At 38.1% G+C, this 491,342-nt stretch overlaps 17 protein-coding genes and 3 long non-coding RNA genes across 35 annotated transcripts in view; 13 read left to right on the top strand and 7 right to left on the bottom strand.

Annotated features, from left to right (window-relative positions):
• Positions 1 to 29,167: 29,167 nt before the first annotated feature.
• Pdhb (Pyruvate dehydrogenase E1 beta subunit) lies at positions 29,168 to 35,138 on the top strand. The gene is made up of 8 exons (XM_028188415.2): positions 29,168 to 29,556; positions 30,968 to 31,121; positions 31,902 to 32,088; positions 32,795 to 32,917; positions 33,076 to 33,180; positions 33,655 to 33,774; positions 34,288 to 34,468; positions 34,920 to 35,138. Exons 1-8 carry the CDS (start codon positions 29,348 to 29,350, stop codon positions 34,942 to 34,944), a joined length of 1,104 nt encoding a protein of 367 aa, XP_028044216.2. The 5' UTR covers positions 29,168 to 29,347; the 3' UTR covers positions 34,945 to 35,138.
• Positions 35,139 to 54,650: 19,512 nt separating this feature from the next.
• LOC114253473 (uncharacterized) lies at positions 54,651 to 70,369 on the top strand. Its single transcript, XM_028188358.2, has 3 exons — positions 54,651 to 54,811; positions 60,186 to 60,803; positions 69,057 to 70,369. The coding sequence occupies exons 1-3, from the start codon at positions 54,797 to 54,799 to the stop codon at positions 69,225 to 69,227; spliced, it is 804 nt and encodes a 267-aa protein (XP_028044159.2). The 5' UTR covers positions 54,651 to 54,796; the 3' UTR covers positions 69,228 to 70,369.
• Positions 70,370 to 101,530: 31,161 nt separating this feature from the next.
• On the top strand, positions 101,531 to 147,632 carry LOC114253499 (uncharacterized). The gene is made up of 2 exons (XM_028188395.2): positions 101,531 to 104,040; positions 145,590 to 147,632. Exons 1-2 carry the CDS (start codon positions 103,422 to 103,424, stop codon positions 145,979 to 145,981), a joined length of 1,011 nt encoding a protein of 336 aa, XP_028044196.2. The 5' UTR covers positions 101,531 to 103,421; the 3' UTR covers positions 145,982 to 147,632.
• Positions 147,633 to 151,497: 3,865 nt separating this feature from the next.
• LOC149502868 (uncharacterized) lies at positions 151,498 to 155,617 on the top strand. The gene is made up of 2 exons (XR_016323272.1): positions 151,498 to 152,226; positions 155,406 to 155,617. It is a non-coding gene; the product is annotated as an uncharacterized LOC149502868 (long non-coding RNA).
• A 1,290-nt stretch (positions 155,618 to 156,907) lies between these two features.
• On the bottom strand, positions 156,908 to 181,992 carry LOC114253486 (saccharopine dehydrogenase-like oxidoreductase). 4 transcript variants are annotated; one of them, XM_089728442.1, is made up of 9 exons: positions 181,839 to 181,992; positions 175,047 to 175,215; positions 166,706 to 166,893; positions 163,048 to 163,177; positions 161,138 to 161,252; positions 160,236 to 160,322; positions 158,556 to 158,937; positions 157,721 to 157,815; positions 156,908 to 157,104 (listed from the first exon to the last, which is right to left on the bottom strand). In XM_089728442.1, the coding sequence occupies exons 2-9, from the start codon at positions 175,213 to 175,215 to the stop codon at positions 156,999 to 157,001; spliced, it is 1,272 nt and encodes a 423-aa protein (XP_089584568.1). In that variant the 5' UTR covers positions 181,839 to 181,992; the 3' UTR covers positions 156,908 to 156,998. The 4 variants fall into 4 exon arrangements, with proteins under 4 accessions (XP_089584568.1, XP_089584569.1, XP_089584571.1 ...); XM_089728443.1 differs by having other exon boundaries at positions 181,830 to 181,984; XM_089728445.1 differs by having other exon boundaries at positions 181,655 to 181,847.
• Positions 181,993 to 182,714: 722 nt separating this feature from the next.
• alpha-PheRS (phenylalanine--tRNA ligase alpha subunit) lies at positions 182,715 to 189,167 on the top strand. The gene is made up of 6 exons (XM_028188447.2): positions 182,715 to 183,163; positions 183,509 to 183,863; positions 184,499 to 184,776; positions 187,226 to 187,366; positions 187,880 to 188,087; positions 188,919 to 189,167. Exons 1-6 carry the CDS (start codon positions 182,891 to 182,893, stop codon positions 189,137 to 189,139), a joined length of 1,476 nt encoding a protein of 491 aa, XP_028044248.2. The 5' UTR covers positions 182,715 to 182,890; the 3' UTR covers positions 189,140 to 189,167.
• Positions 189,168 to 190,366: 1,199 nt separating this feature from the next.
• Positions 190,367 to 203,531, top strand: LOC114253510 (glutamate dehydrogenase, mitochondrial). Its single transcript, XM_089728447.1, has 11 exons — positions 190,367 to 190,713; positions 191,840 to 191,963; positions 192,157 to 192,264; positions 192,821 to 192,913; positions 195,204 to 195,290; positions 197,717 to 197,883; positions 198,704 to 198,841; positions 199,863 to 200,024; positions 201,003 to 201,207; positions 201,984 to 202,126; positions 203,116 to 203,531. The coding sequence occupies exons 1-11, from the start codon at positions 190,459 to 190,461 to the stop codon at positions 203,230 to 203,232; spliced, it is 1,599 nt and encodes a 532-aa protein (XP_089584573.1). The 5' UTR covers positions 190,367 to 190,458; the 3' UTR covers positions 203,233 to 203,531.
• A 432-nt stretch (positions 203,532 to 203,963) lies between these two features.
• On the bottom strand, positions 203,964 to 212,226 carry Gmer (GDP-L-fucose synthase-like protein). The gene is made up of 6 exons (XM_028188330.2): positions 211,896 to 212,226; positions 211,197 to 211,311; positions 210,416 to 210,618; positions 209,554 to 209,693; positions 208,804 to 208,932; positions 203,964 to 205,634 (listed from the first exon to the last, which is right to left on the bottom strand). The coding sequence occupies exons 1-6, from the start codon at positions 212,045 to 212,047 to the stop codon at positions 205,399 to 205,401; spliced, it is 975 nt and encodes a 324-aa protein (XP_028044131.2). The 5' UTR covers positions 212,048 to 212,226; the 3' UTR covers positions 203,964 to 205,398.
• Positions 212,227 to 215,326: 3,100 nt separating this feature from the next.
• Fmr1 (synaptic functional regulator FMR1) lies at positions 215,327 to 228,059 on the top strand. Of its 6 annotated transcripts, none has more exons than XM_028188353.2 (15): positions 215,327 to 215,455; positions 215,824 to 215,876; positions 215,974 to 216,127; positions 216,630 to 216,793; positions 218,583 to 218,732; positions 221,191 to 221,277; positions 222,480 to 222,627; positions 223,229 to 223,372; positions 223,780 to 223,917; positions 224,381 to 224,504; positions 225,030 to 225,102; positions 225,857 to 225,950; positions 226,253 to 226,340; positions 226,935 to 226,988; positions 227,644 to 228,059. In XM_028188353.2, exons 1-15 carry the CDS (start codon positions 215,405 to 215,407, stop codon positions 227,748 to 227,750), a joined length of 1,629 nt encoding a protein of 542 aa, XP_028044154.2. In that variant the 5' UTR covers positions 215,327 to 215,404; the 3' UTR covers positions 227,751 to 228,059. The 6 variants fall into 6 exon arrangements, with proteins under 6 accessions (XP_028044154.2, XP_028044153.2, XP_028044152.2 ...); XM_028188352.2 differs by having other exon boundaries at positions 215,329 to 215,455; positions 218,565 to 218,732; positions 225,030 to 225,096; XM_028188351.2 differs by having other exon boundaries at positions 215,329 to 215,455; positions 218,565 to 218,732.
• Positions 228,060 to 236,143: 8,084 nt separating this feature from the next.
• LOC114253557 (uncharacterized) lies at positions 236,144 to 404,277 on the bottom strand. Its single transcript, XM_089728446.1, has 4 exons — positions 403,990 to 404,277; positions 244,717 to 244,944; positions 238,079 to 238,166; positions 236,144 to 237,489 (listed from the first exon to the last, which is right to left on the bottom strand). The coding sequence occupies exons 1-4, from the start codon at positions 404,078 to 404,080 to the stop codon at positions 237,339 to 237,341; spliced, it is 558 nt and encodes a 185-aa protein (XP_089584572.1). The 5' UTR covers positions 404,081 to 404,277; the 3' UTR covers positions 236,144 to 237,338.
• LOC114253445 (uncharacterized) lies at positions 239,305 to 244,730 on the bottom strand. Its single transcript, XM_028188320.2, has 3 exons — positions 244,131 to 244,730; positions 243,634 to 243,785; positions 239,305 to 242,075 (listed from the first exon to the last, which is right to left on the bottom strand). The coding sequence occupies exons 1-3, from the start codon at positions 244,308 to 244,310 to the stop codon at positions 241,805 to 241,807; spliced, it is 603 nt and encodes a 200-aa protein (XP_028044121.1). The 5' UTR covers positions 244,311 to 244,730; the 3' UTR covers positions 239,305 to 241,804.
• Positions 244,938 to 247,842, top strand: Daao1 (D-amino acid oxidase 1). 2 transcript variants are annotated; one of them, XM_028188319.2, is made up of 2 exons: positions 244,938 to 244,957; positions 246,628 to 247,842. In XM_028188319.2, exon 2 carries the CDS (start codon positions 246,641 to 246,643, stop codon positions 247,652 to 247,654), a length of 1,014 nt encoding a protein of 337 aa, XP_028044120.2. In that variant the 5' UTR covers positions 244,938 to 244,957; positions 246,628 to 246,640; the 3' UTR covers positions 247,655 to 247,842. The 2 variants fall into 2 exon arrangements, with proteins under 2 accessions (XP_028044120.2, XP_028044119.2); XM_028188318.2 differs by lacking the exon at positions 244,938 to 244,957 and adding an exon at positions 245,024 to 245,482.
• Positions 252,399 to 432,732, top strand: LOC149502867 (uncharacterized). Its single transcript, XR_016323273.1, has 2 exons — positions 252,399 to 252,555; positions 432,344 to 432,732. It is a non-coding gene; the product is annotated as an uncharacterized LOC149502867 (long non-coding RNA).
• An 11,723-nt stretch (positions 432,733 to 444,455) lies between these two features.
• Positions 444,456 to 457,343, bottom strand: LOC114253560 (uncharacterized). Of its 2 annotated transcripts, none has more exons than XM_089728420.1 (10): positions 457,215 to 457,343; positions 456,565 to 456,685; positions 455,812 to 456,010; positions 449,603 to 449,707; positions 449,200 to 449,349; positions 447,815 to 447,922; positions 446,795 to 446,926; positions 446,047 to 446,211; positions 445,511 to 445,648; positions 444,456 to 444,682 (listed from the first exon to the last, which is right to left on the bottom strand). In XM_089728420.1, the coding sequence occupies exons 2-10, from the start codon at positions 456,642 to 456,644 to the stop codon at positions 444,590 to 444,592; spliced, it is 1,170 nt and encodes a 389-aa protein (XP_089584546.1). In that variant the 5' UTR covers positions 456,645 to 456,685; positions 457,215 to 457,343; the 3' UTR covers positions 444,456 to 444,589. The 2 variants fall into 2 exon arrangements, with proteins under 2 accessions (XP_089584546.1, XP_028044289.2); XM_028188488.2 differs by lacking the exon at positions 457,215 to 457,343 and adding an exon at positions 456,977 to 457,046.
• A 721-nt stretch (positions 457,344 to 458,064) lies between these two features.
• Positions 458,065 to 459,445, top strand: LOC149502866 (mitotic-spindle organizing protein 1-like). 3 transcript variants are annotated; one of them, XM_089728436.1, is made up of 2 exons: positions 458,065 to 458,196; positions 458,574 to 459,445. In XM_089728436.1, exons 1-2 carry the CDS (start codon positions 458,121 to 458,123, stop codon positions 458,801 to 458,803), a joined length of 306 nt encoding a protein of 101 aa, XP_089584562.1. In that variant the 5' UTR covers positions 458,065 to 458,120; the 3' UTR covers positions 458,804 to 459,445. The 3 variants fall into 3 exon arrangements, with proteins under 3 accessions (XP_089584562.1, XP_089584564.1, XP_089584563.1); XM_089728438.1 differs by lacking the exon at positions 458,065 to 458,196 and adding an exon at positions 458,203 to 458,300; XM_089728437.1 differs by lacking the exon at positions 458,065 to 458,196 and adding an exon at positions 458,203 to 458,374.
• LOC114253468 (mitochondrial import inner membrane translocase subunit Tim17-B) lies at positions 459,443 to 462,103 on the bottom strand. The gene is made up of 4 exons (XM_028188348.2): positions 461,910 to 462,103; positions 461,661 to 461,829; positions 461,173 to 461,350; positions 459,443 to 460,847 (listed from the first exon to the last, which is right to left on the bottom strand). Exons 2-4 carry the CDS (start codon positions 461,802 to 461,804, stop codon positions 460,672 to 460,674), a joined length of 498 nt encoding a protein of 165 aa, XP_028044149.1. The 5' UTR covers positions 461,805 to 461,829; positions 461,910 to 462,103; the 3' UTR covers positions 459,443 to 460,671.
• A 581-nt stretch (positions 462,104 to 462,684) lies between these two features.
• Positions 462,685 to 463,478, top strand: Bet5 (blocked early in transport 5). The gene is made up of 2 exons (XM_028188388.2): positions 462,685 to 463,004; positions 463,095 to 463,478. The coding sequence occupies exons 1-2, from the start codon at positions 462,906 to 462,908 to the stop codon at positions 463,431 to 463,433; spliced, it is 438 nt and encodes a 145-aa protein (XP_028044189.2). The 5' UTR covers positions 462,685 to 462,905; the 3' UTR covers positions 463,434 to 463,478.
• Positions 463,479 to 467,060: 3,582 nt separating this feature from the next.
• LOC149502865 (uncharacterized) lies at positions 467,061 to 469,614 on the top strand. The gene is made up of 3 exons (XR_016323270.1): positions 467,061 to 467,428; positions 467,885 to 468,005; positions 468,097 to 469,614. It is a non-coding gene; the product is annotated as an uncharacterized LOC149502865 (long non-coding RNA).
• A 3,080-nt stretch (positions 469,615 to 472,694) lies between these two features.
• On the top strand, positions 472,695 to 482,782 carry Cnb (centriole duplication and spindle assembly protein centrobin). Its single transcript, XM_028188442.2, has 9 exons — positions 472,695 to 474,137; positions 474,970 to 475,203; positions 475,675 to 475,929; positions 476,361 to 476,564; positions 477,274 to 477,500; positions 479,144 to 479,246; positions 480,123 to 480,240; positions 481,484 to 481,644; positions 482,179 to 482,782. Exons 1-9 carry the CDS (start codon positions 472,872 to 472,874, stop codon positions 482,329 to 482,331), a joined length of 2,721 nt encoding a protein of 906 aa, XP_028044243.2. The 5' UTR covers positions 472,695 to 472,871; the 3' UTR covers positions 482,332 to 482,782.
• A 1,387-nt stretch (positions 482,783 to 484,169) lies between these two features.
• The window catches only part of LOC114253480 (WD repeat-containing protein 44), a 25,882-nt gene continuing 18,709 nt past the window's right edge, over positions 484,170 to 491,342 (bottom strand). For 3 of the 4 annotated variants that reach the window (XM_028188366.2, XM_028188369.2, XM_028188368.2), the window contains 3 exons: positions 490,476 to 491,072; positions 489,955 to 490,091; positions 484,170 to 488,936 (listed from right to left, as the gene is read on the bottom strand). In XM_028188366.2, coding sequence (XP_028044167.2) covers positions 488,906 to 488,936; positions 489,955 to 490,091; positions 490,476 to 491,072 — 765 coding nt within the window. In that variant the 3' untranslated portion in view covers positions 484,170 to 488,905. Of the gene's footprint in view, positions 488,937 to 489,950; positions 490,092 to 490,475; positions 491,073 to 491,342 lie in introns of those variants that run through there. The other variant, XM_028188367.2, reaches the window with a different exon arrangement.

Below are 491,342 nucleotides of genomic sequence, written 5' to 3'. Positions count from 1 at the left end.
CAAATTATTTGAGTATATACAATATCTAAGCTCTCCATTTTCAATCTACTTTGAAAAAGTTTGATTATTTTCAAATAATATAGTGACTTTCATATGCAAATAAGATCTTGGAGTTTTCACATAGTGTGTATATTAAAAAGCCCATTCAATTTTAGTTTTTCATCTTACGCAGATTTTGAAGAGTAATCTCACTGTGACCGTTCTAGTTCTTCGGTCATTGAACTATGTAGTACAATTTTTTTTTTTTAAAACTTCAAAGCTATTTTGTACTATTACTAAAAAGGTGTTGAATTAAGTAAGTTTAGATTCGCTAAATATTTACTAGGCTTTGTGGAGAAGCGGCGTTGGTTAAAGTGTTATACTACCATACAAACTATTTAGAAATAAAATTATTAAGAGTATTTGAATGGCTTCTTCTAAAGGTTAAAAATAAATCAAGCCTGGGCTCAAGACACAGGGGAGGGTCCACATAAATCTACAGCCTCACTGCATACATGTAGAATTATTTAGGCATCCACCTATTATTTTAAGGGCGGGTGGTGGTTGTGTTTTCATGATCTCTGATAAGGGCTTAACGCGAGATGTACCGTGAGTTCTTCGAATTATCAAAAACACAAAAAATTATAATAGCAACAATTTATTTTGACGTATTTTAGTATTTCTATTTATTTAAAAAAAAACGAATAACATATGTATCTAATATATAGTTACGTATTCTTGAACAACACTATAGTACAAATAGAATCGACGAAGCAGATTCTGTAGTCCACTCTTATTTTGATGATACGAATAAATTTTTTATCAAATAAATAAACAAAAAACATACAAACTATAATGCATATCCGAAGGGGGTTGGGATATGGGCGAGCCATTTTAAAATTCAAATTAATTCACGTGTGATGTTTATTATATCCACGTTCATAGATTATAGTTACACATAAATTTTCCACGGTCACCAGGCGAGCTGTGAACTTATTAAAAAAAAAAACCGTAATATGAACAACACTAAAATGAAATTTTTTTGAAGCGGGCGCCTCGATCCCACGTAATGCAATAAAATCGTAATTCATTTCGTAATTTGTTTTATCTAATAAACAACATGACTCGACAGCTTTCATAAACTTATAACAAACAATCAGACGTGCTTTGCGATTTCATTGTAAAGACCTGCAGACACGCGCCCCAAAGAATAACATTGTGCAAATGAGAAACAGCTATTCGCCAATACTTTTCGGGCTCAGGGGTTGATTTTTCAAAAACGTATTGAAACCTTAATGTAAACCTTACCTAGCGCTGGGATTCATGCCGTCTATAGCATAAAGAGGCTTTTTCTGCAGAATTCGTCATAGGTTTACAACGGCTGCCTCACCCATCAAACCGAAACGAATTACTACTTCACGGCAGAAATAGACAGAGTGGTGGTACCTACCCGTGCGGACTCACAAGAGGTCCTGCTACTAGTAATACCGGCATCATAACTCCAACAGCAAATTCCCGTAAGTTTTTTTTTTATAGCTTAGATGTGTGGACGAGCTCACAGCCCACCTGGTGTTAAGTGGTTACAGGAGCCCATAGACATCTACAACGTAAATGCGCCACACACCTTGAGATATAGTTCTAAGGTCTCAGTATAGTCACAACGGCTGCCCCACCTTTGAAACCGAAACGCATTACTGCTTCGCGGCAGAAATAGGCGGGGCAGTGGTACCTACCCGTGCGGACTCACAAGGTCCTACCATCAGTAATTACGCAAATTATAATTTTGCGGGTTTGATTTTTATTGCACGATGTTATTCCTTCATCGTGGAAGTCAATCGTGAACATTTGTTAAGTACGTATTTCATTAGAAAAATTGGTACCCGGCGGGATTCGAACACCGGTGCATCGCTACATACGAATGCACCGGACGTCTTATTCTTTAGGCTACGACGACTTCAAGCTGTAGTGTATTCAATAGAAAATACCATTTTAATACAGAAGTAAGTCTATACTGTCCAGTCGACCTAGACTATCGTCTCCGCATATTTGCCGGTGGGCATCGTAAAGGGCGACTGAAGAATTCACCGGAAAATATGTAGCCGTGATTTTCCTGTATTGATACCATGGATACGCTGGGATTGATACCACTATCCTATATCTACCGTAAAGCAGTCACATGTTCCGGTTAGAAGGGTGGTACTGCCGTTGTATAATGTAATTAAGACTTCAACGTCATGTCCCGATACGAATCGGTGCATCTACCTTATAATACCTGTGAGGTCCAATAATCGCTTAAGACCAATGAGGCCGTGAACCCTTTCACACACCTTGGCAGTAAATATTTTTAGTAAAAAATACTAACTTAAATCAGTGAATAAAACATTACTACTTCAATCACTAGTTCGGACAGTGCGTTATGTATGACCATGATTGATTTAAGTACGTATACGCCCCGTGAAAATATAATAAAACAGTAAAATAATAGTTAAAATCAGTTTGTTCTCCTCGGGCATCAAACCTAAAACCGCACGTCGCAAACTATTCCAGCAACCGATAACATTGTCGACTCCATTAAACTGAGATGTTCATTAAACAAACGATCCTCGAGAGTGTCTCGTAAAAATGTTTACAGCCACCGGAATACAATCAATAATCTGAGGAACGAGACATAACAAGAATTGAAATCACACAGATGTATCATACACTGGAATGAACTTAAACTCAACTGTAATGAACAAACAACTATGCATTACACTGAATATTTTTTTAATAGCTATAGGTGACTTTAGCGGACGCCAAATTTTCTAGTCTACAACAAGATTTCTACCGTACTCCGCGTGACTTAAGTTCGAAATCTCTAGAATATGGAAATAATAACCAAAACTTAAAACCGATTTATTTCCTAAGGAAATAAGCATGGCCTATATACCTGTACTGATAGATATAGATACCTATAGATACGTACTTGTATGGGCTAAGACAACACCATTACTGCAGGCCATTCGTTCTATTAACGGCTTGAGACGTAACCATGAACTTGGTCAAGGGGCACAGATGTCACGTACAAACCTGTGCGTGCTTAGTGCGGGAGACTATTTCATTGATTTAGTTTCTACGACGTGCTTACGTTGAAAAAATACGAACATCCGAACATTGACACTATCTTTTTGACTGTAGATAAGCTTCTGACAAGTAATTATACTCTTTTTAAAAAGTTTTTTTTTTTTTTTTTTTCAAGTATAACATTGCAAAATAATATGAATTTCATTGCACTATTTACTCTGCACTACCTTTGGTTAACTGGTAGAGAATGCCTTAAGCATTAAGTCCGCCAATGTAAATTTTACATGAAGTGTAATAAATAAATAAATAAAATTGACTAATTACAAATACTAAGCAAAGATAATTATCATTATCGGAGGCAGTTGTTCTATTTATCGCTTTCAAACCCGTTCAATGACTGGCTTAAGAAGATAAGAACAACCAAATATCTAATATTGGCCTTTGCGCTCATTACCATAGATGACGTATACATACTAAATTTGATGATTCTTACGTGAATGCTGATGCTCCTCATGGTCCCATTTAAATTTCATCAAAATGTGACCAGCAGTTTTTGAATTATCCTTAATAACGCATATTTAATTGCTTATTTAATACTTCGACTACATGGATGGAATTCTCATTTTATTTGTTAGAAGTCGGTTTCCGTTTTTTATTATATTTTTCTATTCACTAATTCCTATAATACTCCTAATTGATATAATTTGAAAGAGTCGTCAAGTGAACTAAATCAAACTATGATATGTGAATCCGCTAGATATCCACTATTTAACTGCACTATACTCCTATTGCTTTATCACTTCAAATGTTGAACAAGCAAACTGTCCATCTGGTGTGATGTTTTTTCTTCAGTTATCCTGAGTCGTAATCAAAATTCAAACTACTTTTACGGCCTAAGCTCGCTTTTTTATTGTCAATACTTTACTGTTTTTCGTGATCAATAAAATTGTAAATTTTTAATGTCTGAAATAATATTATGACTTAGTTTTAATTACGTCGTTAATGGAGTACTTGCGGTTACCTGGTGTTAAGAAGTACAGAGTGGTCACTTCCAGTTCGATTCTCCGTGTTTAACTCTTTGAAAAGTTATAAATTCTTCATACTTTCAAACACTTCTTACTTAAGTGCACTTTCGATTGAGTATATAAAAACATAAACTATAAACACAAGAACGCGGCATGACATTAATGTTAGATGTAAATTAACTGCATTGTACACAATGTACTTACTTTACTTTAAACAGCGTATTTACTTAATTAAAACTCACTGACGATTAATTGCTTCGTAATCATTCACTGTTGTTGTTATTGTAATATTTTGTGGCTGCCATAGATGTATGCCTGTGAAAGTTTTACCAAAATTTACAGGACGCTTAATTAGAAATTAGACAGAAAGTCGTCGTGGCCTAAAGGATAAGACGTCCGGTGCATTCATATGTAGCAATGCACCGGTGTTCGAATCCCGCAGGCTGGTACCAATTTTTTTAATGAATAACGTACTCAACAAATGTTCACGATTGACGTCCACGGTGAAGGAATAACATCGTGTAATAAAAACCAAACCCGCAAAATTATTATTTGCGTAATCACTGTAGTAGGACCTCTTGGGAGTCCGCACGGGTAGGTACCACCACCCCGCCTATTTCCGCCGTGAAGCAGTAATGCGTTTCGGTTCGAAGGATGGGGTAGCCGTTGTAACTATACTGAGACCTTTGAACTTATATCTCGAGGTGGGTGGCGCATTTACGTTGTAGATGTCTATGGGCTTCAGAAACCACTTAACACCACGTGGGCTGTGAGCTCGTCCATCCATCTAAGCAATAAAAAAAAAAAACAATGATTCAAAACCGTATAGTTGCTTTTTCCACACAAATCTGAAACTAGTTTTTTTAATAATCAAATGTCAAAAAAACAATCACAGTAATCAATAAATTCAGAACTTACATGCTCGTACTAAAATCCGAGAATTTGCTTACTTTTAAAAACAGAATCAAGGTATAAATCACTTATTTTTTCTTATTTATCTAGCTTATGTCGCCAAATGATTGCTAGGCCCCCCTGCCGCGCGGGTGGGGATCCGGCGATTTTCTCCTGTGGAAAAAAAAAAAAAAAAAGGTTCGTTTTTATTGCCGTAACTAATCAGATTTATGCCTCGTGACAATGCTAAATACTTAAGCAAACTTTTCTAAACTGATTGATATATCAAACAAAATCTCAACGAGCTCAGAAAAATACTGTATGAATCTTTAGTACCAAGCCAGTGTATGCATGACAAATCAATTGTCTATACTAATCTATACTAATATTATAAAGAGGAAAGATTTGTTTGTTTGTTTATATTGAATAGGCCTCGAAACTACTGAACCGATTTGAAAAATTATTTTACAGTTTGGAAGCTACACTATTGCCAAGTGACATAGGCCATAATTTTTTTTAAAAAAAATTTGGTATCCTTACTAAAACTCCAATAATGTAACCCAAAGTGTAAAAACATTTCCTAAAATATATTTTACATCGCATGCCCTGCGAAAACTATTGATGATAAAATAAAATAATGTACTACGACTTTGTAGAACACATTATTATTTACAAAAAGTGTCGCGACAGCATATGTCTAACTATTATAACTATAGTTATCCCGCAATAAGTGTTCTTTTATTTAAAAAAATAAAACAACGTTAAATATCGTTGAAATTTTTGTTAAAGACCCGAGCGGAGCCGGAGCGGGCAGCTAGTCGTTCATAAATATGAAATAAAATAATAATAGGCCTTTTACTATGAAGCTGCCGTTTTACAATACTGACCATTAAACGTAATTTATGTATGGATAGTGATAAATTCTAAATTAAAATGATATTTATTTTTAAAAGTATGGAATCCTATTTTATTATTTGTTTATTGATTAGTATTTTGTTTTCACGACATTTGTATTGTTTTCATCAATATGGTCAGAATCAACACTAGGGGGTTACTCATTCATGGCATGGTTAAACAAAGAATGTATTGATCAGTAAATTTGACCCTGTCTTAAATAAATTTTATTCAAGTTCACAGATCAGACAATATTTTCTTTCTCATAATCTATTACACAAGCCACGAAAGAAAAAAATGAATACCTTAAATGAATTCCTACCGAGTGACATACGAAGTCGAAGCGTGTGTGTTCAAGTGTTGATTCACCACTTGGAAGTCGTTAAGCCAACCATCGATATGCAGCTCAAATTTTCTCTAAACATAAAACGTGAAACGTGGTAACTGACAGTCCACAAGCTGAAGTTTTTTTTCCTATTGCTTAGGCGACTGGACGAGCTCACAGCCCACAGTATAGTTACAACGGCTACCCCACTCTTCAAACCGAAACGCATTACTGCTTCACAGGAGAAACAGGCAGGGCGGTAGTACCTAACCGTGCGGACTCACACGAGGTCCTACCACGGGAGGGTTTGATTTTTACTACACGATGTTATTCCTTCACCGTGGACGTCAATCGTGAGCATTTGTTAAGTACGTATTTCATTAGAATAAAGCGTGTAAAAATTAGTACCCGCCTGCGGGATTCGAACACCGTTGCATCGTTAGATACGAATGGACCGGACGTCTTACCCTTTAGGCCACGACGATTTACAGAAGTATACACTAGGCCAGTAGGAATTATTTATCTATATAACCTCAAGACTATCAGTAAAGTAGCTGAGAGCTCTGTCCAGGTTGTAAAGAGGCTAAACTTGAACATCAAGATGGCCCGTTGTCTCTGCTCTCCCATAACCATCATAAAAATCCCGCTACAATTTCTCGAGTGCTTAACATCAACAATAAATCTGTTATGTGTAAATGGACGTTTAAAGGATTTCTTTAAATAATTGAATTGCTTTGAAGGTGGCGGCACGTGCTGATTGGTACTGTATCTGATATTTCCACGCCCACGGACTACTGTTTTATGAGCGCGCCTTGAATTATACGCAGATTGTGAAGAAATGATACTTTATGATATAATATAGATTATAGCCATTTATTTACTGCATATAGCTGGCATATATATTTAACGTACCTAGAATTCAGCTTAGAAAATAAGTCAATCGTCGAATCCAACTTGGAAAGGCAAGGCTCGGAAACCTACGTAGGATTTTCTCACCATAAATGCCACAATGCCTCAAGACGAAAGTTTTTGACCAGCGTGTGTTCCCAATATACGGCACTGAGATGTAGTCGCTCACAATGAGCCTTTTGAAAAGGCTGTGCTCAAAAGGAGAGGGCTATACTCGAATATTCTGTGCGAGATCAAATCAGAGGAGATTCGTGGGAAAAACTATGGTAGCCTATATCGGCTACCATAGCCCAAAGGGTTCTGACGTTGAACTGGCAGTGGGCAGGACACGTTTCTCGTAGAGCAGATGGCCGCTGGGGCAGAAATTCTCTCGGTTGACGACGATGAGTAGCGTGGGTAGGTCTCCTACGATTTGGGCCAACCACCTATTGATATTCGCGGGGATCCGCTTGATGCAGGCAGCGCAAGACCGGTCGTTGAGAGGGTTGGGGAGGCCTATGTCTAGCTGTGGACATCTGTGGGCTGAAAGATAGAAGATGATAGAGAACGAGATATAAAGAGATATGGTGGTAGGATCTCTTGTGAGTCCGCGCGGGTAGGTACCACCACCATGCCTATTTCTGCCGTGAAGTAGTAATGCGTTTCGGTTTGAAGAGTGGGGAAGTCGTTGTAACTATACTTGAGACCTTAGAGCTTATATCTCAAGGTGGGTGGTGCATTTACGTCGTAGATATCTATGGGCTCCAGTAACCACTTAGCACCAGGTGGGCTGTGAGCTCGTCCAATCGTCTAAGCAATAAAAAAAAGTGTTATATATAACAATACATGCTATGCGACTGTACCTTTGTTCGAATCCCTGATACGTGATGGAGAACGACTTCTTCGACGGACGGACACCAAAATCAAAATCATAGAGCACATGAGAATTTATTCATATGTAATTATTACCAAAATTATTATATGTTTTTTATTCTCGTCTAAGTATAAAATAACAAAAACCTGAATTAATCAAGTATCAAGTTGTTTAAATTGGCACTTAATCTTTGTCACGCGGAGAGGCATGCCACTCGGCAACCATTAGGCAATGCTGTACCTTGTATTGTAGGTATCACAGTATTATTTATCTAGCACAAATATTGAATAACAATAATCTTATACTCATTATTTGTATTATATATTTGTTTTTGGGAATGAAGCATGAAACTTGATAGGCCCGGAGTCCTTTCCAGTTTCACTAAGACAGGTGGGCGAGCAAAGGCTCAGCCTATTATATCATAGCAACTCTACTATTATATATGATTTTACGTCATTTTACTTTTTAAACCTAAATTGACAAAGACCTTGTACTGATTTGTAGCATCGTCATATTTAGTACTGCTGCAAAATGTTGAAGCGTTGATTGTATCAAACCATTTTTGTTACCATATTACTGTTGACATACAAGCTATTTAGCTTTATGTCTTCAATTCGCGAAAATATCGATGGTAAAGCCCGTAGACGCCACCACGTTACCGGCCGTCCGAGCTGTTACTGAATTATTAGAAACTTCAGAATCTGCTGCGAGACTTCGGCTCTCTGTACGGTACGTTCCAAGTAAGGTGTCTAATCAGGTGTTGGTGACAATCCCGTCGTTTTGCTTTTATCACCGCACCGTCTACCATCGGATAGTTCATCCATGCTACCTAAAACTAATGGGGCTTTGGAATGAATTCTCCTCCATGTTGTTTCCCGAACGCAAGACAAGTCTTTCTTAAAACGAGATTTGAGAAAAGCATTCAACGATAGATTGACTTGATTTTGACTATAGCATAGCTTGATTTTGCCTATAGCATTGCTTGATTTTGTCTATAGCATAGCTTGATTTTTCCTATAGCATTGTTTGATTTTGCCTATAGCATTTCTTGATTTTGTCTATAGCATTGCTTGATTTTGCCTATAGCATTGCTTGATTTTGTCTATAGCATTGTTTGATTTTGCCTATAGCATTGCTTGATTTTGCCTATAGCATTGCTTGATTTTGCCTGTAGCATTGCTTGATTTTGCCTATAGCATTGCTTGTTTTTACCTAAAGCATTGCTGACATGCATGAGCGACACTGATCAACGCAGTACCAGGTAAGCCGAAGGCTCGTCTGCCAACATTAAAATCAAAAGAACTGGCACAAACTGAAGGTTGCCCATGAGGGCATGCACGGTATGCCCTTTTTTATTTACTAGTACTTAGGATAGGAGATGGGGAGACGAACGTTGAGGATTTCGAATGGTATAAACTGGATACTGTGGATGAGGGCTAGTAGGAGTAGTAAATTTATGATCCATCGATTAGGTACCTCCATATTTTTTGGTAAGTAATGGGACTGTTACCATTGTCGTCCTAGCAAAGGAATAAATACAAAGTTATTAATCACTTGGTTCTTAAAACATCGATATTTTAGGTTTTAAATGCATTTCAACTATCAACCAGTAGCCAAGTAACCAATATGAGGTAGAGCAGTCAGCACGTAGGGATGTTGATAAAGTATCCTATGGTCATTAATTTAAAATTTCTATTGGGTAATTAGGTAAACCTGCAATGTATGTAGGTAAGCTTATGTCTATTTTTAAATGCCGTTTCAGCATTAAGGAAAACCGCTAAAAAAAATTATATATTATTCTTTTACAATTCTTGAGAGACAAAAATATTAAATTTTAAATCAGTATATGCATATAATTATTAAGTACATATAACTAGAACTAAAAGAAACAGGTCCGCATTACAAATTACGTATAGTTTTTAGATTTACAAGCACACGAAACTCTTTAAGCCTCGAACTTTAGTGATTAACACAGTAATTCGTTGAAAAAACAAACAAACACATTTTCCCAGTTACATTAGTATGCACATCACACCCATTAAATCAGTCGTTGATCAAATCTAGTAAACAAAACGTTGTTGAGTCAAAACATGTAAACTTAATTAAAATAATCAATGGATGCGATTGCAGAACAGTTCAAGGCATCAGACTTAGATATCGGATCATTCGAGGTCAGAGCTCTGTGTGTGACTACATACTGCACCAACACCGAGAGCTAACGATGCCGGTTGTCACTTTACGTCCACTAATGATTTGGCAACAAATATATTTCTTTAAACGCATCCAAAGATACATTAATAATTATATTTCGCAATTTTAACCAAATCTATAAACATATTACTACTGGTAACATATTGTTACTGGTGGTACGACGTCTTGTGAGTCCGCACGGGTAGATGCTACCACTTATTTCTGTCGTGAAGCAGTAACGCGTTTCGGTTTGAAGGGTGGGGCAGCCGTTGTAACTATACTGAGAACTTAGAACTGTTATCTTAAGGTAGGTGGTGGCATTTACGTAGTAGATGTCTATGGGCTCCGGTAACCACTTAACATCAGGTTGGCCGTGAGCTCGTCCACCCACCTAAACAATAGAAAAAACACATTTGTTTTTTATGTGCACCATCCTGCCTATTTTTGCAGTCATGCGTTGACTGCAGAACGTTTTTTAAATTACTAGTTTATATAGTCTACGTTACTTGGTTTATATAGTCTAAGATAGTTTCTAACTGAATCTCTATACTAGTAAATGAATTAAACTTTTTAATAATTTCAAATCTTTTTAACTATTATTAAAATGTTGACACATCTCTATTTTATATTTATCTCTTAAAAATACTTACTGACTAAAATAAAATCATTTAAGACTCTTAGACTATAGTTCTGATTGAAGAACTAACAGAGCTAAGATTTGCTTAGTAAAATACATCGCCTTAAGATGATTGCTGAATTTCAACAATAAAGTATTTAATTTGTTTGTGTTCAGTGTTGTTAGTTTAAATTTAATTTAATTTTATGATTTATTCAAAGTTTTTATTCCAAATTATGCAGAATTATTTTAATGGATTTATGGCATTTCTAACAGGTCGCAGAATAGATAATAGATAAAATAAAAATTATGGGATTTCGCTTAAAATTATTATCTTAAAGAACTCGCATATCAACTTTTTTTGATTGATTTATTTTGATTCTTGAGCCATTGGTCAGAGCTAAGAAGTTATTAAATAAAATTTTCACTATTCCCAGAAAGCCTATCATCGTAAAGATATGTCGTATTGATCTAAAAATAATTAATCATGAGTATTTTTTTTGTATTTTTTTATTGCTTAAATGGGTCGACGAGCTCACAGCCCGCCTGATGTTAAGTGGTTACTGGAGCCCATAGACTTCTACAACGTAAATGCGCACCCACCTTGAGATAAGTTCTAAGATCTCAGTATAGTACAACGGCTACCCCACCCTTCAAACCGAAATGCATTACCGCTTCACGGTAGAAATATGACGCCTATAAAGTCAATACAAAGTAAAGATAAAGAACACCTAATGTTGATACGCTAATAGAGTCACACAGACACCAAGATGTCAATATTTTAGTGTCTATATGTATTGTATTGACATCTCCAGCATAACCGCTACAACGGTAGGATAATGTTGTAAGATAGCGACAGCAACCCGTTGAGAGCGCGACCGTGTACCGGTGTTTCTTGATCAATGGCCGCGCTGATTGTCGCTCTAGTGTGTTGGTCATAAATATAGGGTTTTTCAATAGGGACGCGCGAACTTTGACAGCTCATAGCGGCCATCTTGGTTAGGCGATAGCAGTCAAGTTTGGCATGAGCACGTATTTAGTCATGAAATTTCACCACGAAACGCTACACGCCTGTCTGGCGGTATCATCGGCCCTCGAGCCCACTGTTTCTCGCCGGTTCTTCTCAGTGGTAGCTCTGCGAAGCACTGCTCTTACTAGGGCCAGTGTTAGCAACATTTCCGGTTGGAGCCCAGTGAGCTCACTTACACGTCAAGGAGAAGTTGACAGAGCCTCTCAAGGCTATCAGCATAAGAGGGGGAAAAAATCAGCCTCGAAGATGTGCAAGGAGCCACGGTCCCTCTCAATGGCGACCGATATAGGACAATATCACTTTTTTATTTTATTTTTAAGTTCGAGCGCTCTTAATGAAAAACCCTTTACATTTTCTTCTTCTGAGTCGGTCTCTTCATTGCTGAAGGTTGTTTCTAATTTGAAATGTGGACCACTCGATGCACAATGGTTCCCCACTGTCCTCGGCGGTCTTCATAGCTTCGGTTATTAGCAGGCCGGTGAGCGTCTTTACCAGATCAGACCAACGGGTAGGTGAGCGTCCGCGTGATCTTCTCCCGTCAACCTGACCAACTACCATCAGCTTCTCTAAGTTATCGGGGCTTCTAAGAGCGATGTGACCAAAGTACGTGAGAATACATTGGAAGCAGATAGCGGACAGCCTTGTGGCAATACCGAGCTCCTTTAGAATGGACAGGTTGGTCCAGCGTGCTGTCCCTGGAATTCGCAACATCCGTCTCCAACACCACATTTCAAAAACGTCGATCTTTGCCCTCTCACTTCGTCTTATCGTCCAGGATTCGGCGCCATAAAGGAAAATTGAGAAGACCAATGTACGTACCAGCCTCACTTTGGTTTTGCAGGATATATTGCGGTCTTTCCATACCCACATATTATATTTACAGCTAATAATATTATGGCTCTTATCTTTTAATTAGTTAAACTTTTGACCACATTACTATTCAGCATAAACAAACCAAATATATAGAACAAGTGCTTTATTTAATCTCATATCGTCCACTCGGAATATAACTCTACGTCAGATGAAACAACCAGACTCGAAACAATTTTCATGTTGACCTTTAACCTCATAAACGGACCGCAACTATCTCTGGCATTTAACGACCAAGAATCTCGATGGAAAAAAATTGTATGGAAAATCAAAGGTAGCGATCGTAAAACGTTATCAGAGACTTCCTTTTGTATGGAGAGCGTTAATTTTCGCGAAACGGGCAGTAAAAAGGTGAATGAACTGTGCGTTATTTTTGTATCGTGTGGCAAAGTTATTTAACGGCGCGGAAGGTACAAGAATGTTGCGAAGAAGTTTAAATTGAGGCTGCGAGATTGAACGAGAAACATTTGACTTTCAAATTGTTTCGTGACATGCCATTTATCACTCTCTTCTAAATAGATACGGCTCACACTAACCATTTCTCAAAACAAAAAACAGCTTTAGCCTTCCCTAGAAAATGTTGGGTATTAAGAGTATTAAGCGGTAGGCAGCGGCTTGGCTCTGCCCCTGGCATTGCTGAAGTCCATGGGCGACGGTAACCACTCACCATCAGGTGGGCCGTATGCTCGTCTGCCTACAAGGGCAATAAAAAAAAAATAAAAAAAAACTTAAAAATACGATATAAAGCTTTATAATAATTTTACATAATGTCATATGACACATACACATAAATTCCTGAACAACTGATCTTAGGATGCTAAGAGGAATAAATAATATGTAGCAATCACAGCATCATATCCATCAAAACCGCTCGACTCGAGACAAGTGCGAGGCTGGAATTAAAATCCTATTTATCGGCACTAATTTATTTATTTTATTTATTTATTTGGGAAACAAACAGTACAATACAAACATATAATATTTCTAAAAAATATAGCTAAGGCAATAACCAAATATGTTTCCACAATCAAAATTACATATAAGTAGAAAGTGAACAAGAAGAGAAGTTAAGAAATTTAAATTACAAAAAAACAAAAGCAACACAATACGCACATATTATTTTATACATCAACTTACACTATAAAACTATAATACTCATCGGGCTAAATCACCTTATAAATATTTTAAAATAGCTATCCTATATGCTACAAGTGACAAGTAATATAGAGTAAATCACTAATTATTCACATCCCAGTATGAAATCTGAAACCGCCGTCACATAAGAGTATTACAATTGAGTCCTTGATCTCATGTGTTAAGTTTATCGCAATCGAAATAAAAGGAACCGACACAAAACACCAATTGTGGTTTTTTTTTTCATAAAAAATTACTTAAAAATCTTAAAATTCTCATTTAATCAAATGCACTTGAACATCTGATGGTGATCATGAAAACACTACATCCATTGAAGTGACAGAACATCCTCTTCAGAGCCAGCCATCCACTTAACGGGACAGGTTGAACCTATCTCAATTTTTAAAAGAATTTGAAAAAATTTAGATTGGTTTGAATCTACGAATAAACTTATTAATTATCACTTTGATTTGTAAAGTTAGTCGATAAATCATTAAAATTCGAATAACTCTTCGTAGTAAAAGCTATTTGAAGATTGAGACAATACTATTGGTAATTTGGTCTCATGTTTCAAACTAAGTAACCGCATGTCCACGACAGTGGGCTCTAATAACTACTTTATTAGTGTTCCACATCGACAAAAAATGGACACCTATTGACTACAAATTCTTCCTATGACATTGTGGCGTCTTAATAATGGCAAATGTGAAATTAAACAACACGTCATTTCGGATCCTCCTGATCCACTAACGGTGCTTTTAGGTACCTCAAGCACCGGTCATCGTTCTCGTCGAAACCGCCACTTGCGACGAAGGGCTCGACGAGTAAATTAACCCTCAGACACAGCCCACTGAGTTTCTCGCCGGATCTTCTCAGTGGGTCGCGTTTCCGATCCGGTGGTATATTCTGCGAAACACGGCTCTTGCTAGGATTCGTGTTAGCAACGTCGTCAGGCTTGAGCCCCGTGAGCTCACCTACTAGTTAAAGTTACGCTGATATAGCCTCTTAAGCTTAGGTAAGAAAAAGAAAAAAACGTTGTAGATGTTTAAGAGCTTAACACCAGGTGGGCTGTTTATGGACTCAACACCAGGTGGGCTGTGAGCTCGATCACTCATCTACGCAATAAAAAAATATATTATTATATTTATAAAGATGATATTAATCCCTATCCAAATAAATGCGTTATTCATTACAATTATATGATTTTAAAGAAATTTACCCATACTTGACTTTAGTGATTATCTCGCTATAAGTATTTTAATGAGTATAAGAAGATATGGCAGCGGCAGATATTGTAGGCAGCAGTTTGGTTCAGCCCCTGGCATCGCTGAAGTCCATAGGCGACGGTAACAAACCACCATCAGGTGAGCCGTGTGCTCATCTGCCTATAAGCGCAATAAAAAAAAACGCAGTTTTAAAAGAACATCGCAGCAAAATAATGAGCAAGCGCGTAATATTGATGTACCAGGCGCCGGCCGGCCGGTGCGCGGCGGCACAGAACAATAACAAGAAACACCCAAATCACTTCAAGATAAGCTTTGAAAATTATAGATTTTTGTGGATTTCTTCAGGATCCCATTATCAGATCTTGATGATTACAGGACAATTCGGGAAGTCTACCCTTTCGAACAAAAAATATAAAAGAGAATTATCAGAATCGGTTCAAGCATTCTCGAGAAATCGGTGAACATACATAGATAAAAATGGTGGTCGAATTGTTAGCCTTTTTTAATCGGTTAAAAAGCGTGATTTTGGTCTCTTAAATAGCTCCTTAACACTCTATTATTTAAAAATATTTTCACTTCTACGTAAATAAAGTCGCGGGTAAAATTTTGCGTTATGCCAAAGTAACTATTCCACGCGGACGGAGTCGCGGGCAAAAGCTAGTGTATTATAATACAGTTTATCATGTGTATAACCACTTAGCAGTGGACGATCCGTGAGCTTGTGCACTCATCTCAAGAATAAAAGGTAGACTGCACAATTCACGCTATTGGCTCCAGTTACTGTTAATAACTGGTGGACAGTTGGTTCGTTTGCTCAATCAGAGCATCAAAAACATTTCCACCTAATGTTCGAAGAGAGTTCAAGGTCGCAAGGGCGATGCTCGATGTTTGTCTGCCAGATCGAATCAAGGAAATCGCAGACGAAAGCAATGGACGCAGACCATCAGATAATGGAACAGGAGTGCCGATGCGCAACACGAACCGAAAGCTAGTTTGATAGTAATGGTCGCAACACAACGAGTTCTTTATTAATACTGTTTAAGTTTAATACTGTTTATAAAAATACACATAAATCCGCTGTTATATCATATTACAAATCTATAAACTTTATATATAATTCTACTGTACGTGTGTATGTCACTGAACTAACTAAACGGCTGGACCGATTTGAATGTTTCTTTTTTTGTGCTGCAGTCGGTATCTAGGTTATTTATGTATACTACAACTAAACGGCTGGATCGACTTGAATGAATTTTTGCAGGACAACGTCTGTCGGGTCCGCTAGTACAATTATATACTTCTACTGTATGTACGTGTGTATGTCACTGAACTCCTCCTAAACGGCTGGACCGATTTGAACGAATTTTTTCGTATGCGTTTGGGTGGCGTCCTGCATGGCTTAGATTCACAAATCAGCCCGGCAGATGACACTGCAGTCGGTATCTAGGTTATTTATCTATACTGCAACTGAAGGGCTGGATCGACTTGAATGAATTTTTCGGTATGCATTCATTCATTCATTTTGTGTATACAGGACAACGTCTGTCGGGTCCGCTAGTAAGAGTATAATAAGTTTTAACAAAGTGAAAAAACGATTTTTTACCACGTTAGATCCGGACTTGGAGAAACTCACAATATTTCCTGGGCGCTATGAAATGTCACTCTTCGAGCGACGTTAGTGGAGAATACTGAGCAGAAAGGAGCGGCTTGACTGAGCCTCACCATTGCTGACACCTATGAGCGGCGGCGACCATTCCCCATCAGGTGGGCTGCATACTCGTCTGCCTAAAAAGGCAATAAAAAAGTTTTTCGAGCTTTTTATATTGCTTAAGTGGGCTTAGGGAACTCACGGCCCACCTGGTGTTAGGTGGTTACCGGAGCCCATAGACATCGATAACGTAAATGCCGCCTCAATATTGTCTCAATTCAAATGGATCTCATGTCGCAAGTAGGGTGGCGGTGTTCACATTCAAAGGCCGACGGGCTCGAGTAGTCACTAACACCAAATGAGCCCTGAGATCGTCTGTGCATTTACAGCAATAACAATAAAACTTCTGACTTCTTTTAGAGTCTATAAATTAAAGTGTCTCGAGAAAAATCTCCAGCACTCTTATTCGTATAAACTTGTAATTCTGTTTTCATTCGAGGCTTAGAGAAACAATTTGAGAGGCAACGATAAAAATCTTAATAGAGTAAACGATTGGAAGACTGACAAAAAAACTCACAAATAATCTATTCATTATTTTTTTTGCGTATACGGGTGAACTGAATTTTCTCGAGGTCCATCTGACCGGCCCATTACTTAAGCCCATAGCTCTCACAACGTGATGATCGCCAAACACCTTGAGACATGGAGGTCTAAGTATTATTTGTCAAGAATAACCACACTTCGAACCGAAATACATTAATACTTTGAAATAGATAAGTTTTAGCAAACATACCTATATATACGAATTAAATAAATATGAAAACTTAGCACTAACGGATGAGATGTAGAGTAGCTACCGGCTTCTAATCACAAGTAATTAAGCAAATATACTAATCTTTAGCATATAGTTTATATCGTACGAAATTCAAGTAGCAAAATGCTTACTGGTGGTAGGACGTCTTGTGAGTCCGCACGGGTAGGTTTCACCGCTCTGCCTATTTCTGCCGTGAAGCAGTAATGCGTTTCGGTTTGATGGGCGGCGCAGCCGTTGTAATTATACTTGAGACCTTACAACTCATGTCTCAAACTGGGTGGCGGCATTTACGCCGTAGATGTCTATGGGCTCCGGTAACCATTTAACACCAGTTGGGCTTTGAGCTCGTCCACTTATCTAAGCTATAAAAAAACTTCCCCGGATACAATCAACGGCAAAATCACAGCAAATCGATACCATTTTTCTAAATTACACAGCTTTTCTATTTTAACGTTTATTAGCAGGATAAGAACAATAATTGTAAATCAGTTTTCACTAGATCTATCAAAAAAAAAATATTAGTCCTACATTCTAGGGCAAAACTACTATGAGAATGATAAAACCAACTATTCAACTTCAAAGTGGCCGAGCTTAAAAATGTCCCATTTTTGCCTAAACGAGATCAAAGTACAACCGCCTTTGTCTAGTTCGAAACGCATATTTGTAAGGTACCTACAAGAAAACATGAACTTAGACTTTTGACCTTATCATATTATCGAAAATATTTTCCGTGAGCGCTGACAGTTTGAGAATATGCAAAAATACAAACGTATCACATTCCAATTTGCGTGTGTAATATAAATACCGAGAGATGTGAATATTTTATTCTCACTATATACTATATTTCTAAATATATTCTACAATTGTGAACTAAGAGTGTTAAAAATTCTAGGCTAAGATCTTCATTATGACAGCATCTAAAGCCCGCCATCATAACCCGTAGAGTGAACGCCGCCTCCCACCTGAAAACGTGAGATTGTATTCTCTATTAAATAGTATACGTTGTATAACGGATCTAAAAAAACCTAATATATGTATATAAAAAACGCACAGACATCGAATACCAAGTATTTTTACAAATATAGAGATCGCGATAGAGAATCGAACAAGATCCCGCGACATAGGAGCCAGTCACTTAACCACGAGATAATCATGGACGGGGTGACTGTATTAATAGTTAGATATATATAAAAAAATATTACGTTAATAGACGCAAGAGACTTGTGTTAAGTGGTTACCGAAACCCATAGACATCTACAACGTAAATGCCGCCACCTACCTTGAGACATGAGTCGTAAGATCTATCTTTTAACAGTAACACGGATGCCCCGCCCTTCAAACCGAAACGCATTTTTGCTTCAGGGCAGAAATAGGCATGGCGGTGGTACCTACCCGTGTGGACTCACAAGAGGTCCTACCACCAGTAATCACCCGCGCATTCGGTATACCTACTATTTATTTTGGCAGATGTTTATCCAACTTTGCTCGTATAGGTTTACTTGATTATTTTTTTATCGGTTCTCGATCGGTTATTTATATATTAAGTTCGATATGCATGTTTGTTTATATGTAACATAATCTTTGAAGTCGTCGTAGCCTAAAGGATAAGATGTCCGGTGCATTCGTGTTGAGCGATGCACTGGTGTTTGAATCTCAGGCGGGTATCTATATTTTCATTATATGTACTTATATATTTATTTTCGTATAGGTATTTCATGCATATAGGTATATTCATTTTTCTAATGAAATACGTACTCAACAAATGTTCACGATTGACTTCCACGGTGAAGGAATAACATCGTGTAATAAAAATCAAACCCGCAAAATTATAATTTGCGTAATTACTGATGGCAAGACCTCTTGTGAGTCCGCGCGGGTAGGTACCACCATTTCTGCGGTGAAGCAGTAATGCGTTTCGGTTTGAAAGGTGGGGCAGCCGTTGTAACAATACTTGAGACCTTAGAACTTATATCTCAAGGTAGGTGGCGCATTTACATTGTAGATGTCTATAGGCTCAAGTAACCACTTAACACCAGGTGGGCTGTGAGCTCATCCACCCATCTAAGCAATAAAAACAAAAAACAAAAAAAAACTTCATTTTCACCGACATCAAGATATTCGATGACATGACGTCATTATGACGATACAATAACCTATAACTTCGCCCTAATATCCTGATCAGTATAAGCAGGATAAAAAAAGAAATGCATTGCTAGTTTGGTTTGTTATTTATGTATCTTTTTTGTTTTTAGACTACACAAATATATATATATAAATTGATTACAAACAAGACTTTCAAACGCTCGGAGTATGACACAAAACATTCTTTGGTAATATTTTATGTTACCATTCAGCATTTAGTACCGTCTAGTTCAGTAAATGACTCGTTCATATAAAACTGTTTCACAACACTAGACGGAATGCTTGAGGAGGATCCACTGAATCACTTTCGCTACTCGGATTACCATTTCAAAACAAACCGGCGACGGTAAAACAGAAGAGAAACGTTTCTCTGAACTTTGTATCTGTTACGGTTAACGACCTTCTTGTTGCAAGCATTGCTATTATTCAGGATACGTCGCAAATTCGGAAAAGTTTTTTCAGTTTTGTTCACAGTATACAGTTATTCCATCCTTCCAATATATCCTTCCAATATGTGGTGGGTAGCCATCATACAATACAAGATAATTGACAGATGCCTGAATCTGGCTTACTACATTTTCAATTTAAGTTTCTAACAACAACATTAGGACCGTCGGTGTACCGAGCAATCTATACCAACCCGCTCAGTGGAAGATCTTCCCTTTATCGTATATATCTACACTATCTACCCCTCCGGACTCACAGCACGTTCTACAATAACTGTAGACTTAGCTTCAAAAACCAAGAAATAAATACACAGATTGCAATAGTTCACTTAATTCTGTATTGCTTTACTTGTAACTCCACTTGTACAATCTTTAGATATTTGCTCACTACAGAATATTCCGCTTTTTCTGCCGTTTTTTCAGACTACCGCCTTTTTTATTATATCACGTCCCCACTACTACCATCGCTCCCACCAACAGAATTGCTATTTGGCAATCCGATAGCTGTCTAAACTTTAACATGATAAATTATATTTTAATTATTTTACAACAAACCTTACGCAACTATTATAATTACGCAAACTAACAAATTTCTGTAGTTTAGTTTTATTTCATTTAACTTTACCTCATCATGAAGACGTGTTAGGTACGTATGACTTTAGCAGATTACCGTCGTCAATGCGAGCGACTGAACCAAAATAGCGGTAGGCAGCGGCTTGCAGCGGTAGACAGCGGCTTTTAGCGGTAGGCAGCGACTTGGCTCTGCCCCTGGCATTGATGAAGTCCATGGGCGACGGTAACCACTCACCATCAGGTGGGCCGTATGCTCGTCCGCCTACAAAGGAAAAAAAAAAATTTGTGGGTTTTTTTTTGTTTTTTTCAGAAACCAGGCCGAATACTGTCCTCCGAGAGGTATGACAAATTCTATTAGAAAACAAGCACTATACTCAAGCCGTGCTAGTGAACTGAATGAACAGCATCAAAAACCATCACGCGCTGGGCAAATACAATGCAATACAATCAGGTCCGCGTTAAATATGAAGGCTATACCGAAAAAAGATACCCGATCGGTGGAAGATATTCCCTTTGAAGCACATAGGAAGATGGGACCTACAAGATGTCCAATGCTCAAGCACAACGCATCTCCAGATTGACCGGTTGATAAGGATCCGCATACAACGTTTTCCTATAAAATATCAATCTAAAGTAATAAAATAAAATAAACAGCTAAAATCACACACAAAGCGTTTAGTGTTAAAGGGAACGCGTTATAGTATTGACGAAATTGACACGGGTTCATTGACCGCCGCCAGCTGATTTACAGCACCTTCCCTACGACAACTTAGGATTTTAGACTAGGAGCTTACAGTTTTTTTTTCTTCAATAAAGTGTAGCGATTTCATGGAGGAGGAAGTCTGAAAGTGGCAACTGTGACAGAGAAGTTAAAATTTGCGCTTCTGGGATAGTATGGAGATGTAATGAGACGAAATGAAAATGAGGTTGGTAAGAGAGTGTTAACTATGAATATGGAAGGATATAGAGGAAGAGGTAGACCTAAAAAGAAATGGATGGATTGTGTGAAAGACGATATGTGTAACAGGGGAATGAGCGAAGAAATTGTGTATGATAGAGGAGTGTGGAAGGAGAAAACATGTTGTTCCGACCCCAAGTGACTGGGAGAAGGGCAGGAGAATGATGATGAATAATGTGTAGCGGTTTTAACGTTTTTTTCTATAGCTCTATATTTTTGAGTTACAGGTGGACCCTGTGCTATGGTCTCAAGGAGTAAGGGCTTTGTTTTTTAATTCGCCACATTAATGACCTCTCATCTAATCTTGTATTTGAGGCACGGAGTAAACGAATCTCCCGACCCTTGAGTTTATTTTACGTTAGGCTCCGGATCTTTAATCAATGAGTAGGTATATATGCACAATAAAAATAAAAGGCCCAATTTCTTTCAACATATCGCTGAGAGGAACTTTGAAACAGGCTTGGGCACTGTAAATAAATACGTAACCTTGGGCCTACGGACTGCTCCCAACATCTGCAGCCCGGACAGATCTGCCCTTAAAATTGGTTCATACTACAACAAAACATGCAATCTTCTTACTTCACAATCTATCGTTAAAATGATAAAAAATGTCAAAACGAAGTCTACTTTATCCTGGACTAAGGCGCATCATTCAAAACACTCAGAACACAAGATGTCGACGCACTCTCACTCACTACATGGGGAATCACGTTTTACGATCTATAAACTTATTTTATTTACCTTTCACGAAGTTAAATGGTTTAATATCCATCGTACAATAGCTATTGTTCTATAAGTTATGGCGTTCTGGAGCCATATTCTTTTTTAGTGCATCGATATCCTTACTTAGAGTACAAGTGTAAGCCATTTAAATATCAAAAAACTTACATTAGGGTACAGCTTAATACAGCGAGTCATGTGTCTTCTGTGACTTGTTTCTGAGTTGCCATTACGACGAGCTTACAGTCCAGCTGATGGTGAGCAGTGACCATCGCTCTTGGGCCTCAACAGTGCGAAGTAAACAGCCAAGCCGCTGTCTATTGACTCCGCAAAATATAAGTGTTTTATTATTTTAAATAAGTGTTAATAAAATGAAAAGATTACTTGTATAGCGTATCGCTAACACATCACACACGGGTAATTACCACCACGTTGGCTACTTCTGTCACGAAGCAATCATGCGTTCAGACTTGAACGGTGGGACACTCATTACAGAGACAATTAAAGCTTCGACCTCGTGTCTCGAGGTGGAGGGCAACACTCACGTTCCATGTCCATGGACTAATCATTTATTGTCATACAGCCCGTTCACCAGTCCACATACCATAATGAAAAAAAAATTGTAAAAAGTGGTAGCCCTTAATAAATTTAGTCCGAGACCACGCCAACGACCGCAAGAAATGACAGCAGATTTGTCGCGATAAAAAGCAGACACAGGGTAATCAGCGACGAGCTAACAACACGAGATGAGGATCTGTTTATCATTTCAATTTCATATTTCGTGAGACGGTAAGACTTTGAACCGGTCGTGGAAAATTCTAGAAGTTAACTGAATTATTTCTTATACCACAATTACCTTCAATACTTATTGCTTAGTAGTATTGTACACACTTTGTTTTATTTAAAATAGTTAAAAATGTTTCTTTCAATTCAGATCATGTCGTAGGGCGCCTGCTATCTTCTACCAACGGCTTTGGCACTGTACTATACAATTCTATCAGTAAGTTTATCATACAGACAAACAACTTCACAAAACATCGCTATAACGTGTACTTCATACAAGGTGTTTTCGGCGATAGGTTGCAACTTGGTTGCGACTTGTCTGCGTTAGTATTTCTAATCTCTTTCAGCGACGGTGGCTAATTATGATACAAAGTATCATAAGCTCGCCTCATCTGCCTTTGAAAATTAATAACCTCCAACTACTGATTCCGCGTAAATAGAACTCAGATCCCAGTTAAAATAGTCGTTTTTACGTTAGCAAGCTTACGTTAGCGGTTACGCTAAGCCAATGAAACGGACTTGAACTAGTTTGTAAAGTAATTCTATTATTTGTAAAATTAAGTAATCAATACTAAAAATATTAATATTTGAAAAATATAAATAAAAAGATGTGTGGTGTCGTGGGAGAAAAAAAAAAGAAAAGAATTACGAGAAAAAAATCGCGTGGTGAAATATCGCTGTGCGGAAAACAAAGCCTTATTCCACGGATTTTTTCTTACGGTTTTACTATCACTACATTTTTTCAGTTCGGTCGCGCAGCAAAATCCCTATCTCCTCCAAGCCTACCGTAAGGAACTTCGTTCCAAAAAAAATTCAATTAGGTAAAAAAAAATCAGTAGGTATTAATAAAATTAAAGGTTTTTTTTACACAAGCCAAGTACCACGTAAAATGATCCTCCAACCCTCACACACTCAGCAATTATCTCGTTCACGATAAAGATGGATCTAAAAAGGAAGGGAGACAAGAAAGGATTCTCAAAAACCTCAGACGATATTATATTACTGACACTACGAACAATCGGCAACTGCTCATCTTTTGAACTACTTCAAAATTTTAATAGGATATGTCAAAATGAATGAAAAATGTCTTCCTTTACATATATCTACATCATCATATAATTTGATTTTATCAACAACATCCCGATTCTCTTCAGAACTTTATCTTCATTAAAAAAAATCACATGTCTGAATAAATCGTTTACCAACAATGGTGCGCTTTTTATTTTAAATTTTGTGCAATCATTTGTAAGCATTATTTAAGATCTGGATAGGATGGGCAGATGCACTGACTTTTTTATTACTGCTTAAGTGTGTAGACGAGCTCACGGCCCACCTGATGTTAAATGGTTACTGGAGCCCATAGACATATTCCACAACGTAAATGCGCCACCCACCTTGAGATATAAGTTCTACGGTCTCAGTATAGTTACAATGGCTGCCCCGCCCTTCAAACCGAAACGCATTACTGCTTCACAGCAGAAATAGGCGGGGTGGTGGTACCTACCCGTGCGTACTCACAAGAAGTCCTACTACCAGTAAAACTGACTGCCCGCTTGAAGTTAAGTGCTGAGCTTATATTGTCATTTTCCTGTTTATTTCTGTCGTCAAACAATCGGTGGGACAGCCGCTGTACATTAGAATGGCTCCAGGTGGGCGGCGGCAGTCATACTTATGTCCATGGGCTCCGGTCTGGACGCTCAGTACAAGTGTCTATCAATAAAAGATTTGTTTTCCGTTTGTCTAACACAATCGTCGCCTGGTAACAGTCGTCATCTGAAGCCCTGCGTTTCACTACATTGTATTCTGTGAACAATACTGTTACGCCAGTAAGAGTAACGCCATCTATCGCCGAATAGTCGAACGAATATCGAAGGATCTAGTAGCACCTAGAACGCTCGAGAAGTACAACGCCATTTATTGTCAGATAACGGAAACACAGTACTCGGCTTTTGTGTAATATTCTCGACGATTCTAGGGATTTCGTCTCGACTATAAAAGCGTTGCAGAGATGGCACGCAGTCAGTCAGTAATCGAAACTACTCGAAACTGAAGTGTTCTAAGTGTTGAATACAGTGTTAACTTGTATTTCCGTAGAATTTTATTTATCCCGAACCCTAGCGCGTAACAATACTAATATTGAGCCACATAAAGTTTTTGCAAAAACACAAAAGACATAACTATTATAATTCTCAGATTTCCAGAAAGTTTTGAAAGGGCGAGAGTGGGCCGTAATCATAATACTCACGCCCATTACTGATCTCATGCTAATGGAGCTTAATATTTACCGTTTCCCTGCGATAAGCTCGTGGGCGGTATCAGTAATGAAATTAATGCAGTGATCTTATTTATGGTCTGTTAAGCTGTATTTTTCATTATCGAAATATCAGCTACGTTCATTGACATCCTGAAGCATCATTAGTCCAACATACAATCTAGATCTGGTGTGAATTCCCTTTCACAATATTCGGAGAATCCTTTTACAAACCTATTTTTATATGAGGTTTGAAGATATTTTTGAGACTTCAACTTTACTTTGGGCCATGAGACCATTTGCATTTGATCACACTAAAAAAAGATATTTAAGGGACAGTACATACTCCTAAATAGAATTTAATAATTGCCAAAAATACCAAATACCAAAAAATTTCGAAAAGATTCCGTTACATAATTGTATAGTTTGCAGGTCTAAGCAATAAAAATGACGTTTTAAAAATACACGAGTCTGTTCAAAGCTATCACGAGAGGTATAACGTGTACAAACAAAACACAGCTGCCCTAAATCACTCATACATTAATTACACACCAGGAGCTCATAAATGATTCCGGGAAGAGTTCTAAAACACATCGTCTAATAAATAAACCAATAAACCTAAGGGACTGGGAGCCCTCGAAAACCGGTGCGGAAGTAAAATCTTTACAGTTTCAAACAACCTTGACCGAGTTAGGGAACTGGACGTCTTATGTGACCGTTGCGCTGGGAATTAAAATTTTTATACTTTAGTGTGCATTAAGCAGTATTATCAAGTGACTACAAGTATCATATCAAGCAGCCGTTGTCAGAATTTTGCAATTCGAATATAAAAATTCTAATTAAATTACCGTATAGCAATTGATTTCGACCACAAGCCCAATTGGTCATGTCTCCAGTCAAACACCGGTGGTAGGACCTCTTGTGAAGTCCGCACGGGTAGGTAGCGCATTTACATTGTAGATGTCTATCGGCTTCAGTAACCATCTAAGCAATAAAAAAATCCATTAGACAAAATACAACTCAATTTATATACGAGGAATATTTAAAGCTGGTTAAGAATAAGTAAAAATCTCACGGCGAGACCGAGGGTCGGTCCCCGTGGTCTTAGCACACCCCCCACAGGCAAAAGAGCTCTAAAAGACGCCGGGGATCGTACTAAAAAGATTTTAATAAAGGTCGATACTAAAAACCCTATTAAAAGGCAGAATTATATAAACATCTGAAAAGCGATTACTCAGTAACCTTCCCTGGTGGATGGATTAGTCCTTCATGCAGCCGTAAAAGACCGGAAGATGCGACGCAATAAAACTGGACATAAAATAATGCCGGACAATAATATACGTGCGCCCGTGATTGTTCTGTCGGGTTTTCAGGTAAGTTCCCTAATAATAATATAAAGATTTCTCAAGGATTCTTTAATTCTCCTTGACTAATAGTACTCTTAACATTTTGTAGAGGTTCTAGATATAGAATATACAATATAACTATCGAGATCTAGATCATAATCTAGATTTGACCACTAAGAAGTGTAATTTTTATACTTTCGCTACAATACAAGAGGAATTCGAGTCAATTTCAAAACAAGCCTCAACGAATATAGTTTATAGGCGGCCTATTCAGCCTCAAATACGTATCCACTATATTACGAAAAATAAATTAAAGGCAAATGATAAGAAAGGTGGTAAGTCCGTAGCCTTCATTTTTATTGTTGTAGCAAAGATGACACTAAAAGTAAGTTTCTGTGTAATATCTAGTCCAAGGTTTAATATTCAGTGAACTGTTGTTGGTAGAGATTTATAATAAGTTCATTAATATTTTGTTTACATATTAATAACATAGGTACTTCTTTTTTGAGTACGTTTGTTGTACAAATAACCTATTTTAATGTATATACTTGGACCGAAGAGTGCACGGTTCGCTTGATGCTTTGCAGCTACCGAAATCCAGAGACACTATTGAGTGTACGCCTCCGCCTTGAGACATGAGGTGGGAGTCTCGAGTGTATGACGACAGTTCACTCTTCAAACTAGAATACGTGACTAACTGCTTTGCGGCAAAATAATCGTTGGTTGATATCTACCGGCTTGTGGACTCACAATACGTCCTACCACCAGTAAATACAAAAAATTGAGATACCTAACATTTCCGTGTTATTATTACATAATACTAGTCTTACATCGCGAAAGTAGTTCACAAACACGTTTTACGATACACGTGGTTGTTAGGTTGAAGTCTCAGTTGCTGTAGATTAAAAGCTAAACCGCTACCACAAGGTGGTCGGCACCGTCAGCATCACAACACTAGGCTCATCCGGTCGGCGGGCTAAGCCCAACTCAAATAGGTGTATCCTTAGGTTAGGTAGATGCCTTAACTAATTTCGAGAATGCCGAGTGTTTTTTAATTCTATGGATATACTAGCTGACCCCGCAAACGTTGTGTTGCCTTAAATAAGATTTCTAGGGAAATTCTAATCTAATATATAAAATTCTCAAGAACCTCATTCAGCCACATAATACTTCATTATAACCAAAAAAAAATATGCAAAAAATAAAAATAAAAAATTAATGTGTGGGGTGGACAACCCTTATCACTTAGGGGTATAAAAATAGATAGTAGCTGATTCTCAGACCTACTGAACATACTATTGATACACAAATAAAACCAAAAAAACATGGCTGGCAAGCTACGATTGATACACAAATAAAACCAAAAAAACATGGCTGAAAATGTATAGTGGACATAATATATAATGTAAGACAGGAGACCGGCTTCGTCCTCATCCCTACTACGTGATTTTTGCTGGATGAGTGATGTCACCTGGCGGGGATAACTGATCGCTTGATAGTTGATCAGTAGTCAGCCGGAGAGGGCAGGAGATCAAATTGAATTTTAAAAAAAATCATAATTAAAGGAACATGAAATTATAAACTCTGAAAAATAATTCATCGTACTAAAATTATAATATTTGATTGCCATCTTGCAACCTTATTGCGGATCTGTGCATAGAATAAAAAAAATAAAAATCGGGATGGAAAAATAGGGGTTGATCGTATAAGAGTGAAAATTGAGATTAATATGAAATTTTTATTTTAAGTCATGACAAAATAAAAATAAAAATCTTGCCAAAAAAATTTGTTTTTTAATTATCAAATAAAAAATAAGGGTTGATCGTAGAGGGGTGAAAATTTAGGGTTGTATGTATTTTTGTAAGTTGTATCAAAAAAAAATAAAAAAAAATTTGTCTAAAAAAAAAAAGAAAAAATTAGGGTTGGACCACCCAACATTTAGGGGGATGAAAAATATATGTTGTTCGATTCTCCACCCCGGCCGATATGCACGCTAAGATACACGAAAATCGGTCGAGCCGCTTCGGAGGAGTTCAATCACGCACACCGTGACACGAGAATTTTATATATTAGATATTAACTTTTACAGCGCCATCTCTGTAATGATCACAGAACACTATTACTTCTATGCATGTGCTGAATTTGAATTCTCCCTAGTAGGGACAACTATCTATACATATAGGCTGAAACATTTATTATTATTTTAATAAAAGAAAAGTAAGAAAGTCTGATTACACTTAAATATTTTTTTGGCAGATTTATCAATTTTATTATGAAAAAACTCCTATTTATTTTAAAATTAAGTAATAAGTATTAATTCCAAGAAACCAAATGACATGGTCGATAATTTATTAAATAAAAGGATTAAGCTCGATGGACTTACTAGTAAAATGCACTGAAGTAGGAAACCTAAGTCTATGGTAAAATGTTACAGAAAAATTCTGACATTTAACAAATTTGACAACTACTGAAACGTCACAGTGTCATGCGTTATGCGTACGAACTTCAAAGAATACACTAACGACCTCCATTCATCCTTCATCGCGGTTCATTCGCAAATTTAACATCGTTTTAGACAAAACTAACATCTTACCTCGCCAATAAACCACCGTGCTGGTTTAGGCGTTGCAAAAATAGTTTAACAGTAACATTACATTTAAAATGGCATTAAAATCATCGCCGGCTGTTCTCGGGATGCTCGCTCGATTATCCCGTCGCAGTTTTGCCACATCGAAAGCTCTGGCTTCTAAGCCGGTGACTGTAAGAGATGCTTTAAATCAAGCGATCGACGAGGAGATGGAGAGAGACGAGAAAGTCTTCGTTTTGGGAGAGGAAGTCGCTCAATACGATGGTGCCTACAAAGTCACAAGGTAAAACATTCTAACCTATCGTATGTACATAAAAAATACTATTATATTTACTACCTAGTTATTGCTGAAATTTCAACTTGATTTGCTATTATAGTCTTCTTCCGTATCACAATTAAGTTCACAATAGATTGTATGTAATCTAAATTCGTTTCATTATTACATAACCCATTCATTTGTTGACAGATTGTCAAGTTCAATGTTATCGTTAGCAAATCGATAGTGCAATCAATATACTGTAGTAAACTGCAGTAAACAAACAAACACCCGAATGCAATTTGGCTAACCAATGAAATATAAATTATATAAAATGGATGGAAATTCATTAATACATAATATTTGCAACCTATATAAAATTTAAAACAATTTCTGTAATTTGTACAAGATAATATCTATCGAATATGTTGGAACTAAATTCTGAAAATCTGAAAAATAAAAATCATATCCAAAAGTAAAAAATATATTTAAGTATGCAGACATTTAACTATCATCATATAGAAGATCACTGTTTCATATAAGATTTTAATGCCATTAATCCTGAAAAGTTGAATGATAAAGAAGAATGATATCTTCCTTCATACATGGAGATTATGAAAACATTAAATTGTTTAAACAGACAAAATAAAACTTAAATATAAAAGTGTTAATCTCAGTTATAATAATGCCTTCTCTTAGTATGAAACAATAGAAACAGAATAATTAAAGTTTACAACCTTTATATTTTAAGCTCTGAATTATAAACTAAACCTATCAGTATTTAGCGTGCTAGTCTCGTCACAGTTAAAGGCCAGATAAGTATGATTAATTAATCTGGGCATGTAACTTTTATCCCTAAAAGTATTATTTCATGTGTTTTAGACTTTGGACTATAGTCAAATGAGCTTATATCTAAAGTATACATTATATTATTCAGCGAACACAGACATCCTACTACTACATTCCCTAACTATCTCTACTACTTACATAAATATTTATTTTATTTATACTTATTGTACACAAAAAGAAAATACAATAAAAACAGATTTAAAGAATGTCTAAATACTATGTACAAAGGCGAGCTTAACTCATTCATGAGTTTTCTTCCAGCAAACCATTATCAGAGAGAAATACGATGTATAAGAGGGGAATAGTGTACAATATAAGAGCTATTAAAGCATGATTTTTAAACTAAGCATTAAAAAAAATATCTAATATTAAATGAAAAATATATATAAATACATTCATGAATATAAATTCCCTACTGTTTGCACTAAGTTTGCATCTAGTTGGTAACTCATAGGTGAGTTTTAGCTTCCCCAGCATGGTTCTAAATAATGTCAATGCACACTCATGATGCACTAATCAATCATTAAATAATAAATTTCATGTGATGACAAAAGGTGAACAAGATATGAAAACCAACAAATAATTTTAGGGGTCTATGGAAGAAATATGGTGATAAAAGAGTTATCGACACACCCATCACAGAGGCAGGTTTCGCCGGTATAGCTGTTGGAGCTGCTTTTGCAGGGCTCAAGCCTATTTGTGAATTCATGACCTTTAACTTCTCTATGCAAGCTATTGATCATGTGAGTGTCCTGATAAAATTGATAAGTTGTATTTAATGAACAAAATACTCGTAATGTCCATGACACAATTGGTGGTGTTATGTCAAATGTTGACAATGACCAAAAAATCACAAATATAAATAAACGAATATGTAACAAAAAATATAGAAAAGGGATATCCCAATGAGTTTCTCTCTGGAAATGCTCAATGTGTGGTGGTTTTCAGTGAAACACTTGCTATGGATTTTATTAGCAAGCTCTTTCAGCCTAAGTCCAATGACCTCAGCCACCTCAGTCACAGTGGAGGCTGAATAGGCCCTCGAAGCTACTGGCAGATAGGTAGACCAAAAAAATACAAATATAAAACTATACATTATGACAACAATTCCGAAAATTTAAAAGATTAAAACAATGATACGTAGTGAATCCCATAAATACATGTTTAAATATAAATCCTTTTGTGTGTCATGTGTTGATAAGAATGTGCTAAACAAAATATGGACGATAGTCATCCATAATTATTAACTTTCTAAATAACTTGAAAAGATTTGTCTGTTGATATTGTCAATGTTAAAAAAGTAAATAAAGGTGCCACAAGGTTACATATTACAGATTAAAACTTGATTATCCATTTTCTAATGTAATTAAAATTTCTACCTAATATCACGACAACTCTATAATTTTTTTATGATGAATCCATAAAATGTGATGGTTTCCACAACAATCTAAGCCCAAGTGGGTCATGATCCACATATACAAACCGAAAAATCCATCTACATTAGTAAAAAAATTCACTTCCAGATAATAAACTCAGCAGCCAAGACCTTCTATATGTCAGCTGGCACAGTACCAGTGCCAATAGTATTCCGAGGCCCTAATGGAGCTGCCTCCGGTGTTGCCGCACAACATTCCCAGTGCTTTGGTGCCTGGTACAGCCACTGTCCGGGCCTTAAAGTTCTTATGCCTTATTCAGCAGAGGATGCTAAAGGTAAGCAGTTCACCTAGTTATTTTATGCATAGCCAATGAATCTAAGGGAAATATATAAATTGACAAAATCAAGCTGTGCACATTTGATTATATTTATTTATATATATTCAAAGAATGTCGTTTTTAATACTATCATCATTCATCATTGTGAACAGTACCTCAATAATAATTAAAATATATGAAGACAAAGGAGCACAAAATAGTGTATCTAATTGTAAAAAAGTATATAATATTTTTATAAGTACAACTTTGCTAATCTATCCCCATCTCCAGAAATAGTAATCATCCCTAGTTTGTCTTCTAAGTTCTTTTGGATAATATATTGAAACCATGTATAATGGACATAACCAGGATGTCACCACTTTAAGATGATAATTTTTTTTGTAGTGAATGTAGAACAGGGGGGACTTGATGTATAAATGTGAATGTGTGTTTGAAGACCACCAATTGATATTCAGTACAGTGTTTCATTTTATACTTTGAAAATCCATATGAGATTGTGACTATAACTTGTTGCTGTTTATTTTGCTGTTATTGACCCTGTTCCCTTGTAGTTTTGAAATAAAACTATATATTGACTTTTGTTGATTGATGGTTCCTCTAACACTCTAACACATATCATAAATAGTCAAAATATTATATTTTTTATATTGATATTTTAATTTTGCCTTCCTGGTATATTCATTACTTAGAATTTTACTTTTAGGTCTCCTGAAAGCTGCCATCAGGGATCCCGACCCAGTTGTTATGTTGGAAGATGAAATTATGTATGGTATACCATTCCCAATGTCAGATGAAGCCCAGTCCAAAGACTTTGTACTTCCTATTGGTGAGTAGACCCACTTATCTGTTGTTGCCGAATAGCTTTTAAAAAGAAACACCAATGGCCTAACTACTCTCATTCTTGATTGTTCAGATTACTTCTGCACATTATAAGGCACAATGGCAGTAAAATTGACTAACAGTAAAAATTTAATCATTTTTCAGGCAAAGCTAAGGTAGAAAGGGAGGGTCGGCACATCACGCTAGTGTGCGCGGGACGAGGCACTGACACCGCGCTCAAGGCCGCTGAACAACTGGCTGGAAGCAAGGGTATGTCTGAAGATACATCATTCACCAACTCAAAACTGACACGCGTCGGATATGACAGCTGTCAATTGCAAATTCGACCGATTATTATTTCATAAAAAACCGAAGACCAAAAACTTAAAAATAAAAGTTCAGAATTTGGAAAACATCTTACTTCATATTAAAACTAGGGTGCTGCTGCAAAATTTCACAACTTGTTGTACCTATTTAAATGTATTTTAAATTTATTTTTCATAAAAACGGATTTAATTTCATTGTATAATTCACCATAATATGTTGTTGTATAACTCCACTATACTAATCTATTGTAGTTTTGTAATCAATGACAAATAATTTTGCAGCAGCTTTGTTTAAAAGAACAGATTCTGAATTGGGATGAACCATGTTCAGTAAGTCATTATTAAAGTCCTCTGAAACTCCTTTGTACATAATTTAAACTCCAGTATGTTGCACTAAATATATTTGTACATTTTTCAGGTATAGAATGTGAAGTAGTAAATCTAAGAACAATAAGGCCAATGGATTTCGACACGATCGCTCGGTCCATTGCCAAAACACATCATCTCATTACTGTAGAACAAGGATGGCCGCAATCTGGTAAGGATTTATGGACAATAACATTAAAAGGCTCAGTACAAACGTTGGGTGTTTGAGCCAGATAACAAATGGAAAAACGTATTCTGCTACTGCTGCACTTTAACAAAGCATCTATTCAATGTGCACACTACTAGACATGTCCTTTGTATGACGGCCCCGGTGGCGCACCACTCGGCGTCCCTTTACGGCCCACTTGTGTTCTGCTGTGAAGGGCTCAACAACCAATACAATGCCATTGAGAAGTTAACTACATATCTCAAACGGGCGACATTCATTTGGTAATGTCTATTAGCTCCAGTGATGACATAATATGATATTAGAGAATATCGCCCCTATTAAAACACGCACTATAACTGCAATAGAAATCAGCTGATGTATGGTATTCAAGGCTTCGTTTGGCATTTGCGTAAGCTTTAGATTCTAAAATATTATTAACTTGAAAGCTACAAAATACTTGACCACGATATGTGGCAGGATAGTGGGATTAGTGTTGAATAACGTGTATTGTCCCAGGAATCGGTGCAGAGATCTGCGCCCGCGTCATGGAGTCGCCGTCGTTCTTCGAGCTGGACGCGCCGGTGTGGCGAGTGTGCGGCGCCGACGTGCCCATGCCCTACGCCAGGACGCTCGAGGCGCACGCGGTGCCCGGACCCGCCGACGTGGTGGACGCCGTCACCAACGTGCTCGGCAACAAGTCAGTATAGCTCTCCTCTCAACTACTGTGTCGTGCTGGGGAACAAGTCAGTGTTGCTCCATGCTGGGGAGCAAGTTAGTGCTGCTTCATGCTGGGGAGCAAGTTAGTGCTACTTCATGCTGGGGAGCAAATTAGTACTGCTTCATGCTGGGGAGCAAGTTAGTGCTGCTTCATGCTGGGGAGCAAGTTAGTGCTGATCCATGCTGGGGAGCAAGTTAGTGCTGCTTCATGCTGGGGAGCAAGTTAGTGCTGCTTCATGCTGGGGAGCAAGTTAGTGTTGCTGCATGCTGGGAAGCAAGTTAGTGTTGCTCCATGCTGGGAAGCTTGGGTGAGAGGTTACGGCGCAAATGTGTAGTGATGTCTGTTGCTATTGTTAGGAAGCAAGAGTGTCGTGGACTGTGGTGTTTACTGAATAATGTAGATAAAACCAAAAAATGCTTCGTTGTTTCAGAATCAGTGCAGTGCAAGCCCAGTAGAACAGGGAATCTCCACAAGCAAATATAAATTAATAATGTTCGGATAATCTGTACATATTTTATTTATTTCTACATGGTGCATTGAATGAAAAGCAAAGAAGTCTTAACTTGATTGCTATTGTGATTTAACTATACATTTATATTGAGATTAGAATTTAATAATTTTATTAAAGATACTATTTGTTGAACAAAAAGATGTATGATTTGAAAAAAGTGGGTCGTTATATTAATTATTATTGTATTGATGATAAAGTGAGCGTGCATTCCTGTTGTAAGTTGACACATGAATCGAATGCTATTGGTATTTATTTTATTTGGTATTGCTATTATATATTAATTCAAGCTGCGAGGCGGCTTTCATGCGTCACGCTATGGACTGCAATTATCGCTTGTGTGTAATAATACAGATGAGTTAGCAAACCAAAATGGCGAAAAACGCCATCTGTTTATCGTCATATGTACTAATCGTTTGAAAAGTTCTTAAGTCAATCCATAGATGGCGTGAGTTCGACGAGCAAACTGGCCCACGGACACAACCCACTGAGTTTCTCGCCAGCTTTTAGGCTTCGAACGAATAGATAGGGCAAAAAAGGCGTTATAGCTCTTTGTAATAAAATTGAGAGTGAATCTTATTTTCTTAAATTCCACTATCAAATGAGCACTTGACACCAAGAACCTGCGCTAATACTAATAGTAAAGAAAGTTTCACAATACATTTTTTGTAGTGTCAAAAATAATTTCATTCTAAACCAGGGGCTCCCAAACTGATTTTGTCTACTGCCCACTTAGAGAATAAATTATTTTTTAGCACCCCCATTTTTTCACCTATGTACTTAAACTGTGGGAAAGGCTGTTCTAAACAAACACCTGAATCGAACAAAGCACGCAGGTCCGTAGCGTCACGACAACAGCGCTGCGCCGTTGTTACGTGACAATTTATCTCAGGACAATTTGACCGCCACAATACGAAGATGGTTTCACCAATAAGTGGACCCAAAGCCACCTCCAAAACACATAAAAAACCTACCGACCTAGGTGTCAGGTATAATTGGTTTATATGTGTATGTCTTCACCACCTATGTTTAAGTTCTAATATAGACGACAATTCTAGCTTCGTGAGTAACTTCAAAATATTCCAATACTATTTTTAATAGGACTTCAAAACATCTTTATAAAAAACACAAATACTACAATCTGCTGGCCAAGATAATGTGATTCCCTAATGACCGACAGACGAGCGAGGTGGGAAAGGTAGTCAAAGTTATCCCATCAACAAACATACACAGCTTAGCATTGTAGTCAGGACACAATAAAAAATTCCGCTTTAATTAAATTCGCAATAAATAATGGGGAAGTCAATAGTATTTCATTTAAAAAAATTGTATAGGTACGCCTAGCCTGTGGGAACCAATTTATTTTTTATTTTATTACTATTTTTATTTTATTCCGAATTTGTACATAATCATTGTTTTTATTTAATTTTGGTATTCTATATGACATGTTATTGTTAATGAATGTAATACGGCTGCTAAATGTGAAGTATATTAAAAAAATCTTGACTATCCAACGAAAATGCACAAAAACACGAATTATCACGAAACAATTTTGCTACACTTACAGTGGATAGTCAGTACCTACGTTCACAATCAGAGTTGCAACAGAGGGTCCACGATGTTCCTGTGAACACATTGTGGGGATGGTGACAGTTTGATTGATGGTCACCATTCATGATCCAACTACAACACAACTAGAAATATCATCCCACGTGTAATTCGATTTTTTTTTCTTTTACTTACCTACTCACCTAATTGTAAATGTTTTCTGTTTACTATAACATTTTATTCCTTTATAAATTTATTTTTCATATACACATATACTTGTCATATCGAAATGTGTAAGGGCCTGGCCACAGCTACTGGCGGTGCGTTTTGCGGTGCGTTGCGAGGCGCGGCGAGCGGCGCTATTTGCGGGGGTATGCCACAGCTAGACTAGTTGCGACGGCGGCGGCGTCAGACGTGCACGTATTTAGAAATCCCTATCAAATTTACCTTTCAAAAGTGGCACGATATTACCTTGAAATAAGTGCGTTCTTAGCTGAAGATATTATTCAATCAAGAATAGGAGCGCACCCAGTTAGAAAAAGAGAGAACTTGGCGAATTTCACCCTATTTACTAGGTATTATATTAGGAATATAAGAACTATCCCGATAAATAGATTATTAATAGATTCAACCTTCACAGAGATTACCAGGTTCAAATCTCAATTTACCATACGTGTTAATTGCTGATAAAGCCTATCCTCTTAAAAATTATTTGATGCGCCCATATCCACCGGGTGGTTTAAATGCGGAACAAATAATTTTCGACAAAACATTATCCCGGGCAAGTGTCACAATTCAGTACGCGTTTGGTATTCTAACTAATAAATTTCGTATTTTTACGAAAAGTGTAAAGGCAAACAAAAAGCACGCGACATTGATTATAAAGGTTTCGTGCCTTAAAAGAAAGTGATGGAGACAGAGATGCAGATTTTCAGCAGTTTGTTTCCCAGTTTGGAGACTCCAATATTCACAATAGCGTACGCAGATCAAGACGGAATAATCGAGCAACGGTTCAAGCATCTAGAATACGAAATCAATTCAAATTTCAAATTTTATTTCAATAATCCTATCCAAGAGTATCTAGGAAACCATTAGTACCAGAAAATTGTTGTTTTATTTCGTCCAAAATTTTTTTTATAACATGCCTATATTTATGATGTGGATGTTTTGACATCCATATTTCTGGTCTACTCAGTATTTCACTAATGAATTGTTCCACATCCATTATATTTTATTAGCTCAACGCGCGGTAAAAACAAAATGATTTGTTTCGGTCGCGCGATGCCTCAATGCGTCCACCGACACCGCCGCGCGCGCCGCTCTGAACTGTGGCCGCCTCCATATTGTCTAGTACATTTGTTTCACTCGCACATGGCGCAGCTCGTCGCCGCCAGATGTCACGCGCCTCTCACCGCGCCTCGCAACGCACCGCAAAACGCACCGCCAGTAGCTGTGGCATACTTCATAGGTTGTCTACCATTTGTTTTCGCCGCTCCCGCTTGCCGCGCCTCACGACGCACCGCAATTCGCACCGCTCTCGGCTGTGGCCAAGGGGTAAGGCTATTTGGTTTAAGCGACATTTTTGCAACTACAGAGCTAAAGTGTGGAAAAAATATCATTACAAAAAAAATCTTCAGCTATTTGAATAGAGTAAACTTAATTGAAGTTCAATTAAAAACATTAAACTGTTGATCCTAATACCAAATAAAACGGACCTTCAATTACAAAGATAAATGTCGCGTATTTAGCGAAAGTTCACTTAAAATAAATAGCCTTCACCCCTGGATATATATTTTAAAACCGCATGTAAGTCTTCAGATACAAGCTGCGCTAAGTGCAAGGACCGCTGAGAAGTTGTATTTTGGAGTTTACTCCTTTAGAATCGATTTACATATATAGGCCCGGGGTATGAAAATTATGGGGACCAAAATCGTACTAGCATGTCACACGAAATGCGTTATGCGCATTTCGTGTGACATGCTAGTACATGCGCCGGCAGTCCGCCACAAAGCCTCGTACTGATCGCGCGTTTCTCTCATTATTGTATTTTCATATATTTGTTAGTCGTTTGTTTTGTGTCTCGTTAATTTGTTAATAATCTGTAGTGTATCGTGTTGTCGTAATATAGAACTATTTCTCGTATTGTTTCGTTTAATTTTTTATATCCAGTAAACTCCAGTCGTGCGTCGGAGCGGACACACACACTTTTTATATCACGAGTTTGTGGGAAATAAATATAATAAACTATATAGCTTACTGTAAAGCTTATTGCGAGCTCGGACGGTTAGATGACGACGAATTGAGGAGCAGGTCTGCCATCATACAATACAACTGAAGCTGGTGTTTGTTCTCGCGATGGTCACCGGTATTCGTACTGCATTGTCTATTATGTAGGTAAATAATTCCGAGACGAGATCCCAAAAATTGCCGCTAAATTCTTCCACGTTTCAATATTTTTTTTAAATTCATCTAAAATCTTGCAAAGGCAGACATCTCAATCCAGCCGTTGACACGTAGAGACGTCAATCTTAGAACGTATAATTTCTGCCTACCCTCATAAAATAAGTGATCGATCACTATACTGTCACGCGCCGAAATTCTTTTCATACTTAATAATAAAAGTGGATTCTCGTCAGCGAAGATATAATACGAGGTTTTTTTTTTCTGCAATAGAGAATTTTTCGTTCGTAATACTTTAGCTGAAAGATATATTTCATCATCATCATTGTGTTTCCCGAGCGCTATGACATGTCCTTCTCCAAACGAGGCTTGTGGAGAGTATTAAGCGGTAGGCAGCGGCTTGGCTCTGCCCCTGGCATTGCTAAAGTCCATGGGCGACGGTAACCACTCACCATCAGGTGGGCCGTATGCTCGTCAGCCTACAAGGGCAATAAAAAAAAACAATTCTTGTAACGAGCACGATTTCGTAGCAAACCATCAGTCAGTGAGGCGATGAATCTATGTAAAATAAAACTCCAGGTTGACTCCGGCGTATCTAGTATGAAGTATAATACCCAGAGCCGGATTTAGAGGTTTGGAGGCCTCGGGGCAACAGAGGAGCGGAGGCCAGGGCCCAAATTATTTTCCAAATAAAATGAATATTTTTTTTCAGTCGAGTTTCCCAATAAATAATGTATTGTGAAACCACGTAGATTTTTTTTTATTTTTTTTTTATTGCTTATATGGATGGATGAGCTCACAGCTCACCTGGTGTTAAGTGGTTACTGGAGCCCATAGACATCTACAACGTAAATGCGTCACCCACCTCGAGATATAAGTTCTAAGGTCTCAGTATAGTTACATCTCTTAGTATTTAACAAATATACATAAATATAATTGGAGACAAGAATTATCTCAACTAACCCCGAAAGTAATAGTTACTAAACCTATTACTGGATTATTTGATAAATTTAATATAACTAAATTAGAATCATAGCGCGAATATCAAGACGACTTTGAACTACAAAACTAATAGAATCAGTGTCACTAGAAAGCCTTCTCGTTTGCATATCTTTAAAAAAACTGCAAATTAGCATGTAATTGCTAAAGTTAATAATTAAACTTATTATCAATAGATGAAACAGTCTAGCACGTTTGTAACTGAATATTTACTCGTCTTCATCTCCATTTTTAAGTTACTTATTTAGTCATCGCCGATTTAGCGGTGTATTTTTCTCCTACCTATTCGCTGGTATCCTAACGGCGTATTATAGCTTCTCGCCAACGGGATGGTGTATAATAATATGTGTAGATAATATGTATCGTGGTATCACGGTGACTAAAAATATGATTGTTTTAAACTTAAGCGATGAAATTCAATAAAGCCTCAACAAAAATAATCCTCCAATGCCAAAGCCTATTTTCAAAATAATCTATATTGATAATTTATATCGGCCTTGACCGATTCGTGTATCAGGTTCCTTGTTCTAATATTATTATGGTAATTAAGAAAGTTAAATAAATTTATTTTTCAGTCCAAATAGAAAAACTTAACACAATTTTTTATTTATTGCTTATATGGGTGGACGACTTCACAGCCCACCTGGTGTTAAGTGGTTACTGGAGCCCATAGACATCCACAACGTAAATGCGCCACCCACCTTGAGATATAAGTTCTAAGGTATCAAGTATAGTTACAACGGCTGTCCTACCCTTCAAACCGAAACGCATTACGGCTTCACTGCAGAAATAGGCAAGGCGGTGGTACCCACCCGCGCGGGCTCACAAGAGGTCCTACCACCAGTAATTACGCAAATTATAATTTTGCGTGTTTGATTTTCATTACACGATGTTATTCCTTCACCGTGGAAGTCAATCGTGAACATTTGTTAAGTACGTATTTCATTAGAAAAGTTGGTACCCGCCTGCGGGATTCGAACACCGGTGCATCGCTTCAATACGAATGCACCGCACGTCTTATCTTTTAGGCCACGACGACTTAAAACACACACACGACACATATCGGAAACCCTAAGTTATTTAACGTAAGATAAATTTAAAAGTAAATGATATTATATAATTATTGTAATAGTAAAAGTATTTATATACGAGACAACTAAACTGTTGTACAAAACTCCTGTCAGTTCTCGTCGTCGGTACAAGAGACTTGTCGAAACTTTTGTTCCCAGCGAAACTTGTTGATGGATCGTCCTGCGAACTTGGCGCGACTACGAAACGAATTTATTAAAGGAATACATATATTGAAATCGACCGTGTGTATTTTTTTAAAGTATATTTGACAGTTATTTTTTGTACCAAAGACCGGTTATTTCACCGACCTGGAATAATGTAACCTCTCTACCTTCAGAGACGACTTTGAAGCCTTGCTTTGGCATAATACAGTTAAGCTTGACTGACTTTGAGAACGAATTAGTGTTTCCACTAATAATGAGAAGACTGTGATATCGACCAGCTCAAAATACGAGCTGATTAAGTGGAGTGCGGAGTCCCACACCCGTGTCTTCTAATACCTGACAATGATTACAAGGGCCGTACTTAGCCTTGTCGGTAAGACGTATCGATTGATACAACGGTTCCGAATGAAAATTGAATTTCCCCAGACTGGGATTTTCTTCTATGGTAAATACATCGTCTTTATAATGTGAATCAGGTCAATAATATTCTATACAAGACGACAAATGGTAGATCTTCCATAAAGCATATTGCTTAGCAGGCCGACGGTATGAATGTTGGTATTAGGAACAAAAACACATTCCTTAAAAATTACGTTATGGCTATTTTTATTTCATTTAACCTGGACATGTCTGAACGAGCTCGCGGTGCACCTAGCGCTAAGTGGTCACCGGAACCTATAGACATCACAACGTCCGTGGATTTATTAAATTTGGTGATGGCTATCGCTAAAATCCAAATCTGTCATGATACAGTCTGTTTATCAAGCGTATGTATGACAAATCCCAATTAGGCCACAAAATCCGACCCTTATCGGTTTTAAAACTTGTTTAAACCCCAATCAGACGCTAAAAGGGGTGAAATTAATTCGATTACGTTAAAAGGGTGTTAAGCTACCACATCTGGGTAGTTTAAAGTTAGGGGTTAGACTAGCATCAGTGATGGGGCATTCGGTAACTCATTCAGATTACAGTCGACCATTTTGACTATCATATTATATTATTCTATATAACGTATTAACGTATCTTCCCCAAATCAATTATTTCTGTTCCACACACTACCTATAAGTTCAAATAATGAGCAGATAGATTGAAATCTGTATTAATTCGGAATAAATAAATAAAAATTGGGTTTATACACATTATATGTGGCCATATAAAATCCATACGTATAAAATTTAATCCTATACATATACGTAGGCTGAATGTAGCTTGGCTCGGATGGAGATATTTTTTGTTTACACGTTTATTTGTGAGAAAATCGCATCGGTATGGCAGAACGAAATTGTTGGGCATTATTTTTTGATACATCTCTGATTAGTCAAAAGGCTTGATGTTTAGTTACGAGTAAAGAACAACGCTTACACAGAGATATCACGCTTGGCTTTCCTGCAAAAGGTCAAAGATTCGAAACTGGTAAATTACATTAGCTTTTATTGCTTCTTATATTTAGGTACGGAACGCCAATTCTGTTAACTGGTACTCATGGCTTGCTGCTCGCTAATAACGCAGTTCCATTTATCTTCTAAAATACTTTACTGATTATTTACTGATATTGAAAATACTTTACTGAGTATTCACCTGTTTATAGGTGTCTATACGTTTTCTAGGTGTCTATGTGTTTAATAAAATGAATGCGAAATAAGTCGCAAAAATGTTTCAATTATAATTGTGTTTTTTTTGGGATCTTTGTTTTTTATTTATAAGGACTTCACCATGGTTGTAATAAGTATTATGTTTGTACGTTAGGTACAGGAGATCAGAAATAAAAAAATATTCAAACCAACGGGTTATGCACGGCTCAATACGAACTCGTTTTTTTCAATCGATTCTCTCTATACTCTATAATAATTTAAATATGTTCAGAATGAACTACATTTATCTACGCTTTGCATTGACTATATCACTAAATATATGAAACGCACTTGTCTGTTGGAAGGTCTCAAGCGGCACCTACGTATTGCTGATAGTATTAATGATAATATGCCGATAATATTAATATTACTGGTAGTAGGACGTCTTCTGAGTCCGCATGAGTAGGTACCACCACCATGCCTAATTTTGCCTTGAAGCAGTAATGTATTTCAGTTTGAAGGGTGACGCAACCGTTTTACTGTAAAAAACGGAGACATTAGAACCCATGTCTCGAGGTGGGTGGTCGCATTGACGTAGGTTTCTATGGGCTCTGTAACCACTTAACACCAGGTGGGTCGTGAACTCGTCCACCCACCGGAGTAATAAAAAAAAATACATAGTGAATAATACATACATAATTTCAACACTATCAATGATCGTAACTACCAATCAATTTCAAATTACATCAATTGTAGTAGCATTCAAAAAATAATTCTGCATTAGCATAAGAACTATTTCTATGTAACCACAATAATCTTAACTAATTACTCTTTTATCCTTCGATTACAATCAGCCCGGTTTTGCAATAGCTATTTGTCATTCGTCATAACAGGGTACGTTCAATTTTATGCAAACTACGCGAAATTATTGAATAACAACAACATATACTTTAACTGGTTTTTCTTGAAACAGTTTGTTAACTGTGTTATTAGTGATAGTAACACGATATTTTGCAAGAAGTCAATAATTAGAGAACCGTTTAACGAAAATATACAGTTGTGTTTAGTATTTAATTTTCAAATCCATAACATTACATATTACATCAGGATGGTACCTGACAAAATTAAAACTGTAGACGCAGCGGTTTGAGGGAACATCTCAAACAAATTTCTTAACACGCTTCTGCCTAAATACTTCCGGTATGTTATCACAGACTAGTTAAAAAAACCCGTTTGTAACGGTGGAGTGTTGCCTTGATATAAATAGATCAATATATTATTTAAATCACACACAGTAACGTCGATAGAGGTCTGAGGAATGTGAAGATGCTCAAATTAATTATGCTTTAGCTAGCCAATTAGAAGTTCCGGTACCAAAGGTAACATAGGTAGCTACTAAAACAATCCAGACTCCAATTTATCTCAAGGTGGGTACTAATTAAATTTTAACTAATCCTTAGACGAGATAACTTAATTAATTAGATTAGAAAACGAAAGCTATACTGCAATGACCTTTACTAATCATTCTCTCAAATATAAAGTCAACATAACTACACATTAATTCAAGTCAAGTGCATTTGATTATGAAATTATTTGGAATGCATTATAAATTTGCCTAATTAGGCAATGCTACTTGTTTATTTGGGTCTCTAAATTTAATGGGAAACAGTAATGTTAAAATGCTGCCAGATTTCACAATGTGAATATTTTAAAATAATAATGACCAAATTGACCCAGAGCAATTCGATGTTCACTAAAACATCGAAATTCGGTTCAATATATGAAAATAGTAACATATACCATTTTTTGTTTAATGATGAAAGACCCCCGATATAGAAATCTTGCAATGGTCAAAGTCATTTCGTTTCATCAGTGGCTTTGTTTGTCTTAGATATGACATTGTAGCAGACACAATTTTCACTTGTAACGTTTTGCTTTCACTGTGCAGATGTTTTTTCTCGGCCTTTGCGACAGTTTATCATCGTTTGACACCATTGTCTGTAAAGCAAAGCATCAATATTTAACCCGATTTCAAGGGTAGAAAATTCATTATTTACGTAAACTATGTCGTTATGTTCATATTTGAAGGTCATTCACACATTATTTCTTAACACGCTTAGCGCTTCAACACATAGTTCTTAATACAGCAATCATTTCGGATCCTCCCGATCCACTAACGGTGTTTTTAGGTACCTCAAATACCGGTCATCGTTTTCATCGAACCCGTCGCTTGCGACGAAGGGCTCGACGAGTAAATTAACCCATAGACACAGCCCACTGAGTTTTTCGCCGAATCTTCTCAGTGGATCGTGTTTCCAATCCGGTGGTAGATTCTGCGAAGCACTGCTCTTGCTAGGGCCAGTGTTAGCACCATTCCGGTTTGAGCCCCGTGAGCTCACATACACGTTAGGGCGAAGCTGATATAGCCTCTCAAGGCTATCCGCTTAGGTAGGAAACCTCTCGTTTTTACCATCGCACCGCCCGCCACCGGAGTAGAGTTCATCCATACTACCTGCAGCCACTACGATCATCCACAGTGCGTTTCCAGAGGTCTTTTTTGCCACGTACCATCCGGCTATGGAATGAGCTCCCCTCCACGGTGTTCCCGAGCGCTATGACATGTCCTTCTTCAAACGAAGCTTGTGGAGAGTATTAAGCGGTAGGCAGCGGCTTGGCTCTGCCCCTGGCATTGCTGAAGTCCATGGGCGACGGTAACCACTCACCATCAGGTGGGCCGTATGCTCGTCTGCCTACAAGGGCAATAAAAAAAATAATATGTATATATATATATATATATATAGGAAAAAAAAAGTACAGCAATTTCGAGTTGCTATACCGCGTGGAGTTTGCTAATGGCGTGTGACAGGAGTAGTGATGGATCGTACTCGCCCTTCCCGAACCACCTCCGCTTATCCACGGGTAGAATTAGACGATATTTTTTCTGGAGATGAAAATATATTAGACACGCTTCGACAATAGCGTGCGGAAAGTAGGTACCTATGTACCTACCTAACACGGCTTATAACTTTAAATTTAAACCACATATACCTACTTTTTTTTCCCCTACCTATTTTAGTAACCTCGAAAGGTTATTCTAAATTCATCGAACTAGTAAGTGAGCTCTCGGGGCTCAAACCTGACAACGTTGCTAACACTAGCCCTGGCAAGAGCAGTGCTTCGCAGAATTTACCACCGGATCGGAAGCGCGACCCACTGAGAAGATCCTGCGAGAAACTCAGTGGGCTTACCGCAGCCCTGCTACTGCAGTTACTACTATACAATTCTTATTCTCTGTACCTACAAGGATCATGTTAATTTGTATATTCGTATGTTTAAAGATGCTAATATATTTACGCAAAGATGCGACGCGAGCTTAAAAGCATTAAGCTTTTAATTTTATTTTACTGTTTAAGTAGATCGCATATAGCATGATAGGAGTAAAAAGGAAGGATAAAATAAGAAACACTAACATTAGGAAAAATACTAAGACACAAGACGTAGCTCTAAAAATAAAAAGGCTAAAATGGAAGTGGGCGGGACACATGGTCAGAGGAAAAGAAAAATGGAGCAAAATAACTACACATTGGTACCCAAGGGAAGGCAAGAGGAACAGAGGCAGGCAACAAAAAAGATGGGACGATGATATCAGGCAGGTTGCGGGCATAACATGGAGTAGAGTAGCCAGAGAGAGATCAGAATGGAGTAGGTTAGAGGAGGCCTTTGCCAACTGGCAAACGGACTTACAGAGAGTAAACAAGCACCAAATACACCAATTTTAATTTTCTAAAATACATATATATATACATATATCAGTATAAGTGCAGTAATATAAGAAACTTAATTTTATATCTGTTTTCCGAATAAAGGGCTCTATTATTATTATTATTGTTTAAGTATCAGACTACTAAGATCAAACTACTTCAAGGCCCTCCTTGTATTAAGGTAATTGGTTACCGGAGCTTAGACATCACACATTGAGGTTTTCCTTGAGTTATGAAGTAAAAAGTCTCAAACATATTGCATCTATAGTCATGTCAGTCTCCTGAAATCGGAAGGCATGATTACTTCAGGGCGATGCAGAAAAAGTCTGATGATACCCGGCGATGCGGAATTACAAGTCACAACACGATATTCCCGCGGATTGGCGACCGCAGCATGCGCGTGAAATACTCAGAGAACACCACTGTCAGTTCTCCGGAGAGTCTCTCAGTCTCATTAGGACGCCCAGTGGAAGATACGAGGTTATGCTACACTAGGCAAATCCTTGGCAATATCCCTAAATATTGTAATCAACATGGACCGCATTAAAAAAGAAATACGACTCTGAAATTTGTTGTTCCAAATGCAATAATTAAAATTTGATTTTCTCTTTTATATGTAGGTACCTATACCAAATACTTTTCTCAAAGATTAAACGTAAATAATTAATTTTCTTTTTATTTATTTCAAAGTCACTATTCGATAATGACCTTGAAACAAATGTATGTATTGTTTGTATGTACCTACGTCCTTACATTGAAAATTTGATCCAATTAAAAAATGAACTTAAGACTCCGTCACGTATGAATGTCTATCATTATACACCTACCCTGAGTACGTACTTACCTTTTATTTTGCCGGCCAAGACATTGTCACAATCTAAAAAGCACCTACTTATCAAATGTGCTACAAACTATTAATTACGACTTAAAACAGTTGAAGCTAAGAGCTATAATTGTATTAAAGCTGTGGTCACAGTGAAATAAATATTTTTAAAGCGCTAAACGGCTGAGAAGACGGATTTTTAAATAAATCGTGATTTTCCTTTGCGCATAGTAACGTTATTATGATTGCATCAAAATTTAATTAGATTAAAACAAGGGCTCAGGTTTCTGGCGCAATTTGAGTTTATTGAGTACTTGAAATTTTTTAAGGACTCAAAAACTATCGTAGCGTTTGTTTATCTTAGTTCGTATATAGAACAATATTTGTAGTGGCTTCAAATTTGTAGATGCATTAAAAATATCATATTAGGTAAATTAGATTCTTTATTACCATCATAAATTCAATTATGGTCTTGGCTAATAATTAATACGATACCTACCTATTGGATTCCATTTTTATTTCGTTAGCATATCACGTTTCTAAATCTGATACCTACGTCTAGATTGTGTAAGTGGTTGTGTTAACGCAGTTTGAATTTCATCTGTTTTGTTAAGAAATTACCAGTAAGGTTATATTTTTATTGGTTGGGTAGGTCGTTCCGCTTCGTAATGAGTTGACTGATGTCCGTTATCTGTGGATTACGTGCGGCAGCTCAACGGCCACTGTAGCGTTAGCTATCACAAACCCTTTGATTAAATACACGTCCACAAACTATAATAAATATAGCAAAAAATCTTGATCGCGCTTGAAGAAATTTCCAGCATAAACTTTTTTGTTATTGTTTAGATGGATGGACCAGCTCGCAGCCCACCTGGTGTAAATTGGTTATTGGAGCCCACAGACATCTACAACGTAAATGCGCCACCCATCTTGAGATATAAGTTCTAAGGTCTCAAGTATAGTTACAACGGCTGCCCCACCCTTCAAACCGAAACGCACTACTGATTCACGGCAGAAATAGGCAGGGTGGTGGTACCTACCCGCGCGGACTCACAAGAGGTCCTACCACCAGTAGTAACTTGCATGCATGTTGTAAATACGACAACTCCCCGACAACAACATTCGAATAGTCAATGTTGGGTTGATTTAACATCGGTAGGATATAACTAAAACTTTGAAATGAATACCTAAATACCAATTCACCAGGCGTCTTATCCCTTAGGCCATGACTGCTTAAAATGAGCATGCAAATTCCGGGTTTGATTTTTACTTGTATTCTTTAATCGCGGAAGTAATTTATATTCACTTGTAACTTACGCAATAACTTAGTATCGACCGCACCCATCTGTATTAGTGGAAGCCACTCTCGAACCAATAGCCTGGTGAACGAAAGGAATAACACAGCCACAAGCCATGTGAAATTTAAAAGTATTTCTAAACAGTATAAAAACGACTTTAGCTCAAGGCAATCTCTAGGTCGTGACCACGCAATCAACATACCATTGTTCGTAATTGATAACTTAGGTACAACATAATAACTTAGATCTGTAAACTGACATGCAGCTTTGTATTTAACTTATAATAAGTTGTACTTAATGTGCCAGCCTTTCTAATCGTTAGTTTTAATTTAATTTCACGTGATGACCTCACAGGCCATATACCTTTTAGTGGCTTCCGGAGTCCATAGATATCGCAATGCCGCAACCGAGTTTGGGACATGAGGTCGGAGTCTCAAGTGTATAGTATACCACCCTAACCTTCAAACCCAAACCCATGACTGTAACGCGGCCGATTTAGACATTACACATTTTGCAATTACGCAAATAAATTTTGATTACACAATGGAAAATTTATTTTGCCAATGCTATTGCTTCATTGTGGAAGTTGAACGCATGTTGTGTATTTCTTTAGAAACCCCTGCTCCCTCCTATTGCTCCTATTCAGTCGTATCAATCCTCTTATCCGGCGCCACGAGCATTTTTTGATTTCGGTCATTGCATTTGGGAATTTTTACGGCCGAACTAAGCCAACATTTACATACCCATGTACCATCACACCCCCCATTCTCTAACCCTAGCAACAACCATACTACCCGTTGAAGTCATCAACGACTAACAGTTAGCCCATAGCAATAGTCTGCTGATTTTCTAGTCGCATCTTCTCAGCTGGTCGTGATTCCGATCCGGTGGTAAATGCATTTACGTAGCAGCTACTCTTGACCTGCCATACCGCCTTTGGGGGAGTACGGGCAGATGTTAACAAGCTCTCCCCTCACGGCTGAGTCCTCTAGTTCACTGATCCTTCCGGTTAAATCGAATCAACGGTATACTATCAAAAAACTTCCTGTGTTTGGTACGAAGCAATCAAGCATTTCCGTTTAAACAGTTATATTTATTTCTTTGGGCAACAAACATTTTTACCTCATAGAAGCAAGATTCTGGAAGGCCCTCCTCCACACTAAGAGAGCCATGACTACTGGTCCATTAAATAAAAGATGACGGCAAACTTGTCAAAGTTCACATGAGCGTGACGGGCAAAACGTTTCCTAGCTGGAATCGCTCTCAGAAAATTCATACCCATTAATTGATAATTTTTTTGCCAATCACATTTTTTACATCCTTATTGTCAGCAATTACTAAAAACCATACCAATAATTGAATTGTTATAGACACCCCCATGGCTATCTGTGAACGGTATATGGTTACGGTGTGTACGGGCGGCTATTACGTATCAGACACGTCCGCGTACGGCGAAATGATATTCGCATTGACCGTAACCTTCGATGTTCTTACCAATACTACTGCGACTTTTACTAATTCAAAAAAGATTAATGGAAATACGATTTTTATGCTATCGCTTTTTTGAAACGTACTAAAAACTAAACTAAAATTATATACAAATAACACGCGAATATTGGAATTGAATGCTTATTTATTAATTGGGCACATAAAACATGAAACAATAAATAAAATATTCCAACATAACATTTATGTCGAATATTATGATCGAATATTTTTTTATGTTTCATTTAGCAGCACTAGATTAAGTTAATGTCAGATATCAGTTTATAAAGAAATGTCAGATGTCAGTTGGTGTGAAGTGAAAGAAGTGTCAAGGAGAGAGAAAAAAAATAAAAAGATAGCATTGTGTTTCGAATAAAAAATTAAGATTTAGGAGGAGTTTCTTTATTTCTACATTTATTTTCTAACTATTAATGTAGATTTATTAAATAATAAACATGCAATCGTTATAAAATCCCGTAGCACGATTCAAAAGTGTACCTTAAATAGATTGATATTTCTACATCCGTCAGCGATCGGCTTCAAGGTCTAAAGCCCGAAATTACAATAAAATCGATCCGGGAAATGAACTAACTACGTCACTGATCCGGACTTCAATCTCTTTTGCTTAGAAGTTAAACTAGGAAGTCATTTTAGCTGTTAAAACAGTGATTATTATTTTTACGATTTATGGGCGGTTAAACAGGAACTTAGAATACCGGAATGAAAATATCTTTGCAGCTTATCTCTTGTAGGTGCATTTTAATTATTTGAGATTAGAGGACGAGCTCATGGCCCACCTAATACTAAGAGGTTACCAGAGCCTATAAAAACCAACAACGTAAATGCCACCACCACAGACATGATTTCTAAGTTTCAGTTTTGCGATATAATGGCGGCCTGACCCTTCAAACCGTATGCATAGCCTGAATACCATTGCCCCAATGTCTTTTAGTATGTCCGATTAGTCTACTAAATCCATATCCATCCTGCTCCTCCTTGCGTCGTGTTCCTCAGTGCCAGTGCCGTGAATTTTACAGAGCCCTTTTTTTGGACTATTTTCCTCCATTCATTTCTGTCCTCTGCACAGTGGATAGCGTCTTTGATCCATATCCATATCCACCATTAAAACAGCTACGAAGATAATCAGGGTAATGGTACGTAGCCGTACGGACCTAACGTACGCTGTAGGTGTAACAAGTAAATGTTGGTCAATCGCAACACCCTCATAATACTCAGAGAACTGTTCATAGCTTAATGACATTTACAAGAAGAGATTGGTCCGTAATTTTCTAAACCCACATCAACCAAACAACCCGACCAGATTGACCATAACCCACTAAGCCACGCCGATCGTCCTTAAATATTCGCAACGCAACACTCGTTTGATACAGATCAGTAATTAAAGTTACGAAGTAGGTACATACTTACAAATAGTAATTAAGCATTTGAAATATCTCAAGCCGATCACTAGAGTTAAAAAGTTATAGTTGACTAACTTACAAATGGATTAATTGAATTATTATTTAAAATTTATTCATATACATATATTAATTACCTCATAGTCTTGAACTGTTTTTCGTTAGTAAGGCGTTATCAAATGCCCCTTGACACAAGACTGAGACACTTTGAAGTCACCGTGTTCTAATAGACAAATATATACTTAACAGTCAGGGCAGCCGTTGTCCTATAAAATGGAGACTTAAAACTCATGTTTTAAAGTGGGTGGCAGCGTTTACGTGGTCTATAGGCTCCGGTAATCACTTAACACCAGGTAGGTCTTACATCATAATGCGGTTTACATGTACTATTAGCCTTTTACTAAGTTGTAAACAAATCCCATTGGGCCATGAGGACAAATTCTCAATTTCGTTGTTTAAGGTTTATTCCGTCCTTCCAGACGAGACGCATGACTGCTTGGCTGGAGATATAGAAGGGATGGTGGTGCCTCTTCGTGCGATCTCATAATAGGCCTGTCCTATCACCAGTAGTTACCCTAACGGGTAAATCTTACAGGTTTGATAATTATTAGATAATGTTACAATCGTGAACACGTCTTAGGTGGTTATTTCCTTATAAAAATGGCTTGAACCGTGCGTCCCTTAATAATAGTACACTGCTAGTGTTAAGCTACACAGAATTTACAAGGGCGAAACTAACTCGCGACCGAAATACGAGCAGAATATCGATAATACCCAAGAACCCATGCGAAATTATGACACCATAAAAAAATTAAACATCCAAACATTAAAAATACAATGTAAGCGTTATTACCGAATTGAAAGTGTTACGTGATCATCATTGAGCATTCAAAGCGAGTATCGTGTGAGCACGATACTATTTTCACTATTGTAACAGTTACAAGAGACTAGCAATTACCACACGTGGTCAGAAAACATGTACACGTATCATCAATACGCACTAGAGTTTTTTGAAGACGCTTTTAACTTTGCGGTAATAGTATTGTTTGGGAAAAAACTCACTACTCTGGCTAGGGAAGCGGATAACGAAATTCCTAGACGCAATAAAAGATATCTGAATATGAAACCTTGAATTTTTTGTTATTTTTTTTATTGCTTAGTTGGGTGGACGAGCTCACGGCCCACCTGGTGTTAAGCGATTACCAGAGCCCACGGACATCTTCAACGTAAACGCCGCCACCCACCTTGAGATATGAGTTCTAAGGTCTCATTTTTTACAATACAACCACTGCCTCGCCCTTCAAACCGAAACGCATTATTGCTTCACGGCAGAAATAGCCAAGGTACTTAGGTGGTGGTACCTACCCGTGCAGACTCACAAGATGTCCTACCACCAGTTCATTTTTATTACGTTTAAGCTCACTGCCCAACCGATGTCAAGTGGTTACTAGAGCCTACAGGCATCACCAAACAAATACTGCCACTCACTTTGAGACTGTCTCGATTACATAGTATTTACGCAAATTATAGTTTTTTGTAAGTTTGATTTTTATTGCGTAATGCTATTCCTATACCATGGAAGTTATTCAAGAACATATCTTAGAAGGGTTTTTCATTACAAAAATTGCTACCTGCCTGTGGAATTCGAATACCGGTCATGTGCTATTGTAACTATACTGAGACTTTTAGAACTTATCTCTCAAGGTGGGTTTATTACATTTACATTATAGATGTCTATGGGCTCCAGTAACCACTTAACACCAGGTGGGCTGTGAACTCGTCGAACCATCTAAACAATAAATAAATAAAAAAAAATGTGCGACACAATAACACAATTTGGAGACTTAATTTTAGTGCATGCAGATAAGCTTAAACAAATACAATTATAATAACGCTAGGCAAAAATTAATATAAGTAGCCATTGTTAATTTTCTGATAAGTAATCTGCCTGTCGCAAAAAGCGCCTGTGCGAATATATACTTTATAGCTACTGATTTAGAATTCTTCACAGCGATAAAGATTGGACCGGACATTGTACAGAAATATCCATTAATGTTGCGGTGCATAGAAATAGCATGCTTTTTGTATAATGCCAACCGCGTATTGTAAGTCCAAACGGGATACTTTTTACCTAACGATGTCCACCTTGAATCCTTCGTGCGTTCTAGCCTTCAGAGTGAAATAACCACAATATTATCGTCATCAGTTTATAATTAGCACCAGGTCTGCCGTGAACTCATGCTTCACCCCGCTTCGTAATTATGTAACAGGTTTCGCGAGGTCTGAAGTGAAGCATCAAGATCACTCCAACAAAATTATAGCATTCATTTTACAATATTGCCTTATTTCAATATTAAAACTGCACTTGTTTAATTTCAAAATAAGCTGAATTATGTTAAGTATAGAGACTTATAATGTCTAAGAAAGTGGCCAATAGAAATGTTTGGAAGTAAAGTATCACACAATAACTATTAAAGAACTGATCACTGAATTGTAATAATTGTCATTTGGGATGAACAATTCACTGCACGGTTTGAAAAGTGCTTACTTTAAAAAAAATATATAACTGTAACCAACTACTCGATGCAATTCAAAGATAAGCCGGAAATGGCTAAGTACATCTTCACCCTCAGCTCTCAAAAACTTATGGACAGCGCCTCCAGAGATTCCAAAGCGTGCGTTGACAGTCGGAGACGATGCGTGTCTAAAAGAGAAGCATAGTTTGAACTAAGCTTAGCTCTGTGGCACTAACGACCAAAGTTTCAGTTTATTTTTAAATTAATTAAGAATATTAATTATATTTTAGTATGCACTAAAGGAGACTTGTTCAACTGAATACAGCAATTCTCTTCTCCTTGGTGCCTCTAGTATATTCTATCAGACACAGGAGTCAGGTTACAACAACGACTGAAAATAACTAGACAAAAAATCAATGTACAGAATCACCCAAATACCTTCGCATTACAGAATCGGAATTACCAAAAACAAAACTATTATTGCAGCCATTAACATATGCGACTTCCGAACAGCTTGATTGATGTGCTCTAAACTAATTTATATAATATAAACACGACGTTCAGTTAAAAAATTTCACAATAAAAACTAAAGGCGAACAAGTTTCCCGCGTATTCATCGCCGGCCATTCGTCGACGAAAGTCTGCGTAGGTGACTCGCGTTCTATATTTGAATATCGCGGTTAAAAAGAATAATCAAATTTCGTAGGTACGTTTTGTGTTTGTGCCAGTGACATTGTTCGGAAAGATGTTTCGCTTTTTGGTGAGTTCGTGTTGTCATTTGTGTTTTTGTAAAATTTATTTTGTCCTTTGAAACTTACTATAAGATTAAATTATTCTTAATTTTATATCATCAATTAATTTGTCAAATTTATTTATTTAACCGTCTATTACCTACCTTACCCTTAAGTTGTTTTTTGCATATTGAAATTATCAAATGTAGTATGGTAAATATATCACAACTATCAAAATTAATGAACCTTAAAAAAATAACAATATTAAAAATGAGGAAATGTGTAACATCAATTGCTGTCTTCAGAAATGACAAGTAAAAATGACCTCGGTGAAACGAAATTATTTTACGTCCAAAACGTGGGTTGCGGTAACCACATAACATCAGGTGCTTAAAAAATTATAATAAAACAAATGCGCTTGCGGTGAACTACGAATAAATTAACATACGTGAGTGAACAATCTCCTGTACGCTCACTTTATAAACGGCATCATTCCACTATCAGGGAGTATGGGAGACAGGGTAAATAAATGCCCAGTACCCGGGTATCACCACTATCCTGGAACACAGATCTTCGATATTTGATGGGCTAACGCTGGCAGACGAAATGGCCTAAACGTGAGCACTCCTGAGCGCAATTTTAAGTCTAAGAAGTGCTCTGAAAAATTGCTCGAGACGATCCCTTCATCTGCTTTTTATCATCACACTACCCGCCACCGGAGCAGAATCCTTCTATACTATCTGGTACTGTTGCATTCATCCACTGTGCGTCTTTAAAGATCTTTTTTGGCACGTCAAGAGAGAAGTAGAGTTAGCAGAACTAAAAATAAAGAGTCCTGATTTAGGTTTCTTCTTCGACCCTTAGGTATATGCTCACCAACATAAACAATAATTGAAATGCTCATTAATATGCTGAGGTTTATCTCTTACAGCAAAATATTACTTTGATAATTGAAATATAGATAAAAGATAAAACCGAAGGGCAATCTAGATCCAATAAAACTAATAATTGGATCTTAACAAACCCAGTTTGGCTTTGGAATGAATTCCCCACCACAGTGCTTCCCAAGAGTTACGACATGTCCTTCTACAAACGAGACTTGTGAAAAGTACTCAGCTGTAGGCAACGGCTTGGCCCTGGCATTGTTGTTGTCCATTATCGACGTCAACGACTCACCATTACGTGGGACGTCTGCTCGTTTGCCCACAAGGGTAATGTAAAAATTAAGATTGTAATTTGCAATGTATAAATATTCGGAATCTTTTTGGTATGTAGTGGCTGACACTCCATAAACACCACGATGTAAATCACCGATCCTCAGCCAGAAGGTTGTACTCTCTTTTTTTAATAATCAAGATTGCTAAAAAGTTCATGGCGCCCTCGGCCGAGTACTTAGCGATGCGCAAAAGCACGTAGAGCCTATGAATAATTCAAACCTATATGAATAAGACCTGGACAAGTACGGCTTCTGGTACTGGTAAAATGCGATGGTATCTTCATGCTTTCTGATATGAAGGAACAGCCTTTGTTACATGGAAGTAAGACTAGAGTATCAAGTATAAAGGTGTAATAAACGGTGGTATGATGTAACCCAATTGCTATTTAAATGGGTACCTCATACCACTTTTATACTTTAATTACAAGACAGCCACTCACTATGAAATATGAGGTCGCACTGTAACCAACGGTCAGACCGTAGCGACTGTAATCGATGTCACAAAAGCACATCCGAACGAGCTTAAGCATCTTGTCACCAATAAGTCTCGCAGAATTTTGGCACAGCTTTTGATGAAATATTTTTTCTTGAAATATCGCACCTGTTTCTATCACAAAATCCTAGTTTGAAAACTAACAAGAACGATAAAATTAATACTTCAAGCATTCACGTAAGGTTCTATGTGATTTCCTGGTTGATCTTGTGGTAGAGACCCCGGCTACTATGAGACGACGGGCTCAAGGTCTAGGTTGGGTCTAAGTATTTTTGCTGCGCATATTTCGCGCTCTGAATTTCAAGTGTTTGTGTCTCTGTTAGACATAACGCGGGAGAAGATCCCAGTTAAGGGGCATTTCATCTGGTTTTAATTCTGGTAAATCTGGTAAAAATTCGCAATCTTCTATGGCTGAAGCATAGAACAGTGACGTCAGCTAATGCCGTTTGAATTTTACGACACCTAAATAAAAACTATATATTTAATGTTTTTTCTTCAACAACTGAGCCGTCGTATTTCGTAACAAAGGAACGGAACGCTTCTGCCTGCTACAGAAGATTAAATTATTCAATATTACGTCACTATATAGGCCAATTACGAAAACTTTTAGCATATTACTGAACTGATGAGCTTGAGAAAGCTAATGTTGCAACTTCTATTCAGGTAAAGTAGGATGAAAGCTATAGTGGGAAAAGATTGTGATATCTGTAAGTTCCGCTGATAACTAAACATCAAGGGAGACATGAGCTGAAACAGAAATCAAATTCTACCGCAACATGGGCGGAAAATCTACTAGGTTAAAATACATAACCTTTTATTGAAATATCTAATTTCTAACAAAGACCCTAACAAGACTATCACTTGTAAAAAGTCTTAGAAAAGCTTAACCACGCATTGACCCTGCCTACCGGTACCGTAAGAGGGAATAGGTCCCTCTTCACAAGTGATTTTTGTACCGACAGCGAAATATGAATAATAATCACCGCACGGAGAGTACATTTTTCCGGAAGAGCAAGGAATGTCTGTCCAAGAATAGCTCTGCTTCATATTGGGTTTGGGCCTCGACAGAGATCCTTTTAGGGTAGTCAGACCAGATGACGAGGCTCACAATGATTATGTAGTAAGTGGACTTATAACTCCATCGCTCCCTGACGCCAAAAACAATATAAAATTTCTAGTAATTCTAATTTCTAGTAATTTTATATTGTGGACCGGTAAACCCATCCAAAGCGATATCTCAGCCAATTTTTTACCAGCTCAGTCAATTTTAATAAATTGTGCGCTACTTAAAAGCATTAGTTAGGAATCTAACCTAGACTTTTATAGTCTTATCGTAGTCAAGGATCATGTGTTCGAGCCGTGTGCTCTTGAAGAATATCTATAATGACGAAATAATTGAGGCGGGATATTGAAGTTGAGTTAAATCTTTGATTATGCCAGACAGTCCTGTCAGATAATTGTAAATAGACATGCTTTAACAAAAACCGACTTCAAATAGAAAAAAAATAATATTCCAAAACAAATTAATATACACTAAAAACAATAATTACCAAAATCGGTTGGCGTGATATTGAGTTATTGAGTTATTCATCTATTTGTCGCACACGTAGGTACTTAATGCAAATTTAAGACTTATATGGTTTTCTCATGGATACCATTATCAGAACTGGACTAAATTGGACCACAATTGGATATGGGACCACACGGGAAGCACCTGCTTTCTAATAAAAAAAGAATCATCAAAATCGATTCCCCCAGTCAAAAGTTATGAGGTAACAAGCATAAATAAATAAATAAACATACAGTCGAATTGAGAACCTCCTCTTTTTTTGAAGTCGATTAAAAAAAACAACGAAAATAAAATGATTTATCATCAATGAATCCTCATTATCATACTTATGTAACTATGCTAACTTTGACGTAACACGAACGCATCTATCGTATAAGTTATGCTGATTTTATTTACGTAATATAGAAATGTATGGTTTATACAAAGAAGACTACAATTAGAGTCACCTTGACACAGCGTTTTCTTTGATTCAGTTCTGGGTTTTATTGGGGCGGAGAACGCATCGTTCAACATTTTCGGTGGTAAGATCATCAGTCAGCCGGCTATCGTGTCCTGGCTGCATCAGAATCTGCCAAAACTATTTAAATAATGAGTAACTAGTTTTAATTACGAACGTCCAACCGATTACTGGTATAGCTATGTCTTTTTTTTTTTATTGCTTAGATGGGTGGACGAGCTCACAGCCCACCTGGTGTTAAGTGGTTACTGGAGCCCATAGACATCCACAACGTAAATGTGCCACCCACCTTGAGATACAAGTTCTAAGGTCTCAAGTATAGTTACGACGGCTGCCCCACCCTTCAAACCGAAACGCATTACTGCTTCACGGCAGAAATAGGCAGGGTGGTGGTACCCAGACGCGCGGACTCACAAGAGGTCCTACCACCAGTAATTACGCAAATTATAATTTTGCGGGTTTCATTTTTATTACACGATGTTATTCCTTCACCGTGGAAGTCAATCGTGAACATTTGTTGAGTACGTATTTCATGTCTGTCGAGTAATAGAAGATTTTTGACAAAAACATGATGAGTGGCATTTTCCAATTAAATTTCCATACATATAGGTTCCGAAGAACATTCAGAGTTTCCTTAGCATTTAAACACCGGCTTGGCTAGACAGTTATTCATATTTCGACAGCTCCCTGAAAACCTTGTGACCTATTTAAATCAATCATCAAATTTATAGACCTTTTAAACGTCTAGATTATGATCGTTTAAAAGTTATTGCACAAATAATGATTACGCCCAACACTTAAATAATTTACAACAATTAGATTGTGGTGTGATTAGAAAACAATGAACTATTAAACTTCGAACAATACTGTGTTCAGTTTTAAATTACGGGCTCGTAGCTGCGTCGTTTATCTCTGCCGCAAACTCCATTTGCAATTTAAAGCTTAGAAAATAGATCTTTGAAACCAGAAAAGTTCGGTGCAATGTTGACGCTGATTCTAATTCAATAAAATAAGCCATTTTTACAAAACTAAGTCTTAGTTTTATAATGGTATATATATCAGTCATTTGTTTTCTAACTACTTTAAGGATATATCAATAAATGGAGTAATGTAATGTATTGTAGTTACTAATATAAACAGTAGGTCTTTCAAAAGTATATTTAGATAATCTTAATTTACCTAAGATAATCTAATTCTCAATGTTAGAGCGATAACATTATACCTGGCACCCTTAAGCAGCACCCGTTCAAAGTTCAATGAAATGTATTCAATAGTAAAATTCATTTAAATTGATTTTAAACATTATGTTTACCATTCAAATGGTATAGGGATCTCTTCTACTTATGCCTACATTAAACTGTCATAAAAAAACAATTTGTAATTCTTCATGCAAACATGAGTACTATGTCGTCACCACTATACAATATAAACTACATACATTAATCGCAACAGTAACAGGGTTTCAGAAAATATCCATATAGTATTCGTAGACATATCATAAACGCATAAGGCTCATTTCAGTTCAACAGATTTAAAAAAATATATAAACTAAATACTTATTAGGGCGTCTTGAGTATACGAGTTTTTCTATTAATTTCCTTCATAAAACATTGCAAAGAACCTATATCGATTCAAAAATATTAAAAATACAAACTTTTATTTTACAGATACCCTTACTTCTGAGCATAGCAGCAGCGAACTCGATTCAAGAAAGAGCGTCGCCGTACAGACTCAAATACGCCGTGGCGTCGGAGTCCCAACTTAAATTCGCCCTAGAAAACAAATATGATGACACCGGCCCGGGGGCGAAACGACCGGAATACGCTTACAGCACCTACAAGAATTTACAAGATGCCATCATAGCTTATTTGGACGACCCAGACACCAAGCTACCGGAGAGCGAAAAAGCTATAGCCGTCCAGAAATTATTCAAGAACCCTAATTACTATCCGAGACAGCAAATCCAAAGACACTATCCGAAAACCGTTGAAGAATACACGGGCTATAATGCAGAAACTGAAAGACCCGTTTACAAATACACGATACCCGAAAAGAAGCCTGCTTATTACGGGGAAGAAGAGAATATCAATTTAGGAAACTTTGAAGGGAACGGCCTCAGTTTGTTCAAGATTGAGAAAAGACCTGAGCCGCTAAATTTGCGTAAACACCAGGCGATCAAAGGCACTCCATTAAGTGTAGCGCATTACACGAGAGAACAAGAGTATGAAGAGCCCCACGATCAGTTCAATCCTCATCCGAAGTACACTTTCTCCTACGGAGTACACGTGAGTTTTTTTTTTATTGTTTAGTTGGTTGGACGAGCTCACAGCCCACCTGGTGTTAAGTGGTTACTGGAGGCCATAGATGTCTACAACGTAAATACGCCACCCACCTTGAGATATAAGTTCTAAGGTTTCAAGTACAGTTACAACGGCTACCCCACCCTTCAAACCGAAACGCATTACTGCTTCACGGTAGAAATAGGCAAGGGGGTGGTACCTACCCGTGCGGACTCATAAGAGGTCCTACCACCAGTGAATCTAGCTGTTTTATTTTCGGGATGTCCTCACCGCTCTTTCAATATTAACTTTCGCCCAGCCCCGCAGCTAATTGGGTAGTTGGCCTTAAAATAAATGAAACGAGTTTCTAAAAGTTCATATTCAAGTATTGAAGTCATTCGAATCGGAAGTGTTCATGAAATGGCAGGTTCACGTTTTATACTTTAGTTTTATAAATATTTCCTCATTGGATGGATCTTTTGAATCGGAAAGAAACGATAATTAATAACAACTTCGTGCTGAGATTGTAAACAATTTACCGATTTAAAAATATTTTCCCTCGACGTTACTCATTTAACAATAAGTGAGTATGATTATTAAAAACCGATTGTTTATAATAAGCATACCGCTTACGAAGGTAAATAAAACAATTCCGCAAATTCGGATTGGAGGGAGCGCCATAGATCTGATTGCATTTATCAGATAATGTCATATTCATATCTAAATATAAGTGGAGTATTATAACCGGGTAGCAAGCTTTTGAAACTTAATTTGGTTATCGAAAATTAAATCATCTGTAGAAAGCGAACGACCCGGTCGGCTGTGAGGATTACAACATACGACCTTCTGAAATTTGGCCTAGTTTCTACATTCTACCAATATCATTTCTTGGAAAGCCAGTACTGAATGTAGTATAGAATCTGAATGGATTTTAGAGGCAGATGAGCATGTATCCCGCAATGGAGTTTATTGGTTATTAATTTATTTATATGGAGAATAATAAATAGGTTGGGGAAAAAGTTTCTTCGCATTTTTAAGGAAATTTTTTTCGCGGCTTGCGTTGCATTTTTACCTTTTTTGTAGTAAATTTTTAAAATGTATCGAATTTCTTCATTAGATTCACTCATCTTGACAGTACGAAAAATAAATAAAAATCACACATTTTCCTAACTTGAATTTGGAATTATCTTCTTTAAAATTTTAACTTTTAATGATACCAAAACCAGCCAGATACACATAGTATAGTCAAAGAGATTTTATTACAAGTTCATACATACTATAATGCGAAAAGACTTTTCCCCAACCTATTAGACATAACAAAAGTCAATCACCGCCCAACACAAAACACGAGATTAGACCTTCGATCTAACAGTGTTTTTTTTTTTAATAAGGCTAATGATAATTACCTACAGCTGATAAAAGTAACAAAATTTGGTATCGAAATAAAAAATAATCCACAAAATTTAATTATAATACCTTCTTTAGAAAACCTACCCTTTTTAATAAACGTGACATCGATTAACCACCTGATTGTATCGCAAAATAAATGATCCTGCTTCTTAAAATAGCACAAGCAGGCGAGTCTATGTTATCGACCTAAGTTACGAGGCACAAAGTAACCTGACCATACACGTACAAATAATCGTCAACAACAACTGGCATACGTGAAAACTTGCATAGTGCATATATCTTGAGAGATAGCAAACGCCGCAAAAACCCAAGCCATTCCTACACACGGTCAAGGACAAGGTTGCTTTCCAATAGACTCCGCCATAAGCCCCATCAAAACACGTAACTATTGAAACAATTAAATTTGTTGAAAAATAAACGGTGATACAAAATTATAAATTATATATAAATTATTACTTTTGTGAAAAAAATAACATTTTGTAATGTTTTAAACTTTCGCAGCTATCTGCATTACAAAAGTACACTATTCTTTCTTATCATAACTTTTAAGTTTAATGTTTCGGTACATAATTGCAACAAATATCTTACTCAAACATTCACGTATGAATTCCTTCATTTTTAATATTGAACTTGTTACCGCGTGGTACACGGGACGCGCGCTATAACGGCGAATGCGTTAAAAATCGTGTGAAGGCGTTGGTCTGTGACGATACACTTTCTAGTCGGTTATTACGCAGGCCTTGCGAATTGCATAAAAGCGTAATTTCATTAGTACAAGTAAATAGAATAAAAACCAGCTCAAGGGCCACCTCGTTTAAGTGGCTGCCGAAGCTCATACTTGGTGCATGCCACCACTCACCTTGGGACATGAGGACGGACGAAGTTACAATGTAAAGGCGGTCCCATCCCACCAAGAGTAACGCGAGATTGCTTTGTGGTCAAAATGCGCAGAATGGCTAGTAATTCTCTAGGATCTAACATGGCAATATTTTGACTATTAGCGTAAACGGACCCATTATCGCCACTTTAAGCCAGGTTCAGATTGATAAGCAGTTGTTCAATCACTGGCTTTATCTTTTTTTTTTTTGACGGTTCCAAAAATAACTCTTAAGGTACTCTCAGACAGACAGTTCATTGACTACACTCCGGTAAGGATTTTTGGAGAGACGTTTGAGCGGAGGTTTTTTTTACGATCAAGCATACCCAAAACGCGCGTTGGAGGTTGAGTCGAGTCGAGTTAAACTCGAGTGAACGACTAAAGATACGGGGATAAAACTATCCCAGATACGACACTGCCTTACCAATTTCTGAAATTTAGCTAGGAAGATAAGTGCGCGATCAATGTGGTGCAAAGTGAGATACCTCATCATGAAAACGAGCCACATTTAGAAATAAATTGGTCTCAGTTATATTCCTATAATCTATACATCTATACTAATATTATAAAGAGGAAAGATTTGTTTGTTTGTCTATATTGAATAGGCTCCGAAACTACTGAACCGATTTTAAAAATTATTTCACTGTTTGGAAGCTACACTATTCCCGAGTGACAGGCTATTATAATCTTTTTTGAGGAAAAATAGGGATCTTTACTAAAACTCCAATAATTATAATGTAACCCAAGGTGTTAAAAAAGTACCTAAAATATTCTTTACATCGCGTGCTCTGCGAAAACTATTGATGATAGAATAAAATAATGTACTACGACTTTGTAGAGCACATTATTAATTACAAAAAGTGTCGCGACAGCATATGTCTAACTATTGTAGTTATGCCGCAATAAGTGTTCTTTTATTTAAAAAAATAAAACAACGTCAAATATCGTTGAAATTTTTGTTAAAGACCCGAGCGAAGCCGGAGCGGGCCGCTAGTACCCTATAAACTGAAAAATATAATCACTTTGCATTTTTACAACAAGTAACCAATCTACTTACGGCTGTTCTTCGACGCCAATGAATAGAATGGTTAATATAGAATTTCATACGCTACTTGAATTACAAAATTATAATCAATAAGGTCAAACAAGCGCACAGTAATTCCAGAAAATCGATAATGATACATCCGATTAAAATACCTAGCGTTCAAATAATTACATATTACCGTTGCCAGCAATAATTACGAACGGCCACCGCGGTTATAAATTATTCGAAGATTAGGTATGATTTAATTTCTTTACTGAGTTAAAATATTTCGTAAATTTTACGTAATGTACATTTTTTTGTTTAACAGTAAGTAAGATTTCATCTTTTTTGTTCTCGGTGGTGGAACTAAGCCGAATCAGTGGTAAAATGATGGCATTTTAAAAGGGCCCTTGAATGCCTGCTTGATGTAAAAAAAAAGGATAAATAGTTCGTTTATTTTTTGACATTGCAATTTTAACAATGAAGAATCAACTGTAGCCGCATGAGAATTATAAAACAACAACGATTAATTCTTATCTATACTTAATATTATAAAGCTGAAGAGTTTGTTTGTTTGAACGCGCTAATCTCAGGAACTACTGGTCCGATTTGAAAAATTATTTCAGCGTTAGATAACCCATTTATTGAGGAAGGCTATAGGCCTATATAAGGCCTATAGGATATATAACATCACGGTAAGACCAATACAAGTGGAGCACCAATAAAGTCGCGGGTGCGAGTCGCTAGTATTTTAATAAATAAAGTTTATCATTTATTTCATGATTGTATTTTTCTCTTTTTTGCTTCAAAACCGGTTCCAGTAAATAAATTTTAGAAATCATTGTCGAAATATTGCTTTCACAGAATAATATTAAATATGGAAAGTAACTAAACGTAACCCCAATGCTGACAAAATATTTAATTGACTTAATAATCCGACGACCAAGTGAATACACTTGTATGACTGTGGGTGATAGCAGTTGTATGGCTACTCACCACTGTATTTTCAACATGGTTACAACAAAAATCTCGAGATGTGCCAAGAAGACAGAAGGATCGTTGCCAAATCCTAATATCATTTTTGGTGATTTTAGACGCATACATTTAAATATTAATTTGAAACGTTAATTACCGAAATTGGTAATTTTAATTGTCGTTATGTTTATTAATTATCGGTCAGATATTTGAATCAGATAAATTTAGAATTACAATAATGTTTCATGTTTATCGGACATCTTGAAGTCAATTAAAATGACGTACAAAGATTAAGTTACATGCAAACAAACATACGTAAATCCAAACTAATTCGATATTGAAACAGCTCATAATTGCACTATTCAAAGTTAAGGATAGGCTTTTAATCAAATCAAATCAAATCAAAAAAAATTTATTCAACATAAATGAAAGTACATACTTGTTGAACGTCAAAAGTACTACCGCCAATTCACAAGAACTAGCCTCCGTCCTGAGAAGAATTGGCAAGAAACTCAGCGGGCATGTCTTTTTTTTTTACATATGAAATTATTATTTATTTATTTTTTAATTTAATCAGAGATAATGTCTAAATCTTATTTGTACAATAACGATTGTCCCACTGTTCAAAACCGGAAAGCACGGCTGCTTCGCGGCAGAAATAGGCAGGGCGGTGGTACCTAACTGTGCCGGCTTAGAATTTCCATAGAACCAATGTTTTTGCGAGTTTCAGTGTACTAGATTTTTTTTTGTTTTTTCTTTCTTCTTGTTGTAATAAATTTGTATCAGCTTGAGATCTTATCCTGGACAGCTAACGAGAGGATTTTGCTAAACGGAATAATTTTGCGATAACTTCGTATTCTCTCCTTAAAAATCGGCAGAAGTTAGGCTTCTGATATTCAGATTAAGGGTTACCCGTCAGCCAGTTAAACCAATATAAATGCTGACAATAAGAAGAAAGGCGTTCGCTTTCGCTGCGTGTTTCGAAATATTTATATAAGTACTTTCTCTTCAAGTTATAATCGAATTACTGTTTTACTTTTAAACGAACAAGATTTTACTTATAGAGCTTAACCGCACGGGTTAGTACCGCTATCTCACCTATTTCTGCCGCGAAGGAATCATGCGTTCCGACAAGAGGATGGGACAGCCGTTTTAGAACACAATTGAGACTTCGATATCATGTTTGGAGGTGGCTAGTGGCATTCACATTGTAATATCTATGGGTTCCTGTCACCCCTTAGGACCAGGTTAGCCATGAGATTATTAACAGAACTGTGCAAAAAAAGTCATTAAAAATTACTGCTGGATTGATCATTATTTTAACGTCCTCAATCAATCTTATAGTCTGTTAATCAGAGGATAGTGAGATATGACCTAACCGAAAACCTAACTTCCACGACCTACTGATTCGACTTCTCCACCATCCATGACAGCAACGGTACCCGGGCCTATTAACCGAACTTCGTAAATGGTACGTGAGGAAGCGGTAGGCCCCTGCAAGTTAACGGATACACTGTCACCACTCTGCCCACAGTGTCGCGAAACAATCATGTGTTCCAGTTTGAATGTCTCAAGGTGATTGTGACGTTTATTAGCTCCAATCTGAAGGGTTAAGTCTAAAGGGTCTACTTATAATGCACCAGTAGCTACGATTAATTATAAGAACCTACGTGGCGCACGTTTTCTCAATTCAATCAATAAAAATTACCATACATGCAGCATTAACCTTCTCTTAGGCATTTCACAGTGCTATTTTTGGATTGTATCTGTTTGAATATCCTTGTGGATCTACCCAATGTATGACGTGCTATAAGAATTTCTCGGTCTCAATGTCAGGGGTAATGAACGATGGAAAGGCGTTTCTCAACACACCACGGTCAAGTAGTACATACGTTATTGAAGGCGTGTTGTAATTCCATTCATATTTGCTCGAATTCTTTACAGTCAATGCCTGAGGGCTTTATGCGTGCAATGAGTTCGCAGGCTTGAGACGCTTGCAACGGACTTTTCGTTGTTTTTATTACTCATTGTGAAGTTTTTATGCGAATGCCCATCATTTCCTAACGTTACCAATGTAATAACAGTGTTAATGACGTGGCCGACGGTTGCGTTTGTACCATTTGCTCGTATTATTATGAGAACTTAGAGTATCAAGACCAATCCACAACAAAAAAAGTAAAACTTGGTACATTTTCAAGGTACTTTGCACGAAAACCGGTTAGAAGGTTTGAAACGTAGGAATGTGATTCCAAACTTCCGACTTCACGTGTTGAGATAATGTCCAATGGGTTATTTTCTGTTCCTGGCTTACCAACGCAAATTCAGACCGCGACACCAGAATCATATACTCATATACTACCTAGTTGATGCCGAGATGCTGACAAAAGACCGTAACTTTTGGCTCCTCATCAATATTGTGTATGTCATAGCCCCCGTCTGACCCAGCTAAGTACCTTGAAGATCTCGAATTAATCAACAATCGTCAGTACGATACATAATATACCGCTAGTTAACTTCTTGAGCATCTCTCCGGTGAACTGAGATCTCGCTATGATTTTTTTTTCCTTGTAAGAAGACGAGCTTACGGCTCACCTAATGGTGAGTAGTTACCGTCGCCCATGGACGTCAACAATGCAAGGGTACAGCTCCATTGCTTACTAATAACTAATCCTTATATCGCATAGACCTTCGAAAAAGTTTCGCATGGGACACTTCTTGAAATCGCCAGCTTACGGGATATATTATGATGAGATATTATGATACCGCGTTCAGCATTGTATGTACATAATATTATTACATTTAATACGAAATCTTAACTCTTATAATTAACCTTAGTAAAAACTACATGCATGTACGCACGCATTACCAAAAACGACCTTGACTAAGCAATAATGATCCTAAATTCTCTACAACTTAGGTACATTTTACAAAAAGATTTACCAAGGTCAGGAAATGTATGTAGATTTTTTTTGCGAGTGCTCTATTTCTGTATCAATTATTATTTGACAGGATTCCGAACAGTCATGTCGACGAGGAAGTGAACAGATCCAGTTTTTGTGTATAATCTAGTCGCTTGCATTTACAGCTGCTAGCAACCGGCCTGACCTCTGTATGGCTGGTTTAATGTTCAGTTTCAAATTAAGTTGTTTCAGAGTAGATACTTCGAGTGTCTATCTTAATGAGACGCGGGACATTCAGACAGATCGAAAACATTTATTTAAATTATTATACATTGGTTGTAAGGTTTTGAGACACATTTTATTGATGCCTGGTAGTTTCCGGAACACGTTGAGATCACAACGTGAATTTTACCTCATTATTTAAGACTTGAAGTTCAAGTAAGAATTTTACGACGGACCAAACTCTCGCATATATACATGCCGTGGATAACGACTTTTAGTTGTCGTGGATAACGACTTTTAGTAATATTAAGACGGTGGTTTTGATTATTATTTTAAATGATGAAATGTTGTTTTGATAAATATCACAAAATGCAGGGTAGACTCCGTAACGCCACAGTTATAAAATGGCGGTACGTGGACAGAGTCGTGGCATTCGTGTCAGACAGTGATTCCGTCCGTCTCAGCAGCGAGTCTCTGACAGTCAGTCAGTCAGTCAGTCGGTCTGTCGGTATGTGCAACGAAACTGTCGGTTTGTCCTGTCATTGTGAAAGTTGTGTGTGTTGAGTTTCACTAATTATTATTGAAAAGTTTTATTTACTAAACTGAGTTCAATCGAATACGAGTGATGACGAAACTACCGCTTAGCCATCCCTGGCGCTGCCTCCGACATACATATATATGAGTAAGCAGTGAAATACATTAGAGATTTTAAGGTCTTGTCACAAACTGGACGATAGCATTTACGTACTGACATCTATTGTCTTCGGTAAACAATTAACATCAAGTAATCGAACTAATTTTGTAAATAAACCATTACAACTACCAATGATAATGTTTTTCTTCATTTCCAGGACAAGAAGACGGGCGACACAAAATCAGCCCACGAAACCAGAGAAGGAGGTACCGTCCACGGATATTATAGTTTCTTAGACGCCGACGGAAAACAGAGGATCGTGCACTACACGGCTGATGATAAACTAGGCTTCAGAGCGACTGTACAAAGAACTAACACACAGCTTTAATTAACTATTAACACAAATTTAACCCGATCAAGGCAAATTTTTTGTTTTTTCTTTTGCCAACGAGCCACTATCTGGCCTAGCTGATTCAAAGAGGTTATCGAAACCTATAGACATGACAACCTGATTTCCTCACCACCAGATAAGGTCTCAGACTGTCGTACCCTTCAAACTGGGAGACATTGCATCGTGACAGAAACAGGCAAATTTATGCTCTGCCATGATACCCAGCCATGCCGACCTCTTTGTCCCTCCAGTGCGTATAGCCAGATATATACAATATTATGTACATAACATAGCAAAATAGTATATAATATAAAATTACAATCTAACGACCTCAGAATGAGAATTTTTATTAGATATGTTACGTATTCGTCATTATTGCCAAACTATTTATAGTATGTGGGCAATTAAGGTGTCATATAGAAAGACTTAAAACACCATCGCTTAGATTAAGTCTTTATTTACTTATCGTATATTGGTTAAGAATTCTGGTTGTTAGATTGTGATTCAATGTTATATAAAAAAAAACAGTCGTCGTCCACCATCTTTGCCGTAATAAAATAATGTTAAAATTAAAAACTTAGTCAAAATGCTTGGGGTTTCGATTAAGTTGGTCGTTGATTACTTGTTTAACTTAAATTAATTTCATTTAATTGTATTCGTTAACAAATTCCTTGTATAAGAATCTCTTCTTTATTGTAATTCTCTCAACAGTTCCATGGTAATAAGCATTCCTTTTACTATACAGTGGCTGGGACCGCCGCTTCGCCAGTAATCGAATGTAATTTAATATTAAAACATAAAAGCCGATTCAGAAATCTAACTACGTAAGATAATTTTACTTGAACATAAAAACACACGTATATTCTCTTTTATATACATAGACATTTTACATACTGTATATATTGTTGATTGTAGATTGTTGCTGTCAATAAGTTACTGTATATAGTTATAGTACGATTTTTGTAAAAATAACTTTTAACAAAAATAGATAGAAGGATAAATAAAAAAATCTCCGACGCGTTTGAAGCCTTAAAATACTCATTACTAAAATTATTTTTATTTAATAAGCTATTTACATGTTTTATGTTAAGTTTTGTTTCTACTTGACCTAAAAATAAAGTATAATTTAAAAAAAGACATTCATGTCTTTAAGATGTTATTTGTGTTGAATAATTGTTAAACATTACTGGACGTCCTGTGAGTTCGCACGGGTAGGTACCACCACCCCGCCTATTTCTGCCGTGAAGCAGTAATGCGTTTCGGTTTGAAGGGTTGGGCAGCCGTTGTACTGTACTAAGTAAGACATTAGAACTCATGTCTCAAGGTACCCACCTTACAAGGTACATTTACGTTGAAGATGTCTATGGACTCCGGTAACCTCTTAACACCAGGTGGGCCGTGAGCTCGTCTACCTACCTAAGCAATAAACAAAAATACACATCCTCTCGAACTTCCCAGTCAACTGCTTGTAATGTAACCTTATAAAACCTTATTAATTTCGCCACTACTTAGTCAATGTGTGATTTAGTCGTCGTAGTCTAAAGGTTAAAAGACCCGGTGTATTAGTATCAAGCTATGCCACTATCCCGATGCTCAAATTCCGCAGATAGGGCGTAGTTTTTTAATGAATTACACACTTAACACATGTCCACGAGTATTTCCGCAATTAACGAGATTCCTCGCGTACTAAAAAAAAACTGGCTGGTGGTCCCCCGGTAGTCGAAATTCGACAATAATTAATTGAAATTATAAGTTTGAACATTATTATGGTTCTATTGTCAAAGACTATATACCTCTATAATCACAGATTTCGCCAAGACCAACAATATTGATTCTATTCTCAATTTGACCACAGACCATATAAAAAGTTCGACAATAAACCAATAGTATGCATGGGTGTGTGTCAAATACATGGTAGAGTGTGTAATGTTTTTATTTTATTGATTTGATGTATTTTTAATGCATAATTTAAAAAAATATTAATTATCTGCACTTCTTCTCTATGTTTTCTATAAGTTTGAGAAATTTCATACTCCTCCGTCCTCGCAATTTTCGTAAAAAGGGGCACAACATTTTTGCTTCACGCATTAATATATTGATAATAGGATGTATTAACAACTCGAATACCTAGTACAGCCGGGAAATATGTAGTCCGCTTTGAAACATGAGACAAGCGCACATCAACACAATTCGATCTTATCGCTGGTAGCCCAAGGGCTTATTCCAACTACGCACAGACGGTTTACACGGACGGTGACCTCACGGGCTCAACCTGAAAGAATTTGCTAACACTAGCCCTAGCAAGAGTAGCGCTTCGCAGAATCTACCACGCATGCTGAGCGGTGCGTGTAAAACGCCTAACGAAATATACTAGCAATACGACACATACCACTGTGCTCGTAAGCAAAGATTTCGGATGGGTCATTTCAAAGTATGTGAGCGATACTGTACTAGAGTTTCTTACACCTGACCCTGGTACCCTGAAGTTAGCTTAAATGAATGAATATACTTTGTAGCGCAATAAATACTATTACTACTTTGAGAGTATTAAGTGGCAGGCAGCGGCTTGGCTCTACCCCTGGCATTGCTGACGGTAACCACTCAGCATCAGGTGGGCCGTATGCTCGTCTGCCTACACAAACATACTACACCTATAAAAATACAAAAATACTATTTAGATTTGATCTTATCAACCAGAGCGATTTGTTCCAGACTAAAAAATTAAGAAATTTCATTTTAAAAAAATTGGCTAGATTGGCAACTAAATGGTAACAATTTTGATTGCAATACATAGTATTGGTTATGGTATACCTTGTACAGCTACATTCAATAAATACAGCTATGAATTTCGTGGATATGATGACTTTTCCTCTCAAGATCAGCTCAATTCATCTGTTGTAGGTACTTCAGAGACAAGAACATGTGTATGCTAACATTGAGATACGATGTCGAAATCTCTATCACACCCTTCAAAGCGGGTCGCAAGACTATCCGCGGAAGGAACAGACAAGACCATGGTACCTACTCGCGGTGGTGCCCAATACTCCCACCATCTCCTATTACGCAAATTGATACTTTTAAGTGGATTTTATCCACACTCACTGCCTACTTGTTGCTAAGCGGCGACAATCTGACGGCTTGGGGACATACCAAATTGCCCGAGTAAAAATCGGAATGGACTGGACAATCATGAAATGACAAATTATTTCAATACAACCGAAGCTCCAAAGTTCAACCGACAAGACACTTAAGATCGGTATCGGTAACAGCGCTCAGGTAATCCCATATTTTTGACAGTCAAATCCCTTAACAAAAGCTCTCTGGGTTCAGTAGCAGCACATAATAGGATTACGAAACATTTGTATGTTATTTCGAAGTCAACATTGTGATTGATAACCATAAAAAGCCGGGATTTGCGGTTTTTTTTCTGAACTCTTATGGCTATTTGTATTTTCAGCGGAATTTTTATGTAATTTCGAATAGATTAGTTATATGCACTTATTCATAGTACATAATTGCTGCATATACAGGTCAAAGAATTTAGTGGATTCGATGACAGTTAACCTATGTACTCTTGAAATGGGAACGAAGTTATTTTGCCAACCAATAGGCAGAAAGGCTAACTCTATGATTAAAGTTTAGCATCACCAATTCAATACAAAGAAATTATTAGTTCTATATGAACTCGCGATTCCGACCTGGCGGGAGATTCTGCGAGGCAATGCTCTTACTAGGGGTAGTCATTCTCTCAAGTTGAGACCGTGAGCTCACCTGCCCGTCCGGGCATAGCTGGAAAAGGAAGAATAGGGAAAACAAAAGAAAGTCAATGATTTTCTTCTAATTCTAAATCTACCAGCGTTAGATTGATCTTCATCAAATAATTCTACGATACCAGAGTATATAAATATGGGATCAACGATCTTCCAAAAGATTTGAGATGCACTGGATTAGCACAAGAAGACGAGTTAAATGAGAGGCTTATGACTCATAGAACAACCTGACCTATACAAGTGAAAATACGCGATATTATTTAAAAAAAAATCAGGTAACAAGCTTTCTTGTAAATAAACAATTTTTTTAATATTCTATGTCAAATGGTTTTTTTTTATGATTTTTTTAAATGTTATCTAATTCTGGACCTACCCTGTATTTCAGAATTTAACAAAAAGGTTGTGGAAGACCCATGGACAACTAACAGAGTACATAATATGATAGTACATAATGTAATCCACAGTGAGACATATTAAAATCTCAACTGGATTGAAACCAGGGTCATCTTGTTAATCGAACGAAAGGCATGATTTGACCTAGGCAGAAATACACTAAGAAGCGGTATTAATTAGTGAGGATTCACAATACGCCCTGCCCTTACGAATTGATGGTCAACGCGTATTTTTTTTATTAGTTACTAAACAAACTTCTAGCATATTTATAAGATCGTCGAACTCCAAAGATTATTTTTAGAATATTGTTAATTCATTTCATTGACTTGTTTAATAATGTTTGTGGATATTACATTTACCTGACCGGCACCTTGGACCCGGAGCCGCAACAAAAACAACGATCGCATGCCGTTCCGAATCATTGAACGATTGACAGACGCGACGGCGGCTCTCAAACTTTTTATTTAGTGGCACCCTCCTGCTCGTATGCAGTATGGCAGTAGGCCGCATCGGTTTGGTGATAACGATGTCCGAACTTTCGCTCAGACTGTAACCGTCAGTTCAGCGTTGCTATTGAATTAATCCTTATCGTAACTTTCCTGACATCTTTTATTTATTTACCATCTATGCCTTAAATAATCCAATACGCCATAAATGGTGTAGTACTGACGATCGCTGGACCAGACAGATTCTCAACTGGAGATCACGGAGAAAACGTAACGTGGACGTCCCCTTGCTAGGTGGTGCGACGACCTCCGAGATCACGCAGTGGAAAACGTAGGATGCCCCCTTGCGTCACCCAGGTGGTGCGATGGCCTCCGAACAGTGTCCGGTAAGAGGTGGAGGAGGAGAACCGAAGACCGGGCTCAGTGGTGTGGATTGGTAGAGGCTTATGTCTAGCGGTGGGCGACTGTGGGCTGATGATGATGATGATGATGTGATAATGCTTTCTATGTAACAGATAATAGCTAGAATGCTCGTTGTTGTCGCAATACCCAAAGCGAACCCGTCTACTGCAGTAAACCGCAGTCGCCAATACGTTTCACTTGAATTATAAAACTTTGAGTACCACCGCGACATCCGTTGATGCGCGCGACAGGTTGTGCTGTTTTGACAGCTCGCCATGACGCCATCACGAATAACAATATAATAAGCATTGAGCCTTTTGTCTGAGTTATACAAACTTCAAGGAACAAAACTGAGGTGTAATCCTTAGGGGATTTCGCGAACAGATGAATATCTTGTTTGAATTTTGAAATCTCAAATCAAATAAGCCTAAAAACGTCTGGAAGAAATTGCTATCAGGTATAAAACGGACATTGTATGGTTCTGCGTGGCCTGCCACTATAAGATTGGGTTCCTCCCAATCAATGGACTAAAGTTCGTATTAAATTAGACGTTCTGTAAGGTTTTTGTAGCTTTAGTCAGGGAGTCAAATTTCATTGAAGTAACGACTATGAAACTGGATAGAAATACTTCGCGTCAGAAACCATCACTATCGATTTATTTGAGCCTAATTACTATAGAAGTTAAGGGGCAAATTAGGTAGGAAAATATAGTAACGATTCTAACAAGCAGGTAGCAGCAGTAGCAATGGCCAAGCTTGTGATTCATTGATCTATGATTTATTTCTTGTGATTGGTAGTTGAGTAGATTATTATTGTAAGATTGTCTATACACACTGCATTTACGTAACGTAAAAAAAAAACAACAAAAAAACAACAACAACATCAACACACAAACAACAACAAAATTTGTCGATAAAATTTCAAATAGTAAAAACAATTCTAATACAATAAAGTGTTACAATAGACAACATTGCTTAAAGCATTCACTTCCCGGCAAACAATTATCGCATACCTACTGTAGCTGTGGAAAAGACCATACATTAATTCATAAGCCGAAGAACTAACCCCCGGAAAAGACTCATGGGTCAAACAGATAGCATACGACTGCAAGGCGCTGGCCGTCTTGCCACGGATGTTCAATATCTCGATTTACGTCACAACATAACAAAATTGATTTCTATCTGAAATCAATTTTCGTAACACCGCTACCAAAATACACAATTTCCAGCTGATATAATTGAAAAACTCACTTAAAAATTGATTAATTGCTAATATATTATGATAACGATGACAGTTATTTATCTCAGATCGTTCAGATAGAAGGATTAAATCGGCGATTTTAAACTTTTCTAGATTATTGCAATGATTTTTTTTGACACATTCGTGTCATGGCTTCATAACTTTTAGGTGAAGACTTTAGTAGTTAAACAGTAGAGTGAAGAAAGTATCAGTTCAGAAATAAATTCTAACGTAATAAGCTGTTGGGAACAACGTCAACCTGATGAATAGAAGTAATGTGACTATGCAGAAGTTAAAATATAGGAGAATTTTCTTCTAGTGAAGTCGTCGTGGCCTAAAGGATAAGATATCCGGTGCATTCGTATATAGCGATGCACCGGTGTTCGAATTCCACAGGCAGGTACCAATTTTTCTAATGGAATACATACTTATCAAATGTTCGCGATTAACTTCCACGGTGAAGGAATAACATCTGGTAATAAAAATCAACCCGCAAATTTATAATTTGTGTAATTACTAGTGGTAGGACGTGTTGTGCATCCGTACGGGTATGTACCACCGCCCTGTCTATTTCTGCCGTGAAGCAGTAATGCGTTTCGGTTTGAAGGGTGGGGCTTGGGGTTGTAACTATACTGAGACCTCAGAACTCATATCTCAAGGTGCCCTCTAGATGGGCTGATAAGCATGCGGCTTAAATAGCTACTGTACTCCGTACATGGTCACCATCGTTACTCAATTGTATTGTATATTAACGGCCTACATAAGTCGCAAGCATGACCACAGTGTGTACCTACCCGTCTGGGCGCACAATACACCAGTTATTACCAGTTATTCTGTCACTGTATAAGTCCGTGAAGAAATGTTAACTTTTTGTGTTAATAGGTGGTTGGCGCATTTACGTTGTAGATGTCTATGGGCTCCAGTAACCACTTAACACCAGGTGAGCTCGTCCACCCATATAGCAATTTTTTATTTATTGCTAGATGGGTGGACGATCTCACGGCCCACCTGGTGTTAAGTGGTTACAGGACCCCATAGGCACCTATAACGTAAATGCCGACACCCGCCTTGAGACATGAGTTCTAAGGTCTCAATTTTTACAGTACAACGGCTGCCCACCCTTGAAACCTTGCTGCTATGTGATACCGCTGAGTCAAAAGCGCGATTCTATCGTAGTACCTATTCCGGAATTTCTCGAACTCAGATTCGCAGACACGTTACCACACGAACGTGAACAGCAATTTCCTCGCACGTCACTACGCTGCTATCAGCGGATCGCTATCCCGTGCTTGAATTTACACATAGAATTATTTAATGTTTGTGGGTAGTTGTGAATGAATCTGCTTTTAAGCAATACAATTGAGCCTTCGATCTTAAGTCCCGAAGTAGCGTTGTGATCTATGGGCCTTGGTAAGTTGGTAACCATATAACTCCAAGTGGGGGTGGATCACCATCAATCTGAATCAATAATAGTAATACTACCGTCTTTTTTACAAAAAATAAACTGATCTCTCTTCTTCTCAACTAGCGATTTTCATTATAAGATATATCTATCTATATACATAAAAATGGATTGCTGTTCGTTAGTCTCGCTAAAACTCGAGAACGGCTGGACCGATTTGGCTAATTTTGGTCTTGAATTATTTGTGGAAGTCCAGAGAAGGTTTAAATATGAAAATGCTCGGAATAAAATAAAAAAAACAAATACTTTGTTTTCCCTTTGATATGATCCCCCGTCGAACGGATTCCTTGTGTTTATTTTAAGTTTATTTTATACAAAAGTTTAGGTCTTTTATTTATCGATTGAGGCACTACGAAGTCTGTCGGGTCAGCTAGTAAACTATAAATATATGGTTCACATAATAATAGAGATAATCATGCAAAATTTTTCAATACCCAAATAAAAGCGACTGAAGCTCAAAAAAAAAGCTGACCAAGATTAAAACTTCAAAAATCAATAATTATTCACGTGAAAAAAATGGCAGTGTCATACTAAAGTGATATTTCAAAAAAAGGGTACGCCAACTCGTTCGTGCCCAAAGATTATGGTAAAACGTTTAAAAATCAACTTTAAGTACATAAAGGTAAAGCCAAAATTCGTCTACGGAGGATTGAACCAGTCAATTATGAAAGACGTGTCTTGTCTTTAATTACGCGGCGATGGGGACCGTCGACAAGAAACCGGGATAAACAAATAAAATGATACTTTCCGGTCTTGTGGACGGATCAAGAAAAAAAATTTGACGTCTTATCGAAACGTCTCAGACTTTCGGATGACACTATCTCGTGGGCTGCGGGAATCGGCAGATGTACGATAGCAGAATTCTGAGCGGCCTGAATGATGATTACTAAGTTACGGTATTAACAGAGGCGACGGTAACCACTAACCATCAGGTGGGCCGTATGCCTGTCTTTTTTTTGTTTAGTTGGGTGGACGAGCTCAGAGTCCACCTGGTGTTAAGTGGTTACTGGAGCCCTTAGACATCTACAACGTAAATGCGCCACCCACCTTGAGATATAAGTTCTAAGGTCTTAGTATAGTTACAACGACTACCCCACCCTTCAAACTGAAACGCATTACTGCTTCACGGCAAAAATAGGCGGGTGGTGGTACCTCTCCGTGTGGACTCACAAGAGGTCCTACCACCAGTAACACCTGCAAGAGCTATAAAAAAAAAGAAGCAATTCACATTAGCAGTTACGGTACCACAATAATTAATGTACATTATACTATAGAATTGTGACATAGAAGTCATGACTCAATGTGAGTTGCCGCATTTATGTTGTTGATGTCTATGGGCTCCGGTATCCACTTAACATCGGGTGCGCCGTGAGCTCGTTCACCTGTCTAAGCAATAATAGTTATAATAATACTTTTAATCCTACACTATCAATTTGAAAGGCTTTAGAGGAAAAGTTAGACCTAAGAAAAAATGGATTGCGTGAAAGACGATATGTGTAAGAAAGGAACGAGCGAAGAAATTATATATTATAGAGAAGTGTGGTAAGAAAAAACATGTTGCGCCAACTCCAGGCGACTGGGAGAAGTGCAGGAGAATGATAATGATGATGATGACATAGAGTTACTAAGATTCAACTGATTTGTACGACTATCTCGCCTTTAAAACGGAAACACATGCTTCTTGGCATATACCTAGTCAGGTCATAAATTCTGTCACATGTTTAATGTAAAATAATTGAAACAAGTTTATTCATTATGTAACCATTCATATACCAAAATGAACTTAACAAAACATAGATTCTTATGACACTAAAGTTTATTCAAAATGACCTCCGTGATTTTGAATACAGGCCTTCAATCTGCGCGGCCAGTCGTCTATCGCAGCACGAACGAGGTCCATGTCAATATCGGCGGCTGCCTTAATCAAGGATGTCTTGAGTGACTCCAAATTGGGATGAGGCTTTGAGCACGCCTTTTCCTCCAAGTGTTGCCATATCTTGTAATCTAACGGATTCAAATCAGGACTGGAGGAGGGCCAGTCTTCGTGCCGGATGAAGTCGATTTCACGCGCCGCCAGCCAGTCTTGTGTGCTCTTCGCTCTATGAGCTGGCGCCGAATCTTGTTGGAATACCCAGTGCCTGTTATTGAACATGGTATGAGAAACAGGTTCCACAAGGTTCGTCAGGACTGTATTTTGATATACGCATTCGTTTTTACACCTTTCTCACAAAAATGTACCTCTGTTAAGCCCCAATAAGAAACTCCCAACCATACCATGAGCAAGGATGGAAAATGACTTCGTTGGACACGCGGAATACGGTTGCTCGCTTCTTCACTACTGTGTGCGTACGCCTTATCATTTTGTTTGTTGTAGCTCTCTTCTACGGTAAAAAATTTTTCATCCGAAAAAAGAATTTCCCGATATTTTTTTCTTCCTGCCTATGCTGATAGCCTTGAGAGGCTATTTCAGCTTCGCCCTAACATGTAGGTGAGCTCACGGGGCTCAAACCGGAGTATTCCTAACACTGGCTCTAGCAAGAGCAGTGCTTCGCAGAATCTACCACCGGATAGGAAACGCGACCCACTGAGAAGATCCGGTGAGAAACTCAATGGGCTGTGTCTATGGGTTAATTCGCTGGTCAAGCCCTTCGTCGCAAGCGACGGGTTTGACGAGGACGGTGACCGGTGCTTGTGGTACCTAAGAGGATTAATGGATCGGGAGGATCCGTAATGACGTGTTTTGGGCGACGTCGACTATTTAACATTCGGTCTACAGGGTCGGGTGTGTAATTTCCAGCGGCGACAACAAGAGGATTCTCATGTCGTGCCGCCTTCTCAAAGTGGCGCAATGATGCCAACTGTAGACACTTACTGACTGAAGATAAGAAGCAACCACCACTTCGTTCCAACAATTTCGAACCAACGTTTAGGCCAACTAATGACAAAGGGGTACTTGGCCTTCGATGTGACAAGATCGCGAATATAATTGATTGATCATCATCATCATCATCATCATTATCCTGCCCTTCTCCCAGTCACCTGGGGTCGGCGCAACATGTTTTCTCCTTCCATACTCTTCTATCATATACCATTTCTTCGCTCACTCCCTTCTTACCCATATCGTCTTTCACGCAATCCATCCATTTCTTCTTAGGTCTTCTCAGCTTCTCTGTCACAGGTGCCACTTTCAGACTTCCTCTAACATATTCATTCCGTATTCTATCCATTCTCGTTACTCCACATATCCATCGCAACATTCGCATCTCTGCTGCATGCAATCGCCTTTCATCAATATAATTGATTGATGACTGCAAAATTAGATTAAACGTTTCTCGATAAATTATTTCTAAACACCATTTACGAAAACATTCCAAAGGGTCCATCGTGACAAGCACGCGGGTCTGTCCTGCGGTTCACCGCCATGTCACATACGATTGAACACAAAAAATATCCAATACGCTTCAATATCACATTACAAATTTCACTTTATGTTTTAGTTCATTGTAGAGGTGTAAAGCTATTATCTATTGAATGAGATTGCGTCTCACGTAATACACGATGGTTAGTAGAGGGAAATCAGAGCAAAACTCAGTTGCTTATTTATGCACTCCAGCCTACACGCTTTCGCCATTAACCATCTTCTTGCTATTTTCGGCTTCAAAACGCAATGAAGTTTATTCACGAGAGCAGAATTGGTGTTATTCTAAACCAATTTCAGTTTCAATATTTACATTTATTTATATTTCCTCCTTAAGTGGAGATGAGACCTCATTCAAAAGACATTAGAACTTATGTAAATAAATAAAATATCTTTAATACTAATGAATCTAACCCAAAAAGCGTAAGCTATAAGCCAAGCTTATCTAATAAACGCGGAATGAACCCGTTCCTTCATTCCGGACACACACGCCACATGTGAAAACTAATATAAAGTGCAATCTATCTGCCCGCTTGTATTACTAGATTATACGGATCATTTGGATTAACCATTGGCCCCTGTGTTGATAAGATACAAGTCAATTTGTTGTTGGCAATTGTGTGCTTATTTTTTATGGTAGATCTCGAGTGGAATGAACAGAGCTGATTAATGACAGGAAATAGGCAAACTTGGAAGGGATGTAAGATGGAATAAAATATAAAAATTCCCAGCATCAAAATTCGCAATTTTCGTTTGAACAGCTATCTCAAAATTTTATCTAACTTTTATGAAGTGAACTAAGAAGTAAAACTTTTAGGAAGTGAACTTTTATGAAGCTTTTTATGACACTGAGGTTATAAGTGATTTAGCTAGTCAAATGCGTTCTTAACAGTATAGTAATGGTTAAAGTGAGAAAAAGCTGAAGGTGCATAAAGAAGAAATGAAATATGTCTCATTTTTCTAATTGAGTAATTTGAAATTTAACAATGTTAACAGTTAAACAAAGCTTTTTTTTATTGCTTACATGGGTGGACGAGCTCACAGCCTACCTGGTATTAAGTGGTTACTGGAGCCCATAGACTTCTACAACGTAGACAAGACCTTGAGATACAAGTTCTAAAGTTTCAGTATAGTTACAACGGCTGCCCCATCCTTCAAACCGAAACGCATTACTGCTTCACGGCAGAAATAGGCAGGGCGGTGCTACCTATCCGTGCGGACTCACAAGTGGTCCTACCACCAGTTAACACGCAAATTTAAATTTTTTGGTTTGATTTTTATTACACGATGTTATTCCTTCACCGTGGAAGTCAATCGTGAACATTTGTTGAGTACGTATTTCATTAGAAAGCTCTCTTGCCTATGTCATTATTGAACTACACCGGTGTGAAAATATGATCAAAAATTAAATTTATACTAAAGGAAAAGCTTAAGAATTCAAAATTGTATCAAAATGGAATTAAATAATTTAATGAGTACCTGTAAAGGAATGAAAAAAAAATTCTTTATTCCTCACCTTCGCCAACAGAACCAAGCTCTAAAATAATTTCAAACGAATACTGAAACTGTCAAACAGTGACTAGCTTTCAAACTGGGAGTTGTAAGCCTTTACAAATGAGAGAAATAACGGAAAATTCAAAAAACTGTGCATGTAGTAATCCCACAATAAAAAAAACTTCAGAGGTGTCAAGGGACACCCGGATGAAACGAAGTTCCTTTCGATTAATTAGTGAAGGAATTGTAATTTTTTTTTTTAGTTATAATAATAAATTACGGCATTATGAAGAAGAAAAAAACAATACTATGAACTAAATGACTATAATTGTTGAAACGCTATCTCGAGAAACTGTACTCATTACGCGGACCAATCGGATACGAGCAATGTCACGCGATAAGCGCCTACACGTTGATTGGTCAGAATGACGGATCTAAAAAGTGTCGTGACAACTTTTCGTAAGAATTTTTTCCGTCTAGCCCCCTTTCACAACGCGCGATAAGGAACTTCGTTCCAAAACTAAACTAGTGCTATCATAAGCGTTCAACTTAAACTTTACTATAGAAGTATTAATCCAAAAACTGGCTCTCCTCCTAAAACTAGTTTAGCCGTTTTAGCAACGAAGTTTTACAAATAGAAATTATATGCATTATGCATATATACATTTTTGGATTCTGTCTTAATTTATTTTGTTAAAATAAGAAAAACCGTATACAGGAAAATGTTTTATTTAAAAAACTTTTATTGATTGTGCTCTCCGCATCTCTTATTCTGTATATCTTTATATTAATTTTATATTATTCTTTATATTAATTTATATCTTTATAATAATTAATAAATTCTGTATAATTAATACGTAACAAAAACTTTGTACCCCTTTTTACGAAAATTGCGCGGACGGAGGAGTGTGAAATTTCCCACACTTATAAAGAATTTAGAGAAGGAGTGCACAGTGCTAATATTTTTTTTAAAATAATGCATAAAAGATCAATAAAGAAAACATTACACATACTGCCATGTATTTGACACACACACACATATGTATATATAATCTTTTTTTATTGTCAAACTTTAGTTTATGCTTAAAGTCTGTGGTCAAATTGAAAATAGGTTAATATTGTTTAGCTTTAATATTATTTGTCTATAGTGTAGTCTTTGCGAAATCTGTGATTATAGAAGTATAATAATTTTTGACAATATAACCATAATAATGTTCAAACTTATGATTTCAATTAACTATATTCGAATTTCGACTACTGCGGGACCACTAGTTATTGTTATTCCCACATAAACTCATTAATTAATAATCGTATTTTTATTACCCATAAAAAATTATATAAAAGATAATGTCATTCGTACACTTCACCTAAAAATCCATCGTTGCGACGAAATCTACTATAATTGCCAAGCTACTGAGTTTGTACGATGATAACTATGATAAATGATGTGAAAACAGGGTCCTTATCTACACCAATGTCGATATCTGATGTACATCCGAAAAATGATCCTAAAATCACCTGGTTTAAGGTCGGTAATACTTGGTTCTAATTTATGGCTTCAGTAATTGGGTAGTGTGATAGAAGTGTCAACACGTTCTCTCGTAATTACGACACGTTTGATATTTGAATGTTAATAATTACAAGTCGTGTTTGTGATGTCGCGGTTTTTTGTAGACAAGCCTTGCAGTGTATCTTCAGGGTATATGCAATAGCATAATGCACTTAGATTAAAGCCGTCTACCCTCCTTATAGGCTAATACGCGTTCGATTTGGAGGCTTGATATAGATTGTGGTCTATAGTTATGAATCACTGATTATAAGGTCTTTGAGTAATTACAATTATGTCCTCATTGCGTCCTCAGCGACGATATCTGCAATTGTAGGTTTTAAATATACGATTTACTGGTGGCACGGGTAGGTACCACCACCCTGCCTATTTCTGCCGTGAAGCAGTAATGCGCTTTGGTATAAAGGGCGGGGCAGCCGTTACATACTGAGACCCTTAATACTCATATCTTAAGGTGGGTGGCGCTATTTACGTTGTAGATGTCTATGGGCTCCGGTAACCACTTAGCACCAGGTGGGCTGTGAGATCGTCCAGCCATCTATGCAATAACAATAAAATAAAATAAAAGTCTCCAGTAATCACTTAACATTAACTTAATTGAGAAATAAAAGAAATGTAGTTACCGATTTAAGACCTTTTGAGATGGAGACATGTGGCACACGTGAAACCGTTAAGGCACTAGCGCAAGCCTGTATGAATGAATGTAAATATTAACTGTATTCGTATTTGTTGTAGAAGATGTAGTGATCCCAGATAGATACAACTATGCTGCCTATTTCTGACCAAAGCGCTCGGCTTCAAGAATGGAAGGGCATTATGTGTATCGGTTATGGTAACACTTTAATATCGATTGGGCCACGAAACGGCCCGCCAAACTTTACCAAAAAATTGCTTCTTATATCAGCTGTCATTCTAAATCCTATTGAAATAAATTGAGGTAATTAGTTAACAGTTTTGAGGAATTAAATGCACCTATGTTTGGTGATGATTTATTATGGCCTAATACTTGTGAAATTGTCGTGGCCATTAGGACATTAGAATTGTCAACAGGTTTTGTTTGCTTCTGTGCTCGTGTTCACATGATTAAGAATAATATGTAGGATCTAGTGAAAGCTAAAAAGTAATTAGTACAAACAACAATTCATTTCAACAGATAATCGTAATTCAATCATTTCATAAAGATGCTTCAAAATTCGAACGAGCGACTTTATAAAATTAATGGATTTTAAATCTATAAAATTCCTAAATGTATATCGGTAACAACGTTCTGACTGATATGATAACGTGTGTGTTTGTATCGATAATACACAAGTTAGTTCGGCTTTTGACATGGGTAGGTACCTAAAATTATCGTTTTATCGAAGGTTTAAGGCGACTTATTTATTTTTGTTTTTTTAACAAAAAAAGTTTATTATTATTCTTACTCAAAGATCTCTAAATAGGATTACACGCATGCAGACCTTCGTCCAGACATCATGACACAACCGGGTTTTGGACCCATGGTTTATGGAGACGAAGTGCGGTCCACTGGCAGTCTTCCTACTATAGCGTAGTTCATGCAAAATTACAGAATTGGGAAGATACTCGTTGAACTCGGCAAAGAATTCGACGTGCAATCTAACCTAAGCATCAACCCGCTGAGTTTCTCACCGGATCTTCTCAGAGGGTCGTGATTTCGATCCGGTAGTACATTCATTCAATGTTGCTGTTAGCAAATTCCACGCGGCCTAGCTGAAACTGGAAAGGCCTCCGAGTCAATAGTAATTCTATCTTCCTAATAATACACAAATCGGCAGTAATTACCAAGTATTTGTACCACGTAAATAAGCCGATGCAAAAACAGAATCAGTGCGGTGCCAGATGAAACTAAATTCTAAGAAAAAACGATCAGGTAAACATTTATAATGAAAACAAGATACACACAGCTTTAACGATTTGTGATAGTATATTTATTGTTTTGTTACGCTATTGAAGAGCCCGTGAAATCACAAGCACTTTAGGTTTATCTATACACCTGTGTTGGACGATATCGCCACAAAACATAATATTGAGGATCATATTAATAGTTATATTATATATATCCATAGTTTGGAGCCGAAATACCGTGTGTTTTGTTCAATAAAAACATTAAGGATTGTGCGTATTTAAAATACAATTTGGTTCAAATTCTCTTGATGTATATAGAATGGTATTTCTGACAAACATAAAGAGGAATGGTCTTGCTGATACGGGACGCGTAACCAACGAATATTTTTTTTTTATTGCTTAGATGGGTGGACGAGCTCAGAGCCCACCTGATGTTAAGTGGTTACTGGAGCCCATAGACATCTACAACGTAAATGCGCCACCCACCTTGAGATATAAGTTCTAAGGTCTCAGTATAGTTACAACGGCTGCCCCCACCCTTCAAACCGAAACGCATTACTACTTCACGGCAGAAATAGGCAAGGCGGTGGTGCCTACCCGTTCGGACTCACAAGAGGTCCTACCACCAGTAATTACGCAAATTATAATTTTGCGGGTTTTGATTTTTATTACACGATGTTATTCCTTCACCTTGGAAGTCAATCGTCAATCGTTAAATGAAATGATTGCGACATCTCAAACAGAGACGCGGCAACCAGACATAAGCTTACGAGCATATTGCTGTTGCTAAGTTTAAAATATTTGAGAAGCCTCCAAAATTTGAATTGACATATTCAACGAGTCAATTTAGTGCTTAAAATGGGTGAGTGTCTCTCAAATTCAATCCAGGATTTATTCGGGGAAAATTAAGTTTGGAGCACTATTTCTAAATCAATCTACAGGATCGGAATATCCAATCCAAGCAACGTACAGAAATAAGTGTATTTTTTTTTCTTTCATAACGTTGAATCTAAAAATTCGAACTTGAGAAGATTAAGATTACGTTATCAGATAAGATTATATTTAGGGCGCGTTGTAAAAATCAAAATTCCTTATCTACAACGGTGTTACGTTGTAATCGTACCTATCAGTTTTATTTTATTTGATAAATAAGTACATTACATTCTCAAATGGCATAGGAATATCAGGATTGACTTGTGACAAACATTAAACGAAATATAATATTATATTACAGTAGTTTATGTAACGCGTTACTCGGTCACCGTCCTTCCAGCGAATAAGCCCATAGACACAGCCCACCGAGTTTCTAGCCGGATCTTCTCAGTGGGTCGCGTTTCCGATCCGGTGGTAGATTCTGCGAAGCACTGCTCTTTCTAGGGCCAGTGTTAGCAACACTTCCGGTTTAAACCCCGTGAGCTCACCTACATGTTAGGATGAAGCAGAAGTAGCCTCTCAAGGCTATCCGCATTGGTAGGGAGAAAAAAAAAATACATGTGTGCAATTCACACGTGGTAGAAGTGAAACCTTCCAAAATTAAAATACAATTATCCTAAACGTCTTAAGTATATGTAAAATTTTGTCATTAGTAAATAATTGTAAGGTAGCGCCCTCTGTGAATTGATATTTTAATTTCACGTATAATCCTAAATTAAAATTCACTACAAGAGCTTTCATACACACGTTAGTATTAAAAAAATCTCACAGATGGCGCTGTATTAAATAGTATGTGTATTTCTGTCTCATTCTTTTGTATTTGTGTCTCTTACCTGTCGTTTTTTCCGTTGCATCCGGTTTAAAATCACAACGATTCTAAAGAAGTTTTCACTTAAAAAATTGGGTTAATCTTGTGTGTCGCCAAAATTATCGCCATTTTATATGTCTATCGTACATTCCAGTAGGAAGTATAAGACAGCTGTCAATACTACAATTATAAGTTCCGATCTCAGTCTTTAAGGTGGGCAACCCCTTTCATTGTGTATAGACTTCAGTCAATAGCTCATCTAGCAGAATAATAATAGATCTAAAATAACAAAATGCAAAAAAGTTAAATGCTCCGCGTAATTTTAATCATAGGCACTCGTTACCACTGAAAATACTTTATGAGATCAGTCAGAGGTTGCAATTACTTACGCACATCTGCTTGGTCAGCAATCACTCATGCTGATCGACTAGCGATTTGAATCCACCAAACCGTTGGCCATACTTACCATTGCCAACTTTAATTCCACTGTCTTTTTAACATTGTATTCAGAAGTGACTATTGGAAACAGATTGTTGGTGCCTAGTCGCAATCTGAAATCTCTTGGTGTGCAGGCATTCGGGGCGATAAGAAAAAAGATAAATATTGTGTAGACTGACTTGCTACACTATAATAAGCCTCTACTGCTATTAAACGTAAATGAAATATCAGCAGCTCGCAGAGTTAGTAAGCTGAAGTGGCAGTGGGCTGGTCACATATGTCGCAGAACCGATAACCGTTGGGGTAGACGTGTTCTGGAGTGGAGACCGCGAACCGGCAAACGTAGTGTATGACGCCCTCCTGCTAGATGGAGCGACGACCTGCGCAAGGCAGCTGGCAGTAACTGGATGTGCAGAACCAAAGATCGGGTTCAGTGGCGAGCTTTGGGGGAGGCCTATGTCCAGCAGTGGACTGCCGCAGGCTGATGATGATGATGAATTCAATGAAATTCATTCTGTTTTTAAAACTACAGACTACTCGACTTTTTATATTTATGACTTAGATGAGTAAACGAGCAAACGGCCTACCTGATGTTAAGTGGTAACCGGAGTCCATAGACATCTACAACGTAACTACCACCATCCACCTTGAGATATGAGTTCTAAGGTCTCAGCTTTTACAGTACAGGGCTGCTCCGCCCTTCGAACCAAAACGCATTATCACTTCACGGCAGAAATAGGCAGAGTGGTGACCCGACTTGCCGACTCACAAGATCTCCTACCACCAGTAGAGTGCCATCTATTGTAAATTACTTGTAACTTCTAGGTCAGACACATTCTTTGAAGTTTTTTTTTCACACCTAATCTGATAGCCTTGAGAGGCTATTTCAGCGTAACCTTAACTAGTAGGTGAGCTCACGGGGCTCAAACCGGAGTGATGCTAACACTGGCCCTAGCAAGAGCAGTGCTTCGCAGAATCTACCACCGGATCGGTAACGCGACCCACTGAGAAGCGGGTGAGAAACCGGCGAGAAACTCAGTGGGCTGTGTCTGTGGGTTCTTTGAAGTGCGAACAACTGTATTATAACTTAAACTCAATCGAACGAACATCGCGCGAACGCATTTATGACAAATGTACAAAACTGTAAATACTTTTAAATTTTTTTATGTTCCTTTGAAAGTAAACGAATATATGTTCCACCTGGTAACTCAATAATGACTAGTCGCAGCTGCCCATGTGCATTAGCAACCCTATGAGCACAACCAAACCGCTACCCCACCACTAAGAACTACTCCTAAAATTTCATTTAAAGAACCACATGTCGAATTATATTCACTTTGCGATGACGCTGGGTTCTATCACAATGCATTAATCAGGTCTTGTTCTTGCAAACGAAGGCCGACACATTATTCAGGTGGGCCGTATGCTCGTTCGTCTGCCTACAAGGGCAATAAAAAAAAAAGTTGCTACTTTCTTTATATCGTCTTGTTACTTTTTTTGACCATCTCTGACCCTGAAGGCGTGCTACATGTCCAGTCCATTTCCATTTTAAAGTTAAGGCTATTTTGCTGAATATTTACAGTGAAATTGTAAGCACAATTAGTATGATTCTCACTGTGCGTTAAATCTTCGACCTCCTCCACTATTAATGGCTGACTCGGACACTGATGCCAGGGACAGCAAGCTAAGCCTCTACATCCCACCGTTCAAAGTAAGGACTCTCCTATTTTTCTAGTAAGTTTTTAGTCAATTTTAATAAGAAGACCGTGAGTCGTGACAGTAAATCACGAGTGATATCCGTTATCACATCATTATCACGTATCTAGTGACGTGCTTCCGTTTCTTGTAACACACGCCCGTATCTAAATATGGATTCAAGAATGTGATGATAACGTCTGTATACATCTAACAATAACGGGCCATACGAACGAAGATATATTTATTACCTAACTAATACGGAATCCCTTCTCACGTGTACATCAGGGTCATGAGCTATTTACACAAGCTACAGACCGAATCTAATATTACGAATGTGACCATCTAATAAACCAGCCTCCAGCCCGTGTAGCCGTATCGAGCGATATAGCCATTTGGGATATTTATGTTGAAAGCAGATTAGTACGATTTTTTTTTTATTTCTTAGGTGGGTGGACGAGCGCACGGCCCACCCGGTTTTACGTGATTACCGGAGCCCATAGACATCTACAACGTAAATGCCGGCCACCTACCTTGAGATTTGGGTTCTAAGGTCTCATTTTTTACAGTACTTTTACCAGTAATTGCGCAAATTATAATTTTGCGGGTTTGATTTTTATTACACGATGCTATTCCTTCACCGTTGAAGTTAATCGTGAACATTTGTGAAGTACGTATTTCATTAGAAAAATTGGTATCCGCCTGCGGGATTCGAACACCGGTGCATCGCTACAACACAAATGCACCGGACGTCTTACTTACCCTTTACGCCACGACGACACAAAATTATAATTATTATTAATTAATATTTCAAAAGCATTGTGAAAAGATATCACAATTAATTCATGAAAAAAGAATCAAAGATAAGGAAGCAACGTCGATTTGATCGTATAGTGTAAGTGTATCTGTTATTCCATTGCAGGACAGAAATACGTTAATACCAAACGTAGCTCGTGATTCCTCTCAACTTACTTTACAACATGCACACTACAGAGTTTCATAAAATTTAAGCAACCTGCCCCCTTGAGGTCTCACACGGCTTGCTCCTTGTCGCACACAAGATGGATGGGCAGAATGTATTCCCGGGGGACCATCGACGCGCGTGTTAACTTCGCTGCCAGTTTACCTGGTTACCGTTGGACAGAAATAATAGAAAAACGTTACATTTTTTGTCGGCAATAAATATTGACAAAAAACCGAGACATTTTTAGGTATACCTACTGGTGGTTCCCTGGTAGTCGAAATTCGACTATAATTATTTGAAATTATAAGTTTGAACATTATTATCGGTTCTATTGTCAAAGATTAATAAACTTCTTAATTACAGATTTTGCCAATACTACACTATAGACAAATAATATTAAAAACAAACAATATTAATCTATTCTCAATTTGACCACAGATTTAAAACTGTAACAAAAGTTTGACAATAAACAAAAATAGTAGGTACATATGTATATGTGTGCTGTGTCAAATACATGGTAATGCGTATAATATTTTATTTATTAATTTAATGTATTTTAATGCATAATTTTAAAAAGATGTTAACATTCTGCACTTCTTCTCTATATTCTCTATAAGCGTAGGAAATTTCATACTCCGTCTGCGCAATTTTCTTAAAAATGAATACAAAATTTTTGTTACATGTAATTAAAGATTTGATACATTTATTTTAAACACTCCATAAAATCTTAAGATCTCTATAAAATACACCGTTACAAGTTGTTTAAATATTTAATCGACAGTTTAACGGTAGGCAGCGGCTTGGCTCTGTCCTTGGCATTGCTGAAGTCCATGGGCGACGGTAACCACGCACCATCAGGTGTGCCGTATGCTCATCTGCATCTGTATGCACATGCAAATAAAAGCTTTTAGTGACACATCGCCGAATGATAACTGTAAAATTCTGAGCTTATTGTGGGCTAATCCCGGCTAAGAGTACCTACTACGCGGCAATCGATCAACTTTGAAAATAGCTAAAATACGATACGATTCCTTTAAACGACTTTTCATATCTGCTGCTGTGACAGAAATAGGAATGCTGGAGGCTCAACATGGTAGTATGGCATAAGCTCGCAGTACAGATTTTCATGACCAGCATATCCTTCTAAGATAGGAAGCTGTACGATCTCACGGTCCATCTGGTGCTTCCAAGGTTGCCTGAGGCCATTAACATTAACATAGATAACTCACCTTGAGAGACAAGGTTTAAGTCTCAATTCTATAGTGCAACGGCTGCTACATTCTTCAAACTGCAAAGAATTACGGATTCTCAGCAGAAATAGGCGGGGTGATGATATGTAGGGGAAAGTGGGGGAAACGCGAACGCTGGGTAATGCCGAATTCAATGGTTCTAATATGTTAGAAAGATATATCCTAATTTTATTTGCCGCCATTTCGGAGATCACGCCACCACTGATGCCAGTCAATAACACGGGAGACGCGGACACACGTACTTAAAAAGGTATACATTTTTCAATATTTTGTATGTTTTAGATGTAATTTTTTGGTAAATTCAAGTTGATGTAACTTTATATCTATCTACAATCATAATTCAGCTTTTACATAGTGGAATAATCACATATTACTCAGCTAAATGATAATGATGTAGTAGGCAAAATAAATTTAACCAAAATTGTTTTTTGACCTTTAATTATTTTCGATTCCGCGGGGTAAAGACGAACACTCCATGTCGGGCAATCTCGAACATTCGCCGTTACCCCACTCCCGTTTGCTAGTACCCCGTTCAACTTTTTTTTAAATATTATTACAGATGCCTTGTACTTACAAAAGAAAGACCGAACTGAAGTATAGTTTAGAAGATCTCAAAAAGGCTATAGACGATGTTAAAACCAAAAACTCTCCCTGCGTAAAGCAGCAGAAACATATAATGCTCCAAAAACCACTAATTTTGACCATCTAATGAAAGAAGTGTTAATACAGCCATGGTTGGATGAAAACCTTTATTTACAGACGATCAGGAAACGTAAGAAATCAAGAAGAAAATGGTTGGATGAAAACCTTTATTTACAGACGATCAGGAAACGTAAGAAATCAAGAAGAAAACGGAAAGATGGTAAAAAAGGAACCCAAATAAAAAGACTGAAATGTAATGAGAGAACACCTTCAAACAAGAAGTATGAAATATTATTAAAGAATTTGAACAATATAAAAAAAGACTTTAGTGACTCTAGTCAAAATACGAAAAAAAAAGAAAAAGGCGAAAAAGAAAATAAATACTACTTTTGTATTTTTTGTAGAGATAAATATATTGATCCTCCCGTTGAAGACTAGATTGTGTGCTATGTGTGCAAAAAATGGGCTCACGAGAGTTGTACTGACGGACAGTCAACATCGTTGGGTTTTAAATGTGATCTATGTCGTTAATAATGTTGGTTCGTAATCACCCCACTTGGTGTTCGTATTTACCCGACTGATGTCGGGCAAAGCCGAACACTAAGGGTTTTGTTTTTCTTTCACATTGTTGCAGTTTATTAAAAATATATAAATGATGATTAGTGAATAAGTTAGACAGATAAGTAAACTTTATAATAAAAATAAAAAAAAAAAATCTGTGATTAAATTCCATTGCTATATTTAAGTTTTCCCTTAGGTGTTCGTATATCCCCCACTTTCCCCTACCCGTGCGGGCTAACATGACGCCCTGTTACCAATAAAGACTTTTATCACTCGAAAAAAAGGCCAAACTGCATTTGCTAACGATATATTTTTGGCTACAACAAATTTAGAACGTCTACAAATTGATAAATCATTCAGAGTACTATTGAATTTGCAGTGAGGCTCAAAAACAAAGAGAAGAATACCAATGCATACAATATTCTTCCAGCGACAAATACCCTCACAATCTCGCGGTTCACACGGAGACAAAGCCCGCGTTTGTTCTAAAAGCATCAATAACCAAATATTATAATCGCGTTATCTGCTTACCGAGAGCACGGCGGCGCCTTTCAACGTAATTACGCCAATAAACATCTACCTCAACGTATGAACGTGGGAAAGGATTCAAAGTTTAAGGTTAACAACAGAAATTAATCATGTGTTCGTAATTCGTGCTCTTGACTTCATTTGAAGTCAGTTTGATGGCATTCAGGCTACGTATTTCTGGTCGTTCCCTCAATGCTGAGGATCGTGACTGTATGTCTATCTTCTCCACTGGGTCCGGTTCTGCGCCATATGTACCGCTCCCTGCATCTGGCCTCCAGTCACCTCCTTGAGATGATCCAACCATCTAGCTGGCGCTCTTCCTCTAGCGCGCTTCTCCTCAGGCTACGTACCCCTCAAAAAATATTTCGATATAGTTAGAAATAAGGCAATTTTCAAACTATCTTATCTTTATTAGGCAACAAAAGGAAGTGTCAACTTTACACAGGTTACTGCTTAGACCTTGGCCTGTCAGAGGTGACAGCTGTCAAAGTGACGTTTAGCAGCTGTCGGCATGACTGAGCGGCGGGTAATTAATTAGCGTCAGACTAATTGATCCAACGTAGCTTTAAATTAAGAGAGATAATGACTTGACTCAATTATTGATTTCACTTATGTTTTTTTTATGATTTCTAATGAACAGGTTTACAGACACTTTGTAGGTAAGTGGCACAGTAAGCAATTTTTATAATAGAATAAAGCATTTGGTACTTTTTTTTTGAGAAATAGGCCACTGACCTCTGAGAAATACATCATCTATAAACTCAATGCACCAAAATATACACATTTGTTTAATTGTTTAGATGAATGAACGAGCTAACGGCCTACCTGATCTTAAGTGGTTATCGGGGCCCATAGACATCAACAACGTAAATTCCACCACCCACCTCGAGACGTGAGTTCCAAAGTCTCCATTCTTAAAAAACAACGGCTGCCCACCGTGAACGTTGGTGAACTGAAAGGCAATACTGCTCACGGCAGAAATAGGCAGATCGGTGGTACCTACCTGTGCACGCCGACAAGAATTCCTATCAACGGTAGGTGCACCATATTAATACGCTTTTATTAGCTTCAGACGTATGTATGTTAGCATGTAACGGAATCTTTGAACATGATTTTGACCCCCTTCAAAACGTCGGATTAACTGGAAATTTGGTATACTTATTAAGGACCAATGACAATTCAATGTTTAAAAAAGACATTTAAAAATATATTTAAAAAATTGAAATTCAACTAAGACTTGAAAAATAAATAATAGATTAAAAAACTAAAAAAATAAGCTTTTATACAAAATCCAACTAAAAAAATAATATAAATTTTAATAAACCCCAGGATTTTTTTACAATAATATCATTTTTCTTATACTATTTTTAATTCAAATTTATCAAAATTTATTTTCTATTTTTTAGTTGGATTTTCTATAAAAGCGTATTGTTTTAGTTTTTTTAAACTATTATTTTCATAACATCAGCTGTCATTCATCTGTTCTTTCATTCGTAGCTCTCAAGCTTATTAATTTATTAACATGCCGCCAGCTGGTCCGGTAGACTAAACGGATATCTCCGCTACGGCTGCGGTCCATCGGCGACCACTCTCTCCACAAAAGCCCAACAATAAAACCGACTTCATTTCTCAAGCAGCCGATAACTGTAACCCACGCGACAGCGCTCTAAACAGTTTTATCTATACAAAGAATGTGCTTGGACACATTAGCGTGGTCTTCTCTTTATCGTCCCTCGAACAATGAAAGCAGAATGACAGGCAATGTCTTCATACAACACAGAAACAATGCTATCATTAGACGTGCTATTAAAAATATTCTGTATCGATCCAATACGATATTAACCTCTGAAAAGTCTTACGTTAGAATCTAAATTAGCGTGGAGCTTGTGAGATGTTTTGAAAATGTCAAATGACGAAAGTGAATGATATCGATGTAGGATTTTAGGCTTTATTAGTTTATATTAAAGTGAGTTCTGGTTTGGGATTTTCGTTGAAGGCTAGTTTTAATTGAATAACCATATCATAGTGTTGTGACTTGTCTTTTGATTTATAATGGACGTCGCTTGTCCACTTCGGAAGTTTTTTTTTGTTTTTGTTTTTTTTTTTATATAAAAATGTTGACGTCCTAACATGCTCTGCTTTTAAAGTGTAGGTTTTTTTTGAAGATCATTTTACGGGTTTTATGTTTTTTGTGTTTATAATCTGTATTGGTTTAAATGATAATATTATACCTTTTTAGAGATGTTTGAGACTGTAGAGCGGTCAGGTAGCGGTAAAAGTGGGCAATGTTTTTTTTTTTATATAAATTTAATTGGTGTTTGTAATTTTTTAAATCGACTAAGGCAAATGTAGAAATGGTATCCGATGATATATATTTTTTTATTAGCATAGACTGCTTCTCCTTCGCTTCAACCAGTAGGAAAAAGAGAGAGAGAGAGAGAGAGCATTCTTTATTGTCCACCAAAAAAAAATGCGAAACATTAAATACAAAACAAAGTACAATTATCTTGTCTTAAGAGAATAACAGAGTTTCACAGAAAAATAAATGAGAGTAGTTTCAGTATTGTCGAATAATAGGGAAGTGAGTAATAGACAATGATATGATGAAAGACGATTATCATTAAAATCCTTCGACGTGGCTTCACAACGCGTATTCAGATATTCAAGTAGAAGACTCAAGTCCATTGGTAAAACTATTTATATCCGGCTGCAATAGTCACTGATGGTAGGACCTCTTGTGAGTCCGCACGTGTAGGTAGCATAGCACCACCCCGCCTATTTCTGCCGAGGAGTAGTAACGTGTTTCGGTCTGAAGGGTGGGGTAGCCGCTGTAACTATACTGAGACCTTAGAACTTATATCTCAAGGTGGGTGGCGCATTTACGTTGTAGATGTCTACGGGCTCTCTCGAATCGAATTTTTTTTTAATGCCCTTATAGGCAGACGAGCACACGGTCCACCTGATGGTGAGTGGGTACTGTCGCCCATGGACTTCAGCAATGGTAGGGGCAGAGCCAAGCCGCTGCCTACCACTTAATACTTTCCACAAGCCTCGTTTGAAGAAGGACATGTCATAGCGCTCGGGAAACACCGTGGAGGGGAGCTCATTCCATAGACGGATGGTACGTATGGATGGTATATACGACGTAGCATCCCACTTAGAAGTTTGTACAGTGACGTAACTATTCGTATTATGGGTTTTTGAAGTCGTCGCGGCCTAAAGGATAAGACGTCCGGTGCATTCGTATCAAGCGATGCACCGGTGTTCGAATCCCGCAGGCGGGTACCAATTTTTCTAATGAAATACGTACTCCACAAATGTTCACGATTGACTTCCACGGTGAAGGAATAACATCGTGTAATAGAAATCAAATCCTCGAAATTATAATTTACATACCTAATTACTGGATATCTTGTAGGTGATCTTGTAGGTGTAGGTGGTAGGTACCACCAACTTGCTTATTCCTTCCGTGAAGCAGAATAACAAAAAAGAACCGTGTTTCTGTTTGAAAGATGGGCTCCAGTAACCGCTTAACACTAGATGCGCCGTGAGCTCGTCCACCCATCTAAGCAATAAAAAATATATCAACAAATATATCAAAATATTGCTTGACATTTGTGTTCCGGTTTCAAGGATGGTAGGTACAGCCGTCACGCCGATAACAATTCGGCGAAAAACTCGATGGGCTGTGTCTGTGGGTTAATTTACTCGCCAAGCCCTTCGTCGCAAGCGATGGGTTCGACGAGAACGATACCGGATTTTTGCAGGATGAGGCTTGGTCCATGAACCGAAAATAACTTACAGTAGCTTTACGGTAGGCGACGGCTTGGCTGTGTCCCTGGCTTTGCTGACATCTGACAGCTGCGACGGTAACCACTCACCATCAGGTGGGCCTTATGCTCATCTGCCTACAAGGGTCATAAAAAATTCTTGAATCATGACTTCGACTACCTTTATTAAATACTAGCGACCCGCCCTCTCTTCGCTTCGGAAACATTAAAACACACATGAAACCAAAAAAATAAAATAAAAAAAATAATTAAAAAAGTAGCCTATGTTCATCAGGGACAATGTCGGCTTCGAATGGAAAAAGAATTTTTCAAATCGGTCCAGTAGTTTCGGAGCCTATTCGAAACAAACAAACAAACAAATCTTTCCTCTTTATAATATTAGTATAGATTCTTTAAACTTGAAATGTATTCGCCTTCACATTTCACGCCAATGTGAATCCATAAATTTCTAAGACTTAGGTACAAGTTATTAATATCATAAAAAATAAATATACTTGCACTACAATAACTTAGTTCGAATAGCTGTAATAGCCTGCCAGCCAATAAATAGAGGGAAAAAAATGCGAAGTGAATCACGCTTACACTCATTTAAGTTATAATTTAACGGACTCATCGGTTTTATCTGATTGTTTAATAAATCATTACGTAAACAGAATGACACTTTCACATATAAGTCGTACATTAATTTATTCCACTAAGCCAACTTCCAGGTAGCCCTCAGCAACGCAGAGCCGCGTCGCCCGAAACATGTCTTGTCGGATCCCCCGGATTCACTCTCAGTGCTTTTAGACCTCTCAAGCACCGGTCATAGTCCTGGTCGAACTCGTCGATTACGACGAAAAGTTCGGTGAGCGAACTAGCCCGTAGACACAGCCCACGGAGCTTCTCGCCGGATCTTCTCAGTGGGTTGCGATTCCGATCCGGTGGTAGACACCGGTGGTTAACAAATTTTCTCAGGTTAAGCCCGTGAGCTCACCTACCCGTCCGGTCGTAGCTGGAATAGCCTCTTAGTAGGGAAAAAAGGTAGTCATTCCTAACTTCAGATTACTTTCCTAATACATATATAACATATACCTACGTACACTTATTTTACAATATGTACGTGAAGTCAAATAACAAGATAACTATTTCACAAGCTCTGCACCCATAAATCATAATACTGCAACCGGACTGCTTCCGTTACTGCGAGAGACAGAGACAGATGTATGCGGCTCCGTACAAGTGAAAGAGACGTCGAACGGCACTCGACAACTTAATTGAAACAAGTGAAGGCTTGTAGTGTTGTGGGTTGTGTGTTTAAAATAATTTCGATAGTTTTTTCATTTATACATCTGTTAATCCAATCTATCTTCAGGTTGTCTTAACCTTAACCGGATTATAATTAGATAGAAAATTGCAAATTAATATAAAGAAAAGATTTTTCCGTAGAAGTAATTTTTCATTAAGGCGAAGTCAAGGCAATCTCAACATGAAAATGAACAACTTAAACAAATAATTTAACTCAAGATTTTTTGTAGACGTACTTTATCATAGAGGTGATTGAAAACACAGCAGTCCAGACACTCCCTAAATAAAAATATACTAATTTTCAAAAAAAAAAGGAATTTTAAGAATCTCTGCAGCTCTACTATTTCAGAATCTTCATTTTGTACAGAAAGACCTAGGAAAGCTACGATATGGTCGCTTGTTACCAATAATTTCAGATTTTACATCGATAAAAGGAAGAAAGAATATGCGATTAATGTTGTACCGAGCACAATGCGTGCGCGACCACTCTAGCCGGTCATCATTCTGGTCGAACCCGTCGCTTGCGTCGAAGGGCTCGGCGAGTAAATTAACCCACAGACACAGCCCAGTTTCTCGCCGGATCTTCTCAGTGGGTCGCGGTTCCGATCCGGTGGTAGACTCTGCGAAGCACGGCTCTTGCTTGGGTTAGTGTTAGCAACATCGTTAGATTTGAGCTTTGTGAGCTCACCTACTAGTTAAGGTTATGCTGATATAGTCTCTCTAGACCATCAGATAAGGTAGGAAAAAAAAAACATTCTAGCTAGTATGACGTGTTTGTCATTAGGTAGCTACAAAATAAAAAAAATCGTTTAAAATATTCATCGATATACGTCGCCCCCTTCACTAATTCAATGGATGGTTACATTCATAATGCGTTATCCGTTTCTTCTTGAGCATTAACATGTCCAACATCATTAAAATAACCAAGTTCGTAAACAACATAAGTCATACGATTATGAATTTTAATCGAACACGGCTTAGGTACATATGGAACGCAGGCGAGAAATTGGCATTTAATATCATTCAACCCCACACGTTTCGTGTGCTTTTTCATTTGTTTTTCAGTATGGACTCAATTTCTGTATGTGAATGTTTTTAAATAACGATTTATTGTATCGAATTTACTTCCTTTCGTTATTACGAATAGGTATTTAGTTTTATTCTCTGGTTTTGGCAAGTCAATACCTATTAATTGAAAGATGCGATCCAATCTCATGTTCAATTCGGAACTAGGTAAGTTACCCGATAAATTGCCAGGACATAAATAGAGGTGAGTAGATATTTTATAGTTTATGCCTATGTTTTCTGAAATTAATTATTTTTTTATGTAGCAACCTATTAGAAGATATAGTGGAAATTGCAAAATGTATTTTTGATTTTGCCAACCGATTTACCATTTCGTTAAATGAGAGATTGAATGTGTCACTTAGTTTAGTCCGCCGCCGAGCGAAGGACTTATCATAATATTCTTTTTTTTATGGCTTGGTAACGAGACCTTTTGATTTTGACTTAAATGTGTATCTGAATGTATGGATTATAATTATCTTATATCTTTAAACGTGCAACTCTTGTATATAAATAGGTATATATATGTATATAATCAGAATCTCGGAAACGACTACAATGATTTTCATAAACTTTAGTAGGTATACAGGGGATTTCGAGGGCGATAAATCGATCTAGCTACGAATAATTTTCAGAAAATGTTGTTTTATTCGTGATTTCAATAATCAACTTTATCAAAAAATTTGATTTTTTCTTTAAATAACCAGTTCATATTTTTTTATTATTCTGTCGGTAAGATCGAAAAATATGATTCATGTTTCATCATTATATCAATATGTAATTCGTATTTAAATATAATTTCAAAAAAATACAATTTATCAAAAAATGTCAGTCATCCAGGTACCATCCAGGATAAATGAATGAATTATTAATAAATTATATTAAGCCAAATCTTATGTTTTCTTCTTATACTCTAATATAATATGAAAAATGACATGAAGCGAAATGAGGTGAAAATTAACATGAGTCTTTTTAATCAATTGTGATGAAATATAGTCTCAATAAAATGGTGATTATTTACAAAGACTTTAGTGTACCTTTTGGAAGAACGCGGAAAGCTACGTCCAGTGGCATTCTTTATTTTCCCACATTTTTGCACTTTCACAGATGCTAAACAGTTAATAAACTACCGTTATTATACATTTAAGCACTAAATTAACAAAATAAAACAATTCACACAACTTCGCTCCTCGTGTTCCTAAAAGAAAGTCAATAATATTCTTACATAAGAAGCAGTGATGAATGATACAAGTACTTGTTTTTTTTATTGCTTAGATGGGTGCTCACAGCTCCCTGGTTGTTAAGTGGTTACTGGAGCCCATAGACATCTACAACGTAAATGCGCCACCCACCTGAGATATAAGTTCTAAGGTCTCAAGTATAGTTACGACAGCTGCCCCACCCTTCAAACCGAAACGCATTACTGCTTCACGGCAGAAATAGGCAGGGTGGTGGTACCTACCCGTGCGGACTCACAAGAGGTCCTACCACCAGTAAAAAGACAATTATATGTAGGCAGCGGCTGGGCTATGTCTTGGCATAGCTGAGGTCGAGGAGTGCCGATAAACACTCACCATCAGATGGGGTGTATAATCGACTGCCTGAAAGGGAATAAAAAAGAATAGGTACCTTTTCAACCTCGAGCAAAACAAAATCACTCTGCTGTTCTAACCTACGTTATTGCTCGGAACTTGTTGTTTGGGTACATACTTGTGTATGTCCTACCTTGAATTTATCGTTAGCGCAACTCAAGTTTCGCTTCGGATCTGTTCTTTATTTTTTACTGGTGGCCCGGAGGCCTTTCCAGTTTCACCAGGTCAGGTGGGCGAGCAAAGGCTCAGCCAGGAGGGATGGGATTTGGTAACAGCTGACCGAGCGCCTCCGAAGGAGACCTAACAACTCAAGAGCAGCTGCTTCGCGAATGAATCTACTACCGGATCGGAATCGCGACCCGCTGAGAAGATCCGGCGAGAAACTCAGCGAGCTGATACATGGGTTAGGTTGCACGGCGAACTCTTTGTCGAGTTCGACGAGTACGGTTACCTGGGTCCCTAAGCCTGCTCCTAATGTTAGAGCTGAAGGCGTCTAATGCAAAGGTTATTGGATCTGATGGACCCGTAAGGACGTGGTGAATCTGTTCTATCTATACTTAATATTATAAAGAGGAAAGATTTGTTTGTTTGTTTGTTTCGAATAGGCTCCGAAACTACTGGACCGATTTGAAAAATTCTTTTTCCATTAGAAGCCGACATTGTCCCTGATGAACATAATTTACTTTTTTTTTTTTTTTTTGGTTTCATGTGTGTTTTAATGTTTCCGAAGCGAAGCGAGGGCGGGTCGCTAGTTAATAATAACTACAGCTACAATATTTTTTAATTTAAACAACAAACGTTCCGATATCAATATGAAGCAGCAGGTACCTAATGCGTTTCGCTTTGAAGGGTGGGCCGGCTGTTGTACTGTAGAAACTGAGACCTTAGAACTCTTCACTCAAGTAGAGTGGCAGAATTTACGTTGTTGATGTCCATAGGCTGCGGCATCCACTTAACACCAGATGAGCCGTGAACTCATTCACGAATCAAAGCAATAAACAGAGTATTATAAAAAGAACATTGTAAAAGACCCAAATTAGGGCTGCCCTAGGCTTAGTTGTTTTTTAATACAATCCCATCTGGATATGTCTGTCGGTGGGGCCAACGTTTTACAAATAATTAAGAATTCCACATTATACCCTAAGTTGGGTAAGCTTAGGTAGAGTTCAGGTTCTGATATCTGATATCGGGTCTATGGTCTGTGATAGCCACCTTCGTGCCGGGACATAACAAAAAATTCAGTCTTCTTTTCAGGTAATGCAAAACTGGATATTATTATTAAGACGACTAATATGAGATTAAAAAAAATATTGGTGCGCTTGAAGCAGTGTACAATTTGAGGCTTTATGCTAAATTAATCGAACCTATAAAAGCTTTTTCATATTAATAATAACTGCTTTAAAACCTAAACCGTTAGAATTTTAATTTTATCCGTCACCAGACGCCGTATCGTCTATGGGGTCACTGGGAACAGCCGCGCTGCCAATGCTGAAAAGCAATCACTCCGGTCTTCGGAATTGAATAATTGCTTTTTCAATGAAATCCAAACCTCGGGATCCAGGTTCCCAAGACAGGTAGCGTTACCTCATTCTCTTTAATTTATGACAGTGTACCTAACCATGTGTGTTACTTGCTGTAAGCTGTCTTTACAAATAAACATAAATAACTCAATTTTTTCGGAGAATTTGTAGAATCAAAAACCACGAATATTTCCTTTCCCATGCATAACATATAAAAACCGATGCCTATGAAACTACATCTTTTAAAAATACATTATGATACATAGAGATCTCTAGTAACAGTACAAAAGAAAATAGCAGCTGTTGGTGACACAATAACAATCAATAACAGAGTGAGCCAATACTAATTCACACCTTGAAATCAATTTAACGTAACGAGGTAAATTAAAGGTCCTTGTAAATGGAACGTCAGGAGTATATTCTGTGCACGGCGAGATAAATAAGAAAAAAAAAAAGAAAAAAAACTCCATCCAAACGAAGTCTCGCAGCCTCCCAGATTCGCACTATCATCTCGCCGCGGCCAATACAAAGTGAAAAGCGACGTAACACCGCTCTATTGGCCCGACGGAACCCTTAAACCCCTCCCTACCGACAAAACTCCGCCCATCACATACAAAAAGCCACCAGAACGACGCAGCAGCTGCCCAAGATAAAGGCAGCTCAGTATAAAGTCCGGCATCAAAGTAATTGAACAACGTAACTACACGTCGTAACCTTAAAACACTTCTTCCCATTTAAAGTCGCGGCCCTGACGCGCTTATCACGGCCTGTTATCGTTGAGAACGTTCAAGATTCGTCCGTCCTTATCGCGCAACCTGATTCCGCTTATGACGAACAGGGACGACGAATTAAAAATTTAGGTGTCGTTAAGAAAAAAATATGCCGTGCTGCCCGCCGCGGCCAGTGTTCGTCGGTGCGGCTGACGTGCGGGCGTGCAATCGATAACCCGCGCCGCTGAGCTAGCCCGCTCCGCAACCAAACGCACCTACATCCGGGACGTAGTGATGTGCGCGATGTAAACGTATTGTCGCTATCGATAGACGCGGTGATCGTGACAAACATGATGACTATGGACGTCGGGATGTACAACAACCAACAGAACGGGTACGGAGGCGCCGAGTACTATCAGCAGGGGACCGGGTACCAGCCGCCTTACGAGGGCTACCACGAGGGATACTACGAGCCGACGACGCACTACTACGAGCCTTTACTGCCCGGGCAGCCGGCCCACGACCACCCCCCCGCGCCGGTCATAAGCACAGACACGGGACTGTGTTACACGAATTTGGATTACGGTGACCTGCAGCCAAATTACCCTTTACACGCCTTACCGCAGCATCCGATTGAGCCGTTCAAGCACCGGGATGAGGTCCCGAGACCGGAGGAGATGCACTTACACGAGCACAAGCTCGACAACCACTACTTGGAGACGAAATATAATATGCATTTCGTTGATGAGTCCTCCATGCAGTACAACCACTCCGGGTCCCCGCTCTCCTGCGCGGAGTTTGAGCACTACCAGCCCAAAGAGGAGTACGGAGGACTGAGGGAGGGGTTCCCTCGTGAAGGAGAGACGATGTCGCACCTTATCCCGAGCGGTCACCAATCCCACCCCTCTCACGCCACTGTGCCGACCTACAAATGGATGCAAGTCAAGAGAAACGTACCCAAACCAACCGGTGAGTTCTACAATGATTTTATTTTTAGAAAATACTTTTAATTATTTATTTTTCTTATATATTTTTTTATTTCTTTATTGTTTATACAATATGTTCTTGAGTGAACAAGGCTCAAGCTATTATAGAAGACTAATGAAATGAAAACATCATATCTACATAATAAGATATATATTTAAGACAGAAACTAATCTGCTCTATCGGACTACTTCTTCATAAATCTCACAAATAGCTACGTATTAAATATCGAAGCTGAACTAAGCATTACCACGTGAAAAACCATTTTGACTTTTCTTCAAAACGGACGAAATTACAATTAGTAGAAACAAAGAAATTTTTAAAAAAGATTTAAAAAAATAAAGTCACTTGTAATTTTACAAAATCAATTACTGGTCCGTGAATTTAGTATGTATTATTAACGACCATATTTATTCAACTGTATCGTAATAATTTTAAATCGAAAAGAATTTGTGATTACAGATACATAGATTCCGTTCACAAAAAAAATTAAAGAAGGCATTTAGAAGTGTTTAAATTATTCGATAATATTTTATATACATATATATCGACGCTTGAAAGGTAAACGTGACTAAGCGACAATGCGTGAACTTTACAGTAGACTAATTTAAAGTTGAAATACCTGAACAAAAATTATATTTTAACGAATCTAGCTGTAGGATTGAAATGATAATTTATGATAATAATAATAATAATTTAATAGACCTAGCAATACCTATATATTTTTTGCGCGCCGAATATGGTTATTGCCTATCATTTATGTACAAAGCAGTTATTGTCGCTTAGTCACGTTTGCCTTTCAAGCGTCGATATATAAATATATTTTGAGTCTCTGTTATATAACTATTTTATTAATCAGCTGAGATTAGGAGTCAACGATCTCGCGTGACGCGGGATGGATAGCTTCGCATTGGAACGCGGCTTATCAAACATTTCAAATAAAAATACAAAAAAAATATCTTGTACTTTAGATACGTAGTTTTCGTCGGAATGCTCTTCCTTCATGAGGCTTCTATCAGCCAACTTTCATGTAGCACAGCGGCAGGTGTCAAGGGTTGTGTCACTGACCCGCGTCAGTCACTCACTTGAACTCTGTCACTCAATCTGACACTGCGACTGACATAACGGGCAAATAATTTGACGTTTATGAAATGTTAAAACTACGGACGGACGATTTGACATTTCAAAATATTAACTAGGTTTTTTTTTGTTCGGTGGTTATTTGTACGACTCGTGTAAGCCAACGGTTTCACGTGACCCTGCCATTGCTGTGGTCATTGGGCGATAATTACTCATCAACTATTCATTAAACCACCAGCTAGTCTTATATGACAATTAATACGGTTATTTAAATAGAGTTAACATGTATAAAACTATATTACGAAAATCTTTTAATATATAAAGAGATAACATATAATATAAAAAATATAAATATATTAGGTATAATCATGAAGTCAAAGTCTCAATTACTTTGGAATACAAATAAAAATACATTTACATTTTGTTCTCATATAGTTTACAATTTTTTTTATTGCTTACATGGGTGGACGAGCGTACAGCCCACCTGGTGTTAAGTGGTTACTAGAGCCCATAGACATCTACGACGTAAATGCGCCACCCACCTTGAGATATAAGTTCTAAAGTCTCAAGTATAGTTACAACGGCTGCGCCGCCCTTCAAACCGAAACGCATTACGGCTTCGCGGCAGAACAGGCAGGGCGGTGGTACCTACCCGTGCGGACTCACAAGAGATCCTACCACCAGTAATAATTTCCCCCATAGACACAGCCCAATGAGTTTCTCGCCGGATCTTCTCAGTGGGTCGTGATTCCGATCCGGTGCTAGAATGTGTGAAGAACTGCTTTTGCTAGGGTTTGTGTTACTAGCAAATTCTCTCAGGTTGAGCCCGTGAGCTCACCTACCCGTCCGGACGTAGCTGGAATAGCCTCTTAGGCTACCAGCGACTAGGTGGGGAAATACAATTTGCGACGTTTTGTATGCTTAACAACTTTGGCGGTCGCTAATAACTAAAGTAACTAGCGGAATCTCATCTTTTTTGTCTTTATGATGTTACGACACAGGATATGTTTATAAAATTATCGAAAACAACCAGAATCCCGAAACAATTCAATCGAACTAATGCCGTGCCAATTGAATTGTTGCCCATAAAATTCGATTACACATCACTATTTATCGATAAAAATGTATCGAACAAAAAACAATAAGTTTATGCTCTTCTAGTGGTGATCGTTACCGTATCACACGAAACACACAGACAGGCAGACACGCGTTAGATCGATATTTAGATAACGAGCCCCACGAGTTCTGTTAACATTTCTTTAACCACAGTTTAGAGACGCTTGTCGTCCAGCTTAGCAAGGTTACGGATAGATACGGAGTGCTCCCATAAAAAAAACTCTCAATAGTTAAACCAACAAATTAAAGAGCGGACGGTTAGCGTGGTATGGACATGTAACTACGCATTATTATTTATTGTAAGCGTAGAAGAAGAAGTGTCAAAGTAGCCCCGGTAATTAACAAATTAAAGAGTGACAATTAGCGTGGTATGGACATGTAATGCGTAGAAAGAAGATGCATGTGATCAGGAGATGTATAGAAATTGTAGTGCAAGGTAGAAGGGAAGAGGTCGACCAAAGAAGACATGGATGGAGTGTGTGAATGAAGATATGAGAGAGAGGAGTGAGTCTTGAGATGACGGCTGATAGAAGAGAATGGAAGAGAAAAAATTGCTGTGCCGACCCCGCCTAGTGGGATAAGGTGGAGAAAAAGAAGAGAGTTAAAGGAGGCAATATTGTTATTAGTAAAAACAGACCTACGGACCTATTTACTTTAATTGTCTAAAGTCGCAGTATCACGCGTCTTCTCTTCTTTGACCAATGATGAATTGGCCGCAACAAAGACAGATAGGACGGTGCATTTCGTAACCATTCACCACCAGGTGGGCCGTATGCTTAACTGCTTACGAGGGCAATAAAAAAAATCTTAGAGACTCTAAGTCGGGTGTCTTTACTATTTGCACTTCGATTTGTAGTTTAGGATTTGCCGGTATTCCAACGCTAGTGACCCTGATATTAATAATAATAATAACTCTTTATTTGACACTACATGCATATAACACAAAGAAAAGACGGTGACATAAATTGGCGTGATATTAAACTGAAGTTTGGAAGAGGAAAACGTCTTTCTTTTATCAAAGAGTTGAAGGTGACAGCTTAACAGTAAGTAGGCTTGAAATAAACGAATTAAATAGTAAAAGTAAAACAATATTATCTTTGTTTTGGTGCGCATAAATACACGCGACAATTAGGGTCGGAATCGTAAGGGTTGATGTAAAACCGAGTGACTTTTATGGAATATTTAATGCGGTGATTTCCTTTTTATAAATTGATAGTAAGTGTTAACTGATTTTAATCATATTTCAACAGCTTATTGCATTTGTTTATGTTGCGTTGAGGCTAACCAAATTAAATGTTATATGAGACGAACAGTTCGCAATATGAGATTGTTGTTTACTGCTTCCGCTCCGATTCTTCTCACGATAGCTTCAAGTAGCACAGATGAGCAGACGAACTTTGAACCGCTCATCTTTATACGCCGCCTGTCTTGAAACGCGAGGACGAAGAAGCTACATTAGAACATCCAGTTCTTTGTAGAACACTCTAGTAAATTCTTATTAATCACCTAATTTTATATTATGGTTTCATTCAATACTTGAAAAAAACATATGTAAGTAATACTGGTGGTAGAACCTCTTGTGAGTCCGCACAGGTAGGTACCATCGCCCCGCCTATTTCTGCCGTAAAGCAGTAATGCGTTTCGGTTTGAAAGGTGGGGCAGCCGTGGTAGCTATACTGGAGACCCTAAAACTTATATCTCAAGGTGTGTGGCGCATTTACGTTGTAGATGTCTATGGGCTCCGGTAACCACTTAACACCAGGTGGGCTGTGAGCTCGTCCACCCATGTAAGCAATAAATAAAAAGCTACATTAGAACTTCTAGTTCTTTGTAGAATGTTCTAGTAAATTTTTACTAATCACCTAGTGTTCTATTATGGATTCATTCAATACTTAAAAGAAACAAACGTAAATAATAATTTAGACCACCCAATTTCTTGTGCGGACTAAAACTGTATGTCCCAAAAATGATGTGTTCGACACGTACAATGACAATCCTGCGAAGAAACATCGAGTCTCGAGGGAACAGTGAGTCAAAGACGAGATTCGGCCAATTAATAATACGCCTTACGACTTACCCATAAGATCGTGTATTGCAGTATGCCGCGATCCGGATAGGTATTTTACAGTGTCATTTTTCTTTGTGAACGTCGACGGTTGACAGTCGGAATGCTGTGTAGATACGTATAATAATAATAAAATGGATTCCAATAAATTTATGTTTATTTATTAATTAATTAATTTTTTAATACACAAAAATGGATGCCTTGTGGATATAATTAAAATAAACTTTATCAATTTGGTTTCACTTTTGTAAACTATTATTTTTCTTTCTGACTTTTCAAATACTTCACCGCTTTCGGGGTCACACTATAAGTTCTTATTCGTCGAGTCTACATTTGAATATTGTGGTAGCTCCCATCGAAATCGTTTTTACTGGTGGTAGGACCTCTTGTGAGTCCGCGCGGGTAGGTACCACCACCCTACCTATTTCTGCGGTGAAGCAGTAATGCGTTTCGGTTTGAAGGGTGGGGCAACTGTTGTAACTATACTTGAGACCTTAGAACCTATATCTCAGGGTGGGTGGCGCATTTACGTTGTGGATGTCTATGGGCACCAGTAACCACTTAACACCAGGTGGGCTGTGAGCTCGTCCACCCATCTAAGCAATAAAAAAATGTAGTTTTAAATACTCGTAACTAAGACAGTTAAATTACGTTAATTACGCTGGAGCGTTGTTGTGTGAGAACATTTATTAAAATCACGCCTTAAATGTTCATATGCGGACTAAATCAAATAATAATAAATAATTCGCAACATCCGACGCGGGACCACGACTATGCTTTTACTGCAAACGATTTACAACCTTCAAAACGTGCAGTCATTACAACTTGCACTTTCGGCCCTACTCTAATATTTTGACGTTCATGTAAATACTCTTATCTTTTTTTTATTCGGTAGATCAGTGAGTGAGTCCAAGGCTCATCTGATGTTAAGTAGCTATGAGAGCCCATAGACAGCAACAATGTGAGCACTCACACACAATTAGATTTATAACTGTAGTATAGTAATCACGCAAATTGTTATCTTTGCGGGTTTGTCTTTTATTACACGATTTAATTCCTTCATCTTAAAAGTCATTCGTGGTGAGCTAAGTACGCCATTCATTGGAAAGTTTTTCACCTGCTTGCGAGATTTATATACCGGCATAGAGCTTTGCAAAATTATTAAAAAGCACGTGTAACCTGTGAACTAATTGTAAAGCGTGTCACACGATAAATAATCTCATCTCAAAACTCATTTATAAAAAAAAATTACAATCGACGTTAATGGTTAATTGATAACCTTGAAAGGCTATTTCAGCTTCGCCCTAACATGTAGGTGAGCTCACGGGGCTCAAACCGGAGTGTAGCTAACACTGGCCCTAGCAAGAGAAGTGCTTCGCAGAATCTACCACCGGATAGGGAACGCGACCCACTGAGAAGATCCGGCGAGAAAATCAGTGGGCTGTGTCTATGGGTTAATTCGCTCGTCGAGCCCTTCGTCGCAAGCGACGGGTTCGACGAGGACGGTGACCGGTGCCTGTGGTACCTAAAAGCACCGTTAAAGGATCGAGAGGATCCGTAATGACGTGTTTTGGGCGACGTCAACTGTTTACCATTCGATCTACGGGATCGGGTATGGATTGTCGTTAATAATCGATCATTGGCATGGTTATTTATCGAGACAACGTGGCTTCGCTATTTTTCTATCTATCTATTACAATTAATATATTCCATTCGAATAATACTGAGTGGTGTCGTAATGGGGACAGTCTCTGAAGGGGTTATTATTAAAATAGAAACTAGAATGAATTCGAGTGGTGTATTAAAATATGGCCTGCAAGTCACATGCATTAGCCGGAAAATTATGTTTGGTACAAGTTAAAGACGCACTCGTATATTCAAGTTTTCGCGTTGGTAGCTTGGTGGGTTAATGAGCTAGCAGCCGACCCGTCCATTAACGGTGCTTTTAGGTACCTTAAGCACCTGTCACCGACCTCGCCGAACCCGTCGCTTGCGACGAAGGGCTCGACGCTCGATGAGTAAGTTAACCCATAGACACAGCTCAGTTTCGCGTTGGATCTTCTCAGTGGGTCTGATCCGGTGGTAGATTCTGCGAAGCACTGTCTTTGCTATTGCAACAAATATTTTGTTTAAACATTCGCAAAAAGAAAAAAAAAACTTTTTTTTATTGCTTATGTGGGCGGACGAGATCACGGCCCACCTGATTTAAAGTGGTTAACGGAGCCCATATACATCCACAACGTAAATGCGCCACCCATATTGAGATATAAGTTCTAAGATCTCATTATAGTTACAACGGCTGCCCCACCGTTCAAACCGAAACGCACTACTGCTTCACGGTAGAAATAGGAAGGGTGGTGCTACCTACCCGTGCAGACTCACAAAACGTCCTACCACCAGTAAAAACCACCACTACCATTTCGGACATTTTATTTGCTGCGTGGTAGTTTAATCAAGTTTCAAAATCGTTGAGTATGCCAGTCGCTAACTATAGACCGCTAGCTCTTATAATTTGCGTCTGAATATCGCGAGAGTCGAGTAAACCGATTAGGGCGGCCGTCCACCGGCGGGCGACTATCGCGCGATCTCGCACGCAACTCCACCTGCGTCACGTGACCGACTCGCTTTCCAATATCGCCTTTTGTACTGGTAATGAACTCTCGACGGTTGCTCCGCGCCAATAATGTTATTTAGATTCGTGAAACGCGTGGAAATTTCTTGAAAACCAAAACGTAATTCGGTCGAAGTGCCGTTGTGTCTTTATATAGTTTTACCCCGGTTAAAATTATAGGCGTTTTATCAAGTCGACCTGTGCTATACCTATCAATCGACCTGTTTAAATCAGAATGAATGCTTGAAGATTACGTCATAATAATATGTCCTACTGCAAGCGAGGCTTGCGCAGAGTAATCAGCGGTAAGCAGCTACTTTGCTCTACCCCTTGCATTACTGACCTCCATAAACAACGGTAACCATTCACCATCAGGTGTGAAGTATGTTGTTCTGCCTATAAGAACATTAAAAAATTGTCAGAAACATATAGAAAGAAACTCGTGTGGACTTTTAGAGTATATTTTGAAAAATATGATTAGGATACCAACTATGTACTCCTGCTATTGCAGTATGATAACCAAGTAACCTTAGACTATTCGTATAAAGCCACATACCCGCATTTTCAAATCCGAGAAACTATTATCAAGTAAGTCCATCTAGTCTACCTTCAGTTTATACACAATTCTGAACATCTGATAACCGAAAATTTTATAAATATATTAAGTACAATTCTGATATCGAATCAGCAGTGCAATGCCTAATCTAAATTTTATGTATTGTAATCTTGAACTGCTATCTAAATCCTGTTCGAAAACGGACGTTCTCTGGTCCAGAGAACACCCTGGAGCCAAGTCCGCGCCTGTCCTTCACAAAGAGAATTCCATCATGTAACATTCCACAGATAAACCCACACATGCTTAAATCTTATTATCCTTTATGAAGAACCTTTCAACGTTTTACTAAAAACACGATAGATTATAAATATTCCCGGTACGCCCAGAGAGATAACTCAACAAGACTGTAAAGGACCGTTACTTAATATAACAAAAAGAACAAAAAAATTCTAATGAAACTCTCGCAACCGATAGAAATGTAAGGTTGAAGATAATACGCTATTGTTTTAGAATTGATGAGATAATGTAAGCGAACAGATCGTGGCGTGGGATGGACGGTAGCCATGAATAAATCATGTTACACACATTTTAGGGTCCCGCTCCATCATAACGCGTTTAGTGTCTCATCGTCAGAGAGCTCTTGATATGCAGTTATGTTGTGTAGCGGGTTTTGATATATTGAAAATGAACAGGTTCATAAAAGTAAAAATGCTTTTTTTCCTAATTTTGCCTTTAATGAAAAACGAATCTCAAACATGTCGACGACATAGCTTTCAAAGTTAGCAGGCTAAAGTGGTAATGGGCCGGTCACATCTGTCGAGCCAGCGACGCCAGGTGGGGGAAGAAAGTCCTCGAATGGAGGAAACGAGTGGGCACCAGGAGCGTGGGGCGTCCTCCAACCAGGTGGACCGACGTCTTAGTGCGCACGGCGGAAAGTCGTTGGATGCGGAAGGCGGAGGACCGCATTCTGTGAAAGGCATTGGGAAAGGCCTATGTCCAGCAGTGGGCAGATAAATGCTGATGATGATGATGAATCTCAAAGGCATGTTAGTTGAATAATACAACACATCGTTGAAACCGTAATAAAACACCTTTAATATTTTCCTGTAATAACAGTAATGTATGTGAAATGTAGTCGTATTGCACCAATTATTTAATTTTATTGTGTTTCATTACGCGTCACCAGGTCGAAAATTCATTTGATGAACTAAAGTTTTTCTCAATTGCAATAATTCATTTCCTCATTATACACTTATGAAAGATTTATTATTATTAGGAAGGGACAGGATTTATTATTATTACTTGCACATATGCGACATTGTATTTTCTGAACGTTCTTCATAAATAAATAAAATGTTTACTGGTGGTAGGGCGTCTTGTGATCCCGCCTGATCATGGTACCACCACCCCGTCTATTTCTGTCCTGAAGCAGTAATGGGTTTCGGTTGAAGGGCGGGGCAGTTGTTGTACTGTACAAACTGAGACCTAGAACTGATGTCTCAAGATGGGTGGCGGTATTTACATTGTTGATGTCTATGGACTCCAGTGACCACTTAACACGAAGTACGCCAGGAGATCGTCCATCCGACTTAGCAGTAAAAATATTATTTTTTGGATAATTTCATCTGAAGTGTCCCTGATTCCCGTGTGCTCTGTCTGTTTTGGAAGTCAAAATCGATAATGTTGAAAGCACTATCATTACTACAGTCCGCGACCCCAAATACAGTTTCACTTGAAGTATCTTAATATTGACATAATAAAAAAAGAAATGCGTGTTAAGAAATATCGGTAAAAACATAAAAACTTGTACTGAACCAATAAAATAATATCTCCGCGCCCTTTGCACGTAACGACTTAAATACATTAAATCCAGTCAATGTTAGTGTTATCGGATTATATTGAAGATGTTAAAGCATTAACATTGAGGTCAGAGGCTCTTACAAGATAAAAAAGAAGGAACGGCCCTAATTGAGAATGACAACCTTTTTTAAAATTTGAATTCGGTTAAAATGGTAGCATCAAAATAAATGTTCAGGATACGGATGTGACGCTACTTCTTCTTAATAATTCGCTTTTATTGCTCTACTTCATTATAGGATGTTTTAGGACTTCGCAATATGAATGAGTCCTGATCATAAAGAGGCCTGAGACAAGAAATGTCGTATATGTCAATCGGCTGCCATAGAAAAATGAATTGTATTTCAATTATTTAATGCTTTAAATGTCAACACACCCGATTCCTTACGGGTCCGGATCCTCAGATTCAGACCTTTAGATCATAGCACACAATAAAAACAATGACAAAATAATTATCTGTAAAATTTATTAGGAAAACCCAAAGTTATCGATGTAACCACGACGTACCACAGATAAGATAAGACCAGTGATTTTTAAATATGGCAACAATTGAGTTACGCTGCAATCTGGCGGAAACCTGTCCAATTTTGATTATCTATAGCGATATACTGACTTGTATAAAATATTTTATAATCCTCTATGACGCAAATTGATAGCATAGTATATTTTCAGTTTTTAAAATGATTGTTTCAAGAGATTATCTTTGTATTTTAGTTCAATGAAATGACAGTGTTGCCGACCAAGAAATAAAATTATTCGAAATAATATATTCCAACCATTAATTAATTATAATTAATGCAATTATTAATTGAATTGGTAGTGGCCTAAAGAATAAGACGTCCTGTAGATACATTCGTGTTGAGCGATGCACCGGTGCTCGAATCTCAGGCGGGTACCAATTTTTCTAATGAAATACGTATTCAACAAATGTTCACGATTGACTTCCACGGTGAAGGAATAACATCGTGTAATAAAAATCAATTTGCGTAAGGCCTCTTGTGAGTACGCGCGGGTAGGCCCCACTGCCCTGCCTATTTCAGCCGTGAAGCAGTAATGCGTTTCGGTTTGAAGGGTGGGGCAGCCGTTGTAACTATACTTGAGACCATATAACTTATATCTCAAGGTGGGTGGCGCATTTACGTTGTAGATGTCTATGGGCTCCAATAACCACTTAACACCAAGTGGGCTGGAGCTCGTCCACCCATCTAAACTATAAAAAAATGTAGATTAGTGTTGCAATATATTTGACTATTCGTTGTACCTACATAACAAACAATACAATGATATCTTACAGTAACACTAATAAAACACCGTGGGTCCATTGGCCGATATCGATAAAACAACCTCTGCCTTACAACCGCGGGTAGAAAAAAACTCATTTATATAACATAGAAATATTTAAATAGAAACAGAGGCTATACTAAATATAATAAAGTAAACACACAAATAAACGCACACACACACACACATTTGTTATGTATGATTGGTAGTATTATAGTAAATAAAGTGCTTTTATAGAAGAGAGGAGTCTCCTAGTACAGGCTTGCACGCTTAAAAGGAGACTCCAGTCAATGTATTGTTTTGACTCGTTTTTTAAAATAAAAAAAATTCGTATTTTTTTTTGTATACAAAGTTGTATTATATAATGAGTACTGTTAGACACACAATAGTTTAACTCTATTCTTATTTTTTATAATTTATTATAGAAAAGAGAACACAATATTCCTAACCTAAAAGTACATGTTATTATCCGAAACGGGCTTCGTCAGATTACAGAAATAGAGTTATCAGCAACATGCTTCGTCAAAAAGTACAATAATTACTTACAGCTGCAAGCATCGTCATGGTTAACCATATTAACATTATTAAATTAAATTTAACCACATTAGTTTAATACACACCCATCAATATATTACATGCATATGTAACGGTAGCTATTGTAGAACTTAATATACATATTTGCCAAATGCCTAAATCTTGATAACAATATTTTAAAGATATGTTAGCATTTAACAAGTTCGGAATTTTGCATATATACGAACTGTAGGTCTACGGAGCAATAATTTCACCCGCTCGGTAAAAGATCTTCGCTTCGCCGATTAAATTTATTTATATTAATATTTATTTTTATTGTTTAAAATATATTGAAATACTTTTTGGTATTTTATACAGATACTCAAAGAGAGAGAGAGAGAGAGAGAGAGAGAGTATTCTTTATTGTACACCAAAAAACAAATAAACAGTGCGATACATTAAATTCAAAAAAGTACAATTGGCGGTCTTATCGCTAGGAGACCAGCATAGTTTTATCCTTACTTTTTTTATTGACTAAAAACGAGATTAGTGTTACGCGTCTAGCGGTTTTGTAGTTTTAAAAAAAAGTCTGTTTTAATACACACTGAATTTATTTAACCTTTACAAAAATCTGATGTTACACGGACAGAGTTAGGATGTTATAGGCTTGAAGATTGATGTCGAACTCCTGAGTTTCAAGGAGAAAGAGAATTTATACACGAATAGTATTAACTAAACAATTAATAAATGAATCATGTAGACTATGGACCTTATGGTAAACATTTTTATGATCCATAACGACACGATTAGTAAATGACAGGATATTACTAATGTGAAAGGAATACATATTAACTAATGTTCTAATTACAAATGAAGATTTGATGTAAAGTAAACAATATACATAAGGATATAAGTATGTTATATAGTAACAATGATTTAGAACATAAGAACTAAGTTTGAGTACATTATGTGTTTATAAGAATTGTTATTTATGACTTAGGTGCTAGTGTGAAGGGCATAATATAACATTAGCCAATTTACTTACTAGCTGCAGCATCTTATAATACAGGGTGGCCCATAAGTCCTTTGATATGAAAAAAAAATTATTAAAATAAAACTAATTACATTATGAATTAAATTTTTATTTACATAAAAAGCTTAAAAAACGGGAATTATTTTTTGAAAATAACATCTCCTAAATGTAATCCGTTGCGATCACGGCACTCTTGCAAACGACGTCTAAAATTGTCGATGACTGCGCGGCACGTCACTGCTGAAATGCTTGTCATTTCTCTGCGGATGTTTTCTTTTAGGGCCTCAATTGACCGCGGGTTTGTGTCGTATACTCTAGCCTTAAGGTAGCCCCACAAAAAAAAAACCATCGGGGCAGATCTGGACTACGTGGAGGCCAGGAAATGTCTCCTCTCTTAGAGATAACTTTGCCAGGAAAAAGTTGACGGATAACGGGCATAGCAGTGTTAGAGGTGTGAGAAGTGGCCCCATCCTGTTGAAACCACGTCCTGGCATTAAAGCCTGAAAAGTTTTGCAATTCTGGTATGAAAAACTCTTCGATCATAGCCACATATCGCTCCGACGTAACAGTAACTGCGCGCCCTCTGCCATCCTCAAAGAAGTAAGGCCCTAGGATACCATGGGCTGACATAGCGGCCCAAACAGTCACTTTCGGACTATGTAAGGGCTTCTGATGCTTAAGTTTTGGATTGATGGGGCTCCAATAGTGGCAATTTTGTTTACTAACATGCCCGTTAAGATGGAAATGAGCCTCGTCAGAGAACATTATGTTATTGAAGGAAGTAAACCGATTCAACATTTCATTCGCATAATTTTGTCTTTGAATACCGTCAGTTTCCTTTAATTCTTGAACCAACTGAATTTTGTAAGGGTGCATATGTAAATCTTTCTTCAAAATCCGTTGTAACGATGTCCTGGATACGTTTAATGCTCTGGCGCGCTTACGAGTTGACTGTGTCGGATTTTCGCGAATAGACTGTGTCACTGTGTCTATGTTTTGTTCCGTACGTGACGTCCTTGGGCGACCCAACCGCGGTTTATCTAACGTCGAACCGGTCTCCTCGAACTTAGCAACCCAGTTCTTAATCGTTTGAAGAGTTGGAGTGTCGTCAAAGTTGTGTAAACCTTTGTGTTCTCGAAATTTACGCCGCGCAACGGTTGCCGAATTGTCGTTTTTATAAAACTCGCGCACACAAAACGCACGGTCCGCTCCGGTAAAACGCTCCATCGCGACTAAATTCCCAGAAACCGAAGTTACTCCCCCCGCTTCCCCTGCACCGCTCACGCGCGCCCTGTTCGTTTTATTCAAATTTTACTTTTCAAAGGACTTATGGGCCACCCTGTATAACTTAAAAAGATGTAGTGTGAAGTTTTAATGTCCAAATTTAACTATAGTTTTAATTTTCCTACAGTTTACACATACTCTCAAGAACGAGGATGAGCAACACGCGGCCCGCTAAGCATTTCTTAAATTTTAATTTATTTTATCGACTTTATCGTTTTTGTTCGGTTTTATTATTCTTCTCTAGTTTGTTTTTATCTTGCATTAAAAATCTTTACTTTTTTTAGTTTTTTATATTTTTTTATTCGAATATTTATTATAAATAAAATTTCGTAAATTATCAATAAGACTTAATATATGTGCGGCCAGCCAAAACAAATTTAAATTTAAATTGGCCCATTGATTAAAAATGTGGGTCACCCCTGCTCTAGAACAACAAGAAGTATAGTGTCACGCGCCCAATCTCAAGCTTGTTACTTGTTGTATATTGGGTGCTACCATCAGTGCTTTACAACAAACACGCCAATATTAAATCCGATTCGAAATCTTATAATACAAAACTGAAATCCAATTCAAGTCTACCGATTAGCATCCCTAATCGATCACGAGGATATCTCGTGTCGTTGAGCTTTTGTAAGCACAGGCGAGTTTCCGGCGAAACGGGTCAACACTCAATAAATCAATTTACCAAACTAAATACGTCGACAGGGAAGCTTTATCACAAGTTCGAGATGGGATATGTCAAGCTTTTTTTGGCATTGTCAGGTAAGGTATAATTAGGTAACTCGATTGAGGCCGCATACTTCAGGTTGACATTACCGAAATATTCCAATAATCTTACTCGGCGGTAGGCGCTCGCAATCTATTCGTATTATTGAGAAAATCAACTTGAAACTTTTCAATCAATTTAAATTTTCCAACGAATCCAGATTTTGGAACGAAGTTCCTTATGGGACGATGCAGAGGGGTACCCTAACCGGGAAAAAACGTCCGTAACGTAAGATTTTTATTAGTAATGCACACAGTGTACGACTTAACTTTGTAATAACGTACAAATTAGTAATGCACAATGTACGACTTAGCTTTGTAATAACGTACAAAAAATAACATATTTTTTTATCATTCATTGACCACGATCTCAGAGCGTTCGTTTGCGCAATACACTAAATCTTATGCAAACCGTGAATGAAGTGTACCACAATAAGTTCGCACGTTACCGAACGACCGTGGGTTGTTGCGAAACCTCCAGTTTTATTTTCTTTATATCTCGAATAGAACTTAAAATTAATATTTTTATAATAAGGAACTTCGTTCCTATTCGGTGCCCCACGACACCACACTTCTTTTTTTTAATAGGAAGCCATAACGAAAATTCATATATATTGCACATACATTCTAATTATTTAAAAATGACTAAAAATTCAACGTTTCCCCATTTCATTTTTTATCAGTCGTCATTCATGCCCTCTTATCAGTCAAGACTTGAAATTGACAACACTGTAAACACAGGTCCTGATTTTTTGCAATGTACATACTTCCATCAAACTGATAAAGTATCTGGAAAATGCCAATGCAGCGACTTAACCAAAACTATATTAAGCCTTGTTCTATTAATAATATGCAAGTAAAATTTTCCGACGAATTTTCAAACACATTAGTGTTTCCGCAGTCATAAATGACAATAACAGCTGAAGCTTTATCACTAGTAGACACTTAACGTTACCATAATTTGAACTTTGAAAGTGGCCTCTTTAGCTATTAATCTTACGAAAAATGACCTGTTACGATATCCATCTTTATCACTATTAACCTTCAATATTTTTTTACATATAAACTCTATTAAAAATTTATTCATAAAACTAAGTGATTTATATCCTGATCTTCCAAACTATGGCCCAGGTCTTCAACTCCCAAGATTAGTTGACATTAATCAATTAGCGAAAGTAGCAAATCACTCTGATATTGCTTAATTTTTTCTGAAATGAGTAATAAAAACAAAAAAAAACAAAGTTCAAAGTATATCTTTACAGGCACTTTCAAGTCACCATGATAAAATGCAAAAAGAAACAATAGGTAAACTTCAATTTCACTCACTTTCACTCACTTTACTCAGTTAGAAAAAAGTACAGTACTCAGTTACTCAGAAAGAAGAAAAAGAAGATGTATTGACAAATTTTGATTCGCAGGTAATAACAAAATTAAATAATATACCAAGTAAAGTACACTAGCACTAAATAAATTCGTCATCGCATTCTGCTGCCCAAATATCTGGTAAACACTGTTATCTAGGCAGACAACTGTGACGTTTTAAGCCAGTAAATTGCGAGCTGATAAGTGGTTTGATCGATGGTGTCTGGAGCCTCTCCCACAATCTGCTTTATTCTAGCTAAGCTAAGAAACAAATCTGACAGATTAGTATTTATCTCGTCGGAAATAGATTTACGTTACGTTGGAAAATCTTGTTATGTAAAAGACTATTGCTTTCTGCGGAAAAAACATTTTACTAAATTCATGTCGCATTAAGAAGTAATACAATATCAAAAGACAGCTAACAGTTATTTCTCGTGATTCATATTAGTAGATATTAATGACATGTTCTATGTCTGCGGATTGCGTAAATGGCATCACTTTTAAAATTTACGACAGACCTATCAAAGTATCTCTTAGAAACCGGGGTTCTTTAAATTTCAAAATTACATGGCCTTAAACCCAAGAGTAGGGCAGAGTAGGTAGGAGTGTAGGGTTTCTCAACAAGTGGGTCTTAAAATGAACATGGACAAAACAAAAATCATGTACAATGTCCATGTTGCACCCACCATAGTTACTGTTGGGAGCTCTACTCTTGAAGTTGTTGACGAATATATATACCTAGGACAGGCAGTCCGATTAGGTAGATCCAACTTTGAGAGAGAGGTCAGTAGACGGATCCAACTCGGTTGGGCAGCGTTCGGTAAACTGCACAACGTCTTCTAGTCGAAAATACCTCAGTGCCTTAAGACAAAGGCGTACAACCAATGTGTGTTACCAGTGATGACTTACGGCTCGGAGACGTGGTGCTTCACTAGGGATCTTTTTAGAAGGCTCAAAGTCGCGCAGCGAGCTATGGAGAGGGCTATGCTCGGCATTTCTCTACGTGATCGAATCCGAAATGAGGAGATCCGTAGAAGAACGAAGGTTGCTGACATAGCCCGTAGAATTAGTGAACTGAAGTGGCAATGGGCCGGCCACATAGCACGAAGAGAGGACGGTCGATGGGGCAGAAAGATCCTGGAGTGGCGACCACGTACTGGCAAGCGCAGTGTGGGACGGCCACCTACTAGATGGACCGACGACCTAGTAAAAAGCGCTGGGTCTCGTTGGATGCAGGTGGCAATGGACCGGTCGCACTGGAAATCTATTGGAGAGGCCTATGTTCAGCAGTGGACGGCGATAGGCTGAAATGATGATGATGATGAAACCCAAGAGGAAACATTACTGGTGGTAGGACGTTTTGTAAGTCGGCACGGGTAGGTAGCGCCACCCTGCCTATTTCTACCGTGAAGCAGTAATGCGTTTCGGTTCACTACACTTTTTCCGACATGTGTAACCGGATAAACCTTGAGGCCTGAGGTTAAAATCTCAATCTCTCAATACGACCTTCTCGACCGTGCACTGCGACCTTCAATAGTACACACACAATCAATTGGTTTAAGCAAAGTTAAGATTCCACTTTCAACACGATTGGGGTACGAAAACACATAACGTGTGTTTGTTTGTTGTCTAATAGCTGCAATGCTAGATTGAATTATTTGATATGCTTGCTTACGTCCGCAGTCGAAGGTAAAGAGACTCAGCTAGATCACGTCATTTCGGATCCTCCCGATCCACTTGCGGTGCTTCTAGGTAATTCAAGCACCGGTCACCGTTCTCGTCGAACCCGTCGCTTGCGACGAAAGGTTCGGCGAGTAAATTAACCCACAGACACAGCCCACTGAGTTTCTCGCCGGATTTTCACAATGGGTCGCGGTTCCGATCCGGTGGTAGAGTCTGTGAAGCACTGCTCTTGCTAGGGCCACTGTTAGCAACATCGTCAGCTTTGAGCCCCGTGAGCTCACCTACTAGTTAAGGTTACGCCTATATGGGGTTTGTAGACCATCAGCTCAGTTAAGAAAAAGCAGATCGATAGATCAGACTATTCGATGTTATAATTTTGAAATTGCCTACGAAAGAAAAAAGATAACAAACAAAAACATGCTGCCAAACTATTTTGTCTTTGGTTATTTAAATAGATATATAATTCGCGGGTTTTATTTTATCCTGTTGCTCATTTATTGTAAAAGTTATTCGTCAATCAATTGTCTGTGTGAGCATTGAATTTCGGTAGTCTTTTCATTCGACACGAATACACTTACCATAATGTTAAAGGTAATATTTTTGTCTACGGATGTTTCAATTATAGAATGTTTATGAAATCGATTATCGAAGTGTAGAATGAATTATATAATTATTTAGTTGCAGTACCTTATTATCCAGCCTGCGTTTAAATAAAGCTACGCTTAGCTAATAAGAAATAGTTCTCAAAATCTCACAATACATTATATGAGAAATTGTGAACGTAAATACACGTCTCGTTGTCCAGAGGACATCCCTCTCGGGGAGGTCCGTCACTCCGGACGATTGATCGCCTCCCCCGGGATATGTCCTGCCTTGTCCTTACCCGGGATTACTTTTATTTATCCTTATTTTCCGGGTTTTTGTGCAGCGTTATATATTTAGTTTGGTTGCGAGAATTCGCTGTTAAAAATCGGGTTAGTTTTTATAAGAAACAATAAATATAAGGACCTAAATACATATTATTAGTTGATTCTGTTTCATTTATACTGACTGTTTTCGTTACAAATTAAAATACACAGAAGCAACACATAAATAAAAATACATAACATACTTAAAGGGGATTGCCCACTCTCCATAGTGTGCTAGGCCCAAGATGGACATCAAATATTACTATAAAAATGTACTGATTCAAATTCTTAAATGTATTGGATATCTAAAAAATATATTGAAATTGACGCCACTATTATAAAAAATATAATAAAAATAAAAACTCGTTTTGAGGTTAATTTTCTATATAAATAAGTGTCGGATTGTGAGATACTTCAAGAACTTTTCTTTTCTTAATGTTTAAGATGTTCCTAATTTATTTTTATCCAATAGGGTATAAAAACACACTTAATTCTTTAAATATCTATATTTTCTTCATCTTCATACACAATTAGTATCATCTAAAAATAGCAAAGGAGAGCATATACACGGTTTTAAATCTCGGTCAGGGTAAAACCACAATTCACACAATGTTTTTTAGTCGTAGTATGAAACGTTATTGATAAAAGTAAAATAAATCGAAGAAAAATCAAAACACATCCATTTTGTACGCAAGCACAACACCACAAGCAGCAAGCGAAGTGTCAGTCAGTCAGATTAAATTCAGTGTTGTCAGTATAAAGAAAAATAATGACATGAAATTCATATATCGATTATTTTTTTAAATAACCGATAATTGATTTATATCTTAATCTTTTTTTACGAGTACACATTATTTTTTATGTTTTTGTTTTAGTTGTACATATTTAAATAACAATACTAGTAAAGTTTTTTTTATTGCTTAGATGGGTGGGCGAGCTCACAGCCACCCTGGTGTTGCTAAGTGGTTACTCGAGCCCACATACATCTACAACGTAAATGCGCCACCCACCTTGAGATATAAGTTCTAAGGTCTCAAGTATAGTTACAAGTTAAAGTCCAATGGGTATGTCTTCGATGTTATTTTATGTGCATAAAATCCATTAAAATCGTTTGATTAATGATAATACTTAAAATGATTTATTTATATGTTTTATTTATATACTCAAAATATTTACTTCATACGTAAAAGGATTTGAAGCTGGCAATATTTTTCCCGCAAAAATAAAAATCCTTGTTTTTTCAATAGAGTTACTTTTTTTAAACTACTTATTGTAAACTATAGTGGCGCTTATTTGCAAGAAAGTAAATGCATATTTATTTATGACAAAATTAATGCACTAAGTATTTTTTCTATAATCTATTGTCCGCTTTGGGCCGAAAATGGGCCATCCCCTTTGCTTATCGCAATAAAAGCTCGATAATACGCGATAAATTATTCAAAAACTTAATAATTCCTAATAGGAGCTTAATAAGCTAAGCTAAGCAGTTTTATTTAAATCGTATTCAATTTATTGAAATTAACCGCTTAACTTTAAAATTTATCTATATCTATACTAATATTATAAAGAGGAAAGATTTGTTTGTTTGTTTGTTTGTTTCGAATAGGCTCCGAAACTACTGGATCGATTTGAAAAATTCTTTTTCCATTAGAAGCCGACATTGTCCCTGATGAACATAGGCTACTTTTTTTTTTTTTTTTTTTATTTCATTTTTTTGGTTTCATGTGTGTTTTAATGTTTCCGAAGCGAAGCGAGGGCGGGTCGCTAGTAAGGCTTATAAAATTGGAAAGATCTAACTACGCAGCTCATTGAAGCCCATAGATATCACAAACATGCCACCATCGTCAGACATAAGGCTCGATCCTTGCGTTCTCAACTGATTGTATAACAGCTACATACCACATTCTACTGAAACGTTTCACCGCAGAAATGGGCAGGGTGCTGGCATCTACTCAGAAACGATCACAATATGCTGCACCACTGGTCAGAAGGAAAATCGGGAACAAAGAAACACCAAATCATTGCTTATAAATACCTTCATACATATAAACTGTTGTAAGTTTAATTAAGACAAATAGGAGCCATATACGTGTAATATTTTTTTCTTTCTTTATTTCAGTAAAAATCAGTCTTATCGCTAAAAGCAATTTCTCCCAAACATACATTTTAATCTAGAGAAATTCTGAAAAGATACTATAAATGTACTATAATTAACAATATTCAAAGAGATCTATCAAAATAGACCAAGCCTTTAAGCGTATTGTTAAATAATAAAGAAAAATAACTACAAATATACTACACACACACAAACCTACAACATACATATACAAAAAAAACCATGGTTCAAAATATAAGCCACCTCGTAAACTCACAAACCGTATAATTTAATAAAATAAGCCAAGAAGCATCGCGGATCTCCCCTTGGCTCGTTGTTGTCTAGAATTGCGTTGCTCTTACGCAAATTTGCCAAGCAAATATTATTTGAGTAGGGGCGCCGTGGGGCGGCTTTTATCGTCGGATTACTCGCCTATTCGCCCTCTCGCATGATGCGGCCACTTCAGTGAGATTTATTTCAGAGAAAAATATCAGAAAATTCATATAGTTATTATAATATACGTAAATGCGTTTAATGTAAGAGGCATATAAGTAACGTTCTCTTCTTTTTCTCCACCTTATCCCACTAGGTGGGGTAGGCACAGCTAATTTTTCTCTTCCATTCTCTTCTATCAGCCGTCATCTCAACATTCACTCCTCTCTCTCTCATATCGTCATTCACACACTCCATCCATGTCTTCTTTGGTCGACCTCTTCCCTTGCATTACCTCTCTACCTTGCATTACCATTTCCATACATCTCCTAGTCACATGCATCATCATATAAGTAACGTTATGAAGATTAATTTAAGAGCTACAAAAAATAATTAGTACTTTAATACTAACTACAGCGCTAGTAAATTGTATGTGTAATATAGGAATATGAAACGGAATCAGTTTCAATTGCATCACCGAAATTTAACCTTGAAGTTGGAAGGCAAATTCCCGTCTACTTCCCAGAAAGCAGAAGGAGAATAAAAAGACGTCGCGCCAGAATACTAGTTACTAGTACAGAATACTAGTTACTAGAATACTAGTACAGAAAACTATTAAAAAATTATAATTACTAGTGGTCCCCCAGCAGTCAAAATTCGACTACAATTAATTGAAATTATAAGTTTGAACATTATCATGGTTCTATTGTCAAAGACAATTATACTTCTATAATCACAGATTTCGCCAAGACTACACCTTAGATAAATAATATTAGAGACAAACATTATTAATTTATTCTTAATTTGATCACAGACTTTAAGCAATAAGAAAAGTTTGACAATAAACAAAGAGTATACATATTTGTGTGTGTCAAATACATAGTAGTGTGCGTAATATTTTTTATTGATTTAATGTATTTTTTATGCATATTTAAAACGAAATATTAATATTCTGCACTCCTTCTCTACATTATCTATAAGTGTGGGAAATTTCGTGCTCCTCCGTCCGCGCAATTTTCGTAAAAAGGGGTAACTACAAAGCCTTTGCTTCACGTATTAATATATAGATAGTTCTGTAATATCTCCACATTAACACAATCTGTCATTGGTTTATTACTTAGAAGGGTTAACGATCTCACGGTCCATTTGATGTTAAGTGGTTGCCGGAGCCCGTAGACATCAACAACGTAAATTCTGTCACCCCCCTTGAGATTTAAGCTCTAAGTTTCAATTCTATAGTACAACTACTGCCCCGTCTTTCAAACCCATATTGCTTCGTCGGCTTAAAGTAAAAAAATCCAATTTGTCTATGGTGGTGTTGTTTCAAGAATTGAACTAAATAATTTATTAAATCGAATTTGTAAATTTCAAGTCATAGTTTTAAGTCGTCGTGGCCAAAAGGATAAAACATCCGGTGCATTCGTGTCGAACGATGCACCGGTGTTCGAATCCCGCGAGCAGATACCAATTTTTCTAATGAAATAAGTACTCAACAAATGTTCACGATTGACTTCCACGGTCAATAACATCGTGTAATAAAAATTATACCCCAAACCCGCAAAATTATAATTTGTGTAATTACTGGTGGTAGGACCTCTTGTGAGCCCGCACGGATAGATACCACCGTCTTGCCTATTTCTGCCTGTACTGAGACCTTAGAACTCATATGCAAAGGTGTGTGGCGGCATATTCGTTGTAGATGTGTATGAGATCCGGTAACCACTTAACACCAAGCGGGCTGTGAGCTTTTCCACCACGCACACAACCGTGTGTCCAGGCACAAAAAAAAAATTAATCGATTTTTTTACATCTACTTAAATATATATATTTATTAAATATAATAAATTTAATAAATATATTTTAGAGTAGTAGATCCAAGTCTGCAGTTCGCTGTAGCACGTAGGTGGGCAGGATCGACCGGTGAAACACTACCCTCTCACAGAAAATCAGCGTGAAGTGGGGGCCTCCTAGAGGCCACCGCGTTTCGACTGGTGAGTGAGAGTCCCGGCGCCCTTATCCCTCTACCTCGGGGCCCAAATAGCAACTGGCACTTTCATTATACTACACGTATCGCAACAGATTTTCTAGGGACTGTTGCGTTGCGTGTGGGAATGAGTATCAGTTGGCCCCTTCCTGTCTTTTTATTCCCTGTCCCACAATTCCTCACCCTCTGTGACCCTTCTCCTTCCCTTTCCTTCCCCACCCCTTATGCTATTTTTAATTTTTGTGATGGCGACGAGTGATACAAATAAAATACCCCAGGAGGGTACCAGTCTCTTAGAGACTGGAGAATCCCTCTCTGAGCGAGAGCGAGAGATGCTATCCTCTCGCTCTGGCTCAGGCTGCCCATCGTATTCTGGGGGGGCACATCAAGCGTCGTTTATCACAGCTGCTGGGTGCAAACTGAGCCCAATAACGAGGAAGTCCCCCTCCACTTTAGCAGTGGATTTTTCTAACATCAGGGGACTTCACTCGAACTTAAATGCCGTCCACCACCATCTCGAGACGGAAAGGCCAGATATGCTTTTCCTGACGGAGACGCAGATTTCCTCCCCAACTGACACTTCATATCTAAAGTACCCGGCCTATAGCCTGGAGCACATTTTTGTGCCACGCGCCGGCGTGTGTGTGTACATCAGGGAGGGAATTTGTTACCGTAGGCTCAGCAGTCTTGAAGGCAGAGACCTGTCGACCCTTTGGGTGCGCGTCGATTGTGAGGATCACATTCGCATCTACGCGTGCCTTTACAGGACTCATAGCGGAAATTCGGAAATTGACCGGCTCTTCGAGCACCTGCAGGTGTCCACTGACAGAATACTTGAGCAGATTCCTACCGCAGAAATTGTGGTTTTGGGCGACTTTAATGCCCACCACTCTGACTGGCTTGGGTCAACACGTACTGACCATGCGGGAAGGTCTGCTCACGATTTTGCCATTGCCAATGGTCTGACGCAGATGGTACCTTCTCCCACACGTGTGCCGGATGTGGAAGACCATTCGCCTTCCTTATTGGACCTTCTGCTGACCTCTCGCCCCGAACCCATTCGGGTATGGGTCGATGCTCCTCTCGGGTCATCGGACCATTGCCTAGTTCGGAGCGTGGTGCCTCTCACCGTCTCGTCACAACCACTTCCATCTGGTAGACGACGTGTTTGGCACTACAGGTCAGCAGACTGGAACGGGATGCGCTCTTTCTTTGCATCCTACCCATGGGGGCAGATTTGCTTCAAGTCAGAGGATCCTAGCACCTGCGCCGACTCGGTTGCCGGCGTCGTGCTGCAGGGCATGGAATTGTTTGTTCCTAGCTCAGCGGTGCCTGTCGGTGGCAGGTCTCGGCCCTGGTTTGGTGGGTCCTGCCGTGACGCACATCGTCGCAAGCGGGAATGCTACCAGGCTTGGGCTAGGGCAAAGGCCGCTAAGGATGTAAACTCTGACTCACTCAAGAAGAAGTACAACTCTGCTTCCAGGTTCTTTAAGAAGCAAATTGCATTGGCAAAATCAAATTACGTTGGGAGAATTGGCGAGAGACTGGCGCGCCTGCCATCTGGCTCTCGTGCGTTCTGGTCTCTCGCCAAGGCTGTCCAGGGTAATTTCTGTCGGTCGACGCTTCCACCTTTGCGCGGGGAGGATGGTTCATTGGCCTATTCCGCAAGGGAGAAAGCCGATCTTCTTGGCTCTATCTTTGCGGAAAACTCGACTCTTGACGACTGGGGGAACACTCCTCCTACCATCCCGAGGTGTGAAACCACAATGGCGGACGTCCGCTTCACACAGTGTGCTGTGCGGAAAGCACTATTTTCCCTGGATGTCAACAAGTCGAGTGGGCCCGATGGAATATCTCCTATTGTGCTGAAGGTGTGTGCTCCAGAGCTGGCACCGGTTTTAACGCGCTTATTCAGACACTCTTATGTCCTCGGCGTTGTCCCACATTCATGGAAGACGGCTCTAGTACACCCGATCCCTAAAAAAGGCGACCGCTCAGATCCGTCCAACTACAGGCCTATCGCTATCACCTCCTTACTCTCCAAAATTATGGAATCCATAATCAACCGCCAGCTCATGGGCTACCTGGAAGAGCACCAGCTGATCAGCGACCGCCAATATGGCTTCCGCAAAGGCCGATCAGCTGGTGATCTTTTGGCTTTACTAACTCACCGTTGGGCGCAGGCGGTTGAGAGTAGGGGTGAGGCACTAGGCGTTAGTTTGGACATTGCGAAAGCCTTCGATCGGGTTTGGCATAAAGCCTTACTATCGAAGCTTCCTTCCTATGGGCTTCCTGAGAGACTTTGTAGGTGGATCGGCAGTTTCCTTGCGGAACGGAGAGTTAAAGTCGTCGTAGACGGCTCATGCTCGGACCCCCGGACCGTAAATGCTGGTGTTCCCCAAGGCTGCGTGTTATCCCCGACATTGTTCATTCTGCATATCAATGATTTGTTGCATACCAGTGGCATTCATTGCTATGCGGATGACAGTACCGTGGATGCACTGTATTTCGGCCGCAGCAATATCTCTCGGGATCACGTCGATGAGTGTCGGAACAAACTTGTGTCTGAAATCGAATCATCCCTTATGAAAATTTCCGATTGGGGGGGACAAAATCTAGTCCAGTTTAACCCTTCTAAGACTCAAGTTTGCGCGTTCACCGCTAAAAAAGCCCCCTTTGTCACATCGCCACTCTTCGGAAACACTCACCTTTGTGCCAAGCCGAACATGGGCATTCTGGGCGTAGACATTTCGAGTGTTGTCCAGTTTGGCGGTCATTTGGAGAGCAAGGCTAAAATGGCCTCCAAAAAACTCGGAGTACTCAACAGGGCCAAACAGTACTTCAAGCCGGCTCACCGCCTTAAGCTGTATAAGGCGCAGGTGCGGCCTCACATGGAGTATTGTTGCCACCTTTGGGCCGGGGCTCCGGGTTATCAGCTATCTCCCTTTGACCAAATCCAACGTAGGGCATCTCGGATTGTCGACGATCCTGTACTTGCCGATCGGCTAGATCCTTTGGCACTGCGTAGGGATCTATCTTCCCTATGCACACTTTACAGAATTTACAATGGGGAGTGTTCCGAGGAGTTGTTCAATTTAATAGAAGCCGCTGATTTTCGCAACCGATCGTCTCGCCGGAACTATCATCCGCACCATCTGGATGGTTGGCGTTCCACTACAATGCGTTTTAAAAACAGTTTTCTGCCACGCACAGTAAATCTCTGGAATTCGTTGCCATCAGCGGTCTTCCCCAACAACTGCGACATTGGGTTATTCAAGAAAAGAGCATATTCTTATCTGAAGGGTAGGCAACGCACTGGCGTAAACGCTGGTGACCGTGGGCGGCGGTGAATCACTTACCATCAGGTGACCCGTCTTGCTCGTTTGCCTCTTAGTTGTTAAAAAAAAAAAAAAAAATATAATATTTTTTTATTGTGCAATAACATATATGCATACAGAACCTGGATGCTAAGAGACATGGTAAACAGTCGACGTCGCCACAACACTTCGATTCGGATCCTCCCGATGCACTAACGGTGCTTTTAGGTACCTCAAGCACCGGTCACCGTCCTCGTCGAACCCTTCGCTTGCGACGAAAGACTCCACGAGTAAAATAACCATTGCCAAATTGCCCACTGAGTTTCTCGCCGGATATTCTCAGTGGGTCGCTTTTTTTAAGGGATTTTATGACCTGCTAACTAAGACCTTTAGGTCAAATCTTATTTTAATTTTAATGAAAACTACATTATCACTTCATTTTAATGTTAATTTTTTTTTATACTATTTTTAATATTTTTGTAAGTGGTTATGTATTTTAATAACACTGCAAGTGGCGGCGGGCGGGATGAAGAATCGGACTTGAATTTCCCATCACTGAGTTCACTAGCCAATACTAATCTGTCAAGCAAGAAGTTTTGACAGTCAAAAATAAGATGCTGGAGCATCTTCTCTGATGCTTTCTTTGGACTCACAGTGTGTACATAGATCGCTTGTAATAATGCCAAGTCTAGCAAGGTGGGACGGTGCAGTATTATCAGTGGGTCGCGTTTCCGATCCGGTAGTAGATTCTGCGAAGCACTGCTCTTGCTAGAGCCAATGTTAGCAACGTTTTCGTAGAACGTCGTGAGCTCACCCACTCGCCCGGTTACGCTTAACAGCTTGGGTACGAAAAAATAAGCTCAAACTCCTCATGCATTAAATTTATCAATTACCATATTGTTATAATTCTAAAAAAAAATTGTTTATAACAGCCTCGATACAGGCTAGGCCTAGTGAGGCAATTACAGATAATTCAATAATGTACCTAATGTTGATTTACTATAAATAAATAAATAAATAAAACCCAATCCTGGATCCGGGCCCTCGTTCCAACGCTAATAATTTCGTACGAGCAGCGTGCATTATGCGCTCCTGACAGCCGGAATGAGCGATCACCACACATTTCGTAGGTACCTACCGTACGCCAAAAAATATATTATTTCATAAACTCTACGATTCGGTGGCTGTTTATACGGGACGCGATCAATGTCGAACGACATCCCGTGTCCATGAATATTACAACAAATAATAGTTTGTAGTACTAATAGTACCTTGCCTACTTTCTGTATTCTGTAAATTAAAAACCTAAAATGTTAATTAAAAAAAGAAATAAAGAAAGAATTTCTGTAAATACACCGGTGTTCGAATCCCAAACGGGTACCAATTTTTGTAATGAAATACGTACTCAACAAATGTTCACGATTGACTTCCACGGTGAAGGAATAACATCGTGTAATAAAAATCAAACCCGCAAAAATTATAATTTGCGTAATTACTGGTGGTAGGACCTCTTGTGAGTCCGCGCGTGTAGGTACCACCGCCCTGCCTATTTCTGCCGTGAAGCAGTAATGCGTTTCGGTTTGAAGGGTGGGGTAGCCGTTGAGACTTTAGAACTTATATCTCAAGGTGGGTGGCGCATTTTCGTTGTAGATGTCTATGGGCTCCGGTAACCACTTAACATAACTTAACATAAAATAACTTAATAAATAAATAGACGTCTGAACGAGAGCGCTGTTAGCGATAAGACCGCCTATTGTACAAATGTATCTGCTTGTTGACTATTTTTTAATGCTACTTGTGTTTTGGTGTGCAATAAAGTGTATTCTGTCTCTCTCGCTCTCTCTGTACTCTATCTGTCATTAAGCAAGGCTGTAAGGTTTAAAAGGCAGCACTTTTCCGATGCTATTGAGACTTCAGTTTGAAGTCCATAAATAAAACACAAAGTTGAATTCAACTACGGGCGACGCAACACTTACGTTTTTTATGTAACTTATAAGAAAAATCATATCAACATCTATTTTCGAAGATCAGCTAAGTAACTAAATACCTAGTCCAGCCAAAAGCTCTGTTACAAAAGAAATTGCATTTTTTTAAACGAAGTATTGTAGTTTTATTTAAATGTATACCTACATATTTATTAAAGTCTCAGCAAAACATAAAAAAATATTTTATTCGAAATGGTCACCTTTGGCTTTTATGCAGGCCTTTAATTTGTTTGGCCACGAATCTATGGATTTACGCACTGTTTCCAAGGTAAAATTTGCCAGTGCTTCCCCCAAAGATTTTTTAAAAGACGCATGTCTCCGTGTCGTTTAGAGCAGGTCATGTCCTCTAAAACTGACCATAATTTGAAGTCTAAGGGGTTGAGGTCTGGACTAGATAAGGACCAGTCTTCAGCCCTTATAAAGTCCGGAACATTGGTTACAAGCCAGGCTTGGGTATTTCGTGCCTTGTGACCAGGTGCAGAGTCCTACTGGAAAGTCCACGGTATATTTAAAAAAAGTGTATTACTGAAAGGTCTCAACATGATCCAAGACCGTAGGTATATTGATACACTTTGACTGAGGTTTTCATTCCTTTTTTCACAAAAATGTAGTTTTGTTACTCCTTGATAAGACACGCCCCAGCAAACTATCACTGACGCAGGATGACGACAACGTTGTACTTTTCCGACCACTTGAGCAGCTTCTTTAGAACTGCGACCGTACACTTTATCATTTTACTTATTGTAGTATTCCTCAATTGTGAAAAATTTTCATCGGTAAAGTGGATATTTCTGTGCCTTTCATCTGCGTATCGCGACAGAAGGCGTTTTGACCGATCCACTCTCTTTAATTGTAAAGAATGATATAGGGCATGGCCTGTATATCGACGATAAGCACCAAGCTTCAGGTCTTATTTTATGATACGCGACAGAGTCCTAGCGGGAATCTTCATTTCTCGCGATAAGATTTTTTGCTTCCTAACGGGGTTTCGACGAATTTTGTCTTTAATAGCATTAACAGTCTTTGTAGTTCTAACAGCACGCGGCCGCCTCGATCTTTTCAGACGAAGTGTTGTTGTATCTGTTGATAATACGATACACGAACATACGGCTGATACCGAGCTTTTGAAATGTCTGGAATATGGCCGACAACTTCATACCCACTTTTGCAAGGCGATCACTGCAATCATATTTTCTTTAACACCCCATACCATATTGTAATTTGATAATGAACACAAAAAATATGAGAAATGGCGCAAAATCGAAAAAAGTTTTTAAAATAATATACGTGTTCCAAATTCAAATAATTTAAAAAGTTGAAAAAAATTTAAGTTTTTATGTATTTATGGCCAGACTAGTTACATTCCACCGGCTACCCGTATAACTGATTACTAAATTAACAACTTCTTTTTCTTCTTTATCTTCCTAGCGCTTTCCCAATCTAGTGTAAAGGTCCGCTTTCTTTGCCCGGTCTTCGATCTTTCTAGGTCAACGATTGTTGTGATAATAATATTATGAATTATTAATTATATTATGAATTATTAAACTTCATGGTCCGTCAAGAAAACTATCACCTACTTAAGATTTCTGAAGTTTGTTAGTGTACCAATAGTGTACCAATTTTATTGTTGAGATGGGTAGACGAGCTCACAGCCCACCTGGTGTTAAGTGGTTACCGGAGCCCATAGACATCTACAACGTAAATGCGCCACCCACCTTGAGATATAAGTTCTAAGGTCTCGGTATAGTTACAACGGCTGCCCTACCCTTCAAGCCGAAACGCATTACTGCTTCACGGCAGAAATAGGCAGGGTGGTGGTACCTACCCGTGCGGACTCACAAGACGTCCTTCATCAGTAATTAAGCAAATTATAATTTTGTGAGTTTGATTTTTATTACACGATGTTATTCCTTCACCGTAGAAGCCAATCGTGAACATTTGTTGAGTACATAATTCATTAGAAAAATTGGTACCCGCCTGAGATTCGAACACCGGTGCATCGCTTCAACACGAATGCACCGGACGTCTTATCCTTTAGGCCACGACGACTTTTCGTACAGACAGACGGACAGAATGTACAGACGTATCGGCAGTTTTTATTTATTTGTCGCCTAGGCTTCCACTTCGGTAGTCCCGCTATCTGATACAGAGGGTAGCCAGAGGATTACCGGATTACAAGTATTGGCTTTGTGTGTTTACATTATTTTTCAATTTCGGGGAGCGATACATCGATGAAACTAATACTTGCAAAGATAAACGGCTTTATTAAAAACATGTCGTTTGGATATTAAACGATGCCAGCGGACGTGGCAAGTTAGTGCGTACAATTAATTATGATAATTGAATAAAATTTGTTATGTGGGAATCATGATCATGCATTGTTTCCGCTACTGATAATTTGTCTTAAGCGATAAAGCTGCTTTATTATAAACGTTACAAAACATGAAAGTCCTCGCTTAAGAAGTTGAACGTTATCATTATAACTTAATTACACATATATTATGTACGTGAGTGAGCTCTTTACGGGTGAAGCATTTAAAATACAAATTACTTATTTTACTAAGGACAGGTTTGAATTATTTTTATTATTTCAGTATCCATTACACGTACCTACGTATTAAGTAACTGGAACGTTCTTTTAATTCAAAATAGTACCTATACTAGTGTTGGAAGACAACATTATATCGATATTCAAATAACTTGATATTTTATTGATATTAAATTGATATATACGAAATCCTTTGTACTATAGGACACATTAATAAGTTAATTAAAACTGAAAACAAAAAATTCGATGATAAATAAACGACAAACGAAAAATACCTATTTACAAATTTGATTATGTGCATATTAAATTTGTGCTCGGGAGAACATTTATCGTTAATAGAATTAGCTATTCGACAAATGTAAGTTGGTAAACACAAAGCAAATATTATTCAACAAAGCAGCTGTAAATATTTGTTAATTTTAAATTAAAAATTAAATTCTCGGTCAAAATGTCAGCTAATCCGTCTTTCACACGAGACATAACATCGCGATAGGTATATTCACGTGAATCCTCATCTAATTCATATTCCCCTAAACATTTAATTTATGTATGACTCCGTAATCGCTCACATCTCCTGTCATCTCTCTTTACGGCAAATTGAAATGTCAGCTGCCTTTATACATAAATATATATATTTTTTGTAATGTTTTTCGTTAAAGAATTTAAGCAAACATGGCCGCTTTCAAAAAAATACGTACGGTACCCATCTGCTTCATTGTCCAATTTTCGACCAATCGCGTCGCTTCCCGCTCCCCTAGCTGTCAGTTGACTGTCAATTATTTGAAATTCGGATGTTATATTTTTTTTGACGGGGCGGGCGTTGACGCGTCTGTACATGGATGTATGCGTGCATGTTACAATTGAATTGATTGAATTACTGTTAATTTTGAAAAATGGAACGTTATGGATCGCCCGCATCGCCTCTGGTAAATAAAGGGTTTAACCACGTCTCGAATTATTTGTGTATCAAACCGTTACAAATGTAAGAGAATGAGAAATAAGTTACTTCTGTTAAAATACATTTCAAAATAAAAATCTTTTGAAATTTAATGCTAAAAAAATAAATTGTATACTTAAAAAGCGGCAAAATGTACCTTTTTAAAATCTTTGACATCTTAAGCTGTGTTATTATAGATAATATTGAAATAAAAATGAGACTTCAAACTTAAGTCTAACTATGTGGTCAGTCATTGATTTTCTGTTGTCTAGAATAGCTCATTTTTTCCGGTAATGTAATATGCAATTTGTTGGAGTACGAGCAGCTGCGTTCTAAGTATTTTACAGTAATGTAACATACATAGTGGATCGACTCTATTATTAATTAAAACTTCCTTTACGTCATTTTCGCGTTTTTTATTGACACTCTATTACTTTTGAATACTTGACAGCTTTCGTGATCACGGAGGACTCTACTAAAAGCAAAAGGCTCTACTCCACTTACTAGAGCATTGCTAGCCTGCGCTACGTTATCACCATCCTGGCTGTTTCTGCGAAGGAATCACACGTTCCGGCTTGGATAATTAGAAACACATGTTGTGCTGTCTATGGATACAAAATCTTGCTTGCAAAATTGTCTATGCGACAATAAAAACGTCGAATTTAAAACTAAACTTCTCTGCCTCCTGTTCGGTATATTTTTGTATCTATGGATACAAGATCCCGCTTGCACATCTATCTTCTATCTACCTATATATATAAAAATGAATTGCTGTTCGTTAGTCTCGTTAAAACTCGAGAACGGCTGGACCGATTTGGCTAATTTTGGTCTTGAATTATTTGTGGAAGTCCAGAGAAGGCTTAATAGTTAGATAAATATGAAAATGCTCGAAATTAAATAAAAATAACAGTTTTGTTTTTCCTTTGATGTGTACCCCGTCGGACGGATTCCTTTTTTTTGTTTTAAGTTTATTTTATACAAAAGTTTAGGTCTTTTATTTATCGATTGCGGCACTATGAAGTCTGCCGGGTCAGCTATAGACAATAAAAATGTCGATTTTAAAACTAAACTTCTCTGCCTCCTATTAAAATGTACAATAGTCGGTGTACCTATGATTTTTGTACTGATTCCGTGGACGGGTTCGTACAAACAGACGCACAATCGTACGCAACCGCGTTCTGCGCAAACATTTGTACAGTGCGTAATGGATTAGCGGTGTCGCGCCGGCCGGTGTAGCCTTACAGGACCTGATCAAATAGGAGAGCGGTGCCTTTGTGTGGGAGCATCCACGCGTATTGGCATATGTCTCTATGACGATAACCATTTATTTTCTTATGAAAACGAACAACAAATATTACGATATTGAAATCCGTTAAGATGTTTTTGCGTGTGGCAATCGAATGAATTGTTCGTTTAAGTCATTAGCCAATAATCAGTATAGAGGTCAAACACTTTTGTATGGCCAGCGTAAAAATGCGATCAGATTAACTTAGTTTTAGCGCCAAATTTATAACGTTTGCTGTTAAATTTACATGGTATCTCATCGAGATGGTTTAAACGACATTTCGCTTAATACGCAACATTTATCTTTGTAATTACAAGTCCGTTTAATAAAACGGTACCAAATTTGGTATTAGCATCAACAATTAAATGCTTTTCATAAAATTAATTAAACTTCAATTAATATAATACTATTAAGATAATTAATTTGTCAACGTAACAATACCTACAGAGGACGGCGCGCTGCTGAGACGTTAATAAAATTTTGAATACCTCAAATATTCAATTTTGGTTTTGTCACACGTCAATTGAGCGACCTCATGATCCACGTACTATGGTGTTGATCGACCTTCAATTCACGATGACCTCCTCCTCTTGTCGTTTCCTCACAGGTAGGCAGCGGCTTGGCTCTGCCACTGGCATTGCTGAAGTCCATGGGCGACGGTAACCACTCACCGTCAGGTGGGCCGTATGCTCGTCTGCCTACAATGGCAATAAAATAAAACTGCTGAGGATCGTGACTATCAATTTGGACATGATTTTATTTCTTTATTATGTCTTTCCAGAAGTTAATAAAAAAGACTAACTGCACTGCAACAGTTTCTTTCAGAGAATTTTCAATATGATAATAAAATGAAATGTTGTTGGTTTGGTGAACGCAATTCTTGACAACGTCTCAACTAAAAATGTTTATAAGGAAAGAAAGAAAGAAAGAAAGAAAGAAATCATTTATTCGCCAAGCATAGTGAAAATGAGTTATTACATAAGGAAAGGTAAAATATTAAAAAAACTCTGACAATTCAATTAGATCGCGATATCACAGGAAGATCAATTCCGATTTGACTATATAGGGTAAAGTCCGTCAGACTAGGCAGTAAGAAAACATTACCCGTGTCAATTCACAGTGATCCCACTGTACTGCATGCTGGTTGCGTATTTGTCTTGCGTTTGACTCGACGTTACGTCAATATTAACTTGACAGACTTGACCGGCTGCGTGCGCGCATAATATCTGTATTATTTTGTGTTTACACTGCAAGAGTAGTATAACGCAAGTAGACCGACCCGTAACAGGCGAACTTTCTTAACGTAGACCTACCACTATTCCGCCTAAATCTGCCGCAAAGCAGCCATGAATTTTCGTTTTATTTAATTGCTTAGATGGGTGGACGAACTCACAGCCCACCTGGTGTTAAATGGTTACTGGAGCCCATAGACATCTGCAACGTAAATGCGCCACCCGCCTTGAGATATAAGTTCGAAGGTCTCAAGTATAGTTACAACGGCGGCCTCACCCTTCAAACCGTAACGCATTACTGCTTCACGGCAGAAATAGGCAGGGTGGTGGTGCCTACCCGCTCGGACTCACAAGAGGTCCTACCACCAGTAATTACGCAAATTATATTTTTTGTGGCACACATTTTCATTTCCTATATTCATTGTTTTTGAAGAGCAATCCACAAATAAACAGATATTATCACTTAATGACTTTGACAATGAAAGCGTAATCAATTCAATCACATAACAAACCACAACTTAATCTTAGCTGCTGGGGGCGCGACCAGACCGGAATATAAAAGAATATAACGGATATTATACCTAGTTACACAATCAAAATGAAATATAGTTGATAAGCTATGGATAAATACTTTTACGTTTTGGTAATTTCAACTTTCTACACAACACTCTAAAGTCTGATTCCCTAGTTCCTGTCTAAATAGGTACTTCAGCGACGACGCAATGGTGTGCATTTTGTTGAACATATTTGCTTGCAATTTTGTAGGTACTTAAACCAGTTGTCGCGACACGAGCTCTGGCTCAGGACTCTGGAGGCCGATAGGCATGATAGCGTGACATGGGCTCGTAGTCTCAATTGTGTTCTATAAGAGCTGCCTTAGGATCGGAACACAATATAGAGAGGAGAGAGATAGAGAGAGAAAGATAGAATATACTTTAAAGCACACCAAAACACGATTAACATTAGAATACAGTCAACAAGCAGATACATTTGTACAATAGGCGGTCTTATCGCTAAAAGCGATCTCTTCCGTTTAATTTACAGAAATTGTGGAAAAGATAAACATATTATAGCAAGTATATATGTTGCGGTGTACTATTAGAAACATATTACTATATATTATATATACATATACCGTTTACATATAATAACTATAATAATATATAGCTGTCACGACACACGGCAATCTCTCTGTGCTTGGTGCTGCCCATTCACTGTTGAATCCCGCCTACCACGACACCCACGGGAACAATTCATTATCGTCTTCGACACAGCCTATACTGTGGCTTAGCCTGGTCCAAGAAGATCTTCCATTCGCTCCGAAACAAATGGCAAGATATGAGGTTTTGTAATCATAGACCACACAGTCAGGAATAGCTAGTAAAGAAATGTAAAACAGAGAAGTAGAAAGACCCTTCCTTAGGCACTACAGTCCTTAGAAACATATAGAACTGTTTAGTCCGAACGTTGTGATATTTCAAAATATAGGTAGGCAGTGGCTTGGCTCTGCCCCTGCCATTGCCGAAGTCTATGGGCGACGGTAACCACTCACCATAGGTGGGCCGTATGCACATCTACCTATGCGTATACCTATGGCAATAAAAAATAACTTGTTAAAGAGTCTGCATGGCATCCTCCTCCTTGCGTCGTATTCCTCATTTCTGAGGGTCGTGACCACCCTTTTGTATCACCTTCGCACGCACGTCTTTCTCCATCTATTCTTGTCTCTGGCGGTGAGGAGGGCGTTGTGAAACGTGTAATCAACAGCAGTGCGGATCTGGTCGGACCAACGTATTGGGCTGCGCCCCCGAGGTCTTTTCCTATCTACCTTACCAGTCACGATCAGCCTCTCGAGATTGCTACCATCCTTCCTGCCTGCCTGCCTGCCTGCCTGCCTGCATGGCATAACTCTATAGTAAAAATGATATTTCTCCCTGAATTTAAAAGGCATTTGTAACCTATGAAATAGATTTTTCTGGTCAGTTATATAAATATGTACTGGTGGTATCTACTGGTGGTAGGACCTCTTGTGAGTCCGCACGAGTAGGTACCACCACCCTGCCTATTTCTGCCGTGAAGCAGTTAGTTTCGGTTTGAAAGGTGGGGCAGCCGTTGTACTGAGACCTTAGAACTTATATCTCAAGGTGGGTGGCGCATTTACGTTGTAGGTGTCTATGGGCTCCAGTAACCATTTAACACAAGGTGGGCTGTGAGCTCGTCCACCCATCTAAGCAATAAAAAATATATATATTTAAGTACTTAAATATGTTACGAACACAGTCCGTTTAGAAATGAATGCGTCGGGTGTCCGTTGCGCAAACACAAACAAACCGCTGTTTGAACAACTTACGGGTTCAAGCTTAATGCGTTTAATGGCACGAGAATGTTACTCCAGTTTCACTTGCAGTACAGTGCGGGTACGTCATACCACAACCGACAACTATTTTTATTTATTTATTTATGTACACACAAAAAAGAAGACATAGTACAGAGTAATAGGAAAATTATGTACAAAGGCACCGCTTATTTCTTTAAGAAATCTCTTCCAGCAGACCTGCGAGAGGATTATGAGAATAATAATTAAAAGTGATGAGTGTGTGTAGAACAGCTAAAATAACAAATACAACACGGGAATTATAGTAATGCACATACACATAGCAAATATTGTTAAACTTGAATACAAAATATCATAAATCATGCGAATATTGAGTTTGAAAACAATTAAGTTACGCTAAAGACGTATGGCTTCTCACGTGCGTACCGGTCAACGTTCTCGTCGAACCCGTCGCTTGCGACGAAGGGCTCGATGAGTAAATTAACCCTCAGACACAGCCCACTGAGTTTCTCGCCGGATCTTCTCAGTGGGTCGCGTTTCCGGTCCGGTGGTAGATTCTGCGAAGCACGGCTCTTGCTAGGGTTCGTGCTAGCAACGTCGTCAGGTTTGAGTCCCGTGAGCTCACCTATTAGTAAGGTTACGCTGAAATAGCCTCTCAAGGCTAGGCTCTCAAGCATAGGTAGAAAAAAAAAAACTCGTGCGTACTTAGGTATAAGTAGGCTCACAGTTTTTTTTATAAATCGGTTACGATTAGTTAATCGAGTCATATTTTACGGAAGACTGTTCTATTTTTAATATGAGCCTTTCTAACCTCTAGTAACTATCCTTGGTAACAGTATCTATACTGTATTTTGCTAAACCATGTACATACATATATATCTAACCACTATAGCTGCCACTACAACTACAACTGAAGTTTGAAGGGTGGGGCAGCCGTTGTAACTATACTTGAGACCTTAGAACTTATATCTCAAGGTGGATGGCGCATTTACGTTGTAGATGTATATGGGCTCCAGTAACCACTTAACACTAGGTGGGCTGTGAGCTCGTTCACCCATCTAAGAAATAAAAAAATAAAAAAAATAGGACTTCGAACACATCTCTAAAGCACGTTCTACGGCCTTTGGTAGGGCGTGAAGTCTTCCCGGGTCAATACCAGCGGATTGATTTTAGTTACATAGTCGTAATAATAAGAGAGCTGTTTTTCCAAAGCGGTCGATATAATATCTACCTTGTGATATATCGTCAAACCTCAATCCGCGCGTCAGCTGATTGTGACGGACGTACAACCCTATATTATGTGCTATTCTTGTTCTACTACCGCGACGTGTCGAGTGTTCCTCTATGTATCTCCATCTATTAGGATTCTTGCTCTTGAAAACATCAGATTATTTAGATTTTAGATTAGATTATTATAAAACAAAAATAAAATTGCTTTAATTCGAGCGCTTTTGTCAATATGTTAAAAATATGAACACTACCACCAAATTTTGCGGAGATTTCTCTTAGACATAAATAAAATAAGGAATATGCTGACTGAACCCAATAATTTCAATATAACTGTTAGATCGATTTGTACCTGTTTAAAATAACTTGTAAAACTGGCTTGACTGACAAAATGGCCGTCACAAGCGCTTCACTATTAGATTCACGAAAGGTAAAAGCCTACAATCAATTTAATTTTGTTTGTTTTCATCTGCTTCGCTCTATCCAATACTTGGTCATGTAAGTAGTAAACAATCAATCACGTTTTGAAACCCGCAACTTCTCCAGAATATTGAAAACATAGGTACATAAATATTTTTAATAGTTGCAGGCTTAAGACATAATCGCTAAAAATTTGCGATGGTGTTAAATATTTACTGGAACTCATATAGACAACAATGCGGCGAGCCGCCTTGAGACGCGAGGTCAAAGCTTGAACAAAATCTTAAATTCATCGAAATAGATACTTTCTAAGATAAAATCCATAGCCTAAAATATATGCTTTACTAACATGGCATAGGCCATGTTAGTTGGCTTCCGCTGTGTATCACGAAACAAAATAATAACAGACCCATATCAAATAAAGATGTAACCGAAAAATTAATACACGTGTTGTCAGGAACGTTTGTCGAAAGGATTAAACAGGACTCGGGGAGTGGACAGGAAGGGTCGCGCTGTTATTGGACTGTCATCGATCAAACTGTGTTAATTATCGACAGTATCTCCAGAACAATCGAGTAGTAATGACCAGGAGAATATTTTACTATTTTACAAATCAAAACTGAATCATTGATGGCTGCTTAGTTTGAAGCATCCCTAGCTTGGTAGGTACGACGCAGGTAAACTCTTTTAAATATATTTTTGTTTAAAATTACGAATAAGCACTTTATATACGTACACACAAAACACGTTTCAGTGACTTCTATAATGACGACATAATATCGCGTAGTAAAAAGCAACTTATTTATTAATGGGTACTTATTAAATGCGTACATACTTACAGTAATCGTTTGCACGGATAATTCCCATCATTCTTTTTTTTTTTTTCTACCTATGCTGATAGCCTTGAGAGGCTATTTCAGCTTCGCCTTGACATGTAGGTGAGCTCACGGGGCTCAAACCGGAGTGTTGCTAACACTGGCCCTAGCAAGAGTAGTGCTTCGCAGAATCTACCACAGGATTGGAAACGCGATCCACTGAGAAGATCCAGCGAGAAACTCAGTAGGCTGTGTCTATGGGTTAATTTACTCGTCGAGCCCTTCGTCGCAAGCGAAGGGTTCGGCGCAGACGGTGACTGGTGCTTGAGGTACCTAAAAGCACCATTAATGGATCGGGAGGATCGGTAATTACGTGTTTAGGGTGACGTAGACTATTTACCTTTCGGTCCTTTTTTTTTTTTCCTACCTGTGCTGATAGCCTTGAGAGGCTATTTCAGCGTACCCTAGCTTGTGTAGGTGAGCTCGCGGGGCTCAAACCGGATAATTGCTAACACCGCCCTAGCAAGAGCAGTGCTTCGCAGAATCTACCACCGGATCGGAAGCGCGACCCACTGAGAAGATCCGGCGAGAAACTCAGTGGGCTGTGTCTGTGGGTTAATTCGCTCGTCGAGCCCTTCGTCGCAAGCGACGGGATCGACGAGGACGGTGACCGGTGCTTGTATTGCCTAAAAGCACCGTTAATGGATCAGGAGGATCCGTGATGACGTGCTTTGGGCGACGTCGACGGTTTACCAATCGGTCTACAGGATCGGGTATGTAATTTCCAGCGGCTACGATGAGAGGGTTCTCATGTCGTGCCGCCTTCTCAAAGTGGCGCAGCGATGCCGACTGTAGATACTTACTGACGGGGGGTTTCGGTCCACAGCATCGGGTATGTAATTTCCGGCGGCCACGACAAGAAGGTTTTCGTGTCATGCCGCCTTCTCAAACTGGCGCATTGATGCCGACTGTAAATACTTACTAACTGAGTCAAGCTCCAGGTCATCATGGAGGTCCACTTTCCTTAAGAACCATGGTGCTCCAACGGCTATCCGGAAAAAACGGGATTGAATGTCTTGAAGGGGTTTCAAGTTAGTGCTGGCCGCGTGAGCGAACACTACGCTTGGATAGGACATGAAATTCTTCCTGTTTCTACCACAACGAAACCAGTTATATATTCCAGTTTGATGGATAGTACAATCGATTTAAAATAAAATTGAGATTTTTAACTCATATCACAATCAAATAGCGTTCGTGTTATAGGATAATTGCTGCGCCTTAAGCCCTCAAGGGCTAATAGTTTCATGAGTATATTTGACAATCGGTAAAGTTCTCTGCTAGTGGTTGCTTTTGATATCGGCACAGCCAAAAGACATTAAACACGATCTAACGACGCAACCATGAAAATCGCTCAATCTGATCGCTCAATATACAAAACACTCCCAACCGACTTAAGTATCGAAGGAAAACAAATTAAAAATCAAATATTAAAACCAAACAATACAAGGGCGAGCCAAATTAACCGGAAAATGATTGTCAATTAAACTGGAATCAATATTTGTATTACAACAAACCTTGATTTAAAAAAAACCAGTAATATTTGCTCTACGACAATACATGTTAAAGTTACCGTGAACGATGAAAAAGTCAGGGATCCGTGCACCGCGGGACGCCATTTTAGGCTAATATTGAATTATCTTTTATCTTATACCGTTGTGTGGAGAAAAAATGACACCTGTCACAAATGGATCGAGCCTCAGTATCGGGCTGCTCCCACGAATTTCTCAACGTGAACCTTTTAAAAAGATAATCCGTGCCAATGAGACGTTTGGACAAAGCCTGGCTTTTTGAGTAAATAATCTTTGTCCTTCAAGCGGACACATGAAATTCTGACAATTGATGTTTGCAAACACAACATTCAATAAAATTATAATTTCAATTCATTGCTGATTTTAAACTATACCCAAATTATTGAAAATGTAAACATTTTAATTATTTATAATAGGAAAACGCACCACACTAATACTATTGAGATTATAAGTTTAATATAATAATATAAGTAAAATATGACGTTGAAATTAATGCAAACAAAAGTATTCCAAACCCTGACATTTACAAATTATTGTGCCTAACTCTGTGAGAGCAATAACAATACTTATATAGCTTACTGTTTGAAATGAGTATAGATGAAGTTCTATTTCATGCATGTTTCAACATAAAATATTGCAAATCGAAAGTTCTGGTGGTATAATGAATTCATTTCCGGGTCACAAATCATGGCAGAGTGCTGTTGGCTTAGAATAGCACTAACCGACATCAAATCTTACCTCGGGTATCGGATGAAGCGACCAACGCATTCTCCGTGGAGTGGTCAGTAGTGTTGGTATTCCTGCCTATTTCTGTCGCGAAGCAGTAATGCTTTTCGGTTTGAAGCGACAGCTGTTTCACAATCAAGACTTCGAACTCTTATCTTACGGTGGGTGGAGACAATCACGTTGTGACGTCTATAGGCTCCACTTTAAGTAATCGTTAAAGTAAAAGTAAGCTCGTTGACGGAACTACATATTATTAAGAAAGTCTCACCAGTGCTAAAGAGCTTTCAGTAAGCAGACCAAGGCTAAAGAGTTGAACAATCATTATACCAATGCCATTAGAGTTCAATCATGCTTCGAAGTGTGCAAAGACACTTACGCTGTAGTACCTAAACTCCGATGACCTTTCCTTCACAAGTCCTGATAGATCGTTTGCTAATCTATACTAGAACAAAGTACTTTTCAACGCTATTAACAATTAATATTTTGCCCACAGCGCCGAAGCTGATGATACCACCAGCAGAATTCGTCAGTCAAGGCGTCCTGGGCAGTCCACAAGACGGAATGCGTACACCAACGGGCCCCCAAATGATGGCCAATCCCTTACTCAACCTGAACAACACCGGACGGACTAACTTCACCAACAAACAGCTCACGGAATTGGAAAAAGAATTCCACTTCAACAAATACTTGACCAGGGCGAGGAGGATAGAAATAGCCTCAGCGTTACAGCTCAACGAGACGCAAGTTAAAATATGGTTTCAGAACAGAAGGATGAAGCAGAAGAAGCGAATCAAGGAGGGGCTGATAGTAGCGCCCGAGGCCACCCCGACCACGTCAACCCAAACAATTGTGGGATCTAATGAAAACAGCCGGGAGTCCAGTTAAGTGTATTGTGGTCCGAAATCGCATCTATACAGACGATTGAATTAAATTATAATAAAACATTGTTTTTTATGAGTGAGGACGTACAGCTTGTTCATGTTCATGCGATAGTCATTCAACAACAGTGAGCCGAGCCGGTGTCATTTTAGTTTTAATGTTTCGTAGTCGTTTTTGTAAGTTTAAGTTTAACTTTGAACGAAAAATGCGCTAGATAAATGTACCTATTGTGTATTTATTTTATTAAAATCAACTATCGTTATTGCACTCTCGGAGAAATTTCAGATGCGAGAGTTAATCGTGTACAAACTTTAGTTATGTAGCGTTGTAAATTATGTATGTATTTCCCCGTAAAGAGATTATGCGTGACGGATAAGAAGGGGGTGAATAAGCTATTAGTTAAGTGCAGCAAAAAGCAAGCTGCTTCTCGAACATAAAGCAGTATTCTGTCCTACAACCGGATTAGCATTGACTTTAACATTGCCAAGAAGAGTGCCATCAGGCATGCGGCCACAGAACTCCTCTTTCCGTCTACAATAATAAAGTCAAAAAAATTATATTGCGTGATTATTAAAAATGTTGTTAGGTTTTTACTATATTAAAAAAAAACTTATAATCCATCTGAGCGTTTCCAATACCAATCAATAGACCCTGTTATGCAGAAAAGATTCAGCTAATGTTTTATAACATGCAACTAAGCCAGTAGGATACGTCAAAATGTGATTTGATTAGTCACACATTTAATACTCAATGTACATTAATCTTACAGATCAAGCGAAAGAATCTACATAGGTTTTTATGCTTTTATTACAATAATTAAAAAAAACATTTATAGATTCTTGAACTACTAAGGTTTATTTTCAATTTTATAAAAAATCTAATGTAAGGATTTGCGTTGCATTGAAAGAGATGCGTGATGCGATTTTGTTAAAAACACACTTTTCTGCATAACTTAGTCCGCTAATTTTAATGTATAAAACATTAAGAATTGTTAGTTTCATTAATTTGTCATATTCAATTTGTAAAGGGCTCCGAGATAATCAAACTATTACCTAAATACCTTATGTGTTCCTTTGATAAAGAGGTTTTCAAACTCATCGGATTAATTTACCCTAAAATGTTTACCCTATGCTGTGTTCTCGTGAATGCCGTTATCCAGTTTATGACATAAGACTAGTCTTAACAGCATTGGTAATATTTCAATTGACACAGAAATAGAACGACGGTACCCTTAGAAAACCGAATTACTACGACCGAAATATATGACAGACGTAGCAGTGAGTTGAGAAGCTATGAGCCGCATTCCCGTATCTTCTGACTAATAGCCGAATGTACTATTATCATTAAGATCGTTAGACCTAATAATTACTAAATTCGACCTAATGAAAAATGAATGATCATTTTTTCCATCTCTAGGTCAAGCCAATGTCCACTATCGTTCGACAATCATATTTACTGAAACCATAAAATGCGTGTTTGATGCAAATACTTAGTTTTCCGTCTCGGAGGCCCTAGTTATAGAATTCTTGAATAAATATGTTATGTAACCGTTCTGGATAATTTTTAACTATTTTTTAACCGGTGATCCATAAGCGTGATATGTGGAAAATCGTCAAACAAATTAAATTATTAATTCTTATTAACGACTTATAAAACCTTAAACGATTTTATTATTTCATGTAATGTCCATCTCAACAAAGATCATGGACTAGGTAGACACTCGGAGTTATTGACGAGTAAGTTTATCCAGAGTAAATTGTCCAGCCAGGTGGGTCCAACTTCGAGAAGGGATCAATCGTCCGATTCAAGGATCAATCGTCCGATTCAACTCAGATGAGCAACGCTCGGGAAGATGCACAGAATATCCTCATCATCATCTGCAGGGTCTCAAAATTTAAGAAGAGAGCTATGCTCGGAGTTGCCCTCGTATCAGGAACGAGGAGTTTCGCAGGAGAACCCAAATAGAAGGCATAGCCCAAAGAATTGGGGAGGTTGAAAAGTTTTCGACGGGTGACAGCATACCGGAAGACGCAGAGTGGGTAGGCCTCCCAAAAGATGGACCGGCTACATGTGTTTCTATGATCTGTGCGCGGAGACATCTGAACACGAATAAATTTGTGTCCAAAACTAATCTCCTGTGTTTCTATGATCTGTGGGCTACATGTTGAAGGTCTCGCGAATCCGCTGGAGGAAGATAGTACAGGATCTGTCCTTATGACGAACATTTAGGGGGCTATATTAAGGCGGTGGACGTCCGTGGGCTGAAGATGATAATCAGGACGTGTTAATCTTTTATTTAATACTAGCGACCCGCCCTCGCTTCCCCTTGGAGAACTGTAATTTATTATCGATTATGAATATAAAATCGCAGATTTTTTTTTCTACTTACTTGACACCTATCGTTCTATTTTGGGCGATTCACACTATATCTTTATAAATTATAGCCTATGTTTTATTGAGACGTGTAAGCCATATTATTGTAAAGTTTCATCAAAATTCATTTAGTGGTTTTTGCGTGAAAGAGTAACAAACATCCATACATTCTTACATACTTTCGCGTTTATAATATTAGTAGGATTGAAGACAAAATTTTGTAATAATTTTATCGAAAATTGAATTATGTTATTTAAACAATGCCACACTATTCATGTAATATTTTCTTATCTAAAACAATCGAACATCAACAAAGATTAAGTTGTATGTTTTAAAGAAACTTCTGATAATACCAGTACATATTTCGGTAGGTATCTAACAACATAAGAAATAATACTCTTTACTTACTTCTAGCATAATAGTATTTTCAATTTCATAATCTAACTTGGTAACTGCTATAATATAACTAATAGCAAGTTAGTCTTGAATAAATTATTTAAAAAAACGACAATGCCTTACTGGCCAGTTTTGTTTAAGATTTCTTTAACTGTAAGCAAAGTTTTGTAGAAAAAGTAGTAAATAAGTTAAATTTCATATATTTTTTTCTATTTATTTTTTTAAGATCATCACTATACCAAAGTCTATTTTCGATTCGAAATACATCCGTTGTAGATTTCGCCAAAATTTATTTAAAAGGACAAGAGTTCAATATCTTTCATGTACGATTAAAAGATAATTTAACTTTACGGTTTTCGTGGTCACGGAGGACTGGACATATTGTTACGAATTGTTTTAAACTTTTACAAATACCTATATTTTACATAAGATTGTTTAACGGATCCATACCACGAGTTTCATTTTGTAAAATATTCTGATATTTCAGCGCTGTTGAGTACCTAAGTGGTAAGAACTCATTAAAAAATATATAATATATGTTATGGCTATTTTTATTTATGTAAGACTTTCTTCTAATGATCATTACGAGTTGAAAACAAAAGAATACCATTATTGGCTCAAATGACCAGATCAAAACTATACAGCTTTGGTTCAGGAACTTAATGAAATGTATGAGATGCGAAGAGTCCGAATTGGGTTAGTACAGCGACAATTGCTAAATAAGATACGTAGTTTGGGAGTTACGACGGAGCATCTTCTACTCTGCAAATCGATTTAATAGCATTATTAATCGTTTATAAGCGGTGTCATTGTAAAGAACAGATCAGAAACTAAAAAAAAAACGCAACCATCACGAATCTCGTTTTGTATATTTTGAAAATGAAAATTAAATAAAACGTAAAATAATCCGATCACATATTTTAAAAATACATTTTATTGCTTATTTTATGGATTATGGGTTCTGATTTGTTCGGGAATGGTCAGGAAGTAGCACGGAGACGAGCGGTCGACATAAGTGGGCCCTCCCAGGAAAAACCAGAGGCTGCCTTTGAAAAGTACCCAATAATACTTGTTTAAAATTAGCATTAAGTTTAAAAAAACAACTGAAACTGATTTCAGTATTTTTAACTAAAGTTTGATATTGTTTTATTAAATAAAATCTCTTAAAATCTGTGTGAAACCGCTTGGACATCTTTCAAATCAATCACTGAAATGCGGATGAGAATCAGATATAGATGTTTCTTCGCACTTACTCCAAGTAATCACTGTAATTTTACTGCTATTTTGAATACTGTTACTACAGCTCTATTATCAGTAATATTTTCTGTAACGCACAAAACAGTATACAAAATGAAACAGATATTTTTTGCAACTAAAATCATGAAAGTACATTCCTGATTTTAAATACTTACATATTTAAACCTTTCATATATTCCATCAGAGAAAGTAAAGTAGTGAAAACGAACACTTAGGGCTGTTGGCGAGAAACGTATAACTTTACCTATGAATTTTCTTAAGCGTGTATGGCTCTAACAAAGAATAAAAAAAAATCTTAAGCTAAATTAAAGAAATATGTTCTCGTGGGTGTACATTGCTGTAGCTCTGTGGTGTGGTCCCAAGTCTTTTACTGTCATAGTTGGGCTCACGACACTTCCCATCCGGGACTGCTGAGAGTCATCAGAAACTGTTAGCAAATTAATTCACTGTTCACGATTCCTTGACTGCCGAGACAGACGCTAAACTTTAAATTAAGCAACCCTTTCTAATGCTCGGCCCGAAAACGTATTATATCTTGTATCATTTGTAATGAATGTAAGTCGTGTATTTTTATTGTTTTCAAAAACAAAGCTAGTCCTTTTGTCCTTTATGTAATACGAAATCGAAGGTATTATCGATGCGATGTAAATAGTTGTCTTAGCGCGACGTCCTCTGTGGGCGCGTGCGAGCGGATGAATGGCATTAAATTAATTTTATCTATTTTCAAAGTGAAGTTTTATTGGTCCTTTATTACATTTAAATTTTTTGTTTTTTATTTTTTATTGCTTAGAGGGCTGGACAAGCTCACAGCCCACCTGGTGTTAAGTGGTTACCGGTGCCCATAGACATCTACAATGTAAATGGGCCACCCACCTTGAGATATAAGTTCTAAGGTCTCAGTATAGTTACAACGGCTGCCCCACCCTTCAAACCGAAACGCGAACCGAACCGAAAACCCGTGAGGACTCACAAGAGGTCCTACCACCAGTAAATAAAGAGTTAGAATTTTATTGATTCAATTTAATAAACGTTTTAAGGTTTAACATCTTGCTTACTTCCTACATCCTTTATTTTGCCTTATGACGTTTTTAATAACACGGTTTGTCTATGGAATCTCTGATATCGTGGAGACTAAACAAACATTACGAAAGAGCTGTCTTATTTGTTGCACATGTATGAGCTTACGACAACAGAGACCATAGACATCATAGACATGAGCGGCGCCATCCACCTTGAGAGATGAGGTCGGAGACTCATGTGTCTATTACACCGGCTGAAGATAGGACGTATGTTGGCAGCAGTGAGGCAGGACGACCTCGGAGTGCGCCACTGATGAGGTCTCACGTAAACATAAACAACAAGCAGTATTTGCCATTAAAGTTTTATTTTGTCAACAAAGTTATATTTACAAAAATACACATTCTCAATCACAACATAGTTCCACTAGTTTTTTCCAGATTTCCTATATTACTTTAAAAACGAAAAAAAAACAAAATATAATGTGTAACGGACGTGACGTCAGCTGTCATGCCCTGCCGCCAGCCAAGCCGCCAAGCCATATTAACACGCCCCCTTCCGCCATAGCCACCGCCACCGCCGCCAGCCAAAGCCAACGAAGGGGGGATAGTGTTAATAAAACAAGCCATGCCAGCCATTTCTAACTACTTTTCTGCATTCTTGCACAAATAAAAGAACTTGTCGTTACGCTGCTGGTTTTTATTGTCACATCATTTGCAACAATCAGAAGTGGCATAAAGAAATGAAACAACGTCATATACACGCTCAGATGTCTCGGTCTTCTGACAAGTTTGAAGAAGATGAAGCTCCTATTTCACTGGCGAGGAAAGTGTTGAAAAATTGCTTCAGAAAGAGGTCCACAAGGCGATACTTGAGCTACAGGATGAAGAACCTGGAACAATCAAATCAAAGGGACTTCGACGTCGTCGGACCAAAAGCGCCTGCCGCCCTGTCCTTCCATCATTCTGGTTCACGTAGAGGGAAACTAAAAGAGCAGCAACGTGGTTACTCCACTGCGGCACTACGAGCTTCACGGCGCTTCACGAGATTCACGGCTACGAGCTTCCTTCTCCCTGCCTGCGACGCTGCTGAACGGCGAAGACAGCTACATCAAAGACATCAACATGGGCTCGGAGACCATCCTGTGGCCGCCGGGCGAGGTCCTGCTGAGGGCCAACAGCTGCGAGGAGCCACAGCCAAACAGCCAGGTGTGTTGCATTTCTACTTGCCATAGCCATGCCATTACAAATATTTCGAGATTTGTGGGTAGAAATAAAAAAAATTAAAAGGAGCCATTAAATATTAGGAGTCATTCAGATTAAAAAAAATACAGTATAAGCATTGCTTTGCTACGAATACACATGATTTAGGTATTGCCAATTTAGTTCAAATGCAAATTAAGCTTACTAGTGATCAGCCCGTGTATCGCCACTTTTAGACATCGGCATTATAAAATAATCTGAATCTAGTCATGCTTCACCAGTGGTCTTATTAAGAAAAAGAACGGCGACAGTAGGCTATGCGTTGATTATCGTGCGTTAAACGCTATGGTAAAATATAAAAGTATCCACCGAACAGTACTTCACGAGTTTAGATTTAGACCAGGGCTACCATAAATTAAGCATTGTGCCAGACACACAACTGCTTTCATTACGCCGCAAGGTCATTATTTCGAGTACAGTAGAACTCCTTTTGGTTTAGCATATGTGCCATCTGTATTCATGCGTTTCTTCTTTTTGTCCACATTATTCTTCAAGATGGGGTGGTTAAATGCGTTTAATTAATAAAATAATTGAGTCTGTGGGTAGAAAAGAAATTGAGTAAAAATAAATGTAGGTCAAATCGAGATACTAGCAATTTTAAACGATTTACCTCTACCCTCGGTTGATATAAAATCAGGTTCAATAGTTATTGAGAAAGTACTTGGGAAATTTTATGGTGGAGACTTCAAATTAAATATGAGTAAATGCTCATTCTTGGAGAAACAAGTCACTTGTTTAGGTCATAAAATATCTTCAGACGGTATACAGCCGGGTGCAACAAAAATTGACGGCCGTTTCGCAGTTTCCTGTGCCAAATAATGCTCATAGTGTGCGACAGTTTATTGGTTATATGTTACTTGCGCGTCCATTAACTGTGTTAAGAAAAAAAAAAAAAAGATAAATCATGGGTGTGGGGCCGTGAACATAACGCGAATTTCGAACAACTGAAAAACAGTTTATGTTCCAAACCTATGCTAGCTCTGTATAATCCTATGCTTCTTACAGAAATACAAACCGATGCGTGTAACTTAGGAATTTCTTGTATACTATTACAAAAACAAACTGACAACTCACTGCGGCCTGTTATGTATTTTAGCCGGGTTACTAGGAAGGAAGAGTGTGTATCATAGTTAAGAGCTCAAAACCTGGCGGTCGTACAATCGCTACGTAGGTTCCGTGTTTATGAAGTAGGTAAGCATGATATAGTAGAAACTGATTGTACTGTGGTTTGTGCTACGCTTACCAAACGCGGCATTATACCACGCATGGCGCGATGGTGAGTTTTGAAAGAAGATTATGACATTAGTGTTGAGTATAGACCTGGTGAACGTATGGAACATTTGTAGACGCGCTTAATAGGCATCCTGTTGACATGATGAACGTAAATTATCTTAAAGTTACTAATTGATTCTGTACTGTGCAATGTCAGGACGAAAAGCTTAGTTCGATTATAAAGCAATCTATACTAGCATTATAAAGCTGAAGAGTTTGTTTGAACGCGCTAATCTCAAGAACTGCTGGTCCGATTTGAAAAATTCTTTCAGTGTTAAATAACCCATTTATTGAAAGGTTATAGGCTATATAAAAGGTTATAGGCTATATAACGCTAAGACCGCTAAGACCATCATTGTGTCACGCTAAGGCCAATACAAGCGAAGTACCAGTAAATGTTTCGAAATCGGGTTATTTTCCCTTTTAAGAGCTTCCGGTGCCTGCGCTGCAGAAGCGGTTAAAGTTTCGCTAAAATAATGTGACAGAATTGTTCCCCTTTAAAAAAAAAATGTCCGCGATAGCATATATCTATATGTTAAGGTTGGCTCACTATAACGTTTTTTTATGCTAACCAAATTTGTTCTAAAATAAAGCATTATTTGTGAACTATATTCCACGCGGACGAAGTCGCGCTGATGTTAAAGATAATTATGAACTAGTTCGAAATTTTTTTAAGGGAAATAGACTCGCAGTCCCTTCGGCTAAATGGAAAATTGTACAAATGCACTATGACGACATTTGTCACGTGGATCTAAATCATCGTTTAGCTTTGATTAAAAGCCAATATTGGTTTCTTAAAATGACACGCTTTATTAGGAAATACGTGGCAGCATGTCTTTATTGTACACATGAGAAGGATAACTATGTTAAAAAAAAGAAGACTGTCTATATCCGATCTCTAAACCATCTGATACTATGCGCATGGTACAAAAAGATAACATGATGCCCTTCTGTAGGACATCTAAAGGGCACCAACCAGTACATGATCGTAATGAAAGATGCGTTGTCTAAATTTGTGATAGCTGAACTAACGCGTACTGTAAATTTAATCGGGACCATTCGTGCATTGAAAAATATATTAATAGGGTTTGTCCAGATACCCGAATCACGTGGTGACAGACTACGGGAAAGCTTTTACGAGTAGGTACTTTAAAAAAAATATATCAGAAGATAAACAGTCTAGGCATACGTTAAACGGTATTGCTTGTCCGCGCGCTAATTGGCCAGGTTGAACAAACTAAACATACAATTTTGTGTTGCGGGCAACTGATCCTAGTGAAGCTTCAAATAATTTAGTGAACTCCATTAATTGAGGCACAAACAACACAATTAAAAGTAACAGCGGCTACAAGCCTTGTGATTTAATCTTTGCGCGCTCTGGTAGGTCAATATGTGATGTTTCGATTCCTGGTCTCGAACCAGAAACTGTTGACGCACGGCGTAAGATAGCTGCAGCTAGGATAAAACAAGCGAGTACACACAACATTAATATAAAAAAAAAGCTCATGTTTATAAGAAAAGGCATTTTGTATCATAGAGACAGGCGCCAACTGGTTAGTAGCGCCGCTAGGATTAATACCAAATTAGACGATTTGTACTCAGGTCCGTATGTAGTAACTAAAGTAGTAGGTAACAATTGTTATCGAATTAGAAGTATATCTAAAAGGTTTACGAAGTTATAAAAACTTCACTGGCCTGGTATCAACAGATTCATTAAAGCCCTATAAAAGTATAGCCCATGTGTCCGATAGCGCTAGTAGTTCCGATGAGCAGCTCGAAACTGAAGACCTTATTGATTTATTTGAGAACTAAATGTTTTTGTGTGTTCCCCATTGCGGGAGCAATTGTTGCAGGATGGCCGAATGTAACGGACGTGACGTCAGCTGTCATGCCCTGCCGCCAGCCAAGCCGCCAAGCCATATTAACACGCCCCCTTCCGCCATAGCCACCGCCACCGCCGCCAGCCAAAGCCAACGAAGGGGGGATAGTGTTAATAAAACAAGCCATGCCAGCCATTTCTAACTACTTTTCTGCATTCTTGCACAAATAAAAGAACTTGTCGTTACGCTGCTGGTTTTTATTGTCACATCATTTGCAACAAATGATAAAATATTTCGCGCAGTTGAGAACATAGCGACATCTAGTGAAATTTAAAAATAAGTTTTTAAGTTATGAACTGGTTAAACAGATGGCGCTGTTCTCAACTGTTCTGCTTCAAGTTCAAGGAACTGTGACGACAAGCACCCTTGTATATAAGAAATGTTACATACAGCTTAATATTAGCCAATTATGTTAAAGTATTATTAACAGACTACTAGCCTCGTGCACTCGACGGAGTACTTTACGCTACGTAACTCTTTGATTATGATTTCAGAAAAACTAAATATTAATTTCAAACAAGCGTATAAATGGAGGGAAGGCAAGACATCGCCGCGTCCTGCTGTGGCAATTTAAAAGAAAATAGTTTACGTACTCTGAAAGGAAGCATAAGATTGATTATTATTATTTGTGTGACACACGAACACCTTCTGTATGTGTGGAGTATCTCCGATGGCAGCCAGCTGATGGCATTGGTTGTACATTTTAATTAGCGCTGAACGCGATCGAGAGGATCCATAATGACGTGCTTAGGGCGTGTCGCGGTAGGAGACGGCCGCAGCAGGCAAGACTCCACTTTTTTTTCATTATCAGGTAGGCGACGTAGGTAGGTAGACGAGCGTATCGGCCCACCTGATGGTGAGTGGTTACCGTCGCACATTGGCTTCAGCAATGCCAGGGGCAGAGCCAAGGCGCTACCTACCATTAAGTACTCTCCACAAGCCTCATTTGAAGAAGAACAGAGCACTCGGGAAACACCGTGGAAGGGAGCTCATTCTAAAGCCAGATGGTACGTGGCAAAAAAGATTTCTGGGAACGCACTGTGGATGGCCGCAGTGGCTCCAGGTAGTATGGATGAACTCTACTCCGGTGGCGGGCGGTGCGATGGTAAATGCGGCCAATGACGCTCAGCCGCAATTGTTGTGGCTCCTTCATAGATATTCAACAATAACGAAAACTACTATACAAAAATATAACAGATCTGCCACTTTGTTCTTTGAACGCACAATTAAAATAAAATTCTGTTAAAGTCACGGTCATCCGTGACCAAGTAAGCTTTAAAGTAAAAATTGAAGTGTAAAATTTATTTAAATCGTGTCCTAACTGACCACTTCAAGGCGAACGATAGATACTTATAATAGTAGTAAATTAGTAGTAGATTCATTTAGACTGTCTATTTTGCAAACTATTAAACTAATTTGTAGTTCGTTTAGAATCTTCTTCGTGTGTTATATACATATAACGATACTTAATGCCATTTTTACGTAAAAAATATTAAACGCATTTATTTTTAATTATTAAATATTCTAAAAATCCTTTAAACATTTTGTAAATGTATGAAACAGTATTTAATCTTTCTTATCACTAACAATATCAAACTTGAGGCCGTTTTCGTGGAGAACATCTATGATGCTCGTATCTTTGAACGCGGCGCCGGTTGTCAGGACCCCGCCGCTGCGAACAAACCACTCTTCACGTACATTTGTGTTAATAAAAACAATTTTAATAAGGGAGACTAACACAGATAGAACTATTCAAGATCTTCACAGCGTGAAACGAAACGCATATCCTAATTTTTTTATATTAGCTGTGCAATTTTCACTCAACTCAACTTTAGCGTATGGAGGGTAGAGGTAAGTAGCACCATCTTGTATAGGGAACATGAAAAGTGTCCATGTGTAAACAGCAAATTATAGTTCGAAAACTCACCGAATTAGCGCTAGTATAGCAAAGGGAAATAGTATGAATAAATTTTTTTAAACTGAGTGAAGTGTGCTGGATTGCAGTGAAGGCTATGTTCCGATTTACACTCCAAGCACTGTTCAGTGCTCTCACTGCTATTCGTTACCTACGTTAAGGACCGACAGTGTACAGTCGTAGTAACTTAAGGAATGATTGACGATACATGATGATTAATAATTGGGAATTCAAGTGTAACAGGTGTTTAAAAAAACAAAATATATTTTTCTTTATCTCTGGTGACGCACAGGTCTGGTCTGGTTGGGCGCTGGCATTGCAGATGTCAATGTACATGTACCTATGTTAGCAATCTGAAAACATGACACTGTACCTTTTAGGCATTTTGTGTTGTTCGTTCAGTATAGTGAGGGCGGAGACCAGCAGCGCCGTCACCGTGGCGCCGTACCCGGGGTTGGAGCCCGACACCTGGAGAGAGTCATCTATTGTATTCTTTGAGATTGGAAACTGTTCTTTACATACCAATTATTAAAAGCAATTTTACAATTCAATCGCGGTCATCCGTGACCATAAAAATCGTAAAATATCTTTTAAAAAGTTGAGATAAAATTTCAAAGGGTTTGTATAAGTTGTGTATGTGTGTAATTATTATTTTTTTATCAATTTGTGTTACCACTGGAATTTGTTCACGTCATCTTCAACTAAAACGCTTTTATGAACATCAATTAATGGCGATCCCTGGTTTGGGTTTGAAATTAAATGCAAGTGTACTTTATTCGTTAAATATATTTGAATGTCTGAAACTCCGCGTCCGTCTGTTCATGTGATATCGACAATTCTTAACCTGTGCTGGTGCCGTTGCGATGAGACGTTAGGTGCAAGGCTTTTCCGAATAAAAGTGGACTGTATTTATAGCTGGTTTATTAAATCGGATTAAAGTTTGTTCAATTTTACGCAACCGACAATGATTGTGCCGTTTTTTCGTTGATGCACGTCGTTTTATTTTGCAAGTCCACGCCTCTCCCCCGCTTCCGCCGCGGTGAGGAAAATACATAGGGATGCTATGTTTCGAACAACCTAATTAGAGTTTGCAATTCAATTATTTATATGGGAACTATGTCTGTCTGTACCACTATGGAAAACAAATGTATTATTATGATTTATATGAATTAAGTAAGAGGGGTGTTTGTCGACACCCCAGGACCTACCTTCACAATCAACTGCTTGTCTGGTTCGGTGACGTCAGCGTCGGCCGCGGCGGCCCAGCCCGATCCCACCAGTTCCACCTCGAACTTGGTATTGAGCATCACGTCCTCTGCGGGCCCGCGCCGGGTCGCCATGCCTCCGGAGAACAGCCGCGGGTGGTCGAGCAGCAGCCGCCTGGTGACGCTCCACTGGGCCAGCACGTAGAGCAGGAGGGCGCCCAGCGCGAGGAGCGCGGCGTGCAGTGCGGAGGGCAGCGCGAGGTAGGCGCGGAGCTGCGCGGGGCGGGCGCCGGCGGCGTGCAGGTGGCGCTGCGTGCGGTGCACCACCGACTCGTCCGCGCCCAGGAACGGCAGGCACGACGCGCCATCTTTCTTGTGGTACCATCTGGAAATAGAGTTGTAATCTTTAGCCAGGCTGCCGCGCAATGTATACGTCAAATCAAATAAAAAATATATATTATTCAACATAAATGAAAGTACATACTTGTTGAACGTCAAAAGAACTACCGCCAATTCACAAAAACTGGCCTCCGTCCTGAGAAGAACTGGCCAGAAACTCAGCGGGCATATCTTTTTTCTTTTTTTTTTAAATACATGTATTAGTTTTTTTATGAATTTTACTTAATATAAAAATAAAATAAAATAGTTTCTAATCTATAATTCGACGCTTGAAAGGCAAACGTGACTAAACGACAATAACTGCTTCATACATAAATGATAGGCAATAACCACATTTGCTGCGCAAAAAAAAATATTTTTTTTTTTTTTTATTGCTTATGTGGTTGCACGAGCCCACAACCCACCTGGTGTTAAGTGGTTACTGGAGCCCATAGACATTTCTAAGTCTATTAAAATCATTTCAATACTACAGCTCGATTCGTTCAAATTGAATTTTTTTCAGGTATTTAAACTTTAAATTAGTCTACTGTAAAGTTCACGCATTGTCGCTTAGTCACGTTTGCCTTTCAAGCGTCGACATATTAATACATGAAGCAAAAACTTTGTACCCCTTTTCACGAAAATTGCGCGGACGGAGGAGTATCAAATTTCCCACACTTATGAAGAATATAGAGAAGGAGTGCAATATGTAAATATTTTTTTTAAATTATGCATAAAAAATGCATTAAATCAATATATGAAAAACATTACACACGCTACCGTGTATTTGATACACACACGCACGCATACTATTTGTTTATTGTCAAACTTTTCTTATTGCATAAAGTCTGCATAAAGTTTTAAGATTTTTACATTGAATGACTGTTATGTTGATTAAGTGTTATGTGCCTATAAACTACATTAGACCTTAAAACACCTGGTTTAAAGGCTATGTTTTTTAAATGGCATATGATGAAGGAGTTGTGTACGAAGAAAAAGTACAAGTTTGTTACGTTATTGCCCGTTTGCTGAAAATTAACAAATTGTACCATATCCCCTTCATCCACTCATGTCTTCAATTACATTACAAGTTTAATTGTTTAAGCCCTCGATGAAGTATTATTACAGCCACAAACCTAATATAAACTGTATGTGAAGTGGAGAGGAGGTCGGGAGGAACAGGTGGAGAGGGGCGCTGGAAAATGTTATTATATTATTTATCCAGGGAGCCGGAGGGGTTTTTTGGCTTCATAACTAAAACAAGATTAGTAACAGATTAATAATTTATTTTCAAAATAATCTTACCGTCGGCAGAGCTTGGGCTTGTAGGAGGGCAGCCGCGAGGGATACAGCTGTTTCCTCAGCGGCTTCAATTTGTGACTGTTCGCCAGACTATTCAACAAATAGCATATAACACATAAATAATACACAATAATCAATGACAGAGAAGTTTTTTTTTTATTGCTTAGCTTGGTGGACGAGCTCACAGCCCACCTAGTGTTAAGTGGTTACTGGAGACCATAGACATCTACAACGTAAATACGCCACCCACCTTGAGATATAAGTTCTAAGTTCTCAGTATAGTTACAACGGCTGCCCCACCCTTCAAACCGAAATGCATTACTGCTTCACCGCAGAAATGGGCAGGGCGGTGGTACCTACCCGCGCGGACTCACAAGAGGTCCTACCACCAGTCACACGTGGTTGTCTGGCACAAAACTAATATTCCCTGTTTTACGCAAGTCAGAGAGCTACAGTTATATTATATTCATCTGGTTAACGCTTAGTTTTTTTCCTACCTAAGCCTTGAGAGGCTATTTTAGCGTAACTTTAACGTGTAGGTGAGTTCACGGGACTCAAAACGGAGTGATGCTAACACTGACCTTAGCAAGAGCCGTGCTTCGCAGAATCTACCGCCGGATCGGAAACGCGACTCACTGAGAAGATCCGGCGAGAAACTCAGTGGGCTGTGAGTTAATTTGCTCGTCGAGCCCTTCGTCGCAAGCGACGGGTTCGACGAGGACGGTGACCGGTGCTTGTGGTGCCTAAAAGCACCGTTAATGGATCAGGAGGATCCGTAATGACGTGTGACGCTCAGTTTTGATGGACAAATATATATACGTTCTTATGTGACGACTCAACAAGGCAACCGTTGGAGAGCAAGTGAGTGAGTAAGGTAGCCCTCACGCCCCTCCGCCCGCATATACCTGTGCACCAGCGACTCCCAGGTGCCGTAGTGCAGCACGCCGCCGCGGGCCGCCTCCGCCTCGTGCTCCGGCGCTACCCTCATCGTGATATACGACTCTACAGAATTCAGCACGCCTGAAACAAACGTTTCACTTTTTAAGCTTTTACCAGAAGTACACATTTTAAGTATTAAATAAAATTTTACGGTTTATTATGGTCACGGATGAAACCTGTAAAATTATTAATACGTAATTAAATACGTATTCGAACTTTAAAATAGATTTTACAGCAAAAAAATCGGTGGACAGTAATCCAGTGCGAAGCGAGAGCGCAGTGTGCATCTATCTGTCAGAATCTGAACTACTAAATCGTACAGAAGATATGCGGAGGTCGCGCGTTTCGCTTTAGAGGAAACCGTTGTACAGTGCAACCGAGACTTCGGCCACAGCGCCACGGGCTCCGGCAACCATTTAGCACCACGTGGGTCGTGAGCATGCTTATAGATAATACACATAAATTAGTTATAGATAAGCAACTCAACAAAAATGTTTACGGAGTCGGCCACCAGATGGCTTCGCTTCGATTAGTTTCTCATTGCTCCTGTAGATGGCAGTAACATATTACCTATCCTATATTTTATTTATAATGAAGGATTTTGTACATTTTTAGGAACCACAAATTTATAAAATTTAATTCATTTGCCTATAACAAACAAAGACTTGTATGATTTATAATTTTTTCATTTTCTGTGTTTGTTTTTGTGTTTAGTTAATAATTAAATGCCTTACACAACATATAAGTTTGAGGGCATCCGCTACAAGATGTCGATAGTTTCCATACAAAAAAAAAGTTCTCTTAAAGTATCGCAGTTTCAGGGCCCTGAGCAAGCTCACCCAATTACGAAATGAATTTAAATTTAATAAATGCTCACTCGTCAGCAATCTTAGTGGCATTATTGTATTAACTACCTGTAGTCGTCCTCCAACTCTAACTCGACATATAGAAGTATTTGCCGAAAAACAACTTCTTTTCGTGACGTAGGTACAAATAATAAATACACAGATGTCTGTGTGAGCCGCCGAGATGTTTTTTTTTTTTTTGCCCTTGTAGGCAGGCGAGCATACGGCCCACCTGATGGTGAGTGGTTACCGTCGCCCATGGACTTCAGCAATGCCAGGGGCAGAGCCAAGCCGCTGCCTACCGTTTGCCGATGTTGCCTACATATTTGAATACGAACAGCTACGAACTGGGGTTCCGGATAAAATTATTTACTGCTTGTTGGCGAGGAAGAGGAACCTTTTTTTTTCCTCCTACCTAAGCTGAGAGCCTTAAGAAGCTATTTCAGCGTAATCTTAACTAGTAGGTGAGCTCACGGGGCTCAAACCTGACGACGATGCTAACACGAACCCTAGCAAGATCCGGTGGTAGATTCTGCAAACAGTGCTTCGCAGAATCTACCAGCGGATCGGAAACGCGACCCACTGAGAAGATCCGGCGAGAAACTCAGAGGAAGGAAGCAGTAGTGTACAAAAAAATTGAATGTTTTATTGTTTCCTTCCAAATTATATTTTAAAATAACGGCTGTGACGATGCACAGGCACACAGGTGTTATGCGTAAGGTTGTTGCGACAGAAGTGTGTGCGATGGCAGTAATGCTGCTTGACCGCATGTTGTTTTGTTGGTAGTATTGTGCGCATAGACACTGCGTATACAAATATACAGAAGAAAGAAATATAAGAAAATACAAATATAATCAAGTTTTACACATCGATCCCTAAACACAGTCGAAGCCTTAACTTACAGCATCATCCTTGATAAACTCCGTAGTAAATGCGCTATCACGCAGTTCGACTAGTCGACACGAGATGGCTCTCTCAGTAGGAAAGCCATCCTCACACCAATAAACACATCGCCGAGCGTCACCACTTACCCTCAAAGTTTTTCATTAAGTGAATAACGCCCAGGTCACAAGGGATGCTGTCAAATCCGCAGGCGCTGATGACGTACACGCCGGCGTCTTCGGCTTGTTTGTTGTAATTTAGCTGCATTAACTCCATAAACTGGAAGAGGTATCGAATGTAACTATTCTATAATGTAACTATACTTGAGACCTTAGAACTTATATCTCAAGGTGGGTGGCGCATTTACGTTGTGGATGTCTATGGGCTCCGGTAACCACTTAACACCAGGTGGGCTGTGAGCTCGTCCACCCATCTAATCAATAACAAATAAAAAAAAGAATACCAAATAACTTTAACAGGACAAGCGAATCGAATTAAGATCCAATGGTACGTCAGCGTAGCTACTAAATATACCAAACAAACGATTAAAAAAACAGTAAATTAACCCTTTGACGCGATGTAGGTCACCGATCTTATTGCTGGTAGGACGTCTTGTGAGTCCGCACGGGTAGGTACCGCCATCCTGCCTATTTCTGTCGTGAAGCAGTAATGCGTGTCGGTTCAAAGGGTGAGACAGCGGTTGTACTGAGACCTTAGAACTCATATCTCAAGGTGGATGACGGCATTTATGCTGTAGATGTCTATGGGCTCGGGTAACCGCTTAACACCAGGTGGGCCATGAGCTCGTCGGACAAAAATAAAGCACTAATAAACTCCTAGTTTCGGAACAGATATTAATTTTGGTTCCGCTGTACAATTTTATAAACATCGTGTTTAAAGTTGCAAGGTTAAGTTTAAAGTGACGACGTTGTCAACTCGCAAATTTATATTCAAGCACTCAGCAAGAACTGCAGCATTAAAACACTGCGAACTGGATGGACAATAATCCTGAACCAAACCGTGAGAAACTGAAAAAATAAATTCACCTATTTCTGTACTCTTATTTCCTTTAGGTTTTATTCAAACATTAAAAGTGTTGCTATACTTGAAAATATTGTTTTTCCTGGCCTCTTTTGTTATTGTATTTGATGAGCAAAAAAGGGCTCACGATTCATCCGATGTCGAGATTACCGGATATATCCATAGATGATGTCAACACGAGCATCACTGGCCTTGAAATGTACATTATAATATAACATTATGACTCCTATTAAATCTAACTGTCGCAACCTACAAAACGGAAACCACGTATGCCATGCGGCAGAAAAGAGGAGGATAGAGATGGCGTGAGACCCTGACTCCAGTAACTATTACGAACCGGCTCTGAAACAAAATTGACTCCTTTTTTTCCTACCTATGCTGGTAGCCTTGAGAGGCTATTTCAGCGTAACCTTAACTTGTAGATGAGCTCACGGGGCTCAAGCCGGGAGTGTTGCTAACAATGGCCCTAACAAGAGCAGTGCTTCGCAGAATCTACCACCGGATCGGAAACGCGACCCACTGAGAAGATCCGGCGAGAAACTCAGTGGGCTGTCTTTGGGTTAACATTGTCTCCAAGGTGTTTTTTTAACGTTATGCCATATCCTTCCTCAAAAGAGCTTTTAAAAAAGTCACCGTAAGCACGTAATTTCCTATATATATTATGAGATATGTGATACTTAATAGTTACAGAATTCGGAATTCCCAACCGAATTCCTAAATTGGGCAAAACAATTGGGCATTTGAAAAAATTTTTTTGTTGTAAATGGAAAGATCATATTATATTAGTTTTATAACAAAACATTTTTTTTTTCGCAGTAAACCAAAAGTAATATCAAAATAAAAATTAATTTTTGGATCCAGTGCCGAAGACACACCGTCAGCTTCCGATCAAACCCGAGCGCGTGTGACGTCATAATGTTAGGTTTTCCCTCATTGCAGTTATTTATATTGAAGATGTCGAACCTCAAAAGTTATCGTTCTTGTTTTGTACCATTATGCATGAATACTACAAAAACAACTCTTGAAAAAATGTTTTTAAATGTTTCCCAAGATGACAAACGTCGAATTAAATGGCTTCAAGCTGTGCACCGTGATAATCCCAAAACTTCAGACTTTGCCTTAATAAATCCTTTATCACACATAGCTAATCGAACTCGTTTTTAGCAATAAATTTTCAATATTATTGTCTAGTCACGTGTATTTGTCGTAAACGCTGTACTGTTATTAAATAGCTATAACATTATGACGTCACAAGTATGGTGACCAATCATGGCGCGTTTATAAGTCACGTGTTTTTTTTTATTCTATCAATTTTTAATTCTTTGTAATTAATTTTAAAAAAATGTTTTTAAGTTTTACGCGTTAAATATCCATATTATTAATAATAAAGTTCTAAAATACAATTAAAAAATCGATATTTTTTTTTTCTTTCAAATACCCAATTAGTTAACTATTGACTGCAACACGCGTAGGTCGCTCTGACCTCGGATCGCCTATAAAAACTGAGTTCGGATCTCAAGAGTCAAACACCAGACATCCTGTACCGAAATAACTTTGTTTATTGGCCGTTTTAAATGTACAGTCAATTGGAATCAACTGCGTCTTGTACCTACTTATTTATATCGAAGATTTTTATAGTTTGTACGACTTTGCGAAAAAGAAATATATTATGCAAAATCAAAATTAAATCAAGTATAATAAATAGTATTTAATGATACTTCCTTTATTAAAAAATTAGCTCAAAGATTGAAATTTAAGTGGGCTGGTCACGTGGCACGACTCGGGGATGGGAGATGGACATCTAAAATAACTGCATGGGACGGTCTACAGGGCAAGCGGCGCGTCGGTAGACCGTACACGCGTTGGGAGGACGACATTAGAAAAGTTGCTGGACCACACTGGATTTATGACGCCAGAGACAAAGCAAAATGGAAATCTTTGGAGGCCTTTACCTGAGAAGGGTCTATGCATATAACATAATTATAGTAAAAAAAAATTATTCATGGAATAAAGGTTTTTTTTTATTGCCTTTGTAGGCAGACGGGCATACAGCCCACCTGATGGTGAGTGGTTACCGTCGCCCATGGACTTCAGCAATGCCAGGGGCAGAGCCAAACCGCTGCCTACATATTTACATTTAATGCCTACATTTAATGATACTTTCAAATATAGAGAGTTTTACGGAAATGTACTCAAACAGACCGCGTCGCTATTATCAGCATCGCGTACTACCATTACTGACAATCTGCGTGGTCCCTTAGACTTATGCGGATTTTAAACAAAATCAGAATATTTCGAAGACGATTTTTATTTGACTACCATCTTCTTTTTTATTCCTACTGATTCGCTAGTAGCAGAGGCTATTACAGGTACGCTTGGACGAGTAGGTAAACTCACGAGCTCAACCTGATTGAATGTGCTAACATTAGCCCTAGTGAGAGTAGTGCGAAGGCAAAACCTACCGCTGGGTCGGAATCGCGACCCACTGAGAAGATCGGTCGAGAAACTCAGTGGGCTGACTACCGCATTCCTGAACAATAGTACATTTCATATAATCTTTTTATTTATTAAATATTTCGTAGATGGGTGGACGAGCTCACAGCCCACCTGGTGTTAAGTGGTTACTGGAGCACATAGACATCTACAACGTAAATGCGCCACCCACCTTGAGATATAAGTTCTAAGGTCTCAAGTATAGTAACAGTTATCACTTTTACAGTCCTATTTTTATCTACTCCTCGGGAGGTAACTTAATCTGAAGCTCACCTCAGGCTCGCCGCTCACGTCAACATAGTGAGTCTTTGATTCAATGGCTGCCTTCACGACCGGCTCTCCGTATAGTCGGTACGGCCCGCAACAGTTCACCACAACTCTGGCTTGTTCGCACATGCTCCTCAACGACTTCTCATCCGATACATCCGCTATAAACGTTTTGAGATTGGTCTGGTCTTCGCCTGAAATCAAATCGATAAAGATGATACCCACTGTGGCGGATCGTAGGTGTACCTTTGGCCATTGGCAGCGTTCTCTATACAAATTGGTATAGTCTATGGTATACACAAAAAACCCTTTTTTACTGGTGGTAGGAACTTTTGAGAGTCCGCACGGGTAGGTACCACCGCCCCGCCTAATTCCGCCGTGAAGCAGTAATGCGTTTCGGTTCGAAGGGTGGGGTAGCCGTTGTAACTATACTGAGACCTTAGAACTTATATCTCAAGGTGGGTGGCGCATTTACGTTGTGGATGTCTATGGGCTCCAGTAACCACTTAACACCAGGTGGGCTGTGAGCTCCTCCACCCATCTAAGCAATAAAAAATAAAAAATAATAATAATAATTGCCATGTCTAACTAACTACCGACATTTACGTGTTACTTTTATTCAAATCAAGAACAATCCACTGAGTTTCTCGGCGGATATTCTCAATGTGATCTCAGTGTAATAGATCCGGTGGTAAATTCAGCGAACAACCGCTCTTGCCAGAGCCAATGCTATCAAACTCTCCCAGGCTAAGCCTCGTGAGTTCGCGTACCAAATGAAGCCGGAAAGGCCCCTCGAGACTACCAGCGATAAGATTGGTAAAAAAATCAAGAGTCTAGTTATTTTTTGTCTTTTTTATTGCGTTTACACACCAGTTTACACCTAAGCCCACAATGTAAACGGGGCACATCTCTAGACATGAGGTGGATACCTCCATTGTATTGTAGAAGGATTGTCCACCCCTCAGGGATTTCTTCGCGGCAGACCTCAGGCGGCTACCCGTAAAACACATAGTTAATGGCAGTGACACGAGCAGGCAATTTCCAACAACAAAAGAACATGAATCCGCAATGGCCTGAAGATCAAAACGACCTTTACTAGATTGAATTTTTACAATAACCTTTTTTCTATGGGAATAGCATTATTAGCAAGCATTGGAAATTTTACATCATTTCTCATGGATGATGGCTTATGATTTCTACTGACAATCGCCAGATAAACCGAATGCAATAAATGTAAGTATGCACTATTATTTTCTGATAAATTATCTTATTATGACATCACAATGTTAAATAAAAACCTGACATCACAGATAAAACGTCGCGTGTAAATAAATAATTACAGGTCAAATTCGGCAATGAGCTTTGATAGTGACACGTATTTTAATACGCTTTTATACGTATGTATGTTTGTAACGGAATCTATGAACATGATTTTGACCCCCTTCAAAAGGTCGGATTAACTCGAAATATGGTATACTTATTAAGGACCGATGACATAAGCACGTCATTTCGGATCCTCCCGATCCACTAACGGTGCTTTTAGGTACCTTAAGCACCAGTCACCGTTCTCGTCGAACCCTTCCGCGCAAGCGACGTGCGCTCGAGGGTTCAGCGAGTAAATTAACCCACAGACACAGCCCATCGAGTTTCTCACCGGATCTTCTCAGTGGGTCGCGTTTTCGATCCTGTGGTAGATTCTGCGAAGCACTGCTCTTGCTAGGGCCACTGTTAGCAACGTCCTCAGATTAGAGACCTGTGAACTCACCTACTCGCCCGGTTACGCTGGCATAGACCCCCAGGTAAGCAGCTTAGGTAGGGAACAAAAAAAAACCCGGCACACGACGAAATCACCCGCGGTACCCTTCGCTGTCCCATATGTAAGATCACCAAACCCGACCAACTTCGCATTGATCGAAATTGAACGAAACTCAGCATTCCAGACCACAAAAAAAACCTCTCCACAATCCGTAAACATATATAACCCAGACCTGTTCAGAAGTGTCGCAGTACCGGCTTCGTTTCAGTGACCCTATTCATTGAAGGCAGTGTATGCGAGTCCTTCCTCTTGTATATCTATCTACGTATTAATCTGCCTGTGTATACAAAAACTATATATACATATAAAAATACTGTGTGTATGTAAATATATTTTACTGGTGGTAGGACCTCTTGTGAGTCCGCGCGGGTGGGTACCACCATCCTGCCTATTTTTGCCGTGAACCAGTAATGCGTTTCGGTCTGAAGGGTAGGGCAGCGATTGTAACTATAATGAGATCTTAGAACTTATACCTCAAGGTGGGTGGCGCATTTACGTTGCGGATGTCTATGGGCTCCAGTAACCACTTAACACCAGGTGGGCTGTGAGCTCGTCCATCCATCTAAGCAATAAAATAAAAAAATAAATAAATAAATGCTAACTATTATACATAGTTTCCGCCGAAAACGCTCCCAAATAATTTTTTCACACTATTGGGATCTAACAATTTTAATGAAAATGTGTACTTTTGCAGTGATGTTTTGTTTTTTATTTAATATAACATTATTGTATGCGTATTATCAGGCACTTCTGATAACATGCAATAATGTGACACTATCGCTGCATTGTGCCGGTGTGACATTGAACATCCAAAATGAGTAGCTCGAAATATTTAATACAGAGCTCATCAAATATAGACTCAATATGTTTGCCTTAAGCCTGTTTTCCCTTTTATAAACATTTTTTGAAATGCGTAATGCGTAATCTCTATATTTGGAAATCGAATTATAGATCAAACATCGACTCGAGGCTGCGACTTGCAGCGACATGGAGCATATAAGGAATTCCATCGAAATCGAATACAAAACCTTGTAAAGTTTACTGAATGCGCAACAAGGGCTGTCAAATTGTAGAATTGTATACAAAAGTGCAGATACGTGTGTTTTATATTGTTATCTTATTTATCCAATAATGTCTTGAATAACAAAACTGACTAACAGTAGAGTAGCAGTTAGCAACCCTGGCTATTGGCGCCGAGGGTCGTGAATTCGATTCTCAAATCGGGCATACGTTCATGTGATGAACAGGTTTGTTTGCTCCTTGTCTGAGTGTTTATCTATACTAATATATAAATCTGGTTTTTACGGATGTTCCATTATAACTACTGAACCATGCATCCGATTGACTTGAAACTTGGTATCCATGTAGAAAATACATGTACTTAATGGATAGGCTAATATTTATATGAGTGTTAGACTCCCTACACCAGTTGTGGGGCGTTAATGATGAGAATCTTTGTAGGGGTGAGAAATAATAAGGTTAATTTTAAATGCCCAGCGAAGCGGACAAATACAACTAGTTATCTGTATATTTAAAAGTATATAAGTATGCATATCAATCTGGTTGGTACCCATAACACAGTGAATCCTAATGTGGGACCGGATGACAGTGCGTGATTTGTTCCCAGTTAAAAAAAACGATTTAAAATTGAATTCGTTCCGCCAGTCCGCTATTATTATAGAGAATATAGAAACATCGAATGTGTCGGAAATATATAAAGTCAGTGATGACAAACAGGCAGCCATTTTAATATTACTCAAAATGAAATTATCGCTTATTGTTACAATTGGCAGCAAACTGTATTCTGTGTTGTGTCGCTGCTGTCGTAGCTTCAATGAAACTTGATTTAGAAGGAAGACTTTTTGTTTCTTTTGGTACACAATACAACACACATGCTAAGTGTGAACAGAAAACTACAACGACCAATGCTGCCACATATTAACGTGTTGCCACAATTATATATAAAATTTTATGTTTAAGATTGCCCGAAACAAAATTAAATTTAAAAATATTATAGGTAACTTAAATTTGTATTTTCATTTAAAACTCACGAACGGTCATAAACCCTTATTGGTACGTATTAACAGGATCTGATTTTGTACGATTTCGCTAACCACGAGATATAAATTCGTTTTTGTGGCAACCTTAACATGTCCACGCCTTACACAAAGCCACTCCGTTTCAACAAACCTCATTATTAGTACATGATAATGTCCACCTTATGTTTTTGGTACTGCGCCGATCTACCTAACCACATTGTGTTTATTATACTCGTAGTCATTTTACAATAGAATTACTATAATTTAAAAATACTTATTATAGCTGTCAAGCAATATAATTAAAATACTGTGACTCCGGTCATCGTTCTCGTCGAACCTGCGACGAAGGGCTCGACGAGTAAATTAACCCACAGACACAGCCCACTGAGTTTCTCGCCGGATCTTCTCAGTGAGTCGCGTTTCCGATCCTGTGGTAGATTCTGCGAAGCACGGCTCTTGCTAGGGTTCGTGCTAGCAACGTCGTCTGGTTTGAGCCCCGTGAGCTCACCTACTAGTTAAGGTTACGCTGAAATAGCCTCTCAAGGCTATCAGCTTAGGTAGGAAAAAAAAACTGTGACAAAAAACAAAGTTTTCCACCATATCGCATTTATCGTAATCAACTGATATATAAAATTAGAACTAAATTGTAGTAGATTAAGTTTTCTATTTGAACAAACTCTTATTTTTTTCCACCTTATCCCACTAGGTGGGGTCGGCACAGCTAATTTAACTCTTCCATTCCCTTCTATCAGCCGTCGTCTCAACACTCACTCCTCTCTCCCTCATATCATCATCCACACTCTCCATCCATATCTTCTTCGGTCGACCTCTTCCCCTCTACCTTGCACTACCATTTCCATACATAATATTATATTATATTCTATTTGAATAAACATTACATCACCATTACATTGAAGGCAATGGCGTTCTAAATACGTGCACAATATAGCACAATCGTGCATTTGTTCTTCATAAAATTTCTCTTAGGTAGACCACGATGAGAGGAAACAAATTCAAAATAAGTTCTTATTTATTTATCAGGATAAAAAAGGATACATGCAACCGTTCCCTTTAAATAGTTCAACAAATTACTCATTTGCCCAGCAGCGTCAGTAAGATGATGATGTGAGCATCATGCCAATATAGACCATTTCCTCAACTGAAAACCACGAGGGCAGCACATGACGTCACTGAGCCAATAACGTTAAAATTTTCAGTTTGAAGTTTTTTTTTTATTGCTTAGATGGGTGGACGAGCTCACAGCCCACCTGGTGTTAAGTGGTTACAGGAGCCCATAGACAGCTACAACGTAAATGCGCCACCGACCTTGAGATAAAAGTTCTAAGGTCTCAGTATAGTTGCAACGGCTGCCCCACCCTTCAAACCGAAACGCATTACTGCTTCACGGCAGAAATAGGCGGGGTGGTGGTACCTATCCGTGTGGACTCACAAGAGGTCCTACCACCAGTAAAAAGTATCTCACCGGTTACTGATAAGACATACAAACAGTATATTTTGTTGTGTTGCCGCTATTTTGTACATCGCGATGTACCGCCTCTAGTTTTTTCTATTACAAATTGTTGATTCGAATTTTTTACATGTTTTTTTGTCAATATTTGACGCATGTATTTGAGTATCATCTTTTAACTATGCCACCTATTGTTGGTTCAATTGGTCATTCGCACAGTGACGCGCGATGCGACCTTCAAATTCCACCTTGACTTTGCTGGTGACCTTCGCATCTCTGGACGTGATTATGGAGGATGACGTCATTCTGTTCTCATATTTTGAATCAAAATTCTACTATTACACACTATACCCAATTATTGTCCTGAATTATCAAGAACTTTCATTGGAAAAATTCACAAGTTTATATTTTAAAAAGAATATCGGACTCGCCTGTATTACAACAAGTGTACCAATCAAAAATAAAACATCATTAAAAATCAGGTAGCGAGCTGACGACTCACCTGTTCCTAAATGGTTACTAGGGCCCATAGACATCACAATGTAAATAATGTTCACCTTGAGAATATATGTCTGTTACATAGATAGACTCACGAACTTCAAGACAGTTGAGAATTTAATAATTTAACATTCTAATCCAATGGTCGGCCATCTGGGGCTATTTGACTCCTCGACTACAGCTTATGTATCTACAGTCGGCATCATTGCACCTCTTCGGGAAGGCGGTACGACATGAAAACCGTCTTGTCGTGGCCGCTGGGAATTACATACTCGATCCTGTAGACCGAATGGTAAACAGTCGATGTTTTTTTATTTTTTATTGCTTAGATGTGTGGACGAGCTCACAATCCACCTGGTGTTAAGTGGTTACTGGAGCCCATAGACATCTACAACGTAAATGCGCCACACATCTTGAGATATAGTTCTAAGGTCTCAGTATAATCACAACGGCTGCCCCACCCTTCAAACCGAAACGCATTACTGCTTCACGGCAGAAATAGGCGGGGCGGTGGTACCTACCCGTGCGGACTCACAAGAGGTCCTACCACCAGTAATTACGCAAATTATAATTTTGCGGGTTTGATTTTTACTGCACGATGTTATTCCTTCACCGTGGAAGTCAATCGTGAACATTTGTTGGGTACGTATTTCATTAGAAAAATTGGTACCCGCCAGCGAGATTCGAACACCGGTGCATCGCTCGATACGAATGCACCGGACGTCTTATCCTTTAGGCCACGTAGACTTCAAAAAACACGTCATAACGGATCCTCCCGATCTATTAACGGTGCTTTTAGGTACCACAGTCACCGGTCACCTCGCTCGACGAGAGAATTAACCCCACAGCTTACTGCGTTTCTCGCCGGATCTTCTCAATGGGTTGCGTTTCCGATCCGGTGGTAGATTCTGCGAAGAACTGCTCTTGCTGGGGCCAGTGTTAGCAACACTTCCAGTTTGAGCCCCGTGAGCTCACCTACATGTTAGGGTGAAGCTTTAGGGTGAAGCTATCAGCATAGGTAGGACAAAATAAGACTACGGCTCTTCCGCGAAATGTTTAGTTCACGCACGGAATATTACTTATTATCTTGCCTTGTAATAGACGCCATAGGGAGTAAACACATTTTTCAAACATAAGGCTATAAAAATGAGTTAATAAAACGGCTCTATGAATAAATTTAAATTGTGTTTAATCTGTATTTAGCTCTTTTGGTTAATGCCGGCCTAATCCTAATAATAATCGGATTACCAGAATTTTTATTTATTAATTATTCAGTTTTTATGCTATACTAGCTGCCCGGCAGACTTCGTAGTGCCTCAATCGATAAACAAAAGGCCTAAGCTTGTGTAACCTTTAGTTTATTTTAAACTTAAAACAAACAAAAGGAATCCGTTCGATGGGAACACATCAAAGGAAAACAAAATTGTTATTTTTATTTAATTCCGAGCATTTTCCTATTTATCTACTTTTCAAACCTTCTCTGGAACTCCACAAAAAATTCAAGACCAAAATTAGCCAAATCTGTCCAGCCATTCTCGAGTTTTAGCGAGACTAACGAACAGCAATTCATTTTTATATATAACTAGTCAGGTCATAAGTATTGTCACACAGTAAAAACTTTTCTTTTAGAATGCTGGCCACAAAAAAGTTTATTGAATTCGAATTTCGAATTGTTCATGAAAATAAAAATGTATACTTTTAGAATTTTTACTCATTTTTAAATATGGAGTGGACGCTTAAAGAAGACCGTGTTGCAGTTATTGCGTTGCATCGTTGCGGTTACGCGCCAATTCAAATTTTTAACATACTGAAAAATTTGAATATAACCAAAAGATTCGTTTATCGTACCATCAAACGATACAATGAAGACTCTAATGTAGATGACAGGTCAAGAAGTGGTCGGGTTGGGAGTTTCTTATTGGGGCTTAGCAGAGGTACATTTTTGTGAGAAAGGTGTAAAAACGAATGCAGTTGTGTATCAAAATACAGTCCTGACGAACCTTGTGGAACCTGTTTCTCATACCATGTTCAATAACAGGCACTGGGTATTCCAACAAGATTCGGCGCCAGCTCATAGAGCGAAGAGCACACAAGACTGGCTGGCGGCGCGTGAAATCGACTTCATCCGGCACGAAGACTGGCCCTCCTCCAGTCCAGATTTGAATCCGTTAGATTACAAGATATGGCAACACTTGGAGGAAAAGGCGTGCTCAAAGCCTCATCCCAATTTGGAGTCACTCAAGACATCCTTGATTAAGGCAGCCGCCGATATTGACATGGACCTCGTTCGTGCTGCGATAGACGACTGGCCGCGCAGATTGAAGGCCTGTATTCAAAATCACGGAGGTCATTTTGAATAAACTTTAAGTGTCATAAGAATCTATGTTTTGTTAAGTTCATTTTGGTATATGAATGGTTACATAATGAATAAACTTGTTTCAATTATTTCACATTAAACATGTGACAGAATTTATGACCTGACTAGGTATAGATTTATAGATTTAGTTCGTGATTAAAGATCCTCACCACTTTTCTGAGTAGCCTCTTGTTTAAGTTCTTCGAGTTTCTTCTCGGAGCGTCCAGCGATGCCCCAAGTTAAAGCGGGATACTTCTTGGACAGCCTGATCATCTCCAGCACCGCTCGGCTGCCGGTGAAACCGGTGGCGCCGAATATTATCAGATCTAATCTGGTCATCTGCAAACGTAACAATTTGAATAGACAGCAATGAGCATATTATTAGAAATTGGTGGAACAGTAAGAAACTTTTTTACTGGTGGTAGGACCTCTTGTGAGTCCACACGGGTTACCTGGTGGTGGTACCTACCACCACCCCGCCTATTTCGGCCGTGAAGCAGTAATGCGTTTCGGTTTGAAGGGCAGGGCAGCCGTTGTAACCATACTGAGACCTTAGAACTCATCTCTCAAGGTGGATGGTGGATTTCCGCTGTAGATGTTTATGGGTTCCGGTAACCACTTAACATTAGGTGGGCCGTGAGCGCGTCCACCTACTTAAGCAACAAAAAAAAATTTTAATTTAAAAAAACTGACTATCGTTCCTGTTTTCAGCCCAATTTAGCTGACTCGCGAATGTTTTGTTACGCGCTGGGGTTCGGGATAAATAAAAAATCTACCGAAGTAAAAATTAACACTGTATTAAAACTTAGAGCAATCACAGAACACTTTAAAATTCTTAATTCACTTCTTCCGCTTCTCTTCAGATGATCCGTTCGCTGTTTCGCTTCGAGTAGTTCCGATTACTAACGGAGTCCGTGTCATCACTGCAACGCTTTTATAATCGATACGACCTCCCTAGGTTTCTCGAGAACATAGTCAAGTAGGTTCGACGTGTTTTTCCACCATTTGACAACAGATAGCGTTACACTTCTCGTTCAGATATTCGGCGACAGATGGCGTTACTCTTACCGGCGTAACAGTTTTATGTGCGTTTTCACGGCACCTATTTCTGTACCTGTCTAATATTTAATAACTCTACATCTGGTTCCAGTTGTTCTTATACGTATGCTGCTGTTTTCAAATATTCTACTGAATAAGGTCACAGAGGACAATGGACTGCGGAGGACAACTAATTTGAAGCAGGAAACAAATCCTTTAGAAACTTTAACAAAACCGCAACTATTTTTCGTACGTTATATAACAGATTATTTACTCGGAGTATTATTTAATTAATTACATTTGTATTTAGGAATCTTATTTATAATTATTTACTTCTGATAGAATTTTTAATTAGCTTATTTTAAACTACTACGACTTTGCAACAACGTCAACGTGGCATTGATTCTATTAACGGTAGGCAGCGGCTTGGCTCTGCCCCTGGCGTTGCTGAAGTCCATGGGCGACGGTAACCACTCACCATCAGGTAGGCCGTATGCTCGTCTGCCTACAAGGGCAATAAAAAATATATATATTAATGTGTATTTCAAAAAAAAATTCATTTTTCCTAGCATCTACAAATGCAATATAAAAACGCTCCTATTCTTAATATCATTTTTGACTGCGAGTAAACATTCATTTGACGAATAGTTGAGTTCGTTTTTGTGGGTATTCAAATAGGACCCGATGAAGGTGTGTGCTTTGTCGTAAAGTATTTACTTAATTTATTTTACCCAACAAGTTTTTAAGCGTTTGCCCCCGATTAAGAGATGAACTATTGGCCACTCCAAAACTGTTTTATTTGTTCTATTAAAAGTTTTAACGCTGTTTACTGTGTTATTATCGTATTAAAATATCGACATCACTGGGAAGCTATCGTTAACATAAAGAATCACTATCTCCTTCAAAATATTTTTGTATTCTCATTAAAACATAAATCTTTAAACTTTTCTTACGTCGCCAAGTCTGTGTCGCTTCCTACAACAATACGATTAATAATGTTTTTTTTTTCCTACCTATGCTGATAGCCGTGAGAAGCTATTTCAGCTTCACCCTAACGTTTGTAGGTGAGCTCGCGGGGCTCAACCGGAAAATTGCTAACACTGACCCTTTTTTTTTTTTCCGGGCCGAGGGCCGAACCTCCTACGAGGTCCCCGCGCCTAGGGGGCGCGCGGGGTATGTGAGACTCAACGATCTGCAGGTGTTGAGAGCAGACCGCGGGCCCAAGGAATTTAGGGCCCACTCACTAAACGACTCCCCTGCACTCTTACACCCGGCGTCCGATCTCCGTCCGGGGTCAAAACCCGGTCAGAGTAAGGGGGTTCCCGCGGTCAACACTACAACCAGACACGCGGCGCCACCCCGAGGACGCCCGACCGACGGGTCGTCGAGGCGATAGTCGACGACCAACGACGTCAGTCTCCGCGGTACGCTAACACTGACCCTAGCAAGAGCAGTGCTTCGCAGAATCTACCACCGGATCGGAAACGCGACCCACTGAGAAGATCCGGCGAGAAACTCAGTGGGCTGTGTTTATGGGTTAGTTCGCTCGTCGAGCCCTTCGTCGCAAGCGACGGGTTCGACGAGGACGGTGACCGGCAATGTGTTACATTGATTGCGCCTTATATGATGGGTACTTTCCAGTGAACACAACATAGCGTATCAATTAATCCACATTCAAAATACTTCACACATTGATACTAGAATATACAGAGAAATAGGAGAACTTAAACCACACGAGCAGTCGTAGTGTAGTTTTAGAATACATGCATTCTGTATTATGTAGGTACATTATGTACATATGTGCAAGTGTGCCTCGTCTGCATAATGCATCAGTCAGTTGCGCATCTCGATAAGAAGGTAAAACAGGTATCAGCTTCTTTATGTAATTTATGTATGAGTTAGTAAATGTTTTCTTTATGGGAAAGTTCGATGTGCCGAGAGGATGTGTGACTGCTTCGAAGCTCCAATATGCTAGACCGTGGTACCAGGGCTTCGAATATATTTGTTTTTTGAGTAGGGGCTGTAAGATGGATATTTGGGTACGCGACCCAATAAGCAATGTGGCTCGTCCACCATAGCGTCTAAGCTACAGCACGTCAAGCACGAAAATCTATCTAATTCGTAATGTAGGTAAATGTATCGAGTCCTCGATACGAAAACGGATCATTACATTAAATCAGGAGTAGATCAGGGGTGAGCAACCTTTTTAATCAATGGGCCAATTTAATTTTTTTTTTAAATTTAAATTTTATTTAAATATAATTTTTTTTTAAATTTGGCGGTATTTACATACGGCCATACATACGTACATATCTATGTATTTATTTACGTATTTATGTAGATTATGTAGTCTAACTTTATTTATAATAAATATATATTAGAATAAAATATAAAAAACTAAAAAAAGTAAAGATCTCATATACAAATATTAAGGCAAAATAAAAACAAACGAGAAAAGAACAGAAAAAACGAACAGAAACGAGAAAGTCGATAAAAAAAGTCAATTTTAGAAATGCTTGGCCGGCCGCGTATTCCTCGTCCTTGCATTAGATGGTAGTAGGTACTCGATAGCCAGTCAGCCTTCGAGATTTACGTCACCGTATTGTCAAAACAATTTTCGTGCTCTCATTACGGGTATAAGTTTCGAGTTTCGAGAACCTGACAATTCGATTGCGAAACGAAAGTAAGTAAATCCATTCGTGCTGCTGAAATTGATTTTGACAGCGTCCCGGGCGCTATCGAGCAGGTCGAACGCAGGTAACATTGGAGGAAGCTGATGCAAAAACTAGACCAAGGTGGTCACGACCCTCAGTAATGAGGAAGCGACGAAGAAGAAGAAGAAATTGATTCTTTTACCGGACGGTAGGGGCGCTGTTTAAATCCTATGCATTTTTTCTCGATGGCGATCCGAATATTCTTTCGATAGTCATTCGCGCCCGCCCCTCTGATCTTCAGTGGCTTTTAATTTAGGTGTGGCGTTTCGTGAAACAACGAAAAGGAGTCATCATGCTGTCTGTTTCAGCCTTGTGTTGCGGTATTCAAGTAGTTCCAGGTAGGTCGTAAGAAAATCAACTGAAAATCATAGATAACGAAATCCTATGAAAAACTGATTCTGCCAAGAACACAACGGTATCGTGGAAATAGCTTACACGAATCAATTAATTTATTTAATCGTTACCAACTAAACGGTGAATGAAACGTTAGCTTTCCTTTTTATTTCCACAGTAGTTTCGGAGCCTATTCAATACAACAAACAAACAAATCTTTCCTGTTTATAATATTAGTATAGAAAAGGCAGACGAGCATACGGCCCGCCCGATGTAGAATGGTCAGTCGCTGGACGTCAACAAAGAAAGGTGCATAGACATGCCAACGTAGTTAAATTTTCAACCGCACAATAACAACATTAACACTTAACACAGCCGATAAGTAAAAAAAAGGTTAGCTTTTTAATCTAACAAACGTCGAACCGACAACACACTAGTGTACCTGACACTAGCTCCCCTGACGTTATTGTATATGACACTAGTACACCTGACATTAATGTCCATGAAATTAGTGCTCCTGAACTAGAGCACCTGAAACTAGTGCTCCTAACACTAACCTCCTCGATATTGCCGAGTTACTCAAAGCCCATTTAAGCATCCCATGAGGCAGCAACAGAATTAATTATGTTACCCGTTAAATAATTGTTATGAGTAGTAACATTCATTTTCCGCGTACATCTTTTAGTGAATATTTAAACATTTTTCATTTGACCTCCAATTTAAATGCAACTTAATATTATTTAATATACATCTAGAATGGTTTCGTTACGTTAATATTTAATTTCGAATTTATGATGGAATTTATAAAAATGAAACATGCAAAATTTTTTAACTTCGTAGCATATATTACAAAAAAATCGGTTGTTTGTAAAGTCAATTTACTGACGATAGTTGAACGTGACAACGTCATAAGAAAATGCTGATGGAATGGTTTCATTTTTCAAGTATCGCAATTATCGTTGCTATAAACAATTGACACCACATTCACTTTTCACTAAACTTCATACTTGACGAAAACATGTAAATTAGCAGCTGTCCACGCGGATGCATCGCTCACTCAAGTAGGAGAGAGACAGATGTCGAACGCTGCCGAACGCGGAGGCCGATTGTGCCTCTTTGTCGCTCGTTGCGCGCTCTCGCTTGCACTTCAAGCCTTAAATGGAACACCTCAGAGCGAGGTAACGCCGCATGAATCATGTTTCTTCGTGCGTGCAGCCGGCTCCATCGAATTATAAGACGTTGTCACGTCAAAAGTCAGAAAGTGTGAATTCTAGAGTCTAAAACATTCGTGCTGAACCCGTCTCAAAGAACAGGCTTATTACAATACTTTTGGGGTAACCACCTGTGTGCTTAGTGCGAGTGAGTGCAATTACGCAAATTATAATTTTTGCGGGTTTGATTTTTAGTAGACAATGCTATTCCTTCACCGTAAAAGTAAATCGTGAACATTTGTTAAGTACGTATTTTATTAGAAAAATTGGTACCCGCCTGGGATTCGAACACTGGTGCATCGCTAGATACGAATGCACCGGACGTATTTTCCCTTAGGCCACGACGACTTCTAATCAATAACCCCCCGGTGAAGGTCACAGAGCGACCTGACGGAGTAGAGGCCGCGCGGCGCGCTACCAGCTCTCTAGCGCGCCGCCAAGGAAAGCCCGTTGGCGTTGTGTCACGTCCCAACCCGGCAGGCTGGTCCTGGTCCAGCGGGTTATTCCGGGACACCAGCGGCACTGTATGGGTGGCTTGACGGGCTGCCGTACCGAGACGGACGACGTGTCAGAGCCTTCGATTCGCCTCGAAGGCTCCGTCGGCCGAGCGTCCTTGGGGTGAGCTACGCCATCTGGTTGTAATGTTGTCCGCGGTAACCCCTTTACCTCATCCGGGTTCTGACCTCGGAGGGGATCGGACGCTTGGGCGAAGAGTGCAGGGGAGTCGTTTAGTGGGTATGGCCCTGAAAACATCCTTTCCTTGGGCCCGCGGTCTCGCAGTCGCGGACTAGTCCCATAGGACGTTCGGCCCCGGCCCGAAAAAAAAAAAGGTTGACCCTTAAATTACCTTGAAATAAGGGTTAAATTAGCTTCAAAGTGCATAAAAACTTATTACTCCTAACATTTATTTTAGCTTGGAACCGTCAAAACTTAAAACACTAGGTGGGCTGATAGAATTATGTGTCCGGGAGTGTATTTTTTTTGCAGGTACATAGATCGCTCATTGTACGACCGCTTTGGATACCATACCGCTGGTGATATTGAAAAATAAACGAACCGAAATCATGATTCGTAAAAAACTTTTTTGGATGTCAAAACATCCAACATTGAATACATTAATTCCTTACATTTTGAAATGAACATCGGCGAACCCTGATTGAGAAACACGGTTTGTAAAAATTGGGACACTAAAATTTCAGCGTCGACTGATACCGTAACAAACTTTAGTTTTTAGATTCCCATTACTTGATATAATATTTTGTGTGATAGCATTATAAGCCGCGTGATAATTTAGTTTACGATAAATACTTTATTTACATGTTCTCCTAATATTCCCTACTATAAAGTACTAAATTGCTTGAAGTCTTTTTAACATTATTTATGAAATCATAAAAATTCAATAAATGAAATTAATGTAACAATCATTCAATTAATTTAAAAATGCATTATGTATCAACCAAACTAGCAACCAAGTAATTCTACCTTCTTCCTTGCGATTCTAAAACATTCGGTAGACACGAAAACACAAATTATCAATTTATAACTTATTTCACAAATTTAACACAAAAGCCGCACTATTTAAATTTCGACCAATTACATATTTGTTCAAGATAAGAAATTATGATATTTTAAATTACCACACGTTGCTTACACATACCAGACATACCTTATCTCCAACCTGAAAATCACTGTTCAAAATTGTCAATTGTTGCCGTTGTAGACACGCAACGTAAATTGCACTTGAGTCTTGAATAGTACAAAAATCATAAATTGAGTATGTTGGTACCAATGAATGTGTGCAATAAAGTGGTTAAAGTGTATTGTATAGTCTATGGTATACTTATATTTAGAATCATAGATAGCAAACACACTTTTGTGAAGCATGCTCACTGAGTTGAGCCACAAAGTACAAACTAATAAAAGATTAAGAATATGACCTCTCATTGCCTCCCAACTGATTCAAAAATATTGTGTTGCAGGACTTAGGTAACAACCAAACTTAGTACAACATGAATGCTTTCACCCAAGAGACGTAACGCCTAAATTACAATTAGATAATTTAACATCTACATAAGCCTTGAAAAATACTGCACTTGACCACTTTACTGCGGAATTAGACAGTATGTTGGTCGTTAAGCAAACTCTACGGCCGGCAATAAAATTCATTTGAACTAAGATTATTTTGCCGGTCCATATCGACAATATCTATAGACATTATATGGCATAAACTATATGGTTAAGGGGTAGGTAGGTACTACTGCTTACTTGAGATATGAAAGAAAACTATTTCGCGGGAATCCGAGGTGGGAAGTAGGTAGGTAGTATGAAAATAGACAAGTGGAAAATGAAAAAAACGTTAGTAGACGTGGCTTTTAGACTTTTTTCCAAAAATCCACTAACTTGAATTGAATAACTTAACTGATTGAAGATTTTTGTAAAATCAACAACAAATGGAAATAGTAGTAGTATTACAAATAGCCAATTGCCATATAAAAAAAGTGTACGAATGAAAGTGATAGCTAATACCATAGATTATACACTTAATATATGCTAATACAAAATTTTAGTGAGAATGCTTTCGATGCTTTTTGTGATTTTGACGTTGTTTTGACGTTTTGTTACTCGTTGCTGCTGATAGAAATGGAACAGTGAAAACTGGAGCTCAGTTTTGAGATTTTATAACCTAAAAAGCTAAAATATTCGGGCGAAGAACCCAAAATGGAATTGAACGAAAGAATTTTAAAGTATCTAGAAAACAGCGACAAAGCTGACACTTTAAAATTATGTGAAGAATTCAACGAAGAACATCAAAAAATAGTTGGTGCTGTAAAAAGTTTGGAAGCTCTTGAAATGGTTATTTCGGAAGCTGTTAAGATTACAAAATGGGAGTTAACTGAAGAAGGAGAACTCGTTGCTAATAATGGTAGCCACGAAGCCGTATTATACAGAAGTATACCAGACAGTGGTGTACCGCAATCTGAAGTTATGAAGGTAAACATTTTGAACTTGAACATTATCTTAGATTACATCTAGAATAATGAATAGAATACAAAAAAATAGGATTTTTCTTTACACTTAAAAAAATTATAAATTGGTCATAACATAGATACAATGTCAACAAGTAATATGATATCATTAGATTATTAAGAAATTAAAATATTATGTATAATGTTATATTGATCCTTGTACATTAATTATTTTTTGAAATATGAAATCCGTACAAATTTTATTTTCTTCTCTTGTTTCTCTTAACAACTACATAAATAAAAATAAATAATAAAACTTGTAAAACGTGTAAAAGTTGTTGCTGAAGTAACCTGAAAGTTTATGTTCTAGACGGTACCAAATGCTAAGGTGGGATTCAGTAAAGCCATGTCATCTGGATGGATATACATAGATAAATCAAGTGGACCGCCCCTTGTCAAACGTAAAGTTGATTCAATTACAGACATTGTACAGGAGAACCTTAGTGAAATTAGAAAAGGTATAGATAATTTACCAGAAAATATAAGAAATGACTATAAAAAAAGGAAACTTCTACAAGAGGTGACCATTAAAAGCTTCTTGCTGTCGAAGGGCCCCCAATTTGCGATAACAATAAAGAAATTGGAAACAGATTTAACAAGTGACATGTTGTTGAGTGGCTCATGGAAGACTCTAGAATTCAAACCATATAATTTTGATGCTTTAGGTAAGTTTTTTCTAAGAACTTTTTCAGGTAAATAATAATAAAAATAAAAATGTAATTTGAGAAGTATCTAAGACCCAAGAAGTTCTCAATTACTGCATCAGTACTTGTACTTGTACATGTTGACTATGTTTTGTATCATCTCATAAAGATGTAATTTTTTTAAATTATTAAAATTAATCTATCAGAAAAACATTGAAATCTATTTAGCCATAAGAAAGATGTAATTACTGTAATTTCATAGTATCAAAGCTTACACTACTTGTAATGTTAGTATCAATGTTAAAGCTTGTCTATCAATATGTTGACAACTTCCTTACTGGATGGAGCAGAATGACTTTTTTTGTCTCATGATTGGAGTTACAACCCACTTGAAGATCCGAAACCTTAGTGGGTTGTGTTTATGGGCTATATTACACGTCAAATGGTGACTGGTGTGCAGTGGAGTGCTTAAAAGCAAGCAAGTAATGAGAGTAGATGAAGAGGACACTATCCCAAAATTCAAATACCTTCGTCATAATGTATTGAATTTAATTAATTGTTTGTCTTAAATACCACATTGCCTAAAGTCCAATTGTGAGTTGAAATTGTTCTGACTAGTGATCCATAATAAATCATTAAATTATATAATTTCACAGGCCAACCACCAGAATGTGGTCACCTCCATCCCCTCTTGAAAGTAAGGTCGGAATTCCGTGAGATATTCTTGGAAATGGGCTTCACGGAGATGCCAACTAATAAATACATAGAGAGTTCATTCTGGAACTTTGATGCACTGTTCCAACCTCAACAGCACCCAGCCAGGGATGCTCACGACACATTCTTTATGTCCTCGCCTGCTGCCACCACAGAGTTCCCCATGGAATACCTGGAGAGGGTGAAGAAGGTGCACAGTAAAGGTGGATATGGCTCCCAGGTTTGTTAATTACTGACTTAAATATTCGCAGTTGAATGAAATTAAAATGCTTAGATATTAATGTCGATCATGATTTAGAATGATCTTACTAACCTCTGCACCTGCAGGCACCTGGTGTTATGTGATTACCGGACTCACATACGTCACCCTTTACGTGCTGCCTTACACATTTATACTCAAGGTTTATGTATCAATTGTTTAGTAATTATATATTTTTATTACATGATGTTATTTCCTCCTCCTCCTCGAGTCGTGCTCCTCATGTCTGAGGGTCGTGACCACCATCACCCATGAGCTTCAATCTTAGGATCTTTTTCCACTTTCCCCTGTCCACGGCGTCATGCAGCGCGCTGTACACTGTACTGTCCAAAGCGGTGCGGATCTGATCGGACCAACGAGTATGGCTGCGGCCTCTAGATCTGTTGCCTTCAACTTTCCCTGTGATCATAAGTTTTTCCAGGTTATCACCGTCTTTCCTCGCAATGTGACCAAAATATTCGAGGATCCGCTTCAGACATACAGTAGACAGTCTGATTTTGATGCCCAGTTGCTTCAATATCGACACGTTAGTCCGGAAGGCTGTCCACGGAATTCTTAGCATGCGTCTCCAACACCACATTTCGAAAGCATCGATGCGCATTCGGTCTGCTGCTTTCAACGTCCATGTCTCAGCTCCATACAAGAAGATAGAGAAAACAAGAGTCCGCACCAGTCTGGTTTTAGTTTTCAGGCCTATCCCTCTATTCTTCCAGATCTTCTGTAGCTGAGACATCGCACTTTTAGCCATTCCGATACGTCGGCGCACGTCAGTTTCACATGAGCCTTTGTTGCTGATGCAGGACCCGAGATACACGAATTCGTCTACAACCTCTAATCCAAGCGCCCCACTCAATCTTAGAACATTTGCACGATCCACCACCATTAATTTCGTTTTTGATCTATTTATGGAGAGGCCTAGGCTGTTGCTGATACGTTCCATTTTGCTGAAGAAAAGAGACATTTCAGATTCGTCTGCAGCTAGCAGGGTCGTGTCATCGGCACGTTGTTGATGTTATTTAGTCGTTCATGAACTTGAGTGAAGTACGTATTTCTTAAAAAAAATTGCATCTGCCTGCGGGATTCGAACTCCGGCAATGTCGCGTTGGTCGGTATGAGTCTTATCCTCTAGGCCATGACGCCTTCGAGCATCGATACTTCGAAACTACGTTTTACTTAGAACAATGAGAACGTGCTTGCATTTGCAATGGGCCACTTACCCAATAGGCCACTTACCCAATAGGCCACTTACCCAATATGCCACTTACCCAATAGGCAACTTACCCAATAGGCCATTTACCCAATAGGCCACTTACCCAATAGGCCACTTACCCAATAGGCCACTTACCCAATAGGCCACTTACCCAATAGGCCACTTACCCAATAGGCAACTTACCCAATAGGCAACTTACCCAATAGGCCATTTACCCAATAGGCCACTTACCCAATAGGCCACTTACCCAATAGGCCACTTACCCAATAGGCCACTTACCCAATAGGCCGCTTACCCAATAGGTAAATTACCCAACAGGCCACAGACACACTTTTTAATTTCTAAATAATGTTTATACACCATCGGAATTTAATTATTAAAAAAAAGGTCGTAATTTTCGGATTTAAAACATTTTTACACGAAAACGTCAGTCAGGTCCGACCAGTACTTTTAATATGATATGGTAATTACGTTGTCACTTAATAAGTATGTTGGAACTTCCTCAACGTTCATATAACCGGACTGAACTTCTGCAGGCATCTGGTAAACAACGAACACAAACAACACTAAATTAACTATTCATTAAAAGAATCAGCTTTTACTCATCTTGTGCCAGTATTAAATTTATTGAAGAAGTCTTACTCATCCGCTGCACCATGGAAACCTATTCACAATTTGTATAACGCGATATAATTTGAGCTTGCGGTAGTCTGTAGTTGACTGAGCCCAAACATTGCGGATATCGCCGGACGCCGGTGACCACTCTGCGTTGGGTGGGCTGTATGATCGTCTGCCTACTAAGCCAATAAATTTTAAAGCTTCATTGCTTCTATACATTCTATTCTATACTAATATATAAATCTAAAGTGGTTTTCACGGATGTTCCGTTATAACTACTGAACCATGCATCCGATTGACTTGAAACTTGGTATCCATGTAGAAAATACATGTACTAAATGGATAGGCTAATATTTATATGAGTGTTAGACTCCCTATACCAGTTGCGGGGGCGTTAATGATGAGAATATTTGTGGGGGTGAGAAATAATAAAGTTAATTTTAATTGCCCAACGAAGCGGACGGATACAGCTAGTTGTAGGATAAAATTGAAACCACACGGAACTCAACAAATAATTATATATGTCTGGACAAGTATAAAATGTGCGTTTGAATATTGTCACATGCAGCATAATATGACCAGGGTTACAGATACGATTGGAAGATAGAGGAGGCGCAGAAGAACCTGCTGCGGACGCACACGACGGCGGTCAGCGCCAGGATGCTGTACCGGCTGGCGCAGCAACCAGAGTTCACTCCGCAGAAGTACTTCAGCATCGATAAGGTAAGCGCTTCGCTCTGTTGCACAGGTTGCTCTTTTTCACTGGTGGTAGGACCTCTGGTGAGTCCGCACCTGTAGGTACCACCACCCCGCCTATTTCTGCCGTGAAGCAGTAATGCGTTTCGGTTTGAAGGGCGGGGCAGCCGTTGTAACTATACTGAGAACTTAGAACTTATATCTCAAGGTGGGAGGCGCATTTACGTTGTAGATGTCTATGGGCTCCAGTAACCACTTAACACCAGGTGGGCTGTGAGCTCGTCCACCCATCTAAGCAATAAAAATTAAATAAAAAAAAGAACACAAACAGCGTGTCTGAACTTTTGGCCACTTGTGGGGGAGTTTTCTTAAGCAGCTGTTTAATAGCCATTTGAAAAGACTTTTACGTTCACTTAAGGTAAAGTTCAAAATCGCATAACACATTGGACGTCCCGAATAGATTAATAGAAATTTTGGTTAATAAAATTAAGACTAGTCTCGTTGTGAACAATTTGAATTTGGTTAATTCACAATATATAGGTGTTCCGCAACGAGACCCTGGACGCCACCCACCTGGCGGAGTTCCACCAGGTGGAGGGCGTGGTCGCGGACCGCGGGCTCGGGCTCGCCGACCTCATCACCGTGCTGGACGCCTTCTTCAAGAGGCTCGGCTTCGACCAGCTGCAGTTCAAGCCGGCGTACAACCCCTACACCGAACCCAGCATGGAAATATTCGCCTACCACACCGGTGAGCGCCTCGCGTGCTCTTGGGACACGTTCCCAAATAATAATATATCTGTTGAATGCATTGTTTGGTAATCACGCGTCCTGGCCTAAAGGTTAAGACGTCCGGTGCGTTCGTGCCGAGTGATGCGACTGTGCCAGTGTTCGAATCTCGCCTGCGGGTACCAATTTTTCTAATGACATACGTACTTAACAAATGTTCACGAATGACTTCCACGGTGAATGAATAACATCGTGTAATTAAAACAAAACCGCAAAAGTTATAATTTGTTTAATAACTGGTGGTAGGGCGTCATGTGAGTTCGCACGGGTGGGTAGGTAACGACCACCCTGCCTGTTTCTGCCGTAAAGTGATCATGCGTTTCAGTTCAAAGGGCGGGGCAGCCGTTGTAGCTTTACTGATACCTTAGAACTCATGTCTCAAGATGAGTGGCGGTATTTACGTCGTTGACCTACATTTGGGATCGTAAGCTCGTCTATACATCTAAGCAATAAAAAAATTTGAGCCTAGTGTGCTGTCGGTCATCAGTCAGCTTCCGACCGAGCTGTAACATATCAGTTCCCGTGCGGCACTCGCGAGCTGAACACACGTTGAACGACCGGGAGTCAATTCCGGGGCACGTAAACTGTGCTTATTGCAAGTTTCTTAACGTTCTCGATAGCGTAAAAGTTAAGCCAATTTTGTATGCAGTTGGAACAGCGCCCCTAGCGGCAAACGTATGCGAACGATCCCATTCCATACAAATACGAGCTAACTTTTACGCTATCGAGAACGTTAAAAAATTCGCACTAAGCACACTGAAAGAAGTTACAAAGGTGTATCAATATCATTCAGGTCTCGCCAAATGGATAGAGATTGGTAATTCGGGGGTGTTCAGACCTGAGATGCTGCTGCCCATGGGCCTGCCTGAAGACGTGAACGTGATAGCGTGGGGCCTGTCCCTCGAGCGTCCCACCATGATCAAGTACGGGCTCAACAACATCCGGGACCTGGTCGGGCCCAAGGTCGACCTGCGCATGGTCTACAACAACCCTATATGCAGGCTCGATAAATGAATTAAATAAATCTGTTGATTGTTGATAATCTTCTGACTTTTATTTATTTTGTATCTTCACAGAACTACAACACGCAGATGAGCTTATGTCGCACCTGATGTTAAGTAATTAATGCAGCCTATGCAACTTCAATATCTACCCTCCTTTACGTGATTTAACCGATATGTCACCGCGTGCGTTGGTATGTACCGCCCCCGGGTACTGATCTAATGAGATATTTGACACTTGTTCACAATTTTTTCCCCTACCTATGCTGATAGCCTTGAGCGACTATTTCAGCTTCACCTTAAAATGTAGGTGAGCTCACGGGGCTCAAACTGAGAGTGTTGCTAACACTGGCCCTAGGAAGAGCAGTGCTTCGCAGAATCTACCACCGGATTGGAAACGCGACCCACTGAGAAGATCCGGCGAGAAACTCAGTGGGCTGTGTCTATGGGTTAATTTACTCGTCGAGCCCTTAGTCTCAAGGTTCGGCGAGGAAGATGACCAGAATGTTTTGTGCTTACCCGACAGTATCACTAAAATTGTTGTGCGTTTTAGTTAAATATCTAGTAAATTTAATTTTCTCAAGCATAGGTGGGTGGTGCGTATTTATAATTAAAATAAAATGTTTATGATATTTAGTTAGGTAGGTACATCAAACTTTGATTTTAAGTACTGATATATTTATTAAATTTTGTTGATAATGTTACCTTGAGCTCATGCCCTGCCGCCTTAAAGTTCGCCAACGCGCACTGTAGTAACCACTTAAAATAAGATGGGTCGTGCGAGCTCATTTGCCCGTCTCCACAATGATTGAACTGTTTGTCTTGATGCCCTCGATAAAACAGTTTTCGTATAGTTCAAAGCGCCGCGAATGTTAGCCTCAGTGGAAATAAAGAGTCCCTACCTTTACAAGTCTGCAACATGGCCCGCCATGATACAAATTATTCTCAAGAAATCTTTTTTATAGTCTTATGTTGTATCTTGTAATTTTACATCACGACGGTGATCATTCGTCACGTGGGTCGTATATTCGTCTGCTTACTGTGACAGTAAAAACATAAGACGCCTTAATGATCTTCTGACCTTCCTTACAAGAAAAAACTTAAAGAAAAACTAATTATAGTTTTTAGTGTAATTTAAGTCTCCAGGCAATTTCAATGAGTACTCGTGAGCTTTTAAATTGACTTTGCTTTCCTGAGTACGTGTGGTTGCCTACATGCATACAACGATGCAGAAAAACTGTTTTCAAAGAAACTGCAAACAGAAAAAAACGTCATCAAACTCCCTTCAGTCAGACATTAGTGTTGTCAAATCTAACAGATATTCGGTGAAAGATGTTCGTTAAAACACACAAAATTAACTTATTGAACAAATTGTTTAACCCTGTCCGGTTAAGTGTTAGGCGTTACGAAATACCGGAGCATTTGAGAGCCATAGTCGACGACCCGGATCCCAGTTTTTACAGGATGGTCGAGTACTTCTATCACAACGCGGTTAAAGTTTGCGAACCAAGCCTCGAGGAGTATTTAAAGAAATACACTCATCTGTCGGATAAGAAGAGGAAGCAGCGGGTCTCCGGAATTTTGAAGGTTGCGTTTTTGTTCATAACACGAAACAATGTAAAAGTCTAACCAAAATGTCAAATGTAATGCCCATAGCACTGCTACAGCGGGAAGCTGAGCTCATGTCGCATATTTGACAGTTTTTATAGGCTACTTGCCTAAGTGAACACCCTATACCGATACCCCTTCGCCTGAAATATTCATTTCAGATAACAGTTTTCACAGATTAGTTTCTGTTAAGAATTATTTTGGTTCTAAGCCACAATGTTATTTATTTTTGCCAAAAAGCATACATGGGTTTCGGTCTGAAGGGTAAGTTAACTTAAAATACTATTGGGACATACGTATTGTATCTCAAGATCACTGGCAGCTATCACGATATGATGTCTGCGATCTCCAGGTACACCGAATGATACCTGGGTTCGTCTATCATTTTAAGATATTTTAATACCTTAGCTAGATTAGTTACTACTCTAAACAAAAAATAGAAATTCCTGCTTGAACAATATACAATGGGAATTACGAACATCAGCGTTTTATTGGCCTACTCCATCTGGGCGAAGAGTACTTTACAACTCTATGAATGTATTTTTTTTTTATTGCCCATGTAGGCAGACGAGCATACGGCCCACCTGATGGTGAGTGGTTACCGTTGCCCATGGACTTCAGCAATGCCAGGGGCAGAGCCTAGCCGTTGCCTACCACTTAATACTGTCCACAAGCCTCGTTTGAAGAATGACATGTCATAGCACTCGGGAAACACCATGGAGGGGAGCTCATTCCATAGCTGGATGGTACGTGGCAAAAAAGATCTCTGAAAACGCAATGTGGATGACCGCAGTGGTTCCAGGTAGTATGGATGAACTCTACTCAGGTGGCTGGCGGTGCGATGGTAAAAACGAGATGACGGTATCATCTCGAACAATTCCTCAGAGCACTCCCCATGGAACATACGGTACAAAATACAGAGGGAACCGAAGTCCCACCGCAGACCCAGAGGTTCCAAACGATCCGTGAGAATGGGATTATCGACAATAAAATCTAATGTATCTAGTGACTACACGGCAGTTAGAGTTATTGACCCAAGTGTGACCATAAACAAGGGACTGTTCTGACGTAAGTCTTATGTACTGACTAAATAATTTGTCTCTAGGTAATGGGCTCTTGCAATAGCTCTTTACAATTCGAATTCCCCTTGCAAAGGAAGAACGGAGAATACGAAATGATTCACGGCTACAGATCTCAACACAGCGTCCATCGATTACCTTGTAAAGGAGGTAATACCACAACAATAATAATAAAACATATCTGAATCAGTTTTGATGATGAAATATTTAAATTCTCGGCATCGGTAATTTAAAAAGCACAAAATTTATTTATTTGTAGCAGACCTATAATCTAAATAAATTATATTGTTATCGAACTCGTTTGGTTTGACGAGGATCACATAATCAAATTCTTTTTTTCAAGGCATTAGATTCTCTGACCAAGTGAATTTGGAGGAAGTGAAAGCGCTTGCGGCTCTTATGACATACAAATGTGCTTGTTCTAACATACCGTTTGGGGGCTCTAAAGGAGGTCAGAAATATTTTACTTGTCAGGTTTCATATAGGGTTAGTAGATGAATATATGAGCGAACGGCTCATCCCCTGTAAAGTCGTATCAGAGCCCATCGATATCACAATCTAAATGTCGTCACTCGGAATGTTAGCATCTCCCGTCTCACCTCTGGCTTTATCCCGCCATCGCCGCTGAAGGCGATTTGGAGATACAATAGAAATAACCATTAGGGTTGCTATTGGGACGTCGCCTCGTGTCTGACTTGACTGATTCTAACGTCTTGATAACCGCTTGAAACCAGATGAAGTTAGTTTGATCCAGCTCACAGCCACGCTAGAGAAAAGTGAGCTAAAAGATAATGCAACACTGTGTTGCACTCTCTTTGTTGTATAACCGTTGTGCCACCCTATAAACCGAAACGCATTACTGCTTCACGGCAGATATAGGCAGGGTGGTGGTACATACCTGTCTGGGCTCACAAGACGCCTTACCACTAGTAGAACCAGTATTTTGTACGCCAATGAAAAATACGATTACTTTATTCTTTACTGTAATCTTTAAAATATGAATATAGGTGTAGCGATAAACCCAAAAAAATATACTATCGCTGAACTGCAGAGAATAACGAGAAGATATACTTTAGAACTTGCGAAGAAGAATTATATCGGTAAGTAGACAGTACTATGTACTAGGAGTGGGTAATATCGGTTTTGCCGCGTATCGAATCGTATCTATATATCGAGGATCAATATCGGATATTGAATCTATATATTTTCTGAATCTATATATTGATGGATGCTAGTAGATTTTCTCGATTCATGATATTTGAGATTTGAAACGATACGCTGATATAATATCGTAGTAGATATAGATTTAAGTCAACGTTATACGGTTGGTTTTCTGATATCAATTTATAATATGATCTTAAAGTAATAAAAAGAACATGAAAATAAAAATATCAAAAAAACTTTCCTTCATGCTTTTACCAGGCTTAGGACTGGCTACATTATTTTCAGTTTTTAGTATTTTGTGTCTTAATTTAAAATTACAAAATATACCAAAAGAGTGTAGATTTCAAAAGTTTAATACAAACACAAGAAATAAACTCAATTATTTGGATTCAACTAAAAATAGAAAAATGTGTACTTTAAAAATCAAACACAAAAAACTTTTAAGTATTTATAAACACTTGTCGAAAAATTCTAGTTCAAGGTCAAAGCGCGTGAAATTAAATTCAACGATGCAAATAGGCTATACTGCATTCAAGTTAGGGTTGAAAGTTGAAACTTCTTTCCTTAATTGTATCCTGCTGATACGCTAAGAATAATCTACAGACATATGGACTTAAATATAAGGTTTACAATTGTATGGATAATGCCTGTTTCTGTTTCATTCATCACATGATATCCCTATCGTGCGCTCACTCACTCTGGCCGATTCGATACGAACCAAACGAATATTGCTGATATTAACGAATCGGTACGATATGCCGATGCGCATCACATCGAGCGATATCGTGTATCGGCTGATATCGAAATATAGATGTCGATTCACGAATCGGTACGATATGGCGATGCGCATCACATCGAGCAATATCGTGTATCGGCTGATATCGATATATAGATTTCGTGCGGGGCGATATCGGATTCAACGATATTGCTGCGATATATAGATATTGAATCTATATACGATTTATATCACCCACTCCTACTATGTACGTATTTAATGCTTACGTACGTACGTACTGCACGCTTGAGCGGTGCAATACGATCAAAGACGATGTACATCGACAGGCTGAGCAATAAGAGACAAATTTATGTGAATACCGTGAAGAGTCAGTTTCGCTGATCCACAACTTTTTTATTTATTGCTTAGATGGGTGGACGAGCTCACAGCTTACCTGGTGTTAAGTGGTTACTGGAGCCCGTAGACATCTACAACGTAAATGCGGTACCCACCTTGAGATTTAAGTATAGTCAGTATAGTTACAACGGCTACCCCACCCTTCAAACCGAAACGCATTACTGCTTCACGGCAGAAATAGGCAGGGTGGTGGTACCTACTCGCGCGGACTCACAAGAGGTCCTACCACCAGTAGACCACCACAACTAGGACAATTGGTCTACAAAGTGTTAGAATATACAGTATCTAAACGTATACAGTATTTTATTTTCCTGCATTAATATCGCGAAAAGCATAACATGAACTGATAGCATCCACGACTTCCGATAGATTAATTGATTTATTTATTTATTAGGCACACAATACAGATCACAAGCTAAAAAGATACACAAAAAATTACAACAAGTAAAAAAAACAAAATCTGGCTTGCAATATAAGCCATGTGCTTACGACTAAGTAAGACAAATGTGCTGAATTTGTATACAATGGTTCTTACAACTAACTAACTAAAAAAAACACGATAACGAAAACCAATCTAACTTATAATGTAAGGAAATCTTTTGGAACCTCTGGGTCTGCGGAGGGACTTCGGTTCCCTCTGTATTTTGTACCGTATGTTCAATGGGGAGTGCTCTGAGGAATTATTCGAGATGATACCATCATCTCGATTTTACCATCGCACTGCTGGCCACCGGAGTAGAGTTCATCCATACTACCTGGAGCCACTGCGGTCATCCACAGTGCGTTTTCAGAGATCTTTTTTACCACGTACCATCCAGCTATGGAATGAGCTCCCCTCCATGGTGTTTCCCGAGTGCTATGACATGTCATTCTTCAAACGAGGCTTGTGGAGAGTACTTAATGGTAGGGCAGCGGCTTGGCTCTGCCCCTAGGATTGAAGTCTATGGGTGACGGTAACAACTCACCATCAGGTGGGCCGTATGCTCGTTTACCAACAAGGGCAATATTATTATTTTTACAATAAACAAACAATTACACTACTTATCCTACTATTAACATGGAATGCATTTTTTTTATGAATAAAACAATGGCAGGTGCCGGCATCGACGTTCCAGCACCCGACGTGAACACGTCCGGTCGGGAGATGTCCTGGATCGTGGACACCTACATCAAGACGCTTGGTAAACTGTCACCATCGTTTCGCCCGGCCCTACAATTCGCCCGGTTCCCTACAATTATTTTTCATCGGCCATCAAAAAACTGATCATCATTATCCTATCCTTCTCCCAGTCACCTGGGGTCGGCGCAACATGTTTTCTGTTTCCATACTCTTCTATCATATACCATTTCTTCGCTCACTCCCCCCTTACCCATATCGTCTTTCACGCAATTCATACATTTCTTCTTAGATCTACCTCTTCCTTTATATCCTTCCACATTCATAGTTACACTTTCTTACCAACCTCATTTTCTTTTCGTCTCATCACATGTCCATACCATCCCAAACGCGTACTTTTTTTTTTTATTGCTTAGATGGGTGGACGAGCTCACAGCCCACCTGGTGTTAAGTGGTTACTGGAGCCCATAGACATCCACAACGTAAATGCGCCACCCACCTTGAGATACAAGTTCTAAGGTCTCAAGTATAGTTACAACGGCTGCCCCACCCTTCAAACCGAAACGCATTACTGCTTCACGGCAGAAATAGGCAGGGTGGTGGTAACTACCCGTGCGGACTCACAAGAGGTCCTACCACCAGTAATTACGCAAATTATAATTTTGCGGGTTTCATTTTTATTACACGATGTTATTCCTTCACCGTGGAAGTCAATCGTGAATATTTGTTGAGTACGTATTTCATTAGAAAAATTGGTACCCGCCTGCGGGATTCGAACACCGGTGCATCGCTTCAACACGAATGCACCGGACGTCTTATCCGTTAGGCCACGACGACTACAAGGCCGGCACTTCTCAGCTTCTCTGTCACAGGTGCCACTTTCAGACTTCCTCCAACATATTAATTCCATATTCTATCCATTCTCGTACTCCACACATCCATTACAACATTCGCATCTCTGCTGCATGCAATCGGCCATCAAAAAACTTATATCATCTATCAATGTAGCCAATAAAATTTGGCTTTTGTATTAATTTAAATATATAACAGGAATTGAAGTATCAGAACGTAATACTTTTGTGACTGTTTGTGGTGTTGATATTCTCTGGTAAAATTACAAAACGACGTATACAAATAAAACAAACTAAAAGTCATTAGTCGGGTCATGCTGATCATATTTTTGTCTGATTACGAATTATAGTAGTTTATCTCCTTTCATTTGAAAAAACTATCGATTAGCAGACTTCATTCTAAAGCCGATCTCTTCCAGTCTACCTTTTTCCTACTTAAGCTGATGGTCTAGATGCCATATCGGCGTCACAGGGCTAGTAGGTGAGCTCATGAGGCTCAAACCTGACGATGTTGCTAACACTGGTCCTAGCAAAAGCGGTGCTTCGCAGAATCTACCACCGGATCGGAAACGCGATCCACTGGGAAGATCCGGCGAGAAACTCAGTGGGCTGTGTCTGTCGGTTAATTTACTCGCCGAGCCCTTCGGGTTCGACGAGGACAGTGACCGGTGCTTGGGATACCTAAAAGCACCATTAGTGGATCAGGAGGATCCGAGATGACGTGTTTTGCGCGACGTCGACCTACCTTAAGAGGAAGCAAACGCAAACCGTCTTATCCGAATTAAACAGTTTGTCATATATGTACAATATATTTAAATTATTAGAAAGGTAGACGGAGATATCTAGTAAGTATTATAGCCATTGTTTTATTATTATTATTAAAACCACATTTACAATTAAAATTGGTACCTTTATAATGTATTATGAAAATAAATAAAAATACGTGTGGTATCGTGGAACACCGGATAGGAACTGTTATGATACCCTCTGGTTCCTAGCTTTGCTTTCATCATCACCTTTCCCGAATAGTATCAGCACTTATGATCCTTTATTAGAGAACAATCCCCTCCCTAGTTAGTCAGTCCTATTCCTAATCCCACACAGCACGGTTGCCGTCATTGTCGTCGTGAAATCTTTCATCAATAAAATCTTTTTTTTAAATATATTTTCTCAATTTCGTATAACAGAACGAAATTCCATATTATGATAAAAATATTAATTTTAAGTTTTTATCGAGGTATAAACAAAATAATTATTCGGGTATACATTTTTATTATGATTTCTATATTGATAAAATAAAAATAATCGCAAGAGTCAACCACTCCGCAGTGCAATGGAGTAGCCTCGCCCGGGTGGAACCGCCTGCATGATCGCGGTATCCCTCTACGCCAGGTATGTATGATTTAGCAGGAGAAATAGGAACCTCTATTAAATCTGTAACATCTGGTCACTGCGATTCAGGAATTGTTGAATTTACCTGCAGCGACATCTGTTGATAACAAACTAGATAGTAATCTAAAAAAACTAAAAAAATCTTACGTTACGGACGTTTTTTCCCGGTTAGGGTACCCCTCCGCATCGTCCCATAAGGAACTTTGTTCCAAAAAATTATTATTAATGATTCATCGTAAATAAACAGGCTACAAAGATATAAATGCTGCGGCGTGCGTCACCGGCAAGCCCATCAACGGGGGCGGCATCCACGGCCGGGTGGAGGCCACGGGCCGAGGAGTCTTCATGACCATCAGTAACTTTATTCACAACGAGCATTGGATGAAACAGATCGGCTTGAAGCCCGGCTTCGAGGTATGTGAGGTATTTTTACTGGTGGTAGGACCTCTTGTGAGTCCGCTCGAGTAGGTACTACCACCCTGCCTATTTCTGCCGCGAAGCAGTAATGCGTTTCGGTTTGAAGGGTGGGGCGCCGTTGTAACTAAACTTGAGACCTTAGAACTTATATCTCAAGGTGGGTGGCGCATTTACGTTGTAGATGTCTATGGGCTCCAGTAACCACTTAAAACCAGGTGGGCTGTGACTCGTCCACCAATCAAAGTAATAAAAAAAAAAGGGAGTAATTACGTACGGGACAGGAGCGACCCGCTTCCATCGAATTCACTCGTCTTTTATCAGATAGCACGGCTACTTGTTTTATTGTGCTTACCACAACACGAGGGCCGTGCTTTGCTGTAAAATGATGCGATAGAAATATCGATGCTCATAAATTGCTCTAGGTATCTCTATACAAATAAACACGCTGTTGTGATTATAAAACTAAAATTTATATATCAAAATGGACATACATAGTTTTGTATTAACATAAGCTAGGGTTTCGTTCTCCCGGTCGGCGGTGTATCGCGTTCCGACCCGGCAGGCTGGTTCTGGCCCAGCGGGGTATCCCGGAACACCAGTGGCACCGCCCGGGCGGCCTGGTAGGGCCGCCGTACCACGGAGACCGGCGTTGTTCGTCGTCGACTATCGCTAAGACTCATATTTTAAGGTGGGTGGCGCCATTTACGTTATAGATGTCTATGAGCTCCGGTAACCACTTAACAGGTGGACTGTGAGCTCGTCCACCCACCCAGGAAATAAATATATAATAAAAATAAATAAATAAATGTTTTCTCAGGGCAAAACAGCTATTATTCAAGGTTACGGCAACGTGGGCAGTTTTGCTGCTATTTACCTTCAGCAGCACGGAGTCAAAGTCATCGGGGTTTTAGAAGCTGATTGCAACCTCCACAAACCTGAAGGGTTAAACACTGTGGTTAGCCGGTTGTTGATAATATTTCATTAATGGTTTCTGCCGCCAAACGCCAAAGACAGGACGCATAGACAATACACATAAATTAGCAGGACGATTCGCAAGACTGTACCTAATTTTTGTACTCTTCACTTGTAATCATTCTTCTTTCAATTGTGTGCACGGCATTCAACGGTGTTCTGACGACGAATTAGTAAAAGTAAAGAAGCCCTTAATATTAACTAAGTTTGAGCTCATTAAATTTATCCTAATGACTAATGAGAATTGCATTCACAGACCAAGTTTGTTCGTACATATATCTATACTAATATTATAAAGCTGAAGAGTTTCTTTGTTTATTTAGTTGAACGCGCTCAGGAACTATTGGACCGATTTGAAGGTTGAATTTCGAATAAAAAAAAACAAAAAAGAATTATCAGAATCGGTTCAAGCGTTCTCGAAAAATCGGTGAACATACATAGATAAAAGTGATGGTCGAATTGATAACCTCCTCTATTGAAGTCGGTTAAAAAGTGTGATTACCTTAAATAGCTCCTTAACATTCTATTATTCAAGAATATTTTCACTTTCTACATAAATGAAGTCGCGGGTAGAATTTTGCGTTATGCCAAAGTAACTATTCCACGCGGTCCGGTCACCGTCCTCGTCGAACCCATCGCTTGCGAGAAAGGACTCGACGAGCGAATTAACCCACAGACACAGCCCACTGAGTTTTTCGCCGGATCTTCTCAGTGGGTCGCGTTTCCGATCCGGAGGTAGATTCTGCGAAGCACTGCTCTTGCTAGGGCCAGTGTTAGCAACACTCCGGTTTGAGCCCCGTGAGCTCACCTACACACGCTAGGGTGAAGCTAAAATAGCCTCTCAAGGCTATCAGCTTATGTAGGAAAAAAGAAAAAAAGCCACGCGGCCGAAGTCGCGGGTAAAAGCTAGTCTTGTAATAGATGGCGTTCGGTGGGCCAGGACCATAGTTTTCCGTAATGAACAAAAGATAGAATTCGATTAAATAAAATCATTTGGGGAACAGGAGTTACTGCAGTACAAACAGAAGAACAAGGGAAGCGCTAAAGGCTACCCGAACGCCAAAGACGTGGGCCCGGATCTCTTATACGAAAACTGCGACATCCTCGTCGTCGCTGCGATGGAGAAGACTCTCTCACAACAGGTCGCAGCCAAACTGAACTGTAAGGTACAAAGGGCTAGTTCTTTATTTCAAAAACAGATTAGGATCTGTACCTGTATAGTCTCTGTGCTTAATGCGAGTTTTTAATTTCCAGATCGCGTAAAAGTTATCTCAAATCGTCTTCTCGCATTAAAACTGTATAATCTCAAAACTTACTAATTTTACAGGAGAGTGTTTTAAAGGTTTAATATGTGATATTTTTAATATTAATCATCTTTGCGACATTATTTTTTTATTTTTTACCAGATACATTATCTGTCTTTTAAAGTAAGATAAAATTATGTATTAATTTTGTTAGTAGTAGTCAAAATATAGGGGAACTAAAAAAAACTAAAACTAAACTACGTTCTTTTGACAGTATATTTATGAGAAAAATACTGGTGATACCAAATGATTCCGCATATTAACTCAATTTCGAATATTTTTGGATATTGTACACTTTTAATGCGAAAAGACGAAATTTGTATGGAGTTGGAACAACGCCCCTAGCGGCAAACGAAGGCAAGCTATCTATGTCTATGAGTTTTGTTTTTTAAGTTTCCGATGTAACGCAGGTCTTATTTTATATTGCCGTATAGTGCTATTTAGGTGCACGAAAACAATATTATGCTGAGACGAGATCTTATGATGGAAGAAGAACTTTTCTATAGTTATTTATTTATTTATTTGGGAAACAAACAGTACAATACAAACATATAATATTTTAAAATATATAGCTAAAGCAATAACCAAATATATTTCCATAATCAAAATCACATATAAGTAGAAAGTGAACAGAGAAGAGAAATTTAGAAATTTAAAATAGAAGAAAAACGAAAGCAACACAATACGCACATATTATGTTATACATCAACTTACACTATAAAACTATAATACGCATCGGACTAAATCACCTTATAAATACTTTAAAATAGCTTACATTGGGTTATTGTTTAAAAAGTTTTGTCCGTTGTCATTAGTTGAGTCGTATTGATTTGATTAAAGATTATCGGCGAAGGCGCGAACGGTCCAACGACCCCGGCCGCGGACGTGATCCTCCGCGACAAGAAAGTCCTGGTCATCCCGGACTTGCTCGCGAACGCGGGCGGAGTCACCGTCTCATACTTCGAATTCTTGAAGAATATCAACCACGTCAGCTTCGGGAAATTGAGTATCAAGTTCTGGCGAGACTCTAATACTGCATTACTAGGTGACATCTACATTTCTATCACTCCTTAGTTGCTCGACAAAGAGTGAGGGTAATGTTCTTCCATCGCCGTTATAATTATGTATCTTTCGTCGGCCCTATGAGGTAATTATGACATGTCTGATTGGTCTTATTGGGTATTTATGTGCCTATACAGAGTGCTATTTAATATTTAAATGACATTAGGAGAATTTACTGGTGGTAGGACCTCTTGTGAGTCCGTGCGGGTAGGTACCACCGCCTTGCCTATTTCTACCGTGAAGCAGTAATGCGTTTCGGTTTAAAGGGTGGGGCAGCCGTTGTAACTATAGTTGAGACCTTAGAACTTATGTCTCAAGGTGGGTGGCACATTTACGTTGTAGATGTCTATGGGCTCCAGTAACCACTTAACACCAAGTGGGCTGTGACCTCGTCCACCCATCTAAGCAATAAAAAAAAGCTTTGAAAAAAAAAATTGTTACGAACCGAGCTTACAGCAAACTTAAGGTGATAACTAAAGCTTATAAAACATACAACGGTATAAAACATAGGCAGCGGCTTTGCCCCTGGCATTGCTGAAGTCAATGGGCGACGGTAACCACTGACCACCAGGTGGACCCTACGTTCGTCTGCCTACTAGGGCAATAAAAAACAAACAAAAAAATTCATAATAGGTACTTACTGCTCGCTTCCTCTACACAAATGCATTTTAACATTGGTATTTTTGATGATTTTTATTAATGAAATATTTAAAACAAAAGAACAATTACATAATTGAAGTTTAAAAATTTTAACTCCAGATTCCGTTGAAAAGTCGTTAAAAGCGGCCAATATCGACGCGAAAATGGGACCCACGCCGCTGTTCAAGTCGCTGATGTCCGGCGCCAACGAGGAGCACATTGTCAACTCTGGGCTCGAGTACTCTATGACCAACGCTTGTAAAGTACGTCAACTGTCATTCGTTAGGTGAAAAACATAGATTAAGTATGTTACAATGCTAATAGCGCAACTGTATGGAAAGCAGTCGACGTCGCCCCAAACACGTCATTTCGGATCCTCCCGATCCACTTACGGTGCTTTTAGGTACTTCAAGCACCGGTCATCGTTCTCGTCGAACCCGTCGCTTGCGACGAAGGGCTCGACGAGTAAACCCTCAGACACAGCCCACTTAATTTTATCGCCGGATCTTCTCAGTGGATCGCGTTTCCGATCCGGTGGTATATTCTGCGAAGCACGGCTCTTGCTAGGGTTCGTGTTAGCAACGTCATCAGGTTTGAGCCCCGTGAGCTCACCTACTAATTAAGGTTCCGTTGATATAACCTCTCAAGGCTATCAGCTTAGGTAGAAAAAAAAGGCGCAACTGTTAATCTCTTCGATAACATACATAAGCTATTTCATCGTATTGCAAGTGCAAAGAGTTCAAGGTTCATTTAATTTGAAGTCGTTGCCGGAACACATCGACACAACGAGACGTCGCCGGTACGAATACAAGAAATCGAAATTTCAATTCTATTGTGTAACGACCGTTTTTTCTTTCAACCTGGATCGCAGGATTGCTTCGCGATTCAAATAGCCAGAATGGTGCTACCTACTCGTGTGTACTCACAATACGCGTACATATTCATGATAAATGAAATATAAATCTACCATTTTAATACCAACCATAACGCGTCATGTCATATTAATTTGTAATTTGTTTTAAGGGATTTTATGACCTGGTAACTAAGCCCTTTAGGTCATGTCTTATTTTATTTTATATTCGTATTTTTGTGAAAATGAGATGATATGGGATGACATATAATCTCAGTAAAATGGTGGTTATTTACTGAGAATTTTTCAGTGGATTTTTTTCAGAGAGATTTTTCAGCCTAATAATGAATAATTAACTTAACATCATTTTCACTAATACAATCTTTTTTAATTCATTTGCAGAATGTAATGCATGCTGCAAAATCCCACAGTCTAGGCTTAAATCTACGTACAGCGGCCTACGTCACTGCTATAGAAAAAATCTTCGTCACCTACGACGAACACGGCTTGGCTTTCTGACAAACTGCGAGCCCTGTCCGTGACAATGTCAATACTTATAATTTAGAAAATGACACGAACGACCTTGCGTTTAGCGAAGTAAAGCTAAAACGTATTGTAATTTGAGTGTCTAAACGCCTTTACCGATTTTTTTTAAATATTTATCACGTTTTACCTTGGAATACTTTACCCGTTTAGTGCTGAGCTTATTTTCACATATTTTGCAGAAATTGCTAAAGGGTTTTTGAATAAAAGTCCTTGTAAAAAAGTTTTACATAATAAATATATAAAATCAATGCTAAATTCACAGCAAAATAATTTGAAATGGTTATTTTTAACTTATTAAAAATTTTATACATACGTGCGCTAAGATAATATATGCGTACAGGTCGATACCTAATACCTTCAATCAAACTGTGCAAATAGTCTGTCACTATAGAGAATCGATCTACCGACGGCTCGCACTCGAAGTGTTAAGATGGACGGTTAAATTTAACTAACAAATAATGAAGAGTTGTACTATTAACTGGATTCGAACAGACTTAACCTTTTAAGGTCCGAGTCTGAATTGTGAAGGTTAAGTTTTTAGGCTAAGTTGGATTTCCATCACTAACCTATTCGCCCTAGCGAAAACGGTTCTTTTTATATCATCAAGGAAGTTTTCCATTCCATTGGCCACTGAACTCAACCTAGAAGTTATTTATTTAATACTCGTTTGATTGTTTACTAACAATAATTAAAACAAAAAAACATTTTAGCAATATTTTTTATTGTACATTTTCATATTCGTATTGCTTAATTTAATAATAAATATTTTGCAGATTAAACTGATTTTGAATATTAAATTGAGTTTTGTTTAAATGAATGCTTAGGCTACATCGTTGATAATAGGTTATTAACATAATAGTGCAAAATTTACGAGAAATTGATTAACGTTGAAATTGTTTTAACATTATCGGAGTGTGCCGCGCATAATTCATGCCCATGGACCTTCTGAACCTTTCACTTTTAACTTTATCTTTAAGGACGAGGCAAATAATTATCAGACTCTAAATAATTTGGAACTTATTGCGTCAAAAACTATAATGAAAAAAAAAAACACGTGTGGCACTCAGGGGCTACCACGGTAAAGCTATTGCATAGCATTTTTTATCAACTTATGCAATTTCGAAAAGGGCACATCTCTGAAATGGTAAAATGTTCAGGAAATGAAAAAAAACTGATTATTTTCTAAAGCAGTGTAAAATTTAAAATATTAACTTTTGAGATATATTTTAGTGTTAATTAGCAATTGAAAATTACTGGAATTATTATAAAATGGGTGTAGGTAAGCCTCAAAACTACATGTATATGAAAAAACGTATTTGACAAAATATGCGACATGTGCCCTTTTTCGAAATTGCTTAATTATAATTAGACAATAATAATTTAATATTAAAACAATAACAAAATAAGACCACGCTATGTTTATAAACATTAACAAAAGCAAAACATTAACTGTCCCCTTTACACTTATAAGCTAGACCGCGCGAGAGAGAGATGGGCAGACTTTTCATGATGCTCATGCAGTGTGACGTCACGCCGCGCGCTTATTCACAAACACTACACAAGCGCAACGTATGAATGTGTGAGCGAGCTACATGGTAGGCGAAGTGGGGTGTGTTAGGTTTTATTTGCGTTACGGAATTTCTTGATTCGGTCGCCGTGCTCAAATCTCGCGATAAAAGCTACGCAATAGCATAATAATTTTGTAAACTAAACATTAATACTCGTTGGTTTTCTTGTAAATTCTTATATTAATTCAACAAATCTCAAACAAGCGGACACTTCTAATTTTTTTTTGTCATATATTCAATGTTTGCACTCATATAAAACAATTTCAGCGATGAAATAACGTACTTAGCTTACTTTCCTTTATCGTAAAAAAACAAACTAAGCTCTATGCTTACTAAAACTACAAGTTACAATGCTGTTTAATAATTGGATTGGTTTTTTTTTCACGTTGCGTGAATCCTTTATTTATCGTATCGGAGAACATGCAAGACACACTTTTTTTTTTATTGCCCTTGTAGGCAGACGAGCATACGCCCCACCTGATGGTGAGTGGTCACCGTCGCCCATGGACTTCAGCAATGCCGGGGGCAGAGCCAAGCCGCTGCCTACACACAAAAAATATGATAATTATCTTTATAGTCTAGCGCTATTTTTATTCAATTTAAACCATTTGACTGTCTCGTCTATAGCTTTATCGAAAGGTGTAAATTCGAAATCTTTATACAAAGTTCTGAGTTTAGTGTTGGACGCGGTCTTCTTGTACTGGCCGTCGGCTCTGGTCGTGTCATAGACAATATCTCCGCCGTATCCGTGGGCTCGCTTAATCATTTCCGCCACTCTGCTTATCGTTACTTCGTCCTTTTCGTCAACTGTAATTTTTGTGCAAAATTAAAATACCAATTCTCAATTCTATCTATCTATATTTATAAAAATGAATTGCTGTTCGTTAGTCTCGCTAAAACTCGAGAACGGCTGGACCGATTTGGCTAATTTTGGTCTTGAATTATTTGTGAAGTCCAGAAAAGGTTTAAAAGGTAGATTAAATATGAAAATGTTCGGAATTAAATAAAAATGAAAATTTTGTTTTTCCTTTGATGTTTCCCCGCCGGACGGATTCCTTTTGCTTGTTTCAAGTTTATTTTATACAAAAGTTTAGGTCTTTTATTTATCTATTGAGACACTACGAAGTCTGCTGGGTCAGCTAATATTATTATATAATTGAGATTTACAATGTTTCTAAAAATATATGTACCTAGTCAGGTCATAAATTCTGTCACATGTTTAATGTGAAATAATTGAAACAAGTTTATTCATTATGTAACCATTCATATACCAAAATGAACTTAAAAAAACATAGATTCTTATGACACTAAAGTTTATTCAAAATGACCTCCGTGATTTTGAATACAGGCCTTCAATCTGCGCGGCCAGTCGTCTATCGCAGCACGAACGAGGTCCATGTCAATATCGGCGGCTGCCTTAATCAAGGATGTCTTGAGTGACTCCAAATTGGGATGAGGCTTTGAGCACGCCTTTTCCTCCAAGTGTTGCCATATCTTGTAATCTAACGGATTCAAATCAGGACTGGAGGAGGGCCAGTCTTCGTGCCGGATGAAGTCGATTTCACGCGCCTCCAGCCAGTCTTGTGTGCTCTTCGCTCTATGAGCTGGCGCCGAATCTTGTTGGGATACCCAGTGCCTGTTATTGAACATGGTATGAGAAACAGGTTCCACAAGGTTCGTCAGGACTGTATTTTGATACACAACTGCATTTGTTTTTACACCTTTCTCACAAAAATGTACCTCTGTTAAGCCCCAATAAGAAACTCCCAACCATACCATGAGCGAGGATGGAAAATGACCTCGTTGGACACGCGGAATACGGTTGCTCGCTTCTTCACTACTGTGTGCGTACACCTTATCATTTTGTTTGTTGTAGCTCTCTTCTACGGTAAAAATTTTTTCATCCGAAAAAAGAATTTCCCGAATTTTTTTCCCGCGTACCGCTTCAACAAAGCGCGGCATCTCTTCGGTCTCAGGTCCATTAGACGAGCATTCAAACGATGTCCTGTTTTTCTTCGATATTCCCGAAGCCCTAAGTCTTCATTTAACACCCTTTTCACCGTGGTTCTGCTTAACCCCATCTGAAGGGCCAACAGTTTCTGCTTACGTTTGGGATTTCTTTGAATTCGCGCCTTCACAGCTTTTATCACTGCTAGAGTCCTAACAGACTGAGGGCGACCACTTCTTGACCTGTCATCTACACTAGAGTCTTCATTGTATAGTTTGATGGTACGATAAACGAATCTTTTGGTTATATTCAAATTTTTCAGTATGTTAAAAATTTGAATTGGCGCGTAATCGCAACGATGCAACGCAATAACTGCAACACGGTCTTCTTTAAGCGTCCACTCCATATTTAAAAATGAGTAAAATTCTAAAGTATACATTTTTATTTTCATGAACAATTCGAAATTCGAATTCAATAAACTTTTTTGTGGCCAGCATTCTAAAAGAAAAGTTTTTACTGTGTGACAATACTTATGACCTGACTAGGTATAATAATATACCTAACCAATTTAAGTTGATTTCTAATTTGCACAGTTAAAAGATTAGGTGACCGCGCGATTTCGCATTATTATTATATTTCATAAAATTTGTTGAAATTTGTTAATTTCATTAAATATATCGACTTATCGAGCTCACTCGATGACATGAAATTACATATTATCGAGTTCTGGGGAAGCGAAGGTTCGAACGATCTGTGCGCTTTTAGAGCGAGTTTTTTAACGGTCTCGATAGCGTAAAAGTTTACTCAAATTTGTTTGGTGTTGGAACTTTTACCTACTTTTGCCGCTAGAGTCGCTGTTTTAACTGCATACATATTTGAGTTAACTTTTACACTATCGAGAACGTTAAATAGCTCGCACTTAGTACACAGGTCTTAGAACTTATATCTCAAGGTGGGTGGCGAATAAGTCGTAGATGTCTATGGGCTCCAGTTACCATTTAACACCAGGTGGGCTGTGAGATCGTCCACCCATCTAAGCAAAAAATAAAAGAGCTCGTCCTTAGTTGAAAAAGCAAATCTTTTTTTTATTTTTTATTTCTTAGATGGGTGGTATTATTATTGAATCACAACACTAGTAACCATTTTTGCTTGTATCAGTGAAGTAGCGCATGTTACACCCGGCTGTAAATGTTTACGGAAGCCCATAAACATGAAAAGGTGAATGTCTCCACTCTCCTTGTGACATGAGGTTGTCTTAATTTTTATATCATAACGGCTTTTTCAACATTCCAATTGGAGCACGTGACTAATAAAACTATAAAACTAGTTTTTATCATTCTCACGACTCGAGAAATCCAAGAAGAAAGCCCTAGATGAGATAGTTCACGGCAGAAATAAGTAGGGAATAACAGTACGCGCTAGCAACATTAAAAAAAAAATTCATTTAAAATTGCATCTGTATGGAAATTTTAAATAAAATTATGAATATTCGATTCGACCTATTCCTAGAAATGATATTTTAATTTAAATAAAAAATTAAGAAAATGCTAAATGCACTTTTTTTTTATTGCTTAGATGGGTGGACGAGCTCACAGCCCACCTGGTGTTAAGTGGTTACGTAAATGCGCCACCCACCTTGAGATATAAGTTCTAAGGTCTCAAGTATAGTTACAACGGCTGCCCCACCCTTCAAACCGAAACGCATTACTGCTTCACGGTAGAAATAGGCAGGGTGGTGGTACCTACCCGCGCGGACTCACAAGAGGTCCTACCGCCAGTAATTACGCAAATTATAATTTTGCGGGTTTCATTTTGATTACACGATGTTATTCCTTCACCGTGGAAGTCAATCGTGAACATTTGTTGAGTACGTATTTCATTACAAAAATTGGTACCCGCTTGAGATTCGAACACCAGTGCATCGCTCAACACGAATGCGCCGGACGTCTTATCCTGTTAGGCCACGACGACTTCTTAGATGTCAAATGCCTGATAATATGAGGCATTAAAATTCTGACAATATGTTACCTGATAATATAATAGGTTCGATACTGTTGTAGTTCCTGAGAACCCAAATGAACAGCTCGGCTAGATCTAATGAATAAATAAACTGTCGCAGTGGTTTGCCGCTTCCCATCACTGTAAACGTGGGATCACCTGGAATTATTTTAATGGAGAATCATTTCCTTTCTTCCGTTTCTTTAGCAGCAGAGCAGAGGAACAGAGAAACTCGTCTCGCATTCAGTCCATTGTTCAGTTCATATTCAGTCCATAGACACCACATCAATAATAATCTATGAGAATTATCTACCCTTAATATATGAGTAAACAACAGCACAATGAATTTAGAAGACCACCAGCACTGAGGAATCTAATTTAGTAGATGACGTTTAATTTACATAACATGGTATCCTATACTTAATTAGGCCATGTTAGATTATAGAGTCATACATATGTATAAGTTTGGCTGTGTCTTTCAATCACAATAAAGATTTTTTTACATCATGCAACAACTTTGCTGTGCCGTTAGCATTACTGATACCCCTAGGCGATAGTGACAAGTCACTATCACATTCCTTAATAGATAATAAAAAATATATTTTACCACCTCCTACCTAATCTATCTAGTGATATAATCACCAAAACAACCCTCATGCTACTTTGTGTCCTGATTTATCAATATTTAGCCTTAGATGCTGGCTACCAAGTCAGCCGTAAGACCACAAGCATAATAAAGACACATGAGTAACAAAAAATCTAAATAAATGATCATTGTACCTTTTTGCATAGCATCATCCATCCTCCTTATAAGAGCCGGTATTACATGACTGGATTCTAAACTGAAGTTGTCGTATGGCCCAAATACATTGCAAGGAATAACTGAGGTGAACATACAACCATAAGACTCATTGTATCCTCTGAAATCGATCAATACATTTATATTATTTTCTTGAAAGCTATACAAAATATGTAGGTTCCTCTCTGTTTAAAAATGGTAGATTCTTTTTAGAAGTTGCAGATGAAATGTTTTCCATAGGTGAATACCATGCTATATCCTCAACATAGTAATGTTGGATAACAACTCACCACGAGAGGGCCAAGGGTAACAGATTATAAAATACAAATTTCACAAGAATAAATCAATCACCATATAACATACTATAACACTGTTGGTTTAGACTATTCTTTTTTTTTTTTTTATTGCCCTTGTAGGCAGACGAGCATACGGCCCACCTGATGGTGAGTGGTTACCGTTGCCCATGGACTTCAGCAATGCCGGGGGTAGAGCCAAGCCGCTGCCTACCACTTAATACTCTCCACAAGCCTCGTTTGAGGAAGGACATGTCATAGCGCTCGGGAAACACCGTGGAGGGGAGCTCATTCCATAGCCGGATGGTACGTGGCAAAAAAGATCTCTGGAAACGCACTGTGGATGACCGCAGTGGCTCCAGGTAGTATGAATGAACTCTACTCCGGTGGGGGGCGGTGCGATCATGCTTATCTGCTCTCAAGTGAGCAGATAAGCTTTCGACCCTCCCAGTCTTAAGTAAACTAGCTTTCTTTATGCCTTATAACAATTACATATCACTTAAAATGTCAACCTCATAGTATTTAATAATAAGCAATTGTGGGCACCTACCGATTTAAAACATCAATCATTCTTTTGGCATAGCTGTATCCAAAATTCGAGCTATGAGGTGGACCATTGTGTACCATAGTCTCATCAATAGGATATGTTGTCTTATCAGGAAATATGCATGTTGAGAGACAAGATACAACCTTCTTTACATTATATTTGTGACACGCTTGTAGAATATTATCATTTATTGACATATTCTCTCTCTGAAAAAGAAATGTATGCACTTTTACTATTTTATAAATTATCTATGAATTATAAGCATAGTCAAAACTTGTGTCAATTCAGATCATAATAAAAAAATTGAAAGTTAATTATAAAATATGTCTTGGGCATGTATAGACAATCTTAAATGATTCTGCTATTGGGTTCATTATAAATAAATAAAAAATCTTTACACAAATGTGTTTTACTTTATGGCTCCTGAACAGACCCTAAAAGTGATATTAATCCACTGTTAACTATTCAGTAAATTTTATATATTTTTTACATAAAATATAACAGATTAAGTGTTTAACCCAAAAGCTTTAACTCATTGGAAAGAACTAATTTGATAGCTTTTATTGTTCCATTTTTTTTGCACATTTTGGCCCCTATGGAATAATAGATCAGAGTGTATTATTAATGTGTGGAAAGGTTGTCTAAAATTTAAATATTATGAAAATATTCTCATTTAATAAATTGTTTCAAAATAAAAAGATGTTTATTTATAAGTTGTTGATTTGACAAATATACTTTTTTGTGTATGTGCACAAAATACATACACAGACTTTTATATACTTACAAAGAAATCCAAATTGTGTGCCATATTGTGAAACAGTCCCCCGACCATTGCCGCTAAGTGTATTACATGGGTAGGCTTGTGTTTATCAAATAGAGCTTCTGTTTGAGTTTTATCTCTGCAAATAATTAATTTATAATTACAAGAAGATCAAAATTAATTTTAAAGTGAAATCTCTAAGTTCGTCATATCAGAGCCCAGAGGCCCACCCCAAAACATAATATCTAAGTCCAATTTTAATGTTTTAATGCTCTTGAAGGCTTCAACCAGAATATACGTCTACTTTTCTGTGGAAACAAGTAAAATAGAGTGAATAAAAATCGAATGCATTGCATGCTTATAATACATTCTACCATGAGTAAAAAATTCTGGTACTCTACATTAATAATGATAATCAGAGGCCTACATAGCAAAACATTTTGTAAATTAAAAATATTATGGGACAGAATGGTTAGCTTAAAGACATACTGTAAATGTTATGAAAAATTGTTGGGATTACGTAGCATGAAAAAAAGAATTCCCAAATGAGTATGATTAGTATTAAAATGGGTTTTTTTCATGTTAAACCAATTAACGAATTATGTTGCAACATATAAAAGCAAGGAACACTGCGAGTCCGTTTACAAACTAGTAGTTAATTAAGCAATTATAGATACATTCGTTTACTACACAAAACAAACTTATCAGAGACTGATAACGTACCGGAGGTCGCCATCCTTGGAACCGCTAAATATCCACGTCTCACTATCATAATCACTATTTCGTTTCTGTCTGTCGCGCTCTATAACTGTCTTTATTGCTTGACCAACTAGTCCGGAGCCTCCGGTCACAAGAACAACATTTCCGTCACTCATCTTTATAGTTATAAATCGACGTTGCTTCTTGCCCTCTTGACAACCTGAGTGAAATACAATCTTATCAAAAAATATGGCAATTTCAATTTATAGACGACGCGACGTATTCGTGTATTTACATGATACTCGTTTACTCAAATATATTAAGTGTATAATCTATGCTCGTTTATTCAGCTGTTTCATTACAACTTTTAATTCCTCTTTTGAAGAAGCAAAGTTAACAAAGCCCATACAGCCCAGACTTTTGAAAAATTGCAGAATTCATGAATAATGAAATAAAACGAAAGCAATTGGATTTGTAATTTTTGAAATTGAATAAAATAAACTTAAATGACATTAAACAATATTGTCTATATTAGTAATATAAAGTAACAGCTGTGACTTCACACGATTGCAAAAGATTAATTTGTTTGATTTTTTGGAGATGTTTTAACGACAAAAGGAAGATCTTATCTTCCACCAGGTGATATTGCTCGGTAGACCGACCGTCCGAATGATGTTGTTCGAAACTTGTTTAAACGCAAGTTTATCTTGAAAATGTGTAATTTACTTCAGTGTGTGTACGCGAGATTCAAACATCGGTCAAATATTTTGTGTTGTTTATTGGTTACTGCCACAATTATATTGCTTTGCGAATAATAATTTAAAATTAAATTTCCAATTATATAAAATAATTCTAAAATTCCACAAGGGTTTCAGTAAATTCCTATCTTTTTACTACGAAGTTACTCAATTTGACTTAGTTCAACACCTGCGACTTCGTCTTAACTCACCTCGTTTAAATCCATTTTATCATATTAAATTTCATCTTTAATCAATTAAATTTTCTTCTATTTCACTTTGCTTAAAAGAAACATGGCTTTGATCTATGAGGCAAAAAGATAAATCTTAAATTCTTTTTGCCTCTCCAGTGAGCAGCTGTGGCTGTAAGCCACTGAAGTAGGTCTAAGCTGTAAGATGACAAATAAATAACGTTTCGAATTTTCGCAGTCGAACTTTCATAGTTTGCAGTATGTAGTATGAAGTATGTAGTGAGTATAGTACCTACTGTGTACGGACAGAGAAGCTTAAATTACGAATATTAATTGAGAGTCTTATTTTAGTTTAGTTGATTAATAATAAAACTTAGATTCTAAAGTGCTTTCATAATAGTGACCTTGCAATATCTAGAAAACACTGCATTATAAGATTAATTTGTCAATTCAATTCGTCGTGGTTTAAATGATAAGACGCCTGGTTTCATCGTTACAAGCGATGGGTGTGCTGGTGATCAAATTCCGCATGCAGTAACGTGTTTTCTAGGGAAATTTGTACTTCAGACGGGCTAACAAACTAGCTTTAGAGTAAAGAAATAACATTGTGCAATAAAATCTTATGAATAACTAGCTGACCCGGCAAACCTTGTAGTGTCTCAGCCGATCAATAAAAGACCTAAAATTTTGTATAAAATAAACTTAAAAAAAGAAAAGGAATCCATCCCGACGCGACGGGGGACACATCAAAGGAAAAACAAAATTGTTTTGTTTTCATGTAATTCCGAGCATTTTCATATTTATTCACCTTTTAAAGCTTCTCTGGACTTCTACGAATAATTCAAGATCAAAATTAGCCAGATCGGTCCAGCCGTTTTCGAGTTTTAGCGAGAATAACGAACAGCAATTCATTTATATATATAATATAGATAGAAGATTGGTGGCCTATTTCTGCGGATAAGTAATATTGCGTTCCGGCTTAAAAGGTAAGGCAGCCGTAATGCTGTACAGTTGATCATTCGACCCCATGTATGAAGTTGGATGGCGGCATTAATCTTGTGATGCCTATTGGCTTGATTTTATAAAAGATTATCTGAATCTGATATTTATTTACTAATCAAAATAAACATGTGCATATATTCTATATTATTGGTACAATAATGAATGGAATATCACGAAGAGGAAAATCACCGAGCATAAATTCATGTCTGTGTTACTAGCGTAGCATTTGTATGTTCATTGATTATTAGGCATCTAAGGCAAGTCGTCGTGGCCTGAAGGATAAGACGTCCGGTGTATTCGTATCTAGCGATGCACCGGTGTTCGAATACCGCAGACGGGCACCAATCTTTCTAATGAAATACGTACTTAACAAATGTTCACGATTAACTTCCACGGTGAAGGATTAACATCGTGTATTAAAAATCAAACCTGCAAAATTATAATTTGCGTAATTATTGGTGGTAGGACCTCTTGTGAGTTCACAGGGGTAGGTAACACCATCCCGTCTATTTCTGCTGTGAAGCAGTAATGCGTTTCGGTTTGAAGGGTGGGGTAGCCGTTGTAGCTATACTGAGACCTTAGGTCTTATATCTCAAGGTGAGTGGCGGATTTACGTTGCAGACGTCTATGGGGTCCGGTAGCCATTTAACACCAGGTGGGCTGTGAGCTCGTCCACCAATCTAAGCAATAAAAAAAACTGGAAATGTCCCGGATTAGCTCTACACAGGTAACAGAAGAAAAAAAAATTCCCGGAAATTTTCCCAGAAGGCGATCGGCAACCCATTAGAGCTACTTGTCAAAGTGTCTCTGACCTACTGGCTAACGAACTTGATGTATTTGTATTGAGTGATGATAAAATGTTAAATATCTTATCCAAAAGCAGGTGCAACGCTTTGTAGTAATTACGGATTAACCAAACTTTTTACAAATAAATTCTGAAATGGACATATAACTTTGTTTTAAAAAACAAAACCGCAAAAAACAAAATGTAAATATTTGGTGCTACATAGCTTCTATTAATATAAGCAAGTCTCACTATCTTTCCTCTTTATTACAGCGAAGTAGTGCGGCGTTCCAGACCAAAACTAAGTTAAGGGTGCGTGGTGTCTATGGACTCCGACATCATCTTTAACCACTACTATTGAATTTACACTTTAATTAAGTAGCAAAATTAAATGAACAAGCAGTACATTCAAATAAGAAACTTGGTAAATAAAATTTAATGCAAAATCTGGGGTGAACTTGATTGTTTATGATCGGAATCAATAGTTTTACTCGGAATTAGCTGAGTTTACACTGTATGATGGCGTTAAGCTATACATTTGATTTCTATGAAATATCAATTCAGAAATGAAATGGTCCTCTGTATTTCTTTGTTTAAAAAGTGAATAGGTAACAGATTAGACACTAGATTTCACAGGGGAATTCCAAATTCAAAACGTATCAATGATTCATATTGTAAACTTATTTCACAGTGAAAGGCAGTGCTTTTAAAAATAAATCTATCATAGTCTATGCTTGAATTCTCTAAAGCGATTGGTCAGTGAACCGCTGCGAATATTCGTTCTCGTTCGGAAAACGCCAAATACGCTTTCAAACCAAAATGGAGGATTTGTCGGTCGAGGTGTACGGTGAAAATGGTGCTTATTATAAGGTTTGTAAACCGTGAAGTACGCTAAAATTTGAGTAAACACGCGTCCCTCTAATTAGTTTACAGATCAATCAATCGTAGCCGATGACCAGGGCAGTGATATGTCTTATACTTACAAAAATATTTTTCCGGGAAGATCTCTGCTGGAATAGACGCCATGTCCGTCTGACAGGGCGTGATTTTTCCATGTGTTGTAATAATTTTTATGCTTGTAGTATTTTTAGAAAATATCGTGCAGTAAATGGATGTCTGCTCCTCATGTGGTGATTTAACATTAGCGTATTTTCGCGTAAATGACCTAGTTATCACATCCGCAGCGCATCACCAAGTTGCTGTGGCTTTAAAATGTTCCAAAAATTCTTTATTTTTAGGCCATTGTCACCGACGTGCTCGACAACGAGGTTCTAGTAGCCTTTGAAAATGAGTGAGTTTATTTATATTTAGTATGTAAATTTATATACTAGTGTATAAACTGTCTTATTTTTTGTAAATTTATTGACTACGTTTGATTAAATTTTTAGCTGGCAGCCAGAATCAAAGTTTCCGTTTTCTCAAGTTTTCTTACCACCTAAAGACACTGGCAAACACACAGAATTTACTGAGAACCAGGAGGTGGAAGTATTTGCTAGGTCTAATGAGAAAGAAGCGTGTGGGTGGTGGACTGCAAATATCAAGGTATTGAATTACACACATATATATTAAACAAATCAAAATATGATAGAATTTTATTCTAGAACAAATGTTTTCGAAACTACCCTTCATCTTGTTTACTTGTACATGATTTTCTATTTTAAACCCTAATTTCTACCCTCCTTTTTGCTTTTCTGTTAAAAATTTTTGAAAACTTGTCCCAATTTAACTTAGTCTGTTTGGTTTTATTTCAAAAATATACTAAGATTTGTAGCAATTTAACTTCAACAATTTTCATTAAAAATTTATTTAATTTAATTTATTAAAAGCGCATTAAACATTTGGTTACTTCAATTTAGAGTCCTTTGAAGTATTAATCCAGAATGCCTGTATACAATATCAAATACAGCAAATCTTGCTATGTTAAATTCATCACATTGCATAATAATGTCTAGACTACATTTTTGTTTTTGTTTCTATAATAGTTTTATGTAGAATGTGGAATTAAGAATCATATATGCCAATAAAATGTCAATATTTTTTGCAGATGATGAGGGGTGATTTCCTTGTGATAGAATATCTAGAATGGGATAACTGTTACACGGAAATTGTGCCTAAAGATCGTCTTAGGGTAAAATTACCGAAGACCCCAATAGACAAAAACACATTTCACAAGTTTGAAATAACAGTACCTGATGAACTGAAGGACTAGTGAGTTATAATTTGAATTATAATATTTATAAAAAAAACATGAATCATATTGAATAACAATTACTTCCCAGTTGGAATAATGTCTCCATCATGCTATTATAAAAGTGAGTATAATGTATGCTAGTGCTATTGAAGTCCCATGCAGCTGTCAAGTGGTCTCTTGCAAATTCGTAGCTAATGGGATAATAGAAAATCTTAAGATAGATACTCTCCTGTAATATTTACTAATGTAATAAATGTTTCATATACATTTTTAGCCAAACATAGACCACTAATAAAGTATATGGAGTAATTATTAAACATATAACTCTTACACATCTAACATTGTTGATATCATCTCTTTTGCTAAAGTAAAAATAAGTAGTTGTTCACTAGGGACCACAAACAAACACAAGTAGCATTTGTTGGTAGAAGGGAGATTGTAAGCTAGAGTAGGTAGGTACAAGAATTCAGCCTATTTCTGTTTTGAAATGTTCATATTCATATTATTCATATCTGTAGGTAGGGGAGTTGTTATATCAATGCTATTTAGACTTGAGTTGTTAAGGTAGAATGGATACTTTGACACTAGTAATGTTAGTAGCTAGCTGTAAGCTGATCTGCCCACATAGCAATAAGAAAGTTAAATAATATGTGTAATGTATTCTGTCTGTGAACTATTTGTGAATCTATTGAGTCTTAAATTAAATTCAACCCTCCTGTAAAGGTTTCAAGTCCTAGAGTATGACATAATCTGCATTCATACTACAAAAGATAAATGATTCAATTAATTATATATTTGTGTAAATTTTAAGAAAACAAAATTTAGTACTCGAAATGAAAAATATTTGCAATAATAAATAATCAGTCTGAAAACTTCATAAATACTTAAATATACCTACCTAAAATTAAAATTGAGTAAGAATATAAAGATCAATATGTTGACTAAAACTGAGCTTATGAGATTTTTGGGATTCAAGTGTTAAATTCAACAGTGTAGGCAAAGAGGGTATGAATTACTTGTAATTTTTTGTCTATTACAACTTAAAATAACTTTTTATTTAACATCGCTAAATGCTGGCTGGTGGGTTGATTCTGTTTGGACAAACCTTTTTTTTTAAATGAGAAACATGTTTATTTGCTATGTCTGAGTGGTTTATTGTCATATATTTAAATGTTTATAAATTTTGATGTCTTTTTAATATATCAGTCTGGTTCACCATATACCATACTACAGGAAATAATTGTTTGGGGAAAAATATTAATTGAAATTTGTTAAATATTCAAAATTAATTAAAGGGTCAAGTCAAGCGGTATTTTAATAAATAAAACCATCAGTAAATAAACCAACTGAATTTATTATATTGATGAATATGGTGGTCACTTAAAGAAAAACTTCAAAAACCTCTCAGCCTTGTTACAACTATAAAATATACTACAAATTTGTGCTTGCTTGGGGTACAGCTCCCATAGGATAGCATTACATAGTTAGTATTTCCATTTAAATTTTATTTAGTTATTCACATCATTTTGACTAGGTTTCATACTTTGTGGAAGTTCTGAGGTAAAGAAGAAACTTTAGCTCTGTTAATATCTTGTATACATGTATAGCATGGAACACTTCAGGGAGGAATTGTTTTGGGGGTTCACACTTTCATTTTTACCTAACCATGAGTGCTATAATATGTAAGATCAAAATGATTTTGAATGGAAGAGTGAATAATTAGTCAAGACACAAGCATGGCTGATGTTGAGGTTGGGTCGGCAGTAACTATATCGTGTACGTGTGCAGCCTCCACGACATCCACAGCGCGAAGGTGGAGAACGCGCACAAGGAGTTCCAGAAGGCGATCGGCGCCGCGCTCGTCTGGTACGTGCCCGAGCGCGCCGTGCTCGCCGTGCTCTCCCGCTGCGCCTCCTCGCAGCGCCGCGCCACCATGCTGCAGGAGATGCACTTCCGGTACCTCCCCACCCCCCACCCCACTACAGTACACTACACTTGAATATGCTATTTCGAAAAGGGCACATCTCTGAAAATGTAAAATGTTCAGGAAATGAAAAATACTTATTATTTTCTAAAGCAGCGTAAAATTTAAAATATTAACTTTTGTGATATATTTTAGTGTTAATTAGCAATTGAAAATTACTGGAATTATTATAAAATGGGTTTAGGTAAGCCTCAAAACTACATGTAAATGAAAAAAAGGTATTTGACAAAATGTGCCCTTTTCGAAATTGCATAATCAATTATAAATGCTAGCATTACTAGCTTTATTAGTGTGGACGGTCTTAAAACTCATGCCACACGATAAAAGGACATACTCCGATGATGTCACGTAATATAGGATTAGAGCAAGAAAAACGATACTATTATTATCGATCACTACATGTGATATTTGTGTTATAAAATCTAAGGACCGCAATCGCTCCATAATATGGCGTCCACTGTGATCAACTGTACTTGTCGATGTGAGATAAAAAAAGATTCTCCCACCGGTCAAAATTATTATAGCCTGACCGATAGATGAGCACTTTGTATAAACTCTATTTGGGGTACTTGAGCGATCTGACTATTTGATTGAAATTTGTTTTTATTCGAGACCGCTGAGGTACTTGATGGGGAGTAACTACCATACTTCAGGGACATTAGCAAATCTAGATCTGCAACCAAGCTGTAAGATAATAGAAATGATATCAGTCAACAGGGCAGTTGTAATACTAACAATTTAAACGTTGCTGACAGGAATTAGTCAGCAATGTATAAGGTAATATCTTAAATATGAACATCTCCAAACGTAATTCCACATATGCCATCAGAATTATCTATCCAGCTCATGCAGCTCTGACTTATTGAAGGAGTAATGCTGAGAGCGAAGCGGTACTTCATGCCTGGACAAAGACTTGCTTTATAAAGCACAAGTCCGGCCTCGCGTGGAGTACTGCTCCCATCTCTGGGCCGGGGCTCCCAAATACCAGCTTCTTCCATTTGACTCCATACAGAGGAGGGCCGTTCGGATTGTCGATAATCCCATTCTCACGGATCGTTTGGAACCTCTGGGTCTGCGGAGGGACTTCGGTTCCCTCTGTATTTTGTAACGTATGTTCCACGGGGGGTGCTCTGAGGAATTATTCGAGATGATACCGGCATGTCGTTTTTACCATCGCGCTGCCTGCCACCGGAGTAGAGTTCATCCATACTACTTGGAGCCACTGCGGTCATCCACAGTGCGTTTCCAGAGGTCTTTTTTGCCACGTACCATCCGGCTATGGAAAGAGCTCCCCTCCACGGTGTTTCCCGAGCGCTATGACATGTCCTTCTTCAAACGAGGCTTGTGGAGAGTATTAAGCGGTAGGCAGCGGCTTGGCTCTGCCCCTGGCATTGCTGAAGTTCATGGGCGACGGTAACCACTCACCATCAGGTGGGCCGTATGCTAGTCTGCCTACAAGGGCAATAAAAAAAATAAAAAAATACTGACCACACATTGGTTAGTTGTGTTTGAACTATATGCCCGCCTACTCCGTATACGATCATCACAACCACCAAATAAACAGGATATCCAAATAATAAGACTTTAAATCTACAATAGGAATAGGTTAACTTGTAACTAACCTCACATTGGCAATGTTTGCAATTGTTCGTAATTAAACACCAACTAGTACAGTCCTTAGAAACCGAATATGACACATATTAATTGTAAAAAAAAATCTATGCACTTGCCAAATTTTATATTAAGATTTAGTGCCTCGTGTCTTGTTTTAATTGATTGCAGTAGTAATAAAGTTTATTGTGGGACATGTATTGCGCGTTTTGGAAGCGATACCTTTCACTTTTCACGCAATAGTTTGCAGGTTCGGAACTAGGCATGTGCTGATAGATGTAGCATATTTCTTTTTCTTCACATTTCTCTAAGTCATGTGAATTTTATCCAACTGATCAAAGATGGCGGCTCATTGGGAATTGTTTCAAATCTTTGATTGCATTTACCACGTTTTGAATAAGCAGATAAATTCATTTCGCTTACAAAAACAAAATCTAACAATTTCTAATTGAAGTAGACCGTAACAGCTGCTACACAATGTTCTTGATTGAAATAGTCATGGAATGCTGTTACACTAATCTGTAAAAACAGGTATTGCTCTCTTCCTTATATAAGAAGTTATAAATTACAAAAAATATTGTAAATCAGTAGATACATACATAAAGTGACTAGGACCAAAAGGTTTAATGCTAGGTTCAAAAAGAAAATAAGAAAATAATAATAAGATTGTATGCATCGTAAATTCTGACTGGGAATATCTACTCTCTGAATCTACTATTTAATATGGCATGGATCGTATTCATGGTTTGGTTACATGCAAGAAAATAACCAAATGGTTTTGTTTTAAATAGTAATAAAATATTAAATTTTAATTTTCAGAAATTTGACCCAGAAACTTATGTTATTGAAGAAAACAGAGGAGGCAGCGAGGCAGCTTGAATCTACGAAAATAAACAATCAGGGCGGGTGAGTCACTACTGTACACGTGCTCTCGTTATGATTGTCAAAAAAAATCAGTTTTGTTTTAAAAGTGAGAAACTATTATACTTTCAGACAATTGAAATCACCTACGGTGAAGTAAGAACCAAAACAAGATAATAATTATATTTCTGATAAATTCAATATTCAGCATTGAACAAGGATCTCAAGTCAGAAATATTGACTTGTGGTCCTGTTTTGTTGAACCAATAGACTCAGGCTTATCTCAATATAAGTTTAATGGTTGAACAAAACTGATGCTAACATTATCTGGAGCCCACAGGACCGCCGGCCGTTTAGATTGTGCTGAGACGGTAGTATTAGGCTCTCCACATTTTTTTACTCTGCTCTTAATTCTCTACATGAGCACACGATCAAAGTGCACACAGCGTGACGGTGTCTGCAAAAAAATGACTACACAACCACAACACTTTGATTACTGACTGTTGACACATTCACCCTTATTAATTAATTAACAATATTTTAATTATTTTTTTTAACAAAACTGAGTTAATCAAAAGATTGTGTAAGGATGTTTTATTTTCCTTGACATCTGGTGCTTTGAATAGTCAAATTAAAATAACTATATAATTGTATAATCTCTATGGAATTAATTAATATACTTTAACTAAATTGCAAAGCACAATTTGTGCAAAATAAATACTAAGAAATTTGCTAAGTCAATTATATATTTTTTCATTAGTTGTTTTAATAATATTCCAAAGGATTGACAAAGGACAAAGGATTGCAGTATAAATTTTTCTCAATTTAATTTCTTGACTTTAGAACAAGTAATGATTATTTTATAATTTCTGTTGGTTAGAATTTTACACTTGGTGTGTCATGTAGGACCACCATTTGGTTGATTTCTTGGTGTATTGGTTAATAATGGTAATTAATATCCAAAAGGCCCAATGCTCAAGTACCTTCTGAATTTTATTTTAAAATATTTCTAACTTCGAGCTTGGGTGTATTTGTTTTTAACATCTCCTTGGTATGTTTGTAGTACATAATAAAAATAAAATGACAGGAAAATATAAAAATTTAAAGTTTGACTAACTGCACACTTCAACTATGATTGTAATGATATATAGTAGTAAAAATAAATTAATTTGAGGATGTCCACATGAATATTTATTTATAGCAGGAAATCAATGAACAATGTAATAACAAAAATGGAATGTGCACAGATACACCGAAGAGTTCAGCGTGCGCGAGGAGCTCATGGGTCTGGCGATCGGCACGCACGGGGCCAACATCCAGCAGGCTCGCAAGCTGCCCGGGGTCTCCAACATTGAGCTCGAGGAACTCACGTGCACTTTCAAAATATGTGGAGAGGTAAATGTACTGTGTGGGAGCACGTCGTAGCCCTAGCAGCAGGAACATCTTAGAGATTTGTTTAATACATATATCAGAAGGGGTAAATGAGTTACAAAATTGTTTGGTTTGTTTGTTCTTAAAAATATTGCTGTTGTTTTCTACTACTTAATAAAGCCTGTTGCTGTAGGAGCCAGGGGTGACAAAAGATAATTGTCAGTCCTTATCCAGCGTTCGACGGATCGACTCTTTTATTCAGTGATCTAGTTAAAGATTTGTACTTGTTGCTATTACGAGAAAGATTTTCGCTCTTACAACACTAACATAAAATACAATTATTAGTCAATTAGTCTCTTGTTTTATGTGACAGAACAAAGTTTAGCGAGCATTTTACTTTGTTTATGAAAAAATAAACAATGTTACTTTAAAAGACATATAATGTAACTGGTAAAAGATAAAAATATAATGTTGCAAAGATGATTAATATTAAAAATATAACATGTTAAACCTTTAAAACCCTCTCCTGTAAAATTAGTAAGTTTTGATATTATAGAGTCGTTGCTGCTGTGCTAGTAACTGGGACTACCGATAGGCTGTTGAGTAACGTAGTGCGTGCGCGCAGTCGGCGGAGGCGGTGCGGGCGGCGCGCGCCGTGCTGGAGTACGCGGAGGAGTCGGTGCGGGTGCCGCGACAGCTCGTCGGGAAGGTCATCGGCAAGAACGGGAAGCTCATACAGGAGATCCTGGACAAGAGCGGCGTCGTCCGGGTAACCTACCCTCTACACTACCTCACTACCTTTTTACTTTTATTGCTTACATGGGTAGACGAGCTCACAGCCTACCCGGTGTTACCGGAGCCCATAGACATATACACCGTAAATGCCGCCACCCACCTTTAGAGATGAGTTCTAAGGTCTCAGTATAGGCAGAAACAGGTGGATAGTTGTACCTACCCGTGCGGGTTCACAAAACGCTCTACCATCAGTAAAAATACCTTAATAATTAATAATATAATTAATTAATAAGCACAGATTTTTATTTACTTGGTAGGTATAGTTTAAGTGGTTGTTTTAATAATTCAATGTATGATTGAATACAGACCTCGCTACTCCTACATGTAGATTAAATTCTAATATTTGATTAAATTTTGTAAAAAATGAATATTTGTTTATAGGTGAAAGTAGAAGGCGACAACGAGCCGCAGCCGGTGGGCCCCCGCGAGGACGGCGTCGTTCCTTTCACATTTGTCGGTACTAAAGAAAACATCGCCAATGCTAAAGTACTTGTCGATTATCACATTGCACATCTCAAGGTAAGACAAGACGCGAGCGTGCTTCTAGAGCTTAACTGATGTAAGGCGGGCCCTCGTGTAATCGATGATATTACTGAATTATTTCAATATTTTTTTCCTTAGCTGAGAGCCTTGGTAGGCTATATCAGCGTAACCTTAACTAGTAGATGAGCTCACGGGGCTCAAACCTGACGACGTTGCTAACACGAACCCTAGCAAGAGCCGTGCGTCGCAGAATCGACCACCGGATCGGAAACGCGACCCACTGAGAAGATCCGGCGAGAAACTCAGTGGACTGTGTCTGTGGGTTAATTTACTCGTCTAGCTCTTCGTCGCAAGCGACAGGCTCGACGAGAACGACCGGATTTCAATTCACAAACCACTTATATGTTTAGTGGATCGGGCGCTTGACCGTATCGTTGTTCAGTCGTATCTACCACAGTGGTCTTGTGCTGCGAGTATTGAGTAGTTTGTTGCGTTGCAGGAGGTGGAGCAGCTCCGACTGGAGAAGCAGGAGATCGACCAGCAGCTGCGCGTGGTGCTGGGCAGCGCCGCCGCGCACCCGCCGCCCCCCGCGCGCGCGCGCCGCCCCCGCCGACCCCCGCCAGGTAAGGATATGTTTCAATTTAATTTCAATTTATTTATTACAAGCGGGCCGCTCCGGCTCCGCTCGGATCTTTAACAAGAATTTCAACGATATTTGACGTTGTTTTATTTTTTAAAATAAAAGAACACTTATTGCGGCATAACTATTATAGTTATACATATGCTGTCGTGACACTTTTTGTAAACAATAATGTCTTCTACAAAGTCGTAGTACATTATTTTATTCTATCATCAATAGTTTTCGCAGGGCATGCGATGTAAAGAATATTTTAGGTAATTTTTTTACACCTCGTGTTACATTGTTGGAGTATTAGTAAGGACCCCTAATTTTTTTCAAAATATTGTAAGCCTATGTCATTCGGAAATTGTGTAGCTTCCAAACAGTGAAAGATTTTTTAAAATCGGTTCAGTAATTTCGGAGCCTATTCAATACAAACAAACAAACAAATAAATCTTTCCTCTTTATAATATTAGTTTAATGTCTGCATGTTGTGTTGTACGTATGCTATACACATTGTCGCACGCAGGTGGCGTGGGTGAAGAGCGCGGCGACGGGAACAGGCATCGAGGTCGGGGGGGGGGACACCGGAATAGGTACACGTACGTTACCTCACGTTTTTTTTATAATTAAGATCGCCAAATAGAAACTAGTATAAAATATATACCAACTAATCAGCTTCATTATATATTTGAAAACATTATTAATAAAATATAATAATCCCAATTAGGCTGTTTTTTAAATTACCTAATTGCATAAAATATTTTAATTTCTTGAAACAACTTTGAACCCATCAATATTCAAGAATATACCACAACCATCAAATAAATGAGTAAATAAGTTGAATGAACCCATGAAAATTAACTGCTGAAGCTTTTAAGTCTATTAGGTATGTGGATCAAGGTCTATATGATATACTCTTTGAATTATAATAAATATGAAATAACTTGAAATTAATTTTATTATTTGATTTTGATTTAAAGCTATTATGATGAAGCTACGACTCGTTATTATTCTCATTTATTTTCTTTCAACACTGCTTAATTATTGATTATAGAATCCAGTTTAAGACTAAAACTTAATTCAATATGGGATCTGGATTTTTAGAAACAACCTGATTCAGAAAATGGTTTTTCTAAATGGAATCTCAAAGGTCGTTGGCCATTTGATACCCTGCGTTTGGTATGCACCATAGATTTAATATATAAAAAAATTAAAAGTCCCAATTCTGTTACTGCTAAACTCATGTAGAATATATTAATAGTTATTATATAATAATTGCTTAGATAGTGCTAGATAGTGAATTTGATTATCATGAATATGTCGTTAATTGCGTGCAATGTGTACATTTTCCAGATCATCAGATCGTGAGGACAGACGCGTGCCTCTCGAGAACGGCCGCACCGCGCCGCCGCCGCGCGCGCAGCGGGGCACCGACGTCAGACCCAACGTACGTACTCGCGCACGCAAGATCGGATAGATGTTATTTTGATGTTTAATGATTCAGGCAATTGTAGTACAATTTTATAAAAAGTGTATATTAAAAAATGTAATTAAATCATAATAGATTGACGATGAACTATTCTTGTCTGATAGTTTGTTACATGTTAAATCTTATATTCTGCGAATAACCTTCAAATTCTTTTTAAATTCAGACCAATTTAGTAAAATTTCTGTCTATCGTGCGCGATATGACATCTTAGAACGTAATTGGTGCTGGATGTGTGGCTTAGTGCCTGTGTCGTGTTACAGAGCGGGCGGCGGCGCGACGAGCGGCGGCGACCCACCGACGACGACAGCTCCGCGCTCGACAGCCGGGACGTGTCCTCGGCCGACAGAGGTACCGAATACGCAAGCTCAACGACATCCAATATCACTACATAGTATAAAGCAAAGTAGCTTTCTCAGTCTCTATATATCCCTATGTATGCTTAAATCTAAAACTACGCAACGGATTTTGATGCGGTTTTTTTTTTAATACATAGTGATTGAAGAGGAAGGCTTATATGTATAATAACATCCATTAAATAGTGCAGAAATCAATAATAAATTACAGTTTCCGAAGCGAAGCGAGGGCGGGTCGCTAGTCAACTATATTTATAGCTTTGTTCGACTCTAAATCTGAAAATATTACTGAATGTGCCAGTGAAAATGTAGTTCATTTTATGTATTTACTTTCCGTTTTATTAGCATTTTGATTAGTACTTTTGCACCCTAGTTGAGTCTCATAGTTAGTAACGAGATGAACAGCTCTTTGTATATTGTATTTTAATTAATTTGAATCTTTAAAATGTAACTTTTAGTATATTTAAAAAAATACATGGAAATTAATAAATTCCGTATTGGCTTAACGTATTTCGGAATATGCAAATATGCAATAATAAAAGGCTGTTGGTCTCCCGGGCGCGTGCACTGAGCCGTGTGTTGCGCACAGAGTCGGCCGCGTCGGACGAGCGCCGCGACCACAGGCGCCGCCGCAGGAGGCAAGGTAAACTACTCTACTCTCTCTCTCTCTACTCACTCTACTCACTCTACTCACTCGCACAAACATCAACTGAATAGAGACTCGTACTATAGCAACTGCACGTCTTTAACTTTGCATGATACATGTGTCTCAGCCTCATTTTATTTTTCACACTTTTTTTATTCATTTTGATAGTTTGATTCGCAGCCATTGAAACACCGAAAAGGCACACTGTGCCGTTGTGTCTTTTATTAATAAAGTGACAAATAATTAGTTGAAGCTATGTATAAATCAAGTATTTTTTAACAAGCTTATATACAGTGAAAGTAAAGCGAAGAAGGATCAGAGCATCGTTCATACAGAATGCAGTGATCTCGCAGACAGTTAAATTTGTCAATATTGTATAGGATCGTCAGCGCTGCTGCGAACTTTCTTCGTTTTCGGAAACGAGGTCTCCTTTACACGAAGATTTAGTTATACCGTAATGTATAATCTGTGCATGTCTAGTATCATCTTTCACATCACGTAAGATTTTCAGATTTAATATCGCTGTTTATGTTCATTGTGTGGTTTAGATGATGTCCATCGATCGCACTGCGGCTTGGTATTAACACTATCGCGCTTGGGGTTTGGACAGTCTAACTGTATTTATATGAGTGCACTGTTGTGTATGTTGCAGGAGGCGGGTGGAAGAACGGCGTGAGCGGGGGCGGGGCCGGGGGCGGGGAGGCGGCGCGGCGGGGCGCGGGCGGGGCGGGGGGCGCGCTGCTGAACGGCACCGCGTAGGGGCGCGCCGGCGCCGCCCGCGAGGCTCGTGTCCCGACTCTGCCGCCCCGAGCGGCCTCGTGCATCGACTAGACTTACTCGTATTATGCTTTTGTAAGAGATTCGTGATTTGTATTCCTGATTATTCGATTAATATGAAAATTAAACATGTGTACGTCGCTCCCCCGGACTGTGCGCCTTTCGGCCGAATGCGTTCTTTCGGCACATTTATGGGAGATCGGACATAGCGCAGTACATACGTGTGTCGTAGCCTGTACTCTGTGGTTATGTGATTTCCTATAAAATAAACATTTCTGTACATATTTTCAATCGTATTTTTATTTGTACAAATAATTAGTTCCAACTTTTTAAAGGGGCGCCCGTGCGAGAAGTAGTCGATCTGCTGTCGGACTGTACTGTACTTCTGGTTCGGACGCCTTCACAAAATTGTACGTTGTGAATAATAGTTACATAATAATCATTAATTATAAAAATAAAAGTTGGGCTGAAAGTATTTACAATAGTTTTAATTTTACTTTAGTGTATAAAACAAATTTTACGTCTATCACAAGGTTCAACTACTAGAGGATGAGGTACACGTGGAGCCCAACAATAAACCTACAAAAATAACTTATGTTTTATCTAATAATACTAAAGTTGGAAGATAACTAACTTTGGGAAGTGTTGGGACAATATTCTCATGTGTTTAATATCAATTTTATGACAAATCCTATAATCTAAAAATTAATTTTGCCAAACTTATCATTTACCTTGGTATTTGCCATATAAAAACTGAAAAAGGTTAATATAATTATTGAAAAATAATTCAGTATTCAAATAAAATGAGTTAATTCATATAGATATATTCAGTAGTGCTGAATTGTAATTGCATTTTGGCAAAATCAATTCATCTCACTTTCCTACTGCTACAAAAGTATTTACAAGGTTTATAAGCTAAGAATCAGTCATTACATCATAACATTAACAGTGATATGCATTATTGCCGGGATATATCACTAGGGTTTTATATACAAAAGTGATATGACATGTTGTTGGGAACACTCACCATCTACAAGAAAAGGTAAATTACATTTTAATGTAATATTTGATAACGTGAAAATAATTATCAATACAATATTGATATGCAATTCCGAAATTTCACTGAATTATAAATATAAATTCTTATAATAGCTTTTTCTTGTGATAAAATATCGTTCACAGTAAAAAGAGAAAATAGCCTCTCAGGTTTGATATTTAATAGTACATTATCGAGTTTTATTTAGGTCTAGATTGTGACACCCTAATGTTAAACCCTAATTACAATAACTATCCACAACAAATCAAATTTGAAACTTGAAGTAATATCAATAATGTAATTCAAATTTCAATACATGGCATCGAAACTTATAAGAGTTGAATATTTAATAACTATGATGAATTTTATAAAATACTTTAACCATATTATATAACAACGTGTCAGCCATAACAATGCTCGTTGACCGATTAAATCGGGGTCTAAAAATTGGTTCGTATATTTCAAATTTTTTTAAACAGTATATTATACAGGGTATCTCATAAGGCATATGTCAAGCTGTAAACTATATATAGGGCTCTTCTAGAATAATCGATTTGAAGAAAAAAACAAGATCACAAGTAAATAGTTTCGGAAAAGTAAGTACTTAAACATAACAAACAAAATTTTCATCTGCCAAACTTTGTATTAAGTTTTACATGAAATACCGTAATATGTATTCGTAGTAAAAATATGGCTCACAGATGGGATTTTCTGTATTTTTTTCGAGCTCACGGACCACCTGGTGTCAAGTGGTTACTGGAGCCCATAGACATCTACAATATAAATGCCGCGCCTCGCCCAGCCACCTTAAGACATGAGACTTATGTCGGTTGTATAGTACAATAGTCGAGAGCTGGTACCAATTTTTGGGTAGGTATTTGAGGCAAGCTGAAAACTTGATACCTCTCCTATTATATTCCAACACGGAATTGCAGACCTGGCTGGTGAGTAGCGGGGTTAAATCAACCCCTACATTTTTTAAATATTTTTTTTTTTCCCCAAAAATATATTTGAGGCAATACGCAATTTATATATGTTGCAGTGTAATACTTAATAAATGCGAAAAAAAATAAGCCAGACAATTTAATCAGGGTTGTAACATTACCAGACGCGTGCAAAAAATTTTTGCAAAAAATTATAAAAAATGTTTTTGAGGCAGCTTGAAATTTAAATGGAGTGCTATTTATAGCTAAAAAATAAGATTCCCAAAAAGACAGATCATTTCGGTAGGGCTTTCTACCTGCCAGGTGATCAAACAAATAATGGATGGGTACGGGCCTGTACTGCTATAGACAAGCTGTAGTATGAGAAAGAGCGCATATCGACATTTTATATTTTAATCATTGTTTTTTTTAATACGTAACCCTTATTAATTTTAAGATGAAAAAGTTTTAAATTTCCGTATAAATTTTGACTTGGAATACTGTCAGAGAAAAAAAAACAATTTTTAGTTTTGAATGTAGGGGCAACAGTATGAATTCTGTACAAAAATTTTTGGAACAAAAATTGTTGAAAAAAAAATTTTTTTTAATTCTCTTCAAAAAATAAATATTTTTACGGAAATATCAAATATTTAAACAATTCAGTACGTTTAAATTCGCATTAAAATTGGCAAAATAACTAATTTTTTAAGATAAAAGAGAAATTACAAAAATATGTCCCTCTAACGTCCATAAATCAATACAATCACTTTTATGCAAAATGTATTTAGTACAAATTCAGAAAAATTTATATTTTTTACTCCGAAATTCTAACTAGAAACCTCATGGGTTATTGTATAGTAATCGGCAAACTTCGTGAGCAAATGACCTTGACTGCGCAGAACCGAATTTTAGATCACTTTGGTGGTGAGGGTGAGGCGCGACGGCAGGGGAAATCGTATCGAGCGCGTTATTGGTAGATCAGTCGAACCTTGCGTAAAGTACGCTTGCGTACAGTGAAAAATCTATCGTTATTAATCGTTAAGTTATATTTTATTATAATTGCTTGTTGACTTTGTTGCCATTGCTATTTGTTGAGTGTTTGTTGATTTTTTATAAAAAATACACTATGCCGCGACAAACTGGTGGAGTATTCAAAAGAAAGGGTAGAAAAATTGTGTATGACGTATATTGCTTCATTATATAAAAATCGGTAAAAAACTTTTAAGTTAAACGGTTTTATTTTATGTGCACTGAAAACTACAAAATAAATAAATAGTTACTTACCTATCAACCTACGTAGGTCATCTCGGTCATTAATATCTCTGATGGTAGTGGTTGTCATAACATGAACCATGACAGCGGCCGAAAGGCAGTTCATGAAAGAACACTAACACCAGGGTTTGCTTGGTAGGTAAACTAAGCACACACTATAACAAGTAGGTATTTTGACCTTCTAGTTCAGAAATATTTTAGTACTAGGCAGAATAGCTTTTAGGCATATTAGACTAAAATAAAAACGTGGGGCCCATTATTATTTCTGTATTACTTTCTACTATACTAAGTGTGGATTGTATCGATTTATTATAATCGTCATCATCATCATCCTAGCGACTTATCCCGGTCGCATCCGAAACCTCATAGCTCCGGAGTCCAGGGTCCGCTGAATCGACTTACTATAATCGTAACTGGAGGTTTTGACCATCAATAACCAGCCGTGGCGGCTTCACCAGCGAACGCCGAGCTCATGATCTACCAAAGTATAAGATATGCTCTACCATAGGTATGATTTCAGAGGGGCCCCACGTTTTTATTTTAGTCTAATATGCCTAAAAGCTATTCTGCCTAGTACTAAAATATTTCTGAACTAGAAGGTCAAAATACCTACTTGTTATAGTGTGTGCTTAGTTTACCTACCAAGCAAACCCTGGTGTTAGTGTTCTTTCATGAACTGCCTTTCGGCCGCTGTCATGGTTCATGTTATGACAACCACTACCATCAGAGATATTAATGACCGAGATGACCTACGTAGGTTGATAGGTAAGTAACTATTTATTTATTTTGTAGTTTTCAGTGCACATAAAATAAAACCGTTTAACTTAAAAGTTTTTTACCGATTTTTATTTTCTTGTTTTTAGTATTTAGTGAAATTGTCTACCGAATATTCCTCATTCTATTTAATTCATTCAGTGCATCATTATTACATGGTTTCTTACCTGATAATTTAGTACAATCTAATTCCTCAATACATAGATAGCCCTTCCAGAGACTTGACTCGACTTAGAGCCAGGTATGCTTGTCCTTCCTCAAACAATTTTGAGCCCAAATATACTACTGCATTGTCGACGGTGCTGCCCTGCATTTTATGGACGGTGGATGCCCATGACAAAACTAAGGGCAACATCCTTCTTTCAGCCGTACCATAATTGAATTTTGCTGGAAACTGTATGGCTTTAGGGTAAATAGCGTGCATGCCGTTACATTGCACGCCGGCAAATCCCGAAGTGAAAACGCTGTGGTCACCTTGATGCCATGAAGCCCGAATAATTCTAGCAACGTCATTAATACTAATGAATACATTTGGAATTTCAATTCTTTCAGGTTCACCGTTTTCAGGTATATCTGGCACACTAAGTCGTATTAAGTCTTGTTCACTAATCTGGACATTTTCGTCAATGCGTACATCTCTATAAAGTGGGTTATTTCTAGTTAACCATCTTAAAGCGCTGTAGAATTTTTCGCGAGATATTGTGAACTCTCTTGTGATGTTCAAATTCTCCAAACGTTCTGTAACTACAACGATACCCACCTTGCTGGAAGATCTTGGAAGCATATTAGGTAATCTTTCACTGACCTCAAAGATATCTTGGGCAAACAACACTGCTTGTCCGCGGAAACCGTACTGCCCGTATAGCCCAGTAAATTTTACGATTTTAACAAGCGGGATGATTCTACACAGCAATCGCTGCTCTGCTTGCGTCAGCGCTTGAATCTCATCTGGTATTGAACCTGGATCCAGATTATTCCAGTACGCCTTTGATGGTGCTATTGTTTTATTACTGGTCACATGTGTTTGGCAGCGCGAACATAAAAGTAATGTTGTTTTGGAAGACAGTTCTGCAGGTAGATATCCTAATACAGCTGTGTTGTAACGTACAGTATGAATTTGGTTAGGATATCAATGCTTCGTGCAAATGTCACAAACGTGTATACACGATGTGTTAATGGCATTTTCAAACGCTTGTACATGATTTTCAGCTCTGCGTTGCTGTGCACGCTCACGTTGGTTATTTAACCTGTCGTGGCGTTGCTCAGGTGTTTCTGAAGCTTCTAACTCCTTTCGTCTCTCACGCCGTCCTGTTAACCTGGCCTCATGTTGCTCAGGTGTTTCTGACGCTAATAGCTCTATTTGTCTGTTACGTTGTAATCTTAGCCTGGACTCATGACGCTCAAGTGTTTCTGACGCTATTAGCTCTCTTCGTCTGTCACGTTGTGATGCTAGCCTAGACTCATGACGCTCAGATGTTTCTGATGCTAACAACTCTCTTTGTTTGTCACGTTGTGATGCTAGCCTGGACTCATGACGCTCGGGTGTTTCTGACGCTATTAGCTCTCTTCGTCTGTCACGTTGTGATGCTAGCCTGGACTCATGACGCTCGGGTGTTTCTGACGCTATTAGCTCTCTTCGTCTGTCACGTTGTGATGCTAGCCTGCACTCATGACGCTCAGGTGTTTCTGACTCTACCAGCTGCCTTTGTCTCTCACGTTGTGCTATTAACCTGGTATCATGTTGCTCAGGTGTTTCTGTTGCTAACCGTTCTCTTCGTTTCTGTAGTCAACTGTGGGTTTCATTTTCACTTTCTTTTGCACGTTTCGTTCTATACTTTTCTTTTGCCTTTTCGACCCTTCTTTTTCGTTGTGTAGCAGTTTCGTTTTTATTTTTGTTTGCTTTTTTATTTATTGTTACCATGTTGTTCCCACGATTAAGGGGCATTTTGACGGTCGACCCCGCCAGAAGTCCAGCAAAGGGGCAAGGCTTAATATACAACAAGATGCGCCCAATCTTGAGGGGGAAGCGCTGACGACATTACATTTTTACCCACCCTAATGCCATACAGTCCTCGGCACGTTTTAACCTATTACCTTAACTTGGGTGGTATAGCTACCGCTTACTAACGAGGTATCTAATTACCTAATTTTTTTTATCTGCCCCTCTAACGTCACACAATCTTGGACGCAACTGTTCTCGACACGACTAATCATGCCCCCACCTAATACGCCATTTTGTAACTTGTAACACCTAATACGAAATTTTGACATAATGACAGTATTCTGCTAGTGTAGTCCTATTATTTGATACCCATATTGTGGTGGTTGTGGAAAAATATGTACCTAGTCCGCCATATTGGAACGGCGTCCATCTTGAATTTTAAATTTTGACATATGCATCGTGTTTTACTAGTGTAGCCCTTTCATTTGATACCCATATTGAGGGGTTTAAGGAAAAATATGTAATCCGCCATTTTGTATCGGCTGCCATCTTAGATTTATAATGTCATTGATTTTATTATATTGTATTGTCATCTAAATTAAATGTGTGTACCAAATTTCAGATCAATCTGACAACGGGAAGGTGCTTAAATTTCAATTTCTAATTTTGACCCAAATAAATAAAAAACAAATTCCGTACAGGTCGAGCTAAATAAAACCGTTTAAAAACAGGGGAAGAATGATATTATGGAAAAAGTAAAACAGACTTCGGAAGCAACAAAAACATCAGTGAGTACTGTTAGGTGCATTATTAACGAAGCTAAAGGCTCTGGCTTGCTCGCCGTGTTTCGGACTCCGGGTAAGAAAAGATCAGGGAAGAAGAAAGTTACCGGAATGGATAGTTTCGTTCAATCTGTAATAAAAAGATGTAATCATAATAACTACATAACAAGCAGCGAAACTCCGTACCGTAGAAAGGCTTCGAAAAATTTAAAGAAGATATAAATTTTAATGGCTCGGAATTAAGCTTACGACGGATTATGAAAGAGCTAGGCTTCAGATGGAAAAAAAGAACAGAAAATAATCGGAAGCTGGTAAATGAAAAAAGTAACATTCGATTACTACGAATCGAATATCTTCAAAAAATAATTAATTATAGACAAAAAAGAAGACCGAATCGACAGAGTTGTAAACTACGCCGATGAGCCCTATGTCGACTCATCACGATGATAGCGACTCGGGTGATGAAAACAGTGATGATGATGATGGTCAAGATTATGATAACGAAAAAAAAATTACAAATACCAGCTTCGCTTCAACTGAACCAAGACCTGGCAACAGCTCTAGTTTTGACTTAATAGAAGGAATATCTATTTTACCCCAAGATTAAATTATTACAATTATTAACCTATATGTTTTGTTGATGTTCTAATAAATATATAAATAAATACATATGTTGATTTTAATAATTTAATAGCATTATGACGCAGAGTAAGTAATGTTTTTGCACGTGAGTGTACCATGCGCAAACTTACCCCCACTACGTCGACAAATGCTCTTTTTTTTTTTTTTTTTTTTTTTTTTCCTACCTAAGCTGAGAGCCTTGAGAGGCTATATCAGCGTAACCCTAACTTTAGTAGGTGAGCTCACGGGGCTCAAACCTGACGATGTTGCTAACACGAACCCTAGCAAGAGTCGTGCTTCGCAGAATCTACCACCGGATCGGAAACGCGACCCACTGAGAAGATCCGGCGAGAAACTCAGTGGGCTGTGTCTGGGAGTTAATTTACTCGTCGAGCCCTTCGTCGCAAGCGACGGGTTCGACGAGAACGGTGACCGGTGCTTGAATTACCTAAAAGCACCGTTAGTGGATCGGGCGGATCCGAGATGACGTGTTTTGGGCGACGTCGACTGCTTTCCATTCTGTCCGCAGGATCGGGAATGAGACAAATGCTCAAGAAGTTTGCCGGTTATTATAAGTCACGTGGCCTCGCTAGAGCCAATAGTAACGCGGCAAGCAAGAACGAAGACAGCTGTCGATATGCGCTCTCTCTCATACTACAGCTTGTCTATAGCAGTACAGGCCCGTACCCATCCATTATTTGTTTGATCACCTGGCAGGTAGAAAGCCCTACCGAAATGATCTGTCTTTTTGGGAATCTTATTTTTTAGCTATAAATAACACTCCATTTAAATTTCAAGCTGCCTCAAAAACATTTTTTATAATTTTTTGCAAAAATGTTTTGCACGCGTCTGGTAATGTTACAACCCCGATTAAATTGTCGGGCTTATTTTTTTTTTTTTTTTTTTTTTTTTTTTTTTTTTTTTTTTTTTTTTTTCGTATTTATTAAGTATTACACTGCAACATATATAAATTGCGTATTGCCTCAAATATATTTTTTGGGAAAAAAAAAATATTTAAAAAAATATAGGGGTTGATTTAGCCCCGCTACTCACCAGCCAGGTCTGCAATTCCGTGTTGAAGGAGAGGTATGTGACAAGTTTTCAGCTTGCCTCAAATACCTACCCAAAAATAGGTGCCAGCTCTCCTACTACAACGGCTTACCTTTCAAACCAAAACGCATTACTGCTTCACGGCAGAAGTAGGGTGGTGGTACCTATTCTTGTGAACTCCTAAGACGCCTTAGCATCAGTCAGTGCCACCTGAACGTAAACTCATCAATACTGGTCATACGAACTCAGTGCGCACTGTTTTGAATTTAGATATGTTTGGGACTGGGAAAAGGATAAGTTTTAGGACTCACTCCGTAATTCGTTGATGCACTTTTCTGTTTTCTTACCGGAGAGAGTTACATATATGTGCTGATTGATCAACAAATCACAATTTTATCGTTTTTACACCGGCACCATGTTTTTGTTATTTACACACTTCGCGCCATTTTCACACACGCGTAGTTTTTATTGTAGTGTCAACAGATGGCGTGGATAGGGGATTGAGAAAGGAATAAGAAAAAGGAAGTCACATCACACTTAGTTTTCTCCGTCAATTATGTACTGTCTCTGTGATATTTCTTTCATTAAGCCCTCTTTCGTACGTGAATAATTTGTATTTAGGTTGAGGTTACGTAAATGGTAACCTGAATCACTTATATCACAGAGACATATCCGTAAATCAAGTTAATTGAAATAGGTATTAAAAATAATTTTAAAAATAATTTGCCATAATAAGTTTGTCATTTTTGGTCGTGGGTATTCATTATTTGAAATGAGTGAACCTGTGAAAATGAGAATTTAGTTTAAAAAAAGGGCGAATTTGTTATTACCTATATCTTTCTGATATGTATGAGAGGCCTAGTTGTACTTTTGTTGTATAATTCAAGGCTGTCACCGAGCAGTTGAAACAAATATTAAATCAACTTTTGTTTACTACTAATGATGACTTAGATTATTTTTTTACATTTTTAACGTTATCTACAGTATATATACCTACTATAGTCTCATTTCGGGTCGATATAACCATTGTCGGAGACGTATAAAATAAAAATATGTAATTAAATTCACAAAATATTGCGAGTGTCACAATCTAAGCGAAAATTGAAGATAGATTTAGACAAACGTGCCCAGCTTGGTGTTGTTCCCCCCGGCAATAATGAGATGGTGACATTATAGTAACCGATGGCGGTCCTCGTGGCACGTGTCGCTGTCGTCCGAATCAGAGTGCGAGCAGTACGATGAGTCGCTCCAGTGTTGGAACTCCTCTTTGTGGTGCTCCAGCGCCATCAGCGATGGGAACAGGCTGTCGCAAGCGCTGCAACTGCTCACAAATAACACCGTGTTAATTCGTTATTGATTAATATAGCGTTTGTTTCGGGTTGAAAAATATTTAAACTAGCTGACCCGGCAAAATTCTATACTATTCTCTTCGCAATGCCTCAATCGAGAAATAAAAGACCTAAACTTTTGTATAAAATAAACTTAAAACAAACAGAAGGAATCCGTCCGACGGGGGACACATCAAAGGAAAAACAAAATTGTTGTTTTTATTTAATTCCGAGCATTTTAATATTTACCTACCTTTTAAACCTTCTCTGGACTTCCACAAATAATTCAAGACCAAAATTAGCCAAATCGGTCCAGCCGTTCTCGAGTTTTAGCGAGACTAACGAACAGCAATGCATTTTTATATATAGATGATAATTTTACGTTTTGTCATGCACGGATGATTTGGTTCTACTATATAGGTCAGAATAGGTCTATGTTTGGTTCTGTTTGAGACGACATTTATGTGTCAATGTAATTGCCTTTGGAAAAAAAAAACAAAGCGAAAAGCAAAATTGGTTGAAATACTACTGGAAGAGCTAATTTCATAACGGATTCCATAATTACGTAACAAAAGTACCCACCCGAAATGTCTCTTTTTCTGTTGATGGTCGCTGAGCTGACGTCGGGTCGGGAACGATCGGTCGCAAACGTTGCAAGTTAGAGCCTCGTCTGGAAAGAAAATTCATAGCATTTATTACGACCTAAACATACTATCACTATCATATTTACGTTAGGTTAGGAAATAATCAGATACTTCGGCACCTACTCGTGTGCCAAATTTACTGTAAAACTGCATAAAGTGAAATATTGTAGTGGAATTACTTTTTCACTTTCAAAGTTAGAGTTTACACTTCTTAAAATTTTCACCAAGGATGGATTCAGTTGAATAGGCAGCTCTTACAAAGACACCTACTTTTAAGGACCCGGTTTGCTAAAGCCTGTATCTATGAACCATCCGCCTTAGTTAAGTCGATAGTCAATCTGCAATTAACTCTTAGAGTAGATGCCACTTTTCAGTCATTACTTAATACGTATTATCGCGAGTGCTCAACGTTCGTAACTATGGAGGGTAGCATTAAGCAGTAGGTACCATCTCAGTGTATTAAACAGTGTCTGCTGAAAAGGAGCCAATTAAGGTGGCGCTATAATAGCAAGTAGAAAGATTTAAAAAATAGCGCCTTAAACTCCCACACTTCGCTCTGTTTCCAAACTGTTATATTCATATCATTTCCACTTCCTATTGTAGTCCCTATTTCGTTGAATCTTCTACACAAATTAAAATTAAAATTCCCCATATTCGTAGCGTGTCAATGTCAAGTCATAGCCTTCCCATTTATTCACCCTCAGCACAGCCCAGAGTTTCTCACCGGATCTTCTCAGTGGGTCACGTTTCCGATCCGGTGGTAGATTCTGCGAAGCACGGCTCTTGCTAGGGTTCCTGTTAGCAACATCGTCAGGTTTGAGCCTCGTGAGTTCACCTACTAGTTAAGGTTACGCTGAAATAGCCTCTCAAGGCTCTCAGCTTAGGTAGGAAAAAAATACCTTTATTCACGATCGAGTTGGAATTTTTTAACGTCCTCGATCTCGTAAAAGTTAACTCAAATCTGTATGGAGTCGGAACGTTTGTCTACGTTAGTCGCTAGGGGCGCTGTTTCAACTGCATACAAATTTGAGCTAACTTTCACGCTATTGAGAATGTTAAAAATTCGCATTAAGCAGACAGATATTATCTGACCACGTATCAAAACTATTATTTTACTTTGGCATAGTAATTGATTTAAGATAAGGTGTGTGAAATAAAATAACCTTTCTTTTTAAAATTTAATAAATAAACTCCTTTTAGCAGTACAACACTGTTAATTACATAACGACTGATTCTAATTTTATAATAATATAGGCAAAGTGACAACTTTTTAACGAATATTGCTTTTTCTTTCACAGTCAAATGTGATTAACCCTGATTTTTTAATAAACCATGTTGTGCGTTTTTTTACTTCGCAGATGCTCATATCAGGAATTGAAATTCCTTTATAATTTAAAATATACATATAGCCATTACTGTACATAGTATCTATAAATTGTAATTTTATTTCTGGTGAAACGTTCAGAACAATATTAAGCAGTGAGATAATTTTAAATAAATAAGGGATTTATAATATGAATTTATTTTTCTTATATTGTTATTGACCTAATTTAAAGAATAAGAAGGTGAACTTCTTGTTCATTAAGTTTAGTTCAAAAAGTTATTTGAACAAGTACACTACTGTCTGTACATATTGTATTTAGGTAGGTATTAAATTAAAATAACTTTTATTTTTGCGATAACAGGTACTATGTAGGATAACACAACGCAACTCCCTGAAAATGAATAACACCCTTTGTGCATATTTATGATATTAATAACGGTACTTATAACGCTACCGCGGCAAATATTTAATGGTTAGCAAGTGTGGACAACGCGAAAAATATGGAAAAGCGAATCAGATCACCCCACTTTCCACCTGGTCTTGTCTGCTCTCTAGTGTATATAAAAAACCGGAGGCGCGGAGGGAGAGCAGTCCTCGCCCGCTGTGACGGAGCGCGAGTGACCGTGCTTCGGCACGCAAGGGCGGAAGGGCTGCTCTTCCCGCAGCGCCGGAGATAAGGCGGATTCAAACTTAAGCTTCCTTCGAGTTTGACTAAATAATGCAATTTTAATAAAAAAATTTAACCGTGGTTATCTTCATAACCATGGGGTTCCGCGGGGTGGGTATGGTGCAGGGGTAAACGCTTACACCCCCTCCCTCCCCCCAAAAATCGACGGACCTTAGGGAAAGTTTAACAATTTTTGCCGCGGTGGCGTTAATACGTAAGTACCTTAATAACTAATTATCGTACTAAGAATAGGTACAAAAATAATATTGGTCAATTAATACAAGGGATAGGTTGCAAATAATTATTACAAGGGATAGGGAATCAGTGTTGCAAATAATTATTACAAGGGATAGGGAATCAGTGTTGCAAAAACCATCATTTTGAATGAACTTGCTGCAGTTACTCTAGAATCTTAGAAAGTGCGTCAGATAAATAAATAGATATTAAGTTAATTTTAGTACTGGCAAGTCATAGAAACGCATTAAAACTAATAAAATTAAAATTCATAAAACTAAAAACTAATTAAAGTTTATTGGATATGTAAGAAGTTTAAGTTGGAAAGCGGACCCCGGCACTGGGCCATGTAAATGCTAGGAAGAAGAAGAAGGATATGCAAGATTTAGCAAAATGAATGAATTAAGTGAGATTACGGATGTGGTTTTAATGAGCTAGTTATATTCCCGTTTATTATATTATATTATATTACGGCGAGGTCAGTGATACTGCATAACATTTAAACCGAAAATAGCTGCTACCAATTACCAGAAGTCACGTACGTAGGTACTTTTGGCAACGAGTTAATAACAGTGTCTAAATCGTGTTTCGTGCGGATAAACCTCATTTTGGCGTCATCTGCATTGATGGTAATAATTGAATTATGTATAACTTTGTGCTTGCTTTACTATATTTATAGATTATTTATAAATATAGCTATTTGCCGCATACAGCCTCTACAACCTTGCAAGGTATATGTTTATCTGCCAGGGAAGAGATCCATGGTGTTTTTTCTCCCAAACTGATATTGTATTTCTTTACGGCTACGGTACTGCTAGTTCTACGGATCTCTTCATTACTGAATTGATCGTGTACAGCTTTGAATAGCAGTTTGGCGATCGCTCACCCACAGAATTTTTTATTATAAGACCAAAAAAATATTAAGGCAGCTAATATTCGGTGCCGACAATCGCTACCGATAGATAACCATCGTGAGTACTATGAACATAGTTGACACTGTGCCGATTCCAAAATGCTGCTTTATCAATAACGAAGATATACATTTTGAGTCAACATTTGACATCCCGATAGTTATAAGGTATATATAGTCATTTGTTTCAGTTTATTCCATGTTCAGTTTGAGTGCTTGCTTTAAAACTTTTCAGAATTTTATGGAATATTTATAAAAAATAAAAATTATGAAAAAAGAGCGATTACTACACTTTATTTAGAATAATGTAATGTTAATTTCAAGGTTTATGTTAACATTTATAGTATAGAAATGCAGTATCACCAATAGTATCTAAATGCTATAATTTATAAAATTTACATTAATTTCACTATCTTAAAATAATTTTATTGGATAGTAAGAAAATATAACTAATTTCACACATCAGTCACAGTTTTAACCAGAGACGACAAAAAATCCTTTCAAACATATAGAACACAATGTTTTCGTGTTAAATTGGCAATGTGTTTGAAACTGATGATTTGAACATGCTTCCAAAGAACCTCATGCCCGATGATCCTCCTGGTATAGACCCCATCATCATCCAGAACAATGCCATCACTTGTAAGACAGCACATACTATGGTCCACGGTGTACTTTGAAGATGTAAGGCACAGTATAATGTCGCTATCAAAGTTATACTGTAAATTGATGTTGTAAGAGCTCTTTCCTTTGAGAACATTGACTTCAAATGTGCCCATGGTCCGTACAGAAAGCTGAAACTATTATAAAAAAAAACAAATAAAATAGACCATATCAATATTTTACTGATAAAAATACACTGTATACTAGTTAAGTGCTTGATTTGTATCTTTTATATTTTGATAAATCCATTCATTCTTAATCAAATAAACTTTAAACACGGGAAATTAGAAGTTCTTAGTAAATTTTCAACAACAACATGATTGTAAAATATTCCTTGATTAAGATAGCTAATTATAAATCACCTAAGATATCAAGAATAATATTGAATTCATTGCAATGGCATTTGTGTACTATACATGAAGTGTAGGATAGATTGTAATGGGCAGACACCGGAATGAAATTCAGAATGCCTGTAAAGACAGAAGGACTGAACTAGTATACCTAATTGTTCAGGAATAAAATTGAAATATTATAAAGTAATTGTGATGCATGACAAGTGTGTCCAGGAATCCTCCTCAACAGGTGGGTTCATTGACCCTATTAATGATAACAGTGACTATGATTTCAATTAATTAATTTGATAATGATGATTATGGAAAACCTTTTTTTTATTGCGTAGATGGGTGGACGAGTTCTCAGCTCACCTGGTGTTAAGTGGTTACCGGAGCCCATAAACATCTACAACACCACCCACCTTGAGATATGAGTTCTAAGTATAGTTAAAACAGCTGCCTTTCAAAATTATTAATTAATTATCAAATGATTATTAAAGCTGTCTTAACTAACTTATATTTTGAAAATAATTAATTATCAGGTGTTTAATGGCTATGTGTGTACAGTTGTTATGCATTGATAGTGAGTTCTAATTAAAAAAAGGGGAAACAGGTCACTAAAATAAATAAATAAATCAACATAACTAAAGATAGTGCAAAACATTTCCTTGTATATTTTCATATTTGTCATATTTTGTCATATTTTAGTGCACTGTAGTTTATTTTTATATACATTATAGTGTTCTATAAGTGTTGATATTTATGTTTTCAGTTTCTTTGTAACTACCTCGTAACAAATATCTCAATACCATCATTACCATTATTATGCTTAATTTTATATTTATTTTATTGAACATTCTTCCCTCTCCAGCTGATAAGTTGTTAGTGTAAGTCACTTGGAGACATGAGATCTAAGGCCTCAATATAACTATGTTTTGTGTAGTAAAAGAGCTGTTGCACACTTGACTGTCAAATGTGTGAATGCTTTGTGGTAGAAAAACCCAAATGACAGTATCCTCCTATGCTGGCTTACTATTTTAGTAAGTCATCACTCATCAAGTGTTACAGTATGCTGATATTATACATAGAATAATTCCCATTACTTTTATTTTAGGACACAGTCACAGGAAAATGATGTGACCCACACACCCAATTTGTAATTGCATTTCCATCCATCTAAGCAATAAAAAAATAAAAAAATTATATTATTGTTATCTTATCATTAATTAATGCTTTTGTATAGTTGTGTGTATATAGTGTCCACAGTTTATCTCCACATAAAATGTACATGAAAAAGAGATTATTAAAACTTGGCACCAAATCTATATAGATATATATCTGTAATATTTCAAATATTGCTTACCTAAGTATAAAGAATAAACTTCCCAATGTGAACAGTAGAGCAAATTTCCTAGCTTGTAATAGAAGAACTGGTATGTAGATAAATGATAGTATGAAACATAGGATTCCTAGAAATAGACATATTCCAAATCCTAAGAACCGTTGTGTTCTGCTCTGAAATTTAAAATTGAAATTATGATATATATACAGAGTCATTTTATAAAAAAAATGTCTAGATTTTACCACGTTAATTAAACAAGTAGAAGCAATTTAGTTCTGCACAATGAAAATGAGTTTTATAACTTCTGTACAAAGAAATGATTAAAATATGATATAAACAAATTAATAAATGTTAAAGGTTCTCAAATATTTTTTTGATTAGAAAAATTAAACATAACATAAGTCATATCTCTTATTGAGTCATTCATTGCAACAACAAACAATGATCATTATGTTCCATAAATATATATCATGTATTTTAAACTTAATAGAAAATCTAAAATTTTAATACCAACTTACCAAAGTGAAATACTCTTTTTGTACTTCTTCGAACCAACTGCTTGTTGTGCTCGTCGGAGTCTCCTCAGTGTTACGAGACAGGAAGGCAGGCGTTGAAAAACTTGGTAAACTAAATTTATAACTCCGACGACTTTCGTTTTGAAGCAAATATTGATCTAAATCTGACTTTAGATTTGCCATTTTCTTGTTTCTTTGCACTTATTGGGTGTAAATGTACGTGTAAATATAATTTACGCCCTCAAAACAATTTGGGTTACAAATTACCTACTACAACTCTGTGACGAAAGTTTATGTATTCCGGATATAAATTAGTGATTGACACTGACGTTTGACATCAGTTATTTGTTGGCATTTTGGTCCCTGTCTATGCTGTATGTGTAATACCTACGTCTAATTTTGAAGCGGCTAAAGCAACTAGTGCTGTACAATCACAGTGTATAACCGATTTTGATTACTTAGTTGGCAAGAATCGTACAGCACCTTTATACGCTTGCGCGAACTGCTATTGATGTTATTAAATTGCATTGAATAACATCATATTATACGTTGTAAAGTTAATTCGAGTAAAACAAAGAAATAATCTTACCATAATCAGAATCATCACTAAAATCGTAGTTGGCACGTCGTTTTACGTTGTTATTGTATCGGTCATGCGCACACGGGGGACATACTCCGTGTGATTCGCGCTCTTCTACATCAGTGCTGCTTGCATCAGACTCCACCGGCTCTTCGACTTGGATATCTTCTGCTTTGCGATTGTCAAGTTTTTCATGTGACGATAGCTGGTTGTAGTTTTTTCTGGGTGGTCTGGATTCTGGAAAGTGGACGTAATAACATATTGTAGTAACTTTTGCAGTTTCACTAGTTATTAGTTTGTAGTTTTAGGGGCTGAGAAAACAATTTGCTAGTTTTTGCACGATTCAAAATAATTAATTTATTATCGTTTAGTAGTACAGTATTGTACTGCCCTAGTGAAAAGTTACATAATAGAGCAAAGTTAAATAAATACAATAGTTAGAGAAAGAATTACAAATGGAACTATAGTACGATGAGGCGTTATGGTAGCTAGTAGCTCATTTTACGATTTAGTTGTGACGTCATGAAAATATGATGACATCGGAAATATTAATTTAGAAGCATTTAATGTTTTATTCCAAACACTTCCATTTTGTTGGTTAATTGTGTTGTTGGCAAACGTGTCGTGTGTTAAAATTAAATAAAATTTAAAATCTAATTGAAATTTTTTGCATAGATACTGTAAATGTTTATTTATTTGATTATGTTTTCAGTACCTGTTTAATTATCTTTGCATATTTATTTGTGTATGTTTATCTCTTGTTTGTTGTCTTTGGGTAAGTAGATTAATTAGTGGTAAATAAAATTTAGCAAATATAATTAAGACGTATAGTACACATGTCATTATGTTTTTATTATTCATATTTTTTTTATTGTTATTTTTTATTGCTTAGATGGGTGGACGAGCTCACAGCCCACCTGGTGTTAAGTGGTTACTGGAGCCCATAGAATCTGCAACGTAAATACGTCACCCACATTGAGATATAATTTCTAAGGTTTCAGTACAGTTACAACGGATGCCCCGCCCTTCAAACCGAAACGCATTACTGCTTCACGGCAGAAATAGGCAGGGTGGTGGTACCTACCCGTGCGGATTCACAAGAGGTCCTACCACCAGTAATTACGCAAATTATAATTTTGCGGGTTTGATTTTTATTACACGATGTTATTCCTTCACCGTGGAAGTCAATCGTGAACATTTGTTGAGTACGTATTTCATTAGAAAAATTGGTACCCGCCTGCGGGATCCGAACACCGATGCATCGCTAGATTCGAATGCACCGGGAGTCTTATCCTTCAGGTCACGACAACTTCTTAGGCCACGAGCACGTTTGAAAGTAACAATTTAGTTTTAGTTATTAAAAAATCGTTAATTCAATATATTTATAAGAACATAACATGATCTAAGAAGTAATAATCGCTTTATTATCGCATCGGATCGCATTTGGTTATGAAATGTCCTGAATGTGACTTAAGGGAACTAAGGTTTAGTCTTTCTGTATATTAATACCACAATGTGAATGCCACCACCCATCTTGAGCAGCGGCCTCGGTATAATTTTTTATGCAGTCTTCAAACCGGTGAGGATGATTCTTGTGCAGCAAAAACAAACGGGGCGTTAACAATTCTAGGTTCAGGCTAGGTCAGGTAATATTTTTTTCCAATGAAATACATATGTAGCACGTGCACAACAATCACGTTCAGAACGAAGGGATAGCTACGGGCTTTATTATGAAACTAACAAAACTAAATTTGTATACTAGCTGCTGGTAGAATGATATGGGGTCCTGCCGGAGAAGACAGCGCGATTCAGCCTATTTCTGCTACGAAGCATTCATCTGTTTCGGTTCCAAACAATTGTCATATAATTCAATTGAAAAATTTCGACGTGATGTCCCAAAAATTATTGTAAATATTGCAGACTGTATGACAAAATGGACAAAAGAAATTTGAACATCGCGGTCATCGGAGCTGGCGTTATCGGTTCCTCCGTAGCTAAAGAACTGCAGAAAGAACTTCGAAACTCCAACATTACCGTCATCGCTGACGCCTTCCACGAAGACACGGCTAGCTGTGTGGCGGCCGGTATCTTCAGACCTGGCCCAAGTTTCAAAGGACCTACACGCGAAATCACAAAACAATGGATCGACTATTCTTGGAACTATTGGAGCAAGATCATGAATTCTTCGGATGCCTCACAAGCGGGAATAATGCCGCTACCTGTCTATATATTCTCAAAAACCAACTACCACGTGACCAGGAACCACTTGATCGAAGACCTGGTACCGGTATACAGAGAGTGTGATGTAGATGAATTAAAAATGTGCGGGAAAGGTTGGAAGTACGGCTCCTATTACTTAACATTGAAAATCGAGTGTGATAAATACCTGCCATGGAACGAAGTTTTATTTAAACAAAACGGGGGTAAAATTCTGAAACAAAGGGTCGAATCTTTTTCATCCTTAAAAGATTATAACTTGGTGTTTAACTGCACGGGAATGGGTTCAAAATACCTCTGCAATGACCACGATCTAGTACCGATTAGAGGTCAGGTTATAAAAGTCAACGCGCCATGGTTGAAGACATCATTTTATGGGGACTATGATACTTATGTTATACCAGGCATGGATGGCAACGCAACTTTGGGCGGCTGCAGACAGTACGACAGCTACAATATGGAGGTGGATAAATATGATTCGGCCTCTATTTGGGAGAGATGTTGCGATCTGGTACCTTCGTTGAAGAAAGCTAAGGTTATAGGACATAAAGTAGGACTTCGTCCGCATAGAGTACCAGTTCGAGTTGAGCGGGAAGTGATGGACGGTTTGAGCGTGGTACATTGTTATGGGCACGGTGGGTACGGGGTGATGGTAGCTCCGGGAACCGCGAAAACGGCTGTACAGATAGCCGTTGATGCTCTGAAGAGAAATTCTCAAAGTAAATTGTAATTCAGGCAACTTGTTTAGTTAATAAGTAATATACATGTACAAGTAAATATTGTTTGTAAAACCCAATATTATTTTTATATTTTTATTCTAAACCTTTTTATTTCTATTTAGGTAAGTTCCAATAATCGAAAAAATCAGAAATACCCTATTTATTATATATATTGACATAATATACGAATTGCCTATACATTTTTGCCTTTTTTTATTTTTTATAGTAAGTCCAAGTTCAGTTTACCACAATCCCTACTGCAATAAAATAACTTTTCTAGTAAGCTATACATATGAGTATACCACTTCAGTCAGATTGCATTTGTTGCAAAACGCGTTATACACCGTGGTAACAAATCTACTCAACATGTTCTACCAATATGTACTGTTGCAGTATATAATAGAAAATTCTTATAGAATTCAATAAGGTTGAAATTGCTTCAAAACTGTTATGGTCTCTTAGGAAAACGTGACCTTTGCGATCTCGCAACTTTCCCGGTCCAACGACTTAAAACCCTTTTGGGAATCTAGATGTTGCAACTTGCTCGTCGCAAAGGATTTTTTTCGAAAGGTTTTACTTATTTACCGTGTACAACAGTACAGGTTTTTTCCCCTACCTTTATGCTGGTATCTTAAGGAGCTGGCAACTAGGTCAGCCTAAAAGGATTTGCTAACACTAGCTCTAGCAAGAGCAGTGCTTCGCAGAATGTACCACTGAATGCAGCAGTAGCTCGGCGAACCACGGGTGAGATTTGCTAACGGAATAGTTTACACGAATGGTAAAGAGTTTTTAACTTTATCATCAAACTTGAAATTAATAAAGTACATGCATTGCGAATAAGCAGTTAGCTTGTTTCACGATACAAAATTTACCTTCAGAAGAACAAATACTTCTTGGAACAGCAAAAAGACAAGCATGATGCATCTGACGTCGAACTGCCCACGATATATCTTAGACCGAGCGCGGATATTTAAATAGGGTTGATCACATCTGTACTATCAGTGACCCAAAAATTTCTTATGCTTCTATTGATTTGAGAAATGCTATAACTTCGTTAGGGCTGCCCAATGTGACATATTGAATACGAACAGATGAAAATATCCGGAAATGTTTTCTTTTTTTACCAACACTTAATATACGTTATTGTCTTGTGTGACTACTTTGTTTTGGGTCAATTTTCGGTCGCAAACTTCGAGTTAATGCTATTTGATATTAATGGTTTGTGTGTTTGTCTCGTGTGCTCATAGACGTCGTGGTGTGCGCCAAATATGGAATGTGTTTTTGAAGTTTTCCCACTCATAATGCTTCCTAAACTTTGCTCCATTATCACGTGCCTATTTGTAAGAGTTTCTATCGCCGCGTGTAAAGTTCAGGGTGATAATCGTACGAAGTATTCTTGCTTAACCACAATAACTGCGACCGCGTCGTTCGAGAGTAACGTTCTCCTTGTATAAATGTATAATTTAATTTAGAAATAAATAAAAATTAGTCGATATAGAATGAAAAGTTTTAATTACAAAAGAAAATAATAATGACAGAATATAAAGTTTTCTTGAATGAGAACTCTTCGAAACTTTTTTTTTATGTTTTTCCAACATGAAGCTTTGCAAAGTTCTTTAATCGCGGAGAATTTATTCCTTTACGAAATTATGGCAGCCTCAATGACTTTTCATTTTGTTTACAAAATGTTTGTGTACAGTTTTTTGGTTATCATTGCTTGTTTATTCTAATTTAACCAGGTTAGATGGGATGTTCAACTCACGACCGTAATTAAAATAAAATAGAGCGACCCCATGTAGGTCTCTGTTTTCTGTTGTCTCTGAACGTTCCAGTAACCTCTTAACGCTAGATGTACCGTACTGCCACTGTAAAAGAAAAGCACATTAAATGAAAAACGTTTTCAAATAACCCCACGTAATAGCTTTCTCTTCATAAAGAAATTTGCATGTAAAAGCTTCATTCTGCGGCTTTCCGTGTCGGTGCCTCTTTACCAAAACACTTTTATTCTTTTCATCGTGACTTTTCGATAAGGGCGGGAAATGATTGTAGTTTTAAGGTTTTTTTAGTTTAAGTATTTGGATAAAAGAGTCGATTCTGATATTATGCTGCTATCGATTTTTTCCTACCTACTCACCGATAGCCTCATGGGGCTAGTCCAGTTACAACGGACTGGCTCGCAGGGCTCTACCTGAGAGAGTTTGATAACATTTGCAAGAGTATTGCTTCGCTGAATTTACTACCGGATCCGTATCGCGACCCACTGAGAAGATTCGGCAAGAAACTCGGTAGATTCAGCTATCAAAGCTTATAGACATCACAATGTGAGCGATTCCCACATGAGGCATGAGGCCTAAGATTGCATTTTACAGTTTCAAACTGTGAGCTCGTTTGCTCCACGGCAGAAATGGCAGAATGACTTTTTTACCATTTTGCCTATTTGTACCCTTCATCTAGGATTTATTTAATCAAACACGCCTATAAGTATACTTTATATAACAATCAGAATACAGTTTTATAAAAATCGTAACATCCTTATCTATTTTTTTTTTTTTTTTTTATTGCCCATTGTAGTCAGATGAGCACATGGCCCACCTGATGGTGATTGGTTACCGTCGCCCATGGACTTCAGCAATGCCAGGGGCAGGGCCAAGCCGCTGCCTACCATTGAGTACTCTCCACAAGCCTCGTTTGAAGAAGGACAAGTCACAGCGCTCGGGAAGCACCGTGGAGGGGAGCTTATTCCAAAGCCGGATGTTACGTGGCAAAAAAGATCTCTGGGAACGCATTGTGGATAAACATCATTGTACGAAATCGACAGAAATGCCAGACCCTGTCGAAGGCCTTCGCGATATCAATGCTCATAACAAGAGCCTCGCCATTGCTCTCCAAGGCTTCAGCCCACCTATGAGTAAGGTATACAAGAAGATTGCCGGTTGAGCGACCGTGGCGTTATCCCTCTTCCTTTGTGATTTTCACCTTTAATTCTTCTTTTCTTTCTTTTCTTTTCGTCACCTCTTCTCCACGTCCTCCAAATAGCTTGAAACCCATCTTGTCTAGAAGTGGCGGTGGACTTTGAAGCCTTCGCAGTGATAACTGCTAATGCAGGCTCATAACATACCTTAATAGAAGAAGTTATGAAGAATAATACATATTACTAAAGAGAGAAGCAGTTGCAGTAGCTCAGACGGACAAACTATTTCAATACTTACCTTCTTAAAACAAAAATAATAATTTTATGAGCGCTCGCATATTTCTCAACTGAATAAAGTTGGCATCCGTTTGTGTAAGTCGATAGTACAGACTTAGACCATTAGGAACATTTGAAAACGAGCCTTTAGGATCTCTCGGCTCACGTGACGGATCATAAGAAAGTTGATCTCTTTGAATAACATAATATATGTAACAGATTCGACCCTGACGCCCAGGGGATGTTACAGCCAGTTTTAAAAGTAGATCAACAATTTTGTGGCCATAGACAACGACTTTGAAGTTACTTTTTATTTATTGCTTAAATGGGTGGACGAGCTCGCAGCCCACCTGGTGTTAAGTGGTTGCTGGCGCCCATAGACATCTACAACGTAAATGCGCCACCCACCTTGAGATATGAGTTCTAAGGTCTCAGGATAGTTAAAACGGTTGCCTCACTCTTCAAACTGAAACGCATTACTGCTTCACGGCAGAAATAGGCAGGCTGGTGGTACCTACCCGCGCGGACTCACAAGAGTTCCTACCACCAGTAAGAGAGAGTACTATTTGTAACTATTGTAACCGTAAGTTCATATTTTACACCGCGGTCAGGCGATAACATCTCTAAATATATATTATACCTATGTAAGATAAGGAGAGCATGATTTACTACGTCGATGTAATAATAAAAACAAAACCAATATACAACATTAACACATATAGTAAAATGGCCGATTTTATCGTTACAAGCGATCTCTCTCAAGCTTCTCTGCGGTGAACAAGAATCACGTAAAGATGATTTTTCACCAATAATAATCGCGGTGTACTCATCGTTCGAAAAAAAATATCACAGTAACAATATTACTATTATGAACATAAACTTAAATAAATAGCATGTATAATATGTAATGGATAAAGCAGTAAGATATAAACATATAAACCACGGAATAGTTATTTATCTATTCCGTGATATTTAATAAACAATACATAAAAGTAATATGATAATTTTATTTAAATTGTATAGGGGTTGCCCCGAAGTCGTTATCTTCTCTCCACTTTGTTTATATTGAATGTGAAGCAGTAATAACAATGACATGATAAAATACAAGTGACACACTCAGCATTAAAATATAGTTATTCTGTTCAATATTTCAATGGTTTATATATAGTTATATGTCACGTGTCAGATTATACAGAGTTATTTATCTGTCTACGTAATTACATGACTCTGCTGATTCATCAATGCAGAACTAAATACTGAGCTGGATACAAACTTAAAATTTTAGCAGTTGATATCTTTTATATTGTAAGCATCCTTAGGGATGGAGTTTTAGAAATTTTGATAAAATACATTAAGAACATTTTTATGAAAGTTCGTCACTTTCAAGGTAACTTAGCCTGAAATTTAATATACCACATTCTTGTAAAAAATTAATATACACATATGTATGTAACTAGTCTGGCCATAAATACTGTTACATAAAAACTTTTTTTTATTTCGAATTTTTATTTATTTTGAATTTGGAACACGTATATTATATTACACGTATATACACGTGTATTAAAAAAAATCTAATATTAAAAAAAAAAAGACATGCCCGCTGAGTTTCTTGCCAATTCTTCTCAGGACGGAGGCTAGTTCTTGTGAATTGGCGGTAGTATAATCTATGGGTACCGTAAAATGGGGCGATTAGGGACAAATTCCAACTTTATGACCAATTTTAAGGTAGTTGTTGATGTATATAATGCTATATCAGGATCAAAATGATTGAGTCTTGGCGGCATCTTTGTTGTCTAATTTAAAATTATGCAACTAACATTCCAGTTTAAGCAAAAAATGCAAAAATAGGTGTAATCCCTATTTACCCGAAAATTGCGGTTAATTGGGACGAAATGAGAAATTTGCTAGGGTTGGCACTACTTTTATTTTTATATATAGTTTTAATTTATTTATTTATTTAGTTGCACCAACAAAGTGATCATCAATAAAAAAATTTGAAAAACTGACAAAAGTACATGGCAGACATCACCTCAATTATAGGTGCAATCGACAGTGCATTAACAACAATATATATATATATATATATATATATACTTATTTATACATATATAGTGGGCTTTCTTAGAAACGGTTTATATTTCTCCGTTCTTGGTAAGTACTTAGGGGCTGATTTTTCTATCTGGGTTAATAGATTTGGTGTGTCGGTTATTCCATGGATTAATCAGATGAATACCCCCACTCTGAACAAATATAAAATATTTTATTAAGTATTACTTAGACATTTTTGTCCACCTTGAGATTTCATTGATCTTGTTACATGTCTCTGCAAAATCGACTTACTTATATTAAATTGATTATCTATTTCAACTAAAGACTTATTCCCAATTTCGCTTCGAATAAACCAAATTTTTACCAACAAATTTAAAAAATATTGTTATAACTACATAGACAACCCTACAAACCTGTACCTATTTATACTTAGGTCGTTTCCATATCACGTATTCTCATCCCAATTGACCCCTTTTTCGTTGTTATTTATACCTAAGACGTCCCCAATATCCTCAAAAACAACAGATTTTTACATGTATTTTTATTTAATCAAATACATTAAAACCAATAACAACTGAGACTTACCTTTAATATATATGCTAGTTCAAACACTAAATAACGTTTATAAATCATAGTCGTCTTCTATTAATATCAAATAGCAAATAGAGAGCAAAGTTTCTAGCACTAAAATAATTACCACCACAGGAAGTTAATTTGAAACGCGATTTTTTATAAGTTAGCAGCTATTATCATGCATATTCAGAGTTGTTTTGTGAACTTTCAACATTCTACTATTAAACTACAAAAAATGGAAGATGTTGCAACGAATATAAAACATATATTGAGCGTCGAAAGATTTTCCCGGTTTTTTCCCGATTCGCCTCTCAATCCCTAATCGCCCCATTTTACCGGTAGTTCTTTTGACGTTCAACAAGTATGTATTTTCATTTATGTTGAATAAAAATTTTTTGATTTGATTTGATTTATTTCAAACACTTCTTTCGATTTTGCGCCATTTCACATAATTTTTCGTGTTCATTATCAAATTACAATGTGGAATGGGGTGTTAAAGAAAATAGGATTGCAGTGATCGTCTTGCAAAAAGTGGGTATGGGGCCGTCGGTCATATTCCTATCTGCACACATGTTCGTAATATTTATATTATTATATATCGTAGTATCAGCAGATACAACAACACTTCGTCTGTCGAAGACCAGAAAAGATCGGGGCGGCCGCTGTTAGAACTACTAAGGCTGTTAATGCTGTTAAAGCCAGAATTCCTCGAAACCCCATTAGGAAGCAAAAGATCTTATCGCGAGAAATTCCCGCTAGGACTCTGTCACGTATTATAAAACAAGACCTGAAGCTCGGTGCTTATCGTTGATACAGGACATGCCCTAAATCAATCTTCACAATTAAAGAGAGTGGATCGATCAAAACGCCTTCTGTCGCGATACGCAGGTGAAAGGCACAGAAATATCCACTTTACCGATGAAAAATTTTTCACAAAGAACACTACAATAAGCAAAATGACAAAGTGTACGCTCACAGCTCTAAAGAAGCTGCTTAAATGGTCGAAAAGGTACAACGTAGTCATCATCTTGCGTCAGTGAAAGTTTGGTGGGGCGTGCCTTATCAAGGAGCCACAAAACTACATTTTTGTGAAAAAGAATGAAAACTACAACAAAAGTATATCAAGATACGGTCTTGGATCATGTTGTGAAACCTCTCAGTAATACACTTTTTTAAAAGATACCGTGGAATTTCCAGCAGGACTCTGTACCTGGTCACAAGGCACGAACTACCCAAGTCTGGCTTGAAAGCAACGTTCTGGACTTTATAAGAGCTGAAGACTGGCCCTCATCTAGTCCAGACCTCAACCCTTTAGACTTCAAATTATGGTCAGTTTTAGAGGACATGGCCTGCTCTAAACGACATGGCCACATTGACTCTCTTAAAAAATCTTAGTAGCAAGCAGTGGCGAAATATTGGAAACAGTGCATGAATCCATAGATTCGTGGTCAAACAGATTAAAGGCCTGTATAAAAGTTAAAGATGGCCATTTCGAATAGAATATTTTTTAATTCTTTGTTGAGACTTTAATAAATGTGTAGGTATAAATTTTAAATAATATTACATTACTTCATTTAAAAAAGATGCATTTACATTTGTCACAGTACTTATGGCTGGACTGGGTACTGAAACATCTAAACAGCTTAAATTTCTGTATTTTTAATATAATGAAGCGTATTAGTTTCACTATGACTTCCGTAGAACTAGGTTAGACCTCTAGGGACCATTATAATGCCTGCAGCTGTATCCGATTTGTTGTGTTTAATATACTAAGTATTCGTAATATAATGATGAAAAAACGTTTTAAGCAATCATGCGACGTCTAGGGTAGAATGGCTGTCAGCGGTGTACTTCGTGCGAGTTTCTTAACGTTTTCGATAGCGTGAAAGTTAAGCCAGTTTTGTATGCAATTGGAAAAAAGCCCCTAGCGGCAAACGTACGCAAACGATCCCATTCCATACAAATATGAGTTAACTTTTACGCTATCGAGAGCGTTAAAGAACTCGCACTAAGCACACTGATAGCAATGCGACCCATTATCGTTCGTAATAACATTCGACAATCAAGTATTCGACGTATTCAGATTTCGTTATCACTTCACAATGTTCGAACACAGAGTTATCTATACCTATGCATTTATCACGTCTATTTAAGTTAACGAGAAAAAGCAGTTCTAAAGTGCATTAGTCAGGGCCGAAATCAATGGAGAAAATTTAGGTTTGTTTTTATAATTTCAGAAATTACACAATATGTTCTTGAATAGTATCGTGTTTGTGTTTTTGGTGTTAAATACTAATGCGCAATTATTAAAATACGGTTATCGATCGTGAGTAACATCGCTAAATTAATGAGCGAATTGCTGGAAACATTGGCGCGCTCATTATCGCTGGTTTCATGACCTATGCAAGTGTAGTGTTCATTCACGCGGCCCGTACTAACTTGAAACCCCTTCAAATCATTCAATCCCGTTTTTCAGGATAGCCTTCGGAGCACCATGGTTCCTAAGGAATGTGGGTCTCCATGGTGACCTGGCGCTCGACTCAGTAAGTATTTACAGTCGGCATGATTGCGCCACTTTGAGAAGGCGGCACGACACGACAACCCTCTTGTCGTGGCCGCCAGAAATTACATACCCGATCCTGTGGACCGTATGGTAAACAGCCGACGTCGCCCTAAGCACGTCATTACGGATCCTCCCGACCCCTTAACGGTGCTTTAAGGTACCCCAAGCACCGGTCACCGTCCTCGCCGAATCCTTCGCTTACGACCCAACCCATAGACACAGCCCACTGAGTTTTTCGCCGGATCTTCTCAGTGGGTCGCGTTTTCGATGTAGATTCTGCGAAGCACTGCTTTTGCTAGGGCCAGTGCTAGCAACACCTCCGGCTTGAGCCCCGAGAGCTCACCTCCACGCTAGGCTGAAGCTGAAATAGCCTCTCAAGGCTAACAGCATAAGTATGAGAAAAAATCGCAGGTTGACAGAAATATACCAGAACCCTATTCTGAATTACCAGCGGCCATTGTACAGTTTCTTAGCATTCAAATTATTTTTATGGGAACGCATTCGTTACAAACATATTTGTTTGTTATATATACACACGTGTTTTAAGTAATATGTACCTAATTTTATCTAATATGTATGTCCATATTTATAGTAATTGGACATTTTGGAATGTTTAACGACAAAGGAAAGATCTTCCACCGAGCGGGTGATATTTGCTCGGTAGACCGACGGTCCGAATGTTGTTGTTCGGAACTTGTATATTATTATGTAAGCTTATCTTGAAAATGTCGTAAGCGAGATTCAGGCATCTGTCAAATATTTTGCGTTGTATGATGGCTACCCGCCACAGCCACTGACCTCCACTACACTAGTAGTTACGGTGTATATAGTAGTAAGTAAATGGTAGGAAATAAAACTTAATTAAAAATATGGAGACGATTTAATTAGTTCAACTTTAATCTATTTCCTATTTCACAAACAAAGCGTATTCTAAGAATACAAAAACATCTGCCTTATAAAATCATTCCCAAGATTTTTTAAAAACAAAATGTTTAGTCGATCTCACGGCTCCTGCGATATCAAGAGAATACCGATATTCTGAAATAAGATTAAAGTCTAAAAAGCCCATTAAGTTAAATAAATCATCGTTATGTACTCCGCACTCTGTAATGAGCTGAGCACTTTATTTTACACTTCGAACGGCGTGACTCTTTCAGAATCAAAAGAACATTTCTTTTAGTAGAACACGATTCTTAGAAAGGTAAAAATGAGGCATGTTTTGATTGAAACACTTCCACGATTTCGTGTTTCTTACAATATTTTTTTTATTGCTCACATGGGTGGATGAACTCACGGCCCTCCTAGTGTTAAATGAGAGCCATAAACGTGACCTTAAACCGCAAAAATAGTTGTGATATCGCAGCATATATTGCCGTAGGTGTGTGCAGTCTGAATGTAGCTACTTACTTTAAAACACGATGTTAATCAATTTGCATGTTTTAATTTATTACGCGAAGTCGATATACTTTCATTATTAAAGGCATTTGATATTAATCAGTAATGAATAATAAAAAATCTATTTCATTATAAACGTCAACATCATATTTCAAATACACGATATTTTATCGACCTGAATACCAGCGCGAATATTTCTCTAGGGACCACGAATATGCTCTCATACTGCATAGCGAAGTAGACGGGAGGCAGAATTTCAATGACCTCCTAAAAATTCCAATCCAATTGTGGCACGTTTCGAGATAATGAACCGACCCAAATTAATTGGCTTAGTCCAATTAATTTTCAAATGAATTATCATTATTATTATTTATGCAATATATTAACATACCTACTTTTATATTATCTATGCACACGCATTTGGAATTATTGTAACAATGTTGTTACGCGCTGGGGTTCGGGATAAATATTTTTTTACCGAAGTACCTACTAATTAAAACTGTATTAACTCTTAGAATACTCACAGAAAACTGTAAAATTTTTTATTCACTTCTTCCGTTTCGCTTCAGGTGATCAGTTCGCTGTTTCGTTTCGAGTAGAACCGTTTACTATTTGCTTTCATATCATCTCTGCAACGCTTTTATAGTCGATACGACATCCCTAGAATTATCGAGAACATTCCTCACAAGTCGAGTATTTTCGATATGCGTTTCCGCCATTTGAAAATAGATGGCGATGGATGTATCGTAGTTCTCGGGCGTTCTTGACTTTAATAGTTCTTTTCATATTCGTTTCTGCTATTCGACGATAGATGGCGTTGCTCTTACCGGCGTAACAATATCTTCGGTGTTTTACTAATAAGTACTGGACGTTAAGTTAAGTTACGTTAAGTCCGTCAAATAAGTTGTGTTTTAGGATGGCTCTAACCACCTCAACAGTTACCGCTACAGATAGCAACGATGTAAAAACGGACGTTGCGTAATCTAAATAGAGTTTTAAAATATAATAAATAATAGTTTAAAAAAACTAACAAAATACGCTTTTATAGAAAATCTAACTAAAAAATAGAGGTCATTTTTACTTACACTATTTTTAATTCAAATTTATTAAAATTAATTTGCTCTATTTAATTGTATCTATAAAAGCGTGTTTTGTTATTTTTTTTTTATTTTTTTAGTTGAATTTCAATTTTTTTTTAAATATTGAATCGTCATCGATCCTTAATAAGTATACCAAATTTCGAGTTAATCTGACGTTTTGAAGGGGGTCAAAATCATGTTCAAAGATTCCGTTACATACATACGTCTGAAGCTAATAAAAGCGTATTTAAAAAAAACGGAGCTACCCGTGTGCGCTGACAGTTCGCCACACCACCGGTAAACTGAAATAATGTTCGATCGGTCCTCCGAACCCGACATCATTCGATTCAGCAAAAGGTTTTTTCAATGTTATCGCTAACCTCGTACATATGTCAACTATTCAATCCCCCCGACTCGAGGATTTTGGCTTAAAAAATTCCAGGCATTTGTTAGAGTTCTCACGAAGTTTAGCGCCAAAGGTTGTTATTACTTGTAAGAATTTTTAAGGTTAGAATAATCGTCTACATTGTTCGCTGGTATCGGGCATCGACTCCGAATACCAAACTAACTTTCACAATGACACTCGATCTGAAATCGATTCCAGTGCAGTAATCAGGGTCTCACAGCAGCCGAGCAACGAGGCTATCCAAATATGGCGTTCACGACATCTGTGTACTTAGTGCGAGTTTTTCAACTTTCTCGATAGCGTAAAAGTTAACCCAATTTTGTATGCAGTTGGAACAGCGCCCCTAGCGGAAAACGTAGGCAAACGATCCCATTCCATACAAATATGAGCTAACTTTTACGTTATCGAGAACGTTAAAAAACTCGCATTAAGCACACTGCTTTTTTTTTTTTTTTTTACCTAAGCTGATAGCCTTGAGAGGCTATTTCAGCGTAGCCGTGGCTAGTAGGTGAGCTCACGGGACTCAAACCTGATGACGTTGCTAACACGAACCCTAGCAAGACCCGTGCTTCGCAGAATCTACCACCGGATCGGAAACGCGACCCACTGAGAAGATCCGGCGAGAAACTCAGTGGGCTGTGTCTGAGAGTTAATCAGCACACTGCATCGGCGTTCTAAATACTACGTTTTTCAAAATCTTCGATCGATTTCAAAATACCTGAACCTTAAGTTTGATGCCTTCAATATCACTTATCCGCAACTGTAATTAAATTCACTGTTACTGGTGGTAGGATCTCTTGTGAGTCCGCACAGGTAGGTACCACCGCCCTGTCGATTTCTGCCGTGAAGCAGTAATGCGTTTCGGTTTGAAGGGCGGGGCAGCCGTTGTAACTATACTGAGACCTTAGATCTTATATCTCGAGGTGGGTGGCGGCATTTTCGTTGTAGATGTCTATGGGCTCCGGTAACCACTTCAAATTGCAATCAAAATATATCTCTTCGACGGATACTATTCTCTGGGGGAGTTGACTGTATGAATATATTAATTAGTTTTGCGTGCGCATTAAGTATCGTGTTTGAGTATGACAATTCGAATTCGAAAATATTTGTGTTTGAACTAATTTCGACTATTTGCGCTGCAATGCGTTATGAGATTGTGTTTCAAAGGTAGAGTACTTAGTCGTTAATTAAATTCGATTGACTCTTCTTGACCTGCATCTTAGTAGTTTTTTTTTATTGCCCTTGTACGCAGACGAGCATACAGCCCACCTGATGGTCAGTGGTTACCGTCGCCCATGGACTTCAGCAATGCCAGGGGCAGAGCCAAGCTGCTGCCTACCGTTAGTTCTTTATTCACCTGGTGCGTAAAGCTCATAGATATATCTCAGCATGAAAGCTGGGTCGCGCATCAGTTCAAATTTGCCGAAAATTTTGAAATACTTTTGACATCCCTCCAACAGAAACGAAAGATGCAGAAATAGACAGGTTTTATTATCACCAGAAATTATCACAATTATAAAAAGTACTAGCTAAAATTATTATTTATTGTCATTATTATTAGGGAGTCCAGCACTCATAAATATTAGCCTATCCATTAAGTACTTACATGTATTTTCTACATGGATACCAAATTTCAAGTCAATCAGATGCATGGTTCAGTTGTTATAACGGAACATCCGTAAAAACCACTGTAGATTTATATATTAGTATAGACGTAAAAACCACTGTAGATTTATATATTAGTATAGATTTAATTAATGTCAATTTTAATACAGTCTATGTTAAACCGAACTTTTTAAATCATAGTGTATAATCTATGTTTACTTAAATTTCATCAGTTTTTGGTTAATCTAATCTGTCCTCTTTTTAATACTAATCGTTGTAATATGTAGAAGTATAAATCACTCAATTAACGGTTCTAGATCCATTTGTTTAAACTGTACAGTTTGTTAGTCAGTCACTGAAAAAACAAACTATTCATTGCTTTGATTGGATTAATCGAAAGAGAAAAAATATGGAGAAAACTTTGCTTACTTACGTTGCGTTTGTTATTAACTCGCTATACCAACTATTTTATACTACTGTTATTACATTCAAAGTGAAATTTAGACTTCACGTCTGACGATGTGTCGACGTCCGTGAAACCTACAAACTTTGGTAGGTATCTAGTTCTGCCCATTTATCTATACTAATATACAGGGTGGCCCATAAGTCCTTTGATATGAAAAAAAAATTATTAAAATAAAACTAATTACATTATGAATTAAATTTTTATTTACATAAAAAGCTTAAAAAACGGGAATTATTTTTTGAAAATAACATCTCCTAAATGTAATCCGTTGCGATCACGGCACTCTTGCAAACGACGTCTAAAATTGTCGATGACTGCTCGGCACGTCACTGCTGAAATGCTTGTCATTTCTCTGCGGATGTTTTCTTTTAGGGCCTCAATTGACCGCGGGTTTGTGTCGTATACTTTAGCCTTAAGGTAGCCCCACAAAAAAAAATCCATCGGGGTCAGATCTGGACTACGTGGAGGCCAGGAAATGTCTCCTCTCTTAGAGATAACTTTGCCAGGAAAAAGTTGACAGATAACGGGCATAGCAGTGTTAGAGGTGTGAGAAGTGGCCCCATCCTGTTGAAACCACGTCCTGGCATTAAAGCCTGAAAAGTTTTGCAATTCCGGTATGAAAAACTCTTCGATCATAGCCACATATCGCTCCGACGTAACAGTAACTGCGCGCCCTCTGCCATCCTCAAAGAAGTAAGGCCCTAGGATACCATGGGCTGACATAGCGGCCCAAACAGTCACTTTCGGACTATGTAAGGGCTTCTGATGCTTAAGTTTTGGATTGATGGGGCTCCAATAGCGGCAATTTTGTTTACTAACATGCCCGTTAAGATGGAAATGAGCCTCGTCAGAGAACATTATGTTATTGAAGGAAGTAAACCGATTCAACATTTCATTCGCATAATTTTGTCTTTGAATACCGTCAGTTTCCTTTAATTCTTGAACCAACTGAATTTTGTAAGGGTGCATATGTAAATCTTTCTTCAAAATCCGTTGTAACGATGTCCTGGATACGTTTAATGCTCTGTCGCGCTTACGAGTTGACTGTGTCGGATTTTCGCGAATAGACTGTGTCACTGTGTCTATGTTTTGTTCCGTACGTGACGTCCTTGGGCGACCCAACCGCGGTTTATCTAACGTCGAACCGGTCTCCTCGAACTTAGCAACCCAGTTCTTAATCGTTTGAAGAGTTGGAGTGTCGTCAAAGTTGTGTAAACCTTTGTGTTCTCGAAATTTACGCCGCGCAACGGTTGCCGAATTGTCGTTTTTATAAAACTCGCGCACACAAAACGCACGGTCCGCTCCGGTAAAACGCTCCATCGTGACTAAATTCCCAGAAACCGAAGTTACTCCCCCCGCTTCCCCTGCACCGCTCACGCGCGCCCTGTTCGTTTTATTCAAATTTTACTTTTCAAAGGACTTATGGGCCACCCTGTATAAATCTACAGTGGTTTTTACGGATGTTCCGTTATAACTACTGAACCATGCATCCGATTGACTTGAAACTTGGTATCCATGTTTTTTTTTTTTTTTTTTTTATTGCCCTTGTAGGCAGACGAGCATACGGCCCACCTGATGGTGAGTGGTTACCGTCGCCCATGGACTTCAGCAATGCCAGGGGCAGAGCCAAGCCGCTGCCTACCGTTTAATACTCTCCACAAGCCTCGTTTCAAGAAGGACATGTCATAGCGCTCGGGAAACACCGTGGAGGGGAGCTCATTCCATAGCCGGATGGTACGTGGCAAAAAAGACCTCTGGAAACGTACTGTGGATGACCGCAGTGGCTCCAGGTAGTATGGATGAACTCTACTCCGGTGGCGGGCGGTGCGATGGTAAAAACGAGATGCCGGTATCATCTCGAACAATTCCTCAGAGCACTCCCCATGGAACATACGGTACAAAATACAGAGGGAACCGAAGTCCCTCCGCAGACCCAGAGGCTCCAAACGATCCGTGAGAATGGGATTATCGACAATCCGAACGGCCCTCCTCTGTATGGAGTCAAATGGAAGAAGCTGGTATTTGGGAGCCCCGGCCCAGAGATGGGAGCAGTACTCCACGCGAGGCCGGACTTGTGCTTTATAAAGCAAAAGCCTTTGTCCAGGCGTGAAGTACCGCTTCGCTCTGTTGAGGACTCCCAGCATTTTGGACGCCAACTTGACTTTGCCTTCCAAATGACTCCGAAACTGGACATCGCTCGAAATGTCGACCCCAAGTATCCCAATACTCTCGGAAGGTTGCAGGGATACTCCTTGGAATTGCGGCGCCATGACAAAGGGGTCCTTCTTCGCAGTGAACGCGCAAACTTGTGTCTTTAACGGGTTGAATTGAACCAAGTTCAATTCACCCCATTTGGAGACTCGCCCCAGAGAGTTCTCCACTTCAGACACAAGTTTTGATCGTCTCTCTTGCACCACGCTACGAGAGAGACTCTGATGGCCGATATATCGCGCATCCCCCGTGCTGTCATCCGCATAGCAATGCATGCCATCAATAGACAGCATGTCATTGATATACAGGATGAAAAGCGTGGGGGAGAGCACCGAACCTTGTGGAACGCCAGCGTTAATGGTCAAGGTATCAGAACAATCACCGTCTACAACGACCGTGATGTTCCGCCCATCCAAAAAGCTAGCGATCCACTTGCAGAGACCCTTGGGGATTCCGTAAGATGGTAACTTCGACAGAAGTGCCCTATGCCAGACCCTGTCGAAGGCCTTCGCGACATCAAGGCTCACAGCAAGAGCCTCGCCCTTGCTCTCCAAGGCTTCAGCCCACCTGTGAGTAAGGTATACAAGAAGATCGCCAGCTGAGCGACCGTGACGGAAACCGTACTGTCGGTCACTGATCAGCTGGCGATCCTCCAGATACTTCAGGAGTTGTATATTAATTATTCGCTCCATCACCTTGGAAAGCAAGGAAGTTATCGCGATAGGCCTATAGCTCGATGGGTCCGACCGGTCACCCTTCTTGGGGATAGGGTGGACGTGGGCGGTCTTCCATGAAGACGGAACCCTGTTAGCGCAATAAGAGAGGCGATACAAACGCGTTAGCGCAGGCGTCAGCTCAGGGGCGCACGTTTTCAGAACCACTGCAGGGATGCCGTCTGGCCCACTCGACTTATGGACGTCCAGGAGTCGGAGTTCCCGCCTGACTGCACACTGTGTAAAGCAGATCTCCGGCAGGGAACTATCACACCGGAGGATGTTCGGTGGTGTGGCACCCCCGTCATCCACAGTCGAGTTCGAGGCGAAGAGTTTGACCAGAAGGTCAGCCTTCTCTTTCGTACTATGGGCCAGACTGTCATCGGACTTGCGTAGTGGTGGGAGACTAGACCTGCAAAAGTTACCTTCTGCAGCTTTGGCGAGCGACCAAAAAGCACGGCTCCCAGAGGGATAGCTCTTCAGTCGCTCGCCAATTCTAACAACGTGCTCCGATTTCGCCCTGGCAATAACCTTCTTGTAGGACCTGGAAGCGGCGTTATATTTCCGCCTTTCCTCTGAGATGTTAGGATCCCGACGTCTCCTAGCATCATCCCATGCAACGTATGCGGACCGCTTGAGGTGTGCAGCATCCCTGCTGGCATTGTTATACCAGGGTCTGCTGCGACCCCCAACGGGCACTACATGTAGAAAATACATGTACTTAATGGATAGGCTAATATTTATATGAGTGTTGTACTCCCTAATAATATTGACAATAAATAATAGTGTTTATTTTAAATGCCCAGCGAAGCGGGCGAGTACGGCTAGACGTTAATAAAATGAATTCAAGTTATTTTGCATCTAATCTAAATAGTTAGCAGATATACAAGTAGCTTGACAATTGACAGCACACGACCAAAATGGCCGTCAATGGCCCGTGATTAGTGTACTCGAAGTTTTGTCGAGCGCCGCCGCGCCGCAGCGTGTGGTCGCGCTGACCTTTGACAACAAACATCCTTTGACAGCCGTTCTGTTTCAATTTTGGTTTAGGAATTTCATTAAGGTGTTGTAGGAATATTGCATTTATAAAGTGATTAAATGAAGGTACCTACTTCTTTCTAGTTTTCTGCTTGACGTCACCCGTAAGCCATTATTCTAAAATATAACTGATATTTTTCGTCGTATTCGCCATATTATTTGATAAGTGTAATCGAGAGCCAGAACACGGAATTCCTAGAATTACAATAAAGAAATTAATGTATTGTAATATACGACCTGTACATGGTCTCGAGAATGTTCTAGATGCAGACAGATTTATAGCAGGAGTTAAAGCTGCGGGCGCTAGGGGTTGTTGATAAAAATGACGAATATACCTATTAAAAACCGCAATAAGCCCCAAGAAAAATATTATTCAATCAATAGTGTTACCAAAAAATATATATTAACCACTATTTTAATCCAAAATAGACTTGTAAATGTATAAAGTACTAAGCAATGTGGCGCCGTTATTTCAATCATTGCGTCAGAATGAATAAATATATCGGGGCAAACCCTACTCACAGCAACGCCGCCCGAGAAACATAATTTACTTGGTTTTGTGGAGAGAGCCGACTTGGGATTTGTTGTATCTGAATTAACAATTGGTTGTATGTACGTGTTAGGAGGCTTCCTTTGACAATATTGCAGACAGAAGGATTTAGAACTAAACCCGTAATTGGACGGTAACAAAGATTAATTAAAAGCTTTTTGATTTTTGCAATATATTTTTTGTGTGGGCTGACGAGTTGAAAGCTCATAATATGATGTTAAATGTTTTTCGGAAACCGTAGACACTCATGATGTTTATGGTTAGTAATATTTTTAAATTTTGTTTTACTGGTAGGAGGACCTCTTGTGAGTCCGCGCGGGTAGGTACCACCGCCCCGCCTATTTCTGCCATGAAGCAGTAATGCGTTTCGGTTTGAAGGGTGGGGCAGCCGTTGTAACTATACTGAGATCTTAGAACTTATATCTCAAGGTGGGTGGCGCATTTACGTTGTAGATGTCTATGGGCTCCAGTAATCCACTTAACACCAGGTGGGCTGTGAGCTCGTCCACACATCTAAGCAATAAAAAAATAAAATTGAAATCGCAATGGTATAATTTCTTTCTTCAGTTCGATGTCTAAAAATATACTGATCGTATGATGACAAATGAGTCTTCCTAGTAATTAGAAGATAATTTTAATGTCCTTGGACCAGGGCGACTCCTTTTCACGTTTGAAAGCGTCTGTTATATTTTCAAATATATTAACCGCTTGAGTGCAAGTTCATTAAAATTAGTCGATGAATTTTTTTGTATTTAAAATTTCATGAATACAGCTTGTTAATTCAGGACTTTTGAATTGGGTGGGATAGGCAGGCACTGACCTCTTCTGGGTGCAGAAAATCCTCTTTAAGCTCTCGCGTCGCGACCCTAAAATTGCGAATTATGTCATGGCTAGGAATGGCAGAATTCCCGCCCCTAAGGGTTGTCTGCCATGTACTATAGTACCTTGCTCTGCATCTCACTCGATCCCCCCTCGTATTGTAAATTGGGAAAGAAAGAAAGAAAGAAATCATTTATTCGCTAAGCATAGTGAAAATGAGTTATTACATAAGTTAAAAGCAGCGTGTATGCTTTGTCATTATTTGACATTCGAATTTTAGTGCAGTGCAAGATATTATCTAATATATAAAATTCTCGTGTCACAGTTTTCGTTGCCATACTCCTCCGAAACGGCTTGACCGATTTTGATGAAATTTTTTGTGCTTATCCGGTATCTATGAGAATCGGCCAACATTTATTTTTCATCCCCCTAAATGTTAGGGGTAGTCCACCCCTAAATTTTTATTTTTATTTTATAGACAAAATTTTTAATTTCTATTTTTTTATGATACAACATACAAAAATACATACAATACTCAATTTTCACCCTTCTACAATCAACCCTTATTTTTTATTTGCTAATTAAAAACTTTAAATTTTTTTGCGAGAATTTTGTTTTTATTTTGTCATGACGTAGAATAAAAAAAATCATATTACTCTGAAATTTTCACCCCTCTACGATCAACCCCTATTTTATATTTGTTAATTATAAACTTTAATTTTTTTGGCAAGATTTTCAGTTTTATTTTTATTTTGTCATGAATTAAAATAAAAAATCTGATTTTACTCTCAATATTTCATCCCTCTATGATCAACCCCTATTTTTTGTTAATTATAAACTTTAATTTTTTTGGCAAGTTTTTTATTTAGTTTTATCATGACTTAAAATAAAAAAAATCATATTACTCTCAATTTTCACTCTTATACGATCAACCCCTATTTTTCCATCCGCAATAAGGTTGCAAGATGGCAATCAAATATTATAATTGTAGTACGATAAATTCTTATTCAGAGTTTATAATTTCAAGTTCCTTTAATTATGATTTTTTTTAAATTGAATTTGATCTCCCGCGCTCGCCGGTCGACTACTGATCAACTATCAATCGATCAGCTATCCCTACCAGGTGTCACCACTGATCCAGCAAACATCACGTAGTAGGGATGGGGACGAAGCCGGTCTCCTGTCTTACTTACTCACTATACATCATAGATTATACACTTAATATATTTGAGAGCTATACAATACTATATATTTTTCAGCCATGTTTTGTTGGTTTTATTTGTGTATCAATAGTATGTTCAGTAGGTCTGAGAATCGGCTACTATCTATTTTTCATACCCCTAAGTGAAAAGGGTTGTCCACCCCAAACATTTATTTTTTATTTTAATTTTTTGGATATATTTTTTTTGTTTATAATGAGGTATTATGTAGTTAAATGAGGTTTTTATTTCTACAGTAGAATTTCCCTAGAAATCTTATTTAAGGCAACACAACGTTTGCCGGGTCACCTAGTGATATTATATAATTTACCATTAATTCATCCATAATTCAAGTAATAAATAAAAAATCCATTTAGTTTCAATATCGTGCCTAAGAAAATCATGTATGTGATAATAATTTTCACTAATAATATGATCTTATTAGTGAAAATAGACTTTAATCACATCGTCGATCTTTGAACTGGATCGTGGAGGTTCAAAACTAAACAGTTCTTTTTTTTATACCTATGCTGATAGCCTTGAGAGGCTATTTCAGCTTCGCCCTAACATGTAGGTGAGATCGCGGGGCTCAAACTGGAGCTGCTAACACTGGCCCTAGCAAGAGCAGTGCTTCGCAGAATCTACCACAGTAAACAGTTCCACAAACAGTTTGGCGCTTCAAATGAGAATTATAAGCACTCACCCCGTCATCGCAAACTGTTTCTTAGTTGTCTTACGTCGGTGTGAAAATCTTGCTAATATAGGTAGTTTTCCAATTACAGAGCATAATGCGACATAATGCGACTCAGTGGCGCACAATGCAGAATTATGCTGAAGCTTAATTGGAACGTGAATTAGTTTTCAAATGCATCAGCAGAGTGCGCTAAGTTAGCACAGTTTTAATTAACATTGATTATTTCTAAGAAACTACGACGAAAAGAAAGCCTTACAATTTTCTTCAACATTAAATAATATTACTAACGATAATATAAACAAAATTTCGATCAATGCCAACTTAAAGAAAAAACACTTGTAAATTTTCTGTCACTGAGTCGGTATCGATTGCGAGTATCACGCGAGAGCAGTACTTCTGAGCTTGCTCGATTGTGCGAAGTGTTGCTGGAACATTCAAAGTTGAGCATTATGCCGCATAGTGCGCTCTAGTGCTGTAATTGGAAAACTACCATATTTTCTGAGCATGTTTGTCGTTTATTTGTTTATAAAATAGAGTCTGTACCGACAACAGAAACGTTCTCAAATTCGATACGGTTTTCCAAAGTGAATTGCTTATTAATATTCTGAAAGGGTTTCATAATTAATTCTTGTTTGAATACAGTAATCATTATCGGACGTCCAAAGATATTTATATTTTAAGCGATTATAATTATTATTGCCTAACTTTTCATATTAATATTGGTATTTAATGTTGAATGTTTGGAGTTGAGCTCCAACCAGCTCGGAGAAGGAATTTGAATTAGTTGGTATAAATTTGTCGAAGTTTTCAAAATTCTTTGATTTCCTTTAATCTTACGAGATGTGTCACGGGACTGTTTAAATGTTTAAAACAAAAGTAATCAATGTTCCTTGGAGTTTTTCCGGGATCAATAAACTTGATTCTTAATATTTTTAAGCGCACAAGCTTGAGATTACATTGTTATCTTATTTTGTTAAATTATCGCAGACGTGAGTTCCCGATTCAGCTACATGGTTACAGGAGTCCATAGATATAATCTAGACACATTAGATTGATGTTAAAATTTTTTTTTTATTGCTTGGATGGGTGGACGAGCTCACAGCCCACCTGGTGTTAAGTGGTTACTGGAGCCCATAGAGATCTACAATGCAAATGCGCCACCCACCTTGAGATATAAGTTTTAAGGTCTCAGTATAGTCACAACGGCTGCCCCACCCTTCAAACCGAAACGCATCACTGCTTCACGGCAGAAATAGGCGGGGCGGTGGTACCTACCCGTGCGGACTCACAAGAGGTCCTACCACCAGTAATTACGCAAATTATAATTTTGCGAGTTTGATTTTTATTGCACGATGTTATTCCTCCTTCACCGTGGAAGTCAATCGTAAACATTTGTTGAGTACGTATTTCATTAGAAAAATTGGTACCCGCCAGCGGGATCCGAACACCGGTGCATCGCTCGACACGAATGGACGAACACCGGACGTCTTATCCTTTAGGCCACGACGATTCAAAACATGTATTATTGCCTTGAAATGGTACCAGGCGGTTTTGAACTTAGGCACAGTCGCGTTAATCCGAATCAGTACAGCAGACGTCAAACCAATTAAGGCAGAGACGCTCAGGCTGAATTCAAATACCGCAACCATACAGAGATGTACCAAGGTAATAAAAGAAGACGAAATAAATTTGAATTTAACTTCCTAAAAATAGGTACAATAAAAGCATAAAACCTTTTTAAGCTTATTAAAAACCCTTTGAAATTGAGAGTATTCTCCGTGATGAAAATTTCGTAGAATTACTCTCTGTAAATGGGGCTATTCATATACTAATTTAGTGTCCCTTTGTGATGTTTCACTGAACTCAAATATAAGATTGAATTTACGTTTATCGTGGTAGTAGACGCGGAGACAGGCTCACGGTATTCAGAAGTCGATACCAGAACACATGCTAGCCATCTCATGTCTCAATGCGATGAAATTCCCGACTTTATTTTACAGGTGTCTTCTCTTCCACTCTTCAAGCAGGAATATTTGACGGCTTCACAGAACAAATATGGTGTTTGTTACCTACGCTAAGCTCCATAATATAACAATCAGTAACGTTCTCAAGCTGGAGGTAGCAAGCAGGTTTGAACCTGTGAGCTGTGTTTTCTGCTATTTTTGTAGCAACAGGTATCATCGAAGAGAAATTATTTGGCAAAACAAGAATTGCGCTAACAACATTTTTGCACAACACAATCTGCCTATTTCTGCCGTGAAGCAGTAATGCGTTTCGGCTTGCAGGGTGGGACAGCCGTTGTCACTATACTGAGACCTTAGAACATATATCTCAAGATGGGTGGTGTATATACGTTGTAAATGTCTATGGGCTCCAGTAGCCACTTAACACCAGGTGGGCTGTGAGCTCGTCCACCCAACTATGCGAATTAAAAAAATAATTCATAAACAGTGTTCAATTATAATCTATTTCATTTTTATTCGTTACGGTTCTATTAATTTATACACGACGTGCGACGAACCATAAATTTAAATTCATTCTAAATAAGTTCACTAAAACAGTGCAATAAACTCTAATAGACTTAAGCGTTTCTTAAGAATTTGAACGTAAAAGTTCACTTGAATAAATTATCATTAACGCGATCAATAGGTTTATTCATAAGCAGAATTGAATAGGTGCAATTTTTTTTTTTTTTTATAGTAATATCTCTAATGACTTTGACTGCAAAGTTATGTAGGATTGGTAAGAACGGAATGTATGAAATCAGTGTAGAACGAAGCATTAAGACGTGAGTGAGAGAAAACGGGCGAGACGGGTGAGAGAAATACCCGTCGCTTGCGACGAAGGGCTCGATGAGTAAATTAACCCATAGACATAGCCCACTGAGTTTCTCGCCGGATCTTCTCAGTGGGTCGCGTTTCCGATCCGGTGGTAGATCCTACGAAGCACTGCTCTTGCTAGGGTGAGTGTTAGCAACGTCGTCAGGTTTGAGCCCCATGAGCTCACCTACTAGTTCGGTGAGTTTAAAATAAACCCTCGAGGTTATTAGAATAGGTAGGAGAAAAAAATAGAAAAATAATAATAATTATATCATTTCTATAGAACGTTTCTCACAAATATGATGAGCGGTTTATTTAATTTTACGTTCGAAGCAGAAGTCAATAAATACTTCGTGCCAGGCGAATATTTGCGCGTGAAAAGAAAAATCCATTAAAAACAAACTCATTAACAGCGTTGAACATTGAACGTGAAACCCGATATTATCCCGAAGCGATCTGACGTCGCGTAATGTGCCGTTGCCGGATATATCCCGCTCCAACCGGATCCGCCGCTATCAAGTACACGAGGAATTTTATACGGATGAAAAGATTTCTCCAGATTCCACTTTATTTTGCCCTTTTAGCTATTATTTTAGACTTTCATTGTATGAGGTCTTTGGGATACGTAACGTTATAATTTGGTGTTTTAGCGTAATACAACCCTTTACGTTGTAAGACAAGCAAGTACTACCGGTTTAGGCCGTCTTTTTTGAGCGGTGGGGCGACCATTCATTTCAGTCTGTCCTCTATCTACTGCTAAACATAGGCCTCTCCAATTGATGTCGAGTTTCTGCCCATCGGCCGTCCGATTTTCGCGCTTTGTGGCTTGCCCACTACCACTTCAGTTTTTTTTTATTGCTTATATGGGTGGACGAGCTCACAGCCCACCTGGTGTTAAGTGGTTACTAGAGCCCATAGACATCTACAACGTAAATGCGCCACCCACCTTGAGATATAAGTTCAAGGTCAAGGTTCTAAGGTCTCAAGTATAATAACAACGGCTGCCCCATCCTTCAAACCGAAACGCATTACTGCTTCACGGCAGAAATAGGCAGGGTGGTGGTACCTACCCACGCGGACTCACAAGAGGTCCTACCACCAGTAGCTTGCTAATCCTACGGGCCATCTCATGTTATGGGGCGACCCTCGCACTGTACAATTGAGGCTTAGGCCTCATGTTTCAAGATAATGGCATTCAGGTTGTCTCTGGACTCTATCCACATAGCACTGTGGCGGTAGCCATCACAGAACACAAGATATTTGACAGATGCCTGAATCTCGCTTACGACATTTTCAAGATAAGCTCGCATATATACAAGTTCCGAACAACAACATTCGGACCGTCGGTCTACCGAGCAATATCACCCGCTCGGTGGAAGATCTTCCCTTTGTCGTCAATCAGTTCCAAAACACTGATACGAAAAATAAAATACAGACCCGAAAGTAATTTAAAAAAAAGGCTTCCATGCTCATAGGAACTCTAAAAAATAGTCCTGGCTTTTCCAAATGTGCGATTATTGCATTAAATGTCTTTGGTAAGAAATTCCGCGTTCGGGCAGTTGAGTCGCCACGTGGAAATATATCACTTTGACCCGTACTTTTGTCTAAGGACGTACCTAACTCTCCGCGTTCAGAGTTAGCATCGATTGCCTCCTAGTTGTACGTATCTGTGAGTTTTGAGCTCTTCGTAGCTGAGTAGACAAGATTACCCTGATTACTTTGCGTCTCTCGGAAAGCGACTTATCTGGATATAACAGTGAAGTTCATATCTAAGTATCGGCTATAGGACACTTCGCAAGCCCGTATGGTATGGTGACTACATCGTAGTTAATTACTCAATTTGTGTTTTAATAGCTTTGATGGTTGGACGAGCTCACGGACCACTTGGTTTTAAGTGGTAACCGGAGCTCATAGACATCTACAACGTAAATACCACCACTCACCTCAACACATGAGCTCTAAGGTCTCAGTTTTTACAGTACAAATATGATACACTAGCGACCCGCCCTCGCTTCGCTTCGGAAACATTAAAACACACATGAAAACAAAAAAATAAAATATTTTTTTTTTTAAAAAAAGTACCCATGTTCATCAGGGACAATGTCGGCTTCTAATGGAAAAATAATTTTTCAAATCGGTCCAGTAGTTTCGGAGCCTATTCGAAACAAACAAACAAACAAATCTTTCCTCTTTATAATATTAGTATAGATTGATCGACTAATAACGACTAATGTCTCAAGCGCTTTGGTCTTCGGGCCCTGGTGATCACTTAGTGTCAAGTGTGCCATAATATAGTCTGCTTATGCAGCATAAACATATCGACGTTTGAAAGGCAAACGTAACTAAGCGACAATGCGTGAACTTTATTTACAGTAGACTAATTTAAAGTTGAAATACTTCAAAAAAATTATATTTTAACGAATCTAGCTGTAGGATTGAAATTATTTTAATAGACCTAGAAATATATATTTTTTGCGCTTCGAATATGGTTATTGCCTATCATTTATGTACAAAACAGTTATTGTCGCTTAGTCACGTTTGCCTTTCAAGCGTCGATATATATTTTGAGCTAAATCCAGTATTTTACAAATACAAGAAAAAAACACTATGTTTTCATAAAATGCATTTCTTTATATTATAAATTTGAGTACGTATTGAAATATACGAGAGCTTGTTTCGCCTGAAGCTTCAATGTGTTTTATGTGTGGAAAAACTGGAGGACTCTTGTATGCTGGCGGCGTTTGAATCGCAAGCCATTTTAGGCCTTAGCTGAATTGGCTTAAAGATGATAGTTCTGTGAATAGTGTGAGTTAATTCGATGCGACCATAGTGTGTACAAAACAAAAAACCAGACTGGTGCATGCTGGATATCGCACTATGAAGAGTTCTGTAGCTAAGAGGTATTTGGTTGAAAAATATATAATTTAAAAAATATGTAATAAGTTACCTTTACCTATGAAGCTGCCGTTTTAAAATACTGGCCGTTTGAATAATAATTTATTTATGGCTGGTAATAAATTCTAAATTCAAATGATTTTTATTAAAATAAAATATGAAATTGTATTTTAAAATTCAGTCATTTGTTTATTGATTAGTATTTTATTTTCACTACATTTGCATCTTTTTCATCAATATGTACACGCTAAAAATACGAATAATTATTAAATATGAGTTCCGTCGCAACAGCAATGCCGTACAAACGGTACACACACAATATTAACACACAATATTAACACACAATATTAACACACAATATTAACAAACTGCAAACTGAGTGAACGCTACAAACGAACTGTTATGATACCCTCTGGTTCCTAGTTTTGCTTCCATCATCGCTTTTCCGGAATAAAATGAGCACTCGTGATCCATTATTAGAGAACGATCGCCTCCTATCCAGTCAGTCCTATTCCTAAATCCACACGGCACGGTTGCCGTGATTATCGTCGTAATTCTTTAAACATATGTGAGATTTGTTGTAAAATAATTAAATTAAATTAAACATGTCAAAGTTAAGGCAATTTTCGGATTGCCAAATAGTAACACTGTTGGTGGGAGCAATGGCAGTAGTGGGGACGTGACATAATAAAAAAGTGCGGTAGTCTGAAAAAACGGGACAGAAAGCAGTCTATTCTGTAGTGAGCAAATATCTAAAGATTGTACAAGTGGAGTTACAAAAAAGCAATACAGAATTAAGTGAACTACTGTAATCTGTGTATTATTTCCTGACTGTTGGAAGCGGAGCTCTACACATATTTCTATTTTATCAATAAAATCTTTCTCAATTCTGTACAACAGAGCGCACGATTCGTTATTTTTTGCGTTAACTTTTGTTTGTTTAACTTTTGCGTTAAATCGACAAGGTAAAAAAGCTTGATAATTAAGTGCCGCGCAAACAGAACGACAAAATGACAACTTGTACATGACAGATGTCAGAACGTGTTTAGAAATGAAGCCATCAATTTACATTAAAATTTTCAGTACTTCTTCAAGAAGGACATTGAAAAATTAGCTCTGCGATGGAAGAGATGAATTGGTAGAACGGGTGGATATTTCGATTGATAGAAAAAAATATATCAACTTTCTGTATACGAAGGGGCAATATTGTTGGTAAAATCCAATAATGTTATTCTAGACAGCAGATACCTAAATTGGTTGGAGATATCACATCTCAAAAAGTATAATACTAAACCTAATCATATTTTCCAATAGATTTTTCCTTATTGAGTATTGCAAAATTTTAATCCAGCACAAAATATTCAATTTGTAATAGAATTTTACCAATATTTGAAATCAAATAACAAAACACATTCAGAAATTCCGAGATCATTTTAAAATCCATAGCATTATAACGATTGATTTTTTTTATCTCTCTCTGTATTAAAATACCTTATTAGAAAGACACTACGATAAATAGTCGAGAATCAATTATTTTTATAATCACAAGACCTCCTACCATCTCAGTATATATGGAATAATTAGTTTAAAAGAACCTTTTATTTTGTTAGAAGATTTACTTAGTAAACAACTTTCCTAATTAGTTTCTGAAACTTGCAAGTTTAAATATTATTCTTTATAAACAAGATGAAACTAAGAAAATGCCCACGACATCAGTAATAAAAGTTACAACCGTGCCGAAATTCTAGCGACCTCAATAATACCCAACTAAAAGCTCAAAGTTCCGAAAAGCTCCCAAGTTCAAGATTCTTGTATACATTGTTAGGGTCTCCGTAATGTATCCGATATTGGGAAAGTTTTAGAAGTATCAAAATCGTATTCAAAAGATTTTAAGATGATTGATCTACGAGAGATACGAACCAATTTGGAATTAGCATTGTGCTAGCTATTTCATTAATATTACTTTTTTTAAAGTCGTTCTTTTGTACACGGTTCTAATAATTATTTATTTATTTATTGCTTAGATGGGTGGACGGGCTCATAGCCAACTTGGTGTTAAGTGGTTACTGGAGCCCATAGACATCTACAACGTAAATGCGCCACCCACCTTGAGATATGTTCTAAGGTCTCAAGTATAGTTATAACGGCTGCCCCATCGAAACGCATTACTGCTTCATGGCAGAAATAGGCAGGGTGGTGGTACCTACCCGTGCGGTACAATACATCCTACCACCAGTAATGTTCCATGAATGTTCTTAATTCTAAAGAGTTTTACTATAGTTTTTACAGAGAATTGCTCTATGAATCCTTTTTTCATACAGTCAGACCTAAAAGTGCCGGTTTCATAAAGTCAGACCTAAAAGTGTCGGTTAATTGGTATTTTGGCCTTGCTACTAGTAGCTTTGTAGTAGCTTTGATTGCTGTATCATGGGGTCCCGGTTCCATTCTGATTGGAGTCAGTATTTTTTAAGGGTGTTTAATGATCAGAATCTGTATTTTGTTCTCTTTGTGTTTCTGGTACATATAAGAAGATCAAAGTTTGGGGCCACGTAAAATCTTTTCTGAACGAGGCGAAGGAACCTGAGATGATCCGCGAGGGAAATTAGTGCTAAATGCAAATCCAGATTTCTCCAGCTTTAAACTCATACATCTTCTGTTAGTTATAAAAATGAAAATCGCTCGACAAAACCGGTGGGCTTACAACGAACTTGCTTATCTTTTGCTAATAAAAAAAAGGTTTACTATTGATATTGAATTGGGATCGTGGCATTTAAAAGAAATTGTTCCATTGTTGCACTTTTATAGTTCTCTTCCAAAATCTTCTCTTTTATTATATTTAACAAGCTTTTGCCGCGACTCCGTCCGCGTGGAATAGTTACTTTGGCATAACGCTAAATAATAAATAAAACGCATAAATTTAAATTTCACCCCCCACTTCATTTACGTAGAAAGTGAAAATATTTTTGAATTATAGAATGTTAAGGAAGCTATTTAAAGCCCTATTTTGAAACATTCTTTATTGGTGCTCCACTTGTATTAGTCTTACTGTGATGCTATATAGCCTATAGCATTCCTCAATAAATGGGTTATCTAACACTGAATTTTTCAAATCGGACCAGGAATTCTTGAGATTAGCGCGTTCAAACAAACAAATTCTTCCGTTTTATAATATTACCATAGATTAAATCTAACTGACACCTTTTATAAGCCTTGTTCTTTCAATCGTCTTCGGCATCTTGCTTTTCTCTGTCATTATTTTTTCCCTTTCTTTCCGTTTTCTCTCACTCACATCTTAACGCTCCGTTCCACGCTCTTTTCATAGGTTCCGTTCTTAGTACTCCTATATTACCACAACGTAACCAAGATGTGGTCCCAAGCGAAGCAGTCGAACTAGAGACTCCACTCTCGCCAAAACGCAAGCCATCATCAATTCAAGAGCACTTCAGTTCTGACGTATTGTGACAACGAATAAGGAAAAGCGAGTGTAAATTATGTTTGTTCAGACGCGTTTGATTGTATTTGACTAACAGATTATTTCCTGAAGGTTATTTAGATCTAGATTGGATTTCGGATGTTTGAAGCCGAATTTTGAGCACAAGCAGAGTTGTTATAAAGATATTTGTCATTTTAGAAGGACCTTAAAAAAAACTATTTGAAGCCTCGGGAGACCAGAAGGCCGGTACGTATTTTGCACAAAGAATTAACATTGCTATCCAGCGTGGAAATGCTGCCAGCCTTCTGGGAACACTGCCAACTGGCGGTGAGCTAACACAGATTTTCTATTTATAAGTAGCTTTACTTACATAATTATTATATAATATTTTGATAATACTTATGTAATTTCTATTATACTTATATAATATAATCACAGATTTCGCCAAAACTACACTATACATAAATAATATTAAAGAAGTTTGGTTAGATGGATAGATTCGTCTAATTTTCAGCTAGAGCTCATAAAACCTTTGCGATAACATTTCTCCTTAGAAATGGTGTATATAAGAGCTGCTTCGCTAACTAGACTGACTCGGTGGTGCAGTAGTTAGCCTGACTGTTGCGCTGAGGGTCGTGGGTTCGATTTCCACATGAAGCAAACATTCGTGTGATGAATAGGTTTGTTTTCTGTTTGTTTAATTGTTTATTATGTGTATGTGTATAGATTTTTTTGTTTTTGATATCTTTGTTATTTGATGTTTGAGTTCTTCGGTCACATTACCAGAAAGAGCGTTGAAAATCTTGAAAAATTGATAGTAACTGGCAAGATTGCAGGCAAAAAGTTTTGTGGCCGCAATCCAATGCGCCGATCGGACAAAATCTGCACCACTCTGGATATATCAGTCTACGATGCCATACACACTGCCGAGAACAGAGGAAGATGGTGAAACATCATTCAAAGAAGGATAATGGAGGAGATGGTCACGACCTTCAGACATGAGGAATGCGACTCAGGGAGGAGGAGGAGTGTATAGATTTAAACGTAAGTGAGTCTCTAATACCTATAACATAGGGGCCGAGTGACCGTGCGTGATTTGTTTCCAATAACTATTTAATTATTTATTTATATATGTGTTTGTTGTTGTAAAATACCGGAACGTATAGACATCACGTATCCACATCGGTTTCTTAGTCTGGATTATATATATATTTTTTTTGTATAGCAGGATACAAATCTTTCATCCAAATTTAAAATATTTGCGTTTTTTAAGCGTTGATGTAGAAGTAGCCTTTTTTTTTTTTTTTAACGCTGGGGAATCCATTTACGGATGCCCGGTCCGGGGCGGTAACGAACCGGGTTATGTCGGACTCCGGCGCCTCCTGAGAGGAAGAGGGGGACGAGAAGGTCCTCCACTTCCCCGAATTCCTCGCAAGAGACTACGCCTTGAAAAAGGCGCGGGAAGCACTTGCCCCGCAGAACGACTACCGACTAAACCCCATCGAGCTCCACCACACCTAGAAGTAGAAGTAGCCTAGGTAACTTCGAGGCTAGTTTGAGTGCTTTGACAAGCGTGACTTGTATTTAGCTCTAGACGGGTCCATCAGATCCGGTCCTTACCGATCCATCAGATTTAATAACTCTTACATTAGACGCCTTCAGCTTTAACACTAGTTGCAAGCTTAGGGACCCCGGTAACCGTACTCGTCGAACTCGGCAAAGAGTTCGATGTGCAACCTAACCCATGCATCAGCCCGCTGAGTTTCTCGCCGGATCTTCTCAGCGGGTCGCGATTCCGTTCCGGTAGTAGATTCATTCGCGAAGCAGCTGCCTTTGAGTTATTAGGTCTCCTTCGGAGGAGCTCGGGCGGCTGTTAGCAAATCCCACCCTTCTGGCTGAGCCTTTGCTCGCCCACGTGCCTTGGTGAAACTGGAAAGGCCTTCAATCATAAAAAAACTGGTATCTAGTGCAACCATTAGCTACATACGTTATTAAATAGATAAATTGGAATCAAACGAATTTTATTAACAAAAAGAGTCAATTGTTTCCGGGCATCGTGAATTCCTTTCGAAGTATCCACAAGAAATTATCGAAACGAAACCCGCTTTAGTTACGTATTATAATAAAATAGCGTAACGAATAATTAAAGCCATTATCTTTGCCCGGGAGATAGACTCGGCCATTGTCTCTGCTTCTGAGTTTCCTTTGTCAAGTTCGTTCAGATGGAACATTTAGAAATTTGGAATAATATACACCACACATAGAGGGCCGTAATTAAATTAAATAGCTTAATTTATTTAGCAACGGCTTAATTCCTTAGTCTTCCAAAAACATAAGCATTCGCTATTTAAACTTTCACATCGTATGGTTGAATTCAGATTTCGTTAAATTAATTTTCATAAAAATTCGTACTTTACTTCGACATTTTCATCACGTTAATTTATAAAACGTTAGATCTGATTGAAATTTATCTGGAACCACTGTGTTCATCGACAGTGCGTTTCCAGAGGTCTTTTTTGTCACGTACCACCCGGCTATGGAATGAGCTCCCACCCATGGTGTTTCCCGAGCGCTATGGCATGTCCTTCTTTAAAAGAGGCTTGTGGAGAGTATTAAGCGGTAGGCAGCGACTTGGCTCTGACCCTGGCATTGCTGAATTCCTTGGGCGACGGTAACCACTCACCATCAGGTGGGCCGTATGCTCGTACCTACAAGAGCAATAAAAAAAAACTTTCAATCGCAGTGTCGAACGACATTAGAACAGCGGTTATGCAATAGGTTTGCATCAAAAATACACAGAACAATGGTATTAATCCGTGTAGGTAGGAATAACACACTAACTTCACTGAATAGTCTGAGGATTATTCGCTAATGTCAACACATCGAAAATACGTGTCAAGGTGAATAGCAACGTTTAGGTTCTGGGTCCCGTAACATACAGCCCAGACACATTATAAATTATATTTGATTACATTCACGCCCAAATGATTTCGTTTGTAATTACCGCCATATTGCAGTAATTACCAAAAGATTCAACGCATAACCTTAATTACAATATTACAGTGTAGGTTCTGAAATCTAATTTAATGGAAATGTTCCGAAAAAGGAATTGGCGTAATTTTAACTCTTAATGTATTAGACAATCACGAGCTTTGATGTACCTACTGTCCTTTAACATTAAAATCGATGACATCCATTAAGGTAACATAGGTGACGTCATACACGTCATCACGAGCGGGACTGCGGTTAGCAAATGGCTATTCAAGGATGAAACTCTTTCTCATAAATAAAATAGTAAGTTAGTGGTCGTATGGTGTTTGGTTAGTTTCGCCAACAATGTAAGGTGCATTAGAATTCCGAAGCTGAAGCTGGGGTGAAGTACGAAATTAAAGTAAACGAAAAACATTTGTTTATTTATTTATTTTATTTAATATATTTTGTACACACAGCTGTTAGAAGAAACACGACAATAAGGATACAGAGTACAAGGGCACTACTTATTTCATGTTGAAATCTCTTCCAGTAGGCCCGCAGAAGGAAAGAAGAATTAGGAACACCAACCTAGTGCATACAGTAAACATTACATTATAATATATACATATTACAAGATACAAAACAACATACATACATATATATACTTACTTTATATTATAATACATTATACAAATATATATATGTCGGCGCAAATATGACTATTTACCTACTGATCATCAACTAATTACTCTGTGATAAGAAATTGATGTTAAACACTTCCATTTATTGTAATTTCAATACTTTAAAACGTATTTGAAAAACGTGTAAACCCGCTCACGTGTTTGAAAAACGTGTAAACACGCTCACGTGTTTAAAACGTGTCAACACGCTCACGGGTACGAAGCCCCATAAATACGGCCGTGCTGTCTAGCACTGATTGATTCATGTCCGAGCCGTTGTACTGTACGGATATCTCTGTAACGTTGTTATGCTTCTCGTGCAATATACGAAGTTCTCGTGAAGTTCTCGTGAAGTTTTGTTTCGGAAACCCAAACATGAGTCATTCGTCAAGAAAGTAATGACCGCGACGTCAGTAATGCTGACGTCACACTTTTTAAAAACATCACGGCGGTCCCTACTCCGTCATCAGAAGTGGGATCACACGCCACCTCCGCTCAGCAACAACCTGGTGACCAGATAACCGTATCGGCGGATAATGACTACCCTCCAGCTTCAGCCGATAAGCCTGTACAGTCTGCTTCACAAACCAGCATGGTCGAGCGACGGAATCAACAATCAACTGATCAATGAATACAAAAGATAAGTTTTTATTTTTGATTACTTAAATTTCACCACAAAATTCATCTGAAGACCATGATATCCTTACACAACGAACACCTTACACATTCTTATCCCACCTTCAATAAATCTACGAGAACCTCCGAGAAATCTACGAGAACCTCCGAGAAATCTACGAAAACCTCCGAGAACCCTACAATAAAATCGCATTAATAGTCTCAAACTTACATAGTTACAAGTAACGCAAGTATAACAGATGCGCTACTCAGAGAAACTTTTTATTCCTGCAGATCAATGGGAATCAAAGAAAACCTACGAGAATCAACGAGGCTGGTGCAGAGCGCGCACCGCCCAAGTGGGATCACATGCCGCCTCCGCTGAGCAACAACCTGGAGACCAGATAACCGTATCGGCGGAAGAAGACTACGCCACCACATGAGTACCACAGTGTACGCTACCACATGAGTACCACAGTGTACGCCACCACATGAGTACCACAGTGTACGCCACCACATGAGTGCCACAGTGTACGCCACCACATGAGTGCCACAGTGTACGCCACCACATGAGTGCCACAGTGTACGCCACCACATGAGTACCACAGTGTACGCCACCACATGAGTACCACAGTGTACGCCCACTACATAAGTACCACAGTGTACGCCCACTACATAAGTACCACAGTGTACGCCCACTACATAAGTACCACAGTGTACGCCCACTACATAAGTACCACAGTGTACGTCACAATATAAAACTACACAAAATAAGTTACTTTCAAAGTAACATAAAAAGGTACACAGATACCAATCTCAGAAACAGACATTCCATTGTTTCAGATGGACTCCAAGAACTCTCTGGTGATACACCATACATGGGCGGCTGGTGCAGAGCGCGCACCGCCTGTCAGTATGGCCGTGTCGGCGCAAATATGACTATTTACCTACTGATCATCAACTAATTACTCTGTGATAAGAAATTGATGTTAAACACTTCCATTTATTGTAATTTCAATACTTTAAAACGTATTTGAAAAACGTGTAAACCCGCTCACGTGTTTGAAAAACGTGTAAACACGCTCACGTGTTTAAAACGTGTCAACACGCTCACGGGTACGAAGCCCCATAAATACGGCCGTGCTGTCTAGCACTGATTGATTCATGTCCGAGCCGTTGTACTGTACGGATATCTCTGTAACGTTGTTATGCTTCTCGTGCAATATACGAAGTTCTCGTGAAGTTCTCGTGAAGTTTTGTTTCGGAAACCCAAACATGAGTCATTCGTCAAGAAAGTAATGACCGCGACGTCAGTAATGCTGACGTCACACTTTTTAAAAACATCACGGCGGTCCCTACTCCGTCATATACAACTTTTATTTAATATGGTAAGGATAAATAGTGTTCTTTAACAAATTTCTTGAACGCTGCTATAGTTTTGCACGCATTGATTTGCATTTGCAACATTATTAATTTATATTAATTGTTCATTCATATTAAACAAAGTTCATATTCGATGGGCCCGCATTGTAACGCGAAGGTAGCTGGCAGCCACTTTCAATGTTCCCTCGAGAGCGTCGACCGCGCGCATCAGTTGATAATTGCGTTACAATACGGGCTGTGCAAACACAGACAAAAATATAACTTTGCGAATGAATTATTATCGAATTCGAGTTTTTCGTGTTTTTGGAATGATGCCAATGTATACTGTCTATCAAAACATTAATTGGCAGTAATAGCATGTATTCGATCCCGAAACTTATTTAATTAGGTTTTACGTGGGTAAATACTTACTGATTGATATACACCAGAGGCTTTTGTTTTAATGGATCTGAATATTAACAGCTACTTAAGTTATTCTTAAAGTATTTTAAGGTTTTTTTTTAAGTTAACACTAAACACTAACACTAACACAAAGTTAACACTAACACAAAAAGTATGGTTCCGATACGAGTAACACTATCTGTCAATAGCAAAAACGGGTATCGTAACTGGAAAATTTCTCGAATCTTCTTTTTTCCATCTTATCCCACTAGGTGGAGTCGGCACAGCTAATTTTTTTCTTCCATTCTCTTCTATCAGCCGTCATCTCAACACTACTCCCCTCTCTCTCTCATATCGTCATTCACACACTCCATCCATGTCTTCTACGGTCGACCTCTTCCCCCTCTACCTTGCACAACCATTTCCATACATCTTCTTTTCACATGCATCTTCTCTCTACGCATCAAATGTCCATACCACCGTCCGCTCTGTAATTTGTTGATTACTGGGGCTACTTTCACACTTTCTCTGATATACTCATGGAACATTACACGAATATGATGATCTAACCTAATGATGCGGGTACTAATAATAATTTTTCTAATGAAATACGTACTTAGCAAATGTTAACCGATTGACTTCCACGATGAAGGAATAACATCGTGTAATAAAAATCAAACCCGCAATATTTTAATTTTCGTAATTACTGGTAGTAGGACGTCTTGTGAATCCGCACGGGTAGGTACCACCCCGCCTATTTTCAGCCGTGAAGGAGTAATGCGTTTAGGTTTGAGGGGTGGGGCAGCCGTTATACTGATATTGAGACCTAGGAACTCATGTTCCAAGGTGGATGGCGGCATTTACGTTGTAGCAGTCTATAGGCTCCAGAAAGCACTTAAAACCAAGTGGGTGTGAGTTAGTCCACCCACCTAAGCAATAAAAAATAAATAAAAGTGCGTAACAATATTTATCTGTCGATACTAGTATTGTTATATAGATAACTGAGAGTTGAGACCCGGCGCCGCAACCCATGACATCAACGCCACTAATCATCTTATAAATCGCTTCATCTCCATCTACTATCAGTATTCTAAGCCTTATTTCAAATAACGTTAAGGTAGAAAATGAATTGTACGATCGATTTATTATTTATTTATTTAGGACGCACACCGGTCGTATCCCCTGGGATCTATATATTTTTCCAATATGTATATTACCATTCTATTGTGATATACATATTTTGAAGTTCGTATTTTAATTTACCAAAAAGAGTTTACTCATGAATAAACAAATTCATTGTACGTGTAATTTTCGACAACTGTCATTGACGTGTCAAATTAAGAATTAAATTTAAGTGTATTTACCATAGATTATACACTTAATATATTTGAGAGTATTTACTATGCATGAATCCAATTGGTGTATTATTGTAAAGTATTGTAAATACGTAAACTGGTGGTAGGACCTCTTGTGAGTCTTGTGTGTGACCTTATTGCTTAGATGTGTGGACGAGCTCACAGCCCACCTGGTGTTAAGTGGTTACTGGAGCCCATAGACATCTACAGCGTAAATGCGCCACACACCTTGAGATGTAAGTTCTAAGGTCTCAGTATAGTTACAACGGCTGCCCCACCCTTCAAACCGAAACGCATTACTGTTTCAGGGCAGAAATAGGCAGGGTGGTGGTAACCACCCGCGCGGACTCACAAGAAGTCCTACCACCAGTAATTACGCAAATTATAATTTTGCGGGTTTCATTTTTATTACACGATGTTATTCCTTCACCGTGGAAATCAATCGTGAACATTTGTTGAGTACGTATTTCATTAGAAAAATTGGTACCCGCCTGAGATTCGAACACCGTTGCATCGCTCAACACGAATGCACCGGACGTCTTATGCGTTAGGCCACGACGAAGATCATGGACTTCCTCAAGACAACCGTAACTAGCTTTTAGACAAAAATAGGGATTATAATTTAATTTACTTAATCTAATAAATAATCTTTCGTGACAAAAACAAAATTTCGAAGGTCGAGAGTTGGATCAGCTCGAGTTTGATCGCGTTACAGTCCTATCGACCGAAGGGATCGTGTAATTGAATTTCCTCGTGTCACTTTACACTTCAACGTACCACTACGGAATAACAATATTGTTTCAGAATGTGCTTCAAATAAAATCACCGAATGCGTTGACTCAGTAGTATTGTTACGCCGGTAAGATTAACGCCATCTATAGCCGAATAGTCGAACGAATATCGAAGGATTAGTAGCGTCTAGAACGCTTGAGAAGTACAACGCCATCTATTGTCATAAATTGTTAGATAGCGGAAACACTAGAGGTGTGTGGAATATTCTCGATAATTCTAGAGATGTGGTATCGGCTATAAAAGCGTTGTAGAGATGGCACGCAGTCAGCTAGTAATCGAAACTACTACTCGAAGCGAAACAGCGAACGGATCACATGAAGTGAAGCGCAAGAAGCGAATCGAGAATTTTAAAGTGTTTGTTGAGTGTTTTAAGTGTTCTAAGTGTTGAATACAGTTTTTAAGTTGTACTTTGGTGGAATTTTATTTATTCCGAACCCCAGCGCGCAACAGTATCCTCCTCCTCGAGACCTTTCCTCACTGCCGAGGGTCCATCATGTCCATCAGGTGACCATCATGTTTCAACAGGATTTTATCCTTGTAATGTCCCCCCAGCGCCTCCGATCATTGGCCGCATGAAGGTCTTTGTGGAATGGGATCTCTAGTGTGGTGCGGACTTAATCGAACCACCTTGTCGGACTGCGCCCGCGCGGTTTCTATCCCTCTTTTTTTTATTTTAATTTTTATTGCTTCGATGGGTAGACGAGCTCACAGCCCACCTGGGGTTAAGTGGTTATTGCAGCCCATAAACATCTACAACGTAAATGCGCTACCGACCTTGAGATATAAGTTCTAAGGTCTCTCAGTATACTTACAACGGCTGCCCCATCCTTCAAACCGAAACGCATTACTGCTTCACGGCAGAAATAGGCGGGGTGGTGATACCTACCCGTGCGGACTCACAAGAGGTCCTACCACCATTAAAAGTTTCCACGCTCCATAGCTCTAGTAACATGTAGTTAATCTATCTATCAGCCCACATACGTCAACTGCTGAACATAGGTCTCCTCCAACCCTCGGAACAATCGGAGTCCGTGAGCTTCACCTATCGGTCCACGCGAAGTTGGAATAGCCCCTTAGGCAAGTAACAATTAGGTAGGGGAAAAAAAAAAAAAAAAAAACAAATACACCGGGCGTCTTATCCTTTAGGCCATGACGACTCCAAAACGAAGCAAGTGTGGCGGGTAGCCATCATACAACGCAAGATAATTGACAGATGCCTGAATCTCGCTTACGACATTTTCAAGATAAAGAGCATATATACAAGTTCCGAACATCAACATACCGGACCGTCGGTTTACCGAGCAAATATCACCCGCTCGGTGGAAGATCTTTCCCTCCGTCGTTAAGCATCCCCAAACAACCTCTATACGACTTAGGCTAGTTATAAATCCCCATTCAAAACCAATTCTGAAGATTTTAATTAAACTATGAACGTAACTTGTAATATGATTAATATTATTAATTAATATACTATAACGTTTTACCTCGTTCATTAATATATTACGAGGAAGATATAAAGTTCCGTAATTAATTTCCGCCATTAGGCGACACCTTTGCTAAAGCTTTGTTAACACATTGATCGTTAATATTACGTACGTAACATGAGTAGTTACGAGGTCCGTTCGCTCTCTATTTACAGGGTGTTAAGAGTTACATAGATGATTCTTAAACAATTGTTAACTCTGCCAGAGTAAAAATATATAAAATTCTCGTGTCACAATGTTAGTTACCATACTCCTTTTTTTTGTGATTGAAGATTTACTGGTGGCCCGGAGGCCTTTCCAGTTTCACGAGGACAGGTGGGCGAGCAAAGGCTCAGCCCTCAATACCTCAGTCCACGTTGCTATCCACACAGCCGAGGACAGGCAGGAATGGCGCAGGATAATGCAGGAGAAAGTTATTAGAGGAGGCCACGACCCTCAGCACTGAGGATTATCGACGCAAGGAGAAGAGATGGGTGGACGAGCTCACAGCCCGCCTGGTGTTAAGTGGTTACTGGAGCACATAGACATCTACAACGTAAATGCGCCACCCACCTTGAGTTCTAAGGTCTCAAGCATAGTTACAACGGCTGGCCCCACCCTTCAAACCGAAAAGCATTACTGCTTTACGGCAGAAATAGGCAGGGTGGTGGTGCCTACCCGCGCGGACTCACAAGAGGTCCTATCACCAGTAGTAATGAATGTCCTAATAAAGAAGGCGATTGAGTCCACGATTGAGATTGAGACCATGGTCCAATGTATTCGAAACCTTTCAAGCCGCCAGATCTGGAAGCGCTTCACCAGGAAGGCAATCTCAGGAACATGGGCGACCTAACAAATAATTCTGCATGTACCTCGTCAGCGCATCGACGACCAATCTGGCAAGACTGTAGGACTAAGAAGACTGAGTGGTGTAGTTAGTAAAACGGCTGCCGCACCTTTCAAAGAGAAAGAACCGCACAATTTTATCGTAAAGACGTATTGTTTGAATTCGGAACGTCAAACGTGTCAACGAGCGACGTCCGCTATGACACTTTCCCCTTTTCAATTCCAGCCGCCAAGGGCGACACATCGATTTCATATTTCTTAAATTCATATATCTTTAATTTGTCACATAAGGACTAATAAAGATATCAAAACTAATAAATACAGTCCACTCTCATTTACTACAACGCAACACGTATACCTATTGAAGTCGTCGCGGCCTAAAGGATAAGACGTCCGGTGCATTCGTATCGACCGATGCACCGGTGTTCGAATCCCGCAGGCGGGTACCAATTTTTGTAATAAACGTACTTAGCAAATGTTCACGATTGACTTCCACGGTGAAGGAATAACATCGTGCAATAAAAATCAAACCCGCAAAATTATAATTTGCGTAATTACTGGTTGTAGGACCTCTTGTGAGTGCGCGCGGGTAGATACCACCACCGCGCCTATTTCTACCGTGAAGCAGTAATGCGTTTCGGTTTGAAGGGTGGGGCAGCCGTTGTAACTATACTGAGACCTTAGAACTATATATCTCAAGGGGTGTGGCGCATTTACGTTGTAGATGTCTAAAGGCTCCAGTAACCACTTAACACCGGGTGGGCTATGAGCTCGTCTACACATCTAAGCAATAAATAAAAAATCCTACGTATTTACTAATTGTCTGAATTACGACTTGCAATTCAAGCCGGGCCTAATATGTTGATCTTAATAATATTATGAGCTACGATCAGTACGAGCAGTAGCTAGAAGCAGGGTCCCGGCGGGGCTGTAACGAAAACACAAAGTGAAGAAAAAAGATAATGGATCATTTTTCCCCGCCACGTTTATTATAAGGCCCATCGCTCATTCTCACTCATACTGTGTTGTCACTTGAGTAATTCTGAGTTTTGCATAACGAAGTTGTGAGGGTTTGTGTATTTTATTTATTTATTGCTTAGATGGGGGGACGAGTTCACGGCCCACCTGGTGTTAAGTGGTTATAGGAGTGGACTCCATAGAAATCTACAACGTAAATGCCACCACCCACCATGAGATACGAGTTCTAATGTATCAGGGGCTGCCACACCATTCAAACCGAAACGCATTACTGCTTCACGGCAGAAATAGGCAGGGTGGTGGTACCTACTTGTGCGGACTCGATATATGCTTCGTGTATTCGCGGACGTCTGGTGTGATGAGGCTTAAGAATAAGATTTTAGAAGGTCACAGGGACTACACTAGGACACCTTCAAAAGTTCAAAGACCAAAGTCGCGCTCTTACATACATTCTCATTAAAATTGTAAATTGTTTTCGTAATAAACGAGTCCTTTATAAATTTCAAGGCGATATCGGCTCACGTGTAATGATGTGCTTAATAACGTGTTTAACTTTGAAGGAAAATTTCACGAAGCTTTACGTAATTGAAAATAGTAATTATCTTCTGTGAATTATTATGAAGGCAATTAATTAGAACTTTTCAAGTTTCACTAGCAAAATTTAATAGTGGTAAATCTATTGTTAAGGTAAATCTTAGTTTTTGGTGGGTAGGTACCAAACTGTGCTTATTCGATAGCAAATCGGCCGTGCAGTCTAACTGAAAGATTGACATGGCATTACAACGTGCATTCGGGTATTGGAATTCATCACGAAATCAATACGCTACCCACATCTGGAAACTAGGTGTAGTCCCAGTTATATTGCGTTTAGGCACATCCTTCAAACTGGAATGCGAGGCTTATTCGCGACACAAATGGGCAGGAAGATGGCACCGAGTCTGGTTACAAAAGCGTCATGGTCTAAAGTGGAAGGCGGTCGGTATAACTCGTATGCGACAGTACCAATGTACAAATCCCGCGGGCCGATACCAATTTTTCTAGATAAAAACATACGAATGTCTTCCGCGCAGAAGGAATAACATCACGTAATAAAACTATAACCCGTTACATAATTACTATTCAATTAAATCATATTCATAATTCACTTTATGATTGCAATAGGCTCCGGCATAAGCGAAAAAAACGCACCCTTGCAATCTCGCAACACACCCTAGTACCATTAAAGATACGGTCTAATTCTCTAATTCCCCGATAAAGGAGCAATTAACTGCACTTGCGTCTCGATCTACGATGAAATTACTGAACTTAGTTGTCTAATTGTTGTTCATGAATGAATGAATGCCCCTTCGAATTTAATACCAAGATAATTCATTGCGCTCCTGATTTATTAGTCAGCTGTTTAGTTTGGCGAACTTTATGGGGGCATTTTAGATTTTTTTATTAGCCATCGAGGGCGGTAGAGCATTTAGCTCTAGTGGTAACTGATTAGTAATGAATGAAGTCAGCAGACAGTAAATGATAAAGAATCCTGCAGTAACCATTGAACAGGAAGACATTAGTGGTGGTAGGACCTTTTGTGAGTCCGCGCGAGTAGGTACCACCACCCTGCCTATTTCTGCCGTGAAACAGTAATGCGTTTCGGTTTGAAGGGTGGGGTAGCCGTTGTAACTATACTTGAGACCTTAGAACTTATATCTGAAGGTGGGTGGCGCATTTACATTGTGGATGTCTATGGGCTCCAGTAACCACATAACACCAGGAAGGTTGTGAGCTCGTCCACCCATCTAAGCAATAAAAAAAGAACATAAGAACCCCATGAATTGGATCACCTTACTTCTAGCCCACCTCGGGTGAGCTCTATCGCATACGAAGGTTGGCACGGGGTCGTCCAGTGAAAGGGCTTTTAGCCAGCTCATCTTTAATATGACCCGTTTACCACCCCATAGTATAGCAAAGCATAGGCAGATGTCCGGCGATTTCTAAATGCCTACAAAAGATAGAAAACGACTAGCACTCAAACAAGCCTATGGTTCTGTGTTCCGGAAACACACTAAATAGCTTTCATTGAATACTGATTCCAACAAGGAACCTCGTGGTACACCAGTACGCCCTTGACCATGACCATAGACAATGAAAATAGATGGTAGTTTAAATTAAAAGCAAAAACATACTTGACAACTGAACAACAATCGAGTCGATATCCAATCGATCAAAATATCGAGTTAGAAAGCCCAATATGAACAGTTGTGTTGGCTTGCGTTCTGGGCAATTGAGCCGAGCGAATGTACAATACACGGGACAACTATTTTTGATATTTTTTACTCTTTTAGAACGTGTCTTGTTAATTAGAAGTGAATTTGAGTTCTACTGTGGTCTGATTAAGATCGTGACGTCTTGGACTCTGTAAATATCGTCGCAAATATTTCAGACGAATTGAGTCTTTGACCGCCGCTTACATAGGACCACGACGGCCGGTTCTTTTAGTCGACTTTCCACTATATGATCTAAGAATTGGCCAGTCAGTCCTACTGTCTCCGGCATCGACTTAACACCTAAGGGTTATGCGTGCCTTCCTCACGAAAGAAAGTCTGCGGATATTTGCTTTAATAAACGCGAAAACGGTCACAACAATATTGCGAGACTAGCGAGGGCGAAGCAGTCGATAGTATGTGTATTTCAAAATGTTTATAGCATTCGTGATATCCGTGCCACTCACGCTACGCCATAAAAACACAACCAAATAAATTTACTATTGAAACAATTCAGACGCTAGCACATGTTTCATTATCATACCAGCTTCTGCCTCCTAATGATTATGCGTGACGGCTTGAAATCAGCAAGGGTCGTTGTGTAAAACAATTTTTTTTTATTGTTTAGATGGGTGGACGAACTCACAGCCCACCTGGTGTGAAGTGGTTACTGGAGCCCATAGACATCTACAACGCAAATGCGCCACCAGCCCTGAGATATAATTTCCAAGGTCTCTAGTATAGTTACAACGGCTGCCCCACCCTTCAAACTGAAACGCATTATTGATTCACGGCAGAAATAGGCGGGGTGGTGGTACCTACCCGCGCGGACTCACAAGACGTCCTACCACCAGTAATAAAAACCAGCAAATTATAATTTTGCAGGTTTGATTTTTACTACACGATGTTATTCCTGCACCGTGGAAGTAAATCGAGAACATTTGTTGAGTACGTATTTCATTAGAAAAATTGGTACTCGCCTGAGATTCGAACACCGTTGCATCGCTCAACACGAATGCACCGGACGTCTTATCTTTTAGGCCACGGTGGCTTCAAGAACTAACAAATTTGTCCACGATTGGCAGGGTTCAAGCAATACTGTTTTTAATACAATGGTTTTTGCTTGTATTTAAAACTCCCGTTAGTCCAATTTCGTACGACAGCGACCTTTGTCTATTTAAAAAACAGCAATGCCTTTTACTTCGTGAATAGAAGAGCCTTTAGAAAGTTTAATTCCGTCATTCGGAAAGTAGCTGTAGCAGGAAAACTACAGTCGAGCAAAAAACATAATGACTGGATCCATTGTGAGGGTAAAAGTCGATCTTTGAAACGATCCGGGAAAAGCGAGGCGAAACGACTTGGTCCCGGAATTGTTTATTCTCTCTCTCCTACTACGTATATATTGGCGCAAACGCCACTATTGGCAATAATTAACATAATAATAGTTTAGTATAGTTTAGTTTATTCTATGTTATTGTTTATTTATTATTAGCAAGATGAAACTGTTATTCTACCATCTATATATATAAAAATGAATTTCTGTTCGTTAGTCTCGCTAAAACTCGAGAACGGCTGGACAGATTTGGCTAATTTTGGTCTTGAATTATTTATGGAAGTCCAGAGAAGGTTTAAAAGGTTAGATAAATATGAAAATGGTCGGAATTAAATAAAAATATCGGACGGATTCTTTTTGTTTGTTTTAAGTTTATACAAAAGTTTAGGTATTTTATTTATCGATTGAGACTTACGATGTCACCGGGTCAGCTAGTATTTAATAATTACCAGACATTGTTTTGATGTGAAAATGTTCAGAATATGTTTAATGTTTATATTATTGTTTAAAAACACAAATGACTGTATAAATGTGAGACAAGTGGATAGTGATGTAATTGTTTCTGAGGAATCATTGGAGCTTGTTGAGTCAACCGTATTTCTTGGTATAACAGTGGACTCCAAACTGCAATGGGGACCTCATATTCATAAATTGGCGAGTAAGCTCAGCTCTGCAGCATACGCAGTAAAAAAAATTAGAATGTTAACAAACGCGGACGCGGCTCGTTTAGTTTACTTTAGTTACTTCCACAGTGTCATGTCCTATGGCATTTTGCTATGGGTCAATGCGGCCGATGTAGAAATGATATTTATTCTGCAGAAAAGAGCTATACGTGCTATTTATAACATGCACTCAAGGGAATCCCTGAGGGAGATATTTAAAGAAATTAAAGTTCTCACTATGCCATCCCAGTACATTTTTGAAAATTTGATGTATGTTCGTAAACATATTGAGGAGTTTCCTAAAAAGTCGTACATACATAATAGAAATACTAGGAACAAACACAAGCTTGTTGTGCCGATGAGTAGGTTACATGAGATACGAAACTCATTCGGGTGTTTGTCTGTGCGCCTGTACAACAAAATCCCACAAGATGTTCAGAACCTACATATACATAGGTTTAAGAAAACTATTAAAGAACATCTGTGCAATAAAGCTTACTATAAAGTCAATGATTATCTAAAAGATTGCACAAAGTGGGAATGAGTTGCTCGCTCCGGGCATTTCAATATCGTAGTAATTTTTACGTTATAATACTCATTGTAAAAAATTCATATTTAAAAAAATAATAATCTAATATTAAAAAATAAATAAATAATAATTTCATATTTAAAAAAAAAAAAAAAGAAATGCCCGCTGAGTTTCTTGCCAATTCTTCTCAGGACGGAGGCTAGTTCTTGTGAATTGGCAGTAGTTCTTTTGACGTTCAACAAGTATGTACTTTCATTTATGTTGAATAAAATTTTTTTGATTTGATTTGATTTGAAATAATTAAATTTGAATAAAGCATAAATATAGATAATACTTTAATTATAATTAAAAGAAATAATTTAATTAAGTATTGTAATTGTTATGCAATGATGTTGTTGGCGCCATCTATCATTAGGCTGGATAATAACAATGTTAGTTTATATTAGTTAAAAGTAATTTATGTAAAATAAATTAATGTCAGAGTCATGTAAAGACCACTAAAAGATGTATTGTGGATATTAAGCCATATTTTGTGAATTGTTTCGCAATAATTACATTTATTTGTATAAAAGCAGTTGTACTTGCTATAACCAGAACAAAATGGCTAATTGTGTAAGAACTGACCTTTCGTTATAAGCAAGTAATGTTAAAGTTTTATAGAATTGTATTTTCATTGTAACAGAAGTTATGTGTGAAAACCCTGACTTAACGCCGACATATACTACCTATACGAGTACTATACTATACAAACTATAATGTTTTTTTTTTTAATTCGAATGTTATATTGTCTTGAGATGCCAAAGCAGCAAAGCCAACACGTAAGAGTGATCGCACCTGGAACATATTGTCGAAGGTACGCCTCAAACGGTGACGGAGACAGACCAATGAGATTCTATTCCGTTGTTGAGTTTTTAGTTCGTCGATATATGAAAGAATTTGCTAACACTAGTCCCAGCAAGAGCAGTGCTTCGCAGAATCTACCACCGAATCAGAATCGCGACCCACTAAGAAGATCCGACGAGAAACTCAGAGGGCGGTGAGTCCATTAATTAAGGAAATAACACCCGAGAAATTGCATTGGTAATTATTAATCTACACTTAAGTTACTATCGCTATGAGCTAAGCGAGCACTCTAGTGTGATTCATAATTAATGAAAATGTGTTGTCAGTTTGATAGGCGATTACTTTCTAGAGAATTCTAAATTTTATCTACACGTCGAATAATTAGATTAGGACATTAATTAATTGCTTTCACATTTAAAATTCGGAATGGATATTTCTTTGAAGAAAAGTGATTCTGGTTCGGCGAATGAGTAGGTCTACCCACTCAGCTTCCAGGCTTGGCCATGTTTAGCATTGTACGTGGTCATTGATGTTCATGAGTCATGTATGATGAGGTGAAATACAGGTACTCCGGCGTCCTAGTTTGGGCAACGTAGCTATTAGTAAATTTGATTTAGTGTGTTATTGACAGTTGTCAAAAAAAGATACATTTTTATTATATGCGACTACACTTTGTTGGTTGATCAACATGTTCTATGATTAAAGTGTTTTTTTTTATCGAAGAATATGAAAAATATATTTTTGCAAGTCATATTTGTTTGTAAGCGTTCTACTTATTCGTAAACTTTTCACGGTTGTAATTAAGAAAAGACATCGTTTTCGGACAAGAATCACTTTAGGAAATAAAATATCCGCGATGTACCTACCGATAAAAATAATAATAATTATTATAAGTTTTATTTCTGCCGTGAAGCAGTAATGCGTTTCGGTTTGAAGGGTGGGACAGCCGTTGTAACTATACTGAGACCTTAGAACTTATATCTCAAGGTAGGTGGCGGCATTTACGTTGTAGAAGTCTATGGGCTCCGGTAACCACTTAAAACCAGGTGGGTCGTGAGCTCGTCCACCCATCTAAGCAATAAAAAAAGTATATAAATATGAAAAATATAATGATAGTTTTGCTACTTTACGCAAAAAAAAGGATAAACAATTTTATTAAAAACCAATTTAAAATTTTACCCTAACAAAAATTAAACAGATCGACAATCAGTCGTTAAGACTATGAGAATTCATATATATATTCTGGAAGAGAAAACAAAGTCCAAAAGAGCGCGGCAGGTGATAGATATACATCACGGAGTGGCACCGCAATAGACTGGTCACGGTATCTGGCGTGGGACACGCGGACTCCCATCTCGCGGACTCAGGGCATTATTATGGGGGTTCGAATATAAATAAATAATAGTTTAAAAAACTAACAAAATACTATTTTTAGTTGGATTTTCTATAAAAGCGTATTTCATTCGTTTTTTTAAACTACTATATTTTATTTTTCATTTTGGTTGAATTTAATTTTTTTTTTCAATTTTTTTTTAATATGAATTGTCATCGGTCCTTAATAAGTATACCAAATTTCGAGTTAATCCGACGTTTTGAAGGGGGTCAAAATCATGTTCAAAGCTTCCGTTACATACTAACATACATACGTCTGAAGCTAATAAAAGCGTATTAAATGCAGAGTAAATAGCTTTATAATTTATCGAAATTCGCATATAAAAATAAAAACCAATCCTTACATTACAAAGTCACAGTTGTAGTATTATTTGTGGGATCATTTAAATCATCATTAAGGTTAACCTTTGAAAATTGTTTGTCAAGTACACATCAATACTGAATGTCTTATTTGTATATAGATATATGTATATATACAATATATTTTGCTGTTTGAGCGAGTGGAAACGATTGATGTACTTTAGCAGGTTTCATTTCGTGCAATTTATAATTAAGAATACATCAAAGATTTCTTGGTAATAAATGATTGAATGTTTAAAAATATATTTTGTACTAGTGTAAACGTTATTATTACGCGTTGGGGGTCGGGATAACTAAAACTGTCATAGAATTACAAATTAAAAATCTATTTAACACTTAAAACAATTAAGGAACACTTTACAATTCTGAATTCACTTCTTCGGCTACACTTCAGGTAATCCGTTTGCTGTTTCACTTCGAGTAGAACCGTTTATCAACCGCTTTCATATCATCTCTGCAACGCTTTTATAGTCGACACGACAAGACTACAATGATCGAGAACATTCTCGATAGTTCGAGTCGTTTCGATATGTGTTTCCGTTATTTGATAATAGATGGCGTTACACTTCTCGAGCGTTCTCGATACTACTATTTCTGTTGATATTCGTTTCTGCTATTTGATGACAGATGGCGTTATTTTTACCGGCGTAACATTATTACTAGTTTTACACTTAACGGCCCCTAGTTAAGATTTTATTTTATGTTACAGGCACCGTGCCGGGAAGAGACATGAATGCCAAATATCCTTACGAAAGACATTGACTTCTATTGAGATGGTATACGGACATAGACAACAAGATCTACGAACCTACAACAAGGAAATGCTGCTCGTCACTTTAGAATAACAGATGTCCTGTCTTTCAAGCTAAAACGTATTCTGACTTGACAGTACTTGACAGCTCTACAACCAATAACTTACTGCTGAACTGCAGTAAATTTACTGCTGAAATATCAAGTAGATTGTATAGATGATAGAGCAATAGATACCAGTGTTGTTGTCAAAAAATATTGCTAGGGTTTCGACCACTTATACGTACCGGAGTACGTTCCTGGAGTTAACTCAGATACCGATACATTACACAGCATACGCGCACAGCGAGATAGCACTTAGTCTGAGTGCTGGCTTTTCATAAATTGAAACTATAACTACTTACTTGGTGCTGGGTTTTTTTATTGTATTTGTATGCAGACGAGCATATGGTCCATGGTTGTCCTGATGGTAAATGGTCACCGACGCTCATGGATGTTGTGCCGGCTGAAGTTAGCTTATCATACATGTGTAGTAAGGTTGCAATGTATTGAGTTGCATTATAAAGTCAGACAGTCGCACATAACTCGTCAACCAATATAGTCGAATATATAATAATATATTGTATAAGAACCTCGTAAATCAGTGAAGAGCAAGTGTATCGTATCGAATAATAAATACATGAATAAATAGCGCATATTTTAACTCTCCTTTGTTTTTTTTTTTTTTTTATGTTTGAAAGTTTACTGGTGGCCCGAAGGCTATTCCAGTTTCACCAGGACAGGTGGGCGAGCAAAGGCTCAGCCAAGAGGGGTGGGATTTGCTAACAACTGCCCGAGCGCCTCCGAAGGAGACCTAACAACTCAAGAGCAATTGTTTCGCGAATGAATCTACTACCGGATCGGAATCGCGACCCGCTGAGAAGATCCGGCGAGAAACTCAGCGGGCTGATGCATGGGTTAGGTTGCACGTCGACCTCTTTGTTGAGTTCGACGAGTACGGTTACCGGGGTCCCTAAGCCTGCCCCTAGTATTAGAGCTGAAGGCATCTAATGCAAAGGTTATTGGATCTGATGGATCCGTAAGGACGTGTCTAGGGCGTCGACGGTGACTGGCTCCTGCATGATCAGGATTCGGGGAGTAGTCAGCGGCGGCAACGATAAGGCGATTATCATGACGCATAGCCTTATCGAAGTATCGTTCCGACGCTGACTTCATGTATTTCCGAATTGATTCGAGGCCCAGGTCGTCGTGTAGGTCAACGTTCCTCACGAACCACGGAGCCCCGACAGCTAACCTGCAAAAGCGGGATTGTAGGGATTGGAGGGTGTCTATGTGTGTGCGGGCCGCGTGAGCGAACACCACACTTGCGTAAGTCATGACGGGCCTTATGCAAGTTTTGTAAAGTGTCACCTTGTTCCGAAGGGACATTTTACTCCGCTTACAGATCATGGGGTAGAGTCTACCGAGAATAAACGCGGCACGGTCACGGACTGATTTTATATGCGGGCGGAATGTCATCGATGCATCCAGGGTAACGCCCAGGAACTTGACCTTCCTGGCCCAGGGTATGGGTTGTCTAAAGAGAGTAATCGGGGGTGTGAGATTCCTCCTCCTAATCTGGGAGGAAATCCGTGTGGAGCTTCCCCTCTGAAATAGCACCGCAGTACTTTTCGCTGGGTTGATGTTTATGCGCCATTTTCGGAACCACTGTCCTAGGGCTAGGGCTGCGCTCTGAAGCTTCTTCGCGATTAGGGACTTATTTCTACTAGAATAGTAAACAGTCGTGTCGTCGGCGAACTCTCCTTTGTCTGATCTTACTCTGACATACAAAATAATAATTACCATAAAATACAATACGCTACAGATCTCATGGACGCCAAGGCCACAACTAAGTCGGTGCCTATTAGTGAGCACTCTTCGCAAGCCTCGTTTAAACAATAGCTTGATTGGCCATGAAATTTAAGCAAATACTTGCAGCTGTGTGACGGGGAACCCTTATTCTCTAGACTGCTCGACGGTTGCACAGCTAGGACATAATTACACAATGTTGATATCCTCATCATACGCAGCACAATCCCTAGATAAATAACAGTGCTTCTAGTTTTTTTCCCCGTCTAAGCTGATAGCCTTGAGAGGTTATATCTGCGTAGCCCTAACGTGTAGGTGAGCTTTCGGGCCTCAAGACAGGGGATCGGGAGGATCCGATTGCTTCAGTGAACTATAATAATAACAACCGGGGTCAAGTCGCACACGGGTATCTGTCTCCAATCCTGTAATGCCTATACTACGGGAATAAGAAACTGATATATAATGCATACATTAAAGTCGTCGTGGCCTAAAGGATAAGACGTCTGGTGCATTCGTATCTAGCGATGCACCGGTGTTCGAATCCTGCAGGCGGGTACCAATTTTTCTAATGATATACGTACTTAACAAATGCTCACGATTGACTTACACGGTGAAGGAATAACATCGTGTAATAAAAATCAAACCCGCAAAATCATAATTTGTGTAATTACTGGTGATAGGACCTCTTGTGAGTCCGCGCGAATAGTTATCAACACCCTGCCTGTATATTTCAATACCCAGACAAAAGGCAAACAAATATGTATCCCCGATATGGGAATCGAACCCAGGACCCTCGACCCAGCAGTCAGGGGCGCTAATAACTGCACTACCGAGTCGATTAAATAAATACAATACAATATCAAATATGATGTGGGTGGATCTGTGATAAATAACTTAACCCAGGCTTTGTACACGTCACTATTTTATGTTTGCGAATCCCTTTATTTATAATTTTATGTTTAAATACACTCTTTCTTTTAATGAAACTCAGGTTAAGCCGAATAAAAGCTTACTTAGCATAAATACCTAAGTTTGTATATCGTGTTTTGATATGCACAAAGGTTTTCGATATTCAAAAAGTATAATGAACTTAAGCCTTCGTCAAACAGAACGCGTACTTAGCGCGCGTCAGAGCGCTACGCTATGACGCCGAGATGTGATGTACTACTGTGTAGTTCTTCTCCATCGCTCCCTCATTGCTGAGGATCGTGACTCCGTTTTAGCTTGTCGACTGTCAGCCTCCATCGGTTCCGGTCAGTTGCCTGGTGTAGTGCAGCGCTAAGTGGTCCGCTGGTTTGCTCGGAGATCTGGTCGGACCAACGTTTGGGGCTCCGGCCTCTAGGACGTTTTCCTTCTACTTTCCCAGTGACCATCAGACGTTCCAAGTTGTCTACACCTCTGCGGGCAACGTGGCCAAAGTAGCGTATTATGCGTTGCAGACAGGTGGCAGACAGGCGTTGAGCGTTCTCCATTTTAAGCTGATGTAGGACCGAGATGTTCGTGCGGTGGGCTGTCCATGGAATCCTTGATAGGCGGCGCCAGCACCACATTTCAAAAGCATCAAGTCTGTTTCGGTCAGCTGCTTTTATGGTCCATATTTCTGCTCCATAGAGAGCGATTGGAAAGACCAGTGAGTGCACAAGATGTATTTTGGTTCTATTCGAAATATTGCGATCTTTCCAAACTTTGCTCAACTGCGTCATAGCTGTTTTAGCCATTCCAATTCGTCGACGTATTTCAGGCTCACAGCTCCCCTTATCCGTGATCACAGAACCAAGGTAGACAAACTGGTCTACGGCCTCGTATTCTGCCAAAAGGTCCGTACGCTGAGTGGATGAGAAGCGGTCTACGACTAGCAGCTTGGTCTTGCTTTTGTTAATTGCTAGTCCCATGTTTAGGCTTATAGCCTCTAATCTGTCCAGAAGCTCCTTCATCTCCGCCTCAGATGAAGCAAGAAGTGTGGTGTCGTCGGCATATCTCAGGTTCGTTATCTGAACTCCCCCTATTCTAACGCCTCCTTCCCAGTTTTCTAAAGTCTGGCGCATTATATATTCCCCATATATATTGAAGAGAATAGGTGAGATAACACATCCTTGCCGGACTCCTTTTTGGAAACGAAATTTACTGTGTAGTACTACGGTACTAACATACCGTCACACAGAGCGCCAGCGCTATAGCGCTTATAGCGCTGGCGCTCTGTGTGACGGTTTGTTACCATAGTAGTACTGCACATCTCGACGTCATAGCGCGGCGTCAGTTTGCGGCGGCTCTGACGCGCGCTAATTACGCGTTCTGTTTGACGAAGCCTTTATTTAATATAGATTGTATAATGTTACTGCTGAAAGAAAATGATATCAGATACTTGTATACTGACATAACCAATATTCCAAACGTAAATATTTAAATAATCTATTGCCCTCCTTTTTTACTGTTATCTTTTTTTTCGCAGTAATAAATAATTTTTGTTACTGTGTATGTGTACATGTATGTATGTATATGTGTATATGTATGTATGTATGTATATGTGTATATGTATGTATATGTATATGTATTTCACTGGATTGGTACACCGCGCGTAGTTCGTTTCCAAATGATTCTTGTCCACCTGATGGTTGTCTGGAAGAGGTCGCTCTTAGTGATAAGACCGCCAATTGTACTTTTTTGTATTTAATGTATCGCACTGTTTATTTGTTTTTTGGTGTACAATAAAGAATACTCTCTCTCTCTCTGTGTGTGTTTATATTAAGACATTAACTTAATGTAATGGCGAAAGTTCATTTTGTAGAGCACACATTTTTATTATTTATTGCTTAGATGGGTGGACGAGCTCACAGCCCACCTGTTGTTAAGTGGTTACCGGAACCCATGGACAGCTACAACGTAAATGCGCCACCCACCTTGAGATATAAGTTCTAAGGTCCCAGTATAGTTACAACGGCTGCCCCACCCTTCAAATCGAAACGCATTACTTCTTCACGGCAGAAATAGGCCCGGTGGTGGTACCCACCCGTGCGGACTCGTAAAAGAACCAGTAAAATATAGATACCACCAGTAGATAGTAATAGCTTACACAATGTGTTAGTTTACTTAATAGAAATAAAAGACAAAGTAGGACGCCCTCGGCTAGATGATACAATGACTCTTGGGAGGTTTCACAACAAACTGACGATCTTCCACCCAGCGGGTGATATTGCTCGGTAGACCGACAGTCCGAATGTTGTTGTTCGGAACTTGTATATCTAGATCAATATATATAAAAATTAATTGCTGTTCGTTAGTCTCGCTAAAACTCGATAACGGCTGGACCGATTTGGCTAATTTTGATCTTAAATTATTTATGGAAGTCCAGAGAAGGTTTAAAAGGTAGATAAATATGAAAATGCTCGGAATTAAATAAAAATAACAATTTCATTTTTCCTTTGATGTGTCCCCCGTCGGACAGATTCCTTTTGTTTGTTTTAAGTTTATTTTATACAAAAATTTAGGTCTTTTATTTATTGATTGAGGCACTACGAAGTCTGCCGAGTCAGCTAGTATGCAATAATTTACTTGAAAATATTGTAAGCGAGAATCAAGCATATTTCAAATATCTTGTGTACGATGATGGCTACCGCCAGAGATTTGCGAAGGGTTGCTTGTAAAAAATGATTGAGAAGAGAAGACAGGGTGCGGTGGTGTACATTGGAAGATGCCTGTGTCCAGGTCGATCATGACGATCATGACGATGATAAAAAGGATCAGTTATAATGATCGATTGCGTAATCGCTAACGATGATTTTGTCTGGTTAAATCATAAAGTGCAGTCCACGCAACCGAATCACGGGCAGAAAGCTTGTATCGAAATAAAAAGTTCCAAAAAGATAGCAATTAGGAAAGAGTCCTAAAATAGACCAATGACTTTACACGGCATTAAATGAATTAGGTAACGAGCAAAGCGAACAAGACATTTTATGTCCTCAGGCCATCAGTCAATAAACTCACGACTCGTTCGCTCGAGTTTATCCGGCAAAAAGACCGGGCGAAGTGGGAGATTATCCGGGTAAGTGGGCCGGTAAACTACGGTCCAGCCCGGGACTAGACAAGTGCTCCATTGTATTTGTACGTGACGAATCTTCCTTTTTATATTGTAATAGAAAAATAAAGCGTTAGAACCCTGTTTTTTTTTTGTATATTTTACATTTCTAGGGCGCATGAAATATTCTTCTTTATTTATATGGAGGAGTCATCTGTGGTGTCCAGAGCCCCGGCTGTACCTCTAGTCTTAATCGTGTTCATGAGATACTATGACCACTAACAGAACGTAATACAATACACATTATTATATTTATCGAATTAATGATCGATTTTAAATGCATTATCATGTTGGAATCATCCTTTTATTTATTTCTTAGGTGGGACAATAAAGTTTTTTTTATTGCCCTTGCAGGCAGACGAGTATGCAGTTCGTACGTAGTAGTAGACGTGTAAGGCTGTGTATTTTTTAATGAGCAACGTACCTAAAAATTTGTAACAGTGGAATTACAATCAAATCTGTGCAGAATAAAGCGAAGTACTGCAATTTGTATATTATTTCCTGGCTGTTGGAAGCGGAAGTTCAGATTATCACCAAATAATACATAATAAAAACAAAGAAAATTCATCAAATCTACTGGTCAAGTTAATAGCATCCCAGCATCGGTCGATAGAAGTAGGCGCCAACATCGAAAAAGGACCCCCTAATTAATTGATGTCGTTCCTTCGAATTAACGAGGCGAGCTCCATTCTATTATACTTTTTGCCTTTTTTGTGTAATAAATGCGGGATCATGACTTTTTGTTTATTCATGATCTTTTTGTTTATGATTTTTTTTTATGTTCATCTATTGTGGCGATTTTGTAACTCTACACCGAATATGAGTATTTGGACTTATCATATTCTAGTCTTTATTCATAGCCAGCTGCACTATAGGTTGAAAGCTCGTCTCATTTAACCACAAAAAGGTTCGAAGCTCCTAATATAGGACGAGGCACAGTTAAACTTTAACAATACAAAAAGAAAGTTTCAAATTATACTCTGTTCTTTGAAAAGAAAATCAGAGAAAATGTGACCTCTGAACTTTTCGTAAGCTTTCGCAAACATTAGACGTGGAGTAAAGCAATAAAGCTCCGAAGCTCACCGAAGTGTCAGAATTAATGTGCTTGTTCATTTATTAGGGAATATCCGGCTGAGAACTTCTGAAGCTAAATATAAGCTTTAAGCATCTCTCGATAATTATATTTAAATTGGATTAACCTTTATTTTACTTTGAAACAACAGTAGTAATTTGAAATCTTAAATGCCAAGGAGACTCTATATGTAAGAACAAGTATTAGCACAAGTTTGTTATAATCGTGATAGCGTTAGATGTATAATGTTCTAAGACGTGAATTAGAACCAAGTATAACTCATCATTCTCCTACCCTTCTCCCAGTCACCTGGGGTCGGCGCAACATCTTTTCTCCTTCTATACTTCTCTATCATATTTCTTCGCTCACTCCCCTCTTACACGTACCGTCTTTCACGCAATCCATCCATTTCTTCTTAGGCCTACCTCTTCCTCTATATCTTTCCACATTCATAGTTAACACTCTCTTACCAACCTCATTTTCTTTTCATCTCATCACATGTCCATACCATCCCTAAGGCGCACTTCTCAGCTTCTCTGTCACAGGTGCCACTTTCAGACTTCCTCTAACATATTCATTCCGTATTCTATCCGTTCTCGTTCCTCCACACATCCATCGCAACATTCGCATCTCTGCTGCATGCAGTAGTATGCCTAGTGTGAGGATCATTGGTTATTATTATATTGTTGATGCCATCTGCGTAATCTCTCAATTTGTTAAATATGTAAATAGGTCATGATTTAAGAGAATCGCCTTTCATTCGCGACTTAACTAACTACATTTTTTTTTTTAAAAGCGGGTTGCCCTTTATTTTATTTTTTCTTATGTTTATCACACTACCTTTACTTTTTTCTAAAGCGTGTTTACCTTTATTTTATTTTTTCTTGTGTTTATCACGCTTTAACAATAATCTTCAGAAAACACGTAGCGTGGTATCTTCATTCGTTTTCATGTGTCAGTGATTGCCACGGTACTGCTACCTTTGCTCTTATCTCGGTCAGCACAAACACGCCGAGATTAACATTAACGATAGCGTAACGTAAATTAATTACACGTTAGTAATTCACAGTTAGCCCGCTCGAGTTGCAAACGACTATTTACAGGGTGTTCCCAAAAGTCGTTTTAATTGGTTTTTTTTTATCTTATTAAAATACGTACACACACATGGTACATAATGTACTCACGAATGGCGTACACGACGAATAAGGTATGGAGGACGACGCGACAAAGATCATGTTATATTTTTGGAATCTAATGTATTTAGTATTGAACTATAGTGAACTAAAAATAGTTAAAATTAAAGTTTTCTTGATGTTACACATGTCAACAAGTGTTTAAGACGGTATTCAAGAGAATTCATGACTAAGCTACCCTCACTTTCTACCATAAATACACAAAAAGTTCCAGCCCGAGCAGTCGAACGGAGCGGAGCTCTCTGTTGTTATCGCTGTACACTTGAAATGTAATAAACAGAGTTCATTGTAAAAGTGATTGTCACCGTGTAAGTCATGATAATGATGAAGAGAATGGCGTCAACGACTCTGACGTCATCATTTTAAAAGCACTATGGGAACCACCCATTCTTTTTTTTATTTTTTTATTATAGCCTTTGTAGGCAGACGAGCATACGGCCCACCTGATGGTGAGTGATTACCGTCGCCCATGGACTTCAGCAATGCCAAGGGCAGAGCCAAGCCGCTGCCTACCGCTTAATACTCTCCACAAGCCTCGTTTGAAGAAGGACATGTCATAGCGCTCGGGAAACACCGTGGAGGGGAGCTCATTCCATAGCCGGATGGTACGTGGCAAAAAAAATCTCTGGAAAAGCACTGTGGATGACCGCAGTGGCTCCAGGTAGTATGGATGAACTCTACTCCGGTGGCGGGCGGTGCGATCGTAAAAACGAGACGTTGGTATCATCTCGAACAATTCCTCAGAGCATTCCCCATGGAACATGCGGTACAAAATACAGAGGGAACCGAAGTCCCTCCGCATACCCAGAGGCTCCAAACGATCCGTGAGAATGGGATTATCGACAATCCAAACGGCTCTCTTCTGTATGGAGTCAAATGGAAGAAGCTGGTACTTGGGAGCCCCGGCCCAGAGATGGGAGTAGTACTCCACGCGAGGCCGGACTTGTGCTTTATAGAGCAAAAGTCTTTGTCCAGGTGTGAAGTACCGCTTGGCTCTGTTGAGGACTCCCAGCATTTTGGACGCCAACTTGGCTTTGCCTTCCAAATGACTCCGAAATTGGACATCGCGCGAAATGTCGACCCCAAGTATCCCGATACTCTCGGAAGGTTGCAGGGATACTCCTTGGAATTGCGGCGCCATGACAAAGGGGTCCTTCTTCGCAGTGAACGCGCAAATTAAGTCAAAAAAATATTGCAACATACAAAATAAAAGTAGAGTGTTCGTTGTGAAAAACCGTGATTTATTGTTCTATCTACTGATGGAAAAATTGCTATAAGCCTGCTCTTCTTTATTTTCAATCACAATGAATATCCTGTATCTTAAAGGGCTCCACAACCTTGTTCTGATAAATTAATTACACTGGGCTTCCGTTTGGCCCACACTAATCACTGTCACGAATTCTGGTAACAGCTATAGGTGGACCATGAGTTTCTCTGCTCATGTTAATAAGACATAAAACTATGGGCATAAGTGAACTCACTTACAACACTTTCAGAATGTATGAAAACTTAGCAGCACATCTGGTCTCGTGTAGTTCTTTTTTGATCGTGGAGCAAGCATGATATCGCCAAGTACAGCGCCACTGAATAAACTTAAGGTAAATTATTCAGGGGCTTGATGTCATAAAAATTCACTTCGCCAAATGGCGGATACGAAGCGCGTGGGAGTTTTTGTTTTAAAGGTTCCGCTATTTATATCTACGCCTCGTCAAGAAAAAAGACCACGTATTATTTTAAGATATGATTAATGACGGATGAGGCTATCTGTGTCAGAATTTACATTCATTCACATTCAATAAGTTGAGATTTAAGTTTTTCGTATACATATTTAGAATAGTGTAGGACGGTGCTGACGACCATGCTCTGGAATCAAATGCTTACCAGAGCCCATCACGCCTTGAGATATGAGACCGAATTTTCAATTGTATAGCTTTTTTTTTTTTTTTTTGGTCAGGAGGAAATCGCCTCACTTCCGTCCTCCACTGGGGACGGAGGGCGGGGCATGTCACAATCGAACTGACTAAACCCTGCTGTCGCTCTACAACCAACGTCCAAACCTCGCATGAGACAGAACTCATGAAGAGGCAGAGGGGGAAAGAGAAGCGTTTAGTGTGGAGCACATCTCTCCCATCACTCTCCCCCTCGGGACGCCGGACCGGCGGTCGTCGGCGCCACGACCACCAGCCCTCTCGGTCGGCAGGCTATCCGAAGCCCGCCTAGATGGCGCCGGTTAGAGTGAGCTATCCTACGGAATACCCCGCTGGACCAGAACCAGCGTGGGTCGAGGATAGCCGGTCTTCCATCACTCGGATGCTCTTGGGTAAATATTATATAGCTTCAGGGATATTGCAACTCTTTTTTTCGGGCAGGGGTTGAACCTCTGACGTGATGTTCGCGTCTAGGGGACACACGGGCTACATATCGTCTTTTTGCATTTAAAGTGTACAATTTTCTAAAATATTCGAAATTGAGTTAATATGCGGAATCATTTGGTATCACCAGTATATTTTTCTCATAAATACTGTCAAAATAGCGTAGTTTAGTTTGTTTCTTTTTAGTTTACCTATGTTTTGAATACTATTAAAATACATAATTTTATCTTACTTTAAAATACAGATAATGTAAGTGGTAAAAAATAAAAAATGAATGTTGCAAAGATGATTAATATTAAAAATATCACATGCTAAGCCTTTAAAATACTCTCCTGTAAAATTAATAAGTTTTGAGATTGTACAGTTTAAATGCGAGAAGACGATATGTGGGATTTGGCGGTCTGTAGATGTTGGCAGCAGACCGCGGGTCCAAAGAAATGTTTAGGGCCTTACCGGGATATTTCCCCCCTACCCACCCGTTCCGAGTTCAATGCCTGATTGCTTCATAGTAGAGAGAAAGCAGAAACGGTCTCTAAGTACGCTTTTTAAGTACGTGTTTAATTAAAAATTATAACAGCTTGCTCATTTTAAGCACTACAGCTGCAACGCTATATGTATACACACACACAGCGGGTTCGAATCTTGCCAAGGGAATTATTTGTATGATAAATATAAAATGTGTTTTCCAGGGCTATGGATGTATATTAAATATGTGTATGTGTATAATAAAAACAAAATGTGTGCAATTCACACGTGGTAGAAGTGAAACCTTCCAAAATTAAAATACAATTATCCTAAACGTCTTAAGTATATGTAAAATTTTGTCTTTAGTAAATAATTGTAAGGTAGCGTCCTCTATGAATTGATATTTTAATTTCACGTATAATCCTAAATTAAAATTCACTACAAGAGCTTTCATACACACGTTAGTATTAAAAAATCTCACAGATGGCGCTGTATTAAATAGTATGTATATTTCTGTCTCATTCTTTGCTGGCTTCATTCTACACATTTTTGTATTTGTGTCTCTTACCTGTCGTTTTTTCCGTTGCATCCGGTTTGAAATCACAACGATTCTAAAGAAGTTTTCACTTCAAAAATCTTACATTTATTTCCGTTATCTGGTAACTGTAACACAAGTTCTTTACGAACTTAGCACGGGACCAGTTAACGTGGCGTGATTGTTAGTAAATATTTATTTATTGTATTTATTTATCTCCAATCCAATGATTCACTGAATGAGCTATTGATTAAAATGAGTGAGTAAAAACAAAACTAATTTCAACCTTTAACAAGTTACACAGAGTCCTACCGGTCAGACGATGCCAATGAAACCCGCCATTTTCCTCTTTAGTTAGCTTAGGGCTCTGTGTGAGTTTGAAAACTGTTTGAGCATTATTTAGTGACCACTGAACGATCCTGTTTATATATAGAAAACTTACGTCATTTGTAGCAAAGTAAAAATTGTTATTCTTTTCAAATCAGATTTCTTTTTGACTGATTAGTGATTTGTTGTTGTACCTATCAATTAAATATGTAATTAGTTGATACTATAATTATTTTTTACGCAAAACTAGTTAACCTTGCCTTTGTACATAATTTTCCTATTACTCTGTAGTATGTCTTCTTTGTTGTGTGTACATAAATAAATATATCAACCAAAAATCGACTAGAAGTATATAGTTCTAAATTAATTAGTATGTATTGTTTCTTAATTCCGTTTAGTGGTTTAAAAGTACGATCCAGAATATTTATTATAGTTTAATAAGGAGCTGTGGGAGTGATTTCGGAGAGTGTTCCGAACTCGCTAGCAAAATATTCCTGTCTTATGTCTTACTTATCATCATCATCATAGTCGGTTGCTCAAGGCAGAGCAGTCGTGGCCATGTGGTATTCTTGTTTATTAAAGCCTTGACAGATGTTTTGCATAGTTTGCGATTTGTGGCTTGGCGCATGCACTCTTTAAGTGGGGTTTCAGTAAGGTCTCCCACAGATACAGCCCACCGAGTTTCTTGCCGGATGTTCACAGTCGGTCGCGTTTCCGATCCGGTGGTAGATTCTGCGAAGCACTGCTCTTGCTAGGGTCAGTGTTAGCATCACTCCGGTTTGAGCTCCATGAACTCACTTACTAGCTAAAGTTACGCTGAAATAGCTTAAAGTAAGGTCTTTCACCTGATCAGTCTTACTTATAAAATGTTACAAAATGTCTGTCTTACAAAATGTTCTTCTAGCAAAATATTCTCACCTAACAACAAGCAGGACCTTGGACGTGTTTATTTATTTATTTATTCTTTATTAGAGCCATACACCTATAAAGTTAAGTCTGCTATTTGACGTGTTAATAAACTCAATAGTAACGGTACTAAATTCGGTTAAGTGATACTCACTGAAAGGACCCAGGAGCAGACGTGCCCGGGAAACGCTATGTTTTTATTGCTTAAACCAATTTCCGGGATGCATGATCCTTTCGGAATTAGAACGATGTAGCAAGTTTTTTAAGTGGCTTCCTTATATTCTTTTTTTTCTTATTTTTTTTTTATTGTTTAGATACCCATCTACGACGAGATCACAGACCACCTGGTGTTATTAAGTGATTACTGGAGCCCATAGACATCTACAACGTAAATGCGCCACCTTGAGATATAAGTTCTAAGGTCTCAGTATAGTCACAACGGCTGCCCCACCGTTCAAACCGAAACGCATTACGGCTTCACGGTAGAAATAGACGGGGTGGTGGTACCTACCCGTGTGGACTCACAAGAGATCCTACCACCGGTAAATAAACCTTTAAAAATACATTAAAAGATTCCATTACTTAGATATATAGACAAATTCGGGTTGATTCAAGAGAAACGCATTAACAGGTCATCATTCAAGATTAAGTACATATTAGGTTACTTGTAGGTACTTTTAGGTTATTAAAATAATATTTTGTGTAAATGTTTGGAAATAAATTAAAAATAAAAAAATGTAAAGAAAAACCTTTATTATTTAAAACTCTTTAGTTTTTAAAAATAATTTTTCTTCAGTGTCATGGAGTGAAGTCTGTCATTCAGTAAAAAACAGAGTTCAGCTTTGTATAGTTTATTAATACTGTTTACTGTTTAATTTTGAATATTAATTTTAAAAGAGATTAAGCTTAAGAGATTTAATATTGTTTTCTTATTATATATATATATATATATAATAGTAAACGTTTTGAATAACATTATGAAATACTCCGTATCATTATTAACATTTCACATCGCAATAAAACGAATCTTGTTAAGATATTGATATGAGGTGTACTTTAAAAGCGTGAATCCAATATGCCAGCCCGAAGCACGTCAAGAATACCATATAGGAATCAATCAGGCTATAATATCTGAAGCGAGTGTAGTTATTACATTAGAGCTTGGATACGACGCGTCGCGGAACCGACGCTTGAGCGTGCCGGAGACGTGGGAAATTATACTGTAATCAAGTTTGTAGGCGATATTGGATATTTTTATATATTATAAAGCTGAAAAGTTTGTTTGTTTGAACGCGCTAATCTCAGGAAATACTGGCCCGATTTAAAAATTCTTTCAGTTTTAGATAGCCCATATATAACATCACGGTAAGACCAATACAAGTGGAGCACCAATAAATAATGTTTCAAAATAGGGGTTTAAATAGCTCCTTAACATTCTATAATTCAAAAATATTTTCACTTTCTACGTAAATGAAGTGGGGGTAAAATTTAGCGTTATGCCAAAGTAACCATTCCACGCGGACAGAGTCGCGGGCAAAAGCTAGTTGGATATAAAATGGAGAAAATGTTAGATTTTTTTTATTGCCCGTATAGGCAGACGAGCATACGGTCCACCTGATGGTGAGTGGTTACCGTCGCCCATGGACTTCAGCAATGCCAGTGGCAGAGCCAAGCCGCTGCCTACTGTTAAGTACTCTCCACAAGCCTCGTTTGAAGAATGATATTTCAAAGCGCTCGGGAAACACCGTGGAGGTTATATTGTTCTAGTGTTTTTTTTGCTTAAATTCTATTATTTTGCGGTTAGATTTCAGTGTAATTGAACTCATTTGATGCGAAATTTGTCTCCGTAAAGAGATTAATGTTAAATTAATGGAAAGCTTAATACCTATATTCAAAACTTTATTAATTAGCGTTCGTTGATACCATTCATTCCTATTTAATGGTGGCTTCAATGAATCGAAGGACTCTCAGTAATAACACCGAACTGGAAATAATTTAATTACTCAAAGAAAGAATTTCGGAGTGGTTACAAAATTTTCGTATAATTTAAAAAGCCGTTGTAACTATACTGAGATCTTAGAACTTATATCTCAAGGTGGGTGGCGCATTTACGTTGTAGATGTCCATGGGCTCCAGTAACCACTTAAAGCCAGGTGGGCTGTGAGCTCGACCATCCATCTAAGCAATAAAAAAATAAATACGATATGATAGAATTAGGTAAAAATAACGATAATTTATTTACTACGAAAGCTAAGAGTTAGCTAGTATGAACCGATTTCACCTTAAAACCGATTTGCTGTAAACCAACTACAGATTTTCACTATTGCATAAGATAACCGACGAAAATACTTAGAATATATTAGTATTTCGGTTGTCACGTGCTGTAGATGTAGCTAAAACTATTTTAACTGTTTTCTAATCACAACATAGTATAAAACAAAGTCGCTTTCTCTGTCCCTATATCTGTCTGTCCCTATGTATGCTTAAATCTTTAAAACTACGCAACGGATTTTGATGCGGTTTTTTTTAATAGATAGAGTGATTGAAGAGGAAGGTTTATATGTATAATAACATCCATTAAATAGTGGGGAAATCAATAATAAATTACAGTTTCCGAAGCGAAGCGAGGGCGGGTCGCTAGTATAATTATATAATATAGTTTCCGACATTTCGAATATTTTACAGTTTTCTTGGTCACGGATGACTGAACAGTTCAGCAAGCCGTAAAATAGTTTTAATTAAGCATTTTTACTGGTGGTAGGACCTCTTGTGAGTCCGCACGGGTAGCCACGGGTGCCCATTTCTGCCGTGAAGCAGTAATGCATTTCGGTTTGAAGGGTGGGGCAGCCGTTGTAACTATAGGACCTTAGAACTTACATCTCAAGGTGGGTGGCGCATTTACGTCGTAGATGTCTATGGGCTCCAGTAACCACTTAACACCAAGTGGGCTGTGAGCTCGTCCGCCCATCTAAGCAATAAAAAAGTTTTAAAATTGCTTTTGCTTTATTTCCCTAGAAGTGTAACTTTGTCACGGTCGAAATGCCGTCACAGATGAGGTCATAGTCGCAATTGTATTGTATAATATGTAGCTAATACGCCCATTAGCCGCACGCACATTGCTTCATAGCTAAAACTGGAAAAATAAAAATAATTAAACTTTTTATTTTTCTAAGTAATTTGCGATGCACAACCCTAAATTTATAATCAAATTATTTTAACATCACTAAATAGTTAGGAAATTCGTGGTTCTGTACTACAAATAATCCAGAATAATCATTTTGCCTTAATTCTTGTGACGCCGTTGACGAGTTTGTTCATCCGATTAAATATCTTATTATTATGTCACGTCACGTACGGACTACGTGATTGCGATAGGTCGTAGGAATGTCGCGTGTAGCAAACGCGAATGCAAAGAAACATTTATGTTCCCTGATCGATCCAATCAATTTGATTACGTGCGCTTACATGCGAACACGGGTATGAATTATTCCGCATAAATTAGCCGTGTCTCATACATATTTGCTTGAAGGGAGGGACAGCCGATACAAAATCCAATTGAGATTCCGTCCTTATGTCTTAATATGAGTAGACGAGAATGACGTTGGACTGTGGTAATAACTTATGTATTTATTACCGTGAGTTTTTTTCTGCTAATGCTGATAGCCTTGAGGGGCTATTTCAGCATCGCCCTAACGTGTAGGTGAGCTCTCGGGGCTCAAACCGGAGGATTTGCTAACAGTAGCCCCAGCAAGATCAGTGCTTCGCAGAATCTACCACCGGATAGGAAACGCGACCCACGAGGTCCGGCGAGAAACTCAGTGGGCCCGTGAACTCACTCAACGGTGTATACAATAAAAAAATTAATCTCAACACGACTCTGGAAGGAGCCTAAATGGTTTTTCTTAGGAGCTGCCACGTTTCTTTCAGTGATGACGTTTGAAAAAATTCTAACCGCTAGACGTGTAAGTGTTAGATTAATATCTATGGGGGATGATGATCACTTATGATCGAGTATGCCAAACGCTCGTCCCCAACGACAATAACTACATTTCGATTACTCTGAAAACTGCGTATCCGAATCGCGTGTTTCATTCTATAACTTGTGTTCATAATTATAAGGTTTATAATTATAAGAGAAGTCGTCGCTGTTTGCCGACAAAGGAAATAAGGATATTTAAGAGACAGTACTCAAGTTTATCTCGAGCAATGAAAGATAATAAGTTTAATTGTTCGGCCCGCAGTTTTATTCACGGAGCGCCACGGGCGAGGTTCGTTCCGATAATTTTATGTAGCAGTGCCACAAAGGAAATTGTGTGGTCCCTAAATTATTTTCGGAGACTTTTCTTACGTTTATCCTCTTTGTTTCTTTCACTGCGGAGTAATTAAGCCGAATACATTATATCTTTTAACTATAACGAGTGACTTTTGCAAAAATAATGTTACGCGCTAGGGCTCGGGATAAATAAAAATTCTACCAAAGTACAACTTAAAACTGTATTTATCACTTAGAACAGAGTAGTTCCGATTACTAACTGACTGCGTGCCATATCTGCAACGCTTTTATAGTCGAGACGAAATCCCTAGAATCGTCGAGAATATTCCACAAAAGTCGAGTATTGTGTGTTTCCGCTATCTGACAATAGACGGCGTTGTAGTTCTCGAGCGTTCTAGATGCTACTAAGTCCTTCGATATTCTTTCGACTATTCGGCGATAGATGGCGTTAATCTTACCGGCGTAAGAATACGTTATCATGTTCTGAGTTAAATCACATACTTAAACGTAATAGTACGAAATAGGCTAATGACATAAGTTGAACGAGAAGCCCATATTACCAGGACAAATAAAAAGAACTTTAACTATTAAGCTGTAGTATGCTTTTACGAGGGTTGGCGTGCTATGAGCCGGCACTGGTTGGTACCACGATCCTTATGTCTACTCCAAAGCCATCATAATTTGTTTTGGGATAATCACAATACAAAATATGTCTTTATACCAGGTGGGCCATGAGCAAATCGATCGATTTGTCGCAAAATCTATCTATATAAAAATGAATTGCTGTTCGTTAGTCACGCTAAAACTTGAGAACGGCAGGACCGATTTGGCTAATTTTGGTCTTGAATTATTTGTGGAGGTCCAGAGAAGGTTTAAAAGGTTAGATAAATATGAAAATGTTCGGCATTAAATAAAAATAACAATTTTGTTTTTCCTTTGATGTGTCCCCCGTCGGAAGGATTCCTTCTGTTTGTTTTAAGTTTATTTTATACAAAAGTTTAGGTCTTTTATTTATCGACTGAGGCACTACGGAGTCTGCCGGGTCAGCTAGTATATAATAAATATGTCGGAGACGGTCATTAGTTTAGTAGCTAAACAAAACGCAGCACGATAGCGGTATCGTCGGAACTCGGCTAACTTCGTGCTACGACGAAGCCTAGTCGATGGAGGCGCGTAGACGCCATCACACTTACCAACCAGCCTTCTTGAAGAGCGGTGCCTCCGTCCTAAGAACTGTCATTTGTTTTCGTTTGCTAACGTCAAGAGAATATTTCTAAATTGTTCTAAGACAACAAGCTTGATTGGTGTACTCAATATTTTTCTTAGCTCGATCACCCTATTCGCCCCTATGATGTCTGACGATGGTGTTAATAATTGTGGCTTCTCCGACGAATATTTAAAACCGACACTTCTATTCGTAAATACTACAAATATTTGAGTCTATATTATTTTCTTTCTTTTGTAGGTTTATATATTTTTTATTGCATATATTGATGGACGAGCTCACAACCTAACTGGTGTTAAGTGGTTACCGGAGCCCATAGACATCTACAACGTAAATGCCGCCACCCACCTTGAGATATGAGTTCTAAGGTCTCAGCATAGTTACAACTGCCCCACCTTTCAAACCGAAACGCAAAACCGCTTCATGTCAGAATTAGGTATACATTTTGAAGAAAGGCTTTGCAGAAGTATAAAAAAATGTATCCAAACAAACATACTTTAGAATTCCGCTCTAAAAGTTAGTGAACTACTAGGCTGCACTAAAAGTATCGGGAATGGAATATTTCCACTGTTCCTGTCATATTAAAATCTTTTTAATTGAAAACTCCTTGGTTTTAAAAATCGAATACCATTTATTTATTTAAAAAAAGATTCTCGGTCTTGCCACGAGTTTTTGTCAAACTTGTTTAGTCGTTGAGAAAATGGAATTGACTCGAGAAAATTCAAGAGCGATGATTTATTATGACTTTCGAAGTGGTTTAACACAAAAACAGTGTGTTGACCGGATGATTTCTGCATTTGGTGATGAAGCCCTATCCAAAACCACAATTTATCGCTGGTTTGCGGAGTTTCAACGTGGACGTGTCAAGCTCAGTGAAAGATCGTCCAAAAACTGCAGTCACCCAAGAAAACGGTGATGCTGTGCGTAAGTTGATTGAGGAAGATCGACATGTGACATACCGCGAAATTCAGGCAACTTTAGACATTGGCTTGAGTCAAATACAAATAATCTTGCATGAACAATTAGGTGTAAAAAAGTTGTTTTCCCGATGGATACCGCATTCGCTCTGTGAAGAGCAAAAAGCGGCTCGCGTTACTTGGTGCGTCAGAACTCTCGAAAGATTCCACGCAGGATCCTCAAATGCTGTATACAACATTGTATCAGGTGACGAATCCTGGATATACGCGTACGAACCCGAAACAAAAAATCAGTCACGAGTTTGGGTGTTCGAAAATGAGTTAAAGCCAACAAAAATTGTTCGTTCACGGAGTGTTGCAAAAAAAATGGTGGCCACGTTTGTCTCCAAAACCAGCCATGTTACGACTATTCCTCTTAAGGGACAAAGAACGGTTAATGCAGAATGGTATGCTAGCATTTGTTTGCCACAGGTCGTTTCTGAACTCTGTAAAGAGAACTGCAACCGCCGTATCATCCTCCATCACGACAATGCGAGTTCTCACACCGCGCACAGAACAAAAGAGTTTTTAGAGCAAGAAAACATAGAATTATTAGACCATCCGCCGTACAGCCCCGACCAAAGCCCTAATGATTTCTATATTTTCCCTAAAATAAAGAATAAATTGCGTGGACAGAGATTTTCATCACCTGAAGAAGCTGTGGACGCCTACAAAACGGCCATTTTGGAGACCCCAACTTCCGATTGGAATGGTTGCTTCAATGATTGGTTCCATCGTATGGAAAAATGTGCCAAATTTCGCGGAGAATACTTCGAAAAGCAATAAATACATTTTTAAATAGTAAGGTTGTGTCACTTCGTTAATTCCCGAAATTTTCAGTGCCGCCCTCGTAAGTACAAGAAGGCACAAATTACGTATGAATAATGATGTAATTAAGGGCCGCGTGAGAACATCCACTCGTGTTTACCTACAGAACGTACGCTACAACTTCAGTCCGCGTAGCACATAAGGGGTGGTGTTTTTTCGGTCGCCGAGCTATTATTTTTATGTGACAATTTATTGGCTTTAAGAGAATTTAATTTTTTGTATGATACGGAGAAAAAAGAAATTAAGATTATTATTTTCTTAATTAAGCATAAATACTTGTCAGTTTTACTTAGAGTTTCGTGAACGTAACGCAAAGGTGGTGGTGGACTGGTGGTAGGACCTCTTGTGAGTCCGCACGGGTAGGTACCACCACCCTGCCTATTTCTGCCGTGAAGCAGTAATGCGTTTCAGTTTGAAGGGTGGGGCAGCCGTTGTAACTATACTAAGGCCTTTATATCTCAAGGTGGTTGGAATATTTACGTTGAAGATGTCTATGGGCTCCGGTAACCACTTAACACCAGGTGGGCTGTGAGCTCGTCCAACCAAATAAGCAATAAATAAAAAAAATGGGAAATATCTTCTAATGTCTAATTGACAGCATATATTATTGCGTATAAATGAAGTAAGTCATCTAGTGTTAAGTAATTACATGAGTTTTGAGACATCAAAATGACTGGCTATCCTAAGTCGAAGGTGGAGGTCTCGTAACAAAGACATTTCACGTCCCAAACTGGAAGGTATCCTGGTAAAATTTCCCTACCCACCGGTATGGGCTTACAAAGAGCTACAGAGGAAAGATGAGGCTATCACATAATAATATTTACAACCAAACACTACCTATAGTGTTGAAATGAATATTTGATTATGCATATCCGCAGACTTAACTAAACAAATTCCGCGATTAACATAATGATACAAATGTTCCAGCCCGACTTCGTTAACTGTCTCTAACGATATTACCTTCAATATAAGCTTAGTGTTGCAACAATTATCTCCACTTAATTGCAAAGATATTCTAATAGCTACTATCGACTGGATTAAATTTTAAGCTTAAGAAATTCTGTCTGCGGTTTTTGAGCGTAAAGTTAAAGTATAGTGTGGTGAAATGGTAAAATTTGCGACGTTATCGCCAATTTTTTTTTCCTACCTAAGCCGGATCTTCTCAGTGGGTCGCGTTTCCGATCCGGTGGTAGATTCTGCGAAGCACGACTCTTGCTAGGGTTCGTGTTAGCAACATCGTCAGGTTTGAGTCCCGTGAGCTCACCTACTAGTTAAGGTTACGCTGAAATAGCCTCTCAAGGCTCTCAGCTTAGGTAGGAAAAAAAACCCTGCCTTTTTCTGCCGTGAAGCAGTAATGCGATTCGGTTTGAAGGGTGGGGCAGCCGTTGTAACTATACTGAGACCTTAGAACTTATTCAAGATGGGTGGCGCATTTATGTCGTAGATGTCTATGGGCTCCAGTAACTACTTAACAACCAGGTGGGCTGTGAATTCGTCCACAAATCTAAGAAAGAAAAAAAATCTGTTTATATTTAATCTGTGCTTAGAAGTCTGACGGAAACGTGAATTGCGCTAAAGATAATTTTAAAGAAATTTTGCATTTATTTTATGCTTTAGTTGCATACTGAGCCGAAATCGTGACAAAAGTAGCGTTTTATGTCATCAAAGTTAGAAAAAACTAACCGTAAAAACATATTTTAGTACAGAGCGCTAAAAAGCAAACGGGACGTAACCTAATTCAGTCTATTACCCACAACTGAATTCGGTAACAGACGTTTTATTTACATCTTGTCTCTAACATATCTTGCTCCAGCGGAGCTTATTCGATTTTCTAGCCTTCCCGGTTGTCATACGTTCACGAGCAGTGAAGGAAATACATATTTTTTGTCTATAGACTCTTTTATTTTGTTTATGTCGACTGTTTTTTAACAAAAAATAGGTTTTTTTTATTGCTTAGATATGTGGACGAGCTCACGGCCCACCTGGTGTTAAGTGGTTACTGGAGCCCATAGACATTTACAACGTAAAATGCGCCACACACCTTGAGATATATAGTTCTAAGGTCTCAGTATAGTCACAACGGCTGCCCCAACCTTCAAACCAAAACGCATTACTGCTTCACGGCAGAAATAAGCGGGGCGGTGGTACCTACCCGTGCGGACTCACAAGTGGTCCTACCACCACTAATTACGCAAATTATAATTTTGCGGGTTTGATTTTTATTGCACGATGTTATTCCTTCACCGTGGAAGTCAATCGTGAACATTTGTTAAGTACGTATTTCATTAGAAAAATTGGTACCCGCCTGCGGGATTCGAACACCGGTGCATCGCTCGATACGAATGCACCGGACGGACGTCTTATCCTTTAGACAACGACGACTTGTTATGTTTTTTATGCGAATTTCATTTTTAATATACGATGTTTTTGAATACGTTAGTTAGGTGGGTTTAAAATACCAATATGTGTTAAATTCGGGCTATTGTATAGTCGCATCGATCGATACAAGTACATCGGGTGTCTTACTCATTAGGCAAAGGAAGGTTAATTAGCGCCGTAAGCGAGCTCACGTGGCGCTTACGCAATTATTGCCAAATGGTTACGGTCTCCCGCAGATGTTGACTCAGCACGGTATAAACCGAAACAATGTTAGATAAGAAAGTCTTATACTGTTTGTTTAATTTCCTTAAGAAGTTAAATTTGATATTGTGTATTCTGCTCGGAATATGAGGGCAAAGCTATGAAATTCTTGTACAGTCATCGGTCCTTGATTAGTGTGTAAATATTCAATTTAATCGGAAATCTTGAAGTCGACGAAATTTTTTTTTTCTTTATTGCTTAGACCTGTGAACGAGCTCACAGCCCACCTGGTGTTAAGTGGTTACTGGAGCCCATAGACAGCTACTACGTAAATGCGCCACACACCTTGAGATATAAGTTCTAAGGTCTCAGTATAGTCACAACGGCTGCCCCACCCTTCAAACCGAAACGCATTACTGGTTCACGGTAGAAATAGGCAGGGTGGTGGTATCTACCCGCGCGGACTCCCAAGAGCTCCTACCACCAGTAAAAAATAATTATTATACTAGAGTTATACTAGATTCGCAGAACGAGTAGGTGAGCTCACGGGGCTTAAACCTGCCTGCGTTGCTAGCACTAACCCTAGTAAGAGCAGTGCTTCGCAGAATCTACCATCGGATCGGAAACGCGACCCACTGAGAAGATCTGGCGAGAAACTGTGGTGTGCTGTATCTGTGGGTTCATTTGCTCGCCGAGCCCTTCGTCGCAAGCGACAGGTTCGACGAGAACGATGACCGGCTATGAGTTTCCATAATCAGTTCCGATAATCACTCACATATCTCAGTTGATATATGAAAAATGTAGTCAAACTAGCCGAATTACATCATCCAGATTTTAGGAGCTACATTTTAGTGATAGAATAGTCAGGCGCTACGAATATACGCTAATCCGTGCTACGCTGCGCTACGATCTTGTTACGAATTCGTAGGGTCCGTCTTTTTGCTATGTGGTATAAATTTATGCTAATATAATTATTATAATATTAATATTATATTAAAAATATGGTCAAAACAGCATTATTTACACAGTCACCGTCATCTTCATTAGTGCATAAATGTCCATTGGACGTAGGCCTCCCGCAAAATTTGTCATAACGACCGCTCCTGTGTTGCCTGCACTGAAGTACCATATTCACGATATTAAAAATGATGACTTAATTATTTGAAAACAACGATTTGTAATCCCTTTTTTAAAGCTAGTAAAAAATATAATAAATAATATTTAAAAAAATTAGGCTCACCAACTAAATGCAGCACACAATTTACGCGCATCTGCTTCTTACCTAAAATAAAACAGATAAAGTACATTTTAAAGTGGCACTTCGTGGCAAAATAATGGAGGGAATAATAAAAATCCGAAAGCATATAATCAGTTTTTTCAATCAGTTTACACAACAAGAGTATTAACTCAGATAGGCAGCCGTTAAAAACATGATCTAAGATTAACCAACACGAATCGAGTCTTGTAGGGGGGGGGGCCGAATGTGAAGGAATGGGATGAGGGGATCGACGTGGGGGAAGTCGGTCAAGGATGGGTAATCCTCGGATTTAGGATGAAGGACCGCACGCGATTTTCGCAGCGTCTTGGGACCTTGTATTGCCTATTTAAATTTTTAAAGGCAGTAGTAAAAGGTTTTATTTTTATTTACGAGTCTGCGAATTGTCGGCTTCGCATGATGAAGTACTGCTACAGTATTCGAGTCTCGAAATTCAGTGGTTCCATTTTATTTGCTTTTTCAAGATTCATTTTTATGTTTTCGATTTTAAGGACTGAGTACTTCGAAGTAAACTTTTGTTACAGCGTACTATTGAAACCATGTACTAATAGAATACAGAAGTTGAATAGGAGATGGTAAATACGTAATAAAAATAAGTATTTTAGTATTTATCGGTGTTTTTAGATACCTTAACGTGAATTGGCGCACTCATATTAAGACCTAAGGTGAAAATATCAATTGTACAGACGGATGTCTTATCCTCCTAATCCAATGGATGAACATATCCGAGCTAGACAAGCTGGTGCTACCACGACCAATTAATTAAAACTAGTGGTGGCCGAAATTCGACCATAATTAATTTAAATTATAAGATTGAAAATTATAGTTGTTCTAATGTCAGACTATATAATAATTCTACAATCACAGATTTCGTCAAGGTTACACTGTAAACAAATAATGTTAAAGACTAACAATATTAATCTATTCTCAATTAGACCACAGACTTTAAGCAATAAACAAAAGAGTGTATATGCGTGTGTGTGTCAAATACATGGTAGGGTGTGTAATGTTTTTTATTGATTTAATGTATTTTTAATGCACAATTTAAAGAAAAGTATTCTACCTAACTAGCATTCTGCACTCCTTCTCTGTATCCTCTATCAGTGTGGGAAATAGCATACTCCTCCGTCCGCGCGAATTTCGTAAAAAGGGCTACAAAGTTTTTGCTTCACGTATATAGATTACGATATATAGATTACAAAACCCAGTGTGTAAATTTGGTCGAAAATGTTGCTGAAATTTTACCATAGACACGTTCTAGATACGTTTTCATGTAGATAAAATGTTACTTGCTGAACTAGAATCCCGGCATATATGCACCATTCGGTACGAGCACACCGCGTGTGTTATCTACACAGTCACGGGAGTTTCAAACGCTTGGATATCCGAACGAAAATTTTAAATCAAACTAAACTTGATGGCACTAAAAGTTTTGAACAAACAATGTTATATTTAAATCAGCTTGGAAGCGATTAAACCTATCTAAAGTATGCACGATAAAAGATGGGACATGATCCAATTTCGACACCATAGGTCGAAATAGCCACACAATCTTTCCGAAGTCCGATGGTGTGAGGCAAAAAATAATCATACCAGAATTTTTACCCACACTTCCCGACCAGCCGCATAAATGTAGATGGATGGGAAATAATTAAAACCCTGGCTCTCGGTGACGAAGCGCGTCAGAGTTAATTGCTTTGGTAAATAAAAAAGGCAACGTTGTGGGCACGTCGCCAAATTAACAGGGAATTGTGTGTTGTTATTATAAATTTCAATATATTTTTAAAAGCACCCGAGGGTAAAGTAAAATTTATTGCTTGAATTACTTGTTACTTACTATTGAGTTACTTATCTATATATTAATACGTGAAGCAAAAACTTTATACCCCTTTTTACGAAAATTGCGCGGGGCAGTATGAAATTTCTCACACTTATATAGAAGGAGTGCATATTTTTGAAAAATAATGCATAAAAGATACTTTAAATCAATAAAGAAAACATTACACACACTACCATGTATTTGACACAGACATACATAAAAATATACTCTTTGTTTACTGTCAAAAGTTTCACAACTTTTGTTATTGTTTAAAGTCTGTGGTCGAATTGAAAATAGATTAATATTTTTTGTCTTTAATTATTAGTCTATAGTGCAGTTTTGGCGAATACTGTGATTATATTATCGAATTATAATAGTGTTTGACAATAGAACCATAATAATGTTCAAACTTATAATCTCAATTAATTATAGTCGAATTTCGACTACTGCGGGGCCACTAGTAACAGTATTAGAGTAACAGAGCTTCTGCTAACGACGCTATGCAAACCTTTTCTGAAAAAGGACTCCAGAAAATCAGTAGAGATAAGTTGATTCCATAGTCGGATGCTACGTGCCCAGATAATATCGGCAAATGCACTTTGTGGAAATCTTCTCTGATGACTAGTGCTAAAACGATAAAAGATTATCGGTGAGATCACCTCCAACAATTCTGCTAACATAGAGATCCAAAATTACTCCAAATTCCGAGGTTCCAAGCGATTTGTTCCACTTCAGTACACTTCCACTCACCTTTTGACTTATTATGATGAAAACTATTCCAGTGTAGCAAGGAATTATCGAATTTCTTTGTAAAAGAAAGGCAGCTAGTGTTACAAACCTAGAAAGAACACCATTTCCTTCCTACCTAACTTTTTTTTTTATTGCCCTTGTAGGCAGACGAGCATACGGCCCACCTGATGGTGAGTGGTTACCGTCGTCCATGGACCTCAGCAATGCCAGAGGCAGAGCCAGGCCGCTGCCTACCGCTTAATACACTCCACAAGCCCCTTTTAAAGAAGGACATGTCATAGCGCTCTGGAAGCACCGTGGAGAGGAGCTCATTCCATAGCCGGATGGTACGTGGCAAATAATACATCTGGAAATGCACTGTCACTGTAACTGCAAATAATACCATACGACATTATTGTAATATTGGCTTAGTATGTTTATCATGAACAATTGACCCTTTTTTTTATCTTTGTAGATGTGAGTTCACATCTCAGCTGGTGTTATCTCGAGATATGAAGTTGAGGTCCTTATTGTTAATGGCTATTCTACTCTTACAAAAGACATGACTACTAGGCGTGCCAAAACGAATCTCGACGATGGTGTCGACCCGTACAAGTCCAAAATATTACTATATCATAACACAAAACAAGTACCTACCCAAAATCCTTAAGCTTTTCTGAATGTTTCTCGAACAAGGCCAGACATATTACCGTTTCATATACTTGATTGCCCGAAGGTCGATCTGATAGCGGTGGATCCGGCTAGAGCCGGTTATATCCGGTCTCGGTACATTACGCGACGTCAGATCGCTTCGGGATAATAGACGATATCCGGCTCCGTCTACGAACTTGGAAGTATCCACATAATGAGGAGAGTTGTTTTACGCGTTCAAGTACCATGAAAACCTTATGTAGTATTTATTATATGACGTCATAAAGTTAAGAAACTTTCTTGTTCTCCTTCACGGAACGGTATGTATGAGATGTACATATGTTCAGAGTGTATGAGCATAGTTAATGAGAAATATCCACAAGATATATAATTCGTGACAGCCCATTAGGTCCAAGGCTATTCAGGATACAAATTGCTACAAGTAAAAGCCACTTGAATAGTACGTCTGAAATATAATTTGAAAGCGTAAAGCAAACCTGTTCCTAACGAGAAGTTGAAGTCGAACTAATGAGCTGAACAATTTATCTTATACTTGACTTGAAGTATTTTATACCGATCTTGGATAACTCGTCAAATGGGTCACGTGATTTTGGTTTTTCGTATATTTTATAAAGATTCGTATTTTCGATGGAGCTGTTTGTTTTTATTTAGGTTTTATGGTATTATAGTTATTATTATTTAGCTAGATGGCACGGTTTTGCAGTTGTTAAAAAATTATGCATTTCTGAATCAAGAGAAAGAGAGAAACAGAGAGAGAGAGAGTATTCTGAAGTCGTCGTGGCCTAAGGGATAAGACGTCCGGTGCATTCGTGTTGAGCGATGCGCCGGTGTTCGAATCTCAGGCGGGTACCAATTTTTCTAATGAAATATGTACTCGGCAAATGTTCACGATTGACTTCCACGGTGAAGGAATAACATTGTGTAATAAAATTGAAACCCGCAAAATTATAATTTGCGTAATTACTGGTGGTAGGACCTCTTGTGAGTCCGCACGGGTAGGTACCACCGCCCTGCCTATTTCTGCCGTGAAGCAGTAATGCGTTTCGGTTTGAAGGGTGGGGCAGCCGTTGTAACTATACTGAGACCTTACAACTTATATCTCAAGGTGGGTGGCGCATTTACGTTGTAGATGTCTATGGGCTCCAGTAACCACTTAACAACAGGTGGGCTGTGAGCTCGTCCACGCATCTAAGCAATAAAAAAAAAAAAAAAAATTTCTTTATTGTATACAAAATAAGTAAACAATGCGAAACATTAAATACAAAAAAGTAGAATTGGCGGTCTTATCCCTAAGAGCGATCTCTCCCGGACAACCATTAGGTGTACAAGAATTATTTGGAAACAGATCACACGCGGTGTATCTTATACATACGCGGTTCTTATACATACACATATATATACAATATACATATATGTCGATTGTTGTGACTAGGATGCTCCGCATCGGAGAGTCCTAGAAGGCGATACCCGACTTCTATGAGTCCACCATTTCAGAGAAGAATGCCGTGGATACAAAGAGGGGTAGGTCACCTCCCTTTGCTCTGATCCGACGCAGTTGAGTCCAGGAACAAGAGAAGGGTCTTTGTCCGGTTCGTATCAGTGATTTTACAGAGATTAAGTTCTACGGAACGGCTGTGGAATAGCAACTAGTTGGTGATATACCGTGCTCTTCAACGCGACATTCTGGTTCTGGTCCATCGGAGGATTCCAGGACACCAATAGTGCCGCCCGGGGTGGCCTGGCGGGCTACCATACCGCCACCTTTAAGAAAACCTATAATATTCCTATAATAGCCTAAACCTATATATAATATAGCTTTTGCCCGCAACTTCGTCCGCGTGGAATGGTTACTTTGGCATAACGCTAAATTTTACCCGCCACTTCATGTACGTACTTAACTTAACTTTAACCGTTTCCGCAGCGCACGCAATGGAAGTTCTCAAAAGGGCTTAAAACCCCTTTTTTGAAACATTCCTTGTTGGTGCTCGGATTGGTCTTAACGTGATGTTATGTTCCTTCCTCGATAAATGGGCTATCTAACACTGAAAGAATTTTTCAAATCGGACCAGTAGTTCCTGAGATTAGCGCGTTCAAACAAAAAAACTCTTCAGCTTTATAATATTATTAGTATAGATTCTTCTTGCAAAAAAATCATTTGGACTTTAAAGTATAAACTTGACACGTCTAAAATAATTTTCTATGAAGTATATACTATGAATATTCTATGAAGTAAATATCATTTTCAATGAAAATCCAATTCTGTCGTTGGTAAAGCTCTACATGACTGAACTTAATATGATTCGTAGGAAATCGAATTAGAATCTTGCCTCTGGTTTAGTCACTAGGAAATTGTTTAGATACGTGTAGTCGCGTCTAGTAGTCCAAAACTAGCCAGAACTGGTTTGAAATGTTTACGGAAACCCATAAATACAAGGTCACCCACTTCGAGACATCTGAGTTTTAAAACGACTGCCCCACCCATCAAGCCCATATGGTCAGGCCCATATGGCCCATATGGTCAACATACATTTTCGTATGAATACTTACTAAAATACATTTTAATTTTATTTGAACAAACCACATTTACGGTTGAGTGTGATCATGCTGGGCCCGAGGGTGCCGCGATAAATTACGGAAACGACCGTTCGGCTGAACTCTCCTGAATATTTATGGAACAAGCGGCTATTGACCTCTGTAGCGGGTGAACTTAAAGCTTTACTTGAAATATTTGTTAAAGTTTTCGACCAAGCAAATATTGGTGATGGTAGCTGTTGAGCCGAGCCGATTTGGTGGACAAAAGCAGACATGGGTAAATAAGCTCAGTTAAGTCTCTATAGAAAGCTTTAAGCAATACAGTGAATGCAGCCGCTCACCTTGAAGTCGTTGTGGCCTAAAGGATAAGACGTCCGGTGCATTCGTATATAGCGATGCAACAGTGTACGGATCCCGCAGGCGGGTACCAATTTTTCTAATGAAATACGTACTCAACAATTGTTCACGATTGACTTCCACGGTGAAGGTATAACATCGTGTAATAAAAATCAAACCTACAAAATTATAATTTGCGTAATTACTGTTGGTAGGACCTCTTGTGAGTCCGCACGGGTAGGTACCACCGCCCCGCCTATTTCTGCCGGGAAGCAGTAATGCGTTTCGGTTTGAAGGGTGGGGCAGCCGTTGTAACTATACTGAGACCTTAGAACTTATATCTCAAGGTGTGTGGCGCATTTACGTTGTAGATGTCTATGGGTTCCAGTAACCACTTAACATCAGGTGGGCTGTGAGCTCGTCCACACATCTAGGCAATAAAAAAAAAAAAAGAGAGATACCGACGAAGCCTCAATGGTATTGTTTGACCGCTGTCCTAACCAAAAATCATCCTTGAAACCATAACGCTCCTTAAAATGATCAACCGATTAACACTTAATAATTTAGAAAAGTTATCTAATTCTGTGAGTACCATGTTTATGTTCCACATAAAAACATAAGAACTCATATCTCAAAGTAGGTTGTGGCATTTACTTAGTAGGTGTCTATGGGCTCCGGTAACCACTTAACATCACCAGCCGTGAGCTCTTCCACCCACCTAAGCAATAAATAAATAAAATATGAAATACTTCTTTAGTGCTAGGCATGGAAACTCCATTGAACTCCACGACCTCGAGTTAATGACTTATCTACTGGAGGCACTTCAATTTGTGTAAATTGATTGAATTATAGACCTATTCTCTATTTAATTCTAATAATACTCTTTCCTTATTAAAAGAAGGGTTAATGTACCCTTTGTGCTAGGTTTAATTACATTCTTAATCATCATTCATCATCATTATCCTGCCCATCTCCCAGTCACCTGGGGTCGGCGCAACATGTTTTCTCCTTCCATACTCTTCTATCATATACCATTTCTTCGCTCACTTCCCCCTTACACATATCGTCTTTCACGCAATCCATATATTTCTTCTTAGGTCTACCTCTTCCTCTATATCCTTCCACATTCATAGTTAACATTCTCTTACCAACCTCATTTTCATTTCGTCTCATCACATGTCCACACCATCCCAAACGCGCACTTCTCAGCTTCTGTGTCACAGGTGCCACTTTCATTCTCCATTCCATATCCATTCTCGTTACTCCACACATTCATCGCAACATTCGCATCTCTGCTGCATGCAATCGCCTTCGCCTTTACATTTTTAATAAAAAGCAAAAATAAATTTGATGTAAGCATTTTTAGTTATGAAGCCGTGCTAAGTTTTTTGTACGTCATGACCTTGGAACGTGAGCTCGTAGTCTCTATCGCATTGAAAATAGATCCTCAAATCGAACGGCATGTTTGCTTCGTAGGAGAAATATCTATACTAATATATAAATCTACAGTGGTTTTTACGGATATTCCGTTATAACTACTGAACCATGCATCCGATTGACTTGAAACTTGGTATCCATGTAGAAAATACATGTACTTAATGGATAGACTAATATTTATATGAGTGTTGAACTCCCTAATAATAATGACAATAAAAAATCATGCTAATTTTAAATGCTCAGCGAAGCGGGCGAGTACCGCTAGTTAATGACGTATCTACAGAAGGCACTTCAATTTGTCCAAATTGATTGAATTATAGACCTATTCATGATTTAATTCTAATAATACTGTTTCCTTATTGAGAGAAGGGTTAATGTACCCTTTGTACTAGCTTTTAGTAAATTCTTAATAAAAAAGCTAAAACAAATTTGATGTAAGCATCTTTAGTTATGAAGCCGTGATAAGTTTTTTTTTGTACGTCATGACCTTGGAGCATGAACTCGTAGTCTCTATCGCATTAAAAATAGATCCTCAAATCGAACGGCATGTCTGCTTCGTTGGAGAAATAATCAGAGCGCTGATAAACCCTTGAGGGCTCACTGTGCCTGTGGCGATGGTAATTTATTTGTTGTTTTCATTTTACTACATGACGTCTTATTACTAAATAATATTTATTATGTATACTATCTCTTTATTTAAATTTAAACTTCTTGGAAATATGTGTAACCTCTATATGACTTATGACAAATCTCAAAAGAGGTTATAATAAGTTATACAGGTAACACAAATGCTATTTTGAATATTGAAACTGTACAAGAAGAAACATTAGAAAGATTGAAACATTTTGAATATTGAAACATATAAAACATAAAAGCTGGTGAAGCAATAGCTTAGGAAATGTTGTTTCTCTAAAGAGAGCAACTCATTTTGTGGTATGGTTTTACTGGGCTAAACTTTTTTATGGCTCATAAAATAATACATTATATATGTATGTCGGGTTAAGGCTCAAACATCAGGAATGTAACATAGGAGTTTAAATTACTATTAAATATAATAATGCGTTTAGGATGATGTTGTCACTGCCGCGCTTTTGCAGTGCATCCACAATGTTTGCGACATCTCACACCGATGACTTCTTTGCAATAATGCGGAAGAGAAGTGCATCGTTATTGCGTCGAGTTCGTGACAGTGGCAACAGTCTTTTGAGAATCATATCGAGCAAGATCGAGGGACTGCTGATCAATAGCCTTTGCAGTAGGCATTTGGAAGGAGAAAAAAAATAAAATAAAAAATGTAATGGTTTAAAATGTATATATATAATGAGAGTTATGTGTTAGATTTTTTTAAGTCACTAACATAGATATAAGTAATTACTACTAACAAAATGTTATGGTTTTAAAAAACAAAACTGAAATAAAGAATTAATAATAATAATAATAAATAATCACCGATCGCAACCCAGTAATTTAAATGAACTTGTGGCGGGTAGCCTTCATACAACGCAAGATAATTGACAGATGCCTGAATCTCGCTTACGACATTTTCAAGATAAAGCGCATATATACAAGTTCCGAACAACAACATACCGGACCGTCGGTCTACCGAGCAAATATCACCCGCTCGGTGGAAGATCTTCCCTTCGTCGTATACCTACAAACTGGTGACCCCGACGTGATAATTGCAGCCTTCACACTTCATCATCAGCGCATCAAGAACTTCGGCTACCACAATTCCCGCATTCTCGCAGATAAAAAAGCAAGTCATCGACAGTCGTCCCACAGCAAGCCAGCATCGCAGCCTCAACAGGACCATCGCAGCCGACTCACCGCGCTTCCTGGTCCTACGGCACGCACCTACACTGCCTCATGACGCCACTACAGTTCATCGCAGCCCACGACCGGATCATCAACGCTTGGGGACGCACATCTCCGGCGTGGCAGCTCTGCACACATGGACTACTGGCGACACGCACGCAACATTCAAGCTCAGTCTCGACTCACCGCAGACTTCGAGCAGCACTGGCGACAATCACGCAGAGTTCAAGCTCAGTTTCGAATCACCGCAAACTTCGAGCAGCACTGGCCCTTGCAAGCTAATCTCAGCACGGACAACTCTAACAAAAAATGACACGACCTCCAGTCTCGGAGAGGAGTGATGTGGCGGGGGTAGCCATCATACAACGCAAGATAATTGACAGATGCCTGAATTTCACTTACGACATTTTCAAGATAAAGCGCATATATACAAGTTCCGAACAACAGCATTCGGACCGTCGGTCTACCGAGCAATATCACCTGCTCGATGGAAGATCTTCCCTTTGTCGTATACCTACAAACTATAAAGGTGGAACTATAAACTGCTCTGAGGAATTATTCGAGATGATACTGGCATCTCGTTTTTACCATCGCACCGCCCGCCACCGGAGTAGAGTTCATCCATACTACCTGGAGCCACTGCGGTCATCCACAGTGCGTTTCCAGAGGTCTTTTTTGCCACGTACCATCCGGCTATGGAATGAGCTCCCCTCCACGGTGTTTCCCGAGCGCTATGACATGTCCTTCTTCAAACGAGGCTTGTGGAGAGTATGAAGCGGTAGGTAGCGGCTTGGCTCTGCCCCTGGCATTGCTGAAGTCCATGGGCGACGGTAACTACTCACCATCAGGTGGGCCGTATGCTCGTCTGCCTACACGGGCAATAAAAAAAAAGAAAAAAAATGGAGACTGAACTAATTTTTTTTTATATTGCTTATATGGATGGACGAGCTCACAGCCCACCTGGTGTTAAGTGGTTACTGGAGCCCATAGACATCTACAACGTAAATGCGCCACCCACCTCGAGATATAAGTTCTAAGGTCTCAGTATAGTTACAACGGCTACCCCACCCTTCGAACCGAAACGCATTACTGCTTCACGGCGGAAATAGGCGGGGTGGTGGTACCTACCTGTGCGGACTCCCAAGAGGTCCTACCACCAGTGACAATCGCGAAGGATAAGGGTCACATAGGGCAGTACTATCTGTCACGGACAGAGTTCCGTGCACCTACCGCAATAGGGGTAGCACTAATCGTCAAACACAACGTTCCACATCCAATAATGTGCAGTACTAACTGTCGAAAGACAGTGGCTCGTATACCAAGATGCATCCTTTCAAATGCATGCAGAGCGCTCCGCGCAACGGCTTATACAGAACTAATTCCCCACCCGACGATACCGCAATCGTGCCGCCATCTCTCGGGAATCGTGCTGCGTTTGGTTTAGCCCCCAAACTAATGACTTTTTTTTCCTACCTAAGCTGATAGCCTTGAGAAGCTATTTCAGCGTAACACTTCGAAGGTTTAGACAACCGTTATATAATTAAGGGTGAGACCGATATATTAGTATTCATTATGATATTCGTAATACAGCTTGTATTCGTGTATCGGTAATCCGTTGAATTCTGATATGCTAATATTCCGTATTACTCTATTCATAATATTAGCCAACTCACATCGGTCGGGTTGTATCTATCACTCGAAAATATACTGGCATACGCCGTACGTGTCTCGCGGATATCTGTCTATCACATTCATAACAATACTGCATGCGCTAAGAGTAAGTAAGATAAACTACATGTTTGCATATTGAGCAATGAAAATAAGTACATATCATTATGAGTATAAGGACTATTTTTCAATTCAACTTTTTACATGTCAAAGATGCTAGTGGGAATTTTTAAATGCATTACTTTTTAATGTTTGAGCCTTCATTTCTTGATTCAACTAAAGATTCTACTCAAGGCAAAATAGTGAATTTTTACATTTATTGGAATAAAATCGGTGAGCTTTATTTTCATTATTTTAATTTTATTTTCTGTTTCCTTTGAATTAGTTGGTTTTAAAACGATGATTTGAAAAACGAAAGTAGGTACGGTAGTTGACATTGTTTACCAATTTCATAAATTAAATTTTTTTTACACAAAATGTAATACTGCCACAACAAAATTAAGTGTTTTTACGTAATAAATTATGATGACAATATATTTTTGCGGTGGTATTTAATTATCTTCTACGGACTTCTCAAAATTTAAATAAAAGTTTGATTTTTTTGATTTTTTTTTATGAAGTTTGATTTGAATCGAAATGACTTTCTAAACAAACGGTTCGTGGATTATAATATTATAGATGTTGTGTACCCACTAGCCACCTCAGTACCATGTGAGAGGCTTTTTTCAAAAATAAAAAAAAAAAAATTTCTAAATTTCTAAACTTATTTCTGACCGACGTAACAGGCTTTCGGTAGAAAAAGTAAAAAAGCTGATATTTTTATGCACCAATAAGAAATAAATAATATTACTAACTTGTTGTTTATATTAATGTACAATGTTGACCAAATTCTGATTTAATAATAATATTAATTTTAATGTACATAATATTACTTGTAAAATATTTAGTGTGAAGTCAAATTCCTAGATACAATATACTATTAATATTATTAACTAGCTGACCCGGCAGACTTCGTAGTGCCTCAATCGATAAATAAAAGACCTAAGCTTTTGTATAAAATAAACTTAAAACAAACAAAAGGAATCCGTCCGACGGGGGGATATCAAAGGAAAAACAAAATTGTTATTTTTATTTCATTCCGAGCATTTTCATATTTATTTTAACTTTTAAGCCTTCTCTGGACTTCCACAAACAATTCAAGACCAAAATTAGCCAAATCGGTCCAGCCGTTCTCGAGTTTTAGCGAGACTAACTAACAGCTTTTCATTTTTGCATATATAATACCTTAACTAATACGTGAATATCGTGATATCATAATAACCTTCGATAAAATGGATAAACGAGTTAAAATTAATACGGTACGAATACCGTATTAAGTGTATTAATAATCATTAACTTATTTCACGAATACCGTATTAAGTTTAACTCGTTTACCCGTTTTATCGAAGTATATTAAGATATCAGGATATTCACGTATTCGTTAAGGTATTATAATATTACATCATGAATATATTAGTATTCGCTAATATTGATAAATATCGGTATTAACCCATCTTTATATATAATGCAATTAAGGATTTTACCACCATTTTAGTAACCTCGAGGGGTTATACTAGGTTCGCAGAACGAGTAGGTGAGCTCACGAGGCTCAAACCGGAGTGATGCTAACACTGACCCTAGCAAGAGCAGTGCTTCGCAGAATCTACCACCGGATCGGAAACGCGACCCACTGAGAAGATCCGGCGAGAAACTCAGCGGGCTGTGTCTATAGGTTAATTCGCTCGTCGATCCCTTCGTCGCAAGCGACGAGTTCGCCGAGGACGGTGACCGGTGCTTGTGGTCCCTAAAAGCACCGTTAATGGATCGGGACGATCCGTAATGACGTGTTTTGGGCCTAATGACCGTCTATGGCTTCGTTTAGCTACCAAACTAATGACTGTCCCCGACATGTACGTGACATCTCCACATTCGTGGAGTCATTTTCAAATATAGCTACTAAAGTTGAGCACCAATATTCATAGCACGCTAAATGTAGCGGTAGCCATGTTGTAAATATATTTGACAAAAATTGTTCTGACAACATTTTCAAGATAACCTTGCAGGGTATAAATTCCGAACAATAATATTTGGGTCGTTTGTCTATCGATGATTGGAACCCGGTCGGTTTTTATTGCTTTTATAGGCAGACGAGCTTACGTTTCGCCTAATGATAAGCTGTCGCTGTCACTCATTGACATCAGCAATGCCAGGGGTAAAGCCAAGCCGCTGTGTACTAGTAGTTCTCTCCTCGATGAAAGATCTTCCCCCTCGTAGTTTTTTTTTATTGCTTAGTTGGGTGGACGAGCTCACAGCCCACCTGGTGTTAAGTGGTTACTGGAGCCCATAGACATCTACAAGGTAAATGCGTCACCCACCTTGAGATATAAGGTCTCAGTATAGTTATAACGGCTGCCTCACCCTTCAAACCGAAAGGCATTACTGCTTCACGGCAGAAATAGGCAGGATGGTGGTACCTACCCGTGCGGACTCACAAGAGGTCCTACCACCAGTAAGTTTTTTTTTATTGCCCTTGTAGGCAGACGAGCATACGGCCCATCTGATGGTGAGTGGTTACCGTCGCCCATGAACTTCAGCAATACCAAGGGCAGAGCCAAGCCGCTGCATACCGTAAAAGTTGTCCCTAAATTAATTTTGTATGTGTTAGTCGCTAAACACCAGGTGAACTGTGAAGTAATTTGCTCGCCTACTACGGCAATAAAACGAATTTATATTAAAATCTTTGACATCCATTTGTCGAAGTGAACACCGTGAAAATATATTACATTAATGAAACGTTCGATAATGCGCTTAACGTTTCCCTAATAGAGTTCAAATTCATACAAGCAACGTAATGTCTTGCTCAGCCAAAAACGTATCACAAGAAAGATGTTGGTAAAAGCTCAATGTCTCGGAAAAATTGCTTCGATCAAAGAATCTGAGAGAGAGCTTACTCGAATGTATTTTAGCTTTCCAGCGGAACAATAATCGTGTAATAGGCATTAAATATTTACGTTATGGGCCAGTCGATTATTAATGAAACATTTATGCCGTCGCATTTGATTTTAGCAAACCTATATATTAATACGTGAAGCAAAAACGTTGTATCCCTTTTTACGAAAATTGCGCGGACGGAGGAGTGTGAAATTTTCCACACTTATAGAGAATATAGAGAAGAAGTGCACAATGCTAATTTTTTTTTTAAATAATACATACATACAAAGATACATTAAATCCATAAAGAAAACATTACACACACTACATACCATGTATTTGACGCACACACGCATGCATACTATGTATTGTCAAACTTTTGTCCTTGACGTCTGTTGTCAAATTGATAATAGATTAAATATTGTTTGTCTTTGTTAATATATTTTATAGTGTAGTCTTGGCGAAATTTGTGATTAAAGAAGTATAAAATACAATCATATTAGTGTACAAACTTACAATTCCAATTAATTATAGTCGAATTTCGACTACTGCGGGACCTCTAGTTATAATAGATAGCCGTACTCACCCGCATCGCTGGGAATTTAAAATATAACACTAAATAATAATGTTAACATTCTTTATTATTATAATGGATCTATTTTTTATTATTATAATGTTAACATTATTATTTATTGTCATTATTATTAGGGAGTCCAACACTCATATAAATATTAGCCTATCCATTAAGTACATGTATTTTCTACATGTATACTAAGTTTTAAGTCAATCGAATGCATGGTTCAGTAGTTATAACGGAACATCCGTAAAAACCACTGTAGATTTATATATTAGTATAGACGTAAAAGTAAGCTCATGGGTGATGGTGGTCACGACCCTCAGACATGAGGAACACGACTCGAGGAGGAGGAGACGTAAAAACCACTGTAGATATATATATTAGTATAGATTTAACGACTACTCTATTTGTTGGCTACAATTATTATAGTAGATTAAATTCGAAGAGTACATGTATTTTTTTTCTTTTTTCTATTGCTTATTACTGGTGGAAGACCTCTTGTGAGTCCGCGCGGGTAGGTACCACCATTCTGCCTATTTCTGTCGTGAAGCAGTAATGCGTTTCGGTTTGAAGGGTGGGGCAGCCGTTGTAACTATACTGAGATCTTAGAACTTATATCTCAAGGTGTTTGGCGCATTTACGTTGTAGATGTTTATGGGCTCCAGTAACCACCTAACACCAGGTAGGCTGTGAGCTCGTCCACCGATCTAAGCAATAAAAACTAAATTAACAGTCATTGACTCGTCAATCCACTTAAAACAGAATAACAACTCATCATTCGCTCAATCCTATAAAACAAATATCCCTACATTGAAACGTATATAAAATTGTAATGAAATAAAAAAAAAACCAAGCCTTTGAAATGACGCAAAAAAATCTCATTCATTATACGAAAAGGCGTTCAAAAAGCAAATTAATTAAGATTTCGTCGTAGCCCGCCGCCGGATGGACTCCCGGACAAAAGTCTTTTGTCTTCCAGCCTGAAAACGAGCGAGGAAATTCAAGAGCAAACAACCTTCTTTCTATTTAAATACCCAAAAGGGAGTGCCGCAATGTTTGGAGAAATAGTGCACTTCATAAAGTTATATTACTGTACGTGCATAATAGAAAGAATATCTTTATAATAAATGTCACATTTGAGTGTAGCTGGAATAGTCCCTCCCTCAGGGTAACAAACACAGAGAAAAAACATACAACTGTTTGATATTCGGGGTCTAAATACATTTTCCTCGTATGCAAATATTCCTGGTAACCATGACACAAGAAGATATCCTCGGGGTCGCTGTTCATCTTTATTTATTGACTTTAATTTGTACGCACGTGTAATTATATTTTTAATATTTTTTTATTGCTTAGATGGGTGGACGAGCTCACAGCCCACCTGGTGTTAAGTGGTTACTGGAGCCCATAGACATCCACAACGTAAATGCGCCACCCACCTTGAGATATAAGTTCTAAGGTCTCAAGTATAGTTACAACGTCTGCCCCACCCTTCAAATCGAAACGCTTAATTGCTTTATGGCAGAAATAGGCAGGGTGGTGGTACCTACCCGCGCGGACTCCTAAGAGGTCCTACCACCAGTAAACCACCAGTAATTAGTCAAAATCAAATCCAATTCGGTACGGCCGTGGCTATATATTTCAAATTAGCTCGTTAGTTGAAGTGATTCACGCCAACTTGTTCTTTCTGTTGGGACTATATTATAAATGATCTCTGAAGTAAAGCAACAACTTCCAATTAGAACTTTTTTTTATTTATTTTTTGCTTAGGTGGGTGGACGAGCGCACGTAAATGCCGCTCCCTACCTTGAGATATGAGTTCTAAAGTCTCAATTTTTACAGCGCACCGACTGCCCCACCCTTCAAACGGAAACGCATTACTACTTCACGGCAGAATAGGCAGTGTGGTGGTACCTACCCGTGCGGACTCACTAGACTTCCTACCGCCAGTAAAGATTCATTCTTTGAATTGAAGAAACGTCAGATGCACATAGTGAAGCTAACAAACTAACAATCAGAACGGGCTCACACACTCTTCATTACGTAAGACTATAGTTGATTCAAGATACGCAATCCTCTCTTAATATATGCAAGCTTATTAGCAAGCAAGGCTTAGACAAAATAGTACAGTACCTTTTTTGTCTGTTGTGAACTGATTTTTTGTTCATGTCATCGGAGTTTTTTTATCTCGCGTTCATTAGAACACAAAGCCCAAACGGCAGTACCACTTTAATGATTCAAACGAATATTTCGTGTACATGGAAGCGTAAAGCCAGCTGCGGAATGCCAACCGTGCACCCCAGAGACAGTGGATAACGTACAATACAAAAATGGAAATGAATACGCTGGACAGAGGTGCCGACCATTTTATGAGGTTTGACAAAATCTAAATACTCGCTAAAGAGAACGAAAATTCATTTCACATACGGTGTATGAGGCCTTTTAAATAATAGTAATATATAAAAAGATGTGTGGTGTCGTGGGACACCGGATAGGAACCAAGTTCCTTATTATAAAAACACTAATTTTAAGTTCTATTCGAGGTATAAAGAAAATAGAACTGGAGGTTTCGGAACAACCCACGGTCATTCGGTAACATGCGAACTTTTGTGGTACACTTCATTCACGGTTGTTTCCATAAGAGTTAGTGTATTGCGCAAATGAACGCTCTGAGATCGTGGTTAATTAATGATAAAAAAATATGTTATTTTTTGCACGTTATTACAAAATTAGGTCGTACACTGTGTGCATTACTAATAAAAATCTTACGTTACGGACGTTTTTTCCCGGTTAGGGTACCCCTCCGCATCGTCCCATAAGGAGCTTCGTTCCAAAAACCATGACTTAATAGAGAATAATGTCGGAAATAATATAATAACAATAAAAAAAGGCTAGATTTAAACCGTAGAAGTAGCTTTATTTATGTCTACGACTCACAACAACCCAAGAAACTATATCGACGCTTGAAAGGCAAACGTGACTAAGCGACAATGCGTGAACTTTACAGTAGACTAATTTAAAGTTGAAATACCCGAAAAAAATATATTTTAACGAATCTAGCTGTAGGATTGAAATTATTTTAATAGACCTAGAAATATTTGTTTTTTTGCTCATCGAATATGGTTATTGCCTATCATTTATGTACAAAGCAGTTATTGTCGCTTAGTCACGTTTGCCTTTGCTCGTAAAATCTTTAGATTAGATTAAATTATTTAAATTAGTATATTTGAACGTCACAGTATGCAGCTTCAAGAAATGTTAGCTTTATGTTCGCAACTAACACGATGAGTTTCTACTTAAAGTGATAAAAAAACGATTCACATCGAAATTTCACGTTTTTTTTTATCGCAGTTGTAGGCAGACGAGCATACGGCCCAACTGATGGTGAGTGGTTACCGTCGCCAATGGACTTCAGCAATACCAGGGGCAGAGCTAAGCCGCTGCCTACCGCCTACCGCTGCCTACGTTACGAAGACTCTGAACACCAATCATATTGACAACGGCATTGTTTCCAACCAGGAATCAAAAACGAACGCCATATTACCATTAGATTGACGAACCGATGGCGAGATTTTTTTTCTTTGATCTTTATTAATCATACAGCCTTGATGCATATTAATTTCCTCAAACAGGTCCCGAAAAATATTTGTCAAAACGCGTCGAGATTTCTCAGAAACCATTTAATCTTTGTATTGATTTTACATAAAAAAGTAAAATACTTATGAATATTCAATGAAGCTGTGTAATAGCGAGAAACACTTTATTCTTTGAACAATCTTTTGAAATATTCACAGGCACTTACCGATTACAACAGGAGATTTGTATTAAAACGCGTAGGAGTAAAGTTTATTGACTGCTTTGAAGAAAAAAGGGCATTAGGTGTAATAATTTAATAAGATGCTGACGTAATCTTGGCGGGCTGATCTGTGTTAGCTCTGAGCCAAACAAATGGTTGATTCCAGTTAATGTCAGAGGTAAAATTCCGATTCGAGTTCAGTAAAGTGGATAAATAAAGTGGTAACATTATTTTTCTTCGTTCATACTGCCCATCCAACCTATTGGCAAACCACGTCGACTCTAGTGGGTCTGTTTTAACAGTCTAAAAATCTGGCGGTAGGATCTCTTGTGAGTCCGCGCGGGTAGGTACCACCGCCTTACCTATTTCTGCCGTGAAGCAAGTAATGTGTTTCGGTCTGAAGGGTAGGGCAGCCGTTGTAACTATACTGAGGTCCTAGAACTTATATCTTTTTTTTTCTTTTTTTATTTCTTAGATGGGTGGACGAGCTCACAGCCCACCTTGTGTTGAGTGGTTACTGGAACCCATAGACATCTACAACGTAAATGCGCCACACACCTTGAGATATAAGTTCTAAGGTCTCAATATCTCAAGGTGGGTGGCGCATTTACGTTGTAGATATATACGTGCTCCAGTAACCGCTTAACGACAGGTGGTCCGTGAGCTCGTCCACCCATCTAAGCAATAACGACATTAAAACTGTATGCCGAAAAACTTTATGAGAGAATATTGTGTACGACTATTATTATCCAACAACCATCCTCCATTGTTAGCAATTTTTTAATTTTTTTTTATTGCTTAGATTGGTGGACGAACTCACAGCCCACCCGGTGCCAAGTGGTTGCTGGAGCCCACAGACATCTACAACGTAAATGCGCCACCCACCTTGAGATATAAGTTCTAAGGTCTCAATTATAGTTACAACGGCTGCCCCACCCTTCAAACCGAAACGCATTACTGCTTCACGGCAGAAATAGGCAGGGTGGTGGTACCTACCCGTGCGGACTCACTGGAGGTCCTACCACCAGTAATTACGCAAATAGTAATTACGGGATTCGAACACCGGTGCATCGCTCAATACGAATGCACCGGACGTCTTATCCGTTAGGCCACGACGACTTCAAAAGTAAGTCCGCGCGGGTAGGTACCACCGCCTTACCTATTTCTGCCGTGAAGTAAGTAATGTGTTTCGGTCTGAAGGGTAGGGCAGCCGTTGTAACTATACTGAGGTCCTAGAACTTATATCTCAAAGTGGGTGGCGCATTTACGTTGTAGATATCTACGGGCTCCAGTAACCACTTAACACCAGGTGGGCTGTGAGCTCATCCACCCATCTAAGCAATAACGACATTAAAACTGTATGCTGAAAAACTTTAAGAGAGAATATTGTGTACGACTATTATTATCCAACAGCCAATCTCCATTGTTAACAATTCTTCAAATATGTTGGCAACATTGTTTAAATTTTGATTTTGACTGTATGATGTGTACGAAAACGAAGATAAACCAAATATCTTGTTCGATCCGAACCCAAAGCCCTCGTGGCAACCTAGGGCTCCGGAAACCAGCATGAGGGGTCTGTCGAACATGTGCCGCGATCCGCGGCGCCGTATGTACCTTTTTAACAAAATATTGTCTAATCACTCACCGGAACCGATGACCACGTTACTCACGCCGTATCACTTAGGGAGAAGGGTTCAGGGTGTGGATGCGTAAGGAAGGAAGTGATGATGAAAAACCGTAGCGAAGACCGTCACACACGTGAGTACGGTACCGTCTATCTATCTCTTGGGTTTATGGCGTTTCCTTTTAGACTTCGCCAATGTCAAGTGTCAAGCGTATATAATACTCTGCTTTCTATAGCGGGCTTCGTCAACGAACAAGGTCACAGATTGTAACTAAGAATTAAGTGAGTAGCCAAGAATGTTTGGTGACAGGATCGCTGTCGATGTACCTAAAACCACTGAAGTAGGAAACCTATGGAAATGAAACGTCAACAAAAATTCGTGCCACTGTGACGTCATCTGGCCACAAAACATGGCGGTTTTAGTGCTGCCCAGAAGATTTTAATGTTAGTAGGTTTTATCGATAAACGTTCTTGGCTTATTTTATTTTAAATATTGTTGAGTATGAATGTATTTGTAGAATTTATACTTTAATATGAAGTAAGTATATTGTTATGTGCAAAGATGATGTGATTTAGATATTATGTGAAATCTAAGACGAGTTCGTGCTTCAAATTTGCCAAGTAAACGATATGACCATTTTTTAAATTTGCTACACTGATTTTATAAAGTTGTCGTTTGCCGCAAAACATAAAGATATGGCGTAGTAAGTATATATATAAGTATCTGCCCATTTCTAGCATGCTGAATGTTATCGTATTTTGAGTACGTGTTTTTCTTAGACTATTACAATCTATTTTAATTGTTTTGCTGACTCCGTAACACACTACCGCAGCGCACCTCAAGGAAAGTGCGCCGCACCATTTGAATCACTTTCACTTGAGTGATTCAAATTTTAAACTTATCAAGGGACCGCCTGATTAAAAAAACACCTACAGAACATATTTTATTCGTTAATAAAATTACAAACGTCATTCCTTGTGACTTCCTCTCTAAAATCACTTAATTATTAAATATTTAAGGAATTTACAATAGTGTTTTACTCACTGCGGAATAAAACTATTTTATTTAAATAGTTCCGACGACTTTCTTGAGATCCTATAAAATATGTTTTAATTATTATTTTTGTATGTTTTAAGCATGATAAAATAAGAAATTTTATATAAGCAATCATATTAAATCGATATCAAAGTCAATAAATAATGTACAACCCAAAACAGACGGCCGAACTGACGTGACAATGACATTTGGCGCGCTAAACATGGCGGATTTTCGGCCTCATTAGACGGAGACGGAGACATTTACGTATATTCATGTTTCATTTTATGTACGCACTGAAATACTGTTATATTGTTTTCCTGCGAGTTAAAGTGCTGAGTAAGAACGAGATAGATATATGTTTATGTATGTGCCTTCAAAATGGGTGCTATTTATATAAGCAATTGTACGTATAGAACAATATGTCGTGTCCCTACTATATAGGTCTATGCACACATCCGTTCGAGAAGCAAGCAGAAGTGACAGATGACAAGTCGCGAAGACGCCGTCAAATCGCGACCAGTGTTGCCGTGGTAAAAACTCAAAAAACAACAGTTTGGTATCGAACATATCCCTTGATTTTGTAATTCAGAAGGAATGAAACATTTTGAATTATTTCGGGATAGTTTCTTGTGTCATTTTTTGGATATAAACTACCAATCGATTTGTAAATACGTACGTTAAATCACGAACCAGCAAACACACTGTACGTGTTTACTACAGAAGATATTTCTGTAGTAAATAATACTGTAGTAAATAATAATACAGTAGTAAATATATAACCGACATTATCCGAGTCATGTCATTTGTCAAAATAAAAAAACATTTTACGAGTTAAACCAGCTCATAAAAATCTTTGTGTAAAAATATATTCTAATTTAATCAACCAATTTTACGTAGGCAAACTTTCACGTTTATTTAAATATACCTAGTATTGATAGCACACTCTATTCTAGATCCAAAACATTTTCGTGATCAAAGTGATAGCCAGCTTTATTAATCCTTTTTATATTTTTTGCGAATTCATTGAATGCGATAGCGAATTGAAAAGGCAATTTAGTTATTGGTTTTCAGCTCAAAATTTCATGCCCTAGTGAATGATTGCCCTAGGTTATATGTAGGTGAACGTATATTTAATTTATTTATGCCAATTTCGAGCATATTGTAGAAAAAAATTGATAACTTAATCTTTTTAAAGATAGTGATGGCACATGTATTTCTGGTAAATTTGATATAAAGCAGATACCAGAGACCATAAAAGCTATAGCCAAAGAATGCAACCAACCTTCCACCACAACCCGCGATGTTAGTCACAATTTTATTGTAAAACGTCTATCTTGCCCTTTAAACCAAAACGCATAATTGCTTCGTAGAAATAAATATAATGACGGTAATCATGCGCACATAATTAGAATGAAGAGGTTTAGCAAAAACTATTTAGAGCTGATGATTATAATGAAGATTAAGATTTATTATCGCACCTCCCGCCATCGGAGCAGAGTTTATCCATATTATCTGGAACCGCTGCGTTCATCGACAGTGCGTTTCCTGAGGTCTTTTTTGCCACGTACCATCCGGCTATGGAATGAGCTCCCCCCTGCACGGTGTTTCCCGAGCGCTATGACATGTCCTTCTTTAAAAGAGGCTTATGGAGAGTATTAAGCGGTAGGCAGTGGCTTGGCTCTGCCCCTGGCATTGCTGAAGTCCATGGGCGACGATAACCACTCACCGTCAGGTAGGCCGTATGCTCGTCTGCCTACAAGGGCAATAAAAATAAAGTAAAAAGATATAGTGTGCATAAATATAAGTAAAGAAAATAAGCTCATTAAATCAGGGAAAGAGTTGGCCATATATGAAAATTATCCATCTCTGCTCTGAACAATAACGAACACATTTAAGATTCATCGCCTCGTTGTCTTCCGAGACGAACAGTTGTAACGATGCACTTGACCTCATTGTGGTCGGAGACAGACTCTTGATGGCGCAGCTTGAATATTCAGTTTCCGAGAACAGAATCTACATTATGTGGATCGTTGTTTCTTATCTTTATCACAATAGAATTAAAAATTGCCAAAAAGTCGAACGTTGTCACAAAAATCGGTCACCTTTTTATTGACTTCGAAAACAGATCATACCTGATCACTGTTGAGGGGTCATCATGACTATACGAAGGTCAGGGACATGGGAAAGCTACTATCTGATCTTCAAGATTCGCCTGAAGAGAGACATTTCATAGCGCTCAGGAAATACCTTCCTGAAATTCTCAAAACGAGTGACTCTATTCACGACACTAAACACCAAGTGAGCTTAAAATTAAAATGAAACATACTACCCATTTGCGAAATAAAAAAATATACAGTACGTTGAATGAGCTCACCGCTCACCTGATGTTAAGTGGTTAACGGAAACAAGAAACAAATACGAATCACATCAAAGCAATTTTGTTTTCCAATTTAAATAAAAAGTCCTTATTAGAATAAAACTGCGTCATTAGTCCCAAGGTTAAGGGCGATCACCATCGACAACTTTCCTTTTTCACTTTACTTTACATCACGTGGGTCACTTAGTCTGCCTGTGGACGTGGATAATAAATAACTTTATTTATTTTTTCAGTAAAAAACCATACTTTTTGTTAGTATTACTTATAATCTTTGTTAGGAACTTAAAAACATAACACATTAATATCTGACTCTATTTATTACTACATAGTTTTGAGTTTTTCCTGAGTGCCTGCTTCAATAGCTATTAACTAGCAGTCCCTCGATTTTGCTCGATATTACCATACCAGATAAAAAATTCATGCTTAACTAATTATATCATTTTACGAAAGTTAAGTTTGACCTTTGACACGATTAATAATTAAATTGTGCCCCAAATTCGGAATGTACTGCAATGAGCCGGTAAAGTAATGAGGGTCACGACCGGACCGGATAACCGGACCCAACCCATTCTTCGTACTGACCGTGTGATGTGTCCTTTTTTGATTTAGCATGTTGCCAAAATCACATTTTATTAGAATAATTGAACAGTAGCTGGCTTTTTCAGTAAAAAACCACTGCTGTTTTGCGAATTTGTTTTTTATACGACTTTATCGTGTTTTATTTATTTCATTATAGAAGTTGTTGGACTTTTTCGCGGGAACAGGCGAAGCGAAGTTCCGTGAAAACAATTCATTTTGTTAGTTTAGTGTTTCTTCAGACTTAAAAGTAGAATAATAACGATAGTTTTATTCACTGTTTAGCATCTATGAACAAATATGGTAAATTGAAACAAAGCCGCGCTACGTGTAGCTTCTCGAACGCTTTCAAAAAGTCCACTGAAAAAGTCTTAGTAAAAAACCACCATTTTATTGAGACTTCATTTCATCCCGACGATGGACGAGCTCACAGCCCACCTGTTGTTAAATGGTTACGATCATCATTTTGCTGCCCTTCTCCATGTTTTCACATTCGATACTCCTCTATCATATACCATTTCTTCGTTCACTCCCCTCTTACACATATCTTCTTTCACGCAATCCATCGATTTCTTCTTAGGTCTACCTCTTCCTCTATATCCTTCCACATTCATAGTTAACACTCTCTTACCAACCTCATTTTCATTTCGTCTCCTCACATGCCCATACCATCCCCAACGAATGTCTAGATTACGATGTTACATCGAAATAGACAAAGCGAAATCAATACAATGTTAGTACCCAACGAAATCAAAAACCGTAATCTTTCGCTTGAACAGAATAGGTCTTCAAGTAAATAGGATTTTTTTTACGGTACACAATTCTCATGAAAACATGAAATGGAGTAAAGTTAAAAAGAAACCTTGATAATATTAAAATGCATTTATATTTACAGCGCGCTCGTGTCTAGGCGGTCGTAAATTTGATTTACTAAAATGATAACATTTTAAACAGTACGAACCGTGTGTAGCGGCGTGCAAAATGCGGTTGTACGCTTCATAAAGGAAGGTTACGTGCTGAATGTGATTTGCATGTTTGTAGTAGCAAGTTTGAAGTTTTTTTCCATGTCTCTTTTGATAGATACTGTATAGTCATGTTCTAGCCGAGGTTTTTTAAAGGATAGGACGATGCACTGGTATCAAGCGATGCTACCTTGTCGATGTTCAAATCCTGAAGTTGATAAAATACGTACCTCATTCGTATTCGCAAATGATTTGAAGCCCGCAACATTTATATTATTTGGGCAGAATCAATATTGCATTTCTTTTTGAAAGGCGGGGAAGCCGAACTACTGGACAATTGAGAGAATAGATGCATGGGTTTTAGGGACCACTTAACACCAATTTTTTTTGGAACGAAGTTCCTTATGTGACGATGCGGAGGGGTACCCTAACCGGGAAAAAACGTCCGTAACGTAAGATTTTTATTAGTAATGCACACAGCGTACGACTTAACTTTGTAATAATGTACAAAAAATAACATATTTTTTTATCATTCATTGACCACGATCTCAGAGCGTTTGTTTGCGCAATACACTAACTCTTATGCAAACAACCGTGAATGAAGTGTACCACAATAAGTTCGCACGTTACCGAATGACCGTGGGTTGTTGCGAAACCTCCAGTTTTATTTTCTTTATACCTCGAATAGAACTTAAAATTTATATATTTATAATAAAGAACTTCGTTCCTATCCGGTGTCCCACGACACCACACATCTTTTTTTGTAATTATCTAAATTATTTTGTTGGTTATTCAGCTGGAGTGGACTGCTCTTAACTGGACATTGCCTTCACATGTCGCCTTATAATTCTATGGAGCCGGCTACGCGCACGAAAAAACATGACTCATGAGGCGTTCCATTTAAGGCTTGAGGTGCAAGCAAGAGCGCGCAACGAGCGACAAAGAGGCATAATCGGCCTCCGCGTTCGGCAGCGTTCTACATCTGTCTCTCTCCTACTTGAGGGAGCGATGCATCCGCATGGACAGCTGCATTATACAAAAAAAAAACCTGTTTTCGTCAAGTATGTAGTTCAGTAAAAATTGAATGTGGTGTCAATTTTTTATAGCAACGATAATTGCGATTATTGAAAAAATGAAACCATTCCATCAGTATTTCCTTATGACGTTTCACGTTCAACTATCGTCAGTAAACCGACTTTACAGACAATCGATTTTTTTTACTGGACCTCTTTATTTCTGGTTTCTTCTTTAAAATAATTACAATTATTTTTATTAAGGTTGTTTTTACATCTTAATGTTCAATCCGCGATCAAACCAACGCGTCCGGAAACATGAAGTGCAGACTATATATTTTTTTTCAGAGCGCTCACTTCATAGACATATTTTATACTTCAGTGGTTCACTCATGAAATATGAAATATAACAATGACATTTGCCACAACATTGACAGTGACATCTCATGTGATGTTCGTTTGTCATTTCATAACACCGGTCAAATTACTAGAAAAGAGGTTAAATTAGTAGAAAAGATGTTAAATTACTAGAAAAGATGTTAAATTACTAGAAAAGAGGTTAAATTACTAAACAAGAGGTTAAATTACTAAAAAAGGGGTTAAATTACTAGAAAAGAGGTTAAATTACTAGAAAAGAGGTTAAATTACTAGAAAAGAGGTTAAATTACTAACAAAGAGGTTAAATTACTAGAAAAGAAAGCAAATTGACGTGAATAGAACTATATAGAATAGAATTCTATGACTCGTTTTTTTTTTTAAATAACATCATAGTGTAAACCCATGTTTAGCTCCCCCGGGACGCCCGTGACCTTCCTGGAACGAAGTCTGGGCAAACAGATCGCGTTACAAGTTTCCTTTTACCCTGAAGGGTTATTTTGGTTATTTACAAAGATTTTTCTTGCCATACGAGAAAACATCCGAAAACTTTTTTTGTTACACGCTTACAAGACGGACTGGAGTTTTAATGTGGACTCATTTCAGCTCACTCTTCATATGTGTGTGTGTGTGTGTATATATTTATTTCAATCGAAAGGTACACCGCGTGTAATTCATTTCCAAATAATTTTTGTCCACCTGATAGTTATCTGGAAGAGATGGCTCTTAGCGGTAACACCTTATACTTTTTTGTATTTAATGTTTTGCATTGCTTTTTTTTTGGTGTGCTATCCCTAAAGAATACTCTCTCTCTCTCTCTCTTACTTTAGCAACATTTGTATATTACACTATTGATGCAATTACTTCACAGTGGAGGTCATTCGTGAAGTCAGTCACGCATTTCAGTCGAAAAACTACCCAGATTTATAACTATTTCTATCAAACGCCGAATCAAAAAACACTAACGCAATATACATAAATCAATTTCAAATAAATCAGTTTCAAAAGAAACATAAATCAACATCGAATGCCTGTAGAGTAGTGCGACCGTTTCATAACCAGACTCTTAGACTTGTTTGGAACAAAGTTTGGACGCCCAATTATTCGTTACAACTGTAAATGATTTCTAATCCAATTAACAACAAGATTTATTGTGTGTATTGTTGTAAGTTAGACATTCATTGGAGAAGAGTTGCTGCGATCTATTATGATGATAATAAATCGTACGACATTTGCAATGAAAATCAATGTGATTTTTTTCTCGAGCTCACAGCCCATCTGGTGTTAAGTGGTTACTGGAGCCCATAGACATCTACGACGTAAATGCGCCACCCACCTTGAGATATAAGTTTTAAGGTCTCAGTATAGTTACAACGGCTGCCCCACCCTTCAAATCGAAACGCATTACTGCTTCACGGCAGAAATAGGCGGGGTGGTGTAACCTACCCGTGCGGACTCACAAGAGGTCCTACCACCAGTAATTACGCAAATTATGATTATGCGGGTTCGATTTTTATTACACGATGTTATTCCTTCACCGTGGAAGTCAATCGTGAACATTTATTGAGTACGTATTTCATTAGAAAAATTGGTACCCGCCTGCGGGATTCGAACACCGGTGAATCGCTCAACACGAATGCACCGGACGTCTTATCCTTTAGGCTGCGACGACTTCAAATTTGATGAATGAATTTGATTAATAGCATCACCCCATCTCTTACTTTGGGTGTTGCAAAAATCGACTAAGGGAATTGCCGGAGAATGGTTCTGTGAGTATTCCACCAGCATACTGCGGTGGCCGGCAGTACCCGTGTTGGCTTGGATTCCACTATAGCATCAGAATAAAGTCATGCATCTTTTAATACTAATGGTAGGACCTTTTGTGTGTCCGCACGGATTGCTACCTACCCGTGCGGACTCACAAAAGGTGTACCTCTCTGCCTATTTCTGCCATGAATCGGTAATGCGTTTCGGTTTGAAGGGTGGGGTAGCCGTTGTAACTATACTGAGACCTTAGAACTTATATCTCAAGGTGGGTGGCGGCATTTATGTTGTAGATGTATATGACCTCCAGTAACCACTTAACACTAGTTAAGCCGTGAGCTCGTCTACCTATCTAAGCAATAAATAAAAATTGGATAAATTAAAACCGAATAGTTAAAGCTCAACGAGTGACATATTAAAAAAAAATTGAGCTTTTCCTAATTTAGCTTTAGTCAAAGCGAATACGGAAATACGTGGAAATAATAAGGAGAAAGTCAAGATATTATAGCGCCCTTTTGAGTCGGCCGAAGGCTCGAGGGAAATCGTTCAAATATAAATTAACATCACACTTAGGAGACGCTACAACGGAACATCATGAAATATTCATAAGGAATTTTTGAGATACTTACAATTTTATTAATAAATGCTTCAGAATATTTATGAGTAAGACTTTTTGAAGGTTAAATAATAATATTATATAGTATTCTATTTTAGTCTTAGTTTATATTCTTGTACATTTGATTGTCTGCCCTGCCAATCGGCATTTATGCTCTGAAACATTACTTAGAAACTCCCTTGGCCTTTACTTACTCAATGATACTTCAATAACCACTTTGAGAAAACCCTGAAGTCAGTATTCTAAATTTTCTTGAGTAGAAATCAGAAAATAAGTTCAAAATACTTTCTTTTGTGTCGTAGCTGCATGAGCGAGGACGGAGTTCTTTTGGTAGAAAATCGGGCGGAGTCCATAGACATTGCAATATACAAGCCGCCACTCACTTGGACACATGAAATCGATATCAAACTGGGACTGTACAGAGACTGTGATCTTCAGACGGATGTAAACAACAGCATCGCGGCAAAGAGGGGCAGCATTCAATAAGGCATTTAGCCGCCTTACGATACTTTTACTTTTTGAAGAGTGGGGCAGCCGTTGTGACTATACTGCGACCCTAGAACTCATATCTCAAGGTGGGTGGCGGCATTTACGTTGTAGATGTCTATGGGTTCCGGTACTTAGCACTAGGTGGGCTGTGAGCTCGTCCACCCATCTATGCAATAAATAAATAAAAACTTAAGATAAGAGATAGGGTGATACTATCCAATATCTAATATCACTCAGCTAAAAAACATCTAGGTGTAACTACGAGACATATAGTTCATCTCTAATGGCTATTCCATCCCATTTTCAATCATTTAAAACAACAGATTTTCTATATCTTCATTCGAAGTAAGTGTAGCCTTTAAAAACTTCAAATACTCATATTGGACAAATCTCATATCTTCCGAACCTCACTCCAGCCGGCTGTCAAATGTCATAAGCAAAGATTATGCGTAACAAATTGACAAGGGATATTAAATTCCGAGGGAAGACATTGTTGACATGGGTATCCTAGAATAGATGATACCTGTACAATGGTAGGTACCCGGTCTGGGTTTGCCTTGGCCTCCACAAATTAATAAGGTATATACAATGTGTAGGTATTCAAAATACGAAATTAATTTCTGTAGGTATATGAATGGTAGGACGAGAATTTGTTCCTTAAACGAAAGACGCGGGATAAGATTTTACGTTCGTGTTTTTCAATTATTCATATTAAAAAAAAATGCAAGAAGATAAATACATTTTTGATTTCTTGCGACTTTTTACTGAATTACCATGCTCTTTAACCAGTAATTACACAAATTAGAATTTTGGTAGGTTTGAATTACTTTATTGTGGAAGTCATTCGTGAATTTGTGTCAAGTAAAGTAAGCGGGCATCTATTTTTTTATAGTTAGAAGTTAATTTTTTGCGAACATTGTAATTTAAATGCAAAGAAGAGATAAAAACGAACGACAGCAAAAAAGGCCTGAGGAGAGCCTCATTTAATAAAAAAAAACAATTTAAAATACGTATTTACTGTACAAAAGTTAGGTACTTGAAAGTTTTTTTAAATCTAAGAACAATCTAAGTTAGCAATTGATAATGACTTGATTTTCATCTATTTTCTTGATTCGAATCGCTAGGAACGCAAGCCTGTACTTATTCCTAGTAGGACCTCTTGGTGGTAGGACCTTTTGTGAGTTTGCACGGGTAGGTTTTTTTTTTTTTTTTTTGTTGCTTAGCTGTGTGGACGAGCTCACAGCCCCCCTGATGTTAAGTGGTTACTGGAGCCCATAGACATCTACAACGTAAATGCGCCACACACCTTGAGATATAGTTCTAAGGTCTCAGTATAGTCACAACGGCTGCCCCACCCTTCAAACCGAAACGCATTACTGCTTCACGGCAGAAATAGGCGGGGCGGTGGTACCTACCCGTGCGGACTCACAAGAGGTCCTACCACCAGTAATTACGCAAATTATAATTGTGCGGGTTTCATTTTTATTACACGATGTTATTCCTTCACCGTGGAAGTCAATCGTGAACATTTGTTGAGTACATATTTCATTAGAAAAATTGGTACCCGCCTGCGGGATTCGAACACCGGTGCATCGCTTCAACACGAATGCACCGGACGTCTTATCCGTTAGGCCACGACGACCAAAAGGTCCAGGTAGGTACCACCACCCCGCCTATTTCTGCTGTGAAGCAGTAATGCGTTTCGGTTTGAAGGGCGGGGTAGCCGTTGCAACTATACTGAGACGTTAGAACTTATATCTTAAGGTGGGTGGCGCATTTACGTTGTAGATGTCTATGGGCTCCAGTAACCACTTAACACTAGGTGGGCTCGTCCACCTATTAAAGCAACCAGACGATGACCGGTTTTTTTTGTTGTTGATAAATTGTTTTTTTAGGAACTATATTTAAATAAGAATTACATATTGATAAAATTATGAAATATTTTAAGATCGTTTAAGCATTTTTAAGTGAACACGTGAGTTAAAAAGACACAAATAATATAAATAAAAAATTAATTTTCTTGGTCTAACATTAAACCAAACACTCATCGGGTGGCTTAACAACGCCATCTGCTGAAATAGCTTTAGTGTTATCGTCTTTAAAGCAGTTAGTTGCTCTCAATTATGAAAAATAGTATTATTATTCGCTAATAGATGTCGGGAAGAGTCATAAAGTTGATTATCGATAAAGTTGATTATTGAAAATACGAATAAAACAACATTTTCTGAAAATAAATCGTAGCTAGATCGATTTATCGCCCCCGAAATCTCCTGTATACTAAATTTTATAAAAATCGTTGGAGCCGTTTCCGAAATTCAAATTATATATATACAAGAAGAATTGTTCGCTTAAAGGTATAAGATAAAAAAATAAAAGAATCGCGACCCACTGAGAAGATCCGAGGCGAGAACGTGGACCAGTGCTCGGAGAGCCTAAAAGCACCTAGATTGGATCGGAAGAATCTAATAAAATGTGCTAGTGTATCAATAATCCTTAAATTTTACCAAACCCCTCCCCCGACCTGATTTTTATCTTAAAACGACAACCTCATAAAAGCAAAAAATATGTTTTTGTTTTTTTTAATAGATCGTTTTATGTTATCTGAAATCCCCGAGACATTGATAGCGACAGCGGAAATCTATACAAATTTGATATCAGTAATATTATATTCGGGAATATTGGAAACGTTATAAGATAATTTACCATCGGAACGTAACTCACGAAAATATAATATAATAAATCCGTTCGAGTTTCGGGTCGAGGATTGAAGAATTCCGGGAGCGTATTCGGTGTTCAATATTTGATTCTTTATTATAATTTTCACAAATATCTTATAGTGTTTCGTCGTCTTTGAAGTCGTCGTGGCCTAACGGATAAGACGTTCGATGTATTCGTGTTGAGCGATGCACCGGTGTTCGAATCTCAGGCGGGTACCAATTTTTCTAATGAAATACACGTACTCAACAAATGTTCACGATTGGCTTCCACGGTGAAGGAATAATATCGGGTAATAAAAATGAAACCCGCAAAATTATAATTTGCGTAATTACTGGTGGTAGGACCTCTTGTGAGTCCGCACGGGTAGGTACCACCGCCCCGCCTATTTCTGCCGTGAAGCAGTAATGCGTTTCGGTTTGAAGGGTGGGGCAGCCGTTGTGACTATACTGAGACCTTAGAACTATATCTCAAGGTGTGTGGCGCATTTATGTTGTAGATGTCTATGGGCTCCAGTAACCACTTAATACCAGGTGGGCTGTGGGCTCGTCCACACATCTAAGCAATAAAAAAATAAAAGATTAGAATAAAAATAAGATGATAAAGTACACTTCTACTTTCATTAATCTTATAATTACGTATAAATATGATTATAATATCAACCTATCGAAAACCGTCATCAAAACAATCTGAAAATCATCGCCTCAAAAATAAATGGCAGTTTTTCAACCATAATTCCTGTAGGCCTAATGTGTTCCATAAGATCTTTCGGCTTATTACGACCCTGCGTAGACCAGGTGGTGTGAAACAATCCTTGAAACCTGTTGAATTATTAGATTTACCTTTTTCTTCTTAACGGGAGATAGGTTTTTTTGGGACATAGCTTCCCTTCGAGCGAGTTCACGACTTTTATAAATTTCCTATATTGGACTACGTAGTTTCAAAAATTGAAATTTTTTTTATTGCCCCATAACAGACGAGCATACGGCCCACCTGTTGGTGAGTGGTTACCGTCGCCCATGGACTTCAGCAATACCAAGGGCAGAGCCAAGCCGCTGCCTACTGTTGCCAAGCCGCTGCCTACTGTTGCCAAGCCACTGCCTACCGCTGCCAAGCCGCTGCCTACTGTTAGCCAAGCCGCTGCCTACTGTTGCCAAGCCGCTGCCTACCGTTGCCAAGCCGCTGCCTACCGTTAGCCAAGCCGCTGCCTACCGTTAGCCAAACCGCTGCCTACCGTTAGCCAAGCCGCTGCCTATCGTTAGCCAAGCCGCTGCCTACCGTTGCCTAGCCGCTGCCTACCTTTGCCAAGCCGCTGCCTACCGTTAGCCAAGCCGCTGCCTACTGTTTTTTTATTTGCCATAATTTGATACCTCAGCAATTACAGCCCGAGTGCATTATGATGATCAGCCTACAGACGCTGACTGCTATATAGTCTCATGATCAAGGTTCACTACAACAACCGGCACTATGCCTGTTGCAATATCCCGATCTTCGTATTGTCATCCTGATCACTACATCTATTGAAGGTGGTGGGCGTCCTTAACAGATTGAGAGTAATAGATGAATTACCATGACTTGCTTTTTATTCAGACATTTCCTTTGACGTTCAAGTTGCTTTTGAAAGCTTTCTGTGAGTAAGATTCGCTAAAATTTTACGAAGATTTGGTATACAAGATTATGGTCTACTAAGACAGTAAACAGTCAAGAAGAAAAAGAAAATTAAATAATCACAAAGAAGCTAACGGTTCCAGCAGATATTAGAGCTAAGGAAATCATTGCTTGAGGCGTGGGGTGCATGGTATCAGTAGTTATATATATATTTTATGAACAAAAGGGTTATTTTGATAATATCCTGTTTTCAGGATATTATCAAAAAAACCGTGGGGTGCTTTTGCACCCCACGGTTTTTTACAATAAAATCATTTTTTCTTACACTATTTTTAATTCAAATTTATTAAAATTTATTTTCTATATTTTAATTGGATATTCTATAAAAGCGGATTTTGTTAGTTTTTTTATACTATTGTTTATTTTTCATTTTTTAGTTGAATTTCAATTTTTTTATTTTTTATTTCATTTTTTTTCATATTGAATTATCATCGGTCCTTAATAAGTATACCAAATTTCGAGTTAATCCAACGTTTTGAAGGGGGTCAAAATCATGTTCAAAGATTCCGTTACAAACGGATACATACGTCTCAAGTTAATAAAAGCGTATTAATAGCGGGTCGAAATGGATCAATAGTAGTGGTCGCAGAGAAATAGGAAACGTTAGATGAGGCTTGCGTGTACGTTACAGCAGAGTCAGAAAGGGAAAGGGAAAAGTCTGCTCGTGTTCACCTGTTTCAATATGTTAACGAATCAACGTCGCGTCATATCGCGTTGATGGCTGTGATTGGCCAACGATGACGTGATATCGCACGAATCAATCACAAAACAGGAAACGCAATATTTGCCAATATTGCCAATTTTCAAAATAAAAAAAAATATTACACGAAGAAAAAAGATGGACGCCATGTCAATTCTATATTTGTAAAATAATTAAAAATAATATAATTAGTATTTGAAGAAGTAAACGCATTTATTCATTTTCCTGGCCACCTTAAGATACCTCTAAGAAATACATGCAACACACTATAAGAGTCTGAGTGGGACAATGTGTGGAGATCTTTCCACTATAGCCTCCGGTATCGGTTTGAGGCCACAGGCATTACTTGACAGGGACTTGCTATTGCGGTAGGTGCTCTTAGTTTCCGCTAAATCCTAACTTAAGCCCTACCGCAAAAATCCTAATTGGAATGTTTCTGCCGCCAGAAGTAGACAGAGTATCTTTAAAGAATTATATCAACGAAGATCAAACAATCTCGCTTTTTATTTCTCTATTTCGACTTGTTGTATTTCAGGTCGTATTATAAAATAAACATATCATTTTTAAGCAAAGTTAGTAACCTACGATAAATAATCGAGCGACCAAACTGTTTCAGGACCGAACGACTTTCAAACTCACGAAGAAGATGGCTTTCGCGTAAAACAAGAAATAGAGTAAGGAAATTCGAGATTATTTTTGCAACGCAAGCGGCACGAGACGATGAGAGCTGAGAACCTTACTGTCTGGAACTTCTTTTTTTCTTGCTTTGATGGGTGGACGAGCTCACAGTCCACCTGGTGTTAAGCGGTTACTGGAGCTCATAGACATCTACAACGTAAACGCGCCACCCACCTTGAGATATAAGTTCTAAGTTCTAAGTTCTCAAGTATAGTTACAACGGCTGCCCTTCAAACCGAAACGCATTACCGCTACCCGCGCAGACTCACAAGAGGTCCTACCACCAGTAATTACGCAAATTATAATTTTGCGGGTTTCATTTTTATTACACGATGTTATTCCTTCACCGTGGAAGTCAATCGTGAACATTTGTTGAGTACGTAAGTATTTCATTAGAAAAATTGGTACCCGTCTGAGATTCGAACATCGGTGTATCGCTCCACAAGAATGCACCGGACGGTCTTATCCTTTAGGCCACGACGACGAATTATTAGCTATAAACGCTATTATCTCTCAGGCTATTAACAAACTGAAGACACAAGCTTCGTCTTCCATAATTATGTTGATTGCCTCGTTACTGATTAGAAAACCTGACTACTGCTCTTGGGTTGCGGTCTTATTAGCGAAAGGAGTTAATTCAATTAAATCGACGGCATTTGACATACTGGTGTGCGTTTTATTTTTTCTGTCTCTCTCACTCTCTCTCTCTCTTTTCTATTATTGGCACATGTTACACAGAAAAATCATAATGTGCGGCCCTACAAAAACAGCAAAAACATTTAACTTCGAATAATGATAATAATCAATAGAACCTAACGTTCTTCAAATAAAAATTGAATAGAATACGTTGCGAACGAAAGAAGGCCAAACGGTTTACAACAATATGGATGCCTAAAACTTTGTCAATAACAGAAGTCTGGATCGTGTCTTAAGGGATTTTAGTTCTTAAGAGCTTGTTCTAAGGAATGATACTGCTTGAATGTATAAAGGTTAGGCTGGAATTGAATCAGTCGAGTCCGTACAGCTGACATGTCATTCTGTGCTGAAGAATGGCGGGATTTATGATCGGATCTGAAATGATATTGGGAATGTTACGAAAAATGTGCGTGAAAAACATAAAGCAGTTTAGGTCTGGTTATATCAAAAAATAAATTAATATGAAATCTTCTGAATTATGATCTTTAGATCTATTTTTGAATCGACTATTACGACAGATCAGTTTGGTTATAGGTCAAGAAATCTATATACATAAAAATTAATTGCTGTTCGTTAGTCTCGCTAAAACTCGAGAACGGCTGGACCGATTTGGCTAATTTTGGTCTTGAATTATTTGTGGAAGTCCAGAGAGGGTTTAAAAGGTAAATAAATATAAAAATGCTCGGAATTAAATAAAAATAACAATTTTGTTTTCCCTTTGATGTGTCCCCCGTCGGACGGATTCCTTTATGTTTATTTTATACAAAAGTTTAGGTATTTTATTTATTATCGATTGAGGCACTACTAAGTCTGCCGGGTCAGCTAGTTAAATATAAAATTTGATATTTATTTAATAAATTGTCGATAATAGACTGTATGTAAATCTGGAAATATTAAAACTATTTGTATTTTGACATTGTAGACAATAAAATAATGATCTATCCGATGAGTATTTACCGTTTTGACCGGCGATGGCATAATCTCATATAATTTGTACTAAAACGTGGCATATTATAACATTCTAACAACATTTTTATATTTAAAAACACAAAAAACCTCCATATAACCGTACATTTATAAGCAATTTATTCAAAACTCTCAAACAAACCCGTAAAAGATTTTGTATCATCATTACGCTTACTTTTATCATGCAAATCGTACCTTTCAAATTTTTTATGTTCATTGTTCAAGATTCATTCTAGATATCATTATTTTCGGCTACATTCAACTGAATACAACAAATTTCCATAAAATTATTCGAGTGTTCTGAAATCCCTGTCGAAACAAAGAGAATTTGTGGTATTCTTAATTTTACTGGAGTAGGTAAATGAATCTTTTGTTTTTAATAACGCAAATCAAAGACTCGCCGGATCTTCTCCCTCGCCGGATCTTCTCGGAGGGTCGCGATTCCGATCCGGTAGTAGATTCCTTCTTGAAGCAGCCGGCCTTGAGTTGTTAGGTCTCCTTCGAAGGTGCTCGGGCAGCTGTTAGCAAGTCCCAACCCTCCTGGCTGAGCCTTTGCTCGCCTACCTGTCCTGGTGAAACTGGAAAGGCCTCTAGGCCACCAGTAATCCTTCAATCATAAAAAATAATAATCAAGGAATCGTGTAATTTCGTAATGCTAAGTTGTTCATACTTTATAAAAGGGGTTTCCTTAAATGTAATTTCTGTTAATGATAGCAGCTGTAGCTGTTTTTGCGAATCCATGACCCCGTTTATTTTAAAGAGAGCTGTGTGATATATATTATGCATACGTTGGAAGATCGATATTTTTTAAGTTAGTTCACATCGGCACATTAGATTTGTTTTAAAAGAAAATGAATGTCAATGTCAGTCATCAATTGAGATTTTACGATGATAAAACTGGTTTTTGCAAATTAATATTTTAAAATTAAAATTCACTAGATTTCGCCTTACCATCCCACATACACTTAAATGTAGTAAATTTTGAGGTGAAGTATAAAATGAGGTCGGACCGTACCGGACGTCTTATCCTTTAGACCATGACGACTACGTTTTCCTACTATTGCCGCTAAGGGCGCTGTTCCAACTGCATACAAATTTATGTTAACTTTTACGCTATCGAAAACGTTAAAAAACTCGCACTAAGTACACTGCTTGTGCAACGCCCACGCTAAAATCATAGCGCGACACATCAAAATATTTGATCAATGTTACAGTTTTATTTATACTAGAGGTCCCGCAGTAGTTGAAATTCGACTATAATTAATTGGAATTGTAAGTTTGTACACTATTATGATTATATTTTATACTTCTATAATCACAAATTTCACCAAGATTAGACTATAAAATATTAACAAAGATAAACAATATTTAATCTATTCTCAATTTGACAACAGATGCCAAGAACAAAAGTTTGACAATAGATAGTATGCATGCGTGTGTGCGTCAAATACATGGTATGTAGTGTGTGTAATGTTTTCTTTATTGATTTAATGTATCTTTTATGCATTATTTAAAAAAAATATTAGCATTGTGCACTTCTTCTCTATATTCTTTAAAAGTGTGGAAAATTTCATACTCCTTCGTCCGCGCAATTTTCGTAAAAAGGGATATAAAGTTTTTGTTCACGTATCAATATATAGATAATTTAAAAAAAATCGAATCTGTTTGCCTCAATACAATCCTGAAGCAGACCCACGGGCGCGTATTACGAGCAGTAACAATAGTTTTCACGTCGTACACTTTGCTCCCAGCGGCATTGTGTATATTACGTGCTTCTGACACTCAAATATATATGTATAGTACCAAAACAAAGTACAGAAGAATGTATGACATGCTCTCCGGAGCTTCCTCAAGGATAATAAGCAGAGTTGTAAAACTAAATTTCATGTAACTAGTTTACGTTCGTTCAAAATGACGTACATACTCGTGGTACTGGTGGTAGGACCTCTTGTGAGTCCGCGCGGGTAGTTACCACCACCCTGCCTATTTCTGCCGTGGAGCAGTAATGCGTTTCGGTTTGAAGGGTGGAGCAGCCGTTGTAACTGTGCTTGAGACCTTAGAACTATATCTCAAGGTGTGTGGCGCATTTATGTTGTAGATGTCTATGGGCTCCAGTAACCACTTAACACCAGGTGGGCTGTGGGCTCGTCCAGCAAAGGTGGTCCTCTAAGCAGTAAAATATTTTATTTTTATTTTTAAAATATATATGAAAAACACCTTTATAATGTTCTATAATCTAAATTTGACGCAAGCTGAACCACAGATCAAATAACTAAGTTTATAAAATCTGACAAACGGAAAGCCCTAAGCGAAATTAAGCCACGAAAACTAGGCCCCAGCAAGGACGTCCGATTGTGGCCGTAAAATCTAGATCGAAATTGAGATTATCTTGTTAACTGAGGCGGCAAATTACATCTTTACTAGATCTGATATTGCTAAGGATAAGTTTCTACGTCCAGACAGAACCAGAATTTATGTTGATTTGTATTTTTATCTGTTAAAATACTAAAACCATAGGTAAACAGAATATTTGAGACATTAATAATGACACTTACTAGTTTAATTTCGCGTTTCTCACATTCTCTCAAGTTGGATTTTATGATTTCAAAGTTGGTTCCGTGTATAAAGAAAAGTTAATGTCAATAAATAGCCCGTAAAAAGTATCAAGCATCTAAATACCATAGTCTAAATATATATTAGTAAATTAATACGTGAAGCAAAAATTTTGTATCCCTTTTTATGAAAATTCCGCGGACGGATGAGGATGAAATTTTCCACACTTATAGAGAATATAGAGAAGAAGTGCACAATGTTAATATCTTTTTAAAATAATGCATAAAAGATACATTAAATCAATAAAGAAAACATTACACACACTACATACCATGTATTTGACGCACACACGCATGCATACTATTTATTGTCAAACTTTTGTTCTTGACATCTGTTGTCAAATTGAGAATAGAATATGGTTTGTCTTTGTTAATATTTTTTATAGTGTAGTCCTGGCTAAATTTGTGATTATAGAAGTATAAAATACAATCATAATAGTGTACAAACTTACAATACCAATTAATTATAGTCGAATTTCGACTACTGCGGGACCTCTAGTATTAGTAAATAGTTCTTATGTGTGTAATATTGTTAATGTATTTTCGAAAACACGAAATTAATCTCGAAGCGAATACTTAGAGTTTCTGTAGCGTAATTTAACTCGCATTAAGTCCTGAGTACTTCACTGGACTGTAATATAGTGCAGTGCTTACATTCCCCCGGGCACCTCCCTGGACACGGTCAGTAATTACTGCAGTCTGTTGAGCAACACAGGATGTCTTATGTGCCCGGCCGTGTGCTTAGTCAGTCTTTAATGGACAAAGTTACGATTTGTAGATGTAATATGTTGTGCGGGGCTTTAAGCAAACGCTCCGATGATATTAGTACAAAATAATACGACCAGTTGCTGGTTATAAAGTTGGCAGAGTTGTACATATAACTCCAGTTTTTATGATAGCTGCTTTACAAAATTTAGAAAAATCTAGTGACACGCGTTTTGAATATATATGGGTTGATCTTTCAATAGTCCCTCGCTCGGATTTTCTCCGTTATAAAAACGAAAACACTTTACGAATCACGAAAAACAAATACTGAAAATCAAATTTCTCTCACAAAGAGACTGATACAAAAAACGTGTTGTCAAGGTTTAGTTGTACTTTCTTTTTTACTAAATTTTCGCATAGGCTTCGCTTATTTAGAGGCCTTACATTGCTGTATCCACGTTCCACTTTGAGGGAGTGTTTTCGCCTGCGTCGCCCAGCGTTTGTGTCAGGGCGAAAGTGACAAAAAGCTTATGAAAATCATGAAATTGGTATCAAAGTCGTGAACTATTTTCCAGGCCAACAGCGTGACTACTTTTATAATAATATTCACATAAATGACGTCATAAGAATTGATCAAACGTTTGGAGATTTCTGATAAAAATTTCTTTGCTTCATGGCCCCAAGGGCCCATCGTCTCAACCGCGAAAGTCAAAAAAGAATAAGAAGACCCCAAACCCGAATACTTCCGCTTTTTTGAAATTTCTGCTGAAGCTGCAGCTGAACCAGGGCGAGAGGAAGTACCATCTAAATGACGGGAGCCATAGTATCCACACAAGGAATATCCCATACTAGGCACCTACCAACTGACCATGGAATTAGAGTGACTCCATCGGGCCTTTCCCCATCTGACCTCAAAATTCCGATGGGTTCCAAGACAGCCGGAACACTGACTGTAGTGCGCTTCTTACCACATCATTTAAAGACGCGTGTCTTAGAATACGCCCAGCGCTTTTCTGGCACGAAAGTCAATTATAAGTCAGAGTAAATTAAATATATATTAATATAAAGCCCTGGAAATATTTCTAACACTGGCTTAACGTGAAAATTTTACGGACCTATAACTTCAAAACACTCGTGTGTCACATGTCGTCTGAATAATTAATTTCAGTTTTCGGCTGTCAGAGAATTATTCGCGACTAGGTCTGAAGGTCGGTTTAGAACTAGTTCGATTGGTTGACATATTAAGCTATCAGAATTTCAAATCTCAAGGCTTTTCACAACACAAAATGTATCAGTATATACTTAACATTACGAATTTGTGAATATAAACTATTTAAAGTAGGCACTTAAACTTCAATTAGCACACTATCATCTATCTATCAACTATCACTATCAATTAGCATATTAATTAGCTTTCTAAATAACAACTGCTTTCAAATACTTTGACAATAAATACTTTTGAAAGAGAATATTTGACTAAATATAATAAATTCTTTACAAATTTTTTTATTATAAATACTATGATTAAATACTTTTGAAAGAAAATATTTGACTAAATATATGTATTTTTTTTGTGGATTAGGTGAGTGGACGAGGTTATGGCCCACCTGATGTTAGATGGTTACCGGAGCCCTTGGACATCTACAACGTAAATGCCGCCACCCAATTGAGATAGGAGTTTTATTTTTTATTCCCTACCTATGCTGATAGCCTTGAGAGGCTATTTCAGCTTTCTCCTTAACGTGTAGGTGAGCTCACGGGGCTCTAACCGGGAGGATTGCTAACACTGGCCCTAGCAAGAGCAGTACTTCGCAGAATCTACCACCGGATCGGAAACGCGACCCACTGAAGATCCGGCGAGAAACTCAGTGGGCGTGAGAGATAGGAGTTCTAAGGTCACAATTTTTATAGTACAACATCTGTCCCACCCTTCAAACCCGCAACGCATTACTGCTTCACGATAGCAATAGGCAGGGTGGTTGTAACTACCTGTGCGGATTCACAAGACCTCCTACCACCAGTAAAATTCTTCTGAATTTCAGTTTCAAAGATGTTTTGGTTGCCGATGATGACATCCACACCGTGGCCTCTAACTTTCCTGTCTTTCTGTATGTTGAGAGATTAGTTAATTACAGTAAAAAAATATATTCGCCACTAAGATTAATTACATAATAAATCAAGTGGGTACTTCGCGGCGAGGATCAAGGATAAGCGTTACTCAATTAACACCTACCCAACTAAAATACATTTCTTTTACCTACTATATATTTTTCTTTTTTCATCTCTAAATATTTTTCTGGCTCAAGCTCGAGAGCGCGGCTCGTTTGAAAGTAACCACTTTGATTAATTAAAGACGTTTTTAATCTTGTTAATTGAGCTTTTTGGGGAAAGCTCCTTTACTAGATTTAAATTGATAAGCTAAATTGTTTGTTCGAGTTTCAGGCCCCAAGCTAAGTATTGTTCCAAAAAGTGAATAGCGCTTTATAGACATTGACAATGCCAGGGGTACAGCCGCTGACATACTCATATATAAAGGGTGTTCACGAATGTACCACAGATGATCTTAAACTATTTGAAGGAAACATATATTAATACATAATCTGTTACGACAAATCCGATGGGCTTTCAGATACAACAATATAGGAGTAGTTTCCAACCAATTAGAACCACATTAGGCAGTGGCTACATATATTATTACGGTAGCCACAAAATGACGTTAATCCCAAATCTAGGGGTTTTCCTTTGGCATAATAATCGGCAATTTATTTTAATACGGGATTATTTAGGTTTTGCGGATCAAGATTTATTGCTCAAGCTTCAAAAATTGATAACGTGAACTGACTTGAAACCAGTACCAGTAGACTAGTAGATTTTAGTGCCCATAACAAAATTGGCATGATAATAGCAATGTGCGTGTAGTATGTGTATGAATATAACGAGTGAATGGACAAATCTGCTCTGGATTATTGTGGATAGACGAGACTTTTCATTATATTTTTTTGCTTAGATGGATGGACGAGCTCACAGCCCACCTGGTGTTAAATGGTTGCTGGAGCACATAGACATCTATAACGTAAATACCGCCACCCACCTTGAGATATGAGTTGTAAGGTCTCAGTATAGTTACAGCGACTGCCCCACCCTTCAAACCGAAACGCATTACTATTTCACAGCAGAAACAGGCGGGTTGGTGGTACCTGCCCGTACGAACTCACAAGACGTCCTACCACCAATTCACGTTCCACCCGATTTTGAGTGGTTACCGGAACCTATAGTCCAACGTCAAAGCTGCCACGTAACATGAGATCTCAATTGTTTTATTATACTTCGAGAATTACACATAGACTATTAATTTAATCAAACAAAAAATCTTCCCCTGTAGGAGTATCCCGACTTGAAAGTTTTTTAGCAGCAATATTTTCTCGCTCAGTGCTCAGGGCTCACTTTCCAATTACAATTTCAATTAAACTCAAATAAACGAAACACAATGAACAAATCGAATATAACAGTCTTATTAATTATGCAGAGTCAACCCTGCAGAGCCTCCGCATTCGATTGAGCCACAGAACGTAATGGAAGCGTTTGTTTTGAATGGCGGAATTGCTTTTGGCCCAAATGTAAAGCCACATCGGGATGAGTTCAGGGGCTCAAACGAGATTATATGGGCTAACTATTAGCAAAGTATCACTGGTGGTAGGGCGCCACCATACTGCCTATATTTGCCGTGAAGCAGTAATGCGTTTCAGCTGGACGGGTGCCATATAATTTTTTTTTTGTTGCTTAGATGGGTGTACGAGCTCACAGCCCACCTGGTGTTAAGTGGTTACTGGAGCCCATAGACATCCACAACGTAAATGCGCCACCCACCTTGAGATATAAGTTCTAAGGTCTCAAGTGTAGTTACAACGGCTGCCCCACCCTTCAAGCCGAAACGCATTACTGCTTCACGGCAGAAAATAGGCAGGGTGGTGGTACCCACCCGCGCGGACTCATAAGAGGTCCTACCACCAGTAAAAATACATAAGACGGGTCAATTTTTTAGTAAGCGACGACAACAGTGTAGTGGTTTTCTAGTCCCTACTTGTGAAAATCTACATACTCCAAATACGAAGATGCTTTCATGGCTTATTCTAAGGAAGCCGGAGTGGAGTTTCAAGGGAGGCTATATGGGTGCGGGCGAAGTGAGCGAACACCACACTCGCATCTGTAGTGGAAGGTATATTGAAAAAAATATTCTTTGAAAACGAACCGTTAGCATCGAAACAGAATTCATCCACGGTAATGGTAAAGTTAGCTTAATTATTAACGACCATGTACCGGTAAGCGCAGCGTTGGGCGTCCCCCTGCCCGGTGGACCGATGTCTCGCAGCGCTATGCTGAAGAAGATTGGATGCGGAAGGCGGAGGATCGTTGATTGTGGCGGACTATGGGAGAGACCTACATCCAACAGTGGAGAGATACAGGCTGATAGTGAATGGCAAAATGAAAATGACGGTTTCATCTCAAATAACTCCTCAGATCACTTTTTTTTTTGCTTAGATGGGTGACGAGCTCACAGCCCACCTGGTGTTAAGTGGTTACTGGAGCCCATAGACATCTACAATGTAAATGCGCCACCCACCTTGAGATATAAGTTCTAAGGTCTCAGTATAGTTACAACGGCTACTCCACCTTTCAAACCGAAACGCATTACTGCTTCACGGCAGAAATAGGCAGGGCGGTGGTTCCCACCCGCGCGGACACACAAGAGGTCCTACCACCAGTAATTACACAAATTATAATTATGCGGGTTTGATTTCTATTACACGATGTTATTCCTTCACCGTGGAAGTCAATCGTGAACATTTGTTGAGTACGTATTTCATTAGAAGAATTGGTACCCGCCACGTTTCGTATATATATACTTAATATTTTACAGTTTTCATAGTCACGGACGGCTAAACACTATTCGCCGGCATTTAAATATTGTGCTAGCTCCGTCTAGTTTGTTTTTAAATTATATATTATTACTAGCGACCCGCCCTCGCTTCGCTTCGGAAACATTAAATTTTATTATTGATAGTTGAGTCCCGCGATGTTACCCGCGGTTATTGTCGTACTGCGGGAGACGCTGCGGGGCGAAGCTAGTCTAAAAAAAAGTAGCCTAAGTTACTCCTTATATCATCAGCTACCTGTCAGTGAAAGTCCCGTTAAAATCGGTCCAGCCGTTCCAGAGATTAGCCTGAACAAACAGACAGACAAAAATTGTAAAAAATGCTATTTTGGTGTATGTACCGTATATATATTCATATGCATGTAGTAAAAAGCGGTTATTTCAATATTACAAACAGACACTGCAATTTTATTTATATGTATAGATTTACGTTTCTCTGTATATAGAAAGAAGTACCATAAGGTACTGTCGCTTGCCCCGATCTCTGTTCTCATCTGCAAATCGGAACGGAAGAGACGGAGCCTTTTTTTATTGTCCGTGTAGACAGACGAGCATACGGCCCACCTGATGGTGAGTGGTTACCGTCGCCCATGGACTTCACCAATGCCAGAGGCAGAGCCAAGCCCCTGCTTAAGTACTCTCCACAAGCCTCATTTGAAGAAGGACATGTCATAGCGCTCGGGAAACACCGTAGGGGGGAGCTCATTCCAAAGCTGCACTGTGGATGAACGCAGTGGCTCCAGGTAGTATGGATGAACTATATTCCGGTGGCAGGCCATGCGATGGTAAAAACGAGACGATGGTATCATCTCAAACAATTCCTTTCTAGATAGACACTACAAAATCAAATACCACTGGGTGAACCGCTTTTAGGTAGGTACTATTCCACAACACACAGCTTATTAACAATACGTTATTTAATCATAAATTATCAAAAGGCACATGACGCCATCTCGTATATTAAAAGCGTTCATTGTGTTAAACCAACAAACGTCTGGGTTTGCAAAAACACTCCATTTTATCATTAAACGACTTCACGTCCATAGATTTGTTACGCAAATACTCGTGACCAAACTTCAAGTGTGCTTAAATCTGTAATCCCGACAAATTTAATATCAGTTTGATGTTCAACTTTCAAATTACTTCCGAATCGAACCTCACCTAGAACTGTGGACCTTTACGAGAACAGAGCCGTGCTATGCAACATTATTAAAAATCAATCATAGATTTTTATTTTTTATTTTTTTATGATTGAAAGATTACTGGTGTCCCGAAGGCCTTTCCAGTTTCACCAGGACAGGTGGGCGAGCAAAGGCTCAGCCAGGAGGGGCGGGATTTGCTAACAACTGCCCGAGCGCCTCCGAAGGAGACCTAACAACTCAAGAGCAATTGCTTCGCGAATGAATCTACTGCCGGATCGGAATCGCGACCCGCTGAGAAGATCCGGCGAGAAACTCAGCGGGCTGATGCATGGGTTAGGTTGCCACCACCACGACAATCCTAGATGCTATATATAGAGAGAGATAGCGAAATGTTTCCTCCCATATTCTTGTACCGATCTTAAAACACCAATTGCTAATTTACAACTATTTACGACCATATTTTCCAGTAAAACGTGTTTTAATTGTATTTCGTGGTACGCAAAAATAATATCAATCATCAATGATTTATAACAGTCTCATAGTGTTGAAATAATGGCTGCCGCTCTCTTCGAACCGAAACGCATAACTACTTGCTTTAGGACCGAAATCTTATACCTTTAAACGAGCAATTCTTGTATATAAATATATATAATCTGAATCTCGGAAACGGCTCCAACGATTTTCATAAAATTTAGTATATAGGGGATTTCGGGGGCGATAAATCGATCTAGCTACGATTTATTTTCAGAAAATGTTGTTTTATTCGTGTTTTCAATAATCAACTCTTCCCGACATCTATTGGCGAATAATAATACTATTTTTCTTAATTGAGGGCAACTAACTGCTTTAAAGACACAACAAGATGGCGCTATCAAAATAAAACGAGCAAAGCTCGGTTATCATCTAGTAGACATTTATGTTACAACCAATCCATCACAACACGTGTAAGCTTTAAGATAAGTAATTAGTGTTTTGATTCGAAACGTAATTCCCTTAAGGCTCGTCCCGTAATCAAAACGTGATTAAGTTCTATTCGTTTATTTATAAACGCACACATTCTTCGGTGTGCTATTTTCTAAATGCGTCAACGACAAGTGGGATTCCCAATATACTGCGATTTATTGTTTGTTATAATATTTTTGAAGTTATACTTCTTTAGGCGCGTTATGAAAAATTGATGAGAGTGAAATTTTACGATGCGCGCGCACCGTGACACAAAATTAACAGAATGAAGTTGCCCACTAAATCGCTCATTACAATACGACCGACGTAAGTTGGCGAGTCTGAATATAGCCGCAGGTGAACTTTCCGAACCGTACCGAGAATTACCGAATTTATACGATGTCAAGAAAAGGGATGTCCAATATGCGTGTTTGAGGATGTTGTTTAATCGATTTTTTTACTAATTGATTAAAATTTAAATTAAAAAAAAGAAATAAATTTAATAAAAATAGAGTATAACTTCTTACGCGCGTACATAAGTACACGCACCCTTTTTTTTGTATTGCTTAGATAAGTTGACGAGCTTACGGCCCATCTGGTGTTAAGTGGTTACCGGAGTCCATAGACACATACAACGTAAATGCCGCCATCCACCTTGAGATATGAGTTCTGAGGTGTCAGTTTTTACAGTACAACGGTTGCGGCACCCTTCAAACCGAAACGTATTACTGCTTCACGGCAGAAATAGGCGGGGTGGTGGTACCTCCCGGGCGGACTAAGAAGACGTCCTACCACCAGTAACCACTGGTGTAGTTGTGACTTTCAAGCGAAAGGATCTTCAATAAAACTACACCAGAGATCAAACGGTCTTGTCTTGTGTTACTTTTATAACAAGTGGCGTTATTTCGGTTATATTTTAATTTAATTGCACTTCCGACTAATATGGGTAATATTAGTTGGACGTGCAATTAAATTATGTCAAATCTTCAAAGCTCTGTGTCAAATCTTCTTCTTCCAGATGGGGAATGCACACCGAATCTTTCCATTCCTTTCTCTTCTATCTTTCATATTTCTCTCCTATCGTAATTCACAAGCTCCATCCATTTCTTGTTCGGTCTGATCTCCAACCGAATGTAGAGATAATTTGTATGTTTTGATTACTTGGGGCATTTCTTCCATAGACCAATCTACCTTTTTTCCCCTACCTAAGCTGATGGTCTTGAGAGACCATATCAGCGTCACCGGGCAAGTAGGTGAAATCACGGGGCTTAAACCTGACGTTGTTGTTAACACTAACCCTAGCAAGAGCCGTGCTTCGCAGAATCTACCACCGGTTCGGAAACGCGACCCACTGAGAAAATCCGGCGAGAAACTCAGTGGGCTGTGTCTGTGGGCTCATTTACTCGCCGAGCCCTTCGTCGCAAGCGATGGGTTCGACGAGAACGATGACCGGTGCTTGGGGTACCTAAAAGCACCGTTAGTGGATCGGGACGATCCGAAATGACGTGTTTTGGGCGACGTCGACTGTTTACCATTCGGTCCGCAGGATCGGGAATGTAGCCTATCTACGTCAGAATTTTATAACCATACATTTATTTCATTACCAAACTGTAAGAACACGAGTCAGAATGACCTAAATTTCTTTTCGAAATTTAATTATTCACGAAGACGGATCGGTCAAAATGAACTGACATTAATCATACCGAGCACAATCGAATTTCGAAACCGGTCATATCGAAACCGGGTATAACCGTAGTTTATCATAGTCCGGATATACAATACAATACCTAAACCGGGAACATCCATTTGCATTAATTAATATTGTACCGGTTCCGAGGCTCGAGTATAATTTTGTTTTAATTAAAAATCGATCATTTGAAACCAGGGAAAGTTTTGAATACGATTTTAATTAATGCTTCTTCAGCCGAGCGTCGGTATTACTTGCAGGTGCTGGGCTAGAAATAGTTTTGATACGTAATTAGTTAATTAATGGTTTTCGTTGAAAATTCTCAGAATATTTGCAGCAGAACTCTTACAACAATACATAAATTGAGAGAAATTTGAGAGAGAAATTACTAAATTGATAAATTTCAATTTTCATTAATTAAATTTTAAGCTGTTCACGTACTCAATAATTAAAATGAAATTATATTGGCAGACACATTTCGTTGAAATATTATGGAATAAGTATTAATAGTATGTACATACAAACACACTTGCACGTATTTACATACTCAAACACAAACCCATACAATATCACTACATTGTATAAAACAAAGTCGCTTTCTCTGTCCCTATATCTGTCCCTATGTATGCTTAAATCTTTAAAACTACCCAACGGAATTTGATGCAGTTTTTTTTTAAAGATACAGTGATTGAAGAGGAAAGTTTATGTTTATAATAATAGCATCCATTAAATAGTGGAGAAATCAATAATAAATTACAGTTTCCGAAGCGAAGCGAGGGCGGGTCGCTAGTTTGTTATAATAATTTTTGTGAATGTGTTTTAAAGGGTTTTTTTAATTGCTAATATGCGCGGACGAGTTCACGGCCCACCCGGTGTTAAGTGGTTACCAGTGCCCATGGACATCGACCACGTTAATACCACCACCCATCTTGACACATGAGTTATATCTCTCAGTTTTTACACCAGTACAAAGGCTGCCTTATTTGAAAAACCTAAGCGCATTACTGCTTTCCTGCAGAAATAGGCAGGGTGGTAGTATCCACCCGTGCAGACTCACAAAAAGGACCTGCCATCAATAAGGTTAGTCGGTAGCTACTACCGTACTTATATGTCGACGAAAAACTCGTCAGCTCTCCATGACCACGAAAATAACAGGGAAATAATATAATTACAACTTGAGATTATATCGTAAAAGTAATTATAAATAGTTAAATCGAAAGAAATTGTACTTAAGTTCTTAAGCTCCTTTTAGTGCTTTTTTGTGTTTGCTTAGAGTTAAAAATACACAGGATAATGGTGCTGATCCGCACGGGCCCATAAGGTCCTGAAGCTAATAAAGATATCATGTAAGTATTCTTTATTTTTTTAAATTAATTAATTTTAATTAATGTAATATCATATTTTAATTAACATGTAAATAAGGTGCCGCTAGAATTCTGGTAAACGTAGTGGTAGAATAGAAGTATCTCGTGGTGACAATACATCACCAAAGGCAAATTCTTGTAAGATCTGAGATCTTAGAACTTATATCTCAAGGCGGGTGGCGCATTTACGTTGTAGATGTCCATGGGCTCCAGTAATCATTTAACACCAGGTGGGCTGTGAGCTCGTCCATCCATATAAGCAATAAAAAAAATGCTATAAAAATTCTAAAAATACCATTAGAAATCACATTAAAAGTCACTGACCTTTAGAAATTGTCTAGAGAACCGCAGTCGCGTGTATTACTTGATTAATTTTCGTTAAGGTTTTTTTACGCGAATGAAAAAGCTCTGTCCGAGAAGGTCGTGCACAAAAAGATTCACTTAATGCCTTTATTTATGTACACTTTCACGCGAATAAATCGTACTAATATATTTTTACTTCATCGTCGAAAATGAAAGTTTTTATCAGAGCAAGCCGTACTAAAAATTTTAATATAAAAGTGAGAAGCTACAGCACCTTAATAAAGTAGGTTTACGTAGATAAAGGAAAACCAAGGGGTAAATTAGCGAGTGAGAAATTCAAAGGAGAGGTTTTATTATTTTAATAAACAATACACGCTTACGTACATTATGTTACCCGTACCTGTATTTAAGAATGTAATTTAAATTCTTCATTCGTTTTTTTTTTTATTACTTAGATGGGTGGACGAGCTCACAGCCCACCTGGTGTTAAGTGATTACTGGAGCCCATAGACATCCACAACGTAAATGCGCCACCCACCTTGAGATACAAGTTCTAAGGTCTCAAGCACAGTTACAACGGCTGCCCCACCCTTCAAACCGAAACGCATTATTGCTTCACGGCAGAAATAGGCAGGGTGGTGGTACCCACCCGCGCGGACTCACAAGAGGTCCTACCACCAGTAATTACGCAAATTATAATTTTGCGGGTTTGATTTTTATTACACGATGTTATACCTTCACCGTGGAAGTCAATCGTGAACATTTGTTGAGTACGTATTTCATTAGAAAAATTGGTACCCGCCTGCGGGATTCGAACACCGGTGCATCGCTTCAACACGAATGCACCGGACGTCTTATCCGTTAGGCTACGACGACTACACATTCTGTTTTAACCTCATTCAGAACGTCTGTTATTGTATTTATTTATTGTTAACTAGCGACCCGCCCTCGCGTCGCTTCGGGAACTGTAATTTATTATTGATTTCTCCACTATTTAATGGATGTTATTATACATATAAACCTTCCTCTTCAATCACTCTATCTATTAAAAAAAACCGCATCAAAAACCGTTGCGTAGTTTTAAAGATTTAAGCATACATAGGGACAGATATAGGGACAGAGAAAGTGACTTCGTTTTATACTATTTATTTATTTAGACACACCAACAGCAATACACACAAAACATTCAAGCTTAAAATTAACATGTATAAAATTAAGTACTGGTATGTAAGCCAGTTACAAGCATGTACAACGATCTCTTATAACACACTATGACATGTTATAAGAGATTGCTATGTTTCTACTTCTATGTCATACTATGTAGTGATATAGAAGAAGAAACACAATCATAATTTTCATATGTGCTTGAACTAGGTGATAAGACCTGTATCTCAAGCAGCAGTGTAGTTCAGATACACAAAAATAGATAATTACTAGACAAAAATTAAACTGAAATTCATGGATGGCTTAAAAATGACAATATGTGAGCTTCAATTTATTACAATTAACAAAAAATATTGAAATGAGTGTATTAATGTACGCTCTGTGTAAAATGAGTCTGAGCATGAGTGGGTTTAAGAGGGTGTGTGTGGGTGTAATCAAAAATATTAAAAGTTATTTAATAAAATTTCAGTATCCTTGTAGTTAAAATTAAGCAACCAATTAAATATAGAAGTTATTTTTTATTGCTTAAATGGGTGGACGAGCTCACAGCCCACCTGGTTTTAAGTGGTTACTGGAGCCCATAGAAATCTACAATGTAAATGCGCCACTCACCTTAAGATATAAGTTCTAAGATCTCAGTATAGTGACAACGCCCTTCTAATCGAAACGCATTACTACAGGGCAGAAATAGGCGGGGTGGTGGTACCTACCCGCGCGGGCTCACAAGAGGTCCTACCACCAGTAACCACCTACCACCTGTAAGCTATGTTTTCTATGCTTTGATAAAAATAAGCAAACAAACGAAAATGATAAATTTTCAACGAATAGAACTAAAACAAGATATTCCAAAATCTAATCTCATGTATCACGTGCGTCACATCAAAATCAAATAGTACGCTATACATTAACTTTAAATAAATTGAATAGAAGCAATTGGAATCTCTTTGAAAACGAATTCTGAATATAAACCAATCACTTCTTAAAAGCGATTAAGCTATCAAAGGCAAGCCTTCAGATCACAAGGGAATGAATCGAGACAGTTATGATAGGCGACGCCTGGAATATAATGATATTGGAATTTTAAGAGGGTATACTAAAATTATTTGTAAATAGCTGTCACTGGACTTTTGGGCGGGAACGCGAGGAGTGAAGTTGTGTGATTTGTTTTATTTGGTCTATTTAGTGTTTCTTCGGGTTTAAATGTGCAATAATGGTGGTTTATTAACTGTTTAATATCTGTGAAAGTGCACTAATGCGGGAAAATGAAACAAAGCCACTGGACGTAACTACTCGGGATCCTCCAAAAAGTCCACTGAAAAAAATCTCAGTAAATGACCACCATTTTACTGAGATTATATTTCATCCCATATCATGTCATCTCATCTCATTTCATTTCATTTCACTCCATATTATCATATTTCTCAAAAATAAGAATATAAGTTAAAATAAGACATGACTTAAAGGTCTTAGTTACCTTAGGTCATAAAATGCCTGAAAAAAAAATAGCTGTCACTCTGTTTTCACTAATTGATGCCTTAAATAAGTGAACATTTGAATTGCACTATGTTACCACTAATACTAGTGGGCGCCTAGTGGTCGAAATTCGACCATAATTATTAATTTAAATTATAAGTTTGAGCCTTATAATGATTATATTGTTAAAGACTATACTCACACTCACTATAAATCGCAAATTTTGCCAAGGCTACGTAGACAAATAATGTTAAATACAAACAATATTAATCTATTCTCAATTAGACCACAGACTTTAAACAATAAACAAAAGACTATAATGGCGTATGTGTGTCAAATACATGGTAGTGTGTGAAATGTTTTCGTTATTAATGTAATTAACTTTTTATGGATAGTTCTTTAAATAAACTATTAGCGTGGGAAATTTCATACTCCTCCGTCTGCGCAATTTTCGTAAAAAGGGGTACTAAGTTTTTGCTTCACGTAATATATAGATAGTACAACACTACCAGACAGTTGGTAACCGAACATTACGATAATAAGGTCTCTTCATTTAATTAAAACATTCGAGTTACTTTTTCTGTGAAATACCGTTCGAATAATTGTAAAAAACTTCACGTCTATACTTCGTAAAAGAGCTGATTTCTGCGACAGCTGTTATTAAATCACACCTATGAAGTCTTGAATTTCATAATAGTACAGACCGTACAGACCGTACCTGTAAATGTCATACTTTATAGGCATGCCGGCCTAATTAGTGATAGACTATAAACAATCGATCTTTTTTAAATAAATCAATTTAAAATTAATTTATCTTTTAATTTTAATATCATAACATTATTTACATTTGTACATAATTGATCTAGAAATAATAGTGGATAAATAAAATCCCATTTCTCTTCAATTTCTCGCCGCCATCTTGTTTAATATGAACCTCTATTCTCCTCAGTACGAGTGCCGACGCCTTGTATACGCTACGTGTTTTCCGTTCTCGTTACTTTGTTTTTGTTACTATTGCTGTTAATTTGTTGAGTTTTGTTATCTTTTGTTATTGTTGTTAGTTTCTTTTTGGCATAATGCAAAAGTGAACAAAGAAAACTGTTTTGAACAGTCAAAGTCGTGAGTTTGTGATTCGCTTACGTGAATATTTTGAGCGAGAGAACCAAAATGCGTTTTTATCGCCTCTCTTATTGCGCTAACAGGGTTCCGTCTTCATGGAAGACCGCCCACGTCCACCCTATCCCCAAGAAGGGTGACCGGTCGGACCCGTCGAGCTATAGGCCTATCGCGATAACTTCCTTGCTTTCCAAGGTGATGGAGCGAATAATAAATACACAACTCCTGAAGTACCTTGAGGATCGCCAGCTGATCAGTGACCGACAGTACGGTTTCCGTCACGGTCGCTCAGCTGGCGATCTTCTTGTATACCTTACTCACAGGTGCCACCGGAGTACAGTTCATCCATACTACCTGGAGCCACTGCGGTCATCCACAGTGCGTTTCCAGAGATCTTTTTTGCCACGTACCATCCGACTATGGAATGAGCTCCCCTCCACGGTGTTTCCCGAGCGCTATGACATGTCCTTCTTCAAACGAGGCTTGTGGAGAGTATTAAGCGGTAGGCAGCGGCTTGGCTCTGCCCCTGGCATTGCTGAAGTCCATGGGCGACGGTAACCACTCACCATCAGGTGGGCCGTATGCTCGTCAGCCAACAAGGGCAATAAAAAAAAAAATGGCGGGCCGCTATTACCCATGGAGAAAGTATGTGATAGATTGCAGATGCTCTTGGCATTGGACATGCAACAGTAATTCGTATCAGCAAAGACAAGTATCGAATCTTCAACCGCAGCATTGGCTGGAGACGAGGACAAAAAACTTACAACGCCAAATAAAATAAAAAAAGGAAAAAGGCTGCTCCAGTCACAAATATTGACGACTTTAACGCCGCTGCGATTTGCAAAATGTTTATGGTACACGGAGCGAATAGACTACATTGAAAAACCTTGCTGCGTCCCTCAAAGATACCGACTTGTTTAAAGGAAGCTTGCCATCTCTAACGAAGATATTGAAAAATATTGGTTTTTGCTATAAAAAAGTGACAAAAGAAAAATTATTATGGAAAGAACCGACATTGCTTTAGCTCGAGTGAATTTTCTCCGAAAAATAAAAAAGATTCACAAACTGGAACAAATTAGTGTTTCTAGATGAGACATTGCCAATCATATAATCCAAAGCTTGAACCGATGATACTGTACAATCAACCACGAAAGTACCAGACGGTAAAGGTCAAAAATTAATCATCACTCGTGCTGGGACGTCATCTAGTTTTGTGCTCAATTACTTATTGGCATTCAAATCAACTAAAAGTACTGAATACCACGAGGAAATGAATTTAGAGAAATTTAAGAAGTGGTTTTTAAAATTATTGGATAATTTAAAGGAGCCACACTGCATAATTATAGATAACGCTCCATATCACTCAATCCAAAAACGCAAACCACCAACTTCGGCAAACAGAAAATTAGAAATCATTGCATGACTTCAAGAAAAAGGAACAGAGGCCAAATTAAACTATGCTCAAAAATAATTCATATTAAGACTCGTTGGTCTGCACAAGCCTAGTACTCTTACATATGTCTTGATGATATAGCCCACGAAAACGGTCATATCTTCATAAGACTACCGCCGCACCACTGACAGTGTAATCCGATCGAACTTATCTGGGCCCAAGTCAAAGGTTTGTTTGCTTGAATTCTAGTTAGATAAGTACTTTAAGTATTAACTACTGTATAATTAATCTTAGTAAAAATATGTTTTCTTTTAAGGTTACGCTGCCAGTAACAGCACAACATTTAATATAATATTTGCGTAAAAGAGTTTATGATAAATTTACAAGATTGTTCTAGCGATTCAGAAACCCATTCAGATATGGATTTGGGATGTACTCCTTTATAAGAATAAACGTATTTTATATTAAATTATTCGTTTAATTTAGTAACGTTTGTAATTAAATTAAACCCAATTATATGTTACATTAGCACCGATAATAGTAAAAACATCGATTATTACACAACCCTAGGAATGTCAGTTTGACATAAGTCGCAGAGATTAGACTATCTTTTATGAAGTAGGTATGTATAAGTAAAAATTAGTGACAGCACTTAATGTCACATTTCATTAATCTTTCTGTGTCATTGTATGATCTACGGTTAACCCGGTATAGATCACGACCCTAAATTATGCCACATATAATGAAGATCAGCCTAGTATCGTCCCAAATTGATCTCAAATAACAGCAGCTGCTCTAAAAATATACGGTACGAAGCATAAATACATAAGTATTATTTAGAATAATTTCCCACCCAGACTATCCACCACCTGAACGAGTGTCCTCATATAATTCGGCACACATATTAAAATTATACACTTATACATTATTTACAAAAAGAAATCACAATTATTACCCCCTATTTTGTACTGGCCTTTTATCTGGATGGACCTATCTATACTGGATTCGTATTTATAGAAACTTACATTATTTGGATATTTTAAAAATGTTTTCGAAACAAAAATTAATGAAGCCCTCGTAAATGTCAAAAGTTTTATAAATTACACATAATTTACATAATTTTGATCAGACACTTCTTTGCTGAGTAATAATCGTTCCCGTAGGTACTATAAAGCACTGAACGTGAGGGGAAAACATATTAGTAAATTCTTAGCTACGAGCCTGTAATGCAACGCACGGATTAACTTTTTTTTTTAATTGGCATTCTGTCTTCCATTCTACATACTTTAAACGCAGGACCGATCGTTGTGGAGAGGCTTGGGGGAGGCCTATGTTCACAACCGGACTTGTCGCTTTCGAACATCGTAGCTACGATGCTCAGCAGCGACGAGTTCTGGCAGCCGATGCTCGACTTCTGCGAGTCCGCCATCTCGCAGAAGGAGGCGGCGGAACGGGAGAGAGAGAGAGAGCTTTTCTTCCCTCTCGGCGCCGTGCCGCCAAGCCGTCCCGGGGGTCGGAGGAGGGCGTTCATGCAGCTCCGGCCCCTGTGAGGAGGCAGTCTCCTCCCGGTGACGATCACGGGGTGACCTGAGGGGGTTGAGGCTGCGCCGCACGCTACCTTCACTCTAGCACGCTGGCACCAGGAGGACGGGACGACGCGTCGGCGGCTGCGGCCTGTGATGCGGTCCATGTTGTCGTCGTCGCTGTCATCGCCGAATATACTGTGCAAGAGCAACCCGGTCGGTGGTGTATCGCGTTCTGACCCGGAAGGCTGGTTCTGACCCAGCGGGGTATCTCGGAAGACGAGGGCGCCCTGGTAGGGCCGTCGTACCACAGAGACCGGACCGGGACTCGACGACCCGTCAGTCGGGCGTCCTCGTGGTGTTGCCGCAAATCTGGTTGTAGTCCCCCCCCCCCTCTAACCGGGTTCTGACTCCGGACGAAAGATCGGACGTCGGGTGTAAGAGTGCAGGAGAGTCGTTCAGTGCGGTAGGCCCCTAAAACTCCTTAGGCCCGCGGTCTGCTCCCAACATTTGCAGGTCGTCAAGTCCCACATACCCCGCGCGCCCCTAGGCACGGGAACCTCGTAGGAGGTCCGGCCTCGGCCCGAAAAAAAAAGACCTTTGTTCAGCAATGGCACGTATATGGGCTGACCGAATAGAAAAAAATAATTAAGCAATGAATAAAAAATTAATGTTGGAATTTTGGAGTTCCTAATTCCATAACATGTTGTGAATAGTTGAATTAGGAATATTTTCTAAATATTTTCTGTTCAGAATTGTTCTGAAATATCAAATGTGACAAAAGTTAACTTATTATTTCTGCTTGCAACGGAACGGCTTGCTAAGGTCGGCAAACATGAAAACTGAATGATAAACAATTTGTGTCCAACGTGGCAATGTTATGGTACGAAGTCTGGCAACTCGTAATCTTATATTAAGAAGGAATCGATCAATGACGACGATTCCGATCCGGTAGTAGATTCATTAGCGAAGCAGAAAAAAAAAAAAACGAGATGCTATTGGTAATAATATGTAATATGTACATTTACCTATATTGATGAAGGGTAACGTCAACTAACAACAATGACTAATCTAATTATACCTAATAAATGAATAAAAATAATTATTATTTAGGTAAAGCTACTTATAAATAGAAAATCTGCGTTAGCTCACCGCCAGTTGGTAGCGTTCCCAGAAGGCTGGCAGCATTTCCACGCTGGATAGCAATGCTAATTCTTTGTGCAAAATACGTACCAGCCTTCTTTTCTCTCGAGGCCTCAAATAGTTTTTTTTTAAGGTCCTTAAAAAAGCTTTTAGCATGAGTATCATATGTACATGAGTCACAGATTCTAAAGCAGAGCAGAAAACAAAATATGAAAATTCATGCTCATATTTTACATTCCCCAACACGCGAATGCGTTTTATTGTTGTAGGTTTGGTCTTACGTTTTCTTGTATTTGCAACATAAAACATTGTGATGACAGCTTTATATTATAGGAAAGGATTCGTCGTATTTCGTTTCATATTTTATTAGGGAACGTAAAAAATATACGCCAAAAGACAATGTATGCTTCAGTCTACAAGAGAAACATTATCTTTATATCAAATTGTAAATAGTGTCTCTGCAGTTTTTTTTTTTTTTTATTGCTTAGATGAGTGGACGAGCTTACAGCCCACCGGATGTTAAGTGGTTACTGGAGCCCATAGACATCTACAACGTAAATGCGCCACCCACCTTGAGATATAAGTTCTAAGGTCTCAAGTATAGTTACAACGGCTGCCCCACCCTTCAAACCGAAACGCATTACTGCTTCACGGCAGAAATAGGCAGGATGGTGGTACCTACCCGTGCGGACTCACAAGAGGTCCTACCACCAGTAATTACGCAAATTATAATTTTGCGGGTTTGATTTTTATTACACGATGTTATTCCTTCACCGTGGAAGTCAATCGTGAACAATTGTTGAGTATGTATTTCATTAGAAAAATTGGTACCCGCCTGGGATTCGAACATCGTTGCATCGCCTCAACACGTATGCACCAGACGTCTTATCCATTAGACCACGACGACTATCTTATTAATAAATCTTATTAATAAAACAGTTTGCTTATAAATTTATATGTACACGTTTTTATTTCGTATATGCTTGTGCTCTAATTTTTTTTTTTTTTATTGCTTAGATGGGTGGACGAACTCAAGGCCCACTTGTTGTTATGTGGTTACTAGAGCCCATAGATATCTACAACGTAAATGCTTCCAGCCACCTTGAGACAAAGTTCTAAGGTCTCCGTTTTAACAATACAACGGTTGCTCCACCCTTCAAACCGAAACGCATTACTGCTTCACGGCAGATATAGGCAGGGTCGTGGCACCTACCCGATCGGTAAGACAAGACGTCCTACCACCAGTAGTTATTCAAATTAGAATTATGTGGGCTTGATTTTTATATTACACAATGCTGTTCCTTCACCGTGGAAGTCAATCGTGAAAATTTGTTAAGTACGTATTTCATTAGAAAAATTAGTACCTTTTTTTTTTATTGCCCTTGTAGGCTACCAGCATACGGCCCACCTGATGGTGAGTGGTTACAGGCGCCAATGGACTTCAACAATGCCAGGGGCAGAGCCAAGCCGCTGCCTACCTGCCTGCGGGACTCGAACACCGGTATAGTCACGTCGCTTGATATGAATGCACCGAGCGTCTTATCATTTTAGGCTACGACGACTCCAGATAAGAGCAATAAGTACGACACAGCTTGCACTACGGCCTTAAGGATCTTACGTCTTAGTACCTATTCTCAGCTTATCATATAATCGCTAAAAGAATTATTTTCAATGTTAATATTAAATGTACCTCTAAGCCAGAGGCTCTCAAACTTATTTTGTCTACTGTCCACTTTGAGAATGAATTATTTTTTATCTGCCCCATTTTTTCATCTGCTTAAAAGCCACTATAGCGAAAGCTCAATCGGTGTCTAAGAGTCCTTCTAGATGAAATTACAAATCGCTTCCCAAGCTTAGTACACAACTTTTTTTTGATAGGTTTCTCTTTATATAAGTGACGTTTCAGTTTTATCGGTCTGATCGATAAAGTTGTGATACCGTTACAAATTTAATCTAAAGATTAGTCAATACTTTTTTTTTCTTTTGTGAAGCCGTTGCCGTATTTTACAAACAAATTACTGCAAAAACATTTCAGTAAATCTTGTCAATGCTCTTAATGGCGGGGGCATTCGATAGGAAATGATCCGGTTAAATCCGGATTCCACCGGAAATAGAACATTACACGACCCTCGGATCATTTGAAGATAGCACTCCTTATCCGCCCCTGTCGCGACGCTCAGTTTGTTTTACGAATCTTTTGTTAGATTTGCCAGTAAGCAGTATAACAACTGTAGCCCTAATAGACAAGATACGTGCCAATTAATTATATGAAAGGGTCCAAGCACCTGAGCGCTTGTGAAATTTATTTCTAAAACGCCAGACCCATTAGACTAAACGACTCCCCTGCAGTCTTGTTCCAGATCCCCGCCTGAGACAGAGCTCGGGTAAGGTAGGGAGGTTCCCGCGGTCAACTCTTTTTATTTATTGCTTAGACGGGTGGTTGAGCTCACAGCCCTCCTGGTGTTATGTGGTTACTGGAGCCCATAGACATCTAAAACGTAAATGCGCCACCCATCTTGAGATATAAGTTCTATGATCTCAGTATAGTTACAACGGCTACCTTACCCTTCAAACCGAAACGCATTACTACTTCACGGCAGAAATAGGCACAGCGGTGGTACCTACCCGTGCGGACTCACACCTCTAAAGGTCTTGAATAGCTAACATTCAGATTTTGATTCATTATTTTTAATATACGCACAAAAAGAATTTCAAATAACACAACATCAATTTATTGAGCCCAAAATAAAAAAATTGAATTCCGAATGTCTGAACCGACGAAAGAAAATCAGGCAGCTCTTCTTTATTTTTAATCAAACAACGTAAAACAAATCTAATAATCCTTAAGCGAAGGTGCAATAAAATAAAACTCACAATTTTATTTATCACTCACCTACTCGACTTCTGGTATTTAAAGGATTATCTTGGACAATTTAAAAAATTCAAACTTTTTGACGTGACCACGTCTTATAATTCGATGGAGCCGGCTGCACGCACGAAAAAACATGACTCATGCGGCGTTACCTCGCTCTGAGGCGTATTTTCTTATGACGTTGTCACGTTCTACTATCGTCAGTAAACCGACTTTACAGACAACCGATTTTTTCGTGCTTCTCGTGGACGAATGAGCTCTCAGCCTACCTGGTGTTAAATGGTATTCAATGTCCATATTCCACAACGTAAACTCCTCTATCTTAAAGGATTGTATTAATATAACGGCTGGTCGTGCCATCTATTTGAACTCTAAGCTTGTAAGGTATTAGTAATGGTTTACTTTCCCAATATCTTTATGTAAATAAATCAGCCAATTCCTTTGACTTCCTCGGTGAAGGAATAACATCGTGTAATAAAAATTAAAACCGCAAAATTATAATTTGCGTAATTACTGGTGGTAGGACCTCTTGTGAGTCCGCGCGGGTGGGTACCACCGCCCTGCCTATTTCTGCCGTGAAGCAGTAATGCGCTTCGATTTGAAGGGTGGGGCAGCCGTTGTAACTATACTGAGACCTTAGAACTTATATCTCAAGGTGGGTGGCGCATTTACGTTGTGGATGTCTATGGGCTCCAGTAACCGCTTAACACCAGGTGGGCTGTGAGCTCGTCCACCCACCTAAGCAATAAAAAAAAAGGTAGGGTAAAAAATCAAATGAACTGACTCACGACCCAGTTGTTCTTAAATGGGGTATCCCCATTGTGGACGTCACAATCTGAATGTCACCCACCCAACTCCAGACTTGAAATCTATGTGAAAATGTACAGTAATTACGTAAGTAACAATTTTTGTGGGCTTATTTTTATTTCACAATTTTATCCTTAATTGTGGAAGTATTTCGCGGACATATTCTTTTGAGTTCAAATTTCATTAGAAAAAGTATTACCTTCGTGCCAGATTTGAACCCAGACTTCGATACCAGTGCACCATATGTCTTATGTTTGAGGCCACAACGACTTTAATTGTATCTCAATTGCATAGTATAATTTCTGCCTTCGAAGGCAATAAAACTCGCGATTAGAGTATTCAGTAGCAATAAATTACAAACTTGCGCATTAAAAGACACAAACATTGATTATAAATAATAAATAAATAAATAAATATTTACCAACAATCACGCCACGTTAACTGGTCCCGTGATAAGTTCGTAAAGAACTTGTGTTACATGTACCAGATAACGGATATAAATGTAAGATTTTTATTATACACATACCTATATTTTAATATACATCCATAACCCTAGAAAAGATATTTATATTTATCATACAAATATCTTCCCTTGGCGGGATTCGAATCCGCGACCCCCTTGTGTAGTGACCATGTCACTTACCACTACACCAGACGGCCGTTAATATTTTAAAATATATTTTAATTAGAAATCAGAATGGAATAAACAACATTCTAAACAAATAACCCGTTCATTCTATCAACAGCAAAAATAAATATGTTACGTTAACATAAATACAGACAATGAAACTAATTTGTTATTAAGTTTGTTTTAAAATTTGATCCTGCAAATTCAGCCTAAAAGTTTGAACCATAATCCTTGTGCTATCAGAAGTTGGACTTGCTCTATAAATTACTGGCTATCGTTCGGGACGCAAGCCTCCTGAATATTTATGGAACAAAAGGTTATATTGACCTTTACGCTAAGCGGCCCAGTGGCATCAGCCTGTTACAAGTCAGCTAATACGTAACAGAACACATAGCTGATATGTTTATACATACATATTTCTTAGACTATATCTATTTACTATACCAATACTATTATAGTATTTATATATACTACTAGCCGTACTCGCCTGCTTCGCTGGGCATTTAAAATTAAATTTATTATTTATTGTCATTATTATTAGGAATTCCAACACTCATATAAATATTAGCCTATCCATTAAGTACATGTATTTTCTAAATGGATAGTAAGTTTCAAGTCAATCGGATGCATGGTAAAAACCACTGTAGATATATATTAGTATAGATTTATTTACTGTATGTATTTATGTACGTAAATCTTATCAGTTCTTATTCTATTTTTCTGTTGGCGGTATATTTTGACCGATTTTTACGCATCTGTATCGACCGTTATTATACTATCAATCAATGACTAAACTCAATAATAAATCTAACTTTAGTTTATCCTAACATGTCAATAATCTAACAACGTATTGTATCTTAAATATAATTTATCTATCTTTTTTTTTATTGCCCTTGTAGGCAGACGAGCATACGGCCCACCTGATGGTAAGTGGTTGCCGTCGCCCATGGACTTCAACAATGCCAGGAGCAGAGCCAAGCCGCTGCCTACCGATCAGGAGCAGAGCCAAGCCGCTGCCTATCTACTTAGATCGCCTTGTTGGTGTAGTAAGTGACCTTGATCCCAAGACCGCGAGGCTACAGTTCGATTCCCAGAGCGGGTATCATTGTTAACATACCGCTGCTCTGCCTGTAGTTGTCATTCTCGATATCGACTTTGTCGTATTGTCTCCAGGGGTTTTTTTTTGGTCAGAAGGAAATCGCCGGACTTCCGCCCTCCATTGGGGATGGAGGGTGGGACATGTCAGAGTCGAACTGACTAAAACCTCCTGTGACTCAACAACCAACGTCCAAACCTCGCATGAGACAGAAGTCATGAAAAGGCAAAGGGGGGAAAGTGAAGCGTTTAGTGCGGAGCACATCTCTCCGGACGGGACGCCGGACCGGCGGTCGTCAGCGCCACAAACACCAGCCCTCTCGGTATTGTCTCCAGGGGTAGCATACATTTTGCGACATCTGTGAACTCCGATATACACTAGCAAACGATAAAGGCAGCTAAAACTAAAAAAATATGAAATAAATCTAGATCTATAGTCGGATTTTTTATTAGACGAAGTCAACTGACGTTTACTGTGTTGTCAGTTTTTGATGAAATAATGTTAAAAATAGTGTTGTGACAAAGTGAATGATTGAAAAAACTCCTGAATTAATGAAATTGCCTTGATTGTCTAGTGAATAGTTAGTGTGCCGAACTGCCGATATCGGGTATGGGGTTCGAATTTTAGTCGTGCTTTGTACATACCAACGAGTTTTTGACGATTATGTTCCTATAGTATCTACCTGTACTGAATACCGAGTGTTTTAAACATTAAGGAAAACATTGCGAGGAAACTTGTAACTGTCCTATTTTCAATACATCATATAGTTGAAACTATAGTTGTATAAAATAGAACAATTATAGGTAGGTAATAAAAATAAAAAAAACTGATTGTAGTTACATACTACTAGTAACATATATTGGAGCACTTTAATACAATTTTATTGTAAAATATAAATAATATTCTTTTATAGTTTGAAATGATTAACTCTTCATTGTTCATTCATGTGATTGAACGAGAACTGAATGCATCACTATTACTTTAAATGAGTCGACTATTATCAAAGGCGGCAATCTGACTTTTGGACAATGATTGGTAAATCAGAAAAACGAATTATTGACTTTGTATTCCATTGGCAGTCACAAAACTCTTCGGAACGACATCTTAGATAAATAACAGGTTAACTATTAACCTTTATTTAATGCAGGTTTTGAACCGTATTCTTTGAAGGAGACGATTATATTCAAATAAATCTGTATTGACATATCAATAAATTTTTTTTGTCCAAATGTACAGATTGCCGCCTTTGATAATAGACGACTCAAATATAGCAACATTATTTTACAAAGTGACATTAACTACTGTCAGCTGGTTTCGTCTAATTAAAAATAGGACTTTATGTTCAGGCTACTAAACAAGCTCCGGAAATTGTTAGAGTTAGAGTTAGTGTTCATCTCGCAGGCATGATTTATACTGCGGCATTGCTACTCTGTGTGTTTACATATTTTTAGACCCTTATTTGGTGTTCTTAGAAGATGTTTGGAATGAAATTGACAGATGGCTTCGCCTTATTTGAGTAAATCCGGATTGTTTTCGTTTCGTAAAAGTTTGAATCAGTCACGATCGAATCAAAGAGTTGCGAATATGAAGTCATCGGCATTTATTGGCAAGAGTAATCTAGGAACCGTGGCCAGAAATATGTGTAGGATTTGACACGCGTAGAGGAAAGCTAATGTTGCATGTGTAAGCATGCAGAGTGCGATTGTAAAATAATTTAGTAAAAATACATACATCGTTGTAAATTTCTATAGGCTTCAGTAACCACTTAACACCAAGTGGGCTGTGAGCTCGTCTACCCAGCTAAGCAATAAATAAATAAACCTTTCCCATCGATCGGAAAAAAATAATCATATTCAAAAAGACGAGTGATCTAGTGCGTGAGATCCAATAACTCGAGTTGGATCTTTGTGAGGCTGAACTGGAACTTGACCGTGAAAATTAAATTCCTTTTAACTTGGACAAAAGGAGCAGGCAAATGTAGGCACGATAGCTATTTCGGTTGTTCAGACGATGAAGAATTGAACTCAGGGAACCAGATAATATCGGAGATATTTTAATCAGGCATAAAATTGTTTTCAATAAAACCCTCCATTCGATAGAAGTTTGGTCTATTTCGCATATTTTTTAAGGAAACTGTGAATAAAATTTAACGGCAAGCTTTAGAAATTTAACTTATTCAAGAAAAATCATACAATTGTGACTATTATTTAATGTCTTAAAATGGGTGGTGGTGTTCGCGTTGTGATCTCTACAGGCTTTGGTAACCGGTGAATTTCTTCACACGTCTACGCAATAAATAGAATGGGAAAGATTTTATTGCCCACCGGGTCGTGCTCACAATATGCCCTACCATTAAATAGATCTGAAACATAAGGTGGATGGATCAGCGTGCGGTAATATAATAACGAATAGTAATGAAAACGAATGGTATCGTGAAGTCTGGTCGGCCTAATCCGACCACGAAAACTGGACAGTATTCAAAACGTCAAAAACAGTAAAGTTAAAATAAAAAAAAGGGTGCGTGTACGTACGTGCGCGCGTAAGAAGTTATACTTTATTATCATAATTTTTTATTTTTTATTTAAATTTAATTTAAAAATCGATTAAACAACATCCTCAAACACGCATATTGGACATCCCTTTTCTTGACATCGTATAAATTCGGTAATTCTCGGTACGGTTCGGTAAGTTCACCTGCGGCTATATTCAGACTCGCCAAGTTACGTCGCGTCGGTCGCATTGTAAAGAGCGATTTAGTAGGCAACTTCATTCTGTTAATTTGGTGTCACGGTGCGCGCGCATCGTAAAATTTCACTCTCATAAATTTTTCATAACGCGCCTAAAGAAGTATAACTTCAATAAATTCGTGATCAAAAAGTAAAAGTGGTTTTAATAAGGTAGAACATTCTCGAAAACGAAAGAAAATACTATAACTGAATAGCTTTTACATTACAGCTATCCTACGAATCCCTTACAAATTGTTGACGCATGGAAGGTCACAGATCCCATCGCTTTAATAGAAAATCGAACCCATCTTCAACCGGGCCACGTTTCGTCGGCACATGTTATTTAGAACAACCTCCCGAATGACTCGACCGCAAAATCGATCTATTGCATTTTCACACGGACGGGCAATAGAGACAAATATGTTTGCGAGTCACCTAAATAAATTGCTCGATGACCGAGTGCTTTGACCAAATCGATTCAGTTTAGATAATCGAAAACGCCTTCCTTATCTTTGAAACTAAAACGAACTGCAGAACAATTTCGAAAATGAGTCTTGAAAATTTCAAACTTCAAGATAGCAAGAACGAAGGAGCGCTTTCTTTATGAATAATTTTAATGCCGAGTTTAAAATAGAAGTTATTTCGCGTTACAAACCAAAATATCTTATATCTTTAAACGAGCAATTCTTGTATATGAATATTTATTTATAATTATACCTATATAATCTGAATCTCGGAAACGGCTCCAACGATTTTCATAAAATTTAGTATACAGGGGATTTCGAGGGCGACAAATCGATCTAGCTACGATTTATTTTCAGAAAATGTTGTTTCATTCCTATTTTCAATAATTAACTTTATCGATAATTTTGATTTTTTCTTTAAATAACTAGTTCATATTTTATTATTATTCTGTCGGTAAGATCGAAAAATATTATTCATATTTCATCATTTTCTTCTTCTTCTTCTCAGTCGTGTCACTCTTGACAGAGTGGTCGTGATCGTCATGTAGTGTTGGAAGGGGCAGACTTGATGCGTCTCACGATGTCGCGCCATCTCTCCCTGCTCGAGGCCATTCTACTGCACTCATTTAGGGGACCTCCCACTGCAGCTTTAATTTGGTCGGTCCACCGCATTGGTGGCCTCCCGCGCGGTCTTGTACCATCAACGCTTCCCTGTACAACGAGGCGTTCAATGGACCGGCCATCTCGTCGCGAAACGTGTCCGAAGAAATTCACCATTCGAGACTGTACTATACCAAATATATTTCATCATTTTATCAATATATAATTCGTATTTAAATATAATATATAAAAATTCCTAGGAAAACTCGACCATTATCTAGTATCTTTTTTATTAGAGAGAAAGTTTTTAATTAATTCTCACTTTACAATTCTTACAATATTTAATTGTTACTGGTGGTAGGACCTCTTGTGAGTCAGTGCGGGTAGGTACCTGCCTATTTCTACCGTGAAGCAGTAATGCGTTTCGGTCTGAAGGGTAGGGCAGCCGTTGTAACTATACTGAGATCTTTCCATTTATTATTTATATCTCAAGGTGGGTGGCGCATTTACGTTGTAGATGTCTATCTTCATCTGGCTTCAGTAACCACTTAACACCAGATGGGCTGTGAGCTCGTCCATCCATATAAGCAATAAAAAAAAATTAAAAAACGGAAAAATACCTCTTTTTTTTTAATTGCCTTTGTAGGCAGACGGGCATACGGCCCACCTGATGGTGAGTGGTTACCGTCGCCCATGGACTTCAGCAATGCCAGGGGCAGAGCCAAGCCGCTGCCTACCGCTTAATACTCAAACTGCTTCAAACAAAAATGAGTGTACCTAGAAAGAGCTATGTCAGAACCTTAAGTTGGGTCGAGAACATCATTAGAATCGTCTCGCCCAATGACTTGTCATTCTACATTGTAGTCGGTAGGCAAATTCTTCTCGGTTTTATAAAGTCGTGTGTGCTTCAACACTCATTCGTCTCAAGATCCTATCCTAGCCTCCTGCATGAGATATTTCACCTGGCGTTGTTATGATTCGCGCCATAATGTATTTACTTTTTACTGTATTTACTTTTTACCTGGTATCTTCTTAGTTGTTGCAATTTTTCTTCGATTAATAAACTAATTTACAGTCAGAAAATATATTTCGTCCCAAACATCTCATTTGGTGCATAATTATTGTCTATAGCTGCAATAGTGTATGTTGAAATTTCTATTCATTTTTGTATGCTTACCAACTACTTATGAGGTTGATTTTATAGCAGAAATTCTCAAACTATTTTGAGCAAGAGTCCCCTTTTTCCAGTCCAGTTTATTCTGAATAAACTGATACCTCAGACCTCCATAATCAAATTACTATAAAAATCATATTTTATTGATTTAATTGAAAAAATACTTACCAATTTAAAAACTTTGCGATTGATTAAGTTATCGTGTGTTTCAGTGGTCGAAAAAGACCATCTGTCCCCTGTTTTACGGCATATCCAATTATGGGACAAAAAATAGCGTAAATATTAAAAGATATCAGTTTACTGCCAAAATAGTGCTGATTATTCGGGCAGCTAACTTATACTCAGCCATCTCCGAGCGGTGTACACTAATTAGATATTTCTTCCAGAATTTTCGAAACTAATTTACTTTAATGATTCATTGCAAAAGGGACGCTCATTAGTACACTACCTGTGCCCTACGCCGACGGGGGAACAGTCTCGGATCCGATAAAGGGCTTTTAACGCAAACAGCTTTTCTATTACTCTCGCCCTACGTGAGCAGATTGCAAATTTGCTTAACATCTTTCTTCGAGCAAATTGCCCTGCGGTGTCCGGACGGAGCAGCCGTCTTTGTGTTCTTAACATACAAAGGTAAAAATGTTACACAATAATTTGAGTTTCGTCTTTGCAACCATTTTAATATCTTTTTTTTTATTGCTTAGATGTGTAGACGATTTCACAGCCCACCCGGTGTTAAGTGGTTACTGGAGCCCATAGACATCTACAACGTAAATGCGCCACCCACCTTGTGATATAAGTTCTAAGGTCTCAAGTATAGTTACAACGGCTGCCCCACCCTTAAATCCGAAACGCATTAGTACTTCACGGCAGAAATAGGAATAGGTGGTGGTACTTACCCGCGCAGACTCACAAGAGGTCCTACCACCAGCAAAGGGCGAAGCAGCCATTTTACTGTAATAACTAAGACCACTTAAAGCCAGGTGGGTCGTGAACTCTTAATAAATGAATCCTGTATATATCATACCTATATTTAATGCTCCTTGTAATAATTCTAAAAGGAAGATACTGAAATTGCCTAAAGACTAGGACTAATATATGTTGAGGTTTTCAATAAAAGGAGACCAGTAAGTGTTCTTAGACAATTATATTGACGGAAAGAGAAAGAGGGAACCATGACAGACATTTTTAAACAAGTGACCATAGATTAATATAAATCAGTATTATAAAATTACCATAGATTACAACAATATGTGTGTATTTCATGGAGGAAATGCCCATAATCTCTGTGGACACTCACAGTACGGTTGGTCCGTCAGCTCAAAGTCGCTCAGCGAGCCATGGAAAGAGCCGTGCTCGGAGTTTCTCTGAAGGATAAAATCCGGAATGAGATTATTCGACAGAGAACTAAAGTCATCGACATAGCTCAAACAGTCAGCAAGCTGAAGTGGCAGTGGGCTGGCCATATATGCCGTAGGACTGACGATCGCTGGAGCAGACGGGTTCTCGAGTGGAGACCGCGCAGCGGAAGACGTAACGTGGGACGCCCCTTGGCTAGATGGTGCGATGACCTCCACACGGTGGCCGGCAAGAAGTGGATGAGGAGAGCCGCAGACCGGGCTCAGTGGTGTAGATTGGGAGAGGCCTATGTCCAGCAGTGGACGACTGTGGGCTGTTGATGATGATGATGATGATGATGATGACAACAATATATATTATAATTACTATTTAAATGTATCAAAAGAAATGTATATGATTGCAACAGTAGTAAACTAAAAGAAGGGCACATAATTTAAAATAATTGTTTTAACACAATTGAATAGAAACGACTGTGCTAATTGTATTAAGAAAGGGTAAAAAAGGGTTTCTCGGTTGTGTCAAAGGAAGGACGCATAACAAAAGAAATTCGGGTAGATCGTGCTAGCATACCCAATTCTTCTGACTGTAAAATATATACATATATGTATATGGCGGAGAGAGACTGGTGCCATCTTCAAGCACGCAACAAAAATTGACGGGCGTCGGCCACTAGATGGCGTCGCTTCGATTAGTTTCTCATTGCTCCTGTAGATGGCAATAACAAATTACCTATTTTTTTCCTTTATTTTATTTTTCTTCATTAAAATAAAATAAAGGATAGGTAATTTTCTAAATTTTTAGAAATCACTAATAGTAAATTGATAATTTATAAAATTAAATTAAAATTAATTGATTAAATTTAATCAATTTGTCTATAATAAATAAAGACTTGTATGTTTTTTTTTTTTTTTTCTCTGTTTAGTTACACTGTAATTAAATGCCTTAACTTTAATAACATTTAAGTTTAGGGGCATCCGCTACAAGATGTCGATAGTTTCCGTACAAAAAAATATATTTGTTAAAATATCGCAGCTTCGAAGATTGGGTTCAGTGGTGAGCTTTGGGGGAGGCCTATATCCAGTAGTGGACTGCCGCAGGCTGATGATGATCGCAGCTTCAGAGCACTGAGCTTAACATGCAAACTAGCCAATAAGCTTCGGAGTGACACCATCTAACTGAACCGAAACCGAAAAAAACCACGCCAAATTCGATGAAAAGTCAAAGTCACGTTGACTGTTTTCTTTAAACTAGAGGTCCCGCAGTAGTCGAAATTCGACTATAATTAATTGGAATTGTAAGTTTGTATACTATTATGATTGTATTTTATACTTCTATAATCACCAATTTCGCCAAGAAAAATATTAACAAAGACAGACAATATTTAGTCTATTCTCAATTTGACAACAGACGTCAAGAACAAAAGTTTGACAATAAACAGTATGCATGCGTGTGTGCGTCAAATACATGGTATGTAGTGTGTAATGTTTTCTTTATTGATTTACTGTATCTTTTATGCATTATTTAAAAAAAATATTAGCATTGTACACTTCTTCTCTACATTCTCTATAAGTGTGGAAAATTTCATACTCCTCCGTCCGCGCAATTTTCGTAAAAAGGGATACAAAGTTTTTGCTTCACGTATTAATATATAGATATCGCGGTATTGTGCAATCGGTACCCTTGACAGACAGGTTAAACAATAAGTAAATAATATTATCTGAGGGTTATGCGGCGTTTAAGAGAGCAAATTCAGCTAAAAATTACAGATTTTGAAATCAAAATTATTTGCTTTTGTTTCACGATAATGTGCCTTAACACATGCCCATCACTGTGAACCTTATTCACCACATATAGTTCCAGGGGACTTATTTCCTTTACCTAAACTCAAATTACCATTTCGTTGTACACGTTTTCATTCCGTAGAAAACATTAATGAGAATGCGCGGCCAGAAATTCAATTTCAGATAAAGCTATTAAAAAATGGTTTGGCGTTTGGATATTCATCGGTGTATATGATTTTGAATATTATTGATCTTTTCTTGACAGTGTAATATAATTAAACAAATGCTACTCAGGTGCAACTATATTATATCTGCCTATTATTGCCACGAAGCAGTCGTGAGTTCTAGGTTGAGTGTAGGGACAACCGTTACACATTACAATTGAGACTTTAACACCATGTTTCAAGGTGGATAGTGGCTTAAGATTTTTTTTTTTTGAATAATTATAAATATTTACTAACAATCACGCCACGTTAACAGGTCCCGTGGTAAATTCGTAAAGAACTTGTGTTACAGGTACCAGATAACGGAAATAAATGTAATATTTTTATTATACACATACATATATTTAATATACATCCATAACCCTGGAAAAGACATTTATATTTATCAAACAAATATCTTCCCTTGGCGGGATTCAAACCCGCGACCCCCTTGTGTAGTGACCATGTCACACCTGACGGCCCATTGAAATGTCTATGGGCTCCGGTAAGTAATCAACACCAAGAGGACGCGAAGCGAAGCAGTAACAAAAAAATCACATAAAAAAGAAACGTTCTTAAGTAAACTGAAATTGTAAGAATATAAATTCTCTTCCACTGTTATTTTCCCATCGTTATTTATTGTTTGTCGAGTACAAACACGACTAGAACATACATTTTTGTATTATATTTGCGTTGACCCGAACAAACAATAATATAAAGAGATTGCGAGAAAATGACGTTTCACGCGTTGCGATTGAAATATTGTAGTGTTGACAAAAAAAAAATCGACCTAAATGAATTTTAATGACGTCGATCTAAATTATTATAACAGAATAAACGAAGAAAGGATATATATATATATTATTTAAATCGTGTTTTTGATACGCTGTAGCACAATTTAGTATAATTTACTCATTCCATTCGAATATAATTCCCTGAATCTCTGAAAATTGAAATCAGGGCAAATATTTAACAGAATACGGCACGTGTATTAGCGCTATGTTTTTTTTTTCATGAAAGATTTTTTTAATATTGCGAACCCTTTATTAATGTTTATAGCCGATTTATTCGCCGTTTTCTTTGCAATAACCCAAAATATCGAACTTTTTTTTTCCTTTAGCCACTGAGGCTTAATTATTCCATACGACTTCTTAAGGAATTGCAACAATTCGGCGGTGTTTAACCACTAACATAATAGGATCAACGTATGTAAAGGTGGTTCCGCTAAATTTCTATACTGCTGACCCCTATTAATATTACGTATTACTAAACTGATTGTAAGTTTGGTAAGCTAAGTGCGAGTTTTATAACGTTCTCAATAGCGTAAAAGCTAACTCAATTATTTTTTTACTTTGATGGGTGGACCAGCTCACAGCCAACCTGGTGTGAAGTGGTTACATAGACATCTACGACGTAAATGCGCCACCCACCTTGAGATATAAGTTCTAAGGTCTCAAGTATAGTTACAACGGCTGCCCCACCCTTCAAGCCGAAACGCATTACTGCCTCACTGCAGAAATAGGCGGGGTGGTGGTACCTACCCGCGCGGACTCACAAGAGGTCCTACCACCAGTAATTACGCAAATTAGAATTTTGCGGATTTCATTTTTATTACACGATGTTATTCCTTCACCGTGGAAGTCAATCGTGAACATTTTTTGAGTACGTATTTTATTAGAAAAATTGGTACCCGCCTGGAATTCGATCACCGGTGCATCGCTCAACACGAATGTACCGGACGTCTTATCTTTTAGGCCACGACGACTTCATCTCTCAAATTTGTATGGAGTTGGAACGTTTGCCGCTAGGAGCGCTGTTCCAACAAAAAACTCGCACTAAACACACAGAGCAAATAAGAACGAACTAAATAAACAGTCAAAAGTGACCTTTACTTACTTACAATACGATACTACTTACGCAAAAACTTTTACGATGGCATGAGAATCTTATATTGTTATAATGCCAAAACAAACAAAAAGAGCAGGTATAATAATCCTCTCCCGGGAGGTATATTAAGGCGGAATCTCACAGAGCAGCCGATGACATTAAATTAAAACTTTCGTCTCTGAGCAGTAGCGTATTCAGGTGACGGAACATTAAATTATGAAAGCCATATTTCGTAGCTTACGAAGACAATAGCTTACTTAGAACTTGAACGAATTGCGTGACGTTCTGATTTTTTTTTATTGCCCTTGTAGGCAGACGAGCATACGGCCCACCTGATGATGAGTGGTTACCGTCGCCCATGGACTTCAGAAATGCCAGGGGCAGAGCCAAGCCGTTGCCTACCGCTTAATACTCTCCATAAGCCTCGTTTGAAGAAGGACATGTCATAGCGCTCGGGAAACACCGTGGAGGGGAGCTCATTCCATAGCCGGATGGTACGTGGCAAAAAAGACATCTGGAAACGTACTGTGGATGACCGCAGTGGCTCCAAGTAGTATGGATGAACTCTACTCCGGTGGCGGGCGGTGCGATGGTAAAAACGAGATGCCGGTATCATCTCGAACAATTCCCCAGAGCACTCCCCATGGAACATACGGTACAAATTTTCTTCCGGCGCGATTTTGAAATCCGGTGAATCTTTCTTTACGATATACATTGTAACATAAATAAATTATAAATAAGCAGCTCTGAGCACACGTGGTATCACGTGGTAGCTTATTACTTATTGTCTTATTATCTCTATATTATTTTCAAAAATATGAACAACGACAAATGTGATTATCATCCAGAACTGGAAGGCGTATGCCAAGCAAATACCCGTCTAGTTTTACTCGACCAAACCAGTGCCTTCGAAAATGAAGATTCCAGAGACATTTTTTCCTAGGTAATTAGAACAGGCCACATCACGATGTACCTAATGATATGAGGTGGCTGGGACACGTCGACACGTGATAACGAAAATACCTTACACTTTGTACCGGAAATAATAATCACTTGACGGTAGAAATAGACAACATCTACTCTAGTAATATTCGCGTTACTAAGGAAATAGCTAAGGATACCAAAGTACCTGAAAAAAACCTACATGACTATTAGTTGATTGAGTAGATTGAAGTTTTGTTGATATAATACAAGATCGAATATTGAATTCGCTGGTGGTAGGACCTCTTGTGAGTCCGCGCTGGTAGGTACCACCGCCCTGCCTATTTTTGCCGTGAAACAGTAATGCGTTTCGGTTTGAAGTGACAAACGTTGTAACTATACTTGAGACCTTAGAACTTATATCTCAAGGTGGGTGGCGCATTTACTTTATAGATGTCTATGAGCTTCAGTAACCACATAACACCAGGTGGGCTGTGAGCTCTTCCACCCATCTAAGCAATAAAAAAAAATACAATAGAAGAGAACAGTACTTTTTTTAATTGGCCTACGTAACTGCCCCTAGAATACACAGCTGCGCTGCGCTTCAAGACGATTTCATTACACTTTACTTTTCGCGAAACCGGTGCGAGTAATTGAAACCGTTTCCCTGGAGAGTTCGCTCTAATGTAATCATAATACAGTTTGTAAGGTTGAGAGCAGCTGGTTTGTCGACAAGAGAAACCTTTGTGAGAGAAACTAAGCGCATTTATAAAACGGTCAATGGCCCTTGATTGGATTTTCTGCTATATGATGGGTGCCGGTCTATCCTAGATCAACTGCAGATCAAGACTAGACTGTCCACACTCTGCCTTCGCCGCGCACTCGAGTACTTCGGTCATATTGCTCGGAAAACACCGGATAGCTTAGAAAGACTATTCGTGACAGGGAAGATCCAGGGAAAGAGACCGCGCGGGCGCAGTCCGACAAGGTGGTTCGACCAAATCCGCACCACACTAGAGATCCCATTCCACGACGCCCTTCATGCGGCCAATGATCGGAGGCGCTGGCGGGACATCACAAGGAGTAAAATCATGTCGAATTATAATGGTCACGACCCTCAGCAGTGAGGAAACGAAGCGAGGAGGAGGAGGAGGAGGATGGGTGCCGGAAACATTTGAGAACTTACCGAGCCAGCAGATGATTTTAGCAAAGATTTTAGTCCACCCGGGAATGGGGTCCCGGATGGACGGCACTAATCCAACAGTCGATCTAATTTCTCGCTAATAACAATAACTTCAACTACGCTTTCTCTTTGTCAAGTCACAAATCCTTAATTGACTATTGAACCAGTCGACACGATAAATAACTTAGGTCCAAATAACCAAACAGTGAATAGAGATAGTTACTTTATCACAGTCCCCTGAGGACACGACAAATTTATTGAATACAGTGCGTAGTTTCCGAACCTTCGCTCTCGTAACGAACTGTACATGTAGAAGAAATAACACAACTATGGATATTCTCTGACTTTGTGTGAATTGGTTTTCTGGTTTGCTCTAGATCATTTACGAACTTCAGAAAGGAAGTAAGCGAATTGTGTCTACTCGTAGGTTTTTTTTATTGGTTAGATGGGTGGAAGGGCTCACAGCCCACCTGGTGTTAAGTGGTTAATGGAGCCCATAGACTTCTACAACGTAAATGCGCCACCCACCTTTAGATATAAGTTCTAAGATCTCAGTTTAGTTACAACGGCTGCCCTACTCTTCAGACCGAAACGCATTACTGCTTCACGGCAGAAATAGGCAGGGCGGTGGTACCTACCCGCGCGGACTCACAAGAGGTCCTACCACCAGTAAGTCAGGTTTAACTCTCAAATCATTGGGGTGCAACATCTCGTACATTGAACAACCGGGTTGGAAGATGCCTTCACTCATTCTGAATCGATTTTGGTCATCAATTTAACACATTGCCGGTACAGTTCACGCGATATTCAAATTTCCAATTCGTATGGACAGTAATCATTGGACGGTAAACATTATTCGACACGTGTCATTGATTAAGCTTTGACATTTGTAAAGCTACATAAACAACCAGAATCTATATATCAATACGTGAAGCAAAAACTTTGTACCCCTTTTTACGAAAATTGCGCGGACGGAGGAGTATGAAATTTCCCAAACTTATAGTGAATATAGAGAAGGAGTGCAGAATGACAATATTTTATTTAAATTACGAGTATGCATTAATAACACATTAAATCAATAAAAAAAACATTACACACGCTACCATGTATTTGACACAACACACACACTCACAGATAAATACTCTTTGTTTATTGTCAAACTTTTGTTATTGCTCAAAGTCTGTGATCAAATTGAGAATAGATTAATAGTGTTTATCTTTAATATTATTTGCCTATACTGTAGTCTTGACGAAATCTGGGATTATAGAAGTAAAGTCTTTGACAATAGAATCATAATAATGTTCAAAATTATAATTTCGACTCCTGTGGGAGACCACTAGACTTAGTTATAGTTAGAATGGCAATTCCGACATTACTCATCCGCCGACACACTATTCATCAACATATATCTAATTTTCATCGCGACCCCCTTTTGTTTTTTCGTACGTATGAAAAACAATTTGTGTCGCGCTTTCGTGTACCGTTGTAACACAAGCACGGTCGTAACGCAAGATTTATCGGCCGACGTCGACGAGTGAGCTAATTGAAAAATATCGGTAACGATATTTTTACGAGCTCCATACAAATTGGTTTGTTTACAACTGGGACAGTTACTCGTGCGTGGCGTGGTTCTTTTTTCTCGATTACTATTGGCCAAAGGGTCTTAAGGTTGCTTCATCAAGACATATACTACCTGGAGGCTCCATACTACCTGGAGCCACTGCGGTCATCCACAGTACGTTTCCAGAGGTCTTTCTTGCCACGTACCATCCGGCTATGGAATGAGCTCCGCTCCATGGTGTTTCCCGAGCGCTATGACATTTCCTTCTTCAAACGAGGCTTGTGGAGGGTATTAAGCGTTAGGTAGTGACTTGGCTCCGCTCCTGGCATTACTGAAGTCCATGGGCGACGGTAACCACTTAACATCAGGTGGGCCGTGTGCTCGTCTACTTACAAGGGCAATAAAAAAGAATAAAAAAAAATATCAGCGAGCCTGTAACTCAACTGAAAGGGGAGGGGTTTGACAACAACCGTCCGAGCATCTTCGAGAGAGGCCTAACAACTCTGGTAGCTGCTTCACGAATCAATTGTAATCGCAGCCCGTTAATAATGTTTTACTGGTGGTAGGACCTCTTTTGAGTCCGCACGGGTAGATACCACCATCCTGCCTATTTCTGCCGTGAAGCAGTAATGCGTTTCGGCTTGAAGGGTGGGGCAGCCGTTGTAACTATGCTGAGACCTTAGAACTTATATCTCAAGGCGGTTGGCGGCATTCACGTAGTTGAGGTCTACGGGCTCCGGTAGCCGCTTATCACCAGGTGGGCCATCCATAATATAAAGGAAAATGTTGAGTGAAAACTGCACATACATTTCAGGGGAAGTTTTTGACCTTTTTTCACTATCCTATAATATCACTTGCGATAAGCGAAATCGACAAAGCCATGATGTTTATATTTATTTTCCAAACATTTTATAGCAAATATAAGGCCAAACTTTAATCATATTATAATTTAATAAAAACAATAAAAGAACCTGGAAATAAAGATAATTTTGAATTTAATTGCGTATAGTTTCTAAGGTTTTTCTTGAAATGCTTTGAATTTCAAAAAAGGTATCTAATAACACGATGAAGAGATATTAAATCATTTTTCGATTGCAGCTCATATTCACATTAACCATTTATTATTTTTAGCTATAATATTCCACCTTCAGCATTTATTTAGCGTTCCATACGCGCTTTAAAATTGAATCTACATAATTTTTTTATTTGTAAATAGCGCTTCGCATCAAATATTGAACCGATCTGAAATCTACAATTAATAACCACATTCACATTATTTTTAAAACTTACGTGCCTAAAATCTATACTTACAAATCTCTTTTAAGCAGAAAATAATATTCGTGTGCCTGGGCAAAAAAAAAAAACAACTTTGTGACTGTGAGGTAATTAAGTAATTGCCTAAATAAATGAGAAAATGCCGTTTCTTAAAGGTTTTTATTAGCTCGGTATGTACCTAGTCTTGCCATAAATACTGAGACAAAGGAAAAAAACATCTATTGCAAATAAAATTTATTACTTTTACAGTACATAATTACTACAGTATTTAATACATAAATATAAAAAAAAATTAAGTATAAAAAGCTTAATCGAAGTGGTCTCCATTGGCTGCAATACAGTCCTTTAAACGTTGAGGCCAGTTATCAATAGAAGCACGCACTCTTTCCATGGGAAAAATGTTCACTGCCAATCGTACGGATTGTTTTAGGGACTCCAAATTATCATGGCGCTTAGAACAAGCCGTACTCTCTAAAACTGACCATAAATCATAATCCAGCGGATTAAGATCGGGACTAGACGACGGCCAGTCTTCAGCTCTGATGAAGTCCGAAACGTTCGTTTCCAACCAAGACTGCGTAGACCGAGCTTTATAACCTGGCGCCGAGTCTTGCTGGAAGGACCATTCTTGATTTTTGAACATGGTGCTGTTAAGGGGCTTCACTACCTTCTCAAGAATTGTATCTTGATACACTTGTGCCGATGTTTTGATACCTTTTTCACAAAAGTATGGCTCAGTCACTCCTTCATAGATAATACCCCACCAAACCATCACTGAAGTCGGATAGTGCCCACGTTGCACTCTGTCGACTAATTGGGAAGCTTCCTTAGAGCTTTGAGCATAAATACGGTCATTTTGTTTGTTAAAATGTTGCTCAATTGTAAAAAAATTCTCATCCGTAAACAAAATTTTTCTATGACCTCCCTTTGCGTACCGCTTCAGTAGTTGTTTCGATTTTACCACCCTATTCTCTTTTAAATTATCAGTTAAGAAATGATCAGTACGTCTCTTATAGGCTGCAAGTCCTAAGTCATCTTTTAAAATACGCGACATGGTTCTAGGTGCTATCTTCATCTCCCGAGTTAAAAAATTTTGCTTTCGGACAGGATATCTTCGAATTATTTCCCTTACTGCTTTGACCACATTTTTCGTACGAACACTACGTGGACAGCCAGATATTTTTCTGTCACAAACAGAGGAGGTCTCATTGCACCTATTAATATCCCGGTACACAAACATTTTACTAATACCAAGCGTATGGAGAGTTTTAAAAATTGCATTTGGCTCCATACGTACTTTGTGTAATGCAATCACAGCGATTCGGTTCTCTTTATCATTCCACTCCATTTTAATATTGCAAAATATTGTACAATGTATTGGCGCCAAAATGAGAAAACCTAATGAGCAATTATATAAAAATGACAGATTCCAAATTCAAATGTAATATTTTGTTTATTTTTAATTGTAACAGTATTTATGGCCAGACTAAGTAAATGCGGTGTTTAACAATCGGAAATCAATCAGTTTTCAGGTATTGTACTTAGGTCGTTCAAAAAATAAAAATTATTTATTAAATCAACGTGTGACATTTGTAGAAGAATGAAAAGTTTACCATGTCACAGATTTAAATTGTTTTAGGCATCTTCTTTACCTTTTTTCCTATTGACGGGTGTCTGCGTATTGATAAACGATAACATTTTCAATAAATTATTAAAATATAAGTTTTTCTATATTTAAAAAAAATCACAACATTTTATTTAATTAAAGCCCACTAATTGCCCAAAACTCAAATAACAACTTTATCACTTTAAATGGAAACAAATTCCTCCAATTTAAATGTTTTGGAGAAGAAAATTTGCATGCGAAAGCTTCATTTTTGTTCCGGAGCTTTCCGGTGGACGCTTTAGAATGCTGAAAACTTTCTTGTATAACATCGACTCATTTCAATGAGAAAGAAAAGTATTTTAAGTTTTTGGTTAATTCAAATTATTATTATATTTTCATGAAATGTAAATTATGTCTAAGTTAACGTTTGGTGTATGATTAAAATAATTAGAACCAAGATAGACAGTATTCTTCTTCTTGGTAGGACTATCTATATATGTATATAAAAATGAATTGCTGTTCGTTAGTCTCGCTAAAACTCGAGAACGGCTTGACTGATTTGGCTAATTTTGGTCTTAAATTATTTGTGGAAGTCAATGAAATGAAAATGCTCAGAATTAAATAAAAATAACTATTTTGTTTTTCCTTTGATGTGTCCCCCGTCGGACGGATTCCTTTTGTTTGTTTTAAGTTTATTTTATACAAAAGCTTAGGTCTTTTATTTATCGATTGAGGCACTACGAAGTCTGCCGGGTCAGCTAGTTCTTAACAAATTTGTTCTCGACACGACAATAAACCTACCCGGCTATGTGATATTGGGGTAGAATAGCACCACTCATCTCTTCCCGTGGTTGTAGCGAAGAGTGACTAAGGGATTTTCCCGGGGAATAACCAGCGGCGCTCTCTAAGTAATTATCTCTGTCTCTTATTAGTACGCTGGTATACATCCAAATAAAATCTCTTAAATCTCCGATAACATCGTTGATTTAGCAGAATACTTTTGACACTTGTAAGTAAAAATCCCTCCAAACGCATATCTTCATCCTCATCATTATCAGCCCTCAATCGTCCACTGCTGGACATAGACCTATCCTAATCCACACCACTGAGTTCGATCTTCAAAATTCTAATATTCCCTAAGTTACAAAACGTCTATTGGGATGAGTTGAATTTTTCGGTCCTGGGACGAAATTTCCTGACTTTTTATCATTGTTTAGGGCAATCCTAAACATGAAGTTTTGTATGACCGTTTTTTAATGTGGGAACACACTAACAAGTGTGGCAACACAGTTAGTGTCAGTTAGAAATAAAGATTCTGGTCGTACGTGCACCTGTTGTACCTTAAAAGAAAAAAAAGTGTGTGTGTGTGTGTGCAAGTCACACACGGTAGAAGTGAAACTTATAAATAAGATATAGATATAGATATACTGACTATCTCACTACACAGGAGCATACATATGGACAATATTTAGTAGACGATAGTGGGGACGCTACGAAGAGTCGCACAAAGAGGAGACCGAGAACGTCTAATGTGTTCTATCTCATTCTCTCGCCGGCTGAATCCTATACATTTATGTGTTTGTGTCTCTATGGACTTATTTTTTCGTTTCATCGAGTTTGAAATCACTACGATTCTAAAGAAGTTTCACTTCAAAAAATACAAATCCTTCGCTCTGAATATAGCTTTATTGGAGCGACCAGTCCAAAATACAGTCCACGCTCTACACAATCACTAATCTGGAACTTCGTGAGAATTAAAAAGAACTGTTGGGTTCCATTGATCATCCTCTCATAGATATTTGTGAGCGAGCTCACAGGCCTGTTCTAGAACCCCTCAACGTCACAATGTGAATGCGACCGTCTTGTGACATAAGGTCACACTTGATTTTAGAGGTTTCAATGCTTATATACATACACCTTGTATACGTCAGCTTGTAGATACCTTAAATATTCAGTAGGGACGCCATATCACTTTAAATACCTCTTTCTGAATTATTTTTTTAATACTTGATATCTATACTAATATTATAAAGCTGAAGAGTTTGTTTGTTTGAACGCGCTAATCTCAGGAGCTACTGGTTCGATTTGAAAAAATATTTCAGTGTTAGATAGCCTATTTATCGAGGGAGGCTATATAACATCCTGGTAAGACCAATGCAAGCGGAGCACCAATAAATAATGTTTCAAAATCGGGTTTTTTTCCCTTTTGAGAGCTTCCGCTGCGTGCGCTGCAGAAACGGTCAAAGTTTCGCTAAAATAATGTATAACAGAATTGTTCCCCTTTAAAAGATCTAAAAAAAAGTCCGCAACAGCATATGTCTATATGTTAAAGTTGGCTCAATATAACATTTTTTATGTTAAGCAAAATTGTTCTAAAATAAAGCATTATTTGTGAACTATTTAAGGCGGACGAAGTCGCGGGCAAAAGCTAGTGAGAATATAAAAAAATAACGGATTTGTGAAATTGCTGAAAGAGTCATAAAATGATTATTAATAAGTAGGCTTGCTGTCAATGTCGATATTAACTACTTAGCATTTAATGAGCCATCAGCTTAGTAGTAGGTTTTGGAATATCAACATTTCATATTTTATTGATTAACTAGCGACCCGCCTTCGCTTTGCTTCGGAAACTGTAATTTATTATTGATATTTCCACTATTTAATGGATGTTATTATACACATACACCTTCCTCTTCAATCACTCTATCTATTAAAAAAAATCGCATCAAAATCCGTTGCGTACTTTTAAAGATTTAAGCATATATAGGGACAGAGAAAGCGACTTTGTTTTATACTATGTAGTGAAGAAATACAAGCGACAAAGACAGTAGTACATAATCCTATGATTTTTTTTAATTGTTAAAGTTATTAGCTACATATGTACTTACCTGTTTTGGTACTGTTGTTATTGTTCGCCCCCGTCGCCTGGCTGAACAGGGATGCGCCTGTGAGCCTTGCACGTCGGAGTATCCACCACATCTTCGAGTAATTACTTTAAAAAAAACCTTATGAGATTGTCAAAAAAATCCAAAAACACGATTCTCAAGTCAATATACAGTTACACAAAGAAGTTGTAGTATTTATATTTGATTGTTTCTTTAAAGCTACGATTTCGATATTTGAGTTTAGTTCGCGGGAATCGTCGGCAACTTGTAACGTGTGGCCTCCGTAACGAATCCGACACGGGACTGTCTCGACTTTGGTTTGGTAGACATGCGCGAACTAAGCGGACGGGTAACAGGTGAAAATACGTTTTGTGTTATGCCTTTAAATTGACTTTTACCTTTTATTTTTGCGTGCCTTTAAATGTTTGATTAGCCGCGATTGAGAGTCATGAGCCATTTAGCAAGAAGCTGGAACTTGAAAAGCTGCACGTGCTTTGGTTCGTGCGATCTCAGTTGCATCATCATTTTTTATCCCGTTAATAACAAGGGTTGCTTCACAAGGGATCTTTTTAGAAAGCTCAGTGTCGCGCAGTGAGCTATGGAGAGGGCTATGCTTGCTATTTCTCTACGAGACCGAATCAGAAATGAGGAGATCCGTAGAAGAACCAAAGTTGCTGACATAGCCCGTAGGATTAGCAAGCTGAAGTGGTAGTGGACAGGCCACATAGCGCGAAGATCGGACGGCCGATGGGGCAGAAGGATCCTCGAGTGGAGACCAAGTACTGGCAAGCACAGTGTGGGATGGCCACCTACGAGATGGACCGACGACCTGGTAAGAACCGCTGGGTCACGTTGGATGCAGGTGGCAACGGACCGGCCGCACTGGAGATCACTTGGAGAGGCCTATATTCAGCAGTGGATAGTGGACAGGCTGAGATGATGATGATGATCCCGTTAATCCCGCATCAAGCGCATGTTTTATGGATTGAATAGCGGTTTGTATCAAGGAATTAGTATCGTTCAGTCCTATTCTGCGAGAAATTATTCAGGTGGCGAGAAATTATTCAATTACTCTGCGAGAAATTATTCACTTTATACTGATGGCAGGACCTCTTGTGAGTCCGCATGGGCAGGTGCCAACACCCTGCCTATTTCTGCCGTGAAGCAGTGATGCGTTTCGGCTTGAAGGGTGGGGCAGCCGGTGTTACTATACTCAGACCTTAGAACTTATATCTCAAGGTGGGTGGCGCATTTACGTTGTAGATGTCTATGGGCTCCAGTACCTGACCACTTAATACCAGGTGGGCTGTGAGCTCGTCCAGCCAAAAAGGCGTTTCTGTTTAAAGGGTGAGACAGTCATTGCTAAAAAACGATTGAAGCTTCAATCTCTAGCTTGGCTTCATTAACCGCCTATGAACTCGCTGGTCCCCTCCACTGTAATTTGAGTTATTTCGATAATGATAAGGTTCGCAAAAAAAATACACACAAGAGTCTCGAGTTAACTCGTTAACATCCAAACGCGATTCTCTTTCGAAATGCATTTTATATCAATCGTAATTAATTCGAAGTAAATTGTGTACATGCGAATATTATTTTATGAACATTTGTTTTGGAGATATTACATTTACATGTTTTTGTTGGTGAATTTCTAGCCTATAATAACAAAGCAGACAGTTTTCCTAATGAACTCGTGGCTTACAAAATTATCAAAATAATGTTCGTACTAGGGGTGTTCAATAAAAAGTGATGATCAGTATAAAGCAATTATATTTTATTAACAGTTAATTTATTTTTCGATGTATTCATCTTTGAGGCTTACACGCTATATGTTTCTTTTTTCAAAAGCTAAAATTCCGTTTTTATAAGAATCTCCTTTCTGATCCCTTAAAAAATCGTGTACCAGAGCGACTCCTGCGTCTTCAAATTTATGGCCAATGAGATGTTCCTTTAACCGCGGAAATAGGAGCTAATATTATAGCGGAATATTAGGAGCTAGGACCGGTGAATATGTCGCCATCGCAACACGCGCGGGAGTGTTATCTTGGTGAAACAAAACAACTAAAGAATTTGCCACGCCGTTGCTTGCGCATTTCCTCACGCAACTCTGTTATTTATCCTGCGTACAAAGTCCCCGTAATAGTCGCTCCATGATTAAAGTATTCGATCATTACCACCCTTTAGTTGTCTTAGAAAAAACAGCCTAACTTACCGACGGACGGAATCGCCTTAAATTTCTTCGAAGCTGGAGATGGCAGTCTCTTCCAAGTCATGGACTGTTTTTTCGTTTCCTAGGTCATAATGGTGAAGCCATGTTTCGTCCATAGTTTTGAATTGAGCGAAAAATCGATCGAGATCTTGTTGTAACAATCCCAAGCAGTTTTCTGAAATTCTAAGTTTCGTTTGTGTTTCAGCGCGTAAAAAACGATTCTGGGCCAATGCGATGACGCTTTTTCATATCCAAATGGTTGTGTATAATATTATGGACACTTACTGTACTATAGAAATCTTCATTTCTTCTGTTATAAAACAAACAGTAACACGACGATCCGCCAAGACAATGTTTTCAACTCTTTTAATCATGTCTTCAGTCACTACCGATGTAGGGCGTCCCATGTGGAGTTCGTCGTTAATGGAAGTTCTTCCTCGCTTGAACTCTGCACACCAACCATAATCGCAAAATATGGAGGAGCATGAACCCCTAATATTGCTCTTAAGTCTTGATTTTCCAACTCCGTAGAAAAAGAATATTCGAACAGAAATATTTTATTACCGCGCGAACATTAATTTTATACATTTTTAAAAACACAGTTCGACATCATGCAAACATACACAAAGAAATTCTATTTAATAAAAATATAAAAAAAATGCTTTTTATTATGTCTGCGAAATAAATAAATAAAAACTAGACTCTTTTTAAAAAACTTTACAGAGGACTTTGTGCGGAAGATTGTCGGCGCTTACCTACCTACCAAGTTAAACATGTCAGGCCTCAAGTTACTGTGTTGTTTCTATGCACAAAGAACATAAAAGTCAAGATTTACATATTTATTGTTTGTTTATACACGGAAATTAGCATCACAATATTCAAATGTCGTCGAAAAACACCTTAGAATTCCTTAGTCATACGTGAGGACTAGAGAACAATTCGAATCTTCGGAGATAATATAATGACAATAATAATTTAATGACAACTAGCTGACCCGGCATACTTCGTAGTGCCTCAATCGATAAATAAAAGACCTAAACTTTTGTATAAAATAAACTTAAAACAAACAAAAGGAATCCGTCCGACGGGGGACATGAAAGGCAAACAAAATTGTAAATTTTATTTAATTCCGAGCATTTTCATATTTATCTACCTTTTAAACCTTCTCTGGACTACCACAAATAATTCAAGACTAAAATTATTATTAGCCAATTAGCCAAATCGGTCCAGCCGTTCTCGAGTGTTATTAGCGAGACTAACGAACAGCAATTCATTTTTATATATGAGTCGTCTATTATCAAAGGTGGCAATCTGTGCATTTGGACAAAAAAATGTTATTGATATGTCAATACATATTGATTTGAATATAATCGTCTCCTTCAAAGAATACGGTTCAAAACCTGCATTAAATGAAGGTTAATACTTAACCTGTTATTTATATAAGATGTCGTTCAGAAGAGTTTTGTGACTGCCAATGGAATACAAAGTCAGTAATTCGTTTTTCTGATTTACCAATAATTGTCCAAAACTCACATTGCCGGCTTTGATAATAGTCGACTCATATATAGATAATAGATAATAACATAATGAGAATAATAAATTAAATTTCTTAACCGGATACACTTTTAACGGTTGGGCATTTGACTGGTCCGTCAGTTATTGTTGGTGAGTGTCTGACCATTGGTAAGTTGTCCTATTCACTCATGCTCAAAGCACAGACTAGACTCTAGTCACTAGAGCTACGTGCTGAGTGACAATTACGAGTTTCGTTTTTTGTTTCGGTACACTTAATATAAATTCATGACGATGAATATTCATTTAACAATATATGTATTTACACGATTAGAATTTTATCTCGAACAAAATACGTTTTCTTGCCCGTAAAAAATAACGTTGTTTTAGCAGATATGAATTTCTTTATGAAAACCCAGCGGCTGTAAGTGACACGTGACGTTCTTGACATTGTTAGCGGGAGCATAAAAAAACAAAAGATATTTTTATTTTTCATAAATTTTCAAGTTAAAATGTTTACATATTTGATTAGCGGATTCGGTTATTTTAACAAGAGAAATATTTTTGACCGTATTATTGTAATTTAAGTATTCGGAATTTTTTAATCGTATTTATTTAACTGATGTGTAATAAGGCAGCGGCTTGGCTCTGCTCCTGGCATTGTTGAAGTCCATGGGCGACGGTAACCACTTACCATCAGGTAAGTAAGGCCGTATGCTCGTCTGCCTACAAAAGCAATAAAAAATAAAAAGTCGAAGTCAGAAATTCTTACATTGAATTATTCGCAGGTCGGGTAATCAGAAAAAAATTGTTAATAGGTATAAGCACCGCAATAAGATCATTTAGATTTATTATTGCATAAAATTTGTGTTTGTCTGTATCTGTTTTAACTATTTCTTATTTTTTTTCTATTTCTTATTTCTGATTTTTCTATATTACACTAAAACGATGCGCCAGCTTACGACACATCGGGTGTTAAGTGGTTACCCGAAGAAAAAATTTTTAAAAATCAAAACTGCCGCCCACTTTCAGACGTGAAACGTGTTATATTTGTCGGCGCAGCACTGCTATTTACTTAACTAAGATGTGTTAATGTTAGCAGTTATAAGTCCAACGCATTGTTTAAGACGGTATTCAGGAAAATTAATGACTAAGCTGCCCCCGTGCTATTGTCGCATATATTCCGGCTCGAGCAGGCAAACGGTGTGGAGCTCTCTGTTGTTATTGTGGTACACTTGAAAATCAATAAATGGAATTGTTTGGAAAAGTAAGTTTTAATTACTGTCACTATAGAAGGAAATCATAATAATGAATGTCTTTACTGACGGCAGGACGTCTTGTGAGTCCGCACGGGTAGGTACCACCACCCTGATTATTTCAGCCGTGAAGCATGCGTTTCGGTTCGAAGAGTGAGGCAGCCGTTGTACTGTTAAACTTCGGTAGCCACTTAACACCAGGTGGGCCGTGAGCTCGTCTACCCAACTCAGCAATAAAAAAAGGGACGTTATTATTTTAAAAACACCATGGAACCAGTCGCTCCGTCAAAATGTATAATATTTATACCAAGCTTCAAACTGGAACTTAAGACTGCTTCGTGTCTAAAATAATCAGGATGGTGGTACTATACTCGTGTGGGCCCACCGACAGTGACCAGTATACTAACTGTTTATTTGCCATACCTACCACCTTAAAATCCAATGCTGTATGAATTCAAAATCCTGCTCTCTGTAAACTAATCTCTTAACTGACAATGTTAAAATATAACACTTTCCTAGGAATTAAAAGCACGAGCATTAAAAGTTTAAGGCAGTAAGCTTTAATTTACTAAAAGCTTCCCTACACGAAAAACTTTGTGCTGAGATTCTAAGGAAACTGTAAAAGTTCGTGTTTCAGATTGGTTGCGTTCGAGCGTATTATTCTTTGTCTCTGTCTTCCATAGATACTGTAAAAGAATACAAAAAATCAGACGAAAACCTGAAGCACTAACAAGATTTTCAAGATGTCGTCGTCGTGGCCTAAAGGATAAGACGTCTGGTGCATTCGTATCTAGCGATGCAACAGTGTTCGAATCCCGCAAGCAAGTACCAATTTTTCCAATGAAATACGTACTTAACAAACGTTCACGATTGACTTCCAAGGTGAAGGATTTTCTTTTTTTATTGCCTTTGTAGGCAGACGAGCATACGGCCCACCTGATGGTGAGTGGTTACCGTCGCCCATGGACTTCAGCAATGCCAAGGGCAGAGCCAAGCCGCTGCCTACCGCTTAATACTCTCCACAAGCCTCGTGTAATAAAAATCGAAGGCGCAAAATTATAATTTGCGTAATTACTGGTGGTAGGACCTCTTGTGAGTCAGCACGGGTAGGTACCACCGCCCCGCCTATTTCTGCCGTGAAGCAGTAATGCGTTTCGGTCTGAAGGGTGGGGTAGCCGTTGTAACTCTACTGAGACCTTAGAACTTATATCTCAAGGTGGGTGCGCATTTACGTTGTAGATGTTTATGGGCTCCAGTAATCACTTAACACCAGGTGGGCTGTGAGCTCGTCCACCCATCTAAGATTAAAAAAAGATAGTCATATACGAAGATTCCGAACGACAAGGTTTAAAGTTTCGGTCGATTTACTGAGAGTAATGATATGCACTCTGTAGTAGATGTTCTATTGGTAATTTCCCCACAGCTATAATAATAATAATAATGTTTATATTGCAAGTAACCATGACTCATATAAATTGTTAATAAGACTTAGACCTATGTTAGTAGTTATATTGACATCACAATGAATTACTGTCGTAACATCCCATGGGAGATGGCACCACAGCGACGCATGTATACACAGTCCAGCCTGCTTGCGATCATGCTCAGGATACTGTTGGAGCTGGCCCTTACTCTGCTTACCAGAGATGCACGCCTCTTACGCATGGTAGCGTAAAAACAATCTATGTGCGCGTCTGCAAACATCCCTGATGCGCTACAAAAGCGGGGCAGCACCACCAGCACCCTAAACGCGTTATTATATTGACCTCTCTCCCCACAATCAGCTAGTAGTAACATATTATAGATAAATATAGAAGAGAGAGAGAACATACTGTTACTGGGCTTCGGGATAAATAAAATTCCACCGAAGTAAAACTTAAAAACTGTATTAGCACTTAAAGCACTCAACGAACACTTTAAAATTATCAATTTGCTTCTTCCGCTTCGCTTCAGGTGATCTTTTCGCTGTTTTGCTTCGAGTAGTTCCGATTACTAACTGACTGCGTGCCATCTCTGCAACACTTTTATAGCCGATACCACATCCCTAGAATTATCGAGAATATTCCACACATATCTAGTATTGTGTTTCCGCTATCTGACAATAGATGGCGTTGGTTCTAGGTTCTATTAGATCCTTCGATATTCGTTCAACTATTTGGCGATAGGTGACGTTACTCTTACCGGCGTAACAATACTTTACATCAAAACAATTAACGTTAGAAAATAGTCAACAAGCAGATACATTTGTACAATACGCGGTCTTATCGCTAAAAGCGATTTCTTCCAGACAACCGTTTAATTAACAGAAAGCCTGGAAAAGATAAAGATACAGCAGTTATGTTGCGGTGTACTATTAATAATACAATATTATAAAGCCAATTTGTCTCAATCTCGTATTTCAAGATGAATATCGCCATTTACATTGTGATATCCGTGGGCTCCAATAACCACTAGACGTCATGTGTGTCGCGTGCTCGTCTCGTGTCTACACTTTTACCAAAAAAATTGCTGCCGCAAGCAATAGGGACAAGCCAATATATCACAACCTCCAAGGTTTCTAATTCGGCAATTCTTCCTTACGGATAAACACAAAAAGGAATGGCTGAAAAACTTGTTCATATTAATCATTATGTAAAACTCTGTTGTTTATTTTAAAAAAAACTACTTATACGCCACCTGTCATCATTTAAAAGTATTATATTACAGTCTACGTGTCATTTTCGTGTATAGGCTACTAATTACTCACGTGCGCCACGTAGGGCACTGGTGACCTACATAACAGTCAAGGGGTTAATAAAGCTTCAAAAAGCTCAGTGTAACAAAAAATAAAGGGTCATGCAACTAAGTGACAGTGACGAAATCACGTTTTCAAAAAAGCGTTTTGTGCGTTGAATCTCTCTCGCTCGCTGAATCACGTTCAGCTGTTGAAATTATCCGGTTGATCGGTTGAGCGGCACTTGCCGTGCTGCATGTAGCCCCACTCACGCCAGATAAGCCGGATGAGCGGATGACGAGTACCGGGCCGCCCCAGATGCCCGAAAAACCGGTTGTATACTTATACCCTCCGAATTTAAATACAGACTTTTTCGTGAGTTCGACGTTCGTTTCGTGAACCATTCGCTGTAGAAAATTTTCAGTTTAATTTTTAATATGGATCTGGATCGAATGAATATACTGTAAGGTTTGTTGTAAGGTAATGAAAATAAAATTTATCATGTTAAAATTTATTATGTTAAGGCAATTTTCGGATTGCCTAATAGCAACACTGTTGGTGAGAGCAATAGCAGTAGTGGGGACGTGACATAATAAAAAAGGCGATAGTCTGAAAAAACGGGAGAGAAAGCGGCATCCTCCAAAAAGTCCACTGAAAAAATCTCAGTAATTGACCACCATTTTACTGAGATTAAATTTCATCCCATATCATCTCATCTCATTTCATTTAATTTCATCACAGTTGATTAATGTCTCAAAGTAATCATCCTTATTTCATTTAATTTCACTCCATATTATGAATTTCCATAAAAATAAGAATATAAATTAAACTTGACATGACTTAAAGACCTTAGTTACCAGGTCATAAAATCCCTTAAAAAAAAAAAGCAGTGTATTCTGTAGTGAGCAGATATCTAAAGATTGTACAAGTGGAGTTACAAATAAAGCAATACAGAATTAAGTGAACTATTGCAATCTGTGTATTAATTTCCTGGCGTTGGAAGCTAAGTCTACAATATATATCTCAGATTACCTGTAGATGCTTTACTGAAAGCTAGAGAACCAGTGAAACTAGATTCCTTGTTAAGCAATTACAGAATTCCGCCAAGCGCTGTCAATTAATCTGTTTGAAATGGAGAAACTAGTGTAGTATTTCTTGAGTACTTGAATGACAACAATTGCGGTAGCTCTGCCTACAGAGGCAAGCACTGTCTATTCTGAATTGAATATTCGTCTTATCCTTAAACACGATCTCATGTTAATGATTAAGATAATTTGAGCTTTATTGGTCCAGTATTTAGTGGCTCTGATTACCATGCAGATTCGTTTAAAATCCCAGGTGGATGCGGCTTGTTTAATATTATTGTATTGTCATAATCTATACATTAATAGGTGAAGTAAAAACTTTGTATCCCTTTTTACGAAAATTGCGCGGATGGAGGAGTATGAAATATCCCACACTTATAGAGAGTATAGAGAAGGAGCGCAGAATGTTAATTTTTTTTTTAATTATGCACAAAAAATACATTATACCAATAAGAAAAACATACACACACTACTATGTATTTGACACACACACACATGCATACTATATGTTTATTGTCAAACTTTTCTTAGTCTGTGGTCAAATTGAGAATAGATTAAATATTGTTTGTCTTTATTAACATTTGCTTACATGCACTACATAAAGATTAGTATTGGCGAAATCTGTGAATAAAGAATTTGACAATAGAACCTTCATAATGTTCAAACTTATGATTTCAATTAATTATAGTCGAATTTCGACTATTGCGGGACCTCTAGTTTAAATAAGAAAGAGATATGCGACACACGAGGGGCGCACTGAAGCCATAGCGCATCACCACCTCACTGGACCCTGGTGTGATCGAGCGCCTTTGCACCTGGCACTTGACGGTCCCTGCAGAAGCCGGGTGGGACCTTCTGCCCGCAAGGCCCGCATCGCCTTCTACACCTTCAATGCCTATTTTTTTATGAAGAAAAGAAAGAAATTATTAGTTAAGCTTGTAGGTTTAACGACGAAAGGAAGATTTTCCACCGAGCGGGTGATATCAAATATCTTGTGTTCTGTGATGGCCTCTTCTACCGCCACAAGCTCACGGGACGCTCGCTGGTTAACCATTACCAAAGCTAATATAGATCAAATCGTGATTGTCGTCATACACCTTCAGACATGAGATATAAATCTCAGTTTTACAGTACAACCCGACTCTTCAAAACGAAATATGAATTCTAATCTGCAGAAATTAGAATTCAATTCTTACTACATGTCACCAATTACAATATTTCTAATAAAAAACGAGATTTGCGTGCACATTAACTCTTCCCTAGAATTAATTTACAGACCTCGCATTTTCCCAGCGGGCGCCTTACCTTTGAACAGAAAATCCAATTTGACATTCATAAACCAGACAGCGATAAAACGCCTCGCGCTGTTCCGTAATACATCGTAAAACGTCTGAAAATAATAATCCTGAAAAGGGCCCACTTTCGCGACTATGAAGACTACATGCAAGGAAAAAAAACCCGTAAATAATGACGTATTTAATCTCACAAGGCGAGGGGAATTTTTGCGACAAAATTCATATATTAAAAGCCGGCGAGAGTGTTGGCGAATCTCATTCGCGAGTTCCATTCAAAGGAAGGTACGGAGATGCGAAACGTGAATCGTCTATATATATACATAAAAGTCGGTTTATTCTTGTCCTTTTATTTCGTAATGATGTGCGTCTGTGAATTTACATGAGGAATATGTGTTTCTAAAGACTTCGTGGATTTGCTTTGGCGATGATAAACAGTTGCTCAATGAAAAGAATAAATGACGAATTTTAGCAACGTAATATCAGTAAATTCCAATTAGTGATGCTAATTTAAAAACATATACAGTCAAACCTGGGTAAGTGAGAACTGGATAAGTGCGAAAACTCTATAAATGAGAGTAATGGCCAGGACCCGTCATTTAAGCTCCCAAAACCTCTATTAGCGAGAAACAGAAACCTCTGTAAGAGAGAGTCGTTTTTCCCTCATGGACCTCCTTAAGTGAGACTGCTACTTATCTATACCTCTATAAGCGACAGTCGAGCTTTATTTATTTATATTATTTAGGAGGAACAAATGACAAAACAAAATACAAATTTACCATCTGCTATTTTATAACTCATTCTTAACTTTCGTGGAATTTCCTACCATTGTTTTTGTATTGTTTTCTCGTCAATATTGAACCTATTCTATTTCGTGGAACTAAATAACGTTGTTATTTTATCGTATGCTTTTCGAATGGACACGTGTGCTTGTGTACCGTCCTGTTTGTCGAACTTACTCAGTTTATCGTTAATCAATTGCGAAGGAAAGTTCTGTTCTGCATCATGTCAAAACGGAAAATTAAAGTACTGTCATTAAGTGATAAACTTAAAATAGTGAATGCGTTTGAATCCGGAAAATCGCGAAATGAAATTCAGAGGGTGCATTAGCGAGAAATTCGGGTTAGTGAGAAACCTCTATAAGCGAGAATGAGATTGTGCTCCCTTGAACTCTCGCTTATCCAGGTTTGACTGTAAATAAATTCAATTTATTTCAATTTCACACCATAGAGTAAAAAAGTTTAAAAACTAAAACGGATCATATTAAAAAAAAAGTAAAATAAATTGTACAACCAAATTGGGACATGATAAAATCAACTTACGTTAATGTTGTTCAACTTTTAGTTTCCGTTCTTCAGTTCTAATTTCCTAAATTTCCGTGTGTTCACCCAACCGACCGACAGTATTGTCGAGTCGACGACTCTACGTCGGCCATCACGGCAGACCTAAGCTGTACCAATTGCTTTTTTTTGTGATTGAAAGATTACTGGCGGCCCGGAGGCTTTTCCAGTTTCACTAGGACAGGTGGGAGAGTAAATTGCTTCGCGAATGAATCTACTACCGGATCGGAATCGCGACCCACTGAGAAGATCCGGCGAGAAACTCAGCGGACTGATGCATGGGTTAGGTTGCACGTCGACCTCTTTGTCGAGTTCGACGAGTACGGTTACCGGGCTCCCTAAGCCTGCTCCTAGTGTTAGAGGATGGATCTGATGGATCCGTAAGAACGTGTGGTACCGAATGTGTCTTGGAATAGTCTGCTGAACCAGAACTAGCCTACCGGGTCAGAAGTGCGACACACCGCCAAACAATAGCTCTTTTTTTATTGCTTAGATGGTTGGATCAGCTCATGGCCCACCTGGTGTTAAGTGCCAGAGCCCATAGACGTCTACAACGTAAATGCCGCCACCCACCTTGAGACATGAGTTCTAAGGTTTCACTTTTAACAGTACAGCACAACGGTTATCCCGCCCTTCAAACCGAAACGCAGTACTGCTTCACGGCAGAAATAGGTAGGGTGGTGGTACCTACCCGCGCGGACTCACAAGAGTTCCTTCCCATCAGTAAAGTAAATTGATTGAAGTTCAATTTCAAGAGTTGAAATCGTGGGTAGCTTTATACCTGTGACATCGAGATTTTACGTAACGTATTAACACTGATATTACCCACGTCTGCTTTAACGATACCGAGCTACTTTAACGATATTAACGCCATTAAACCTGCTCCCGAGATCGGTTTGTGGGTGACGCTATTATGCTAAGGTTTATATCGACTAATATACTTCTTGTTCACCGAGCGGCCCATGGAAACGACGACTAGGGTTGTTGATCTCAGATGCGATAATCTATATATTAACACGTGAAGCAAAAACTTTGTATCCCTTTTTACGAAAATTGCGCGGACGGAGGAGTATGAAATTTTCCACACTTATAGAGAATATAGAGAACAAGTGCACAATGTTAATATTTGTTTTAAATAATGCATAAAAGATACATTAAATCAATAAAGAAAACATTACACACACTACCATGTATTTGACACACACACGCATGCATACTATTTGGTTATTGTCAAACTTTTCTTTACAGTCTGTCAGTTATAGTCTATCAAATTGAGAATAGATTAAATATTGTTTTCTCTTTATTAATATTTATCTAAAGTGTAGTCTTGACGAAATCTGTGATTAAAGAAGTATAATAGTCCTTGACAATAGAATCATAATAGTGTACAAACTTTTAATTTCCATTAGTTATAGCCGAATTTCGACTACCAGGGGACCTCTAGTACAAAGAAAAATTCAGTCGATCTAACTAGCTCACTACCCATACCTGGTATTAAGTGTTCAGCGGGACACATCAACATAAATAAATAAATAAATATTTACTAACAATCACGCCACATTAACTGGTCCCGTACTAAGTTCGTAAAGAACTTGTATTACAGGTACCAGATAACGGAAATAAATGTAAGATTTTTATTATACACATACATATATTTAATATACATCCATAACCCTGGAAAATACATTTATCATACAAATATCTTCCCTTGGCGGGATTCGAACCCGCGACCCCCTTGTGTAGTGACCATGTCACTTACCACTACACCAGACGGCCGTTAAATAGTTAATAGTCCAGTCATATCAACATAGTCTAGTCCAGCGATAAGTTATGTTACAAATGAAAATCGCAACAGAAGGCGTTTTGTTCGATCCACTCATTGTAATTGTAAAGATTGATTTAGGGCGTGTCTTGTATATCGACGATAAGCACCGAGCTTCAGGTCTTGTTTTATGATACGCGACAAAATCCTAGCGGGAATCTACGGGAAAATATTTGAAATGGTGCAAAATCGAAATAAGTTTTTAAAATAATATAATGCCAACATATATTATATAATAGCAATCACACCACCCCTGTCCAGCGAGATCACGCTGTAAGGGATCACGAGAACCCCAATAGACGTAGCGAACAAAACCGTTCGTCACACGAAAGCTAGCGTGGAGTAGAAATCGAACCTTAGACCCTTGGTCCAGCAGTCAAGAGTGCAGACCGTTGCTGGTCAGTCTCAATAATATTATGAAATGACTGTACCACTCCACGAACCGGAAAGTATGTTTGCTATTTGAAGTGAAACTTCTTTAGAATCGTTGTGATTTCAAACTCGATGAAACGAAAAAATAAGTCCATAGAGACACAAACACATAAATGTATAGGATTCAGCCGGCGAGAGAATGAGATAGAACACATTAGACGTTCTCGGTCTCCTCTTTGTGCGACTCTTCGTAGCGTCCCCACTATCGTCTACTAAATATGTATGCTCCTGTGTAGTGAGATAGTCAGTATATCTATATCTTATTTATAAGTTTCACTTCTACCGTGTGTGACTTGCACACACACACACACACTTTTTTTTATAGAAAGGACGGTAGAACTGTAGAACCTAGCCTCCGAGCTAACACAACACCGCACCCTCAGTAATTACGTCTAAACTCTGCGAATTCATTTTTAATATACGATGTTATTATTCCTTAATCACGGCAGACGCTCGTGAGCATGTGCTATTTACTTAGTTAAATGTATTTGCAAAGCCGTATGTGACTTTAATAATTAACGTCGTCAGTATTATAATATCATAGCTATTCTTCGTGTTAGCAAACATAGTATCATCTTGTTCTTATATTCATGGATATCCCACGGGTCTGCTGCCAAACAGATTCAGCTAAGATATTAAAGAAATAATTAGCTTGAAATAAACAGAACGTTAGTTGTCATATATCTATTCCGCCCTTTATTGTAATGTTTTTTTGTGTAATCAAATCAACGATCAGGTACCCCAAAACCGCTGATTAGGTAATTCTCAAGACTAAAATTGAAGCCGTCAGCGCAGAAGTGGCCCAGCCCGCAATTTTCATATTCGTATTTATACTATATACTGCAATTTATTTAAAACATAAATAAATTTTGGTGCAAAACCGGCCTACCCATAGATTCACACATAGTTAACAGATGGATTGGTAAATATTATTTTTGCGCGTATTGTTTTTGCCTACAAAGCAGTGTAACAGTAAATTCAAACCTCATTATCTCCATGCGAACTATGGTAAGCTTAAGTCACTTTTGCGCTGACGGCCTCGATTAGAATGATATAAAATGACAATAGATCTTGCTTAATTCAACTTTATGGCTACGTAGTCTGGAATAAGACTATCCTATCTCATCTACTTCCCAACTACGCAATACAGAATAAAAAAAATAAAAAAGGGAAACCTAGTCTCTCTGCTATTTTTATACTAATACCTATTTCATGCTCTATACTTATCAAACTATGGACATTTTTTCATTCGATCTTGCGACTTGGACGAAGCAACAGCGTTACAAGTGAGTAACTTAGCATGGATACTTAACCATGGTAGTGTTATATATATAGTAGTTATTGCCTTAGTGGAGCCAATATGAAGATTACTTGAAAATTTCACCAAAATCGGTCCAGTCGTTTCACGCATATAGAGAAAATACAAATGTTGTCTTTTATACACATTTATATAATATATAGATTCATTCATTATAGGTAATTGTTATAACCTAACTAAGATTGTAGACATGAAGATACCACAGGAGCCCTTTCAAATTTTAGATGTCTTAATTTACCACTTCTATGGATCGGTAAACGTAATCTTGTCATTGCGACCTAAATGACCTGATATGACTTTGTTATTGAACAGAATAAGTAGTCGAATTCCATGCCCAACTGGTATTATATAGTTAATAGGGGCCCATGACTTAAGTGCGTAGTGTCGACCTACATACAATAGCAACACCTCACCTCTTCCCATGGGTGTCGCAAAGGGCTATTAAGGTTATCACCGAAGTAAGGGCAATCGCGCTATCTAAGTACACCATACAACGCCAACTGACATTTACCAGGGACTAGGGCGTTATGTGAATCAACACAGTTCGATGCCACCAATCTATTTATTTCGTTACATTCCTACCGATAGCGTGTTCCATATTAACCTGTTGGCAATATCGTCCTTAATTCAATACAACTCATAAGTCGAAGTCGGTTTCAAGGTGGCGTTTATACAATACGTATCTTCTGTGGCCTTCCGTAACTAGTTACAATCGATTAACACAAAACTGCAAATTTTAGCTAAGATTTTATCTCCAGTATTCCACTGAAACGTGCCACAGGAAGGTACTCATTTATTTCTTTTATTTTTGTGTCTTTTACTTCATCTGTTTTCGGTACATACTATGATTTGTATTTTATTACTAGCTGACCCGACAGACTTCGTAGTGCCTCAATAAAAGACCTAAACTTTTGTATAAAAAAAACTTATATATTTAATTCCGAGCTTTTTCATAATTATCTACCTTTTAAACCTTCTCTGGACTTCCACAAATAATTCAAGACCAAAATTAGCCAAACGGTCCAGCCGTTCTCGAGTTTTAACGAGACTAACGAACAGCAATACATTTTTATATAAATAGATTATAAAAATTTACACTACAAAATTTTGATTTTTAAATTGTTTATTTTTTTGTAGGCAGACGAGCATACGGCCCACCTGATGGCGAGTCGTTACCATCGCTCATAGACGTCAGAAATTCCAGGGGTAGATTCAAGCCACCGCCTACCTACTGTTTAATACACTCCACAAGTCTAGTTTGAAGATGGACATATCAGAAACAGGAAACACCGTAGAGCTAAGAAATACCATACAGCAACAATATCTGCCTTCGTTGACACAAATTTCACGATGTTTCTCAGTATTACTATATTATTTAAAAATATGACAATGGACGTCTTTAAATTAGAACGTGGGTATGTAAAAGAACTTTTTATACGAGATATTTTATACAAGAGATGGAATGTTCTCGAACAGAATCAGAGCCTGAAATCCCGCGGGATATAGCCCGGTCGCACGAAATACAAAGCCTTATTGTGTATACGGTAAACCCTGGTGCGTTGTTTTAGTTTTGTGCAGAGGTGTGAAGGAATTAAAGATATAATAATTTTCTAAGAATACCGTTTGCACAGATTCTGATGATGATTTTATCTCAAACAATTGCTCAGAGAACTCTCCATAGAACATTTGGTACAAATACAGGGGGAACCGAAATCCCTCCACAAACACCGAGGTTCCAAAGATCCGTGTGAATGGGATTATCGACAATCCGAAATGGCCTCTGCGGTATGGAGTCAAATGGCCCAGAGTTGAGAGCAGAGCTGTGCTTATACATAATATTATTATGTAAATTTTGTATTTGAAAATTTGAAGTCGTCGTGGCCTAAAGGTTAAGACGTCCGGTGCATTCGTATGTAGCGATGCACCGGTGTTCGAATCTCGCAGGCGGGTACCAATTTTTCTAATGAAATACGTACTCAACAAATGTTCACGATTGACTTCCACGGTGAAGGAATAACATCGTGCAATAAAAATCAAACCCGCATAATTATAATTTGCATAATTACTGGTGATAGGACCTCTTGTGAGTCCGCACGGGTAGGTACCACCGCCCTGCCTATTTCTGCCGTGAAGCAGTAATGCGTTTCGGTTTAAAGGGTGGGGCAGCCGTTGTAACCATACTGAGACCTTAAAACTTATATCTCAAGGTTGCTAGCGCATTTACGTTGTAGATGTCTATGGGCTCCGGTAACCACTTAACACCAGGTTAAAGGCTGTGAGCTCGTCCACCAACTAAGAAATAAAAAAAAATATGGCGAAAACTAAATCCTAGTTTCGGACCAAATGTCTATGTGGGACTTGTTATTATCGTTATAGTTTTTTACCAAGTGCAACAAAACGAAAATCACTGTTTTGTTACAATAGTTTAGTGTATATAGCAGGGTAAGGTTAATGAGGCACGCACAAAGGGCGCGATAAGGCGCGCCACGCACACGCACGCGGTCGTACCAGGCGACCGTGAATGCTCTCGGCTATGAAAACTCCCCTCCGCCACGCGCTATTTACATCCATAATGACGACATTAAGCGGTTTTGAGTTTCCCGCCAACCACTTTTATCATGCTTTCAAAGGTGGAACTTAATGAGGAGTTAGGACCAATGTGAAGCGAATGTTAGAACGGCTGGATTACGTTAGCTATGTGGCTCGATATTCAGTGGTGGATCTAAACTAGAGAAAGTCGGGGCAAGTGCCCAGGGCGGCAAAATTTTGAAAGTGAAAAGTTTTTATCAAAATTGCTCAATATAAATAATTCATTCTATTAATTAATAATTTTCTGTTTAATAGATAATTCAACAAATTCAATTCATCCATTATTTGTGAATTATAAATTTGGCACTTTTGGTAAAAAATAATAATTAAAATGATTTAATCAATTTATTTCCTTGGACATTTAAAATAATAATCGATTTTTCTATTTTCTGTAATTAAAGAAATTTAATTCGTTTTTTTTATGTAATATAATTATGAGTCACCCTTAGTGCAAAATTTATAATTGTTAAAAAAAACACAAATATTTATTTATATTTTTGGAATATATTACATATGATAACGTTTCTGCAATAAATTAGTTATTTTTAATTTTGAAATTAAAGTTTAAGTAAAATTCCAGTATTGGGGCCGATTTTTTTCCGGTGCCCAGGAGCGGCATTAAGTTTAAATCCGGCCCTGTCGATGTTCAAACAATTGCGTACCATTAGCAACGAAGCCAAACTACATTGGCTACATTGACTACTACTACTGACACTACTTGAACATTGAAAACGCTAGGGACTACGGTCACTTTTTAAAATTCTTTTCAAAATGTGTGTAAAAATCAGACGAAATAATCAAAAATAAATAATATTTTAAAAAAACTAAAAAACACGCTTTATATAAAATTCAACTTAAAAATAGAAAATAAGTTTTAATAAAGTTAAAGTGTAAAAAAATATATTTTATTAAAAAAAAAAAAAAATTAAATTTTTTTTTTGCATTTTCTGTTTTTTAATTTTTAGTTCAATTTTATATAAAGCGTGTTTTTTAGTTTTTGTAAACTATTTTTTTTTCCTTTTTTAGTTGAATTACAATTTTTTGAATTTTGTTTTTCAAAAATTTTTTTTCATCTTTTTTTTTTTAATGTTGAATTGTCATCGTTCCTCGATGAATCTACAAAGTTTGAATGAAATCTGGCCGTTTAAAGTGGGTCAAAATCGCGTCTAAAGGAGTCAGTTACAAACATACATACAAGTGAAGCTAATATAAAGCGTGTAAAAATAGAATAAATTTAATTACTTATAAATAAATCAAGCCTTGCAAAACTTTGCTTTTCACAACCTGATAACAATGGTTCTTGTCGGAAATCGAATACTTCAACGAAATTCAATCAACTGTACTTTATATTTCCACTAGAGAACGATATTTCTAGAACAATTACTGAGAGCTCGAGTTCTATAAGGTTGGGGAAAAAGTTTCTTCGCATTTTTTTAAGAAAATTCACAACATTTTTTAATATAACTTATTAACATTTAACTAAAGTATGTAGGTATCATTTTATCATATAATTTTTTGCCATCTTGTAGGTAGGGGGACATGATCCCATTGCTATAGAAATTTTGGGGCTTCTGATCAATATACTACGACAATTGGTTTTGGCATTCCTGTCGTGATGTTAACCTGACACTGCCTAAAGAATTCTGAAGAAACCGAAACCGGTGGAAATCTGAAAGTCTATACGGCGGATGCATTAACACCTCCCAGCCAAGCTCTCTTAATTTTTCCTGAGTGACTAAAGATGTGTGCCAGCCAGATACAAATAGTATACGCAAAAAGATTTTATTACAAATCCATACATACTATAATGCGAAAATACTTTTTGCCCAACCTATTATTACAGCAGGTTTCACAGAAGGCACTAGAATAGTGAAGTGATAGTAACTAGTCGATGAGTTTGTGGAACAACTTGAAATAGAGAATATATATTGTTTAAGGCAAAAAATTCGTTTATTTTTATTTAATATATTGCACGGTACTCGGATCCCCGATATCAAAAATTCGCACAAATATTTTCCCCCAAATATGTCCCAAAAAGTAATTATTCCTCAGATGTTTCCAATAATAAGTATTATTCTGGATTTCACATTTCTTTAAATGACACATTGTATTTATACTTTTCTAATTTCAAGATATTGGCAACTATTTTACTGCCGATTGCACCTCTAAAATTGAAGTGACATCTGTCATGTACTTATTACCAATTTGTGAATGTTTTAAATTGATTCTTAAATATTAAGTATATTGTCTATGGTATTGATGACCACTTGGTGCAACTAAATAAATAAATTACAAAAGTTGTCCAAAAAATAGCCGGCAGTAAAACAACTTGCACTTAGTAACAATGCTACACAGAGCCAGTATATCTTAGATCAGGCTACATCAAGTACAGAATAACATTTATATATTATATACTAGCTGACCCGGCAGACTTCATAGTGCCTCAATCGATAAAAGACCTAAACTTTTGTATAAAATAAACTTAAAACAAACAAAAGGAATCCGTCCGACGGGGGACACATCAAAGGAAAAACAACATTGTTGTTTTTATTTAATTCTGAGCATTTTCATATTTATCTACCTTTAAAACATTCTCTAAACTTCCACAAATAATTCAAGACCAAAATTAGCCAATTCGATCCAGCCGCTCTCGACTTTTAGCGAGACTAACGATGAGCAATTCATTTCTATATAAATAGATAAAGGATATCGATGTGTCTATGTTCACTATAGACTCCGAAACGTCCAGACCGATTTCAATGAAATATTCATAAAATTCTCAGATTTGCCTAAATCGAAGTCAAATCAAATATCGTCGAGCTAAACAAGATAGGACGCAAACATAACTCATAATCATTATCCTGCCCTTCTCCCAGTCACCTGGGGTCGGCGCAACATGTTTTTTCCTTCCATACTCTTCTATCATATACCATTTCTTCGCTCACTCCCCTCCTACCCATATCGTCTTTCACACAATCCATCCATTTCTTCTTAGGTCTACCTCTTCCTCTATATCCTTCCACATTCATAGTTAACATTCTTTTACCAACCTCCTTTTAATTTCATCTCATCACATGTCCATACCATCCCAAACGCGCACTTCTCAGCTTCTCTGTCACAGGTGCCACTTTCAGACTTCCTCTAACATATTCATTCCGTATTCTATCTATTCTCGTTACTCCACACATCCATCGCAACATTCGCATTTCTGCTGCATGCAATCGCCATTCATCCGCCGGGATGCAAACATAACTGAAAACCAAAAACAATAATCGCACTCACCAAAGATTTTTTTAATTTTTTTCAAAGAAAGTTACTGGTGGTAGGTCCTCTTGCGAGTCCGCACGGGTAGGTACCACCGCCCCGCCTATTTCTGCCGTGAAGCAGTAATGCGGTTTGAAGGGTGGGGCAGCCGTTGTAACATACTGAGACCTTCGAACTTATCTCAAGGTGTGTGGCGCATTTACGTTGTAGATGTCTATCGGCCCCAGTAACCACTTAACACCAGGTGGGCTGTAAGCTCGTCTACACATCTAAGCAATAAAAAAAAAACAACAAAGATAATTCTAAGCTAGTCGTCCCTACTATTAAGATAGTCCTTGTACTTGCACGTGACGCCTCGTGATTCGAGTCACACGATCCCGTTCCAAGGAGATTCGCTACGCGCAACTAAGAGAACGTCAAGAACAGAAATTGATTAAGCTCCGAAGGGCTGAATACAATACACGAACACGTGATAAGATTGTGTTTGTTATCTTGGCTTAGATTAGTATTTAGTTATATTCACGGAAGAGTCGTGAGTTTAAGGTTATAAGGCCACTCCTACAGCGACCTTTGAGATTTCAACGTGTTTTTTACGGGTGGTAGGACCTCTTGTGAGACCGCACGGGTAGGTAACACCACCCCGCCTATTTCTGCCGTGAAGCAGTAATGCGTTTCGGTTTGAAGGGTGGGGCAGCCGTTGTAACTATACTGAGATCTTAGAACTTATATCTCAAGGTGGGTGGCGCATTTACGTTGTAGATGTCTATGGGTCCCAGTAACCACTTAATATCAGGTAGGCTGTGAGCTCATCCACCCATCTAGTAATAAAAAAAAAATTACCCCGAACGAGCTGACATACAAGCCTACCGTCCTACCGTGTATGTACCGGACACGAGTCTGGAAGCGACAGTTGTATTTTAAAATTATACCACCTCCCTAACCGTATAACAAATTACAAAATTAAACAATGGGATGGTGGAATATACCAGTGTAACACAGTATTATGTTATGCATAATTTTATTGCGACCCGCGCTTGGCATGCACTGCATCTTAACAAGTTTTGCGAACCGCGCTTGGCATGCGCTGCATCTTAACATCTTTGGTTCACATATGTATATAAGCGCGTGCCACCGTAGTAGACGTTGACATTCCCGATCCTGCGGACAGAATGGAAAGCAGTCGAGATCACCCAAAACACGTCATTTCGGATCCTCCCGATCCACTAGCGGTGCTTTTAGGTACCGCAAGCACCGTTCTCGTCGAATCCGTCGCTTGAACCGTCGTCGAACTTCAATTAAGTTTACTTTATTGAAATAGCTGAAGATTCTGTTACGATATTTTATTCAAATTTTAATCTTTAAATGGCTCTCCTGTAAAGTTGCAAAAATGTCTCTTAAAGCAAATAAATCACCTTTCACCCTCAATATGAGCGATTTACTCACCTGCCCATCTCATAGAAGAACCTATTATAAATATAAACTACTCACCAATTTGGAATCTAAGTAAAGCAAGCCTTGTTGAGACCCCATCCCGAGAACATTATTCTTAGACTGAGTGCACGAGTAATTTGAACTACAGTTAAAGTTTCCACGCCTCCCTGGGGCCTTGGAGTTTCGCGTCAGTACAACAACTTTATTATAGGGCTGCTCGTAATATTGAAGTTATTCGGTTTTTTTATTAATTTATTGGGTGGGTTGACGAGCGTACGGCCCACCTGATGTTAAGTGGTTACTTGAGCCCATAGACATCTACAACGTAAATGCCGCCACCCACTTAGAGATATGAGTTTTTACAGTAAAACGGCTGCCCCACCCCTCAAACCGAAACCCATTACTGCTTCACGGCAGATATAGGCAGGGCAGTCGTACCTACCCGTGCGGACTCACAATACGTTCTACCACCAGTCCTTAAACAAATTATAATTTTTGCGGGTTTGATTTTTATTGCACGATGTTACACAAATAAAGTACATAACTATTTATTAATTGTCAATATTCTATTCAAGAATGTACATGCTATTTATTATCCGCAACTGTCAATTCACTTAGTAAATGTAAGTATAAGTTTGAATCAATTTTCATAGGTGGTCCGTATTTTTAGTAGAACGTATTGTGATCTCCCATTGCAGTCAATCTTGGACTGCCATTATAACGCCGTCGGGTTACGGAGATGTGGATCGGGCCTTAGTGTAATCCTCATTACCGGGATGTAGGCTCCATGCCTAACAAAGCATGGGTGATGTGCTTGCTGGACTTTCAGTATTAGCTGGCGTAGCCATTTTCTGTCGTCTCTTTAGTTCTGTAGCGTGCAACATTTGGTCGCACTCGGGCGTCATCGGATGCGATCGGAGCTCCCGAACGCGCAGGTGTCCCGTGACGTCATGCTACGAGATTCGCGCGCGTCGATTTAAGTTGATTGTAAAAACGTTATTTTAGTTTTAATTCGTATCTTCTAGTGCCTAGCGTTGTGTACTTTACTTTTAAATTTATATTTTAATATTGTACACATTATAGTTGTTGTTGAAATGATGTGTTTGACTTTTATATGTTCGGAGTAAAATATCCCGCGAATACGAACAACAAATAACAAACAACAGTTCTTCTTTCTTTCTTCTTTCACGCTGGAGAAAGGGCGTTCCCTCTGTTTTTGAAGTTATACTTCTTTAGGCGCGTTATGAAAAAATGATGAGTGTGAAATTTTACGATGCGCGCGCACCGTGACACAAAATTAACAGAATGAAATTGCCCACTAAATCGCTCATCACAATACGACCGACGTAGCTTGGCGAGTCTGAATATAGCCGCAGGTGAACTTTCCGAACCGTACCGAGAATTACCAAATTTATACGATGTCAAGAAAAGGGATGTCCAATATGCGTGTTTTCTTATAACTAATTTACTAAGTTGACCACGCCTAATCCTAACTAACCTAACAACGGGAGAGAGGACTAAACCGCTATCCTTCGCTTCGCCGTCATATAGTACAATTAAGACTTCGTATAGTTGAACTAAATAAGTTATCGTGACAACACTTTCCACCACCTCGATGTTTTGCCAAGAAAATTGCCACGAATCAGCATCCTTAGCGAAGAGAGTGAGTGCAACATCATAGAAAATTGCTTTTAAAACTTCATAACAATATAAATCGTTTGTAATGGCCACCTCTTTGGACTCGTTTACGTTTAGAATATGTTTGTTTAAATTCATTAATTTTGAAACTGTTTCAACTGTGTTAAAAGATAAAAAACATTCTTAAAGTTCTAAAAGGTTCTATTACGGAGAATCGCGTTTTAAAGTTTCCACGGATTTTTTGCCTTAAAAAGTATAATCTTCGTTTTGGATTTTCACATAGTTCCAAACATAAAATTAAAATAGAGATCGTTTTGTTTAATACTTTAAAAAAAAATTTTTTGTTTTATCTTGAAATAACGAAAAACCAATCTACATTTTTCATCATTTGATAATACCGATGTTGTTTGTACGATCTGAACTGACCTTTGCCTGCGAATACTGAATCAGTTATTTATTATTAAAGAATATTAAAATTTAATATTAAAGTTCAAAGACAATTGAAGCTTAAAGCTCGTTTAGCGGAGGAGAAGGGAATCCTGGCTGGATCAGTCATTAAAATAAAATAATGAAACAGATGATATGAACGATGCCTAATTTGGTTTTATGAACATTTACCTTGGATTCAAATAAAGTGATTCAGTCAAGTGAACTCACAAAGGCTTGTTTCAATTAAATTACTTCGCTTATATGCCAAATAATTGTATTTATAAATAGTAGAGAACTTGCGTCCACATTTCTAAACAAATTTCAAACGATGGTACTATACCGTTGTTCAAAGGTATACAAATGTCTCGCAGGCAGCCACCATTTCTTTTAATTAAATATGTACTTACACATTACGTTCACAAAGGACTTTTGCGATTAAGAAATAAAACATCGCGAAATAAAAATCCAAAAAGAAACCTCAACAACGAATCGTAATTACGACCACCCGCGCGCGGACTGATTCAATTCAATTTGAAGGCTCATAAACAAATTCCACCTTCAAGATATTTTTGTATTCTCAGTAAACCATAAGTCCTTAAACTTTTCTCACGGCGCCAAGTCTGTATCGCTTCCTACAATAAGAACATTAATCATTTGTTGCATTGATTGCGCCTAATATGATGGGTACTTTCCAGTGAACACAACATAGCATACCAATTAATCCACATTCAAAATACTTCACACATTGATACTAGAATATACAGAGAAATAGTAGAACTTAAACCACACGAGCAGTCGTAGTGTAGTTTTAGAAAACATGCATTCTGTATTACTTATGTACTTAAGTGCAATTGTGCCTCGTCTGCATAAAGCATCAGTCAGTTGCGCATCTCGATTAGAAGGTAAAACAGGTATCAGATTTTATAAGTAGAAGATCTTCTAGCAAAATCAAGCTATCTAAATTTATAAATTAGCACAATTAATCGTGGAAGCGTGTATTTTTATACCGTTACGAACATCCTGCCTATTTTTACCGCTAAGCAGTGATGTATTCCAGTTTGAAGGATAAAACGGCCATTATACAATATAATTGAGACCTCGTGACTCACCGTGCGTTATGGGCTCCAGTAGCTTCTCAACAACACGCGGGCTGTGACCTCGACCGACCTACACAAAAAAAAACAGATTCCCTTTTTCACGCCAAAATTCGTCAAGCAACGCATCAACAAAAACTAAACCCTGATCGATCCTGTCCGATTCTATTCCGTCCAGAATTGTATTTTATTTACGACTTTCATAAAAACTTTCGGGATCAAATGTCCCGCGAAACCTTTGTCAGGGAGAAAATGTAATCCTCGGGGTCTCCGTGCGGAGGAGTATATTGTACCCACAATATAAACAGGCCGATATTCTATTAATGGTTTGTCGAGGCGCTCGGACAGAGATAATAAGAAAATCTATTGAACTAAAAACTCAAAGGAAACGTCCTGCTCAGCTCAACCCTTTCCGCTTCAGTCCACTGGACATTGTCGCGTCCGTGTGTATGTATTACGTAAAATTTTACGGTAACTTTCATGTTTGAGAAAATTTCCTAACAAAAAAACAAACAATATCCTTCTTCCTCTGACCAAACATGGATTTGTCATGTTTTTCTACTGCCTGTTTTATATCAAATGTCCTACAAAATGTTAGGATATGGATTGACAGAGCAGAACACTGGTACCACGCACGTAAGATTGTGATATTACTAGGCATATTGTAACTTATGCTCGTCTGGTTCTTAATTCTGAACTTCAATATTATATTTTACAAACATTTTACTAACATTTTACTGTGGGCTGTGAGCTCGTCCGCCCATCTAAGCAACACAAAGAAAAAGCTCCCAGACAATGAGGAAACATTCATCACATGTTTGCCCGATGTGGGAATCGAATCCACGACCCTCGGCGTAACAGAACCGCTAAATACTGCAACGACTCAGTCAATAGACAGCTTGCCGGTAAAATTGCATTGCTCAGCCTTCAGCGTAACGTTAGGAGGTAATTTTCCGATTTATATGTATTTTTCCAATAGCACACGTCTTGAACTTTTCACGTTCTCTGATCCTTTGTGTGACGTACAAACGATAAGACCATTTCTCTCAGTCGGCGCCACACGTTCCGATGCGCTGCTATAATCTCGTCTTGGGACTAGTACGGCCAACGCAAATATTGTCTAAAGCAATCAAATTAATTAATATTTTTTTACTGGTGGTAGGATTTCTTGTGAGTCTGCACGGGTAGGTACCACCGCCCTGCCCGTTTCTGCCGTGAAGCAGTAATGCGTTTCAGTTTGAAGGGTGGGGGAGCCGTTGTAACTATACTGAGACCTTAGAACTTATATCTCAAGGTGGGTGGCGCATTTACGTTGTAGATGTCCATGGGCTCCAGTAACCACTTAACACCAGGTGGGCTGTGAACTCGTCCACTCATCAAAGCAATAAAAAAAAACGTGCTCTTATCTATACTAATATATATCTACATTGTTTTTACGGATGTTCCGTTATAACAACTGAACCATGCATCCGATTGACTTGAAACTTAGTATCCATGTAGAAAATACATGAACTTAATGGATAGGCTAATATTTATCTAAGTTTTAGACTCCCTAATATTAATGACAATAAATAATAATGTTAATTTAAAATGCCCAGCTATGCGGGCGAGTACGCCTAGTACTATATAATTTTATCAGGATAAATATCCATTTTGAAGCTACAATACAAATACTCGGGCATCGGGAAGATGTTATTGACAAACAAATAATTAAGTAACGATATGATCTGTGAAAATGAACCAAAGTTAATTAAAACATTTTGTTTTCTTCTATAATATGTATATTTATTTACACATCCGTACGTGCAATTCCCACACACTTCTCATCTTTGTTAAATCAATTTATAATAATATATGTATATCAGGTAAGACATACAATCATCCGTTTCTTTTTATTGGATAGACTAATTAACTAGATTGATACCTAATTTTTTAAACATACTTTGAAAATACCCGCCAAAAAGATGATTGATTAGCTTGAGTTTAATTGGAAACATTGGTACCTAACTAAGCAGTGGCGTTCACATTTATATGTAGGTTTATTGTTTGTTAAATATATATTGATACATTATTATCATTCTTCTTTCTCCGTTTATTTTTATATCCGATATTGAATTATATTTTAAATTTTGTGCGATCATTTCAACACACTCACACGAAGATCATTTCAATATTTTAACGAAACACGACATTCAAAAAAACGACATTACTGTCTTATTTTCTTAAACACGTTCACATTTAAATAAAAAGTATTTTTTCTTCCCTCTCTTTCCCCGTTTTATTTTATATTCTTGCATTATTATCAAATTCTGAACTTTGTCGAAAGCATAAAGTAGGTACGGAGCCCAAGCCGAGAAGTAAGTTTGAAAAACAAATTCAAAAGTCCACCAGAATAAGATTGTTCAAAGCGAGGTAATAAAAACGAGGTAAAAATATTGGCGCTACAATAATAAATACTGCTGTTGTGTTCGTAGCCCCAAAATTCTCTGAATATTTTTTTTTGTTACTTTGCATTTTAGTTCGTTCGTAAAAACTGGTGAATCGATCGAAAAATAAATCAAAAAACTTGAGAGAGTCCATATAGAGTACCTTCTTTATTTCGCCGTAAAATCGTGTTTTATGTAATTAACACCACAGTTGAAACAATAGGAGTTTTATTGTTGTAGCGGCATAAACAATTCTAAGTTATTATATTATTTACTAGCTGACCCGGCAAACTTCGTAGTGCCTCAATCGATAAATAAAAGACCTAAATTTTTGTATAAAATAAACTTAAAACAAACAAAATCAAAGGAAAAACAAAATTGTTATGTTTATTTCATTCCCAACATTTTCATATTTATCTACCTTTTAAACTTTCTCTGGACTTCCACAAATAATTCAAGATCAAAATTAGCCAAATCGGTCCAGCCGTTCTCGAGTTTTAGCGAGACTAGATACCGGTAAAATGGGGCGATTAGGGATTGAGAGGCGAATCGGGAAAAAACCGGGAAAATCTTTCGACGCTCAATATAAGTTTTATATTCGTTGCAAAATCTTCCATTTTTTGTAGTTTAATAGTAGAATGTTGAAAGTTCACAAAACAACTCTGAATATGCATGATAATAGCTGCTAACTTATAAAAAATCGCGTTTCAAATTAACTTCCTGTGGTGGTAATTATTTTAGTGCTAGAAACTTTGATCTCTTTTATTTATTTGATAATAATAGAAGACGACTATGATTTATAAACGTTATTTAGTGTTTGAACCAGCATATATATTAAAGGAAAGTCTCAGTTGTTATTGGTTTTAATGTATTTGATTAAATAAAAATACATGTAAAAATCTGTTGTTTTTGGGGATATTGGGGACGTCTTAGGTACAAATAACAACGAAAAAGGGGTCAATTGGGATGAGAATACGTGAAATGGAAACGAGCTAAGTATAAATAGGTACAGGTTTGTAGGGTTGTCTATGTAGTTATAACAATATTTTTTAAATTTGTTGGTAAAAATCTGGTTTATTCGAAGTGAAATTGGGAATAAGTCTTTAATTGAAATAGATAAGCAATTTAATATAAGTAAGTCGATTTTGCAGAGACATGTAATAAGATCAATGAAATCTCAAGGTGGACAAAAATGTCTAAGTAATACATAATACAATATTTAATATTTGTTCAGAGTGGGGGTATTCATCTGATTAATCCATGGAATAACCTAATCTACCTACCTAATCACCTAATCTCTTAACCCAGATAGAAATATCAGCCCCTAAGTACTTACCAAGAACGGAGAAATATAAACCGTTTCTAAGAAAGCCCACTATATATATATATATATATATATATATATATATTTTGTTAATGCACTGTCGATTGCACCTATAATTGAGGTGATGTCTGCCATGTACTTTTGTCAGTTTTTCAATTTTTTTTATTGATTATCACTTTGTTGGTGCAACTAAATAAATAAATAAATTAAAACTATATATAAAAATAAAAGTAGTGCCAGCCCTAGCAAATTTCTCATTTCGTCCCAATTAACCGCAATTTTCGGGTAAATAGGGATTACACCTATTTTTGCATTTTTTGCTTAAACTGGAATGCTAGTTGCATAATTTTAAATTACACAACAAAGATGCCCCCAAGACTCAATCATTTTGATCCTGATATAGCATTATATACATCAACAACTACCTTAAAATGGCTCATAAAGTTGGAATTTGTCCCTAATCGCCCCATTTTACGGTACTAGATTATTTATTATAAACATTATATTTTATTTTTCGTTTTGTATTTTCGGCGGTATTTTTTAAGGGATTTTATGACCTGGTAACTAAGACCTTTAAGTCATGTCTTATTTTATTTTATATTCATATTTTTATGAAAAATGATATTATGGAGTGAAATGAAATGAAGCTGATTAATTTGAGACATTAATCAACTGGGATGAAATTAAATGAGATGATATGGGACGGAATATATATCTCAGTAAAATGGTGGTCATTTACTAAGATTTTTTTCAGTGGACTTTTTGAAGGATCTCGAGAAATACGTCCAGCGGCTTTGTTTCATTTTCCCACATTTGTGCACTTTCACAGATATTAAAAAGTTAATAAACCACCATTATTACACATTTAAACCTGAAGAAACACTAAATAGACAAAATAAAACAAATCACACAACTTCACGCCTCGCGTTCCCGCCAAAAAGCCTCGGCGGTAAAACGGTCCCGTGTCACAGACTATCTTCTTTTTTTCACCTCTCGTGCGTTCCGGCTTACGCATCATAAAAAGGTGCGTTCTTAAACGCCACAAACTTATTTCACGAGCGAACGAGTGGTCCACGACAAACAGGGGTGCGATTTAGATCCTGGCACCGGACTGCCCTTTCCTCATGTGCCCATCGAGGCAATTAATAAATCGAACAGCGAACCAACGCGAAATCGCGAAATCGAAACTACACTTCCGTAACGAACGTGTTTAAAACAACACAATACACTGCCGGCCATGAAAAATAAACAAACAATAAACTTTTAATTGAGTTGCCGGGCGTAAATATTTTTATGTTTTAGTTTGATAAAGATAAATTGTTAATAGGATTAATGCGTTGTTAATCGGATGAATGCGTAATGAATAAAGTATTGTCATCGAGGAATGCCTTATTTTCTGCAAAGCTTTTTTTGGTGGATTCTAAATCTATTTTGTTCCACACCAAATGACATTTCGAACTAGTGTCTCAAATTTGTGTTTCTTGCACATTATAGTATCTGTTGGCTCTAGAAATCACTACCAGCGTACCACCATTTTACTGAGATTATATTTCATCCCATTTCATTTCATTTAATTTCATCCCAGTTGATTAATGTCTCAAATTAATCATCTTCATATCATTTCACTCCATAATATCATTTCTCATAAAAATATGAATATAAATTAAAATAAGACATGACTTAAAGGTCTAGTTACCAGGTCATAAAATCCCTTAAAAAAACTACCAACGTCGCCGCAACCTTTAAAATAGTCACTTACCACTGTGTCTAGAAAACATATAAATCAATATTTCGACTCAACGTTTATGTGATCAATTTGGCTGCCAATTAAAATTTTATATAGATATAGCACACGCGTAAAATATAATTTATTATTTTAATTAAAAGATACACAGTCGAGTTAACTGATTACTAAGTAATCTGCGAAACAAACAAAAGGATTTCCATTGAGCAATTAATTAAATTCGTTCTGTTTACGACTCGAGTCGGCCCGACGTTTTAGGCATCTAGGATTTTCCTTTTTTTAAACAAGCTACATTTGTTTAATTTCACTATTTAGGGCTCCGTAGCTAAGCGGCAATAATGAAACCCTCAGAACCACCTTATGTCCATCTGGCACAAGATTCTAAATCGTCTTTGATTTTACGGGCTTTGGTAATCGCTCAGTATCAATTGGGCCACGAACATGCCTTCCGATCTTGATCAATAAAGAAAAATGTTATTTCCAGTTACACTCTATTTCGAGTTAGTGAACAAACATTTTGAATTTCAACTAAACATTCACTTCGACTACAACGAAAATAAGCGAAAAAATTTTTTATTTTATTTTATTTAAGTTATGTAAAATTGTTAATTTAATACATTAACACTTGAGTCCGAGTGAGATATATGTTATAAATTCTATTACAGTTAGAACACGAATGATCTACGACTCGTGATGATTGTAGCTTCTGATTGTGACTTGTATGATTAAAACATTTTGGTGCAAACGGATAATGAAATCGGATGCCTAGATGAACCTGGGATTAAGATTTTATTAGCCGAGTTCGTCTAACTATTGGGATTTTCAGAACGTTTTATTGCAAACTGTATAGTATCCTAATCTTTACTGGTGCTGAGCACGCACAAGGACCTAGCCTAGATTACAATTAAGCAGAATAGGCAGAGAGTTATATCGAGATAGTAAGTTACATTTCCATTGACATTGTAACCTACAGTACCTAACCGCTTAAAACTAGTTGAACCTAATTAAATATAGAATCTAAGATATTTAAAGTTTTTTTAAAACAGCTTTTTTTTTGCCCTTGTAGACAGTCGAACATAAGCCCACCTGACACCGCCCACTTTTACAATTTTTTTTGCAGAATATCTGTAACACATTGTGGTCGCGAAATAACCTTAAATTGTTCTTATCCCACTAAGTTTCTCGCCGGATTTTCTCAATGGGTTGCGATTCCGATCCGGTGGTAGATTCTGCGAAGCACTGCTGCTGCCAGGACTAGTGTTAACAAATTCACTCAAGTTGACCCTGTGAGCTCACCTACTCGTCCGGACGTACCTGGGATAGCCCCCTAATCTAACAGCGCATAGGTAAGAGAAAAAAAAAAACTACAAAATTACGTTAATTGCATTTTCAAGTTTGGCAATTAAATGTAGTAATTCATTTGTTTTATAACTGGAGAATGAATTCCCGTCACTATATTATTTAGCAAACAGCTTCTCCTCTTATAAAACCAATAAACAACCCAAACCAGATTCTCTTCAAATTATAACAAAAAATCCCCCTCAAGCAATCTTTCTTTTCATTTCCTAAATCTAATTAAAGTCAAACAAAAATAAAATAAGGTGAACGTCCCACATTTAAATTGAAGATTCGACTATAGAGGACTAATCTGTGCCAATCCAGGGTCTAACCTGCGGCGGGCAGTGATCCAATTAACGAAGTTACGTGAACTAGACAGAACCCTTAAATTAACTGAATTTATACTTTGAAATTGGAGATGATAAGCCATCAAACTTAACTAATCTGTGTGATATTCGCTTTCACCTCTTCGTTATTAAATTTTTTGTTTTTTGCCCAAATGTAACGATGAATAGTTGAAAGAATTGAATATTCTACATAAGTACAGTGTTTATTTTAAAATTCAACAAGCAATATGGAATCAACTATAGTTTGATGATATTCGAAATTTCATTTTTAGTAATTTTTTTAGGTGATTTCGCTAGTGTTACTTTAGAAAAATGTAAAGGGAATGGTACTTTTTACTGGGTGATGGGTACCCTATATCTTTTTTTGTGCCTTTGAAAATGTGTATGCAAAATTTCGTGGCGCTCGGTTGAGTAGTCAACTCGTGACAGCATAATAAACAGCTCATCATACGAGACTTCTTGTCGAAGCCTTCGTTTCGATATCGAGTTGAGGGAACTCGCTCTCGTCCCCATCAACTGACTGCCAGAGTCCCGCAAGGCTCCGCGCTCTCCCAGTTATTATTTAGTTTGTATATCAATGATATCCGCGGTCTCCAGAGACCCATCTAGTGCTCTTTGCCGATGACACGGCTATCTACTACTCGTGTAGGAAGAATTCGCGATTGCATCGGCGACTCCAGATCGCAGTAGCCACCATGGGACAGTGGTTCCGGAAGTGGCGCATTGACATCAACCCCACGAAAAGCACAGCGGTGCTCTTCAAAAGGGGTCGCCCTCCGAACACCACTTCGAGCAGCCCACTCCGTAATAGACGCGTTATCACCTCCGCCGTTAGCCCCATCACTCTCTTTGGCGAGCCCATACCCTGGTCCTCTAGGGTCAAAATTAAATATCTAGGCGTCACCCTCGACAGAGGGATGATATTCCGTCCCCACATCAAAACGGTACGCGACCGTGCCGCCTTCATATTAGGACGTCTTGATTTGCAAGCGAAGCAAATTGTCCCTTCGAAATAAAGTGACACTACAAAACTAGATACGCCCCGTCATGACGTAAGCAAGTGTATTGTTCGCTCACGCAGCCCGCACCAACTTGAAACCCTTTCAAGTTATTCAATCCCGTTTTTGCAGGATAGCCGTCGGATGATTCTTATGGAAGTGGATCTCCATGATGACCTGGAGCTTGACTCAGTCAGTAAGTATCTACAGTCGGCATCATTGCGCCACTTTGAGAAGGCGGCACGACATGAGAACCCACTTGTCATGGCCGCTGGGAATTACATACCCGATCCTGTAGACCGAATGGTAAATAATCGACGTCGCCCGTCGCTTGCAACGATGGGCTCGGCGAGCGAATTAACCCATAGACACAGCCCACTGAGTTTCTTGCCGGATCTTCTCAATGGATCGCGTTTCCGATCCGGTGGTAGATTCTGCGAAGCACTGCTCTTACTAGGGCCAATGTTAGCAGCACTCTGGTTTGACCGGTCACCGTTCTCGTCGAACCCGTCGCTTGCGAGGAAGGGCTCGACGAGTAAATTAACTCTCAGACACAGCCCACTGAGTTTCTCGCCGGATCTTCTCAGTGGGTCGCGTTTCCGATCCGGTGGTAGATTCTGCGAAGCACGGCTCTTGCTAGGGTTCGTGTTAGCAACGTCATCAGGTTTGAGCCCCGTGAGCTCACCTACTAGCCACGGTTACGCTGAAATAGCCCCTAAGGCTATCAGCTTAGGTAGGAAAAAAAAAAAACTCTGGTTTGAGCCCCGTGAGCTCACCTCTTAGTTAAGGTTACGCTGAAATAGCCTCTCAAGGCTATCAGCTTAGGGATCCTTCGGCTGGTCGTAGGACCGTCGAAGCGATTCGCCCGGTCCTTGTAGATTGGGTGAATCGTGACAGAGGACGCCTCACTTTCCGGTTCACGCAGGTGCTCACTGGGCATGGTTGTTTCGGTGAGTTCCTGCACCGGATCACAGCCGAGCCGACGGCAGAGTGCCACCATTGTGGTTGCGACTTGGACACGGCAGAGCATACGCTCGTCGCCTGCTCCGCATGGGAGGGGTAGCGCCGTGTCCTCGTCGCAAAAATAGGAACCGACTTGTCGTTGCCGAGTGTTGTGGCATCGATGCTCGGCGACGACAAGTCGTGGAAGGCGATGCTCGACTTCTGCGAGTGCACCATCTCGGAGAAGGAGGCGGCGGGGCGCGTGAGAGACGCACAATCCCGCCGCCGCCGATCGGGGGCCAGGGAGGCGGATGCCGCCCAAGCCCTGGCCCTCTAAGTGTTTCGGGTCCCCCTCATATATCGGTCTGGGGACCGGCGAGGGGGGCCTAAGAAGACGACGTGCAAGCTGCTCTGCACGCGTTTTACGCAAAAGCATCCGGGTGATGGAAGGCCGGCTATCCTCGACCCACGCTGGTTCTGGCCCAGCGGGGTATTCCGTAGGGTAATCCACTCTAACCGACGCCATCTAGGCGGGCTTCGGACAGTCTGCCGACCGAGAGGGCTAGTGGTCGAGGCGCCGACGACCGCCAGTCCGGCGTCCCGAGGGGGAGGGTGATGGGAGAGATGTGCTCCGCACTAAACGCTTCACTTTCCCCCCTTTGCCTTGTCATGAGTTCTGTCTCATGCGAGGTTTGGACGTTGGTTGTTGAGCGACAGGAGGTTTTAGTCAGTTCGACTCTGACATACCCCGCCCAGTATCCCCAGAAAAGGGCGGAAGTCCGGCGATTTCGTCCTGACCTAAAAAAAAAAAAAACATCATAGATAATATTTAAGACTCAGGTGTCAACTTAGTATTCCAAAGTGCATTTTGTTAAATATCTCCATTAACGAATGCTCAGATATAAATTAAACTCGTATCACGTACTAGATCGCTTCACATATTTCACTTAATGAATGGTTCGATCGTCAAAAGATCATAGAGAATTTCGCAAATTTTCCCGAATCCCTCAGGCGGCTCCATAAAATCGTGTATTCGTTAACTAGACCGCAAATTAAACTCACGTACAGAATATTTCAATAAAGCCCCGCCTCGCCGGTTAGGTTGAATTAAAACGGTTAATTTGACTAGGTCTGGGCTCACGGCCTGAGGATCTCGACATAATTAGATCGAGGTGAATAAGGGCGCGTAGACTGATTTTTTTCGTATGTAGGTCCATAAATACCCTACATATAAATATGCGTATGCCGTCTAATGAATACTGGGCTGTGTATTAAATGACGCACTAAGAGATACCACTAGCTGCCAAACATGAGTAATTCAGTTGAAACTTTATTACTCCTGGCTCCTGAATTTCAGATGTAAACGAGCTTAAATAGCCAAACAAAATTGAATAAAATACATTGTCAAATCGTAGTCATATGACGCGATAGTTTTTCTTAAAATTACATATCTATTGAGAAAAACGAATAGTACGACATTAAACATCAAAACCCGATAGATACGCGTATCGAGCTACTGAATTTCAAAGTAATAAAAGTTTTTTAAATTATCAATAGACGAGTAACAATAGACACATTACAAAGTTCGGAAAAATAAAACAATAATTCAAAAAAAAGGTGGTATTCGAAATTTATTATCGTGTAAGCATAAAAACTGCTGTTTCACAACTATTAATCACTACGGGCGCGCTCGCGGGACAATGCGTATCAAACGGAAGTCATAAATAATATTCACCTTGTTGCGTTTCCAAAATGGCTACCACGCGGTCGCATGAAATGGCGGAATAGAGAAACGCCGGTATGAGTTGTCGTTTTGAGTTTGACTTTTTTGTTGCTCTAGATAGTCAAAGAAACTCAAGACCAGTTGAGATCGAAGTCTTATTTGTTTTATACCGACTGCGCTACCGTTCAAACTGGAATACGATACTACTCCGTGGTAAAGATAGCCAGTATGGTATTTCCATGTTGACTCACAATTCTACCCCATAATTACGTATTACGGACCTCTGTGAATCCGCACGGGTAGGTACCATCAACCCGCCTATTTCTGCCGTGAAACAGTAATGCGTTTCGGTTTGAAGGGTAGGGCAGCCGTTGTAACTATTCTGAGATCTTAAAACTCTTATCTCATGGTGTGTAGCGGCATTTACATTGTAGATGTCTATGGGCTCCAATAACCACTTAATACCAGGTGGCCTGTGAGCTTGTCCATCCATCTAAGCAACAAAAAAATAAAAAAATAAAAATTTCATCAAAACATGTCGTTATGTTTCTATCAAAAAATAAAACTGTGGACTTATCCCACATTCCATGCACACACATTTACTTTTCACAATTTATTACTTATATAAATATTATAACATATCAAACAAATATATCACATAAGTACACAAAACCTTTTTATTTATTTTCCCAGACTCACAAGTAAAACTACTTTTACGGTTTCATCCACTGAAGTATGAAACCTAGGTATGTATATGGTTTCATCTCGCGTTTGTTGTTGTCATTATTTTATTTCTGACGCTTCGAATATTTTACAGGTTTCGTGGTCGCGGACGACTAAGGAGTTATTTCATCGACACTTAGTCTTGCCAGATTTCGACGAATAACAGTAAATTATGTCAACGAATTTACGCGCGAAATCCGAGACAATTTACCTTCACTCGTATTTCATTTTCATTTCAGTGTTGTTGAGGAAGAAGACGCGAGTGATGGTGTTACGAAAAGGAACGTTTTATTAATTTTCTTTCAACTTCTATTTTTGTGTAACGGCAATTACATTGCAGAGGTAAATGGTAAATCTCAGTGTATTGAAAGTGTCCGCTAAAAAGGAGCCATTTAAGTTGGCACCATAGTACCAAGTGGAAAGATTAAATAAATAATAGTTTAAAAAAACTAACAAAATACGCTTTTATAGATAGACCAACTAAAAAATAAAAAAATGATTTTAATAAAATTGAATTAACAATAGTGTAAGAAAAAATAATTTTATTGTAAAAAAAACCATGTGGTGCATGGTATCAGTACCTAGTTATAAATATTTTATGAACAGATGTGAATAGAAGAGTTATCTATACCTAGTCAGGTCATAAATTCTGTCACATGTTTAATGTAAAATAATTGAAACAAGTTTATTCATTATGTAACCATTCATATACCAAAATGAACTTAACAAAACATAGATTCTTATGATACTAAAGTTTATTCAAAATGAAATCCGTGAATTTGAATACAGGCCTTCAATCTGCGCGGCCAGTCGTCTATCGCAGCACGAACGAGGTCCATGTCAATATCGGCGGCTGCCTTAATCAAAGATGTCTTGAGTGACTCCAAATTGGGATGAGGCTTTGAGCACGCCTTTTCCTCCAAGTTTTGCCATATCTTGTAATCTAACGGATTCAAATCTGGACTGGAGGAGGGCCAGTCTTCGTGCCGGATGAAGTCGATTTCACGCGCCGCCAGCCAGTCTTGTGTGCTCTTTGCTCTATGAACTGGCGCCGAATCTTATTGGAATACCCAGTGCCTGACCCCCTACCTATTGAACATGGTATGAGAAACAGGTTCCACAAGGTTCGTCAGGACTGTATTTTGATACACAACTGCATTCGTTGTTACACCTTTCTCACAAAATGTACCTCTGTTAAGCCCCAATAAGAAACTCCCAACCATACCATGAGCGAGGATGGAAAATGACCTCGTTGGACACGCGGAATACGGTTGCTCGCTTCTTCACTACTGTGTGCGTACACCTTATCATTTTGTTTGTTGTAGCTCTCTTCTACGGTAAAAATTTTTTCATCCGAAAAAAGAATTTCAAGATATTTTTTTCCCGCGTACCGCTTCAACAAAGCGCGGCATCTCTTCAGTCTCAGGTCCATTAGACGAGCATTCAAACGATGTCCTGTTTTTCTTCGATATGCCCGAAGCCCTAAGTCTTCATTTAACACCCTTTTCACCGTGGTTCTGCTTAACCCCATCTGAAGGGCCAACAGTTTCTGCTTACGTTTGGGATTTCTTTGAATTCGCGCCTTCACAGCTTTTATCACTGCTGGAGTCCTAACAGACCGAGGGCGACCACTTCTTGACCTGTCATCTATACTAGAGTCTTCATTGTATCGTTTGATGGTACGATAAACGAATCTTTTGGTTATGTTCAAATTTTTCAGCAGGTTAAACATTTTAATTGGCGCGTAATCGCAACGATGCAACGCAATAACTGCAACACGGTCTTCTTTAAGCGTCCACTCCATATTTAAAAATGAGTAAAAATTCTAAAAGTATACATTTTTATTTTCATGAACAATTCGAAATTCGAATTCAATAAACTTTTTTGTGGCCAGCATTCTAAAAGAAAAGTTTTTACTGTGTGACAATACTTATGACCTGACTAGGTATATTAATACGTGAAGCAAAAACTTTGTATCCCTTTTTACGAAAATTGCGCGGACGGAGGAGTATGAAATTTTCCATACTTATAGAGAATATAGAGAAGAAGTGCACAATGCTAATATTTTTTTTAAATAATGCATAAAAGATACATTAAATCAATAAAGAAAACATTACACACACTACATACCATGTATTTGACGCACACACTCATGCATACTATTTATTGTCAAACTTTTGTTCTTGACGTCTGTTGTCAAATTGAGAATAGATTAAAAATGTATTGTTTGTCTTTATTAATATTTTTTTATAGTGTAGCCTTGACGAAATTTGTGATTATAGTATGTGTACAAACTTACAATTCCAATTAGTTATAGTCGAATTTCGACTACTGTGGGACTTCTAGTTTTGATAATATTCTGAAAATCACCCCACGTGCTGCGTGTGCAGTGTGCTAAGTGGGAGTTTTTAACGCTCTCGATAGCGTCGTTGGGTCTTCGTGTCCCCTTACGGAGGCACGGATCGGGCCTCGGGGCAATCCCCTCTGCCCGGGCTTGGACTCCCTGCCTAACGAGGCAGAGGTGATGTTTATTGCCTGTTGGTAATTAGTTAAAAGGTGATGAGCTGGTATGACAAGGTAATGAATGGTATTCCGTAGGTTTTTTTATTTTTTTATGTAGGAATGATGGTGATGATCATAGTGAATGATACTGGTCATGCTGTGGGTGATGATGATGATGGTGATGATGATGGTAATGGGGCGGGTCTACTCCCATAAGCAGGGGAGGGATGGACGACCCTCCTACCTTCGTTCTCTTCTTTCTTCCCTCTTCTTCTTCCTCTTCCTCCTCTTCCCCAGCCGCCGCCGCTCCACCCGCCGTCGCCAACCGTCCGCAGCCCACCCGTGAGGTTGTGTTTGTTTTTTTTTTTTTTTTTTTTTTTTTTTTTTTTTTTTTTTTTTTTTTTTTTTTTTTTTTTTTTTTTTTTTTTTTTTACCCTAGCATTGCTGGTTATCCAAAAAAATTTTGGGTCCCACAGCAATGAGGGTTTTTAATTTTATTATTAATGTTAATGTTACACAATTGGTCTTAACGGTTATTCTATGGACTATGGGGGGGGGATGGATTTACGGATCTGCGACGCCGCCGGCGATGGGAGATCAGCCTTCCAAGACACTTACAATTAGTATGGCAATACAGTAACCTAGGTTTGGAATTTTACATACTAACTCTACATGAGCACACAACAAATACGATAAAAAGCAATGTAATATCTATAAGTACTCTACAAGCAATCTATAAGCAACTAAAAGCAAACAAAAAGCAACAGCAAAAAAAAAAATCAACAGTAAAAATAATAAGCAAACAGTAAACGAAACGAAAGCGTAAAAGCTAATTCATATTTATATGGAGTCAGAATAGCGCCCCTAGCGACAAACGTAAGCAAACGTTGCAACTCCATACAAATGTAAGTTAACTTTCACGCTATCGACAACGTTAAAAAACTCACACTAAGCACACAGATAATAAATAAAAATACGACGAATACTCAATTTAATTTATTTGTCTCATTAAAAAAATATATAAAATCATCGGATACATTTATAAGAAAAAAAATCGTAATCATAAAAACTGCAATCTAACAAGACAGTCTTTGCAAATAATCTTTGTAACAGGATCACGTCGAGCTTCCGCCCTGAGTCGGAGCTTTCAGCCTCTCGTTTTCAGCGACTAGAGCTTTCACTCTTTGTTCGTATTTCTCTCTCAATTCCTGGAGAGGTAAAAAACATTAACTCATCGTATTTAAATTAACAATCCCGTTTAAAATTCAGTGTGATATTTTCTAAGAATTAGGAATGAAGAATTTATTATTAGCGTTCTGCTTGAATTCGCTTGTGTTTGTTGAGTGGCTAATGGAGTCCACGGACATCACGGACCTGCCTAACCGCTATCCAGACCCAGACGGGAGGGTAGTGCAGATTCGCGCAGACTCACACACCATCAGTAACATTGAACTCATTCACATAACACTAAAGCTCATTTTTAACAGTAACCATTAACTTAATATGTTTTTACCCACATTTAATATTAATTGACATTTTCCGGTAATGTATGCTGATGAATGGCGCTTGCATGCAGCAGAGATGCGAGTGTTGCGATGGATGTGTGGAGTAACGAGAATGGATAGAATACGGAATGAATATGTAGAGGAAGTCTGAAAGTGGCACCTGTGACAGACAAGCTGAGTGCGCGTTTAAGATGGTATGGACATGTGATGAGACGAAATGAAAATGAGATTGGTAAGAGAATGTTAACTATGAATGTGGAAGGATATAGAGGAAAACCTAAGAAGAAATGGATGGATTGTGTGAAAGACGATATGGGTAAGAGGGGAGTGAGCGAAGAAATGGTATATGATAGAAGAGTATGGAAGGAGAAAACATGTTACGCCGACCCCAGGTGTCTAGGAGAAGGGCAGGATAATGATGATGATGATGTACGGTATCGGACGACCGCCTAGTTTTGTACGCTGTACATTGCTGGCTCGAGCTACCCCGGCGGCACCAGGAGGGCGGGGGGACCCCTCACAAAAGCTCACCTTAAATATAGCGAGTTGAGTTTCGTACTCCTTCTTGAGGTCGTCGTTGATGGTGGTGCTGGTCTGGGCGCGCTTCAGCACCAGGTCGTACCTCTCCTTCTCCGCCTTGTAGCGCGCCTCCATCGCTTGGAAGCGGTCCTGAGTACACGTCGAGGGTCAGGGGGCGACTCAGTATTGAGATGACGACTAAATAAGCTTTGAATATATTTAAATACGGCAAGACATCATTGGCCTTGGCCTCACGACGCTCTCTGCACCCTGGTGGTAGGACCTCTTGTGAGTCCGCGCGGGTAGGTACCACCGCCCTATTTTAGCCGTGAAGCAGTAATGCGTTTCGGTTTGAAAGGCGGGGCAGCCGTTGTAACTATACTGAGACCTTAGAACTTATATCTCAAGGTGGGTGCGCATTTACGTCGTAGATGTCTATGGACTTCAGTTACCATTTAACACCGGGTGGGCTGTGAGCTCGTCTACCTATCTAAGTAATAAAAAAACCCAGAGGTTCAAAGGTAGAGTGGGTGAGGGACAGAACTCACCTCCATGGCCTTAACTTCAGAATTCCTGATCTCCAGCAGATCCTTAGTGATCTGGTTGATGTCCTTCAGCGACGCTACTTGCGTGGTCAGGGCTTCTATCTGCAATTCCTGATTCTTGACCAGCTTCGTCTTGTCGAAGATCATGCCTCTCGCTTTGCTCAGGAGCTGTGGTTGGGAACAGTTCCGAGATAAAATTGGCTATCGATAATTTATTAGTACTTAAAGCGTGCTCATGGGTGAACACAAATATTGTATAGTAATGTTTAAGAACCAATCGCAATATCTTAAATGATTTCAAATCTAATACCCAGTAAAGGCGGTGTGCTCATGGTTCTGGGTGAATTTACTGGATGAATTTACTGGTGGTAGGACCTCTTGTGAGTCCGCACGGGTAGGTACCACTGCCCTGCCTATTTCTGCCGTGAAGCAGTAATGCGTTTCGGTTTTAAGGGTGGGGCAGCCGTTGAACTATACTGAGATCTTAGAACTAATGTCTCAAGGTGGGTGGGGGCATTTACGTTGTAGATGTCTATGGGCTCCAATAATCTAAGCAATAAAAAAAAAGGTCCAAGCACATTATGAATTTAAATGCGTTGTATACCAATTGTGACGACATTGAAATTTTATTGACATAACGTTAATGTTCATGAGTGCTCACGAGTGCTCATATGAGTTGATATTGATCAGATAGTGTTTTCACATGTAAAAAAGTCTTAAGGTAGCCTCAACAAGTCCCCGCAGCCCGTACCTCCTCGTGTTGCAGTTTGATACTGTTGATGATGTCTTGGTTTTTCCCCCCGGGCTTGGCCAGAGCCGCCTGCAACTCCGTCTCCAAGTTCTTGACCCTCGCCTTGAGCAAATCTATCTCTTCCTCTTTCACCTGTCCCAATAAACAACATTCGTGAACTGAAAAACTATTTTCAAGAATAATTTAAATATTGTGGTGGGAAATTAATATCTAATTTCAAATAAAAGGATTGTATGGTTTTATGAAAAACCACAGTGAAAGTGAAACTTTTTTTCACATTACAGACATTTAACTCTGACAAACAACATTTACATTAAACACTGACAAAAACAAAAACAAAATAGCGTGGAGCACTGCCACAAATGATAGTCTATACACTACACGGTCAGCTGCTGCGAACTATAGGCACCGCCACGGCTGCTCTGACGAGCGCCTTACACTTTATCCCTACTCCGCGGCCGACCGTCACGCGACACGCAACACACAGACGAAAAAGTTTGAGACGATGTAATAAAGGTTTCACTAAGTCACATCTGGAAGCGTCCGTGGCCTTGTAAGACGCACGATACGACTGTGCCAATGTTCAAATACCGCAGACCGGTACTAGTTTCATTCATAACACGAACACGTTAATTTAAGTTCATGAGTGACTTCCAAGGGGGGAACGCGACTCGTGCTGGGGGCGGCTATGTACTATGAGTGATGTTTTTTTTTACTTAGATGTGTGGACGATCTCACAGCCCAAAATTGTTACTGGAGCCCATAGACATCTAAAACGTAAATGCGCCACCCACCTTGTACTCAACTATGTTTATTTCAAACTACCCTACCCTACCCTAACCTTTGTTTCAAAAAAACAATTTTCTAAGAGCCTCGACCACTAGGTATATCTTTTATCATAAAGTGGCCGCAGACATTACATTAGAGGTAATTGTAATGTTAAATTTTAATGTTGATATGTGAGTTCCCATGCTCGTTGAGTGCCACGGGAGGGCTGTACATGAGGAGTGCCGAGGTCACCTTGAGCTCGAGGCGGAGTCCGCCCTCGGCCGTGTCGCTCTTCACCTTCTCCAGCGCGTTGATCTTCTCGAGGAGCTCCTTCTCCCTTTGCTGCCAGTCCCCTTCAACCTAACCCAAACAAGATTCACATCAAATTTGTGGACGACACGGAACGCTCTGTTCGATTTGTTAATATTGACATATTATGAGTCGTCTGATTTACTGGTAAATTTAAAACACACTACATGTTTATTCCCTACATGTGTATTTCCTTATACTATATTATTACAGAGGTGATCAACCCGGTAGATCGTATCCAAATTTTGTTGGAACGAAGTTCCTTATGGGACGATGCGGAGGGGTACCCTCACCGGGAAAAAACGTCCGTAACGTAAGATTTTTATTAATAATGCACACAGTGTACGACTTAACTTTGTAATAACGAACAAAAATAACATATTTTTTTATCATTCAATGAACACGATCTCAGAGCGTTCGTTTGCGCAATACACTAACTCTTAAGCAAACAACCGTGAATGAAGTGTACCACAATAAGTTCGCACGTTACCGAATGACCGTGGGTTGTTGCGAAACCTTCAGTTTTATTTTCTTTATACCTCGAATAAAACTTAAAATTAATATTTTTATAATAAGGAGCTTTGGAGGAGGAAGATTTGGATCCTAATGTGAAACTTTTACGTAATAATAAGGAAGAAGTTATACATAAGAATAGAACCAAACTGTAGTTAAATAAAAATAAAAAAAAATTAATTATATGTAAATTTTTTTCTATTTTGGTGGGGCGTGTGGTGTAATAAGATATAATACAGTAATAAATAAGTATTTGAATAGTAAAGACGTGTTTGATATTCGCTGCGGCGATCAATCCTTTATACTAACAGCGAATAGACCTTTGAGCTTAGTACGACTTTATTAACTGCTCGATCGCGTAAAAGTTAACTCAAATATGTATGGAGTTGGAGCGACGTTGAGTTAACTTTTACGCGATCGAGAAGCTAAAAAAACTCGCACTAAGGTCACAGCTGGTCTGGTGCGTTCAACAAACACAAATCAACAAAGTCTTCTAGTACAGGCGTTTCTCGTATAACGCGATCATTCGTATGGAATGATGGCTATGGAATGAGCTCCCGCGGTGTTTCCCGAGCGCTATGACATGTCCTTCTTCAAACGAGGCTTGTGGAGAGTATTAAGCGGTAGGCAGCGGCTTGGCTCTGCCCCTGGCATTGCTGAAGTTCATGGGCGACGGTTACCACTTACCATCATGTGGGCCGTGTGCTCGTCTGCCTACAAAGGCCAAAAAAAACCCGCATTATATTGAAACCGTGTTTTACAAGTGCCGCGTTATAGGCGCTACGCCTGTCACACGCGGTGTGCGCTCCACTCACTTTGATGGCCGGTGCGTTATTTTCGATGACGTCATCAGTGTTGCCAGCCTTTGTTTCTGTTTGATTGTTCTCAACCGGCTTGTCTGCTGAGGCTTCCTTCTCTGTTCCTTCGGGCTGCTCTGTTTCAGCATCAGCTGAGATAGGCTCGAACTAGAGGAGAGATTTATGATGTCTTGAACTGTTTAACGAATATCATAAAATGTACCTAAGACGCTATATTGAAGTTTGATTTCTTAGAAAATAAAATAAAACACCTTACAACAGATTTCCAGTTCGTAAGGACTGATATTATAAGAAAAGAAAATAATAGACGTATTTATTGCAAAATAAAATGGATATACTGCTACGCTATGATAATTTTTAGAAGAATTTCGACATTTTTTTTTTCAATGATCTCTCTTACCGTTTCAATCTTTACAGCTACGAACGTTGGTTGTTCCTGACTAGGCGCTAATGCTGGTGCTACACCCTCACCACCCCCACCACCCTGAGTTTGCTCTGGTTCCGACTGAAAAAAGGTTATACAGCAAATGTTAAAATTAATATTTTGGTATGCCAGTCGTGGCAATGCTAATTCAGCTTCTCTAAATCGAGCATAACTTTAACTCTGCCATGGATGAGAAATTAGGAGGATTGAATTGGAGTTCGACCTTTCCGTAAAACAGTCACCACCGAATGTCGGGAGGCGGTTAATTAGCCGGACCCATCGATATATCGCAAATACGGTACGATAACGTGACTTACGCAAATTATTTATTTTTTCAGAAGAAACGCTGGAAAATTCAACATCTTATTATATTATGAACTATAGACTAAAGAAATAAAAATGATAATACCTATTTAAACTAAAACTTTAAATTTCATCAGTAAAAGTAAAAAATCTCACTGATAACTATTAAAAAATGTATTTTCTCATAAGTGTTAACAAAAATTGCAAAAGTGTTTTTATAGCACCGTATGTGCGATATATGTATTTAAGTCAATGGCCGGACCCAAATAAGGCTTCAGCAGTCTCGAAGAAGTAAATCTCTTCCAAAAACACTGCCGTGAAAAGACGCGGGGTCAACCATTTGTATTTTTCCAAAATAGCTTTTTGAGGCCACGACCCTCAGCATCGAGAATTATCGACGCAAGGAGAAGGAAACGAGCTTAATCGATCGAAATGCGACTCCCTTTTTCTCTTATTTATGGTGTGAGACTTAAAGCATAGGTTTGAGATTTTGATCTCTTTCCTCGAGGTATGCTACACCACCCTACCTGACGATACGTGAACCGTAACCTAACTTGACCATCAATAACAATAAACATTACATGAACATCAAAGATACTAACTATCTCAAACAGAAACTGGAACTACAACAAAAAAACAATCGAGTTGAAAGTAATCAACTCAATTTCAATTATCTAAACGAACAAAACGATGATTATTCATTATATTAGCAGATGAATATTATTAGTATTTTCTTCGGTTTGCGCAAATCGTGGACATATATAATTAAAAGTACTTTTAAGGTTTTTATCTCGCTGTTTTTATTTTCACTAAATCATTTGTAACGTTTCGTGCCAGCCAAAACTGTATATGAAAAATCGGAAATAATAATATTATACTGACAATAAATGAATATTATTTTTAACTTTTTTTAACCTACATTAAATACATTATACACGAAAACACTGGCTATTTAAAAAAAAAAACCTAACACTCTTGCGATAGAATTCTCCAAAATAATTTCCTCGCCCAAATTTAATATTATTTTCTTACCAATAATTAAATCCTGAATCAACATAACCTAATACGTCTCGCAAATTCGCAAAGCATACATTAATTCCGACAACAACTTTCGCGCGCTTTTCACACGACGCTAAACCGGAGCCGTTGGTAGGCAAAGAACTTAATTAACAAACATCAAAAGATATGTTCATGTTATTCTGAATTAATACATAGATATTAAATGTCGAAGTAATGAATAATAGTAATGCGAGCTGGAAAAACAATGACATACATGAACATTGATTAAAAAAAATACATTTGACATTTGAAATCTATATATTAATACGTGAAGTAAAAACTTTGTATCCCTTTTTACGAAAATTGCGCGGACGGAGGGGGTATGAAATTTTCCACACTTATAGAGAATATAGAGAAGAAGTGCACAATGCTAATTTTAAATAATTAAAATTTTAAATAATGCTTCACAGGTACAATAAATCAATAAAGAAAACATTACACACATACATTACACTACCATGTATTTGACGCACACACGCATGCATACTATTTGTTTATTGTCAAACTTTTGTTCTTGACGTTGGGGTCAAATGAAGTCGCCGTGGCCTAAAGGATAAGACGTCCGGTGCATTCGTATGTAACGATGCACCGGTGTTCGAATCCCGCAGGCGGGTACCAATTTTTCTAACTTGTGAGTCCGCACGGATAGGTACCACCGCCCTGCCTATTTCTGCCGTGAAGCAGTAATGCATTTCGGTTTGCAGGGCAGCCGTTGTAACTATGCGGGATCACTAGTACGATGAATTTGATGATAAATATAGTTTCATAAATTGTATTATTAACCGAAACAAGACAATAGAATTTAATGTTTCGTATTGAGAAATCATAGATTAAAAAACTAAAGAACGTTGTTAAAATAATTTTAATTACAATATTAAATTTAATTATCACTATAAAATTGCATGTTTATTTAGTAAAAACTAACGCCAAAATAATCTGAAGTTTAGGATAAAATTTAGTACTCGGAATACCATAATACGATGAAAGAAATCCCTATGTCTACACGGTAAAAACAAAAACCGATCATGTTTCAAGTAGCTCAGTCTCAAACCTAAAATATATCAGTAGAAGCGTACATAAATAATACACATAAACTAGTAATAGATAAGCAACTCAAGCACTCAACAAAAATGTTTACGGGCGTCGGCCACTAGATGGCTTCGCTTCGATTAGTTTCTCATTGCTCTTGTAGATGAGAGTAACCTATTACCTATCCTATATTTTATTTTTAATAAAGGATTTTGTAAATGTTAAGAAACCAGTATTTGATAAAATTTAATCAATTTGTCTATAACAAATAAAAACTTGTATGATTTATTAGTTTTTTATTTTGGTTGTTTAGTTGCACGATAATTAAATTTCTTAACTTTAACAACGTATAAGTTTAGGAGCATCCGCTACAAGATGTCGAATGTACAAGAAAAATCTTTTTCTTAAAGTATCGCAGTTCCAGGGACTTGGAAGCGTACGCGCTAACGAATGGATTTATCTAGAATCTTCTTTTTTATCAGATAAGAAATTTGAGACGCATTTACGCAAACAATAAGCTTATTTCTAAATCAGAACGATACCCATTTAGTCCTGATTTAGCACGATCCACATAGGAAATTTGTTGGACACACACAAATCCAGAATGCGGCATGCCCGAGCATTAATTTCACGTAACGAATGTAGGCGAGCGCGCAAATTAAACACGTTGATACAATAATTATATTACCATTTAGTATTACAAGTGCATAACAAAGTCATGGATGTACATACACTCCGCATTGTCTACTCATAAAGTATCCTTTTTTCGGGCAGGGGGGCCGAACCTTCGACGAGGTGTCCGAGCCTAGGGGGCACGCGCTGGGTGTGTGGAACTTGAGTGTCTGCAGATGTTGGGAGCAGACCGTGGGTCCAAGGATGTTTTTAACGCCCTACCCAACCAAATAATAGGTTGGGGAAAAGTCTTTTCGCGTTATAGTATGTATGAACTTGTAATAAAATCTCTTTGGCTATACTATTTGTATCTGGCTGGTTTTGATAGGTATCATTAAAAGTTTAAATTTTAAAGAAGATAATTCCAAATTCAAATTAGGAAAATGTGTGGTTTTTATTTATTTATCGTACTGTCAAGATGAGTGAATCTAATGGAGAAATTCGATATATTTTAAAATTTTACTACAAAAAGGTAAAAATGCAACGCAAGCCGCGAAAAAAATTTGCGATATTTATGGACCTAGTGCAGTGTCTGTGAGAGTAGCACAAATTTGGTTTAAGCATTTTCGATCCGGAAATTTTGATGTCAAAGATGCACGTCGTTCTGGTCGCCTTATTACGGATAAAATGGATGCCATTTTTGAAAAAGTGGAGCAATATCAGCATATCGGTAGTTACGACGTAGCTAAAGAACTGGGAATTGACCACAAAACAGTTTTGGCGCATTTGAAAAAAACTGGGAACACTAAAAAGTTCGATATTTGGGTACCTCACGAGCTCACTGAAAAAAACCTAATCAACCGTGTACTCATTTGTGATTCTTTATTACGGCGTAATGAAACAGAACCATTTTTGAAGGAGCTGATAAACGGTGATGAAAAGTTGATCACGTACGACAAGAAAGTGTGAAAAAGGTCGTGGTCAAAGGCCGGTCAGGCTTCACAGACTGATGCGAAACCCGGGTTAACTCGCAACAAGGTGATGCTGTGTGTGTGGTGGGATTGGAAGGGCATTATTCATTATGAGCTGTTACCACCAGGCAGAACCATCGATTCTGAACTCTACTGCGAACAACTGATGAGATTAAAGCAAGTAGAGAGAAAGCGGCCGGAATTAATAAACAGAAGGGGTGCGGTTTTTCATCATGATAACGAAATTGCATGGCACTTCTAGTTGGACATGTACTTAGTAACCGACCGAGAGGGCTGGTGGTGGCGCCGACGACCGCCGGTCCGGTCGGGAGGGTGAAGGGAGAGACGTACTCCGCACCAAACGCTTCACTCTCCCCCATTTGCCTTTTCACGAGTTCTGTCTAATGCGAGGCTCGGACGTGGGTTGTTGAACGACAGGAGGTTTTACTCGGTTCGACTCAGACATGCCCCACCCGTCATGCCCAGTGGAGGGCGGAAGGTTGGCGATTTCCTATTGACCCAAAAAAAAGTCCTTAACCAGGGCCTATTTTCAAATATCCGTGCCACATACCTACTTAGCTGTTACATATCATGTATATATAAACGACGTGCTTTGTTAAAACTTACAGTATTTCTGTTGTCGATGATCGATCTGTGTGCTTAGTGCGAGTTCCTTAACCTTCTCGATAGCGTAAAAGTTAGCTCATATTTGTATGGAATGGGATCGTTTGCGTACGTTTGCCGCTAGGGGCGCTGGTCCAACTGCATACAAAATTGGGTTAACTTTTACACTATCGAGAACTTTAAGAAGCTCGCACTAAGCACACTGTTTCCACGTACTCAATGATAACCGAAGCTACACAATATCTAATTAAAACAATACCTAGTATGCATGCTTTATTTTTTCGTATTTTAATCTTGTTTTTGTACTCCAGTTAGTAGTGAGTCGTCGTGGCCTAAAAAGATAAGACGTCCGGTGCAATAGTGTTGAAGCGATGCACCGGTGTTCAAATCCCGCAAGCGGGTACCAATTTTTCTAATGAAATACGTACTCAACAAATGTTCACGATTGACTTCCACGGTGAAGGAATAACATCGTGTAATAAAAGTGAAACCCGCAAAATTATAATTTGCGTAATTACTGGTGGTAGGACCTGTTGTGAGTCCGCGCGGGTAGGTACCACCGCCCTGCCTATTATTGCCGTGAAGCAGTAATGCGTTTCGGTTTGAAAGGTGGGGCAGCCGTTGTAACTATACTGAGACCTTACAACTTATATCTCAAGGTGGGTGGCGCATTTACGTTGTAGATGTCTATGGGCTCCAGTAACCACTTAACATCAGGTGAGCTGTGAGCTCGTCCACCCATCTAAGCAATAAAAAATAAATAAATAAAAACTATGATTACAAATATTTCGCACACAACATATCATCCATACATAAATCTCAGGGCAGATATTCGTTCGATTTTCCGACGCGGTGGTAGATTCTGCGAGCTCTTGCCAAGGCCAGCGCTGGCAACACTCTCGGTTTGAGGCCCGTGAGCTCACGTACGTCGTACACATTAAGGCGAAGCTGAAATAGCCTCTCAAAAAATATTCGTTCGCAAACTTAAGCTCCCGTAAGCATAGACACTCACACACGCAAAAAACGAATAAAAATGTTCATACACGCTAGTGTTTGATAAAGTCGATAAAGTTGATTATTGATAACACAAATAAAACAACATTTTCTGAAAATAAATCGTAGTTAGATCGATTTATCGCCCCCGAAATCCCCTGTATACGAAATTTTATGAAAATCGTTGGAGCCGTTTCCGAGATTCAGAATATATATATCTTCATATACAAGAATTGCTCGTTTAAAGATATAAGATAACAGATTCTGATATTTTACAGATCAGTATCAATTCTTTTGACGGATATAACAAACCACCATTATCTTTAGCCAGTATGAATAATGTTCTCCATTTATACTATTGAACAATAGCGCTCCAATCCATATATCGCAATCCAGTTTATTAATTAAAGTATGCGCCATATATCCTGCAATACGGCTAATGACTTGATTGCTAAAATCTGAGATGGTATTGAAAAATGCGTTAATATCCTCTTCTTTATTATTATCATTATCATAGTCATCATCTTCAACCGCAATCCGCAAATTATGGAACTTAGTTCCTACAAAGTATTAATACATTTTAACAAAACTTACCAAAGGACTTGAACAAATCTGAACAATTTTTATTCTTGGGATTGCCCCCGGTTTTAAATACCTATACCCTGATTTTTTTATGATAAAATCTTTTTCCGCAAAATGTTTAGAACAAATAGTACTAGTCTTTGTCGGCATCCAGTTTCCTCTACCTGTCACGTCAATCCATTTTTCCCTGGCGTTAGGTTCTTTAGGAAACCTAAAATTTATAATTTATTGCATAAGTCAAATTGCATTTTCTTTAGATTTTAACATTTAGACAATATAGTAAATACGCGAAGATGAGAGATCTTTAAGTCCCTTCATATTATTCCTTAACATTCATTCAATGATTATTATTTTATAATATTTAATTTACTCAAAATACGTCTAACTAAGCATATACTATGTATCATTAATTAAATATAAAATAATACAAAAAATATCTATGTCAAACGTAAATATAGTTGAGAATTCTGTCGATGATTTTATTTAACCACATGGTGCCTCACTATCGATAAACTAGCTCCGTGCGTCACGGCCAATCAGGGCAGAGGCCGAAATTTCAATGTAACAGTGTAGAGAACGCAATGCGTGTAGTACATTGGAAGCGGACTTGGTCGTTGCATTGATTGATGGTGTACACATCGCGCAATGTATATTTTTTTTTATCTTGTTGCAATAATGTTGTTCATATTTGGAATTTCATAATGATCAGTATATTTTTATGTTTTTGGCAAATAATATTGTAATTAAATGGTATTTTCGACTTACCGATGGAAAGATATACCTCCTCGCTCTATACTTGAGGTCTGACTTTTTGTCTGACAAGTTATAATTGCACAACACGGCATTTTAAAACAGAGTTTTGTCCGCCGAAGGAGTCCGTAGGGCACTAAACACGGTGAATGAATGAATCGGTCGAGTTACGATTTTCGAATCATAATAGTTATGGCGCGCATGCGCTGGCTACATTACTATTCCAACCTTAAAGTTATGTATTCCGTGGAAAGACCACAAATAAATTTTAAATTTATAAATTTAAAATTAAATTTTCTAAAATAAATTTAAATTTAAAATTTAAAAATTATAAATAATATCCTTTTTGTCATTCTAGAATTTATAAAGATGCTAGCAAACATATATTATGTAGTCAGGCGTGATTTTGTAGTGAAAAAAGTCCTACCCATAATTTGTCGAAACGACATACTCTTGACCAAATAGAATTCATTTTGGCACATAAATGAATATGTAACTCCACAACTAAAATTCACCCAGCTATCATTCTTCGTCGTCGTGTGGATATTTGACAATGATATCAAGACATCTGACTACTTTGGTTCTAATGTCTAAAAATGACACTAACCTACAATACACATATCACACAAAACCAATAGGTTTTTTCTTTAAAAGGTTTCACTCACCATTTTCAATAATTCAATGTTTAATTTGCAATATCTTACAGAAAATTAAAACACAAAAGTATGAGAGGAATGACTTTCAAAGCTTCACGGTTCTAATTTTGGATAAGCAGACGCAGTTAGGTAAAAATAGAAATACAGCACATAATGATGTCGTAGAAAATCGAATTTGCCGCGTTGAAGATTTTTTTAAGGGATATAAGGACCTAGTAACTAGGACCTATAAGTCATATTTTAATTTATATTCTTCTTATAATCAACTGGGATGAAATTAAATGAAATGAGATGATATGGGATGAAATATAAGCTCAGTAAAATGATGGTCATTTACTGAGGTTTTTTCAATGCACTTTTTGGAGGATCCCGAGAAGTTACGTCCAGCTATTTTGTTTCATTTTCCCACATTTATGTTCTTTCACAGATATTAAACAGTTAATAAGTTACTGTTATTACATATTTAAACCTGAAAAAACACTAAATAGACAAAATAAAACAAATCACCCAACTTCACTCCTCGCATTCCCGCCAAAAACTAATCCCGCGTTGAAGATAGTAGTAGGTAAAAGATGGCACAAATTAAAATTATATTAAAAGATTATAAAGTTCAGGTAAATAAACACAAAAGCTAGATTTTAACAGATTTGATTATGTTTGTATTACATAATGGCCAATCTACAATCATTTTCTTAGCTTACAAAATTTAAGGTGAAACTTTATTGATTACCTACCATACTTCATAATTTTTATTAATGTTATTTATTCTTTAGCGTTTTTATACTAAATTAAGAACTTTTCCTTTCTTAATAAATTATTTTAAAAGAAGCATCATAATTATTTTTTTATATACGTTTGAAAAATGTAACATTCTGTCAAGAATCCTAATATTGTTATCAGAATTCCTAGGATTATATGAGCTATGTTCCTTTTGCCTCTTCGATACACGAATCAAATAAAAGTATATTTTGTGGTGAAGATAGAATAAATAGTCAACAGTCAACACAATTTTTTTTTCAAATTATTAGAACTAGAAGTATGTTTGTATGGAATGAACGTTAAAAATATGTTAATCCATTCCTGAAGTTTGAAAAAGTAATCATTTAAATACGTAGCGAACAATTACCAAAAAGTATCAAACACTACACTAGACAATCGCTACAGTTGTGGTAAAATGTCTCTCAGTTCTATAAAGCACTCAAAGCTATGAAGGCTATTAACCAAAAATTTTGAATTATTGACCATTTTAATTATCCATTTTATTTTAATCCATATTTAAATTACATATAAATTTTTCACATCTAAGAAGCCGGTCATTTTTTAACACTTCATCTTGTACGATATATAGGTACATAATTTAAATTTCAGCAACTACCATGACATCGGAGAGGAACGCTCAAGTAGGCCAAGCGCGGGAAACCTTTCAATTAATCCACCAGATATCACAACTCCTCAACACGGGGCTGGACGTGGAAGCATTGTCAACTTGCATCAGACTATGCGAGTTGGGCGTAGACCCTGAAGTTCTGGCTCACGTTATCAAAGAAATCAGAAAAATGGGAGAAAATGTTCAAAAAGCATCTAATTTACAAACATAGATAAAGCTAACTATCAGAAATTTACAATCACGAATTTCCAAACAAACAAATGACAAGAATGATTTTTAAATCTATACTAGATTTATCATACTTTAATGCCCCAAATATAAGTAGGTATGAAATACCCCAATAATTAAATAAAAATAAATATGTCTATTCTCTTACATTTTGTAATGTATTTGAAGACTAGCTTACTTTATTTCCGTCAAGAAGTAATTTAGATTCAACTAATTTTAAATATCCTAATTTTAATTTTTATCTTAAATTATAAATAAAAAGTAGTAGTCTTTGTGAACTGTGTCTGAACCATAATATTATTATGCAATACAATAAAATACATGTATTTGCTACACTAAGCCAGTTTATGCTTACACGTGTGATTTAATAATACCTAAATAAATAAATAAAACCTATAACCTAAAACCTAAAACCCCATGATTGTCAAGTTGCAGAAACCAAATCTCAAAGCAAATCAAATAGACCTCAATAATATTATTTATAATGGTATTTTATTCATGTTAGATTAACCAATATACATAAAATTCAATATTTTTATACCACTTTTAACTTAACTAATTTGATAAATAATATTTGACTGATTGAAAAAACCTGTAACATAACAATAAAAATAAAAACAAGTTTCTTTAGTCTTTTATTACCTCTCATTTTTACAAGAAACATTATCCCAACTGTTACATCGATGAATAAATTATAACAACAATATACAAGATCAGCATCAGCCTAGTTAATCACAAGACAGGATAATAATCTTAATGACTAACTTTAACTTTCACTAATGCCACATACATGCAATTTCAAAGTCACTCTCAACCATGGGAACAAATAATTAAGTTGAAAGTATCATTCCTGCTTATGGCAATACAGTAAGTACATAAAAAGTTGATAAGAGATAAAAATTAAAGTAAGAGAATTTTGTAATGAAGTAATTCCATCTGAGACTAATGAATCAAAGATAATTTAGTAGTATACAGTCAAGTATGGCTTGTTACCACATTCTAGTCTAGACCATAATGCCATGATGTACATACTTATAGCCACAAGCTGTAGACAATAGGTGTGGAAATGTTTTTTGTTAAAATTCGTATTATCAAATGAATGATGATTATTACATAACACAGTGAACAATGAATAAAATTATTAAGAGAATAGAGTGAACTTATAAACAACAGTACGGGACTGTAATTATCACAGATGCAAATAAATCCACTCTGATCAACTGCAAATGATGTACATATATGTTTTTTACAACTAAAATGGCCAACAGGCAAGAGATTTTCTGTAAGACTGTATGGCTTAGTTTAGGTGTGATTTCTGTGCTACCAAAAAATTGTTGTGATGAAACTGAAAATACTCAAGAGAAAGATAACAGTTTAATGCAACACCTGTAGGGAGGGCAGCATTTTGGTTGAAATTTTTCAAACAAGATACACATCTTGCTTAATAAGCTTAATAAGTAAACACTACTTATTAAGCTTATTTCAAATATACAATTATGGTTGAAATGGCATTATGAATGGTACTGCCATCTTACCAACAGTGAAGATAATAGAGAAACATACTAAGTAGATTATAATATTGTTTCTCTTTGCCTGTTTAAGAATAGCAAGTATTTAGAAAATAACGTTTTTATATTTATTTTCCTGTAGTCTACAAAGCCTGATTTAAAATAATTACATCAAGAAACTTTCGTGCATACCTCCAGCTATCAACCAGACACAGATAGACTATATAGCATTTTAACAGATTAAAATTTTAGTTTAAGTCAATTTGTTTGTTACTAATTTTTTATACTTCAAAAATACTACTCTAGAGTAAAGCCACACAGTCCATTTCCAAAACAACATAATCTATTGGTAAGACTGAGCCTGTCCTTGACTTTGACCTAAGATGGAAGGATCTTCAAATATTGGTTGCTGTGGTTTGAACTGTTCAGCCGTTAATCTTGTGAACATGATACCAATGCCTTCTATTAGAGCTAAGAGAATTCCTCCAATAAGTGCACTTCCTGCCATTGCCGGTACACCTGTAAAAATGTTTTTGTTTATTTCATCATCTAAATATGTCATTTGTATAATTTTTTCTATAATCTCTGATTCATAGATATTTTGATAGATAATTATTATGTACCATAATATCTTGGTACATATCAACGAAATCCTTTTAACGGGGCTATCAGATGTAGCTTTCCTTGTAATATTTGCCATCGTTTATTAGTGGCTTAGTCGGTTATTAATTTATTTTCAATAAAATGGGCATTTAATTAAGCTAATATATACAATTAAGCTAGGATTGATTTTATTTCGTAACAAATGTATTCTTAAAATAGAAACTAATATACTGTTCCTTACCATTTCTTGCAGCCAGGATACCCCCCGTGAGGGCTCCACTCATAATGGAATTCCATGGATCTTCCTTTTGCCTCATGTACACAAGTGAGCAGTCTATGGTAGAGAACATACCACCCCAAACAGCAAAATTACCCCCGACTATTGGAGAGCGCTCCTTTACTGCAGCCAAACTGCCAAGCTATGGAATTTATTTAGCATTACTTATCAAAAATATATACACCTTTTCACACAGATATTTTTAGGTAAAAGTATAATAAAGTTTTTTTCAGTTCATGATAACTTAAAATTGTCTTTAAAATGACATTACAGAAGAAATTTTCGAAGATAAATATAAAGTTATTTGAATTTTTCAATGTTTGAACAAATTTTCAAGGCCTAGTACAATAAATATCAATCATTATTTTGAAGTTGTTTATTATGCGTTAAATACAAGTGGTAATCTTTTTGGAGTCCACGAGAAGCAAAGTAAGTAAAAATTAATACTTTACCATTTTTCTACTGAAGCCTAGTGGTGCATTTCTGAAACCTTTTATCGAATGAAATAGTCCACCACCGATCGCTCCCATTATAAACGCACCGCCAGAGTCATCAAGGATACGCCACGGGCATGGTTCTCTTGTATATTCATCCATGATATATTAATTTTCAAAGTTCAAACTAAAACCAGGGTTAGATAAGAATGTAATTTAACCTCAAATTTAACTATGATTTTATTGGATGGAATATTTCGATCTTACTTTGTGACTGTTTATTTTTAGGCCTGCAACAAGAACGGATCTCGCACTATTTTTACGTTTTAATTGGGGGTTTAATTAATACATAAAGTCATCATTTCTAAAAACTAAGCTTAGTTCACAATTCACAGTTCAATTATATACTCTAATATATTAAGTGTATAATCTATGATTATATATTAAGTGTATAATCTATGGTTCAATTCGCAGACTAGCAAGATTTTTTTAAGGGATTTTATGAACTGGTAACTAAGACCCTTAAGTCGTGTCTTATTTTTATTTATATTCTTATTTTTATGAAAAATGATAATGGAGTGAAATGAAACGAAATGAAGATGATTAATTTTACAATGTGTAATAACGGTGGTTAATTAACTGTTTAATATCTGTGAATGTGCACAAATGTGGGAAAATGAAACAAAGCCGCTAGAAATAACTTCTCGGAATCCTCCAAGAAGTCCACTGAAAAAAATCTCAGTAAATGACTACCATTTTACTGAGATTATAATATTTCATACCATAATCATCTCATCTCATTTCATTTGTTTTCATCCCAGTTGATTAATGTCTCGAATTAATCATCTTCATTTCGTTTCATTTCACTCCAAAAATGATAATAATCTTTTTTCATAAAAATATGAATATAAATTAAAATAAGACATGACCTAAAGGTCTTAGTTACCAGGTCATAAAATCCCTTAAACAAATTAAAAAATTCTGCTTAATAGATATTAAATTAAGCTTACGCCACTGAAGTATGAAACCTAATAGAATGTACACCTACTTTGTTTTGAATTAATTATTATTATTATGTGTCACTATGTGTAAAGATATTCTCTTCTAGAATGCAATTAATATAGTAACAAAATGTGAAATATGAATCATTCAATAAGTCGAATATATTGATGTTATTGTTCTTATAATCAGGGATATTTATTTTATGAAAATTCGTAATCTTTTTAGTTCTAGAAACGGTGTACTCTAAGGAGAAAATAAAAAATGACCATTTACAATTTATACATATTCGATCGATATGGTACTTTATTGTATTATGGTGAGTGGAATCGTTCAAAACAGTCTGGAATGTCTATAGAGGAGGTAATTAATATTTTAAAACATGCTTATGAAAATTTACCATTTAATTTTGAAAAAGCAGACACTGAACTTCAAGAATTATTTTCCTTTCAGGAGGGCAAATTAATGTACGGAATGCTTTTCTCGATAAAATCATTCGTTTCAAAAATTTCACCTTTAGATCCTAAAGATGGATTTAGTCATTATAAAACTTCAAAATACACCCTTCACTGCCTGGAGACACCCTCAGGGCTGAAGTTTGTGATGAATACAGACAACCAAGCACAGGGCGTCCGAGATCTCCTAAAAAAGATTTATGCTGAAATTTATGTTAAATATATGATAAGAAATCCGTTATGTGAAATGGGTGAAACCATTGTCAGTGACCTATTTAAAAGTAAATTAGATTTGTTTATCAAACAGACTCCTATTCATACTGTCAGAGCTTCTTGATAAATGTTACATTTTAAGAGAAAATAAATTATGTTAATTAAATAACACTGTTATTTATTTATATGGATTATCATATCGTCGCTTGAAAGGCAAACGTGACTAAGCGAGAATAACTGCTTTGTACATAAATGATAGGCAATAACCATATTCAATGTGCCAAAATATATATATATATTTCTAGGTCACGTTTGCCTTTCAAGCGTCAATATAAATCATTTTTTATATTATTGCTTACCTACACCATTACTTTTAATAACACCATTCAAGCACATATTGTCATAATAATACTGAACAGTTAGTTTTTATCTCTATGATGACAATGGAAAGCAAATGATACCAAATAGTATATATATTAATTAATTTATTCTAGTCTTAGATATAATTAGAGCTACTTTTACAGCTTAATTTCACATTTATTAATTCTCTTATTTGTGTCACCCATGATTATAATAACAGCAAATGAAATGGAAGTCATATGTGAAGCAGTAAGTTGTTCAGTAGTCAAAGCACAAAGAGTATGGACCACAAACAAAAGACAAATAACACGAGCCTCACTCAATGCTAAGTACTGCACCTAATTGTACCATTGTGATTGATGCATAAGAAAAACATTAAAAACTCTGAGGTTATCAGTGTTTCGTCTTCCAGACTGGAAATCTCTATAACCTATTAAAAAATCTTGCTTTATCAAAAACTTCTGTAAATTCTATACTTGAATGAACATCTAAAGCTGCACTAGTAGGTTTTTATGAAATTTTACTTGGCATGGAGAAGAGAGAGGAGAACGGAGGTAAGCTTAATGCACATTGATAAGGGTCCCTTAAACCTAAGCCAGGGTCGCATGGTCCATATTGGTTTTTTTGCCCTTGTAGACAGCCGTTGCAGACGAGCATGCGGTCCACCTGATGATGAGTGGTTACCGTCGCCCATGGACAATTCCAGTGGAAGAACTGAGCCGCTGCCTACCTTAACATATTTGTCACTTATAAACAGAATATCGAGAACATTGTGTTTATTATAATCTTAAAATTATATTACATTTGGAACAAGTCAATGCAATTTAAAGAAAAACTTAAATTAACCTAATTGGAATAATGGTGTTTATTTTAGTTTTTTTTTTAGGATCCTGAATATAATAATATTACTGGTGGTGGGACGTCTTGTGAGTCCGCACGGGAAGGCACCACCCTGCTTATTTCTGCCATGAAGCAGTAATGCGTTTCGGTTTGAAGGGTGGAGCAGCCGTTGTAACTATACTGAGACCATAGCTGAGACCTTAGAACTCATATGTCAAAGTTGGTGGCGGCATTTACATTGTAGACGTCTATGGGCTCCGGCAGGGGGGTGCAACAGGTGAATGAAGTTAGCCCCTCAAAAAAATTTTTTTTTCCTATTTTATACTTATTTTCTATTAATTCGTTTGTTCATCATTTGTTCATGATTGTTCACTGTTAATAATTGTTTGTTCTGTAGTTATTTATTTAAAAAAAAATATTTAAAAATAAACCTACAAGTTAGCCCCTCTAATGCAATTTTTAATATTTTTTCATCCTTAATGACTCGTAAATATTCATTTTCGATTGTTCTTATATAAAACACGTTTGTTCTCTTTCGAAATTACTCGTTTTTTGTTTAATTTACTATTTTTATTAGTTGAATAAATGTATGCAAAATATGTGTACTGCGCATGCGTCAACTATAATGCCTAAACTTTCTACGCGGTTTTAATCGTGAAAAAAAAAGCAAATATAAATCCTGAAGGAGCAATTAATTGGTATACATTTTAATTAAAAAAATTAAAAAATAAATAAATTAAATAATGTGCATTGGCGTTAAGTTAGACCAAATACATTTTTTCCATCCTCCTACTTATCGTTATGAAGGTATAAAAAAGATAGGGAGTTCACATAGGTAATATAAACAAATAAGTAAATATGTTCATTATTTATCTTTCAAGAGATAATATAGGTATACATTATAATAACTTTTTTACACAGTCGAAATTATATTCCTAACATTAGTAAAATAACATTTTAATACGATAGGTAAGAGGATGGAAAAAATGTATTTGGTCTAACTTAACGCCAATGCACATTATTTCATTTATTTATTTTTTAATTTTTTTAATTAAACTGTATACCAATTAATTGCTCCTTCAGGATTTATATTTGTTTTTTTTTTTCACGATTAAAACCGCGTAGAAAGTTTAGGCATTATAGTTGACGCATGCGCAGTACACATATTTTGCATACATTTATTCAACTAATAAAAATAGTAAATTAAACAAAAAACGAGTAATTTCGAAAGAGAACAAACGTGTTTTATATAAGAACAATCGAAAATGAATATTTACGAGTCATTAAGGATGAAAAAATATTAATAATTGCATTAGAGGGGCTAACTTGTAGGTATATTTTTAAATATTTTTTTTAAATAAATAAATGCAGAACAAACAATTATTAACAGTGAACAATCATAAACAAATGATGAACAAACGAATTAATAGAAAATAAGTATAAAATAGGAAAAAAAAAAATTTTTGAGGGGCTAACTTCATTCACCTGGGTGCAACTCCCATACAAAGGAAAAGAACATTCAACTAGCGTCATCTTTAGGAACCGGCGAGGTCATTTTTGAAACGTTTTGGCCTTAATGAACTAATAAACTCACTAGATGGCAGATACGAGTTCTGACTCAATAAAAATGTTAGCGTACTTTGAAGCAGTGCTTCCACTTTTAGGGAATTCTCCCTTTTTTAGGGAAAAATAGCTGATATTTTGGATGATAAAGACAATTTTAAAAATACCAGGATTTAGGATATTTCGGGGTAAAAAGCAAAGCCTATACTAGTAACTGTTGTGAATTTTAAAATAAACGATAATTAAAGTAAAACAATGAACATTTTATTTTATGGAGAGAATGACATTAAGTCGAGTTGACAAGTAAAAGAATAAAACAGAGTTGTGTATAAAAACTATAAAGAAGGTTTGATTCAACAGTAACCCTCTAGTAAAGTAAATCATAGATTAAGCCACTGCTTTTTTCTTAGGGATTCCCCAGAATCCCAATAAGTATAATCCACCAAATTTTTATTTACCTATTTTCGTTGATGTCACCAGAACTTACTTGTATTGTAATATACAGGTACTTCATGTACCATGAAAGATTATCATGGTAATTTCATTTACGAAAACCTTGTAATTGTCATTTCGCTTTTGCTAGCAGTTCCTTCTTCAAAGACTGAGGTAGAAAGATTATTCAGTGTTCTCAAATGTAAAAACTGACAAAAGAAACAGGCTTTCTAACGAAACCCTGAACGACTTGCTTCATAGAAAGTTGGGAATGCCAGCAAACAATTGCTTAATTTTAGAACCGAACAGTGTTAGGTTGCGTGCAGCAAAAGAATATAAAAGCAATGCGTCGACTTCCTTGAAAATTCTAATCCTATAGATCTATGATCTTCTGGGGGCGTTTAGATTATATATACCTACATTAAATAATATGCTGTGGTTTATTTTCTGTATTTTATTTATGCTTTCTATATAAAGGATTTATGAAAGTTGTTTAGGAAATTTTAGGGATAAATTCAAAAGAAACTAGGGTAAAATGTGGTAAAAAAACGTAAGTGGAAACACTGCTTTGAAGTTTTCAAAATTCCAGGGCCAATAAAACAATCTCAAAAAAAAAAAAAAGTTTTCAAAATGTCGTACATAACGCTTTAATTTTTTAAATCGTTTTTTTTTTGTTTTGTTTTGAGTTATTTTACGTTGTAGTATTAATTTAGAGCAACTTTTAGCTTTGTGAGAATATTAGACGATTAGACATTGAGAAACTCTGTTTTGAATTCTCTTTAGACATAACTTGGCTCCAATACTTTTTTCTTCGTTAGCGTTTCGTAAGCCAGTGTAACTATTTTCATTTCAGAAAGTTTATTATTAAAAATCAGCATGCCTCAAGATCGAAAATGAAATGCTATTTCGGATGCCTTGATAACGGTGAGTTTACACTATTTTTCCGGTATATTATTTGCTAACAGAATTATTATTCATAATATAATTAAATGAATTAGCACCAACTAATGGTCCTTCCTATTTCTGCTGCCTAGCTATCATATATGTTAAGTTTTGATCAAAACAGTCGGTATTAAGTCTCGTACTATCACACACACACCTCAGATAATAAAATTGTCCCGAGTGGGTGGCAGTATTTATGTTTTGCAACTCAGCGTATTATATGCTTATTGTCAAGTGGGCCCGAGCTAGTTTTTTGGAATGATCAATCAGTCATGATTTCCTGTTTAAATAAAATACAGCACAATTGATCTAACATCCAAAGTTAGATGATGGCATTCACGTTTTGTTTCCTGGTGTTTGATAACCAAGTTACACCAAGTGGCCTGTGACCACGTTCATCCTTCTACCCAATATAAAATAATGTTTTTATTTTTGTAGACAAAGGTTTGATAATGACAAAATTTTATGGAAAAATTATAAGGAGCACTAAAATGTCTGAAACATGAAAAGATTGATGCACTATATTTGAACCAGAACGTGTTATGTAATATATTAATTTGTAAGTATGATTACATTAACACAAAATTTTTCCTGGTCGTATTTTTTCAATATTTGTTACATACTTAAGATACTTTGTTTCTCCGTTTCAGAAGAGAAACTGATTCATCAAGGAACGTGAACTCACAAGGGATCTTAATTTTTTTAAATATGTTTATAATTTATAAATTAATAATTGAAATAGTTCATAAGAACTAAATTGATGCCAATTTTGTTTTAAAATAGGTTGTTTAGTTCTTATAGTTATAGTATTATGTTTGAATAGCTGTAATTAGTAAGTTAGTAATATATGAAAATACTGATATAAATTTTTGTAAATAACCTTTTGTAAATTCTACGAGAAGATGATTTTAATTAATGATCAAAAGTCAATGGTCTTCAAAAGCATTATTTGCAATTATTTAGATTAACTGTGGAATATATTTGCTAAGTTGTGTTTTCTGTATGAGCAGATATAAATGAAAATGCCCAAACATGATTATGTTTCTTACATTTTCATTATGTGAAATCAATATGCTTGTGACTTGAGTATATTAATAATTTATTAAAACTTAATTTATAGACAGCAACCCCTATGGCACTGCTGAAGTTTATAAGCACTGGTGACCACTTATCATGAGCCGGGTTGCATGCTGGTCTGCTGTTGAGTGCAATAAAAATTTTCGAAACCCTTTCTATTATTTAGATGTAATATTAATGTACATTTAATTTGGATTAAAAGATAAATTTACATTTTATGTTTGCATGTGTATGTTTATAATTCATTTGCATGTGATGAACATCAGTTTCTTTTGTAACAAAATGCAAACTAATGGTTTGTAATGAATGTAATTAACTTTAAGATGATTTTCTTTCAATCTGCTGTTTGTTTTATCTAGTATTACCAAAGCTAAAGCATCAGAAACGTCAGAATAGAAATAATTTAGATAGAGAATAAAAGTATAACTATTGTAATCATGTCTAAGATTACTATAAGCGTCATTAAGTACAAACTATCAATATTTAAGAGTACTTTAAATCATCTTTACATTTTTTAAACATTTTTTGTTTTTTTTTTGTTTTTCAAATCATGTAACAAAACGTTTGTGCAGAACAAAATGTCACATGTTATGAACATGATTGTGGGTTAATCGTTTCTTAAATTTCTAAATGTTTATAAGAATGCTAAGAATAATTTAGTATTCACTTTAGTGTGTGTATTATCTCTACAATGCTAGTTTAAATGACAATTATTGTATGACGAAGCATAGGTAGTGTTTATAGATGTAATATTTTCATACAAGGTCATGATCTGTCACGATCAACTTTAAGCAAGAACTGCTATCGTTAAGAAACAAATTTATTAAATTTAATTCAAATTGTCTACTATGTTTGTAATGGAAAGCTGACATGTTTATATTTCGCACAAATGACTTAATTGACATTGAATGATTTGATTATCTAGACTTAATTAACTTTTAGATAACTTTCGATTTAATGTTAATAAGTACGCTAGTAGGATTAATCTAGAGGAGTTATTGTTATTCGAAATTTTATACAATTGTACGTTCATACAATCTTTTAACAGAAAATTGTTTGTAATATAGGGAAATTAAATAGCTTACAGAGAATTACAGCTTTTTATTTTAAAAAACTGTTTTCTCTCTGTATGAAAAGATCTTATCGATTAGAATGCTGAACACAATCAAACATTCCTTAATAACTCATAAGTACTACCGGGAATTTCAGCGATTCTAAACGATAAGATTTTTTCATAAAGAGAGTTAATTATAAAAAATATTAAAATTACTAAAAAAGCCACCTGGTGGGGGGTAGGGAGACTAATAATCGACCGTAGCGACGCCTGCTGGACCGGGCTTTAACTAAAGCAAAAATAAAAATGAGAGTTGCGCATCTATCTCTAATATATTAAGTGTATAATCTATGGGCTCCGGTAACCATTTAACACCAGACGGACAGTGAGATCGTTCACCCACCCAAGCAATAAAAAAATAGGTATGTACTATGTATTTTTTTTTAAAGGGATTTTATGACCTGGTTACTAAGACCTTTAAAGTCAAGTCTTATTTTAATTTTAGTGAAAACTTTTTTATATGAAAAATGATAATATGAAATGAAATGAAACGAGATGAGATGATATGGTATGAATTAAAATCTCAGTAAAGTAAAATCAAGATGGTTTATCCCATGGTTTTATTAATTATTTTATTAATTTTATGGTTTAAAACGTAGTGATTACTTGCTCAGTGGTTTATCCACTGCCAGTAGCCACAGATTAACATAATAGTTACTATCACAGATTAATATATTAGGTACGTAACGGTAATGTACTGGTTAATACATTCTAAAGTGTGAGCTTCGCGGTCTGTTTACATCTAGTGCTTATGATAATATATCGGTCTGGCGCCATGGCGCGGGAACCTGCAACAGCGCACCTCGCACTCACGCTTACAATCTAAGACATTATTTGTGTAACTCGCCACAGCGTATAATTGTGTGGTGTCGGATCCCGGAAAAAACGGTCTTTACCGCCCCGCCAATCAAGAGGAGACCTAAAGCTAAGTAACGTCATAAAAATTTAGATGACATAGCGAAAGTTCGTCTCGAGAAGCTATCCCTTTATTAGAAGTTATGCCCAGTGAAAAATCTCATCCTGTCTCAAGCTTAAAATCGACAATTCATTAAATTTTTAAATCAAAGACAAAAATAAAGAAGGAGACTAAGAAAATAGTGGCAGTGGAGCGCGCAGTTGCCCTAAAGACCATGTATGAGCAACTGGAAACAAAAGAAGGTCAAAAATGTATATTTAAGCTCGCTAAACAGCGTTGTTGGAGCACGAGGGATCCCACTAGATGTCGGGCTGTTAAAGATCCAAATGGTGAGCTTCTGTATAGGGATAGTGATGTACTATCAGCTTGGCATCAATATTATGAACAGCTACTAAACCCTACTCAAGCTGCTATACAGTTAACAAAAGTGGGCAGGAACATTGGACTTATACCTCCAATACGTCCAAATGAGGTCAAAATGGCGTTAGAAAAGATGGTCAATAAGAAAGCCACGGGACCGGACGGTATTCCAGTGGAAGCTTGGAAGTGCCTTCGTGAGCACGGAATCGAAACGCTCACCAAACTTTTCAACTGTGTGTTGCGCTCTTCCAAAATGCCAGCGGTGTGGAGATTGAGCACCATAGTTCCTATTTATAAGGGGAAGGGCAGTAAGTACGAATGTAACAACTATCGCGGGATCAAGCTGTTAAGCCATACTATGAAACTGTATGAAAGAATGATTGACAGCCGCCTAAGATCAGAGTGTTCACTATCCAAAAATCACTATGGTTTTGTACAGGGCTTATCTACCACCGACCCTATGTTTGCTCTAAATACGATCGCTGAGGAGTATCGTGAGAAACTTCGGCCATTGTATGTCGCATTCTTAGACATGGAAAAGGCATTTGACCGTGTGCCAAGAGATACGATCTGGTGGAGACTTCGCTAGAAGAATGTACCCGAACATTATGTTAACGTCATAATTGACATGTACAGGGATGCGAGGTCAATGGTGCGGACAGTAGTGGGTCAGACAAAACCAATAGCAGTTGCAGAAGGTCTGCATCAAAGTTCAGTACTGAGTCCCTTTCTGTTCGGCATGGTTATAGACTCACTCACTGAGGTGGCGCAGTCCTCAGCCTCGTGGACTTTCATCTATGCAGACGACGTTGCTATCTGCACCGAGAGCCGCACAGAGCTACGAGAGGCACTCCTGTTGTGGAAACAGCAGTTACAAGCCGGTGGCCTAATATTGAGTGTTGCGAAGACACATTACATGTATTTTAATGACCCAGATCCAGGTGACAACAGTCCGATTTCCATTGACGGTCAACTTGTAAACATGTGCGATCAATACAAGTATCTGGGTACTATGATGCACAGGTCTGGAAATTTTAAAATGCAACATTCAACACCGAATAGCCGCAGCGTGGCTAAAATGGCGAGAAGTAAGTGGTGTCACCTGCGATAGGAGGATGCTCGTTAAGCTCAAGGGTATGATCTATAAGACCATAATAAGGCCTGTTCTTATGTATGGCAGCGAAACATGGGCGGCAATCAAAAGGAACGTACATACCATTCAAGTTGCTGAAATGAAAATGCTGAGGTGGATGTGCGGCGTGACTAGGCTCGATAAAATCCGCAACGAGTACGTGCGTGGAAGTCTAGGTGTACGGGACATCGCCGACAAGATGCAGGAGAGTAGGCTGAGATGGTATGGTCACGTGATAAGGAAGCCACCTGACTACGTCGGAAATTTGGCGCTACTGCTCGATCTCCCCGGTCGGAGACCTAGAGGCAGACCCAAGACAAGGTGGAGGGACGTAGTGCTGAAGGACAAGAGAGAATGCAATGTTACTGACGAGGATGTCGAAGACAGAGCGAAGTGGGGGAGTAAAGTCAGGAAAGCTGACCCCACCACCATGTGGGATAAATAGCTGGGAAGAGAGAGAGATTAAATTTTTAAATGAAATGGAGAGAATCCGGTGTCACATAAATATACTATATATATACGATACGATACACAGATATATTTAATAATTATAAATAAATATAAAATAAATATAATAATCATTTTATAGCTTATGAAATATGCCCCTTTGCTTGTCTAGGTGGAAAAATACGATAAAAATGTTGACAGTTGTTCAATGTTGATATGTGACATGATATAAATCCAAACATAGCAACGGTTTGAATCTGATTGTTTCGGAGTAAAACTCAATTTAGTGTTTACTTATTTGAACTTATCTTTATAACACAGTACAATACACGTATTATGGCTTCTATTTCGTACGACAGAGACCCGTCCATTTTCTGTAATGAGTGATACTGACGACACGGACGTACTTTTATTGATACCGCCGAATTTCTTCCTCGTTGAGAGTTCAGAATCCGAAGATTCCCTCCTGAAATCTTCTAGAACGGTCGTACATAAACCTTTATCGTGTACAGCACAGGTTCTCGACAAATTAGTTACACAAGTTCACACTTTGGAATCACGGTTAGAAAACTTGGAAATTAGCAGTGATATTTCTACAATTGAGTCTCGTTCAAGACGAAACACAACCTGGATAAGTACAGACAGCTTTGATAGTCGTAGCTTAAACAGAAATTGCTTCACTTTCCCTCGTCGGCGGCGACGAAAAGTACCTAAACGTGGTAGGCAAAGAGAGCGATCTTTGACTAGTTTAGACTCAATTAATACCGCAGGAAGAAACGTGCCACCTTTAAAATTAACGACAGAATCTACTCCTGATGTCAAATATCTCGACATCCACGAAATTCAAAGCATGGATGGGGATATCAGTAGTATTGTATCAACTCCTAGTAAAACCAATGATAAACTATTACTCAATGAAATTGACGAGTTTTTAACAAAAGTAGAATCATATGAAAGTCCCGAGTCCAAATACAAGAGTCATGAAATGACTTTGTGCACTGAAAATGTGATAAAAGCTACAAGTGATTACCTTTCACAAAAACTAGATTCAAATGAAGAAATCAAACTGCCCAGCGGACGCGTGGTCTCCAGTAGTGTTTTAGATAAATATATTTATTTGGTTAAAAACAACTTGCCAACTAATTCCGAACAGTCACCTTCAAGTTCAAAAAACACAGTCAAAAGCTATGAGAACTCCAACACTAGTAATGAAGTCTCAAATACTGTCCAGACAAAGTCACCTAGTGCACGGAAATTAAATTTCGACAAAGAGTTTCAGCCTACATCAACACCAAACAAGCAGCAAACGACATACAATAGTTTTCAGCCTTCCTCCAATAAAATATATGACAGAGCATCAAGAGTCTTAGAACAATATAAGGCAAGTTACAGTAAAAATAAACCAGGTGCTACAGATAGCTACTCCGCATCTTCAAACCAGGAGCTCAAATTACCTGAAATGAGACCTTTTGGAGAAAACAGAGAAAGCTTAAAGTTCATACAGAATAAATATATTGATACCATCGACTCAGATTTGTTGAGTTTGAGTGAGTTGTGGGGTGATAAGGCAGAAAGGACTACAGGGTACAACAGAGGTGATAAAGTGGATATTATAAAGCTGGAAGAAGAAAGACTAAAAAGGGAGGTAGGTGATTCTATTCATTCTGTTAAAAGCACTTTGTTAATACCGTGGTGTGCAACGTCTTTGACAGGACATAAGACCTACAACCATTAGACACAGACTAAAGCAGAGATTTGACAAGAATTCAAAAAGAAACAAAGAGAGAAATGGAATGTAGCAGTACTTTTAATGCCTTCCTAAAAGATGGACACGAACTAGATGACTAGGAATAAATTGACCGTTCTAATATGTACATAAAATATATGACAAAAAAATGAACTTAGATGGATAGTCGGTTCGTTCTTTTGTCATTAATGAAAATGAAGCTCATGTATAGGGAACTTCATTTGCATTGTGAACTTAGTGAATTTTGAAACACATTACCCTGTATGTGTTTTTGGTATGTGCAAAAAATGTGGATGAGTACAGTAATTCTAGGTAGTAGGTAGCAGCTTGGCTCTGCCTCTGGCATTGCTGAATACCATGGACGACGGTAACCACTCACCATCAGTTGGGCCGTATGCTCATCTGCCAACGAGGGCAATAAAAAATAAACAATTTGAAAATCAAAATTTTACTGTAAATTTTTATAATAATAAAACACAAAATAAAAAAACCTGGTGGCCAGGCCATTGGTGAGATTTTACAATAGACATCTCTCTCTCTCTCTTCTGTTGGGAATTTCAAGTAATTATTTTGAGTACTTTTACAATAAAATAATGAAATTGGTCTAAGTGGTTACTGGACATAATATATAATTCTTTTATTAAAATCAGCATGGGTCCAGCTAATCCCAAACATGTAAAAAATAATAAATGGAGGACAGATATAATTTATTTATTTCAATCTTCCTCAGCACTGTGAAGCAATGATTCAACAGTTACAGAAGAAACTACTCGATCAGCAAGAAAAATTAGCAGTGGCAATGAAAGTGGATCGTGCAAAAGATGCTGCTATATCTAAATTACGTGAGGCCTGGATCCGACTAACCAACAGCCTTGACAGAGCTGAGGACAGACACCGGAAAGCGTTAGAAAAGATGATCTGTGAAGTAGAAAATTTTAGAGTCGTTGCTGATGATGCTCAAAAGGTCAGAATTAGATAATGATAATATTTGGCTATAAATGTAATAATATCGATTTTTTAATGCTGACTGATCGGGTGGACTATCTCACAGCCCACCTGGTGTCAAGTGGTTAATGGAGCTCATAGACATCTACAACGTGAACGCGCTACCCACCTTGAGATATAAGTTCTAAGGTCTCAGTATAGTTACATAGGCTGCCCCCACCCTTCGAACCGAAACGCATTACTGCTTCACGGCAGAAATAGGCAGGGTGGTGATACCTACCCGTGCGGACTCACAAGAGGTCCTACCACCAGTACCACTATCACCAGTGATATGCAGCTAGCTTACGCTAATGCAGCCATTGTCTATGCCCTTCAAATGCTGCCAACAAGCTGCCAGTAGTGAGAATTTATGAGCACACATTACATAACTCTGAAACTAAATCTTAAATTTGTTACAAAAAAAAACTAAGTTAACAGTCATAACTTCCAGAAAACATCACATTTTGAATCAGAGTTATACAAAACATTAGACTTAGCACATGACTATCAAGATAAATGTAAACAGCTCCAAAACGAAAAGAAGTCTCTAGAAGAACAACTCAACACTGAGCTAGATAACATGAATGTCATGCTCGGCAATAAGGATAAAGAAATTGACGTCTTGAAGGAGAATTATGATACTGTCATGAGACTAAACAAGCAGTTGACGGATTGTGTTAAGAATTTAGAGGAAGCTTTGGAGAAGGTATACACTATTTTAGTATTTATGTGCAGGGAATAATAACTGTTTTAATGTGGATACTTGAGGTGTAATATTATTAATTTTCTGTTTTTTTTTTTGCTTAGATGGAGTGACGAGCTCACAGCCCACCTGATGTTAAGTGGTTACTGGAGCCCATAGACATTCACAACATAAATGCGCCACCCACCCGGAGACATAACTTCTAAGGTCTCAGTATAGTTACAATGGCTACCCCACCCTTCGAACCGAAACGCATTACTGCTTCACGGCGGAAATAGGCGGGGTGGTGGTACCTACCCGTGCGGGTCTCTCAAGAGGTCCTACCACCAGTGATAAATGTTGATAACCAGTGTTGCATGGATGTGGCATAATGGCCATTATTGCGTGGAAAAAAGGTGTCGAGTGACTATTATTGTTGTTGACTTTTTTTACAGGAAAAATTAGCCCATGACTCCACAAAATCAAACATAACAGAACTCAACAAACGAATACAGAGTGTCAATGATGAGACATTGCTACTAGCTCAAGAACGAGATCTGCTCAAAAGCAAAGTGAACGAAGAGAGATCACGCTGTGCAGTGATCGAGCAGCAGCTCTGTGAGAAACAGAACCAGTGCAGTGAAGTTTTGAAGAAGTGTGTAAGTACTTAACTAATTCAAGATTTAATTTCAATCTTCTTATAAATATATATATTAGATATATTTTTAAAAGATTATCTAAAAATATAATTATGAACCGCAAATTATTTTAATACTTCGCAGTCTTCATTCCGACATGACCCTGTATATAACTTTATTACATAAGTACACATTTTTTTTTAAAGATATTTTATTACCTGGTAACTGAGACCTTTAAGTCATGTCTGATTTTAGTTTATATTATTCATATTTTTATAAAAAATGATATTATGGAGTGAAATGAAATGAAGATGATTAATTTGAGACACCAATCAACTGGGATGAAATTAAATGAAATGAATTGAGATGATATGGGATGAAATATAATCTCAGTAAAATGGTGGTCATTTACTAAGATTTTTTCAGTGGACTTTTTGGAGGATCCCGAAAAGTTACGTCCGGTGGCTTTGTTTTATTTTCCCACATTTGTGCACTTTCACAGATATTAAACAGTTAATAAACCACCATTATTACACATTTAAACCTGAAGAAACACTAAATAGACAAAATCACACAACTTCACTCCTCGCGTTCCCGCCAAAAAGTCCATAAGTACACAATCTTACCTTAATAATGTTATACTTAAGTAACCTATAGTCCTATATGATTTCATCTTCTGAGGATCTCTCTTGTCTTCTAAACATATTTTAAAACAAAATTACACTTTCAGGATTTTTTAGACAACGAGGTGAAAACGTTACGCCAGCATTTAGAACTGCAAAAGAACGAGCTGAAATGTCATTACCAGAAGCAGCTTGAAGACGCCGTGCTGGCCAAGCTGCAGGAGTTTCAAGAGCAGCTCGACCGAGCAGAGAGGGAGATGGAGAACGATGCGAGGCTAAAGGAGAACAACATTGTGGATAGTTTTAACAAGCAAATATTAAGGATAGAAGAGCAGTGAGTAAATTAAATGATCCCTAGCTATAGTAGTGGCTTATGCCTTGTAGTGTTATTGTGTATTTAAATATACTATAGTAGAATTATTTTGTCCGTGCAGTTTGGGTCATAAAACATAGCCCGGCTAGGGCGGTGAGCATGTTGCGCGGGCGCAACGCCATTATCGATAAAAACAAACGAGTCATCGAAGGCAGGTACAGCGGGGTGGTATACGAAGAGTGCTGAGACATTGTTATGTTATGAGTCATTTGTAGTTACCTGCAAATTATAGTATATTATGTCGAAGAGAAATGTGTTTTTATGCATTCGTTCTTTGAATTTCTTTAGTGACACAATGGCTACTCAAACGGCAGAATTTATTCAAAATAATATTTGCACGTGTTGTTATCAACAATGTGTTAAAATTTTTCACTGAAATAAGAAAAGATCCCGAAAAGTTACAAAGTGTTAATTTTTGCCGTTCTCGTTAACTTGCTGATATGTGGTGTAAGTGTTCGATTAGTGATTTTTCTTTGATTTTTATCACTAGCCCACAAAATGACAAAACTAAATACACTATCGATAACGCTTATCGACAACAATAATGCGTATCACTATGCCCGTCCATAAGGCTCGTGAGTGGACGAGAGAGCGAAATACTCGCTTCACCGCTCCGATTTTTTATGACCCAAACTGCACGGACAAAATAATTCTACTATAGTGTTCCCGCAGTAGTCGAAATTCGACTATAATTAATTGAAATTATAAGTATGAACTTTAATAATTAATAATAATAACCTATTCTCAATTTGACCACAGACTATGCAACAAAAGCTTGACAATAAAGTAAACATATGTGTGTGTGTGTCAAATGCAAGGTAGTGTGTGTAATGTTTTTATTTTATTGATTTAATGTATTATTAATGCATAATTAAAAAAATATTGGCATTCTGCACTCACTAAATTCTCTATAAGTCTGGGAAATTTCATACTCCTGTGCAATTTTCGTAAAAAGGGATACAAAGTTTTTGCTTCATGTACCTATTAATATATAGATTTATTTATAGCCATGCATATATGTGGTGATGTTTTTGGGAAATTTGCCATTCACTAATGCTGACTGTATCTAGCTAGGCAGCGGCTTGGCTCTGCCTCTGGCATTGCTGACGTCCATGAGCGACGTTAACCACTCACCATCAGGTGGGCCGTATGCTCGTCTGCCTATACGGCAATAAAAAAAATCTTTACATTAAAGATAGCTTGGCCCATCTAGTAAGTGTTCTAATGTTGGAAAAACTAATAGAATGTCATATTTTATTAAATTACCTAAGAAATATGGCAGCTTTTCTACCATGTTCATTACACAAGTGAATCTTCCAACTCGAAGCCCCACATCCTCATAATTGCGCATCATTAAACAGTTGACGTCTTTTCACTCGCTGTGCACGTGGACAACTAATTAACTTATCTTTTACGGAAATTTCAAATATACTCATTTGTATTTAATCTGCAATCATGCTGAAAATATGAGCATGTGTCCCGCTATGGCATCTGTCCAACGTTAGCATCTATGTAACGTTCGCGCGCATGTGAGTGGCCGGCATGAAGCTAGTAAAAGCGTATTAAAAAGGTTTTTCTCGTCAACGTGCAGATGTTTTTTTCAGGCATAAATTGGAGATCAACGTCTTAGAAGAGAAGCAGAGAGAGGAGATCAAATTGTACCGTCTGCAACTGGCGCAGGCCGCGGAGAAACTAGGGTTGTTAGAGGTTTCGTATCAATTGTTATCTTTACTAGAGCTTTGTCCTGCTGATATCTGCTGCGGCAACCCGCCGAGGGTCGAGAGGTAGTGCGACCTCATGCTAGTCTGTTAAACTATACCGGTAGACCGTATCGTTAGCAAAAAAGCCATCCCCTAGATCAGGATACAGTAGTCCTCACAGTAGAACTATCGCACTACGCACAGGATGCTGTTTTAAGCTATTGCATAGCTTCTATCGCGGGCCTTGAGCGCAGCGACTGAATCAAGAAATTCCGTAACGAAAATAACCTGACACCCCCACTCCGCCTACCATGTAGCTTGCGTTCAACACATTCACATGTTGCGCTTGTGTAGTGTTTGTGAATAAGCGCGCGGCGTGACGTCACACTGCATGCGCATCATGAAAAGTCTGCCCATCTCTCTCTCACGCGGTCTAGCTTATGAGTGTGAAGGGGATAGTTAATGTTTTGCTTTTGTTAATGTTTATAAATATAGCGTGGTCTTATTTTTATTATTGTTTTAATATTCAATTATTATTGTTTAATTGCATAAGTTGATAAAAAATGCTTTGCAATAAATAGCTTTACCGCGGCAGTACCCGAGTGCCACACGTTTTTTTTTCTTTTCTTAGATGGGTGGACGAGCTCACAGCTCACCTGGTGTTAAATGGTTACCGGAGCCCATAGATATCTACAACGTAAATGCGCCACCCACCTTAAGATATAAGTTCTAAGGTCTAAGTATAGTTACAACGGCTGCCCCACCCTTCAAACCGGAATGCATTACTTACTGCTTCACGGCAGAAATAGGCAGGGTGGTGGTACCTACCCGCGCGGACTCACAAGAGAGACTACCGCCCTCACGGCGTCGCTTGTTGTCGCAGAGTAAGGTGGAGTGTCAGCGGCGGCGGCGCGGCGAGACGGCGGCCCGTCTGCACGCCGCCCTGCAGGCGCACTGGAGGCACGCGCTCCGCATACTGGCCGCCCCGCACCACGACCTCGGTACACCTTCCCACGCAGCCCCCACACTTAGCAATGTCTCCGAACACAAGTGATACGATCTCTAGGAGTTTTTACACGCTTTATATTAGCTTCACTTGTATGTATGTTTGTAACTGACTCCTTTAGACACGCGACTTTGACCCACTTTAAACGATTCAAACTTTGTAGATTTATCGAGGACCGATGACAATCCAACATTTAATAAAAAAAATAAAAAATTAAAATTCAACCAAAAAATGAAAAATAAGTAATACTTGAAAGAATCTAAAAAAACACGCTTTATATAAAATTCACTAAAAAATAGAAAATAAATTTTAATAAATTTAAATTGTAAATAATGTAAAACTCGTCGCACGACGCTAACACGCGACGTTTACCTTCGCGTGTTAGCGAAATGTCGGTTAAACCAAATAACCTTTCACCCTTCGATATAATTAAATGTAATCCGATATTTGTTCGGTATTTATTCCTGAATCGTTGATCCGATCCGAACTTGATAGAGTTGCGGTCGACGCACACACAGTGAAGCGTGATCGATTTTACTAATAACAATGTAAATCTGTACAAGTTTATTGGTGCTTTTAGGTACGACAAGCACCGGTCACCGTCCTCGTCGAACCCGTCGCTTGCGACGAAGGGCTCGACGAGCGAACTAACCCATAGACACAGCCCACTAAGTTTCTCGGCGGATCTTCTCATTGGGCCGCCTTTCCGATCCGGTGATAGATTCAGCGAAGCACTGCTCTTGCTAGGGTCAGTGTTAGCAACACTCCGGTTTGAGCCCCGGGAGCTCACTTACACACGTTAGGGCGAAACTGATATCGTCTTTTCGCATTATACTTGTAACAATTTCCTAAAATATTCGAAATTGAGTTAACATGCGGAATCATTTGGTATAACTAGTATATTTTTCTCATAAATACTGTCAAAAGAGCGTAGTTTAGTTTTAGTTTTTTTTTTCGTTTACCTATGTTTTGACTACTATTAACAAAATTAATACATAATTTTATCTTACTTTAAAAGACAGATAATGTAACTGGTAAAAATAAAAAATCAATGTTGCAAAGATGATTAATATTAAAAATATTACGTGTTAAACCTTTAAAGCACTCTCTTGTAAAATTAGTAAGTTTTGAGATTATGCAGTTTTAATGCGAGAAAATGATATAGTCTCTCAAGGCTATCAGCATAGGAAGGAAAAAAAACCAACCTTAACAACAATAATAATAATAATTTGTTTTAGCATCAACACCGCTACCACAGGACGTTGTCCCTCCGCTGTCGATGTCCTCCGTGACGGACCGCGGCCTCGCGCGACAGAAGGACCCACCCACAAGGAAACACTCAGACGAGTTCAACTTCGAAGGACTCAGTGAAGAGGAACTTCAACATTACATCAAAATGGTGAGTTTAGTTTTTATAAGTCAAAAAGTTAAACTGAATTTAAAATTTGTATGGAGTTGTAACAGCGCCCTTAGCGGCAAACGTAGGCAAACGTTGCAACTCCATACAAATTTGGGTTAACTTTTACGCTATCGAGAACGTAAAAAAACTTCGGACTTATTACACGAAACTCATAGTTGCGTCATAGCCAATGACGGGCTTCAGATTGCGTCTGAGTTCGCTTTAAAAGGGCAATCAGTCAGTTCTAGCGCCCGATGATGACTGATAGCACCCGGAGAATGCTCGAACCAGACTCTTCACCTGACCGTCGTCCAATATAGACATACTCGTCGAACTCTTTGCCGAGTTACTCGCCAGATCTTCTCAGGGGGTTCCGATTTGGTAGTAGATGCATTCGCGAAGCAGCTGCTTTTGAGTTGTTAGGTCTCTTGTGGAGGCGCTCAGGTATCACCCACCTGTCCTGGTGAAACTGGAAAGGCCTCCAGACCAACAATGATCCCTCAATCATAAAAAAAAATTGTTCGAATATTCCAGTTGTTGGTGAAACCTCCGAGTGCAGAGGAGGCGCCGCCCCCCGCGCCTCCCGCGGACGAGGAGCAGCCCACCAGCGACCGCCCGGAGCGCCTCGACAGGAGGGACAGGAGCGCCAAGCGATGCCTCGGGAGTAAGCCCCCCTGGAAGGCGTGACTGCCACTACACTCTCATTGATTGTACAGTGACGTCAGTGTTCGAATGCCATATGTTAAACGGTTGTCAACACAATTGATATTCATCGCACAAACTTTTTGATAAATCGACTAGTTAATAAATAGTTACTAAAGTCAATTAACTAGTAAGGAATTTCTTTAAATAAAACTAAATGTCAAATTGAAGTTAACTCGCAACATGGTGGGGAGCGATCATACATGGACACACTTTGTTTACGATTCTGTTACATACGGATCACCCGCCGACACTCACAGAAATAGTTTTTTGATATTCATATACTTTTGTGTGTTAATGTAAATAAATGTAAAAATTAAGATATAAATATATATATTTATGTTTTTGTATTAGCTGTACTGTTATGCGATTACATTCCCGACGCAGCGTTGTTTGTAAGTTGTTATTGGATAAAATATATATTTTTTAAATATGACTTGGATTATTTTGAAGTTCATTTTCATTTTCACCGCGTCACGTCATTATATTCCCGATGTTTCGATAACATTAAGCCTGTAGGTGTTTCTACTATATTTATGTATATTAGTTCATATTATTTATTAATTTACGTTGCATACCTACTCAATATTTAATATTATATCATATTTAATTACGTATTCTATAACACACTCTCATACAGTACATAAATACGCCAAACAATCATACATTCACAACACTACTCAAAATTATATTATTTACACAAGCATAGTCGGGCGCAACCGCTAGTATGCGGCAAAGACCCCGACTATGTATAGCTGCGTACGTACTGGTCGTCGCCTGCGCCACGACTCGGCCGCCGCTCGCACACAGTCGGGTTTGATCAACGCTACGCTAAGACTGTGTCACTCCTCGACTTACGCGTACTCTTTTGCTTCGTTACGATTTATTGCTTTCGTCTATTTTATATTATTGTGTTTGAAGTTGCTACTGCTTTATCTGTGCCTTCTGTACTCCGTAATTTCTCCTTCTAAATATTGCTATACTATCTGTGATTGGAAATAAACTGTACATCCAATTACGGACTCGTTATTATGCCGCCCGGCACTGGTGACCTTACCACGGCCATCAAACACTACCAAAAGCCATCGCTTGAAATTTTTATCTTGGAAAAATTTGTATCATGCTTCTTTTATGCGAAGTAAATTTCAGTGTTGTTAACTCAATTATTACACACTGAATATTTCATCGGGTTAAATTTTGTAGTTGGTAATTAAGAAAAAAATGTGAAAGTTTCGTTTTTTTTTTTTTTAATAATATTAAAAAAAAGTTTTCGGAATAATTCTCTGTAGCGGTGTTGATGTAATGCAACATTTGGTACCCTTATTTTGCATGTATGTATATACAAATATTTTGACGTCCCCATAAATATTTGATGATCCTCAAATCTCGGGCAGAACAACTGATAACCACATCACAGCTGTCTTTAACCGACGTTCTACAGATGTGTCTTTGAAGTTTATAAATATTATACAAAATACGTTAAATTTTCACAAACATTCTCCACTCCCAACTCTTAAGCTAAGACAGTGGTCCGCAAGACTTGCATTCAAAAAAGCCAATTAAAGATAACACACAATTTAAATTTATTCAAAGTTATTTTTTAAACACATTTTTATATCCTTGCGTTTCGAAAATGTTTACTAGTCTCTTACGAGGCAAGATAATAAGTAGGTAGGCAAAATAATATTCCGTGCGTGAACATAAACATTTTGCAGTCTTAGCCAAAGAGTCAAAGAGTCGCGGGTTGCCGACCACTTATCTAAGCAGTCACACAAATACGACCAACAGATTGGTATTTAAATATGAACAAATAAAAAACAATATCGATAAAAAATAACTATTTATTAAGATTAAATGCGAAATAAAAATATATTTTCAACATGATTACAATGGCATCTTTTAGATCACTTAGCTAAATACTTTATACAATCCAAACTAACTCCGGCAGGAGTATAAAAGAAGACAATTTACACAAAAAAAATAAAATAACAATCCACATATATTACATTAATTACTATACATTAAATATTACACGTGCCAAATAACAATACATAAGTAAATATTAATGAAAACACAGCTTGCGGTCACGAGCACCAGTGGTGTAGAAGTAAGCTGATCCAGGTCATCAGTACACGGGTCAGACCCGAGAATCTGTTGACTCAGCCGCCCCACGCGGACCCTCGCGCTGACCACCACAGAGGACAGTGACCCGACTCACTATACAGGGTGTGGTTCAAGTAGTCATAGTGCAGTATAAACTGTTATTCTAACATAAACGAACAAATATTGTTCTTCGCGAGATTTAAAAGTGTATATGGCTGGCGTCGGATCTGCTCGTCGCAAATGTCTTTTTTAAACGAACTCAATATGCAAACTTTTTTATATTCGGATTCCGGTAAATTACGTCTATTTATATATCACTAAACTTCTATTAATAATGGAAACGGTCGTCTGTTAAAACTCGATAGAAGCAATATTGCTTAAGCCTCTAATTTTTATATAAACCTTCTCATTTTAATGAGTTCACATATATATTTTTTCTCCTACCTACGCCGAAAGTTCGGTTTTCCTCCCGCTGTACAGGGAAGAAGGTGTAACTTTTCCTCCCGCTGTACAGGGAAGAAGGTGTAACTTTTCCTCCCGCTGTACAGGGAAGAAGGTGTAATTTTTCCTCCCGCTGTACAGGGAAGAAGGTGTAACTTTTCCTCCCGCTGTACAGGGAAGAAGGTGTAACTTTTCCTCCCGCTGTACACGGAAGAAGGTGTAACTTTTCTTCCCGCTGTACACGGAAGAAGGTGTAACTTTTCCTCCCGCTGTACACGGAAGAAGGTGTAACTTTTCCTCCCGCTGTACACGGAAGAAGGTGTAACTTTTCCTCCCGCTGTACAGGGAAGAAGGTGTAACTTTTCTTCCCGCTGTACACGGAAGAAGGTGTAACTTTTCCTCCCGCTGTACAGGGAAGAAGGTGTAACTTTTCCTCCCTGGGTACTGACAAGTGCGCATATGCGCGTTAGTGTCTACGTCTGCTCTCACGCACCTAAAATTCTCCGCCATTGTTGTGCTCGGGTAATTTGCAATATTATGTTTAGTGTAAAAGTGAAATAAACAAAAGGTAATAAAATTTAATAGTGAAGTATTAAACAAAGATGAGTTCATCAGACAGTTCTTATTCAATTAGTAGTAGTTTATTTAAAAATTAAAAACCAGTTAAATGGTTTTTTTATGAGTATGGGGGGCTCCGCCCCCTACCCCCTGCCAGGGCTTCGCCCCTGGGCTCGGTACTCCACGAACTTTCGGCCTAGTAGGAGAAAAAATAGTATGTGCACCGCGGGAAAAAAAAGGACATCTCATCCCGCGTTTTTACACGCGGGAGGAAATGTCCTACTTTTCTCCCTTGGTGCACAATGTACTATTATAAATAAATTTGGCTTCAACGCCTTTGGCATTGATTTTGCCAGCATATATATTTTGAAAAACATTTCATTTCCCACGACCCTACGAATTGTATTACGTGACATGCGACCTTAGTAATGCTATGTTCGATGAAGATTTTTAAAACCATTGCACTAGGCATTACCGACACTTACACTTGTGTATTTCGATTTTGAAGACTATTTCCGTACACCCTGTATAGATCATAATCTGTTCTTCTAATAATATTACGAAAAAATAATAGTTCAAGCTCTATTGTTTGAAACTTTTACATTATTGTATATAAAATTTTAAGGTACCTACCATTACGAATGATTGCACAATTGTTAATAACAAATACATATTATTATATTGAACTAATACTTATAGTTAAAACTTATATTCTTTTATAACGTGTATACAGTGTGATGTTCATTATTATGTTTAAATGGATATAATGGATAATGGTTTATGGTGAAAATGAAATTATAAGTTGCTTTCGAGAGCCTCGCCGAAGTTAATGCCAAGATCGAGAGAGCGGTATAATGCCGAACCGCGCCAAGATCTTCGCGTGATCACGAACTACACAACTCTAGGGAAAATGCTCAAATAAAAGAACTACTTTTTACTGGTGGTAGGACCTCTTGTGAGTCCGCGCGGGTAGGTACCACCACCCTGCCTGTTTCTGCCGTGAAGCAGTAATGCGTTTCGGTTTGAAGGGTGGGGCAGCCGTTGTAACTATACTGAGACCTTAGAACTTACATCTCAAGGTGGGTGGCGCTTTTACGTTGTAGATGTCTATGGGCTCGAGTAACCACTTAACACCAGGTGGGCTGTGAGCTCGACCACCCACCTAAGCAATAAAAAAACTAACAGAAAACAGTCTAAAATACCATTCGGATTCTAGTATCTGACTTTTTTCTTTGCGTTTGTGTTTGAAACTAATTGTAAATGAAACATACACGATGCATACGGACGCAACTGTACGTCTGCCACGAGCGCTAAGCATTTTTATTTATTTTTTATTTCCTACCTAAACTCATAGCTTTGAGAGGCTACTTCAGAGTAACCTTAACTAGTAGGTGAGCTCACGGGGCTCAAACCTGACGACGTTGCTAACACTGGCCCTAGCAAGAGCCGCGCTTCGCAGAATCTACCACCGGGTCGGAAACGCGACCCACTGAGAAGATCCGGCGAGAAACTCAGTGGGCAACGCTGACCATTGCGCGCTGTCGTCGACCCTGACCTCACCGACTAAACTCTTCAATGTAAAAATTCACATTGACGTAATAAACGAATCGGATCGCTTTCAACAACACGGCTGCACGAACAAAAGTTGAAAACTTATCAAACTTTCTAAAGTTAAAACAAAAAGTGAATGCGGTAATAATTAATAATGGCTCTTAGTAATAAAACGGCTCAGTGTAACATCCATTATTCCATATATAACTAAGCTTTCTATTCATAATGATGTGATGTTTCGTAACTATTATCTAATCTGTACAAAAATATTTAATGGATTCTTTCGATTTCATTAATCAAATAAATGTATTTAAAGTTCAAACTTAATTAGAAAAACAAAATTTAATATTTCCTTGCGTTTAAGTAATTTATACAAATACCTAAATAATAATAATAATAATAAAAGACATAACAAAACAAATAATTTCCATACTTTTATAACATTATAAACGAAGCCAATTCTATCGACCATCTTTACGTGACGTTAAACCAAGAATGATAATGTATCGGCGTAGTTAATTAATGCTATAGTACATTTGATACTTCAGCTTTGTATGTGTGTATGTGTCCTCTTTAAGCTCCGACAAACTTATCGCATACTGGCTAGTAAGGGTTTATTTTATGGGTCATAAAAATGACTGTCACAAGTCATCCCAAACGTACCACACGCGAAACTGATTTTGTTTTCGCAATTATCAATAGAATAATGAAAAATTCTCGAAATTACGTGTAAATTATATAATACTCCATTAAAATATAAACCGAACACAACGTTATGCAACTAATAAGTTGAAGCTGTAAAAGATATATAAACATTCTAGAAAAAATTGAAATATTTTGAAGTGAAACTTCTAATGCGACTTCCAACAAGGTTGCGTTCAATGTTCAACGCACCTGGGGAGGGGGGATAGAAAGAGACAGAGCGAGAGTGAATGCGTGGCACTCGAACGCACGCGCCTAGTATACCTGTTACAGGCCAGCGCGTGCGATAGCAACGAGTAGCGACCAATATTTTAATGAAGTATTTAAATAAATATAATAATAATATATGTATATTAATAATACATATATGTATTTTTCTATCTATAATTTAAAATATATATAACATACAAATGTTGAAGATGTCGCATCTCTTGTACACAGCATTCCCTATTACAATAGCAAGTTGATTTAAGGACGAAAAATAAAAAAAACCACAATACTACACATCGAAAAAGAAGTTTCACTTCATTCACGTGCACCAAGTTGCACGCGCATTTTTTTTGTTTTCACATAAACTGCCAAAAGTATCTGAGATGTGTGTATGCAGCGCGTGCGGGGGGAGCGAGGGGGAGGCCGGGCGGGTTGGGGGAAGGACGCGTCGATGTTGACGCTCGGGATATTGACGATCGTGATTGCTTATTTCCGATAGACGTTAGTAGGTGTTTAAGAGAGTTAGAGCATGTTAAAGCATATAAATATTTATTGTAGTACATCGTGTATACCGAGCGGCCACAGTTGGAACAGCGTCCCTAGCGGCAAACGTAGGAACGCTGTCCAACTCCATACAAATTTGAGTTAACTATAACGCGATCGAAAAGTAAAAAAAATCGCACTAAGCTCACTGTTCTGTCGTCAGTACATAAGGCCCAGACTCAGAACTGACTGTTTTTGTAACATTACATGTTTGTAGGACATGTATATACATATAAATAATCTTTAGCTGACATTCACGGTACTACAGTATCTTAATACTTGGAGGTTACCGATATATTGATCTGCTTCTCGATGATGCGTACAGTTGCATTTAAAAAAATCCCACGTTCGTAATTTCAACCTTATGTCAAAGCCCAAAGAGTAGATCCTTCTTGAATTCCCGTTGTTTAGTTATACAGGGTGTTGTGTTGTGTGATACTTACTGGAGTCTTCAACTGGCTCGACTGCTCGACTTTCCATTTCTAAATAAAGAAAATGATGTTTTATTGAAGTTGTAAGTGTAATCAAATTACACGCTAAGGAATTGTGAAATATATCGTGGTATAAAATGCTATTTGGTTTAAGCGTCATTTTGCATAACACGCGACATTTATTTTTGTAACTAGCTTTTGCCCGCGACTTCGTCAATAAATAATGCTTTATTTTGGTCAGCATAAAAAACGTTATAGCGAGCCAACCTTAACATATAGACATACGCTGTGGCGGACTTTTTTTTAGATCTTTTAAAGGGGAACAATTCTGTCATACACTATTTTAGCGAAACTTTAATCGTTTCTGCAGCGCAGGCAGCGGAAGCTCTGAAAAGGGAAAAAACCCCAATTCTGAAACATTCTTTATTGGTGCTCCGCTTGTATTGGTCTTAGCGTGATATTATATAGCCTATAGCCTTCCTCGATAAATGGGCTATCTAACACTGAAAGAATTTTTCAAATCGGACCAGTACTTCCTGAGATTAGCGCGTCCAAGCAAAAAATAAATAAATATACATATATATATAGTATAGATTAAAGGTCCGTTTTATTTGGTATTAGTATCAAGAATTATATTATCTGTATTAGTTAAGGTTATGATATTTTCTTCCAAAATTTAATCTTTAAATGGTTCTCGTGTATAGTTGCAAAAACTTCGCTTAAACCAAATAGCTTTTCCCCATCGATATTATGTTGTTGCATTTAACATCGACACTTTCAACACATCTACAGGATGTAGTTAATACAAATCCAATTTGAACGGTTTGTTCGTTTGTCTATCCGGTTCGTACGTGTTTTAGGAAGGCATTGGGAACACTGCCTGTCACCAGACAGGTCCGCCCTCGTTCCATTTGTTTTCGAATCCCTGTCGAGTCACTGTCTTGGTCTATGTACAGTCGTTGTAGGTCCTATTATTATGTCCTGTCTAAGAGGTAGCACGCCACGACACGAGTGTCGTTTGGAAGTAGTTGCTGGTCTGGTTGTGGTACAGCAGACAGCGGGTACTCACGCGAGCGCGGAGGCTGGGAGGGAGCTGTGCTTGGGCTTGGCCTTGTGCACGAACACTTTGATGCAGCCGTTGAAGTCCGCGCTCACCAGCACGTGGCCCGGCTGCGAGGACGACACCAGCCCCGTCTCGCGCCCCTTCTGCGGGACGCAAACACACGCGCTCTCAGAAACGAAGGGGAACCGGTGTGATTAGTGCGAGTTTTTTAACGTTCTCGATAGCTTAAAAGTTAACTCAAGTTTATATGGAGTTGGGACGTTTGCCTGCATTTGCCGCTAGGGGCGCTGTTTGCCGTCGAACGGTTCAAAGAGCGAGACAGCTGTTATATGGCTGAAAGTGTTATGAAATAACAATAACAAACAAAGTTTCAATTGTGTTGGAAGAATGGCCGTTTTTGAGATTTCGAGTTAAGACATCGTTCTGTTGTCTTTACTTTTATAAGACCTTACAGACCAATGAAAATTTAATAGACTGTCGTTTCCTATCGAGATACAGAAACGCAGGGCAGGCTCACGAGTACTCACCAGACGGTCGTCCTCCTGGTCGGGCGCGTCGCCGGCCAGCCTGAGCTCGTGCTCCCGCTCGTTGATCATGCGGATCATGTGGTCGGGGTTGGGCGCGAACACGGCGCACGTGACCACCGCGTTGTGAGCCTTGATCCCCTCCCAGAAGTCGTTCCGGTCGCGCCGCACCGACGTGAACTTGGAGTAGTCGTGGTGCGTCTTCCAGATGTAGATGCACTGGTTCTCCGAGCCGCTCACGATGTACTTGCCGTCGTGCGAGAACGACGCCTTGATCTGGCTCGACACGTTCACGTAGCCCTTGTACTTGCACGAGAGGTTGAGGTCGCGCAGGTCGTACAGCCGGATCCTGCTGTCGTTGGACGTGACGAGGATCTTGTCGTCGTTGGGCATGGGCTCGATGCCGCTGATCTTGCGGCCGGTGGAGTTCTTGCCCCTGGTCGAGCGCACGTCGATCTGCGTGTGGTACTTGAGCTGGTCGGTGGTGTAGAAGATGCAGCGGCCGTCGTACGTGCCCACGACGGCGAACTTGCCGTTCTGGCAGAAGTTGGCGGCCGTGATGAGCTTCGTCTTGCCGTCCACCTCGTTCCAGACCGCCACCTGCCCCGGGCACCAATGTTATATGACTGACTTTTAACTGGTCTCATAACTCTATCTGACGTTGCTAATTAAAGGAAACAAAGTGAACTTTTTTTTCCCTTGTAGGCAGACGAGCTTACGGCCCACCTGATGGTGAGTGATTACAATCGCCCATGGACTTCAGCAATGCCAGGGGCAGAACCAAGCCGCTATCTACCACTCTCCGCAAGCCGTTTTTGAAGAAGGACATGTCATAGTGCTCGGGAAACACCGTGGAGGGGAACTCATTCC

The sequence above is a fragment of the Bombyx mandarina genome, chromosome 06 (assembly GCF_030267445.1).
Source record: "Bombyx mandarina strain Sakado chromosome 06, ASM3026744v2".
NCBI classification, from domain to species: Eukaryota; Metazoa; Arthropoda; class Insecta; order Lepidoptera; family Bombycidae; genus Bombyx; species Bombyx mandarina.
Note: the sequence above shows the minus strand (reverse complement) of the source record. Positions and strands in the feature narration are given on the sequence as shown.

Bases quoted from the DNA above. Each gene is read 5' to 3' on its own strand.
- LOC114253499 (XM_028188395.2), top strand. From the start codon at position 103,422: ATGATGACTATGGACGTCGGGATGTACAACAACCAACAGAACGGGTAC. The intron at 104,041-145,589 runs GTGAGTTCTACA...TTTTGCCCACAG, and splicing joins AAACGTACCCAAACCAACCG to CGCCGAAGCTGATGATACCA.
- LOC114253473 (XM_028188358.2), top strand. The intron at 60,804-69,056 runs GTGAGTTTTTTT...CTTCATTTCCAG, and splicing joins CTTTCTCCTACGGAGTACAC to GACAAGAAGACGGGCGACAC.
- Cnb (XM_028188442.2), top strand. From the start codon at position 472,872: ATGAGTGATACTGACGACACGGACGTACTTTTATTGATACCGCCGAAT. The intron at 474,138-474,969 runs GTAGGTGATTCT...AATCTTCCTCAG, and splicing joins AAGAAAGACTAAAAAGGGAG to CACTGTGAAGCAATGATTCA. The intron at 476,565-477,273 runs GTAAGTACTTAA...TTACACTTTCAG, and splicing joins GTGAAGTTTTGAAGAAGTGT to GATTTTTTAGACAACGAGGT.
- LOC114253557 (XM_089728446.1), bottom strand. From the start codon at position 404,080: ATGTGGTGGATACTCCGACGTGCAAGGCTCACAGGCGCATCCCTGTTC. The intron at 244,945-403,989 runs GTAAGTACATAT...TCCACTTTCCAG, and splicing joins TAACAACAGTACCAAAACAG to AATCCAGACCACCCAGAAAA. The intron at 237,490-238,078 runs GTGGGTACTTTT...ATTTGTGAGCAG, and splicing joins CAGAAAAAGAGACATTTCGG to TTGCAGCGCTTGCGACAGCC.
- LOC114253445 (XM_028188320.2), bottom strand. From the start codon at position 244,310: ATGGCAAATCTAAAGTCAGATTTAGATCAATATTTGCTTCAAAACGAA. The intron at 243,786-244,130 runs GTAAGTTGGTAT...TTTAAATTTCAG, and splicing joins AAAAAGAGTATTTCACTTTG to AGCAGAACACAACGGTTCTT. The intron at 242,076-243,633 runs GTAAGCAATATT...TTTTTATAATAG, and splicing joins AGTTTATTCTTTATACTTAG to TTTCAGCTTTCTGTACGGAC.
- LOC149502866 (XM_089728436.1), top strand. From the start codon at position 458,121: ATGAGCTATGTTCCTTTTGCCTCTTCGATACACGAATCAAATAAAAGT. The intron at 458,197-458,573 runs GTCAACAGTCAA...TTTAAATTTCAG, and splicing joins TGGTGAAGATAGAATAAATA to CAACTACCATGACATCGGAG.
- alpha-PheRS (XM_028188447.2), top strand. From the start codon at position 182,891: ATGGAATTGAACGAAAGAATTTTAAAGTATCTAGAAAACAGCGACAAA. The intron at 183,864-184,498 runs GTAAGTTTTTTC...ATAATTTCACAG, and splicing joins ATATAATTTTGATGCTTTAG to GCCAACCACCAGAATGTGGT. The intron at 187,367-187,879 runs GTAAGCGCTTCG...CACAATATATAG, and splicing joins AGTACTTCAGCATCGATAAG to GTGTTCCGCAACGAGACCCT.
- LOC114253560 (XM_028188488.2), bottom strand. From the start codon at position 457,031: ATGTGCCAAAATGAATTCTATTTGGTCAAGAGTATGTCGTTTCGACAA. The intron at 446,927-447,814 runs GTGACCTCGGCA...TTATTGGGACAG, and splicing joins GACTCCGCCTCGAGCTCAAG to GTGAAAGAGGAAGAGATAGA. The intron at 446,212-446,794 runs GTACGGGCTGCG...TCCCAACCACAG, and splicing joins TCAAACTGCAACACGAGGAG to CTCCTGAGCAAAGCGAGAGG.
- Bet5 (XM_028188388.2), top strand. From the start codon at position 462,906: ATGACCATTTACAATTTATACATATTCGATCGATATGGTACTTTATTG. The intron at 463,005-463,094 runs GTAATTAATATT...TTTTCCTTTCAG, and splicing joins CTGGAATGTCTATAGAGGAG to GAGGGCAAATTAATGTACGG.
- LOC114253486 (XM_089728442.1), bottom strand. From the start codon at position 175,215: ATGACCAGATTAGATCTGATAATATTCGGCGCCACCGGTTTCACCGGC. The intron at 166,894-175,046 runs GTGAGGATCTTT...ATTTGATTTCAG, and splicing joins AGAGGCTACTCAGAAAAGTG to GCGAAGACCAGACCAATCTC. The intron at 158,938-160,235 runs GTAAGATTATTT...CTCTATTTCCAG, and splicing joins AAGCCCAAGCTCTGCCGACG to ATGGTACCACAAGAAAGATG.
- LOC114253510 (XM_089728447.1), top strand. From the start codon at position 190,459: ATGTTCGTTAAAACACACAAAATTAACTTATTGAACAAATTGTTTAAC. The intron at 190,714-191,839 runs GTTGCGTTTTTG...ATTTGTCTCTAG, and splicing joins GGGTCTCCGGAATTTTGAAG to GTAATGGGCTCTTGCAATAG. The intron at 195,291-197,716 runs GTAAACTGTCAC...GTAAATAAACAG, and splicing joins CACCTACATCAAGACGCTTG to GCTACAAAGATATAAATGCT.
- LOC114253468 (XM_028188348.2), bottom strand. From the start codon at position 461,804: ATGGATGAATATACAAGAGAACCATGCCCGTGGCGTATCCTTGATGAC. The intron at 461,351-461,660 runs GTAAAGTATTAA...TAAATTCCATAG, and splicing joins TAGGCTTCAGTAGAAAAATG to CTTGGCAGTTTGGCTGCAGT. The intron at 460,848-461,172 runs GTAAGGAACAGT...ACATTTTTACAG, and splicing joins TATCCTGGCTGCAAGAAATG to GTGTACCGGCAATGGCAGGA.
- Daao1 (XM_028188319.2), top strand. From the start codon at position 246,641: ATGGACAAAAGAAATTTGAACATCGCGGTCATCGGAGCTGGCGTTATC.
- Gmer (XM_028188330.2), bottom strand. From the start codon at position 212,047: ATGAGTGACGGAAATGTTGTTCTTGTGACCGGAGGCTCCGGACTAGTT. The intron at 211,312-211,895 runs GTACGTTATCAG...AATTATTTGCAG, and splicing joins TCCAAGGATGGCGACCTCCG to AGATAAAACTCAAACAGAAG. The intron at 209,694-210,415 runs GTAGGTGCCCAC...GATCGATTTCAG, and splicing joins ATGATTGATGTTTTAAATCG to AGGATACAATGAGTCTTATG.
- Pdhb (XM_028188415.2), top strand. From the start codon at position 29,348: ATGGCATTAAAATCATCGCCGGCTGTTCTCGGGATGCTCGCTCGATTA. The intron at 29,557-30,967 runs GTAAAACATTCT...AAATAATTTTAG, and splicing joins GGTGCCTACAAAGTCACAAG to GGGTCTATGGAAGAAATATG. The intron at 33,775-34,287 runs GTAAGGATTTAT...GTATTGTCCCAG, and splicing joins ACAAGGATGGCCGCAATCTG to GAATCGGTGCAGAGATCTGC.
- Fmr1 (XM_028188351.2), top strand. From the start codon at position 215,405: ATGGAGGATTTGTCGGTCGAGGTGTACGGTGAAAATGGTGCTTATTAT. The intron at 221,278-222,479 runs GTGAGTCACTAC...GAATGTGCACAG, and splicing joins AAAATAAACAATCAGGGCGG to ATACACCGAAGAGTTCAGCG. The intron at 223,918-224,380 runs GTAAGACAAGAC...GTTGCGTTGCAG, and splicing joins ATCACATTGCACATCTCAAG to GAGGTGGAGCAGCTCCGACT.